Here is a 576,716-nt window from a genome sequence, read left to right as displayed (position 1 = left end):
AAATGCATTTGTTAAACAAGACAGCTGTGACAAAGAAGGGCAATTCGTCACCAATGGAAACGAAAATCCAATACACAACATAATCTTTTATATATATATATTTAAAAAATGAAAGCCATTGCTGCTCTGCTTGGAGTGTTCCATCAGTGGTGGAGCCTGAGAGGAGGTGTGCTAAGTGGTGTCAGGGCCACAATGGATTGATGGGGTACCAAATCCCCTGTTCCCCCAAACTCCTTTTAAATAGGTTTGGAGCTGCATCGAAACTTGAGTTGAGGGCCCCCGTTCCCTCCAATGGGGCACTGGATGTGGCAGCGACATCTTCTCACAGAAACCAATGGAACAAGTTCATCATGCCTTACCTGAAATGCCATTGATTGTCCCCCGGTTATTTGGGGAGGGATTTGTAATAAAATGGTATATGTGGTAGAGGTGCCTCTGGGTAAGAAACCTGAAAGAATTCATAAGGATGGGTGTGGGGGGGGTTTGAGGAATTATTCTGAATGGAAGTTTTCTTTTTAAGGCTTCCGTTTTTGCCCAGGTGGCGCTGTGGGTTAAACCACTGAGCCTAGGGCTTGCTGATCAGAAGGTCGGCGGTTCGAATCCCTGTGACGGGGTGAGCTCCCGTTGCTTGGTCCCAGCTCCTGCCAACCTAGCAGTTCAAAAGCACGTCAAAAATGCAAGTAGATAAATAGGGACCGCTACAGCGGGAAGGTAAACGGCATTTCCGTGTGCTGCTCTGATTCGCCAGAAGCGGCTTTGTCATGACCTGGAAGCTGTACGCCGGTTCCCTCGGCCAATAATGCGAGATGAGCACGCAACCCCAGAGTCGGTCATGACTGGACCTAATGGTCAGGGGTCCCTTTACCTTTACCTTTTGCTTTTCATTTAATTGATGACAAGGGATAAAAATCCTTCCAGACCCCTCTGAAGTGCACTGTATAATACTGTAAAGTATAAAAAAGGAGAACCCTGTGAAAGTTTTTTTTCCATTTGGAAGCTACAACTATCAGTCACAAAACTACACACACACACACCCCTGATGGAAAGCATGCATAGAAATTTATTAATTTATGCAGGTGCCGCCTCTGTCTTTGTGTCCCTCTAATTTGTTCCCAAAACTCTAGGAAGAGCTTGATTGTGTTCAGCTACTTTAGAGCACATCCACTTCGCTTCTGGCAAGCCCTGAATTTAAATTGTTCTCATGTGTTTTATTATTATATGTATTTATTATGAGCTACCTTGGGCTCCCTTTGGGGAGAAAGGGCAGGTTATGAATTAGGAATAATCAGTATTTTTATTTGGTGGGGGATATACTTTTAAGACCTCATTTATGTGCATTCAAACTTTTGTGTGCATGGGTAATTATGGAAACAGGGCCATTCTATTTCATTCACAGGTTCTCTCTCTGTACATCAAGTTTGTTTCCAAAATATGAGCGCAAAGGGAAAGAACGTATGAATACCGTGTTTCCCCCTTTTTAATACGTAGCCATAAAGTAAGCCATGGCAGCATTTTTTAGGAGTTGCTATATCTAAGACACCCCCCGAAAATAAGACATACCTCTCATACCGTGTACAGCGAGACCGCCGAGCGCCCCAGCCAGCCAGCGGAACCCAGCCAGCCAGCGGGGCCTGGAACCAGCTGCTGCAGCGGCAAACCACCTGCCGGAACAGGCGGCTGCAGAGTGGAGCGCTCCGCAGCGCCGAGCACTCAGAGCGCACAGCAGTGCCGAGCGGAGCGCCCAGCCACCCGCCTGGCCTCTTCCTGGCCCAGCCGAGGAGGCCTGCCGCCCCGCCGCCAGAACAGGCGGCTGCAGAGTGGAGCGCTCCGCAGCGGCGAGCGCTCAGAGCTCACAGCAGTGCCGGGCGGAGCGCCCAGCCAGCGGCCTGGCCTCTTCCTGGCCCGGCCAAGGAGGCCTGCCGCCCCGCCGCCGGAACAGGCGGCTGCAGAGTGGAGCGTTCCGCAGCGCCGAGCGCTCGGAACGTCCAGCAGCACCAGGCGGAGTGCCGAGCCAGAGCGGCAAGGCAGAGCGCATGGCCCAAGGCAGAGTGGCGGCGGGAGCCCCGCTGTCCCTGCCAGGGTGACGGGCGGCGGCGGGAGCCCTGCTGGCCCCTTCCGCGCCGCCGGAACATTGTGGGCCGCATGGCCCAAGGCAGAGCGGCGGTGGGAGGCCCGCGGGTCCTTCCGCGGCGCCAGGGCACGAACGGCAGCGGAAGCGCTGCTGGCCCCTTCCGCCCCGCCGGAGCGGCGTGGGCTGCATGGCCTGCCGCCGGAATTTTGTGGGCAGGAAGCGGGAGGCAGGCAGGCGGGCTGGGCGATGGGCCCGTGGCTGCGCTCGGCGGGGCCAGTAGTGAGCTCAACGCTGGCCTGCGCTGGCCTGCGCCAGGGGCTCTGGCTCAGTCCGTTGCCGGCGCACGCCGCCTCGTCGTGGCCAGGATCTGGGTCATGGTTGGGTGAGTTCCCTCCCCTCCCATAGCGGCACCCGGGACAAGGCTGCCTCTGAGCATGCACAGAGAGACACCCCCTTCACATCCCCCCCGCCAGTCCAGTGCCGGGGAAAAGGGGTCTTGGAAAGCCGGGGTGGGTTTATAGCTGGGGATGGGGTGGTCTCTAAGCATGCACAAAGTGCCTCCCTCACCGCTACCTTTGCTCTTTTTTCCGTGTCTCTTTTTAAAAGAAGTTGCTCCCCAGGGTGGGTCCATAATAAAAATCGTAATAAAAAATTAAGACATCCCCTGAAAATAAGACACCTTGTGTTTTTTTGAGAAAAAAAAGTTATAAGACGGTGTCTTAAAAAGGGGGAAACACGGTATTAGCCACTGGCATCCGACCATTATTGTCTACTTACATTATTGTCTAAGCTGGCTGGCAGTGGCTCTGTAGGGTTTAAGACAGGGGTCTCTCTCAGCCCAACCTCGATGTGCCAGAAATCGAACCCGAGTCTTGCAAGCAAAGCAGATGCTCTACTACCGAGCTACAACTCTTCTATCTAATGTGCATTGGCTGGGAAAAGGCCCTGACTGTCTGGAACGGCTGCTACATTGAAGAGTAAACAGCCTAGACCTAGACAGATCAGTCATCTGGCTGGATACCAAATGGCTTTCTAAATGAGTCCCACTCATTCCACCACATTACAAGGTTGTGGGAGTAGGCTGTGGTTAGTCAGTGTCAAGGGAAGTCACTCGGCACACACTGGCTGCTTTTCCTATTACTTCGCTGTGTTCTCCGAAAGCTGACCACAAATACAGAAGCGGCTCTGAGGAGCTCAGAGAGCCAAAACTCTGAAATTGTTGGCATCCGTCTGTCTCAAGAGTCAATGGGGGTGAAGCCAAACTGTTGTGTTAGCAGCACCAAAGTGACCTCCCCAGGATGTCACCCCCCCCCTCTCAGCCTCGCTGGTGTGGTCCAAAGGAAAGCGCAGCAATACGTTTGGCACCCAGGAGTTGCTGAAAGCAGGCGTACAAGGCACCATCCAACCATCTTAGGGACTCCACTTCTTAGCATAGGTGCCAACCCCCTGGGGTCAGGCCCGTCTTGCCCATTGGGTCTACTGGCACGGAGCACCAGGGCGCTGGGCGCTCAGGTGGCACTCAGGGGTGCCCCGGCAAGTGGAGGAGCTGCGCGGCAGCCTCCCTTGTCCCTTCTGCACACCCGCCAGCTGCGTCGCTCAGGGGAGAGCAGGGAGGTAAGCGAGGCAGAGCAGGCACTAGGACCTGTGTTTCATTGGAAGAGGCAACGCCACACAGGAGCGGCTCTACCAATTAAACACAGTGCCAGGGTCATCCCTGCTGGCGGGAAGGCTCCGTGGCGCCCATCTGGCCTCCGCTGCCGGCGGGAGGGCTCCAGTCTGCAGGAGGACCTTCGTAAGCCCTCTGGCAATCCGGGGCTCTTCCCGCTGCCCCCGTGGCACCCATCTGGCCTCCACTGCCAGCGGGAGGGCTCCGGACTGCAGGAGGGCCTTCGTAATCCCTCCGGCAGTCCGGGGCTCTCCCTGCTGGCTCCACGGGGGGGGGGAGCTGACCTCCTTCCCACCCTTGGGATCCTGAGCAAGCCCAGGGCTTGAGGCTGCCCGTCGCCTGCCCTTCCTCGTTGTGGCCAGGGCACAGCAGGTAATTCCTCCCAGAGCTGAGTCCCCGTCCCTGCACTCTGACTCGGAGTCGGGAGCCGTACAGGCTGGAGGGAAAGGGGGGGGCGCCGGAGAAATTTTTGCACCACGGCGCTGGATACCCTTAAGACGGTCCTGCTTGGGTCTTAGGTGCCTGAGCATCCACAGAATTCCCCATGAAGGCGCCGGGCACCCACAGCCCTGGGCACCCACGGGCCAAGCTGGCACTCCTGCGTCTTAGCTTTTTCTTCTCTCAAAGATGTCCCACAAAGCAGTGGAGGTTTAGGATGAGAGTTTTCCTTCTCCTATAAATGAGCTACCTTCCCATGTTAACAAGACCCATCTGAAATTAAGCCCTTGATATCAGGTACCAACTGGGTTGGGACCATCAATTGGAACATATGTAGTAAGAGAACAAGCATTAAGTAGCTTTCAGAGCAGTGAGTAGCTAACCCGTGGTCCTCCCAGGTGTTGCTGGACTACAACTCCCATCATCTGTGACCACTGGCCGTGCTGATGGGGTTGATGGGAGTTGGAGTCCGAAACCGTCTGTAAGGCCACCAGATAGCGACCCCTACTTCCGACAACAGGGACAGGCTTTTTCTTAAAAAGGACCACCGTAAGTGGTGTATGCTGAGAAAGGCAGATGATTTTGTGGTGGGAAAGTGACCTCTAGTGGCCAGATCAGAGAGCTACAGGTCTTCATAGACATTGCAGTCTTTGATTCCTTCAACATTGCCCCCAATTATCATTCAGGCTGCAATCCTATTTCAGGGGTAAGCTGTGGGGGTGCCCTCCATATTTTATGGACAATGAACTCCATCAGCCTCAACCACGATGGCCTACGGGCAAGGATGATAGGAGTTACAGTCCAAAACTTTAGGAGGTTAACATGTTGTGAGTGTCATGCAAAAAGCAAAAATGAAATGGGGGTGGGGTGGGGTGAAGCAGACAGTGATGATAATCTGAAAGCAAAATAGTTACAGTCAGTGCTTTTTTTCTTTAAAAAAATGTTTAGGGGTACTCTAATCTTCCTACTGTTATAAGAATTTTGAGGTTATATATATATATATATATATATATATATATATATATATATATGTTATATATATATATATATATGTGTGTGTGTTATATATATATATATATATATATATATATATATATATATATATATGTTCATAAAACATGTACATGAATGTACAGAAACATGTCTGAAGCAGCACAGGAAGACAGGCCTGAATGACACCATTTTGACTCTCTCTCTCTGACCAGGTGTTCCTCTGCAAGGAAGAAGGGGGGTGGGGGGAACCTTCTCATTGTCTCAGGAATTAAAGTGATAATCCCTGGCATCCTGATACCTGGGTACCAGACAAAAGGGTGTGATTAACTTGGCTGGGAAACAGGGAAATGTAAATATCTCTCTTTTGTTGATTAGGTTTTGGGGGCAGGGTCCAGGATGCTCAGATTACTGCCACCAGACCTCCCCTTTCATGATGTACCTATGATGAATCTAGGGAGAGGGGTCTTGGGCTACACCCCTTCTGTGACATATGGATGATGCTTTTGGGGGGTGGGCTGAAACCAATTTCAAATTTCTTTTTAAGGGCAAGACACCTTTGTTTGGGGTTCCTTCCTTGTTCTCCTGCGTGAGAGGAAGGACCCTGTTGCAACAGTGAAAATAAAAGTGCCTTGCTTCGTACGTCCTGGTTTGGTCTCTGTTATTTGGTGGGCAGGAGACGCTTAAATTCGTCTGCTTGCCTGGATCCTTGGGCTCTCCCTGGGTCAGGATCCATTTCTCTGGGTTCATAGGAACCAGCTTAAATTTTACTTCACTACTCATATTGAAATACTGCCCCTCAATGAGACCAAACTTAGATTCACAAAATGTTACTTTAGGAGTATGTGTACCCCTGCATCCCCCCAGAAAAAAAGCACTGGTTACAGTGAACAATTAATAGGGCAGGATTGGTGAAAGCTAGTTGGTAACCCAACTAGCCATAGCTGCCAAGTTATCCCTTTTTTAAAGGGATTTTCCCTTATGCTGAATAGGCTTCCTCGCGAGAAAAGGGAAAACTTGGCAGCTATGCCAACTAGCACATGTAGAGGAGTAACATTTCAATTCATGCCACAGGTGACCGAATTGAATTGCCTGATAACTTGTAACTCAGCAGTTGTTCACACTAAAGTTTCCCTTTGTTTAAGGATATTCACCTTCAAGCTAGTTTCAAGAGCATCTTGAAATTCTCTCCTACTAGCTTTTGGGTAGCGCCATTTCCCACGTCATTCTTGTGCTTTTGGGTAGCGCCATTTCCCACGTCATTTACTCTTCTGCCTAAAAGAGTGACCTGCTTGTTGTTGCTAAGTAGCTGTGGGGGGCGCTGTCTGTATGTAGGAGCCTACAAGTAGGAAAAGTCACTGACCAGGATGAATTGTCATGTACACCCCAGCCCTGAATTAACGGGCTAGCCTCTTATTCTGTGATATAGTTGATCATGCACCCTTGAATGAAGGCGCAATAGGTTGTTGGGCATAACATCACAACGATGTAAGGGTACAAGGTACTACTAACTACCGGTAAAACATGTCCTTCTAGTGGTGCAAAGATAAAAAAAAATCATCTTCTGAGCCCCTCCTTTGTGTGCCTCCTCCTCAAGAGGTCTGGAGGGTGGCAACACGAGAATGGGCCATCTCTGCAGTGCCTCCCTGTCTGTGGAATGCTGTCCCCAGGGAAGTTCGTCTGGCACCTTCATTATACACCTTTAGGTGCCAGGCAAAAACGTTCCATTTTAACCAGGCCTTTGGTTGATCTGATTGACATCCTATGCCCTTTTAAAAGGTGGCTCTTTTTTGAGGGGTGGGGTGTGTTATTGGGTGGTTGCTTTTATTTTGATTATATATATTGTGGGTTTTTATGTTGATCTTTTCTGTGAACTGCCCTGAGGCCTTCGGGTATAGGGCAGTATATAAATTCAATAAATAAAATAAAAAACATGAGCACATTTGAAAAGCTAAGCAGGATACAGCACGGTTTCAAAATTGGATGGAGGACGCAAGTTGAGATACCTGCATTGCAGGGGGTTGGACTAGATGACCCTCAGGATCCCAGTTCTATGATTCCATGATCCCTATGGTGAAAGGGCCAGGAGGAGTTCTTGCCCCTGATCAGGCAGTGTGGTGTAATGGTCAGGGTGTTGACCTAGGACCTGGGAGACCGTGGTTCAAATTCCCACTCAGCCACAGGAGCCAACTCCTAGGGGCCAAGGTCCCTTCGACTCCCCCAATTAAAATATTTGAGGGGCCTGCCCTCCCAAAGTTGATGGGCGAATGTGCACTGCATCTTGTGATCGATTATGTGAGGCGGTGCTTCCCTGCCCCGCTCCCCAATATTTTATTCAAGTTGGCACCCCTGCACTCAGCCAGATAGCTAAATGGGTAAGCAAGGGCTAGGTACAATCTCTCAGCCTAGCCTACCTCACAGGGCTGTTGTGGGGATTCAGTGAGGAGTGCGGGAACATGAACTGTACACCATCACCTTTGAGCTCCTTGGAGAAAAATGTGGGGTAAAAATGAATTTTGAGGTCACATATAAAAATTAAATGTTCATAACTGTACAGTATATATATAAACCACATGCCTGAAACAGTACAGGAAGACAGTCCTGGAACCATTTTGACTCTCCCAAACTGACCAAATGTTTCTCTGCGGGGGTGGGTGGGTGGGGAAAACTCCTCATTGTCTCTCTCTCTGTGCTCACAAATCCTGCCTTAAGGGCACATTTAAGGTGTGAATAGGGTGAGCCTGTGAGCCTGTCCTGACTCAGGAACTAAGTATTTATCAATTACAAAAGGACTGGCCAGATCCCCCCCCCCTGTGATCCAATTAACAGGTAGCTGACACAAAATACAAAAATTCCTTCCAGCAGCACCTTGGAGACCAACTAAGTTTGTCATAGGTATGAGCTTTCATGTGCATGCACACTTCTTCAGATACACTTATCTGAAGAAGTGTGCATGCACACGAAAGCTTATCTGAAGAAGTGTGCATGCACGCGAAAGCTCATACCTATGACAAACTTAGTTGGTCTCTAAGGTGCTGCTGGAAGGAATTTTTGTATTTTGTTTCGACTACGTCAGAAAAACACGGCTACCTACCTGTAACAGGTAGCTGACATACATGGGAAAAACAACGGATGCCCCTTTCTTGTGATGTATGATGATGGGGCAGGTCTTGAGTTTGACATGGGCAAATTCAAAAGTCTATATAGGGGCTGGCACACCTTTGGGAAGGGGTTCTTTTCTCCTGTGTGAGAGAGAACACCCTGTTGCAACAGTCAATAAAGATCAAGCTTAGTAGCAGCTTTGCTTCTCAATATTCTCTGGTTGGCCTCTGTTATTTTCTCCTACTGATGGAGAACCTAAAAAGGACTCTTGTGTACCCCATAAGGGAATAAGGGCATATTTTGTTTATAACAAATGCAATCGACCAACAAATCAATCATCAACTGATCAGCCCAGTTGTTTTGAAAAGTTGAGGACTCTTGAATGGAGCAGCTCTCCCCCTGGCGTCTAGGGGGATAAATGTATCAGGATCCAAGAAGGGTTTTTATTTAAAGCAGATTTTCCAGCTGCGCAAAATCCCCGCACTAAAAGGGGGGGCGGGAAGGCAAACAAACAAAAAGTGTGCTTTGCTCCTTGGCTACACCCTGAATCTGCGTTGGCTTCTCCATGGGAATCAATAGTTCTAAAGCACTATATACGGTGATGACACACTTACTTCTGAGTCTGCCTAAGCTCAGTAACTAAGAGGCACAAAACCAGGAGTAATTTAAAGGTATTTTTTAAAAAAGATGCGATGCAGAGATGAAGGCGAAGAAGAGGAAGTTCTGGCCCAAGAGAAGAAGTTGTTTTAAAATGGTTTAAAATGGTTCGGGCAGTTTGCTTTAAGCGTGAAAACTGAACGCTGTCTGCCCTCGACCAACAAATCAATCATCAACTGATCAGCCCAGTTGTTTTGAAAAGTTGAGGACTCTTGAATGGAGCAGCTCTCCCCCTGGCGTCTAGGGGGATTATCCGCCCTCACCCCTCCCCTCAGGTGGGCGAGGTTTGCGACACCGTGCGGGGCTTACCTGGCTGGTGACGCCTACCTGGCTGCGTCGGGCCTATGACCTGCCACCCGGCCAGTAAAGACAAAGGGCACCTGGCCGGTGGGGGCGGGAGTAAGGCCAAAGAAAAGGGACAGGAGCACCGTGGGGAAGCCTCTTTGTCCTTCTTCCTGTTCCAGTCAAGGCTCTCTCCTGGATCGTCGCTGGATTCCACAGGGCTTGAGGTAGGCCTCCTTGTCCTTATGAGGGTTTTTTGGTTACTTTAATTGTCCTGAGAGGACTGTGTTTTGCCCCCCCCCCCCAGCCGAACTGAGGGCCTTGCAGCCCTGGGGATTGGGAGGGTTACGATGGGAAGCCCTGGATCGGGATCGGCGGTGTCTGCGGCCGCGGCTTGGGGCCCGGGCGACATGGGGGTTGCGCCGCTTCGCGCCCCCCCTGTTGTTTTTGCTAGGAGGCCTCGGCCTCGCTGCATGGGGGGTGCCTGCTGCTTCGTCCGGCTCCCCCCCCCAGCATCGTTTTTTGGGCCTGCTACCGGGCCGCATGGGGGGGTGCCTGCCACTTCGCGCGGCCTCCTCCCCCCCCCGAGCGTCTTTTCGCCGGGAGGCCTCCCTTTCGCGGGGGCCTCCTGGCTGCCGAAATGCGGCCGCGGCTTGGTGCCGGGCCGCACGGGGGGGTGCCTGCCGCTTCGCGCGGCCTCCGCTCCCCCCCCCGGAGCGTTGTTTCGCCGGGAGGCCTCCCTATCGCGGGGGCCTCCTGGCTGCCAAAATGCGGCCGCGGCTTGGTGCCGGGCCGCATGGGGGGGTGCCTGCCGCTTCGCGCGGCCTCCTCTCTCTCCCCCCCCCGGAGCGTTGTTTAGCCGGGAGGCCTCCCTTTCGCGGGGGCCTCCTGGCTGCCAAATGCGGCCGCGGCTTGGTGCCGGGCCGCATGGGGGGGTGCCTGCCGCTTTGCGCGGCCTCCCCCCCCCACGGAGCGTCTTTAGCCGGGAGGCCTCCCTTTCGCGGGGGCCTCCTGGCTGCCAAATGCGGCCGCGGCTTGGTGCCGGGCCGCATGGGGGGGTGCCTGCCGCTTTGCGCGGCCTCCCCCCCCCCACGGAGCGTCTTTCGCCGGGAGGCCTCCCTATCGCGGGGGCCTCCTGGCTGCCGAAATGCGGCCGCGGCTTGGTGCCGGGCCGCACGGGGGGGTGCCTGCCGCTTTGCGCGGCCTCCTCTCCCCCCCCGAGCGTTGTTTAGCCGGGAGGCCTCCCTTTCGCGGGGGCCTCCTGGCTGCCAAATGCGGCCGCGGCTTGGTGCCGGGCCGCATGGGGGGGTGCCTGCCGCTTTGCGCGGCCTCCTCCCCCCCCACGGAGCGTCTTTCGCCGGGAGGCCTCCCTATCGCGGGGGCCTCCCGGCTGCCGAAATGCGGCCGCGGCTTGGTGCCGGGCCGCACGGGGGGGTGCCTGCCGCTTCGCGCGGCCTCCTCTCCCCCCCCCCGGAGCGTTGTTTCGCCGGGAGGCCTCCCTTTCGCGGGGGCCTCCTGGCTGCCAAAATGCGGCCGCGGCTTGGTGCCGGGCCGCATGGGGGGGTGCCTGCCGCTTCGCGGGGCCTCCTCCCCCCGAGCATCGTCTCGCCGGGAGGCCTCCCTTTCGCGGGGCCTCCTGGCTACCGAAATGTGGCTGCGGCTTGGTGCCGGGCCGCATGGGGGGGTGGCCTGCCGCTTCGCGCGGCCTCCCTCCCCTGGCCTGGCGCCCACTGAGCTGATGTCCAGGGGTTAAGAGTCTCGGAGGGTAGGCTCTTCAGGAGCGCTGTTTCTTTCGCCGGGAGGCCTCGACCGTCGCCGGGGCCCCCTGGCCGCAACCAAAGAAAAAACAAATAACAAACAAACAAACAAACAAGCAGCACAGGGCAGCAGTGCAATTGGCGATAAAACAGAAGGTGGTTGTTCATGCCCACCCAGGGGCAGAGGTGGGCAGGATTCCGGAATTGCAGGGGGTTGGGCTAGATGACCCCCAGGGTTCCTTCCAACCTTACAATTCTCATTAGCAAGGAGTGAAACCGATGGGAATACAGGCAAAATCCGAAGAGCCCAACGACCTTTTCCGAGAAGCAACCTTTCCAACGTTGCATCATGGCGGTGCTAGGGCCGGTTGGGATGTCCTTCCCGGGTCCAAAAAGGGCATGTGGCGTTTATTGTGATTCACTTGGCATGAATTAACCTTTTTTATTCTCTTCACACAGTTTAGCGTGCGTGCGCGCAGTTAGGTTGGCTGGTTCTGTCCTGAGTAGGTGATCGGTCAGACAAATAGCTAATCATATCACATACCATTTGAAAAAGAGAGAGAGAGTGAGAGAGAGAGAGAGAGAGAGAGAGAGAGGTTTATAAACAAACAAATAATTCAAGTTTGTTTAGAGCAGCTTAGACGCCCCTTTATCCTTTAGGTTGCAGGTCATGGCCAACGGAAGAGAGGAGAGTTCCCCCCCTCGTCCAGCTGAGTGCGCCTCCAGGGCCTCAGCAAGGGGCACTCCTAGCAACGCGGTTAAAGCAGCCAAGAAAATTAAAAAAAGGGCGTTATCGTCAGGCAGGAAGGTCCCTCCCATGAAATTAGTACTCCCTAAGAAAAAGGTTAGAGTAGATCAATTGGACGGTCCCTCCACCTCGGAGGCTAGGCTCTACCGGGCCTCCCCTAAGGTGATAAGATGTGTGTCACCACCTGAGTTGGTTTCAGAGAGCGATGCTTCATGGGCCAGTGTCGACGAGCTGCAGGAATTAAGGCGAAAAAACCGTATCCTGCAGCGTCGGCTGGATAAGGCTAGGGATAGGTCTGGATCCCCTCATAGACGCTCGCGCGTAGGGAGGCGTAAGCACAGGCGCAGGTCACCGGTTTCCAGCTCGACGGACAGCTCCTCCAGCCCCGATTTGCACAGGACACGACGCGGGAAGAAGAGGTCGCGCAGTTCTAGGAAGCATGGGCGCAGGCGCCAGAGGGATTCTTCGGATTCCTCCGACTTGTCGGGTACGTATGACTCCTCCAGCGGTGAGTCTGATGAGGAGCGTTGCAAGGGCTTCTGGGTCACAAATAGCAAGGCTCCCGGATTGCCGAGCTGGATCTGGGAACGGCGCACACGGCGTCACCGCCGCGCCTTTGGGGCCAAGGAGCCGTGTGGTGAAGATGGATTGGATGCAAAAGGGAAGGTACGGGCATCCAACTTTAAGCGGGCAGATCAGCCACCCGGTATTAGGCTAAAAAAGAAGCTGCGCAACAGCATATTAAATGGGGAATTCGTCGATATGTTTTCTCTCCTTTCACCAGCATATGTCTGTAGCTCAAAATACAAGCCAAAATTACAAAAAAAGAAGGATAAGGTCGAGGTGGACAGGACCTTTGATAATTGGCTAGTCGCCTATGCTTCTTATATGGGGTTAGTGGCTGCCGCTTACCCCGACCGGGCTTGGCATCTGGCTAATTACTTGGGGATCATCCTGAAGGCCAGGAAGATGGCGGGGGACAGTGCTGCCTTGGAGTATGATGAGGAATTTCGGGGACGGGCGGCCGCGGATCCCAAGGCACGCTGGGACATAAAAGATGCAGACATTTGGTCGGAAGTAGTGGCTCCCCATTTCCGTAAACAGCCTCATGGGGACAAATCAGGAAAACCCCCCTCAAAAATGCGGAGGGTGGTTACATCTGCGTGCTGGGAGTACAACAATGGGCAGTGTAGCAGGGATAGTTGCCGCTTTGACCACGCGTGCGAGCGTTGTGGCGGTTCACACCCACGTGCTAAGTGTTTTCGTGCCAGGCTGCCTTTTCGTGGCTTTCGGAAGACGGGTTCAGGGAGCACATTCAGTGACGCTAAAAGAGATTCAGGAGCCTCCACCTCAGGAACCCAACAGGCTAAGGCCAGCTCTAAGAAGTGAGGTTTTCTCCACCCTGGCCCCGACCCCGGTTTCCTTGGCAGCAATGTTACCTTTCCTGCAAGCTTATCCCAACAGGACGGCGGCCACCTACCTGGAAGCCGGATTTCGCCACGGTTTTCGCATTCCAATTTCCAGTCCACCGGTATCTAGAACCCCTCCCAATCAGAAGGCAGTAAGGGAAATGCCCTTGGTTGTGGCCAACAAAATCGAGAAGGAGCTGCGTCTGGGCAGGATAGCGGGCCCTTTTCCTGCCCCCCCGTTTAAAAAATTTATAGTTTCCCCGCTGGGCATAGTGCCCAAGAAAACCCCGGGTGAGTTCCGCATGATTCACAATTTGTCTTATCCTAGGGGTGGGTCTGTAAATGCTGCCATACCACGGGAATATTGCTCGGTAAAATATGCGTCTTTGGATGTGGCTATTAAAATGATTAGAGAACTGGGCCCGGGGGCCCTATTAGCAAAATGTGATATTGAGTCAGCCTTCCGGCTGCTACCAGTTCACCCAGAGGATTTTTGGCTCTTGGGATTTAAATTCAATAACAGCTGGTTCTTTGATAAGGCCATGCCTATGGGATGTTCTGTGGCCTGTGCGGCCTTCGAGGCCTTTAGCACATTCATTGAGTGGGCCATCAAAACAAGCTCTGGCTCCCCTTATGTGTCACATTACTTAGATGACTTTCTGATAATGGGGCCCCCTAATACCCCCACCTGCACCCGGGTCTTAGATGGTTTCATGCGCCTGGCGGCGGAATTTGGCATACCGTTGGCCGCCGATAAGACGGAAGGCCCTTCTACGGTTCTCACCTACTTGGGTATTGAACTCGACACTCATCAGCAGTCCTCACGTCTCCCCCAGGCAAAACTTGATTCCTTGAAAGTGCTATTGGAATCAATGTTACGGGCCAGAAAGACCACCCTTCGCCAGGTCCAATCGCTAATGGGCCATCTCAATTTCGCTTGTAGGGTGGTCGCACCGGGCCGAGCATTCTGTGCTCGTCTGGCACGTCTAACAGCCGGGGGGGTTGCCCCTCACCATCACATAAGGGTGACAAGGCAGATAAAGGAAGATATAAAGATTTGGCTCGCTTTCCTGCGGGACTATAATGGGGTCTCATTCTGGCAAGAGGTCGTCGACCCAGGCATTGAACTCCAGGTCCATTCGGATGCTTCTGGCCGCCATGGGTTTGGCGTATTCTTCAGGGGCCGCTGGTGCGCACACCCGTGGCCGCCCGCCTGGCATACAGCGGGCATCACTCGCGATCTAACCTTTCTTGAGTTCTTCCCTATTCTAGTTGCCATACGCCTCTGGGGAACCTGTTTCGCAAATTCCAGGGTATGTTTCTGGTCCGACAATCAAGCGGTGGTAAGAATCATTTCCAGATTGTCCCCTAAGTCCGCCCGGGTTATCAGGGTGATGCGCCTGTTTGTACTGGATTGCCTGAAGTACAATATTTCCTTCACAGCCCGTTTCATACCTGGTCTCAATAACAATATTGCTGACGCATTATCTCGTTTCCAGATGGAGCGTTTCCGCCAGCTAGCACCGGATGCAGCCCAGACCCCGGACGTTTTTCCAGACGAACTGTGGGAGATTGGAAGCGAGAAGTGAATCAGGGAGTATTGTCAGCCTTAGCCCCCTCCACTAGGCGTTCCTATTCCAGGGCCTGGGACGCCTTTGGGCGTTTTCGCGGCTCCACAACACGGCGCGCAACCGAAGGGGAAGTTCTTCAATTCCTAGTTCTTCTGAAGCACAGGGGCCTGGCCATAAAAACTCTGCTGCTTTACAGGGCAGCCATATCCTTCTTTTGCAAATTCTTTCGTTGGCCGGATCCATGCGACACATTTCACGTCAAAAAGTTGTTGGCGGGCTGGCGTCGCATTATCCCTCCGCGTCAGGACGGCAGGAAGCCCATTACCATCGACATCTTGAATCTAATTTGGAAAAAGTTGCCAGAAATTTGCTGGTCTAATTTTGAGACACGTCTCTTCCGAGCAGCATTCTCTCTGGCCTTCTTTGGGGCTCTGCGTATCGGAGAGTGTCTGGCAGCTGGGGCATCTCAAGCAGGCTTGAGTGATTCAGATGTCAAGTTCTCCGGGGACGCTGTCAACGTCAAAATTCGGTCATCCAAAACAGATCAGCTGCAGAGGGGTGTCACATTGACACTTGCCCCAACAGGGCGAGAGGGTGCCTGCCCCTATAGGGACTCACGCAGTTTTTTCAGGGTTCGGCCAAAATGCAGGGGGCCTTTTCTTATTCATGCTAACATGCGGCCTTTATCGCGGTTTCAGTTTACAGCAGTCTTGCGCAAAGTCTTAGCAGCTTGTGGAGCGGATCCCCTAGGATACTCGGGGCATTCCTTCCGAATCGGGGCTGCCACCTCAGCAGCAATCCAGGGTTGGGACCCAGCGCGCATCAAGACATTAGGTCGTTGGCGCTCAGAGGCATACAAAAGCTACATTCGCCCCGGCTCCTCTTCCTTAACGCTTTCAATTTAATTTTCTTGCAGGTTTGCCCGTCACGAAGATCTGGGTGGTAGGGCACAGCTTTGTACATTGGGCAGCGGAGCATGCCTGGCAAAAAACAGGGGGCCATCACCTCAACATTCACCCCAAGGTACGTGTTTATTGGATGGGCCACCGGGGCATGCGGTGGTCTGCCATGATGCCCACGGTTAGTAAGGCTGCAGCGATGCATGGCCCCCCGGGAGTTCTGGTGGTGCACCTGGGAGAAAATGATTTGGTCGAGCAAAAAGGCATTGCCCTTACCCTTGCTGCAAAGGCTGATATGGAGAGGCTCCACACCTTGTACCCATCAATGGCAATAGGCTGGTCCTATCTAATCCCCCGCCTGTCTTGGAGGGGGGTTTCCAATCCTTCTCGCATTAATTATGCGGTCCAAAAAATTAACAGAGCAATGCGCAACACCATGCAAAAAATTGGGGGGTTCTCTATCCCACACCCCGCCATTAGGGTGGACGCGAGGGACATTTTCAGGGCCGATGGGGTGCATTTGACCCCGCGCGGAAATGACCTCTGGCTAGATGACTTGCGGCAGGCCCTCTTGGACCGGGTGGGCGTTAGGCTCGGATGTCAGAGTACGGGTTATGGTCACTCGGTCGTGGGACTTGGCGGCGAGGCCCCTTAAGGGCCTCGGGTGGCGGTTTTTAGGCCTTGGCAAGGTTTCCTTTGTCTATCTTCATGCGGCGGCGTTGCAGGGGCCCAACTAAAAAGGGCAAAAATCGGGAGTCCCTGGCCCTGGAGCAGCGGCTTGTAGGTCAAACTCCCAGATGGGGTCAGAGGAGGGCATGCTGTGTAAGTTTGCGCTTTACAGTCCCCTCTCTCGGGCCCCGTCAACCTGCAAATCCTCAGCCACAGGGGCTGAGAGGGTTACCTGCCAAGGCCTGAGCCAAGTTTCCCACGTTTGAATTCAATAAAAGTTGTGGCCAATTTTAATCCATATTCCTGACTCCTGACTCTTTATTGGGGATGAGGGTAGGCACCACAGACAGGATTTAGCACGTGTGTACGCAATATCCGCCCTCACCCCTCCCCTCAGGTGGGCGAGGTTTGCGACACCGTGCGGGGCTTACCTGGCTGGTGACGCCTACCTGGCTGCGTCGGGCCTATGACCTGCCACCCGGCCAGTAAAGACAAAGGGCACCTGGCCGGTGGGGGCGGGAGTAAGGCCAAAGAAAAGGGACAGGAGCACCGTGGGGAAGCCTCTTTGTCCTTCTTCCTGTTCCAGTCACCCGCCCTCCCTCCCTCATTTAATTGCCTTTTGTAATTTCCTTCCTAGGTCAGCGATCACCGGGTTAACAGTGTTTCCGTTAACTTTCTTCTTTCCAAATAATAATAACAATAATAATTAAAAATTCCTTCCTAAGGCAGCGATCATCAGGCTAACAGTGTTTTCTTTACAGCATAACGTTTTGCGTTACAGGTGAGCGGGCGCTGCTGCGGCATAGTTGGTTGCTGTATTCAGGACCGGGAAGGAATTTCCCTGCATTGGCAGGTTTCGCCTTCCCCGCAGCAATTCGTCACAACTTTGGCGGTTTTTAGGCCTTGGCAAGGTTTCCTTTGTCTATCTTCATGCGGCGGCGTTGCAGGGGCCCAACTAAAAAGGGCAAAAATCGGGAGTCCCTGGCCCTGGAGCAGCGGCTTGTAGGTCAAACTCCCAGATGGGGTCAGAGGAGGGCATGCTGTGTAAGTTTGCGCTTTACAGTCCCCTCTCTCGGGCCCCGTCAACCTGCAAATCCTCAGCCACAGGGGCTGAGAGGGTTACCTGCCAAGGCCTGAGCCAAGTTTCCCACGTTTGAATTCAATAAAAGTTGTGGCCAATTTTAATCCATATTCCTGACTCCTGACTCTTTATTGGGGATGAGGGTAGGCACCACAGACAGGATTTAGCACGTGTGTACGCAAAAATGTATCAGGATCCAAGAAGGGTTTTTATTTAAAGCAGATTTTCCAGCTGCGCAAAATCCCCGCACTAAAAGGGGGGGCGGGAAGGCAAACAAACAAAAAGTGTGCTTTGCTCCTTGGCTACACCCTGAATCTGCGTTGGCTTCTCCATGGGAATCAATAGTTCTAAAGCACTATATACGGTGATGACACACTTACTTCTGAGTCTGCCTAAGCTCAGTAACTAAGAGGCACAAAACCAGGAGTAATTTAAAGGTATTTTTTAAAAAAGATGCGATGCAGAGATGAAGGCGAAGAAGAGGAAGTTCTGGCCCAAGAGAAGAAGTTGTTTTAAAATGGTTTAAAATGGTTCGGGCAGTTTGCTTTAAGCGTGAAAACTGAACGCTGTCTGCCCTCGTGCGATTGGTGTGCATGCTGTTCCCATTAGGTGCATCCCAAACACATATGCTTATGGTGTCTAATTCCCATTTTTCAAGCTGAGCATTATCCAGCTGCACAACTCCCACCCCCTACTACACATTCTGTGTCCAACTGCACACTAAACACACACACACACACACCTTGGGCCCGAAGGTTATTATTCTGTCTTGTTTCCCCTTGAGCCAGCCTTTAATGAGAGGGAGGTCGGGAGAGCATTTCTTCACCCTCCAGATGCCCTCAAGTGATCACCTCCTAGGCAGCAGAGGCAAACCATCTCTTCTCTCTGCCTGTGCCACGTGGAAGTTTCAACAAAGGAACTTGATTCAGCCAAGTTGAATGTGCCGCCCCCGCCTCAGTCTCAGAGTACAGTACTGTATCAGCAGGATGGAGGTGCAAATTACCCAAAACATTCTTCCGTGGCTCCTATAAAGGGCAACTAGCACAAGGCCTGTGCCAAGCGAAGGGAGAGGAGGGCTTGCAAGCAGGCAGCTGAAAGGGCTGGGGTCTGCTTTGATAGCAGTCCCTGCGTTGTCACGTACGTGGAAGTGACATACAGCGCTACGAGGAACCCTCACAATCATAGAATTTGTAGAGTAGGAAGGGACCCCGAGGGTCATCTAGTCCAACCCCCTGGAATGCAGGAATATTTTGCCCAACGTGGGTCTCAAACCCACAACCCTGAGATTGTGACCAAGCCACCTTTTGAACAATGTTTCATCCTGGCTAGCGGGCGGGGCAAAGTCACCCCACAGCAGGTGCTATTGCACAGAATATTTGCCTCGGATGCTCATGGGTAGCTCATGGCCTATTGGTTGCACGGTGGACCACAACAGCTTACTCCATGCGTAGGCAAACAAAGGCCTGGGGGCCGGATCCAGCCCAATCACCTTCTTAAATCCGGCCCACGGACGGTCCAGGAATCAGCGTGCTTTTACATGAGTAGATTTTTAAATGCATCTCTGGGTTATTTGTGGGGCATAGGAATATGTTCATCCCCCCCCCCAAAAAAATATAGGCCAGTCCCCCACAAGGTCTGAGGGACAGTGGACCGCCCCCCTGCTGAAAAGGTTTGCTGGCCCCTGGCATTACTCTAATAATAATAATAATAATAATAATAATAATAATAATAATAATACAGTAATAATAATTTATTCATCTGGCTGGGTTTCCCCAGCCACTCTGGGCGGCTTCCAACAGAAAAATGAAATAAAATAATCTATTAAACATTAAAAAGCCTCCCTAAACAGGGCTGCCTTCAGATGTCTTCTAAAAATCTGGTAGCTGTTTTTCTCTTTGACATCTGATGGGAGGGCATTCCACGGGGCAGGCGCCACCACCGAGAAGGCCCTCTGCCTGGTTCCCTGCAACTTGGCTACTGGCCCCGCGCCACCGGGACTCTACCTAGAGCTGGCCCTGCCCCCAGCTCCCAACCCCTCTAGACGGTCCAGAAGGATGTTATGGTCGATGGTGTCAAAAGCCACTGAGAGGTCCAGCAGAACTAGGAAACAGCTCTCACCTTTGTCCCTAGCCCGCTGGAGATCATCAACCACTGCGACCAAGGCCGTTTCAGTCCCATGATGAGGCCTGAATCCTGACTGGAAGGGATCCAAATGTTCTCCTCCAAATTATTGCCTTCCTACACTTTCCCCTCCCTCAATCCAGATTTTCTCATACTGCAGACCCTCCCAGTGCCCCTATTTTCCAGGGACGTCCCTGATTTAGAGAAGCCATCCTGGTTTCTGATTTGATCCCAGAACGTCCCTCTTTTCCTTAGGAGGGTATGGAGTTATCCGACTCCCGAGCCGTCTGAAGGCAATCCTGTAAAGTGAAGGTTTTTTAAAAAACGTTTAATGTTTTATTATGTTTTTATGTATGCTGGATGCTACCCAGAATGGCTGGGGCAACCCAGCCAGAAGTGGGGGGTATAAATAAGTAAAAATTGTCATTATGGAATGGGACATCCCTATTTTCATCAGAGAAATGTTGGGGGTGTGTGCTGGGTATATTTCAAAAAGGAAACGGTATAAAAAAAACTCGATTGGGAGAAGGTAAGGTGTGGGAACACACTGATTTGGAGGAGAAGGGGTAGAAGAGCTTGCTATCCACATTAAATAACAATATGGAGGAGTCTTGGGCGTTTGGGGGACCTTGGGCCAGAAACCCTATCTCATCTACCCCATCAATGTTATTGCTCCTCAAGATCCTGGGTGCCACCTCGATTGTAGCCAAAAGGAGGACGCTGAGAAATATTAGCATGCTTTGGGGAACTTATGTTTCTTGTTCCTGATCAGAAGGATGCAGGAGATGAGGCCTGGCTGCAATATCCACACAGAACATTTGAAGAAAATTTAAAACACATGGCTTCCCCCAAAATAATCCTGGGAAATGGTAGCTTACAGAGCTGCAATTTCTAGCACTCTTAACAAACTACAGTTCCCAAGATTATTTCGCAGAAGTCATTTGTTTCAATGTGTGGTGTGGATGAGCCTGTCTCTGCCTCTGCCCTGCCTCTCCTTCATTTTTCCTTTCTCCTCTTAATCCTCTCTCCTGAGGCCCTCCATAGAGAAATGTTTGGGGCGGGGAGAAACTGGGACAAGAGCTATAATGATTCAAATGAGAATGCTAAATAAACCATGGAATATATATTGACACTTGGTGTGTGTGTGTGTGTGTGTGTGTGTGTGTGTGTGTGTGTGAGAGAGAGAGAGAGAGAGAGAGAGAGAGAGAGAGAGAGAGAGAGAGAGAGAGAGAGAGAGATGCACTTGGAGGGAATAGCTGGCTGGAACCCTAAAAGGTAAAGGTAAAGGGACCCCGTGACCATTAGGTCCAGTCGTGACCGACTCTGGGGTTGCGCGCTCATCTCGCATTATTGGCCGAGGGAGCCGGCGTATAGCTTCCAGGTCATGTGGCCAGCATGACAAAGCCACTTCTGGCGAACCAGAGCAGCACACGGAAACACCATTTACCTTCCCGCTGTAGCGGTTCCTATTTATCTACTTGCATTTTTGACGTGCTTTCAAACTGCTAGGTTGGCAGGAGCTGGGACCAAGCAATGGGAGCTCACCCCGTCACAGGGATTCAAACCGCCGACCTTCTGATCAGCAAGCCCTAGGCTCAGTGGTTTAACCCACAGCGCCACCTGGGTCCCTTGGCTGGAACCCTAAACAGAAGCAATTCGGGCAAGCAGCAGAATGCACTGCAACATTTTGTTGCAGGTCCCATTTGTGATTTACCACAGATGAAGTCCCTACTTTGAAGCATTTACCATATAGAAATCTTCTTCCTCCTTTTGCGCTCACAATTGTAACAGCATGAGACAAAAGGAGCTGGAAGGAAAGAGGAAACTTTGTACAATCTGGAAGAGAGTGAAAGAATGAAAGAGTGGTAAAGGAATAATAATAATAATAATTAAAAAAAACACCTGAGAATAGGTGTGGGGGGGGGAGAAGAAGAAAAGTCAAATCAAGAGGGAAATACAAGAGAGAGAAATTGGTTTTTTAATTTATGAAAGTGAGATTGGGAAGAGGTCAGCCAAATATTGAGAGGGAGAGAGTTTGCCGTGTAAGGGGCCATGAGAGAGAAAGCATGGAGAGGAAAAACAGCACCAGGGAATGAAGGCTTAATGAGAAGATTAGTATTTGATGAACAGAGGAACCGAGGACAGGAACAGGGAGAAAACAAGAAGCAAGAAGGGAGATAAGGAGGAGTGAGATCATGACAAGACTGAAAGGTTAAAAGAAGACGTTAGAATGTGATACAGAACAATAGAGGAAGCTGGTAATGGGAAACAGATAGAGGTGAAACACTCAAAAGAAAGTAAGAAAGAAAGAAAGAAAGAAAGAAAGAAAGAAAGAAAGAAAGAAAGAAAGAAAGAAAGAAAGACCTAAATGAGTAGAAGGGTTGAAAACAGAGATAATAGGTTTAAAGCGAGAAATGGGAAGCTAGACAAAACACTGCAGTACACAAGAGAAAATGACGGTCTGTATTAAAATTTTAGTAGATTTTTAAAAAAAGGATGAATACAAATTCTGGAAATGTTATATGGCAAAAATGTGAGCAAACAAAGGGGGTGGGGAACAAATCAGTGGTAAGACCCAAACACTTTGGCCACTTCCTACCCATACATGTAAAACACTACAATACCACTTTCACAGTCATAGTGAAGAGTTGTTAGGCTATTCCTCCCACAGAGATACAGTTCTCCGAGTGGCTTAACAGTCAATGCTGAATGAGCGTCTCCACCTCCATCGTTCAGCCCAGACACTGAGGTCCAGCTCCGAGGGCCTTCCGGTGGTTCCCTCCCTGTGAGAAGTGAGGTTACAGGGAACCAGGCAGAGGGCCTTCTTGGTAGTGGCACCCGCCCTGTGGAACGTCCTCCCGTTCGATGTCATGGAAATTAATCACTATCTGCTTTTGAGAGGACATCTGGAGGCAGCCCTGTATAGGGAGGTATTTAATGTGTTACGTTTTATTGCATTCTAATATTTTGCCGCCCAGAGTGGGTCGAGTGAGCAGCATTTAAATAATAAAATTATTATTATTACTTATCCCTCTTCTGCGGGAAATCTGGAAAAACGGTAGCTCTGTGAGGGCAATGGCCTAACGACTCTCAACACCCTTACCTGTATACCTGAAGGAGCGTTTCCACCACCACCGTTCAGCCCGGACACTGAGATCCAGCGTCGAGGGCCTTCTGGCGGTTCCCTCATTGCGAGAAGTGAGGTTACAGGGAACCAGACAGAGGGCCTTCTCGGTAGCAGCACCCACACTGTGGAACGCCCTCCCATCAGATGTCGAGGAAATAAGCAGCTATCTTAATTTTAAAAGACATCTGAAGGCAGCCCTGGTTACGGAAGCTTTTAATATTTAATGCTGTATTGTTTAAATATTTGATTGGGAGCCGCCCAGAGTGGCTGGGGAGACTCAGCCAGATGGGCGGGGTATAAATAATAAATTATTATTATTATTATTATTATTATTATTATTATTATTATTATTATTATTATTACCAACGTTCAGCCCTCCCAGGATTCTTCAGGTGCAGCCATCAATGTCAAAAGTGGTATTGCAGTGCTTAAAATATAATTTTGTGGATATGGCCTGTGCCCTGGGTGTACTTTCTTTTATCCGTCCTGAATCTTCCAGTAGTCTGCTTCTCTGGGCGTCCGAGTTGTAGGGTTAGGAGCGAGAAAGAAACACTTCTCCTCTGTTTTCCTTCTCCAGTGCCATGCATGGGTTTATGAACTTCTGTCCTATCACCTCTTACTCCCCTCCAATGTCTTTGCCTGCTTCCCTCGTTCCCCTTTCTAACATCTTCATTCTCTCGCTCCCAGGCACTCGGCTCTTCTCTCTTCCTTCTTGCTCTCTTCCTTTCTTTTGGCCGCTTTCCCTTCCAGCAACCCAGAAATCCTCCAATCCTGGCCTTTCTCCCTTCCTGCAAGTGGAGGTCTTCTTCACCTCCTCTGTCATCCGCTTGGCACCTTCTGCTGGTGTATTTAAACGCCTAATTAAAAACTTTACACTCTCGGTTTTTCCTCCCTAACAAGCAGGCGTCTTCTCTCTCTCTCTCTCTCTCTCTCTCTCTCTCTCTCTCTCTCTCTCTCTCTCTCTCTCTTATGTGTCTTTTACTTGTAACTCTGAAAGCAAGGTCTCTTGTTTCTTACTGTATGTATGCTGGGGTGTGGTACCTTTTTAAAAAAAAATTCTGAGGGCCACATTCCCTTCTGGGCAAGCTCCTGAGGGGCCACAGGCCACTGGTGGGCGGAGCCAGGGGCAAAAGTGGGTGGAGCAACTAATATTACTTTCACCTTTCTACAATGGGCTAGTTTCCATACATACCTGCATATATGCCTACACACACACACACACTGATGTGAAGCAAAAACTTACTGAGTTGGACCCATGGCATATTCTGTGTTTCTAACACTGCAATCTTACATGTACTTTCCTGGTAAATGAACACTGCTGGACTCCAAAGGACTTACATCTAAGGAGAACTTGTGTAAGATTATGCTGGAATCCCAGTCTAACATTGGTGTGTTTTTAAAGAGCCCTTTCATACATGGTTTTTATCATCGTTTAATTAATTCCTTACTGCCCTGAGAGCACCCCCCCCCCACAATCATGAGGCAGAATATGCTTTCAAATTTTAACATGATCATTTGTTTGTTTGTTCCTTCATTCAAAATGGTATTTGTATGCCGTTTTTACACACCCACACACCATGCTCAATGCACTTCACAACAAAGGAAATATGAATGCATTTCGAAATCAAGCAGCACAAAAACTAAATAATAATAATAATAATAATAATAATAATAATAATAATAATAATAATATTTGTATCCCGCCCATTCGACTGGATTGCCCCAGCCACTCTGGGCGGCTTCCGAGAGAGATAAAAACATAACAAAACATCAAACACTAAAAACTTGCCTATATAGGGCTGCCTTCAGGTGTCTTCTAAAAGTTGTAGAGTTACTTATCTCCTTGATATCTGATGGGAGGGAATTCACAGGGTGGGTGCCACTACCGAGAAGGCCTGGTTCTCTGTAACTTCACTTCTCGCAGTGAGGGAACCGTGATGTCTTCTAAAAGCCTTATAGTTATTTAATCTTCTTGACATCTGATGGGAGGGCATTCCATATAATAAAACGACACAGTAGGAAATATAACAGCATACGAAAGCAACAGAAATTCAGTACTATAGATGTGTAACAAGGTTGCATCAACAACATCCAATCGTAAAAAAAAAATAACAAGGGAGCTTGACAGTTTCACCCTGGTCCTAGATTAAACACCTCTCCTGTGATGTTGCTTACAATTCCTCTCCCGCAGCAACTTCTTATGGGGCTTCCAAAGATGGCCACAACTCTTAGCAGCAAGTTGTTACGGATTGAAACAATGCAGCCAGGGAGCGCTTGACATCAGTTGAGCCTGGATCAGCTTGTTTGTTAACAGCTAAGAAGAAAAGAAAGCTGCCTTACACCAATCAGGCCATTGGTTCATCCAGCGCAAGCCCCCCCCCCTGCTGTTTCAGGTGGCGCAGAGCCTGCAGGAACCCGAGCCACTACATCACTGCCAGGAGAGGCAAGTGGCTCAGGTGTGCTGCAGGCCCAAAAGTAAGTGCCACAGGGGCATAGGAAGGGTGTGTGGGGGGGATGTGGTCCACCCCAAGTGTCATCCTTGAAGAGGACGACAAAATGGCACACCGTGGGGGGGGGCAGCACTTACCGTGGGCCTGGCCTGCAACAGGCCCGAGCCATGCATCTCTCCTGGGAGTGATGCGGTGGCTCGGGCCCCCACGCTGCCCAAAACGGCAGGGTGGGGCTTGCGCCCGCCAGGTGAACTCCGTGGGCAGCTCACCATGGCGCCCCCTGGATGGATCACCGCAGCACCCCTGTGGGCAGCTTGCCCTGCCCCTGCCACTCTGGGTGCCGGAGCAGGTAGCTACGCCCCTGAAGTGCTGCCCCCCACAGTGTGGAGCCCAGTGCCCCCCGCCCCGCCCCCAAGCTACTCCTCTGGGGACTCAGCTAGACTGGTAACGAAAAAGCGATTTATATGCGTTTTACAGTATATGCAATATAACATTGTGTCACCAGATGGCGATGTGGAGTCCCATTTTTCTCTACCAGTTTTCCCTGTTTAAATGTACACTTTAAACTCAAATGCTTCTTTGATGTGTCTAGATGCAGCCTAGCTCAGACAAGGGCTCCCCCCCCCCCAGCTCTACCTGGACATACATCTGGATTGCTCTCCACCCATCCTTTCTGAGATCCCTTAAAATGTTGGAAAACAACCGCCATGTTTCCTTTCCCCACCCTTCCTCTTTAATCTCTCTTTTTAATATCATCATCATCATCATCATCACATTTATATCCTGTATTTCCTCTGTGGAGTTGAGAGTCATTTATATGTGGGTTCTCAGTCCCCTTCCCATCCAGGTCCAAACCTGCTCATCTTCAGAGATGGACCACAATTCATGGTTTCGGGGCCAGACAAAGACATTTTGGCACCTGAGGTGAATCCACCCGCCCGGGAAGAAGATCTATATCAGGAACAATCCAATCCAAGTAACTTTCTTGTACTAGCCATTGGCCATGAGAAATCTGAACCAAAAATAAATACAAGCAAAAGGGATGCCGTGCCACAAATACTAGTCTTTATTGAGACCTCTGCGTTTCCCTTAAAGTTCAGTGCTATATTGTCCAGGGTCTTCTTTCTGATCTTTTTGGCTGCCAAAGCAAAGAGCTGACTTTGTGAGTCACTGAAACGTTTACAGTACATTGCTAAGAAGCCATAGGACCTTCTCTGCCAGGGAGAGTCAACTTTCCTGTACGGATGGATGGTAGGGTGAGAAATTGCCTGGGTCCAATGTATAGCAGGCAATATAGTACCAGTGCAACATGTCTTCCACCTGCGTTGCCCAAATATACAGAATCTGTGTTTGTATGGTACCCTGTTGTATTGTCTGTCTAGGATGGCAAAGAGCATAGCTTGAAAACGCCGCTCAGCAAAAGGGAATCTTAGTGAGGCTGGCCGGAGATTTGGCACATAACTGGTTCTAAAATGGACCGTTTTTAGTAGAGGGAACAGGGGAGAGCCTTTAGATTATTTGGTTGCTTTCAGATCACGTGGTGATTCCGTCCAAATTAATGATAATTTGTCTGTGTATATAATCTACTCTAGCTCGTGGAAATAATAAAAATATTGGATGTTAGATTGACAGCATCGGTTATTCTCCAATTCTGCATAGCACCGGGCTGGCAAGCAGGGCGTGGAGGACAGCTTTTTCAGGCAATTAAATCAGCTGTACAGTCAGCTGTACTAGAGAGAATAAAGATCTACATTGAGAAGCCCGTCCTCTTCGCAGTTTTGACTTTTGGATCCTTGAGTCACCTTGTAGCTCTCTGCTGAATCCTTCCCAGCTTGTCCCACAGTATACTTGAAACTGTACTGTGCAGCGTCGATCACATAAATCCGAAGAGACGTCTCCTTCCCAAAGCCCAGCAGCTGATAACCGGGTACTGTGTTGTGCAGAGTTGATCTGAAACATTTCCAATGGGCACATCTATATACTGGTGAAAATCTCGCCTCCTTATCCTGCCTTCCCCAAACCCCACCTCCTGCTCTGCGTAGTCTCTCCTCCCTCCCTTCACTTCGCCAAACTCCATAAAGTCTTCCATCAGCTAAGCTGGCCTGGAGTGCTCTAGGGGTCAAAGGGTCGCTGTGGAGGCAGTGGGGGTCAGTGTATAGCCATCCCCGGGTCAATAGGCAACAGATCACACTCCGATTCCAAATCGGGACTTAAAGAAGACAGAGAAATGGGGGGATCCATTCAGGCTAATAACAACCTTGTCAATCAAAACAGGCATGAGAAATAACTGAGGAAAGAAAGAAAGAAAGAAAGAAAGAAAGAAAGAAAGAAAGAAAGAAAGAAAGAAAGAAAGAAAGAAAGAAGCCATACTCAGTCTAAGCAGAGTGGGACAGGATGAAATTCTGCCCAGAAAATAAACCCATTCTCTTCCCACCACCATTTCAAAACTTTAAAGAAAATTCTCAACAATATCTTTCAATATTCTCCCCCGCCATTTTATTTTAAAAGGTACATTTGAAATGGGAAGGAGATGTAATGCTTAGAAACAATTAAATCTCTAAATCAAAGCTGGACTTTAATTGCACCGATTATAATTCTTCTGCACGAATTTATTTCAGGGGCTGATTTAAAATATATCCACCCGCAAAAAGATAAGGGAGCCGAAAACAAAGGCTTTGCATTTTACAACATTCGTCTTTAAAAATGTGTTGGCACTTTGAGGACACAGTTTCAATTCTGCAGATGCCAAGCAGTACACTTTCTTTTTGTTTCTGCTTTTTTAAAAAAAACAACAGCCAACAACCAACAACTATAAAATCAAAAGAAAGTAAACAAGGACGTACAGATCTGCCTTATATGGGAATGCCACGTTATGATGCATAGGAAACAAGAATCACTTTCTCCCCACAAAATATTCTCCCTTTGGCTGACTTCTGTTAAAACATACAAAACTCAACAGTTCAACAATGATAGCAATGTCCTGAATTCAGGAGAACCAATTTACTAAATGTAGCACAATTTGTTTGCATTGTAAAATGCTTGATGCATTTAGACCGCTATTCTCAGAGCACTTATTAAGAAAAGTCCTGTTAAATCCAGCGAAACTTAACTTCTATTAAGGCATGTTTATTTCTCCATTTAGAACATATTTTAATAAAACATTTGTTACCTTTTCAGATGCACAGAAGCACCTGAAAAGAAACCAAGGCACAAAACCTCAGTTGGCTGGAGGGGGCATAGCGACAGTCCCAATTTCTTATATTCTGAATACTGTATAGGAAATTGGGAGTGGTGGGTGGGAGAGAATACGGTACGATGGAAGGAATATTCCCTTATGACAATTGAACATATTGTTTAGGAAATTTCTAAACTGTCTTTCCACCCAACCAGATGCAGGCAGTCAAGAATCCTGGACTAAGATGGAAGGGCATTTTCACAAGTGATGCAAACATCTGGGTCAGCAAGTTCCATTCGTTCATCAAATTAAGAAGCAAGGTCTGTGTGAAAGCACTTGCAGAGACACATCTGTGTAGGGATCTAAATTTTCAAGATGGAAATATTAAAAAGGCATCATCCATCTGGAAGTTCTCCTGCAAAAGCTGAACTGAAATGAATGGGAGTTGTGTGCAGGAGTGTGCCTGCTCAGGAGAACTCTCTAGCAGACTGGGCCCAAGGTTCAATAAGAAAATTGACAGGGTGTGGGGAGGGGGGGGAGATACATTTTCATCAGGATTGTCTCAGTATACAAAGTTAAGGAACACTACCTCTGAAGTGAATGTATTTTCTAGTCCATATAAGTTTTTCATTTTACGTACAGACATGGGAAATATGAAAACAAAAGACCCCGAGGCGATCTAACGTGTCTCTTGTGAATGCAACCCAAGTAACAGAGAGTGATCAGGACACTTTTAGGATTCTGTTGTAATTCAAGTTATGGAACAAAGATAACTTGTTAAAATCAAATTGATGACCTCAATGGAATAACATGCCTTAGACGTTTCACCCGAACCTTTGCGTTCTCATCTGTCTGAGTTTATACACAGAAACCTCAAAATACAATTTTCACCTGAAAAAAGGAGTTGCAAAGAAAAAGGTCTGTTTTTATCATTCTTCATAATCTGCAAGCCTTCTCTTGCAAAAATAAATGTTTCTTTCTCTAAGAAGCTGAGGCAGAGCTTTTTTTTTTAAGCAGAGAAACAAATCACTGTGTAATATGGAAAATGTCAAAGGAAGGCAGAAAAATGGTACATTTTTTCCCCCTGTCTTGAAGACTGATGCATGAATGTTTTTCCTTGGGAATGTACAAACTCATTCTTTTTAAAGGCGGGCTGCTATCATTTGGAGAGGGGAAGGCAGAATAAAGCTATTTCTGTTGGGAACTAGAGGAAAATACAGAAGTGAATGAAGATAAAAAAAGAAAATCCTATTGGGGGAAACAGGGAGGGGGACCCCACAGAATTTAATGAACATGGCTGGATTTTTTTATACATGGTAGAAGTATTTTATGTTAGTTATGGAATTCGATTTGGTTATGGAAAGAAGCTGAGCTACATGGACACAATTAAGTCCCCCCCCCACTTTTATTCCCTTCAGGGGATCTATACAGAAAAGTTTATTGAGTATACAGCCAATAATTGTTCACCCATATGCTATTTTGTCCCTACCATGCACACTGAGGTTTTGTATGGGGTAGCCATCTCCATCAAGACAGGAGTGCCTGGCGTGCTATGGTCCATGGGGTCACGAAGAGTCGGACACGACTAAACGACTAAACAACAACAACAAAGCCATCTCCATGCATCACGCAGTTGCTGCTGGAAGCATTTCCTCTTCCTGCCAAACGTTTTTGTACAACAAATCCAACAGATCCACCTTCTGGAATCCCTTTTCCAGGTGCAGACTGCATTTAGCAACATCTGGGCAAATAATGAAGCCATTCAACCTGATTTTATATATTTCAAGTTGATGTCAGCGTTCAACCCATTTTGGATAGACACCGCAAGACATCCATCCATTTAACCATTAAGGAGGGCTGAATGCTAATATTCACGTTTGAATACTGACTGAATTTTGTGGTTGTGGATTTTGCAATGTAGCTTCCTCTCCCTGTGGGTGGGGACAGGGGACACCCGCTACACATTTAGGAGACTGTCCACGTCCACAGTTGTGTGTGAAACCTTTGGCTTCACCAGTTAATCGTCAACCTCACCTCAGAGGAAGCCTGAATATGTGTGAACTGCTACTCATCCCATAACTCCTGCCTCTCTCTTCCTCCCTTCCCCACTATCAAACTCCAGATTGTAACCTCCTTGGGGCAGGGCTCTCACCTAAATCTCCAGCTTTTCTGAGGGGTGGGGTGCTTTATGTTACTCTGCAAGGTGGCATGTAATTTGATGGCTCTATATTAACAGCAATTCACTAGTCGCCGGTCGTCTCGAGTCTTTGGACAATTCCACCCATATTGCCTTGGCTTATTAATATCATTCAGACTCATTACATGTTTGGATACTCACTGTAGCAAACACATTACAATTCTAGTAATGAATTGCGTTGTGGGGTGCAACAGCCCAGAGAAGAGAGCTCTCATTTGGTTGAGCGAAGATAAAAATAAAAAGGTTTACAGAGCAACCTTACACACATATTCTCTGAGGAGCAAATCTCATTCACACACATGAAGCAATTATATCTGAAAATCTTGCTCCTATACTGTATTAAGCATTCAGAGAATAGAGTGCCAGAGTCTTGATTGCCAAACTCGTTGTTGTTGTTGTCGTCGTTGTTAAATTTTTCTTGCCACCCTTCATAGGAGGATAGCAGGGCGTTTACAACATAAAAACACACATATGTAACATTGTAACAAATGCAAAAATCTCAAGGCCGCAATCCTTTACTCACCTGGGAATGAATATCCTTGAACTCAATAGTACAGGATTGCATTGTGGATCCTGAAAAGGACTGCAATTCATTCTGAAACTGCCTGCAGAACTGAATTTGATACTAAAAAATCCTTATATGGGGATGTTGCATTCTGACACATAGGAAATGAGAACCCCATTTTCAAAAAAAAATAAAAAATTATTCCCCTTTTTGCCTGCCTTCTGTTTTAAACATACAAAACACAACAGGTTTCCAATGGAGGAAAGTGACCCTCGAGCTGAAAAAAATAAATACCAAGCCCACCCTGTTCTAAAAGCAGTGCTAACTAACCAAGGGATTGTTTCCTGGCCTCCTTCTGATCTGAGGTTGTCAACCTGTGACTGAGCCAAAGCTCTTCAGACAACGATCATGTCAGAGATAAGGCCAGGCATCCCCAAACTTTGGCCCTCCAGATGTTTTGGACTACAATTCCCATCATCCCTGACCACTGGTCCTGTTACCAGTAGCTAGGGATCATGGGAGTTGTAGGCCAAAACATCTGGAGGGCCGCAGTTTGGGGATGCCTGGATAAGGCTATACTGTATTTCCCCCTGATATGAGGTTTTCCATGGGAAAGGGGTTTCATTTGTTTGGGGGGAGGTTTGGTATGGAAGAGCATTTGGGTGTTATGAGCCACCCGGCCTCACCCTCTAAAAATAGTCCAGATACAGGTTTTTTCCAACTTCCTATGATTCCCATCATTATTAATTTTATTTCCAGAGTGCCTTTGCTTCCTGCAGAAACCAAGTCCAAGTCATTGGGAATTCCCAGAAAGGTTTGAAAATTTCACCTGGGTGTTTTTTATGAACCTGGGGATGAGGGAGAACACTTTTCTACTTCTCTGGAAAGCATTGTCACCGCAAACCACACTGGTACTGTATAACCTACCTGCTCTGGGCAAGTTCCAGACACGGAGCAGCTGTTCCTTTTGGAATATCTCAGCAGAGAACAGTTTAGAAAAATGTCGTGCATTTGACCATTTTAATTAACAAAAGGGAATGTCTGAAGGGATGCAATTGGAGTGGTGGTGGTGGGGAGAGCATGGAGGATGCAATTTTATTTTTTTAAATGATACTGAAATTGACCACATGTGTACTTTGTGCAGAACTCTGAACTGGAGGGTATTAAAAATAGCACAGTCGTCTTTGGCAAGATGCAGCTGCTTGCCTCAAGGTGAACTCTTTCAAAAAAAGGGAGATACATTTCACGCGCATCTGAAACTTCCCTCATGTCGAAACTTCCCAAATCCAGCCCCGACAGCATTTTGAGGCTGAGTCTGACATCCAGCCACATCATGATGGATAAAACTGTCCAACAACTTCTTCTTCTTTTCTTTCAAAACTTCTGGGACTTTCTCTCTACCTCATCCCTTATCCCTTTGACAGGAGGCATGCTTTTATAATATCCTGCAACTGGGAATCGTTTATATAAAGACCATCGCCCCCACCACCCCAGTTCCAGGATATGAAACTTTTTGCATACCCATTCATGTGATGAAGAATGAGAAGGGAGATCCTGATCTATTGACAGATCTCTGGGAGATTTGAAGTGCAGTAGATTGGAGATATTATTAATGGTTGGGTGGATGGCAAAGCCATCCCACCTTTTTTTTCCGAAGGAGCTCAAGTTGGCATATGTACATGGTTCTCTCCCTTCTCATTTGATCCCCACAACAACCCAGCGAGGTAGGCTAGGCTGAGAGGCAGTGACAGGCTCAAGGTCACCCAGTGAGATATATAGCTGAGTGAAGTAGAAGCGGACACGGAGCAATGGATTCAAACTACAAGAAAGAAGATTCCACCTAAACATTAGGAAGAACTTCCTGACAGTAAGAGCTGTTCGGCAGTGGAATTTGCTGCCAAGGAATGTGATGGAGTCTCCTTCTTTGGAGGTCTTTAAGCAGAGGCTTGACAGGCATATGTCAAGAATGCTTTGATGGTGTTTCCTGCTTGGCAGGGGGTTGGATTGGATGGCCCTCGTGGTCTCTTCCAACTCTATGATTCTATGATTCTAACTTGAATAAGACATTGGGGTTGGGGGCAGGTAAGCACTGCTTCACATAATCAGTCTGCTGGCAGCAAATCCAAGGAATGTATTGCCCTCTTGTGCCGCCGTCACCGCATTCCCAAAGTAGTCATTCACTCCCCCTTTGTTTCTGATGTAGATCTTCATCCCCCCCCCCCCGCCCGCCACTCTTGATGTAGGACTTCACTCGCCCTTTCTTCCCTGGTGGGTGGGTGAGGCACTGTTTTGTGGTTCGCCTCAGGTGCCACAATGTCTTGAGCCAGCCCTGCCTATCTCAAATCAACTCCATATGTCGGGAACCCAGAAGCTCAGCGGCAGAGGCAGGGATTTGGGGAGATGCGTGCAAATGGGAGCACAGTACCAATTGGCCTGGAAACTGGGGACAATCTGCTGTGGGTGGGTGGGGGGGAGAGGCCGGGGAGTCAGCTGTCGTGTGCATATGCTTCAGTCCCACCATACAAGTTGCACTACGACCCTTTCACGCCCATCAATTAACTTGCAGAGCAGGAGTGTATCGATTGCCTTCCCTATCACAACAATCCTGTGAAGTTGGGCAGCTATTGTTCTTATTTTGCAGATGGAGGCAATGAGGTTTACAATACTCGTCCCCGTCCCCCCGTCCCTGCTCCTGCAAAGGCAGAAATCTACTTGACGACCTAAGTCTTTACCACAAATCTTAAAATCCCACTGCTTTTCAACATGTAGCATTCTTCATGTTTGAGATTTTGTTCACCCTGCAAAAAGATGCACCTCTGTTACACCTATTTAACAGACCAGAAGACTGATACCAGGAGACACAAACACCATCATTTACTTATTTATTATTGTTCTGTTTATATACTGCTTTTAATACCAGCTTAGGCTTCTAAGCCGTTTACAAAGTATAAAAACCAGTCACACAGAAGTTAAAATATAATTCAAATCCACAGCTCAAGCAGTGTTTTAAACCACATTTCTCAAATCCAAAGTTATTGGAGCAGTCTATGTGAAAAGGTAGGTGCCTTAGCTGAGCACAAGAAAATCAGCTGGTGAGTCAGAAGTGGGGCACAATTGCTTTAAAAAGCTAAAATAATCTTGGGTTGCATAAAGCGAAGTGCAGTATCTAGATTACAAGAAATAATCTAGCTCCATTTTGTTCTGTGCTGGTCAGGCTGCCTCTGGAGTGCCGAGTCTAGATCTCAGTGGCACATTTTAAGAAGCATCACAGACAAATGAGAACACCCTCGGGTATTGAGGGTGGGTGGGGGCCTGGAAAACAAGTTTTCTGGGGCATGGTTGAAAGAGCTGGTAATGTTTAGCCCTGCGAAGAGAAAGCTAAAGGGAGACATGCTCATGGCCCTTCACACTATAGTGTTGCCACAGAGAAAGTAGAATAATAAAATCACAAGAGTTGGAAGGGACCCTGAGGATCATCTAGTCCAGTGATTTTCAACCTGTCTCCTGTGGCACCCTGGGGTGCCTTGAGTGATGGCCAGGGGTGCTGCAGGCAACACTGGCTTCTGTCCCTCTTTCCTTTCCTTTCCTCCCTGCTCTGATTCCCTCTAACATTTCTGCCTCCCAAAGGTTTGCACAGCTGTTTATTGCAGCAGCCCTGGCTACAAGCTCCCCAGGCGAATGGTGCCTTTGGGAGGCATCTCTCTTTGGGGTGAGGGCAGCTCAAAGACCAGGGCCGGCAGCGGCTGCCTGTAGGACTCCCAAGGAGAGGGGAGAGGGGAGGAGGCTGAGGGAACCCTACACAGGGGAAGGTGTTCAAAAAAGGGTGAGAGGCTGCCAGCTCTGCAGGCAAGGGCTGACATAACTGGGCTCCTGAGCCCTGCCGGGGTGCCGCAGAAAGAATGTAGTTGGTTAAGGGAGCCGTGGACTCAAAAAAGTTGAAAACCTCTGATCTAGTCCGACCCCTTGTAATGCAGGAACATGCAGCTGTCCCTGATGGGGATCGAACCTGCGACCTTGGTGTTATCAGCACCATACTCTCACCAACTGAGCAGACTTGCTTTCTGCTGCTCCAGGGCGCAATGGGTAGAAATGACAGGGAAGGTTTAGACTAAGCATCAAGAGAAGTTTTCTAATGGCAAGAGATGTTCAACAGTGGAACTGCCTGCCTCAGGAGGTGGTTTTCATTCATTGGAAAGTGCAGGTCAGTTGGGCATCTGATAAGAGATTTGGTAGCTGCATCCTCCACTGGGCGAGGAGCAGGGGTGGGTCAGGAATGATTCTGTGGCTGCTCGCAGGAGTGTTTCCCCACTTTGATTCATGCACATATTTTGCTTTTCCTGTTTGATTTCCACCACTCCTTCAAGATCTAGTATAACTGGGAACTGAGAGACAGGGCCTATGAACTATGCTGCCCCTGGGTTCAAATCATACCTCTGCAAAGACACTACAGTAGATGTTTTGACAAGTCAGTGATTAACCTCAGCATGTTCCATCTGTAATAAGGGTATAATAACACTGACTTACGCTTTGGGGTGTTCAGGATGATCAAGATAATGTTATAGTGAACACATAAAGCGCTATATAAATACTAAATACTACTGTGGTTGTAGAAGTGCCATTGGAATCAACAGAGTGAATAACCCTTCTAAACTTTGCAGGTTTCTCAGTTGTATAACTCATTCAAGTCACACCAAGGCCTGAAAACCACCACCATTCAGAATTTGGACTAATCTCTTGAGCTGCTGTGGTTAATGGACAATTTAAAGGGACACAGCACTTGTGCTGTTTTGGGTGGGATTCTTAATCCCAAATTCTACATGCAAATTTGCCCCCGCCCTTGCCCACCCACCAAGACTTTTGCAAGAAATGAGTGAATTTTAAAAGAACAAGTTGTCACTCTCCGTATATTTTTTGGAATGCACGAAGAACAAACACAACAGCGTAAGGAACTCTTTTTACATTTACATTATTGCAAACATACGCGAGTCAGCCGTTTCCATACGAAACACAGCAAAACTGACATACAGGTGCATTGTTTGACTCTCTTTATTAAGGAACTTAATGAATTAATCGCAATGAGTATGGCTTCATTTGCAGCTCCCATCCCAAAACCAGGGAGCAGCCACACAATCCTATGTCCAGTCAAAATCGATGAGCCTCACTCCCATGCCAGCAGCTTTAGGACTGAATCAAGGTTTAAAGGACCCTGTAAATACCCACCTTCCAGGTGAGCTCTCTGTTGAGGTGAATGTGAGCCTCTGGCATAGATGCTTCGGCTGTTCCCCAAGTGAGCTTGCAGGAGGAGGGGGCTAAAATTTGACCGCAAGGTCGACTGCAGAAAATTTTGACGGCCGGCAAAGAATCCTGTGGAATCCTCCGTTAACAGCCTTGGGAATGGTTTTCTTAAAAATTGGTTTCCTTTAGCAACAGCCAAACGTGACAGGTCTATAAGGGAATGACACTCTCCTGGGGTAGATCTGGATTAGCACTGGAGAGTATGACAGCGAAGTAATAAACTCACACAAAACATCTCCTGTGGCACCCGAGGGCCATTTCATAAACACTGCACAGGGGGCAAAGACAGGCTTCACACAAGGGGACTGCGGTCAGATGCAGACAATCACAGCTCCCTGCAGAGGAGACCTGTATCACGCAGCCTTCGCCGTCTTCTCACACTTACATGCTTTTAAGTACACACTTGAAGCATACTTACAGGGAATCCGTCAACGCCCACCAAACAAAAGCAACAGCAGCAGCAGCAATTCTTGGATCCCGAATTGGTCCCAACTGGATTATTGCTATGGCTAAACTGGATGTGACAGATCTGTGCATTGCAGCCCAGATCTGTTCCGAACAGGGTGGCGGTCCAGTTTTAGGAGTAAATGTCTGCCCAGAGGTGAGGAGCTGAACGTTACCTTCTTGTGTGCATTGCTCCAAGCTGCTCCCCCCCCCCCCGCCAGCCAGGATCACCTCTTTAATTGGAGCCCAGCTGCATGCAGAAAAGGGGAATCTGAGCATCGGCCCCCCTGCCTGTGCATCCCCTGCTGTTTCATTCTGTTTAATATCCACCTGCTTTCTCTGTGCATGGGGCACAGTTGGGTTTTGACACACAGACCTACTCCCATCATGTCCAGTTTGATCCCTTCATAGGTAGCAGTCATTGCTCTCCGTGCGCAGAAAAGTAGGCTGTCCTGAATTGTGCGTTGGCAGAAGCTCCCCAGGGCGAGAGTGGCTCTATTAAACACGTACCAAGCATGCAGGTTGAAATCAAGGACGGCTACAAGTGCTTCAGTTGTTGTGGGGCGAAACCTTGTGCTCAGGTGTGCATTTGAAAGTGTGCACAATTAAGAAAGCCGGGGGAAGGGTGCATTTCTCTACCTGCCCGTCTCCAAAAGTACAAATTACAAGCGTTCTCTCTCTCTCTCTTTTTTAAAGGAAAACAATCCCTTGCGAGTGTAAGGCAGCCCAGTGTATGGCACAGCCGCAGTTGAAGCTCTCCTGCACAAAATGCGCTGAAGTAAGATGGCACTGCAAAAGCATGCACATTTCAGTAAGGCTTGTGCAGGAGAGCTTCCCAGAGGATTCTGCCCACAGCGAGCAAACCAGCTTCCCTCCACCCTTGTTTTACTTTACTGCCGATTAGGGTGCCTGCAATTTGAGCATTCAGTGGGAATAAACAAACAAACAAAAACCCAATCAGGGACCCTCCTCTTCACATCTGCAAAAAGGAGTGGGGGGTCTTATTTTAAGATGCTCATCCAAACCTCTCAGTCGTGCAACAAGTAGAACCCAAATGGATGAAACAGTCAAACACAGAGAGAATTTTCTCTTCTGGGAGAATCAGAGGTGGCTTTTTATTTAGGGGAACATGGTCATTTTCTTAACCAATTAAAGATTTCTGAAATCTTCATCTTTGTTAATGGCATAAAGGCATCTCCCATTTATTTCCGTCGGTTTTTTTTTTTAAAGCAATAGAATAGAAACAACAGTCGGAGGTTTTGGGTCATTGACATAATTGATGAGAAATGCATGCAAATAAGGTCACATGCCCCTTCAAATCTCTCCCTTCTTCTTTTGCACAACTCATAAAGTTGTCAGCTATCAGGGACTCCTCCAATGGTTTGGTATAATCCTAATCCAGTGTTTTTAAATTTTAAAGATTGTGTTCCTAGCCACTGCCACCCCTGCCCTATTGGAAGCTAATAGTGCAAAGCAATAAATATCTACTCAGAAGCGAATCTCATTGACTCCTGTGAGCCCCACTCGCAGGTAAGTGGGGATAGCCCAGGCCTTGTTGACTGAAATGAAATTCCTGCAAGTAAACATACATAGTACGTATTGTATCCTTAAGCAGGAAATATTTCCAAGGGAAGGTCAAGCTACAGGATGACAAATTTTAATAAGTTTCAGTTTGCGGCGATTGGAACTACTGCGTTTTTCGGTTTGTGAATTCTTGAGAGAGAAAGAGAGATTCAGATTTTTATTTTTGCAAAACACGTAGCAACGACAACATTGATAGCCAAATTCAAAATAGCAACATGCTTTTTTATCACATAGCTCGCTTTATCCTGAAGGTTGGTGAGTTCCATTTGGTTTATTGTTGTTGTTTTTGTGTGTGTTTTTTACAACAACAAAGCGCCGCTGAATTCAGATACAATCTGGGGATGTTAAGTCCCCATATCAAATCTGCATTGCTGGGCTGGGCGGGTGGGGGGCAGATCCCATTACAAAGGGAAGCAACATCATGGGAAACAATAGCAGAGAAAAAGGGTCAGATACTGAAGTGAATAAAAGATATGGAGAAAGGAGTGATTGGATAATCATGATGTACACATTGTACAGAGATAGGCAGCCTGGAATAGATATGAGAGACAAGGAGAGACAGCAAAGAAAAAACCGATGAGGTATGGTGAAGGGACAAAATCTGGAGATTTCTGCACCTAAAGGCAATTTTACAAACAGAAGCCCCCAGCCCCCCCCCCAAAAAAGGTGACACTTTCCCACTGAGTCCGTTTTACCAAGTCAGGAGTAAAAAAAAGGGAAGGGCACAATCCAGGAGAAGTTCTCCTGTGAAACCCCACCCACCCCCCAATTTAAATAAATGGAGCTTGTGCAGGAGAACTTCCCATGGGATTGTGCCTTCAACAGGGGTAGAAATCAAAGACTTAAGATCAACTTCTGAAACAGAAACTTGTGTTTTTTCGCAATACACGCAAAGAAATCATTTCCCTCAGAGGATGTTTTAAAGAAAAGTGGAATTAAATGAAAGGACGTAGATTAGTGGAAAGGGGAAGCATGCATATAAATTTAGCAGCAGCAGCAGCAACGACAAAAGGATGCTCCCTTCCCACCCGAAATTGTCAGGCTAACTTGAAGAGAAATGGTGCAGGTAAACAATGGGCTGAAAGGGTGTTTAGCTGTGTACTGGATTGTGGCCTCTGGCTCCTTTCCAGAGAAGTCAAGGGGAAGCAGAGGGTCACATCATGCCCACCGCAGGATACAAGAGCAGCTGCCACACCCATTTCCTCATAGAGGCAAGCAGGGAGTTGCCCATGTGCTACAAAAGGGTTGGGGTGCAGCTCCCTGTTCATTGCTCAACAGCCTTCTTCACACTTGGTACGGAAAATACACACTTGGAAACCTATTCTGGCACACCAATTACTTTGGCTGCCCCAAGATCTATGGGTGAAGAGCGGCATACCAATTTAATAAAATAAATGAATTAACGGTACCTATACATCTACGCATCCCACCCTGCATAGGAGAAAACTGTTGCTTAAGCATCCTGACAATTATGATACCCTGAGCATGATATATATATTTACTTGAAAGCAAATTCCGTGGAAATCAATAAAAGTCCACCTCCAAGAATGGACAAAGGAAGAGAATGAACTTCAAAAGACCAGATGGGCGGACTGCAAACTATGTAGCTTTCTTTAGGCACCGTTTTATACAGAAGCAAATATAGCTGGTTACTTTATATAAAAACAGGATCGACAATCATTTCTGACCCCACAGAATGGAAGGAACGGCGATTCTTTGATCTCGGTTAATTCCGACAACCTGTAGGCTTAACAGAGGCAAATGCGAATCATATGCAAAAACTGTATATCAATGGCACTTGACACCTTACAGACTGAACAGGATTTATAAGACATATACACATCAAAGTGGAGAGCGTTCATAGACAATGCTGAACTTTTTACATGTCTGGTGGGAAACTCCCTATGTTTTTACCTTTTTCTTTTTTAATGGGCCGGAAAGAGATTTTATAGAATATTTAGAAGAGAAATACAATAAAACCTTCTCTTTCAATTCCAACGTAATTGTGGCTTGGATATTTTAATAGGTAAGACCAAGGCTTTGTTTGTGAATCCTTTTTACAGCAACTTGTTTACTGGCAAAATACAGGAAATCACCCAAGACGCTTAATCCAGCTGAATGGTTGCATATGCAAAGGGCCATTGAATCAATTGAGAAGTCTAGAACATACCACAGAGAGCTGAATTTGAAAACATTTAGTCAGTCTTTATGTAGCAGTGTAGGAATGAAAAGTGTGGAGGTATTTTTTGTACCTCACCACCAATTTTAATTTTAATTTTTTTTTTGGGGGGGGAGGGAATGGCAGTTGTGAAAAGAAAAGATACAATTCCATGTAAGAACAGAAACCTTTCTCACTCACAAGAAAATAAGCTGGTTTTTCACTTTATTTGTTACATACTGTTTCGTGCTAGGAAATGCAACCCACAGATTTTTTACATAAAACCCACAGAATCAGCGCCCTTAGTTCTTGCGCAGCTCCCATTCATTTCAAATGGCATTGGAACTGGACATCTGCCTGCTGTATTGCGACACATATACTGTTATAAGCAAGTAACAAAACGGTTGCCTCCACTATACTCTCCTCTTTTTCCCCCTCTCTCTTTTTTAAAAAAGGTGAGGACTCAAGAAAGCTAATTAAAAAACACAATTCATTCAGAAGGTTGGCGAAAGGAAGAAAACATATCTGGGAAAGGTACAAAGAGACAAAAGATTAAAAGATTCAGGGGGGAAAACAGTAATAAAAGATGCTTAAATAATAATAATTATGTTATATAGGGTGTAATTATTGCAGAGCAAAAAAATATTGATCTGGTTTTTAAAAGAGCAAGCCATTCTTGTGAGAACTGATGGGTGCCTGTCATTCTTAAGCTTGGGGGGGGTTAAAATAAAGGCTACCTCCCCACTCCAAAAAGCATTCCCAAAGACAGAAAGCTATCAAAATATATATATATATTTGCCTTCCAATAAAGCAGCTTTTTTTAAAAAAAAATGCCTGTGACAATATATAATCCTAGCTAGAGATTTTGGTAAGTGGGGGAGGGGGGCCTTCAAATGTATTACAGTTGGCAAGTATTAAAACATTAAAAACGTTCGATGGAGATATCTAATACTGCAGATTTGATTTGATTTTTTAATGTAAAAGCACTACTTTAAAAAGATTGCAGAGATTGTGTAGAGAGCAACGGCAGGGAAATGGCTGTATGTATGTAGCCCACATACGTACGCACTTACATAAAAATCTTTTCACAACCTCCGCCTCTCGCTGTTCAATTCACATGTATATGCGAAGCTCCTCTTACTTCTTTGGACAGTGTCAGATCGACTCTTAAATGAAAGGGGTTTTTTTATATGAGGGTTTTACGTGGGGGTGGGGGGTGTTCGATGTTGGGGGTTTTATGACATCACCAGGTTAAAGTACCCAATCAGATCGCGCTCTGGAGAAAATTATTTCGTGGGGTGTTTCCTATAATATACTGTACTTTCAAGTCTGTCTTGAAGAAAGAAGCCAAAGGGGGGTGGGGGAAAGGTGGACATGACAAGGATTTTGGTGTGCAACCTGGGTGCTTTTAAAAACCTCTTTTACTGGGTATTTTTTTTAAAATGTGTGCGCTACTGTCTCTCATTTTCTTCGGCTGTGGACTTCGTTGGTTTTAAAGATCTATCTGCAAATTCAAAGGAGAGCTTTTTCGAAAAAAGAGGCACGCTGAGAGGGGGAGATTCCTTGTTTCTTCCCTCCCTCCCCTCCCCGCCAAACACCCCCCCCCGGTGTGTACCTTTCCCCGGACTAAGATAGGAAAGGTACCAAGAGGAGGAGGCGGAGAGAAATGACCATTGCAAGACCACAGTCTTCTCCTTTGCAACCCTCTCTGGAATTCTAGAGTGGAGCAAGAAATAAAGGCAGAGAAAAGGCGGCTCTGGAGCCTCAAGGGATGCCTTCGAAAGGGAAATTCATCACTCAACGGCGGCGGGTTGATTTTGGGGGGTAGGAGGGAGCATGAGGAGGGGTTGGGAGAGGAACCCCTCTTTCTAGCTCCCCCCCGCTGGTGGCTGCGAAGGCCCCCCTTTTTTACGAATAAGCAGATAAACAAACATGTTCCTGACCTGCGGGATGGCTCCTGCCGCCGCCACCGTGGATTACAATGGAGATTTCCAAGCTGGCTACCAGGAAATCGACGGCATCACTTTGGGCTACTTGCAGATCAACGGCACGCGGATGTTCGCCCTGACGCAGGTCTTCAGCGACCTGTTTAAGGACATCCCGAGGGCCACCGTGAGCAAAAAGATGGAAAGCCTCAAGATCCAGAGCCGCCGCTGCGACCTGAAGGAGCTGCGCACCCTCAAAGCCATCCAGTCCGTGCCAACGCGCGCCGTCAAGTGTTCGCTCATCTCCAAGGCGGACCTGGAGGCCCTCTGCACCTCTTGCAAGGCCCTGGCCCCCAGGAAGAGGAAGAGGAAGAGGAAAAGCAAGAGGAGGGAAGCCGGGGACCTGTTCAATCGGCCCCGGTTACTTCCCGCGTACAGCGCAGCCGACGGCGCCTTTCGCGCCAACGTGGGTGCCGGCTGTGCCAAACGGGACGCGCTCTTAGGGGCCCCGTTTGCCAGAGGTTACGAGAAAGCCGCGCCACTGCCGAAGAGCTACAGCCGCAGCGGCCGAGAGCAACTCCTGGCCGGCGTGCTGAGCGCTTACCCCGGCGACTTGCAGCTCCTCCACTCGGCCGTCAGGGCGCACGGCACCAGCCAAGCGCCCAGCGAGGCGGATGCCGGGCGCACCAAGCGCTCGGCTTGCGGGTGCCTCGGCAAGGAAAAGGGTCGCTCGGCATCCTTCGCGGGCCCCAAGAGGCAAGGCACGTCGGCCGGCTACTCCAGCGACTCGGATTCCAGCGGCGCGTCCAGCCCGGCAAGCTCCAGCGACTCCTCAGAAGAGGACGATGACGACGACGACGACGACGACGACGAAGAGTCATCTTGCAGTAGCGAAGAAGGCAGCTCCTCCGGGTCGGAAAGCAGCTCCCTGTGTAGCGGGGACTCGGTGCAGAGTACCCGTTACAGGCAGGCGGCCCTTCCTCGTATCCCACCCCAAGCTGCCTCTCCTCAAACCCTCTCTGGCGTAGCCAAAGCCTTGCGCCCTGACCCGAACTTGCTGTTCTGGGCCAGGACGCTGCGCGCGTCCACTTTGGAAAGTTTCAAGCCGGCTCCTACCACCGCGCCAAAGGTGCCCCCGCGTGAGGACCCGGAGCCCCGAGTAAAGCAGGAGGCGCGGAGCTCTCCCGTCTTTCCTGCCCGTCCCAGCAGCCCCAGCGAGGGCCCGCAGCCAAAGAAGGGAGGCTTTAGGGAAACTTCGGAGTTGTGCGCCCAGGAGCGCGAAGACTTCTCCAAGGACGCCGACTTCCTTTGCTCCAGGGAGGACCTCCACGTTGGCGAGCCGGACAAGGCTGAGGAATCAGCTCTGCACCAGGACTCCAAGGAAGGGTCGGGGAGGGAGGCTCAATTCGACAGGCTTATCAGGCAGTCCAAGCTGTGGTGCTACGCCAAAGGCTTCAATGTGGACGGGAAAGGTTTGCGCAGGGCCGAGCAGGCCAAAGGGAGTTCCTCCGCCTCCAGAGCCGGCCTCCTCAGCCTGGCCAACAAACCTTTGAAAGGCGGCAGCGACTTAGAAAGGAACGCTAAACGCAGGCGTGCGGAGCAGGAAAGGCAGGCCAAAGGGAGGCCCCCAAAGATTTCGAGGAAGACGACCAAAAAGGGTGCCGCGCCGCCTTGCAAACGCTTGCTCCACACCAGCCCGGCTCCTGCCAGGAATCCGTTTTCTTTGATGGGTACTTTTCCCTGTACGCCCGCTTTGGTCGTCGGCTCTGATGGGGATCTGTGTCCTGCGTCCTCTCTGTGCGTAAAAGACTCGTGCGCCCTCTCCAAAACGCACCCGCTTTGGACCTGGCAGCTGGGGGGCAATGCCATCCCCGTGCCCCCCAGCCTGAAATTCCGGGGATACCGTTTAGAGGACTTCTAGATGGAGGATATAAGCTGGTTTACGTGCAACAGGTTGACTTTTTTTTTTTGGATGGGGGACGAAGCGAATTGAATATGTAGCCAAAAAAAGAGAGATGGAGAATCTGATGTTGCAATCTGAAAAAACAATTTTACTCGGCTGTAATATTTTTGGTTTCAGTGGCCTTTAATTCCAAGTAAGTGTGTTAGTGGCAGCAGCTTGTGATCTTAAAACACAGTTGCTTAGAACTAGGTTCCACTGAAATCAGTGGAACTTATTTTCAAGTAAATGTGTTGAATAGGGTAGGAAGAGACCGGACTTTCCAATCATGATTACAAATAGAATTTCCGGCATTCCTTTACTTTAAAAAGAACAAAAGCTTTGTTTTAAAGAGCTTTCTCATTCCTCACTTTCTTCAAAAGATCCCACAACTTCTGAAATGTTGAAATTTGAACCTTGGTTGGAAGTAGGCCTCAAGTGTGGAGGAAGGCAAAGCAACTGATGATTAAAAAAGGGGACAAAACACCCACAAAAAACCCCCACAGTGGTACTGAAAGAGTGTAAAAGAGGTTGGGGAACAAAATTTGGTATTGTGTAATTAAAAAAAAAGGTATTTATGGTAGCAATACTTTTACTTAATATGCACAACATTTTAATATAGGGAGGGCAGGAAAGGTCTGTTAGGAAAAAAAGACACAAAGGAAGTTTGGGGCATAGCTGACCTCCCCCTTCCTTTTAATGTGGAGTGGTTTGTTCCATGCAGAGAAATTTAAGAGAGTTGTGGGTGTGTTGTGAGGAATGAGAAAGTTTCAAGGCAGCCTCCCCTCCCCCTCCCCAGTGAAAGACCCTTCTCTTCTCCCCCTCCCTCATTTGCCAAGTTAAAAGTATACTCCCCTCCCCTCCCCCACATTTCTTCCTTAATTTGGAAGAGAAATGGCATGGCCTTTCAACCACCGCACATTAAACTCATCAAAGCATCACTCCTCCCCCCCCAAGCCTCCATCCGTTTCCTGATTAAAACCTAAAGCAAGACAAAAGTGACTGTTTTATGCCCAACAGCAGAATTTTGCAAGGGGATTTTATATATATATATATATATATATATATATATATATATATATATATATATATATATAGTAGAATGGAATTTCTTTTTCTTCTTTTTGCCTGAATTTGGGATTTTGTGTGTGTGTGTGTGTAATGGTGCAAAAAGTGATTTTAAGCAAAATTAAGTATATTCTACTGTCTACTGAAAAGGTGCAGAAGTGGGTGACGCAACTTCATTTGGGAAAAAGGGAAAAAAAGAAATCCCTGGTCTTGCTTGAACCAAAGAAAGAAAGAAAGAAAGAAAGAGAAAGAGAGGGAGAGGAAAGGGTTACTTGAAACAGTTGTGTTTTTTAAAAAGGAGGTTGTTGTTTGTTGCCTAATAGAACACTGACTTTTAAGTAGCCTTCGGTAAAATTCTGTTTATTTAACAATTTACTGGAAAAAGAAATTGGATCCAGGGGCAAATTTGCAATGAAATGCAGATGGACAATTTGATCTCCAAAGTGGAATGCAGAAAAAAGAGATTCTCCCCACCACCACCACCACACTGTCAAGAGGAAACTACACCCCCTCCCTCCCTGATACAAACAATTGTTCTTTCCTTTTTATTATTCCTCTTTGTCTTCAGAGGTTTCCCTGCCTGCCTGAAATCAAAACCAAACCAAACCTCAACCTACCGTATATATTTCCCTGTTTCAAAATTGGATCTCAGGGCACAAGCCAGAACTGTTACTCTGGAGTTGTTGTACAATCAGTGGAGGTCACAGAACAGTTTTTTAATCTGTGCAAAGAAAAGGTCGTTCTCTATAAGGTGAATATTTCTGGAATTATTGGGAATTAAACCCAAAGGTCTAAACATGTTTATCTGGAAGTAAGCCCCCGTTATAGGCTTGATTTTACTGCCTAGTGACTGTGCTCCAGTTAATTGTCATATTTTGGACAGTCTTTGTTCCCACCTTCCCTCTATTAAAATAACATTTTCTCCTCCCCACCACCCCAAGAATCTTACCTGGGGAAAATAAAACAAAATAAATAATGGATTAAAATTGCAGATTTCAACTAAGGGGAATTTCTGGCTTCTTGAGTTTCACAGATTTTTGGAAGTGGCAGTGAATCAAAGTGAACTTGGAATAGAGAAAATAAGATGCTTTTAAAAGGTTGCAATCCTGGACACAGTTACAAGGGAATACCCCCATGTTGCAATTTCTGATACTCACTTCTGATTAAACATGTTTAAAATAGCGAAACCTTCCCCCCCCCCTGGCCAAAATATTTTGCCTTCTATAGGCAGCAATCTTGACACTCTTTGAGAGGAATAAAGGTGGAATTCCAGTGGAACTCAATAAATATGCTTCGTGTAGTTCTGTTGCCCCCCCCCCTGCCAACCTGCATTTTTGTTAGGGAGAAAGGGGACTTTGTATTGTTCAAATCAATTTTGAAAGGAAATGAGGAGTAGCTTTCCCATGCCCCTAAGGGGGGAGGAAATGGGTTTAAATTAGTTTGTATAAATTCTCTTGGGTAGAATACATTCATTTGGGCTACCTTGATAAAGGAGGATTTCCACCTTAATTGTCCCCAGTCCCCCCCCCAACAACAAAAAGAATGAAACCAGATTATTCCTGGGAACACAGCATAACTTGGGTGCTTTGTATGTGGAAGACTAAATTAACATTGTTCTGACTGAGAACTCCCTTTTCTGTAACCAGCCTTGAATATTTGTTGCCTAGATCATAAGTTGTTTTGCTAATATCAGAAGGAAGAAAAGAGGGTTGTGGGCTTTTAATCTTTTTTCTTTTGCTGTCAAAATTGTATAGACTGGTCTTTTTAGCTGTTCTGGTGACTTGGGAAAACTGGAGGAATATGATGGAGGGGAGGGGAGATTTTTCTTCTTGCTGCTGTCTTTTAATTTTCTTCAAAAACCGCCTCACAACCCTTCTCAGCCCTGCCTTATTGTGTTCAAAATTTGAGCATAAAAGATGGGAGGGGTCCTGGTGTTTGCACACCTTATTTTTGAAGGAATGTGGAATTCAGTGGAGGCCAAATATTGACATGTCCTCTCCCTGCTCCCCCTCCCTTTCAGTTTCTACCTTTAACTTCATTGGGAGTTTTGTAATACTGTAGTGAGCCAGACAAGAGAGAAACAGAAAGAAAGATTGATAGGAAAGAAAGAAGGAAAGAAATTCAGTATGAAGCATGACTTAAGAAGGGATTTGTTAAAATGGGGTGGGGGGGAGAGCAGCTTCGAAAGACACAACAATCGTGAAAGCAGTTTGTGGAATGAGGTTTCCAGATCGTATTGACCAGTATGCAGAAGCCTGCTGAATTTGGGGGGTGTTACCTTCAGAGGGAAAAATGCATGTCTTACACCACAGGAGATCCCTATGCACACACACATAAATTGTGTGATTTATCTGCAGGCACTCACTATATGCATACACAGCCTTCTCCTCAGGATCAGGGCATAAACGCAATGCTCCCCTCTCCCTTTCCTTTATATAACTATGAGAAATACTCTTAACTGTTAACAAACACGAGAAAGCAGTAAATAGAAGATTGCTTTCTCTCTTTTTGGCCTTGCACAAACAGGAGGTTGCAGTTAGCAGGGACATTCTACGTATCTCCTTATATAAGGAAAGAATAACCTCTTCTCTGGTTCATCTCCCCCCCCCCCTGCTACACACTAATCACAGGCACCATCCACCAGGAGCTCCTCTTTCACAAGCCCCTTTGGAATGAATGGGAGGTGGGTGAGAGCCCATCTTGCGTGTCACCCATTCATCTCTAGAGGGATCACGCAGGAGAACTCCCAGGCAGATTGTGCCCCATCTCATTTGTGTGTTTATGTGTGGGTATAATTTGCATATAATTTCAGTTTCATTGTTCTTTAAAATGTACATGCAGCTATGCATAGATACGCGTTCCTTTTTCAAGGCTTGGTGTGGTGGTATTCAACTCACCAGCCCCACCTCTTTTTTTTACATGTTGGAAAGAGCACGTACTCATCACATGAATGCCTGTGTTGTCAGCTTGGTGCGTACAAAACACATGTGGTTTATGTATGTGTATGCTAACGTACAGGAAGAAATTACGAGTACACGGTGTGTGTATATACCTATCCTGAATTATATTATTCAAGAAAGTATTAGCAGCTGCCAGGTTTGGAAGCACCTCAGAGACTAGGGCTGCAGGAAACAAGTCCCATTGAATTTACTTCCATAGCTGCCAAGTTTTCGCTTTTCTCACGAGGAAGCCTATTCAGCATAAGGGAAAATCCCTGTAAAAAAGGGATAACTTGGCAGCTATGTTTACTTCTCTGGAAGCAAGTTACAGGGGTGCAGACCTGCTTCTTTAGTGGCAAAAATCCCATGGATTGTAGGATGGTGGTGATGAATTCTATATTAACTTCATTATCCCAACGTTGCTCCCAATAGCTCAGGGTAGCAAGCTACATCCTTTCCCCCACCCCTGAAAAAAGGTTCTAAAAAACAATTTAAAACATCTAAAAACAGTTGCCATTTTTTAAAATTTATTTTTAAACAGCTTCAGCTGAAAAGGTTATTTAATCCAGTGATTTTAGGGTTACCAGGAGTACTATTCTGTAGAGCAGGGTTGCAATCTCCTTTCTCTAAATACAGAACCTCATGTTGCTTCTGATGATCAGATGGAACATGTGTGTACATGTATGTAGACCCATTCATTTCTGTGGAGGAAGCATTTGTACAAAGTAAATTGTGCCTCTGGTCTGCTTCCTCCATTGAAATTGATGAGAACACACCTTGCCAGGTTTTGTCTCTTTGAGTGTGTTTCACAGATGGGAAGTTGCTGGGTTTTTGTAAGCTGCAATGTACCAGTTTCAGGTGCATTCACAGATAATGTTTTCATACCTGACACTAAATGTGCATGTCATTCCTGCAGCTGTGATGCAAATATACATTCCATATTTGCTAGCCTGTGCGTGAATTTAAAAAGTGACTCTTAAAAAAAAAGGCAGCATGGAGAACATTCACACATATGTCAAAAGAGCGTAAGAAAGATTCAAGTGTGCTTTTAAAGTTGCATGTATTATTCTTTTATTTTTCTCTTTTTTATTATTTCAAAGTTATCTTCTGCTAAGCAACACCCCTGGCTATTTTGAGTGCATGTAAACATGGGAACTTCTCCGTTTTCACCTGAACAATGGCCCTTTCAAAGGTGGCAGTTACAGTCAGATTATTTGGCAAATGTGTATTGTCCAGTCCCTTTGAAAATATGAGGTTTTTAAAGATGTAACCTAATTTATCTGCCAATTGCCACCTTTGCCAGGGAGACACACGTGTTCCCAAATGTTTGGCATGGTTTTGAGGTGTCGGGAATTATGAAATCCAGACAGTAGAGGCACCCACTCCAGTAGTAGTAATAATAATCATCATAATAACAGCTGAAATAACTTGACAATTTGCTCACCTTTGCTAGCAGTGCCATCTTTCACCAGTACCAGCCAGCTCAGCCTGCCTACTGGCAGGGATGAACTCTGAGCATTTTCCTAGAAATGCAAAAATATTTACAGTTTGTGTAGTGGTAGCTGATGACATTTTGGACAGTCAACACTGTCCACAATGGTCCTTGGAGCATCTCTTTCTTCCTCCTGCCCCTGTTGGCATATGTCAATGTTATCAGTGCAAGATAGGATGTGAAAGAGGGGCCTTTTCAAATCAGTTGCACATTCTAGCCCAGGGGTTCCCAGACTTTGGTCCACGATCTTCATTCAATTGGTCTGATATTTAAAATTGTCTTTCTTTCTTTCGTTTCTTCTATTGCATTTTATTGCATTACAATTTTACTCTTATGGAATAAAAGAAGCAATAGAAATACAATTAAAAACCATACAGCATCTGGCACAGTGAATTCCTAATTGCTACAAAAGGCAGAAAAACCACTAAGTGGTCTGCCAAGACTGGGGATAGGCAACCTAAGGCCCGTGGGCCAGATGCGGCCCAATTGCCTTCTCAATCCGGCCCACGGATGCTCTGGGAATCGGTGTGTTTTTACATGAGCAGAATGTGTCCTTTTATTTAAAATGCATCTCTGGGTTATTTGTGGGGCCTGCCTGGTGTTTTTACATGAGTAGAATGTGTGCTTTTATTTAAAATGCATCTCTGGGTTATTTGTGGGGCATAGGAATTCGTTCATTTTTTCGTTCATCCTGCCCACCACATGGACCGACCCACAGCTGAAAAAGGTTGCTGACCCCTGGCCAAGACCCTCAGCAATTTTCAAGTGACCCATGGAGGGAAAAAGTTTTGGGATCCACTGTTCTAACTAATGATAGGTTTCACAATGCATTGCAGAACTAAAAACGCAAGATATACTTCATGCCATGTACAAACACTTTATTGTTGTGCAAGAAATTTAAAACAAAAATGATTTAACCCTTACTTGTAGAAGCCAATATCATCTCTGCAGCACTGTTGCACTTTCATCACAGGGTTCTATTTATGCCTTATGTGTGTGTTTTTGATAAGACAGATACTTGTAGAAAACAACAGTAGTTGGAAGAAATTCTGCCTGCTTATTTTGCTTAAACTGAGCCTAGATTAAAGTTAGCCAATTGAGGCTGCAGTCCTGAAGCTGTTGTCCTCAGGGCATTTAACTGGGAGTAAATCCTACTGAGATTTACTTCTGACTTTGACGTTAAATCACGCCCTTGTAAGTTGGTTCCACTGAAATGGATGAGATCACACAGTGCAATCCTGTGCATGTCTCTGCTCAGAAAGAAGCCCCATTGAGTGCAGCTGGGCTTACTTCCAAGAAAGTGGTGTCTGCAGCCTATTAACAGATGGGGAGAAAGCATATGGATGAGTGTGTAAAATAGATATACATTCTGGAATTGCATTGCATGAAATGCCTAAATAACCCTTAAACAAGTTCTCAACAACATGGAATTATTCTGTGTGCAAAATATAACAATCCCTCTTCTCCCCATCTCTAAATGCCCTTTTTACATCCTTCTAAAATTCCTTGGCAACTTGCTGTATCTTTCTGAAATATTTTTGGTAGTGTTTTGCAATGCTATAAATAGATACAAATAACTTAAGATCTTAAGATATTTGATAGAAGCTGAAGATGGGCAAATTGAACACATCAAAATTTACCAGTGGGGTAAATATAGAGAAGCAGTCATTGGTTTTTCTCCCCTGGGGCTTTAAAGTTAATGTCCTCCTGTGTGAGTTCCATAAGAATTTTACCCCTAGATTGTGTCCTTAAATCCCCATGAACATATAGGAGGAAAAGCAAACTATGGGTGTATGTTTGCCTACTAGCAAGTTCCAATGTATTCAATGGGGCTTAGTCCAGGTTACTGTAGTATTGCAATATTGCATCCAATGGTATTCATGGTCCCACTGCAGAGTAGACCCACTGAAATGAATGAGTACCAATAACAGTGGTCCTTTAATTATAGTGTTGCAATACTGTATCCAGTGTTAGTCATAGAGGAGACCCGTTGAAATGAATGGGTATGACTAACTTGGGTCCTTGAATGGGTCTAGTCTGAGTAAAATTTTAGTTCGATGCAACACTTTGGCTATGGGTGGGGGGTTTCCCCCCCCCAATGCACAGGGGAGTAAATCCTCTTGAACTCAGAAAGAAACTGAGTAAACATACCTGAGAATTGTGTTAGTTCTTTCTACAGCTCCCAAAGGAAACTCATATTTTACGGTAGCCACATAATACAATAATTGTTCCTAACAGAATGGTGGCAGCTTTCAAATTAGTTGAAAAAGGGTGATCGGAAGACCCACTTTTTACAAGGGAGAGAGCGATTTGGGAGAAGAAATGGACAAAAATAAGTAAAATACTCTTTTAAAAAACCCAGCAACAACCTTTTGTACAGTGCAACTGCTTTTTGAAAAGGTGGGCGGGGAATCAAAAACCTCACACAAACAGAACTATCTCTAGTGTGTTCCCTTACCTGCCAGACTCAGGTGCTGTCAGTTCAGAGAGTTATATAGACGGTGTTATGTTATTACTATTTTTAGTGGAGTTGTACGGAGGGGAGGAATACAAAAGTAGAGGTGAGTTTCTCAGGTTCCTTCCCCAGTTTTATCCCCCTCTTTTTTTTCCTTGCCTTGTGTAATTAGCTTTGAAGTGTAAAGCAGAATTAGCCTCTGTTTTCAGGTAAATCAGTTGAACTGTGCAAGAGAGAAAGATATACCGGTATTTGGGCAGACTTGAGGGAAGGCTGAAGGGAGGGAGGGAGATGGTTGGAAGAACCACATTGACCATCACTTTCAGGTTTTAAAGAAATACTCCTCCATTTTTCAAGAATAAAAAAAACGGAAAAATACACAATCACACAAGTAAGGTGCTAGTAATCTGGGAATGTCTTTATTAATTAAAGTTTCTTAGCTCTGAACCAGAGAAGAGGAATTTCCTTAGGAAAATACCCCAAACATATTTATTACTTTTTTCCTCCAAAGGAATTGGAAATGGGAGATGGAGAGAGAGAGTGAAAAAAACCAACTTTTTCCAGTGAATAATGTATATGATTTGCAGTGCAATCCAATGGAGAAGTCAGGTAAACATGTATAGGATTGTAGCCTTGGTTACATGTAGCTACAATTACATCCTCTCTCCTCAGATGAATTTCCTTAAGATTCTGAATTTCCTATCACCATTTTTATTCTTTTTTTTTAAGCATCCTTTCCATTTTTGGAACACAGCTTGGAAAATGAAACACACGGAGGGAAGGGGAGAGAGAGTTCAGTTTTCCATCTCCTTCTCCCAACACCCTTCCCAAAATATACTTGACTTGAGAAGAGGGCAGGAGAGAAAGGAGGAGGCAGTGATATGTACCTTTATTTATTTTAAGTTGTTGTATGTACTGTATATAAGGGAAAAACTGTAATCCCCAGTGTGCAATATGGATCCTTGACTGAGGAATAAAAAGACATTTTAAATAAAACAAGTGTGTGTGTATGTTGTTGTTTTTAAGAGAAGCTAATCCCCTTCACAAATTACATAGCTCAAGGAGTCATCCTGTTTATGGCTGTTTGGCCGCCTTGTTCTTCTGCTTTCTGCAGAAGATAATGAAGTAGCAAAAGCCATATATGTTTTATTGGCTGGGAATAGTTTGATGGGTTTAAGCTAATGCAAGCTTTCCGATTTTGTCTGTATTCCACAACCACAGGCTTCAGTAGGACAGGCAAAAAATTGATTCTTTGAAAGCTTGCACACTCCTTCCCCACAAGATACCATTCCCCCCTCCATTCTAGCTCCTCTTCTTCACAATCTTAGTAGTAGTAGCTGAACAGTTCAAATTCTACAAATATTCATGTTTGTAGACCAACTTTTGGGCACCCTTTTCCTTCTGCGCAGACCTCAAGAGCTGTGAGTAGCAAAATTCCACACAGTAAAATGTGCATATCTTACTTTCCTGCAATGAAGTAACCCAAATTCTGAGCAAAAGAGAGCTGAATTCTTCCAACCTGTGACAACTAAGAGGGCTCAGGGTTATTCCTGCGAGGAAATAGAACACCAGCATTCAAGCCAATGGCTGCCTGAGATTGTTACAGGTGGTAAAAGGACTCCCGCTTTAACACCATGTCATTGTGGAGAACCAAACATTGTCTCTTTCACCAACACTACAGCTCTGCCATTGGAGTCTTGTCACAAGTGAGGCAAAACTGCTATCTTACACCAAGCCCCACTGGAATTTACCTCTGAGGGAATCTGGCCACTTATTTATTAAATTCCCCTACCACCCATTCAACAAAACCACTGGGTAGGTTCACTAAACAGTGTAAAAGGACACCCAGACACAACATCATAATGTAGCCAAGATGGCATAAACATTGGCTAAGACCGCATTAAAAACCAGCATAAAACAGTGTAGAATCAAAATAAGAAACAGCCCAAAAAAAACTAGCATGGGGGAATGCTATTGGTGCCAATAGCTAAATGTGGCGCTAACAACTAAAGCTGTGTACTTTACATCTTTCAAAGAATTCTGGGCACTGGTCTGTTAAGGGTTGTTGAGAATTATTTCCCTGTGGAGGGAGGAAAAAACCTACAGTTCCCAGAATTCTTTGCATCAAAGTGTGTTCTTTGCACGTGTGTTGAAGGTATTGTGCGCACACAGCCGAAAAGCATGTTAAGCGGCCAATCACACTCTCCGGTCATTCTAATCCACCTACCGGGGTGGGTTGTTAGAGTAAAATATGCACCCTCTCCACCCCACCGAGCTCCTCAGAGAAAGGATGGGACAAAACAAATTATAAACTGCATATTTACTCAGAAGTTAATCATGCTAAGTTCAGTTCTATTTACTCCCAGGCAGGTGTGCTCAGGATTGGAAACTTAATTATTATTATTTTAAGAACCACTTTTGAATCAAATGTGCATTCTAACAAATGCAGGTTTTTGCTTTGCTTTGAAGAGCTGGAAAAAGTACCGATTTAAGCATCTTTGGTGGAGATTGATGTTGGATTCCTTCAATTCATGGTCCTTTGACCCTGGCTGTCAAAACGATGGGAAGTTTTTACCCAGGGGTTGAGAGCCACAGATGGAGAGCATGCAGCTATAGGTGGGTGTGAGGGACTTAGGCTAAAGTCAGTTATTGTGGGAGTGATCTAGCCTTCCCTGATTGATTGTGCCTGCCCTTTTTATGACACAGCGTTGCAGTGGGCAAATGAAACATTTAAACGGAAATCAATAGACATTTCCGCCTAATTTTCAGCCCAAGTCTCAAGGAGATCTTTTGCACCGTACCCAAGTTTTTCCCGCCAAAACCTCATTCGACCACCTTCCAGACATTTTCCACATTCAGATCCACTGGAGGAAGAGGGTCAGAGACAGGCAAGATCTGGCATTATCGCAATCCAGTGGGGGCAAATATCAAACCCAAATCTTAGATCTGAAGAAAATTAAAGTGTTGTGTGGGTGGTTATTTCGGATTTCTTTGCTACATCTATTTTTTTTTAACAGCATATACCGTATATTCTGGCGTATAAGACGACTGGGAGTATAAGACGACCCCCAACTTTTCCAGTTAAAATATAGAGTAATTGGGATATACTCGCCGTATAAGAAATACAACCCGGCGTAGAAGATGACCCCCGACGTTTGAGAAGATTTCCCTGGGTTAAAAAGTAGTCATACGCAGGAATATACATACAGTATTTAATGTGTCTGCTAATGTGGGGACAGAAATTGGGATCTTCATCATTATCGCTAGGAAAAGGGAACTAAAGTTCTGTGTCAACCCTGAGTCAAGAGTAGGATTTTTTGAGATTAATGCTGCCTCTCCCCCCCCCCAGGTGTATTTAGTAACGCAATGAATGTCAGGAAGAAACATTTGAAACTGCTGGAGTAGGAAAGGGCTTCAGATCAGTGGACAAGCAGGATCTAGAAAACATTGGCTTCTCCTACAAAGCAAGGGGTGAGATGACCGCCATTAGATGGCCGGTAAATTCTCCTGCACAAGTCCCAAGGGCACAATGCCACACTGTACTTCTAGGAGGCTACTTATCATTGCTGGCTTCATAAGAAAAGTCCTGCGGGATGATGCCAAAAGCCCTTTTTAGTCCAGCATCCTGTTCTCACAGCAGCCAACTAGGTATAATACATAAAGAGTTGGAAGGGACCCTCAGCCCTCCAGATGTTTTTGGCCTACAACTCCCATGATCCCTAGCTAGCAGGACCAAGTGGTCAGGGATGATGGGAATTGTAGCCTCAAATCATCTGGAGGGCCGAGTTTGAGGAAGCCTGATTCTAGTCCAACCCCCTGCAATGCAGGAATATGCAGCTGTCCCATCTGGGGATCACAACTGCAAACTATGGGAAGCCCAACGGCAGGAGCTGTGCACCACAGCACTCTCCCCACTTGTGATTCAGAAGCATGCTCCCTCCGACGACGACAGAGGTTTGATCGCAGTCACTGTGGCTAGTCATCATAAATCAACATGCATCCTGCAATATATTGTGTTGTTAAAGGCTGGTGCAGTATAAAATAAGGATTAATAGGCTGCCAGTTGCAAAGTCTAGCTCCCTAGTCGGCCTTAGGGGCAGTTACAGGTTCTGCAGCATACACTGAAGCCTGGCAGAAGCTGGTTCTTGGTTTTCCGCAAGCACAGGAAGAGAGGGTTGGGGGGGGGGTGTTGCAGAAAAGCACGAGGAGGGCTTGCTGATCCTTTCCCCCCGCCCAGAGGATCCTCCTTTCCAAATGGCTCTCAAAGGTGGGGAAGTGGATTAAAAGCTCCTGTACATCTCCTCCCATGAAGCACCTTGCAGCAATTTCACAATGAAACACAAACTGATATAAAACAATTGAATATATATAAAAAAGCTAGAAGTAGGGGCGTTTTTACAATTTCCAAACCCAATTTTTTAAACCCCCGCTCTGAAGGGATGTTGAAAGCTGCATAGGAAATGAAAGAGGTGCATCTGGCATCAGCCCCCTTGTGAAATTCCCTCTTCTGTGTAGCTACGGTACCAAAGATATAGAAGCCTTGTCCTCACTTTTCGCTTGCTAGGGGTGGTGGGAGTTGTAGTTCGGCAACATCTGGAGGGCCAAGGGTTCCCCACAGCTGCTTTAAATCTTAAAAGGGTTTGGGCCATGGGCGTAGCCAGGGGGTGGAGGGGCAGCTGCCCCCCTCAATCAATAAAAATACTTAACTAAAAGTAGAAATAATCAGACTGTTTGAAATGGTTTGACAGATTTTTCTGAGCACTTGGGGGTCAAATCAGCAATTTAAAACAACAACAATAGTTGTTGAGACTTTTAATTCCGAATCTGCTAGACAGGGCCAGACAAAGGGGGATGACAGGTGGATGTCCTCCCCCACCCAGCATAAATCCTGGCTATGCCCATTGTTTGGGCCCCCAGTTATTTGAAAGACCACCTCCATCCATACCCATATCTGGGTATAACTAGTGTGATAACGGCAGGAAGAGCCCTACTTACCTGCTTGCGTCAGAGAATAATTTACCAGCTCTGCTCCAACGGGACAAGTAGCTCAGTGGTAGAGCATCTGCAGAAGGTCCCGGGTCCAATTTCCTGACAACTCCAGGTAGGGTTGGCATGTCCTTTGTCAGAAGTGCAGGAGAGATGCTGCCAGTCTGTGTAGACAGTACTGAGCTACAGTAGATGGGCCAGTGCTCTGACTCAGCATAAGGCAGCTTCCTAAGCGGCCTCATCATTCCAGGTGTTAAGAAAGCCTTGAAGACACATCCCCCTTTTGTCTAATTTTTAAAAAGTTGTGTTTTATTTTATTTTATTGGCAGGGGGGTGGTAGCAATAAACTATACTTTGGTATTTCTGAGGCTGAATATTTGTGGTTTATATTTGTAGTGTGGTATATTTTAATCATATGTTGCCTCAGGATGGTTTTTCCTCTTAATGGTGACATTAAAAAAAACAAAAAACCCAGCCTTATCTCCTCTTCCATTATAGAGATATAGGGACTAAGATTGATCTACTTTATAGGGCTGTTGTAAGGGCAGCTGAGATACTTACAGAAAACACTTTGAATGCTTGGACTACACTATAGAAGTATTAAGTTTAATTTAACTTTAAAGAGAAATATGTTCTTTTCAAAGAAGCAGCACTATTTATCACAATACTGTGGTTCAAGTACGGTATGCAAATATTAAACTGTCCTTTGCAAGAAACCACAGTTCAACGAAAAAACATACACTGGAGTATTTTGCTCGGTTTTGAAACTTCCCTTTGTAACTGAGCCTTAGAAGGGAATTAGTATTGTTCAAACCAACCAACTGAATTTGGGCGTAAAAAGAAAAGAAAAGGCACTCCAAATCGGTGTCTCTTATGCCCCGAGTTACGTTCTCCTTTGAAACATCTTGAACAATAAGAACAGAGATATGATCAAATGTTAACCCCCTCCTTCGAACCTAACCATAAACTATGTTAAATATTATACAAAAGAGATGTTTCCAATTTCATTCACCCCCACTTCCCCCCAAAAAACTGACTAGAGAGGATTCTTTCTTGAAATGCAAGTTTTCCTCTCCTCCTCAATCAAACCCGAACGAAAAACTTGGGGTAGTGGTATTTAAATAAGTATACACTATCTAAAGCATATTATCCCACTCTCACCATAGCTGCCAAGTTTTCCCTTTTCTCGCGAGGAAGCCTATTCAGCACAAGGGAAAATCCCTTAAAAAAAGGGATAATTTGGCAGCTATGCTCTCACGCCCCCAGAAAAATAATCCCAGGAACTGTTAAGGGTGCTGGAAATGGTTGCTCTCTGCGTGGTAAAATTCTGACGAGATCAGTTCCTTTCCTCTTCTGTATTTTATAGATTTGATTACTAATAATAAATTGGCTAGATGTATAGAAAGAGGATCAATAAGGAATTTAATTTTGTATGGGCAGCAGCTCCCGTTTAATAACTTTCCAGAGCTGAAGCGCCATAACCCCGAATCCTCCTTTCTCTCTCTCTCTGTATGCGCGCTTGCGCTTGTGTTATTTCATTTAATAAACGTCAGGGGAATAACTGGGGTTGGGGATATATATGCGGCGGGATGAAGTACGGAAGAGAAGTCTGGGAAAAGGAAAGATGAGGCGAGAGAGTGTCTGCGGATTCCTTGATTTTAATGTGGTGTCAAAGTGTCAATGATAAATTAGATAAAAGCAAGTTAAAACAGCAAGCCTTGGAGGGGGAAGGCGAGGCTACAGCTCCTTAATCTGGGATCTAGTGGGGGGTGGGTGGGTGGCTGGGTAGGGGGGGGGGAGTTGAAGCCTGGAAGAGGGTTGAAGGATTAGCCCTCTTTAAAAGTCTTCATGTATTATGTTTACATATAGTCAGCCGAGAAGAAGGGACCAGGGTTTCTGGCTGGGGGGAGAGGAGGGCTTGGGGTATGTTTTTTTAAACTCTGGTTTATCAGTCTCTGAAGAGCCTGAAAGGAAGGTTCTTTTCCCTGGAAAATTCCTTTTCTTTTCAGGGAGATAAGGGAGGGGAGGACACCCACCAAACCTTAACCCCCTCCCTCTAACCACAACAATCGGCCTGGAATGTTAACTCCGGCCTGCCAAGGTGACACTATGAATCTCACTGTGCGATTAACATCTGCATGTTAATGGCTCAGTGGATGCAGTTCAGGCCAATCTTGGGGAATTTACCTTAAATGAGGCCATATGGAAATAAAGGGGAAAACTTGGTTAACTTAAATGCTTTTTTTTTTTAGATGCCCCTCCAGCAAATCTGCCGACCAGCAAGGAGAAAAACAAGTTGGAATCCTTTGAAGAAGGACTCTAGAGAAATTTAGGATGCATTTTATCAAGGTATAGGGAACAAGAAAACAGAATGGGTCACTTTGAAAATGAGAGAGTGTGCATTTTCATTTACTTCCACCCTGCTTTGTCTTTCTCTTTTCTTTGAATTGAAAATTCTTACAACAGTATCATTTCCATTGCTCCTTTTTTCTCTTTTAAATGTATTTTTAATTGTTTTTTTAAAAATCAGGTTACCGACTACAGCATACAAACATTAATCATTGCCCTAACTCAGAACCAATTTCAGTTTGAGTTACAGAAGCGAGTACAGTATATGCGTCCTCACATCAAAGGCCTAAATGAAAGTAAAATATTCAAGGAAACACCCAAATCAACCATCGCAACTAAAATCCTTAAAATAATAATTAAAAAATCTGACCAGCAACCATACTATTCAATTCCCAATTTGGGGTTTGGGAAAGCCTATTATTATCTAGATAGAAACAAGAAGTAAATCACAATCTCTAAAAAAAAAACTGTTGATGAGGCAAGCCATCCATACACATTAAGTACACAATGAACGGCCCAGTATGCCTGTTTACTCAAAAGTAGGTCCCACAGATCTCAGCAGTGCTTTCTCACAAGTAAGCGTTCACAGGATTGCAGCCACAACCGATAAACATAGTGTAAAATAGTTACAGGTAGGTAGTCGTGTTGGTCTGAGTCGAAACAAAATTAAAAAATTCCTTCAGTAGCACCTTAAAGACCAACTAAGTTTTTATTTTGGTATGAGCTTTTGTGTGCATGCACACTGTATCTGAAGAAGTGTGCATGCACACGAAAGCTCATACCAAAATAAAAACTTAGTTGGTCTTTAAGGTGCTACTGAAGGAATTTTTTAATAGTGTAAAATATTTATTTACATACCCCAGGCACTAAAACTAACTCTGGCCTCAGCAACCTGATCATCACCCCCCAGGTTTCATAATCTCATAAATATCTTACCCTCTTCTAAAGAACAAAAAGATACTGTCTTTTATAGAAAACACTCCTTTTGAAAGGAAATGCTGGTGCTCCCCCCCCCACTTCTCAAGCCTTCTCCTTTCCTTCTTTCTTTTTCTCTCTTGTTGCAATTCAGCCCTATCCCCCGTCCTAACTCCTGCGATCACATTTATAGCTCAATCCTAACCATGTTAACTCAGGAGCTAGTCCCCCTTGCTTTCAATAAACTTAATTCTGTGCTTAAGGGTTATTTCCACACCGCCCTTTCTTGATGTCATCGACACTATTTGCGCACTCGGTTCTTATGAAGAATCTGAAAGATGTCCTTCTGACTCCTGAAATAGCTCAGTCAATAAGAGCATAAGATTCTTAATCTCAGGGTCGTGGTTTCAAGCCCCACGTTGGGTAGGGCTGCAACACGCCTGGAATTTCCCGGACATAGCTGGCTGTTGGAAACAGTGCCCAGGTGGAAAGCGGTTGAATGTCTGGGAAAATCTGGACGACGTATGACAACTCATGTCTGAAGTGTAGATTTTGGCGAATTTCCTTAAAAATAGCTCAAAAAACTTCATTTGTTTTTTGCAAAAAAAAAAAAACTTTGGCCAAAAGAATCTCAACAAGTTTTGTGTCCAGATTTTCGCTTTTTGAAGTATGGCAACCCTAATGTTGGGCAAAAAGATTCCTGCAATGGAGGGGGTTAGACTAGATGACACTTTTGGTCCTTTCCCATTTGTGCTCACCCCTCCTGTTATCTTTTGCCTTTTCTTTTTCAGCGCTGGGTTACTGCAAATGTTAAAATCTTCCACTGTAATTGCAACGCAAGCCTTTCAGGCATGAAGTAACTAGCACAATTGTCTGGCCTGGTGTGTAGAGGAATAATCGGTGGCATGGATGGGTGTTGGTTAGCACAAGGGGACTAGATATTGTGCAATTGCCACAGAACAAGACGATGGTGCCAGTAAAGACTAACACACATTCAAAACATCTTTGTGGGTGTTTAGGGAAGTTTTTAATGTCTGATGTTTTATTGTATTTTTATATTTTGTTGGAAGCTGCCCAGAGTGGCTGGGGAAACCCAGCCAGATGGGCAGGGTATAAATAAATTATAATCATAATTATAATTATTATATCTTTGTTTGTTTTGCAGTCGTCCAGAAGCACCCTAAAGAAGATGCTTTGCTTTCAGCAGCTTCTGTCTTAGGAAGGAACACAGGAGGCTGCCTTATACAAACTATGGGTCCAACGAACTCAGTATTATCAGCGCTAAGGATGAGGATGCCTGTGGTTTTCCAGGTGCTGTTGCACTCCAACTCCCATCAGTCCCAGGCAGCATGGCCAACGGTTAGGGATGATGGTAGTTGTAGTCCACCAACCTCTGAAGGGGCTGCAGGATTCCTGTCCCTGCTATACACACTTGGGAGTTAGGGGAGCCATGTGTCCTGTTTTGTAGATGACATGAAGGGCTATCAGAAGACAGTCCTCTATTTTAAGGTACCCCTCTATTTGAAGGGTTGTTCAGAACATGTCCGGTTGAAAGATAAATAACTCTAAAAAGGGAAAGCATGAGGAGCCTTGAAGCTGCCTATCCACAGCTAGCAGCAGCTGGCCGGTAGCACTGTTCCCCAGTATGGTGAGCTATGTTGTGTTTCTATTTAAATTATACTACCAATATCTAAATTTGTATCTATATGCGTAAATTGGTATATGCAAACTTTCTGCAAAGCTGTGTCCCTATTTTTGGGGTAGTGCATAAGTTGTCACCCTTTCCATGCATAGAAAATGGCAATAAATTTCCCATTGAAAAACAACAGTTCTAACAGAGTTTGAGCTGTTTTTTAATAGAAAATTTATTTCAGTTTTCTATGCCTATAAAGCATGGACTAGTTATGACAATAAATGGGGTGGGGGAATCAAGAGACATGTAAAATAGGCACATTTGTATATGGGTTGAGTTTCACAGTAGTGAAAATGAAGGTTGTTCTGATGTAAATAAGACAGATTCATATCATGAGCCATTAAGTATAGTTCTGGATTTGCCAGGCTTGTGGACAAGGTTGTCTTGAGAATGTTGGTTTTACTGACTATGCATCCCTTCCGACATTTCTATGGTGAAAAGAGGGACGTCTTATGTACAGTGGTACCTCGCAAGACGAATGCCCTGCAAGACGAATTTTTTGCAAGACGAATGCGTCTTGCAATCTGATGGTGACTTGCAAGACGAATTCGTTTTGTGAAAAATTCGTCTTGCGAATCGCGGTTTCCCATAGGAATGCATTGAAATTTAATTAATGCGTTCCTATGGGCAAAAAAAGAAATTTCAATGCATTCCTATGGGAAACTCTGATTCGCAAGACGAATTTTTCGCAAAACGAATTGACTCGCGGAATGAATTAAATTCGTCTTGCGAGGCACCACTGTAATATCATATGTAGAACGTGTCTGGAGGTTCTAGTGCTTGCCTGAATCTAAAGTTACATATAATTTTTTCAACAGCAGCTTTCTTTGGAATTGCACAGAAGTCTAAACTATGGTATGACTGCAAGGAACATGCTGTGGGTCTTGCTCTGCTCCCTAGTTCCTATCAACTGCAATGGCTGCGTCAAGCAAATTAAAATGAAAAGGCTTTACCCCAGTAGTAAAGCCTTTCTGGGTGAACTTGGGCCAGCCACTGCCTCTTAGCCTAACCTACCTCACAGGGTTGTTGTGGGGATTCAATGAGGGGGGGGGAGAGTCATGTACATCAGTTTGAGCTCCTGGGGGAGCGGGGGGAGATGACGATGCAATATAAATGTAATAAATAAAATAATAAATAATGAAATTTAGGAAAACCTCTCTAGAAATGCAGAATGCTGACATGTGTTTTGAACTCTTTGCTTATGGGTGATTTTTAATTATTTTTTAATTGTTATTTTTTTAAAAAAATGCCTGTTTTTAACTGTTTACTGGTGTTTTTAATTTTTTGTTTTATTTTTTATAAATCGCTTAGACAGTTTTATTTTATTTTTGATTTTGATTTCAAGCAGCGTTTGAATGCTGTTAAATAAATAACTAAATATTCATTTAATCAAAACACACACAAAAAAGCAGCTACTGGTATATGTGTTGGTGTCTGTCATTTTCATTTGAGAAATAAATGTCAGGTAATTATTAGCACCAGAGGCTCGTGGGAGTATAGAGACCTTTAGATTCCCAATTTCAAAGTAGGCATCAGACCCACCTTGGCAAAAATTTGGATGATGTTGTTGTAAAAATTTGCAGAGCTACACGGTCCTAGAATTAAGTGGATCCTTGACCCAGGAAGAGTCCAGGTATCCTGGCAGGCAGACGAAGTTTGAGCGTCTCCTGCCTACCAAATAACAGAGGCCAAACCAGGACGTACGAAGCAAGGTACTTTATTAATTAAATAATAAAGCTATTGCAATAGCGATCCGTCCACACAAGCAAGTTGAAGTGAAGGGACCCCGAACAAAGGAAGCTTCACAAATTTATAGGTTTCATTTCCAATAGTACAGAATTGCATAAAAGGTGGGGAAATGGGTTCTGGGAGGGGGTAATCGCGAGAGGACAAAGGGGTTGATGGAATTCTTGATGTAAGATATCATGGTGATAGTCCAGGTAATGATTATGCATGTCTCCTTATTGTTTGACAGGAAGACTCTGCGGATGTGGGAAGATTGTTGATAACACCTGTTTATCAAATAAAATTGTTGTTCTCACTGAAAGTGTGTATTTGAGTCGTGCTCTTTTAGACTGGCTAGGTGGCAGTGTGGTATCAAGAAGAAGTGGAAACAGTCCGTAAAATATGTTGTGCCACAGAGGTGCCTATTAACTTGCAACAAAGTTTATACAAATATTCAACGTTTGCAATAGAGAGAAAAGACTACACTTAAAGTTAAAGAAGAAGAAGATATTATACAGTAACTAATAATACACAGAGAGGATACAATTCTAACAGCGGTAAAACGTTCACAGTTCAGAGCGATGTTTGACAGCTTATAACATTTTATCAAGGACAACGAACTAAAAGCTTAGAAGGGTGCATAAGTGGAAACCTTTGCAAATAGTAGAGTCAAACAATTAATTCTTCAGGATGGCAGGATTTTTTAAACAGGTACAATTTGATAGAAAGGTTCAAGGTATCAGTGCAAGGTTATATTATTGCGGTTTCGTAAATAGATACAGTTTCATACAGAGTAGAGAATAGGGAGATGCATCGGGTAACATGATAGAGGACACCATAACATTACTAAAGGAACAACGGAATAGTTTATTAGGGATAAATATATATATCTTAAAAAGGTCCATGGTTCAGCTGAATCTGGGTCATGAAAAGTACAAGGGAGGGCACCTCAGGCGGGGATTTGGGAGGGTGGAAGTTCCGAGAATGGGTGATCGTTATCGTTTTTGGTTATCTGGCTGGAGGTGCGATTATGCAAGTTTCCATGTGGGTGTGAGACAGGATTTAGCAATGGGTTATGTAAAAGGGTGCGTGTGTTTTCCAAGAGGTCTGGAGGAACTGTCTGGGTCAGCAGGGGATTAATTTACCTTGATACGGCAGAATAGGCTTCTCTTGACTTTTGAACCATGAAGTCAAGAAAATGGCTTCTCTCTGGCTAAACTGTCCCCTCTCTGTACATTGGTAGTCTCGTAATGCATGGGGGCAAATTCCTCTTACCCTGCCCCTTATAACATTTCCCCTCTCTGCGGATTAATTTTTAAGTAATTAAAAATTATTTCCGCACACCGGGGTAATGTACTCCCCACTCCCAAGGTGGAACATCGGTACTATCTCGGGGAACTCAGGGGAAGGACATAACGGAGCTTGAAAGGAGGTTGGGGAGGGCTTTTGTCTGCGGGGAGTTAACATAGCCGGGAAACATTGGAGGCAACAGCAAAGGGAGGTAAGGAGGAGGATCAAAGATAGAGCTAGAAAAAGGGTGCCTTTCACGATTTCCCTGAGCCAGGAGGCATTGGGAAGCCACGACCAGATATCCCAGTCTGAGACCCCTTCATTCTGCACCTCGTGGAGATCTTTTGTTAGGGAATCGATGGCTCGGAGGTGTGCTGTTATATTCAGGGTCTGATCGGATACATACATACAGCACTCCGCCCCGATGAGCTTACAGGTCCCGCCCTGCGCTGACAGGAGGAGATCAAGAGCCAAGCGGTTCTGAATAGAGAGGGATCGGACCTGAGTGAGTTCTGTTAACACTGCTAGCGTGGCGGCCTCAGATTCATTGATGAACCGCAACAAAATATCCGTTAGTTTTAAGATGTCCATATGGTTCGAGAAAGCCCCATAGGCTGGGAACACTGCGCGGAGCCAGGTCTCTGCCTTTGCCTTAGGTTTTAACGGGGTAGTCGGGGACCTCCTGTTTCTCAAGCGGCCGGTAGGTAAGTCCTGGGTTACCCGGAACCCTGGGTGTATGTGGCCGAGGAAGCAGGATCCTCTCATGTGAATACTGACCCACGTATAACCTCGGGAGGAACAGAGCCAGAATAGCCCGCTGAGGGGTTTCCCAATTCGTCCGGTGCTAAAGGCTTCTATGAGACCGTCAATGGGTGATTCTTGAATGAACGGGAACAAGACGGCTGTCAGGGCAGACTTGAGATCAGGGTAAGAACGGGAATGCGTGTGATTCCTGACTAAGGTGAGGTCCTCTCCGGGGTTTATTAAGATCGTAACGGGGCATTTGCTAGAACCCACATGGCTTCCAGTTCCTGTAAATTCTCTACAAATGGGTCCTTGGGACTCACCACTCAGGTATATATACTGTGAAGTGGGCTTTAAGAAAGTAAGGTTCCGGTTCAGGAGGTAGGTACTCTTATACTGTTGGAGGGTGAGGGGGTTTGCAACGAAAGGCACTCCCTGCTCTATGTGGGATGGGATATGGGTGCAGATCCAGCAGTCAGTTAAATTCGTGGCATGGGCGGCCCGCTGAAGGAGCTGGACGTACGTATTACTTTGCCATGCAGAGATATCGGAAATGCGCGGGGGCAAGGGAAGTCCTGTAAGGTTGACGTTTCTAGGGGCAGTGCCGAGGGGCTGTAAAGGGTCCTGTCGGTGGAGTAAGTGTAGGTCAGTTGAGACTCCCCCGCATCTCTGGGGTCCTACATGGTCCCATTCCGTACTAGCCCCACCTCCAACTGAGTGTAACCATCCCTCGACATACCTATTTCCTTCCCAGGTTGATGCCGTCCCTATGTCCCATATACAACAAAATTTTCGAACGCAGATACCTTGAATGGTCGTAGCAGTGGATGGATTGGTACACATGAATCCATAAGTCCAAAAGTCATAATGCATAGAGTCCGTGTATTCCCCCCAAAGTCCTTGTCCTTGTTCTGCGGGGTCAAAAGTCTTAATAGTGGTGCCCCATTGGGTCTGATGAGAAGTTCCATTGTGGCAAGTTAACCGGTTCCAGGAATGGTCAAGGGTAAAGAAAGCACGTCCCAATATAGAGAAGGAGGCAGACCTTATAAGTAATTCCCAGGTTTGGGTGCCTCGCAGTTGGGGTCGAAAGGCATGTGGTAGCCACCTCTTAGTTCCGGGAAGGCAGAATTTGAAGTCTCCAAGGTTGTTCAAGGAAGTAGGGTCAGAGGAGTCGACGGTCCGATGATCCAGGAAGAAGAACTCAGAAGGATTTTCTCCACAATTGAGCTGCTGGGCTGCGACGTAGGTGATGAAGGCGAGACAGTATCCCAGGAGCAGGGTCCGGTCCATCTCACGGGTTGGCAGAGGCGAAAATCTGTATAAAAATAAAGAAAGAACTCGACAGACACGATACAGTTAGGGAAGGAAGGGGGTGGTGGTTTTTGGGTTTGAGAAAGATAAGGGAGGAGGGTGGGAAAACTGGGTTGGGTTTTGGGAAGGTGGTATGAGAAAGGGAAGGTAAAACAAAAACTGGGGTTTCAGGTCCCGCTCCCGGTGTCGTGGCATTTCTGTTTCCGGAACTGCATTCGTATGGGTGGATGATCTGGGTCGTCTGGTTCAGGTACTACAAGGATCTTTGACATCCACTTCTCCAGGTCTCCTTGGTCACCTTCCTTGGCTGTTATTGGGATCGAGGTGGGTTCCTCGGGAGGGTCTTGGGGGGATTCGATGGCTGGCGCGGGATTGTCGAGTGGGACGGTGTCTTCGGTGGAGTTGATGGAAGATGGGGAGGTCCTTGCAACGTCACCCAGGTCGTTGGGGTTTGGTGCGGACTTACAGAAGGTGTGATGAATCCAGGCAGAACGTTCAGAGACCTTGATTGCAGTTGGGGTCGTCAGGAGAATCTGGTAGGGTCCTTCCCACTGGGGTTGTAAGGTGGCTCGCCTGTAAGTTTTAACCCAAATCCACTGTCCAGGCGTGAAGGAGTGAGCATCGACATCAAGGGGAACATTCTGACAGGTCGCTGCATAATGGTGTAGTTTCTTTAGTTGTCGTTGTAATTGTGTAACATATACAGTCAGTTCGTTTTCCCCAGTCTCTAGCTCAGAGACGGGGAGTTGGGTGGTATGAGTCGGGGAGGGTCTGGCGAACAGGAGTTCATAGGGAGATAGTTTCAAGAGTCCTCTCGGCTGGCTACGAATATTATGTAGGACTAACGGAAGAGCATTTATCCATTTTAGCCCGGTAGCCTTACAGATTTTTCCCAATTGGGTTTTTATAAGTCCATTCATCCGCTCCGTCTGACCTGAAGAGGCCGGATGGTACGGGGTGTGGAGTTCCCATTTAATTCCAAATGCCTTGGTGACAGACTGAACTACCTCTGCAGCGAAATGTGTCCCACGGTCAGAGTCTAATCGACGTGGAACTCCGTATCTGGGAATTATTTCCTGCATGAGGATTTTGGCAACGGTTTGAGCATTTGCTCGTTTGCATGGAAAAGCTTCTGGCCAACCTGAAAGTCGGTCTGTTATGACAAGTAATTGTTTAAACCCCATACAGTTCGGGAGTTCTGCAAAATCTAGTTGTAGGCTTTCAAAGGGTATATATGCCCAAGGTCTAGACCCTGGTGGTTTGCGTGGTTCTTGTTTTGGGTTGAATCCGGCGCAGATGGTGCAATTTTTGGATACTGCCTTCGCAAATTGGTGTGCACCTGGGGCATACCAATGCCTAAGGATGCTGTCTGCTAGGCGGTTTGCTCCCCAGTGTGTGAAATTGTGTAAAACCCGGAGGTGGCGGGGTACCCAGGCTTTAGGCATTGCTAGACGTCCGTCCGGCAAAACCCACGCATTGTCCCTTTGGTGTGCCCCCAGTTGTTGCCATGAGCTTATTTCTTCTACACTAGCGGTGCGATACATTCGATTGAAGTCTACATCGGCTGGAACTAAGATGGCTTGAAATTCATTTTCATACATTTCCCCTCTCATGGCCGCTGCCTTCTGGGCAGCGGCGTCCGCAATACTATTCCCTAAGGAGACAAAGTCCGTGCCATTTGTGTGTGCTTTGCAGTGTATTACTGAGATGGCCTTCGGGAAATGTATGGAGTCCATTAGTCTTTTCACTAGCGGTGCGTGAGAGATTTGTGTTCCTGCAGCTGTTAGGAATCCCCTCTGTTTCCAGAGGGTACCCGTAGCGTGTACCAGTCCGAAACAATATTTGGAATCAGTATAGATATTTACGCGCTTGCCTTCACTCAATTCGCAAGCTCTGATAAGGGCAATAAGCTCAGCTGCCTGCGCACTGTAGCGCGGGTTTATAGGTGCAGCTTCTAGGATGGTGTCGTGTGTTACCACAGCGTACCCAGTTTGTCTTGTTCCAGCCACGACCTTGGAACTTCCATCTGTAAAGATTGAGATATCTGGGTTTTCCAAGGGAAGGTGGTCTAAATCTTCCCGTGGCCTTTCGGCCAAGCGGACTGCTAAGGTGCAATCGTGATGGGGGGTCCCGTCGTCGGGCAGAGGCAGTAGGGTGGCTGGATTTAGGGTATTGACTCTTTTAATGCGCACGTTGGATGGTGTGAGCAGGGCAGCTTCGTACTGATTTAGTCGTTCGTTACTAAAATGTTGACAGTTTCGTAAGTTTAACAAGGTGGCTACAGCATGTGGTACATTTAGGATTAGTTCTTGATTTTGAACGATTTCTAGGGCTCTGTCCACTAATTCCGCAGCGGCAGCAATCGCCCTGAGGCAACCTACAGTCCCCTTAGCTACCGGGTCTAATTGAATACTGTAGTAGGCGACAGGACGTTCCTGGCCTCTGAAGGTTTGTGTCAGAACTCCGGAGGCTACCCCTTTCTGTTCATGCACGAACAGCGAAAAGGGGAGACGGTAGTCTGGCAATCCTAAGGCTGGAGCGGACCTCAGTTCCCTTTTGATAGTTTCAAAATTTTGTAGGCTTTCTTTGGACCATTCAAGGGGTTCTGGTTCGTCCTTATTAGTCATCTTTACAAGGGGTTTGGTTAATTCTCCATACCCTGGGATCCATGACCTGCAAAATCCGCTCATTCCTAGAAACCCGCGGAGCTGTTTCTTGGTCTTTGGCAGGGGAACCTTAGCTATAGCATCTACTCTTTCAGTTGTCAAAGCTCTTGTTCCGTGGCCAATTATGTGGCCCAAGTATTTTACTTCAGTTTGGCAATATTGTAGTTTTTTTGGTGAGACCTTGTGGCCCTTGTCGGCAAGGGCGGTTAGTAGATGGACGGTGTCCATGTGGCAATTAGTTGCGGAGGTGGAGCAAATTATCAAGTCATCTACATATATTAAAAGGGAGGAGCCAGCAGGAAAGGAGAGGTCTTGTAGGTCCCTATGCAATGCACAAGCAAAAATTGTTGGGCTCTCTACATATCCCTGTGGGAGTCTAGTCCAAGTCAGCTGTCCTTTTTCCCACGTAAAGGCGAACAGAAATTGGCTTTTCTCATGCACTCTTATGGAAAAGAAGGCGGAGCATAAATCAATGACACTGAAATATGTACTATCTGGTGGGATTCCGGTCAAAATTGTATTAGGGTTGGCGGTGATGGCGTGGCGGGGTATCACAAAGTTGTTGATAATTCTGAGGTCTTGGACAAGCCTGTATTTAACTGGGGCACCCGGGGGTGATGGCTTGCGTACCGGCAGGAGTGGACTATTGCATGGGCTGACGCAGGGAACAAGGATGCCTTGATCCATAAAATCCTGTATCATTGGTCTCAATCCTTCTATTGCCTCCTGCGGCAAGGGGTACTGTTTGATGGAGGGGTATGGGACATCGGTGCGGTATTTAATAACAACGGGATCTGCCGATTTTAAGAGTCCCACAGAGGTATTAGTATTTCCCCATAGGTGAACTGGTACCTTGTCAATCAGAGGGGTTGGTATTTCTAAATCAGTCAGGTTTTCTTCCTTTAAAATGCCTTGAAAGGAGACTGCCGCCTCTTCTGGCATGTGGAGGTAGATACCCTCAGTGCTGCAAGTTATAGTTGCCTGTAATTTACATAGTAGGTCTCGCCCTAGTAGGTTGACAGGGCTCGGGGTCAGTAGAAATGAGTGCTCAGCAGTCAGGGGCCCTATCGTTACTTTCGCTGGCTCTGAAAGAGCGCATGTCCTGGGGATCCCATCAATGCCCATTATACGTTGTTTTTGCTGACTGGACCTCAGATGACTGTCGTTTAAAGTTGAGAAAGTTGCCCCTGTATCTAGTAAACACTGATACTCATGGCCATCTATGGTGATTGTGCATATGGGGTCATGGGCTGATAAGGCAATTGTCGGGCATACCAGGGCAAGGTTTGAAGGATCCCCGTTTAATTGTCATTGGTTAGTCTCTGAATTAAGAGTGGGTTGCATTTGCTCCTGGTTAAATTCCAGCGGTAGTTGGAATGGGCGCTGATTCTGGAAAGGGTTTGGCGCTATCGGGTTAGGGTTTTGTGCTGCATTGGATCCCATCCCTAGAGCTGGTTTTGGTGCCACGGTATTTAAGAATAATGGACAATTTCGCTTGAAATGCCCTATTTGATTGCAGAAAAAGCATTGAGAGGTGGTCTCTCGATGCTGGACATTGTTAGCCCTTTGGTAAGGAGAGGCTTGTCGATTTGCATGTGCGTTCATCCCTCTAGGTTGTGTGGGAGCCTTTGAATTTCTGAAGGGGTAACTAGGTTGGGGGTTATATGCGGTACTGGCTGCACTCAAAGCCAAGGCGAGGACTCTAGCATCGTCCTCCTTTTCCTTCCTTGCCTCCTTTTTCTTTTTCTCATCCCTTCCATCATAAATGGTTTTCGCAAGCCCGAGGATCTCACTCATGGGTTTCCCTTCATAGGCTACTTGGAGGGAGAGGAATTTTCTGATGTCTGGACAAGCTTGGTCTTTAAAGAAGCTTTTCACCACTACTTGGTTGTCTGGGGTATCAGGATCGATCCCCCCCCATGTTCGAAAGGCGGTTATTAGCCTGGTATAGAAGGCGGTGGGAGTTTCATCAGGTTCTTGGGTTACCTCCCTGATCTTAGTCCAATTTGTAGATTTTTTTCCCGCGAGCCTTATCCCATGTAAGATGGCTTTTCGAAACGCCTTCAGATACCAAATCCCAGGCGTGGTGTTATAGTCCCATTCTGGTTCGGTTCTAAGTTGGGCTGCAGTTAGAGGCTCGATCCCTGCAGGTTTATTGAGTTGGACATCAGGTAATTTTAGGGCTTCTGTTGCTTTCTCTAAAATCTCCTCCCGTTCGGGCTCATTAAAAAGACCATTCAGGAGCATGTGTACGTCTGCCCAGGAGGGATTATGAGTAGAAAAAATAATGGCAATTTTACGATAGCACATGTCAGGATTGTCTTTTAAGGTCGACATCTGCTGAGCCCAATTCAGTAGGTCTGAGGTTAAAAAGGGAACATGGGAATAGACGAAGTTCGTCCCATCTGAAACTGGGACTGACCTTAAGGGATATTGTCCCTGGGTTTTCTCGGTAGCCTCTGGTTCCTTTTCTATGGGGTCTCTTTCCTTTGTGGACGATCCCTTTAATTCCGATAAAACTGTCACTAGTTGCTCCACTAAATTGGTTTCTGGGTCACGACTACGAGTTCTGCTAGCAACAGGACTTAGCTGGGGGGGTACTTCAGCAGGAATTCGGGCTTCGAGGTTGCCCTGAGGTGCTGGACTTAGACTAGGCATGGCAGGAGTTACAGATCCGCCCTCCACTGCACTCCGGGAGTCTTGGACCTCAGCCTCCCGTTGTCTGTTTGCGTTAGAAGGAGATGGTGCCGGGGCTTCGGCAGGGCTGCAGAGCTGGTCTACCGGCTCTTCTATAATTGTTTCCTGGTACGGTGGGGGTCTTGAACTCCTTTCCGTTATTACTGGCATTTGTGGGGCTGTTGGACCTTCAGTCCCTTTAAGAAGGATTTTTGCCTTTTCAAATAAGTTGAGATATCGAATTTGCAAGGGGTATTGGTCTTCCAGTGTTATTCTTAGTGCAGAGATTCGCTGGGCATTAAGGGAACCTCTCGGGATCCATTTTTCCCCCTCTGGATGGTCCGCAGTGACGCGGATCCAGTCTTTCTGACAGAGTCTTTTTAGCCGATTTTTGTCAAGTTTTTCCACCCCAGGTAATTCATGCCAATGTTCGAATATGAATTGTAATGGGCTTTCATCCTCAGAGTCCCCACTTTGGCGAAGCTTCCATTGAGCTTTGCCACGGCTGGGAGTCTGGGACAGGAATTCCTTTGAATTATGCGCACCCATGTTTATTCTGGCTCTTTATACTGCAGTTCTGGGTCCCCGACCCTGTTCCTGGACACTCTTAACTTCCCGAGTCTATGACTCACCCCCACGTCCTTGTGGTGTTCCTGCCTGCCGTTCGCGTGCACTAACTACTAGGCGGCCTGGTGCAGCTAGATACCTAAGGACCCCCTTCTGGTCATCAATTGCCTAGGGTCCTGCAGCAACTTTCCTGCCTCTTACAATCTAATAGAAAGACTACCTGCCCTGGACGCTTGCCCACGCAATGCCGGGTGGTTAGCCTTGGAAGGAAGGTTTTTTGAAAAGAACGGGTGACCTTGCGATCTAGAACAACCCCGTCACTTCCCGGTGGGGATCGGGGGTGTCTAGGGGCGGCTTCACCCGAAGATTAAGAGCAGAGGAATACGGAAAAAAGGTTGGGTAGATTGCTCAGAACTCCTGCGCAGATTGGCAGGAGCGAGCTGGGTCCGTCCTTCTGGGTATTTCGTTTAACGAAAGGACGGATCCCAAAGGCTCTAATTCTTCTTTATCCCTTATGCCTTTACAGCTTAGCTGCAACTAGAGCCCAAGATAAGAAACAGAAAAGGAGAGAACAGTGAAGAGTGAAGTTTTAGAATTTTAGTTGCTGCAGTAATCAGCCCACCGCGTGTCCCCTTTTAATACTCACGACCGATCCTTTCAGTCGAATCCCGTTGTCTCCAGCTTCCCACTGGTTCCTGAAGAAAAAACAGCCTTGTCCCTTTAAACGTTGCTTCGTCCTGGGGGTCCCGCTTGGACTCTCAATTACTACCAAGCGCCTCGGGTCCTGAGGTTGGTTTACCCCCCTGCAAAAGAGGCAAGGGCGCGCTGGGCTCCCCTTCCTCAGTGAACCCGGAGCTCAAGGCAAAACTGGGTCCCCGAAGTGGTCGCCAAACTGTTGTAAAAATTTGCAGAGCTACACGGTCCTAGAATTAAGTGGATCCTTGACCCAGGAAGAGTCCAGGTATCCTGGCAGGCAGACGAAGTTTGAGCGTCTCCTGCCTACCAAATAACAGAGGCCAAACCAGGACGTACGAAGCAAGGTACTTTATTAATTAAATAATAAAGCTATTGCAATAGCGATCCGTCCACACAAGCAAGTTGAAGTGAAGGGACCCCGAACAAAGGAAGCTTCACAAATTTATAGGTTTCATTTCCAATAGTACAGAATTGCATAAAAGGTGGGGAAATGGGTTCTGGGAGGGGGTAATCGCGAGAGGACAAAGGGGTTGATGGAATTCTTGATGTAAGATATCATGGTGATAGTCCAGGTAATGATTATGCATGTCTCCTTATTGTTTGACAGGAAGACTCTGCGGATGTGGGAAGATTGTTGATAACACCTGTTTATCAAATAAAATTGTTGTTCTCACTGAAAGTGTGTATTTGAGTCGTGCTCTTTTAGACTGGCTAGGTGGCAGTGTGGTATCAAGAAGAAGTGGAAACAGTCCGTAAAATATGTTGTGCCACAGAGGTGCCTATTAACTTGCAACAAAGTTTATACAAATATTCAACGTTTGCAATAGAGAGAAAAGACTACACTTAAAGTTAAAGAAGAAGAAGATATTATACAGTAACTAATAATACACAGAGAGGATACAATTCTAACAGCGGTAAAACGTTCACAGTTCAGAGCGATGTTTGACAGCTTATAACATTTTATCAAGGACAACGAACTAAAAGCTTAGAAGGGTGCATAAGTGGAAACCTTTGCAAATAGTAGAGTCAAACAATTAATTCTTCAGGATGGCAGGATTTTTTAAACAGGTACAATTTGATAGAAAGGTTCAAGGTATCAGTGCAAGGTTATATTATTGCGGTTTCGTAAATAGATACAGTTTCATACAGAGTAGAGAATAGGGAGATGCATCGGGTAACATGATAGAGGACACCATAACATTACTAAAGGAACAACGGAATAGTTTATTAGGGATAAATATATATATCTTAAAAAGGTCCATGGTTCAGCTGAATCTGGGTCATGAAAAGTACAAGGGAGGGCACCTCAGGCGGGGATTTGGGAGGGTGGAAGTTCCGAGAATGGGTGATCGTTATCGTTTTTGGTTATCTGGCTGGAGGTGCGATTATGCAAGTTTCCATGTGGGTGTGAGACAGGATTTAGCAATGGGTTATGTAAAAGGGTGCGTGTGTTTTCCAAGAGGTCTGGAGGAACTGTCTGGGTCAGCAGGGGATTAATTTACCTTGATACGGCAGAATAGGCTTCTCTTGACTTTTGAACCATGAAGTCAAGAAAATGGCTTCTCTCTGGCTAAACTGTCCCCTCTCTGTACATTGGTAGTCTCGTAATGCATGGGGGCAAATTCCTCTTACCCTGCCCCTTATAACAATGTAATATTGGGATAAGTGGGGAAGTAACAGGTGTTACGGTAATTTATGTTGCCAAAGCTTCTAGGTTAGAACTGTACAGTTAGTAAGTGGATTTGAATCAGAATTCACTGTATTTATTTCAATGCTTTTAAGAGAGAGAGCTTGCAATGGGAGGTTTGTAGAAAGCTTAGATTCACTATCTACTCAATGTTTACTGGATTCTCCTCTTATTCTATAGACTTGTCTCACCTGGAAAACAAACAAACAAACAATAATATAAATTGGGCATACCCCATGCACCTGATGTTGTCCTGTGGAACAAAAAATATTTACTTAAACTAGTTTCCTCCCTTTGAAAGTCAAAATTCATTATCACCATTTGAATTTTTTTCAGTAATTTGTCAGAAATATAAATAGGTGGAACTTGAAATAAAAATAAAAAGCATGATAAAACTTCATTTGGATTGTGGCTATTGTTTTTAGATTTCCACATTTTAAGCATGTGTGTAGTCTCCATATAATCTACTTATAATTAATATGAAAAGGTTTGTTAATTATGTCAACCCCTACATAATTAATTAATTTGGCACAAATTGAAATTCTGAACATTTAATGAATTAGTTTTTGCATTCTAGGATCAAACTGTATAAAGAAGGGTTTAGATTTGGAGTAACTGACAATTGGTCAGTAAAGTTTTAAGTCCCAGTCTGCATGAAACCAGTATGAAATGAAAACAACCAGCACATGCAAACTGGTTCAATAAAAATTAGGAAACTACTGGTAACTGAAGATGTATATAATAGAAACATATACTAAACAATAAGTTTTGGAAATACCAGAGATATTGGAAAGCCTCTATATATTTGAACCATTTTTTTAATGCTAAAGGAGATTGCCACTCTCAAGTGGCAACATATTAAAAAGGAAAACTACTAATACCAGTAATTGAATCTGGACTGAAGATGAAATCAAAAACATACCGGTAATAAAAAAACATGAAAGCTAACAAAATGCCAGGCCAAGACAGGTTTCCTTCAAATGTCTACAAGAAATGTAAAGACCTACTTCTATCATTCTGTTCAATAAAATTTGGCTCAATGAATAAAATACCAGACACTTGGCAATCATATTGAATAAGTTTATTTATTAAACCAGGCAAATCTATTACTGATGCAAATTCCTATAGACCAATTAACTCATTAAATCAGTATCAAAAAAATATTTACGGCTGTTCCTGCTGATTGTTCAAATCCATCTAAAACCAGATATAACCCACCTCTGATCATGCCACTCTTGGGCCACTTTCAGACAGGAAGGTTGTCTCTGAGAAATATCCTTCCATCTCTTGTCCATCAGGATCAGGCATTGAAGATGGACAAATATCAGACCTATTTCATAGAGTCTTAAATATTATAAGGGATAGCAAATGCCATAATAAACCTGTAGCCATTTTTAAACTAGATGCATTGAAAACTTTTGATTCTTTTCTAAACGCAGTACTGTACTCAAGCACTTTCTGTTTAAAGCTGGATTCTTCAAAGTTATCCCTCAACTGCATCAAGGAAACATAGTCAGCATAAGATTACGGTAAATGCATTCGGAAATGGCACTGTCAAAAGGAGCTAAACAAGGATGTCCTCTTTCACCGCTACATCTGAAGGCAGCCCTGTTTAGGGAAGCTTTTAATATTTAATAAATTATTGTATTTTAATACTTCTTTTGGAAGCTGGCCAGAGTGGCTGGGGAAACCCAGCCAGATGGGCAGGGTTATAAATCATAAATTGTTGTTGTTGTTGTTGTTGTTGTACTCATCACACAACCGCTGGCAGCAGCGGTGAAAGGCGACTTGGATATTAAAGGTTATGGAATTGGGAACGTGCAACATAAAAATCAGTTTGTTTGCAGAAGAGTTGGAATTACTTTTGCATAGACATGCCTAGGATTGCACCATTAGATACCTTCGTCTACGCTACGGCATCCTTCTTCCTATGAAGGGGCCAATTGTTATTTATATATCTACATCTATATATCAAGAACCAGAAGTGTTGGTGTGCATTTTAGCCTCTGCAAAAAGCTTGTCCATTATTGTAATATTCCATGCTGTGGGCAACCATTCTTTGCAAGTCAGAACTGTATTGAGACAGAAGACGAACGTCTGGGAGAGCTACAAGCTCTCCAGCTCTTAATATTCCAGTTTAGGTGGCCTCTCTCCCTAGGGCTGCCATATTTTGGCAAAGTTGTTGAGCTTTCTTTTGCAAAAAAAAGATGTTTTTTCTAAGGTTTTTAAAAGTAAAATAGCCCAAAACAGCACTACTGATATGGGTTGTCATACACCCAGATTTTCCCAGCATTTTTTTTTTTTTGCCGATTTTTGCCCGGACACGGCTTCTGACAGCAATATTCTGTGTATGTCCAGGAAATTTGGGATGTATGGCAACAATATCACCTCAAATATCATCTTGCCCTGAGGGAAGGCGAAAACTAGGCTGTGTATACACCAGGGGTCAGCAACCTTTTTCAGCCGTGGGCCGGTCCACCGGCCCTCAGACCATGTGGTGGGCCGGACTATTTTTTGAAAAGAAAAAAAAGAAGAAATTCCTATGCCCCACAAATAACCCAGAGATGCATTTTAAATAAAAGGACACATTCTACTTATGTAAAAACACACTGATTCCCGGACTGTCTGCTGGCCGGATTGAGAAGGTGATTGGGCCGCATCCATACATTTAAAGCACATAACTCTCCCCCCACCCCCAAATCTTTGGAATATTAGTTTGTTAAGAGTGCTGGGAATTATAGCTCTATGAAGGGCAATCCACAGTTCCCAGGATTCTTCAGGGACATGCTTCAAATGTACTATCCACAGTCTAAAACAGGGCAAGGTTTCCTTCCCCCGCACCCTGGAAGGGCTATGGTCCTTGGTGGGAGGGTGAAAAATGTTTTTTGGAAGAGTGCATGCCAGAGATCATGACTGAACGTGTGGCCCAACATGTGGAGGGTACCACATTGGCTATCTCTGGTGTACTGGATCGCAGCAGGCTGAAGGTGTAGACAATGGTCTGCAGCAGATGTTAAGAACCAGTTTAGGGGCCGGACAGGAGCAAACACATGGCGAAAACAATCAGAGCCATTGCATAGATTACAGGAGGCAGTTGAAAATATTAGATTCTAATCAGGGATACTCAAGAAGCAGAAGATTCAGGAAGCAGAAATATCTACAGTAATTTGATGTGGTCACTACTTCCCTCCTTTTCTCCTTTATCAGATTTCCTTTCCTTTCTTTTCAAAGTGTGCCTATTTTTCAGTGACCCCCACATTTTGAACTCCCGTTCCCTTAAAAAAATGGAGGGGGAGGGAGAGTAAAAAAAGCAATTTTCCAAAAAGAAAGTTTTATTTTGAATTTTAATAATAATAATAATAATAATAATAATAATAATAATGCTCTTCATCTAGAGATCTCAGGGCTGTTTGCAATAATTAGAACAGTCACATTACTCAAAAGAAGAATATAACAACTGCAATCCTTGGGATGTTTACTTTGAACAAAACCCCCCTGAATTTAGTGGGGCTTATTCCCAGTGAACTGCTAGGTTGGCAGGAGCTGGGACCGAGCAACGGGAACTCACCCCGTCGCAGGGATTCGAACCGCCGACCTTCTGATCGGCAAGCTCTAGGCTCTGTTTACGCCGGCTCCCTCGGCCAATAATGTGAGATGAGCGTCGCAACCCCAGAGTCGATCACGACTGGACCTAATGGTAAGGGGTCCCTTTACCTTTACCTTTTTATTCCCAGTGAAGTACTGGTAGGTAGAGGACTGCAGGCTAAAGAAGGAAAAAAACTAAAAACAATGGGCCAGGGAGTGACCAAAAGACTTAAAATACCAACACCTACAGGCTAAAAGTCCTGGAAGTGAGTGACAGGGTCATGTTTGTGTGATGCCTAACAAGTCTACAGAAGTTCCTTGCCTGCAAAAGTTTACTAACCCACTATGAGGCTAGTGGGGTGCATTTTCTGGCTGACCACGGAAGAGGAGAAGCCCCACAGAAATGCAGACTTTCAGTCTCCTGGAAGACTAGTTTTTATTTTTATTTTTTTAAAAAGTCTTCTATCAAAGTGACCACTCCATTCCTCCTCCACTAGCCCTCTGCATGACTAAAGGTGTTTTTGTTCCTTCATGGCTAGCACGGAAACCCAATGGGCTGCTAAACAGGTAAATTTGAAGTAATAACTTCTACTCAGGTTTTCAAACCATTTTTTAAATAAAAATACGTATTTTCCAAGTTCCTGTTCTTTTGGAGCAGATCCTTGTAAAAGGTAGCCTAGACTTGAGCCATACCCACAATTTTCACAAGGTAACATGCAGGCATCTTGCAGGGTGTTAAATGCCGGAAAATTTTCTCCTGTCTCTGCACAGAGAAGTGATGCATGCAGGCATGCCAAGCAGATGGTTTTTAAGGCACCCTTTAAAAACTGGTCCTTATTTGAATAAGCTTCCTACATCTCAGCAACGCCCTATGAAGACTGAATCTTTGCCTCAGAAATATGAATGTTTGGAATACTCACACTGCCCGCACGGCTACTTGCAAATTGCAACCCATACAACCCTTTATTTTCTCTAGAAAATTTACAGCTCTGTGGTCCTTAACCCCTTCATTTACTAAATAGCACAGACATGCATTGTTAGGTTTGACTGCAAAATCTCCCACACTTGAAAGATTTGGGGCACAAACCTATGCTGCAAAATTGCACAAAATGTGCACATGCTAATTTTTATATATACAATTTAGGCTGTTTAATCAAAAGGGGGCGGGGGGGGGCAGGAGATCTGGGGCCTATTGCAGGAGACCTGGGGCTCAAGCTCTCCTGCCTCGCCTAGCAACACCTTGAATGAGGCTAACTCACAGCCTAAAATACCTATTTAAGGACAGACAGCAGCTAATTTCTCAAGTTAGGAGATACTGGGGCTCAGTCATTATCAGGAAGATGCCCTCCCTATCATGGAAGCCTTTTTCTCTCTTCCCAAAGGTGTGGGAGAGAAGCATAGCTCCTGAATGGCAAAGGAAAGCACTCCTAGGGCATGCCATTTTAGGAGGTGAAACATAATTTTTGCAAATTTCTTCAACAAGGGGTCTTAAAAATATACTTTTGAGCTGTGAGGAATTCAAATCTGTTATTATTTTGTGACTGGACAACATTTAGCTTTGCACAAGTTTGATGAAGAAGCACAAAAACTGCTTTCAGAAAACCAAATAATTTTAATTTTACCTTCTGAAAATGCCAGGTAATGCTAAATAATAAGAATAAGAATAAAGAACAGTACTTGGCAATCATTTAAAACAATTTCTATGCAATTTTACACACATTTTACTTACCGAGCAAAACTAAAGTATATTAATTAATCAAATTATCTTTTGAATTCCCAAGTCATATTATAACTTTTTAGCAAAGTCGAAAAATTCAACATGTCCTACTATCTATTTCCCGTGTGGAATGTTCCAGGGATTGACTCTGGTACTGAAAGCAGGTTCTGTGGCTCAGGCCCATCGGGGAGACTACAGTATATTTTAAAGAAGCTATGAATGCAACAGAATAAAAAGAAAAGCAAGCGTGAGACATTTATTAGGCTGGGGAGATTTTGAAAGGCAAATATTTTACAGCTTTACAGCCCTGCAGGAGTCTTAAATTTCATTTGTATTATTGAAACATATAAAAGAGTCGGATTCCACCGAGTGGTAGTTTTTCTTCGGAAAGCATGGGAGGGGCTGATTCACCAAGCAGTGTGGTTTCCCCTAGCCTAGCTAGTGATACTTTGATGGATAGTTTGCCTAGATCAGTGTTTCTCAACCTTTTTGGGGCCAAGGCACACTTGTTCCATGAAAAAAATCACGAGGCACACCACCATTAAAAAAGTTAAAAAATTTAACTCTGTGCCGCCCTATATTGACTATACATAATTATGACTAAAATAAAAAAATTCCTTCAGTAGCACCTTAAAGACCAACTAAGTTTTTATTTTGGTATGAGCTTTCGTGTGCATGCACACTTCTTCAGATACAGTGAAATGGAAGTTTCCAGGCACTTATGTAGAGAAGGGGTGGGGAGGGGTGGGGATGGGGAGGGGGGATCACTCAGAAGGGTGGTGGAAATGGGTGATTGACTGACTGATAGCTGTTGATGACCGCAAACGACTGCAAATGGTTTTGCATGAAAAAGCAAGGGTTGAGATGGCTGAAGATCGCTTATCATGTATAATGAGATAAGAACCCGATATCTCTGTTCAAACCAGGTCCCTCCATGGTTTTGAGCTTGGTGATAAGTTGCAATTCAGCAACTTCTCTTTCCAGTCTATTTCTGAAATTCTTTTGTAGTAAGACAGCTACTTTGAGATCTTGTATAGAATGTCCTGGGAGATTGAAGTGTTCTCCTACTGGTTTTTCTGTCTTCTGGTTCCTGATGTCAGATTTATGTCCATTTATCCTTTGGCGTAGGGTTTGGCCTGTTTGTCCAATATAGAGAGCTGAAGGGCACTGTTGGCATTTGATGGCATACACAATGTTAGAGGATGAGCAATTAAATAGTCCTGAGATGGTATGTTGGATGTTGTTGGGGCCAGTAATGGTGTTGTCTGGGTGTATGTGGCAGCAAAGTTGGCATCTGGGTTTATTGCAGGCTCTGGTACCAGTGTCCATGTTAAGTCTGGTGGTTGTATTATTGTGGGTGAGGAGTTGTTTAAGATTGGGTGGCTGTCTGTAGGCAATGAAAGGTCTTCCTCCCAGAGCTTGAGAAAGGGAGCTGTCATTGTCCAGGAGAGGCTGTAGATCTCTGATGATGCGTTGTACTGTTTTAGCTTGGGAGCTGTATGTGATGACTAGTGGTGTTCTGTTATTTTCTTTTTTGGGTCTGTCTTGCAGCAGGTTCTCTCTAGGTATCCGTCTGGCTCTGTTGATCTGTTGTTTAACTTCATCAGGTGGATATTTTAGTTCTAAAAAGGTTTGCTGTAGATCTCTTAGGTGAGATTCTCTGTCTGTAGAGTTGGAACAGATGCGGTTGTAACGTAAGGCCTGGCTGTATACGATGGATTGTTTGGTATGTTTGGGATGGTAGCTAGAAGCATGTAGATATGTTTGTCGGTCAGTTGGTTTTCTGTATAAGGTGGTGTCTATACGTCCATCCTGTATTTTTATAGTAGTGTCCAAAAAATGTATTTCTTGCATAGATTGGTTCATTGTTAGGTTGATGGTGGGGTGAAAGTCATTGAATGTCTGGTGGAAGGTTTCCAGGGTCTGTTGTCCATGTGTCCAGATAATAAAAATATCGTCAATGTATCGCAGGTACAGGAGAGGTTTGAGTGGGTAGGAGTTAAGGAAACGTTGTTCTAAATCTGCCATGAAGATGTTGGCATACTGTGGGGCCATGCGGGTGCCCATGGCTGTGCCGCTGATCTGGAGGAACAGGTCATCACCAAATTTGAAGTGGTTGTGGGTAAGGACAAAGTGGCAGAGTTTGGTAGCAAAGTCCGCTGTGGTTTTATCTGAAATGGTGTTCCTTATGGCTTGTAAACCATCATTGTGTGGGATGTTGGTATATAGAGATTCCACATCCATAGTGGCTAGTATAGTATTGTTAGGAAGATTGTTCAAATATTGTATTTTCCTCAGAAAATCTGTGGTGTCACGTACATAGCTGGGAGCACTGATAGCATATGGTTTCAGAACAGAGTCCATATAGCCGGAAACACCCACTGTAATGGTGCCAATACCTGAGATGATGGGGCGTCCTGGGTTTCCTGGTTTGTGTATTTTGGGTAGAAGATAGAAAGTTCCTGGCCGAGGTTCCGCTGGTGTGTTTGTGAGGATCTGTTCTTGGATGTGTACACATCCAAGAACAGATCCTCACAAACACACCAGCGGAACCTCGGCCAGGAACTTTCTATCTTCTACCCAAAATACACAAACCAGGAAACCCAGGACGCCCCATCATCTCAGGTATTGGCACCATTACAGTGGGTGTTTCCGGCTATATGGACTCTGTTCTGAAACCATATGCTATCAGTGCTCCCAGCTATGTACGTGACACCACAGATTTTCTGAGGAAAATACAATATTTGAACAATCTTCCTAACAATACTATACTAGCCACTATGGATGTGGAATCTCTATATACCAACATCCCACACAATGATGGTTTACAAGCCATAAGGAACACCATTTCAGATAAAACCACAGCGGACTTTGCTACCAAACTCTGCCACTTTGTCCTTACCCACAACCACTTCAAATTTGGTGATGACCTGTTCCTCCAGATCAGCGGCACAGCCATGGGCACCCGCATGGCCCCACAGTATGCCAACATCTTCATGGCAGATTTAGAACAACGTTTCCTTAACTCCTACCCACTCAAACCTCTCCTGTACCTGCGATACATTGACGATATTTTTATTATCTGGACACATGGACAACAGACCCTGGAAACCTTCCACCAGACATTCAATGACTTTCACCCCACCATCAACCTAACAATGAACCAATCTATGCAAGAAATACATTTTTTGGACACTACTATAAAAATACAGGATGGACGTATAGACACCACCTTATACAGAAAACCAACTGACCGACAAACATATCTACATGCTTCTAGCTACCATCCCAAACATACCAAACAATCCATCGTATACAGCCAGGCCTTACGTTACAACCGCATCTGTTCCAACTCTACAGACAGAGAATCTCACCTAAGAGATCTACAGCAAACCTTTTTAGAACTAAAATATCCACCTGATGAAGTTAAACAACAGATCAACAGAGCCAGACGGATACCTAGAGAGAACCTGCTGCAAGACAGACCCAAAAAAGAAAATAACAGAACACCACTAGTCATCACATACAGCTCCCAAGCTAAAACAGTACAACGCATCATCAGAGATCTACAGCCTCTCCTGGACAATGACCGCTCCCTTTCTCAAGCTCTGGGAGGAAGACCTTTCATTGCCTACAGACAGCCACCCAATCTTAAACAACTCCTCACCCACAATAATACAACCACCAGACTTAACATGGACACTGGTACCAGAGCCTGCAATAAACCCAGATGCCAACTTTGCTGCCACATACACCCAGACAACACCATTACTGGCCCCAACAACATCCAACATACCATCTCAGGACTATTTAATTGCTCATCCTCTAACATTGTGTATGCCATCAAATGCCAACAGTGCCCTTCAGCTCTCTATATTGGACAAACAGGCCAAACCCTACGCCAAAGGATAAATGGACATAAATCTGACATCAGGAACCAGAAGACAGAAAAACCAGTAGGAGAACACTTCAATCTCCCAGGACATTCTATACAAGATCTCAAAGTAGCTGTCTTACTACAAAAGAATTTCAGAAATAGACTGGAAAGAGAAGTTGCTGAATTGCAACTTATCACCAAGCTCAAAACCATGGAGGGACCTGGTTTGAACAGAGATATCGGGTTCTTATCTCATTATACATGATAAGCGATCTTCAGCCATCTCAACCCTTGCTTTTTCATGCAAAACCATTTGCAGTCGTTTGCGGTCATCAACAGCTATCAGTCAGTCAATCACCCATTTCCACCACCCTTCTGAGTGATCCCCCCTCCCCATCCCCACCCCTCCCCACCCCTTCTCTACATAAGTGCCTGGAAACTTCCATTTCACTGTATCTGAAGAAGTGTGCATGCACACGAAAGCTCATACCAAAATAAAAACTTAGTTGGTCTTTAAGGTGCTACTGAAGGAATTTTTTTATTTTACTTCGATCCAGACCAACACGGCTACCTACCTGTAACCATAATTATGACTGTAAGAAACACTTGCCAATTGCTGTGTTGGTTGCAATCTCCTGCAATAAGGCTTCACAAGCCGCTGATTTCTCTGCCAGCACAATCCTTTGCTCAGCAAGTTTCAGGTTGAGCTCATCCAGCCAGCTTCTTTAAGTTTGTCTAAAACCACCCTCCCGTGGTGGTGGCTGTTGAGAGCTGCGCTCGCCCCGCGTCGTGACCCGGCCGGCTTCCTTTCCGGTGGGTCAGCGTTGTTTATTGGCGGCCGCCAGGCACGTGACAATGCAAATCACCCTTCTCGTCGCCGCACGTCGCGGCACACCAGCCAGCGTCTCGTGGCACACTAGTGTGCCGCGGAACAGCGGTTGAGAAACGCTGGCCTAGATGGTTCACACAGGTACCTACCGTATAATGGGTTTCTGTCCTGCTCTGGGTGCATGCAAGTGCCCAAGTAACACAGAGCTCTTTGTGAATAAATGATAGCTAATTCACAGCTCTAAGAGAGGAAGCAACACAACTTCTCCACATGCCGTACATTTGTGCTTGTAGTGAATGACAGCTGCACATCTGATAGGAAAATAGTATTTTCTTGGCAGACGAAGACTTCTGTCCATAGCTAGTGAAATGCCTGAATAGAGGGATGGGGAATTGGTGGCTTATGGGATGTTGTTAGACTACTATTCCCATCATTCCTGACCATTAGCTCTTGCTGGCTGGGGCTAATGGGACTTGTAGTCCAACAACATCTGGAGGGCACCAATCTCAACATGTGCCCCCCCCCCAGCCCAATTTGAAACCATACCAGACCCTCCTTTGCAAACGTGCTAGTTTGTCAAGGGTGCTAAGAGTTCTTAGGGGACCCCTATTTCCCTCACAGAGCTACAATTCTCGAGTGGTTTAACAAACAACCCCTCTTCAGAGGGAACCATAGCTGCCAAGTTTTCCCTTTTCTCGCGAGGAAGCCTATTCAGCATAAGGGAAAATCCCTTTAAAAAAGGGATAACTTGGCAGCTATGGAGGGAACTCTGGTGAATTGCCTCTTGATAATCCCTGAATCATGGTAGACCGCAATCCAGAAATAAAACAAGTGCACCGAATAAACTAAAATTATGTTTCAGTCAAGCACATGCTCAGATTTCTCCCTCTGAAATTAAAGGAAAGGTAAAAAAAAGTGATTAACTCTGACTAGTTTATGCCTGTTTACTTGTAGGTTTTCCGCCAGGGTAGGAACATAAATATGTCGGCTGGTGCTAATTCAGATACCTCCCCCCTCCCAAATGTCTTATATTATACCTTTCTCATTTCAGGAGGGACCAAGGAGCCCCCCACAGTTCAGCTACACACAATATTCCGTGTGCTGCTGAAGTGTCCAGCGCAGGGTTGGCTCTGGGTTTGAGGGGCACTGGGCAGAAGGCACCCTCCTCTGGCGGCACTGGCGGGCAGCAGCGCTCTGAGCAGTAATGGGCAGCTTGACAGCTAGCCATCATTTAGATTTGCCACAATGCCCCGCAGTGAGGCTACCTTGGGGCACTGTGGGAAATTATGCTTGTAAGACACAGCCACCCAGTACTGTTTGGAGTGCTGAGGTGGGTTTTCTTTTTTAATAATGTTAGTTTTAGGGTTTTGTTATTTATTTATTTTTAAGGCCAAGTATCAGCAGAGGGGTCTTTCTGGGAGCTGTGCTTTGGTGGCTGCCCCAGGAAGCAAGGAGCTGGCAGTGTCCCTGGTTTTATGGCACATTCGGATCACGCTAGTTCGTTCTGACTATGAATCCAGGGCAAGGATGCGGAGCTGGTGGCTCCCATTAATCTATACCGGCTGGAGCTCGTGAGAACTGGATCCAATGACACCTAGAGGGTGACAAGTTCCCCATCCTTGACCTAGAGTGTAAACATATGTGATCTGATCTCCCAATACAGTGTATCTTTATTTTATCATTACAGGTACGGTAGGTAGCCGTGTTGGTCTGAGCCGAAACAAAATTAAAAAATTCCTTCAGTAGCACCTTAAAGACCAACTAAGAGTGTATCTGAAGAAGTGTACATGCACACGAAAGCTCATACCAAAATAAAAACTTAGTTGGTCTTTAAGGTGCTACTGAAGGAATTTTTTAATTTTATTTTATCATATTTCACAATTACATTTCTATTCCCATTTCCCCCAAGGAGCTTGTGGTAGCATACAGAGTTCTTTGTTTTACCCACACAACACCCCTGTGAGGTAGGTTAGGCTGAGAGATAGTGGCTGGCACAAGATCACCCAGTGAGCTTTCTGGCTGAGAGGGGATTTGAACTCCGGCCTCTCAGGTCCCAACACAAACACTACACCATGCTGGCTCTCACTGGGGGAAACTTTTAACTGGGATGCAGAGCTATCGAGGGGCTGGTTGTTCAGCCCTTCCCTTGACCACTGTCCCCTGCAGTTGCAAGCGGTCTGCTGGGAGAAAAGTGTAGATATTCTGGTTTCCCCTTCATAAGCAAGCATGGTAGCACAGGTAAAGGGACCCCTGACCATTAGGTCCAGTCGTGACCGACTCTGGGGTTGCGGCGCTCATCTTGCGTTATTGGCCGAGGGAGCCAGCGTACAGCTTCCAGGTCATGTGGCCAGCATGACAAAGCCGCTTCTGGCGAACCAGAGCAGCGCACAGAAACGCCGTTTACCTTCCCGCTGGATTGGTACCTAGTTATCTACTTGCACTTTGACATGCTTTCGAACTGCTAGGTTGGCAGGAGCTGGGACCGAGCAATGCGACCTTCTGATCGGCAAGCCCTAGGCTCAGTGGTTTTAACCCACAGCGCCACAGGTAGTGCTATCCATTTTGCCATATACCAAGTCAGATAATTGGACCCTCTCTCTATATACAGTATATGACACTGACTGGCAGCAACTGTATTGGGCTTCAGACAGGCCACTTTCCTAGCCTTACTGGTAGATGGCCAAAGATCTGCCACTGAGCTAAGATCTTCCTCCAAACCTACATCTCCCTGACCCCACCTTCCCAAATCTCCCTAAGAATTTATGCAGATCTTCGTAGCTGATTGGTTTCACAGCAGTCAGCCTGCAGCTGTTTCAAGTTAACTTCTGAATATCCACAGAGTACAAATTAGAGTATAATTAAAAGGTCCTTTCACCTCAAAACCCATCAGGGGATCCTCAGCGAGGGACAAATTCCCCATGCCACATAGCTTATGAGCTTAAGCGAGAGGCTATTAAGTGAATTCAGGATGAGACTCCTCTGTCCATTTCCTGAGAAGCGTGGCTCCCTCTGTGGGTAAGTTGACAGCAGGAGGGGAAACCAGAATCAATTTTGGGTTTTAAAGTCTTCAAAGTTCTCCTTTGTTTCATGAGGTACCATACAGACAGTCCTAGTTCTTAAGCCAAACTGGTTGTGGCCTACTGACTATAACCAACAGAAACTGGAAAGAGAGTAAAAGGGCCTTTTACTGAGAGTAAAGGAAACTCCCATTTTCTGAAGGGATCTTCTTGGAGTCCCAGGAAAGGGACTTCTGTGTCCAGCATTTCACTTCTTGATGGCTGTATATGCTAATAACTTATTTTGAGGATTTGTATGCTACTTTTCCAGCCGAAAAGGGTCCCCGAGTAGCTTACATGAAATCAAAATGAAGACAGGCTCAGCCTGCAGGCTTTTGCAAACACGGAATCTGAAGGAAGGCCTTGTGCTTTGGGTGTTAAAATCAGCAGGGGAGACCCTCCTTGCACCTTCACTTTCTGTGTGCTTTTGCACAATTGATCAATACACTTCACGAAATCTTCTCTTCGCTTATGTTGCTGTGCACTTCGATTCTGTTGTTCTGCTGTTTTGTTATTCTGGTATTGGCTGTTTCTTGTAAGTTTTTGTGATTTTAATTTCTAACTTACACTTGTTTTGTTAGATTTTTGTGTGACTCGACCTGGGTCCAAGGAAAAGGAAAAAGGAACAGGAAAAAAAACCACGCTTACAAAGAAATCCTAATCACGTCTGCTCAGAAGTAAGTCCTATTGAATTAGTTGGGGCCACCTACTTCCACGTAAATGGGGAAATCAGTTTTCAAAGTTAAACAAATTACTTCATTTATCTCTAAGGATATGTTCCAAGAGGGGGTCTTCTTCCCATCCTTTGGTTTTTTAAAAAAATAAAAAGGGTTCTTGCAACCCAAATTGTACATGGGTCTACTCAGAAGCATGTTCCACTTGAGTTCATTGGGCTATGTCAGCGTTTCTCAACCGCCTGTTCCGCGGCACACTAGTGTTGTGAACCACTGTTGGGAACCACTGATCTAGGCCAGCGTTTCTCAACCGCTGTTCCGCGGCACACTAGTGTGCCGTGAGACACTGGCTGGTGTGCCGCGACGTGTGGCGACGAGAAGGGCAATTTGCATTGTCACGTGCCTGGCGGCTGCCAATACACAGCACTGACCCGCCGGAAAGGAAGCCGGCCGGGTCATGACGCGGGGCAAGCGCAGCTCTCAACAGCCACCACCACGGGAGGGTGGTTTTAGACAAACTTAAAGAAGCTGGCTGGATGAGCTCAACCTGAAACTTGCTGAGCAAAGGATTGTGCTGGCAGAGAAATCAGCGGCTTGTGAAGCCTTATTACAGGAGATTGCAACCAACACAGCAATTGGCAAGTGTTTCTTACAGTCATAATTATATATAGTCAATATAGGGCGGCACAGAGTTAAATTTTTTAACTTTTTTAATGGTGGTGTGCCTCGTGATTTTTTTCATGGAACAAGTGTGTCTTGGCCCAAAAAAGGTTGAGAAACACTGGGCTATGTAAGTGTGCTTGGAATTGCAGCCTTAGTTATCTAAATCGTAGAGCGGGAACAAATCCTGTAGAGAACATCTATTGTAACCAGCATTTTCCCTGCCTTTTCTTCCACATCTTCCAACGAAAGAAATTGGCACAAAGTTCAAATTCTGTGTTTTTCTGTAACACAGGCCAACCCGAAGCCCCTGGAAAGTGCATTAGCAGGACATGACAGAGAGAGCCATCCATTGCTCTGTGTCCACAACATTAAGGCTGGAAAATCATCTCTGGCAGACTCTAAGTGGGTGGAGGGCTTATAATTTAAAAAAGGGGGGCGCCCAGACACAGAGCTTTAAAGAGTGGCTGTGCCTGGAAAGAGTGGAGGAAAATTTGTGGATAAGCCCTGAGTGAGATTCCGCCAGAAAATATTTATCCTTTACCTGTTTGGCAGCAGTAATTCATATATATAACTGACAGAGGATTCATTTGCATTTTTAAAAAAGACAAGGGGCTCAAACCTGCCTGGAAACCATACTGTCTGATATTGTGCCCTATCTCTGAAGGTACTCTGCCAGTGCTCAGAGGCACACTCACTTTCAAGGAAAAACCCATGCATCTAAGAGAAAATCTGGGACAATGAAGGCAGGTTTAAAGCTTGAGCCCTTGTAAATTCCGGTTCAAATTAAGATTTCAGAAGAAACAAAAAAAAGTTTGTCTCTTAAAAACCCTACAAAATCCAACCCAGAGCAGTTTAGTGCCATCTTGTGATCACCAGCCTCAATTGCAACCAGGAAAAGAAAGAAGGTGATATTTTCTCATGAGCTTTTGCGGAGGGAGCCTTTTGAGTTTCTCCTCTTTCTGGGTTTAGAGACTATGAGGGTTTGATGGAAAGCCATGGGGGGGGGTGTCTGTAAGTATTTTATTTATTAGAAGTCTATATCCTAATTTTATAGAGTAGGCGGTATTAGATGTTCTTTATAATTTAATCACTTATGGACTTAAAGGTATAAGTGCTCTATAAAACCAGCCTGTTCTGCTATACAGGTGTACTGGTATGTCTGCATTTATTGCACATTATGTTCTATATAAGATGATGGCTGCGTTCCTAGCCACACTTGTCTGAGAGTAAGTCTCACTGAGCTCAATGGTATTTACTTCTGATTAGGTAGGCATAGCATTACAGTTATTGGAAAGGCCTTTCAAAATGGCACAACTCTCATAAGAGTATTAAAAATTCAGTATATTTGTTATTTTGCAGATTTATAAAGTGCATCAAAGCCAGAATCTATGAAAGGGTTGTGCAGTAAAGTAAAATATGATAAACTGCAAAAGTTAACAGACCCTAAAAGGATTACTACAATGTACAATTAGTATTCCATAAATTGCCTGCGTAACAATTCAGGGAGAACCTTCTTGAACCAAAATGTATTCCCCACCTGACTAAGCACTGAGGTGCTTAGGCCATATGCAATGGGATTTAAAATTTTAATTTTTTGTTGTGTGTATGGGATTTTATGTGCTGGTAACTCAACCTGAGCTTTTAGACGGAGTGGGCTATCAGACTAAGTAATTACATTGGGGTCCCCAACCTGTTTGGTACCTGGGAGTACACTTGGAAATCTAAAGAACTGTCACAGGCACCACAAAATACCATTTTCACAGAAGAAAATCTGACGATGCTCAGAACCTTCCTCTGAAACAGTCAAAACACCAAGACCTGAAGCAAATAAAGGACAGAGGGAGTCAGCAGACAACACCGCTCAAAAAACAGGCACCCTCCCTACCAAAGAAAAAACAAGCCACAAGAATGGCTGCAGCTCAGTGGTACAGCATTGGCTTAGCATGCAGAAGGTCCCAGCTTCAATCCCCAGCATCTCCAGAAGGACTGGGAAAGACTCCCTTCCTGAAACCCTGGGGAGCAGCTGCTGGTCAGTGTAGACCTGTGTTCCCCAAACTTGGTTCTCCAGCTGTTTCTGGACTACAACTCCCATCACCCCTAGCTAGCAGGACCAGTGGTCAGGGATGATGGTAATTGTAGTCCAGAAACAGCTGCAGACCCAAGTTTGGGAAACACTGGGTCTGTTACTAAGCCAGAGGGATCAACAAGCTATGGTAACTTAGTATATAAAGCAACTCCTTATGCCCCTAAAAAGCTCATATAAAATAAAAAATACGGGTGGACAAGGGGCCTTGGAGTGTGCCAGGAGGTGTTTGAGGTTTCATGATGCCAATGAATGCTTTGTTTGGGACCCCAGAACTAAACTGACGGTGTTGCCTCCACATCACGGTAGGCTGGTTGTGCAACTTGTGAATCCAGAAATGCCTCCAGCCACATAGTTTCAACATGCTGAGAACTTCTATCTGGAATTGATCCTGTCTGGCCACACACCTGACTTGGTATATACAAGATCAGTGTGGCTGGTGCAAACATGGAAAGTATGAAAAGGCTGACATGTCCAACTATCTGAAGGAGGGCAGGATAAAGCAGCAATGTGGAGGAGCACAGCCCTAGCAGGAGCAATAATGTAATTTGCTGGAGTGGTCTTTTTTACCTGTGATGTAAGCTTGAGGGGCAGGGCAGGTAGCTTGCATATGTTCTCTTTGCTAGGTAGGCTGGGCTCACAAAATGAATGGCCCAGGGTCACCCAGATAGCTTCCTGTCTGATCAGGGATGTGAACTCATGTTTCCCCAGCCAAGTCTAACATGCCATATCACTACACTACCCTCTGCCAACTCATCTATGTTTTGATTTTCCTTTTGGGGTCTGGCTATGGTCTTTAGGGATGTGGCTTGGGTGGGACAGGGGGCTGTCATGATGAACTCCCAGACTTCCAACATGTACCACTACACCCCAGGTGGGGAACCCAGTTCATAGGTCAGAGAGCAAGCTGCCTTTATAGCAGAGAATACTAGATGCTCGTCTTGGTGGGCTGTGATGAGAAGGGAGAGGTGCTTGGCAAGGCTCAACCTCACACCCCAGGATCAAAGAATCAGAGAACTGCAGAGCTGGTAGGAACCTCAAGGGCCATCTAGTCCAACCCCCTGCAATGCAGTTCCTGCTGCCAAGTCTTGAAACCCTTCTTTTACCTCTGGAGTAACAGAGGCTGCCAACAGCTTTCCAGGATCTCAGCTGGTGGCTTTTCTCATCACCTGTTAACCACTTTTAATTAGGGAGGTCAAGGGAATGAACCTGGGACATTCTAATATGCTTTGCTAATGAGCCAGGGGCCGTCCCCTGGTTTGCATGTTCTTTGGAGCCTTGCTACTACTGCCCCCTATCTTCACACAGATAAGGGCAGCAGTGCTGGGACTTAAAGTGGGGGATGCTATTGATGTATGGGGCCAACTCAAACAAGCCTAGTCTGGCAATCGGGTACCAGCATTTATTTGGGGGGTGGGGGGGGGGAAAGGTAAGATGAACTTTTAAAATTTCTGAATAAGATAAATAAGGTGTGAGAACCCTAAAGGGCCAATTTAAATGCTGTTATTCTAGTCCCAAAATGAACCACACAATGTACATTGGCCGGAAAGAGATTTTATAGACCTCCTACGAATGCTACACACCTGATCTCTCTTTCTCCCTCTCTTTCCTTGCACCAGCGTGATAAAGGCTTACAAACATTAGTTAAGACAACCAATTTACCCATTGGACTCTGCAACGACCTATAACAATTGATTAACTGTCTGATAAAACACCCATCTCTCTTTACTGAAGCCTTTATAAAGATTTTATACATGGAAACTTAATGTACTCATTTAGTCTGGGGCATTTCACGACCAAGGAAAGCGTAAGATTAAGAACTGCACTTCAACGTTAGCGGGATTTTGCTGCTTCAAATGGTTTTGGATGCAGAGAGAGATTCCCTTCCGCCTCAACTCCTCTCTTCTGGCAAATTTTGCAAGCAGGGATTTTCGAGGGACATATATCAAGCAAAATAGCTGAACCACCACAGTACATTGCTGTTGTTTAAAAAGGTCATGCCATAGCTTAAGACTGACTGGAAACCATGTTTTCTAATGTTGAAGCTTGGCCCCAGGACCCCCAGAGTTGGTGGTTGGGAACTGAGGTGCTTGGTGTTACCAGAGTGGTGAGTAGAAAGCAGTTTGCATATGATCAGAGGGAGATTTGAGTCCTAGGAATCGAGACTCCATCTGGTCTACATGAAAATGAGTTCAGGAGCAAGCCAGCAGTGAATCACACTGTGCAAGTTGAAGTTAACTCTTTACTAGCAAGAACACGATCTGCACAGGAGTGTCAGGCCTAATGAGCACGGCTACTCATCTCCAGTAGGTCTTGCCCCTTTGAAACAGTTGCAGAGTCCTCCCCTCCCCACAGCTGTCTTAAGACCCCTGCTCTCCAGAGTTTTTTTGAAGCAAATCAGAGACTGCACCTGCATGTCACCAATCTCTCCTCTGCCCACTTCAGCCCTCTTCTGGTTCTGGGAGATGAGCGAGGAGGGGAGATTGTTGTGGCAGGAGGGGGAGACGCACACAACTCTTCACCAGCCTGACCCATCTCCGCCTCTTGGCATCTCCCTTCCCACTCGCCAACTTCAGCTTCTGCCTCTGATTTTGCACTTCTCTCTGCCACAGACTCTCGCACTCACTGAGCCCTGTTACCTCTTCAGTTTCCGACAACTCCTTCTCCCTTTGACCACTCATCATTGTCCCACCATCACCCTTGGGGCTCTCAACCTTCTTCCCCTGGTGGTTCCCCAGCTGGTTCCTCCCACCATTCCTCTGCGTCCAACCAACCCGTGACATCAGCAACCCGGGAGAGAATGACAGCTAAACCCAGGTGGGGAATGCCTGAGGAAACACAGCTGTGCCCGGTCAGGCTAAGCTAGGGCTGGAAGCACAGAGCATGTGATCCCTGCACCTGAAGCTGACTCAGATTGGAACCTGCCTTAATAATAGTCGTGACCTATTTAAGGAGAAGAGAGGCAAGCCCCAAGCTTTGGCACAACTCTCCAGGAGAGGCGTGAGGAGGTGTATTGTGAAAACCAAGGTGGTGATGTAGGATATCAAAGCACAGAGGAGGATGGAACAACCTGTGCTGGCTTAAGGCGCAGCAGAGATGGCTGGAGCGAGGCGCACCGAGGGACCATCACGCACTAAGTAGCAACAAGGGCCAAGGGGCACAAAGTACCACTAAGAGCAGCCAGATCCAGGACAGGTGCTGGGGCAGTGGGGGGAGGAGTTGGAATTTTCTGGGACTTGGCGCTGCACCACCCCCATCTCAACCCTGCACCAAACTCTATCTGTGACAATAGGCCTGAACAGTGTGATCAATATCCTTAATGAAGTCCAGGCATTAACCACTTACCTGTGGGTGTAAGCCAGTTTGTATGTACTGTATACCCGAATTAAATATTTTGCTACTGCATGGATTTCTAGTGGGGGCAGATATACTGTAGGGTAGGGGCAGGGAGGATTGCTCCCCCAGCATGGATAGGAGAGCTGATAGGGGAGTCCTGTCACCTGATGTAGGTGGCGCTGTGGTCTAAACCCCTGAGCCTCTCAGGCTTGCCAATTGGAAGGTTGGCGGTTTGAATCCCAGCGACGGGGTGAGCTCCCGTTGCTCGGTCCCAGCTCCTGCCAACCTAGCAGTTCAAAAGCACACCAGTGTAAGTAGATAAATAGGTGCTGCTCCGCCAGGAAGGTAAATGGCGTGTCCATGTGCTCTAGTTTCCGTCAGTGTCCCATTGCGCCAGAAGCAGTTTACTCATGCTGGCCACATGACCCGGAAAGCTGTCTGTGGACAAATGCCGGCTCCCTCGGCCTGAAAGCGAGATGAGCACCACAGCCTCATAGTCACCTTTGACTGGACATAACCTTCCAGGGGTCTTTTACCTTTTTCCTTTTTTTTAACCTATCACTTGAAACTAATACATTGGTGATAATTAATTTCATGGGCAGTGTGATAAGCATCAGCTTCACAATGCAAAGTAATTTCCCCCATTGTTGGAGAAGAATTATGTGTTGGCTTACTGGTAAAAGCATGCCTGCAGCTTTTCAACACCAGTAAGTCCAAATAAGGGTATACTTTCACATGTGCAACATAAACAAATGTTTTGTTGTCGTTTGAAGTAACTTCTGTTGATATGGTGGCTGTGTCTTGTTTTACAGACATTGCCCCCCCCCCAGTTGCAGGGGGTTGGACTAGATGACCCTTGCGATCCCTTCCAACTCTACAATTCTATGGTTTTTTTGCAGGCTTTTCACAGCCATGGTTTAAATTAGTTTTCTTTGTAATTTCTCCTTTTCAAAATGCCCATATGACAAGTTGGCAGTACCAATGCTGGCCACTAAGCGGCAATGTATGACTGAAAGTGTAAAAAAAATGAAATTGAGTGAGCGATTGAAGTGCTAATCGAGGTGGTTCTGAATACACCATGTTCAGGTTTGACTTTTTCTTTATCCTTTGCTCAAAAGTTGAAATCTTTCAACACTCCTACAACAATCTCATTTGTTTCTAGCAGTTTCTTACAAAGACAACACAAGTCAGTATTTGTGCACTGGAGAAAAGCTTTTTTTAAAAAAAAAACATATTTTTTTTATTAAAGACTAGCTGGCCAGGCCACACATTGCTGTGGCTCATCCCTGTGATTCCCCCCACCCTGTCCTGATCCATGACCTATCCTGTCCCCTCCTGCCCCCAACCCCCAACCAGGCGAGTCCCCCACCTCCATTCGGCCTAGTCTGTAAAGGCGAGCCTCCATTTGACCTAGTACCCAGTAGCTGCAGTACTAGTGTAGCCTCCAATAGAGGGCCAAGGTTTTCTAGCTGTAGTACCAGTGTAGCCGCCGTTAGAGGGCGCTGTGTTGCAACCTCTTCTGCAGGGGTCAGCAAATTTTTTCAGCAGGGGGCCGGTCTACTGTCCCTCAGACCTTGTGGAGGGCCAGACTATATTTTGAAAAAAAATATGAACGAATTCCTGTGTCCCACAAATAACCCAGAGATGCATTTTAAATAAAAGGACACATTCTACTCATGTAAAAACACCAGGCAGGCCCCACAAAATAACCCAGATGCATTTTAAATAAAAGGACACATTCTACTCATGTAAAAACATGCTGATTCCTGGACCATCCGCGGGCCGGATTGAGAAGGCGATTGGGCTGCATTTGGCCCCTGGGCCTTAGTTTGGAGACCCCTGCTCTTCTGCCTTCTATTTCCCAGCTTCCCCGGATGTCCACTGGAGGGAGCCCTTTTTTTGTACAGAAATCCAGGTTTCTACCTGTGCTAAGTGTATCATCTAGTCAACGTAAGTGGATGGTTACACCCCCACATGTGACTCTGATGTTTTTGGCAAAGTTGAGGGTGATCGGGCAAGCGGTTGTGGAGAAAGGGGTGGAATAACAAACACGCACCATATATATATATATATATATATATATATATATATATATATATATTTCTTGGTTTACAAAAGAAAGTTACAATCATCTACAGATCAGTTTCATTTGTTGAGACATTAGTGTTACATTAGGATGAAAAGGGTGAAAGATGTGGAGGGGGCCATGGTGGGTGGGTGGGGTGGCAATGTTTCTATTCTACTTAATGTATGTGTGGGGTTTTGTGTCGGCGTCACATCACCTTTGGTGGCGAGAGAGGTTGGGGTTGCCTAGGGTGTGGTTGTTTGTTTGTGATTGGCTGTGGTGAACTGTTTTCATGTGTGAGTTTGGTGTGTGTGTGTTTTTGAATCAGGTTAGCCATACTGTATTGATGCGTATGCTGTTGGTGGATTCTTGTCGTCTTGTTGGGCTGTGATATGTGATAAAGGGGAGCCATACTGGGGGGAAGGCGTCTTCTTCTATTTGTCCCCGTGTCAGTTTCAGTTTGTTGGTTGGTTTTTCTAATAAGGCAGTTTCCCATACTATTTGAGACCATTGGTCCATGCTTACTCCTGACAGGTCTCTCCAATGTCTGGCTATGATGTTTCTGGCTGCTGAGAGTAGGTGGGTTATGAGCTATTTATGATGCAAGTGGGCATTATTGTCTTGGAAGATGTTTAGTAGGGCCAGTTCTGGGGTGTCTTCCAAAATTTGCTTAGTTATTTTGCATATTTCTTGTATGATTGTTGTCCAGAATAGTTGCATTTTGGGGCATTCCCATCACATGTGCCTGTGGAGAAAAACTATTGATGAACAAAAACCTGCTGATAATTTTATGTTGGAGATGGAGGTTAGAATTCTACCTGAATGACAATAACAACAAAGTTTGGCATCTTCTGCTAAGAAGAAAGCCTACCTGAATATCTGAAACAGGTAGGAACTTTGGAAAACGAATTTATGCATCAACCAGCATATTAAGAATAATTGCATACAGTATATGCTAATTGCATATTTTGTCCTGATTCTGATAGCTATAGAGTTGGGTGGGATAAAAGCCATGCAGAGCACTCAAGCCCCGCCTTCTGCTTATTTCAAGTCCTGCTTTGTCTGGTTTGAAAATTCAGCACATACTGCCTATGTATCTTTTCAGTCATGAGGGCTAGAATCACCTTTTTTAAATAAAAAAGCTGAAATTCTCAGAAGGCTGAATTCTGTGTCAGCAAGGGGAAGCTGTGTATGTGTGAGATGGTAGATGAATGGAATGCAAGCAGTCCTTGTAGAGGTGCTCATTTAAGATTGATTAAGCTGGAATCAAAAACGTTTGATCTTAAACAATCCCAGCCTGCACAGCAGCTCATCCCTCTCTATATGAAAGAGGAGCCTGTGGCCATCAAAAGGGGAACAACTGGAATAATTTTAATTGCTGCAGTTAAATGATTTTAAAATGGATACAGTTTTTCCTCATTTTTTCCTCATCTTTTTCTATTTCCTGTTTTAGTGCTTTATCGCTGCTTTATTGTACTTTCTGATGTCCTAAAAATTTGTATAATGGTTTTACTTTTAACCTATGCTGGGAACTGTAGTTTAATTTCAGTTAGAGAATTTCAGCTTTGTGAGGGGCAAACTACAGTTTCTGGGATTTTGGGAAAGGGGGAGGATAAGCCATGTGCTTTGACTGCATTGTGGTGTACACAGTGACAGCTAGGACTTTGGCTTTCCTTTCTGTTTCCTTACTGAAAATACGAGGCTGGGAGAGATGGGGCGGGCCTTTGCCCGCTCTTCAATGCCCAAGACGACCAGGTTCCTGGTAATGAACCCATGCCTCTGTCCCTTTAGAGACCGTACTTTTCTGCCTTCGGAGGGAGAGAATAAACACTTCTCAGAGAGGGACCTCCCTGCTGTCTCTGGCTGATTCATTAATAGAAAGATGACTTGACCTCTTTCCACATGAGATTTGGAGTTGATTCGCACGTGCATGTATATAGCGTTTGAAATGTCATCACTCAGTGACCCACTGCTGAGTGTGTGAACTGTTTCTAGTTAAGTCAGGCAACATGAAATCGCTGCCTGCAGTGTTTGGCCTGAAAGGTCCCCTTACTCTACATGCTGCTTAAATTTCTGACATTTGTGCAGATTATTTTTGGGGGGTGGGGTGGGGGGACAGCAAAGGCGTGAGGCTTCCTCAGTCCTCAAGATGAAATAGATGTTGTCGGACCAGAAAGGACGCCATGGTGCTCTTGTATGAGACTCAATGTCAGACAGCGTGATCCACAAGAGAGAAACATGCTGGTGCAGATTCTGGGGCTAGACATTGGCCGAGCTAGGCCTCAAGCTTATTTACATATTCAGCCACCTTTCTTCTGAGAAGTGCAAGGTGGTGCACGTGGGTCATTGCCAAATGAAATGGCTAACAAGGCACTTGCTGCAAAGTCTAGAGAAGATGCTTTTTTTGAGTCAGAAACAACCAACCATCATTGCATAGCTAGGCCTCCCCTGCCCATGTCTTTTTCAGAAACACTGGTTCTGTATTGCTAGAGATACAAGAACATAGAATCTCAATCGTCTCTCCGTCCAAAAGGCAATAACATTTTCCTAATAAGAGACTGTTCCTCTGTCGACCAGCACCAACCTCCCCTAACCTGGTGCCCTCCAGATGTTCTGGACCAGAATTCCCATTATCGCCAGCCTGACCAACACCCAACTTGGCTAACCAATACAATCCGTAAACACAGGGTGCCCATGGGTAGAGATCACATGTGCTGCAGACCTTGCATTCAGAATTAACAGCTTTGGTTGACTCTTCCAAGTAAGTCAAGCTACATATTAGTCAAGTCGTTTTATTACGGTCAATGACCAGTAGAGCTAGCTGTCAGGGTCCCTAGCAAATCTGATTTGGAAGAGGGGAATTAATTCCTGCCTCCGGCATAGTGATCAGACCCCAAGTGAAAGAGAAACATATCCAAGAGGGGGTTTAACCTGCATGGCTTTTACAAATAATTCTTGTTAGTTTGGTGAGGGTGTTGACAATTTTCTCTTGGAAATGCCAAGTCCCACTTGTAGAGTTTGTCAGGGAGATGAATTTACAATTAAAACAGTTTAACTTGTTGAGGCATCCTAAAAAGATAGCCATTCCATGCGTCACCTGGCTTCCTTAGACAGATCTAAAGGTTGAAAAGCAGATGGATCAGAGGCAGCCTTGTAGAAAATCCTGTGACAATTTTCTGTTTTTCAATGGTTGAAGTCTACCAGCTGAGGCAGCCACTGGCCTCTGTCTAAAGAATAGACAGGTATCAACTTTATGTACAAGCACACACATTCTTGCCAAATTCCAAATAAGACATACCACCAAATGCAAAAGAGTATAAAGTTTTTGTTTTTGTTTTAAAAAGGAGGGGGAAACCAAGCACATGAATGCCTTCCTAAAACAAAAGCTCAGACTTCACAATGTAATAATAATGATAATAACAACAGAATTGTACTTATTAATATTATTATTAAGTTTGTTGTACTGATGAAGCCAGTGGCAGAGATGAAATATGCATTTATAGGAAATAAAACCACAGAGGGGCAGGTGTCTGGCTGATTATTCAACAGCGCTCCCAGCAGCACAGGCAGAAGGAATTGAGACACTCTGCAAAACTGTAGCCCCAGATGGTACCCGCTAGATTGGTTAATCAGCCATGATCTTTTTCTAGCAAACACACGTGGGGTTGAAGAAATGCTGCTCTCCAGCCTCTCTCCTCTCGCTGCAGAGAAAGAAAGAGCGAGCATTAATGGTCTTTTTGTATAATACAAAATAAAATAACAGCCTTGTCCCCATCCCCTCCCCCAAACTCCAAAGTGCACCAGCCATAATTTATATTTAATGCAGCATGTCCCCCAAGGGCTGACACAGCACCAGTAGAGCAATGCCTTGTCTTGCTGGAGGTGTGTGTGCGCGCATGCACACACAAACACACACACTCTTGTTTGCTACTGCAAACAGCTATGGTGAGGGTTTTTTTTTTAAGCGCTTGCCTGAATGAAAGCAATTCATTCCACTGATTCAGGACCAAGCTGAACATTAACAGTTTTATATTTAAACCCAGGTCAGTCACAGGTCACATGGAAAGCAAGGAAATTGAGAGATTTTTCATTTTTAGGCATACAGTTTTTACCTTCTCCTTCAAGTGGTTTCTTCCTTAGCTAAGCTTTGACACAGGACATAGGCTCAGCTGGGAGAAAAGCACTTCAGGGTGGGAGTTAGTGAGTGTTAGATAGCAAGTTGAAGAGAGAGTGGGGAAGTTAGGGAGTCATTTTATTTGTTTATCATATCATTTGTTAGGGAATTGTAACATTAGTTAGGGATGTGTAGCTGTGAGAAAATCACGACACCTTTTAATATGTAAGGAGGACTTCTTAGTAGTCCTTGTATTCTGATTCTATGAAGATTTAGAACCCTAGGACACAATCCCTCCCCAGTCATGGTTGGATTGTTTCAAAATGATTATCATCAGGGCCAGTTTAAATGCTTCAGGTGAAATGCTTGCCTCTTCTTTTGTTGGTATAATTATTACAACAAGGCCATCTCCAAGTTTTGGAGGGTGTTTTGACAATATGTGCTCTGAGTCCAGCTCTCCATGAGATGCGCATGATAGCAAATTCATGTCAAGTCTGGTGGTGTTGGATGTCCCAAGTTAACAGCAGCATGAAGGCACCACAGCCCCGGTTTCTCTCCTATTCCCCATTCTGTCCTTGGTTGAAAACGCTATGCAACCTATTAAAGAAGTGCCAAGTTCATCCTCTGGTATGTGAGAAGAAACCAGAAACCAGAGTCATTTTTGCGAGGCCGGATGAACACGACCGGTTCTAATAATTTGGTGAGGAAACATCCTGTGTGGAGGCAAGGGAATGATTGTGAGGCCACTGAGAATCTGACTAATTGGGTAAGTAGGAGGTAAATCCCTGATTTGAGAAGGCCTTGGAGACATCCCTGTTGAAGAACAGAGATGATAATTATTTCGCTTTACTACTGACCTTTCCCAACAGGGTCACTCGGTTCATCTATTATTTTGATAGTGAAGGAACCAAAGAAAAAACTACCAATTAAAAGTTTTCCAGAACCTTGAAACCTGAAGGAAAGGTACCATCACCAACTTGCCCACTGCTTTTAAAGTTAAAGCCTTTTAGTGTCAGTGTAGTTCAGCAGTTAGATTAGGAGCTACCACTGTGCCACCCACAGACACGCACGTGCCCACAGGGTCCTACCCCACTGAAATTAGGCTTGAAACAAGCATTCTGTTGCAGCCAACAGATGGCTATGGGAAGCATACAGACAGGACCTGAGAGAGTCACAGCACTCTCCCCATCTATGGTTTCTAGCAACTGGTTTTCAGAAGTATACTGCCCCCAGTGGTGGAGGCAGAACATAGCATCAAGGGTAGTACAGTGCTTCCCCCTTTTAAAGGCATAGTCATAAAGTAAGCCGTAGCAGGCTTTTTAAGCATTTGTTAAATAGAAGACACCCCCTGAAAATAAGCCATACTTCCGCGCTGCACCAGTGCCGTCTTAAGTGCCCCAGGCGCCGTGGTGCGCCGGATCCTTCCGGCGCCCTCCCGCCCCATTTCCCAGTGCGGTGGGCGCAGCTCGCGGCGCCCTCCTGGCGGGCCGGCGCCATGGTGCCCTGCGCCACCCAGCCTGTACATAGGGCCAGCCCTGGCTGCACAGAGTGAGACCGCGAGTGCCCAGCCAGCCAGCGGGACCCAGCACGCTGGCCACAGTAGGAGGAGGAGGACGTCTGCCTCTTTTCGGGAGGAGGAGGCAGACGTCCGGAACCGGCACCTGCAGCCAGGCCCGGCGGAGGCAGGTCCGCTGCTCGCCCCTGGGGGCTGTGGAGGCGGCTGGGCGGGGAAAGTCGGAGCCCAGCCGGGCAGCAGCAGCAGTGGGAAGATGAGGACGGTGCTGCTGCTGGCTGCGGCCGGAGGAGGCAGGCGCCCGAAAGCGGCGGCTGCTGCAGCCCCGACTGCTGTTGCTGCTGGTCCAGGTGGAGGCGAGCCGCTGCTCGCCTCACCCCTGTGGGTCGCGGAGGAGGCTGGGTGGGGACAGCTGGAGCCCAGCCGGGCAGCAGCAGCAGCAGCGGGAGGACGGCGCTGCTGCTGGGTCCCGCTGCCTCGGGACGAGCGGCGCTGCTGCGCTCTTTGTCGGGGCTGCAGCAGCTGTTGCTTGCAGGCGCCTGCCTCCTCCGCCGCCTGAAAGCGGCGGCTGCTGCAGCCCTGACAAAGAGCGCAGCAGCGCCGCTCGCCCCAAGGCAGTGGGACCCAGCAGCAGCACCGTACTTGTCCTCCCACCGAGGACACTGTCTTATATTTTTTAATATTTTTTTCTTGAGTGAAAAAAATATAAGACAGTGCCTTAAAATGTGGGAAACACGGTAGCCATTGATAGCTTTATTCATTGAAGTAAATAAACAAGAATTAACGGTGAAAGAAGTGAGTCTAGAACAGGCACCCCCAAACTTCGGCCCTCCAGATGTTTTGGACTACAATTCTCATCTTCCCCAACCACTGGTCCTGTTAGCTAGGGATCATGGGAGTTGTAGGCCAAAACATCTGGAGGGCCGAAGTTTGGGGATGCCTGGTCTAGAATACCCCCCACCCCCATCATGAACTGGCAGGACACCAAGGAAGGGGGAGAGGATCCTGGCAAGGGGTGTAGCCACGATTGGGACCCACCAGGACAAGCTGAAGATGGGGAACGGGAGGTTGGGGATTTAGAAGGTACTCAAGGGACACCAGTGGATGTTGAAGGAGCACCCGACAGTTCAAAGAAGCCTGGGAAGGCAGACACATCACCAGAACCAGAGGTGCCCCCGTCTCAACAAACGGCATGGGCTCTGAGGTGTCAGGAATAATGGGAAGAGCCTGAGGAAGGCAAGAGACCACAGCCCAGCTTACTTGTTGCTCAGGTGAAGATCCTGGGACTCGTCCTGTAGGAGGTTTGTGGCCACCAAGCTTGATTAAGCTCAGGGCAGGTGAAGATCACGTGCTTTCTTAAGAGGAGAGGAGACACAGCTGGAGCAAGCTCAGGTGCATCAATAATATTGGGAGGAATAAAGGAGAAGTAAGGCAGACACACTGTTTCTGATCAACTTTCACTGTAGGTGGACCATGGCTTGGCTGCTTCAGGAATACCAATGGACTGCTATTTCAAAACTGAACTTAGGATTCCAGCCCTGGATCATCTTCTGAGTCCATTGGGCTGTCTGACTGCTCTCTAACGTTGCCTTTGGGACTGTGTGCACTATCGGGACTTAACTCGGAGTATTTCCCTGCCTTCTGCCTTCATATCAGAATAACAAAAAACAAAACAAAAACCATTTACTGAGAAGTCTCTCCATTTACTGAGAGCCTTGCTGGCTACTGCTTGGTCTCAATACTAGAAGAGAGAGAGGAAAAACTTCTGCAGACCCAGAAGAAACACCCCACCCCAACATCCACAGAATGAAAATGTACCTGATAGGTCAAGTTGATTGAAATGGAAGGCACAATGCACCTGATTGGTAGGCAGCTCTTCAGAACCGCAGCACATCCCCTAAGTTACTTAATGGGCCCTGAGGGACTCCTCTGATTGGCTAGTGCTACTGATCAGGGAACTGAAGGGCACAAAAGGACAAATGGAAAAGCAGGGAGTCCTCTAACCTTGCTTAACCCTTTCCTACCTATAAGTGAGAGTAGCTTCTCCTCCTCCTCCTTCAAGTGGGAACTGCTCTCCCTAGTAATGTTTTGTGATTGGCGGTGCTGTTCAGCCAACACCCTTTAAACCTCTGGCAACCCTTTGAAAACCCCAGCAGCACTTACTAGACTGGTATGAATGGTGGCAATGGTGGTTTTCAATCTTCCTCATCACTGGAGGACACGAGTACAAACAACAACAAGGGGGTGGCTGTGCTTCAGACAGGTACCCCAAAGTGCTTTCTCAAGCGCCAACTCTCCACAGGTCTCTAAGGTCAACGCAAAGACTCATGGGATTGCTAGCTGCCTTCCTGCTCTTTTTGCACCATTTTTGCAGCTTTCCCGCTCTTTGGGGGCCATTCTTGCCCTTTTTGCAGTTTAAATTGACTTATTTAACTATTTCACGGCGCTGTGCCTATAGTGTGTGTAAGTGGGGAGATGCCTGTATGTGAGAGGGTAGGTGGTTGAGGGATGATTTTTGGCTGAGGGCTGGCAGTGCCCTATTTGCCCAAATGGATCAGCCTCCACTGTTTGACACAATATGGGTGCCTTTCCCAATGCAACTTGGAGATGCTGAGCAGAGTGGTTGGGAGCTGGGTTGAGGTATTCAGAACCTGTAGAGAGAGGCTGGAGTTATTAAGACTTGTTGTTCTTTCCAGTGATCTGTCCATGGTCCTGCAAGCCTTGTGGCTGGCTGGCCTTCATTAGGCCCCTACCAGGATCCCTTTTCTAGGAGTTACTGCGTCTGAAGCCTCTATGGCCCCCCTCCGCCCCCCAGGCCAAGCTCATTACCATACCCATTCATTGATCCTACTTCTCTCCAGGACCCCAGACTGTTAACTGGACCCCCTAACTGACTGGCCATGTTTGCGGTTTGTCTCCTTCACCCAGTGGTACACAATGTGTATCTATGTGTGTGTTTTGTGTAATGTATTTTGCTTTTACTACTCAATTTGAAGAACACAGAGATGTAAAGGGCACTCAAGTTCACATTGGACTGTTGAAATTTTTACTTAGCACCCCTTACCTACATACAGTGGTTCCTCGGTTTTTGAACATAATCTGTTTTGGAAGACCATTCGAGTTCTGAAACGTTTGAAAACCGAAAACTCATAGCCGACAGCTAGGCCTCAGGATCTTGCACTCAGCAGAAGCCACGTGGTATGTTCGACTTCTGAGGCATGTTTGAAAACCGAAGCAGTTACTTCCAGGTTTACGACATTTGAAAACCGAAATGTTCATCAATGGAGATGTTTGAAAACCGAGATACCACTGTATTTATTTTGCTTTGAAAAATAATCAGATATGCCACCCCACGCCATCCACTCCATATGCGATTGGGATACAGCCATCTTTAAACGAAAGTGTCTATCACTGTAATGTCTAGTTAGGCTCTGGCTCAATGGAATCATACCTAAAATAAAATAAAATAAACTATGCATTGCCTACATACACTTTCATTCCTGCGTTTGCAGACTTTAAGGACTAGAATATTGGTGTTTGTTTTTTTAAAGAGGACACTCCCATGTTTCCATTAAAGGCACTGCTGCACTTATTTGATGTGGTCACGCAATTGCAACATCTGCAAATCCTTGGTCATGCCTATTTCGCTGTCAAGATGCAGATGGAGAAGACCTGGCAACACCTGAGCAATGCAACATGTGGCTATATATCAGGAGACAGCGTTCCATTTTACAGTGCCACCTTTACTTTTGTCAGACAACTGTGGACTTCTAGACCACAGATTCAAGTTCTGATGAGAGAATACAAAAGGAAAATACACAAGGAGAATAAAAACCTCAGGCCTGATTCAAAGGTCCAATTCCAGCCACCCTGACACAAGATCAAATAGGAAACACCTTGCAATGCTTTTCCAGTGGGTGTCGGCTTAGTTGCATCTCCAGAGGAAACAAGATTCATATCCAGAGCACTTGCTTTCAGGGCTAAATTCTCCCATAGCACATATATAGGGCCAGCGCTACCATTGGGCAAAATGAGGCAGCTGCCCTGCTCTGTGCCTCCTAAGCTGGCCTACCTACCTCAGCTATAGTAAAACAGGCTGTCCCATCACCAGTCTGGTGCAGGAAGATTCTGCTACCAGTCTGGTTGACTTTTGTACATGGAATGGGAGAGAACCATCTTGTTCTTTGCCTCAGGCTGCAAAATGTGTTTGGCCAACCCGAAACTTAAGGAGGAGCTCTCCACCAGGTGTAGCGAACCTTTGGCCCACCAGATATTGCTGAACTCAGCCACAGTAAGCATGGCCAATGGCTATGGATGAGGGGAGCTGTATTTCAACACCTATAGGGCCTCGGGTCCCCCATACCTGGTCTAAGAAATAATGCCGCAACACAGGTAACCCACTGGCAGGGCTATGGTGAGAAAAGATGTATTTTTTCAAAACCGTAGCCCTCCAACATCAATATTTCACTCTCCACAGCAGTGAATAAATATTTGAAAAGAAAAGACCTGCAGCCAACAATTTAGCTGATTTGTTCCAATCCGTACAAAATGTGGGCTCCCTACCTCTTTGGCTTCCCTTCTTGTTTGGCTCCCTGGCCCAGAAGTCTTGGTCTCCAGAGCTCCCTTTCCTCTCCTCTCAATTTCTCTTGGCATACAGCCCTTCCTCTCGCTATAAGTGAGGTTTGCGGATGTCATCCTTCTTTCTCCTTGTAACTTCCTTTCCCAACACTACATAAGAAGAGCCCTTCTGGGTCAGGACCAGAGGCTGATCTAGGCTGCTTCCAGACAAGTGTTTACTGTAGGATTGGTGCTCCTCATGCATGCAAGGGTTTTTTTTTTTTTTGCCGCATCTGCACAAGATCATTGCCTCCTTGATCATTGAAAAAATCTCCACGCCCTTATTTAATTCTGCTGTCTGTCTATCATCTATTGCATTTATAGCCCATCTTTTTCTTCAAGGATCTCAAGGTGGTGTACATGATTCTCCCTCCCTCTCATTTGATCCCCACAACAACCCTCTGGTGTAGGTTAGGCTGAGATGATGATGATGATGATGATGATGATAATGTATTACTTATACCCCACCCATCTTGCTGGGCCTCCCCAGCCATTCTGGGTGGCTCCCAACAGAATATTAAAAACACGATAAAACATCAGACATTAAAAACTTCCCTAGAGGCAGTGACACAGTTGTTAGCATAAATCCTCTGCATGGCACAGATGCTGCATGTGGCTGAATGTTTACTTTATATGATTGCTGTAACTTTCCCACACAGGAGCTCAAGCTGTAACCTGATCTCCTGTCATGTGATGTTCTTTGTTCTGTTTCTACTTTCATTTTCTTCTGAACGGAGAGTGATGGCTGAACACTTAAACCACACTCTCTGAATAAACGTAGATTAGCACCTACGATTGTTTGCTGTCTTCTTTACCGAAGCCAGTGGCAGTAGTAAGAATATTGGTGATTTACACCCCAATATTCTAACAACAGTCACCCAATGATTTTCATGGCTGAATGGGAATTGAACCCTAGTCTCTCAGATCCTAGCCTAATACTCTAACTGCACCACACCTAGTTCACAATGGCACACTATATTGCATTGTATCTATATTTATAAATGTAAAAAGGACATGTTTGTGTGTCCGGACTTTTCTCCGAAACCGCTGGACCGATTGCGTTCAAATTTGGAGATGTCACATGCCAATATGCGAGTGTTTGTATGACACACTTAGGCCAGATAAAACCCCCCAAACCCCCAAACCCCATCTTCTAGAACTCACAACTCACCCTAAAGAGCATGCTGGGAAATAGAAGCCAGAATCAACGTCTCCAAGGGTGGGGCAAGAGTGTGACGTTTACAACAGCCACAGGCAAACCAGGCCCCACTGACGGCAAAGACAGGCCAAACCCCACAGCGCCATCGGAGGCTGGCCGGCCCTCACCGCCTCTGCTGCCTCCCCGAAAGGCCCGCCACAGCCCGCCGCCGACTCCAGCAACAACGGCGCCACAACAGATGGCCCAAACCCGCCCCACCACCGCAAAAGAGACGGCCCGATCCTGCCTGCCCGCACCGCAAAAGAGATGGCCCTAGCCCGCCCGCCTGCCCCGCAAAAGAGACGGCCCAATCCCGCCCGCCCCGCAAACCGCCGACATCGGAGGCCGGACGGCGCTGCAACAGTGTCCGAAACAGGCCGGACCCCGGGGTGGGGGGAGGAGGGGTCGGGATAGCACATGGGTCAAGACAGGGGGGGAGGGATGAATCAGGAAAGGGGGGAAGAGGGACCCAGATACCTCATGGGTCTGGACAGCCTTGGGGGACCCACAGGGATGACCCACACTGAAGGTGAGGGGAATCTGAAGGGGGACTCTGAGGGCCCATTTAACAGACTGAGCCACAGCAACGCGTGGCCAGGCCAGCTAGTATCCTATATTGTGATATCTCAACAACCTGTTTGCAGATTAAGCCTCTGTATCACATCTAGTCCAGCAAAAGGTTTCCAACTGTGGCCATGTATATGCTCCAGGAAGTGAGAAAACATGACCTGAAGGCAAAGTTTGCGCTTGACACCCAGCAGCTGGTATTCAGAGGCGTACAGCCTTTGACTGTGAAGATTCCCCTTAGCTTTCTTCTCTTCTGACGTGAAGATAAAACTTTAAAAGTGCCTAGCACAAAAGCCCCTGTACCCAACTGCCTTCAGTTTGTCAGGTTTCTTACCCAGCGGCCCTTCTCTCATGTCTGCAGTTTTCAGATCAGCAACTGTTATGAGATTTGGCAGGATTCAGGTCTTCAGAAGGTGCGACCTCTCCTACAAATTTAATCCAGTTCTACCCTAAAATATCAGACTTTAGAGGTGCTCAATACAAAAACTGCAGGATCTATTTCTCTGTACTAGGGCAAGCTTCACCCACTTTGGAGGGGCTAGTGTGTTTGCAAATTTCATCCATTTCTGCCAAAAGGGGAGGAAAGTCAAAAGTGCCCCCCCACATTTCCCAGAAATGAATTGGGGCAGGGAAGAGGTAAATCAGCTTTGAATGGACCATCTGAGTTAAATTTGGTGGTCTACAAAGTGATTTGGATGGGAGGGGGCTATTTTCCAAAGCACCCAATGGAGGTCTGAATTGAATCTTATGGCCTTAATTCCTATTTCCGGGTGCTTGGGATCCCTACCCTCACCAAGTCATTCCCTTCCATCCCTGCATTATTATTCTATCCACTTTCCTCCAGAAGGGAAGGCGGAGCTCCTGTTCCATTTCTTCCTTGTTCTGTCCTTTTTCTACCAACAAGCTCATCCCAGCAGTCATCCTACGCATGCAGCAAGAAAATCCAGCTGCTTTGAACAAGATTCACTTTCTTCCTGGAGTTTTAAGAGGATTTTCTCATTAGAACGTGCAGCTTTGCTGATTATGGAGAGGCGGCTGAAGACTTAAATCCTTGGCTGACCATCCAGACCCCAGGTCTGTCCGTCTGGAACCGAAGCATGTTACGAATTCCCTATGAGTGGATTTAGGTGCTCCTAAAATGACCTTTTTTTACCATGCTGCTTAACACACACCCCTGCTATTGAAACCCTCCCTTTCCACTCAAGGCTTGCACAAAGATGGGTTTCCCTTTTCTTGCAAACTCCCAAGCCGCAACCAGAAAAAAATCTTGTTAGGTGCTGAGAACGTGTCATCTAACCGTTTGCTGTCGTCACGTTGTACAAGATAGAGGTTAAGAAAAAGGAGCCCAAATTAATTTAACAGGCAAATTGAATTTCAGCTCATGAACATAGTAGCTGCTGAGATGTGAATATCCCACAAGGCATTTGAATTCTGACCACAGACGCTCCACCATCTCCCCATCATGACATTTTGTCACATCTTCAGCACAAGGGTTGAGCTTCCTTTTCGAGTCTAGTGGGGTTTTATTGGGGGGGGGTGCATGGGCGTACCCAGGATCAAAACTAGGGGGGGGCAAGGGGAGGGGCCAAGGCACGGAAGGGGAGGGGCCACAAAGTGGGCGGGAACAGCGAACAAAGTGGGCGGGAACAGATGCTTTTAAAATGTTCTTAAAATAGAACATTTGATGAGCGTATCTGCTGGTGGCTTAAGGTTTGCGGATTGCAATAGATGTGTGTGGTAGAGAAGGACATATGTTAATGCAAGACGAGTAAAGACAGAGCACAGCATATATATACTGTATATAGCAACTCCGTTGGGAAAACGGTCTCTGCTAGGATTATATGGGCTGCGGGAGGTTGTGTGGCGGCCAGCCTGATCGCAAACGGGTTACCTCTTACTACGTAACAAGACACGTATCGAAGTATTGTCGCACCGCAGCATCCCTTGGAACAAACCTGCCCCTTTATCCCTAATTGATGTCTCACAAAAAGATAGCCGCGGTTCTGCCGACGGCGTCTTAATTATTTTGCTTTGGGTCTGACAACCGCGTTGCAAAAAGCGGGGATGTCTACCGGGAGGAAAGGAAATACGGGGCTTTGGGGGAATGAGGCAGGAAAAGGTCTGCGTAGAGATAATGGAGGGGGCGGTGGAAATCCCGCCAGTCTCGCTGGAGAACCTGCGCATCCCTGCAGTGCATCTGTTGAGTCAGCCCCGCCGCGTTCATCGAGGCCGATTCCGAATCCGTGCGCGCTGTGCACACAACCGTCGCCTTGCAAACCCTGAGCCCGCTTGAAATGAAGGCACTGCAGGCAGGCACAGGCAATGATCGAGCAGCTTTCGAGAGGGGGGCGGGTGCCCAGTACCGTATTTGTGGGGGGTGGGGAGAAGGAAGTGGGTGGGATGGGAGAAGCCCTCTCACCGCGTTGCTGCAAAGGAGGCGCGGGCTCTGAGAGCGGAACTCAAATCCGCAGCGCCTTGTTGCAGGGAGGAAGCCTTTTGGCAGCGCTCCTGACGCTGTAGGCTGTGCGAGGAGGAGCGTGGGTTCCCCGCTCCCTGGTTCCCCGCCGCGCTTGGCCTTGCCTGAGGGCGCGCCGGGGAGCTGGAGGGAGGGTGCGGCGCGGCGCGGCGGGAATGGCGAACTCGCGCTCCGCCTGGCTGTGCTCCGCCTCTGCCCACCAGCCCTGCTTCTAGAGTAGGGCAGCTGCCCTAACTTGCCGCATGGTGGGTACGCCCTTGGGGGGGTGTTGTCTTTGGACAATACACCACCACCTTTAACCTGGAAGAGTTGGAGTGTACAAACTCAGAATCTGCTGACACTGCATTTGACCATCCTGGGTGCTCGGTGCCAAAGGAAGGACGGTGGTGCTTCTGGGATGGTGGACCCTTCCCCCCATTTTAGGGTCCTGGCATGTAGCCACCTTTGCCTACTTCTGGAATGGGTCCTGTTGAACCTAGTCAAATTTGGGAACTGATGTAGTGTGATGGGAACTCCCGCACAAAGAATCCTTGGCTGGCTCTGATCTAGGTCCATATCAGTGGTAACATTCTTTTCAGATGGTAGTTTGCCCTGATGCATTTGGTGGGGGCTCCTCACTGCACAGAGTGGGCCCTGGACATCTCCCCCAAAGTCTTGCCCTGACAGTACCATAAACGGTCTATCTAGTCCACCTTCATTTTTCCAACAGTGGCTACCCAGGTGCCAAAACAGGACATGAGGGCCACAGACCTCCTCTGTTCCCACTATCTGACACTCAGAGGTATACTGCCTCTCATCATGAAGGTTCCATTTAACTGCAGATAGATTCGTCCATCATGAAATTTGTTACTTTAAAAAGTTATCTATGGCATCGCTAGGGGATTTTAATATATTTCTTTAGCAAACCTTGATCTGCATGGCACCGTCTTCATTCTATATTTGCTGTCATTATGTTGTCCCTTTTTGCAGTATCTAGGAGTGTAGAATCTGCAGGTTCTCTCTCCTTCTGCCTTGCCTTCTACCTTTTGTGGCCATTCCAATGAAGCATTTCTTTCTTCAGAACAATGTTCTTTTTTCTTTTTCTGGGGCAGAAAGAGATTGAGTTAAAATAGCCATTGCCTCCGCCATTTAATTAATTTAATCTGTGGGCTTGCAAGGGAAGAGATCCTAATAAGATTAGGAGTGAAGGAAAGAAAGAAAGAATGTGATCAGTATTTCTCCCATAAATGCCATCTTAACAATGAGCTCTGCAGCAGCAAGATATCAGAGAGCACATTTTGGGTCACCTTGTAAATAAATAATCTTACGGTCCAGCAGTCATTCCTTTATTATTATTAGAATCAAAAAGTATGTTATAAAAGATACTCAGATGTGGAAATTAAGACTCTGAAAGCTAGTTGAAAAAGCAGTAATATATGCAGACCATCATTTTTGCTTGTTGCCATAGTAAAGGCTAGTTATCAGGGTTAACTCCACACCACAAACTTTTTAATGACTAAAAATGTTGATGCAGATGTGATCCATGGGATCTTTGGTGTTGTCAGAGGTTCTTGCGGCTACTCTTGAGTAACGACGCTCCACACCTGCTTGTCTTTAAGGTGTTTTTTATTGTGCATTCTATTTACAGTGCAAAGTCTCTGGAAAACAATATCTCTATTCATCCCAGGTGCTTCCATGGTTTTAAGCTTGGTAATGATTTTATTACAGAGAAATTTCAGGAACAGACTGGAAAGGGAAGTTGCTGAATTGGAAATCATTACCAAGCTTAAAACCATGGAAGCACCTGGGATGAATAGAGATATCGGATTCTTATCTCATTATGCATGATCAAGCTTTCTTTAGCACCTCAGCCCAGGACTAATTGCAGCCATCAGCAGCCATTAACACCCATCTACAGGTTTACCACTCCCATCAGCCCATCTCCCATTCCCACCCACCCCCACCACCCTCTGTAGGCACCCTCTGTATATATATAGGGTCTGACACTTCTGTTTCTAGTGTATCTGAAGAAGTGTGCATACACACGAAAGCTCATACCAAAATATAAACTTAGTTGGTCTCTAAGGTGCTACTGAAGGAATTTTTTTATTTTAGCTCAGGTGAGGAATGCTCAGCCCAGACATGTCCACTTTGTTGTCTTAGGACCTGCTTATCACCTCAGCCATCCATCTTAGACTTAATTTTAACCCCACTGTTTTGTTTTTAAAGGCACTGCTGCCTTTTTAAAGTCTTTGTATTTTGAGATTGTTCTGGTTTATTTTATTTGCACTTTAACTTGTTTTTGTATCATGTTACAATTAATTTAGTTTGAAGCCAGAGAGGTGTAAACATTTCTACAAAGATAAATAAATAGCTTCCAAGTATGAATGCATGCAGCAAAACACACACAAACAGAGGGGTGTGTGTGTGTGGTGGTGGAATTACAGTATATATGCAATAATCTATATGACAATCTGTATGTGAGCTACATAGTATTCCTACACAGTATTCTTTACACAAGTTGAAATGTTGCAGGGTTGAAGAAGCCCTAAGAGGGCTGGGGTGGGAATTAAAATTTTGCAGTACAGTAAGTCGATGTAAATTGGCCTCTTTTTTGTCCGTTCTTTTTGACTGCAGGTCTCTTGTATACTTGTATTCGTGTCTTGTTGAACACAACGACTCTTGTTCTCGAGTGGAGAGCAACGAGCACTTCTTTTTATTTTCTGCACATTTCTTTATTCCCATTTAGGGCAGGCTGGTACGGGGTATATATGCATGCCTGGCACGGAGGTGACCTTTTATCCAGGGCTGTGCAGCTGTGAGCAGCTGCTCTTTTAGGCTGGAGGTGAACAGAAGATTCCCCCGGCTGCAGCTGCGAAATTGGGGGTGGGAAGGGGGGTGACGGAACCCAGAGCATTGAAGAGACCTTCCTCGGGGTTCAGAGAAGGGACAACTCTTGGAAGGAGGATTGTGGTGGAGGACAGGTGCTAGCGATAGGCTGTGTGGCTCATCCAAGGTTGTAACCACACAGTGGCTATTTGTGAAGAGAGTGACTCCTTAAGTATTCCAAGTCCCTTCCTCAAACTGCATGTATATCTTGATTTTTTGAATTCTCTTGCAGCGGAATCTTACACATGTCTTAGCAATAGGTGAGTTCATAGGGTTGGACCCTAAACCTATTAAGGCTGCATTCCTTGCAGTGATTGACCTGAGAATAGGACCCATTGAATTCAGCACAACTTACTTCTGAGTTGACCTGTATGGGCTTGCAGTATAACTTACAATGACATAAGACAAAGCTATTTTCAGTAGCGGGGGTGACAAATTGCTATAATTTTAGATAGAAATAACAATGCATCTCACCATTGTTGTAGTAACACCATAGAGAGGAAGGCTTGGGACTAGGAGACCTGCATGGCCTTCTCAGTCTGCTGTCAAGGTGGTAATGTTGATGGGCAGCTTCAAGGTTCCTGCTGCTGTCCATTTTAGAGTCCTTTCTCTTTAAACTGGGCTTAGACTGAATATGGGATGTGGGTGGCGCTGTGGTCTAAACCACTGAGCCTCTTGGGCTTGCTGATCAGAAGGTTGGTGGTTTGAATCCCCGCGACGGGGTGAGCTCCCGTTGCTCTGTCCTAGCTCCTGCCAACCTAGCAGTTCGAAAGCACGCCAGTGCAAGTAGATAAATAGGTACCGCTGCGGCGGGAACTTTAATAGTGTTTCCGTGCACTCTGGTTTCCGTCACGGTGTCCCGTTGTGCCAGAAGTGGTTTGGTCATGCTGGCCACATGACCCGGAAAGCTGTCTGTGGACAAATGCTGGCTCCCTCGGCCTGAAAGCGAGATGAGTGCCGCAACTCCATTGTTGCTTTTGACTGAACTTAAAGGTAAAGGGGTCCTTTACCTTTACCTTTACGTTTACCTTTCCTCTAACAGACTTTCTAATAAGGAATTGTCTTCCTCTATAATGCAGGATACGTGACTATCCAAAGGATTGGGGTAGTATTATTTCAGACACCTTCATTTTAATTTCCCACAATGCCTTGGGGCAACACTAAATTGGACCCTCCAGGGCATGTGGAAATTTAAAATGCCTCCTGCCTGGATCACCATTGTCAATGAGCATCACTGCAGAAGGCCAGAGAGTGGTGGTGTCGTCATCTGTTGGCATAGGAGGGGGCCCACAGGAACGCTTCTAAATAAATAATATGGTTCATGTGTGGATACAGGTGTTTAGAGAGACTCTGGCTGTAATGAATGCGAAAAAGCCTGCAGTGAGGTGATGGTGGGGAGAGGATTATGCATGAGAATTTCTGCCCACATTTTAAAGCAAACTGACCAACTTGCATTTCCTGGACTAATATGTGAATTGGAATGCAGGTGTTATTTTTCACGGCTTCTCCAAATTTTGTAATTTTAGTTTATAACTGGGGGGATGACGACCCAAAGTGCATATAAGGTTAAAGTGCATACAAAAAGTTGGGTGTGTGCGTGGTAACATGCATATAGAATTGTGAAATTATGCTAAAAATAATGCAAACTTTTATTGTGTTTTAATGAAAAAATTGGGATGTGATGAACTTATGAATGAACACATTTGAGACTAATGTGGATGGGAAGCAGACAAAAGGCAGGGGTCAATACTTTGGTAAGTGTGCAGGGATCACACTATACAGCCAAAACTTGTGCAAGCAGCCCTGGTTTTTTCTTTTTCTTTTACAAGGACAACCATATGCATCTTATGCTGCTCATCAGGCCTTTAGATCTGAATCTTTGTTTTAAATGCTGGGCTGATATATTCTGTGCGAAGAGTCTTCATATAAACAGTTCCACAATTGGAAGATTTAAATAAAAATAAAACAAGGAAATTCACAGCCCTCTTCTGACTAAACTGTAATTGTGCTGGAGAGTTGGAGAACTCTGACCTCTGATCTGTGTTATTGCCCTCGTGGCTGGTGTGTGTGCGTGTGTGTGTGTGTGTGTGTGTGTGTATCTCTGTGGTGTGTCCATATTTAGAATGCTGCATGCTGTTCTTGTCTTTCTAAAAAAAATACTGCAGCACTAGAGAAGGGACAGAAGAAAGGCTTCTAAAGTCATCGGGGAGAATGGAGAAAGAAAAGCTTTTTTAAAACTGGTGCTTTTCGGTTAGGGAGAAAAGAAGGAAGGTATGTGATAGAAGCATGTTGCCAGGAGAGAGTGGATAGGGGGGAATTATTTTCTTTCTTTTTAGCATGTGAGAAATAACATTTGGGGTTATCCAATGAAACACTAGTAGGAGGTAAACGGAAGGCAGTGCACCTTATTGACTTGTGGGACTCATTGCTACAAGATGTAGTGATGACTACTAGCAAAGCAATTTTTACGTTCAGTGTTCACCATCCTCCACCACTTATTACAGAGCTTACTGAACTGAAACCAGTTCCTGCAGGATAGGGGGATTCTGGGCACTGGAGGTGGAAGGGGTGTGTTGTGGGTGCGGCCTGCCCTGGGTGTCATCCCTGAGGGGGATGACACCATTGTCCTGCCTCCTGGGATGTTCACTGTGGGCGGTGCCCCCCTGGAACGCAAGCCTTGCCTCGGCAGGTGGCTAGCCCCTCCCCCAGGAGCACAGCATGTGCACCGCTCCAGGTGCCGGAACAGCTAGCTCCGCCTCTGATTCTGGGGATAATTTCCCCAGCATCCTGCATTCCATGGGACACTAACCACAAGTATGGAAAGCATCAAGCACCTCTGGCAACCACAGATGCCTTTTAAAACCCATATACTGCCCTGTATCCACAAGTCCTCAACTTTCAGTTCTTACTTGGTAGCCTTGGGCAAGGCTTTATTTCAGACTCTTATCTAGTAAACAGAGTGAACTCCCGTGTGTGAATTCATCATTCAGTAACTGCAACGGCAATGGATGCAAGAAGAAACCAAATAGCAAACCTCCTAGCCCAGACAAAGCTTTCCTGTTGCCAAAATTGGCCTATCAATGAATAAATGCAGCTCATAAGCTATATACCATGGTTGCTGAACCTCAGATTTGTCTGTATGTCTGGGATTGCAGAAATATGAGGATTGCCAAGCACCCAGCAGGCCACAAACCTCAAATGCAATAATGTTGTGCAAAAACTTCACATAGTCACCTACTCACAAGGAGTATCTGTAAGCCAGATGCTGAGTGATGCATTTGTGAATCAGCTGTTGCAATGAATGAATGATCAGGCAGCGCTGAGAATAGGGCTTGAATGGAAATGTGAAGAATTTTGGCAGCGTGTAGTGTAGAGCTTTATGCAACTGCTTGGCCACTCACCAGAACTTCAACGCAACTGCCTTCACCTGTCTTGACAGTGGCAATGCATGCTTCCAAAGGCAGGCTGAGCTGTGCTTTGGTATCACAGAGAATTTTGCACCCAAACTCTACAGATCCACCCAGTGCACACTGTACCTCAGTTTGGTTGTGGGCTGCAGTTTGTAAAGGAACCCAAGCATTCATTATTTTGAGTTTTTGCTGGGTACGCTGGGTGGGCAAAAGTTGTTTGGGCAACATCAAAGTTCCAGCTCCCATGCCGCGCCAGAGGACACTGCTGCCAGGCTACATCTCTCTGTCTAAATTTCTGAGACTTGTACTGCTTGGCAGGAGGCAGTTATGAAAGAGAATTGCTAATTCAGTGCAGTTGTTTGGGGGCGATTCCCCTGAGGCCTTCTTGCTTTACTACGCTGTGTGCATATCCTTTACCTTCCAGAGATGCTGAAAAACTAGGTCAGTGGAGGGAGAGAGAGAATAGAATATTCACGGAGAAGGATATATGAATCGTGCAGGCAGCATGACACTCAAACGCAGCACAGGTCTGGTACCTGCTAGCAGCTGGAAATCTAAAGGAGGTCATTTTAGTCCATGCTCATGCCAGTGCTCATTTCTACTTAATAGACGCTCGTGTGCTTTAGCACGTGCTTTGGGGCTGCAATGCTAAGACACAGTGACACTTTATCAAACAGAAATGAGCACTCACATGAGCATAGCCTAAACTAACCTCCCTTGGATTTCCAGACATTGGCTGGTAACTGACCTGGGCTGTGTCTGGACTTGAACACACTTCCGCTTGTCCCGTGCCTAATAAGCAGTTTTTGCTTGCCCCATGCTTTCTAGGCATGACTCCGAGTGGTTTTGCCTTTGCTCCACAACTGTCCCACTCTTTAGTGCTCATTCAGGACAAATGGTAATCTGCTGAAAACCCGATTGTTGTTTGTTCCAGTTCAGCATTAATGTAGTGGGGCAAATCTCTCTGTGACATAAAATGTTTGCCCCTTCTCTAGGGCATATTTCAGCAGTAGCAGATGGCACGGTAGGGTACTGCCTCTCACCTGACACCTGAGTTGCTCATACTTTTCAGGAAGGAGAGTGGGATGTGGTGGGGAAGCCACTGTGGTGCAAATGCGCCAGCAGGAGCCCCAGGTTGGCTTTGCTGGTGCGTTTGCACCATGCTAACTTCCCTGTTCCCCTTCATGGATCAATGCCTTGTCGTGGCGAAGGGGCTTGAATAACTCAGAGAAGCTATGAGCTATGCCATACAGGGCCACCCAAGATGGACAGGTCATAGTGGAGAGTTTTGACTAAACGTGATCCACCTGGAGAAGGAACTGGCAAGCCACTCCAGTATCCCTGCCAAGAAAACTCCATGGACAAAGACAACAGGCATATAAAAGTTATGACGCTGGAAGATGAGCCCCTCAGGTCGGAAGGCGTCCAACATGCTACTGAGGAAGAGCGGAGGACAAGTACAAGTAGATTCAGAGCTGATGAAGCGGCTGGGCCAAAGCCGAAAGGACGCTCAGTTGCGGATATGCCTGGAAGCGAAAGGAAAGTCCGATGCTGCAAAGAAAAATATTGCATAGGAACCTGGAATGTAAGAACCATGAATGGAGGTAAGCTGGATGTGGTCAAAAATGAGATGACAAGAATAAATATCGACATCCTGGGCATCAGTGAACTAAAATGGAAGGGAATGGGCGAATTCAGTTCGGGTGACTATCATATCTACTACTGTGGGCAAGAATCCTGTAGAAGAAATGGAGTGGCCCTCATAGTCAACAAAAGAGTGGCAAAAGCTGTAATGGGATGCAATCTCAAAAATGACAGAATGATCTCGATACGAATCCAAGGCAGACCTTTTAACATCACAATAATCCAAGTTTATGCACCAACTACCGGTGCTGAAGAAAGTGAAATTGACCAATTCTATGAAGACCTACAACACCTTCTAGAAATGACACCAAAGAAGGATGTTCTTCTCATTACAGGGGATTGGAATGCTAAAGTAGGGAATCAAGAGATAAAAGGAACAACTGGCAAGTTTGGCCTTGGAGTTCAAAATGAAGCAGGGCAAAGGCTAATAGAGTTCTGTCAAGAGAACAAGCTGGTCATCACAAACACTCTCTTCCAACAACACAAGAGACGACTCTACACATGGATATCACCAAATGGGCAGCATCGAAATCAGATTGATTATATTCTCTGCAGCCAAAGATGGAGAAGCTCTATACAGTCAGCAAAAACAAGACCTGGAGCTGACTGTAACTCAGATCATCAGCTTCTTATAGCAAAATTCCAGCTTAAACTGAAGAAAGTAGGAAAAACCACTGGGCCAGTAAGATACAATCTGAATCAAATCCCTTATGAATATATCTCAGGACTATTTAATTGCTCATCCTCTAACATTGTGTATGCCATCAAATGCCAACAGTGCCCTTCAGCTCTCTATATTGGACAAACAGGCCAAACCCTACGCCAAAGGATAAATGAACATAAATCTGACATCAGGAACCAGAAGACAGAAAAACCAGTAGGAGAACACTTCAATCTCCCAGGACATTCTATACAAGATCTCAAAGTAGCTGTCTTACTACAAAAGAATTTCAGAAATAGACTGGAAAGAGAAGTTGCTGAATATCACCAAGCTCAAAACCATGGAGGGACCTGGTTTGAACAGAGATATCGGATTCTTATCTCATTATACATGATAAGCGATCTTCACCCATCTCAACCCTTGCTTTTTCATGCAAAACCATTTGCAGTCGTTTGCGGTCATCAACAGCTATCAGTCAGTCAATCACCCATTTCCACCACCCTTCTGAGTGATCCCCCCTCCCCATCCCCACCCCTCCCCACCCCTTCTCTACATAAGTGCCTGGAAACTTCCATTTCACTGTATCTGAAGAAGTGTGCATGCACACGAAAGCTCATACCAAAATAAAAACTTAGTTGGTCTTTAAGGTGCTACTGAAGGAATTTTTTTTATTTTACTTCGATCCAGACCAACATGGCTACCTACCTGTAACCAGAATTATGAATACACAGTGGAAGTGAGGAACAGGTTTAAGGATTTAGATTTGGTGGACAGAGTGCCTGAAGAACTATGGATGGAGGCTCGTAACATTATACAGGAGGCAGCAACGAAAACCATCCCAAGGAAAAGGAAATGCAAGAAAGCAAAATGGCTGTCCAACGAGGCCTTACAAATAGCGGAGGAGAGGAGGCAAGCAAAATGCAAGGGAGATAGGGAAAGATACAGGAAACTGAATGCAGATTTCCAAAAAACAGCAAGGAGAGACAAGAGGGTCTTCTTAAATGAGCAATGCAAAGAAATAGAGGAAAACAATAGAATGGGGAAAACCAGAGATCTGTTCAAGAAAATTGGAGATATGAAAGGAACATTTCGTACAAAGATTACCATAATCAAGGACAAAAGTGGTAAGGACCTAACAGAAGCAGAAGACATCAAGAAGAGGTGGCAAGAATACACAGAGGAATTATACCAGAAAGATATGGAGGTCTCGTACATCCCAGGTAGTGTGGTTGCTGACCTTGAGCCAGACATCTTGGAGAGTGAAGTCAAATGGGCCTTAGAAAGCACTGCTAATAACAAGGCCAGTGGAAGTGATGATATTCCAGCTGAACTATTTAAAATTTTAAAATATGATGCTGTTAAGGTGCTACACCCAATATGCTAGCAAGTTTGGAAAACTCAGCAATGGCCAGAGGATTGGAGAAGATCAGTCTACATCCCAATTCCAAAGAAGGGCAGTGCCAAAGAATGCTCCAACTACCGCACAATTGCGCTCATTTCACACGCTAGCAAGGTTATGCTTAAAATTCTACAAGGCAGACTTAGGCAGTATGTGGACCGAGAACTCCCAGAAGTGCAAGCTGGATTTCGAAGGGGCAGAGGAACCAGAGACCAAATAGCAAACATGCGTTGGATTATGGAGAAAGCTAGAGAGTTCCAGAAAAACGTCTACTTCTGCTTCATTGACTATGCAAAAGCCTTTGACTGTGTCGACCACAGCAAACTATGGCAAGTTCTTAAAGAAATGGGAGTGCCTGATCACCTCATCTGTCTCCTGAGAAATCTCTATGTGGGACAAGAAGCTACAGTTAGAACTGGATATGGAACAACTGATTGGTTCAAAATTGGGAAAGGAGTACGACAAGGTTGTATATTGTCTCCCTGCTTATTTAACTTATATGCAGAATTCATCATGCGAAAGGCTGGACTAGATGAATCCCAAGCCGGAATTAAGATTGCCGGAAGAAATATCAACAACCTCAGATATGCAGATGACACAACCTTGATGGCAGAAAGCGAGGAGGAATTAAAGAACCTTTTAATGAGGGTGAAAGAGGAGAGCGCAAAATATGGTCTGAAGCTCAACATCAAAAAAACCAAGATCATGGCCACTGGTCCCATCACCTCCTGGCAAATAGAAGGGGAAGAAATGGAGGCAGTGAGAGATTTTACTTTCTTGGGCTCCTTGATCACTGCAGGTGGTGACAGCAGTCACGAAATTAAAAGACGCCTGCTTCTTGGGAGAAAAGCAATGACAAGCCTAGACAGCATCTTAAAAAGCAGAGACATCACCTTGCCGACAAAGGTCTGTATAGTTAAAGCTATGGTTTTCCCAGTAGTGATGTATGGAAGTGAGAGCTGGACCATAAAGAAGGCTGATCGCCGAAGAATTGATGCTTTTGAATTATGGTGCTGGAGGAGACTCTTGAGAGTCCCATGGACTGCAAGAAGATCAAACCTATCCATTCTTAAGGAAATCAGCCCTGAGTGCTCCCTGGAAGGACAGATTGTGAAGCTGAGGCTCCAATACTTTGGCCACCTCATGAGAAGAGAAGAATCCTTGGAAAAGACCCTGATGTTGGGAAAGATTGAGGGCACTAGGAGAAGGGGACAACAGAGGACAAGATGGTTGGACAGTGTTCTCGAAGCTACGAGCATGAGTTTGACCAAACTGCGGGAGGCAGTGCAAGACAGGAGTGCCTGGCGTGCTATGGTCCATGGGGTCACGAAGAGTCGGACACAACTAAACGACTAAACAACAAACAAACTTCCCTGTTACCTCATCCCTCCTTCCTGGGAAGCACCAGAGACTTAGCAGTTGGGGGATCAGGTGAGCGCTGCTGCAGCACCATGCTATCCACTGCTGTATTTCAGTCTGATTTTAGTGAATGAAAGCGGTTCATTGAAATGAAGATAAAATGAAATAAGGAAATATACCGGGGGGGGGGGATTTAAGCTACATTGTGCAAGACTTGAGTGGTAAAGTACTGACATACTAACCTGTGGAAGGCTAGGTTATGCTGCCACTCAGAAGTTAGGTATGATGAGGAAGAAAGGAGAGGAACCTGGACCTGTTTGTCTTTCACCCAATTTGGCTGCCATTTTGTTACTGATCTGAAGTACAGATAAAAAAACAAGGGTTCTAAGTTTGTGGCACCAAATCGTACTAAACTGCCAGGGCTGGCCATTAAGCAGGTGCCTCGGGAGCTAATTTTGGGTATTAAGAAAGGGCAGCAACTTGTTATTTGATTTATATTTATTGGTTTGTTTGTTTTTTGCCAGGGAAGGAGAGAGATGCTTGTGATTTATTTATTTATTTTTGCCTCAGGCACCAAATGACACGACTTGCGGGTGAAGGCGCCCCAGGCAGCAAAACATTTCAGGCTGTCCTTGTAATCTATTTACATGTGAGGATGGGGTGGGATTTCAGGTGGGTTTAAACTCTGGTAACTCCTTGTTCAAATTAAATCCCCCACTGCACCACTTTTGCAGTCAGGTTGTAAAAAAAGAAAGAAAAAACAAGCCAAGAGAATTCTATGCAGATGCATTTTCGCAGTACTGTATGTGTTCTTTGGTATGAGAAGACAGGAGGTGGGAGGGGTTTGCTTCCCTTCTGGAATTTGAGTTTGGGGGGGACATTGCTCTCTTACCTGGCTGGAAGGCAGGGCGGAGCTGGAAGAGCAGCTGGAAATGAGGAGGAAAAGTGTCCCAACAGGGCAGGTAGGCCCAAACCATGCCATCTGTTACTGCTCTCTCCGAAAAGGAGTGGGGGGCCCATTTGCTACAGCCTTCTACCCTCTGTTGTACCCATCACCATAGCTGCCAAGTTATCCCTTTTTTAAAGGGATTTTCCCTTATGCTGAATAGGCTTCCTCGCGAGAAAAGGGAAAACTTGGCAGCTATGCCCATCATTTTGCCTGAGCTGTGGGATGACATGTAGTTAGAGGGAAAAGGCAAGAAGGGTAGGAGAAAAATGCCAGAGTCCTTGCCTCCATCTTTCATCTTGATCTTCTTATAGCTGGTTTCCACAGCAACCGTGTACCTGCATGTGTATGTCTTCCTCCATCCCTCACCATGGCCCCACCTCTCACCTGATTCGTTTCCCTGATTCTTCAGAGGCCATGATATGTGTGTGTGTGTGTGTGTGTGTGTGTGTGTGTGTGTGTATTGCCCCATCCCTAACCCTCTGATGTTGAGTCCCAAGATATGCAGAAGGTAAATGAGATGTGAATAAGGGGTGTGTTGCTGTGTGAACAGGCAAAGGATTAGAAATTTGTCACAACATACAGTTCTTTGTGTGGTCTTCCCATTATTTTTCGTCTTTCATTTCCCCACATTCCCTTATACTGTACACTCTTTCTTCCTTTTGTTTCCTTTCACTGTACTTAGTTTCTTTCCTCCCTTTCACTGTTTTCATCTCCTACCAATACTTAATTTCTACCATTTGGAGATGGTGGAGCTCAGTTCCGCCTGGCAGCCATGCTATCTTGGGATACTTAACTCAGTTTGTGTGTGTGTGTGTGTGTGTGAGAGAGAGAGAGAGAGAGAGAGAGAGAAACAGGCAGAGGCAGGCAAGCAAGTAAATAAGCAGGGAGGTACCTGGCATCTGCTTACTAGAGGTATATTCCTTCTTTATGGTTGCAACGCTTGCATTACTTGCCTGCATTTGTTTCAAGCCTTAAAAAGGAGTTGTTGTTATTATATGTTTATTTATGTACTGCCTTACCTCCAGATCGGGATTCTAGTCTGCTTACAAAAATTAAAACAGTGTGCACAAAATATAGAAATTTAAACACATATAAAAGATAATGGTTAAAAAGTAATTAAACTACATTATGAGTGGAACCAGTGCCCTTCAGCCTCCAGCTTCCTTTCCCTTCTCACTTGGTGGGTGTTTGAGCTTTCACAGCATGGTTTCCAGTTTACTGTATCCTCTCCAGAGTTCATAAAAGAGGCAATTAGGTTTATTTTGGGACAAGGAATGGGACTGTAAGAACTGCTGCCCCCCATCAATGTGTAAGCAACCCCAAATAATAGCCTTTGTGATCCCAGTGTTTACATTCTCCCCCAGGAAGCCTTCCTCTCTGCTTCAAAGGAGTCAAACTACTTAAATGGTTTTGTTCAGTTCCCGCTCTAGTTCAGCTTCCACCAAACATGTTCCGGTTTTCTTCCAGTTCCATCCTATAAAAAGTCAGCAACTAGATTGGCACACATAATGAACCCGTTCAGTTCCGGTCCACATGAGAGAATTTAAATGTAAGAAACAGTATTCTAAATCAATTCACAGTTGCTGACCCCTTTGTACAGCCCCAGATCAAAGCTACTTCATGTACTTCCTTGGTATCAACCCCCCAAATGTTTTGTGAAATTACACTTCTGCAACCTTCATGCTCTTAAGGTCAAGCAGCTTCTCTGAGCTCAGATACAGCCAGTGACATTAAATAAGAAATACTGCTTACTCTTGGGTCTATAGCCTTTAAGCACACTCATTTAGGACTGGTTCTCCTCTTGCTATTTTGAGGTTTCTTCTTACACACTTCTCCTCCACAGTTCACTGTGGGATTCTGAGATTGATCCCAAATCAAGCCTACCATCCTTTGTTAAACAGTATGAAGTTCTTATCCTTAAAATGATTAAAGGGGTGGGTGGGTTTCCAGCTATCCAGGTTATAACCCTCTTGCTCTGTAAAGGCTCTGTTTCAGGCTTGAAATCGTCTGATAATGGATGCGTTAAGAAAGACTTTAAATAAACAAAGTATGGATCTTTTAAATAACAAACAGTACTAAAGATGTAGAAACTTGGCGCAGGGCTAATTGAAGCTCATCCCTTCCCTTTCTGTCCTCCACCTCCCCATGATAGTTCTACGTTTGCTTCAGAAAAGGGCCAGGAAAAAAGGAATCACTTTTTTTATCCAATGGATGGGAATTGACCAAGAACTTTGAGCTTAGGCACAAACTGTTGGGAAAATCTGGTGAGAACTGGAACTGTGAAGAGGAGCAGCTGAGGGCAGGCACAGATGTTCAAAGAAGCATTGGCAGTTGTTATACGGAATGATGGGTGACAGGCGAAGGGGGACACACACAGATCTCCTCTGTGGCAACCTGTGCAAGATCCAAATGCATATGGAATTCACAGAAATCAATGTGGGAGAGAGATGTGCAAGTTCCCCTTTTGCACATTTATCCCAGAAGCAAGAACAGAGCAAGCAAGCACAGGTTGCTTCTGTCCCGACAAGAGACAACCAAGGCCTGCATGCATCCACTGTGGGGTTGCCAAATGTGCTGAGTTACCATGGTTGTAAGAGAGCCACCTCAACTGTGTCTGAAATTTGCCTGGGAAGTGTATCTTCACCTTTAACATAGGAGTGGTTTGGAACGGAATAGTCTCCCATTCATATAACCGGCTCAGTCTGGCTCCACCATTGCCATTGACTCCAATCCTCTCCATATGATACATGTCTCGGCCAGTTTCTCTGTTGCTGAGACCTGGTGCTTTTAACTCCTCTCTACTGAGAGAACAACAAAGAGAAGTTCTGTTGGAATTCCTCCATTATGTACCTCAGGCGTGCTTGAGTCCAGAATAAGCATATGGAAGCAGGCAGCCCAGGCATAAGGAGACAACTCGGACCAACTTTCCTCAGGGAAAGAGTCCTTTTGTGGCTCAGAGGACAGAGAATGTGGAAGGAGCTTTCATTCCCTTGGATGATTTCAAAACACGAATATTTGTTCAAAAGTAGTTGCTGAGCAGTGGGTGCCAGCTTATACCAAAACAGGATTCTTCTCCACTATGATTTCGACAAGGAGGAGAAGTGTTGTGCAGTGCTTGTCCAGAGAATATCTAGGGAGCTTTCCTGAGGTCACTTTGCTAACAAATAGGGAAGGGCAATGGAGAGTTAACTTGGAATAGGTTAGTGCTAAAAGTGTTGTGAGAGGATGTTCTATGCGAGTAAATGTGTGGCGTGTGGATACAAGTACTGGCTTAAACTCCCCACCCCCTATAATAATGTGCACAAATTGCAGCATGTAATTTATTCCCATATCAACCTTGTGAAGTAGGTTACACTGAGAGAGAGAGAACGAACGAACATGTGCATGAGTGAAAAAATTGCCCAAGGCCACCCTGTAAACTTTATGGCTAAGCAGGAATTCAAATGTTGGTTTCCCCCATCAGAATTCAGCACTTTGATCTACTGCATAGCATAAGCCATCTTCAGGCTTTTACTTGTGTGTAAAAGCAACGTGGCATCGGGGACATGCACACTCATTGTGTGTGCTCGCCATACATTTAAAGCATGTTTGAAGCATGTGGCTGGCCTAAGGAAACCCGGGAACTGTAGTTGATCCCTCACGAAGTGACAATTCTCCAGCTTTTAACTTGTTGTTGTTGTTGTTGTTTAGTCGTTTAGTCGTGTCCGACTCTTCGTGACCCCATGGACCATAGCACGCCAGGCACTCCTGTCTTGAACTGCCTCCCGCAGTTTGGTCAAACTCATGTTCGTAGCTTCGAGAACACTGTCCAACCATCTTGTCCTCTGTCGTCCCCTTCTCCTAGTGCCCTCAATCTTTCCCATCATCAGGGTCTTTTCCAAGGATTCTTCTCTTCTCATGAGGTGGCCAAAGTATTGGAGCCTCAGCTTCACGATCTGTCCTTCCAGGGAGCACTCAGGGCTGATTTCCTTAAGAATGGATAGGTTTGATCTTCTTGCAGTCCATGGGACTCTCAAGAGTCTCCTCCAGCACCATAATTCAAAAGCATCAATTCTTCGGCAATCAGCCTTCTTTATGGTCCAGCTCTCACTTCCATACATCACTACTGGGAAAACCATAGCTTTAACTATACGGACCTTTGTCGGCAAGGTGATGTCTCTGCTTTTTAAGATGCTGTCTAGGCTTGTCATTGCTTTTCTCCCAAGAAGCAGGCGTCTTTTAATTTCGTGACTGCTGTCACCATCTGCAGTGATCAAGGAGCCCAAGAAAGTAAAATCTCTCACTGCCTCCATTTCTTCCCCTTCTATTTGCCAGGAGGTGATGGGACCAGTGGCTATGATCTTGGTTTTTTTGATGTTGAGCTTCAGACCATATTTTGCGCTCTCCTCTTTCACCCTCATTAAAAGGTTCTTTAATTCCTCCTCACTTTCTGCCATCAAGGTTGTGTCATATGCATATCTGAGGTTGTTGATATTTCTTCCGGCAATCTTAATTCCGGCTTGGGATTCATCTAGTCCAGCCTTTCGCATGATGAATTCTGCATATAAGTTAAATAAGCAGGGAGACAATATACAACCTTGTCGTACTCCTTTCCCAATTTTGAACCAATCAGTTGTTCCATATCCTGTTCTAACTGTAGCTTCTTGTCCCACATAGAGATTTCTCAGGAGACAGATGAGGTGATCAGGCACTCCCATTTCTTTAAGAACTTGCCATAGTTTGCTGTGGTCGACACAGTCAAAGGCTTTTGCATAGTCAATGAAGCAGAAGTAGACGTTTTTCTGGAACTCTCTAGCTTTCTCCATAATCCAGCGCATGTTTGCTATTTGGTCTCTGGTTCCTCTGCCCTTTCGAAATCCAGCTTGCACTTCTGGGAGTTCTCGGTCCACATACTGCCTAAGCCTGCCTTGTAGAATTTTAAGCATAACCTTGCTAGCGTGTGAAATGAGCGCAATTGTGCGGTAGTTGGAGCATTCTTTGGCACTGCCCTTCTTTGGAATTGGGATGTAGACTGATCTTCTCCAATCCTCTGGCCATTGCTGAGTTTTCCAAACTTGCTGGCATATTGGGTGTAGCACCTTAACAGCATCATCTTTTAAAATTTTAAATAGTTCAGCTGGAATATCATCACTTCCACTGGCCTTGTTATTAGCAGTGCTTTCTAAGGCCCATTTGACTTCACTCTCCAAGATGTCTGGCTCAAGGTCAGCAACCACACTACCTGGGGTGTACGAGACCTCCATATCTTTCTGGTATAATTCCTCTGTGTATTCTTGCCACCTCTTCTTGATGTCTTCTGCTTCTGTTAGGTCCTTGCCACTTTTGTCCTTTATTATGGTAATCTTTGTATGAAATGTTCCTTTCATATCTCCAATTTTCTTGAACAGATCTCTGGTTTTCCCCATTCTATTGTTTTCCTCTATTTCTTTGCATTGCTCATTTAAGAAGACCCTCTTGTCTCTCCTTGCTGTTTTTTGGAAATCTCCCTTGCATTTTGCTTGCCTCCTCTCCTCCGCTATTTAACTTTTAACTTAAGCTTTTAACTTATCATGTGTAATTGCGGAATTCATGAATTTGCCAGTACATACATGGTGGAGTCCCTTTCTCAGTAGGTTTTATTGGACTTACTGGTTCTGTAACTGGATTTGTAATGGCTTTTAGTAAAATACAATAAATGATTGATTGAGCCCCTTCTGAAAATAACAAAAGTCTGTTGGAAACACCTCAAGTCTGAAGACAAGGAAATTATGACACTATCTGTGGTAGTCAGGAAAGGGCAAAAACATGGGCCTGCAACTATCCCTTGCCCGCCTATTATGAGGTCCAGCTCCGAGGTCCTTCTGGCAGTTCCTTCACTGCGAGAAGTGAGGTTACAGGGAACCAGGCAGAGGGCCTTCTTGGTAGTGGCATCCGCCCTGTGGAACGCCCTCCCATCAGATGTCAAGGAAATAAACAACTACAGTGGCAACTCGGTTCTCGAATGTAATCTGTTCCAAAAGTCTGTTCGAGTTCCGAAACGTTCGAGAACCGAAAACTGAAAGCAGAAACCTCAAAACGGAAGCCTCAATATGGAAAACTCAAAACGAAAGCAGCATTTCCTGTTCGACTTCTGAGGTGTGAGTTCGAAAACCGAGGCATTTCCGGGTTTTCGGCGCCCCGAGTTCCGAAACGTTCGACTATGGAGGCGTTCGAAAACCGAGGTACCACAATATCCGACACTTAGAAGACATCTGAAGGCAGCCCTGTTTGGGGAAGTTTTTAATGTTTGATGTTTTATCGCATTTTTAATATTCTGTTGGGAGCCACCCAGAGTGGCTGGGGAAACCCAGCCAGATGGGCGGGGTATAATTATTATTTATTTATTTATTTATTTATTTATTATCCCTGATATTTTTTCAACAATGTTCAGGGACCTCTACCAAAAATACATTTTCAAACCACTCCTGAACACACCAACACAGCCTGCCCTCTGTGTAGAGTCACCAAGGCGAGAAATAGATATAGATATAAAACCTGCTGGTCTGCACATGATCTTTGCCAGAAGGCTAAGAAACAGTATTTCTCTTTGAAGGGATACGCAGACACACAGGAGTCCTCAGCTGCACTAGGCGCCTAACTGAGAGGAGAAAAAGAGGAAAGGGAGGGGGACCCTTCCAGCATGTGGCCCCTCTAGAAACTGAGCTCTCCTTCAGTGGCTAAAAATAATTACCTGCATTCTGGTCTTCCTTGTCTGATGATTGGCAAAGCACTTTGCAAACCATTAATGAGGCTGCCCGACTCCCTTGTGAGAGGGATAATTATTCTCCATCTTGCAGGCTAGAGGCGAAAGAAGGGGGGAAACGTGATTTCCATAAAGGGCAGGGGATATGAATGTGAACCCAGAAGTCCAGAATTTCTCTTGCAGCCTCTGCTCTACTAATAGTTCCCATTATTCCGATTTTCATTCTTTAAAGGACTGAAAGGAGGGAGAATTTGCCATCTTCAATGGAAGTTAGACGAATACAAAGGCAGCCATGTTTATCCGTTAAGAAAAAAAGCCTCCACAATACATAATTGGACAGTACCATTATTAGGAACCGACCAGAATGTAAAAAAAGAAAAAGAAAAGAAGTGGTAAGCTTTTGAGTTCTACAGAGCTCTTTAGCATGCTAAATTTTAAAACAGTTCATGGATCAAGAGTGAAGGGGTGGGGGAATAACACGTCTATGCTCTGCTAACCTCTAGGTTAGATTACTGCAGTATATTATACATGGAGCTGCTTCTGAAGATGGTTTGGAAACTTCAGCTGGTGCAGAATTAGGCAGCCAGGTTGCTCATTGGGGCAAGACAGTTTGAGAATATTATACCAATCCTGACCCAACTGCACTGGCTGCTGATTAGTTTCTGTGCCCAATTCAAAGTGCTGGTTTCGACCTGTAAAGTCTTGAACGGCTCAGGACCACCACACCTCTAGGACCTCCTCTCTCCATATAAACCAACCCAGACTTTGATCATCATCTGAGGCCCTTCTTCATGTGCCTCCTCCATGAGAAGTCCGGAGGGTGGCAGGGCCTTTTCTGCAGCAATTCCCTGTTTGTGGAATGCTCTCTTCAGGGAGGTTCACCTGGCCCCTTCATTATACATCTTTAGGTGCCAGGCAAAAATGTTCCTCCTCAACCAGGCCTTGGGTTTATTAATATACTAGGTAAAAGGTAAAGGGGCCCCTGACCATCAGGTCCAGTCGTGTCCGACTCTGGGGTTGCAGCGCTCATCTCGCTCTATAGGCCGAGGGAGCCGGCATTTGTCCGCAGACAGCTTCCGGGTCATGTAGCCAGCATGACAAAGCTGCTTCTGGCAAACCAGTGCAGCACACGGAAACGTCGTTTACCTTCCCGCTGGAGCGGTCCCTATTTATCTACTTGCACTTTGATGTGCTTTCGAACTGCTAGGTGGGCAGGAGCTGGGACCGAGCAACGGGAGCTCACCCCACTGCAGGGATTCGAACTGCTGACCTTCTGATCAGCAAGCCCTAGACTCTGTGGTTTAACCCACAGCGCCACCTGGGTCCCCATTAATATACTATGGCCTTTTAAATATGTTCGTGGGAGGGGGGGTATTGTTTTGTTTTGCTTTTGTTTAGCTATGTTGTGCTTTTATCCTGTATTTTTATATTGTGAACTGCCCTGAAATCTTCGGATGAAGGGCAATATATACATTTCAATAATGATGATGATGATGATGTTGTATGTTGAAGGCTTGAGGGCTGCATTGAGAGATCTACTGAATCAGACCAAAAGCCCATCTAGTCTAGCATTCTGTTCTCCGCGTGGCCAACCTGTTCCCTCTGGAAAGCCCACAAGCAGGACATAGGTGCAACAGCCCACTTGTGATCCCCACCAAATAGTATATAATGGAAATATTACATAGTCATTGTGGCTAGTAACTGCTGACAGTAGCCTTATCCTCCATGTGTTTGTTAGTCTGAAGTAGGGAGATTGCAGATTTAGGCCCTATCTGCACAATACAGTCGTACCTTGGAAGTCGAATGGAATTCGTTCCGGAAGTCTGTTCGACTTCCAAAACATTCGAAAACCAAATCACGGCTTCTGATTGGCTGCAGGAAGCCCCGTCGGATGTTTGGGTTCCAAAAGAACGTTCGCAAACCAGAACAGTCACTTCTGGGTTGGTGGCGTTCGAGAGCCAAGATGTCTGAGTTCCAGGGCGTTCGGGATCCAATGTACGACTATACGTTTAAAGCAGTATCCCACTTCAGGCAGCAATGGCTTCCTCGAATGGGAAGTTTGCCTGGGAAGTGTAGTTTGTCAAGGGTGCCGAGAGGAGACCCTTATTCTCCTCACAGAACTACAATTCCCAGAGTTTCCTGGGAAAGAAGTTTTGATTGTTGAAATGTAAGGTCACCAGAAATGTAATATGGATGATTGGCTTCCCAAATTGACCAGACGAAATCTCAGGCAGTTGTACATATTATAAAACAGATTTATTAAAACATTTATTGCAATAAATGGTGGCAGTGAGAATGAGTTTCTCATTCTGCCCGACCCATGGGCATACACAGAGTGCTTTTATACCTTTTTGACAGAGTGAAGGCCAGCCTTTCTGCAGTACTTCATCAACCAATCAAGAGAGAGCACCCCAAGATGCAAAGTCATTTACCTAACTCCACTAAGTGGCGTTATGTACCTGGTACTTTCATACACGTGTCTATCTGGAATTTTACAGGCACAATTGTGGTTGTGCCCTACTTAGAACTGCGGTTTTGTGGCAGGGCTACATTCTCTGACAGTGGGTTGAAACAGGCCCTGTCTAGTTTGCTAGAGTTTCTCAGAAGTGCTGTGTGTGGTTAGATCTTTGCATTAGATGTGCAAACATGCTGTGCCTGTGTGCAAAGTGCTGTCTGGTTTACTTTCTATCAGAGACAGAGAGATTTTGAAAATGGAGTTCCTCTGGCTACTTAGGGCCTGTGCGGCCTGACCAGGATTATTCTGGCCCTGGTCATTGCCACCCTATAAAACCTCTCTGGAAACTGTAGCTCTTGACATAGTTCAGTTCCCCAGATTATTTGTAGGAAGCCATGACTCTTCAAAGTGGTATGATTTAAATGTATAAGGCAGATGTGTCCTGAATTAGTCTGTTCTAGGTGCTTGTAGATATCAGGTCACACCAGCTTTTGTCCTTTTCCCTTAAAAAAGGAAATCATACACCTAAAGTATGCCTGACAACTACTGATAGGCCTTTTCCTGAAAATCTCAGGGGGGAAATGGTCTAAACAGGCTATTTGCATTGCTGGGAGCTGCTTTTTAGGTTGGAAAGGGTTACTGTAATTTCTAAAGTATTGGCATAGATCTAGCCTCCTGTGATTTTTAAGCCCAGTGATTTTTGTCTTATTCTCAAACACCCTTTGAAATAAATGAAGGTGCTGTCAACATATTTCCCTTCACAATAATCTTTTCTTTAGGCTAAACATACGTGGGTCCTTCAGCCTGATGTCGTCAGTAGCCAGCTATCACAGGCTGCTGGGCTTCCTAAGCAGAGGAGAGAGGCCCTCTAGTCTCTCTGGAAACTGACTCCTTCTAACAGCTTATCATTGCCAGGGGTAGAGTCATAGGGACATGGGAAGCTGCCTTTTACCGAGTCACAGCATTGGTCCATCTTGCTCAGTATTTCCTATGCTGACTCACAGCAGTTTTCTGGGGACATTTCCAGCTGAACCTGGGGATGTTAGGGGGTTGAACCTGTATCTCCTGCAGGCAAATTACCAGGAAGGGAATGTAGTAGCCCTCAGACTGGAAACAGTTCCATATTCCTAGTGCAGTGGTTAGTGTGTTAGTGTGTGTGTGTGTGTGTGTGTGTGTGTGTGTGAGAGAGAGAGAGAGAGCCTTAAAAAAGTAACTGAATGATCTTGGGCCTGTTGCTCACCCTAACCTACTGTACCTTTCAAAGGAATAGTAATAATAGCAATACTTATCTGGTCAGCCTGGATAGCTTAGTCGGTTAGAGCATGTTGCTGGTAATGCCAAAGCTGCAGGTTCAATCCCTGTATGGGATAGCTGCTTTATTTATTTATTGAATGTATATACCGCCCTATACCTGGGGGGGGGGGTGTCTCAGGACAGTTCACAGAATAAAATCAAGATATAAAACCACAAAATACATAATGAATGAATATAAAAAACAACAACCCAATAACCCCATAGTCCTGCAATGGGGGGGGGGCGGTTTGTTGGACTAGATCAGGCATCCCCAAACTGCGGCCCTCCAGCTGTTTTGGACTACAACTCCCATGATCCCTAGCTAACAGGATCACTGGTCAGGGAAGATGAGAATTGTAGTCCAATATATCTGGAGGGCCGAAGTTTGGGGATGCCTGGGCTAGATGATCCTCAGGACCCCTTCCAACTCTATAATTCTATTATTCTATGACTCAGTGGCCATATTTCTATTTCTTAACACACACACACACACACACACACACACACACACACACACACACACAAACACACCTAAGACAGTGCATAAGTCATCCTACACCAGATTGTTCACGGCCTTCTCAAAAAGCTGGAGCACCCTTGCAATCAGCCCCCACATAATTGGGATCAAGGAGGAAGTCTTCTGGGCTGACTTAAGGGCACAACATTTCTTTCTTTTGGGGGGGGGGAATATTAAGCATCCATACTTTATATTTCCCACCCTCCTCCTTTGTCCCTCTTTTAAGCTCTTGCCATACATTATGCATTAGCCATCCTTTTGCCCACGCAATGCTAAGCGGAGGCGGGGGGCGGGGAGGGAACTTGGCCACCGTATGATAAAAGATAATGCCATCTCTCTAACGCTAGCATGCCGGGCCATCGGTGGGAAGCTGATAAATTCGTGGCACATTCCGAGCTGCTCCCTGGGGCCTGTCCATCAAAATCCACCAAAAGGAAAAGAGAGCTTTTGATAATAGCCCTGAGAGAAGCATCAGGGAAATGCCAACAAAACAAGGAGCAGAACGGAGGATTTCAGTGGTTCTAATTGTGGAGGGGGCTGGGAAAGAAAACAAAACAAACCTCGGAATTATAGACTGTGGGAAGATGTAGCTGAAGCTCATCTAGTCCAGCATGCTGTCATGCGGGGCCCTCTTCCATAGCCAAGCTCCACAGTGTACAGTATTTCACAATAACACGCCCTAACTCACTCCTGCACCTCGGAGCTGCACATGCTTAGAATTTGTATGTATTCATTTCAAAAATCTGAAGCCAGTTATAAATATTCCTGCTTGGGGTCAGTAATGAACTGGTTGAGGGCCGATAAACTGGAGCTCAATCCTGAGAAGACAGAGATGCTGTTTTTGTTGGTTGGCCTGACTGGAGAGGTGATGCTCAATCTGTCCTGGACAGGGTTGCCCTCCTACAGGATTATATTCCCCATCTGGGGGCGGGATCTTCATTGATCTAGCTTTGCCATTGGGTGCCCAAACTGCAGCCACTCCAATATAGTTATCCATTCTTTGGTGAACTCCAGACTAGACTAGTCTGCTACTTGCTGTATGTGGGGCTGCCTTTGGAGACTGCCTGCAAAGCTTAGCCCAGGGTTTCCCAAACTGTTTTGGGACTACAACTCCCATCATCCCTAGCTGGGAAGACCAGTGGTCATGGATGATGGGGACTGTAGTCCATAAGCAGCTGGCGATCCAAGGCTGGGAAACACTGGTTTAGTCTAAACTGCTGGAGCTGCTAACTGGGACCTGCTGTTGTGTACATATCTTACTGGTTTACCAACAGCTTTATTGGCTGCTTCTCAGCACAGTTCAAAGTGCTGGTGCTTACCCTTAATGGTTTGAAGACTTAAAGACTTCAGCTGAATCCAGGCAGGTGGCCACTGGGAAGAGAGCTTTTGGGACTGCCCTCTCTATGATTGCCTACCATCATCTCTGGCCTTTTTTCAATGCCAAGTGAAGATATTTTCATTTCCCTCAACCTTAAAAAACTTTTAGTTCATCATTGGGTTTTTTTTAAAAAAACGTGACTGGTCTAGTTTTATTATTAATAATAATATTTCATTTCATGATTGTTATTTTAACTTAGCCCCTCTGAGAGCACTTGTGCTGAAGGGTAGGATAAAAATAGGCCAAATGAACAAATACAGTGGTGCCTCGCTTAACAAATGCCCTGCTTAACGAAATTTCCGCTTAACGAAAGGATTTTTCGAGCGGAGGTTGCCTCGCTAGACGAATTCGTTTTATGAAAAAATTGTCTAGATGAATTCGTTTTATGAAAAAATTGTCTAGACGAATTCGTTTTATGAAAAAATTGTCTAGACGAATTCGTTTTATGAAAAAATTGTCTAGCGAATCGCGGTTTCCCATAGGAATGCATTGAAATTCAATTAATGCGTTCCTATGGGCAAAAAAAATTCCAAAAAAAATCAATGCATTCCTATGGGATTCGCTAGACAAATTTTTCGTTATAAGAAAAGACCCGTGGAACGAATTAAATTCGTCTAGCGAGGCACCACTGTATTTCCCCTGAATTTCCTGTTCTTTCTATTGATTGGAGGCATAGGTTTTCTCACATTTACCCACACCTAGGTATTGTGCAGTTTCATTTAAGCACAGGCCAAAGTTTTAGAGACCCATGCACAACATGGCAAGAATGCTATATTGATGTATGATACCTGTGTGTGTGTGTGTCCTGATACAATCCTGATTTTTAAAGCTAACCTCTTACATTATTTTCTTCTGATGAGTTTGGTCGTCATTAGGTAATGTATTTTAGTTTTTTTTTGTCTGCTGGGTTTTTTTATTAACAGCTACAGTTGTATTTTATTCTATTTTATTTTATTTGTAAGCTGCCTTACAAATTATGCTAAATTATAATATCATTATAATGTCTACCTGGGGCTGAGATTACAAGGATCATCACGAGGCAGAGTTCTTAACGTTTCTCTTCAAAGGAATGTTTAAAATGGGAAATGTACACACACACACACACACACACACACACCACCTTCCCCATAGCTTCTCTCTGTTTCTGTGATCAGCCGCTAGATCTATTTGGAGCTTTAGATGCCTCTGAATATGCCGTGTTCACTGTGGAACAGCCTGCCTTCAATAGGGACAGAGGCTTGCGTGCTACGGCTGAGGTCATGGAGACCTCCATAAGAACCGCGCTGCCTGTAATGGCCCAGAGCTTCGCTTATTCCCTCCCTTCTCAGTATCTGGGACTATGGAGTAAGGAGGTAGCACACTTCAATTCATTTTCTTTTGCCTACAGGGCTAATAATGGAGTGGTGGGTAAAGGAGGCAAAAAAGCCAGGGAGGGAGAGGGAGAGGGAAAGTAAGAAGCAGCATCCTTTCAATGCAGCTCCATCTATGCGAGTTTTCCAGCTCACTTGTTCCCAGTGGACAAGCTGAAAGATGGACTGTTGGTTTCTCTGCACGTTCCAGATGGAAAGGGGTGAGCAACAAAGCAACCCACTCCCACCTTTGGAGAGAGTGCACAACAACAAACATAACAGAGCAGCCCTTTCAGGCTTCCCCTATAGTCCTGATTCCCAACATCTGCCAACAAATGCATTATTTAGCAGTCATTGCAGCTTCTGCTGAGGTCCAGGGGCCAAGCGGTTGGGTCAATTGATCATATCCCGGAGGGACGAGGTTTCATGTCTGAGGGCCAACAAATCCAGGCTCGAAATGAGGCCATGGGAGATGGCAGACTGGTTGCCTTAGCCACATGTGCCCAAACAGACACATGAGATTAACAAACCCTTAATGCTCGTTTAACTCTGGTTCTCAGCAAGGGCGCGTTCACACAACAGCTGGCTATAAGATAAGTCACCAGAGGAAAACAGAACTGTGCAAAGAATTGTGCAGTGCCGTCTTATAGACGTTTACTCAAAAACAAGCGTCTTTGACCTACACCCAGGTACATGTGCACAGGATTGCAGCTTCAGCGGATTAGCAGCATGAGCTGTAACCCAGTCAGTTCATCAATTGTATCAGAATGAATTTTGTTACGTTTGAGCAGTAGTTCCATAGGAAAAAAACACATGCTTTATTCCTTTTGTTTTTGGTTCTGAACCAGACCTTCTACAGCAAATGCCATCCCTCCTGTGTTAAGAGGAGGAGGAAAGCACTCTTCCAACCTGGGGCCTGCTTTGATTTAAAATAATTATTTTTCTGAAAATCTGCTGCCTGGTTATGGTTGTAGGCATTTTAAAAAAACAGTAAAGGTGATGGGATCATAGCTTGGCAATAGAGCACATGTTTTGAATGCAGAAGGTCGCAGGTTTGATTCCTGATGTCCCCAGGTAAGGCTGGGAAAAATCTTCTGCCTGGGACCCTGGAGAACCACCACATGTCAGTGAAAGCAGGGTGGAATCATTTTGCCAATCTTGTTATTTTACATTTTGTGGAAGTGGGGTGAAAATGCACCCCCCCCCAAAAAAAATCAAATGAATATTGGGAAGAGAAATTGTAGACTTTTCAATGGCAGGTCTTACTTTTAATAAATGCGAAATGGCTGAAGTGGTCAAGGCCTCCCTCCTTTATTCTACTTCTCCTCCTAAAAGACTTGCTACTGCTCCAAGAAAAAGAATAAATCCAATTGGTGTGAAGCTTCTTTGAGAAACAACACATCAAACCGTAATGAAGTACAGAATATGTATGCATTTTGGCTAATGTCATGTGAATGCAGATTAAGAACCCAGAAGTGAGTGCACAGTAAACAGGAGTGTGAATGCAGCAAAGTATTTTTATGAGTTGGTGGGTGCAAGACACCCTAAATTCCAGATCGAGGTGGTGGTAGAATTTAATTTGTGTGTTAAAACTTTGTGTCAGATTTGCACATGTTAGAACCTAATCAGGACCTATGTATATTAAGCTGCGTGTCAGACACCTCTTTAATCCTAGGGGGCTTGACAAGTACTAAAAGCTAATTAAGTCAGGCTAATTTCCTTTTGAGGTGATAGCCTCAACACAACACAAGACAAGACAAGACAACACAAGACAACACAAAGGATCAAGGACAAATCTATTTTGCAGATGAGGGGCCTTGCTGCCAGTGTTATAGGTTAGAGTTCAGAGATTGCAGTTGGGAATTATGCAATGGAGTTAGTCAGCAGCGGGCTGGAGAGAGAGTCGGAGAGAGAGTCAGAGAGTAACGTTTGAGAGTAATGGTCGGGGTCTGTAAGTTCACGGCTGCTGTGGCTATGGGAAAAGCCAGGATCTCTTGGCATGTTAATGCTGTGAACCCCTCTGTGGTAGGTTCAGGTTGTATATATATGTAAGCAAACCATCTGTTATAAAGACACCACAGTCTCCGTTGTGCCTCATTTTCCAAAAGGAAATACAAACCCTGGGTAAGCGTGCTTGGAGATTTGGGTGGTGTGTAACAGTATTGTACTTAACCACTGAACTTTGCCCTTCCCTCAATAGTCAGCAAATGCCCAAAGAGCACTGCTGATGGTGGCATGCCGAAAATGAGTGTTTAGCAGGTGTCTATATAACTGGCTTGCCACAGGTCGATTGCCAACATGTCCAGACTTCTCAGACTCTGTAATGGCACATTTTGCAGACGTTCCCAGGCAAAATCTCGGCTGCGTTAGCAGTCCTCCAAAACATTTCCCCGCAGTTGCAAATGCCAGACACTGCCACTTGCCATCCCAGAATAGATACGCTGTCGCGATGAGTAAAGTAATTGTGCATGGCTCAGTGAGGCTGGGGCGCGAGCTGGTAAAAGACGTTTTTGTTGCCGTTGTTGTTCAAGTGTGTTTCTCAAGATTAGGGGAGTGCAGTTATGTTCTTCACGCCACAGCCATTAACTCTCTTGTTGTATGGCTATTTTAAATGTGTGGCTTTAATTAATATTGTAATTTATTTATTTTTAAAAAAATTGGTGCTGAAACTCGGGGCCGATAATTGTGTAATTTATGTTTTGTCTTGTGAGGCACTTTCCAAGAGGAGGGGCTTTGTAAGTCTTTGAATGGTGAGGTATACACTACTACTACTACTACTGGTAGTAGTTCTTTTCTTTTGGTTACCACATGCCCCATGTTTGTTGAAAACAGGAAGCACTGCTCATTATAGAGGACTTGCACATTGCTGCAGGAAATGGCAGTAGCATCTTTCGTTCCCTCCTCCATAATGCCCAGCTTATTTACCTGCTGCTTCCCCTACCACAGCATTTGCTGTTGCTGGTTGGGGCAGAGAAGTAGGTGTTATATATGGAGAGTGAGGAGCTTCATGCAGACAAGCTGTTGTTTTTGGAGGCAGTCTTTCCCTCCTTTTTAATGTGTGATTCCACTCTCTGAGAGACAAGGGCGTACCCACCATTCGGCAAGTTAGGGCAGCTGCCCTACTCTAGAAGCAGGGCTGGTGGGCAGAGGCGGAGCACAGCCCAGCGGAGCGCGAGTTCGCCATTCCCGCCGCACCGCGCTGCGCCCTCCCTCCAGCTCCCCGGCGCGCCCTCAGGCAAGGCCAAGCGCGGCGGGGAACCAGGGAGCGCGGCGGGCGGGAACGCTGAACTTGCGCTCCGCTGGGCTGGGCTCCGCCTCCGCCCACCAGCCCTGCTTCTAGGGAGGGGCACAGCCCGGCGGAGCGCGAGTTCGCTGTTCCCGCCCACTTTGTGGCCCCTCCCCTTCCGTGCCTTGGCCCCTCCCCTTGCCCCCCCCTAGTTTTGATCCTGGGTACGCCCATGCTGAGAGAGGTTAAAGTGAAGGAAAGCCCAAGCTTATGGCTTCTTCCACCCCCCTTGCTCTTGAACTGTTTAGGAGCATAGGAAGTGGCCTTACGGCAGGTCAAATTATATGTCCATATAGGCCAGTATTGTCTGCTCGGACCAGCAGCAGCTGTCCAGACTCTGGGTGAGAGAGAGGCCTCTCCCATCACCACCCAGGGCCCGTTCTAACTGGAGATACCAGAGTTTGAGGCTGGGATCTACGGTGTCCAAACTGTGCCCTCTGTCACCAAGGTGTTGCCCTACCTACTCGTGGGTTTTACAACAGAGCAGCCTGCTCCATTTCTTTGCAGGTTGCCAGGATGAGAGATGTTCTCAGGACTTATCCATGGTAACTTTTTGACCTGTTCTTTCCAGGCACAGGCCTGTGCTTTAAAGCTTGATGTCCAAGCACTCTTTTTTTTCTGTCCTCGAGCTCTCCCTGCGAAAATCCGCTCTTTAAAGCTGAAGCACAACGAATAGCAATTTGGGTGTTCTTCAGATTTCTGTTTGGTCCGATTCGGCGGTAAAGTACAGATTTTCATGGGGAAAGCTCTGGAGCAAAAGAAAGGCACTCAGACAGGAAGCTTTATAGTTTGGACTGTGCCTGAAAGCACAGAGGAAAGTTAAGTCTGGATAAGCCCCCTCACGAGCAAACAGAACTGGGGCAGCCTCACCCGATCTTATGGGGAGAAAAGGTTGGGAAATGTGCACCCCTGCATATAAAGATTGTGTCAACTGTTTCAAATATCAGGTGCACCCTCCTGAATAGTAGGTGTTATATATGGCAGGCTTAGCAGCAGTTGATGCTATTAGCTTTTGTTGATACAGACACCTTTTCTCAAGGGATATGCGAATCTTTGGCAATTTTGATTTCCCTCGGTTTCTCATTTATCCAGTCTTGAGTTGAGTTTTCTTGTATTTCCATATCAGTTTGTGATTTTTTTTAAAAAAAAACTCCAAATGAATATTCACCAGCATTTTAGTGCCAATTTATCCTAATGTACAAACCTTGGTATGCAATTGTTTTTAATACACACATTTTCCCAATGCATTTCCCCCTATGAATTCTATGTACCTGTATATTTGTGCATTGTTTTTTTATTAATATAAGCATTTTTGTGCACACTTTAACCTAGTAAATTCATCTTGTATATATTCACTTGGATGGAGAACTGCATTGCAAAATTTGGAGAAGGCTGAGTTTGGTTCACATATTGTTTAGGTTAGGTTCACCTCTCGGTACAAACCGAATGGAAACTCTCCCCCATCTCTCCTTTATTCACAAACATAGATTGCCATCTCCCGCTGCCTTGATCAAATGATGGCACATCATCTATACTGTATATATATATTGGAGGAAGTCAAGGACAAATATCACTGCAAAGAGGTGGGGAGGCAGGGGGAGATAGCCGGCAAGGAAGCTGAATTGGAGCCGAAGCCAGTTCTTCCAATCCTGCAGCTTGTTACAAAACTGCTTGGAAACAGCTTTGCTTTAATACCCTGCTTGGTAAACCAACATTAAGCCACCATTTCGGACATTAACGGGAAACTGCAGTTTAAGCAACTCTGACCGGAATCAGATGCTGAAGCTGGAACATGAAAGGAAGAGATGACGGCAGGGGAGAGCGTGTGGGCCTTACAGCCATTTCTGGCTTGTTAAAATGATAGTTTAGCAAGCTAGGATTGCTGCATCTGAAAGGGCCTATTGAGTTTGCAGCCTCTGTAGCGTGTAGTGAAACGTACCCTTGTGACATCATCACTCTGCGTCTTTCCCAACACCATGCATCATTGGCTGCTGCTAGTAGGGAAAAGCACAGCGTGGTGGTCTCAAATGACAATTTAATCACACCGTGTGGAGGTGGAGAACCTTACCTGACCCAGGGATCCTAGTTTTGGCAGTGACACCCTGTCTCTCAGAACGCCTTGCTCAGCCTGTGGAACTATGTGTGAAAGCCAGCAATGTTCACTGCAGTGATATTTCAAGCCTGTATCAGAAACAAAAGGGCTCGCTGGGAGCTCAAGGCAATTTGTTCCCCGGGCTTGTGTACACTACAAATGTAAACAGGCGTCCAGACCTGCTTAGCTGTAATGGCTCCAGAGTAAGTAAACTTGGGAATTGGAGCCCTGTAAAGGGCTGGGATCTCTTTACCGCTTGAAGCAATTCATAGCGTCCTCACAAAAATATATGGGGGTGGCAATGCAGAGGTATGGCTGTGTGCACACTATAACTTTAAAACACATTAAAAGGGCATTCTCCCCTTCAAAGAATTCTGGGCACTGTGGTTACTGGGAATTGTAGCTTTGTGAGCATAGATTACAGTGCCCAGGATTCTTTTGGAGAAATAATGTGCTTTATTTTTACTTACTTAGTTAGTTTTTTTCTCCAAGGAGCTCAAGTTGGCATATATGGTTTTCTTTTTCTCCCTTTAATCCCCACAACAACCCTGGGAGGTAGGGTAGGCTGAGAGGCAGTGCTGGCCCCAAGGTCACTCAGTGAGCTTCATGGGGATTTGAACCCAGGTCTTTGTCCAATCACTGCACCTCTCTCTCTCTCTCTCTCTCTCTGTGTGTGTGTGTGTGTGTGTGTGTGTACATCCTATGACACTTCAAAATTCAGTATAGATGTGCAGAGCAGCCACATCCAATGCAAATAGGGACCTTTGTTTTGGAGAAGCAAAACAGAATACCCCCCCCCACTATTAGGGTTGCTGTCCTTTTCCTAGGAGACTCTGAGTTATCTCTGTGACAAGCAGGAAATGAGCATAAACAGCTGTTCCCCAGTATAGAGGAAATAGAGCAATTTCCCTTTTCCATTCATCCCTATCATGCAGCAGTTAAGGGAGCCATGTCAGAAAAAAGTATCTGAAATCAGAGTCTTCAGGGCGATGAGGGTAGATGCATTTACTTGTGAGATTTGGAGTGTTGTTTACTGGTGTGATGGTTTTATTGACTGGACGGTTGGGCGAGGCATGACCATGATGTGTATGCAAGTGAAATCGCCCCATTTCAAATGAATAATGTGCTACACGTTTCCCCCGATGTTGTAGTCACACCACCACAAATACATCGATTATACCAATCAAATCCCTGCTTAGCTTCCACCATGCTGCAGCATGAGGCGCTCCCCATTTTGGGGGGTCACTTCTAGACTGTCACAATTTTGGGGTAGGATTGCCGCATGCTGGCAGATTCAGGTATCACAGTTACAGTGGATTGGGAGCTCTTGCTCAACAAGCCGCCTTCCCCTGCCCCCGCCCCAAAATGGACTTTTTGCTACGACGTACGGTAAAATGATGGGGAAATGTGCTAGAAAGTGCAGAATGACACAGCGTTGTCTGAGCTCCCTGCAAACAAGTGAGAGAGCAAAGGCTTCTTAAACAGATGCCGTTGTCTAATCTCCTTGCAAACAAATCCAGATGGACGTTCCATAAAGAGGTTGGCTGGAAGCACCCTACGGTTGTATGGGTCAGCCACACTGGTCAGCAAAAGGTTTTGATCTGTCTGTGAATAAGGCTCGCCTTCTTTTGCCCAACCAAATATATGCAGGTCAGGGGTTGTTGTTGTTTAGTCGTTTAGTCGTGTCCGACTCTTCGTGACCCCATGGACCAGAGCACGCCAGGCACTCCTGTCTTGCACTGCCTCCCGCAGTTTGGTCAAACTCATGTTCGTAGCTTCGAGAACACTGTCCAACCATCTTGTCCTCTGTCGTCCCCTTCTCCTAGTGCCCTCAATCTTTCCCAACATCAGGGTCTTTTCCAAGGATTCTTCTCTTCTCATGAGGTGGCCAAAGTATTGGAGCCTCAGCTTCACGGTCTGTCCTTCCAGTGAGCACTCAGGGCTGATTTCCTTAAGAATGGATAGGTTTGATCTTCTTGCAGTCCATGGGACTCTCAAGAGTCTCCTCCAGCACCATAATTCAAAAACATCAATTCTTCGGCGATCAGCCTTCTTTATGGTCCAGCTCTCACTTCCATACATCACTACCGGGAAAACCATAGCTTTAACTATACGGACCTTTGTAGGCAAGGTGATGTCTCTGCAGGTCAGGGGATGGGTGGGTTAAAAGGTGCATGCAAGGTGTCTTATCTGAAGCAGAAGAAGAAGAGATTGTATGTAAAAGCAAGTTCCGAGTGACTCATGTTTTTTTAAAAGAGGCTATATATTTATAAAGTCTTCCCACACAAGCTTCCCACATGCATCTGTCCCTTGGTTATACTGTCATCCCTGTAATCGCACCCTGACAACAGTGTTGTGGACACAGGCGTGTTAATCTGCCTTGTCTTCTGTGCAAACATGCAACTAGCCTTTACAGGTTATGCAGGGCTAGCCATTAAAAACAGCCACTTATAACTCTCTTCTCATCTCTTTCCATAACTCTATCCTAAGGATCTACCCAAAGCAACAAAAGCTCCTGTACTCTTTGGAAGCTTTTGCAGATTTTTCAAAGGGCCTTGACTCATGCAGAAGAAACCTCAGAAGGTTTTCAGAATCTTCCTTCCCACCTTTCTTTCTGCATTACAGTCAGATCTGGGTATACTTTGAACTAAAGAAACATCAAATCTGAAGCCTCCCATCAAGTTTCGCAGCTTGTATGTACTATGCAAATTGAGCAAATCTGCATGTATTTGCTTGTTTTGCATACTTTTCTTTTCCTAATTTCTGTTAAGCCTTCAGAAGAGCAAAGGGATGTGCAGGACCCTACTGGAAATATAAAAACAAAAAACAAAACAAAATAAAAAGGGGTTGGTGTTTTTGTTTTCTTTTGCTTGCTTTTATTGACGTGTGGTTAAGGGTGATCCTTTTTTTTTTAGGACTCCACTTCTCTGTGAAATGAATATTTGGTACCGACCAGAAGAGTTTCTTTCTTTGCTTTCCGAATGTATCCCTCAGTTCAGAAACCATCAGCAACCCTGGCCTTATGGATCTCAGCGCTCTGATCCTCAGAGGTAGTGCGACGACATGGGAAGCAGTGCACCGTGCAGCAGTTTTATGTGAGGGAATGTGTGACAGCACTGTTGCATGCTGGGGTGGCGCAGAATGAGGGGGCAGTGAGATCAGGGGAGACGGCCACATATTCACACACCCTTCTTTATCCTCCATCCAGGCAGCCGAGGAGTATGATCAGAGTTCAGGGACAAATTACACTTGGCCTGTGAAGCAGGGCCAGTAAGAGGTGTGGCCTGGTCAGTTAGGGTTCCAAAGGCCCAAAACAGAAGCCTAGAGGGCCACATTTGGCCCCTGGGCCTAAGACTCCCCACCCCTGTAGCCAGAAGGGGAAATATCCTTCTTGGTGCCAACAGGGAAGTCTCGGCAAGGAGAGGGATGTGATCTTGGTGGAATGGAGGAGGCTGATTCAATTGGCTGATTCTTCTGGTGTCTAAAATATGCCTCCTTTTTGCAAACGTTTCATTGCTGAGGACCTGGAACAAACCTTTTAGAAGCAATCCCTTTTTCTGCCCCCCCTCTTCCCCCCCCTGTGTGTGCCAGCCAGGCCTAGACAGCCAGGATGTAAAAAGATCAATGGTCATCTTTTCAATTATTCATTGATTTATTTCCTTTTCACTTTGCTTGTTCTTAAAACAAGTGTGTTTGTGTGAGGGAGGGTGGGCGGGGGAGAGAGAACCAATGGGAGTTTCAAGCACCTCCACCCAGAGACACACCTGCTTTCTAGTGATGGAGAAGCTTCCTCCAGGGAAGACCTCCCCACACCAATCAGCCTCTTCCCTACCCCCTCTCTCTAATTCATTCTCGCGGTGTGCTTTTCCCAGAGGTGGATACCTGATCTCCTTGGAAGCCCCAAGAAGAGCAAACGCCGTACATACCTGTCTCAACGCGCTCCTAAAATTACAGGTACCAAATGCCGGGAGGGGGAAAAGGAGAAGACAAAGGCACCCCAGTTTTCCAGGCCTGCTTTCCGCTCACCAGGACTTCAAAGCGGAGCCCAACGCCAGCGCCAGCCTGCGTTACCTTGGGTGTCCCTTTTGTGAGGTGAGTAACCAGTTTTGCTTAGTAGTGCATGGCTTGGAGCGGCGAAGAAGTGCAAAGGGTGGAAGAGGTATAATTCATGTGAAAATGAGTGGCGGCGGCAAGAGGCACCTGTGCTGTATTTCCATATCTTACCTTGAGAAAAATGCTGTGGAGCTGGGCTGTCACTTCTCGCAGATCTGTTTGAACTTTGCAGTTCAGAAACAATGACCTGCCCTTTTAAAATAAAGGGCTTGGTGGATAGGTGGAGCTAATGTGTTGTTGCTGTTCTTTGAAATAGGCGTTTGAGAAGTTTCTCTTTGAATTTCTTTCTGGTGCTGCATAGTCGCTAAGAGACTGAGATATGAATCAGGCAGCCCCTGTTTAGTATGTTGCCTAGGCGGTCTCGGGGTACCCAATATTATTTTAGCCTCCCCACACCCCATCTGCAGTATGGGGAAAATAATACTCACCTTGTCTTACTGGGTTGTTTATTGCAACGAACGTAATGCACGAACAATCTCTGAACACTCAAAAGCACAATAAAAGTGTGTTTCATAATAATTTAGGGTTGTTGTTATTATGCTTGTTCCCCTCCAAAAGGTTAAAGGCAGGCAATCATGGATTTAAAAAGCAAATGTAAACTATCCCGTTAAAAGCCAATCCCACATAAACCTTAAAAATCATAGTAGTTGGAAAAAAACCTATTATTACTTCATTGGAGTTATACCCAGACCCCAAACATCAGCCTATGGGGTGAGCTTCGAAAAGAAGAGGAAAAGGAAGAGGAAGAGGAAGAGGAAGAGGAAGAAGAAGAAGAAGAAGAAGAAGAAGAAGAAGAAGAAGAAGGTGGTGGTGGTTCAGTAACAGTTTCTGGGGGTGGGGGCGAGTTTTATTACTTCAGGACAGTCACGAAGAAAGCCTCTCCATGTGTCCTTGGCTGTCTTGAAAGTCGTGCCTAGCTGCTGTTGCTAAGAGGATGTTTGATCTTAGTGGGATGGGACATAAGCAGGGCTGTATTTACTCTGTGCTAAAGGACAGAGAGAAAAGGGGAAAAATCAGCGAGAACATTCTCCCGTAAGAAAAGCTGAATTTTGTGTATCATGCATTTTCTTTTTCTTCTGCTAATCAGGGGAAGAGGCTATACTGAGCACAGAACCCCCGGTCCCTTTGCAATCAAGAATCCTGTTCAGCTCCACTTGCCTTTGGCTTCTATACAGTGATACCACAGGTTACGAACTTAATTCGTTCCGGAGGTCCATTCTTATTCTGAAACCTTTCTTAACCTGAGGTCCCACTTTAGCTAATAGGGCCTCCTGCTGCCGCTGTGCCACCAGCATGCGATTTCTGTTCTCATCCTGAAGTAAAGTTTTTAACCCGAGGTACTACTTCCGGGTTAGCGGAGTCTGTAACCTGAAGTGTTTGTAACCCGCGGTGTTTGTAACCCGAGGTACCACTGTACTGTCATCTCCATGCTTCCCAACCAACCTATGTGGCGTAATAATAACATAATATAATAATAATTTATTATTTATACCCCGCCCATCTGGCTGGGTTTCCCCAGCCACTCTGGGTGGCTTCCAACAGAAACTGAAATAAAATAATCCATTAAACATTAAAAGCCTCCCTAAACAGGGCTGCCTTCAGATGTCTTCTAAAAATCTGGTAGCTGTTTTTCTCCTTGACATCAGATGGGAGGGCGTTCCACAGGGCGGGCGCCACCACCAAGAAGGGCCTCTACCTGGTTCCCTGCAACTTGGCTTCTCGCAACGAGGGAACTGCCAGAAGGCCCTCGGTACTGGACCTCAGTGTCCGGGCAGAACGATTGGGGTGGAGACGCTCCTTCAGGTATACTGGACCGAGGCCTTGTAAAGGATCCTAAATGCACACAGCACTACTTAGAAGATGCTCAGGTTCTGGCCTTGGCGAGCCCCCAATGGAACATTCACTATGAATGCCTCTCTGCACACCCTTGTTGAATAAACAAGGGCATTCCTACAAGAGCATTTGATCTGAGAGAGTCAACAGTGTCTCATGTTGCGTTGCACATGCATTTGCCTCAAGGCCTCCTGGCAGTCTATGGCACTCTACAAAGCTGGTGCTGCAAAATCAAGGGGTCCAAGAGCTCCTGGCAGGCCCACTGAAGTTAAGAACATGCAAAAATGTTGCTGAGGGGCTAATAGCCTACGATTCCATGCTGGCTGCAGAGGGGGAAACCCCCTCCTCCTTAGCTGGCAATGAAACTCAAGCTGCTGACTTCTTAGACTAGTAAGAAAATGAAATAAAGGAAAAGAAGTACTACCCAGTGGGTTGGTTAAGAAAGGACAGATTGCTCCACCTACTCCCTGCCATTCCCTTCTGTTGTGGCTAGCATGGAACCGAGTGGAAAGGCAGAGGAGATGGGCAATGCTCTGTCTGTTCCTTTTCTGCCAGAGTTCATGATCACAGCCTCTGGCTATTAGACAAGTTGTTAAATCAGCCTTGTATTTCGATGCCATGCCAAGACTGCCTTGCTTCTCCCCAGCTTTTAATTAACAATAGTGCACCTTTTATGTCTCTTTATGGCTGCTGCTTTTAGTCTTGCGCTGTTGTTTTATTACTGTTCGTGGTTTCATTGTTTTATGAATTTTTTTCCCTAAGCTGCCTTGAAAATTAGTTTATAAAGGGAAAGGTGGAGAATAAACACTTGTTATTCAAAATAAATAACAAATACCTGGCTGGAATGCTGCATACAAATGGCAGGCCATAGGTTTGACAGCAGTGGGCTGTAAGCTTGTAGGCATTGCTTAATGTTTTCTGGGTTAAACTGGGAACTGTAGTTTAAGGGTGCTGGGAATTGCAGTTACATGAGGGGCATACTAGAGTTTCCAGGTTTCTTTTGGGGAAGTCATGTCCGTGGTGTGTACACAGCCTGAAAAAGATGGCATTTCTGCTAAGGATTTGTCAAGACTTTGATAAACCTCTCCTCCTTCATTTATTTTGAGACTGACGTGGAATAACAGACAAAATGATTGGTTTCTGACTTGGGTTTAGTTCCCTGCTGATCCATCTAATTAATGCCTTCTAACAGTGCAATCTTATGTAAGTTTACCTGGAAGTATGACCAGTTAAGTCCAATTGAGTCTAGCAGGCCATCCTCTTTCTCCCTCAGCCTTCATTCTCGCCCTTCTAAAATTATTAGGAGTGTTGCCCTTCCTTTCAGTGTTGCTATGGAGGAATGATGGTATTGCATTTTATGTGCACAAAAATGTTGCATAAACAAACCTCTGTATGGGGTCAACCTGTTTGTATGTTTTGTAGAACCAGGTTACTAGAGTGAGGTCAGTGGCAAGTTGCAGACACAGAAGGCCTGCTTATATTCACTTTAAGCCCGGGATTAATTATCCCACATATTGTTGCCAAAAGAAAACGAGCTTCCCTCCAGCCGGGAACACAGTATGATAGTGCCTTCTGTTCATTTAACCATCTCCTCCAGTCAGTAGGGTGCAAACAAAGTGCTGTCTTCTGCAGCACTTCAGCATGCTCCCTACCAATTGCCTCACATGATGCAATCCAATAGGCACCCATATTCATAGGCATGAAGCGACCAAGGAATCGCACATAAAAGAGTACTTCTAAAATAAATGCCTTGTTGCAGATAAGCTATGTGAACTGTCTGCCTGCTGTTTGTGATGGACTCCCTTGTTTTAGAGAATCTTCAGCTAGCTCCTATAATTCTTTGGTTCTCTTCACCCTCCTTAACTCACTACAAATGTCTGTATTTCGGGCAAGCTTGAGGACTAGAAGCGTGTCTTAAAATACAAATTCAGAGGTACACTTGCAAGCCGGGGTGGGGGTGGGGTGGAGAGTGACCAGATTCCAGGCTAGAAAACTAGATCCAAACTTGCTGCTGCCTTGCTAATAATTATGTGAAAAGAATGCTGAATTGCCAAACAATGGACTGAGAGTGGCTAAGGCATGATTGACAGCTGCCACCATCGTCTGGGGGAAATGATTGCAACAAAGAAACTGCACTGAGCTTATTCTTCCATCTCCTTCTCCTACCCCCATCACCCCTTCCAATTTTCTTTTCTTGATGAAATTGTCCGTTCCAGTGAAATCAATATCAATTTCCATCTGGAGGTGGGGGTGGGGATGAGGGCGCCGTGAGTGACGGCTGCAGATCGTAGAGCTTCCACTCTCTCTGTTTCAAATGGATCTTTCAAGTAACATTTTGCACTCTTTACGTCGTTTTGTCTTCTTGACAGCCCTGCAGAGTAGGGCTTGGAACAGGACAATGCCTAGGCTCCTATCTCCAGGCAGCCATGGATGTGATTTGCGCAGACTGCTCTATTTCCACTGCAGCCAACATAAGGGTTGTCCTGAGGAGTAAGCAAGCAAACATATGCGTTTCAAAGCACTCTGTACACAGATTAACTGGAGTCCATTGGCCTTCTGAGTCCCATATCTTTACCTTCTGACCAGTGGCATACATTTGTGGGCAGAGGATAAAGTGCCCGGGGATTGGGAGGGCGCTGGACTCGAGTCGTGCCATAGCCTTTGGCAAGTCGCTGCCCTCCCAGCCACAATACTCCTGTCCTGTCAAATAGGAATATATATGTGTTTTCACACCACATGCCTGTGAACAACTTTACTAGATGAAGGTTCATGGTTGCAGCAGTTCTAGGGTTACCCTGTCTATACTTTTACCTGTGGAAGAACCCAGCTTATGCAGAGAGAGAGAGAGAGAGAGAGAGAGAGAGAGAGAGAGAGAGAGAGAGAGAAGGGAGAAGCCACAGATTTGCCTTTGCATTGTGGCCGCACAGGTTCGGCTGCCTCCACCGGACCTGGCAGCATATGCCAGTAATTATGCACCGCCCTTGTATTCTTATTACCACCGTGATATCCTCCTGGCGTTTGTGCTAGACATCTATCTCTGAATAAAAGGTAGGGGCCTTTAAGAGGGGGAGAAGGGGAGAGAGAGAGAGTATGTGTCTCCCCCCAGCACTTTAATCTATCATGAGCTAATGTGTTTTGCCCATTCTGTTCCTTTGTACTATCGCCAAGGCGTGCGCACACACACACACTCACCCGCGCTCTCTTGTTGCACTTCTGCCACCAAGCTCTGATGGTTGGCTGGGCCTGAGCGAGTCCGCGAGAGACAGAGAGAGAGAGAGAGAGAAACAGAGAGGCAGAGTGACTGGCAGACAAGGCAGACGGAGGCAGAGGAACAAAGCCGAGACAACAATGGGAAATACACCGTCTCAAGGCATGTCAATGTTCATCCATTCTTAAGTAGCAGGTATTTTTTTTTATTGGTGTTTTGTTTTTTTCTCTCAACCCTCCCTTTCTCTTTCCCCAAACCCCGCCGGTACCTTAAAGATGCTCCTGCTGCTCTGGTCGTGCCGTTATAGCCGGAGGTGTCGGCGTTTTGCTTGGAATCGAAACACAGGGAATGGACGTGGTTGTGGTGTTGTTATCATTTTTTTTGTAAAGGGGAAAAAGGGGTGTGTGGCGGGGTGACAGAAGCTCCCCCCTGCCCCTTGTGGTTGGGGAGGCAAGGTAGGATTCTGACTATCAAATCTGCCACTTAAGTGGGTGGTAGGGTGTGTGTGTGCTGGGGGAGAGATCTTAATATATAAACACTGAGCAGTTGTGCAGCCAGTGCTTTCTTTGGGTCTGTATATTTCCCCACCCCATTGTTGTCAAGGCTGCTGAGCTCCGGGGAGATTAACTAGCTACCGAATCTGCTGCCCTAGAAATATTGCTGAAAATAGAGGGGGGAGGGTGGACAGGCAGCACATATTGATAGGTAGAAGAGCCCCTTTGTTACCTCCCCACCACCTGCTACCTGGCATGAAAAGGTACATAAAGATTTGCCTGCTGATTTCAGTTTGTCAGTGGTTGCACTGCTGTTTCTCCCCCTCCCCACTCACAAACCACCCCTTTTTATAATTATTATTTTTTCTCCCCTGCTGGAGATTAAGGTTGTTGCTGACTGCTTTGTTAACTCAGGAAGGCAGTAGGGACTAGGGGAGAGAAAGTAACTGAGAGAAAGAAAGAGAAAAGATGTGAAGAGGAGAGACGATTGATGGGGGTCTTCTTCTTCTTCTTCTTCTTCTTCTTCTTCTTCTTCTTCTTCTTCTTCTTCTTCTTCTTCTTCTTCTTCGTCTACTCAGTAGCTTGAGTGTGATTGCAGAGTGGGGGACCCTTTGGATTTCAGGTTGCATCTCCAACTTGGGGATTCTTTGCTTCCTTCTCTGAGCATCCGTGCAGGACCAAAATAAAGAAGAGAAAGCCACATCAGATATAGGAGATGGGAGAACGGAAAATAATGCATTGATTTCTTTCTTTCTCTCACCTTTGTGATGCAGAATATAGGATGCTTGTGTGGGGACATGCATGACGGATGGTTAAGAAACACGTTTCCCGGGAGATGTTGTGCACGCACATGTATGTGTTGGAGGCATCTTAGATATGTGAAATTCTCTCTCTCTCTCTCCTCCCCCCCATCACCTAGCAAGGTTCTTTCTCTCTCTTCACCCTCACCCCACTTGGCCAGCTACCATGTGCCAGCCTCTTTCAAGGGAAGAGCTTGTGATCGAGTTGGGTGTCCACTTGAGGTTCACAAGAGGGTCTGGAAGAGAAGAATCTTATGGTGGGAGACCGGTCTCTGATGGGAGGAGTAAGGAAATGGAGAGATGGTTGATGTTGGGGTTACGACTGGCTTAGCCACGGAGGCAACTACATAATGGCCTGGGGTTGTCACAATTCCAGGGGCATCTTACCTTAGCTATGCAGGTGTCTTGAAGAGGGAGCCTCTGCCTTGACTTTTGCAAGAAGTGCACAAAAGCAGCTTAACAGCTCCCTGGAGGGGTGAAACCCACACCCCTCCTGCATTTCACGGGGACACACAGGGCAGGAATCTTCTTATCTTCACCTCCCTCCCTCCTGGCACTGATGCAGTTTTAAAAAGAAGGGAGTGAAATTAAACATGAATACGAGGCAAATAGGATAACGCTCAAGTTTTAGATCATTTAATGTGCTATTGCTATTCCATTTGCCATATGATAAGACATTATCATTAATAACAACAATAATTTAATTCATTAGTTACTTCGTTTGAAGCGTCTCTGGGCAGTTTCACAACAAAACATGAAGACGATTGCATTTACAAAAAGCTATTTAAAATAATTTCATATATAAAAGTGATTTCAAATCCAATACAGATACTGATAAGACAATACAGATAAGACATGCGTAGGTGCATGCATTTTAATTCATTTGCAGCAGCAAAAAGAAACCTTGGGGGAAGTGGGAATTCTAAAAGGCAAGAGAGATTTGCTTAAGGGTTTGGAGAAGCAGCAGCCCTTTGTGTTTCTTTCATATGCTATCCTTGACAGAGCAACAGAAGGATTTTTCCCCCCTAAGTGTGTGTGTGATCTGGCCTCTAAGGTGGGAGTTGCCCAGTTCTGAAAAGTTCTCTGTTTTGCCCCTGTCCTCACCTGCCCCTTTACTCCAGACCACGGTGCCTGGCCTTGATCTGTTGGCAGTAGGGAAGATTTGAAAATCGAAATTTATGTGCTGATAATAAAGCTAGCGACAAAGATGAATAAATCTGAGGTTTGTGGGGTTCTCAATGTTTGGTGGTGGGCAAAGAAAGACATTTCTAAGCAAAAAACGGCCTTTTACGTTCGTAGAAGTGCTGCAACATTGTTGAATCAAAAAATAAAATAGATTCTGTGCTTAGGTACACAAGCAACCACTTTGCTCGTATAATACAATAGAGAGGTTTGGAACTTTCCCCTTTGTTTAGAATCAGACTGCTGAGGAGGACAGAGTGACACAGGGCAAGGAAGGAAGAGTTTCAAAGGGTGTGTGAGTCAGGGAGGAGTTGGGGAGCTTAAAGGAGTCAGCAGGGCAGAGACTAGGCTCACCAGAGAAAGACACTGCATTTTAAAAATATAGAACCATGGAATGGTAAGAGTTGGAAGGTAACCCCAAGGGTCATCTAGTCCAACCCCCTGCAAGGCAGGAATCTCAATCCAAGCATCCAAGACAGATGGCCACTTAACCTCTGCTTAACAGCCTCCAAGGGAAGGAGAGCCCACCACCTTCCGGGGGAGCCCATTCCACCATGGAACGGCTCCTCTCATCAGAAAGGTCTTCCTGATATTTACTAAGGAATCTCCTTTCTTGTAACGAAGCCATGGGTTCAGGTCCTATCCTCCAGAGCAGGAGAAAACAAGATATGCTTCTTCCTTCCGGTTCCTTCTGGTGAACCGTGTTCATGTTTCCGCTCCTCCACATGCAACTGCTGGGTGACCTTGGGCTAGTCACACTTCTCTGAAGTCTCTCAGCCCCACTCACCTCACAGAGTGTTTGTTGTGGGGGAGGAAGGGAAAGGAGAATGTTAGCCGCTTTGAGACTCCTTAGGGTAGTGATAAAGCGGGATATCAAATCCAAACTCTTCTTCTTCCTTCATCACTGGAACAAAAAGGAAAAACTACTTCACTCTGCATGTATATAATCCATGAAACTCTTTGCTACAGTGTGTTTTGATGGCCATCATAGAATAATAATAGAATAAGCCACTTTTCAAATCAAGGCACAAGAGGAATAGTCTCCCTAGTATTTTCAAACCATGATAGCCAGCAGTGGAGCCTTCTGCTTTGGGGCCAAGTTACTTCTTTCAGCCAGAATCTAGGGACTGGGGTCGATAATTACTTGTATATATAAATAGACAGTTCCCCAAATCCCATCTCTTTGCTGTGCTTTAGCGAGAGGAAAACAGGAGTACTGAAAGGGATAGGGAAACAGAACTAGGGAAACAAGGCCAGTTCTTCGGTTGGAAGAGTGCTATGATATGTGTTGCCCATCTCCATCTCAGGAACTCACTTCAGGATGGGGCTAAATGGAGCATGTAGTGCTCTGGATGACTGTAGCCTCAGAAAATCATGCCCTGTTAGGCTGCCCAGCAACACAGCAAGGCACAGCCTTCCTGGTCAAGCACTCTCAGTGTTGGGATGGAAGATTGTCATACCACCTCAAAAAAAGACTGGAGCCAGCAGCACTGGAGGGGGGAGTGAGGTAAGTTAGCAGTAAAAGTTGGTAGTGGGGCCCAGCAAGGAGGGAGGAGCTGAAACAGGCTGAGGAGCTCTGATGGCAGGAGTGTGTGGGGTTAAGTGGGGAAGGGTGAAAGAAGCAAGTGGGTGGGTTGAGGGGAAGGTAAGAGGGAAGGCACTCCCTATTCCTTCTCAAACGCCCCTCCACAGCTGTTGAATTTCATGCACAGTTATTGGGAAAATCATAATGCTTGGTATTTATGATTCCTTCCATTTCCGATGTTCTCAAACTGCGAGTGTCGTTGCTTATGTAGCCGAAACAGCACCACCCATACACAGGAGGGGGTGGAGGGCATTAGCAGACTCGGGAGATTCCCAAAGGCTTGCAAAAGTACAAAATATATTTAGCGGGGAAAGAAATTTTAGGGGGACGCCCCCCGCAAAACAGCTCAATGATGACTGAGCATGCATGAAAGACTGCAGGTGAGGAGGAGATGGGAAAATGGGAGCAGGGAATGCTGGAGCCCTGTAGAGCAGCAATCCAAACCACTACAATTTGTTGCAAGTCCCACTTGCACTTGCTTCTGTCTCCTCCCACCCTGCTGGAGAGGTATATTTATATTTCCTATTTCCTTAGCACTCAAAGATTTATCTCAGTATTCCTTAACAATAACCCCGTGTAGCCAACCCATATTACTCAAGGGGAAGGGACTGGGACTCAGCATGAGTGTCTTGCCAAAGACTGCATACTGCAGGCGAGGGGAAATTTGGCCCTCCTGATGTTGTCGAACTACCACTACCATCAACCCCAGCAAGCATGGCCAATACTGTAATGGCAACAACCTGAGGGATAAAGGTTTCCCACACCTGAACTGTTGAGTTCGGTCTTGAAGTGAGATTTGAACCAGGAGCACTTGGTTCATAGCCACTCTGTGAAACACCAGCTCTGCTGCCATCAATTTCTGGACTGCTTGTGACGTTTGTTATGGCACCTAGCTGAATGCTGAACTAGATCAGTTTGACTCTTAAATACATTTTTAAAAACCTCCACAAAGTCTGATGTCTTTATTTTCATGGGGAATAGAGGCACATAGGAAGCAGGGGGTGGGAGACTAGGGAGATGGAGTAGTAGCAGAGGACTACTGGCCCATGCCTTTGAATTGATGGATTATTTTTGTCCTGTGTGCTGGAGCCTGAGGGCTGGAGATTGACTTGGAGATGGTCAGGGAGGACAGCCTGCAGTTGCTTAGCAACTGCTAGAAAGGGGTGGGAAGCAGTGGAGGTGTTGAAAAGGGTACAGAGAAAAGAGTCTGCATTGCTGACACAGCTCTAAGGATTCAAAACTGGGATGGGCTGCAGAGCCAAGTCCTAATGTGTGGCCCATCCACCAGCAACTAAACTTTGGGGTCCCTTTCTTATGAGACAGAGAGACTCATATTGCAACACTTAATTCTGCTTCCTTTCCACACTACACTGTTCTGCCTTGGGGGAAGCATCATATCTCTTTGATAAAGCATCTACTCTGCATGCAGAAGGTCCCAGGTTCAACCCCTGGCATCTCCAGGTAGGACCACTAGTCTGTAGATGGGCCAGTGGTCTGACTCAAGTATAAGGTAGCTTCCTATGTATTAAGGCCTCTTCAACAGCTCACTAGTTCATCACCTCTCGAATCTGCTTGGCTTCCATTCAGAGTGCATTAAGATGAATTGGACAGCACGCAGATGTGCCCTGTGTAGCTATTTCTCTTAAAACATCAGCATATTGAACTATTCAGCCCATTAACCTTACTTAAGTCGCAAGGTATACACTGGGTAAAATAATAACAGTCCTTTCAGGGGTCCTCGGCAGTGACCCTGCTACCGGTACTTGGTCATTCAGATCACTGCTGTTTGTTATACTCCTGGTTTCCAGATTGGCATTCTTTTAGGATATCCAGTATGTCATAATGACCAGCCTAGCCTTTCCTCTGTGGTCATTTAGCCCAGGGCTTGGGCAGATGGTAGAGCTGGATCTTCTGACAGATCTCTGGTTGATTTGCAGTAGATCAGCAAGGATTTCTGACTCCAAATCACTAAACAGTAGCAGTAACAAAATGATTCCCTTTCCACTCTGAATTATATTGCTGAAATGTAGAAAGCTTGGGCTAACTCTGAGTGGAAGCACTATGAGTTCTGATACTCAAGACAGGTTCCTAGGCTCTGAATATTTTAATTCTAGCTGTATCACTTGGCTCAGGTTGATGACCCTTGGGGTTCAAGTAAAAGAACAATAACCAAGAAGATCCTGCAGGACTGAAGTCTGTCCACCCTTGCTTCAGTCCATAGGTCTGGCTACTTGGTCAGGCAATACTGGACATTTCCATATGAGCATTTGTCCTGTTTTATTTGCAGGGAGATAAGACAGTGATGACTATTTATAATGAGCATTTGCTCTGATTTGTTTTCAGGGAGGCTAGATGACCTTGTGGCAAAGCAGATGTTAACCCACACCTTCCTGTGCAATTTCCCCTCACTTCAAAAAGTCAAATATTGGGGGTTGGGAAGCAACTTCTTTTGTGCAAGAGCTCCCAACCCACTATAATTGTGCTTGAGTCCTACCCAAAAATAGTAGTAGTCTGGAAGTGCCCACTGTTACTCTTCCAGGCTCATGAGGATGGATTCCCTGCCAACACACATGCCCTAAACTTCAGGTTCTTCGGCAAATGCCTGCCGTGCCCCTACCCTCATGGCATCCCTCTTTTCCTTTTGCAATTTCTTGTGTTTCAAACTGGTCCACTTGACATCTCATCATGTCCTGGTTCATGCTGCTTTTCTGAAGGGGCTCCCCCCACCCCAGTTGTGATACTGAGTATTCACAAAAAAAACAGCTTGAACGTCTGCAGCCCCGCTGGAAAAACCCACTTGTTTTGCTTGCCTGTGTCTGTGTGAAAAGCCAAATGTGCGAGATGCGGGGGAACTGATCTTTGTGCTTATTTTCCATCAATGTCCTCTTTATGGCTGCTGCATCATCATCTTCTCCAGTGCTCTAAAGAGGGAGTGTTGATCAGTGCTCCAGCGGCCACAGGCTTCTCACTGAGAAGGCATCCAGCTCCAGCCAGCTGCCCTGTAGCCAATCGTAGACTGTGCGGAGCTAACAGCGGTACCAGGCATCGGACCAAACCTTTACTGTAGCAAAGAGGCCCGTTGTAACCATGCGGGGAGGAGGCCTGCCAAAAGGGGGTGAAAAAAAGAGAAGTCCTCTAACTAAATAAAAATGAAACAAGCTGGGATTTAATTATAGGAATTGATTCTTCTCTTTGCTGTACATTGATTTGTACTGGGCAGTCATTGCTAGAGACAGCACAGCTGCCTTCTGCCCTCTGTGGTAAGCTGGCCTCCCAATGTACGCACACAGACACACACTCCTCTCGTTCTGCCAGCATGCCATTGGGAAGGGGAGGGGAGGGTGGCTGCATTTGAATATTCTTGGCATGAGGAGGGATTCAGGCTGCCTATGTCATGTGGGTGTGGAGGGAAAGAATTTGTTTCCTTTAGGGAACGAAGCAGCATAGTGGCTATTTTTACATCCTGAGCTATGACACTTCTCCAGATTCCACCACCATCTGGGGTACCAGGGACGGGGTCCTTCAGTGGCAGGGCCTGTCCTGCCCCAGGGGGATACCCAAAACCATGGATATGTGATGATGGCTCAAGGAAAGAGGAGATGAAAAGCTCCAGTGTTCCAGGCACACAGGAAGGCAGAGAAAAGTTGGATCAGCACCTTGGAGAGGGACCTAGGTGTGTGTCCTGGGACCGCAGTTCACAGTCCTGCAGCTACGGTACAGCATACAAGTTGCCCTGGAGCAACTAGGAGATCTTCATAGCCTGGGCTAGGTATTGCTTGACGAGGGGCCTCACCCTCTGAATGCTACACATGGCTAGTTAAAAGGGCTACTGCCTTCCTCTACAGCTGTTGGCTTCTCTTAAGCCAGGGGTTCGCCAACATTTGACCCTCCAGATGTTGTTGCACTGTTGCTCCCAGCAGCCCCAGCCAGCACGACCAATGTTTAGGGAGGAAGAGAGTTAGAATAATAGAATCACAGAATTGTAGTATGCCACGGGACCCTGAGAATTATCCAGTCCAACTCCCTACGATGCCGGAAAATGTAGCTGTCCCATATGGAGATCAAGCATGCAACCTTGGCATTATCAGCACCGTGCTCTAACCAGCTGAGTTATTGTTGTCACAATATCTGGAGCAGGCGCATCTCGTCCCATGTTGCCATTTGTGGCAAAACAGGAAGTGCCTCCCTGCCTGCTGTGGCTGCCTCCAGCACTGCTGCTGCACCTCTGCCACTTTCCCGTGATATTTCACGAGATCTCACCAGAAATTGGCATTGATGCTGGTGCCTCTTCCCCACCAGCGGTGGAGCCTACAGGGCAGGTGGGAAATTAGTGGGGATGTAGCCTCAGAGGTTTCTGCCGCCTGAGGTGGCAGCTTCACCCCGCTTCATGGGTGGGCCGGTCTTGATCTGGAGGGCCGCAGGTCAGACACCCATGTTTTAGGCCCTGGAGTTTCAAACTGTGGGGATATCTTCTTGGAGTTCTCTGAGGAGTCTGTGGGCCAATCTTCAGAGCCTGGTGCCAGAGGTGTCCTATCAGACTTTAGGGGAGCAGGTATGGGCTGCCAGGGATTGAAGCTGTGGCCTTCTGAATACAAAACTAAAGCTTTTTCACTGTGCTATGCCTCTTCCCCCGCAATATAACACCAGCCATACATTTCACCCCCTGGATTCAGGTCTTTGGCTAAAATCCCACCACAAACTCAGCAGGTAGTCTCAGGCAAGCTACCTTCCTCAGCTTCAGCCCATCACCTCTGATATAGGGATAATGATACTGACCAAGCATAATAGTTGTGATAAATTCTACAATTGTGTCTGGGAAGCGCTTTGAACGCTTAATATTCAGCATTGTTCCTCAGGCCTCCAGAAGACAGAGATGGGCTTTGTTCTATTTCTTGCCATTAAGATGCTTTGTAATATATCAATAAGTCATAGAAACAAACAAACGATGCTATTTCACAGAATAGAAGAGAGTAGGAGGCAGAGCATGACCGAAAATAACAGAAAAAGGTGTTGAAACAATGAAAGGTGGACATATTTATTACCTTGGTAAGGATACAGGCTGGGACTGGGTAGGTAGGGTTTCTTTTAGAGTAGGGATTCAGATGTTTTTGTGACCTTTTTAACGAAACACCTTACCTTCTCTTCTGTTCAGAAACTGGAAATGGGCCACCCATACCTAACACTTGTCAACTCTGCTCTCTTTCTGCTTTGCTCTGCTTACCTGGGCAAGACTGATTCATTTGCTTAGTCTTCCCGCATCTATCTTGTAACTACTATTCTCCAATGAACTCAGACTCGTTATTTCTGGCATGGGGTGGAAAGTTGCAAGCCAAGATTCTCTGCAAGTGAAGAAAAAAAAAAGCACAGAATATTTAATTCAATTGAGATAATTCAGCATCCTGGGAATCTCCCTTTTCATTCCTTGACTGAATTGTCAGCAGGTGGGGGAAGGGACCCTGTGGGCACCCAGGAAGACATCTGTGGGTGCTGGTGCGCCCACGGGCACCACATTGGAGACCTCACTCTGTATTACTTCACTCACTTCAAATATGGTAAGCTGATGAGGCCCCTCCTGCTTATTCTTCTGACTGAGGCCCTTAGCTTCTGTCCCAAAATCTTTTCCTGATGGCACCATTGTGCCATTTTCAGTGGGAAATCTTTTATTTTCTCATTGAAGTAAACAGAACTAAAGTGCTTAATGGTGGATAGAGATATAAAGGCGCCCTAGGATGGAAAAATGGAGTGGCGGTGGGGAATATGTTGCCCCCTATTCTTCTCTTCTTTTTTCAGGCCATCACATCTCTAATGTTGAATGGCGCATGCGGAGTTTGTACCCCTTGAGGTTGTGAGGATAGTTGAAAAGATGCAAACAGCACCCAGTGAAATCTCAGTGGCTGAATTGGAGAGGGTTTTAGTGCCCTGCATTGTTGTTCTGATGGATGCAGCATAAATTGTGTAAAATAAGCAAAACGAATTGTGCAAAATAACCCACTATATGTGCATCTGGTTTGTTTGGCATCATTTATACAGGATGCAGAATTCAGTTATGGCGACAGCTTGATGCAGTGTACACAGAACCCTGTTTATTTCTGAGATCTCCCTCTTGATTATTCCATCGGAGTGCAGGGTTCTAACAACAAGGACCATAGGGGCCTAAATGAATAATTGGTTTCCAAGTTCCATAGTAGTAAACTGCTTGGAGGATTTCGGCAACCAAGCAGAATATAAATCTTGTCAAACAAACAAACAAACAGCAAGTTTAAAAAATTGCTTCCTGATTTAAACAGTGGTACATTCCATGTTGATTGTCATATCATATTTGTTGCTTTTTTAAAAAGTGTTGTTTATGCTGGCTAACACAACCTCTGGGGCTCAGCACTGCATGCAGAAAGCGTCCCAGGTTTTCTCCCTGGCCTCTGCAGCTAAAAGGACCTTGGGAAATATCCATGCCTGAGACCATGTGGAGTCATTGCTAATTGGAGTAGACAGTAGTGGACTAAACATCCAAATGGTCTGACTCAGAATAAGACAGCGTCACAAATAATAATACAATTGTAGAGTTGGAAGGGATCCCGAGGGTCATCTAGTCCAAGCCTCTGCAATGCAGGAATCACGCTTATTCGTTATATGGCTTTTAAGATCGTAAGAAGAGCTCTGTTATCAGACCAAAGGTGTGTCTAGTTCAGGCATCCCCAAACTGCGGCCCTCCAGATGTTTTGGCCTACAACTCCCATGATCCCTAGCTAACAGGACCAGTGGTCGGGGAAGATGGGAATTGTAGTCCAAAACATCTGGAGGGCCGAAGTTTGGGGATCCTGATCTAGTTCAGTATCCTGTGCTCACAGGGCCCAAGGCAGACCTGAGTGCAGCAACACTCTTCCTACTTGGGATTCCCCCAGCAGCTGCTATTCAGAGACATATGGCCCCCAACAGTGGAGGTGGAATGTAGCCATTGATAGCCCTTATCCACCATGAATTTATCCAGTGATTTTTTTTGGGGGGTGGGGTGACGACAACGCAGGGGTATGCATACCCCTAAACATTTTGTGAATTTAAGTTTCACCTCGTTGAGGGGCACTATTTCAATGTGAGTAGGAAAATGAGAGTAAACATTTTTAAAGAAAAAAAGCACTCAATTTGTCCAATTCTCTTTCATTTCCAAAATTTCACTATGTGATACATGAATAAGTCCTTTCTCTTGTCTGGTCTGAATCTTCCAACATTCAGCTTCGTTGGAGCAAGGGGAACCTCTTTTAAGGACCTGCCACTATGTTGCCCCCGGGTGTGTAGGCTTGGCCTTCCCTGAGCCAAAGCTGATGGAAAAGGAACTCTTTCAAGTTTCTTTCCAGAGACAGCAAATACTTTTTTCTTTCAGGCAGTGGAACTACTGTGTCTTTCCTTCCTCCCCCCCACCCTCTTTTTCTATCAAAATTTTAGACTGTAAGTGTCATGGGGCAGAGACCTCTTATGTATGTCATTCTGTAAAGTGCCACATTCACTGATATGAATGGACAAATGAGTAAGAGAAAGCTTGTCTAGGGATGTTGCAGGCTGCAGTTTCCTACAGTCTCCCCAACTTGCTGCAGAGCTGTGTGGTGCAGAATTTAGAGAACCCCAAGCTATTACTGATTCACCCAGGGAGAGGCTATTTTGGGATCGAGAACATTCTTGCAAAATGAAAAATGAAGTTTGTAGAGGTTGCTCCCATTGCGTTTCCCTGATATAGATTGAAGGTGCATAATATTGATGTAATGTATGTTTCCCCCTGATGTTTCTTAACCATCCAGCTGTACACAGAAGGAGAATGGACTTTTCACAATGTTTCAGTGGGTAATAAAATGTGCGGTGGAGGTCATAATCTATCCAGTCACCCTTAGTGTGCTCCATATGTAATTAATAATAATAATAATAATAATAATAATAATAATAATATGCTTATATAGTACTTTCTGAGTGTTTCACATGCTTCACACACATAATCCCTAGAATAGCCCCTCAAGGTAGTGAGCCAGCTTGCTGTGGTGCCTTAAGTCATAAAATCATAGAGTTGGAAGGAACCTCAGAGATCATCTAGGGCTAGGGCCAACCCCTACCAATGCAATGAATTCACAGCTACAGTATCCCTGCTGGATGGGTCCCAGACCTCTGCTGAAAAACCCAGTGATGATTGGGATCTTGCCACTGTCTGAGGCAGCCTGTTCCACTGCTGAACACCTTGCAGACCCAGGAGATGTGGGTTCAAATGCCTACTCCGCCACGAAGCTGGCTGGGTTATCCTGAGCCCACCACCATCTCTTGGCCTAACCTGCCGTACAGAGCTGTTGTAAGGATAAGATGGGGGTAGGACTGGAAATGGGGAGGCGAACCAAATGCGGGAAAGGTCCTGAGAGAGGCGGAGACTTCACATGCAACCGCAGAAATCTCAGTGGGGAGATGGACTGCATTAACATGATCACCATAAGATATGAAGTAGGAATTAATTGAAGTATAAGACTGTACTTTTATATATATGGCATGATACACCTTCTCTTTATATAGTACCTTTTGCCTATATATTTTGTTTTGGGGAGCAAAGTATCCTGAACTTAGGAGGTGACTCTGGTTTGTTTCAATTAAGCTTCTGCAGGACAAATTCCTGGTAGTGAACCAGTGCTGTGGTGCGTGTTAATTATTGTTGATGGGGTGGCGTGTCCCATTTGGACACCAAAATGTCTTAGGCTGACCCCAGGTACATGGGAGAAGCCTGACCACAGTGGCTAGAGGGAAGTAATGCCCAATTCATTCTCAACAAAGTGATCTGTAGGGTTTTGCTTTCCACAGCTCATGTATAAGTCAGAAGACACTTGCTTGTAGTGGCCAAATTTTAAAGACCAAGTCCATGCTAGTAAGGCACAAACAGGAAAGGATGGGTTAATGGACCTGGAATGATCCAAGGACTCATTGTACCAGGGCAATCAAGTCCTTTTGCACCTTATGAGTTATTACTTGAAACAGACAAAGCTCTGAAAAAAACCTTTGCATGTGTGGATTAAGTTTCCTTTGAAGTTTTGAAGCATACTCTGTTTTCCCCCAGCATGGGCCTCTCCAGGCAAAACAGCTTCCTCTTGCTAGTTTGAGACACTCAGTGGAGCAGTATTTTCTTTGTGCTTTCTTTCTCTTGTAGATTAGCACCACCATCCATGCTAATGAACATAATAAAATATTCTCAATAGCCATTTTAAGGGCCATGTACACATCCCCTTTTAAAATGGACTCCATCAGTATATATTTAATGCAGGATCACTTCATAGAGTCTTATATAACTCTGCTCCACACAGAAGCCAGGGCTTGACTTTCTTTTCTTTTCAGCTCATGACCAGCACTTGGTATGAGAGTTGGCAGTGAACAAGGCTGCTCTGTAGGAAGCTGCTAACCCAGCAAGGCCCACAGCTTCCATTAGCTCCTCCTCTTCCTGATCATCTGCTGGGTCATTATTTACTCGAGCTTCTTCCTCCTCCTGGGTAGTGCCTTGCTCCAGAGAAGACCACTGGCAACAGAACCTTCCTGGCAGCTAAACAGGAACGCCTGGCAGCAACACTGGGCTACTTTACCAGCTCTGTTGCCACCTTTGCGCTTGAGACTTGGTGGTGGAGGCAGCAGTGAAGGAAGAGAACCGGGTCAAGGCAGGGCTTGGGAAATGGTCCGAGGGGTTATCAGGGGGCCAAGGTGAGGCTGACTCTTCAGGCTACCTTGGGGGATCTTGCACTTCCTCAGATCCTGCGATCATTATCCAAGGCCCTTGCCTGTGTGCTGCCTCTGAGGGAAGTCCAAAGGGTGGTGATGAGAGAATGGGTCGTAGCCCCCTGTTTATGGAATTATCTCCCCAGGGAGGCTCACTTGGTGCCAACCTTGCCATTGTTTTGGCCCCATGCAAATATACTTTTGTTTTCTCAGGCAGCACCGATAATATAATATTGCATTAAGAAATCTGTTTTTGATATGTTTATGTGATCTCATAATCACATTTTTTAAAATTTGGTTGTACATTTCTTTGGGATTAAAAAGAAAATTAGTGGGAAGCAATACGTGAGTTTAATAAATTGAAAGTGAAACCAGCTGCACTGGGCTTTTTTGTAGGGTCCCCTACTTCTTAATCACAGATCTCTCTGAGATATGGGTTGGGTAGGATCCTGAAATTTGGTGACCCAGGCGAGAAGCAGGAGTAACTTTCATTATTAAATCCCAGTGCTGGGCTTTCTAAGCATGATTGGGACCAGAGTGGGATCAGCAGGGCAGACCCACAGGAGGGCTGATGCATAAGCAAAGTAAGGGGGCTTTGAGGTCTGTGTGAATCTGCAGTTGGATTGGTTCAAGGACAGTGGCAGACAAAAAAACCCCAAACACATACAGTAGGTGTCCGAGAGGGGAGCTGTTAGGCCAAAATATGAGGAGGAAGACACAGTATTACTGAGGGCTTATCTGTCAGTAGAGTTGTGGTTGCGCATTTGGCCAGTCAAATAATGATACAGCATTTTTAAAGCACGGACATTCAATATTGCACTAATTATAGAAACATTTTAAATCCCACCCTTCTCCCAAGAAGGCTGAGGCAGCAATCATCCCCCACCCACCATCCATAGCTGCCAAGTTTTCCCTTTTCTCGCGAGGAAGACTATTCAGCATAATGGAATTTCCCTTAAAAAAAGGGAGAACTTGGCAGCTATGCCACCATCTAATCCTCACAAGAGCCCTGTGAGGAAGATTTATAAGCATTTATAACTAACCCATGATCTCCTAGTGAGTTTCTTGTCTAAATCAGGATTTGAAGCTGGGTTTCCCGGGTGACGCTGTGGTCTAAACCACTGAGCCTAGGGCTTGCTGATTGGAAGGTTGGTGGTTCGAGGGCTTCCGGATTCAGCGCCAGCGTCGATCGGCGGGGTTTCGTCTCGTCTCCGAGACGGCCCGTCTCTGCTAGGAGTGGGGAGGGCAGCGAGAGCAACGCTGCGCCCCTTAGAACCTCGGGAAGGGCGTCCCGAGGGCAATTTGCTCGGCACAGACCCAATCCGGACTCCCCAACTCTTCGGTTAGCTCTAATAAGAGCTCCGGAGCGAGGAGGGTAGAAGTCGCGGGGGCCATTTTGAGCGGCAACGTTATTCTAGCAGGGAGAAGCTTCAAGCCGAAGGCGGAGAGCGCTGGATTCTTCCGAAAATAAAACGATTGGAAAAGACTGTAAGTAACCTCACGATTTGGATTGTAGAACGGTTTGGTCTGGGAGAGAGGGGAGAAAAGAGGAAGCCACCCCCCCCCACGGCAACAAAGAGACGGTGGGTGGAAGCCCGAAGCCATGGACAGGGGATTTGTAGTTCAGAAGGATCCCTCAAGGGCATCAAAGAGAATATCCCCTTTGATGCAGGGTGAAAAGGGGAGAGAGACTGTGGTTTATGACTGCCCTGCAGCAATGAGGTAAAGCCTAAGAAAAACCTTTCTTTCCCTCGGGAGCCGGCAGCCTAGGCAATTCAGTGAGTTGATCAGGATTTATAAGTCAATTTTTACTTCACTTTGTATTTCTGGACTTTGTGGAATTTCTTTTTTGGCTTAAGTGCTTGTGAAATGTGAGTTCGAACTTTATTGTTAACAAGACTTGAAGAATGCAGCCAGCTTGTTAAAATGGAGTCGAGAAAATAAACTGTGATCATATTCCACCCCACGTGATGAGTTTTGACCTTGGCAGGACTGAAATATGTCAACAAAAGGGTGTCCCCCTGAGTTCCAGCGGTCTGTTTTGACCTTAATGTGGGAAACAAGAATAGAGTTATGTCAAGAGGAGACACGACGACAGGAGTTACAGCAGAAATTTCAGGAGGTGATGGCGGAATATGATTTTCTAGGAGATGAAGCTTTTGACACTGAAAAAGAGCAATGTGAGAATGACAATGATGGGGAAGGAAAAGATGAAGATGAGGACTGTGATGATTCAACACAAAATGAAACACACCATGAAAAAAATGATGACTCTACTCTACAAAAAGTTGGATGGAGTGCCCTGTCTTTGAGGGGGGCACGATTGGTATTATTGGAACTCCAGAACGCCCACAGGGAAGAAGGAAAAAATATGCAGAGAAGAGAAGAAATTCAGGGGTCCTGTATGGTGACCTGGATGGCAAGAGACTGTAAACAGGGGGTGGGGTGAAGGGAAAGTGATGTTGTGATTATAAGGATGGATTAACAGGTTTATAACTGGTCTGCTGATTTTGGAATTTGCTGGATTGGGGGGGTGGAGCCGGTAATCGGGGATGTAAGGTTAAATTGAGAATAGTTATAGTTTTAAAAGTGAATGGATTTTGGAAAATGTGAAAATATGGAGGCTTATAGAGGGAGAAAAAAAAAATTAGGCACGGGAAGAGAAAATGGGAGTTTGAATTTTCAGTGATTTGAATATTAGATGAAAATGTTAACAATTGATTTATAAGTTGTATAAGATACAAAGGTGTATTTTTATAAAGTAAGAAACTGTTGCAGATGATAAAAAAGGGATGAAAACCGGGGAAGGGGGGGAGGGGAAGCCCATAAAATATGGTTTTTCAACTATGAATGCAAGAAAAATTTTTCTGTTTTGTATTGTTTTTTTCTTTTTCTTTTTTTTCTTCGCCCTTTCTTTTTCCCCTTTTTTTCCTATTTCTATTTTTCTCTTTTTTTGGTATAACAATAGATGGTTGGATGGATGTCCTCCTGCGTACTGCCCTGGTTTGCTGGAGCTCCCTGGTGGCAGGGGGGGGCTTTGGGGTCAGGGGAGGGGGAGGAGGACAGAAATCCAAGCATAAAATGGACCATTTCTGACTGTTCACAAACATGGGATACTTCTGTGGCAGGGGAGGACCCATGTGGGTGGGTAGGAAGGAGGTGGAAAAGGGGTTTAAGTATGTACCGTTTTTTTTGTTTTTTTGTATTTTGTAAAATTAATAAAAAGTATGTTTAAAAAAAAAAAAAAAGGAAGGTTGGTGGTTCGAATCAGGGCCGTCTTAAGCACCTCTGGTGCCGTGGTGCAACAGATCCCTCCGCCGCCCTGTTTTCCAGTGCGGCGGGTGGGCGGGCAGGCTCAGCGCGCAGCGCGGTCGCCGAGGGTGCTGCTGCGCGACGGGCGGGCGCACAGGCTTGCTGCGCGGCGGAGCGGCCGGCGGGCGGGCAGGCGTGGCTGCATGGCACCCCCCCTGGCGGGCCGGCGCCGTGGCGCCCTGCGCCACCCAGCCTGGCCGTAGAGCTGGCCCTGATTCAAATCCAATGGGAGCTCACCACGATGGGGTGAGCTCCAATTGCTCGGTCCCAGCTCCTGCCAACCTAGCAGTTCAAAAGCACGTCAAAGTGCAAGTAGGTAAATAGGTACCGCTCTGCCGGGAAGGTAAATGGCATTTCCGTGCGCTGCTCTGGTTTGGCCAGAAGTGGCTTAGTCATGCTGGCCACATGACCCAGAAAAAAGTGACTGGACTTAACTGTCAGGGGCCCTTTACCTTTACCTTTCCCCTGGTCCTAGCTAGACACTACTTTACTATGCCTTTGCTGTTGATGTTTGCTGGTACTCCAGTCTGGAAACATTTGCAGTTATAGCTGGTAATTTGTGGGATAAGTTTCAGTGTGCTACTAGTTCCTGTCTGCTGCAGGGCACAAGTAGCCCTTATTGGCACCCTTGTTAGCAAGTTTTGCACCATAATGAAATGTTTTGAAAAAGTATAAGTTGCTATGTGCGCTATTACTACCAGTGTATAAAGTCCTCAACAACGTGGGACCAGTTTACTTGAAGGATTCCCTTACGCCATATATGTCTACTCGGCTGCTTCAGTCTTTGGAACTGACACTTTTACAAATGCCACATAATGTTTATTATGAATGTGCAAGGAATCTGTTATTCTGGGTTGCACTGCCTGCACTCTCTACCCATTAGGCATTACCCATTAACTGTATGGCTTTTGGTGCCTGCTAAAACTCTTTTTTTGTATTTAGCCAAGCCTGCCCAGACATGTCTTTTTATTTTATTATGTATATATTTTTAAAAAAATAAATACTGATTTTTAGGTCACATTGTCTTAAACATTTGGTTTCATCTGTATTTTTCAGTACATATGCTTTATTTTGTCTTATGTAAACTTCTTAGAGGTTTTTTTAAAATGGATATGCAGTATATAGACTACAGGGCCCAGAATTCTTTGAGGGAAAGAATGTGCTTCCAATAAATGTCAAAGGTATAGTGTGTACATAACCACCAAGTAATAGGCAGTCAGTTGACCATTGTGCAAACCATTGTGCCAAGACGTTTTGGCGCTTGAGGCGAACCAGAAAATGGTCCCCCCATCCCACCTCCCACCATAGAATAATGGATGGCTGAGGGTCTACATCAGGAACAAGGGGGAAATAAAGATCTACATTGGGAACAAGGGTATAAGACAGGGGTCAGCAACCTTTTTCAATCGTGGGCCATGTGGTGGGCCGGAATATATTTTTTTGGGAAAAAGAACGAATTCCTATGCCCCCCCCCAATAACCCAGAGATGCATTTTAAATAAAAGCACACATTCTACTCATGTAAAAACGCTGATTCCCGGCCGGCCGTGGGCTGGATTGAAAAGGAGATTGGGCCGCACCCGGCCCACGGGCCTTAAGTTGACTACCCCTGGTGTAAGGAGACTAGCAGCACCTCCTGTTTGCCAAGAAACCGCTGTAGAAGCAGCATAGGGTGGAGCTGCCGAGGAGGCGGCAAATCTCGTCTCCAAGGAGTGAGCCACAGCCATGGCTGCCACCATTGCAGCAGCAGCAGCAGCAGCAGCAACAGCAGGTGGTAGTGATGCATTCCTTAGAGGTGGAATCTGCTGCCCCTGTGGATCCTGCTGCCCATTCATTTTTGTCTCATTGGTGAGCCAGCCCTGGTGCAAACGCTTTCTGGAAGTATAGGTAAGCAAGATCAGGGAGGATCCAGGGGGCCACCTTGAAGAAACGAGAGGGGGACCATGCATGGATTTGGGAGAAAACCGTTTCCCCTTTTCCTCGCATTCTGCAGGCTTGAACAGCTTACATCACTTAGAGGCACTTTGCCGCAGAAGCTATTGCAGGACCTTTCTGCCCTTGTTGACCCTTGCAGTTGTGATAAATTACAAACCATTTGAAATTTTATCTGCTTGCATGAAATCTGGGGAGTACTTAAAACTTCAGATTGCCTTTTTAAACACTTGCACTTTAGATTCCCTCTCCCAGGTTTATGATCAGCTTACCAAGGGCACAGTTCAGATCGCCTGTTCAATCATTACATTTTTGGCATCCCTTTGTTCCAGAACTCCCTCCTCCTGAAGCTGCTTTTCCTCAAATAAAAGGGTTGTTTGGGTTTGCTTACATATGTTTATGTGTAATGGGTAGACTAACAGGTCCTTCTGAGGGTTGGCTGTCTGAGGGCCTCCCCGATAGCCCTAGTGCCTTTGGTTTGTTTTTGTTTTTTTAGTGGGTGTTTTCTGCAGCATGTCATTGACATAATAGTAGTGCATTAGTGATGGATTTATTCTGGATTGTCCGCACATAGTTCTCTGATGCTTCCCCTGTGTTACTGCATGAACAACATCTGTGGGAGCACCCTTGTGATATAGCTTAAAAACAAACTTGCAGCATTTGCAGTCTAAAAAGTTAAAAGATTTCAGAAGGATGTTATGGTGCATGCACTGATTGTCAGTGAAGCAATGCGCCCTCACCCAAACCTTTGCAGGTGCTGATAGTGTTGAACCACCCCAATAGCATCATGAGCACAGATCTTTTTGAATGCACAGTAAAAAATAACTTAGTTGGTCTCTAAGTTGCTACTGGAAGGATTTTTTATTTTTATTTTGACTGCGTCAGACCAACATGGCTACCTACCTGTAACTAGTAAAAAATAACGTCTGCAGGGGCCTTTTGTCAATGGGCTGGATTTCCGCCCCACTCTTCTCATCTTTCTAGTCCTAGCCAGCACCTCTCAGATGAGAAATAATAATGTGCCTTATTGCATTTCTGCCTTTCTGCCCTCTACAGCATCATGTTCTCAAGAGACCTCATAATTAAGCGCTTGCTCCAAAACGACTTCTGATGCCTGGCACTGTTTAAGCTCCTTGCTGTTGTGCCTCAAAGGGGGGAAAAAACAATCAAGCAAGGAAGCATTTCTATGGTTTATGCCAGGGCTGTGTAGATTCTGCAGACTCAGAAAATTTCACAGAACTTGGCAGAAATCCAGCAGAAAATGGTGGTGGTTTTGCGAACAGCCCAGGTGTTTTTTTTAGGGGCCAGCTGGCCCTGCTGTTCCTTTCTCTTCGTTAGGCTGTGGATTTTTCTCACAACTTAGGAGCATCTCCTGGAACTGTAGTTCCATAAGGGGATTTTAAGCCAAACAACATTTTCCATGGGAGATTGGTGACTAGCTCTCCCAACATTTTTGTTTTTATGTTGAAACGTCTTTGGAAGGATCTGAAATTGTTTGGAGCAGTAGTGCTTGATTTGGCGCATTAACACGGTATATAATAGCGCAGGCAGGATGCAGGGAAGCACTTTTTTCAGAGCAGGAGGAATGATGTCGTCTGTCATAGCACCAGGATAATTGGAGTGAATGAGGAGATAACAAGGCTTCCAAGTTTTAGTATTGTTTGTGGCACAATTGCATAGAAAAATAGGAGAAATAATGGAGCAGAGATTGGAATAACTACCCCCCCTTTGATGAGGCTGCTAGCAGTTCAATGAGTAACACTTCTTTTGCAATATTGCTCAGATTTCTAATTAAAAGTTAAATGTTACCTTTTGACGGTTCAGGTTTTGTTTTGTTTTGTGTTTGGTTAGAGCTCAGTGGGCGTGCATGTTTTCTTCAAAGCAGAGGCTGAAATTGGAGGGAGGGAAGAAGGGTGGGTTACTACGTCCATTGACTGGCAAGGTGGAGAGACTGCTCCCTACTCCCTTGCTCAACTTTGGGGGCTGTGGGAGGGCCAAATGGGATGGGAGGTTCCCCCACACCTGGCTCAGACCTACCACTCTCCAGGGGCCAAAACAGCACATGGTTTTCCCACAGGCATTGTGGCGTGTTGTGTCTGCCTCAGCAGAGCCAGATGCTGGGCAGGAAGGCAGCAAAGACCCCTCCTATTGCTGCGTGCATGTTTATGGGGGCCATTGCATGCCCATTTAAATGAGACACACAAAGTGTTGGTTGACCATAACATTGGGGCTCACCTGCCAACCCTAATCATCACCCAGCCATTTGCTGAGCTGCTTCCACCAGGGAGTTGGCTAATAATTGGGGCAACCTCAGTGTTGACCATTCCTATGGTCCCTGCTATCAACTTGGCCATGTAGGCAGCAGCCCCCCCCCATTAAGCTGGAGCTCATGCCATTGTGTGCCACACCAATACCCCTTATGAGGTTCCCCCACCACCATTTCTGTGTTGGGATTCTGTCCAGTGTTGAACCTGTGCAGTCAGAAGTAAGCACCACTCAATGAAACAGAGTTCACTTTCAGGTAACTATGCAGAGGTAACTAAGCATCGGATTCCCTTGGGGACTGTGGCTATGGGGAGCTGTCATTATAAGCTCCTGCAGTTCAACAGTTACCACTAAACCATTGCCCGCGTCGTTTTCCTGATCTATTTGCTCCCCAGAGCCTGGAGTTAGTCCCACAAAGAAAATACCTGCACACAAAGATCGGGAAGAATTTGGGGCTCTCTCCCTCAGTGGCTCATTTGGAGTAAAAAAAATCAAAATCAAAATGTTGACAGGTCAACTCACAGATCTCTGGAATAACATGCAATTTGACTGTTGAGCTGTTATTAACATTAATATTAATAAAACACATCACAGCACCCTGACAATTATTATTTTTTGGAGGAAAGCCATGGCAGTTGATCAGTTTCCAGCAGGTTTGGATTTATAGCATAGATATACAGGCAAGTCAGGAATGGTCTACTGAAGTTTTCTTTATTTGTTTTAAGATATTTATAAACCACCCTTCACAGTGTTTATTCCAGGGTAGTTTACCATGTAATTACAAGCAGAACAACAACAATATATACAATAAACCAATTTAAATTGATCAATAACATACAGAAATTAAATAAGCAAAGCATATTAATTAAGTAAAGCAGCATTATATATGCTTAAATTAGAATTGATGGATTATTCTTATTTTTTGTGAGCTCATGTTTCTTTTTTTCCTGTTATGTTTGCAATACATATATTTCTAATCCACTTTTTTCTGAAGAGCTCAAGGTGGCATACACACCTCCCCTGTGAGGTAGGTTAACTGCGAGACAGTGCCTGGCCAAAAGCCTTCATTTTTTAATATATATTTTTTAAACAGAGCAATGCAAAACATTCAATTATACTGTTTTAAAATATAACATCCTGACAATGCTATTTTAAACTACAAACCAATGACAACGAGAATAAAAAATAGCATAAAATGAATAAATAAATAAATAGAATAAAAATAGCCTAAAATAGCCAGATGCCAACAGGCATGTCTCCTTGGGGATGGGGTACTGTACCTGGAGTTCCACAGGTGATAAATCCCTCTCCTTTGGTTGAGAACCATAACTGGATTGGGACAGGATGGTACACAGGCTGTACCAGTAACAGGATCTTGAACACATGGGGTCAAAGCTGGAACAGCCAGGGTCACCTGGAAAGGGCGATCCAATAAGACCGAACACAAGCTTGGTTTGTGGAGAGCAGCAGGGAGTGCAGAGTCCGACAGAGCTAGAGCAAACAATATGCTGATCACAGTGACAAAGGCCAAGACCAAAAAGCTGTAGGCAGGTCAGGCGAGGGTCAAGCAACAACCCAGGACTTCTTTTGACAAGGGGCCAATGTGCAGCATGAGCAGCTGAGTCTTCAGTGGCTGCTGACTAAAAATTACGGCACTTCACGCTGACTGGCTCTAAGAATATGCAGATATATATATATATATATATATATATATATATATATATATATATATATGACATCACCTTTTGTGCAACCCACAGGGCAGTGTGCAACAAGGCAAACAGGTAAAAATCCATAAAACAACACAATATTCTAAAAATCAAAACAAAACACATATCACAGAAGAACAATTGCTCAATAGAAGCAGTAACTATAGGGTTTCTCTTCCTCCTCCTAAAGCCCTTTGAAAAATATTTCCTCTGTAAAAGGACTGTTTTCCCTTTCTGTCCAGAGGCAGTTCAAGTGTGCTGTGGAATCTGGTGCACTGCATCTCACCCTTTCTGCTTCCTTGCCTAGGTTGACAGTTATACCTTGAGCACTGACCTGAACTAAAAGCTGACTTAGGATGATGTGGCAGGCAGGTAGTCGCTTGGCTGAGGAAGAGGCTTGTGGTTGTCTCCATATGGGTTGGCAGCCCTATGTAATAGCTGGAAAACCAACATGCATCCATGCATGCAGGCTCACGAAGCCATTATTTGCCAGCTGCAGCTGCCGCCGTATTTGTTTGTGTCACACTACAAATACTGCCCCTCCTTAGGGGTTAGTGTACCACAGGATCTAAAAACTGGCCTGGGAGCATGAATGTGGTCCTCAATACCTTTCTATCTGGCCCTTGGGGCTTCTTTCCAGGCCATTCCCTTCACCAGCCCTGCTTTGCACCTTCCGTGAATGTTTTTGCCTGGCTGGAATGTGCCCTTGAACTCTGATCATGCTTGCTTGCTTGCCTAGATGGGAGGTTTGAGTAAATTAACACTTGATGCTCCACCTACTTTTGCTGCTGGCTCTTCCCACTACTGGCATGTGGCCCTTGGACTCAAATCTCTCTCTCCCACCCACCCACCCCACTCTTGAGGTCCATGCATGTGCTGTGGCGAGTCATGCTTGAAGATAAAATGGCCTGGCCTAGATTCCCCACCCCCACCCCCAGTTTTGCATTCTCCAATTCTAATAACTTGTGCCCAAATACAGAATGGGTGAATAGGATCTACAGGCTTTTGTAGATTGCAAGCTAAACGTGACTCAGCAGTGCAGTCTGGTGGCTAAAAGGGCTAATGTAATCCTAGGTTGCATCAACAGAAGCATAGTATCCAGTTATAATGCTACCACTCTTTTCAGCTTGGGTCAGATCTCTGTGTTCAGTCCTGGGCACAGCAGTTAAAGTATGATATTGACAAACTGGGACATGTCCAGTGGAGTGCAGGCAAGAATGGTGAAGCACCACCTGGGGAAAGCTAGGATTATGAGACAATGTGATAAGCCATCTTCAAATATTTGAAAGGCTTTTCACATAGGTGATGGAGCAAATCTGTTTTCTTTTGCTCCTTAGGGCAGGACCTGAGCCAGTGGGTTGAAATTACAAAACAAAAGGATTAAGGCTAAACATTAGGAATAACTTCACGACTGCCTCTCTTGGAAGGTGGTGAACTTTCCTTTGCTGGAGTCTTTTAAGCAGAGGCTAGATGACCACATATCAAGGTTGCTAGAGCAGTAGAGTCCCCCTCGCAGTCCTAGGCGTCCTAGGCAATAATGCTTATTAATACTAGTTTCTGCAAAGCACAGGAGGGCATAGAGGACTCCTGTGCTGAAATCCGGCTTGCTGGTTTCCCAGAAGCATCTGATTGGCCCCTGTGAGAACAGGATGCTGGACTAGGTGGGCCTTTGCCCGATCCAGCAGGCTCTTCTGAGGTTTTAATATATTGCAATAACAACACTTAAGTTTTACTTCTTACTCATAGGAGAAACTGCTACTCGAGCCTGAGATCATATATTCGCTTGAAAAAGAAAAATACAGAGATGTGTCTAATAAGCCAATTCCACCATAGATCTGTATTATAAAATGATGATGCTTTATTAAGTGTGAATGGAATCTAGGAGTCTTGGTAGACCACAAACTTGACATGAGTCAACGGTGTGATGCAGCAGCTAAAAAAGCCAATGCAATTCTGGGCTGCATCAATAAGAGTATAGCATCTAGATCAAGGGAAGTAATAGTACCACTGTATTCTGCTCTGGTCAGACCTCACCTAGACTACTGTGTCCAGTTCTGGGCACCACAGTTCAAGAAGGATACTGACAAGTTGGAACGTGCCCTGAAGAGGGCAACCAAAATGGTCAAAGGTCTGGAAATGATGCCTTATGAGGAACGGCTTAGGGAGCTGGGTATGTTTAGCCTAGAGAAGAGAAGGTTAAGGGGTGATATGTTCAGATATATAAAAGGATGTCATATAGAGGAGGGAGAAAGGTTGTTTTCTACTGCTCCAGAGAAGCGGACATAAAGCAATGGATTAAAACTACAAGAAATAAGATTCCACCTAAGCATTAGGAAGAACTTCCTGACAGTAAGAGCTGTTCGACAGTGGAATTTGCTGCCAAGGAGTGTGGTGGAGTCTCCTTATTTGGAGGTCTTTAAGCGGAGGCTTGACAGCCATATGTCAGGAATGCTTTGATGGTGTTTCCTGCTTGGCAGGGGGTTAGACTGCATGGCCCTGGTGGTCTCTTCCAACTCTATCATTCTATGATTCATCAACAGAGTTATGTAGTCGCTGACCTATGATAACCTTTCCAGTTTTATGAGTCTGTCCCATTGATTTCAGTAAGAACGAACTGCACCTAACTCTGCCATCCTAACCATGAATTCACTGAACCTTTGAATTCAGAGGGGGCTTACTCCTATGTAACTGGGGTTAGCACTGAAGCCTTAGTATGGATCCAACCCATAGTATTTTCTGGATGCCTGTTGGCTGTAAAAAAGAAAAGTAGAGATACCAGCAATGTCTCCTAATTCATCTTCTCTAATATTTTCCTGTTCATGAAGAAGATAACAATTTTTGTAACAAACCATAAATGGAAGATGAGAGAAGTTGCGGGGGGCGGGGATGAAAAATTAAAAATTGGATAATTGCTATTTGTAATTTGTTATAAAAGAGGAACTTCAATAATACTCCTGTTCATGTACTGCTTTCCATTCCAACTTCCACTGGAATTGCATAATAAGGCTTCCATGTAACAAGCAAAGAAATAGATGGACTCTATCCTGGCACTGTGGCACTGTGGGTTAAACCACAGAGCCTAGGGCTTCCGATCAGAAGGTCAGCGGTTCAAATCCCCGCGATGGGGTGAGCTCCCGTTGCTTAGTCCCTGCCCCTGCAAACCTAGCAGTTTGAAAGCACATCAAAGTGCAAGTAGATAAATAGGTACCGCTCCGGTGGGAAGGTAAACGGCATTTCCGAGTGCTGCTCTGGTTTGCCAGAAGCAGCTTTGTCATGCTGGCCACATGACCTTGAAGCTGTACGCTGGCTCCCTCGGCCAATAATGTGAGATGAGTGCCGAAACCCCAGAGTCGGTCACGACTGGACCTAATGGTCAGGGGTCCCTTTACCTTTATCCTGGCACTCACCTTGGGGAGGTTTAGTAGACTTCCTCAATGCTCACCTTTAGTGGGCATGGAAAACATTTAAGCAGACTTTTTGGGTTGTGTTTGCTAATTTTCTGCTACTTTTCCTTCTCTTCTGTTTTCTGCTGTTTTTATTGCTGTACATTTATTTCCCCCTCTTATTTTGTGTCACTTTGTTCTATCTGAGGATATTATAAGCCACCATAAAGTGAGCATTTTGTTGTGTGGATACTTTTCAGCACAAATAAATTAGAAGCTGTACTGTTGAATGTTCATATGCCCTGGTGTCTGCTGCTATTCATAGCTGCTGGAAATCCATGTTCGTAGAACTATAAAGATGACCCTTTCTAAGAAGTCCAGCCCCTTGTCATAAAAGTTGTCCATACAATCAGACATAGAACTGACTATGCAGCTTTAGGCTTCTGTTTGCACAGTACATAATACAAAATACTTATGGAACAATAGCTTCAGATGACAAATGAGCCAAGCTGCACAGCTACCATGTAAAGTTAAAACACTCACTCAAACACATATACATCTCACTGTCACTAATCAATCTAAATATATAAAATAATAATAAAACTTTGTCCAGTAGCACCTTAGAGACCAACTAAGTTTGTTCTAGGTATGAGCTTTCGTGTGCGTGCACACTTCTTCAGATACACTGAAACAGAAGTCACTAGACTTCTAGAAGTCACTAGAAGTCACTAGGGAGGGTGGGATGGGGTTTTTCTTAGGAGGGTAGTAGGAGATGGGTGATTGACTCAATGGGTATGGTAAACATACCCCACCCCACCCTCCCACTATATAAAAGGGTCTGGTGACCTGTTTCAGTGTATCTGTAGAAGTGTGCATGCACACAAAAGCTTTTATACCAAAAACAAACTTAGTTGGTCTCTAAGGTGCTACTGGACAATTTTTTTATATTATTATATTATTATTATTTTATATATTTTGACTGCGTCAGTCCAACACGGCTACCTACCTGAATCCAGAACCACTAATCAATCTGTTCTGAGACAGATATCTTTCCTGACTAACAATGATTTAGATCAGGGATTGATATTCTTTTGGGACACGTGGGCATGTTTGCAAACTGGAGAATGTGTTGCTGCTTCACACACACATGGCAACAAAGTAAGTACAAACTGCAACCTGTTCCATGGGCTGCAACATAATGCTTCTTTCACCCTGTGGCAAAAGTTGTATACTGTATCTGCTTACACTCAAAAGGAAGATGTATGCTGTGACCTCGTCATGACTGTCATAAGGGCCTTATAATGTTAAAATATTCTGAGCCTGTTTAGCAGTGGTTGTTAGGTGAAAGCTCCTGGCAGAGAGGGAAAGAGGCAGGGCTTGGGTCAGGCAAATTTCACTCTGATTGGCTAGAAAATTCAGTCAGACAGTTCATGGTCAGTTGGAGATCAACAGTCCGAGAGAGTATGTCAGTGAGAGATTCAGTCGGTCAGTCAGTCAGTCAGTAAGGAATTGGTTGGTGAAAGGTGTGAAAGTAATTTGTTTGAGGGACAAGCCAACAGCAGTGGCTCTTGAGTCTGTGACAACTGCCTGCTAGCACCTCAGGTCCCCAGTAATAGGTGTCGGATCTCCCTTTTGTATATAAAGTCCCCTTAATAAACCATTTTAAAGATAACCCTGCCTCCATCACACGTCCAAACTTAACCACATTACTAGTAGGCAGCCATGAAGCCTGAAGGAACTGACAGCAGTGAAGAAATTTAAAACACACAAACCTTAATAAGCCCCCATTGGACAAAAATATTCCTGCATTGCAGGACTTGGACTAGATGGTCCTTGGGTCCCTTCCAACAATTCTATGGGCACTTGTGATATAGATAAGTGAGGCTGCTTTCCTGGGTCCCCTGTCATTGCTGTGGCAGAGGTAGGAGCTCTGCACCCTAATTTCAGCATGGGCAGAGGGACCCCACGGGCACCAGGGAAGGCCTCCCTGGGCAGCCGTGTCCCGACAGGCACCATGTTGGTGACCCCTGGCTTAGATCTTCATTTTGAGCAAAACCTCACTACCTCCATCTCAAGGAAATGTTATTTGATGCAGCAATGTGCTCCCCGGCATCCTGTTCCCTTACACCAGGGGTGGGGGACTTCTGGCCTGCAGGTCCAATCCAGGGGCTCCAGTTTGCCCTGAGACACCATTTCACTTCCCCCACCTGTCAATCATCTGACATCATTCTGCAGATGATGTCAGCTGATGGGCAGGGGAATGAGGTTCAATTATTTGTCGGCTGCACGAGCCGGTTCCTGGCATGTGAAGCCAAGGCAGAAGGACTTACCCAGTCACCCACTGATGGGTGCGTGTTTGTTAAATCCTGCAGCCTTGGGGCATTAAATCCTGCTCAGTTCTGCAAGGTTCCCAATGCAAACCCTTCCTGAATCAACCCCTGCTGAAACAAGAGGGCTTTCCCCCTCCATTTTAGAGAGATGTTTTTTCTCTGGGACTTGAAAGCGGCAAAACACCTGACACCATTGTGAAGTCAGGTAATTGACAGGTAGGCAGTCCCTGTCAGATTTCACCCATGAGGTCAACTGTGATAAGGATCTGGTCTGTGGAGCAATGGAATGTTCCCGATCCCTGGCTTACAGCATTGTTTTGTGCCCCAGAGGTAAAAGGGGCACACAAGGTCTTAACTGTATATGTTTAGGAGGGCTGCTCGGCCTTAAAAAAAAAAAAGGTAGCAGATTCTCCTTGGAGACTAGAAGAACATTTTCTCTCCTGTTCCCCACCCGTCACTATCACCACCTCCTGTCACTTCTTCCACCCTACCTTTGTCCCCATTTCTTCCAACAAGGGGGGGCAGGGGAATATGGTGCGATGATTCTGTGGCTTGCAGCATTTAGCTTCCAACCCTCTCTTAATGTTGCTCTTGCCTTTTTTCCCTTTGCATTCATTTTCCTCATGAATACTCCCTGATTAAAAGCATCGGCTTCTCCTTTCTGGTGTTCTTGACAATGTTCACTCATCTAGCTGCCTATTCATCGAGGGAAGATAGGGCATGCGGGGAGATGAAGTCTTCTCCTTTTCTGCCTCCCCCCCCCTTCCTCACAGTTTCCTCCCTCCTTTCATTCATGCTTTTTCGTTCCTTCGTTCTTTAACAAGCTGGGTGCAAGCATGCGGCAGTTCCCTCCCCTGACATGTGTTCGGTGCTGTAGCCCCAATGTAGCACTTTAGGAAAAGGAAGAAAATGTTTCTCCCATGGGGATCTACCCACACTGGTCACATCCAGACTGTACATTTTTAAAGCTAAATAAAAAAATTCCTTCAGTAGCACCTTAAAGACCAACTAAGTTTTTATTTTGGTATGAGCTTTCGTATGCATGCACACTTCTTCAGATACACTTGAAACAGAAGAGTCAGACCCTTATGTATATACAGAGGATGGTGGGGGTTGGGCTGATGGGAGTGATAAACCTGTAGATGGCTGTTAACAACTGCTGATGACTGCAATTGGTTCTGCAGGGGAAAAGCAAGGGCTGAGGCGCTAAAGAAAGCTTGATCATGCATAATGAGATAAGAATCCTATGTCTTTCTTCATCCCAGGTGGCTCCATGGTTTTAAGCTTGGTAATGAGTTCCAATTCAGAAACTTCTCTTTCCAGTCTGTTCCTGAAATTTTTCTGTAATAAAACAGCTGCTTTGAGATCTTGTATAGAATGTCCTGGGAGATTGAAGTGTTCTCCTACTGGTTTCTCTGTCTTGTGGTTCCTGATGTCAGATTTATGTCCATTTATCCTTTGGCGTAGGGTTTGGCCTGTTCGTCCAATATAGAGAGCTGAAGGGCACTGTTGGCATTTGATGGTGGTGGCACCACCCCCACCACCCTCTGTATATACATAAGGGCCTGACTCTTCTGTTTCAAGTGTATCTGAAGAAGTGTGCATGCACACGAAAGCTCATACCAAAATAAAAACTTAGTTGGTCTTTAAGGTGCTAGTGAAGGGATTTTTTTATTTTGCTTCGACTCAGACCAACACGGTTACCTACCTGTAACTAAATTTTTAAAGCTGTATGTGACCCTGCATGGGACAGCTTGAGGATGGGCAGGCTGTAAATGCATACTGTAAAATAAATAAATGAACGATATCGCTGTGATAAATAAATAAATTCAACCCAGGCTCAGGAGCCCACAGTCCCAGGTAGGCCTTTCCAGCATGCATAACCAGTTTGTTCACCAGCCGTTTGTTGTTCCCACAGGGGTGTTTTTAGCTATTGAATTTTGTTCTTTTATTTACGTGAAAACAGAATTATGGTTCTGCGCTGCATTGTTCACCACACAAGGGGACTGCTTCGTGCCACGAAGCTGAGGCAGAGGGAAGGATCCAAGGTCACCCAGCCCCCTGTTCCCTCACTGCGTACAAGGGGTGTAAACAATGCAACAACACTTTCCTGTCCTAACCATCTTCCCCCACTTCCATACACCCTGCTGTCCCCAGTGCTGGAAATACGATCAGTCTTGTCAAGAAAAGAGGGAGGCAGCTAGTCCCTGCTGCACTAAATGACTTGATAATGGGGACTTAAACAACCACCTGTCAGTTGGCGCTCCCCCCCCCCCCCCCGGCACGGCTGCCATTACCGTTGGCAAGGGCAGAATCGGAGATGAATAAAACGATCCCTTTCCCTCGTTATTTTGGGCGAATGCTGTCATGATGCACATGTTTGTTTAGCTGATTGGCTTTATGTTAATGAACCAGACTCAGTTCCCTCTGCCTCTTTCAGTCAGAGGGCTGTGGAAGAGGGAAGAGGCGAGCTGTTTTATAGATCGCAGAGCATGGAAAATAACTGTGCGGTTTGCCTTCTATTATTGGAAGCAAGTGATCTCCAGAGAGGAGAAGGGGGTGTGAAACTTGAATGTGCAAAGCTACAGGATCAGAGAGTCCCCAGCAGCTATGCGCTTTCCAGAGGAGGAGAAAGCGACGACTTCTCTTGGTCGAATCCGAGTGTTCACATTTTGTGTGTGCGCAAGCTTTGGAGTGACACAGAATTCTCCAGGTGCAGGAATTCATAGCAAAACCCCAAAAGCATTTGTTTAAAAATGGCATTCATCTCTGGGATGGTGTTGCCTGAGAATGAAGAAAGCAGCTCTTTCTCTAGGACACAAGGAGAGTTGGGTGGTTTAAACCAGGCATCCTCAAACTGCGGCCCTCCAGATTTTTTGGCCTACAACTCCCATGATCCCTAGCTAAGAGGCCCAGTGGTCAGGGATGATGGGAATTGTAGTCCAAAACATCTGGAGGGCCGAAGTTTGGGGATGCCTGGTTTAAACAGACTATGAATCAGTTAATACGTTATCAAGCTGCAGGCAGAGAGTCCTGCTTTTCCTGAGGAAGCATCCAGATTCCCTTCACTCAGAAAACGTCTGCATCAGGAAGAAAGTTAGGCTCCACCCTCTTCTTGATGTGCTGGTTTTCTGTGTGCAGAGTTATCCACACACACAACCACCGCGGGAGAACATTCAAACATGCAAAGCTAAATAACATGCCTGAAGTGATACACAATCCTGGAAAAGCTGTACCACCTGATTTTGCTGAATGTACAAGTTGGCTCTATTTGTGATAAAAATGCTTTAGGGGCACTGGTGATCTGACACTAAGTAAAAGTTAAACTAACGAAGTGCCATGGTCAGATCACTACCTGGTGCAACTGGACTTCTCCGCGACCCTTCCCCTCTGCAGGGAGGTGGGACCTATTCAGATGGTCCGCCCCGCCACTTAATGGATCCAAATGGTTTCCAGAGAGTGGTAGGGGATGCTTTATCCCATGTTGATGGCCTTTCAGCCGATTCCCTGGTGGCCCGCTGGAATGTGGAGCTAACCAGGGCTATTGACTGTTTGTCTCTGAAACGCCCTCTCCGATTGTGGTTTCCCCCGGAGCTGACGGCGATGAAACAGTCATTGAGACGGCTAGAGCGCCGGCGGCAGAAAACTCATTCTGAATCCGACCGAACATGGGCTAGAGCTCAACTTCGAGCCTACCAAGTGGCAATGGCGACGGCGAAGAGGACCTTCTTCACCATTTCTGTCGCATCTGCAGAAAACAGCAGCAGGAGACTGTTCCAGGTGGTTCGCAATCTATCTGAACCACCTTCGTCATCAGGGCCTGGTAGGGACCCCAATATCTCCTGCAATGCTTTTGCAAAGTTTTTTGCAGATAAAGTCTCTCAGATTCGGAGGGAGGTAGACTCCACCGTGGGAGCAGGGCCGGGGCGGGAGAGTGCTGGAGCCCTGTCTAGTCATGTTTCATGGGATCAATTTCAATCTGTTACCTCCGAGGATGTGGACAGGCTGCTTGGACGAGTGAAACCAACCACCTGTCTCCTTGACCCTTGCCCATCCTGGCTAATAAAAGTGAGCCGGGAAGGGCTGGCCGATGGGCTCCGTGGGGTGGTAAATGCTTCCCTCTATGAGGGAGTATTCCCAGACCCGCTGAAAGAGGCGGTCATTAAACCGCTTCTTAAAAAACCATCTTTAGATGCGGCTAATATGGCCAACTTTTGCCCAGTCTCAAATCTTCCATTCTTGGGCAAGGTGATTGAGCGAGTGGTTGCTGAACAACTCCAGGCACGCCTGGAAGAAGCGGAACATTTGGATCCCTTCCAGTCAGGATTCAGGCCTCATCATGGGACTGAAACTGCCCTGGTTGCACTGGTTGATGATCTCCGGCAGGCTAGGGACAAAGGTGAGAGCTGTTTCCTAGTCCTGCTGGATCTCTCAGCGGCTTTTGACACCATCGACCATAACATCCTTCTGGACCGTCTAGAGGGGTTGGGAGCTGGGGGCACTGTTATACAGTGGTTCCGCTCCCTTCCTCCTGGGCCAGGTTCAGAAAGTGGTGGTGGGGGTGAGTGTTCAGACCCCTGGGCTCTCACTTGTGGGGTGCCTCAGGGTTCTGTTCTCTCCCCCATGCTTTTTAACATCTACATGCAGCCGCTGGGAGAGATCACCAGGGGGTTTGGGCTGGGTGTTCATCAGTATGCGGATGATAGCCAGCTCTACCTCTCTTTCAAATCAGAACCAGTGAAGGCAGTGAAGGTCCTGTGTGAGTGCCTGGAGGCGGTTGGAGGATGGATGGCGGCTAACAGATTGAGGTTGAATCCTGACAAGACAGAAGAACTTTTCGTGGGGGACAGGAGGTGGGCAGGTGTGGAGGATTCCCTGGTTCTGAATGGGGTAACTGTGCCACTGAAGGACCAGGTGCGCAGCCTGGGAGTCATTCTGGACTCATAGCTGTCCATGGAGGCGCAGGTCAATTCTGTGTCCAGGGCAGCTGTCTATCAGCTCCATCTGGTATGCAGGCTGAGACCCTACCTGCCCACTGACTGTCTCCCCAGAGTGGTGCATGCTCTAGTTATCTCCCGCTTGGACTACTGCAATGCGCTCTACGTGGGGCTACCTTTGAAGGTGACTCGGAAACTACAACTAATCCAGAATGCGGCAGCTAGACTGGGGACTGGGAGCGGCCGCCGAGACCACATAACACCGGTCTTGAAAGATCTACATTGGCTCCCAGTACGTTTCCGAGCACAATTCAAAGTGTTGGTGCTGACCTTTAAAGCCCTAAATGGCCTTGGTCCAGTATACCTGAAGGAGCATCTCCACCTCCATCATTCTGCCCAGACACTGAGGTCCAGCACCGAGGGCCTTCTGGCGGTTCCCTCGCTGCGAGAAGCCAAGTTGCAGGGAACTAGGCAGAGGGCCTTCTCAATGGTGGTGCCTGCCCTGTGGATCACCCTCCCAACAGATGTCAAAGAGGAAAAAAACTACCAGATTTTTAGAAGACATCTGAAGGCAGCCCTGTTCAGGGACGCTTTTAATGTTTAATAGATTACTGTGTTTTATTTTTCTGTTGGAAGCCGCCCAGAGTGGCTGGGGAAACCCAGCCAGATGCTCCTCTTCAAATGTAGCTACCATATTTCTTGGAACATTTAAAATATAGGAGGCCACCTTATACCAAATCTGTCTACCTCTACATTGACTCACAGAAGCACTTCCGGCAGGAGTCATTTCCATGCCAGGAATTGAACCTGGGATCTTGCGCATGCAATGCAGATGCTCTACTAGGAAGCCATGGAACCCTTTTTGGGTCTCCTCCTGCTACCTTAGAAATTTACTCAGAATCATAGAGTTGGAAGGGACCATGAGGGTCATCTAGTCCAACCCCCTGCAATGCAGGAATATGCAGCTGTTTGAAGCTGCAACCTTGGTGTTATCAGCACCACACTCCAACCAACTGAGCTATCCAAGGTTGTATGCCTCCCTGGGATAAGCCCTGCTGGATCAAGCTAAATTCAGCATCCTGTTCTGACAGTAGCCAGCAAGATGGCTAGGTGAAGCATGCAAGCAGGACAATAGCTTAGTAACACTCCCCCCACACTCTTACTTGCTGTTGAAGTAAGAACAGCCAAACCTATTTGGTTCATGGCAGAGCCTGTCTCTCATGCCTGGGTAGGAAGAGCTTTAAATTCCATTTTCTTTCCCTTTTGTGTGCATGCCATGGATCTTTGGACAAGCTCTCCATTAACATCACGAAAATGAAGTCGAATTTGAGCTCTGACATCTGTTTCATTGGCGACTTTTGGGTCATGAACAAATGAGTTTTCCCCAGTGCAAATATAATTGAGACACATTGTATGATAGTCGTTTTTCCAGCACCATTTGGTTCCACCAAGATAAAGTATTCAAGAAAGTGATCACTTGCTTGTCTTTGTCCTCTGCTCCAAAGCTCCTCACACCAGGATGCTCATTTTATCAGCCCTAGACATTTTTAAAGCATATTCCTTTTTCTATAAGCACTATCTTGTAACTTCCGGTTCTTCAATTTAGATGATTCTCTGCCCCTCTCCTTTTTAGAGCTTCTTCTGGTTTGGCAAGCTTTTCAAGATGGTTTCCAGCTCCAGAACAACTCTATTGTCCTTTTGCAGCCATAGTACCACTTAAATAATCACAATATGGGCCAAGGCATTGCTTCTTTCCCCCAACATCTGGTATTTGGAGACAGACTGCATCTGATACTGGAGGCAATATATCGATATCCTGACTGGCAGCCATGGATGACGTTATCTTCTGTGAATTCATCTAATCCCCCCTTTTTATTTTTATTTTTTAAAAAAGTCTAAGCTGGTGGCTGTCACTACATCTTGTGGTAGTGAATTCCATCGATATGCTGTGCAAAGAAGCACTCTGCTACCATCTAGTGGTGTCTGCTGCGCCAGGTAAAGATGTCCTTCCCCAAGGTCAACAGGTGATGGACTTTGCTGCTCTCGGTACCCCCTCAAACCTCAAAATTTGTATACCTTCCAAATGAATGATTTCCGATACCTGTGCCTCATATATCCTGTACTTGGCGAATGAGCTGTTGTTGTTCATCTTCCAAAAACAAATGTCCAACCATGAGAATAGTCTTCTCCCATCTCCTGTGACATCCTGTTACAGGGAATCAGACAGAGGGCCTTCTCGGTAGTGGCACCCGCCCTGTGGAACGCCCTCCCATCAGATGTCAAGGAAATAAGCAGCTATCCTATTTTTAAAAGACATCTGAAGGCAGCCCTGTTTAGGGAAGTTTTTTTTAATATTTAATGCTGTATTGTTTTAATACTCGATTGGGAGCCGCCCAGAGTGGCTGGGGAGACTCAGCCAGATGGGCGGGGTACAAATAATAAATTATTATTATATCCTGTCGTGAAGGCTGCTGTGGTGCAGCCATGGGCTTGCACACATTACTTGCTAGGTAGGAAGCAAGGGGGGGCGGGGTGAGCCTTGTGGCTTGTGTGTGGGCTTGTGCGACAGCTTTTGGCGTTGCTTGAACCAGACATGGCTGTAAGACATGCCCTGACACGAGCTGGCCAACTGCCTCTCCTGCTCTCCACTGTCTGCCACCTGCCATATGGGAGGCAAGCAGCTCCCAGTGCTGGCTTCTCCCCACTGCTTGCTTTGATCAGTCACGGCCTGGCCTGCCCATCTCAACTCTCCATGCATACCGTCTATCTTCCAGGAGATATTGAGGGGTATGGAAAGGATGGCTGCAGATTGTCCCACAGGTTGTCCATGGTCACCTGCAGGATTTCCCCCCAGGGTGGGTGGGAAGTAAAACGCTGAAAAGAGGAGGGGAGCCGGCTAACGTCTCACCAAAAATGAGAAGGAGAGTGCCCATACACTTTGCCTTATATCTCATACGCCACAAATGCTAGAAACTTACTAAAAACTAAAAAAGAAAGGTAGGGATGAAAAGAAAGGAAATCGGCCCTGAGTGCTCACTGGAAGGACAGATCGTGAAGCTGAGGCTCCAATACTTTGGCCACCTCAGGGGAAGAGAAGATTCCCTGGAAAAGACCCTGATGTTGGGAAAGATGGAGGGCACAAGGAGAAGGGGACGACAGAGGACAAGATGGTTGGACAGTGTTCTCGAAGCTACGAACATGAGTTTGACCAAACTGCGGGAGGCAGTGCAAGACAGGAGTGCCTGGCGTGCTCTGGTCCATGGGGTCATGAAGAGTCGGACACGACTAAACGACTAAACAACAACAGGGATGTGGGGATTGTGACTCCTGAGAGGTGGGTCAATAGACCTGCCCTGTGGACACTCATGGACTGAATCAGGAATAGCAGGTAGTCGGGGCAGACCAAGGTCAGAACTCGGGAAATAGAAACAGGTAGCAGTGTGAGCATGGGAAGGTGAGGAGAGTTTGGAAGGCGATGGCACCATCAGGGCAGGACTTTGGGGCAGAAGTCTCAGACCCAGTTCAGCCGAGTTAATAGGAGGGCCCCCAAATGCACAAGGACCGGCTTGGACCGGCTTTCCATCTAAAGATATTGGGGGGACGGGACCTGTTAAGTACAGAGTATAAAATTAGCTAATTGTCCCACTCCCTGAAAAGAATTTAGAAGGAACGTTCAATAAAGAGGATGTCTGGAAGTGACCTGAGTTTGATGGGGATTTCTTTCGCAGAGAAAGTCCAGCACAAGCCACATTTCAGAGACAGGAGGAACAGCTTGTTTACTTAGGCAAGTTTCTAGTGGTGTGCAGCAGCCTCACCCGGCACATGTTTACTTGAGAGCGAAGTCCCGCTGAGTTTAATGGGACTTCTTCCCACGTAAAGGCTTGTCATTGCCGCCCTGGCCTGACAACGTGCTGCTGTTTTTACTTTGTTCACCTGCATTGTTTTGAATTTGTGCTGCGCTAATGAATCCATGTTGAACTACTTGCCGCTGTGATATTTTTTTTAAAATTAAAGAGAGCTGGGCTTACTAAATAATGGAATAAGATGGTGGTCCCTGCTAGCATGGACTACCCAGTGTTTGGCATGCCCCAGAAGCCATCGTAATCAAGTTGGGGAGAGCGCTGGGGCTGTTTTCTTCCTTGACTCTGTCTTTGGCACTTGCATCTCTCCCACTGTTTACTGGCTTCTGGCGCCTTTGGATATCTGTATGCGCCTCCATCCTCCGCCCGCACTCATCCATTTGAGGCCTGTCACTGCTGCTGACCCGTTCGGTTAAGAATCCTTTCCTTTCATGCTTCCGGGCTTTGCTTTCCTGTCTGCCCCCCCCCCCCACCTTTCTTTAAAAAAAAAGAGGGAGGAAAGACGTGGAAAGAAGAAGAAGAAGAGACAAAAGAGAGGGATGAGTTCATGCCGGCTCATTTGTGTGAGTGTGCAAAGGCCAACGGCAGCACTGGGCTATACCAAAGAGCCCCGGCACAGTCATAAAAACGGAGAGCAGAAGAGAGGGAGAGAGAGAGAGAGCGCTTAGGAGCACAAGAAGTCGCCTTGGCATCGCCTCAGGATTTGAGGGGGAATCTGTCTCATTTTGGAAAAATTAATGATTCCAACATAATTTGAAGAGCATTATATGGCTCATTAAAAAGACATTGCGCAGGCCAAGTGGAGTGGTGTCTGCTGGCTCTAAGGCATCGTTGAGGGCCTTTCCCGAGGTCTGTACTAGCAAGCGTGGCAGAGGGGTAGGAACGGTTGTGGAATTTGTGGACAAGTTGTGCCCTTTCCCCTTCCCCTGGGCCCACTAGGGGCCACTTAGCCCTGAGGCTCAGCAGAATGAGATGATAAAAGTTCCACCCCCCCACACCCCGGTGGTACCAGTTCAGGCTGTAGATAAGGGGCAAAGAGAAGAGCAGCAGTCAGATGAAAGGCAAAGGGATGACAGCCTAATATTGCTCCCAGTACATTTCCAAGCACAATTCAAAGTGTTGGTGCTGACCTTTAAAGCTCTAAACGGCCTCGGTCCTGTATACCTGAAGGAGCGTCTCCACACCCATCGTTCAGCCCAGACACCGAGATCCAGCACTGAGGGCCTTCTGGCGGTTCCCTCATTGTGAGAAGTGAGGCTACAGGGAACTAGGCAGAGGGCCTCCTCAGTAGTGGCACCCGCCCTGTGGAACGCTCTTCCATCAGATGTCAAGGAAATAAGCAACTATCCTACTTTTAAAAGACATCTGATGACAGCCCTGTTTCGGGAAGTTTTTAACATTTAATGCTGTATTGTTTTTAATATTCGATTGGGAGCCGCCCAGATGGGTGGGGTATAAATAAATTATCATCATCATCATCACCACCATACCTGAGGCAGAATAGCAAATGGCAGCCACACCTGCCCCCAAGTCATGGTGACTACCGGTACTACCCAACAAAGCTGGGCAAATTATTTGAATATCTATCCTGGTAGTAAAAATACAATGAAAATAAATGTGATAACTAGAAACTTTCTGTCGTTTCATGACACCTCTAAAATTGGCTGCCTCAGGCAGCTTGTTTGCTGTGCCTAATGGTAGGGCCGGCCCTGGAGATGGAGAAGGATTCAGATCTGTGTGGCATTCTCCATTACAAGCTCCATTCAGCTACGTGGGAGCTGCGCAAACCCCATGCAATGGGACTTCCACAGGGCAACTTTCTGTCGACTGCAGCCCATGCCAGTTAAAATGCCGAGTGCCATTTCAGGTTTCTGCCTCAGGGACTGAAACGTATTGGGTCTACCCTCTTTGTGAACATATATCCTCCTGCAGTTTTCCTGGTTCAATGCAGTTCTCTTGCTTCTCCATTGCCATTGCTCTTGCTGTGGGTGCCATTGCAGTGCAGTTGTTATAATAATACACAGAGCATCAGAGATGCCAAGGGACACAATCCCACCCCTCATCAATGTCTAATCAATTTTTGGCATTGCTTTTCGTTTTTGCACATTATTCCCAGGATGTGTTTCTCCACCACAATAAATATCAGATAATATAATGATGAATAGGAGCAAGGTCACCAATTCTTCTTCTTCAGCTACGTCCTGCCATTTCTTTCTCCAGATTTTGTTTTTCAAGGGGTGTGTGCCTCCTCCCCCTCCTTTGGAGGTCTTTAAGCAGAGGTTTGACAGCCACCTGTCAGGAATGCTTTGATGGTGTTTCCTGCTTGGCAGGGGGGTTGGACTGGATGGCCCTTGTGGTCTCTTCCAACTCTCTGATTCTATGATTCTATTCTATGATTCCAAGAAGGTCTGCAAGACAGGCTCTCCCCCTGCACCATCACTGGACTTATACATACTTTCTGCTGGTGCCCCTCCTGCAAAACCAGGGCAAGCATGAGCAAAGTGCTGAGAAGGATTTTGCTTTCATTGCTTAAGAATTTGAAATCTATGGCTGAGTAGAGAGGCATTTTCTGTATAAAAAGAAAAGGAGAGAAAGAAAAAGGCAAAGCAAAAACTCTCCCAATAAAAAAACCAGTCTGAAATCTCAAAGTTTCTGAAATGCAAAAGCCCCAATCCTTGTGCATTTTGAGCAAATTGGATGCAACTTATCCATGCTGGGTATACGAGTGGCTGATTTATTTATTTAAAACATTTCTCTGTCTTGCGTTTTTGCCTCAGCATGAGGTGCCCAAGGCAGCTCACATAACATGATCGTCATTAATACAAAATGCAACTTAAGCTACAATCCTGTTCATACATTATATAGGGTGTTATGCATGCTTTCTCTTCAAGCAAATTCATATGATGGGTAGATGAGGTCTCAGCATTTTGCAACACACTCAGACACGCTGTAAGCAAAGGAAAGAAAAAAAAGTTTAAAGGGGTGATTTGGGGCTGGAGATCCTGGGCAAAAGACCCTGAGTTTGGGCTTCATGCTTTACCCTCTCACAACACCCCAGTTCCTTCCTTACCTTCTATTTTTAACTAGCTTGCTTTAAAAGTCTTTGATAAAGTGAATGAAATTAGCCACCCCCGCCTTCCTACCTTTTCATTTCCTTTTCTGAATGTTTCCTCCTCCCTTTCTTGCTTTAGTTAGCACACAGGAATGAGAGAGGGCGTGGGGAGGGATGAAGGGAAATCAACAAAAAGAGCATTTGGGGATTTTTCAATCCTTTCTCATCCACTGCACTGCGTGTAAAAAGCTGGTAAAGGACACTCAAGGACAATGCTATTGAGAATCTCTCCCTCCTTCCTTCTTCGCAAAGGAGGAAAAAAATCTGACAACCTCCCGGTTGATTCTTGATACCGCCTTGCAGGTCTCCTACCTATTTTCCTTACTGAACCATCAGACCTTAGTTTTAGAAGATAATATGATGGACCATCTATTTCTTTCAGCTCCCCCTTCCTGTATGCATGATCAGTATCTCTATTCTCTGAGCCCTTGAAAAATCTCCAGATTCCACAGCTCTTTTAGGATGCTTCTTCAATATCTTAAAATGCTTTTAATTTATAAGGCAGGAGGTGGTGTCTGAACTCAAGATTCCTTGCAAAATTCAACCCCAAGTGAAGCAAGTGCGCAGGAATAATCAGGCATGGACTGCTGGATAGTAGCAGTGGTGCTGGATGGGGAACTTAGAGCCATTGTGGTATAGTGGTTAGAGTGTCGGACTAAGACTGAGGAGACCCAGGTTCAAATCCCCACAAATGAAGTGAAAGAGGGGACATCATTATGCTGCCCTGAATTCTTTGGAAGAAAGGCAGGATGCAAATATAATTAATAATACACACCTCAAAACATTTTGGGATTGTACCCTCAGAGTGCCACCAGGAAGTTCTCAGGCTGTGGTCAATATTTGAATCTGGCCACCTGATGTAGAAGGAAGCCCTAGTTCATCACTTGAGGGATGTTGGGAAGAAATCACAAACTGCAGTTACTTAGCGCTGAGTAGAAGGCGCGCTATATGTGCCCACACATACTGTTCTTTTCTGTATACAAAACGTGTTCCCAGACTGTGGCCTGTGGACCACAGGTGGTCCACAAGCTTCATACAGGTGGTCCATGGAATGTCTGCATTAAATATCCACATTGATTTTTAATTGAGTTTGAATTATATGGCATTCAAATCGCAACACAGTAAAATAAAATATAAGAAACAAAAGAAGCAATAAAAACAGTCGCACAGCACCTAGCATCGCACTTGCTTCAACAGGCATGGAACATGATGAAGCAGTTCACCAATCTTCAACTGGTCTATAGGAAAAGTGAGTTTTACAACCGCTGGCATATAACATAACATCGCATCAGTTACTTTTAAAGAAGTAGGTGGTGCAATATGAGTTAAAGGAGGATGAGTGGGGCTGCAAGACACCTGCAAAAGAATCCTTCCCACCCCATACTGCTTACACCATTGGCAATCTCAGACCTGAAAAATGTCCCCTCAGTTCCAGGACGTATGCTGGTTATCCAATAGCGAGTGACACACACTCCATATGTTCAGAGGCATTTCTCTGGTGTTTCATTGTTGTTGAGCTGAGCAATGGGCTCATGTTCCAAGTGGTTTAATCTGCATACTTTTTTTAAAAAAAATGAGATTTAACAGGGCTGAAGCCAATGTGGGCCTGCCTCTCTGTGCTTAGATGCGTGGTGATTATTGCAGTTGTTTGGGATAAATGAGACTTTTTATTAAATGTGTGGCATGCAATTATATCTGTATTTTTTTAAAAGGGAAAGAAAAGAAAATGCCAAACAACATTAATCCTAAACTGTGTGGATGTGATTTTCATCAGAACCGTGGCAAGCAGGAAGGGGAAGTTTAACCCTTCCCTCCCAGACCACAACCCTAGTGAAGATAGCCAGTCCTCCCCTCACCCTATACTGCAGTTAGCCAGGAAGTAGGGAGCTCCCAGTGAGCTGGGTGCTATTGTAGGGATTACAGTTTGGGCGTGTGTGTTAAACTTACCCTCCCTGTGCATTGCAGGATTAGATCAACAAAGAGAGATGCAGCTTCATCTTTAATGTACCATGTAGTTTCGTTCTTACATGTTTTATGGCTCAGCCGTGGCATATTTTGTGGCTCAAATGGTCCTGGGTTTTCAGATTTAGAAATATAGATTACATGGTGTTTATTTGCTTGGTTTCCAATCCTATTATACACAACAAAACAGCCATCGCTTTGCATTGATAATTTCCACTTTTCTGCAGCTGCCTTTATATACCGTAGTCCCAACAACCAATAGGATGCATGCTAGCTGGCCTAGCTAGTCAGATCCCTGAAAAGGCAAAGACTTCAACACTCCCTGTTTCCTACTAAACAGGCTCACTTGCTGCCTGTACCAGCAAATAGAGTACAGTATTGTCCCAAAGACATACAGGGGCAGCGTGTCTTCACTGTCCTCATCCAAAGGGGCCTAGTTCCAATGCAGTCCTGATCTGACACTTCTAGTAATGCAACTTGCCCAGGCATACAGGTAGGATTTGTACCATAGGGAGGAAATGGTTGAGTGATACACCTCGGGCTTCAATATGGCTAATAACAGCACTCAGTTTGTCCCAGGAGGCATTGTATTCCTTAACTCTGTGGCTATGTACACACTATATCTTTGAAGCACGTTTTTCTTCTCAAAGAATTTGGAGCACTGTAGTTTACCCTAGTGCCCTGAATTCATTGATGGAGGAATAAATGTGCTTTGAATGTGCATTAAAAGAATAGTGTGTACACAGCCTTAGTCGTCTTTGTCATGCTTCTCCCATTCAATGGGAGCAGGGAAGCTGTGTAGCACTCTTGTCTTCCCCTCTCACTTGCCTTATCTGTTTGTCTTCAGGCTGCTCTCGCTTTGAGTAGCAGGTGCTGCTGACCCAGTGCCTTGTGTCCAAGGCGAGTGGCACCCCAGACCTATTTGCCTCTGTTCCCAAACGCTTGAGTTATTGTGATGCTACTGCTGAATGCACAATACTCTTATGTTTAACAGGGACCAGAAAGCAGATGCATAGATAAATGCCATGTAAATAATTCAACGTAAATGACAATCGTTAGAACAAATGAACAAAGGCATGTTTTGTGAAAGATTATCCTGGCTAATTTTTGTTTTCTCACGGGTGCTCTTTTCGTTACAGCACTGCTGCAGTTTATTTCTTTGCAGTTCACCTTGCTTGGAACAATTTTCTCTCATCTGCTCCGAACTCAACATAGTCGCTCATATTGTTTTTCAATCTACATAGCTGCCAAGTTATCCCTTTTTTAAAGGGATTTTCCCTTATGCTGAATAGGCTTCCTCGCAAGAAAAGGGAAAACTTGGCAGCTATGTCAATCTATTTCTTCCCTCTCTCTCTCTCTCTCTCTCTCTCTCTCTCTCTCTCTCTCTCTCTCTCTCTCTCTCTCTCTCTCTCTCTCACAGAGAGAATGACATAGCAAGGGAAGATTCAGCATTCAGCCTTAGTTGGAGAAACCTAGTGAATTGGATGGTGATACTTTAAAATAGCTTCTCCTGGGGGAAATTGTAGGTCCAAATTGTACCTACGAAGATTGTACCTGGTTCAGACCAACAGCCTATCTAGTTCAGTATCCTACCCATAATAGCCAAGCAGATGCCAACAGGATGCTCCCAAGCAGGACATGAAGGCAAAAGCCCCCTCCCACTGTAGTTCTCCGGTGAGTGGTATTCCCAGGCATGTTGTGGCCTCTCTTTCTGGAGGTAGCATATAGTTTCTTGTGGGTTTTGCTTTTATCTACTAAACACGTTCTTCCATGATCCTCAACACAGCCACGGCCTGAAGTCACCTGTGTTGGCCTGGTGGTGCTACCACTATTTATTCCCTGAAATAACTCTCTGAAAATTAATAAGTGAATCCTGTGTGGCAGTGCATTCTGGTATTCCCAGATGCCATCAATAGTGGAACCCCCCCCCCAAAAAAAACCCTCAACCAACCATAGTTCTGTATCAGGTAGATTGTTGGCCCTGTTTTTTTTCTCTTAAGTTTCTATGACCCAGTGAATGGTCTGGGAAAATACGATGCTGTGATGCTGCTGAAGCTGAGCAGGCTTGGCTAACGGGAGACTTGTGTAAGTCTGTGTAAGAGTGGAAAATAAGTGTTGTTTTTTTTTAAAAAAAAAATCTGGGTTTTCTGTGTGGTTTACTCAGGTTGCATTGCAGAGTCCTAATTGCATTTGCCCGCCTGCTGCATCTGAGGTTCCCATAAGGATTAGGAAGCCATATCCCTACCACAGTGCCTCAAAACATCATAATGAAATAAGGAAAGCATGGTTTGATGGATGTGGAGAGCAACTGAATCGTCAGGGCTAGTTCTGATCTGGCATGGAAGACTTTACAGAGGGTGAGCAGCCAATCAAGAGTTTTGACCTAAGAGATTCTGAAGCCAACAGAGAAGCTCAACGTTGGTCAGGCCTTTCAGGTTGGGTGTTTGGTTGAGGCTTTTGGCTGTGAGATGAAGCTGAAGCTGAAGAACTCCAGGCTTTAGTTCCACAATGCCCGGCGCCAACCCCACAAGAGTTCCTTCCCTGGTTCTTTTGTTGTTTGGGTTATTTCATTATGTAGATCACAGTGGTACTGGTGCTGTACAGAAGCCCAGTAAAGAAGACCTCCACCCTCACTTGCCACCTTTGCAAAACTTGCAAGCTCGTGCGTCAGAAGCCAAAGAATGGCACTTGAGTGGAAGCCAGGGGACAAGAAACTGGACAAAAAGGGTCAAAACAATGACAGCCCTTGATGGATGGAGGACAGTAGAGGCGCCTGTTGCTTTCCTGGAATTGGGCATTGCTCCCTCTCTTGCCAACCCTTGTGGAATGAGACTCTTGTGAAAGCTTAAACGTTTGTGTCATCTCTCCCTCCTCCTCCTCTTCCCACTCTGTCTCTCTCACCCCAGGCCTTGGAGACCTTGAATTAAAAAGCACAATGAGAGAGGAAGGAGAAGAGAAAATGGCCTCATTCCCTGGCAAGACAAAGGATCAAAGAGGCATCTTAGGGTTGCTTTCTCCAGGCGTTTGGCACCAGTTGCCAGTCAGCTGCCTCCCAAACCAAAAGGCTCTTTTTAAGCTTTGGGAATCCATTCAGAAGGTGGCGGTAAAGCCAACATTGATGCCGAAATTCAGCACTGCCTGAGCTCTGTGAGTGCGGCTATCTCCCGATTGAAGTGCAGAGTGTTTGAGGACTGGGACATTTGCAGGGAAACCAAAATGCTTGTTTACAAAGCTATTGTACTACCAACCTCACTATACAGTGGTGCCTCGCTAGACAAATGCCCTGTAAGACTAATTTTTCGCTAGAAGAATGGGTTTTGCGATCGGAGGTTGCCTCGCAAGATGAATTTATTTTGTGAAAAATTCGTCTAGCGAATCGCAGTTTCCCATAGGAATGCATTGAAATTCAATTAATGCGTTCCTATGGCATAGCTGCCAAGTTTTCCCTTTTCTCATGAGGAAGCCTATTCAGCATAAGGGGAAATCCCTTTAAAAAAGGGATAACTTGGCAGCTATGTCCTATGGGCAAAAAATAAATTTAAAAAATTCAATGCATTCCTATGGGATTCGCTAGATGAATTTTTCGCAAAATGAATGGACTCACAGAACGAATTAAATTCGTCTTGCGAGGCACCACTTGTTTGTGAAACATGGACCACTTATAAACACCATCTCCAACTCCTCGAAAGATTCCATCAACTGTGTCTCCAAAAAATTTTTACACATCACTTGGGAAGACAGGCGAACTAATATCAGTGTACTGGAAGAAGCAAAGATCACCAGTGTTGAAGCAATGATTCTTCAACATCAACTTCGTTGGACTGGTCATGTTGTGCGGATGCCTGATGATCGTCTTCCAAAGCACCTACTCTATTGTGAACTTAAAAATGCTGGTGGTCAACAAAAGAGGTTTAAAGACTGTCTCAAGGCAATTTTTTTTATAAAAAAAGTAGTATAAACACTGACAACTGGGAAACACTGGCCTGCGAGTGCTCCTGTTGGAGAACAGGCTTTACCAAAGGTGTCATGGGCTTTGAAGACACTCGAACTCAGGACACAAGGGAGAAACGTGCTAAGAGGAAGGCACGCTTGGCAAATCCACACCGTGATCAACTCCCACCTGGAAACCAATGTCCCCACTGTGGAAGGACATGTGGATCCAGAATTGGCCTCCACAGTCACTTACAGACTCACTGTTAAAACTGTGTTTATGGAAGACAATCTTACTCGGCTGCGAGTGATCGCCAAAGAAGAAGAAAGCAAAGGAGGCTGCAGAAGGAATAGCCCCCCTCCTTCTCAGTTCCTCTAGATGTCCTTTGCTCATGATGATATCAGGCTGGTTACACATGATCCTGCTTTCACAACTCTTTGTGCCTACAAAAGTTTGGTGGCAGACCTCCTGCTTCATTTTGAATTGGTGCATGTCCCATAGCTTCCTGCTGAAATCCTGTACCTATTTATACTGCAAATGTTCCGGTGTATATGTGTGTGCATTTCCCCGCTTTTGTTGCGCTGCAGTGCGAGTGGTCTCCTTCTAGATGAGCATAATAAAGTAACATTGGGGAAGCATCACAGAACAACTAATAAAGCAGAATGTGTGGATACATCAGTAGAAATCCTCTGCTAATGCACTGTTATTGTGTCAGTGGCGTGTTGCAGGATACACCCACACAAAAAAACACGCCATGCAGTTTGGATAAGGCTTTTCCCTTCTCTCTCTTTGCATGTCACACTTTGCCAACATCCCATGGTTTTTATGGGCCTAAAGCTAAAGGTAAAGGACCCCTGGACGATTAAGTCCAGTCAAAGGCGACTATGGGGTTGCGGCGCTCATCTCACTTTCAGGCCGAGGGAGCCAGCATTTGTCCACAGACAGCTTTCCAGGTCATGTGGCCAGCATGACTAAACCACTTCTGGCACAACAGGACACCGTGACGGAAACCAGAGCACACAGAAACACCGTTTACCTTCCCACCGCAGCAGTACCTATTTATCTACTTGCACTGGAATGCTTTCGAACTGCTAGGTTGGCAGGAGCTGGGGTAGAGCAGCGGGAGCCTTCCTGGCTGTACATGTGAAAAGCCACGAGACATTCTTGGAGGTAGTGGTGCCATCAGGGCAGAACTTTGGTGCAGAAGGTTCAGAGTTCTGCAGAATGAGCATGAGGAAACCCAAACGCAGAAAAGTTGGCTTACCACATTTAAAGTAATTGAAGGATATATATAATGCTTTCTAATTAGATGCTTCTCTCCCGCGTGAGACTGTAATTCCCTGACTGCACCATTGCCTGGAAGAGGGCAGCCTCTCCATAATGTCTCATGTTGTAGATCAAGTGTGGGGCTCTCCCATCAGGCCTAGGAAGCATGGGCAGTGGCCAGGGAGGATGGGAATTGTGCTTGAGTTCAGCAACATTTGGAGGGCCAAAGGTTCGCAACACTTACTGTGGATATTGGGGGGGCAGGTGGGAAATGTACTTAGTGCATTGATTTAAGCAGAATCAAAGCGCAACTAACTTAGTCTGGATTTGACACATCAGCACTGGCTATTCTGACTGTATTTTCATTATGGCTCAAGTGTGGAAGGTGAGGCTTTCAAGGTCAAGGGGATCAGCATAAAGCTGCCTTTTTTATTGCAGTAGGTTTCCGGGTATGTCGGCGGTTCTGACATTTGCACAGCTGCAGCTCAAGAATCTTTAATACATAACAGATGAGATTGGATACATCCTGGATTGAAATGCCACTTAGGAAATGCATGTAACTAGAAATGTAAAATTTCTGTGAATTTTGAAACCTCGCGGTATGGGTTTGCATGGAGTTTCTTGGTGAGAGAACTTTTGGAGGAAATGTACTCAGTATTTAACTTTCTAATTACAGTAAAACTAATCTAATTTTACTACTTTAACACCATAAAATGCATCATTTATAACCTAGCATGTAAAATTTTGTTATTTGGATTTAAAAAAAATGTTTACAGGGCTCCCCCTGAATTATTTATTTATTTATTTTGCAGGATCTGTAGCACCCCCTAAGCTAATAAGCCCCAGGATGAGTTTATGAACACTAGTAGGTATTGTTCAGTAGCATCTTCAGTAATTGAATTTGGAAAGGAATGGTCTTCCTGATCATAAAGGTTGATGACCCCGTTGAGGGTGTGAGTGTTCTCTTCCTGTGGAGCATTCCTCAAGGCTAATAATAATAATAATAATAATAATAATAATAATAATAATAATAATTTATTACTTTTACCCCGCCCATCTGGTCAGGCCTCCCCAGCCACTCTGGGTGGCTTCCAACAGGATATTAAAAACACAGTAAAACATCAAATATTAAAAACTTCCGTAAACAGGGCTGCCTTCAGATGTCTTCTAAAAGTCAGATAGTTGTTTAGACAGGCTTACCCTGTGATAACCTGCCCACAATGCTCCCTTCATGTGAATTCTGCAGCTTGTTATCCAGCAATTTTGCATATATAGATAGATAGATAGATAGATAGAGAGAGAGAGAGAGAGAGAGAGAGAGAGAGAATAGATTCTGGTTTTGCTAAACACTGACCTTCACCCCTTAAACTGAAAATTTTATGTACAGTACTGCAGTCACATCTCTAGCCTAAGATTACAGTAGACATGACTTTGCAACCAGCAGTGCTAGAAACTTGCCCTTTTTTTATTTAAGGGAAACTGAGCTATTTCAGAAAGCGTAATTCTGCATCCAATACTACATTCCTCTCTTTTCCTGCTCTCCAAAGGAATTGTGGCATATGCTCAACCCCGTTTAACGTTCCAGATTGCTGGGATCACTTGTGGGAGGCTTGGTGGGACTCTGTTGCCTTTCACTCTCTTTTAACTTCATATAATCCTGTGAAATGATGGTCAGGCTCAAGGGAACCATTTACCTTCCATAGCATGACTGGTTCAGCCAAAGACCTATGTCATATTCGGACGGCATCCCTAGCATCTCAGACGGTCAAACTGGACTTAGGGGCTGGTTCCTTGTTGCAAAGATACAGCCGACTGAGGCAGCCCTTCTGGTGGTTTGCCGAGTCTTCCGGTGCTTGGAAGTTGGATCAGATTCCAGGCTTTTCCTTCCAGAGGGAAGGGACTACAGGAGCTGTAGGATTAACCAGTGGCTTGCTGATAGTGAAGATACCAACTGCTCTCTAGTGGTCTGCAGGCTCTAATGCAGCCTGACTATGCTTTGGGTAAGGCTGTGTGCGCAGGTGAGTATGTGCCTCTTAGTGGATGAGGGCAACTCTGTGCGTGTGGTGTTTTGTCTGCGCTAGGTTAAGTTTCCTGTGGCTCATATGCGCACAATACTGTTGGTGGAAATGGCCTTGGGGGTCAGTGGAATTAAGTGTGTGCATGCTGTTCTCAAGGGTCATGGGTGTTGGGGGTTTCTGTGTGTCCCGTTTGTATGGGAAATGACATGGGGAGTTGGAGAAGGTAGCAGGTGTGTTTTCTGTTCTAACAGTTACTGCATACGGTTAATTCTGTTCAAAGCATTATGTGTTCTGATATATCCCCATGCACCATATTTTCTAACAAGAAAAGCAGGATTCTGCAACCTGTTTTCATTGTTTATTTTAATGACTGATTTCATTAATTTAATGAGACGCTTTATACCTTGCCTTCCTGCCGTATAGCACCCATTTCCCTACTGTACAATTTGTACTTCTGCAGTTTCCCCTCCTCTTTCCCTCTATTTAATCCACTGCTGTTGCTGGTCATGGGAAAAGGCCGAGAGCATGAGATCTGCTGCAGATACCATTCTGACATCTCCAGCTGCTTCCCATGTATTTTCAAAAGTTTTATAATCACAAAGAAATTCATTTTATAAAAATAAAAATAAAATAAGCCTAGGCTAGGATGCTTGGAAAGCTAAATTCTGCATCTAAGATAATGTTCTATGTCTTCTATATTGTCTTGCGGAATTGTGTTGCCCACTTGTTCTCAAATGTATTGTGGAGTCATGAGGACTAGACACTTGTTTGTGGGTGTTTAAATGAAATATTCTCAGGATGCTTAACTGCAGGATGATGAGTTGCGAATTTACTTACCGTAATTCAACCTTTAATCCAAGGCTCTCTTGCTCACTTACACCTTCCACTACTGTGGCCAAAAGGATTCCAATTTTGCCAGCTCCCCTGCTATCTATCTATCTATCTATCTATCTATCTATCTATCTATCTATCTAGTTCCCATCTTTCCTCCAAGGAACTCAAGGTGGTGTGCATTGTTCTTCCTCTCTGCATTAATCCTAACAACAACCCTGTGAGGTGGGTTGGACCGAGAGGCAGTGATAGACCCAAGGTCACTCGGTGAGCGTCATGGCTGAGTGGGGATTTGAACTCGGGTCTTCTTGGTCCTAATTCAACACCCATAACACTACAGCAGCCTGGGGATGAAGGCAGGAGAATGGGCTGCTGAAAGAAAGAGGCAAGGGATACAGCAGCTATAATTTCACACGCACCACTTAAAGGTGGGGGTAGCAACTGAGCCCAGGGTGGCAAGATTCAGGCATCCATCCATCGGTGTGATGATCCACCTAATATGCCAACTTCAGCTGCATCTTTGACAATTTCTGAAATGAATGTTGGAGCAGTGGGGGTCCAGGAAGCTGCCAGTTCACACATTGTGTGAGTGGATGATGCTTTAGAGTGGGGAGGTGCCCAAGTGCAATGTGGAAGCTGACTCAGATTCAGATGCTTCCTGAGCCAACGCCATATGCTTCCTCCCATCTTCCCCCTCGCCACGTGACATCTGATGTTGGCACTCTCCATGAATTCCCAATTTTCCAGGCACCGCCTTTCTGAGGCTGAAGCATTGTGTGGCTGGGGGAGGGGAAACGTCTTGATTTCCACGAGGAGCCTCTACCTGCCACTCCTGTGTTTGGGTGCATGGCACCTGCTCTGGCCTGGTAAGTGTGTGAACCTGGTAAGTGTACGAACCAAGCCTGCATGGGTTTTGTTTTCGTTTCCTGTGGTTGTTGGAGGTGGCAGGCAATCGATCTCTAGCCTGGAGAGTGAAGTCCCAAGACTGCAACTTGGGGGCGATGCAATAAACAAACAAACAAACAAAAATGACAGCCTCCTCTCTCGTTTCCCATCTTTCATTGTGTTTGTGTTTTAAGTTTTTAAACAAAAAAATCTTTCCTGATGTTGTTTTGTTTAAAAAACGAACAAACCCCACACCACTGTTTTCCCCAATATATTTGCCTCCTGCACCCACCGTTCATCCTCCCCCCCCCCACCCACTGCCCCCAATCCCTTTCTGAATTTGTTTGTTCCTGAATTTCCTCCTTTCCTGTCCTTAACCAGGCGTCGGGCGAATTGCAGGAGGGAAGAAACCTGGACTCTGTTCCCTTTGTTTAAAGTCACCAGGTTAGTATCCAGGGTGGTTGTATTAACTGGTGGGATCCTCTCCCTTCCATCCATCACCATTTTAACTGTTCCCCCCAAACCACACCACCAACCCACTCAGTCACCATTCTGCCATTGCAACCACCTCACTTAGCGCTTGGACCCCTTTCCTTATTTTGCGTATATAAATGTGTGATTGGAATCTTAGTCATCATGATGTCTTTCAGGCTTGAGAGGAAACCTCTGTTGCTTATTTTGTGGATTTTTGCTAAGGCGAACAGTGAATCGTTTGTCAGTGCCTGCTGGTTTAGAAAGGGTCGCTAAAGCCTCACTTCCATGCTGTTCCTGCCCAGTGAGGGATCAGGACTGTTGTCACCTGATGATGAGCAAGCTGGTGTTGGTCTCTGCTCCTGCTGCCTATTCTGCTCAGGGATAGACAAACCTGTCAATTTCAGTTTCTGCCAGTCTTGTGTGCCCTTCCGCCAGTTCTTGAATTCAGTTTGCCCCTTTGTGATTGTAAAAAAAAGTAAAGTGGGGGAAACGTATGGATGAAAAGCTGTACTGTATGCATTTTCATAATACATGTATTTCGTCATACAATTTTGCCTAGTGTGAGCATTTTTTGCAAGCGGTTTCCCCCAAGCAGGATGCAGTTTTTGTATGTTACTTTCACAAGCCTACGCATTTTTTGTAAATGTTCTTTGGCTGGACAACTTTCATTGCAAAATTCAGAGAAGTGAGTTGGAGAGTTGTTTTTCGATTTGTGTAATTGGTTTGGGAAGTGCCAATTCAGGAAGTTTGCATTAAACGGCAAGTGAAGCAAATTTGTTTCCCCACCCCTGTCTATGCTCTGTTGACCTCCTTGGTTTGGTTTGTCCCTGCTTACAGCAGTCCTTACATTAAGGTTACCAGATTTTTTTTCAATGAATCCGGGGACACTTTTCAACTTCAATTGAATTTGTATGGGGACTGATTTGTAAATCCAGGGACTGTCCCCAGGAAACGGGGACGTCTGGTAACCTTACCTTACAGTGACTAGACAACTAGCATTTTGCTGGCAGTCTTTTCTCTAGCTTTGTGGGGCGGCTTGGGGCTAGGGCAAGGGACCATCATCTCATTGCTATAGTATAGCCCTTTCACTGGCCCTGCGCTTCGGGCCCACTCCACAACTCCTTTTTTCCTTGCTCCCGTCACTGCTCACCATTTTCTTATTGCTATGCCAAACTCCAGAGGTGGATCCTGTAATCCCAGAATTGTAGATTTGGAAGGGACCCTGTGGATCATCTAGTCCAACCTCCTGTAATGCAGGAATATCCAGCCGTCCCAGGGATTGTGGTCCTTGGTGTTAAGAGCACCACACTCTAACCAATGGAGCTATATCCGGGCATTCTTCATTTCGGAGAGAACAAGTGAACAGGCTTGTGTGGTGGCCTGGCTGAAGCGACCCCTATATCCCTACTGTGGAATCTAACTGCCTTTGTGCTGAAGGGGTTCCATTTTTAGCCCAGTGACTGTGGCTTTATTGTAAGCGATGGCTTTAAAAACCAAACAAGCCCAACACTAATAAAAATATAATAATAGGAATGCAAAATGCACTCTAGCCTTCGCAGCAGCAAACCCTGCTGCGTCTGTCACAATAATAGATTTTATTTCCATGGCAAGCGCTGGCTTTGAATGTTCTGGGTGAGCTGCATTTTGAAGTGAGACAGCTGCCAAGAAATGCTTAAGCCTATTTAAATTAGCAGAGAGCAGCGGGGTATGTGTGTGCAGAGAGAAAAGAGTGTAAAAAAGAAAACATATAAAGAGAGAGTAGAAACTTGTACTGCCATTATTTATTTATCATTTATGTCAGCCTTGCTAATAGGCCCCGGAAAGTTACTAGCTGCAAAATTTGTTTACTAATCCCGCTGCCTCACACATACCTATTACATTCAGTGCAATGCTGTGTCTTGGAACTAAGGGCCTAATGGCATTTTATATCAGGGGTAGAGAATCTATGGCCTGTCATATATGGTTTGGAACCCTACTCCCATCAGCCTTAGGTAGCATTGTTTTAAAATGGATTTATTTGTTTATTTATTAACCACACTTTCATCACAAGGTGGTATTGGGACCTGAAGCAAAATACGGCAATGAAAACACTGAACAGGTTAATAAAAGCTGATCGACAAAGGATATCAGGTTTGAAAGGCGTCTCTGAATACCGTTTTTAGAAGATGCCTACAGATGAGCAGGGATATGGGTCCTGCCCAATTTCTACTGGCAAGGAGTTCCACAGGGCAGAGCCTGCCACACTAAGGCTTGGACTGAACCTCAGGGGCATGCAGGACACCCCAAGTGCCCCTGTCAGGAGACCTCAGCGGTTGAGGCGGCGCAAAAAATGGGAATCGGGTGGTCCAGATAGCTAATGGGAGTTGTAGTCCAGCAATATCTTAAGGGCCACAGGTTCTCCAAAGCTATCTTATATTAAGCACAAGAGCCTGCTGAAAGCTGGTGCTTTAATGGCGAAGGAAAAGCAATCCCATGGGATATGCAGCTGCCCTTTTCCAGACAAAAACCCTCCTTGTTGCTAGATGCCCTTGGAGTAACTGGGAACAAATAATTGTTGCGGGCTTTGGGTGGCCATTTTAATCTGTACTGTTTTCACTGTATATTTGTGCAGCTTTAGACTGTAATCCTACCTGGCTTTACACTGAAATAAGCGTCACTTACATCTGAGAAAGCATGCATAGGATGCGCCACAGGGGCTAGCTCTTTCCTAGTTAACCAAGGTTCTCCTTCCTCCTCTCATTTTTCCTCACTGTGGTGGCCAGAGGAATCATTGGGTTATATGCCGTCTGGAATTTGAGCCATGGGGGGAAACAGGGATATTATTTTGTTAGGGAGAGCAGCTGTGTGGCAACAGCTGTGTGTTTACAACACTGTAAAAATGAGACGGTGCTCTCCTAGCATACATTTAAAGCACTCTTATGACACTGTGTCCTCCAAAGAATCCTGGGAGCTGTAGTTTGATACGGGTGCTGAGAGTTGTCAGGAGACCACCCCAGAGCTTCAGTTCCCAGCACCATTAACAACGGGCAGTTCCCTGAATCCTTTGGGGGAGGCCATGATAGTTAAAGTGGTATAAGAGTGCTTTAATGTGTGCTGTGGATTAGCATAGATGTTAAGAGACTGAGCGGTGAATCGGGAAGCCTCAGTTTTGAATCTTGACTTTGCCAGGTAACCTTAAAGCAAGCCGCTCTCTCTCTCTCAGACCTATCTCCAAATATGGGGAATCATGTCACTTGTCTTATCTTACAGGGTTAATGCAAGAATTATAACAAGGTAATTGATAGGAAGGATTTGGAACGTTTTTAAATTGCTATTTAAAGGATAAGTATTGTTTATCTATAGACCAATTAATTTTGGACTTGACAGGATGAGGTTTGCTAATATAAAAGGCGAAACAAGGTTGAGGAATTCAGAAAGGTCTGGTTGTGCGGTCTTGACATTCATGTGTAACATGCTATTATAATACATTTTTATTTTGGTTCTGCTTGGGAGGAGGGAAGGGTGAATTATTTATGTTAAATGGGGATAGTTAATATATGATTAAACTTTACATTTCTTGTTGGTTTCATTTGGGTATCTGGAAGATAATCCAGTGAATTATAAACAGGGGGAAAACCTGGGTTACAATAGAACACTCTCAATTGGCAAAGTGCTTCGGAATGTTTTTGCACTTTTGTGTAATGCCAACAACCCCATAAGGTAGGTGAGTCTTTTTCCCATTCTGCATATGGCAAACCGAAACTGAATGCCACTTCTGGATGCAGCCCCGCTTTGCAGCAGCTATTTGCAGAAGCCTCTTTCTGCATAGTGCAGGGGAGGGGAACCTGTGACCAGTTGGACATTGTTGGATTGCGACTCCCAATATCCTTGCAGCTGATGGGAGTTGGCACCCAATGACACCTGGCTAGTCACGAGTTCCACACTTCCGATGAGAGATTGCATTTGCTAGATTGTGATCAGTGAGCCCATGGCAGAACTGGGAATTTAGCAAAGGACCACACTCAGATCTGTCCACTAGCCCATGGACTTTATATTGGCCAAAGATCTGGATTTTGTATCAAGTGACCCTTAGCTTTGTTGCACAAGGTTCCAGGGCCTCAGTTCCTGTTTCAGCATTTTATTATTTCCTTCTCTCAGCTCTACCTACCCCAGTCGGGATAAGATTATTGTTGAAGTTAATAAAGTGGCTCACAGCTAATTGCAACCATTCTCACCCATAATAATAAAACCAGTCAACAAAAGCAATAAAAAAAGATTAACACACAACAACAGCTGTGTGCGAGGTTGTGGTGCTGGGGAGGGCTTCAGGGAACACAACAACAGAGGCTGTTGCATACTATTTTGCATCCATTTAAGCTTGTATTGATTTGTCACAAGTTGCCCTTAACACATTTCATGACTACTTGAACCTCATCATGTGTGTGTCTGTGTCTCTGTGCATGCACACCTCTTCCAGCCGAGGATAACACCTTATGCATCAGATGACATCTACTGTAGTCCACAAAAGCTTATGGCATAATAAAACAATTAGCTTTTAAGGTGCCACAATACGTTTTGTTTTTGCAGCTATGGGCCAAAATAACCCCTCCTTCCCTACGGACCCTCACAGATGTTAAGATCAGCAGAGAGGGTTTTGTTGGTGGTTCTGTCACCTGCAGAAGCTCAGGAGTGGTGGCAGTGACCCGGGAGGGGGCATTCTCTCAGGCACCTCTTAGGTTGTGGAATTCCCTCCCCACAGAGGTCCATCTGGTGCCTTCATTATACAGTCGTACCTTAGAAGTCAAATGGAATCCTTTCCGGAAGTCCATTCGACTTCCAAAACGTTTAGAAACCAAGGCGCGACTTCTGATTGGTTGCAGGAAGCTCCTGCAGCCAATCAGAAGCTGTGGAAGCCCTGTCAGACATTTGGGTTCCAAAGAACGTTCGCAAACTGGAACACTCACTTCTGGGTTTGCGGCGTTTTGGGAGCCAAAATGTCCAACTACTAAAGCGTTCGGGATCCAAGGTACGACTGTAAAGACTCACCTCTTTACCCTGGCCTTTGACACTTGAGATACAGTACATGTTTTGGGGGTGGGGGGAACACCTCCCCATTCCTGTGACTGTGATTTGTTTAAATCATTTTTCAACACTGAATTTTAAATCGATGTAACCCTGCCCTGGACCTGATGGTGAGGGGCAGGATTAAATTATCCTCAACATCTTCATCATTATCATTATTTAACAATAACAATGCCACTCTATAATTTAGGCCCATTTTGGATCAAGCAGAACCTTAGACGATTTGGAGCCGAATTATGGCTGTATCAGACTTGTAAAAGCCAGTGTTTCAGCACCATTTCAGAGTTTTGTTAGTTTTCCAAATGATTTATTGATTTAGTCAGAGAAGGGCTGCTTCACACACCCATGTGCATGACTCAGAGACAAATCACACAAGTGGAATGTATCAAATGCCTGCACTGAAAAGTGTTGCAAGGAACTGTGTTGGCTGTTTTCATACATATAAGTCACTTAAGGTTTGCAGTCATTTAGTGGCAAATTGCCTGTGCGAAAATGCTTATCGAATTGTGGAAAGATTGCACAATCCTGGAAAAGGGCGAAAAGAGAAAAACCCTCCCTTGCCTTTCCAAAATCCTATGACCCTACCCTGTTTGTATGATAAAAGCATGCTTCTGTATTCATATGTTGCCCAGGCCCTGTGGAAGCCTGTCTGTTGTGGGAATGTCACAGATTCCCCATACTTCAAGCCTGAGTACCAGTATGTCTATTGGTGCTTAGGAACTGCAAATCTCTCCCCAGCCAGTTGAGGCCTCAGTGACTTGGAGTGCTGTCGGAGAAGCGGGTGCAGCGGTTGTCACCAGCATGTGCTGAGAAACGCATGCAACAGCTCCACCAATGGCCAGGAACAAAACCTGCCTCTGGTTCCTGTTGCCTTGCTGTGCCCCTACCAGCAATACTTTTGACTGAGTGTTGGGAATGACCTGTTGGTTTTACAGAGGCTGCAGTGCAGAACGGACACCCTTTTCACTGATCGGCCCAGAACTTCCGGTCATCCAGTGATGCAGGTTTGAGACAAGTTCAGTGTGGACCAAGGGAAGTACTCCTTCAAGTGATGCATGATTAACCCACAGAATTAATTGCTACAAGATGTAATGATGGCCAGAGGCATAGACAGCTGTGAACCTCCCATCCTACTTGACTTGGGAGCTTTCCTCATCCGCACACCCCCTCACTCCGCTCTTGAGGATGTTGCTCACGTTTTGCTCAGTGTACCCTTTTTGAGGAATGAGCTGAGTAATTGGCTGGGAATGAATGAAAGCCGCCAACAGCTGATTGCCCCTTATTAACAGCACTGTAAAATTCCAAGGAAGAAAGCTGCATTGGCAGATATTGGAGACTGGCAGAGGCACAAGCTTCCTACTGCAAGATCTCCTTCTATTTGTTTTTCAGGCTTGTTTTGTTTTATTATGAGGGTTCAGTCCACCAGTGTTGTGAAGGTACTCTATATTTTTCAATATTTGACTGTAAATCAGTGCCGGATCTACAGATTTTTCCATGGGGGCTAAAGCCTGCACTGCCACTCTACTCTCCCACAGATTTGTTTTCTTCACCTCCACTTCTGGAGCCAAGGAGCCCTGCCCATCCTCTCTGGATTTTGGAAGGGGAAACGAGAGGCATTCTGGGTTGCCAACCCATCAAGCCCTCTTCTTATAAGCTGGGCTCATTCACCACTAAAAGCTTGAACCCTGTGGCTCCCAGAATCAGGCCTCTGAACATTCAAGGCTGCAGAGAAATGACTAGCCCCCAACCCACCCATTAGACTCTCCCTATGCTCAGAGCAAAGGGACCCAGGTGGCGCTGTGGTTAAACCACTGAGCCTAGGGCTTGCTGATCAGAAGGTCTGCGGTTCGAATCCCTGTGACGGGGTGAGCTCCCGTTGCTTGGTCCCAGCTCCTGCCAACCTAGCAGTTCGAAAGCACGTCAAAATGCAAGTAGATAAATAGGAACCGCTACAGCGGGAAGGTAAACGGCGTTTCCATGTGCTGCTCTGGTTTGCCAGAAGCAGCTTTGTCATGCTGGCCACATGACCTGGAAGCTATACGCCGGCTCCCTCGGCCAATAATGCGAGATGAGCGCGCAACCCCAGAGTCGGTCACGACTGGACCTAATGGTCAGGGGTCCCTTTACCTTTACCTTTTATGCTCAGAGCAAGGGAAGTGGGTGGCCCCGTGGCTTGCCGATCAGAAGGTCGGTTGTTTGAATCCCCACGTTGCTCGGTCCCTGCTCCTGCCAACCTAGCAGTTCGAAAGCACGTCAAAGTGCAAGTAGATAAATAGGTACCGCTACAGTGGGAAGGTAAATGACATTTCCATGCGCTGCTCTGGTTCGCCAGAAGCGGCTTTGTCATGCTGGCCACATGACCTGGAAGCTGTACGCCGGCTCCCTCGGCCAATAACGCGAGATGACAAGGCTGAGCCTTCCCCCTGACATACTAGATTGCTATGTTTACAGATTCCCCCCCCCATAGGGGAACAGTCAAACATTTGACACCCCCCCCATCTACTAGTGTGAAATGGTGGAGCCCAGCAGTGGCAAACTTTGGGCTTTCAAATTTCAGTGGCACCCTGAGTGATGGCAAAATTTGACGCCTCCCCGCTTCTCGCCTTTTGTTCTAAGCCATGGGTAGGCAAACTAAGGCCTTCTAAATCTGGCCCAAGGATGATCCGGGAATCAGCGTGTTTTTACATGAGTAGAATGTGTCCTTTTATTTAAAATGCATCTCTGGGTTATTTGTGGGGCCTGCCTGGTGTTTTTACATGAGTAGAATGTGTGCTTTTACCGGTATTTAAAATGCATCTCTGGGTTATTTGTGGGGCATAGGAATTCGTTCATTTTTTTCTCTCTTTCAAAATATAGTCTGGCCCCCCACAAGGTCTGAGGGACAGTGGACCGGCCTCCTGCTGAAAAAGTTTGCTGACCCCTGTTCTAAGTCACTGTTGTGTCGCCCCCTGCAGCACCCTTTTGGCTCGCTGCCCAGTGGGCAAACGGGTTGCACTCTCCTAAATCCGCCTTTGAACCCAGGAACAATTTTAACACATGACCTGCATTCCCCAGCTGTAAAATGGGAACAATAGCAGCCTATTTCACTGGATTCCTGCGAGGCTGAATGCTGTGGAAGACTGGAAAGTACCTTTGCAAATGTCCACTGGTTCAGTGAGAAGCATAGCTGCCAAGTTATCCCTTTTTTAAAGGGATTTTCCATTATGCTGAATAGGCTTCCTCGTGAGAAAAGGGAAAACTTGGCAGCTATGGTGAGAAGCTGGAGGGGGGCGGGGAGCCACATAGGCAAGTTAGCTGAGATCTGTGCAGGGAGTGAGGTTTGGCCTTCCAGGCTGTTTAGGGATTCTTTTTCAACCTTCCCCACTTAGCACCTCCTTAGAGAGGCCAGGCCATCAGGGCTCCCACTTGCAGCGTAATTGCCCTCCCACAGCAGGAAGCACAGAGAGGAATAATTCACAGCCTCAACGGCTTTTTAATAACTCTGTGCTTCAAGTCAATTTCCATTTTGCCTTTTAATTAAAATTACCATTTTCCCTAACAACAAGAAGCAAAAAAAACAAAACAACCCAGGGGAAAAAACAACAAAAAATTCCAACAAATGCTCCTCTGTCTTATTTCTGATCTTGTCTTAGTCCTTGAGTTCCAGCATTCTAGAAATAAAATTCTCCCTGTACAAAGATGTTGTGTGACCCCAACCCCCCTTTTTGGCCTATGTGGATCCCTCCCCAAGACATGCATGCAATATTCCAGGGTAATTTCAAAGTGCCCTAAATGGCTTGGGGCCAGATTACCCAAATAATCAACGTCACCCACTTAGAATAATAGAATTGTAAAGTTGGAAGGGACCATGGGGGTCATTTAGTCCAACCCCCTGCAACACAGGAATCTTTTATCCAACGTGGGGCTTGAACCCATGACCCTAAGATTAAGATTGCCATAGACTTGCCCAACCACAGATACCATCTTCTGAAGCCTTCTCTGGGTATACCCACCAAAGTAGGATTTGCAGGTGGCTGCTGGAGAGAGGGTCTTCTCAGTAGTGGCACCCCAGTTGTGGAATGACCTCCCCATAGAGGCTCACCTGATGCCTGTATGTTATTGTCTTCTTGGAAATAGGCAAAGGCTTTATTACAAAATTTCCTAGGCTTCTTCATTCTGTGTCCCCTCCACACACTTAGAATCTGCATTCCAGGATTCCCGTGCAGAGTTATATTGAATTTATCCAGGGTGCTCCTCTCCCAGGTCTCTTTAAAATATTTAATTTATTTACAAATATACAAGTAGAGCAGGTGCAAAGGCAATCATAAGAGCCCTAGTAGATCAGACCCAAGGCCTACCTAGTCTAGCATCCTGTTTCCCATACTGGCGAATGAGCCCAGTGCCTACAAGAAGATCCGACAAGCAGGAAGTAATAACACACTCCTAATGCATGCTGCCTCTGGGTCCTGGAGTAGTCATTGGTAGTAGCCCTGACCTCCATGGAGTTTTCTAAATCACATTTTAAAGTTGTCTAAGTTACTGGCTGTCAGTATAACTTGTGAAAGCAATCCCATCATTTAACTATGTGCTATAGTATATAGATATATAGATATGGTGTACATATGATATATATATGATCTATATGGTGTGTGTGTGTGTGTGTGTGTGTGTGTGTGTGTGTGAGAGAGAGAGAGAGAGAGAGAGAGAGAGAGAGAGAGAGAGAGAGAGAGAGGTCTAAACCACTGAGCTTCTTGGGCTTGTCGATTGGAAGGTCAGTAGTTCGAATCCCCATGATGGAGTGAGCTCCCGTTGCTCTGTCTCAGCTCCTGCCAACCTAGCAGTTCAAAAGCACGCCAGCGCAAGTAGATAAATAGGTACCATTGCGGCAGAAAGGTAAACGGCGTTTCCGTGCGCTCTGACTTACGTCACAGTGTCCCGTTGTGCCAGAAGCAGTCTGTGGACAAACGCTGGCTCCCTTGGCCTGAAAGCAAGATGAGCACTGCAACCCCATAGTCGCCTTTGACTGGACTTACAGTAACTGTCCAGGGGTCCTTTACCTTTACAGATAATTACAATAAAAACAGCATGGCACCAGCCATTAGTTGGGTGTGGAGGAGTAAGCCCTTCTGTGCCATTTTTGCATTTGAAATCACACATCCTTCCTCTGAAACAGCAATTTGATTAGCTGGATGGAATGAGTGGGAATGCAGTTGCTTATATTGGGCCTATCCTTCCCACCAGCAGGATTAATAGCAGCTTCTGGTAGATGGGTGGCGGGGGTGTTTTTGATTTGGATAATGCTGGAGAGATGAGGTTAAATACCCGCTTCCCCAGTACTACTGCCCTAATTCAGACTGCTGTCCCCGCTGTTTGCTTTATTAAGTGTGTTTGTTTTTGGGAGAAGGGGTTGTTTTAATGGAAAATCTACTAATGGATTTCCGATGTCATTCATGTTTTTTGGCTGTTGCTCTTTCTTTATATTCCATTGATGCCGAAACAGGCTTCTAAGCAGTTTACAAAGTATAAAAACCAATTGCACAACATTAAAATATATTAATTAAAATAAACAATAAAGCAAACCTGCTAATTAAAACACACAATGCAACTAAAAACGCACAGGGCTGGAGTCAATTAAATGGTCCCGCTAGTAGAAGCCCAAGCAAGGACTTAAATTAGTACAACCAGACTTTTCACCACTGCTTTTCATGCCCCCGGGAAACTGTCATTTTTGTGGGGGGGGGGGTTTAGGGTGGATAACCCCAAAAACAGTGCAAAACAGGAGGGGAAAGATTGTTCCACCAGGTGAGCAGAAATGCTTTCATTAATGGCTCAATCTCCTTAGGGCAGGCTTCCTCAAACTCGGCCCTCCAGATGTTTTTGGCCTACAACTCCCATGATCCCTAGCTAGCAGGACCAGTGGTCAGGGATGATGGGAATTGTAGTCTCAAAACATCTGGCGGGCCGAGTTTGAGGAAGCCTGCCTTAGGGCTACGTTTCATTTCTCCCATTGGGTTGTATCCATTGCTAGTTCTACTCTAAGTAGAACTCAGTTGGATACAACCAGTAAATGCCAGTATTTTGCATCTTATGCTGTTTGGTACATCTAACTGTGGGGATGAGTCCATAGGTTGGACTCCAGCTCCCATCAGCTGCAGCCCAGCATGCCTAATGACCGGGGATGATGGGAGTTGTAGTCCAGGAAAACCTGAAGGGCCACAGGAACATCACCTTGATCTACTGGCTGCAGCTTCCCTAGTGGAGGCCTGCGCGCGCGCGCGCGCGCACACACACACACACACACACACACACACACACACCCCTCCATTAAGCTGCCTTAAAGCTTCAAAACTGGAATGCTGGTGTTCCATAGGAAAGGCATCGCCCTCTCACCTTCCTCTGTGCCTTTGAGGAGGCTGTCATCAAGGCAAAGCAAAGTTATGGCAGCCCATTCTGCAAGAGATCATTGGCAGAGTGCAGAGGGCTTGAGCCCAGGGCTTCCATACCTCTGGGTGGAGATCCATGCTGCATTTTTCCTTCCCAGCCCACGGAAAACAAAGACCTTCGTTTCCAGTGGCAGCTGCACTGCCTCCCAAGTGACAATGCGGCTGAGTGTTGCTGCAGCCAGGGAAAGAATAAATGCTTTCTGAGGTTCTGACAGTGGTCCCCCCCGTCGGTTCTGGAGTGGGGGAGCTCACTCTTATGCTTTCTGACATCGTCGCAGCTCCTAACCCGGGGCATCCGAAATGCTGGCTTGTGCATGAGTTTGGGGGTTTGTCAAACCGGAAAGGAGCAGATCTGCTTGCTCTGTGCTGGGGATGTGTTGTCTTTTTAAAATGGGAACAAGACTTCAAGAGGGAAAGGGGGGCTCTCTCTTTCGAAGCATCTTTTGACATGTTGCTCTATGCACCTTCGAGGTTGGCAAACCCATTCTGCATTATGATGGCTTGGAGCGGTTGTACGTATTTATGTACGCATGTGGGGGACATTTGCAAAGAGTAGGAAATGTCATGGGAACCAAACACATACATACACGCACACCCCACCCTGTACTGCTGGATGCTAAAGGATGCTTCTTTCAATCCTAAATTCAGGGAAGCAGGGGACTGTATATACAGACCAGGGAAGACCACTGCAGGTGCCACGTTAGCAACCCCAGCATTAGCTCATGGTGGGGTACCAGAATGGGATTGATGGACACTCTGATGGAGCAGCATCATTTCCCCTAATTAAGCCACTGGACCTTTCTTCCAACAGGCTTCTTCTGCTTTCTTGCCTCCTTCACTGCTTGCGTTCCAACCTGACACACTATTTCTTATCAGTCCTCCTTACTTAGGTGGGTAGGTGGTGTAATAGCTAGTAACCAGCAGCCATCTAGCTACACCTCTTGTTGTGTCCATTATTGAAGCATCTTGTAAGTTGTCAAGCTAGACAAAAAAAATCATGGAAAAGGCCACCTCGCTTTCAGTAATTTGCATAATTGTAGAGTTGGAAGGGACCCTGAGGTTCATCTAGTCCAGGGGTCAGCAAACTTTTTCAGCAGGGGGCCGGTCCACTGTCCCTCAGACCTTGTGGGGGGGCAGACTATATATATACCGATATATATATATATATATGGGGGTGGGGATGAACAAATTCCTATGCCCCACAAATAACCCAGAGATGCATTTTAAATAAAAGGACACATTCTACTCATGTAAAAACACGCTGATTCTCGGACCATCTGTGGGCCGGATTTGGAAGGTGATTGGGCCGGATCTGGCCCTGGGGCCTTAGTTTGCCTCCTCATGATTTAGTCCAACCCCCTGCAATGCAGGAATATGCAGCTCTCCCATATGGGGATCAAACCTGCAACTTTGGCGTTGTCAGCACCACGCTCTAACCAACTGAGCTCCTCAGAGTTTAAATTTCGCGTCCAAAAGACTCCTAATTCAGAATGGTTATTTGCTTATTCTGCCTGGCTGTGCTTGGCTTGCACACTTGGTTCTAAACCCAAGAAGGGCTCGGGGGTGGCTGAACTGCCAGGGTATATGAGGAGACACCTGTAGGGTGAACAGCGCAACGCACAAGGTATTTCTGGGGGTGGGAGGGACCATTTTGTTCCTTCCAAACACTTCTGCGATTCTCTTGAGAGTTGCAAGCAAAACGGTGCTGGTGAAGTGTCGTCGTCCCCCCCCCCCCAAAAGGGAGATGTGATGTTGGATGGGAAGGTGAAGCGAGCAGCTCCCCCTCCCTTTCCGTTCCATCTCCCGAGGTGTCTGCAATTTGAACACTGACAGGTGCAGGGATGATGAGCTTCCAATCTGTCAGTGCCGTTGATGTACCTATAATTACTGTCTGATGTGCCAGAATTAGAATTAGAACAGAGTTGTCTGGTGCCGACAGGGGTGTCCTTGGCTATCTTGCAGAGGGGACAAAAGAGCGCCGGGGCCTCGTGTGGAAATGGTGGCCTCTGTGGATGCTGCTGACCTTTTACCACCATTAAGGAAAAGTGCAGGGCGAATCTGTTGACGCTTAGCCCGTGTGAGCTGCCCTGTTGCCCCAGGCGGTGCTGTGTAGTGGCTTGGGAGCCCGTTTTCAGGACTGCCTTGGTGTGTTGCTGAAATGTGGGATTCTGAGTGCCTATCCAGAGCCTGCACCATGGCCAAGCATGACCTCTTCAAAAAGGAATTCGAAAGCCAGAGGCTGATATAAAGAGAGGCACAAATGGATCACACACACCGGCTTCAGATGGAAACATTTGAATCTATGAAGGTTAAACAGAGGGCATCCCTGATTAAGGCAGGGATGAGGGATCAGTTTTCCTCCAGACATTATTGGACCCCAGCTCCCATCAGCCCCAGCCAGTATAGCCAGTGGTTGGGAATGATGGTTGTAGTCCAGCAACATTTGGAGGGCACCAGGTTCCCCACCCCAGCAGTGAGGTTGCCCTTTACATTGCTCTAGCTTCCATTTGTGCACCTTGCACTCCATCCATATTTGGAAGGTGCAGAGAAGGGCAAGCAGAACGACTAAGGCACGAGAGTAGCACCCATGCAATGTTTGGGCAAAGGTGGAGGTGATAAGTGCGAACCTATGCATGTCTACGCAGAATTAATTCCCATTAAGTCCACTAGAGCTTAATCCCAGATCAACGGGTAAGGGATTTCAGACTGAAGTCGGGGGGGGCATGTTAGGAGCATATGAAATTATTAACGGTGTTAGTTGTGCATGCGCTGTCATCTGCACATGCGCAATGGCTGTCTGAGCTGTACACACCTCAGCTTAACCAAGGCCTGCGTTTTCAAATCAGGTGGAAGCTGGTTAGAAGGAAAGCACATCAGACAGGAGCCTCTCTCAATAAATTGCAGGATCAATGTGGATTGTGGCTAATGCCACGTATACATGGCATCAAACATCTGCAGCGTTAGCGCACTGGAGCCAGAGTAAATGATAATGTGACCGCAGCCTTTGATTCTGTCCCCCTTTTTCAAGGTCCTTTGCCCCCACCTGTCCGTTGCTTTGACAGCATCTGTCCTTCATGTTTAGTGCACAGGCTCTGCTGGAGAGAGAAAGAGGGAGAGAGAGCTGTTGCCCCCCTTTCCCAAACTCAGCAAGTTTTCCCTTTCCTGACCACCCAACTGTCTCCAGCTCTGGAACGTGGCCTTGGAGCCTGTATCCTAAGCCCGTGGATTGTCATTCACATCACAGAAAGGACTACTAAAAGGGGTCTGGGGAAGAGATTCGGAACCCATTTAGCAGCTTCTGCTCAAAAAAGGAGAGAGAGCAGGACCTCAATTAAACTATTTGTAAATCGTTAATTTAAGCATCTCGCTCAGATGCCTTAAATTGCTCTCTCCCGTGGCTTACAAATGGGGAAAGAGCAGTGAAATACACATGGAGCACCGGAGGAGGCAGGGAGAGAGAATGCGGCTTGCTTACTGGGGTTTTTTTTTTTGGCAGCGGTAATAGCGTGTTGCTAACAGAGTCCTGATTTAAATCGGGAATAAATCAGGAAACTCTTTAAAAAAAATCAGTGTGCGGAGAGGAGGAGAGGCCCCCAGGTGAGGCGAACGGAGGAGGCAGCAGAAGGTTTGTTCATGCATTTGTGTCTTCTTCGTGGGGTGTCTTCTTCCTTGGTTCTCTGTGTTCGGAGTCCTGGTATGTGGCAGCTAATTTCTGTGATGTGCAATGGCTCATATAAGGCCTGCCCTTCTATGAGGCAGGGTAAAGTGGCCTGTTTCAGGTGGCACCAGGAAAGGCGGGTGGGTGGAAATAGATGGAGGCAGGAGCTGGCTGGTGCAGCAAGATTTTTAATTTTAAAATATCAGCTGTTATTTGGGGATGGGAGGAGTGAGGAGGCTGCCATCAAGGCCTTTTCTTCAGGCAGCAAAATGTCTTGGGCTGGCACTGGGCTGAAAACTTGCTTAGAAAGATGCCTCACTTAAATCTCATATGTAGGAAATGGAGCTGCATCTATGGAAACACACGTTGCAAATGCTCAGAGGCGCGCTGTGTTTTGTTCACGTGTTCTAGCATCAAATTTAGAATGGATTCTGGGCCAGAAGTCTTCTATTAGATTAATACCTTGAGTGTGTTGGGTGTGGTTGATAGAGGAAGTAGTGCTAGGGAAGGAAGAAGTGGAGGTTTGCTTGAATTATAATAAAAAAGGCATTGTCACAATGTCTAACTTGATTGGTTGTTTGGTGTTCTGACATCATCACCATCATCATCCTGTGATCACTGATTGGCTAGCATCCTGATGTGAGAAAGAAGCAGCCTAGAAGGGGGGGGGCGGTGATGGCGCATGTGCGGTCAACATGAAGCCTCCTCTCTTTAAAGATAGGTGTTGGGGATGATGCCTTAGGCTTAGACCAAAGCAAGCAGGGAGCAGGCAGGCCAATGTGGACAGTCTGAAGCCTGTTTAGCCTTCCTTGAAGCAATGAGTTGCTCAGACTCTGAGCTGGAACCGCTTATCTGTCACCTGAGAGCACCTGAAATAGAAGCTTCAGTGCTGCCCCTCCAGCTCACCTGTATCGGTGACATGGCAACAGCTCCCCCTCTTGGCAAGCTACCATGATAGAGCAGTGAGTTAGAGCCTTGGGACTGGTTGCAGGACTCCAGGGCTCCAGACGCCTTAACCAATAGGAAGGAAAATCACCACTGTTGGAAAGGTAGGAATGTTTGCAGGCTGCAGAAGGACTTCCTCATCCATATGGTCTCAACGCTGCAGATTTATTTCTCTGCTTTAAATAGTTTGCTTGTGTCCAAGCCTCCAGTGTCCCCAGAATCAATGCAGAAACCTCTCCAGCAATCCTTCCAATGTTACGTTGCATGTTTTCTAAAACAGGCAGTACTTTCATCATTGACTTCTGTATATTTTTAATTACTGCCAGTGATACATACTTATCAATTGGATTGTGGTAATTCCGTGACCTTTTATCTTGTTTAAGCTGCTTTAATCCTCTTGGGTAGAGGTCATCCTATCTGGGGGGGGGAGTGGGGGTGTTGTCATTTGAGTGGGTTTCATTTTGTATTTTAAGCTGCAGGCGCAGTTGCCTGGGGAAGAGGGGGTGTGGCAGGCTGTCAGAAAGCAATTTCCTTGCCGCGTTCTATTCCTTTTAGCATCTCTCTCTTACACACCTCAGTGCTTTTCTCATTTCAAAGGGCAGCAGAAATCTGCACTCATCCTTGGCCGATATGGCCTTGCTTCTTCCTCTCACGGCATTGGTTATCTCTTCTCCAACCTGCATAGACTGAAACGAAAAGTGGCAGGCAGTAGAAAACAAATCCTGCTGTAAGCCTCCCTTGTAGAATGCCCAGGCACCAGATTTCATCCCTGGTTGAGTGTTGCTGGGGTGTCTGTGTTCGTGCAAACCATTATTTCACCTTAAAACCCTTAATAATCCTTGAAACCCATGCTTAAAGCCAAAAAATCATGGTCACATGTCCAAGGTAGGCTCTGAAATCACATCTTGTCTTTTATCCTAAGCAGGTTGGCATTCTCTGTGTGTGTGTGTGTGTTTTAGGGATGGAGGAGAGGTTCGTTTCGTCTGTGTCTTTAAGCAAACCTTACCTGATTATTAGACCTCCTGGACTAATTAATGCAAGGCTCAGAATGTAATTTTTCTTGCACATTTCACCCTACTCCCAGTTTTGTGATGCAATTCAAAAGCCTACCAGAATGTGTAAAAAGTACATTTAGTACAAAACATGTTTAGAAATGCACACACTGAGCTAAAATATATATTTAAATATACATTTTTACATGGATTTTTAATAATTAAAAAACAAACAAGCCACAGGCTTATTATGCAGAAACAGGAAATGAGTTTTGAAGAATCACATGTAAAATGGACACAGACAGTAAATAGGCTGAGCTATATGTCCCTAGTGTATATGTTTAATTCTAAGGTAGTACTGTTTGCCTGCATACTTCCTTCTGCGCCAGTATAATGCTTATTCAGTGCATACATTCATAAGCAAACAATCGCAAAGGCACCATAAGTTCTAGTGCTCTCCCTTCTCCAGCGGAAATTGACCCCATTAAGGTCGCACGGAATGCCATCAGGATTCTAATTTCTACAGACTTACAAATACCTCTCTTGAATGCATAGAACAAAACATTCACTGGCTGTACTGGTGAACTGCAGGGTTGCCCCCACTGGGTAATAGCATGAAGCAGCCAACTTTTTGAGGCGTGTGTGTGTGTGTGTGTCAAAACTAGTTATTGCTTGTACTACTGTTTTTTTGATAGTGACAACTAGGTAGTGGCCCCATTGGACCAATAAGGTTGAAAGGAGGGAGACCAACAGTAAGTGGAAGCAGAGCCAATGACAGGCAGACTCCCTGCCTCGTTGTCACTGGTTGGTGAAGTTATGCTAATAATAATAATAATAATAATAATAATAATAATAATAATAATATATTTTTTCCCCAGCCACTCTGGGCGGCTTCCAACAAAAGATTTAAAATACATTAAAATAAACAGGGCTGCCTTCAGCTGTCTTTTGAATGTCAGATAGTTGTTTATTTCTTTGCCATCTGATGGGAGAGCGTTCCACAGGACGGACACCACTACCGAGAAGGCCCTCTGCCTGGTTCCCTGTAACTTCGCTTCTCGCTGTGAGGGAACCGCCAGAAGGCCCTCAGTGCTGGACCTCAGTGTCCAGGTTGAATGATGGAGGTGGAGACACTCCATTAGGTATACTGGGCCGAGGCTGTTTAGGGCTTCAAAGGTCAGCACCAACACTTTGAATTGTGCTCAGAAACGTACTGGGAGCCAATATAGGTCTTTCGGGACTGGTGTTATGTGGTCTTGGCGGTCGCTCCCAGTTACCAGTCTACCTGCCGCATTCTGGATTAGACATTTGTTGATGGAGCAAGGATGGATGGGTAAGTAAAGATGGTTGGGATGGAATATACTACATCTTGTTAACCCCCCCCCCCCAGCCCTTGAGATGGGATGAGCCACAAACATGGTTATTTCCAGTACACACAAACTGCTCACGCACTATGAGGCCATGTCAATCAGATGCTGGCTCCTGCCTCTTCTGCCACCAGGGCCAGCATTTGGAGAAGAGAACCCCCAGCTTGGATGAGAATCATCATGGCAAAGGAAGTCAGGTGACCCCAGAGGACCAATCCAGAGCCACTGCCTGATGTAAAACTCCCAGGTCTCTTGCTTTCCTTTAGTCTGGGCAACTTGCGACTGAGAGCTTAGGAGCTCCCCTGTCATTGCCAGAGAACTGGCTTTTGGTTGGCTTGCCTTCAGCCTTGTTCCTCCTCTCCTGCCTTCCTCTCCACCTGTCATACTTTCCTGCCCTGTAGCCAGAACACCTGGCAAAAAGGGTGACATGAAACAAGCTCTTGGAAATCTCTCCATACATTTTAGAATTCTGCTTCCGCCCTTATTCTTTATGTTGCGGCTGTTTCCTGTGTCTCCTCCTTGTGCAAATCCCAGGGAAAGGCTTCATCGCCGTCTCTGGTGTCCTACACAATCTAAATTAAATAGACGATGTGCTTGGAAATTTATTTCCACATCAGATGGCCAGGGCAAAACCGAGCTCGGAGGAGTATTGGTGATTTATATACATAGCTTAATTATATCCTTAGCAGGTTAGTGCCAAAAAATCCTATGCAGCTCAGAGCATCTGCTTCCCGTAATTAATCTTACACCTCTTCAGTTATTATCAGGCATGGAGGTGCCCTGCAGGGGCACCCTTGGAATCTGTGGGTCTGACCATAGGGCCACCTTGTCCAGCACTCTGCTTCCTATTGTTGTCAACCAGATATGTTTGGGAAGACCTCAGGCATGGCATGGAGGACATTGCCGCCATCTGCACACGGATACTCAGTGGTAGAATCCAATGCACATTTCGGGTTTCAGAATCTTACAGTGGGAGTGGGAACCCTAAGACCTGGGTCCCTGTGTGGTTTATTCAGATCTCTGTATCCACCCCTTGAGACTGTCCCCTGCCAACCCTCCCCTCCCAGGCTACACCCCTTAACCAACCATGTTCTGTTTTCTCCTTGAGTGCTTTTGCCTGCCTGGAATATGTCCTTGAACCGTGATAATAACGCCTCTTTCTTGACAGGATGGAGAGATGTATGTGTGGAAACCTCTGGTTTTTGCGTGGCTGGAGTCTTAGATGTTGCTGCACCCGCTCTTGCCTCTGGCCCCACCCACCACCGGCATGCAGGTGCCAGGAGGTTGCCCATGAGACAATGTGGCCCTCAGGGCTGAAAAAGGTTCCACACCTCTGCTCTATAATGTAGGAAGGATGACATGTTTTGTGCCCATTCCACATCATCCTGCACACAGACATCTGTTATCTTGCTCGTCATTCTAACGTAAGTAGAGCCCTGCAGGATCAGGCCAGTGTTTCATCTAGTCCAGCATCCTGTTCTTACAGTAGCCAACCAGATGCCCATGGGAAGCTGGCAATCTCAACAGCATTTACTCTTCCTTTGGTTTCCAGCAACCAATACTGAGATGCATAATCCTCCTGACTGAGAGCATTGCCATTGTGGTTACCATTCTTCCCCTGATTAAGGCTGCAGTCCAATAACACTTTGCTGGGAGTAAGTCTCCTTGAACTCAGTGGGTCTTATTTATTTACTATTGCGTTTACGTCCCACATTTTCTCCAAGGAGTTCAAGGTGGCATGCATGCTTCTCCTTCATCCCCCCCCCTCTTCTCATCGCTGAGTAGAGAGGAATAGGTGGATGATAAATGGATGCACAGGGTCTTAAAGGTGCAGGCTCAGTTAGATGCTGAAATGCATACCTGAAGAATGGAGACTCCCCAGGGGTAAAGGAGTACTTGTGAGTAAGCCTCTCCTCAGGAGTAGACAAACCCTTCCAGCAACGTGAGCGCTTTGCAGCTGTGTTCTGGTGTGGCTCTGAAAGCTGAGATGTAAAAAGCCTACAGTTTCAAGAATACAGTGCTGGAACATCATCTTTGCACCAGCTCCCTGGTGTGTGATAACCTGCTGCCTTAGCTGCCTCCTCCCATGTTTGAACCTCAATTTATGCAGTGTCTTGACCATGGACTGCGACTTGACCTTGCCTCTCTGTTTGGACTTTGGACTGCTGCAAGGCTCTGGTGCCAGGACTGCTCCTGTTAACTTGCAGCTGGCTTGCCTGTGTGCCACCTGAAGTAGGACATTGTACGGTACAATTTAGATGGGTTTGCAGGTGGAATCACTGTCCCAACGGAAGAGCGGGCCTTGCTCGATGATTCAAGCAAGTTTAAGGTTCAGCATCTTCTCACAAAGCAACTGTCGACACTGGAAATAGTTGCCAGTTTTGCTGGATTCCTTCAACATTGTTAGCATGGCGTTGGGTTGCTGTGAGCCAGGTTAGGGTAGTTAGCTACCTTGCACTGTTGCGAGCAGGTGTGTGGTGGTAGCTGTCTTGCTGAGCCCAGAGGATTGGACTACTTAGGTCGTTAAATTGTGGTAATGATCTTTTCCCACACAGAGACGTGCTGTTAACCGTGTTCTGGTGACGTCAAGCCACAATTGGCAAAGTCTGATCAAGGCAATGAAAGTCAAGTCAGAAGCTGAGGGCGAGGGGGGAAACAGGACCTTGGATAGCTCCAAGTGAGCCTTGCATGTTGATGCTCTTACCTACCAAGATAATTATAGGAATACTAGTGGATTTTAGCCCGTTTAAAAACGGGCGCTAGAGGAAGCGGCCTGCCGGGACTGGCTTGGCGGTGGCGGGTCTTCCCGCCACCGCCAAGCCAGTCCGCAGCGGGGGCTTTTCGCCGTTTGCCTTCCCCTGAGGGGGAGGCAAACGGCGAAAAACCCCGCCGCGCCGCAATTCGGCTCCGGGACTGGCTTGGCGGTGGCGGGATGTTCCCGCCACCGCCAAGCCAGTCCGCAGCGGGGGCTTTTCGCCGTTTGCCTTCCCCTGGGGGAGGCAAACGGCGAAAAACCCCGCCGCGCCGCAATTCGGCTCCGGGACTGGCTTGGCGGTGGCGGGTCTTCCCGCCACCGCCAAGCCAGTCCGCAGCGGGGGCTTTTCGCCGTTTGCCTTGGAGGCAAACGGCGAAAAACCTCGCCGCGCCGCAATTCGGCTCCGGGACTGGCTTGGCGGTGGCGGGTCTTCCCGCCACCGCCAAGCTAGTCCGCAGCGGGGGGTTTTCGCCGTTTGCCTTCCCCTGGGGGAGGCAAACAGCGAAAAACCCCGCCGCGCCGCAATTTGGCTCCGGGACTGGCTTGGCGGTGGCGGGATGTTCCCGCCACCGCCAAGCCAGTCCGCAGCGGGGGCTTTTCGCCGTTTGCCTTCCCCCGAGGGGGAGGCAAACGGCGAAAAACCCCGCCGCGCCGCAATTCGGCTCCGGGACTGGCTTGGCGGCGGCGGGAAAAAGGGGAGGAATTCCTCCCCTTCTTCCCGCCGCCGCCAAGCCAAAGCGGGCTTCCCTCCGCGCCCGCTGCCGCTTCGGCTTCCTCGGGTTCCCCGAGGAAGCGCCGTCCCATGCCGGAGGTGTGCGGCAAGGCTGCGGGGGGGGGGGAGCGCTTCTCTCCCCCGCCGCTTCACCGCGCACCTCCAGCATGAGACTGGGCTTCGGAGCGGCGGTTGGCGGAGTGGCAGTTGGCTGTTCCCTGTGTCCCGAGAGCGCGGGTCCAATCCCTGTGTCCCTGGTTGTCCCTCCGTCCAATCCCTGTGTCTCTGGGGGACATGCGCAGTACCCCAGGGACACACGGGACAACTGGACGCAGGGACAACATGGACATTATTATATAGGATGTCCCAAGGACAGGCATAGGCAAACTCGGCCCTCCAGAAGTTTTGCGACTACAGCTCCCATAATCCCTGACCACTGGTCCTGCTAGTTAGGGATGATGGGAGTTGTAGTCCCAAAACATCTGAAGGGCCGAGTTTGCCTATGCCTGCCCAAGGAGATCCTGGTCCAACTGAAGCCTTATGTCAGTGGTGACCAAGCTTGGCCCTCCAGCTGTTTTGGGACTACAGCTCCCACCATCCCTAGCTAACAGGACCAGTGGTCAGGGATGATGGGAACTGTAGTCCCAAAACAGCTGGAGGGCCAAGTTTAGCCATCACTGCCTTATGTAGTAGGCTGATAAGACCTTTTCCACCTCTGCTGGAGAAGCTAGTTGAAGGACCCTCAACTGATTTTGCAGTCTCTGACTTCTGCAAGGCTAGAGAGATTGATGTACTGCAGGGGATTCACCCTCTGAGTCCAGGAATGGTGGCAGACTATGTTCTCTGGCTGGAAAGGTGCCAAATATGGTATGGACAGCCTCTTGTTCTGAGGAAGCAACCTGAATCTCATCCATCAGGGACTTCTGCTGCACACTGCAAGGCCCCTTGTTAGACGGCACAAGAAATCTTGTTGTTTGGACCTCTTCTTTGAGCTTTGTTGTCCAATGCATGCTTCTTGGAGCCATCACAGAACATTCCAAAAACCACCTCCTATGTCAACTCAAAGCTTTGTGGGTACGAAAAAGAACTTCTTTTAACCAGACCTGAACATTTGAAGTCCACGTTTATTTTGCAATTTACAAGGGCAGTGGGGTGGAGATTGCTTGTTAACAATGATCATGGAATGCAGAACCAGTTCTGCAAGCAGTGAAGACTTCGGTCCATTCAGTTGGATGGGATTACTTTTTCCCACGGCACTGCAAAGCGGATATGGGTGTGTGTGACTATGTGTATTTGTTCACCACTTCTGTGTTCCTGGTGTTAAAAAATGATAAATTGACCGCCCAGGGGCCACTTTTCCTTGAGATATTTGGAAGGTTTCCCTTCCTTCTAAGGAGCTCCATAAACCTCTTTGCTCTCAGTCTGTAAGAGGGAGAGCAGGATTGCTTTGCCAACAGCAAGCTCTGCCCTTCTCTGCCCCATCCGCTGCCTGTTTGGCAAGTGCAAACTTTCTGAGTCATGCTTGTCAAACTCAGCTGCCATGGTTGGCCTTGCCAGTACAACCCAGGAAACCAGGCCTTGGCAGACATCACTGTCATTTGGCATGAAAATTCAGCCTCTCTGCCTCCCACCTCTTGGATCAGTTGCATCTACCAATTCACAGAAAACAAATAATCTTCCATCTCATTGCTGGTCTTACCATAGTATTTATTATTCAAGAGCCTGTCTTGGTTTTATATGCAGGCATGCAAAGCAAGTCCTTTTTAATATGGAGAACTTTTTTGGATGTACAACATTGAAAGGTGCTTTAAGGTATTATTTGTTAGGGCACTCTCTCTCTCTCTCGCTCGCTCGCTCGCTTAATCTGACAGCTCCCTCCTCACTGGCTGTGGCAGAAGCAAGAAAAGCTGGTATTCTAGCCACAATTCCAACTCCCTTTAAACACACACACGGACAATGCCAGACTGCAGAAATATTACCAGGCTTGGTCCTTTCCCTCAGCTAACTACTGCCACCTGCTTCTACACTCACAGAATTGTAGCACTTGAAACAGCCAAAGACGCATCCAATCCTGCTAGCTAACTGCCAAAAGGTAAACGTCTGCCCTTTACTACTGCTCTGTAAATAAAATTAATGGGTGCCGCTCGGTTGGTGTTGTGACCCATGACGGGGCCTTCTTTGTGGTGGCTCCCCATATATACTGAATGTCGTCCCTGGTGTGGTGCATCTGTCTCCCTCATTATTAACATCCCGGAGGAGTTTAGAGAACATTGCTGTTCACCCACGTATCTTGATGAATGAAATGCACTGTTCCCAGTCACCTTGAAATTATTTGCTACGAGAGTGACTATTTTCAGATGCCCTGAATGTTTGATTATTATTATTTTTAGGTTATTATGATTATTTATTAAATTTGCATACCACCCTGTACCTGTAGATCTCATGGCTGTTCTTAAAACATTTTAAATGTGCTCTTATTGCATTGTGTTGCTAATTCATTTGCCGTGATGAGCTCCTTTTTGCAAGGAAGAGACAGGAAATTAGTTAATTAATTAATTAATTGGGTTACTAAGTCAGCATTAAAATATTCACCCCTAAGCTTGTGCTCTCCCTCTGTGCTCTAGAACTCCCACCTTCTTAGCCAGAAGCCTGTACTGTGCCTGGAATACAACCTCTGGCTTGCAGTGCAGCCTCCCACTCACCCCCCCACCCGCTCTTATTTCCCTAGTGCCTTTTCGAGGAGTGCACAGACACCACACCAAAGGCTTTCATCCATGTGTGATTTTATTTCTTACATTTTAGCAGCTGCAAGGTCCCTTTTCACACTTGCCTCTTGTTTTTTGGTCCCTATTTACAGAAGGGGACATACAATGTTGATATAAAATGCCCTTGGTAGGAAACGCTGCTGCTGTCTAAAGCATCCCCCCCCCCCCAAAAAACAGTGTCTTTTGGACTTTGGTGTACAAATGCCACGAGGCCTCCCCACACTTTGAGGTCATCAGGCAAGGCCCTGCTCCATATTCTGTCTAGCTCGGGTGAAACCTGCAAGAAATCAGGAGCAGGGCCATGGCTCTCCAACTCTGGAAATCTTTTCTTAATCCATGGCATCTCCAAATAAGGCTTGGAATGTTGGTTATCTTAAATCCTGGCTGGCTACTAGTCCATGTAGATAGTACATAACTAGACAGATCAGTGGTCAGACTCATCGTTTCCTATGAGTTTCCTATGAATGGAAAGCGTAATCCTGGTGGTCAACAAAAGAGGTTTAAAGACTCTCTCAAGGCAAACCTAAAAAAAATGTAGTATAAACACCGACAACTGGGAAACACTGGCCTGCGAGCGCTCCAATTGGAGAACAGCCTTTACCAAAGGTGTCATGGGCTTTGAAGACGCTTGAATTCAGGACGAAAGGGAGAAATGTGCTAAGAGGAAGACACGCTTGGCAAACCCTCACCATAATCAGCTCCTGCCCAGAAACCTATGTCCCTACTGCGGAAGGACATGTGGATACAGAATTGGCCTCCACAGTCACTTACGGACTCACTGTTAAAGCCGTGTTTATGGAAGACAATATTACTTGGCTATGAGTGATCGCCAAAGAAGACTATATCTTGACCTACAGGAGGAAGGTGAAGACTCCCCCCCCCACACCCGTCCAACAAACCTTTTTGATAGTATATTTTGTGAGGTTCCAGTTGGTCTTATACATTTTAGGACCCTACAGGTAGGACCTGCAAAAAATGTTATTGTGTAGATTGCTTCTGTTCAGTAATCCACCCATCTAATCATGCTATTCTTTGCGATATCCCATCCCATTCAGTTTTCGATTCTGGATGCCAATCAGCTACTGAGCTCAGTTCAAGGTTCTGGTTTGGATGTCGACAACTTGTGACCAGCATGCTGTTACCAAAAAATGGGGGGGGGCATGCCTTTTGATGACCCAACTCCCCAATTTTAGTTACCGGTCAGAGATTAATGAGCTGAGGCAGAAATCCAAGGCTGATTTTTATTATCTGTTGCAACAGAGTGCCCACCCCCCTTTTCAGAAGGCGAAGGGCCCAGAACAAAGGAACACAACTCCTTTGCATTTTCGCATGGAGGAGGAGATCCCCTTCTGCTGGATCACCTGTGATAAGTGTCATGGTTTCATCACATACTAGGTGGAGTCAGGCAGATTGGGGTGTCACATTCCTGAATATTAGCATGTTTTCACACAGTTCCAGAGAAGAGTTTACCCAAAGTATTGACATTGAAAATAGAGTTTATTGGGGTAATACCTGGAAGGTCATCTCACCCCTTATATGCTGACTGGATCACTGTGCTCTACAAACACCATTGGTGTGGTCCTTTTCACACAGTGTAGGAATGGGAACTTTATTGTTAGGGCACCTACTCTTAAGAATTCCCTCCTCTTGAATAGTAGGCAGGCTCTGTCCGTGTTCCTTTTTTGATGCCCACACCTTCCTTTCCCAACAAGCCTTTTAAGTTTAGATTTTCACTAGTCTGCATCTTTCTTGGGATTGTGGCAAGCCAGAGATGGGCTGTTAATTCTGTCTTGTCCACCCGCCCCCTCAAAAGCTTGCAATACTATCCCTCAGCAGAGATGTGGGTGCTGCTCTGTCCAATGCCCACCATCTCACAGGGGGTTGGCCTTATTGGTCCCCACCCAAAACCCTGGAAAAATAGAATCAAGAGTGGTTAAATCTGGCCTGCATGTAGCATGACCTTGCTGCAAAAAGGGCTACTGCCCTTTCAATAGTAGTGTGGAGGAGCTGGTGTAGCCTGCCATCTTCAAAGTGGGCGAGATGAAAGTGGCAGACATTTAGAGAGAGGGCAGAATGAAAGGCTTCAGGCTACAGAGAGGAAGAGGCTGCATGCAGTTAAGCTTGTTATCTGCGGCAGTTAGGGCTCTCTTTTATTTTGGCCCTTTTGATATATACACCGTAACAGGAGCAAGTCCGCATGGACACTGTTGTGGATGTTGCCATAGCTCAGTGGTAGATAATCCGCTCTGCATGCAGAAGGTCCTTAAGTTTAAACCTCAGCATATCCAAGCGAAGCTAGGAGAGACCCCTCCCTAAAATCCTGGATAGCCACTGCCGATTGGTGTGGCTGAAGCCGAGCTAAACAGGCCAATGGCCTGACAGGTGTTCCTGTGCTAAAACAGCAATAGAAGAGAAAGGGTGAAGTGGGATGGAAAAAAAAGAATTAAATCTGAGGAGCCATGACCAAATTAGACTATTCTAGCAGACCCAGCCACAGAATTCATATAAAACAAGGACTGGGGCCTTGCAAGAAAGGCAGAGCTGAACTCCCCCACCCCCTTCCTCTGAAGGTGCTTTAGATAAACATTTTTTCTCCTAATGGAGTTCCAAGGCAAAACGTATCCTCTGCTGGTGATGGGAAGAGCTGCTGTGGTTGTTTTGGGGTGATGGAACTTGGTTGTGGGTGGACTCAAGTCTCGATCCTGCCTGTCCATGCGGTAGTTTTAATCACCCCACCCTCATTTTTTTTCATAATCAGAAGGTTGTACCAATATAACTTACAGTGTTCCCGATTTTGTGTGTGCGTGTGCAAGACACATTCAATTAAATCTGGATCCCATAACTCCTGCTACCCAGTTGCTGAACCCTCTTCCCCCCCAGAAGGTGACTGAATGAGTTTGCTTCAAACAAGGCCATTTAATTGGCTTCTGTGTAGCAGCTCATCAGCCAAATGCCCTTCGGTGGGTTTTAAATCTGCACAGATAAATTGGCAGGGAGACAATTCAAAAGGCCCGAGCGGAGGCTTTAGATATCCAATGCAATATGTATGTTACTCCCCTTCTCCCTCTCTGTTGAGCTTTGCTTTATGTAGCACTGTCTCAACTGGCATGCTCAGATGTCTGTGTGTTTTATTTTGCTTTTAATCTGGGCTTAACAGAGGCCAGAGTTCAGGGGCCAGTCTTAATGTTTCCTTGGAAGCAGACTCCACCGATTGCAGTAAGACTTAACTTCCTGTTAAGTTTATTTTCTCCTGCTCTGGAGGACCAACAGCTTCAAGTTACAAGAAAGGAGATTCCGACTAAACATTTGGAAGAACTGTTCCACAGTGGAACGGACTCTCCTTCAGTGAAGATTTCTAAACAGAGGTTGGATGACCATCTGTCATAGATGCTTTAGTTGAGGTTACTGCATTGTGGGGGGGTTGGACTAGATGGCCCTTGGGGTCCCTTCCAACTCTGCGATTCTATGATTCTGTGATTCTAAGTATTCTTAAGATTGCAGCCCTAAATGCAGAGTTTAATTAAAGGCTCATCCTTTGGAACTTCTTGTACTGAATTAGGTGAAAGAGTGTATTTGAGCATGTGCTGAGTTCTTTTATAGCTGTAGACCAGGGGTCACCAGACTTGCCGTGCTTCGGTCTGGTGCCTGCAGTGCTGATCACACAGCAGGCCGGAGGGCAGGGGAGTGTGCGCCCATACACGTGTGCACACACTATTTCTGGCGCACTTCCACGTTGCAGGAGCACCGGAAATAGCTTTGTGCATGCGCACGGGCCTCCTCTGACCCAGAAGTGCACCGGAAATGATGCTTGTGCATGCGTGCAAGCTATTTCCGGTGCTCCTGTGACCCGGAAGTGGGCCACTGCGCCACACCAGTAAGAGCAGGCGGTGGCAGCCGTGGGTGGGGGGTGCATTTGGGCCGTAGTGTGGGGATCCCTGCTGTAGATCAAACCTATGCAAGAGTTCTGTGATTGGATCACTTGCTGTTGCAATTTTTTACTTTGAAGCAGGCACACGGAATTTGATCAGAACAGCAGCATTGTCCTTTCCTGGGCTGATTCACTCATCTGTTCATCTGTTCATTTATGAATACTGAAGCCAATCCTCATATCTTTTTCTACCAGAGATGGGAAATCTGCTTGGAGGAGATAAATGGCAGGAAGGGCAAGGGTTAAGCAGACCCTCTCCCTTGTTGTTTGTAATTACCAAAAAAGAGAAAAGCTTTTTTTTGGGGGGGGGGTTCTGCATGACTCAGCATCGCTTGAAATTTGACACTCAGTTTAATTACTGAAAGATGAAAAACCAGTTCTGATTCCTGTGTGTGTGTGTGTTTTTTTTTTATGAAGCATCAGCAATAAGATGTGTCTGTAGATTTGTTGCCTTGTAGGGTCCCCACTGAAACACATCTGGTAACCAGTGACAATCCCTTCTGTGGTTACTTATTTGCTAAGTGAAGTGACTTCTGCTTCTCTCCTCTTATCCAGAGGTTCTCCCCTCAGGACCGGCATTGTTCACTTGTTGACAGATAATTTCCATCAGTGTTAACATTTAGATGAAACCGCTCGGAGGCGTTGCCCAGAGTTTTGGGGTTTGGTGTCCCCTGTCTGCCGATGACACCCAGCTCTATTTCTCCTTTCTGCCTAATTTCAAGGAAGCTGTCGTTCCAAACCAGTATCTTTTCACCATTGATGAACTGGATGACAGTGAGCACAATGAAGCTCATTCCAGACAAGACAGCCAGAAGGCAGAACAGGGAAAAGGGATTCAGCCTATGCTGGAGGGGGTTACACTTCCCTTGAAGACACAGGTTGGGTATGCTGCTGGATGCCCAGGTTTCTGCAGTGGCCAGGAGTGCATTTGCATGGAGAAAGCTAGTGTACCAGCCATGCCCGTTCCTGGAGGTATCTGAGCTGGCCACAGTGATACATGCCTTAGTTACATTCTAATTAAAATTACTGCCATGTGCTCTACGTGGGGCTGCCTTTGAAAAGTGCTCAGAAACTGCAGTTGTCCCAAAGAGCTGCAGTCATATTGCAGACTAGGGATGGTTTCAGGGATAACACGGTTCCCTTGTTACAACAGCTCCCCTGGCTACCCATCTGCTTCTTGGCACAGTTCAAAGTGCTGGTTATAAAGCCTTCTGCATCTTAAGCCCAGGCTATCTGAAGAGCCATATTCTCCCATACATACCTGCTCAGGTTCTAAGATATTTGGGGGACACACCCTTCTCTCAGTCTCACTACCTTCACTTGCCATGTCTGGTGGGAACGCTTGAGAGCCTAGGAGCAGCCACCAAAAAGATTGAGAAGAGGTAGCTCAGCTGGGAAGGGCTAATTGAAAATTAACCAGGAGGCAAGACACCAAGACAGAATTCTGGAGAGTGATGATAGCAGCGGATAATGAGAAACAAAAGGAAAACGTAAAAAGGGTGAGAATACTCTGTGGGCAGAGAGAATTGTTATTCTGAAGTGAGGGTGCTTAACTCTTGCCGTGGATCAATTCAGAGAATGTGCCTTTTACCCAAAGATCTGCTCAGCCTACAATATGGCCGAGGAAGGGTGGGCGGGATATACATTTAATAAATACTAATACAAAATTAAAAATGTTCTCTTAAAAAAATAATCCTCAAAATTAATCTCTGGTGTCTGTTAACACAACGTGGTAATTTTATGACAGCGTATTTATATAATGTAATATAGTCGTATAGTCAATAACATTCACTTTACAGATCTGATTGTGAGGTAAAAGTTGATAGCAAAGAAAGGCCTCTCTCTTTCTCAGTAATTGTTACTAGTACATCATAATTTATGTGAAAGCGAAGTCTTTGTTTTATTCACACTTTCCCAATGAGGGGCTAGGCTTGCACGTCCTGAGGACTTGTTACTCCTGATTAAAAAACTCCAAAAAGCAGATAGCGTCTGACACACACCCGTTAACCCTGCCATGCTGTGGAGACTCCGGCGGGGCCCATCTGTTTAGGATTCACTAGCAGTATCAATCTTGATGCAGCATCTTGCTCTCGCTTGCCCTAAAGTGTTGTCTGGCCCTTGTCAAACATCTGCTGTTGTGCTGCCCCGTGCCTGGTACTTTGACGGCAGGTGTAAATGATGCTTCTGCGTGTGCCTGGTTTGTAAATTGCTTCTGGCACGGAGAGGGAGTTGCACTTCTAGGTGCGAGAGACGTCACTGAACCTCGGGGAATGACTCAATGAGAATGCCACACTCTCAGAATGCCCTTCTCTCAGCACTAGTTGTTTAATGTACTAGCACAATTTATTGTCACATGTTAGGTTGTGTATGCGTGGAAGTATGGGCCCCTCCAGACGTCCTTTCGTATTGTGCGTTCATGATGAAATCCTGTAGCTTTTTATAACACAAGTGTTCTGGGGTTTGGTGTGGTTTTTGTTGCGCTATCATGCACGTGCAATCATGGAAGACAGCAATAATGCAGTAACATCTGGGAAGCGTCACCGAACAACTGATAAAGCAGAACAGTGTGCGGATGGTCTGGTATAAATTCACCACTGATGCCCCATTTGTGGAGGAGCCCTATGAGTGTAGGGACAGATTGTGTTATTCAGGGACATCTTATTGGGGGATGTTGTGCAATGGGCAGCAGCCTGGAGCAAGTGAGGAACAGGAAGTGGGAGCCAGGAGCAATCAGGATGGATTAGAAGGCGAACCAAATGGCAGGGCCGGAGAACAAGACAAGAGTCTGAGCCAAAGTTACCCTTTGGCTAGACACATCAGAGCTAAGGCAGACTGTGTTGTTCAAGCAAAGCTCCACTGAGACAGGAAGCCCTGCTATACCGCATCCTACCTCGGAGGAGCCAATTGAGCAGCCAGGGTGGAGTCGGTCCACAAATTTCTCCACTAAGAAGCTGTAGTGACATGGTTTCCCACATGGGGCAGTGGTTAGCAGTTCCCAACAATCTCTATGGATTAGAGGCACATTTAATGCACAGACACCCTAAGAACTCTGCCAGTGAGTGCTGAGATCGCCCATGTTATCAGAGAGGGCAGGTTTTGTCCTCATTCCACCGGCGTCCCCAAGGGCACTGTTTTTTTTTCAGCCATAGGAATAACCACTCATATGCAACCATTCACTTATATTGTATATGAGAAAGAAAAGGGTTTGTATCAATACCTAGGGCTGTGAATAAATGGGGGGGGGGGCTATCAAAACTTCTGTTCGCATCCCGGAATATCCTGTGTTTTGGTCTGGCTGCACATAGCTGTCAAGTTTTCCCTTTTCTCGCGAGGAAGCCTATTAAGCATAAGGGAATTTCCCTTTTAAAAAGGGAGAACTTGACAGCTATGGTCCGGCGCTCACGTTAGAGTGTGCGAAACCAAAAGACGCTCACTCTCATGTGAGACAACAGGGTTGCTGCAGGGCATTTTTTGGGCCCTTCTGACTCAATACCAGAGCGCCAGACTGGAAGGCACTTTGGTGTGACCCTGCTGACGTCTTGATTTTGGGTACGAAAATGTCGGAGGGTACGCCGGTTGGCAAAAGCTATCGTATTTGAATAATCATATGAATTTTACCCATCCATTAATTGATTAACCCAATGATCAGATTTGCAAGAATGAGCATACGGGTCAAAGTAACAGTTCTGCAGCAAGGAGCACAGCTTATTTCTTTTAAAATGATGCATGTATTAATTTAGTTTACATACTTTGTCAGATTTATGTCCCACCTTTCCGCCAAATGACGCTCAATACACCAGTAGGACTCTTAACAGGCACCCTCATAGGAGAAGCATTCCCTATGGTGTGAGTGAAAAGGGAGGGATGTGTCCTTTTAGGGAGGGTACAGGTTTTATAATTTATTCTATCCACAATATTGGGTAAAATTGGCTGCTTGCTTAATCAGCAACCCACTTACTTCTCAGAACTTTGCATCTGTTGCTACAGAGAGACTCAGAAGTTGCTCCAGTATGACAAATGTTGTCATATGCCACTTCATGGTGAGTCACCTTGGAAGAAGATATCACATGTGTGAGTGAGCACAATGGTGTGTCATTAATGTGCATTTGTGAGACTGTGTGTGCATGGTTCATTTCTGCAAGCACACAGCCACCTCAAGTGGCAGATTTTGGGCACTGCTAAGGGTAGCAGAAGGCGAAACTGAAGGTCTGGCCCCTGGGTCACAGTCCTCTGGGTAACTCTCTTGTGCGACCTCCATTGAAAAGAATGGCAGTGCGCTTGCAGAGCTCCTATTCATTTCAATGGGATTGATGGAATGGCTACTAGCCACAATGGCTATGTTCTACCTCCACTGTTGGAGGCATCATGCCTTTGCATATTGGTTTCTGGAATCACAGCTGGGCAGAGTGCTGCTGTGCTCCCTGCCCAGCTTGCAGGCTTCCCATAGGCCACCATGAGAACAGGAGGTTGGACTAGATGGGCCACTGGCTTGATCCAATAGGCTTGTCTTATCTTCTTATGGTGGGATAGCATTTTGTGTTAATGTCAGGCGTCAGGGAATCTGATCCCCCCACGGTAGGCTGCCAGGAATAGATAGACAAGGAAAGCTCTTACTAATGTATTTTAATGGCATTGCTCCAAGTAAAATCCCCCCCCCTCTGATGCTCCTATTATACGTCATCCCTACAGTGGCTGACCTGTGCCTCCTGCCTCTGAGCTCTCTGCTCTCCTACTTTCAATGCCTTCTGGGAGGGGGGGGTGAGTCTGGAATGCTTTCTAAAGACACTGAATGTCAGCTGTCTCTCCCCTGGTGCTTCTTCTTCTTCCTGCTTTCCCCCTCTTCAGCCTCTGAGCTGTGACCTCCCACAAACCACTGTTGCAAATCTATACTGTCTTCCTCTTCTCTGGAAGGGTTAGGCTGGGGAGACGGTCTCCACCATTCCTCCTCCTCTGTCCAGTCCAACTCTGCAATTCTGTGATTCTATGCCAGTAGATCCAGCTCCCTCCTCCACTGGATTCATGTGGCAGCTTTGTTAAAGTGTTGACAGATTCCCCGAAAGGGCAGATTCGGGGGCCCAATGAAACAAGGCTTGCCACATCTACCAAGTTTGCTGTGTTTGCAGGGCGGTAGGGAGCGGCGGCAAGGCGTGGGAAATAACATATTTTAATAATGAAGCTGGGTTCCGTATTTAATTAACATAAACAGCTAAAAGCAAACGCGATCTGTCTCCTTGGATTTAACTTGACAGAGACAGCGTGTTGCTTTAAATGCCAAGTGATTAGTTAAACCGCATTTAATTTGGTTTCAGCATATGGGGAAAGATGAGTGCGAGCGCCTCTGTGTGTTTGTCACGTGGCATTTCTTTTTTTGGGTGGTGGGGGCGTTGTCTCTAACCGCCACTGGCGTGCAGTTAGTCCGGTTCGTATTGGTCTTGGGAGATGGTTTCTTTATGCATACTGGCAGATCTTTCTACAAGGATCAGCCGTGGGGGGAAAACTGAGGCAGCCAAGGTGTGTGAAGAAGGGGGCCGGTGGAAGAATGATTGCAGTTGTGACCCCAGGGGCAGGCTTCCCAAAGGTTGGGTAAAAATAGGGGGTTATGGGAGGCTAGGATTTGGCCTGTGGATACATGTGGACATAGATGGCTACCTGATGCTGAGTCAGAACACCAGTTCAGTGTTTCTCTAACGTTTTTTTTCTCGGGGTCACATAGACCACAGACTTGACATGAGTCAGCAGTGTGATGCAGCAGCTAAAAAAGTCAATGCAATTCTGGGCTGCATCAATAGGAGTATAGCATCTAGATCTAGGGAAGTAATAGTACCACTGTATTCTGCTCTGGTCAGACCTCACCTGGAGTACTGTGTCCAGTCCTGGGCACCACAGTTCAAGAAGGATACTGACAAGCTGGAACATGTCCAGAAGAGGGCAACCAAAATGGTCAAAGGCCTGGAAACGATGCCTTATGAGGAACAGCTTAGGGAGCTGGGTATGTTTAGCCTGGAGAAGAGAAGGTTAAGGGGTGATATGATAGCCATGTTCAAATATATGAAAGGATGTCATATGGAGGAGGGAGAAAGATTGTTTTCTGCTGCTCCAGAGAAGCGGACACGGAGCAATGGATTCAAACTTAAAGAAAGAAGATTCCACCTAAACATTAGGAAGAACTTCCTGACAGTAAGAGCTGTTCGGCAGTGGAATTTGCTGCCAAGGAGTGTGGTGGAGTCTCCCTCTTTGGAGGTCTTTAAGCAGAGGCTTGACAGGCATATGTCAAGAATGCTTTGATGGTGTTTCCTGCTTGGCAGGGGGTTGGACTGGATGGCCCTTGTGGTCTCTTCCAACTCTATGATTCTATTCTATGATTTTCAGAATAAAAATTGCTTGCTGCACAGCAAATGTTTTATTGATAAGAAATACATTGCAAAACAAAATGAAGCAACTCCTGTGTTCTAGCACTGCTATATTTATAATGTAGAACACAACTACTTTATAATATGATCGTGAGGCATCCAGAAAGCAGAAGCAATTCTTGTGGGCATCCCGCAGATATCTGGTTGGCCGTTGTGAGAGCAGGACTAGATGGGCCATTTGCTCGATGCACCAGGCGGCTCTTATGTTAGGCTTCCCCGCTCCAGCAGGCATTTTAAGGTGGCGTCTGGTTTTATGGTGCCTTTTTATGGTTCCATTGTCCCATTTTCTGTGGATTGTTTATATGTGTACTGCTTAGAAACGAGAATAATTAAGCAGCATAGAAATGTCTTGATTAATTAATTGAACAAATAAATAAAGATGCCTGGGGGCTGAAACTTGGGCTTTCCATATGCAACACATGTGTTCTGCCACTGTGCCACCATTATTTGTTGGGATTCTTTATTTGCAAACGTGCATGCATGAATAAATACATCTGTCGGGATGGTAAACTGCAGCTTGTGGAAGATGGGAAGGTTCAGCAGACAGGAACACTAAATACGGGTGTCTAGTACTACTTCTGCCCCTCCGGCATACCTAACAGCTGTGGATATTGTAGCAAGCATTGTCTGGTGGGTAGGGACCTAGACTTGAATCCTAGGGATCTGAGTTCAAGATGTACTGACTGCCACGATGTAGGAAGTCTTTCCTGTGCCCTCAGTTTTCCATCTGTGCATTGGGAATAGCTGCGATCTATCTGGTATCAAGGGATTGACAGATGGTCTATTTAAAGCAGGGATCAGCAATTTTTTTCAGCAGGGTGCCAGTCCACTTTCCCGACCTTGTGGGGGGGGGGGCTGGACTATATTTTGAAGGGGGGGAAATGAACGAATTCCTATGCCCCACAAATAACCCAGAGATGCATTTTAAATAAAAGGACACATTCTACTCATGTAAAAACACGCTGATTCCCAGATTGTCTGCAGGCCGGATTTAGAAGGCAATTGGGCTGGATACGGCCCCCGGGCCTTAGTTTGCCTACCCATGATTTACAGTCTAGGGCAGTTTTACATGTGTTTTTGCATCAATATACGATCAAAATAAAACACGCAAACCCTTCTCATTATTTTTGTACGCATCTTTTTTGTATACGTTACTCTACAATGTGCATATTATCCTATAGTACACAATTTTATACTCATTTTGGGCTTAGGAGGAGTTGAGAACTGTGCCACAAACTTGGTGAAGTGCAAAAGCTGGGCAATCACTTTGTTTTTCCAATCTGCATATTAGCTTGGGGAAATTGTGTGTGCTTGCCTGTGTATCCATCTGGGAATCAGTTTGGATGAAACAAAGCCTGCAAGCATCACTACTTTTAACAGTGTAAAACTTCGAGGGAAGCTTTGAGGTTGAAGGACTCATGTGATGTGTTTTGTGGCAAGAGTAAAGAAAAGGAATACATTCAAACTAGGTCTGCTGCCCAGCCAGCACCTTGGAGTAGAGTATTAGATGGGAATTCTGAAACACAGATGGAAATTGCTGAACACATGGAGCTGCCTTGTACCAGGACAGACCATTTGTCCATGTAGCCGACAGCCTTTCCCAACCTGGTGTTTTGGACCACAGTTTCCACACACACCCCAACTGGAATGATCAATGGTCAGGAATGACCGGAGCTGCGATCTAAAACAGGGATAGTCAATGTGGTGTCCTTTGAGTGCTGTTGGATACCAACTCCCATATTTCCTGACCATTGGCTTATTACATTAAGGACTTGCTGCAGAATATGCCTGCAAAACACCCCACAACTCCAATCTGGGGGGGGGGAGCTAGGTTAGGAATTAGTTCTGGAGATAGTCGGTAGAGTATGAGACTGTTAATCCCAGGCAGTGGCGGAGCTTCATGCTCTGGGGGCAGGGCGGGGCTGGCGCCCGTTCTGGGGGCGGGGCGTGTCTCCCGGAGGGCCGCGATGCGCATTCCAGGGGCGTGGCACGCGTTTTGGGGGTGGGACGGGTGCCCTTGATGGCGCCCCTTGGAGCCCGCCGCTTGGGGCGGCCTGCCCCTACCGCCCCTATCTTCCTACGCCCCTGATCCCAGGGTTGTGGGTTCAAGCCCCACGTTGGACGAAAGATTCCTGCTTTGCAGGGAGTTGGACTAAATGGCCCTTCCAACTCTTCTTTGATTCTATGGAGGAAAGTATAGGTAGGGTACCTCAAGGCTGTGGGCCTCTCTGCTTAGCTCTCAGGATTCTCACCAGGTCACACCTCTTCCCCAAACCAACCCCGCCCCCACTGAACATTTTCCACACCCTCCTTTTGTGTTTTTGCTTGACTGGAATGCACCCTTGAAATGTGATTATGCCTCTGGCTTGTTTGGATGCAGAAGGGAAAGATGGCGTGTATGTAAATCTATCGGAACCTCTAATTTTATGTGTGGCTGTAGACCACTGTACAAAGGTAACAGTCCCACCCATGGTCCGCCCACTTTAGCGTCTTGCCCCCGCCCACTACTGGCAGACAGGTTGCCTGCAGGCAAATGCAGCTTTATCTGAGAAGGGTTCCCCACTGCTGTTTTTGGAGGTAGGCACCTTTGGGTGGCTAGCAAAGGGCTGCCTACTGTGATTGGCCTTGCATTGTCACACAGCAAAAAGGCTTTGAAGAAGGAAAAATTGGGGGGGGGGGGAAATGCAGCTCAGAGAAATGTGGAGCTCTCTCTCAGCACATTGCTGAAGAAATCTCCCCCCTGGGCATCGTTGCACTTTAGACTTGGGCATGCATCCTTGCTTGGCTAGGGAACATCGGCTTTCCACACCAGTTTAGACGTTGGATTTAAAAAAAACAAAACAAAACACTGAAGCAAATGCTAAAGACAAGTCAATTGCTTCCTTGAAAATCCACAGCCATCAGCACATAGTCAGGCAAATGGGTCGGTGGGTGACATGCGCTGGGCAGTAGCTGACGTCATGTTTGGATTGCACAGCTGCAGTTAATCAGAAAGGAAGGCAATAGCAAGGGAGCGGATCTACAACACACACACACACACACACACTTTTAAACTGATGGCTGCCATAGCAAAATTCAATCAATCAATCAATCAATCAATCAAGGTGAGGGCTGATTCACGAATGCATGTGCATCGCTCAATGCCTTCACTTGCAACTGCCTTCACGGTCCCCATTCAAAAGTAACCATGAACCAGTGTAGTGCACCGCATAAGTGTCACCTCTGACACTCAGTAATCAAAAGTAAAATAAAAAAAATCCTTCAGTAGCACCTTAAAGACCAACTAAGTTTTTATTTTGGTATGAGCTTTCGTGTGCATGCACACTTCTTCAGATACCAGGCTACTTACTACCCTTCGGTGTAATGGGCATGGTATGAAGCGATGCTGCTGCTCTGAGCTTCTTAGAGGAAGGGATGGTGAAGATGTGACAATTCTTTAATTAAAGAGTGGGCCAAGGCAGAGCAGCTGGTGAAGGCACTGCTGGAGACACCTCTGTAAAGAAAGAGCTAGCAGCCTTAAGTAAAGGGCTCTCCAGATTGGTGGGATTTTTGCATGTGCTCTGCAACATGACATTGATGCAATAATAGTGCCTTAGATAGTCCAGATTTATACTGGACTGTCCACACATTGTTCCACTTTATTAGTTGTTTTGAGAGGCTTCCTCAATGTTGCTTCATTCGTGCCAGCTGAAGGGCCACCTGTGTGCCGTATCGCTAAAACAAGATCCCAAGAGCCCCCAGGGAAAAATGGTCTGTTGTGTAAGTACTCCAAACTAATTGAAATACAAAAATTCCTTCAGTAGCACCTTAAAGACCAACTAAGTTTTTATTTTGGTATAAGCTTTCGTGTGCATGCACACTTCTTCAGATACCAATCTATCTGAAGGTATCTGAAGAAGTGTGCATGCACACGAAAGCTCATACCAAAATAAAAACTTAGTTGGTCTTTAAGGTGCTACTGAAGGAATTTTTGTATTTTGCTTCGACTCAGACCAACACGGCTACCTACCTGTAACCCAAACTAATTGAAGTAAGTCAAAAGAGGTACAGCCCGTTTTCTAGAACCCAGCAACCGAATGGCCATATTGCTTCCTGTGCCTTAGGAGCAGAGCTTTGCTGTTGATGAGGGAGGAGACTCAGCCGAGAGCTCCCATGTACACAGAAAAAGGGAGCTGGACATAAAGGCAGCATCCTCCACTGCAGCTGAGAACAACAGTCCAGCTTCAGGGGTACATGGTAGAGCAGACCTTGGCCCTCAGAAGCTGCTGGCTGGGGCAGCTGCCTCACTCTGCCAAATGGTAGGGCCGGCCCTGCATCCCAGTGACTGCAAGATGGTGTGAGCTCCTCCGTGATTCCCTCAACCCAATTCTTTGTACATTTTGGTAAGCTCATGTGGCAAGGTAAGATCTTCCCCATTTCCCATTCACGCTTTCTGGCACGGTTTTGATCTGTGGTGAAGAAAAACAGCAGCACACCTCTGACCATGCCCAGCTGCGGTCTTCTTGTCTCGTCAGCTCAGTGTCTTTGCTCCAGCATCTGACAGCTTGCTCTGTGCGGGCTTCTATTTCCTACGATCCTTGTTTCACCCCTGTTGTTGCTGTACCTGTCTCCCTGCTGTTTGCTCTGCTGCTTGGCATAGACTACGTACATGTGAGTTCTTTCGCAAGGGGCCTCTTTCCCAGGCCAAGAGAAAAAGCCACCCGATCCATTTCCAATGTAAAGCAAAGTGGCTGGGTTTTGTTTTTGTTTTGCTATTTGTTATAAAGGTAAACAGATAAATCAATGCGCACACACTCACATACGTTTTGCAAGCGTAGCCACATTTTTCTGACCGCTACTTCAAATCCTCCTTCCAAGCCAGTGCAAGTGTGTGAAGGGAGAATTTACACACCTTTGTTTTCCCTCGCGTATTTGGCTTGCCTTGTTCTCTGATGGAATAAATTACATGCTTAATATCTCTCTCCCTCTGCCACCCCCAGTTTCACCAAATTTTGGGGGGAGGGGGTTTCTTGGAAAGGAATAGGCGTGCAACACATTGAAGCTATATTCTACAAATGGGCTTAGCCCGGATTTATATGGGGGGGGCAGGATACCCACATGTCATCATCCTCTGTCTGGCTCTTTCTAGCAGATTTGGAATGAAATGTCTGAACAACAGTTGTTTTGAATTACTTTCTTTTGACCCCAAGTGCTCAGAAAAGTCTGTCAAAATCTTTCTACAATTTCTACTTTTAGTTAAGTATTTTTATTTGTTTACTTGATGCCCCCTTGCCGCCCTGGGCTATGCTGATGCTTCTGCATTAGAAAGCCCATTCACGGGTGAGGTTGGTGTGAGGCCTAGATTTTTTTTATGTATGTGGTAAAAGACTGTGTAGAATGTCTGCCTCTGTCATTTTGAACCCAGTGTTCGAAACTCCCATTGTTCTAGGTGCATTTTGCGACAGGAAATTTAATTAGCGCAAACAGTTTCTGAGCTCTGGGCATAGTACCATGCCTAAGATTTCAGATTAAAACCTCAGAGTGGAAGGAAAGGAGGACTTTTTTTGTCTTCCCACTTCCAGCAACTATCTGAAGAATGGCGAAGAGACCCTCTTAAGAGTATTGTGGGGGTGGGGAGGGGAAGGACTGGACCATGTGAAAAATGAACATAATATTTTAGCTGCAGTTCATTCATTTTCAGCTTTGTATTCTTGCCTGGCGAGCTTTGGTCCATGGACACGACTAAACGACTAAACAACAACAAAAACAACAACAACAACAACAACATTCTTGTTATATAAAAAAAGTGCGCTCAGACATTCCGTTGTTGCGCCCATAACCTACATTTAAGGTGCCATTTAGCTCCAAGCTTTCATACCTCAGTTTCTAACACTGTCCACATACCTCGTAATAATATCACAGTTAGAGCCCAATAAGCATTTGTAAAACCCAAGCGTGAACATAGAATTGCATGAACGCTAACCCTTTGCCCATTCCAACCATAGCTTCACTGTGAACTGTGCTTCCTACCCCAGGCTGGGCTGTAACCAGCTCTTCCCACCTGCAGACCCCCTGAGCGAGAGAGACAAAGTGACTTAGAGCATGCCTTCAGGGCTGCTTGCTTGGCTGTTTATTGTTTTTGGGTGGTTGGGTTTGTTTGCCATCCCCACCCTGCATCCCCTTCCCTCTCTCCCTGCTTGCCTTTGTCACGCAGAGGAAGGCACGCGGAGCTGACAGGTTTCCCTCCGAGCAAATTGAAACCCCATTGCTGCCTTCAGGGCCCTGACCTTTTCCTCGCAGCAGACAGAGAAGCAGGCTCGACTTTGCTGTGTGTGGGTAGGGCTTCCAAGGAGGCTAATGCTTATCCTGCGCAAGTGATGTGGAAGCACAGAATTTAGTACTGGCTGGTTCTGCAGCTTTACTACTTAAGCACAGAGTTTGGTATCGGAGCAGAGTTCATTTTCTTTTTTTAACCTGCAAGTTTCTAGCCCCTGTGGTTATGAATTTAGGCTGGGGAAAGTGTGGGGATTATTTGTTGTGGTGCCAGGCACTTGACCACAGGAATCAGGATTTCCTGTGGTCAAGGGGCAGGGCTCCATGTAGATCCTTTGGTGGTGTTCAGCTAAGTTTTATGCAAAGCAGACCCACAAATTAATGAACATGATTCAGTTAAGTCCATTAATAGGTCTTCCCTGAGTAAAACTTAGTGAAATGCTGCTCATGGCCTGCTATTATATCCACTGCAAGAGAACCAGTAAGAAGAGCACTACAGTTGTACCTTGCAAGTCGAACAGAATCCGTTCCGGAAGTCCGTTCGACTTCTGAAATGTTCTATTTTGAAAGCACGGCTTCTGATTGGCTGCAGGAAGCTCCTGCAGCCGTTCAGAAGCCGCGGAAGCCCCGTTGGACATTTGGGTTCAAAAGAGCATTCACAAACCGGAACAATCACTTCCGGGTTTGTGGCGTTCGCGAGCCGGAACGTTTGACTCTTAAGGCATTCAGGAGCTGAGTACGACTGTATTAGAACTTGTCCAAACAGGAAAATTGAGCTACCTATAACAATTCCAAACATCCTGTCGCCCTCTAGTGTGACCAAGAAACCGTCTAGGATGAAGCTCAGCAGTGAGTGGGTATAAATTTGGTGGAATGGAGCAGGCATATGCGATATATCGATAAATCATCCAAAACTGGTTTGAAGTCCATATTGCAGTATCGGTTTCATAACTTTTGTCATGGCAATATATTGTGAATCATGATGTGTGTGTGCTATGTAAAAATCATGATGCGGGGAAAACCGTGAAGCCCACCAAAGCCTCTACATAGCTCCATCCTTATTTCAGACACTGTGGTAGATCGAAATATCACAGTGTTTAGTTGGTGAAGCATCGCAATGTTGTAAACCAGATATTGCCCAGCCCTAGCAACAAGAGTTAAAACATTCAAATAATAATTAAAACCAACAACAAGCTAAAAATAGATTAAAACACACGTAAACATTCTACATACCTGGGCACTAGTATATCAGATTCTTACAACCACAGAATGGGTATTATGTGGCACCTGTAAGAGGGCCAGTTTTGCAGATCGGAACAGTGGGCCAATACAGAATAAAGCGATCTCACAGGTAAACTTGCAGGCTTGATTCTCAATAACTGGGAGCCACTGACACAGGTGTATCCTGAATGGTGTCCCCAAGCATATTATCTTGCTTTCTGTCATACAAATAAATGGCTACTATCAATTCTTACAAGATAAGATGTGCCAGGAGGAGATGGTTGTGATGATGGCAAAACTTCCCTCCACCACAGACCCTGGGTGACTTGACTCCCAAGGACCTTGTTCGCACATGGGGTTTCTGTGCACACAGAGATGGACTGCACCCATCAGGACTTCTTGCAATATAGAAGCTCTTCCTCCGTGCCAGTGTTTTTCCATCTTGGACTCACTGGTACTGTTGCTCTACAGTTTCCATCATCTCCAGCCAGCTGAGCCAGTGGTCAGAGATTATGGGAGTTGCAGCCCAACATCTGGGGAACCCAACACTGAAGAACGCTGTTCTGCACATATAATGCCTGTAATAATGATAGACGTTTTGTTAATTGTCAGATAATCTGGACTTGGCTGTGACTAACAGGGCAGCTTGTTCTGCCGTGACAGCTGCCAAGATCTGCCATGATTTTGTTCAAAGCGATTTAATTTAGTGTGGTGGTGGTGGGCAATTCTGTATGAATATAATTTTGCCTTTAGTGTAACTTCTGTTGTTTGTTATTACGGGCTTTCTTTATGTCTCAATTAAGTGGTTCTCAAACTTTCCGCCCTCGGGTAACCTTTTCTGCATCCATTTTTATGCTGAGAAATCTCTCCAGATCAAACATAAAACATTGCAGAGTTTTGTTTTTGTTTTTTTAAGGGGAGGGGGCGGAATTAGGGCGCACTCTATTTACATGAAGTGTGAGGCCTGTTGGTCTTAGCTGTCAATGCTGCACAAGTAGAAAGCATGTACTCTAGAACAGGATTGAGGTGCCCCCCCCGGTGGCCTGCGTTGGATTGCAGTTATGATGATTCTAACAAATTGCAGATTGTGCTATGTTTTCGTGTGAAAGTGGTTCAACTAAACCTGTAGTTTTCAAAACCCTTCTTCTGTCTCCTTTTGATGGGGAGTTGAACTGGTGGCCTTCTGGTTTCTGTGGTGGTGCCCCCTGCTGGTTGAGCCACTTATAGCCATGAAGGGGTGGGGGGTAACAACAATATTGAGCTATCTTGGCTCTAGGTTGGCTCCACACAGTCTATTTATTCTTCTTCCCCACCCACCCCAAACAAATTGTTTTGCTCTGGGTCTTTCCCTGAGCAACCATTCAAGTGGACTGAAATTCAGAACCACCTTCTCTGTGTGTTCCCTGCTCCTTGTACAGACTACCTGGCCGCTGGCCGTGGTGCTGGAAGCTGTGCTTAGATACTTTTTACCAGCCTGCTGTCTAGACCAGTGCTCTTCAACATTGGGGTCTCCAGCTATCATTGGACTACAGTTCCCATTAGCCAGCTTAGCCCATGGCCAGTGGATGAAAGTTGTGGTCTTCACAACATCTGGAAACCCTATGTTGAAGAGCACTACCCTCAGTTACCTCTGACCTTAGCTGCTGTTGTCCCTCCTCCTTGTCACTCTGATTGGAACCAGGCTTTGGACCAGAACTCCCCCTGCCTCTTCATTGGCCCACTTGTGGGCCTGTCCCAAAGTTCCAGATAGCTTTTGTTCCCTATCCTGGCATGGCTTATGTTTCAGCTCTGGTGTGTTCAGCTGCCTGTGCTGACACCTGTCTTCAGCCAAAAGGGTAAACAGCCCTTCTGTGTGGCATGTGTGTTTTCCCTTCTTATATTATATAATGCAGTGATCTAATGTGGTGGTGATGCAGTTTCTTTGTGCTAAACGTGCCCAATTCCTTTGACTTTCCTTCATCAGAGTTCCCATTCAACCTGTTATTGCCTCCTCTTAAAGTGAAACTGCCCCCGCCTCCCCAGTTGCTTATAAGCAAGTGTGAGGACTGAGCCCTGGTTTAAACTAAACCCTGGTCTATGGAGCACAGCCGCCTTTAGTCCTGGAGTGTGTGGAGGGGGGGCAGGGGGAGGCTCTGGATTCACTAGCAGCGTGGAACGGAAGGGGTTATCTCCGTATCGGGGAAACTCCAGCGAGCCAACGAATGGCTTGCCTCTTCCTCAGGCACTGCGTATGCAGAGTGGAAAGACTCACGTCTTGACAGCTGCAGCAGTTCCTGGGAAAAAGGAGCATGCCTCTCTCCCTCCTATCATCCATGCCTGGATGTGGAAGATTCTCATCACTCTGAGAGCTTTTGCACTTATTTTTCTTCCTTTCTGTCATCCCTTGTCCACCTAAATGCAATTTCTTCACCTATAGCAGGTCTCTCTCCCCCCCCTCCCCTGGTTCATTTCTAGATGATCGCTCTCTCTCTCTCACTCACTATTTTTCATGCTCTGCTGAGTGCTGTTGCTTCCTTTCACGGCCCAGCTGCCTGTCTCACTTTGCCTTCATGAAGATTTATGGAACTGCAGTAATAAACTGTGTTTGAGCGATTCTCTTTTCCGATAATCCTCGGGCAAGCGCCCAACAGGGTGGGTGTGCTCTGAGCGAGCCTGCAGTCATGTCCAGCCTGGGACCCCTCCCCATCTTGGCATCGTCCGGCGAGGCACCAGCAGCCATGCTACGTACCTAGCAAGGTTTTCCAGGATTGCTTTTTGGAGAGGATTTGCCACTGTTTTCTTTTTTAAAAAAAGCCTCTTGCAAAGGCCACGCTTTTCCTGCCTCACGTTTTTCTGAGGAAAAGGGGCTACGGCCTTGTCCCCTTTCCATACCTGGTTGGCATCCTCAGGTGTGTCTTCCAGAGAACAGGCAAGAAGCCTTCAGCTGCAGGTAAAAGGAGAGCGAATGGATGGGTCAGTACAGAAGAGCTTTAATCCTTCACTTGCTCCAGTGAAGCCCTCCAATGCAGCTCCCTCCCTAGAAGGATTTTATCTTCTTGGCATTGCTTTGCCTTTTCTTCTGATTCTGGCTTGAAGAGCCCCTGCGCGTGTGAGGCAAGCCCTTTCTTTTTCTTCTTGGTCTGGTCTGCAGCTTGGAAACTACCTGGTTGGAGTGGCATCATTCCAGCTTGCTTGGAGCTCCTCCTGAATTATCCAAAGGGTAAGGGAAATGTTTTTCATTAGCCCAGTTTGTCCCTCTGAACAAACGGAGGCCCTGGTGCCTGTAATCTCGGGGTTCCCCTGCCTCCCTCTATGCCACACCCCAGACAAAACTTCATTTTCTGAATCTGATCCAGCCATCACTGCCACAAATTTTGAGCCTGGTTGGCTGTTTGGTTCTAGGCAGGGTGTGAGGAGCCACCTGGCTTTCCTTGGGGTAGTCAGTTGCTGGGCAACACCCTTCCCCTGGAACAAAATGGCCATTTGGGACCAGAACCTGGTGGGACAGAATGAGAGGCACCGCCTGGTTCCTTCTCACTGCCACCGAGCTTGCCTTCTCTAAACCAGCAGTGGGGCATAGCCAGCCAGCAGCAGCAGCTGGCAAAAGGATACCCCTGCAGGCCTGAATCTTACAGGTAGGCCATTGCCCTTTTTGCTTGGTCTCATATAGGTGCTGCCTCACACATGACAAGGGGGTGTCACTGGTTTTCCTATGCAGGGAGTCCAGGAGTTGTGTGCACAGCAAGCGTGCTGTTAACACTGTGTGTGTAACATGCACGGTGCAGGTTTACATTAAAAGCATAAGGTGTGAAGGACCGTAGGTCAGTGGCAACATCTGCATTGCATGTGGATGGTCAATCCTTGGACTCTCCAGGTAGGGCTGGGTTCCTTGCATGAAACCCTGTAGAGCTGCTGCCAGTCAGTGCAGACAGTGCTGAGCTAGTTGGTCTGACTCAGAATAAGGAAGCTTCCTATGTTCCTAAGCTTTGAAAGCTCTTGAACTTGAGGCTTGATGTTCTTGTTGCAGACCATAGCACTGCCCTGGCATGAAAGTGGTTAAAGCCCACTGTAGTGAGGAGCGAAGGGAGGCCGGGGGGGGGGCTGGATTAATCTGCTTCTCCATCTCTCTCACTTCCTCTCTGTCTCTTTGCTTCTGCTGCATTGTGGAGAGAGAAAAAGCCCACCATCTCTTTCTTGCTCAAATCGCTTCTGGCATTCCGCACAGAACCCCGGCCATTAGCTGCAGCGAGAGATGCTGAGCCCGGCGAGGGTGGTCTGTAAGCTGGGCAGAGCCTCGGGCAGTGTGCCATTGTTCATGGAGCATGATGGGAACCTGAGAGCTTTTGGCAGCTGGAGGGGACAGGGTGGGGGGGGAGAGAAGTTGGCAGGGGTGGACAGCTCCACATGAGAGGGTGGGTAGTGGGAGCGAAATAAAGGCAAAATACGGAGGTCTAGTGTGGTATCAAGGGAGAACAAATTGAGGGGGGCGGGCGGGTGGGTTTCAAGGCCTCTGGATTATTTATGACCTTAATGTTGCGCCACCAGAATCACTTTCAGAATTTAGCCACAGCAGCAGATGCAGGACACCTGCCAAAAATCCGGATTCTGCCCAAAGGCCCAGTTCATTCCTATCATAATCGTTTAATTTGCATGACATGAAATGCGAGCCTGTTTTGTTCCAGTGCAGCCCAGCCCAGTGTGCTTTGGTGCACGAGTTGGAAAATCCAAATGTCTCCCCTCCCTCCTTTCCTTCAACGTGGGATGCAGTCCACTGGGAAGGGGCCATGGCTCAGAAGAAAAACATTTGCCTTGCATGCAGAAGGTCCCAAGTTCAAACCCTGGCATTTCCAGGCAGGCTGGGCTGGGAGAAACCCCCTGCTCGAAATCCTGGAGAGCTGCTGCCAGTGAGTGGAGGCAACACTGAACTAAATGGATTGCCGGTCTGACTCAATGTTAAAGCAGCGTCGTATGCTCCTGGACTGTACAAGCACCATTTATTTGAATGGTGCTTGCAAAGAAGGCTTTATCGGTTTTCCTTTCACGTTTTAAGGAAATAAAGAATGGGGGTTGGGAAAAGGCTTTGGTGAACAGATGGCATAAATACCAGGTTCAGAAGGATAGCATTGTATAATCAGAGGTTACCGAGTGCATTATTCATATTGTTTGGGGCTGCAGTCCAACACATAGTTAAATGTGTTTAAATCTAGTTGCTGTTTCCCCTAGAGCAGGCATCCTCAAACTGCGGCCCTCCAGATGTTTTGGCCTACAACTCCCATGATCCCTAGCTAACAGGACCAATGGTTGGGGAAGATGGGAAATGTAGTCCAAAACATCTGGAGGGCCGAAGTTTGGGGATGCTTGCCCTAGAGTTAGAACCAGCAGCAAATCGGAGCTGTGGCACGTAATTCGCTTCAACATTTGAAAGCAAAATATGCAAGTTTCCAGCCCTTATGGCTGCACAAAAAATAACCTTAGAAGAATCTGGGCAACAAGAAATCTGGTGTATGTTTACATTGCAGTGTAGCCGAAACAAATTCCAAGTATGTTGGAAAATGTACTTGGCCAATAATAATAATATATTATTATTATTATTATTATTATTATTATTATTATTATTAAAACCACTTAAGGAACTTAACACTTCCTGTCATCAAGGCTTGAGTGTATTGCACACCTTTTTGGCCCTTCTCTATAAGTAGTAGAGGGAGTAAAATGGGGCATAAACCCACATAAGAAGCTTTTCATGATTTACATGATTTGCAGAATTTGTTTCTTCCTTAGCCCAAATATGGGTGCCTTTTTTGGTTGCTGCACCTTGAGGACTAGAAGACTGACACAGAGCTGGAATCCTGAGCAAGGAGCAGTCCCACTGCTCTAGAGAGGTAGAACCACCTTGGCATTGTTACGTCTCCGAGCACAGTTCAAAGTGTTGGTGCTGACCTTTAAAGCCCTAAATGGTCTTGGCCCAGTATACCTGAAGGAGTGTCTCCACCCCCATCGTTCAGCCTGGACACTGAGGTCCAGCGCTGAGGGCCTTCTGGCGGTTCCCTCCCTGTGACAAGTGAGGTTACAAGAAACCAGGCAGAGGGCCTTCTCGGTAGTGGCACCCGCCCTGTGGAATGCCCTCCCATCAAATGTCAAGGAAATAAACAACTATCTGACATTCAGAAGACAGCTGAAGGCAGCCCTGTTTAGGGAGGTTTTAATGACTGATGTAAATTTAATGTATTTTTAATATTTTGTTGGAAGCCGCCCAGAGTGGCTAGGGAAACCCAGCCATACGGGCAGGGTATAAATGATAAATGGTGGTGGTGATGATGATGATGATGATTGGCCAAACACCTGATTTAGAAAGCCGTAAGTGGGGTAGTGCATTAACCAATCAGGGCAATGAGAGGTCCTGCAGTTTGGTAGAGAAAGATAGGCCAGACTCTGCACTTTTAGGTTATCCACAATAGCCTAGTGAAGAGTTCATCCTTGCCTAAGTTACCCTGCCTGGTCAGGTTTTCCCCAGGAGCATCATGAAATACCATTTTGGGCATGATTGAATGAGCTATGGCGCAGCAGATGGAAAGGGTGGGCATCCTGTACTTGGAGTGAGTCTCCATGCAATACAATGGTGCTAGGTTTCTCTATGCTTCACAGTTTGGTTGCAGCCCTGAAGGGTTCATAGACTCAGAAATGCAACTACTTTTTCATTAGGGTGGATGTGGCCAAATTAATTTTTTCTCTCCCACTGCTCTCTGATCATGATACCCCAATCTCTAATTTTCTGCATTGGGCTCTTTCTCAAGTTCTGCATAAACTTCAAGCTTCCACTCCTCATCCTTAAACTCTCCACTTATCTGTAAATGGATTAACTGAATTATATCCCTATCTTTCTCCCTACTCAGACACTTTGCCTCCTTCCACCTCCTTTTAGGCTGCTGGCACACCCTCCCCTCTCAGTTTTTCTGTCTCCTGAAGACCCACTTCTTCAAATCACCTTAGGGCCCTCTCCATGGCTACCTGTCCTCCTCTTCCATCTCCCATTAGCCATTTGTTCAGTTCCTGTCTCCTTTCCTTCATTGCTGTTTTGATTATTTCATGTAGATTGCATAGTCCTTTTGCTTTCAAGCTCCCATCCACCCACTCCTGTGCATGGGCATAGCCGGGGGGGGGGGAGCTGCTCCCCTAATAAGAAAAAAATCAATAAAAATACATACTGTGTTTCTCCGAAAATAAGCCATACCCCGAAAATAAGCCATAGCGATAGGCAGTTTAACCTTGTAGGTTAAACTGTACCAGTTTACCATACTTAATAAAAAAAATAAGACATCCCCTGAAAATAAGCCACCGTGTGTTTTTTAAAGAAAAAATAAATATAAGACGGTGTCTTATTTTTGGAGAAACACGGTAGCTAACAAAAGGCCTGTACCCCCTAACAGAAATCCTGGCTACGCCCATGCTCCTGTGCCCTTTGCAGCTGCGTGATTGACAGGAGGAGACTTAGCAGGGGGAGCCTTTTCCCACTGCTCCATCCCCATGCCAGGAAAAGGTTCCCCTGGCAGCTTTCCATTTGTTGTGGCAGCTTTTAAAGGAACAGGTGCCATGCTCCTGCCAAAAATAAGTTGGCAACACAGGCTGTGTACACAGGGTTGACACATTGCCATCCGTTCTGTGCTAAATCTCTGCATTTTTGTGCTGTACAGCAATGATTGCAGTCACTCAGCATTTGCAGAGTGCTCTCTCCACTCCCCCCCCCTTTCCACTGGAGGATTTATCCATTGGGTTCTATACATCTTCGGCTGCACCTTATCTTTCTGCAGCAGATGCCGAAGCTGCAAGGGAGGGATGCTGCAAAAGGGGGGGGGGTTGACACTCTTAGCCTTGCATTTCAAGCTCTCACCTGTATCTTATGCTTAACCCAAGGTTCCTCCTGCTCCTCCTTTGCAAGCTTTGCCCCCCCCCATCCCCACTCCGCTTTCAAATTGCCACTTGCTGGGTTTCAGGGCAGAGCTGGGTGCTAACTGCTCCACCTGTCTTGGTTGTTTTGAAAAAAACAACAACAATGCTGGCCATAGACAAGGGAAGCTTGTGGGAAGGAATGGGTTTTTTTTTTTTAAAGGCCACAAACAGCACCATGGTTGTCCCGTTTTGCAGTTAGCACAAAAGGCCTTTAAGAGAGAGAGAGAGAAGAAAATTGTTCTCTTTAGCAGTCAGGAGAGCTGGCATGTTCCACCATCCGAGCGTGTAATTAGAGAGAAGGGAACTGCATGCTGATGCTTTAGCTGTTGGGGTTAAGAGGGAAGGAGAGAGAGAGAGAGAGAGAGAGAGAGAGAGAGAGAGAGAGAGAGAGAGAGAGAGAGAGAGAGAGAGAGAGCTCATAGTGTAGCCTTCTTCAGGAGCATTGCAGCACAGATTCCTCAGGGAGAACTGTTTCAACTACACACTCCGTCTCCCATCCCCTGCTGCTGATTTCCAGAAGGTCCACAGCAACCACCTTCTGTGCACTTACCTGGGAGTTGGACCATTTGAACTCTGCAGAACTTACTTCTGAGTAGGCAGGCTAAGGACCAAGTTTCAGTCCCCAGTATCTCCATGTAGGGCTTGTAGGAGAGCCCCACCCCCTCCCTGCCAGCCCTGATGAGTGACTGCCAGTCAGTGCGGGCTTTATTAAGGGTCAGACTCTGCCTAAGGCAGCTTCTTGTGTTCCTATGTTGTGCACTTTTTAATTGGTTCTGTTGTTAGATGGATCAGCCCCACATCCTGAAATGCTGCATCAGGGTCATTGCCTGTCCTGGCCATGTGCTCTGAGCTACCATATATGCAGAGTTCTGATGTAGCCCAGTGGATAAAAAGGCTGGAGTTGTGACTGGAAGTCCTGAGATCTAATCCCGCTTCAGCAATGGACTTGGTGTTTCCACACTCTGTTGTAAAATGAGTGGTTGACCTCTAGAGGGGAATTTGAAGTGGGGAGCAATCTAGGGATGCTAAACGATGGTCAAACTTTGAGATCCTTGCTTCTGTTCACTCTGGTCTGAAGATGCCGTAGCAGCTGGGAGTGAGGTCTAGAACAGCCCTCTATGGCAAAAGAGGCACTTTGCATGTGTATAAAAGCACCCTTTTCTGTTTAGGACATCACAGCAGATCTTTGGGATTGATATTTTACATTGGAAGGAAATTTCTGGGACTAAGCCCTTGTAAAATGGACAGGGGGGGCTTCATTCTTGTGCAGTGCACAAATATTGTAAATAAATAAAATAAATAAAACTGTGGTGCCTTGTGAGTCCCTCCTGCCCACCCAACAGAGCTAGATCAAAGCCATGTACTTTTTGATAGAATGGCTCACTGTTTCATTGAAATAGGGGGTGGGGGGGTGGGGTGGTACGCAATGCAAATTCTATAGTCAGAAAAACAAGTTTTGGCAAGTGTGGAGGATAAAATGGTGCAGATGTTTTCCATTATGCAAATGACATCTGATTGTGGACAGAATTCCTCTTCAGCGTCAGCAGAAGTGGTGATGGTTTACTGGAGATACTGATACCAGCGCTAGCTCTGGTACTTCTAAAGCTTTCCGTCTCGCTGCCCCTTAATCAACTCCCTTGTCTCTCTTTACATGCCTTCTTGCTCCGTTGCATTGCCCAAGATCATCTACTGTCAAATCTCTTTTGTCCGTTACGCCAAGACCTGCTTCCAAAGGACCTTCCCCTCTGTGTTGTCATCCTTGGGCATCTTCCCTCCCTCTCTTTGCTGCCTCCCCTGCTGTCTAAATTTAGACTGTAAACTCCTTGGGGCACGGACCTGTCTTTCCTACTTACATTACTCTGTAAAATGCCATGGTGCAGTGATGGCATTATATAGCCTCTTGCTTTATTTATTTTTTTAAGCCAATGTCCAAAATTATATCCTACTCTTAGGAGCTGGGAACTTGCGGCTCCCATGATTCCTGACCATTAGCCAACATGTTTGGTGGTGATAGGAGCCACCCTGGTCTAGGCAGAAATGTATCATTCCTGTATCCCAAGCATGCAGCATCTTGAGCACTCTTGTCTTGCATAGGAATATAGGAAGGTGCTGAGATGAGTAAGTAAGCCAAGAGGCTGAGGTGAGTAAGGCTGGTGAAGAAGTGCTGGTGTCTTCACCAGCCTGACTGCGATGAGCTCCTCTCCCCACTTGTCTCCCAGATCCAGAAGAGGCATGAAAAGGGTGGAGGAGAGGTTGATTGCATGTAGGCACAGTCTCCAAATTGCTTGGAAAAAGCCCTGGGGAGGAGGGGACTTAGATGGCTGTGAGGAGGTGGAGACTTTCAGTCTTGGAGTAAGACCACCAGGAATGAGCAGCTGTGCTCATTAGGCTTGACACTCAGCGAAATGAAGATTGTACTTTTGCTAATAAAGTGTCAGCTCCAACTTTGAATGGTGTGATTTACTGCCAGCTTGCTCTTTGACAGCTACCTTATAATGAATCAGACCATTGGTCCATCTAGCTCAGTATTGCCCACATTGACTGGCAGTGGCTTTCCAGGGTTTCAGGTAGGGGGCTCTCTCAGGCCTCCCTGCAGATGTTGGGGATCAATCCTGGGAGCCTTTACAAGCAATGCATGTACTGTACCTCTGAGCCACATCTTCAGCTAAATGAGAGATTTTTTTAAATTATAGGGCAGAATGATTTCACAAGGTCATTTGGGTCATTTGGCCTCCATGCATTCTAAAGGCTTCCAACTGGACAACTGTATTATGTGTTGACTCCTGTAGGGTCTTTAATTGATCAAACACAGCAATCCTTACCTAATTGTAAAGCCACTTTTGGAGCCAAACTTAACTTTAAAAAGCTGGGTATAAATACATTAAATAAGTGGTGTATGATTGCAAGTTTTAGCAGAAAGATCCCACCCGGTGTGTGCACCAAGGAACCTCTGATTTTAAACCCCAAGTGAGTTTATTCAAACCTGATCTTGATTAATGCTCTCCTAATTAATTATGGAAACCATATGCTTTTCTAGTAAAATAGGCTTTTTTCTAGCAGTCTGAGTACCCCAGATTTCCTGTCTACAAAATATCAGCTTTCTGTATTATTTGCAGAAGTACCTGAACGACATTGATACATCCTCATTGAGGAGATGGAGTGAGTCAGCGAGGATCAAGCACTGATAGATAGGAAACTACTTAATGTCCCATCAGTGTGATGGGAAGAGATGGTGGTGAATGTCCCTTCTGACACTCCTTTACTCCCTTGCAACATCTGATCACTATGGCTCTCTTGATACCTCTCCCTTGATCTATTCTGATGCTTTAGTGGGCTGAGGAGACCAGCTTCATACATGAGTATGAAGCAGTTTCCAAATCTTCTTGACGGATGAGATGGTGAAGCATGCCACTGGGACAGGAAATGAAAGAGACGTTTGAGCAGCATTGTCACAATCAAAACGTCTCAGCCTCTGTCCACGCTCCCATTTGTTCTGCATCCACTGGTTTGGGAAATGGTATATTGCAATCCATGGCTGTATCTATCCTGTTGTTTCTTGGGAAATGCTGTGTTTTGATGCAAACTTTGCATAGGCCTACCCCACAACATCATTGGGCGGATGTGGATAAAGCCCCCCCACCCACATTGCCAGGACTCTGTCAATTTGTTTTCATCTGTGTTCAAATGGACACACTGGGAGTTATGGGGAATCAATCTGCAATGAGCTTTTATTTTTGGAACGAAATAGGTTTCTCAAGAAGCATGTTCCAAGGGCCAAAAGAATATGCAGTAGAATAAACTGTGTGTGGACTATGTGGAATAAACAAGTAGCCAGTCTCCATTGGTTTAGAATAAATGGTTGTGTGCATGAAAACTCTGACTACCCCTCTAAAAATTCTGACTGCCAGTGACTCAGTTGCTCTGCAGGCACAAAGGAGCTTGCCTACTGAGAGTCTGATTGGTCACTGGCCTAGCCATGTATGGTACGATACTGTAGATTTCCGCCATGCCTTATGAACTTGTAACCTGTAGGCCCATGTCGGGATGCAGTGTATACCATAAAAACTTCCAACCATGGGGACAGTTTGAGATCCAAGTCTGATAGGGAAAGTCCGGACAGTGGGGGGTCTGCAGGAGTCAGCAATCCCTCCAGATGCCCTGCTCACTGCGCATTCATGATGACTTGCACTTCTGATGCTATTGGGGCAGTTCTATGCAATCCTGTTCTCAAGATTGATTGTGCCTGCAAAAGTTTTCGAATGGTCACACTGCTTCCCTTCCATCCAATGCATATCCTGCAACTTCCTGCTGAAATACTGTAACTTTGTGGACCACAAACGTTTGGGGTCAGGGGGCGGTGGACACCCTGCTTTTATTGTGCTATAGCCCCACTAAACAGCAGCAATGTGATAGCATTGGGGAAGCCCAATAACTAATAAAATTGAGTGATATGTGGACAGTCCAATATAAATCCTAGGTAAAAGGTACAGTTAAGTCCAATTAAAGGTGACTATGGGGTTGCGGCGCTCATCTCACTTTAGGGCCGAGGGAGCCGGCGTTTGTCCACAGACAGCTTTCCGGGTCGTGTGCCCAGCAGGACCAAACTGCCAGTGCACCACTAATGCACTAATAGTGCACCAGTTGCAGAAGGAACTTGCCAAATAAATAAAACACACACACTACTCTGGAGGGGGCTAAGGTATGATGTGCTGAATGGGACAGAAAGGATCTAGGAGCTACATTCAAATTCCTTCCTGCTTCTCTGGCTTAGGTGCTGTTGGCAGCTTCTGAATTAGCTGCCCGCCTGCCAGGGGACACTTTGCTTTGTGAGGCTATTTATTTACCTCCCACCCACCCCAGGATGCCAGCTTTACTGCTATTTCTGATTCTTTATCTCGTGAGCAGCTGGGCGCCAATTTCTGAGCCAGCTGGGCCAATGGGCATCATTGCAGATAGCTCTTGAGAAAACTGCTTACCTTGTGAGTTTTTTTAATATATATATATATAAAAACCAGTGTCAGAAGCACAACTTATTCCAGCCACAGGGAAAAAGCAGAGTCAAGAGTGATTCTTCTTCTGTTTCTCCCCCAATTCCTGACTCCATCCCAAATATCTGGCTGTGGGCTTTGTGTCAGATTTGCAGCTCCCTATGTGTGTGTATGTTTATTTTTCTAATGCAGTTGCCCCCACCCCACCCATCATCTACAAAGCCCCAAAGTGCAGCAAACTATAGCTATGAAAAGCAAAGTGCAAAGCAACTTGCTGTGCTTTTAACATTTTCAAAAAGAGATGAAGGGAAAGCTAGTCTGAAGGGGCCTCAAAGTAATTTCGGTGAAAATCGCAGAAGCTGCATTTGTGGAAGGTGCAAAAACTCACGGAAGCATGAATGCTGATGAGTGACATAGCATAGAGTTAAGATAGCAGGGCTTTTGTTTCGCTTTCCCCCCATGGAGTTCAAGCTGGTTCTTTGTTTTGTTTTTTAACAAAGTGAATCACTGCTTCTAATGTATAAGCTCATCCCACTTCCACTTGTGGCGAGCAGGCTTGGCAAGTTCATGCTGTAGGGTGGTCACTGACCCAACACCAGGAAAGAAGAAATGATCACCAAAAATGGAAGACAGACAAGGACACATTAGCATAAAATCTGCATACCCAACTTGTTGATGCACAGGGATAGTTTGTCAGGGACGGGGGGTGGGGGGTGGTTCCAATGGGATGGAGAGGTCTCTGCCTGATACAGAGGATTCTGGGGAGGAACCAAGTGGGTGTGTGGGGTTCTCAACCTGTTCTCTCAACCCCCCCCATCCCCGTGGCACGAGCCACAAGCCCCGCCTCCCTCTCCATAGCCATTGGAGCCTATTTTTGACGCTTCTGTGGTGCGTTTTGTGCTGTCAGATACTGACAATAGCCATGCCTCTCGGGGGGGGGGCTTCCTCCTGCCCCATCCATCTGCCAGGGGGCAGAGACACCTCCCCTACCGTACCAGCTATGTCCAGGAGAAACAAAAAGACAGGCAAACAGATGCTGCAGGTGCCTCCTTCTAGGCAGCTTGTGAGATTGCTTGCTAAGGAGCGGAAATTCTTGCTGCACTAAGCTGAGCCCGCCCCATTCCTTTACATAGGATAGCAAGGGGTTTGTTGTTGTTGGATCAATGCCTTCACTTTGGGTAGTTAGATTTTCCACCTTTGTGCATTTGTGTCTGGGATTAGCTATGAGTATTTCTCGCCTGTGCCTTAGACCAGCGATTTTCATAATGTACTGCACCAACCTAAACATGGCATTCTTGGGAAAGAATCCTGATTTGAGTTCTGGATCTTTGGCAACTGGGACCCAGGGCATTTCAATATACATGTATAGATGCGTGCTCTGGTCCATGGGGTCACGAAGAGTCGGACACGACTAAACAACAACATAGATGCAAATTTGGATCAAGTTGTTATCATTTAAATAGAATTAAAAAGAATTTCACCATAGTGGGCAAGCAATACTGCGGTCAGATGGCCTGTGCACCTGCCCAGGTGCAGCTCGCTGTTGATGGGCAACTTCAAGGCCCCTCTTGCTCTCCCATCTTAGGGTTCTGTATATTTAAACTGGGCTTGGTCTGGTCTGTCCTTCAAGTAGAGTATTGTCCCTTGTGTAAAGTAGGAAATGTGGCCATCTGGTTGTGCAGTTACCTGCTTTTAGACTCTGGACTTAATGGTCTCACAGGAACCTGCTCTTTGGATGTTACTTCATTGCTTCAAATGGTTTTACAGGGAGCCTCTCTTTTTATGAGCACGTGTCTTTCTTTATTACTTCAAGATGTGATCAACCAGCCCTTCTGCATTTAGGGATCCTCCCGTTCATTCTGCTGATTTTCTACTTTGGATTTTCAGCTCCAGACACGCCTGGGTTTGTGTATTGTTTTAGAAACCTTTTGGACCAAAGGTGGGTATTGGCAACTGCCCATAAATTTTACAGATTGTTCATATTTGGGGAACATAATCAGCAGCAATCCAGTGTTAGTGAAGGCATAGTCCTTGATCTTGTCTCAAAAAAGGGGGTATATTATGGAGGAGAGCTAAGAACCAAACCAAGTGTGATTGCTTCAGGCCTGTGTGGTTAAGGCTCTGTGTACACTATACCTTTAAAGCACATTTGAAACATTTCCCTCCTTAAAGAATTGTTGTTTGTTAAGGTTTGCTAGGAATTCTAACTCTGTGAGAGGTAAATACCAGAGAGTGTTGGGAGTGGCGGCATGTCTGAAATCCTGGAGAGTTGCTGCCCGTCTGTGTGGACAATAGTGCTCCAACTCGGTATGGCAGATTCCTCTGTCAGTGGATTTCTGCTTTGGCAGCTGGTTGGACTAGATGCCCTTTGAGGTCCCTTCCAGCCATACTGTTGTTGTTGGTATCCATTCGTCTTGGGAGACAACAGAGGAGTGCACCTTTGGGAGTGAAATTGTAGGAAGCACCTGCTGAGGCTGTAGAGACCAATAGGGGAGAGACATGTTTTGTTCCAGGTGGGGCAGATGAAGGCATCTGGTTGTGCTGCTGCAGATGAACTATGGCGTTTCTTCTCTCTCTGCTTCTCACAGCAGTCATTCTTCCTCTGCTCACTGCTATGGATGCATGACCTGACTGTCTGTCTCCAGGCACTGTGATTGTCTGGGAGGGATTCCCACAGGGTGGGGTTGATGTCAGCCTTCAAGCCACGTTTGCAGGCATCTTTGTAACACAGAGTTGGTTTGCCAATGGGTCTTGTGCCTGAAGCCAGCTTCCTGTAGAGCATGTCCTTGGGCATTCTGCCATCTTCCATACTGTGCATATGACCAAGCCAGCATAGACATCGCTGAGACAGGAGTGAAAACATGGGCATGGGAGGGTTCGGCTCCCGCCTTCTAACCCAGCCATGCTGCACTTCCAGTTGCCCTACTCCACTCCACCTCTGCTTTATAAAGGTTTCCATTGAGTCTGCTGCCATCTAATCTAGTTTGTCCCTAAGAGAACCCCAGTAAGTATGTTTCAAAAATAGTTTTTTGGAGACTGAAATCATTCTGGAAGCTAATAACAATTTCCTTCTTACCTTAGTGACCTGCTGAATAATTACTGCAAGGGGACAAGATACACAGGATCTCAATAAACCCTTTTGATGTCCGATTTGTTTTGCCCCACTGATGTGGTAAATAGCTGGACTGTCCATAATTTGTCAGGTTAAAAGGTGGCCACCCTATTTTCAACTCTCTTAAAGAGCTATCATCTGTCTCCTGTGTTAATTGACGAGGGCCATTTCATAGAGTGCCAGTGATTTAGTTTCTAATGCACTCCTCTCCCAGGGTGTAACAGAGACACGGGAGTAGGGTGATAAAAGTGGCAGGGATTTAGAGCCATTCATAAAAGGAAGGCATGCATCAAGAGTGGAGGGAAAATAGTAACAACGACTTAGTAGTTCCTTCTCACTTTGAAAGAACATCTCAGTGAAAGAACATCTGCCTTGCATGCAGAAGGTCTGGGTTCAATTCCCTGGCATTTCCAGGTAGGGCTGGGAGGAGAGACCCCTGTCTGAAACCCCAGAGAGCCTCTGCCAGTCTTGTGTAGGCAATACTGGCCATGGCACTGACTGATGGACCCATGGCCTGACTCTGTATGAAGGCAGCTTCCTATGTTCCACTGAGGTAGTCATCCTGTGCCTGGTTTGTACTACTTCGGGCTGCAGTGATTGGGTTTACGCCAACTACTATCTCTCAACCTAACCTACCTCCCAAGGTTGCTCTGAAGCTAAAATGTGGAGGTGAAAAAATTATGTAAGCCACCCTGAACTCCTTAGAGGAAGAGTGGGATAAAAATATAAATGCACATGTGCAAACACACACGACTTCCCAAAAAGGGAGGTCAATCAATTAGAGCAGTGGTTTTCAACCAGTGTACTGTGGCACCCCGGGGTGCCTTGAAGGATGGTTAGGGGCACCTCAGGCAACACTGCCCTCTGTCCCTTTTTCCTTCCCTCCCTCCTCGGATGCCCTCTCGCGACTCTGCCTCCCAAAGGCTTGCACAGCTGTTTATTGCAGCAGCCCTGGCTACAAGGTCCTCAGGCAAATGGTGCCTCTGGATGGCACCTCTCTTTGGGGCAGGGGGGGGCGCAGCTCAGGGATGGCTGCAGCTGCTTCCTGGAGGGCTCCCAAAGAAGAGGGGAAAGGAGAGGAGGGTGAGGGAACACTCCACAAGGGAGGGTGTTTGAAAAGTGGCGAGAGACTGGCAGCGCTGTAGGCAAGGGGTGACATGGTTGGAAAACTCACCCGGGGACACGGTGAACCCCCGGTGCCTCCGTGCGTCTCCCAGTAGGCACATCTCTGGAATGGCATGCCCCTTCACTCCAGAGTGCCTCTCTGCGACACTTCTCTTATGAAAAGTGCACGCAAGTCTTTTGCCATCTCACAGCAAGAAGAAGGAAACATCCATAGGTCTAAACTACGTTTTATTCACAATATGTACAGAGAATCTATAATCATGCCTGTGTTCTCCAGCTCAGGCAGAACAAGACTGTTGCATACAGCAAAAGTGAAAGTAAAGTAACAGTAACACGCTCAGACGGAAGAGATAAGACAGTCTTCCGTTCCCACACTCTTCACAGACATCTCATGTGATTTATACTAATCACACTACCCAGCAAAATCCTAACAGACATAACTGGGCTCCTGAACCCCCACAGGGGTGCTGCAGAAAAATGTAGTTGGTTAATGTAGCCATGGACTCAAAAATGTTGAAAACCTCTGCATTAGGGCCAAAAGGGTACTGCCCCACCAACCAGTACTGCCCTCAGCCAGCCTCCACCTGCCTGCCTTCTTGCAACCAGTCCATGAATTGCCCCTGGCTGTCAGCTTCCTCCTCCTCCTCCTCCTCCTCCTCCTCCTCCTCCTCCTCCTCCTCCTCCTTCTCTTCCTCCTTAGGATCAGTGTTGCACTTGTACAACTCAGCAGGGAGAAAATGGGGACTAATCTGTAATCATAGGAATGTAGAGTGGGAAGGGACCCCGAGGGTCATCTGGTCCAATCCCTTGCAATGCAAAGAATCCCTGACAGGTGGTCATCCAAACACTACTCAAGAGCCTCCAGTGAAGAAGAGTCCAGATTTTGCTGCCAGAAAGTTTTGCCTGACTTTTAGTCAGAATCTCATTTCTTGTAACTTGACTCCATTGGTTTGGGTCCCACCCTCTGGAGTAGAAAACAAGCTTGCTCCATCTTCCATGTGGCAGCCCTTCAGATACTTGAAAATGGCTACTATATCACCTCTCCATCTTCTCCTAGACTGAGTTGACTCCACCTGTCATTGACTATGCCTGTCATTGGATCTCGTTCCACCTACTTTTGGGTTCTCTTTTTGCTTCCCTACTTCTGTTCCCAATGGACACCAGCCATAATTGCTCCTGAAGGATTATTTTGAATGGTGTAAAATGATGTTCTTCATGCTTGCTTTCCATGAGGTGTTTGCATTTGCCAATAAAAAGACACTCCTTCCAAGGAATAAATGGGATCGTTTACTGTGTAGGCATTAAAAATGTGTGCTGGGGGTGTCAGATGTGACATACTTCGGAGTGGGAGTTTGCAGCAGAGTGACAAATTGTGACAAGCAGGAATGATGATGGCTTGGAGCTGTATCTTGCATCAGTCTGAAGGGCTTCAAATTGTGGCCTCTCTTTCTATACAGGAAGTTTAGGTAATAGGGCGCTGCATAGAATGTGTAAAAGCCAGACGTTTCTATGCCCACACATCTCTCCTAGGCAAGCAAGGGGCATTTCCAGTGTCCAAGGACACATTCCATCATGAAAAAAGCTCTTGAGGAAGGACCAGAGCAGAGCAACTGAGGGGTGCGGCCGGGAGAGAGCCCCGAGGGCCAGACTGAAAGCCTTGGAGGGCCACATTCAGCCATGGACTAGAGGTCCAACATGTGTACTGGGACTAGGAGAATGACAGCCAGGGAGCCAGAAAGGTAGAGCTAGGAGAGGTGGTTTGAGGACAGCTGTGTTGAAGATGTGGGCCTTCAGGAGAGGAACTTTTCAGGAGCCAAGATTGACAGCACATCCCATCAGCAAACACAACTTGCCAGACCACAACCTGTCCTTCAGGAAGATTTAGAATATTGGACCCAGTTTGGACATGTTTAACTTTGCTGGCGGGCAGGGGGCACAAAGTGTGATGCCAAGCCGCATCCATAGCCATTTCCTTCCTCCCTTGATCTTCCTCAGAGTAGCACTTCAAAGGTGGTAAGAAGATGCTTCCCCTAAAATGGCAATAAAATGAAATGAAATCTGCAGCTGAGAGCTCAGCTGAGCTGATCTTCATTTTTACTGCCTTGTTAAATCTCTTTTTAATTTTTTTCAACACTAGTTTTCTTCCACCACCCCACCCATTTTCCCCAGATAACAAGAACCCATAAAGTATTTTTATGGAGGAGAAAGCTTGTCTTTCCTTTGCCAATCTCTAGAGCCATCCATACACTCCACTGCTTATTACAGCTCTAACTGAAGCCGTATATTATTGCAAAATGGCCATCTTGACGTGGCTCAGCCCATAACTGGGACTGTGCCATTTTCAGAAGGCAGAGTCAGCAACCTCAAGAGCGGGACCTTGTGGGTTCTGTGATTATTGAGCATTTGCAAAGAATGTGAAGTTATCAAGGAAATCAACGTGTCTGATAGATTTAAGAACATAAGGGTTGCTTCTGCTGGCTCACAGGAATACTGCATTAGCTGCTCAGTATTCTGTTGATTTATGCTGTTTTAAGTTACACACCACTTAGACTCTTATCTCTTGGTGGTGGTTAGGAAGCTACTGATGCTGCACACAGAAGTGGTACTTCTGGTTGTCAAAGGAAGTAGAAAATAAAGAGGAGAACTGAATTGATCAGTACAAAAACCAGAGAGAAAACAACTCTTCCTCCACCCCACCCCATCTCCAAGAAGTGCGCCAATAAAAATTGGCATTCTGATTTTTGGAGGGGTATCACAGGAAGCATGTGGCTAATGACACAACTACTATCCTTTTTTTTGTCATGGGAGGCTCAGAGCAATGTTCTTCCTGTTGGTGGTCCCCAGATGTTGTGGGACTACAACTCATGGGAGTTGTAAACAAGCAACATCTGGGGACCTATGCTGGAAGAACATGAATTTAGAAGACGCCGCAGTCAGAAAGCTAGACAATACAATACTGTTAACTGTTTCTTTTAAATAAGAACGGAACAGCTACTAGAAAGTCCTGATTCTACCCAGATACAACCATGTCTATATGACGTTATCCAGACATTTGCCAGTGTTGCAAGCCTGTTTTCCATGGGTCACCCTGATCCTATCGAAGCTTGCCTCTGCTAGAGAAAGTACAATTTCCATGGCAGTGACTATAGAGGGAAAGTCTGATGTAGTGTTGGAACTTCAGGAGTTAGTCTTTGCCTCTTACCTTCAGCTATGCAGGTGTTATCCTTTATGAAGACCACTAATTTATGGGTGCTGTTGATCAGGAATGTCTAACTTCTTCCGCATTACTGGAATCCACTCTATTCCCCAGACACCATCTTTGGGGCCAGAAATGTATTTTGCCATACAAGCTGATCCCCTCATGAAGGGTCAGGCTCCATGGTCATAATAGCAGTAAGGGATTCACAGTTCTTTTATTTATAAATTCATTTATAGGCTGTTTTTTTTAATAGCTCTTCTAAAGACATGTAAAATACAGTTCAGAAGCAAAAGACTCAATTTATATGGCAGCAGCACACTATTTTAAAAGCGTATGCGACTTTAAAATAAATAAAACAGCATCATGAGTTACAGTAGATGAGCTAGGTAAGCATTCCAAAACAACCCTCTGACTTAAGCTCATAAGAAACCTAAATTAGAAAGAATCAGCCCTAAATTAGTGTGCTTTTAAAACCTGCTTAAAGATGTAAGGCCTCTCCAGATGTCCTCTTCGTTGTGCATTCATGATGATATGTACTCATGATATTAGACAGGCCATATGCGACCCCAATTTCAATATTATTTGCTTGCGCAGAAGTTTTGAGTCGGTCATACAACTTCATTTCCAATCGGTGCATATCCTGCAATTTCCTGCTGAAATCCTGTAACCTTTCACACCGCAAATACATTTTTTTGGGGGTCCCACTTACTGTTGCGCTATAGCCCCTCTGGACAGCGAAAATGTGGTAGCATTGGGGGACGCATTGCAGAAGAACTAATAAAGCCAAACAAGTCCACCGCTACTGTGTGAAGAACATACTGCTGAATATACCTACGAGAAAACACCTGTCTGGAGGGCTCCTTGCAGAGCAGAGCTCATCCCCTCCAAGCCATTGGCTGAGTTGCTGTGATGTCATAGAGTATTCCTAAATATTTTAACAGTTGCAGGAGGGAAAGTTGACAAAGGAAAGATTATTTTTCTGCGTAAAATACATGGGGCAGAATATAGCTGTCCCATACTTCATATGGGGCATTTAAGCTACTGTGATTGGTTATGGAAACAGCATCATGGGACTACGGTATTTAGGAATGTTTACAGTGCAGTTAGCTGGTGTGTGGTGGGGAGCTAGAGTTTGGATGTCCTTGGATGTGAGCATCGTTGGCCTAATTTACTGATGGCAATGAATCACGATGTCTGAAGGGACACGAACCTTTTGGGAACCAGGCTGTGCTGCTGTTCTTTCCTTTCTTGGGGCAGGCGTCAGAAGCGGAAGCCCCCTTCTCCAGTTGTCAGGTGTTCTGGCTATTCCTGAGCTTCAGAGCGATGTTCCACAAAAATTCCTCCCTCCTCCCCCATGAACCAACCTGCACCTCATTTCCGTTTTCTTTCAGTTCCTTTATGTCCGTATTTACTGTTGCAGAATGTTCGTCTGTCTTTGTCCCTCTGTCTGCCTTTGCTTGAGAGCAGGGGCACCAAGGCTGTCATCTCCCATTGAGGTCTCCTGACTGTCTTATGTTTGATTTTAGCCCCCCCCCCCACAGGGGGGGGGCAGTTTTGAAGTCTCTGTGGTTTCTCCTGCCCCCCCCCCAGTTGTCGTCTTGATAATGTTTATGTCTTGTCTGTCTTCCGGATGACGGCCTCTTTTCTGCCCCTCACCCCACCCCACCCCCAAGCACGCCCCCTTTGTCCCCTTTGCACTGAGAAATCCCCTTGAAATCACTTTGGAATAAAAAGTGATTGGAATGGACTTCCCTCCCATCTCCCCATCTCTTACCTACCACTGTCATGCCCCCGTAAAGACTGAGATCTATCTGCCCCTTCCTTCAAGTCTGAAAATTTTTGTGGCCCTGTTCTGAGGCTGATCAATGGGAAGAGAAAGCTGTAGCAAAGTCTTGATTCTCTTGCAGACAGTTGCCACCAATGAGTAATGGAGGCTGGTACACATAGGGCAGGCTTCCTCAACCTCGGCCCTCCAGATGTTTTGAGGCTACAATTTCCATCATCCCTGACCACTGGTCCTGCTAGCTAGGGATCATGGGAGTTGTAGGCCCAAAGCATCTGGAGGGGCTGAGGTTGAGGAAGCCTGACATAGGGCAAATGGGGCACTTCCCCACCAACCTCAGCCTGCCCCTACTTGCTTGCCTACCTAATTAAATCCATTCCAGGTGCAGTGGCCCTGGCTGTCTGCACCCTTAGTCTCCGCATTGTCCTTGTAAAATTCAGTAGGAAGGAGGATGTGTTGGCTGCGCCTGTCATTGGCTCTAGCTCCCTCTACTGTTGGCCTCCCTGCCTTCCAACCTACCTGTTCCAACGGGCACCACAGCCAAAGGGAAAACCCTGCCAGTGCCTGGATGAGACTCTTCTTTCCCTATCCCAAAAGGAGGGTCGTGCAATGCTGAAGACTGATCAGCACTTCATTCTAACATAGCCTCTGATTGCCTCCTTTCTCCTTACCCTGCCCACCCTTTTTTGAGAAAGCTCTCCCACTCCTTCCTATAGAGCCGACATCCCTGGTCCCCTTCCTGCACTGTGAGGTAAGTGGAAAGGTACCCTGACTCCCTCTCTTGTTTCTTCCTTTCCTTCTCTCCCAATCCGTGTAGATCCCGAGAGGACCAGCGCCCACATGATCTCGGCAGACGATGCAGAATATCCACGGGAATACCGGACCCTGGGCAATGGCACACGCCGATTCTCCAACGTAGGCCTGGTGCACACCTCGGAGCGCCGGCACACGGTCATCGCTGCCCAGAGCCTGGAGGCCCTGACAGGCCTCCAGAAGTCTGAGATGGAACGGAAGCGAGATGCCTTCATGGACCACTTGAAGAGCAAATACCCCCAGCATGCTTTGGCCATCCGAGGGCAGCAGGAGAGGATCCGGGACCAGGTAAGAGCTGCCTTTCTTTCTTCAATCAAGTTTCTCTCTCAACACTCACAATGTTTTCTTTCTCTGGGTTCATGGCTTAACATAGGCAAGATGCAACTTTCCCAATTAGGACTCTTTCAGTCCTCCTTACCCACCTAGATCAGGAGCAAAGAGGAAATCAATTTAGTACTGTATGTGCAGCATTCTCCTCCTGATTCCTTAAATCTGGGATGGGGAACCTAGGGCCTTCCAGAGGTTGTTTGACTACAACTCCCATCAGCCCCAGCCAGCATGGGTGATGGTCAGGGATGAAGGGAACTGTAGTCCAGCAACATCGGGAAGACCACAACTTCCCAATCTTTGCCTTAAAGCCATGGGACTTATTCAGGTGACACTGTTCTGGCAACAAGTGGTGTGAAGCGGGAGATCTTTATGGAATAGCCAAGACCTTGGTCCTGCTTCTCAAGGAGACATGTCTAGCTGTATTATAAGTTTAAGTACACATTTCAGGTCTGTTCAAAATTGTATACTAAGCCATCTTGAGGGATTACAGATCACAATAAGGCACTGGGGATACCCGATAAGGAATTCTCAAACATCATCATGAAATGCCCGTTTCCCAGGTCCTTTTGTGGAAGCCATAGTAGAAGCTGGTTCGGTTCCAAACACATTTAAATTGGTAGTACAGTATAGATCTTGTGTTCTGGGATGTTGCGCAATACCCTTTCATTTCTGTAAGACAGCCTTTTATTTTTGGTAATTCTTATTCTGCACAATTATATAAGCTGGTTTGTATGTTTTCTTACACAATGCCATTATTACGTAGAAACTAACTACCCAACCTCCATGCCCATTTGCTAATGCCGCTTTAGGTTGCAGCTTTTTGGATCATTGCCATCAGCAAACTGGTAGCTAGTAAAGGAAAGCAAAGACCCTTTATTTGTTTTATCCAACTTATGCAGTCCTCCGCAATGAGTCTCATGACAACCTAAGGCAGAGCTTTCCAACCTTTTTGAGTCCACGGTTTCCTTGACCAACCACATTCTTTCTGCGGCTCCCCTGTGGAAGCCACTTATACTGGGGTTCCATTACAGGAAGTGCGTAAGTGGGTATTCACCCGTTCCGTGCCCGCCCTGCCCTGTTGAGAGTGGAGGTGGAGGAGGGAGAGAAGGAATCTGGAACATGATTGGAAGACAGAAAGCAGGAGGAGCAGCAGGACTCAGGCTGGGCTGGGGAGAGAGACAGAGGTCAAGATCAAGAGAGATTTGCAAATATGAAGGAAGGATGGCTGGCATGAAGAGGGAGAGAGAGGGGAGGGCCCTTCTGCAGCACCCCTGGCCAATTGTTAAATCATCCAAGGGTGCTGAGGTTGCGGCGCTCATCTAGCTTTATTGGCCGAGGGAGCCGGCATACAGCTTCCAGGTCATGTGGTGTCAAACAACAGGTGTACAGTGACTAAGCATCCGGATTTAGTACTCTGAAAAGTATACTGTCACAGATGGGTGTTGGCTACTCCCGAGTAAGCACTCCACACATCCTCTGGATTTTCAGAGTTTTAGTGTGCATGCTATATACAGTGGTGAGATGTCTCAAATCATGTCTGCTCTGCATGGGGCAGAAGCCTGCAATGGCGTCTGGCGGGCTCTCACCCCCTTTTTAAAACTGGGTACCCAAACGCCCCTCCTCCTGGCTCTACGGGTCCTCCGTGGTCCCAAACTAGGCTCCTGAGGTGCCATTCTACCTACCCCCTCCTTTCCAGCCCCTGCTGAAGCTAGCTCCTCCCCTGCTTTCCTGCTACCAACCTGGAGCTGAGCCTCCAGGACTCTGCAGAGCCCTGGACCTGTCTTTACCACTTCCTGTTCCTGGTTTTCCCTCCCAGACTTGCTGCTCTCGCTGCTGCTCTTCCAGCTGGTGGAAGTAAGCAGAGTGGGCTGCTCTCTTCAAGCCCTCTCTCTTACATATACCTATATTCAAAACCTGGGGAGGCTAATCTGTGGCCTTTCATCATAATCACCACCACCTTTATTTATTTATTTATTTATTTATTTATTTATTTATTTATATCCCACCCATCTGGCTGAGTTGCCCCAGCCCCTCTGGCCAGCTCCAGCCCCTCTGCCTGTCATTGGCTCGGGCTCCCCCTACTGTTCATATGGGGTGCGGGTGGCACTGGGGTCTAAACCAGTGAGCCTCTTGGGCTTGCCGATCAGAAGGTTGGCAGTTCGAATCTCCACGACGGGGTGAGCTCCCGTTTCTCTGTCCCAGCTTCTGCCAACCTAACAGATTGAAAGCACACCAGTGCAAGTAGATAAATAGGTACTGCTGTGTCGGGAAGGTAAACAGCGTTTCCATGCGCTCTGGTTTCAGTCACGGTGTCCCATTGCGCCAGAAGCGGTTTAGTTATGCTGGCCACATGACCTGGAAAGCTGTCTGTGGACAAACACCAGCTCCCTCGGCCTGAAAGCAAGATGAGCACCGCAACCCCATAGTTGCCTTTGACTGGACTTAACTGTCCAGGGGTCCTTTACCTTTACTGTTCTTATGTTTTTGGGGCTCCAGTTCCCATCAGTCCCATCCACAGAGCTGGCTCTGCCATTAGGCAGACTGAGGTGGCTGAAGCCCCCAAAGCAGTAGCCCTGTAGACACTCTGCTGCAGGCGCAGAAGCCACACTAGTGTCGGCTGAAATCATGCAAGAACTTGCGGAGTTCTGCCAAATTTTGCGATTTGGTGGGTGGAAGATCGTTTTGTATAGCTGAATTTGACATGTAAGAAATGAAATCCCACCAAACAGCCTTAGAAATGCATTCTTTACGCTTAGAAACATGTAATTTGTGAGCCATTTTCTCTGTGATGGCCAGAGCTCACACATTCTTGTCCCGCGACAAGAGATTCAAGTCCTGTAGTGCCTTCCGTTTCTGGAACAGATGCTTAAGTGCTTGTAACACAAAGTGTTAGGAATTAGTCGTGTGAGAGCTGAAAAATACACGTCTTGTTTTGTGCCAGGTGTGCGAGAGAATGGCACTTCTTTAGAGGCACCTGTTCTGCATGCAGGCTCAGCGCTGTGAGTAATGTGCCTGTGATCACCTGCAGATCACTTTCGACTCCCTCCTGTTGCCTAATGACTTGAAACTCAGCACAGAGCAGCCTTGCCGAAAGCCAGATTCTCAAGCTCTGCTGGGCTTTTGTCTCCTTTCCCCAGTAGCACTGATATTTCCACATTCGGGCTTTTATTTGATCCGGGGCTCAACTTAGGAACCTCTTTTCATATCTAAGGTTTAGTCCTATGACCAGGATAGTGAAGTCTTAATGTAGTTGCACAGCTATTTATTGCCTGATAAATTAAGGCCAAATCTCTCAGCTGCTACAGTTTCAAAGGTCAGGTTAGAATTTATTTCCCAGGGAGTGAGTGGGCGGGGATTAGAGTGACCCGGTGAAAAAGGGAAAGGGGACTCCTGTAGAACAGGGGAGTTCAGCAGATAGAGTTTGCCACATTGAAAGAAACTACAGTCACAAACCGTGGCTTCACTCCTGACAGCACGGCACAGCAGGAGTGTGGAAGACCATGGCATGCCCACGATTTTCAGCCCACCTTTAAACCATAGTTAAGCATAGCTATGGTTTAAAGGGATGTGTGGATGAGACCAATATGTAGCCCAGGTTCATTTATATGGCTTGGGGGAGGGCGGGCAGAATCCTGGTTAGAGAAGTAATAAATGAACCGGCATCAGGGTTTAACTTGAACCCAGAACCCAATTTCAGAAAGCCCCACCTGGAAATTTTGAGTGGTTGAAGCCCAGTTCTATATGATGAAAACATGGGTTGACCATATCAGTTCAGCTCATTTCAGGCAGCTTTGTATTTCTGCAGGGGCAGAGAAGGGCCGCATTCCCCCTGGGGTAATCACTTGGAGGCCACATATTGATGGTGGGCATGGCTGGTGCCAAAAGTGAATGGGGCTAGAGTCAAATGCGGGCAGGGAAACCCCTATAGTAGTAGTAGTAGTAGTAATAATAATAATAATAATAATAATAATAATAATAATAATTTTATTATTTATACCCTGCCCACTCTGGGCAGCTTACAACACATCCCTTGCCCCCCTCATCCCCTTTCTCTCTTTCTGCTGCCCCCCCCCCATTTCCTCTTTGGCTCCCCATGAAATCATGCCAGGGGGTGTACATGAAACCCTAGGACAGGCATCCCCAAACTTCGGCCCTCCAGATGTTTTGGACTACAATTCCCATCTTCCCTAACCACTGGTCCTGTTAGCTAGGGATCATGGGAGTTGTAGGCCAAAACATCTGGAGGGCCGCAGTTTGGGGACGCCTGCCCTAGGACCACCTGGGCTCTTTACAGCTGCTATAGAATTAACAGTGTCTCTATTTATTTTGAAATGGTTTGCTAGATAGTAAGGATTCTTTTCCTCCCCCCCCCCACTTGTTTTAGTTTTGGTAGCCTGGTTCCATCATGTCCGTCGTAGCAGTTGGTTCAGGTGCCTGGGAGAGAGAGAGAGAATGAATTTCTCCCTGAGCATTGGTGGCCGCGAAAGAGAGGCAGTGTTAAAACAGCAGATGGAGCTGCAGGTCAAGAAGAATGGCTTCCGTGGTTCCAGAACGAAAGCAAGGATAGATGCCCTGAGATTAGTCAGTTCTATGGGGCTTTGGCAGGGTACCAGGGGATGCTCAAGGCTAGATCAGTGAAAGTTGCAGACTAGGTTAGGAATGTTAACCCATGTATGTGTCAGGCTAACAAGGTTCCAGATCTGCGGTCTGCTCTTAAAAGCAGCCCGTTTTTTCCTGACCTGTGCAAACCTTCTCTTAGAATCAGAGATCTGCCTAAGTTTTTTCTCCTCTTGCCTTGGAGGTTAGAAACTTGTATCTAAATTAAAAGATAGGTTGGCTGAATCCATGCTGCTAGCAGACAGAAGCAATTTGCTTCCTCTCAAATGCATGGGGAACGTAATCGTTCTGGCAAGGGGGTGAAATGCCTTTCAAGCTCTCCCTCTGCCCCAGTTTTGCATTGGAGGCTGACAGTATGTGCTACATCATCCCTCAGTGTGACAGGGTAGGTGTTTAACTGGACAGAGGAAAGCAAGGCTCTGAGTTTATGTTCAGCGAAAGGTCATAAGAACTTGCAGAAGAACTTGCTCTTGACTCCAGAGTTCAACTGTGCTGGAAAAGGTGAAGCAGTATCAAAGATGAGAGTGCCCTTGAGCGTATGCTATGCCAGAAAGGGGTTTCTGCCTCCCGGGTTCTTATTGCCCTTTTGTGCCCTTGCGAGCAAGGTATTCTGGGCTAAGGAGTGGGGTTGGGGGTTGGGGAGAGAAATCTGTTTCATTCCACGTTTAAAGGCAAACCTTCCTAATTTACACATTTTGAAACAACACACAAACTGAGGCACGATTTCTCCAAATCTTGCAATGCAATAAAGGAGTGGGGTTGGGGGTTGGGGAGAGAAATCTGTTTCATTCCACGTTTAAAGGCAAACCTTCCTAATTTACACATTTTGAAACAACACACAAACGGAGGCACGATTTCTCCAAATCTTGCAATGCAATAAAGGAGTGGGGTTGGGGGTTGGGGAGAGAAATCTGTTTCATTCCACGCTTAAAGGCAAACCTTCCTAATTTATGTACTGGTGAAAGTAGCATACAAAAACGGGGAAATTGCTTTGCAAAAATCTTTGGGGGAATGCATATGAAAATGCTACTAAATCTTAATGAGGGTTTTATTTTATTTTATTTTAAAGACATACAAACTGATGTGGAAATGAGAAGAACTGAACTTGAAACTGGAAAAACGAGGAACAAAGAGAAACCAAAATTCACAGATTTGCCAATCCCTGCTTTGGGCCTTTTACTAGGATCGGTGTGGCCTAGTGACACAAGTTTCTTGGAATTGTGTTTGTTCAAATCTCAGAGCCTTCTTTGTGCACAGAAGAGAATACAAGTGTACAACACCAGCCTGTGTAATCGGCACACTGCATTGGGTCCTGGCTGTTAGCTTTTCCTTGGGCACTAGAGCAGTATCTCTGCTTCAGGCTCCTCCTTTTCTCAGCTCTAGTCCGGGCTGGAGAACGTATCCTCTCAGCTTGCATTCAAGTTCAGCTGCCTATGGGCTTGGCCTAGGGTGGCCTTAACACAAGCCTTTGCTTTTCTACACCATTCAAAGCAATCCTGCTTCAGTGCACTCGGCTGGGTTATGCAAAAGCCACCTGCAAAGGAGAAATGTCTGGAAACCTCTTAGTGCTCCTGTAATTGCTTGGGGTCCCTCACCTGCACCATTGCGTGTCTACAGGCACTTATAGGTGGCAAAGCCATATGCGCAACACTCTCTAGATCAGGGATCTTCGTATCCCATGCTACTTTTCTTCCTACATTAGGAATGGGGAACTTTCTTCAGTTCTGTGGGCAAGGGGCAAAAGTGGCTGGAGCAATGGATGTGACCCTTAGCTATATTGTAGCAGAGGTTCCTTCACCCACATTCGCCTCTGCATCCTGGCAAGCAAGTTCAAGGACACCGTTCAAGGATGCATTCCATCCAGACTAAAGTGTTATGCAGGCCACAGAGCAGGGCTGATGAGGAAGGGGCAAGGCCTGAAAGGTTCCTAAGGGCCAGGTATATAGGCTCAGAGGGCCGCATTTGAACCTGTGGCTTGAGGCTCCCCACCCACATATCTCAAGGTGAGGGCTAGGACTGGTGGCCTTGAATAATAGTGGCATTGGGGTGCGTGCTTTCCCCCCATAACCCTAGAATTAATGGACATCCAATGAAGCTGATGGTTGGAAGAGTCAAGAAGTACATCTTCACACAGCACAGAGATAAACTATGAAACTTGCTAGTATAAGGTGTGATGGTAGCCAGAAATTTGAATGCCTTTACAAGAGAGTTAGATAGATTTGTGGGGGACCAGGCCATGAATGACTGCTAGATACAATGGCTATTTTGCCAGTGGGGAACACTAGTGGGGAAAGAGCTTGTTGCGCTCATGTCCTGCTTGTAGGCTTCCCAAGGGCATCTGGTTGGCCACTATGAGAACACAGTTCTGGACTAGATGGGCATGTGGCCTGATCCAGCAGGGCTCTTGTGTTCTTACAGGAGATAGACCTATTGCCAGAATTCATTGCCAGGGCTAGTAGCATGGGTTAAGGTTGTTGGGTACCTGTCAAGTCCCACACCCAGAATGGACGGCCTGCTGAGAACCCTGGAATTCGCTGGCCTCCTCCTCCTCCTCCTCCTCCTCCTCCTCCTCCTCCTCCTCCTCCTCCTCCTGAAGGAGCGACTCCACCCCCATCATTCAACCCGGACACTGAGGTCCAGCGCCAAGGGCCTTCTGGCAGTTCCCTCCCTGCGAGAAGCGAAGTTACAGGGAACCAGGTAGAGGGCCTTCTCAGTAGTGGCGCCCGCCCATCAGATGTCAAGGAAATAAACAACTATTTGACGTTTCGAAGATATCTGAAGGCTATCTTTAGGGAAGGTTTTAATGACTGATGTTTTGATGTATTTTTAATCTTTTGTTGGAATGTGCCCAGAGTGGTTTTTGTTGGAAGGCGCCTCAGATGGGTGGGGTATAAATAAAAAATTATTATTATAATATTATCCTTGCCGCATGTCCACCTATCACTTCTAAGCAAAGACCCTTCCAAATGACCTGTTTATTGCCCATCCTTCCTGGTTTGTTTGTGCAGAGGTTAGATGACACCATGTCAGATGACACCGTGTGAAGCAGTTGTTACCCGACACTTCCCAGTGCATCTTGCTATTCTTTCCTTATTGCAGAAAGGTAGATGTGTGTGTGTGCGCGCACACACACATGCGTTGTCAACAAGTCAAGTAGAGTCCTTTTGTCCAACGTTGGTCCTCATCATAGTAGACCATTTGAAATTAATGGACATGATCCATTAATTTCAATAGGTCTACTCTGAGTATAAGTTAGTTGGATACAACCTGAAGTGGGGTGTGAGAGGGAGAAACAGAGACAGAGGAAAACCTGTCCTTGCCTTATTGTACTTGCATTTCCTGTTGAAGGGGGAGGGGGGAGAAACCACCTGTCTGGATTAATGCAAATGAATGATCCCAATTTAGCACATCCCATTTGCAAACGTGTCAACAGTATGTATGAGATGCATATTATGCCAGGCAAAAATCAAGCTGGTGGTTATAACTTGTAAAGCCCTAAATGCTGCAGTAACACAGTTGTTTCACCAGTGTGGTTGCTCCTAGTTTTATTGTGCTTGCAGTCCCCCCCCCCCTTTTTGGGGGGGTGTTGGAGAGAGCTGCTTTTCAATTTGTTTGCCTTGCCTTGCTGCTTTGTTTCATGCTCTGACTTGAGCCTTTGGGATAGGTTAGGCCACACATTTAAATATGATGCTGCCTGAATTTGTGGACCTCAGAGGGTTGTCAGCTTTCTTACTGAGATGCAGAAACTCATTAGCTGATTGAAACTTTACCAGTCATTTTATTGATCATTCCTCCTGATTTGTTTGGAGGGACTTTAGATGATGTTGGCTTCATGGTGGTTTGTTTTCAGGTGTGTGTGTGTGTGTGTGTGTGTGTGTGTGTGTGTGTGTGTGTGTGGTTAGACAATGTTGCATCAAAGCAAGTGTTTCCTTGCATTTTCAGGTGCATTTCCCCATCACTTTCCTTCCTGCAAGAAGTCTGGTCTTTTGGGAAAGCAAGTTTGTTGTGCAAGACCTCCCACTCAAATGTAATTGTGCAACCTGGATTTGCCGGTGTGTGAATGAATTGCACCTGAAAGCGATTGTCTGGCAGTGCCTTTAATCTCCATGCCATGAAAAGCTTCTGCCGCTCTGTTTCTGCATGCCAGTCGTGCTGCTAATGGCACAGAGGGAGAGGAAGCTCAAAGCCTGACATCTCCAATCGTACCTCTCTTAACAGACTCTGGCCATTGTTTTTGCTTCCTGTCAATGTCTGGAACTTCTGTGTGATGTGCTCTCTCTTCCTTCAAATCCGTCTTCAAAATCCATCTTTGTCCGCAAAACCCTTTCAGGCATGGTCTATGCAGAAGCATAAGAAGTTGCCTTACTTATAGTGAGTCAGGCCACTGGTCCTTCTAGCTCAGTATTGTCTAAACTGACTGGAAGTAGCTCCCTGGAGTTTATGCATGGTTCTCCCCCAGCCCTACCTGGCGATATTGGGGATGGAACCTGGGAACGTCTGCATGCAAAGCATGCAAAGAGCAATGGCCCTTCCCTCAAAATGAACCTAGAATGAGGGGGGGGGGTGGAGGCCAAATCCTGTGAATCGACAGATCCAGCTGCCACTGAGCTGAAGGCACCACCACCATAGTTGATGTGACTCAGGTGGGTGGTGCCAGCACAGAGCGGAGCTCCAGGCCAGCATTGCATGTATGAACACTCTGGTGTCCTTGTGTTAATAATGTTGGCCCTACCCTAGGACGCATGTTAGGATGTGGGACTTGCATTGCTGACATGGCAGTGTCAGCTGGCACACATATTTTTGCATGGCTCAGGAGCTCTGCTCGGTGGTGCAATCTGCCCTCCTCACTTGTAAACAGTGTAAGATGGGTGCCTATTGAGGGGCCTCACAATAGCAGAAGGCGCTGAGGACAGCTTAGCCAGGGCCTCTCTCAAACTATTAGCTATTAGCTATGTCTGAACCCCTTAGTGTTCAGTCCTTTCAAGATCTAAGCCTAAGTATGTCCAACTGAACTGGAGCATACTCCCCCCCCTGTTTCCCCTGCCCCTGCTTTTCCTCCTCTCCTTCTGATGTGTCTGCCCTGTCAAATTTCAGATTGCAACCTTCGCAGAGAATGTGTTTGTGTCGTTCTGCAAAGCACCCTGTAAACTGATGAGATTGTATAAAGAACTGAAAAATGTGTAGGTCCTATAGTATTCTGAATAGTTAAATCTTGGTAAAAGATGGGGAAGAAACCAGGATGTGAAACCATTGCTTGAAGTGGTTTGAATTAGCCATTGATAAGCATGAATGGCCCAGCTTAGATTAATAACTGAGATATACTGTACACATCCCCTTCTCAACACACCTCAATAAACCCGAAAGCCTCCAGTTAACCATAGCTTCTCAAGTTTTCTGAAACAGGTAACACTGGTTATTGGGTTCAGAGTAAGCCAATCTGAAGTTGGTTTAAGATCCTGACTTGTTCCAAACCCAGTAACCACAGTTTCCCAGGTCAGACGTAACAGGAAACGTAAGGTTGATTGAAGACTTCTGGGCATAGTTGTTGCAAGGAGGGAAGGGGCTGTGTGTTTAGGCGCAAACCTTGTTCATATCTGATTTTCCAAATGTCAGAGGTCAGTGTCTGCTCCAAGAATACCATGATTAAGGCAACTCACTGTCTCTGTTTGCAAGATGATATACAGGACTTACTGTTGTCCCCCTGTGTACTTGTCTGGGCGTAAGGCTTAGTTTGCCAACTGGTTTCATAGAAAGTTCAGTTGTACTGTAACTAGAGTTAAGAAAGTGAACCATGGTTACTGCCAACCACATTTTAATGTTATGTCTGCATTATACTTCAGGGGAATGTTTTGCATTTGATTGTCAGATGAGAGAATATACAAGAGGTTTTTATTCTTTTCTTCTACACAGACATGCTTTTCGTGTTGTTGTTTAGGTGTAAGGAATATATAATGTCAGAAGCAGAGTGGCATGCTCTTAAGAGAGGAAACAGGAATGATGGGGGTGGGGGGAGAACCAGTATACCCTCTCCACTTCATCTGCCATCTCTACAGGATATAGCTTTTGAGCACTTACTGGTAGATTTGAGGCCTAATTCCCAAGGCTTGCATGAAAGGAATCCTGTATGAACACTAACAAGGCTTCTCTCGAAGGCATAAAGGTGACTCAGATCTATAAAAATGACTTGAGTGGAAAGAGAGAGCACATTTCGCAGAGAGCCCCTGCAGGCCTCTTTCTTCTCCATTTATAAGGTTGACATGCAATCATCTTCAGATACGGAGTCCTTCACACACAGCCTCTCCATATTCAGCAGCCTTCCTTTTTATATCTTGCGTGGACTGTAAGGCAAGATGCCCTTTTTACCCCCTATAATTCGTTTTGTTTTCTTTCCACCCTGAAAATTTCCCAGACCCTCTGCAAAGGAGGGGAGTCATTATTCTGAGAGAGAAGCTGAGTGCCGTCTTGTTGAAGACAATGTCTGGAATATTTGTGGGACTGATAGTAATGATACACACCACCCCTTTCTCCACAGCAGTGTGAGATTCCAGCGGTTCTAGGAGCTTCCCCAGGGTTTGTGTTTCCTGTTGGAAATGAGGCACAGCAGCGACTGTGGTGTCTTCATGATATATGGTTTATTTACACATATATACAGCCTGAACCTAGAGGGAGGGGGTGCTGAATATTCACATCCCAAGAGGGTCCTGTTCCTTACATTGCTGCAGCCTCAGATTTTAATATTATCTGACCCTCTCTGCAGCATAAAACAGACTGTCCGTCTCATGCTCTGGCCCCCTCTAGCTTGCAGAAGTGACACGCCTCCCGTTCACTTACCTCATTGCCCCCTGCTTTTCTGCCCCTCCCTCCTGAAACTCTAGCCTTTTGTCTCTGCTAACTATCTCTCACCTCAGGGAGGGGCTTTCTCCATTTTCTGTCCAGCCTGGAATCTCTATTAATGGCATTGTTAATAGGTTAATGACTGGCCATCATCAGCCTTGGTTACCTCTGCTGAGCTGGCCTGGCTCATTAGCATAAACTAAATTGATTAATTCTAATTTTTACAAATTCCAGGATTTATGGTTGATTTGAACCCACAGACTCTGGCCCTAAAACTTATAACAGTATTTTAAGAGCCTTGTTGTAGATGTGGTGAAATTCATTTGAACACACACTAATAGAGCATGGTATTTGGAATACATCTGAGGCTCCACGAAATGTGGATTTCTGTTTTTAAAGCAGCAACCATTAGACAACTGGGCCAAAGCAAACAAGATGAATTTTAACAAGGAGAAATGTAAGGTACTACACTTGGGCAAAAAAATTGAAAGGCACAAATACAGGATGGGTGACACCTGGCTTGAGAGCAGTACATGTGAAAAGGACCTAGGAGTCTTGGTAGACCACAGACTTGACATGAGTCAGCGGTGTGATGCAGCAGCTAAAAAAGCCAATGCAATTCTGGGCTGCATCAATAGGAGTATAGCATCTAGATCTCGGGAAGTAATAGTACCACTGTATTCTGCTCTGGTCAGACCTCACCTGGAGTACTGTGTCCAGTTCTGGGCACCACAGTTCAAGAAGGATACTGACAAGCTGGAACGTGTCCAGAGGAGGGCAACCAAAATGGTCAAAGGCCTGGAAACAATGCCTTATGAGGAACGGCTTAGGGAGCTGGGTATGTTTAGCCTGCAGAAGAGAAGGTTAAGGGGTGATATGATAGCCATGTTCAAATATATAAAAGGATGTCATATAGAGGAGGGAGAAAGATTGTTTTCTGCTGCTCCAGAGAAGCGGACACAGAGCAATGGATTCAAACTTCAAGAAAGAAGATTCCACCTAAACATTAGGAAGAACTTCCTGACAGTAAGAGCTGTTCGGCAGTGGAATTTGCTACCAAGGAGTGTGGTGGAGTCTCCTTCTTTGGAGGTTTTTAAGCAGAGGCTTGACAGCCATATGCCAAGAATGCTTTGATGGTGTTTCCTGCTTGGCAGGGGGTTGGACTGGATGGCCCTTGTGGTCTCTTCCAACTCTATGATTCTATGATTCTATGAACCAAAAATTATAATATTTCCCTATATACATAAAAATGTAAAGCTGTTGTCATGCTGCAGTTCATGTGGCCACCATTAGGTGGCTACGGGCGGCAGGCAGCCTAGGCGAGCAGTTTAATGGATTGGGAAGCGGCGCTTAACTATGGTTCTTCTGTTTAGACTGCTCTGAAGACCCTAAAGAGGCTGGGAAAGTGACTTCCATTTGGTGAAAGTGACAGTGCTTTGAGCATCTGAGATGACTGCTGCTAAGAGGCAACATGGGAGAGGCAAGAGAGCCCCAGTGGGAATGAAGAGAAAATGCACTAAGATTGCATTGGCAAGAACTGATCAGGGAAATAAGAACCAAGACCTGTCCTCTGTGGCCAATTTGGGGCAGGATATGTACCTTGCCCAGACCATTATCTCATAGGTGGGCATACTGATGGGTTACTGTTTCCCTGCTCTCCTTGCAGATTCTGACTTAACCTGGGAGATGGCAGTGATCCCTGTGGCACATGCTGAACAAAGTGCCTCTGAGCATTTGCAGAGTATCCTCCCCCCCCAAAAAAAAGACAGACTTGGGTAACAGACTGCCTGTCTTGCAACCCAGTCCTAATTGTGTTTGCTTAAAGAGGGGAATGGGGTTGTGGTGAGCTATAAAAGGAAGCTGTGGGGGGTGAACTGGAAAGGGATAGGAGAGGGAGTGGGTGAGGTGTAAAGAGAGGAGGAGCTGGACAGGTGGGGGGAAGGGGGTTGGCAAAGCAGCTGTCAGGTAGGTAAGGTTGGTGAGCAAAGTGCAAAGTGTGTGTGTGTGTGTGTGTGTGTGTGTGTGTGTGTGTGACAGGCAGAGGGCCTTCTTTTTTAAAAAAAATTAATTTTTATTAATTTTATATAACAACACAAAAAGACAAAACATTAAAAAATAACTTTTCTGCCCACCTTCCCCCCCCACAAGTCCGTTTCTGCCACAAGTGGATCCTGCGGGTGTTGAGAGGCAAAGGTAATCCATTTTAAGGCTGGGTTTGTCCCCATCCCCCTCTCCCCACCTCCCGAACCCCCCCCCCCCAGGCAGAGGGCCTTCTCGGTAGTGGCGCCCGCCCTGTGGAATGCCCTCCCACCAGATGTCAAGGAAATAAACAACTATGTGACTTTTATAAGACATCTGAAGGCGGCCCTGGTTAGGCAAGTTTTTAATGTTTGATCTTTTATCGTGTTTTTCATATTGTTGGGAGCCGCCCAGAGTGGCTGGGGAAACCCAGCCAGATGTGTGGGGTATAAATAATAAATATATTATTATTAAAACAACAATAACAGACCGCATGTTTCTATCCCTTAGTATTGAAAGCAGAATCTGTTTGAGAGCACGCAGGTAGATTCTTGGCAATATACCAGACCCTGCCTCTGTGGATCTTCTATAGTGGACAGTCAGCTGGACCTGGATTTTGTTTCAAGTCCTGTCTCTGCCACTGACCCATTGTCCTGTCTTGGGCATGCCAGAATTATGGCTAAAAGCCAAAGTGCTGGGTAAGGACCAGGCCAGCCCAGAGGCCCCATGGAGCGGCTGCCGAATCAGCTTTGCTCTCATTCTTGCTCTGCAAGCTCTGTTAATTTTTAATGACTGCTTCCTCCTCAACAGACGGTGGCCAGGGTTTGCGCTAGGCCACATTCACGAGAGACAGCACTCTGGATGAGTCACCGGCACTTGTGCGGCATTTTAACAAACCGTTTGGATCTGGTCCAGCAGGAAGCTCTCCAGAGCAAGCCTTGTTGAAACCAAGCAGGGCTCCTGCACAGCTCCTCTTCATTTCAGCGGGGCTTGTGCAGTAGAACTTCCCGCTGGACTGGCCCTCCTTCCCTGCTCATTTTGCTGCTGCCTCTAGAAGACAAAAGCCACCCACGTTTTCTCTTGCTGGGTTTGTTTTCATTTATTTTCAGTGAATTGTTTTAGAGGTTCCTGGTATTGGTGCAGGGAAACTGTTGGTGTGGGTGGGTGAAAAATAACAGCAACCGGTGAAGAATAATATAATGACAGCACCTACAGACTGACATGGTTTTTTATTTTGATCGGCTGGGAATATTGTCTGAAAGTCGAAGAGCTCTTTCAAAACAAATAATTGAGTGTGCAAATTTTGTACAGATAGATGAGAAACCAGCACCTGTGAAGGTGTCGTGAAAGGAGGATTATTCTGTTAAAATCCTGCATCATCCCTGGCTTTACATAGGATGGTATTATCCCTCTCCTCCCTTTATTTTCTTTATTGAGATGTGATTATTGAGATTCTTTAAAACTGCACAGTTGTGCAATTGGTACGAGCCAGCAAATGAAGCTTGTTTATGCAGATATGTAGCAGACTTGCCTCATTTACTTTAGAAGCAGAAGTAGGGTTTTGTAGCTGTCAATATCTAGATTTATTTATTTTCCCCATCCTTCCATCCTTATCCAGAGAACCATGGAAGGAGTAGGAGACCATACAGTAAGAGTGAGGAACCTCCAGCCTTCTAGATGTTGTTGGACTTCAATTCCCATCACCCCCAGCCAACATGGCCAGTGGTCAGATATTATGGAAATTGTAGTTTGGGGTGGCCAAATCTTATCAATTTCAGGTTCTCTATTCTTTTTACCACCCATCTATTTTCAGAATCCAAAATCCTTCTTTAAAAAAAAGTAGGAAATGCTGATAATGCTTAATATTTTTAAGCAAATCTACTATGTTTCCTCTGGAATTCCACATGGCATGGCATGATCGTTGCCATGTAGATGTCTAGACCTCCTGGCTACATATCTGTTACATGCACAGGGAATTTATTATCTGAACTGAACAGGCAGGGGAGCTTGAGGCAAGAAACTCAGGGACTCATCTTAGAGCCAAAGAGAGAGAGAGAAGAAATAGAAATGCCTTTCAAATTCTCAAATCCAGTTCATGAATTGGTTTCCCTTTGATTAGCACTTGAAACCTGAGCTCTCTACCTTTGAAGGCACCAGCCAGCTTCAAGTGACTGTGATTAATTAATTCCTGGTTAGCAGTTCATCAGATTTCACAAAAGTTGCAGTGTGCAATTCTGAATTTGTATCACACCACCTGCCGTGGCAGTCAGGGTCTTTCGATTCCTGTTTCACAAATCAGCTTTTCCATGGATTTGTGGTTTTCGATTTGTACACCTCAACTGTCCCAAGGAAAACGTCTTTGATTCGGAAGTAAAGGCTCCTCTTTTTACATACATCTTACATCATTTCTTAAGGCAGAGGTAGGAAAGAGCATTTGTTAGCACTCTGGACTCCTTCGCAGGTTGCTTCAGTGGCTCAGAAGCCCCTTACCCTGTATCTCCTTCTGTACTTCCATCATGATAGTGAAAAGCTCAGGATGACATGAATTCAGTTCAACTCACATTCCCTTCCAGCCTTGCGCTCCCAGCCAGGCAATGGCTGAGTAGGAAGAGAACCCATATTGGCTCTACTGCTTGGTCTGAGGCTCCCAAATATTAACTGAGAAGAAGCAGGCTTTTGCAGTGATGTTGTTGGGTGGAGGAATTTATAAAATATGGATGTTGTGGTATGTAAGAGTCATTTTTAATGTAGCTGATATTCCAGAAAAACTGTCTGGCAAATGCATGTTATCTCGGCTGGCCTGAATTGACGTGAAGCAGTCACTGTGTGTAGCAGACATGGGCTTGCTTTGCATGTAACATGAAGCCAAACTATGGCTTAGCCTTAGCGCAAAGGAGCTAATGGGCAGGTTCCCAGAGTAGAGATCGTAACCATTCTCCTCCAGACAAACCATGAGCACCAAACCAAGAACAAAACATAAACCCAGAATCAGGCCATGAAATCCAAGGCCATGAAATCCAAACTATGGCTTAGCCCTGGGCAGCAGGACCAGGGGAGGAGCACAACAGCTGTGATCTTCACTCCGGGAACATGGCTTTTGCTTGTTTGCCTTTATCTGTGGTTTGGCAGAGCGTTAAGTGCAAAACTGAGCCACAGAGCCTCCTGTCCCTCTCTCTGGGTAGTTTAAGACAAATGGGAGGAAGGGGTGCCTTTTTGACTTCTTATTTTGGGTGCAGAAATGCTTTCAGCATGGGTGGGGGACCTGTGGTCCTCAAGATATTGTTGGACGCCATCTGTAACCAGCATGACCAATATTAAGGTATGGCAGGAGGTCCCCACATCTGGCCTCCAGCAATGCTACTGTAGCAATGTGTACCCAGTCTGCCAAACACCATCTTCACCATGGCGTATGGGGCTGTTTGCAGAGGGTAGCTTTACAGAGACCATGGTGCACTAGGCCTGTTCATTTTTGTTCGTACAACACAACCTCTGGGTAAACCAAAATTTGCAGAGCTTTTCAGCTCTTGGAGCTGTACCCTTGGAAAACCTCCAGAAGCACGACTGCTGCTGCTGCAATACGGTAGATATGAGTACATTTTTAGTATGAGTGACGCAGTAATATATTGCCTAGTCCCCCTGAAGAGTTAGATGCTCCACACTCCTCATGACTAAAGGGGTTTCTTCTTTTGTTTACCTCCTTGGCTAATCTCTACCTTGTTCTCCATCTTGAGTGTCCTGACCAAGGATTCTATCCAATGCTAGTTCTACTGAGTTTAATTCACAGTGGTACCTCTACTTACGAATTTAATGCGTTCCGAACGCACATTTGTAAGTCGAAAAAAATTGCAAGTCGAATCCCATAGGAATGCATTGGGAGAAAAAATTCGTAAGTAGAAGCAACCCTATCTAAAAAATTCATAAGTAGAAAAAATCCTATCTAAACCGCATCCAAGATGGCGGACGGAGCTCCATTCGTAAGTAGAAACATTCGTAAGTAGAGTTATTCGTAAGCAGAGTTATTAGAAACATTCGTAAGTAGAGGTACCACTTTAGGTTCATTAATTTTCACGGGTCTGCTCTTGAGTAGAACTTAGTTGAATGCAACTCCATGCAGCATAGCTGCCAGGTTTTTCCTTTTCTCGCGAGGAAGCCTATTCAGCATAAGGGAAAATCCCTGTAAAAAAGGGATAACTTGGCAGCTATGCCATGCAGTGACACCTTGCTGCAACAGGTGGGAAGGTCCTTGTAGGGCAGAGGTGACCACTGAGGAAAAAGGCCATGAAATCCAAGCGGAGCAGCTGCCACTTCTCTTCCTCTGCCTCAAAAACATGTCCCAAGATTACCCTGATTTAGCCATCTGGGACACAATCCAAGTTAGAGTAGGAGGCGCTTGATCATGGGTGAGGAGAGGGATGTAGTCTTTCCTGCCTTCAGAAACAACAGGTACAGCTATTTTTAAGAATCAGAACATTAAAGTGTAACGCAAATCTTTGTGACAAGATTGTTTCAGCTGGCCAAGCTGTCAGTTCCTTTAAAGTAAATTTCCAAATGGCAAACCTCTACAAAAGGTTCCCCTTTTCCCCTTTTCCAAAACATATATATATATTTAAAGGTGCACACTTAGAGCATACCTGACCATGAAACGTGGGCATGTGACAAAGAGATGAGTGTCTCAGGGAACTATGGTTGGCTGAGGTTCCCTACCTAGTTAGGCACAGTGGTAAACTGGTTTTGTTGTTATCTTTTGATATCTGTTGTTATCACAAAATAAAAAAATTCCTTCAGTAGCACCTTAAAGACCAACTAAGTTTATATTTTGGTATGAGCTTTCGTGTGCATGCACACTTCTTCAGATACACACTTAGAGACAAAGGTCTACCCATCCATTCATAGATATTTATCCCCTCTTCCATTGAGTTAATATCAGGGTTGCTTCCAATATACTGTACTTATTTTTTAAAACGTGCATAGAACATATCGGTGCAATTAAAAGCCACCCTTCTTTTAAATCCAATACAGTTGATAATTAATTTTCTAATTTGTCATGTGGAAGACATGTCTAAATAAAGTATTTTGACTGCTTTTCTCCAGAAGGCAAACGGTGTTGAGACTTGGAAGTAGGTTCCACAACAGCACAGCCACAGCCGAAAAGATCCCGCAGATGTTGTTTGGCAGGACTACAAATAGGAAGGTGCCAAGGATTGTACAAGGAGAAGGCTATTCCCTCAAACAGCAAGTTGTAGGAAGAGCCCTGCAGGATCGGACCACAGGTCTGAAGGGTGGGGAATCATAGAATTGTGGGGTTGGAAGGGACCCCAAGGGTCATCTAGTCCAACCCCCAGCAATGCGAGAATCACGACTAAAGCATCCCTGGCAGATGGCCATCCAACCTCTGCTTAAAAACCTCTATCTTCCAAGGGAGTCTGTTCCACTGTCAAACAACCCTTACTGTCGAAATGTTCTTCCTAATATTTAGTCAGAATCTCCTTACTTGAATCCATTGGTTTGGTTCCTAGTCCCTGGAGCCTGGAGAAAGCAAGCTCGCTCCATCTTCCATGTGACAGCCCTTTAGATATTTGAAGACAGCTATTATATCACCTTTCAGTCTCCTCTGAAAGTGGTGGACTTTCCTTCCTTGGAGGTTGGATGGCCATCTGTCATGGATGCTTTAGCTGAGATTCCTGCTGCATTGCAGCAGCTTGAACTGGGTGGCCCTTGAGGTCTCTTCCAACTCTATGATTCTATTATTATTCTTTCTCTTAGCTGCTGATTGGCCTGTTCTTTACATAAAGAAACTAAGCTAACTGAAGTGTGATAACATACTGCTTCGGGGGGGGGGGGATGCTGCTCACCTACTGATTATTAGACGTGGGTGCGAAACAAGATTGATATTTCGGGTGGGGAGTGTTGGGAGTGGTTCTGGCAAAGAAGGACAATAGCCCGAGCAAAGACATGCCCTTGAAACATCCTCCTATCTCTCAGGTTGAAGTCTCAGCCCAAAGTTCCAAGTTTTCGTTCAGTCTTTCCCAACCTGGTATTATCCTAGACAGGTTGCCGGACTCCAGTTCCCATTAACCCCAACCAGCATGGCCAAGGATGATGGAAGTTGAAGTCCAGCAACATCTGTAGCTTGGGGGATGCTGGTTTAGTGGACTTGAGTGAGCCAATTGGCTGAATAAAACTTCTAGTCCTAATTACTTGTCCCTTGCCAATTATTCAGCCAGGGCCTCAAGGACTGCCTCTCCCCATATGAACTGACCCGGACCCCGTGGTCATCATCTGAGGCTCTTCTTTGTGTGCCTTCTCCACAAGAGGTCCAGAGGTGGCAACATGAGAACAGGCCTTTTCTGCAGTGGCCCCCATGCTCTTCCCAGGGAGACTTGCCTGGTGCCTTCATTACATACTTTTAGGTGCTAGGGCTAGGTGAAAATGTTTCTCTTCAACCAGGCGTTCAGCTGATTAACATCCTATGGCTTTTTAAATGTGTTTGTGGGAGGAGGGGTTATTGGTTTGCTTTTGCTTTTCATAGAATCCTAGGCTTGTAGAGTTGGAAGGATCCCTGAAGATCATCTCATCCAACCCCCTGCAATAAAGGAATATGCAGCTATCCCATATACAGGGATCTAACCTTAATTTTGGATTTTTCTTCTGTTGTGAACCACCCTGGGATCTTCGGATAAAGACCAGTAAACAATTTTAATTAAGAATATTACTGATTGCCCTAAAATGGGCCAGCACAACTTTTGACCCATCAAAGTTGACTGCAGCCCAACAGTCTTCGTATGGTTACCCCATCAAGGACTCTATGAAGACTTGCTGTTTTTGCTAGGTGCTGGGGAAAGCAAAAATAGCCAAGATTCTCAAGCCCTTAGTGCTGGCATAGGCAAACTCGGCCCTCCAGATGTTTTGGGACTACAACTCCCATCATCCCTCACCACTGATCCTGTTAGCTAGGGATGATGGGAGTTGTAGTCCCAAAACATCTGGAGGGCCAAGTTTGCCTGTGCCTGCCTTAAAGGTAAAGGGACCCCTGACCATTAGGTCCAGTCGTGACCGACTCTGGGGTTGCGGCACTCATCTCGCGTTATTGGCCAAGGGAGCCGGCGTACAGCTTCCAGGTCATGTGGCCAGCATGACAAAGCCGCTTCTGGCGAACCAGAGCAGCACATGGAAACGCTGTTTACCTTCCCGCTGTAGCGGTACCTATTTATCTACTTGCACTTTGACGTGCTTTCGGACTGCTAGGTTGGCAGGAGCTGGGACCGAGCAACGGGCGCTCACCCCATCGCTGGGATTCGAACCACCGACCTTCTGATCGGCAAGCCCTAGGCTCTGTGGTTTAACCCACAGCGCCACCCGCATCCCGTGCCTGCCTTAGTGGACCATAATAAACAGTGGGCATGTGGACCACATTTGCCTTGGTGCATCACAGTCATGGCTTTAAAACAGGAATAGCCAATATGGGGCCATTCGGTTTTTGTTGGGCTCCAACTCCCATAGTCCTCAACCATTGCCATGCTGGCTGGGGCTGATGGGAGTTGTAGTACAATAAACATTAGAAGGGCACCACATTGGCTACTCCTCCCCTAAAATGTTAGCCATCGTAAACATATAGAGAGGAAGCTGAATGAACAACAACCTTTAAATGACATTGGAGAATGAGTCAGAAAGGCAGTCGAAACCTTTTCCCAATGTTTGAGGCTTGTGTAAGATTTTTAAATATATTTAATGCTTCATTATTTGGAGGAGAAGGCTGCTGGGAAATTTGGCTTCTTGTTTCAGAGGTGGTCTCTGGGGTGTGTGTGTGTGCAAAAAAGGCCCCCTGAATAGAAACGCTTTGCAAATGTCACAGCTTTGCTCAATGCCGCTGCCGCTGCCGTTATTATAATATGCGGCGCAATCAGAAAGCGAGTGCGGAGTTAATTTTAATGGTGCGTCTATGTAACTGATGGGGAGGGTGAAAGCAAGGAGAAGGCATATGTATAATAGCATAGACATCCATCAGGCAGATCAACAACAATGAGAAAAGGAAAGGAAAGGCTCAGCTAATTTAAGATCCAGATGGGAGGGAGATAATTCGAAATGGGAATGTTTGGCAGTTAAAGAAACAAAACACCTCCTGTCTCTGCCTGTGGGGAGAGATAGGATGGTACCAGAATCCTGTGTCCTGACAGGTTGTATGGGGAGGCCTTGGAATGCATGAAGAAGGGTTGGTGAATGGCAAACGCGTATTGTCTTGTTTAGCACTCATGGCGCAGTGAGTTTTTTGGTACTCCAGTTGAATGGAAATGGGAAGCTGACATTGACGAAGGAATCCAATTGGTTTTTGCTCACCCTTTGGAGGTCTGATTGTTCATCTATCATTGCTCTCCCAGTGCTCAGTGAAAGGCCCAAGTGGTAGCTGAAGATCACCACCACGTATAAAAGGATATCTTTTACTGATCAAATTTAGATCGAACGTGTAGGCAGCAGCCTTTTGTGTTTCATCAAATTCTTCATCAGGCGGAAGAATCAGGAGTTCTGCATGGAGTGGAAACCTCCCTGACTACCACTCCCATCATCCCTGGCCATTGGACGTGCTGGCTGGGGTTGGTGGGAGTTGAGAGTCCAACGTCATCTGTAGGGCCACAGCTTTCCCTATCCCTGGCATAGAGCAAGCCGGTGTTCCTAAGTTTCCCTCTGCCACCATCCCAGCTAGAACAAGCGTGAATTTCTGTATATCTGTTCTCTAAGTTGCTGCCTTCCACCCAGCAGTGCTGCTCAGTACAATAAGTCAGAATCTACCAATGATAAACACAAAGGAAAGCTCCCAGCTGCTTCCTCCCAGCATTCCTCTGCATCAAACCAGTCTGTGACACCCATCCTGTGGTTCCCAACCACTGGTGCTCCGAGGCGTATTGCCTCCAAGGTAGAACATTGCTATCAGGACTAGTAGCCACTGGCTACTAGTCTCCAGCAATTTGTCTAACCGTCTTTTGGAGTCGATGAAGACAAAGGGAATCCAACCTCAGGCAAAGCAAACAAGGCAATTTGCCTGTAAACACCCAAAGAAGATAAAAAAGCGACCAACACTATGAACTTTTCTTAGTTTCCTCAAAAAGCAGAGCAGTCCTCTGACAGTGCAAAAGGACTAGCCATCCTTCAAATGTCCTTGGTGCAATCCAACCTGCTCCTCAATGAGTTTGAAGCGGCAGCTGAAAAGGGGAGAAAAATACAGTAATTTTTTCCCTAATGGTTGGCCTCCCATTCCCCTCCGCTGTCCTAGTTGCCTTCCGAGCAGCTAAATTGCTTTGAAAATGTTCTCGGGTCAGCTGAGACCTGGGTGGCATGTGCCAGTCTGGGATGTACTGTTAAACACACACACACAAAAAACCACATATATGCAATTATAAACACTGGGAAATGGGAGATTGCAAAGCCTTGCCTGACCTTAACCTTTAAAAAGAAGATGTGACAGCACGAAGACCCAAATTGCTCCCTGTCCCAACACCCCTGGAGGTTGTGAGTGGCAGAAGGGGGTAAAGAGTGTTGAATGGGGGAATTATTGTTTATTTCGGCACTGCAGTAAAAAAAACCAAAACCCCCCAAAAAAATTTAATAAAAAGAACCTTCTGTAAAGACCACATGAAAATGCATAAAAAGGTTGGAGGGATTTGCAGCTTCTGGGGTGTGTGTGGGATACTCGAAAAGGCCAATGAGCTTTTGCCAACTGCATCTTTTACAGCTGCCAATAATAAATATGATTTAAGAAGAATAAAAACATAAATGGGAGAACCGACTCTAATCAAACTTTAAGCAATACCTCCCAATTTCCTCTTAAGTGGGAGCCCAGGGATCTCTCAGCCAGCCCTTCTTGCTCCCTAAGATTCCCCCCCCTCAGCAAAAAGAACATGCACAAATACTATTTTCATATTATATCATATCATATTACCGGTATATCCCAATTATCCACAGCAGTTGTGATCACTATACATTCACAGAGGTGTGTTGTTGTTTTTAATGTGCAATGCAGTTTTTAATCTATCACCTCATTCACCAAGGACAATCCCTGTAGAAACTAACCTCTGTATGATCTTTTCTTCTGTGTCAGCTCCCCATGCATGCAAAAGTGGTGCTGCACAGTACTGAAGAACCTCTTCAGTACTGAAGAACTGTGTGTGCATATGGTGCCTCTTGCTGAATTGGAGGCCCCTTGCCAGTGCTCAAGCTCACCCCAAACTGCAGGAAGTTGTGTGTGCTGGTATTAACCTTTAAAACCTTAAATGGTTTGAGACCTGTATAAAATGCACAAATTTTGGACTGCAGTTCCCATAATCACAATCATTGGCCATGCTGACTGGGGCTGATAGGAGGTGCAATGCAAATCTTCTGGTGGGCACCAGGTTGGGGAAGGCTGAGTTAGTGAGTACCAAAGTCAGAGACTTGTCTGTGGTGGCCCTGTTTCTTTGGAATGTCTTCTGCAAGGAAATACTTTTGACTCCTGTTTTGTTGGTCTTTAGGAGATCTGCAAATACTTCCCCCCCACTCTCTGCATTTGGATAATTTTATGGTGCAGTCTGTGAGCAGATGTTTTCCTCTCCGGCCACTGTCTTTAAGGTCAGAATCATAGAATCATAGAGCTGGAAGGGACCACATGGATTATCTGGTCCAACCCCTTGCAATGAAGGAATCTTTTGCCCAACATGGGCCTCGAACTCTGGCCCTGAGCTTAAGAGTGCTTGCTTAATTTTAATATTCAATTAGTACTCAATTTAATAATTTGTTGCAGAATCCCCATCCCCAACAACTGGAGAAATAGCTCATGGAAAGAGTCTCAGTCTCCTGGCACTGAGATGTTTTAAATTGCCAGACCATTGACCCCCACGTAGCTTGGCAATGCCTACAGTGTGTAGAAAGTACTGAACTACATGCACCAAAATGCTGAGCTAGATAGATCAATGCTCAGACTCTACACTGAATGGCAGTGGCTCTCCAGGGTTTCAGAAGGGGATTTTTGCCAGCCTCATCTGGAGATTCCAGGGGTTGAATCTTCTGCAGGCAAAACAGATGTTCTCTGTCACTGGGGTCTGGCCCTTCTCCAAACAGCATAGGCATTTTGACCACATGCAGACCAAAGATGCAGCTGCTTTGTTAGTAGAACAGTTTGAAGTTGGCTTGTGGTGCCACATTTCAGTATTGTGTCTGGAGATCTTGTTTGTGAGGTTGATCTCCTAAAGCCTGGACCCTGTGGATGTTGGTTAGTTATTAGTGAATCTTGCCTTAGGATGGTTCAGGTTGTGTGTGTGTGTGTTATCCCTGGATTCTAAAAATGTTCATAGGGTAAACGACTGAATGCAGTGGCTCATTACACTTCTCATGGTAAACTGTGGTTTGCACTAGCTGCAGATTAGAACGCAAACTATGGTTTCAACTTTTAAACCTGCAGCAAGCAAACCATGGCTTAATGCTGCTTACCTGATTTCATTTTCCTCCTCTCAGCTTCATGCTTACTCCTGAAGGTTTACAATTAAGAATGGGGAACCTTGAAGCATGGACCAGCTTAGCCCAGGAATATGCTTCCAGTACCAGAAGCCAATCTTATTGGACAAAAGTCCTCTCCTAGTTTTCCTTCCAAGCTTTATTCATTTCAGCAGCCTAATTTAAGAAGTCTCTTTAATAAATTCTGTTGTTAAACAACTGATCATCAGTAAACTGGGGTGATTTATTGTAAATCACCCAGGATGTTACCACTAGATCTTGCCTCCCACTGGCCTACCTAACCTTTTAGTATTCATCCTCAGTGGTAAGGAAGCCCTCATGCACATTGCTCATTTATTCTGATCCATCCCTTGCTACTCTGTCTTCCATTGCTCACTCCCCAAATTTAGCTTCTTGGGGCAAGGCTGTGTCCTTTCGTTTGTTTTGTTTGTTATCTTGCTCATTAAAACACCTTGAAAACTGAGAGTTGTTGGCATCTGTCTGTCTCGAGAGACAATGGTGTGCACCTCCGGGGGTGTGGTCAAACTGCTGTGTTAGCAACACTTAAGTGACCTCCCTGGTGCGCAAGCCTGGTCAGTGTGTATGGAGGTTTTAAGTTGCCCAGATGACAACTCCCCACCCCCTCGGCCTTACCGATGTGGTCCAAAAGAAAGCAGAGCAATAAGGTTGGTACCAGCTGGGCTCCAGTAGTTGCTAGAAGGAGGCATAAAGGGCACCGCCCAAGCACCTTAGGGACCCCACTTCAGATTTGTGTAGGGTTTACTCCTTAGCCTTTTCTTCTCCTGAAGATATCTCACAAGGCAGCAGAGGTTCAGGATCAGAGTTTTCCTTCTCCTAGATGGGCTCCCTTCCCAGGTTGATGAGCGCCATCTGCCCTGTTAGTGCTATATTAAATAATAAGTAACAACAAAACCTTCCAAATCACTGGATAATAATAAACCTTACAATCCATTCTTGGATTCCCCTCCCCCACTTTATTTTTTAGTAGTTATGTGGCCACAAGTGAGCGTCGCCAGCAGAAAAGCCTTGTCTTATTTTTGCCTCCCTAAAGCAGTGTTTTTCAACCACTGTTCCGCGGCACACTAGTGTGCCGCGAGATGTTGCCTGGTGTGCCGTGGGAGAATTACTTTATATATAGTCAATATAGGCACAGAGTTAATTTTTTAAACATTTTCTAATGGTGGTGTGCCTCCTGATTTTTTTCATGAAACAAGTGTGCCTTTGCCCAAAAAAGGTTGAAAAACACTGCCCTAAAGCAAGCCTGGGAAAGCTTTTTGTCCTCTGCAGGTTGCCAAGAGCCAGTGTGGTGTAATGATTAGAGCATCCGGCTAGGCCCTGGGAGACCAGGGTTCGAATTCCGGCTCAGCCACAAAGCTCACTGGGTGACATTGCGTCAGCCACCCACTTTCAGTCTAAGGATTGTTTTGGGGATTAAATGAGGAGGGGAAGAGCCATGTAAGCCACCTAGAGTTCCATGGAGAAAAAGGTGGGATGTAAATGCAGAAAACTTCCATCACCCCTGGCCATTGGCTGTGCTTGCTGGGGATGATGGGAGTTGTGGCTCAGCATCATATAGAGGGCCAGTATCCCCCCACTCACCTGTCCTAAAGCCTGCTTTATCCAAAGGCAGGAGTGAAATCCCTCGCCATCCCTTGCCTTAGGGCTGGACGCTCTCCTTGTGCAGACAGGTGTTTGAGCTTTGAAGTCTTGCGCGCAAAGGGACCACAGCGACGGAGCATATGTCAGGGATCCATGTGGTCCTTGAGATGCTGCTGGACTTCAACCCCCATCATCCCAGATCACTGACCACAGTGGCAGGGGTGGATGGGATCCGGAGTCCGACAGCACCTGCAAAGCCAGAGGTTCCTCACCCCTGCATTCAGTCTAGTTTAAAAAGATCCCGAGCTGCTGCCAATCAAAGAGTAGATGGCTTGGCAAATGGGCTCTAGCTTGCTATAAACTTGCTTCAGATGCTCATATGACCCCTGTATAGTCCAGATCAGGACGTGGGGAGGGGTGTGGGGTGGGGAGGGGGGGGGAGCCAGAGCTTAGAATCTGGTGGTGCCAACCCCCACAGCCTGAGACCAGACCGAGCCGTTGTCGTCCTCCTCCTCTTTCCCCCTATCGCTCCAGCCGGGCATCACCCACAGCCTCCAAAAGACAGGTGGAGTCCTGGTTGCCACGGCGACAGTGTCCTTTTAAGGGAAGCTAGAGGAAGCTCCCGTTGCATTGCTAAGGTCAGGCTTGGGGGGCTAGGATGGCAGGCGTGTGATGGAGCCTGGGAGGGGGGAGAGAGAGCTGCACCTGCATTACTCTCCCCTCCGAGGACGGGTGATTCCCCCCTCCCCCCCCACGAAAAAGAAACCTGGCATCTCCCCCTCTCCATCACCACCTCTGCATAACCCAGGAAAACGAGAGAGAGAACCGTCTCCACCAGCAGCGGTAAAGGGAGTGCGGGGAAAGACGGCAAAAAGCGAGCCGCTGACGGATGAATTTATAGACACTGCAGCCTCCTACTGTATGCAGCGGGCTGCTGCTAGGTATGGCAGGAGCAGGAGGCTGTTTAAGGTCGCCCAGCGGGATCTAACCTGTGGCAGGTAAGGAGACGGGCGGAAGCAAAGTCGAAGCAGGGAGGAGGAGGACGACGGGTGAAGGAACAAGGAAGGCGATGATGGGAAGAAATGGCAGTGGTGGTGCTTGGGGAGGGATGGAACGGTGGAAGGAATCGGCAGCTCAGCTCTTGCATCTTTCCACCGGTGCTCAAATTATGGAGGGAAGAGAAAGTGCACAGAGCTGCTGCTGCCCCCTTCCCCAACCCCTCTGACTTCCGTGGATGCTTTTGAGGGGTGTGTGTGTGTCGGAACCTTTTAAACATAAAACCGAGGAAAAAGAGATTTGTTCTTTCCACGCCTTCTCCTCCCCAATTTTCCCTGTAATTCGATCACTGCACCAAACTGTGCAACAGAAGAACTGGTCAGTGACACCCCGCCATCCCAAATCTGAAAGGGAGGGAGGGAGGGAAAAGCAGAGTCTAAATTAGAAGGACGTCACTGTGTGTCCTGTGGGGCTGCAGATGGCTTGGGGGGGGCAATGAGGGGCAATAAGGAACACTAATGTAAGGGACAGATGGTTACCCTATAGGGTGTGTGTGTGTGTGTGCGCACACACACACACACACACACACACACACACACCTTGTTCTCCCAGTGGCTGCTTGGATGTGACCATTACATATTGAGCATTGTTGGGCTTATTTTGTTTGTATGGGGGGTTTTTCGGGGGGGGGGAGGCTTGTGTGTTTCTATGTTGTTCCTAAGCCACATCAGTTGCAAGACTCCGAGGGTCAGCTTGAATTTTGGTGGGGAGTTAGTGTGAGTGAGGTGGGTGTGTTTCGTATGCGTGGCCCTCCCTCCCCCCAACCTGGGGAAAACGGACAGAGGCTTGCAGCACTTTGAAGCCTGTCTTAAGAATTATTACGGCATAAGCTTTGGAGAAAAGGGCAGCGTTGTTTGGGACTGATTGCTTGGTTACATTTGTACCCAGTGCTTTTTTCCTGGGGGGGACTCAGGGGTAGGCATACGCCTAAATATTTTGTGAATCTAGGTTTGGCATCGTTGAGGGGCAGTATTTCAATATGAGTAGGTAAAATGAGAGTACCCCTAAACATTTTTAAAGGGAAAAAAATCACTGTTTGTACCCCTTCCCCATCCTCAGAGGTGATGCACATGGGTGTTACATCATTTCACCCTCACAACAACCCTGTGAGGTAGGTCAGGACAGGCTGGGACTCAGTAACTGGCCCAAGGTCACCCAGTGGTTTTCAAAGCTGAGGGAGGATTGGAACCCACTTCTCCTTAGTTTCAGGCTGGCATTCTGACCACTATACTAGGGGTAATGACAAAAGGACATCATGTTAATTAAGATGGGAGTCTTGTGTTGCCCCCTTCTCCCAGCATATTGGAAAAGCTAGAGTAGCAGGAAATGAGTTCTTAGAGGTATCAGACCTACCTTTGTGGATCTACGCAACAGGAAACTCTTCCCCCAGATGTGTGGTTTCTCTACATTTTCAGTGGAAGAAGTGTACTTGCACATGCTCAGAAGCACTCCTCATTTTGTTTCACACAGCGCAAGATGGAGCCAAGATGGAGCTGTGTTCACTCGCCTGTTTGCTGTGCACTCACTGCATTTGCCGTGCTGGGTTTTTAATTTGCGTTCGCAAGACATTATCCAAAATGCATATGTACCCTGCACTTTGACTGATGTGTCATTTCTCAAACTACCGCTTCACATGGACCGGAGTCCTTAAGCTATTCCTAATTTGTCTCTAGCCAAGGTGTGAACACCTCTTCATAGGGTAAAGACACCCCTGCCTTGTCCACTCCTCCTCTGGTGTGGCACAAGCAGAAACGAATCTGACTCTAATGAAGCTGTGCTGATGTGAATCGCTAATGGAGAAAGAGCTGTGAAATGCACAGGGATGGGGAGCAACTTCACTGTGCTCTAAGGTGGTAAGGGGAACAACTCCTTGCCAAGCCCTTTCTTAGGTTAAGACTTTCCTGCTTATTCCTTTCTCTGGGCTGCTTCACAGGATCCCATGGGTCAGACCAGAGAGCTGTGATATATGCCTGCCTTGGTGATCTTCTGCAACCCATTCCTAAATATATTTGAGAGAAAGGAAATATTTTTGCATGACTCCCTAAAACCTCAGAAAATCTATTTTTGCTTCTCCCATATCCTTGCCTACCACCACCACCACATGCATCAGCGATAAAAGCTTTACCTCACACACCCTCCATTAATACAATATTTGCAATTTCCAATTTTGCATTTGGGCGTTAGGCTGTGATCTACCTAGAATGTTACTGCAAGGTGATAACGTTTTTAATGCTCTTTCCACCGCATTTTTCATTTGTGCAACAGTTGGGCAGCACAAACAGTTGGGCAGCATGGTGGCTGCGGTCATCCAGCGAATCAGGGTCAGCAGGCTGCCTTAGGCCTAGTTCTCACAGAGATTGAAAAATATCACTTCAGACTGTATCTTGGGGCTCACATGCAACAGACTGTCCACTGCAGAATGTACATGGGAAATTCTTCTTTTGAATGCCATTTTTATCTGTTCATTATTCCAATTTTTAGTGCTCCCTGCAAGTAGAAAAGTAGCACTGTAAGGAGTGAACTAGGAATGAACATCCCCCCTGACGTTGCTAGCATGAAGGTTTGGGGTTTTGTTCGGTTTTGTTCTGTCTTACTTAAAGTGGCATTCAAAAATGGCATCTCTGGACTCCTTTGAGAGGAAGGATAGCACCAAAATGTAATAAATATTCTTCTTCTTCCTCTACCGCCATCTTGAAGTGGTACAGTCCAATGTACCATCTGTTACTTCACTCTGGTGCATGTGTAGACGGATCTGATTTAATGTTCCTGCAGATTTGTGCAGATGGAAAACTAGTCAGTCAGGGATGGGAGCAGGTTAGGACACATCTCCCTGACATGCCAGCTTTCTACAGGAAGAGCATTTGTGTGTGTGGATGTGTGGACGGGCATTCAATTATATATGTCTCCCCCTGCTGGCTGAAACAAGCCACTCCACTGGCTCCTCGTGTCCTTTAGTGTTTCTATTCTGCCTGGTCTTATAATTAAGAAGTAGTGCCTGGGGATTTTCTACCTCCTCCCCCTCCTCCCCAATCCTAAAGGTCCTTTAGATTGTGATCTTGAGGGCTTATTATTGATAAGAATGGGATGAAAGTGTTTAAGTTGGATAAGTAATATTGGAGCTTCGATTCCTCAGTGAGAAGTTGACCTTCATTTGATTTTTATTATGACATCAATTACTCTCAGTATGTGTCGTTTTTAGGCTATAACTCACCCTGAGTCCTAGAGCATACTTATGCAAGTATGGTGCGTAAGAGGTGGTGAGAGCCAGTGTGGTGTAGTGGTTAGTGTGCTGGGTTAGGACCTGGCAGGCCAGGGTTCAAATCCCCACTCAGTCATGAAGCTCCTTGGTATGACCTAGAGCCGTTTGCTCACTCTCAGCCTAACCTACTTCTCAGGGTTGTTGTGAGGATAAAATGGGGAAGGGGAGAATCATGTATGCCGCCTTGAGGAAAGGTGCGACATAAATAAAAATAAAAATAAATAAATTGCATACTGCAAAAAACAAACAAATAAACAACATCCCCCCATTTAGAGCATCAAATTAGCGTGATCCCATTCTCTGCCCCAGGGGGATTGCAGTACATTCTAGGTGGAGAGAAGGCTGGAGTCCTGCAAAATAGGAACTAGGTTTTAATATGCTATATGTACCAGCTCAGCTAATAGATCATGAGACTCTTAATCACAGGGTTCGAGCCCCATGTTGGGTGAAAGATTCCTGCATTGCTGGGGGTTGGACTAGAACTAGATGACCATCGTGGTCCCTTCCAACTCTACGATTCTGTGATTCTATGAAATGAGTAGTGGGGAAGAGGCAGGTGGTAGCGGATGAGCAAACCAGACGAGGCTGGGAATATTTGCTGAAAGAAATGAGGAAGCAAGCTTTGGAAGGGGCTCCTTCAAAAGAGGGAGGGAGGGAGGGAGGGAGGGAAGCAGCTCAGAGGCTCTTTAGTGGCCCCGTGTGCACTTGATCACGGCTGCTGTGTACAAAAAGGCAGCACAAGGATGTTTTCGCCTTCAACAAATGCTCCAGCGCTCCTGCTTCCCCGCTCCCTTAAAACAATTGATGTAGATCTGTGTGTGGCTGGAGGGAAGGGGGTGGGGAGAAAAGGGGGACATCTGTGTTGATGGCTGCAGGTTGGCAGGTGCCTTGTCCCCTTGTGGCACCCCGTAAACACAAGCTGGCTATGCGATGGAACGGTACCTGCTTCATAGCATCTGATTCCATCAAAGCTTCATCTCCCCAGAACTGTACAGGCAGATATTTGGGAGATGAAATTGATTGCTGGGTTTGGGCTTTCTAGATAATGTGCTTGTGGCTGGAGCCTTCTGTTTTCTTTGTTTCCTCTCCTCCTCCTCCTACTACTAGTAGTTGTAGTAGCAAGAGCAGTAATATGCATTTATGTAGTGCTTTAGTTTACAAAGTGACGAAATATGTTACCTCAGCGAATCCTTAAAAGATCCCTGTAAGGTAGATTTCAGTATTATTCTTATGAACAAATTGAACAGTATTGTTCTCATCAACAATTTTGGGCGGCATTAAAGTTAAAAGCACCCACCTTTGAGTGATCTCCCCCCCCCCTCCCCGTGATCATTTTGCAGCATCATGACATCATCCTGTTCCTCTGGTGACTCTTGGTTGGCTGGGGCTGCCCATGTGACTGACTCAGGAAGAATTGCTTCCACTCTGAATAGGCTTCACTTGCCCTCAGTGATGTCTGCATATAGTTAAGCCCGATTGGCTAAATAGCTCCATGATGTCATCCTATTAACCAAAAAAGAACAAACACAGTCTTGGCTTTTAAATCTGAAGAGGACAGGCAAAGTGAGCATAAAATGACATATAGAGCTTTCAGCTGGTCCCAGTCCTGGGCATGAGATTGGGATGTTAACTATTGTGCTTCCCTTTTTCACGTATCAGTTTTGACGCTTCAAACCTGTGTGGCAGCTACACTTTGAAATGCCTTATACAGTTTTAGTTGTGTATAAGCTGCTGCATCTCAAAAGGCTACTGCAGAGTTGAGAAGGGCATACAGAAAAGTGCAGCTAAAGTGTCACCTGGAGCATTTTTCCTATGAGGAAAAACTACCGCGTTTAATCTAAGGGGAGAATGACTGGGGTTTCTCCCTCTCTCACAATATCTAGAACCAGTGGTCCTAGGAGCCAAGGTCTCTTTGCCCCCCCCTAAAATATTTGAGGGGGCCCCCAACATTGCTGGGCATTTCCATTCAAATGGTGTGTGTGTGCCATGTCATGTGATTGATTATGTGGGGTGGGGCTTACATTGTATTCAAGCTGACACCCCTGGGTCAGAAGTAGATTTAGGGGAATGCAACCAGTTCACCCGCTCTGGGCACCAAGCCGAGAGGGTGCCGCAGGGGGCACCGCAACAACAATGTACAACGGAAGGCGAGAGGTGAGGGGGCATCAAATTTTGGCATCGCACAGGGCATCGCTGAAATTTGATAGCCCAAAGTCCACCACTGCAGGGCTCACCAAATGAAGTTGAATGATAGGATATTCAAGGCAGGCACAGCAACTGGCATGCCGAGAACATCTCCAACTTGGCTAGTAGCCCTCGATAGAGCCTCACCCTCCACAAATTTGTCTAATCCTCTTTCAAAGGCGTCCAAGCTGTTTCGTCGCCACTACATCTTGTGGAAGCAGGTTCCATAGTTTAACAATGTGCAGGAGGGTCACCGGTTCGTCACCCTTGCCTCGAGAGGAGGATCTAAGCAAATGAGCTGCAGTAGGGAGCTGCTGGAGGGGCCAATGAGAGCGAAGGAAGCTCTTCTGGAATTCTAAGTTGACTTCATTGGGGTGACAAGGGAGAGGCCAGAGGGCAGCCTTTATGGTCAGAGCCCCGCTGCTCATTCACAGAAGGCTCTGTTTGTGCTGTGCTGACCAGACAATGGTAGTACTTCCATGGAATATTTTTTTTTCATGCCGTGATATTAGAGTTGCATATGAGGCATTACAGCAGCTGACCTGCTTTGTTTAAACCCGGGTCTGTCTCAGTCACATATAAAAGCAAGGGTGGGAGTATGATTTTTAAAGCAAAAGGGACATGATGCGCCAAATTCTGACCTGAGCACCAATGGATTAAGAACTTTTACCTGAGTTTACTTATTTCCTCCTCCCTACCACTTCATTTTCCTTTTGAGTTGTGTCACGTTTTGTAAGCTTGAAGGCAGGGATTGCCTGGGTGGCAGTGATTTGTAAGCCACACTGGGAGTTTTTTAGTTTTTCCTCAAGTGCAAGATATTTTTTTAAACAACAACAAACAACAACAACAACGCCTAACTAATTAAAATAACAATAGACAGGATAATGTTCTGTTTTGAGTCTAATTCATGATAGTTGGGTTTAAACTGATTGTAAGAGTGAGGAATTAGCTAGGATGTGCTGATAGTGTCCAATTTTTACATGCAATTGATGTTGAGAGCTGACGTGTCTCATAGTGACTAAGAGTCTGGTTTTGGGGGTGAATGGATGTGGAAACAATTCTTAATGGGGGCTAAACACAATCCCTGTTTCCTTCCTTGTCTATGGTTCAGATCTCACCTCTCAGCTGTGACCTCACGAAGTAGCCATGGGCATCTGTTCTCAGTCTCCCAATTTTGATACAGGGTTACGCTGCAGCTGGTGATAATTATCTGACCCATATCATAGGGTTGTTATGAGGATTATTGAAATAATGGATGGGAAGTACTTAGTAATAAACAAATAAACCCTATTATTATTATTAGTTCAAGTAGGGAGCACTGCATTTTAATGGGTAACTGATCAGTATTTAATTCACTGAAATGTGCGCCCTTAAAAGGCACAGCTAGGAATGGCTGGCCTCCTTGAAATTTTGCATTCAGCCTCTTTCTGTTGGGTCTTTGTTGCCATGGCTGTGCTTGAAATTTGATCAGCTTTGCCACTTCCTGGTCACAGTTCCCATGACTCTCTCTCTTGCTTAATGGAAACCAGGGAGAACGGAGCAGGGAACTGCTAGGGTGGGAAGCCACAGAGGGAGAAACCCGACTGCTCTGCCTTATCAGGGAGCTGCACCTGCTGTCACATCAGGTTCCCACTGAACCGGGGTGCCATTTGCTGAGATGCAGATTCCCCTCCAGAATTTGAGAGCGGATTGTGGACACCTGAGAAACTTACAGCGCAGCAATGATGAGCAAAGCAAGGATTCAAAACTATCTGCACGCATGCTGTCAGATTCTGTGGCAGGGTGGGGAAACGCCTTTTTGAAATGTCGAGGGTCCTCAAACTCTCCTTTCTAGAGCAGACTGGTGTAGGGCAGGGGGGGGGGTTAATTTCCAAGCTGATCCTCTCCAGGCTTTGCATATCTGGTTTTCTAAACGGAGAACTGTCAGAGCAAAGTGTATGGACATGTGCAGGAAATCTGCCGGAGCCTTAACATGGCCTTTGCAAGTAGTTTTCTGGACAGCGTTCCTGTGCTTACAAAAAGGTAAGCCAAAATTTTGGCCAATAGCTGTTTTAGCAGGTGATTTAGAGCCCCGCAGAGGGAATGGCTTCTCCTTTATTCTGAGGTCCGGTGGGGGGGGGCTATTTACTTCTCAGCCCTTTGAGGCCAAAACAACACAGGGATGCCCAGCACCATCTTGCTCACTAATGGGTTTCTGTGGAGTGTCTGGCTGGTCACCATTGGAGACAACAAGATGCTGTTACCCTAGATGTGCCTTTCCTCTTTCCCAGCATGACAGCTTCTATTTTACATGCACTAATTTAAGCAAACTTATTAGCAGAGTATGGGTCCTTAAGATAGCCATAATCGAACCATCCATGCATAAGAGGGAAGTTTCAGCAGACTTGGTAGAGCCCCCAAATCTGCAACTGTGCAAAAGAACATTTAGATCATCAGCAACAGAAACCCTCCAATGAGGGAAGGGATGGGGTGGGGACATAACTTGTCCAATGAGGACATGAACATTCTCAGTGGCCATGAATTCTGACTGACTAGGGCTGGAATAGAAAGTTGGAGAGGAAGGATGGAGTTCTGGAACCCTAACCGGAAGCAACATTTTGTTTGCAGATCCCCACTTTTTAAGAAAAGCATTTAGCACGCACTCAAAAGCTCCCCGGCCTCTTTAGCTTTCAGTGATACATGAATTTAAATCATTGCACTGGAGACAGATTTTGGGCCGGAGCTCTGGCTCAGTCTGCCCAAAAGCCAACCTTAGTTGCCTGTAGTTCTTTAATCATGTGGCTATATTTTATTCCATGTTGCAATCCACTCCTCAGCCTTTGTCATTCTTCATATCGTCCTTTCCGCACCGTTTGCCTTGCTTTTATCGGTGCTAATAAGGCTGTCATTTCGAATCCACTCACATGCCCTTATCTCCCTTTGATTCTCCCATCCAAACAGAGTGATATTAATTGTGCCTCTCCTTCCTGCTTTCCCTTTGAAAAAGAAAAATATTCTGCTGATGTCATCACCACCATCTCCTGCTGCAATGCAATTGATTTCCCATGCCAATAGCTGCACTGAAGGGTATGCACTGGATAGCTGTGGGGGGATAGCTGAGTTCCACTGCAGAGATCAACATTTTTGCCAAGAGGCAAATAAAAAGCATGTTAAGCCTAGCCAAATATCCTTAAACCAGGGTTCAGTCACCTAGTCCTCACCACTGCTGAAGCAGAACTTCCTCTCCTCAGCCCATATTTTGCTTCAAGTCAGGAATGCCGTATGAACTTACCCTTAATATGGCTGTTGTCAATGTCCATGATTTCCCCCACACATGCATGAATGCCACCACCTTCAGTAATTCAATGCATAGAGTGCTGTCTTGTCCAGGCAGTAGGGTGCAAACAAATCACTATCTTTCCCAACTACTCTATTCCAAACTTAAAAATGGAAAGTGTAATGCTGGTGGTCAACAAAAGAGGTTTAAAGACTGTCTCAAGGCAAATCTTTAAAAATGTAGAATAAACACTGACAACTGGGAAACACTGGCCTGCGAGCGCTCCAGTTGGAGAACAGCCTTTACCAAAGGTGTCATGGGCTTTGAAGAAACTCGATCTCAGGACGCAAGGGAGAAACGTGCTAAGAGGAAGGCGCGCTTGGCAAATCCAAAACTTGATCAACTCCCGCCCGGAAACCAATGTCCCCACTGTGGAAGGATGTGTGGATCCAGAATTGGCCTCCACAGTCACTTACGGACCCATTGTTAAAATCATGTTTATGGAAGACAATCTTACTCGGCTACGAGTGATCGCCGAAGAAGAAGAGGAACAGAGACAACAGTGCCAATGCAATTCTGGGCTGCATCAATAGGAGTATAGCATCTAGATCAAGGGAAGTAATAGTACCACTGTATTCCGCTCTGTTCAGACCTCACCTGGAATACTGTGTCCAGTTCTGGGCACCACAGTTCAAGAAGGATACTGACAAGCTGGAACGTGTCCAGAAGAGGGCAACCAAAATGGTCAAAGGCTTGGAAACAATGCCTTATGAGGAACGTCTTAGGGAGCTGGGTATGTTTAGCCTGGAGAAGAGAAGGTTAGGGGGTGATATGATAGCCATGTTCAAATATATAAAAGGATGTCATGTAGAGGAGGGTGAAAGGTTGTTTTCTGCTGCTCCAGAGAAGCGGACACGGAGCAATGGATTCAAACTACAAGAAAGAAGCTTCCACCTAAACATTAGGAAGAACTTCCTGACAGTAAGAGCTGTTCGACAGTGGAATTTGCTGTCAAGGAGTGTGGTGGAGTCTCCTTATTTGGAGGTCTTTAAGCGGAGGCTTGACAGCCATCTGTCAGGAATGCTTTGATGGTGTTTCCTGCTTGGCAGGGGGTTGGACTGAATGGCCCTTGTGGTATCTTCCAACTCTATGATTCTAAGAAGAAGAATCTTTCCCAATTATTCACCTGCCTGCAAGGAAATATGCTCCATACAGCATAAGCCAAAGAATACGAACACAAGTGATGTAAGCAAACTGCCATTTGACAATACATGTCTTAAAATAGCCTAGAAGCATATGCTCTTCTAGTGCCCCTAGTAACTGGCTTTGTTGTACCTTAGTCAGTTCTACATCCAGGAGAGTCTTTTTGTTGTGGACATACAAACAAGCAGCTATCCACCTGGGTTTTGAAGGGGTGCCGTCTTCAGTCATTGTTATACAATGTGATTTTTCTTCTTCTGAATAGATCACTCCATAGTTTAGGAGGGGTTTGGTGATGTGCAGAACTGGCCTTTTCCTTTGCTTGCTGTAGAATTCCCCTGCAATCTTACCCATACCTATCAGGATGACTTACTTCTGAGTGGATAACCATAGGATCGCACAGTAAATCTGGTATTCTCTAGAAGACGTAAAAGTCTGCTGTTATGGTCCTAGACCCACATACAACATGTGGGATGAACTTTTTATTTGGGCCAGTTGGCATTTATCAACCTGAAAGGTTTTGAGTCTTTGTTGAATCAACCTGTTTTTGCAGGAGAGGCCACCAGAAGCACTTGGTACCTACCTATCTACCTACCAACACCACTTCCTCTCTCTCTCTCTCTTTTACATATGTGACAATCAGTTAATCAGAAACCATCATAAGCTCAGTCTAAGGCAGAAATCTGTGCAGGCCTTCAAGTCCTACAAACTCAGAGCACTTGGGGACATTTCTGCCCTGGTTCTTGGCTTCTAGCATAAAGCCACAATAAGGCAAAACCATCACTTTTGTTCTAGGGCTGTTCCAGGCTATTGCAATTTTCAAGTGGGATCCAATCTCATAACTAACAAATTCACATTCAGCAATGACACTTGATTGATTAGGAAGTCTTGGTCAAGAAGCCCGCTTCCCCAGAAGACCAGACATATTGTGTTAATAATGATGGGAAAAGTGGAATCTGTCTTTGCTCCCTGTAAGCAAATCAGGACAAATGGTAAATAAACAGGAAGCAATCCCAGATCTCACCTTGCAGCTATAGAGGCACATTCTCAGACACACGTGTGCCGTGCAGACAACAGCATGTTCTCGTTTGCTCACTCAGTTCTCACATTCCTCAGCACCCTTTTTGTTTTCCCTTCTATCAAATTGTGGACTGTAAGCTCCTTTGGGGCAGAGAACTTATGGAACTCTGCAAGTGCCAAGTACATGCACGGTTGGCGACCAGGTAGGAAAGAAAATGTTTGCTTCAGTTCATGCACTAAGCTAGGGGCAAGCTGTTAGTGTCACTTGGGTATGATCCAGCTCGCAAAGCAATTCTATTGGGCCTCTGAAGACCCTACCAAATTTTAGCCAAGGCATGTTCAAATGATTGCCCACAGTTTTACTTATAAAGAGAATGAAATCATTAGGTTCCCCCACTTCCAGAGTTGCCCCAGTCTACTGTGGTTAAGCATAGTTCTGGTATCTTTCTCTCCCCCACTCTCTGGTTGTGTTTCTCATAGACCAATGTGGCATTTTCACAGTGCTCTGTGCGTGCGCTATATTGGGGAAAATGCTGTTCTTTACCCAGAGGGTTTATCCGCTGTGATTGCTGTGTTGAATGAGGTTGCACAAATGTCACAGGCGCCTGTTGTGTCCGCGATGCCACTGGCGATCAGCAGGAGAGCTCCTTTCCCACCTAGGCCCATGAGATTTGGTGATCTTGGGCATCATCCGGGCAAACCGAAGCACTTTGAAGCCCCATTGTTTTCTGTGGGGAGTGTGCTGAGCACGTGGGGGATTTCTCCCACTGTAATTATCGAATTATAGAGTTGGGAGGGACGCTGAGGGTTGTGTAGTCAAGCCACACAGGAATATGCAGTTATCCCATGGGGGGGGTCAAACATGCCACCTTGGCATTACCACCACCCTGCTCTAACCAACTGAACTATATAATACCTGAGCTTTATAATACCTTCCTCCCTGATTGATTGCGTGAGAGCTCGTGTGACAGCTGTTGATGTGAACTGAACTAGCCCAGAGAGTGCAAAGCAGGCATGGCCTGGGGAGAGGGTGTGTGGCCTGGGAGAGTCCCAGGGGCCAGGGAGAGAGGTCTTGCCCACCTGGGTCTGAAGTTCCCAACCCTGCATTAGGTGGTGGGACAGGATCTTACGCTATTAGCTGGGGTGAACATAAGTATAGAACCAAAAGTGACATGTACTTTACATACGTTTTGTTGATTTCACTCTTAAATCTGCTTAGACTGTGTTCTTACAGGGCAGGGGCTGACCCTGTCTTGCTACAGGAGATGACTTTATGACCGTGACGGACACAACCCAGCCATTGGAATAGTCTGTGTGCACCTGGTGCAGACCTTCTTTGAAGAATCTTAACTTTTTGGCATTGGAATCAAATTATGCAGAACGAGCAACTGCTTCTGTATCACGTTTCCTAATTTGCATAATATTTGCTTCATTTTTTTAAAAAAAAGATGAAGCACTTTTTTTATTGACATGAATATTACCCCCAACCTTCCTTTAAAAGATCCTTGACGTGTGTGTGTGTGTGTGTGTGTGTGTGTGTGTGTGTGTGTGTGTGTGTGTTAAAAAGGGCAGAGGAATCCACTTGCAGTGAAGTCTCACTTTGGTACCACTGCATCTCTCTACCTGTTTGAAAGCCTTCCTCCAAAACACCCACCTAATTTGCCTATCCATTTTAGCAAATTCATTGCTTTTTTGTTTTGTTTGTTTTTCTTTTCTTTTCTTTTATATAAAAAAACACCATTGGGAGGGGACTTTAAACAAACCAACTTAAAAACAGCAACTCCTCACGCAGTTTAAAGTCAACTGTTTTCTCAAAACAGAAATCTTAATGGTATTTTTTTGTTCTGTTTTTTGTTTTTTTGTTCTGTTTTTTTTGTTTTCTTTTCCTTTTTTGTTTGTTAGCAATCCAACTACTGGAGCTTTAAGGTCAGTACTTCCAATTTTTACCCACACCCAACGCTTTCGTTTAAAGGAAAATTGCATGCGCTTTCCCACCCTTTTCTCTGTATTTTTTTCTGTACGGTGTGCACAGGTTTGGGGAGGGGATTGGGGAGGTCTCTGCAGCTTTTGCCCTCTCTTCCTTGCACCAGATCTCCTGTTTCTATGAGCTGTTTCTCACATTAGCCTCCTCAAGCATGGAGGGGGGGGGCTCCAGGAAGTTGCTGTAGCATCTGGAAGTGTGAACTGGAATTTTAAACAGAACAGGGTGCATGGTTGTCCACAAGTAAGAAAAGTGGGGGGGGGATGTTGCCCTTCCAGATTAGACATAATCTTCAGACCCTTTTTTAAAAGACTAGGTTCCTAGCACCTAAGCTAAGAGGCAAATATACAGGGGCTGTTCTTTCTCTCTCTCTGTTTCTTTCTCTCTTGGTGTGAAAATGTAGCCTGTTCTCCGTTTCTGTGATTTCCTTTGCCTCCCGCCACCCTGGAATAAAGTCTGCCAATACCCAGAGTAGGGTGCCTATGGGTCCTACATTACAGAGGCCCCACTTTTGTTGGAAGGAGTCCTCTGTTTGAAGGATTATCCAGTCCATGTCCAGTTTAAAGCTGAAGAACCATAAGAAGGGAGGCCATCTGGCGCCTTGGAGTAGTCCCTCAATCATCACCATCTGAGCCTAGAATCATAGAATTGTAGAGTTGGAAGGAACCACAAGGGTCACCTAGTCCAGGGATCAGCAAACTTTTTCAGCAGGGGGCCGGTCCACTGTTCCTCAGATCTTCTGGGGGGCCAGACTATATTTTTTGGGGGGGGGGGGAATGAAGGAATTCCTATGCCCCACAAATAACCCAGAGATTCATTTTAAATAAAAGCACACATTCTACTCATGTAAAAGCACGCTGATTCCCAGACCGTCCGCAGGCCGGATTTAGAAGGCGATTGGGCCGGATCCGGCCCCTGGGCCTTAGTTTGCCTACCCACGATTCTAGTCCAACCCCCTGCAATGCAGGTAAAGTATCAAAGACAGATGGCCATGCAACCCCGGCTTAAAAACCTCCAGCTTCCAAGTCCGATCCACTGTCCAACAGCCCTTACTGTCATAAAGTTCTTCCTGATGTTTAGTCGAAATCTCCTTTCTTGTAACTTGAAGCCATTGGTTTGAGCAGGAGAAAACAAGCTCGCTCCATCTTCCATGTGACAGCTCTTAAGATAATTTGAGGATGGCTATCATATCTCCTCTTAGTCTCCTCTTTTCCAGGCTAAACATACCCACCTCCTTCAACTGTTCCTCATAAGGCCTGGTTTCCAGACCCTTGATCATCTTTGTTACCCTTCTCTGCACACGTTCCAGCTTGTCAACATCCTTATTAAATTGTGGAACCCAGAATTGGACACAGTATTCCAGGCGAGGTCTGACCAAGGCAGATTAGATTAGTACTATTACTTCCCTTGATCTGGACACTATGCTTCTGTTGATGCAGCCTAGAATAGCACTAGCTTTTTTCTTTTTTTTTTGCTGCTGCTGCTGCTGCTGCTGCTGCAGCTGCATCACACTGTTGTCTCATGTTAAGCTTGTCATCCACCAAGACCCCTAGATCCTTTTCACACATATTGCCAGTAAGCCAGGTTTACCCCATCTTATATTTGTGCATCTGATTCTTCCTGCCTAAGCGCAGAACTGTACAATTTTCCCTGAGCAGGTTACAGCATTTTAAAATTCAGTATTAAAAACAATTAAAATCAATTGCAGTCACAGGAATTGGGTGCACCCCAAACACGCACATATCTCAGGTGTCAAAGGCCAGAGCAAAAACACAGGTTTTTCCACATTCACCAAAAGCTGACTAGTGAAAGTGGGGAAGAATGGGGAGAAAGGTATTGTATCCCCATTTAAATTATATCAATTACCTCTACGTTTGCATTTATAAAATAGAAATTAGCACATGTGAATTCTGTGCAAATCTGTGTCTTTTCTTTCTTTCTTTCTTTGCAATTTGTAAGTGGCCACGCTTAAGTGGAAGGGTTGAAGAGAGGTCCCATGGAGATGGCATATTTGCATATTTGTCTTCATGCTGCCATCAGGGCAGGACTTTAGGACAGAGGTCCATGCCCCCACTCCGCAGAATGAGCAGCAGGGCTAGCTTATTATATTTTGAAGCAATGCACATTTCCATCCGGGGATGGGCTGCACTAATAAGACTATTAAGTGCAGAATCTAAAATTACCTTACTGCATCACTGCTCTAGATTTTTTTTAAGTGAAAACAGCCTTGGGAGGCTGCCAGATGAGAAGGGGAAGCTTAAACTTGTTCCCCCACCAGCCCCCCCCCCCCCCAACACTCCCCTCCACACACACTAAAGGAAAAAGAAGCTTGGGGGAGGCAATAGGATCGGAAAATAATGTTTCGTAAGAAATGAGTTAAGCACCTCTACCCATCCTTCTGTGAACCTCACAACATCTTGAAACAGCTTTTCACATCCTGCGCTGCCCAGACAACAAGACCCTCCTCTTAGCCTCGCTGATGTGGTCCAAAGGAAAGCAGAGCAATACGTTTGGCACCAGCTTGGTTGCAGGAGTTGCCAGAAGGCGGCGTACAAGACGCCTCACAAGGCATCAGAGGTTTAGGACTGGAGTTTTCCTTCTTCCAGATGGGCTCCCTTTCCAGGTGAACAAGCCCCATCTACTCCTTACTTCTACAGCATGTGCAGAAGCTCCCTTCTTGACCATTGAACCCACTATTGGTCTAATGTGCCAGACCCTGTCTTCGCATGCAGGGGAAGTCCCTAACTCAGCTAAGGTTTGAGACCCATCGGCTATCCTCACCTGGTTTAGTTGAGGCTGCTCCCAAGGTATGGCTGCTGTCATGTGCTGAGCTCTCCTAGGACCCGCAGGTGAGAGCTGAGGGCAGGAGGGCAGGACCAATGGTGAACAAACTGCCCAGAAGGAGCATGATGTGTACCCAGCCAGAGGTACTACCCCTCTCCAAACACCCCATACACCTCCCCCCAAAAAGCATTCAGCATTCTCACAAAACTGCAATTCTCAAGCTTCTAAGGCATGACAACCAATCACGTTTCAAACCAGTTTAAAAATGATAATTCTTTATACAGCCGCCATCAATATACACAGTGTTCTACGAGGTTTTCAAAGCAAAATGCCTGATCCCTTGACGCCTTCAATTTTGCAGTTGGAATGTTGGCAGCGGAGGTGAAAGGCTGGGCAACAGGGGAATGCGGTGTGAGGAAATGCAGACATGACCACTGAAGCTTCATTTCAGCGGAGGATGAAATGTGCGGCACAGCCACGTCCTTAATTTACGCCTAATTTTTAACTGGCTCTGACAAAGTCATACAGACACCACGTCAGCTCAGCAGTTTCTGTCTTTCGTACAGCTAATTAGTCCCAATCAATGCATCCACAAAACATTTTCAGGAACAATCTATGTGTTAAGCTAAAAAAAATAGTTATGTGGTGCTTTAGCAAGATCGGTTTAGGAGATTGGGCAGGGAAGATTGATGTAAGGGGGTCCAGGTAACAATAAAGTAGGGAATGCTTGCATCTCCCAGGAAAGGTGTCAAGACCCAGTAGGGTGGGGAGGGGGAATGATCAAAAGAATTTAGGGATGGTTCAAAATGCTCTCAAGCCTTCGCTCCTTTAGTACTTGTCTTGCAGGAAATCACTTTAAGATGCAAAATGTGGTTTGCCTCCAAGCGAGCTTTGCTCCCAAATTCCCCAGCCGCGGAAGGGGAAAAGAAGGGATCCTGCAACGCTGGTGTCAGCCTTAGATGGTTTCATGCCTGAGGCCAAAAAAAGTCAAAATGATGCTGTGGTCTGGATTTCCTTTCAGCTGAAAAAAGAAAAAAAAGAAAAGCCCCACGTAAAGGCAATAAATAAATAAATAAATAAATATGGCAGCTCTTCTGAAATACGTTGCCTGAAGCAACTGCATCCTGTTGATGCATGGTAAGGCCAACCCTGTTTTGTACACCAGGAATTAATCTTTCCTTTTTGGTGGTTTGGCAAGAAGGCATAGGAATCGTGGCCAATATCTCCTTAGACTCGAAGGGGAGAACCATCAGCTCAGAGTAGCAGGAGTTATTTTAAAACTGTTGTTCTTTTTTAGGGCAATGCAGAGAGTCCTACTCAGTTTGTGGGCTGAATGATAGGGGTATAGCCAGGGCAGTGAGTCCTACTCAGTTTGTGGGCTGAATGATAGGGGTGGAGATGCTCCTTCAAGTATACAGGGCTCCTTCAGGTAATCTCCAGTAAAGGCCTGCAAAACACATATATACACATTCCAGCATGGGATGACCCCGTAGACTATAGTTTGTGTGTGTGTGTGTGTGTGTGCATGGTGGTGGGGAATTATCGCAAAGTATTTGCCACCTGTACTTCCATAATTTGTGTGCAGAAAAGCCAGATTGTGTCCTTTCTGGTAGAAAAACAAAATCTGAACTCCATAAGCTGCCTTATACCAGGTCAGGTGGGGGAATCAAATTTCGGAATGTTCCATCTCCAGACAAGAGATTCCCTGCACACAGAAAATTAATACGTTCAGGAAAAGGGTTCCAGCCCAATTTCTTCCTTAACAGGGTGTTTGATTGTTTGTTTGTTTGGGTTTTTTTGAGGACCAGTACATCATGTGCCAGTCTCAAGTAGTGCCCCTCAGACACAGGTTTACTGTTTCAGTGAAAACATAGCCAAAGTATAACACAAATCAATTTTGCATGATCTCAGTGTGATAAAAGAGGAGTGAGTATTGGGGTGAACTGTGTCGTGCTCGCTCGGGATGCTCCTTCTTTTGCTTTAGCCAAATAAAACTGTTTTGGTTTGGTAGAGGGTGAGTGAGTTGTTGGTATGAGAGATATATCTCGACTTCCCAGGATTTCTTTTAGGGAAGTTCACAACACCTAAGCTGATTTACTCTGTAATTCTGACATTGCCTGTGTGCAAGTGTGGCTTCCAGTCCTCGGGTTTAGAAGACTGCAGTTCAGGAAATTATGTTAGTTGCTGTGCTGATCCCATAGCATAGGAAATACCATGTAAGACCTTTGATAAAATACCTGTATATTATGAGTGTGCAAGCTTTCAGGTTCCACAGAATTCTTGCTTGTGCCAGATTTGAGAGTTCTCGGATAAAAAATAAAATGCATTTGAAATGTGCATTTTGAGAGAAAATGCATCTAGAAACAGCCTATTTTGAGAGGAAATATCGTTAGTAATGGGCATTTTTTAAATAGAGAAAACACATTTGATATACGTCATTGTAGCGATCTTGCATGACATGATTTGGGTTGTCATGCCACAGCACCGCTCCCTCAGCAACAATTGTCAGAGGAATTTCTGGTCTCTTTGTCCCGTTGCAAATTCTATCATTGATCACCCACTCCTGCTTGGTACTCAGTGGTCCTTCGGTAACCTAGCAACTGCATCCCCAGCAACAGAAGAAGGGAAGATGATGTGGGACACTAGGACTAGTAATTGTCGATTCTTGTTTTAAAAAAATAACTTACCATTTCTTTTGCATGCTAAAATAGTTGAGAGCATTGTTCTTGCTTGATTTGCTTTTGTGTGTGCGCACGCACACACACACACAGATTTCAGTTGGTTTCTGAATTATCAACAGCTACTTTGGAAATCAGTGAGATCTCTGCCTGCAAACCTCACATTATGCTTTCAGACTTACGGTATTTTCAGAATTTAAAAAAGTTTACTTGTGAGCTGTAGCTTGTGGAAAGTGCTCTGTGTATTTCTCAGTGGCACTGTCTTCTTTGTTGTTATACTACACATCTTAGCCCTGATATTAACAACAGGGTTGAAGGCTAAGCCCCAGTGCAGGGATGGGGAACCTATGCCCCCCCCCCAAGGTGTTGGTGGACTACAATTCCCATCATCCCTGACCCTGCTGCCTGTGGCTGATCAGAGCCAAAATCCAACAACACCTGGAAGGCCACAGGCTCCCCACCTCTGATTTAGTGGAATCTCAAATCTCAGACCTGAGTAAAGCCAGACTTTGTTACTCCTTGATTCAGGGAATGCATTCTGTCCATGCCCAGAGGAACAATTCTTTATTGAAATATGGCTGCTGCTCATTTCAATTAGGGCATCGTAGGAGATTTTCCTAGTGGATTTCATTCCATAGTGAGTACTAGGAAAGAAGATACCTTTTGGGTTTTCCACCTTAAGCACCAAACTGCTTTCAGCTCTGAAGCCTTAGCAGGCCAAGGCCTCAGAGGAGACAACAGCTTCTTCTTACCTTGTGTGGGTCTCTTTTGTTTGCATTCCTCCAGCAGGCTGGGGAGTTTGCCGAACCGGCGCTGCAAGCATCAGAGATATTTGCTCTACCAAGTCAGGCAAATGTCAGGCAGGCTTAGTGCTGTAATCCTCTGCCAAAATGCAGCCAGCGCCCTGAAGGCCAGGCCTGCCAGCAGCTTTGAGAAACATCTGTGCCTTCTGTGCTGCTGTTGCTTCTGCGGTTGCTGCTGTTGCAGAATTCGCCCTCTGCGTAGTTGAATGAAAGGTTGTGTTTTGCTAAGCCTGGCAACCAGGGCATAATTCAAGCCAAGCTTCATCACCAGAACTTTTTGATGCCTTGACTTAACTTTAAAACAGCCAATCGGAACAGTGCATCTGAGCATGTGCAGGCTGTGTTTGTTCTCTGCTCTTCTGAACAGCTACAGTATACCTGAGATTGTGAGCAAGAGCTTTCAGAGGGGTGTGTGTGTGTGTGGTTTTATAAAATACCTCCTTGGAGAAGGGGAAAAGGTTAACCAAGCCACCTGAACCCTAATCTTGTCTGGGGTGCTGACTCTGTGGACTCATTCAGATTTCTTTTAGTGCCATGTTTCTAAACACAGGCCTGCACCTTAAAACTCTCTGTTCAAGCAGTCTTTGTTTGCCCTTCCCCATGAAAACCCTAGCTCTTTACCACTCAATCGGAGCAAAAGGCAATCCGCGGTAAACCCAAATTGCCATTTGTTCTGATTCAACGTTAAAGAGCGGGTTTTCCTGGGGAAAGTGGCGAGGCAAAAAATAAAATGCTCAGGCACTGAGCTTTAAAACCTAGAAAGCACAGGGCAAAAGGCAAGTGTGGGAGAGTCCTGTCTCATCTCACTTCAACCTCTAAAGGCTGCTTCACACATGACACTTTCTCTGCAAGTGTGTATGTGTGCATAGCTCACGGAACTGATACCATCACATGCAAAGACTGCACATAAAACAGCTCCATGCAGAGTCCTCACTCATATCTTATCAGGTAGGAGTTTTGCGAGATGTGCAAAAGACATACATAATAATACTAATACTAATGCTAATAATTTTATCATTTATATGCCGCCCATCTGACTGGGTTACCCCAGCCACTCTGGGCGGCCACCAACAAGATTATTAAAAACACAGCATCAACTATTTAAAAAAATTCCCTGAACAGGACTGCCTTCAAAAAGTCAAATCGTTGTTTATCTGTTTGACATCTGATGGGAGGGCGTTCCACAGGGTGGGCGCCACTGCCGAAAAGGCCCTCTGGCCTGGTTCCCTGCAGCTTCGCGTTTTGCAGTGAGGGAACTGCCAGAAGGCCTTCTTCACACATGATGTGTGGGTGTGGGTGTGGGTGGGTGGGTGGGTGGGTGTGTTTGTGTCCCCTCCCCATAGCTATGTACACCTAGTACCTTACGTAGAGAGAACAACCAATAGGCACTGAATGTCTACCTAGCCCAGATTTCTGCCTCCAGTGGTGGTCAACCACATGGCCCTGGGATGCTCACAAGCAGAGCTTCACACACAGCCATGCCTTGCTGCTTGCCTCCAGCATCTGTTACTCCAAGCTGGGAGACACATGATAGTTGGCGGAGGTTTTGTTCCCTTCTGCCACCCCACCCGAGAGTTGCAGGTAGTTTGAAAGTGAGATCAGCAACAGTGCAGGAATCTGCCCTACACTGGTAGAGATTCAGGCCTGGCGGCTTTCCCAGCTTTTATCATCGGGAGATGCTGGGGACAAATAATGCTTGTCGCTGAGCTGAGGCCCTCACCTCTAGTAAACAGGGTGTTTTTGTTCTGCTGTTAAAAACCCAAAAACCTGTTTAGCACAGGTGACAGTGGGACAAAGGAAATGTGTGAATAATACACAAAACCCATCATCAACCTTCAGCAAAGGCTGCCTCTCTCTTCAGCTCGTCGTATTCTGATTCTGAGCATGGAGGGTGTCATTTAGCTGCCTTGCTTCAAAGCCATTAGTAGACCCACTTCTCTGTCAACAGGTCTTTTCTTTATTTTTGAAGTCATCTAAGCTACCACTACCTCTTACGGCAACAAATAATCAGTTACACAGTGTTTGGAGGAGCACTTCCTTTTGTTAGCCCTGAATCTTTTGTCCTTTTTCCGCCTCCCTTTTTTTACTGGGTGACCCTGACTCTTAGTATTGTGAGAGAGGGAAACATCCGTCTTTATTCACTCAGAATCCTGAGCAAAGCAAAACCTTTATTCATTACCCTTTGGTGTGTAAAGGCATGTGTTTTGGGGCAGGGCAGGGCTTCCCACAGGTAAAGGTTGCTTCAGGCCTTCAAAAGGATGTGTGAGGGATAGGCTACAAAATTGGGTAAGGTGTGTGTGTGGGCACACAGACCCTGCCTCTATAACATCCCCACCAGTGCCAGATTTACATATAAGCTAAACAAGCTATAGCTTAGGGCCCCACTCTCTCTTGGCGGGAAATGCTGGCAATAGATAAGAAATAAAACCTGAATCAAAATACATCTGTGCAGCTCCTAGCACATAGCAGCTGTTAATCAGCAGAAATAGCTGAGGCCCTTGCTCTGGGTGGAAAACTTAAGAAGGCCTTTTGCTCATCGCCTTCTCTTGCATTCCGTGGGTGGGTTGCATCCAGACACACACACCCTTCTCTTAAACCCGCCCACCCTGCTTTTCACCCCACATGCATTAACCAAGGGGGTACATCTTCCCCACTAATCCGATTTTTAACAGTAATCTTGTTAATGCTGAGATCGGGATTAATTCTAGGTTAATCGGGATAATCCTGACAAAATGGTGAGCGTTGTAAGCATACGATGGATTAATTGTTACCCTAAGCGACACGCGGGTTTAAAAGAATACTGAAATTCATCAGGGAGGCCTAAGCTGGGTGAGAAAGGGAATAAGGCCAGGATTTAGAGGTCAAGGATAGGGAGACAGAGATTTTATTTCTGCTGGACCAGAATCATACCATATACAAGAGCCTGTCAAGGGTAGAAGTCTTTCTGAATTAAAACTAGCACCCATCTGCTTCTCTAAGCATGACTGCTTGTAGTAGTAGGCAGGATTAAACATTTGCCTTTCTTTGCAGCATGTGGATTGGCCTATTTACTCGAGACACCTGAAATTCTAATAGTCTGGGATTGTATCATCTGATCCAGGCATCCCCAAACTGCGGCCCTCCAGATGTTTTGGCCTACAACTCCCATGATCCCTAGCTAACAGGACCAATGGTCAGGGATAATGGGAATTGTAGTCCAAAACATCTGGAGGGCCGAAGTTTGGGGATGCCTGATCTGATCTAAGCACCGTAGGCGTTTACAAAACTCCCAAGGGCCTACAAAAATGTTTGGGCCTATTGCTACTACTAATAAAATCAAAGCAAATTATTGTTTGATTTAGCGGATTACTCTTTACTCACCAACATGCAGGTATAATATGCCTCAAGTATATGCAAATCAAACTTTCACATTGCAGCTGTTTTTGTTAGCAAAAGCCACAAATTAGATCTTCAAATTTCATTTTCATTTACTTATTTTGCAGAGCACATTATCAGCTGAGAGTAGTGCAGGAGAAGATAGTCACGCAACATTATTCTCGTGTGCCTAGGTCTATGATTATGGGGCCTATAAAATGTAAATACTTATCTTCAGATCTGTCAGAGTTAGGGTTGCCAGACCCTTTGTTTAATTTCCAAGCAAAGGGTCTGCTGGTTTCTCTTTAAGGTTTCCAGACTCAAAAGAGAGCAGGGCAATTAAAGGCACAGAAGTCCTGTCCTCTATTGAGTCTGGCAACCCAAATCAGAGTGTGTGTGTGCTGGAATTATAACCTGGGATGTTTAGAACGTCCACTTGGAAATACATTGGCTTTCCTATCATCACACACTTAGTTACCAAGTTGAAGCTGTTATGATGGCTGCCCATTAGGTTCTCGTTTGGAATCAGATTGATCTCCCTTGAGCTCCTAAGCCGCATCCAGCAGTGTGTCTCTTGCAGCAATTCCAGCCTCTGCCTTTGTCAGGCAATCAGCCCCATGCTGGCCGTCTCTGCCCCTGCTCCCAGTTCCAGACTTAGGTCATCTCCAGGTGACCTGCTATTATTGAGCTTCTGTCCTGATTTGTTTGCACAAAGTCTGCGCGGAGGTGAGATGACCTTGGCTATTTATTGAGCGTTCATTCTGATTTGCTTTGATTTAGACAACGTTGCCCCAAGGAGGTGTTACCCCATGTCTCACTGCACTTATCACAAACAATACATGAACAACAAACAAACCAATCCAGTTTGGGTGGGGAAATGGGTTCGATGCAGAAGCGAGTCAACTTCAATTGTGCATTCTGAATGTGAAAATACCTGAAATACCTGAAAATAGTGACATTGTACCCTTATGCCAATGTTCCCTTTGCGTTCACCCCCCCCCCTTTCACACTCCTACCAAAGACCCGCTACACGTGCCCTATGGTAGGAAATATAAACGATTGGATTTAATCTGGAAAAAGAGATGACAATGTGCATATTTCCCATAGTTACCTGCAAAGGAGGCGGGCTCTTCTACATTAGCCATTTATTGTGGAATGGGGTACATCAGGGTTCCGTTTTGTCCCTTGTGGTTTTTGACATTTGCGTGGAACTGCTGGGAGATGTGATCTTCAGGCTTGGGCTGACACACAGCATGTGCATGACACACAGCTCTCCCTCTCTTTCCCATTTACCAATCCTAGCGAGGCCCTTGAAACCCTGAGCAGGTGTCTGGAGGCGGTTTTGGCACAGACGAGGGCAAACAAACGGCAGCATAATCTAGAAAAGATGTAGGTACTCTGGGTTAGGAAGTCAACTGATCTGGGTGGAGGTTTGCAACCAGTTTTGGATGAGGCTGCACTCCCCCCCTCAAGGCTGCAGCTTTGGGATTTCCCCAGGCTCAGCACATGTCTATGGAGAAGGAGCAGATGCCATTGGTGCCTGGGAATGCTTTTTACCAGCTTAGGCTGGTTCACCATCTGTGACCCTGTCTAGAGAAAGCAGAGCTTGCCTCAGTTTACACCCACGTGTGCCTTGCTTACATCTAGACGAGGCTGTTATTGCATTCTGCTCTGCGTGGGACTGAAGATGGTTCTGAAACTTCAATGGGTACACAACCCATCTGGTCAGCATTTGGAACGTATAGCACAGACCAATAGGACGCCCTCCAGATGTCGTATGTGACGCAGCAGCCATAAGTTGCTTCAGATGTCTTGTAGAGACTTAGCTTTTCACGCAGGCTTTCCCTGACCCATAATCTTTGAATCTTCTGAGTTTCTGTTTTATATGCTTTCATGTGTTCACGTTTTTTCCGTACTCTTCAACTGTCCCGATTTAAGCAGGACATCCCGGAATTACGGAAGCCACCCCAGTTTCTGGTTGAACCCCGGGATATCCTGTTTTGGTTCCCACTAGAACGCGGCCAGCCCCAAAAGACGCATGTCCTAATTTTCCTCTGTGGGATGTTGGAGGGTATGGTTTTTTCTGTTTGGCTGGCTTGAGGTTGTTTTAATGCTTTCATGATGCATTGGTTGTTTTTTAGACTGCAGAGATTTTTTTTCTTAAAAATACCCCTAAGCAATACATAAATGCTTTTAACTAACTAAATAAGATCAAATATTGTGGACTACATCTCCCATCAGCCCCAGCCAGCTCCTTTCTAAATGTACTCTAACATATGCATTGTTATTACCGTACATACTGGTATGTTATTTTGAGCCAAGAACTGCACTGGAGACTTGGGAGAAGTGCGAAATTTGAAGGGCAATTATGTTCTGATCCTCACTTAAGTCCGGGAGATGTGAATTAAGTAAGCCAGTTCCCACTGGAATTCAGTTCCCACGGGAACTGAATTCTTCAAGTGCTCCTTGGGGGTAGTGATTTGGCAATCTTTCTTGGAGACATTTCCATCCTCAGTGATCCTTGTCACTGAAAAAGCTTTGAGAGGCTTCTGAGGCGCCTCCAGTTTCCTCCAGAACAACATTTGAAAATCACTGCCCTAAGAAGAAGAAGAGGAGGAGGAGGAGTTTGGATTTGATATCCCGCTTTATCACTACCCGAAGGAGTCTCAAAGCGGCTAACATTCTCCTTTCCCTTCCTCTCCCACAACAAACACTCTGTGAGGTGGGTGGGGCTGAGAGACTTCAAAGAAGTGTGACTAGCCCAAGGTCACCCAGCAGCTGCATGTGGAAGAGCGGAGACGCGAACCCAGTTCCCCAGATTACGAGTCTACCGCTCTTAACCACTACACTGGCTCTTAAGAACTAGAAACGTGTTTTTGTTTTGAAAGGATTACATCTTTTGTCCATGCTGCTTCTTTCAATGAGCTTCTTTAGAAAGGGGAGAGCAGAGGCATCCAACTTCAGCTGTCAGGGCAGGGCTTTGAGTCAGAGGTCCAGGGCCCTGCTCAGCAGAATGAGCAGGAGGGGCCCCAAATGCAGCATGACCAGCTGACCACATTTGGAAGTAAGTGAAGCAATGCATATTACCATCTAAAAAGGGCTCCTCCATAAGTTCATTAAGTCCTGAGCTTAAAACTACACAACTGGAATCTGTTTCTCTACGCAACTACGGGGCAGCCTGAATGGAATATGACCAGAAATGGAGGGAATGAGCAACGGCAGTTGAAAATGATGGAATATGCCGAATTGGCGAGCCTAACCAACAGAATAAGAGATCCAGAGGAAAGGGTGTTTAAGGAAGATTGGAAAACGTTTGTAGAATATTGGAAGAATCATCGTCAACGGGTTAAAACGTTAGCAGGATTACTGTGGTGGGATTGTAAGATTATTTTTAAAAATTGGGAAATGATATACAATGAACTAAAAAAGCATGTTTTTTTAAAATTTTGCTAAAAAACCAGATGCTTTTTTTGTTAGGACAAAAGTTGTCGAAAGAAAAAAAAGACATTATTCATGTATGCTACAACAGCGGCAAGAATCTTAATAGCTCAAAATTGGAAGACCGGAGAAGTACCATCAAAAGCACAATGGCAAGAAAAGTTGATGAACTATGCAGAGTTAGCAAAGTTAATGGACAAACTGCGTGAAAAGGACAATAGTAACTTTGAAAAAGAATGGGAACGCTTCACAATATATTTGCAGAAACAACAGAAAGAAATTGTCTCGCTGGCAGGATTTAAATAAACATTTACAGTTTTATTTACAGAGAACAAGAAGCATAAGAATGTGATAACATAATATTGTATATAAACAGCAGAATGTATCATCTGATGTAATAAACCAGAAATGGTAGTTGAGGGAAGTCAACAGGGAGGGGGGAAATAGGGAAATATGTTTAACAATGATATTGGATATTTGTTTTGAGAAAAGAAAATGAATAAAAATATATTTTTTTAAAAAAAAACGTTAGCAGGATTAGAGTAAATTTAGCAGCAAAAATTGTGTTGAGATAAAATGAGAAAGGAGAAAAGCAGAGTAATTAGACTATGCAGCAGCGGGGGGTAATCGGCAGGAACCATTGAAGCACGAGGAAGGGAAGTCGATATTTAGCTTAATGTTTTGCTTTGTATATGTGATGATGAAAAATTATGAATAAAATTAATTAAATAAGGTTCCACCATTGGATGCACCAGAACCTTTACCTCATGCAGAGCAGAACCTTCAGATCTTTTCTGCGCCAGTTCTAGACACATTCACACACCTGAAGCCAGGTGTCAGTCCCCACTCCCACCACACTGTGGTCTTGAGCATGTTTATATCTTTAATGTAGGTAGAGAGGGAAGGGCTAGAGGCAGACTAATAGTGCCCCCCTGCTGGAAGCTGACAGCTTGTTGCGACTAATGCGGGGTAAGAGGAAATGTGAGCCAGTGGCACAGCTTTCCGCAGCTCTGGAATTGGAGAGGAGCACGTCCCCTGTAGAGGCGGGGTCGGGTGCCACAGAGCAAGCTGTGCTTTTGGCACAAAGCAGCCGCGCAGGCCTGGCAGCTGCAGGATATTGTGGCACCGAGGAGAGTGTCACCTGCATCAAGGAGAGAGATGAGCTTGAGTGGCTCATTTCCAGATGTGTCCTGATGTCACCATTTGAACAGCGCAAGGGAGCTTGGTGAAGGGACCGCACATCTGGCGCTCTACGCTTGCTGCCTGGCGATGGGGTTTCCAAGGCAACAGGGCAAATCCCAGACTGGAGCATTCCATACGACACCTCACTCTGTCAGGTGAGGATAGGCTGTGTGCAAGAACGTTGCATGTGCAACCCTGTTTGCTCTGCGTGCATTGTGCTTCCACCTTCAGTTTAGGAACATTACCCATAATCTACACCTATGCTGTCTAGCCTGTCATTTCTTGTGAAATACTGTGTTTTGGTACATCCCACACACACCCAGCCAGCTTTGGCCAAAATTGAGAAAACAAGCAACCTATCTGTGTTTTAAGCTGGCGGTGTGTACACCTAAATAAAAAAATTGGCCAGTAGCCCCTTAGAGGCCAACTAAGTTTGTTCTGGGTATAAGATTTCGTGTGCATGCACACTTCTTCACATGTGTACACAGCCTGTGATGCATTTGCAAAAAGAGACTGGCTTTTCCAGCATCTTAAATGCTTTGGAGCATTTGTGCTCCTGCGCAACAAGCCTGCTTCTCCCCCAAAATCAGACTTCTTATGGTAAGAAGGGTGTCAGGGAAATAAATGCACAGTGAAAAGTGTGGGTCAACCATTGCTTAAGGCAAGGTTGTCTTAAGTTCCCTGCAGACAAATCAGGAGGAATGATCAATACGTGGAAGGGACCTAGGTGGGCCACTGGTGTGATCAAGTAGGCCTGATATATTCTTACATGTTTGCTAAAAGGTTTTCTTCCTGCGTGCCTAATAGCTTAATGTGGGTTTGGGGATCATTCTGCTGCTTGTGTGTGCATATATCTGTATGTCTGGAACAGAGTTGGGATGTAGCTGGCAAGGAAGATAGGACTGTTTGATACATGGCTTGTAAGAAGGAGTCAGGGGTGTGTGGGTTTCCACAGAGGTGCACTGTTTGCTCTGGAGATCCGATTCTCCTTTGTGGACTCGCGTTCTCTGGTGGTGTGCTCCTTCATACTCAACATGTAAATAAAAGGCATCATAACTATCCCCATCCCACAGGACACTAAATCCTGCAGCTTTCCTCCACCTCAGATTTCCCACTACTGGGGGAATTGGGGGATACATAACAGAGTTTCCCCAGAGCTGGCAGTTATGTTTCAGAAAGCTGTGTCAACAGATGCATATTTCATCTGCCATGGAAACCTCGCAACAGCCTAGAAGCTGAAGGTACATTCTGGATTACTGGGGCAACCCATTCCACTCGGAGAAGTATGGAATGATCAGAAGGCTTTTGGCATTTCCCAGCTGCTTTCCAGCTGCTAAACTTTTATTTTATTTTTTATTTTATTTTCTCGCTTCTGCTTCTTCTTTTTAACGCTGTGCTTTTCTTTGCATTTGCCGCATCAGATGCCTTCAAAGAAAGCAGTTGCCCAATGATTCACCAGGGAAAGGATTCTGCTTTTATAGATTTCACACTGTGTAGATCGTGATGCCTCTTCCCACACACCCTCCCTAACACGATGAAATCTGATAGGCTTCTGGGGCTGCCCAGTCTGGCTTCTGATGGATGGAGCTGTGTTGCAAAATAGCACGAGACTGCACAGTTAAGGTGTCGGTAGGAAAACATCGATTCTACATGGAACTATGATTTGGGGTGCGGGTTAAAGTTTAAAACCTTTGCTGGCCACGAATCAGCATCCCTTTTTGCAGCCCTAATGGCACATCTTCCTTCCAAGACAGGGAGGGATGGAGGGAGCTATGTTTGTTTGCAAATGCTCAAGGGGAATCTGGAATTAAAGAACTACAGCAGTCAGCCCTGAGTTGTGCTAATCTGAACCAACAAGGGATTTCACTTGGGGCCACATGGTTGGATGTTCAGCCTCCTGTATATGAAGCATAATCTCTATGAGTATGAATCCAGTTTGAAACGGGTCGATGGAACAGCCTCCCATCGGCTCTGGGAAGGATATTGCACTGAACTGTTTCCGCAATATGTGCTTCAGGCATTAAGCCTGGATTAGTAAACATTGTTGTGTCTGAAACTACTGGGTTTGATTCCCCCCCCCCCCCCAGAATCCCTTTGTGTTGTTGTCCTGGAGGTTTGCAACGATTTCCTTTTGCCTTGCCATCATTTAGAACAGGGCTGTGTGTGTGTGTAATAATGGAGATTATCGTCTGCTTTTGCCTAGACCTGGATTAGTGATTGTATATGAAGTTTTGATGTTACCTTCCCAGTTATGATATATCAAACACATTCTGATGGTCTGTTGTTAGGACATTGCCCTTCAGTTGGAAAGATCCCCATTTGGGTTTCTTTCACTCAAACTGAGGAAGGGGAGGAGGATCCCAGCGAGGGGTGTGGCCGTGATTTGGTACACACTGGGACAAGCTGAATATGGGGAAGGGGAGGTTAGGGTACTTAGGAGGTACTCTTGGCACATCAGAGGGTGTTGAGGTGGTAGTAAACAGTTTACAGGATCCAGGGGCAGGAGACACCTCACCAGAACCAGAGGTGCCCCCATCTTCATGAATACTGTGGGCTCTGAGGCAGGCAAGGGAACCCAGCCCAGATCACTGGTAGACCAGATAGAGATCATGGAACCCATTAGGTCTGGGAGGAAGTTGTGGTCACTCGGTTCGGTTAGGCTCAGGGCAGGTCAGGATCACATGCTTTGTCATGTGGAGAGGCACAGCTGCTCAGCTGGAGCAAGCTCAAGTGCATCAGTCAAAGATAAGGGGGAAGCAAGGCAGAGACTCTATGTCTGCTCAACTTTCTCAGTTGATGGGCCATGGCCTGGCTGCTTTGGGAATTCCACTGGATGTGACTTCAGGACTGACCCAAGGTGTTTCAACCCTGGATCTTCTGCAGAGGAGGGAACCTGACCTTACGGTTTGACTTCGGACCTTGCATGTTGTATTGGACCAGGACCGCTATTTGACCATTTGTACTGTCAGACTACTCTCTGGTGTTGCTTTTGGGACTTTCAATGCATGATTAGTAGGACTTACCTCTTGGTACACAGAGATTCAGGACATATATACTTTTTAATGCAGATTTTACCATTTGTGTGTGTGTGTGTGTGTGTGTGTGCGCGCGCGCACACACACACACCCATTACTTGGCTGGAGAACCGTGTTGCGAAATGTGTGAATGTTGAGGCATGGCTGTGCTTCTGTTCACATATTGTTTCACAAATTGTGGATTAGGTATATTTGCCCTTAAATGCAAGCTGAATTGAATTTCTACAGCCACTCCACCCCCCATCCCTAGCTGTGTATGGCTACACCCTCTGTACTTGTAAGGATACCTCATTTATTTTTTGATCAAACAAACCAAATCTGATAAATTTCCTTATGCATCAGAAGATTCTTCTGGCTCCCTGGGAAACTCCCACAGCCACGGCCCCCAGAAGCCCCCTATACCCTCCCTATTAGCAGCTGGAAAGTTGGGGGCGAACACCCCAATGGGATGGGGGGTGTTGCCATTTGGTGACCACTTTGAGGCTGCCTTTAAAGGAGGATTATGCTGGATTAATCCAGATCAGTATTCCAGCATCGAGGTTTTAATTCATTTGCCAAATGACCGCTCAATTTAGCTATGTCTGGCTCTGCCACTAGCTTCCCTCAAAGCCTGTATGCCTTTCCCTCATCTCTGCCCACAGAACTTTGTGGCCCCGGGGGTGATACATGGAGTTATCCCACCAGCAAAATCCCCTGGTAGGCGTCCGGTGGGAACTACACAAATTGACTTCTTGGCATCCTCTTCAAAGGGATGCGTTCCCTCCACATGGGAGGTGGTTTCCCTGCCAGCCCTCCGGCTGCCTTGAACGCATTCCAGGCTGTTATCTTAGCAAAATGTGACGGAACTGGCTGTGAAGGAGGGATGACCGGGGATCCCACGGCAGCTGCTGGACATTGTTCCGTGACCGGGTGCCACTTGGTGGTGGCTTTGCTGAAGAACTGTGTCTGCGGAGAGATGCCAAGGAGCCCCAGCTTGTGAAGGTCACCCTTTGGGACAGGATAAGAGAAGCTGTGCACCCTTCAGATGCAGGGTCAGAGAAGTGTTGCCATCATGGGGCGGGTGAGATGGGTTTTTTGCTACTGAGGTCTTGTTTTGTTTTGGGGGTTCTTGGGTTGGCTCTTGAGCTTTCAATGGTGATTCATTGGGGCTATTATTACTGCTGCTAACATGCCTTTGCTTGGGACGCTTAAAAGATTTGCAGGTGTCCGACATAACATTTCAGTTTTGTTTTACTTTCGGATTGTGCATGATAGTGATAGGGATGGGATGGCGAAACCAGGGCTTGTGGCAAAACCTTAGTAACCAGATTCAGCACAAGTGGAAAGACAATTTATTTGTCTTTATTTGGGTGGCTCAATGTTCACAGCTGTGAACGCAAAATTTTGAGTTCTGCAGTTTGGGGCAGGCAGGGACAGGGAAGAACACGAATCTGTGCCACATAATTGGTGTATCTCTTCAGTGCAAATTGAAAGTTTGTATCCAGTCTTTTATTTATTGGTTGGTCCAGATGTATTGCTTTGGCATTTCCAAAGTTGTCACTTGTTGGTTTTGTTTGTTTGTTTGCTTGCTTGCTTGCAATTGAGGGGCATGGGGTATTTTGGGGTGTGTGGGTTGATTGTTTGACCCATGTTTTGGCTTTGCTGAGGAGGTGCTTGATATTTTTCTATATACATTACAGTAGTGGAGAGCTGTGTGTTTGAGTGGATTGACAGCACTATAGCAGAAAAGGAAAATTGGATAGGGATATGTTAAACAAATAGGGGAAGATGTGTCTTTGGCATGTTTCCATGACTATAGAACTTCTGTTTTATGTGTGTGGAGGTGGGTTTTTTTTTTTTGAAAATGAGAGGGGAAACTGGGCAGAGATGAGGGGAAGGGATTGTAGTGGGTGGGTGATTTTGGTGGTAAAGTGCTTGAAGCCATTCAATAAGTCTGGGCTTTTGCTCAGGGAAGCGTGGTCTTCCCTTCCAGGGGGACAGTATTTCTTCCAAGCTAGAGCCTGTGGCTGTTCTGCAGATCAGGAGACAAGAGCACATTAACACCTGGCTTGGAGTAGCTACCTCCACCAGAAAAAAAGGCATCAAACCATTTCTCTCTCTCTTGCTCCCTGCAAGTTGCCTTGATTTGTCAGCTGCTGCTGCATCAGTTTACATACCTCTAGGGACATGGACTGATTTGAATGTGCATTTATGACAACGGGTGGAATTCTTAGATCACTACTGAGTGCAATCCAAAAGCATCAGCTGATTTGACGGCTGCTTGAGTTCATCGACTGTGTGTTATCTCTGGCTTTTAGCAAGTGGTCATGGCTGCTTCCAGACTGGCTGCTTTGCAGGTGGGATTCAATCATAAAACGACAAATTTAGGTAACACAAAGTGGATTTGCCTCTGTTGCACAGCAAAACCACTCCTTCCCCTTCAAAACGTACTTTTTTTTAAAGTAAGGAAAGTGATGTGAAAATATACAGGGAAAGGTGGGATACCAGTTGCTTGATGCACTGTTGTATAACCTCGGTGCAGACAAACCTGAATTGATGCTCAATGAAGAGCGGGCATTGTTATATAACTGCCATGCAAACTTTATGGAAAGAAATATGGACTAAAGCTCAACGAGTGGGTCATTTGGAAAAGCCCAGAGGACTGGGAGGCAGAAATTGGGCAGTTTTAAATAAAGGGGGTGGGGAGAAAAGACTATGAGCAGAACTCAGTTTGAGCCAAAGTTGAACTTCACCACCACTTCTCTACTCCATGGTGTGGCTGCGTAGCTACACTGCAGACAGACATTTAGCAGCTGAATGACTCTCCTGCCACTGATATCTCCAGGCCAGGAAAAGCTTTGACCACTAAACTTCTGTCTGTCACACAGCTGCTTAAGGTACAGGAGCCCTGCTAGATAAAAGGTGACAACCATAAGACCTCTCCCTTGCAATGGTTCTGTGTCCCTGCCCCTCCCCATGTTAAACCAGGCATGGCTGAGAATGTCTGTGCCTGAAACCCCGCCTCTAAACATTGGAGTGTGAAACATAGAGACAAGAATGCAGATAGGATGGCTTGGCTTAAGGACAGGCACCTCTTGGGGGCGGAATGAGTGGAAGAGTTGGATTTATGGGTTCAAGTAGGGGAAAGTGCATACTAAGGAGGGACTTAGGTTGGGCAGAGCTTCTGTGCAGTACAAAATAATTTGGAGTCCTCGTCCCTTTGTCTGCCTCACACCTCCCTTCCGCTTCTGTTCCCAAGCCAATTTTGAAGCCTCCAGCAACGAAATATTCAAGGCGGCAGAGTTGGCAAGCGTAATATCGGCTGACACAGTGGTGCAGCAATGTGGGGGTAGGGAAAGGGGAGACAGGCACATGGGGAAGCGGCATCAGAAAAGCTGCCTTATCTAACCAGGCAGATATAATGAAGTTGTTTCTCAGCAGGCACAATAAAGGGATTGTTGCATGGGATTTGAGAATTGCTTAATTGTGTCAGGGTGTCTTCCTCCTCCCTTTCTGTGTCCTCCCGAGAAGCTGCTGCTTCTTCTTCTTCTTCTTCTTCTTCTTCTTCTTCTTCTTCTTCTTCTTCTTCTTCTTCTTCTTCTTCTTCTTCTTCTTCTTCTTCTTCTTCTTCTTCTTCTTCTTTTCATGTTTACATGAAAAATAGCCCAGTGCAGGGGAATGGAGATGGTTTGTTTCTGAGAAGAAAGAAGCTGCATAGCCTCGAGCCTCCCTTGGCGTTGTGTCTTCTGACTTTGAGGCTCTGCTCTCTCTGATGTGATCATGAGGGCTGGCTTCAGTTATTCTGGACTGTACCACTTCAAAGTGCACGTGTGCGGGTGCTTGCAGACATGGACAATTTAGCAGCACCCAAGAATGCATGTTCTGCTTTTAAACTAAAATAGCAATTCTGTTGGATCATCATTGCCACTTTGTAGCTTAGTTCTTATTTCCACAGCACCAAATGTTGTGCCGGGAAATTTTCATTTGGAATCATGGTGGGTGGGTGGGTGGAGGTTAAACCCACTCCCTCTGCCATCCACTGCACTCCTGATTGTGCAAAGCCAGACTACTGGGAAAGGGAAAATGCCAGGAACACTATTGAATAGACCACCTGCGCCTGGGTAAACTACAATATAGTCTGAGCTCTGAGTGGATGGGAAAATGGAAACTGAACATGGAAAGCATGAGAGGAATGGGTTTTGATTGCACCATCATGATGCAGGCGCCCTGTAAAAAGAGAGCCGTGCCCCTTTTAACCTAGGCTCTATACTATGACTGATTCCAAGCCTCTGCGTCTTTTAAAAAAACCCTAATAATAATAATAATAATAATAATAATAATAATAATAATAATAAATGTTTATTTATACCCCACCCTCCCCAGTCAAAACCGGGCTCAGGGCGGCTGACACCAACAGAATTACAATAAAACATAAAAACAATTAATTAAAATACAGATTAAAATACAGTATTAAAATTTAAAGTGCAGCCTCATTTCAAGTAGTCCATAAATCCAAGCCATGAGGGAGGAAAACACAGGGGTCAAGCTGAGTCTAACCCAAAGGCTAGGCGGAACAGCTCTGTCTTGCAGGCCCTGCGGAAAGATGACAAATCCCGCAGGGCCCTGGTCTCCTGGGAAAGAGCGTTCCACCAAGTTGGGGCCAGTACTGAAAAGGCCCTGGCTCTAGTAGAGGCCAATCTAGCCATCTTATGACTCGGAATTCTCCAGAATATTGTTGTTTGTGGACCTTAAGGTCCTCCGCGGGGCATACCAGGAGAGGCGGTCCCGTAGGTACGAGGGTCCCAAGCCGCATAGGGCTTTAAAGGTCAAAACCAGCACCTTAAACCTGATCCTGTACTCCACCGGAAGCCAGTGCAGCTGGTAAAGCACTGGATGAATGTGATCCCGCGGCCGGGACCCTGTAAGGAGCCTCGCCGCGGCATTCTGCACCCCTGGAGTTTCTGGGTCAGCTTTAAGGGCAGCCCAGCGTAGAGCGAGTTACAATAGTCAAGCCTGGAGGTGATTGTTGCATGCACTTTCTCTCCCAAGTTTAAGTCCTCGGATATTTGCAGTGGCCAACCCCCCCCCCCCCCGATTTACAATCTCCTACCTTCCTCTTGCCACTTCCTGGGTTTTTTATGGAACTGAACAGCTCGGCCACTTCGAAACTCGCCTTCTGTTGCTACCGGGCTGTGGGTCTTCGCTATTTGACCCCCCCCCCCGGTCGGGATTATTAAAGTAGTTCTCTTGGTTCTCTGGGTCACCTACTCCAAAATTAGAAAATCCAAATAACAAAGAAAAAAACCCACAACCCCCCAAAAAACACACAACAGCGCCCAATCATACAGTACCCACCAAAATAAATGACAACCCCAAAAATAAAATTAAACAATAATAACTTCTGCTTCTCAGGTTCTTATTTCAAATTTTTAAAATCTAAATATATAAAAATGTTCACGATGCGTGTGCAGGGGCCAATGTATGGAGATACAGGGGGGAGGGGACAACACTCCCCCGAGAAAACAGAGGGAAGGGTATCCTACCAAAACACAGGGATGAGCCAGGGGGTTGGAGGGAGGAGGGGAGGGATATGTCATGGATCGGGACAGGGTGGGGGGGAATCACAGGGATGACCCACAGCAACGCGTGGCTGGGCCAGCTAGTAAAAAAAAATAAGAAAATTGTCCAGTAGCACCTTAGAGATCAACTAAGTTTGTTCTTGGTATAAGCTTTTGTGTGCATGCACACTTCCAAGAACAAACTTAGTTGGTTTCTAAAGTTGGTACCAGTTTACGGGAAGGGTAATATCTGGGAGGGTAGGAGCTCTAAGAACGGCAACCTCCCACACAGCCTAGGACTCCTCAAGTTAACTTTGCAGCATGGGAAGAAACTGAATAGCTTCCAAACCACAAATACATCATGAATTGGGGCCCTCAGTCTGCCTCCTCAGTTTATGTGGCATGTTGAACGGCTCTGAGAAATGTAGGGCTGCACATTTTGTGAGCCAAACTGAGCTTTATCTTTATGGCAGCCAGTTCTGTAATAATAATTTAAAAATCCCTGGGCGAAAGTAAATTGAAACCACTAGGGATTTGTTTGCTGCACTATTCCATCTCTCTGTGATTATGACAATTCTTGTATTTGCGTTTTCAAATCTTTACTCATGCTGAGCTGTCTTGTAACATTTTTAAGCCACTGTTTTACATTGTTCAAGGCCTAACAGAACACTGCCAGCTACCGCTATTTTGCTTGTTAGCAAAGTTAACTTGGGAAAAACGGGAAATGCTTGAAGACTTTGTTTAATCCTAAATTTTAAGCGGACCAGCCAGATTCACGCTTCCTGGACTAATAATATGCAGAATGGAACACAAATTTTGCGGTGCAATGCTTGATTAAAAAAAAATAACAAAATGCATATTAAAAATAGTACTTTAGATTAAAATGCGTATTTAAGAATCTGAATTTCCATGCAGTTAATTACACACACACATACACCCCTGAATTGTGAGGAAATAGCTCAGAACAAACACATGTGAAACTAGCAGGGCCTGGAAATAGCCTGATCAGTTCATCCCTATGGCAGTGCCTGCTTTGTATTGCCTTGCCTAGCTTCTGAGGGTAGCGCTCTCTGGTCGTGTAGCAGGTGCTGCCATTGGAGGCTGGTCCATTGGGGCAAATGGAGAACTGCCCCACCAACCTCAGTCTGCCCTCATCCAGTCCCCACGGGCCTATCTTCTTGCTTACACCACCTGCCAGCTTCCTCCTCCTCCTCAGGGCTAGTTCACACTTCCTCTTGTCCTGCCACTCCCCCCCCCCCGAAAACCAGTTGTTTACCTCTGAATCAGAACAGATGTCAATAGGTTTTTTCAGCAGATTGCCATTTGCTCAGACTCGGCACTAAAGAGTGAGTTTTCCTGGGGAAAGCGGCCAGGCAAACGAAAAACTTCTTGGACCCATGCCTAGATCACATGGGATGAGCGTAAAAATGCTTGGATCCATGCTTTCTAGGCCTGGAACAATCGGAAGTGTAGGTGAGCCCTTAGTCTCAGTGTTGCCCTCATAAAAATCAGCAGGAGAGGAAGGTAACAAAACCCTACATGGCGTGGCTGGTGGTCAGGAGTGATGAAAGTTGTCATCCAAAATATCTGGAGGGCACCGCGCTGGCTAGCCCTCTGGTAAGCGGTCTGTGTATTGGCTAAATAATATATAATCAATTGGCAGAGAGAAGGGCAGATATTTTGAACATTCAGGTGAACAACTGCTGAGTTGAGTTTTGCACTCTCTGACGGGGTGGTAGATAGACCAGGCCTCTTGCAACCATTGTGCAGGAACACAACACTCCCTCACCTCTCAGATTCCAAAAGTGTTCCCTCGCTTCCCCTTCTCTCCCCCTTTTTTAAAGTACAGCACTGGCTAAGCATACCCAAGACCACCCTGTCAGGGTTCAGTTTTATATTAAAAGGTGACAATACATCTCCAAGCTAAGAGGTATGGGTATACGAAATCCTGCATATTGGGCATCCATAATAGGATAAATGCAGTGACCATCCAGATTGGTCCAGGTCAGTCCTTGGTATATATGACAACCCTCAGATTAAGTCCCGATGTTGAAAAAGAGTGGGCTGTGGAGAGAGAGGGTGGTCTCCCTTATTTGCTGTGGATTGGGGTGTGTGTGTGTGTGTGTGTGTGTGTGTGTGTGTGTGTGTGCAGAGCTTTAAAAATAATTGTCCCCGTTTCCAAGGCCATATAGGTTAGTGAAAAAGCACATTCTTTGTATGCAGAAGGTCCCAAGTGCCTCCAGCTACAGCTAAGAGTGTCCCTTGTCTGAAATCCTGTAGCAGAAGCATCTGCCTCGCATTCAGAAGGCCCCAGGTTCAAACCAGGGCATCTCCAGGTAGGCTGGGGGGATGTCCCCTGCCTGGAGAGCCGGATTGTTGAGCTTGTTTTGTTTTGTTTTGGCCTATGTTGTTGAGCCTTTTCTTTGCAAAATCCCCCCCACCCCCAAATACAGTAATAATATTAAGTTTTTGAGCATTTTTTTGGGGGGGGGGAAAGAATTCACCAAAAAAGCAACACTTCCAATATGGGCTGCCATGTGCCTGGATTTTTCCGAACATTTTAACCAATTTCTGAAAATACTGCCCGGGCGCTATTTTCGGCAGACAAATCCTGGACATGTCTGGGAAATTCCGGATGTATGGCAGCCCTAAACTAAAAATCCCAACTTGCCCCCCCTCCAGGACGGATCAATCTACCGTAGATAAGCTTGCCAGAGTCCAATTTGTGATTTTGGTAGTTGCCGTTCTTCAGGGTTATCAGTAAAGTGTTTTATAAAGGGATGCCACATTTCAACAAAATCATCTATATCATTTGCATTATTCAATGCATGTAATCTCTTTGTTAATTTTTCTGATACAGCAATAGGCCATACATTCTGTTTCCAATGAGAGATACACAGTTGTTCCAATCCTTTCCAGTTCTGTGCTACTAAAAGAAAAGTAATTAGTTCTTTGTAACAAAGGTCAGGTTGCCCTTCTTTAAAAATAGTTAACAATCCAAAACTTGGGGTACATTCCATATGTTGGCCTGTAATATAGCTTATTTCTGTAAACACCCTCTGCCAGAAGAGCTTTTTATGTTCAAACGTCCACCACATGTGAAATGTTGTACCTATACTACTGTAGCCTCTCCAGCACAATGGTGAGAGTTTTATTAATATAGCTATGCTATAATGGTGCCAAATGAGTATGAGGCAGCTTGCTGTGTTCCTGCGATCTAGGCTGGGTCTGAAAATTATTGTGGTGTTTTATCTCCCCTTTTCCTGTCTTTGAAATTTTCAAGGTACTCATTTCCTTTGTTGGTTGCGTTAGCAAGAAAGGGAACTGGAAGTTCTTCTGCCTTTGTGAACCCCTGTCAATTTACAGATTATCAGTTTGGCAAAGAATTGAAAGGGCACAGCAGCCAGCACAGCTAGTGAAAGACACCAAATCAGTGAGGGTACCAAAGTTCAGCAAACTCAAAGCACACTAAGCCGCTGCTGCCAAGTCTAGACAGCGCAGCAAAACCCCATCAGAGGAAATTCATTTTGAGTCCTGTCTCCTTAATTTGAGCAGCAGATTTCCATAGCAAAACCAGATGCCTATTTGAATCCTGGTGCCATCTGCACCATGTAATTCAACTTTATAACTTCCTTTCAGTAAGGCAGATGTTGTCCACCTGCCTTTTGTCTGAAGTTGTACTGCATCATGGGTTTTGTAGTCTTAAGACATCACAGTGTTCAGGCTCTCATTTGGGGGGTGGGGCATACACGTGTTGGAGTTGGTGTCAGGTAGTGTCTGATCCCTGAGCAAGGCAGGCCGACTGAGAGCTCCAGGTGTGCAAATTTAGCTCACAAAACATTGAAGACAACCTTCGCATTTTAAAACTGTCTGCCACCAGGCTACCTCTCCTAAGCTCCACCCCCTGAGGAAAACTCAAATTCTTAAAGGGCCAACCCTCTGGCCTGAAGATGGGCGTGGAAAGCTGGAAGGGACCCTGAGGACCATCTAGTCCAGGGTTTCCCAAACTTGGGTCTCCAGCTGTTTTTGGACTACAATTCCCATCATCCCTGACCACTGGTCCTGCTAGCTAGGGATGATGGGAGTTGTAGTCAAACAACAGCGGGGGAACCCTGATCTAGTTCAACCCCCAGCAATGCAGGAATATGCAGCTGTCCCATACAGGGATCAAACCTGCAACCTTGGTGTTATCAGCCATGCCTCCTACATTCCTTGACCACCTGCCTGGTGTGCTGCCTGCACGATTGGACCAATGAGGTACTATGGCACTACGGTGGGTGGCATTTGGTTGCTCAGGATCAGGGGAAGGGTCCTGCCTCTGACAGGCTCTGGGGACAGGGTTTTCTGTAGGCTCCTGTCTGTCGGCCTCAGTGTTCTTGTGGAAGCGTGAACAAGGTGTGGCTCTTGCACATCATGGATGCTTCATTTGCAACAATGCAAATGTATCAAATGTTTATAATATTAGGAGAATAGAGCAGCTTTGGTGCAAAAGAGTAGTTATCTCAAGACCACTTAATGTTCATTTGTTTAGGACCCCACTCACAAGTGCTGCCTCCTCTTCCATCTTTCAGGCTTAGCTGTCGGGTAGTTCTTGCCTGTTCACTACAGAAGGCTGGATTTGGTCTTGATGCAAATACCACAGCTAGTGCATGATATCAAGCCATGCTTTCTTTACAGTTTGTTCAACACACCAGGAGGGGGCTGTTGACAGGGAGAAGTGTACAAGTTCCGCCCCTCCTCCTCACCTTTCGTATCACTCTGCAAATCATGGAAGGCAAACATATCAAGCAGGGAGCCTCTTGTGTGGAGGCTCCCTATATGTTTTTTTCCAGGGATTTTAAAACATGTGGGAATCCTCCACAAGCACACAGAGTTTTCCTGCTTCATTCATTAGTCCTCCAACTTATTGAGAACAGTACAAGGGACTCTTCCTGTTGCTTGTTGAATGAATTGACTTTTGCAACACCTGAAGAGGGCTAATGTGGATGCTGAATCTGATCCAGCAAAATAAATTCTCAAAAATCTCGTATGTGGTGTGGAAATTAAAGCATGCAATTAAAAACATGTGCCAGTCAGTTCGGGTGTAATCTGCCGTGTTGCTGCTGGTGTCAAACAACTTCAGCAAACAAGCTCCATTGCTTTTGATTTCGGTAATACGAAAAACATGCTTCAATCTCCCATTGAAATCGGTGGGTCTTGAAGCACTTACCTTTGGCTGGCTTGTTCTCATCCATGTTTTTCCCTTTAATTTCTTCTTCTTCTTTTTAAACAACAATAAATCAAAGCCTGTTTTTGAAGAGCTAAACAACACTCAGAGTGTCACAGTCAGGAAAACAAAGCATCTGATTTGCATAATGTCACCTTCATTTGCATAATGAAACAATTTAGTGTAATCTTTTTTTATTTGGAAGTGAATTTGGGCATCTTCAGCTGGAGATGCTCTCAGTTAGGTGAGCTCCCCCAGATCTAACCATTGAATTTCATCAATGTTGTTGTGTTTAGCTCCCCAGTGTTCTCTTTTCTTCCTTCATCAGCCACACGGTAGCTTTCAAACCCTCCACATGTAGTGATGGGGATGTGGGCTTCTATTCCTGTGTGGATCATGTGCCAAGTATAAACAGCCACAGGCTTTGCTTTCAAAGGCCCAGGCATCTTAGTAGAGTAGCAGGTACACAGATGAAGTCAAGAGGGTCTCTTGGGTGAAAGGTGTTCCATAAATATAAGAGCATATTATCACCACTGATGCTCATTTGAATCTCACAGCTCTCATCCCTTGACACACTGTGCCATAAAATAATTCATGAAATGTAAGAAGATACATGGTATATAGACTAGAATACTTATTAGCCAACTTAACACAGGCAGGTTTTTTGAGATTCATGGGACTCTTCAACAGGCAGAAGAGGGAGGGAGTAAACCCAGCAGATGAAATTTTATACAAACTGGTGTTTAGTTTTAACTTGTACTGGGTCTCCGATATCATGCTTAGAGATGACTGTGATTAAGGCATCACAGTAGACAAATCCTTGAAATAAATCAATACATTATACATAGAGCAGGTAACAAGTCACAGAAAACATGTGCAAGGCAAATAAAGGGGTTATTTGCAAAATTAACATACCCTGTATGTTTGACACCAGTCCTTTGCAATGCATAAGAATGCTTGCATGTTTGAAATGTTATTAATTTCTAAATAAGAGTTGGGAGTATTCAATGCATCCTTGAAAGCACTCTTTCTTGTCTACGTGGCAATCCTAAATCACAGGTAATGTGTGTGTATGTGGTTCTGGTTACTTAGTGGTGAGGGAAGAACCCTCTTTCCTTGCTCATAAAGCATCCCTTTGCAAATACCCTCAACCACCGTAAACTCTGGTTTTCTGACTACTCCATTAATTTGGACATGTTCTCCTTATTTTTTGGAAACTTACTGAAGTTTTCTATCCAATGTTATTTGAAATTGAAATTTGAGCCTGGTAGATCAAAGCAAACTGCTCTACAGCTCAGGTCCTTTGCAAGCTAACTAACACTTTGCAGGGAATTAGGAAAGAGCTTTACAAAGGACCCCAGCTATGCTGCAAAGTGCCATGCAATGCACCATGTGAAGTATGCTTTGCAAGTCCAGCTCAGGTTTGTTGGCAAGTGCTTTGATCTGCCAAGCTCTGCTCTTAATAAGCCTTGCTGAAGCCAAGCTGATAGATCAGAGTTGAACTTTTTACAAGGCAGTAGCCTCATTTTTTTGGAGGGGAGAGCAAATTAATTAAGTTAAAATTCTCTGATCAAATGCTCAGCGTACAAACCATGCAGGGGGGGAAACACCCTAGAAGATAATGTGCAAAGGACGGAGAAGACATACATCCCCTCTTCAGCCTTAAAATAATGGGAATAAGATATGTAAATATGTTCAGGCACAGGAGGGTTGTTTAGCCTCCCTTTCCTCATAGATTGAGAGGGTGAGAATAAATAGCCATGAAGCAAACCTAAATCTCCCTCTTTCTGGATTTTCAAAAGTTGTCAGATCCAGTGGCAGAATGGAGCATGCAGAGAGTGGAGGTCTGTTTACCCTCTTAGTATGGACTAGCTGCGTACATTTGGGGGTTCTGTAGCAAGCAAACATACCTGTTTGCCAATACAGAGAACATACTTTGTAGCTGGCTGTAATCCCTGGCAGAAGCAATGGGAAACTATTTCTGTTCCTTTGAGAATTATCAGCTCTTTCCAAACACTATTCTCCCCGTGCAAAGAAAGCCCAACATGTGAATCTTGAACATTGCCTGAAGACTCAGGAGAATGTTTTCTCCTTTATTAATCCCCTCTGACAGGAACTCAATGAGACATTCTTCCCAAAGCACACCTCTCTTACCCAGGATCCTATGAATGACAAGTGCTAAGCACCCCATCTCCATGCCACAGAAATCTGTGCACTGGCAACCCACAGCCATTCCCACCTTTTGACTAGAGCTTTGCTCCCCATCTGTCAGTAAGGTTGAAAAATTCAGTTCAGTTTTCATTTAAAGGTGATCCTTCCTAATTCTCACTTCCAAATCAATAGTGAGCCAAAGCAGGTGCTACCCTTTGAAATCTGTACTCCTCCGAATTTTGCAGGAACCAAAAACATGGATAGCAAAATGTGTAAGTTAGGGAAACGTGTGCCTGAAAATGCATATACTCATGAAAATAACATATAAAAATGCATTCCGTCATGGGAAATGGCTTGCAGTAACATGCATACAGAAAAATTGCATACAGAATTGTATGTATTAGGACAATAGTTCCCAAACTTTCCTCCCATGAGTCGCCTGAAAATTGCGGAGGGTCTTAGTACACTACTTAATGTTTCCCCACCCCCTGCCTGTTGAAACAATTGTTGCTAGCTGCTCTGTGATTTTTAAATGCATTTTGTTGCTTCTTTTAATTCTTATGTGTTGTATTTATTGAATGACAATTTGAATTCCATAGAATCCATCTAACTCAGACGGTAACACAGTGAAACACAGTGCAAGAAGTAAAAGAAGCAATAAAAAAACAATTAAAAAGCAATATGAATATTTAGTGCGATGAATGTGCTGCTCCTTACCGTCAACCCAAAATCCACCTGAATGAAGTTTGGTCTGCAAAGAGCTGGTCAGGAACCCCTGCTTTAATTAAAAACTAAAATTAGAATTCTGGAGTTAACTGGAAAGCTTTGCTTGCTGTCAGGACTGGTGTCATCCATGTGCTTGCTCTTGTCTAAATTACTATTAAAATCTTCCCTTCTCTATATGTACAAGTCTGAACTTATCTGCAGGTTACCATGTGCCTAGATTTAGCATATCTAAATAATTAGGGGGTGGCGGGGGTGGTATTGACAGTGCTTGGTTACTTAAAAGGCCATGCCTGTCCAACTTCCCAAAGAAGGAGGGAGCACTGGTTCCTTCATCATAGTTTCATTTATTTATTCTGCTAGCAGAAGCCATGGGAGAGATACAACACAGCTGTAGACAATTGGAAACTTAACTTGTCAGCTGCAATCTTCCACTTATCTCTTCAGATGTAAGTGCTGGAAACAATATCTAGGGGGGAACTGCTTTCCTTTACGTTTGACTGTCATGGCTTCCCCAAAAGAATCTTGGGAATTTATAGTAAGGTTAGTGACACCATGTCTGCTAAAGATTCCAAGCCCCCTGGCTCACTGTTCTACAGTTGCTGTTATTCCCTGTAGCGATGGAATGACTGTTAAACTGGATTAGGCTTGTAGTATAGTTAAGCCCTGTGTTTTTCAAGAAGTCACTGACATGCTCCCAATGTTGTAATGTATCCACTTGTATGATGCAGTCACGAAATCTGTGGCACACAATAGCACCTTTGTATTAGGAATGAATGAATCTGTTCATTTAAACCATCCTATATATATGCATTTGCATACATATTCTTTGGGTTGGAGAACTGCATGGCAAAATCCAAAGAAGTTTGAATTTCAAAGGATGGCTGCACTTCATTGTGCTTTTTATTTCAGGAAGTGCAAGTTAGGTGGGCTTGCATTAAAACATGAACCAAACAAAATTTAGTCCTGAGATGTATCTTGGGCCCATTTTCTTGTAGGAGCTGCATCTCTGAGGCAAGATTCCAAAGCTGCTAAGAAAAATATGTCTGTATCAGGATAGATAAGCCCTGTGCAGTTGTTTGCCACAGATTAGGGATGGGCAAAACTTTATCTTTTTCCATTCTCAAATGTACTGTTCTTAAATTCACAGTAGCATGTTTCTGCAGTAATTTGCATTAAAAAAAACCTCATTAAAATTTGTCAGCAATTTAGTGCAAATCTCTCCCAATAAAGCATATTTTATGTGACTTGCCTAATATACATGTTTTTGAAAGCAATTTTCTCTATTGTAATTTTGTATGTTATTTTCTTTGATGTATGCATTTTGACACATTTCCTCCCAAAATGTGGGTGCCAGTTTCAGCTGTGTTATGAGTTTCTGGGTGCCAGACACTGAACCCCTGGATTCAGCAAATGTTAGAATATAAACCAGGCAGTCCGTTAGAAGAGCAAAAGGAAGGTGATGAGCCATTAGGAAAGCCAAAGAGAGGGGACTCTGCCAGACAGCAAATGGGAGGGGCACCTCCCTCAACTCAGAGTTAGTTAGAAGCCAAAGGCTTAATTTGAAGTAGAGTTTGAGAGCTGGTGGTGATGTGACCTTAAGGAAAAAGTTTGCAGGCTGGTAAAGGCGGCAAGCTGGAAAGAAAGGGCCAGAGGACAATAGTTGATGTCTGTTTTGATCCAAGGCTGTGCCTATGGCAGTAGCATGACTCTATTGTAGTGTTAATGCCGTGAATCCCTCCATTGCAGGCTCAGGTTGTATGTATGTGTAAATAAACAATTTACCATGAGGACACCACAGTCTCTGCCGTGCCTCATTTCCAAAAGGAAACATAACCACTGGCTAAGTGCCTGAGACCCCTGGAATCTCACACCACTCAGAGATTGGGGTGATGCGTATCCGGCAGCTTCCATTTAAAGAATGTGGTGTTGTTTTTAGAATGGGCAAATTTAAGTGTTTTAACTACCACTGTTTTTCCCACCCCAAAATTGTCCCCCAGAAATGGTCATGGCTTCAAACTCCATTCACCTGAGCCTACTCTGCTCTCTCAAACTTAGCTCTGGGTGGATTTTTCAAGATCACCACCCTCCTATCAATGTGATCTGGGAGTCCCCTTTTGGATACTGCGACTGAGTGTGGCAGGGTGCTTGAAGGAGCTGTGTTTTGTTTTTCATTTTAGGGGGTTGAGTAAATTCATTGAAGTGAGCAAAAAAGCCTCCGGACTTTCAAGCCAATTGCTCTTATTCAGCTCAGGTGACAAGAGTTGTAGATGTTTTATGTTGGTTGTGAGGATATAACTGATTTTCCATTCATTTCTTTGAAGCCCCTCCTGGAAATGTGGCAGCCCCATCTAGCAAGGAAGGCTGGCTATAGCCCCGATCGACCAGCCAAGAAGGAGGAGGAGGATCAGGCGAGAGAGACTCACACGATTGGTCCTGCCCACATGGTTCAATATACAGATGCTTACTGCAGCAGTGTGGGATCGCCACGAAGAAGCAGTTCCCACACCGCTGAGGTAACATGAGAAGGAACCCCATCAGTATCCAGAAAGAGGTGTATTTTGTGGCCGGCATTTGGAGGTTGGAGCGGGGGTGGGGAGAGCTCTGGGCCTAAAAGCCTTGATTTATTTTGAATTCTGGCATATATTAAGCCTTAATTTTTTCCCCCCTGAGTGTTCCACCTGATAAAACCGAAACAATGTCAATTCTGTGATAGATTAACCTCCACTGATTTGAGAAAGTACCATCAAGTCAGCTACCCTGACATTTTGCCATGCACGTGTGCCAAGCCCCTTAACAACCAAGCTGAGAGCATAGCAACGGCTGCTCTTTGACTGAAAAACCCCCACACCATTGTCAAAATACGGCTGTATCAGCTTTCCCCCTCTTCTTCCCCTTCTTTATGCTTCTTCTTTTTTTCTTTTCTCAATGAAGTAAGCTATCAGGGAGACGGGGAGGAAAAAAAACAGATTGCTCGCTTGATGTAGACGGGCAAAGCTTTGTCTCAGATTCAAAAACAGCTGCTCAGAGATAATCTTGAAGATGGTTTGATGATGGGAGATACCTTTGGGAGATGCCTGAATTTAAATATCTGAGTTTTTTTAGTTTATTTCAAAGATAAGGATGTATGCAAGGTTTCAGCTTAAACAAGGGATCAAAGCAGAATCAATTATTTATAAAGTCACTAAGACAGAAAGCCTCAGGTTAAAAGTCAGAGCTGACAGTTGCAATCCGCATGGTGACCATTTTTATCCTGTGTTTGCAAAGGACATGAGGTAAAATGAGGCAGCTGCTTCCAAGTGGTAGATTTTGGGCACCATTTAGAGTCCCACATGTCCCTGAGATTCAGCTGGCCTTTAAAAGGATCCAGGCCTTTACTGAGGCAGACCCTGCCCTGTGGGACTCCTTGCCAGTAGGAACTAATCTTGTTCATCTTCAGTCATCTTCTAAAAACAGTATTATTCTGACAGGCCTTTCAAACCTGAGATACTTAATTTCAGTGCCTACTTGATGTGTTTTTTGGTTAGGCAGGCCTGTCCAGATGTGTGTAGTGTTGACCTGTGTTTTAATCTCTCATTAGTTTACTGTTGATTTTTAATGATCTTTCGAATGTTTTAAATACTGCTTTTTAAACTGACACACACACACACACACACACACACACACACACACACACACACACGCCTCCCCACATGCAAGTTTTATTACAGTCAGCAGACCCTCCAAGTGTCCTTGTTTTCCAGGGACAGTGTCCTAGATTTACAGAAGCCATTCTGGTTTCTGATTTGATCCTAGAATGTCCTGCTTTTCCATAGGACGTCCCTATTTTCATTAGAGAAACGTTGGAGGGTTTGCGAGTTATACAGCCCCCAAGCCAAAGAGATAAGTAACTATACAACCTTTAGAAGATATCTGAAGGAAGCCGTATATAGCTAAGTTTTTTTTTTAATACAGTGGTCCCTTGACTTACGAACTTAATCCATTCCGAATGCACATTCGTAGGTCAAAAAGCTCATAAGTCGAAACACGGCTTCCCATAGGAAAAAAATATTCGGAAAAATCCGTAAGTCGAGGAAACCATATGGAAAAATTTGTAAGTCGAGGAAACCACATTTAAAGCCGCCAACGGTTTCCGTTTGGATGTAGAAAAATTCATAAGCGTGCGGCCATTTTGTCCCGTTCGTAAGTCGAAACCTATGGATGTCGAGTCATTCGTAAGTCGAGGGACCACTATATTTAATTGTGTTTTCATATACAGTATGTTGGAAGCCATCCAGAGTGGCTCGGGCAACCCAGTCAGATGGGTGGGGTATTATTATTATTAATTATTATTATTATTATTATTATATTATTATTATTATTATAGGATGTCCCTATTTTCATTGGAGAAATGGTGTATGCATTTTGTTAAATAAATAAGTAAATAAATAAATCCAGCTTTTTCCAAGGGGAATAATTACTCAAATTGGGCAACTGTGTACATGCAGCATAGAAAATTGCTTTATACAATTGCAAGTTGGCTTGATAATATCTGAACTAGGCCTCAGTTGTAACCTGTGAAGCTAGCTAAGCTAGGGAACCTGCCTTATACCGAATCAGACCATTGTTCCAACTAGCTCAGTATTGTCTACTCGTGACAGGGTGTCTTCCAGTCCTACTGAGACATCTGGGGGATCAGTGGAGACCTGTCCAATAGGACAAATGGAATAGTATCCCCGTAACTTCAGTCTGCCGTCAAGCCATCTTCTTATTTACAGCCTGTCCGGCGATGGCATCAGCTATCAACTTCCTCCTCCTTACTTTCAGTGTTGCCTTTATTCAACTCAACGGCGAGGATCATGGGGGTAAAACTAGAATTAATTGGCTCTGTCTGTTGATGGCATTTGCTCCACCACCTGTTGGCCTCCTTGCCTTCTGGCCCACCACTTCCAGCAGGTGCCAGCCACTGCTGCAAAGGATTGAACCCGGGGCCTTTCTCCATGCATACCATGTCCTCTTCTGCTGAGCTATGGCTCCTCCTCAATATAGCCATAATATATCTTTCCATAATCTATCTTTCCTCCCACACCAAAACCTACAAGGTTCAGAGCCTATCCCATGCCACACCAAACCAGTGAAGGAGTTTTGTGCCTTTCAGCCCCCTACTGCAAGCTGTTCCTTGAAGGTTGGGAAATTTCAAAGCTCCATGTTGGCAACAACGTTGAGAGAGACAGACAAATTGCAGCCAATTTTACGGTAAATTATTTACGGAGAGAACATTTTCTGTGCCACCCCACAGGAATAATTAAACTCTCCAATTAATGCCTCATTTAAACGATGATTATGGCTGTTATCATTTCAATATTGATTTCTTTCCCCTTCTTCCTTTCCTTTTCCTTTTAAAATCTGGTTTCAAAATATTAGTGTCCCTCCTCCCTGCCAGCGACACATCTCCTCAGCTTGCTTATTCCAGTAGTTGTTTGTTCTCAGCTAGCATTTGCTGACAAGAAAAAGCTTCTCTTTTTGTGTGCTTGTGTGTTTTTAAAAGATAAAATGGAGCCACACAAACACTGCATCTTCTGGGTGCTGAGTAGCTTCCCTACCGATGCAAATCTTGTGTTTGAAATGCTTGTGTGGCTGTTCTGAAACTGGGCTACATTCAGACATGAGAAATGACATTATTCAAAGGGTCTGAAAAGGTACCATGAGGAGTATTAACCCCTGGAAGATGTCAGGGGAGACCCTCGAGGAGTAGTTACTCTCTGAGAAATGTGGACAGCGGTATAATGTCCATTAGCGGGCTAAAGATTGAGAGCAGAGTATTAATGCTGACCATGGCTCCTGGCACACAGAAATTCTGCACATAATATGGAAGGTGGCACCATCTCTTGAGCCATAACTTCCTCTTTAAATAGGAAGCTATTTTAAACCATCCATCAAGTAGTCTAGTTTTCTCATGCTTAGAGAACTGAGCTTTAGTTCAGCAGGAGCTCATCGCTGTTTTATCACAATGTGAGTTGTAATAGATTGACTTGTGTGGGTTCCCGCCCACCCGACCTCTCACAGTTGTTCTAAATCTGGTTTTATAAGCTAGATCAGGTTATGCTATGTGCCCAGCAGAGAATGAAGCATTTATAAATATGGACATTTATAAACAAATCCCTGCCAAGCCTGCTTTTGTTTCTAGAAAGCTCTGGGACATAAAGAATTGCAATGGAAAATAGGGAGTGCATGAATAGAATGCCAGTTCTTCACCTAGTGTGAGCAGCTATTCAACCCTTCAAAGCAGGGAGCAAGGAACCAGATGTTGGTCTACAACTTCCACCATCCTTGATCTTTCTGACTGTAGCTGATGGGAGTTGTAGTCCAACTTAGGTAGGTTTGCCTAAATGTCCCAATCCACACTTTGCAAAACAATCAAAATCTGAAACACGGCCATCTTTTTAAACAAGTGCTTCTCTGAATTTTGCAATACAGTTCCCTAGCCAAGGTTATGCTTTCAAAATAGGTAATGTTGCTCACTACTTTGGAGTGTTTTTTTATTATGACTATGAACAAATAAAACAAATAATCCAAGTCTCCACAATACAACCCTTACTCCTTTTCCCTTTCCCTTCTCTTTTTCTACCTTAAAGTTCTACATCTGCAATGGGGGGGGGGGAATTCAACAGATGGTAAAAGGCCTTGTGTATAATCTTGCAATTTCCAGGGAGTCTGTGTTCTAAAATGCTTTTCAGTGCGGCTCTTGTTCACTCGGTATTTAAATAATTTACAATTTTAAAAAGCACCTGAGGGGCCAGAGAATGATCTGACAGCCTTTGTTTGCTGTTGCTGTGAAAAAGTGATGCAGATTCCAGCCTGGGTGGGAGATGGCATGAAAGCCCCCGATAAGCTGTTCTCAGAAGCAGCATATAAGTATACTAAATAGTACAGATGCCAAGGCCATATTAAAGGAAATAGGCCCAGATGGTCTCAGGGAGGAGAGAAGAGTCCTATTTCTTGAATCTGAGTTTAATTAAGAGACTGCACCAAGCTAGTAGGATACAATTACTTGATGCGAACAGCTTTGAAGTGAATGGGACTGTTGGTGCAAGCTGCCTTAGGGTGGAGCCACAGAGCATTCTCTCTGCATGCTCTCTAGCAGACTCATCTGGGATATATGAACAAGCAGCTGGAAAATGGCAAGTCAGAGCCATAATACAGCTCTCTTGGAATAAGCGTACACACACACACACACACACACACACACACACACAAAGAGACATACACATCATCTGTTTAGCTGCCATACCACATAGACTTCTGTGGTGGTTCACTTTGAAGTGATTTCAAAGCTGTCCTTTAATGCTCTTTTTCTGTTTAAAGTGGTGCAGGAGACCCAGGAGTGCACGTTTTATCCAAAGCTGTAAATAAGCAAGGAAGAGTAAAAAAAAAAAACCAACAACAACAACCAAAAAACCCATGTATGTACACGCATGCACACGCACATGAATTCTGTGCCCTGTATAAATTTGACCAGTAATCTTTTTTTACTACTCGAGAGGAACTTTATAGGAACAGGCTGTGGACAAAAGCCCCATTACCCTGATTGCCCAAAGTCCCCCCACTGAGATCCCACCAGGCATTTTCCATCCACTGTTTCTCTTTGATAGCCGTAAAGTTTTGTCAAGATGCTGAATCATGTGCTCATAGTAACTTTCTGCACTTATGCAGCCCAAGGAACTGTGAAAAACAGTCCTGTTAATCAGTGCCGTGTTTCTATAATGGGCAGAATAAGCCCCAGGCAAAGCTGTAGGGCTAAGATAGTGTTCAAATTTACCTTTGGAGAAGCTTAGAAGCTTTAAACCTGCTACACACAACCTTTTCCCATTTGCTTTCTATTGTGGGTGTTCTTCCGAGGAACAAAAACCTGAACCTGCCAGTGCAGTTTATACTGCGAGCAACACAATGCGTTTAAGGGTCCTGTTTGACCTTCAGGCTGCAGTGGGTAACCAAATGTTTGAATGGTCCCTTTAAAATAAATAAAGATATTGGCTCATAAAAATTAGCTTGTTGGGTACGAATTTCAGTCCTTCTATGAATTAACAGTAGAACTCAAATTACTAGGGGGGGCAGAGGAGGCACACACCCCTTATTTTTTGTGCTGTATCCTTTAGGTATCGTATTTTACAGTGGGGGTCTCAAATTTCAGCAGCACCCTGGGCAATGCCAAAATTCAGTGCCCTCGCTTCTTGCACCCCACTTTAAATAATAGTTGGGGCACCCGTAATACTCGACGCTCTGTGCTACCAAACCGGCCGTGCTCCCCTAAATCTGGCTCTGATATTATACAGAAGAGCACAAGAAGAGGCCTGCTGGATCAGGCCAAGTGGCCCATCTAGTCCAGCATCCTGTTCTCAACCAGATGCCTTTGGGAAGCCCACAAGTAGGATCTGAGCACAAAAGCGCCCTCCTGCAGTTTCTGGCAAGTGGTCTTCGTATATGTGGGGATGGGCATGAGTCAGATACTAACTAGGGATTAAGGGCTGCAATTTGTGGATTTAATTGAGGGCTCCCCTGCCTCATCGCCTGTAATTGGAACACTTTTATACAAGCAACCCCCACACTTACAGGCAGGAGCGGTTCAGTCCAGAAAATAACTTTGCATCTCGATTTTACTGATTGCATCAACTGGCCTAGAGTCAGCAAAGAACATGATATCTTTTACTAAACCAGCATGCTGTTTTAGCGTGTGCTGCACGCAGCATTGCTCTTCCCCCTCGCGACCCCCCCTGTGGAAATGGCATCTTCGTACCGGGAAGATATACGGTCATTCACGCGAAATGGGACTCTTGGCATATTACTGTTCCTTACTGCTGGGACTCCATGCCCATTACTTTTGCCTGTTCCGTGCAGCCATAAACCTCTATCGCGCTTCCCTTCAAGCATCACAATGGGCCCCTTTATGTCTCCCCGGAGCTGTTTCCCCGGGCATAATGGATAGCCAGCCTCCTGCAACTTCAAAGGTTATCTGACTTGTCTGTCCGCTAATTCTGCCTTTCCTGGTGTTATCGATAGTGTGGGCAGAAAAGAAATGAGTCCCAGGACCAACAAGGCTTTTGCAAGCAATTGCTCTGGTCCTGGGGTATGGAAGTCCACCTGTCCTGACCCTTGGTGCCTCTGTCACCCCCTCCTGCTGCTGGGTGAAAAAGTGCCCTGCATCCCAGTGGGGCGCACTCATTGCACTTTAGACAAATATCTGCAAGGTGTTTTGTTCCCTAAAAGGAGGAGGAGGTAGCAACTCAACAGAGTGATCAGCCCATGCCTGAAGTACAGGGATGAGGAACCAATGACTCTCCAGATGTCATAGGGCTCCACCAATCCAAGCCAACATGGCTAATGGCCAGGGATGGTGGGAATTACTCAATTTCCGCAGGCTCCCCATTTCTGCTGTAGCGTAATAGCTTCAAAGTGCTGCTATGGTGCTACATACAGATACAGGTCGAAAATGTAGTTGTGGTACTCTGAGCCTCCCCCTTTTCTAAATTGGGGGGTGGGGGGCTCAGTTCCTCTGCAATGTTTGCCCCAACTTCAGGCACTTTGGTAGGATTTCAGTGTCCTAAGCACATGCAGCTAGAGATGACGTGATGGTTCACTTGCTTGCAAAATATATCCGCTCAGCAGCAGCTCCTCCCCTACCAGTCTGATGTTTTAAGATGCAAGCTGCCTTGAAACCACAAGAGACTGATGAAGGATGGAACTGCCCTCCTCTATCTACTGTTGCCTTAGAAATGAAAAATGGCTTGCCTGGTGCATGCCATTAATTTGTGGAATTCGGTGCTACTAGGTGTAGCCATGGCCTCTAGCTTAGTTTCAAACAAATCAGTGGAGGGGAGGCCTAGTATCAGTAGATACTAGTCATGATGGATATATGCTCTTGCCTTTGTGCCCTGTGTTGCGGCTGCCCAGAGGCATCTGTTTGGTCACTGTACAAGACAGGATGCTGGCCCAGGTGGGCCATTGGTCTGTTCTTAAATGCTTGCAAGGAAAGGGTCCTGTGTGCCATGTTGTGTTGGACTGGAGTCCTCTCCACCAGCAGAGTAGGTCTGCACTCAAGTAAATGCTCCAGCCTGTCTCTTTCGGCATGTGGGCTCTGCCCACTTGTCGTCATCTGTGGCAGGTCCCCTTTGTTCTGATGGTGCAGCACCATAGATGGGCCGACTGAACAGGAGCCAATCACAGTTATTCAGGACTGGAGTATCATAACTTTAGGTGCTGGCATGGCAGGGCGATGGGCCAGGGTCCACAAAAAAGGGGGATTTCTATAAGGAGTCTTGGGTGGAGCTGCCCTAAATCCTCCACTCCACTTCAGGGGCCCGAGGCTAGCTGCCTTTCGCCCATGCTGCAGACAGTGGCCCACTGGAATGGCCCACACCGAGGTAGGCCACACCTAACACCCCCAAAACTCCCTGTCAGCTCCCAGTCAGTGGGCTGGGTGTGTGAGAGAGGCATTGGTCAGCAAGTGAGCTGTCTGATATTAGGATCCTTGTCCCAATGCCTCACCCAAACCTCCACTATTATTCTAGTGAATAAAAAGTTGTGGCCATGTTTTAGCCTAGCCCTGGTCTCTGTGTGTCGTCTTTTGCTCCCATAAGCTCGTGTCCCTATGCCTTGGGGGCACAAGCCACCTTGGACAGATTAGAAAGGCAATGTAAATTGGAGGAAGGAAGTTACTGGGATGAGAAGGGCAAAGAAGGCAAGAAATGAGAGTGTGCTGAATGTAGGCTCAAGCTAACTGTATGGTTGATGGAGCACTGGAACAGGTTGCCAAGAAAAGAGAGAGACAGACAGAGAGAGAGAGAGAGAGAGAGAGAGAGAGAGAGAGAGAGAGAGAGAGAGTGTCTGTGTAATTTTCATCACCTTGTATCATTAAGAGCAAATTGGATGAACACTTGACTAGATTAATTGAGATGGACTCCCTCCATGAGGCAGGAGTTTATTCCAGCAAGGGCTGTTTACCAATTAATGAATCTCTATTTGATTAATCATCTGTTTTTTTTAATAGACCGGTCATATAATTGATTAAATTTATATAAATTTCACACCATGCAAAACCTCAGTATAGGGTTTCGCTTTATGTTTGGGGTTTTTGTTTGTTTTTTTAAAGATACTGAAGTCAGCACAATAATTTATTTATTTCTAACTCTGCAGCTCTCGTCGTAAGAAGGAAACGCCACCATCAATATATTCTTTTTCAGTTCCTGTTCCACTGTAATAATTGCAGCAGTGCACCAGAACCAAAAATAGCCAAAGATATTAAACAGGCATGCTGCTAATGCAAAGCTACATGAAATGAAATGTTCCTGAGTTAAAATCAACCCCTATCAGTGAAGTAACTGGATTGTTAGTTGAATAATAATCTACCTACACTAAACCAGCTGAAGCTTGTAGCTATACTTTGAATCCCTATATCAATTGCCAGAGATTAGGACAGATATGTTTGGGCGTTGATATGTATATATATTGCAGGAAATAAAAACCATTTAGGGATGTTTTCCGCTGCTGCATTTCATGGCACACGAAATACTTCATGATCAAAAATGTTATTTTAAAAAAGGTGATTGGAAAGAGGTGACACGTTTGAAATCTGTTCAATGCCACATTTCTAGAAAAAGAACACTTTGCTCTCCATAATCATGTTGCTCTGTCTCTCTTCTTTTACCTTTCAGACCCGAAGCTCCCGTCACTCACAGGGCTCTCAGCCTGGCCTGGCCGATCAAGCCAAACTCTCCTTTGCTTCTGCCGAGTCTCTGGAAACCATGTCTGAAGCTGAGCTGCCCATTGGGTTTAACAGGATGAACCGGTTCCGGCAAAGCTTGCCTTTGTCCCGTTCCACCAGCCAAACAAAACTCCGGTCTCCAGGTAGGAACTGTTTCTCAAGCATCCCCAGTTAGCAGAGATGTATCCTGATTTTAGACAGATCTACTTGTTGAGAAAGCCGACTTTTGTCACCCTTGTTGTGTCTGTTGTGGGGCTCAGGGGTACCTGCTGTTGAAGCTATTTTGCTCCAGGTACCTTTTGTGGTTGCAGAGGGTAAAAGGTACCAAAAGCCTAAATCTCAACAGGAAGTGATGTGGCCATGACAAGGGACTGGTGTCAATACTCCCCACTTTCAGATCCCCCTCTTCCTGCCCAGTTGAGAAAACAAGGCCCAAAGTGTGGCCTGCCACATGTTTTGTTTTGGTCTGGTGCCATGTTGGAACAGCTCCATGGTTTTCATGGCAGTCATGAAATCCTGAGCCACCCCAGAGCCAGTCGCCTTGGCATGGATGTTGAAGTCCCCCAGAACCATCAGTCTGGGAATCCTCAACACCGCCTCCAAAACTAGCTCTGTCAGTTCATACTTATGGGCAGCCAGATGGGTGGTAAACCAACAGAATCCCTAATATGTCCCGATTGCCCAGTGCCAGGAGCACTAGATACTTTCCCTGCAACTGGACAGAGAGCTTGGAGAGAGAAATTGAATCTCTATAAACCACAGCAACACTCCCTCCCCGATCTTTAAGTCCCACCCTGATGCCGCACCGAAAACCCAGGTGGGCACAACTGGATGAGACCAACTCTGCCCTGCTCACCCACCCAGGTCTCAATGACACAGACCCGATGGCCCTCCTCATCCATAATCAAATCACGAATGAGGGAGCTCTTACTCAGAGCTGACCTGAAATTCAGCAACAGAAGCCGCAGTCCTAAGGGTTGGTTGACAGGACAACCGCAGTTCCCCAGGTTAGAGGCACACAGCCTTTGCTAACTTGATGCCTTCCATCTACAGTGGTCCCTCGACTTACGAACTTAATCTGTTCCGAATGCGCGTTCGTAGGTCAAAAAGTTCGGAAGTCAAAACACGGCTTCCCATAGGAACAAAAATTCAGAAAAATTCATAAGTTGAAAAAACTGCATGTAAAAATTTGTTACTCAAAAAAGCCGCATTTAAAGCTGCCAATGGTTTCCGTTTGGATGTAGGAAAATTTGTAAGCGTGCGGCCATTTGTCCCGTTCGTAAGTCGAAACCTGCGGATGTTGAGTAATTCATAAGTCGAGGGACCACTGTATTTTGAACTACAAATCCCATGCTGGCTGGGGCTGATAGGAGTTGTAGCCCCCAAACTTTTGGAGGGTACCAGGTTGGTGAAGTTTAGCAGACTGCGTATCTTTGAAAACAACAACAACAGATTTTGAGGTTTTGGCTTCTTTTTAAAAACCTGTGTTTGTGTATAGTTTAATCGCATAGTCTCTGCTGCTATGCATAACTGAAGCTAGTCTTCTTACTGTTCATACCTGGGGTTCCCATTATGTTGCCATGCAGAAGTTGCAACTCCCGTCAGCTCTAGCCAGCTTGTTGAATGGTCAGGGATGCTGGAGGCCAGCCACATCTGGTAGGCAACCCCTGGTCCGTATTTTTATCTTAACCATTTTTATATATGCTACCCAGATAGCTGGCTATGGGGTGGCACGGAAATACCACTGCTACTGCTACTACTATTAGTACTACTCCTTTAGTAATTTACTTGCTTGTTTCTGTTTATATTACAAATTATCGCTCGCTCAACAAATTAACTCAAGGTGGTTGAGGGAGAACATTTCTAAATAAATAAAATAAAATAAAATATTTGGAAAAGCCTGTTCAGGGCTCTTTTTTGAACTGATACCAGCAGGGAATCATGCCTCTAACTACTTCCTTATATACACCCGACCAAATAAAAACCCGATGCCAAGATGTTTATTATCATCAGCACTGCTTTGTGAGTGATCACTGTAATTATTTTTTACGTTTGAGCTGTAACATAATTATCACGGTCTGTGTTCTTGCGTTTTCGTTTTCCTCTGGCCATACTGCTTTTTCTTTATTTTTTGTTCTCTCTCTCTCTCTCTTTACACCAGGGGTGGGGAACCTGTGGCCTTTCAGATATATTGCTAGACTCCTATTCCCATCAGCCCTACCTAGCATGGCTAGTGGTCAGGGATGATGGGAGTTGTAGTCCAACACCAGGTTCTCCGTACCTGCTCTGTTCCCATGTTTATATATGCCCAGCAATATATACCATCCCATGCATCTGAGGAAGTGGGCTCTGGTCCCCAAAAGCCTATTATTAAATCATAATAAATGTGTTAGTCTTTGAGGTGCTACAAGACTCTTTGGGTTGTATCTAATGTTAGTCATACTCAGAGTGGACCCGTTGAAATTAATGGACACCACTAACTTAGAGCTATTAATTGTAATGGGTTCACCCTGAGTAGACCTTGGTTAGGTATAACCCTTTGTTGGTTTTGTGGCAACAGAGTAACACAGTTACTACTCACTCCTTTGGGAATTTTGTTGTTCTTTCTGAAGCAGAATAATAGGATAGGATAGGATAGGATAGGATAGGATAGGATAGGATAGGATAGGATAGGATAGATGTAAGGGACCCAAAGGATCATCTAGTCCAACTCCCTGCAATGCAGGAGTATGCAGCTGTCCCACACAGGGATCAAACTTGCAACCGTGGCATTATGAGCACCACATTTTAACCAGCTGAGCTATCCAGATGTCTGAAGGAGAGATGGGGAAAAGCCCAGTTCTTTAGCAGAAATATCGGAGTTTGGGCACAAGTACTGTCTGCTATCTTCTACAAGTGGCCACTGAATGCACTTTCGAGATGAATGAAACATTTAGTAGCCCCTTCCCCACCCCAAGAGATTTCAGTCGGTGTGGGGTTCACATTTGTGAGTAGATGATTCTCTCGTTCTGACTCTGTGACTCTCTTTCTACTAACACTTTACCACCTGAAGAACAGTCTTGGGCAACCCAAAATCTTTCCATTCTGCTAGCATTAGTTGCTTTGACTGATAATCTGCATTTCTTGACCTGTTTCCTTCCAGTCTCCTCTGTCTCTCACACACACCCTTTCCGCTTTTCCTAGGTGTCCTTTTCCTGCAGTTTGGGGATGAAACGAGACGGGTTCACATCACCCACGAAATCAGCAGCATGGACACTCTGCATGCCCTTATTGTCCACATGTTTCCTCAGAAGCTGACAATGGGCATGCTCAAGTCCCCCAACACTGCCATCCTGATCAAGGACGAATCCCGTAACGTCTTCTATGAGCTGGAGGATGTCAGGTGAGAGCAGTGCCTTGCTGGAGGCACTACTTAAATGCTTGGAGGAAGTGTGACATTGACTACCAAGTAGAGGACTATATCACCAGTCTGCTATTTCCCTTCCTCCTGATACTGTGCTTTTCTTTTCATTCCCGGAGCTCCATTCACCGTGCTTGTATGAAACTTTAAATCAAGAGTGGGCAACTTGCGGCGGCCTTAAGGGCCAAATGAGGCCACTGGCCTAATTTAATTTGGGCATGGGAAGCCTAGAGGAAGGAGGAGGAGGGTGGGAAGAGGTGGGTGAATCCAGTGATGGAAGGAGGAGCGGGAGGAGTAGGGAAGAAGTCCTCTACAAGCATAGAAACATAAGAAGAGTTCATCTGGACCAAAGTTCAACAATTCCAGCATCCTGTTCTCACAGTGGCTAACCAGATGCTCCTATGGGAAACCCAGAAGCAGAGCACAATCACTACAGCATTCTCCCCACCTGTGACTCCAAGCAACTGGCCTTCCTAGCATCCTGTATCAGACAGTGGAAGTAGGCCTTAACCATCATAGCTAGTAGCCATTGATAGATTTATCCTCCATGAATCTGTGCGGCCATCTCTTAAATGTATTTTGAATGGTTACGCATTGTGCAATTGGTATTTACGTTTTGTAAACCACTTGGAAATCATCTGTACATTAAGTGGTACAGTGGTGCCTTGGTTCTCAAACTTAATCTGTTCCGGGAGTCTGTTCGACCCTGGAACCGTTCGAAAACCAAGGCATGGCTTCTGATTGGCTGCAGGAGCTTCCTGCACTCAAGCAGAAGCCGCGTTGGATATTCAGCTTCCGAAAAATGTTTGCAAACTGGAACACTTACTTCCAGGTTTGCAGTGTTTGGGAGCCAATTTGTTTGACAACTAAGCCATTCGGGAACAAAGGTAAAGCAATCTTAAGTCAGTGGCCATCAGTACATCCCGTGGGAGCAAATTTAACATTTTTACTATAAACCACCCAGAGAACCTTTTTCTTTCTTTCTTTCTTTCTTTCTTTCTTTCTTTCTTTCTTTCTTTCTTTCTTTCTTTCTTTCTTTCTTTCTTTCTTTCTTTCTTTCTTTCTAGTGGGCAATATAAGAAATGTAGTTGGCAAATAAGGCTGAAGTCCTAGCCTCACCTAACTGGGAGTTCATCCCATTGAATTCAGTGAGACTTACTTCTGAGCAGATATGGTTAAGATCGCAGTCTGAGTGAGTAAGAGATTGAGCGGAAGGAAGAGATTGAGCAGAAGGAAGGAAGGGGAAAATGTATTATTTGTTATAGAGCTATAAAAATCTTTCAGTAAGATATTCTTTTTCAAAAGTGCTGCGACTAAAGAGAGTCCTGTCACCATCGCATTCAGCAATGGTCTTCTCTTCCTTCCTGCTCAAGGGATTAAGAATACAGGGGACCTGGCTGGCTCAAACTACCTAGCCCAGCATCCGGTCTCCAACAGTGGACAGCTAGACGCCTCTGGGACAGCTAGCTCAGAAACAGGGCGTGAAAGGAACAGACCTCCCTAATTGCTTGCTCCCAGTGCCTACTATTCAGATGTCTACTGCCTCTGAACTTGGAGGCTCTATTTATTTAGTTGTTAGGGCTAATAGACGCTCATAAAACTGTCCTCTGTGAATCTTTTTATAAAGCCATCTAAGCCAGTGGCCATCACCACGCCTTGTGGCAGCCAACCCAGCCTGTTAATTAATGGTGTGCTGTGTGGAGAAGTGCTTCTTTTGTCCGTCCATAATCGACTGCCAGTCAATTTAATTGGGTGACCCCAATTTGCTATTCTGAGAAAGGGAGGGGGGGAAACCACAATTATCTCTGCATTGTGCATAATTGTTGAGACACCTATACCACAGTGCTTCCCTAGTTATTGCTGCTTTATCACCCTCTCCAGAAACCTCTTAGCACGGGGGTGCAGAACCTCTGGCTCATGGGTTGAATGTCACCCTCCAGGCCTCTCGGTCAAGCTCTCAGGGCTGCTCTCAGACCACACTCCTCAGGTGCTTTGCCTGGCCGGATGGTGTCAATGAACTGCGATAATGCCTCTTACTTGCCAGGGCAGAGGATGAAAAGATGGGTGTGTGTGTGTTAGGAGGCGTATAAAAACATCTGGCTTTTGTGCAGATGGAATGCAACTTTTGTCTGCCCCTGCCCACCACAAGCATGCAGCGCTCCCAGAAGATGGTACATGAGGGAACACAGCCCTTAGACCAGGCAAGGGTTTCCCCACCCTGGTCTAACATATCCCATCTAAGCCATTTTAATAGGTCAGAGAGCAGTCACATTTCTGCCCTTGGGTAGACTCTCTGACTGTATATACACACCCCATACCTTTACAGCATGTTTAAAGCACATTCCCCACCCCACCCCAAGAATCCTGGGAACTTTAGTTGACCTGTCACAGAGCTACAATTCCCAGAATCCTTAACAAACGGCCATTTCCAGGATTTAGGGTTGTGCGTGCTTTAAAGGTATGCTCTGGGGCCACAACCCTCACCTCCCGTTTGGAGTCTGGCAGCATCCTCTCTTTAATAAATAAATAAAAATAGTTTATTTGCCACAGCATATATTTCAAACATTTTCATAATCTCTAAAACCATAAAATAACACATCATGTGCTTAAATCTCATTAAAAGGAAGGAATACACTACAGTGGTACCTCGGTTTATGAACACAATTGGTTCCGGAAGTCTGTTCATAAACTGAAGCGTTCATAAACTGAAGCGAACTTTCCCATTGAAAGTAATGGAAAGTGGATTAATCCGTTCCAGACAGTCCGCGGAGTACTTAAACTGAAGTGTTCATAAACTGAAGCAAACTTTCCCATTGAAAGTAATGGAAAAGTGGATTAATCTGTTCCAGACGGGTCCGCAAAGTACTTAAACTGAAATGTTCATAAACTGAAGCATGGGTGTAATTGGTTCCGGAAGTCTGTTCATAAACTGAAGCGTTCATAAACTGAAGCGAACTTTCCCATTGAAAGTAATGGAAAATGAATTAATCCGTTCCAGATGGGTCCGCGGTGTTCATAAACCGAAAATTCAGAAACCGAGGTGTTCATAAACTGAGGTTCCACTGTATATCTGCAACAATTTGAAGGGTTAAAATGTACTCCAAACTATGTTCAAGTACTCCAAACTATGTTACCCACCCCAAACACTACTACCCCATGTGCCTCACTACCTGTGTGTTTAATAAAATTACCCCATACTGTGTAGAAGTTAACATTTTTCTTTTGGCCTCTTGCTACCTACAGTTTCCATGTTAGCTTTTCCAACAAAGCTGTCTGCCAGATTGCTTCATACCACTTATCCAAGCATTCTCTTGATGAGAGTGTTGCGATTTCAGCCCCATACTTAACTAGCAAGTGCACAGAGTCTGTGTGCGAAAGCCAGAAGTGTAATTATGCAGACAAACTCACACATCTAAACCCAACAGCAGGTTACTGCAAAAATTTTTAAAAAAATTCCTAACTATCGAGATGTGTAAATCCTCAATACCAAGGAAAAGGAGGACTCCTACCCAATAGTATCCAGCAGCTGTGGTGTGGGCCAGTGACGTCATCAGGCTGCCTCTGTGCAGTTGTCACTGTTGCCATCATAGTCGTGCATAGTCTGGTGGCCCTTGGGATAATAACCAAGGCTGCCATGCATTTGTTCCATTAATGCCTTTGTTCTTGCAGGGATATCCAGGATAGGAGCATTATCAAAATCTACCGGAAAGAGCCCCTTTATGCTTCCTTCCCCGGATCCCACATCACCAACGGAGACCTGAGGGTAAGAACGGTGGGCTGCAGTAAGGCCACTGAGCTGTTTTTGTCTTCACTGTATGTTAGTGTGGTGGTAGGTGCACCGGGGGGGGGGGGGCAGATTACTAAGGAACATTTCAGCAACGCCTGCCCATTAAACACAATCCAGATGATGGTCACCTTGCAAGCGAAGCCGTTCTGCAGATGCCTGGGATATGTTCTTTTACACTGTCTGTGTCAGGGTTGCCTATCGTTTTTCAGGCCAAGCGTTGTGTTTACCTGTGGTCAAGCCTTTGGGAGCCCCATATAAAAGTGGGTGTGACCAATATATATGTATGTATGTATGTATGTATGTATGTATGTATGTATGTATGTATGTACAGTGGTACCTCGACTTCCGAATGCCTCAACTTCCGAAGGTTTCGACTTCCAAAGTCCGCTAACCCGGAAGTATTTTCACCGTGCGCATGCGCAAAGCGCTTCGACTTCCAAAGGTTTCAACTTCCGAAGAGCGCCGTGGAACGGATCGCCTTCGGAAGTCGAGGTACCACTGTATGTATGTATGTATGTATGTATGTATGTATAACACATTTGGGGGTTTTCTTGCAAGGGGGTGGGTTTCATAAAAAACATTTGGCATCACAATATCACATTGAGAGGCCTATAGAAGCAGTCAATTAAAAAATGAACAATATTTTTGTTTTAAGATTGGCAAATTGGGTTGGGGGAATTGTGGGGCCAGGAAAAACCTTTTTAGCATCCCTATCGCACCAGGAGATTTATGGGAGTAGTGAATAAAAAGTTAAAGCAATACTATATTTGTTCTGCATAATGCATTCACGTTGCAGAATTCAGCTCTCGGTGCAGAATTTGAGGTATCAGATAAGATTAGCGTCACCGATAGGCCTAGTTCACACTGCAATCAAAGTGGTGAACTGGTTCTAGGATTTTACCACTTTGTTCTACAAATGGGAGATTACATTATTTAATGTTCTCTGGGGTATGAAATTCATTCCAGATAGAAATCAGTTAAGCCAGGGAGAATGGTTTTAGTCTAGCCTTTTCTTTGGTAAGCCAAATTTGTACACACCGGGTTTTTCTCACGGGGAGGCATTCTGTACACCCCCTACCCCGCTGCAGTCTGAAGTGGTAGGGTCGGGATGATAGGGATGAGAGGTGAGTCTGGTTTTCATTCAGCTTTATTCTTCCCATCTTTTCCTTGCAACTTTTGACCTGGGCCCCGTGTGTAGAGGAGGGCAGAGTTTATAACATTCTCACTGTCTCTGATCACTTATTCTCCCAGAGAGAGATGGTCTACACTTCCAGGGAGTCCTCTCCCACCCGGCGCCTAAACAGCATGTCACCTGCTTCTCACCTCACCTCTGGATCGCCTCCACCAGTGCTCCAGTCGTCTTCGCCGTCCCGCTCCCGCATGTCCTACAGCGGCGGGCGCCCGCCTTCCTACGCCGGCAGCCCCGTGCACCATGGCGAGCGGCTCTCCAACCTTCCTCCAGCCCAGGGGGTCTCTCCGAGCCCAAGTGCTATCCTGGAACGGCGGGACGTCAAGCCAGACGAAGACATGGCCGGGAAGAACATGGTGCTCGTGAAGAACGAGGGCCTGTACGCCGACCCCTACAGCATGGTGCACGAAGGGCGCCTGAGCATCACGTCCACACAATCCCTGGCTGGGATGGGGGACCCCTTTGCCTACCCAGGGGGCCTCTACAAGCGGGGCTCTGTCCGTTCCCTCAGCACCTACTCAGCTGCTGCCCTGCAGTCTGAACTGGAAGACAGCTTATATAAGCCTAACGCACAGATCTACAGCGACACCTACGGTCCGGGGATGGGCTTCCGCTTGCCCCCTTCATCGCCGCAGAAAATTGCCGACGGCCGGCTGGTAGACGTTCAGCAGAGCCAAAGCCCCCACAGCCCTTACTCAGGGCCCCCAAGCCGTTCCTCTCCAGTCCGCCAGACCTTCCGCAAAGACTCTTGCTCCTCGGTCTTCATGGAAAGCCCTGTCAACAAGCCAAGGAATCCCAGCTCTTCAGGGCCCCCAGAGCTCTTCCCTGGACCTGGGGAACGCCCCCTTTCTGGGTTCAGCTCACCTGTGCCTGCCAAGGATACGGAAACAAGGTAAGATGGGAGGCTGTCGCTTCCTGGTGTCCACCAGTACCGTTCTTAAGGTGGCTGGCACCTCAATAAGTATTTTCTGAGTTTCAACATCAAATGCAGAACCTGCTGCTTTGGAGCAGAATTTGGCACTGTGCAAAATTGCTATTGTCCTGAGAGATTTTGATGAGTTACGTTGGATTTACTGCATGCACAGCGGTACACCTGCTTATTTGACCTCCGTGATTCCCTGCCTTGTTTTTTCTACCCAGATTCCAAAAATTGCCTTTCTTCTTCCTTCCTGACAACCGCACACAATCCTCCTGACTCTAGGCCCCGTGTAACTGCTTTTTCCAGTCTTTCTTTCTCATTGATCCTTCCTTTCTTCAGTTTGCCGCCTCTACTTTCTCCCCTCAAGTGTTCACCTCCTCTAGCTATCCCTCCCCCAAACACCTGCTTTTTAGTTCATTGCCTGCCAGTGGTACATTCAGGTAACTGGGTTAATGGTTTTAATGGTGCAGCAGGGACAGTGTTTGTAAGGCAGCCCTGCTGCATTTGGGGACCCTCTTGTTCATTCTGTTGAGTGGGGGCCCTGGACATCTGCCCCAGAGTTACACCCTGAAGGTACCACTGCTGCTCATGGGGCAATTAAGGGGCAATCAATCACTGATCTCCCAATCACAATAAGTATAATGAGCAGAACCCGCAAACAGGAAACTTTAGAAAGGGCCTTTGTTGAATGAGACTGTCTTCTGGATAAATGCTAAAAGAACCTTAGCTAGCCATGGAGAAAGGCATTGCTGGATAAAATAGCATTGTATTACATGCTTTGTAGCTGCCATTTTAATCCCATTTCCACCTGACTACAGAAAAGCAATATTCTCAGTAGGGCTGGGGAACCAGCAGGGCAGGAGAACCAGCTGCTTTCATCCCAAATAGTTGGAATGGTTGTGTGTATTCCCTGCCACCCTAGCTCTCCATCCATCCCCTTTCTCTTCCACCCTTTGGAACTTGCCGGTGTCTTCCTCCTTCCATTCTCTTTTTTGGGTGCAGGCAGAATTTGTCTTCAGGCAAATTAGATTAGCAAAAGAAAATTGTACCTTATCTGATGTTCAATCTCCCTGTGTCTAAATCTCTATAGCAAGGATGGTTCCTGAGTTGACAGTAGAGTTGTCAGGGGGAATGGTAGGAACAGAGCTCATTAGGATAACCAGAAGATAGAAAGGAAGAAATGATTAGAATCAGCAAGAGAGGGCGGGTTGCGGGGGAGATGGATGGTGGGGGAGAGTGAAAGCCAAGCAGCAGAGAGGTCAAAGGAATGGCAAACACAGACCTGTCAGAAATTAATGTACCAGAAAGTGTGTGATAGAGACATTTCTCCTCGGTACAGAACCTTCAAGGAATGCTGACAGAGGAATGTCTCTGGGATACACATTTTGAGGGAGAGAGTAGTCAAAATAAATCCAAACAACCCGCATTTTCCACCAGATTTGGTGCAAATAGACCTGTTTTATGGGGGGTTTGCCTTCCCCCTTTATGAGGTCAGCCTTATCTTAGGTATGAGGAACCTTTGTCCCTCCTGATATTTCTGAAATACAGCTCACTCAGTGCCTGAGGATTATGGGAACTGTAGTTCAGCAACATCTGGAGGGCAAAGATTCCCCACACCTGTCCTACCTCTTTTTCAAGAGCTATGGCCCCTGAAAAGAAAAGGGCTGGCTGCCTTATCTTGGCCAAGTTGCGCTGACCTCAATCGGATAGGCAGAGTGGTACAACAACCACTCACGTCAACAGGTTGGGGGTTGGCGTTTGATTCTCTTCCAGAATTGAGGGGGGGACCCCCCCCCCCACACACACACCTCAGAAATTGCTTCTTTCCTTTTCTCCACAGCAGCCATTTCAATGGAGGCTTGCTGGAGGCCAGGCTTCCATACAAGGAAAGCAGATTTACAGAACACCCTTGATGCTATGTCCTATTTACCCTGGGTATGGGCTTCCCAAAAGCATCTGGCTAGGTTGCTGTCAAAAACAGGATGCTGAACTGGATGGATTTCAGCAGGGCTGCTCTTAATGTTCTTACATTTCCCATATGTCCTCGGGAAGCTCCAATGTTTTGCTCTGTTGCTCCTCGGTTTTCACTGAATTGTGAAGACGCCCCTCTTCCGGGGGGCATTATGGAGGATGATAAATTGAGTTTGCTCAGGTGCTGCTTTCTTTTTAATGCAGACTTTCCGATGGTTTTCCTGGCATTTTGTTGTTACTTTACTAATATATATTCCGCGGCGGTGAATTTAACGTTTTTGACTTCTTTATATTGTAAGCTGAGAGACAGGCAGGATAGAAGAGTTTATAAAAAAACAGATAATAATTATAAACTAGCATGTTTGCTCATACTGCCACAGCGCTATGCTAGGGACGGGAAACCTGAAGGTTGGGAGCAGAATTTGGACTCCAGGCTTCTTGCTATCACCCTTGAGACTCTCTCCAGGCCTCACACCTTTCCCAGCGATGCCACCCACCAAGATTGCCTTTGCCTTACAACCTCCTTGAGTGTTTTTGCCTAGCTGGAAAGACACTCTGATAATGTGTCTTTCTTGCCTGGATAGAGAATAGAGAGGCATGTGCAAGTGTGAAAAAATTAGCCTACCATACGAAGGTAAAATTCACATGAGTTGCTGCGTCCACTTTTGCCTCTCTTTTTTTTTAAAAAAAAATATATTTTTATTAATTTTCCAATTAAAACCAATTATATCACATTCATTATTTCAAATTATACACATATATATCAATCAAACCGAATGTTATGCCAAATCATCTAGAAAAATTTTTTGGGTTCCCATGCTTCAAGAAATTGGGGATTCCTCGCAACCGTCCACTGCCGTCTTTTTTCTAAAGTTCAAATCGTCTCTCCGAGTTCATAATAATCCAGATCTTTCCCTTACAGTCACATAGATGTTTTCCTCTTTCAACCGATTATTTCCCAGCTGCTGAGATAAATGTCAAACAAAGTTTCACAAATGTTCTTTCTCCTGTGTGAGTTAATCAGTCCAGCCTCCCCATAAATCTTCTTGGTCTGGGGCGTCCCTATTGCGTCGACTCTCAACACGAAGCAGCGCCATCTTAAAAAAACTCAAATCACTTTCGTTTTCTCTCATAGATTAACGATCTTTATAAAATTTACAGCTTTTCCAGGCAGAAGAACCAGACCTCACACCATGCATAGACTCTTGGTAAATTAATGGATCTCCTTGCCCTATAGCTGAACTTAGCTTCAGGTCGCTGCTCCAATTCAAAGTGCGTCATAACTCATAAATCCCCCGAACGCGTCCAGGCACTCCTCCCATCCAACTAGAGGGGGGCTTTTCTCGTCAGCAACTCCTCATCTTCAAAAAATATACTCAATAACAACAGTTTATAAAGTTCAACTCACACAGTCTTTTGCTTCTCTTTCACTCCAAACAAGCCAGGACATCACGTCTGGGAAGGTACGAAGTAACTCATATGAAAAAAAAATAAAAAAGAAAGACTCGCTTCCCTTATCGCTCCGTCCCCATCAATCCTTCTTCCAGATGAAATACAGCCTTTAACTCCTCACCCTCAGCAGCATAGATTTCTCGGCAGTAAACAGCGCTTCTGCCCCTCCTTCTGAAGTATGTCCATAGATTTAAGCCTAATTATCTTCTTTAATCATGGAAATCCCCGCCATGCAGATTAGCGTCTGGGAGTCCTGGCCCTCGTAAGTGCTTCAGCCCAAGCTCCCCCCACTCCATAAACAGTCGGTGTGGGTCTGGGGGCATCGCGGGCCAGCGGCCCCTCTCCGTAACCCCCGGAGAGGGTAGGGGGTTGCCATTTACTCCCCTAGCAACCGCCAAATTCCTTACGAAGGTCAGAGGGATGGAAAACAGGTCCGCCATTCCTGCAGGCGGAAACCGGAACCTGCGTCCACTTTTGCCTCTGGCTAACCCATGGGACCCAGGTGAGCTCCCGTTGCTTGGTTCCAGCTCCTGCCAACCTAGCAGTTCGAAAGCACATCAAAATGCAAGTAGATAAATAGGAACCGCTATAGCGGGAAGGTTAACGGCGTTTCCATGTGCTGCTCTGGTTTGCCAGAAGCGGCTTTGTCATGCTGGCCACATGACCTGGAAGTTATACGCCGGCTCCCTCGGCCAATAATGCGAGATGAGCGCGCAACCCCAGAGTCGGTCACGGCTGGACCTAATGGTCAGGGGTCCCTTTACCTTTACCTAACCCATGATTGGCACGTGCCCCAGAGGATGAAAAAGGTTCTCTATAACTGGACAGAGAGGAAAGAGGGCAAGAAGCTCATGTCTCACCAGGTCCTTTTTCCTCCCCCCCCCCCGACCAAGGGACCGTATGGAAGCCATGGAGAAGCAGATTGCCAGCCTCACAGGACTGGTGCAGAGTGCCCTGATGCGAAGCTCCGACACAGAAAATCCTAGGTAAGAGGCTGGGGCAAGTATTGTATGTTCTTGGTGCTTTCTTATTTTTCTTCATTGACAGAGGAGGCAGGGTAGTCTGTGGATCAGGCATTTCCCTGGTGAGGGTTGGTATAAATATACAGATCCACAGAGATGGGAGCCATTGTGGTATAATGGTTAAAGTGTTCCAGTTTTTGAATGATTTTCGGAAGCCAAATGTCCAGTGCGGCTTCCGCAGCTTCCGATCAGCTGCCAGATGCTCCTGCAGCCAATCAGAAGCCGCACCTTGGAAGTCAAACGTTTTGGAAGTCAAACAGACTTCCAGAATGGATTCCGTTCGAATTCCAAGGCACATCTGTATATCAACTTGCATCACAAAACAGCCCCTAACATTGCCTTCTCTTATCCATGTACTAAAATACTGCTCCTTTCCTCAGTCTCATGATTCTTGTGGTATAAATGCTCCGCCTCTCATATGAAATGCTTTTATTGGAAATATTTATTGACTTGAATTATATCTTCCTGTGTCAATAAGATTAGACTGAATGCAAAAAAAACCCCACCCTTTTATTGTTGACAGCCCTTTCTGCTGATCAGACCGTTTTATCAGTTACTTTTTCCAGGCACCACCCAAAGCAACACACTGGGGAAGGAGGAGAAATTCAACTTTGTTTGCATTTTAATGAGAAACTAACTAACTTGCACTTCTCAAATCAATACATGAACTGAAACACAGCTATCCTTTGAAATTCGCACTTCTCTGAATTTTGTGACACTGTGCGCCAACCTAGCAATATGAACAATAATGCGCGCATTATGGAAAATAACATGCAAGCAGGCATGATATTAAGGGAAACTGCTTACAAAAATGTTTGTATTAGACAAAACTGCATACAAAAAAATATTTATTAGAAAGTCACACTAAAGTGGCAAATAGTTATAAGGCTGTTTTTTCTTTTAAAAAAATTAAATAATAATAATTTGAATTAGTGTGGAAATGTAGAGAACAGAATTTAAGCCTGGAAACATTAGAAACTTGGAAAACCAAAGCTGGTAGACTTTTTTCATCCCTGCAACAGATGCACAATGTTGTTGCCCTGTCGTTCTTCACATCCTCCCCATCATAGCAAGAGTGGGTCTTCCTTTTCTGTGTCTAATCCTTGTTTTTCTTGCAGTGAGAGGACAGAAGGGACTAACGGAGGGACGCCTCCTTCAGCACGTAAGTGAGCATCTGGCTTTGGTGTCCCCAAGGCTGCCTTATCACAAGATAGAGGGGCTTGATATTGGCTCCACTTCTGGATAGAGGTGATGCTGGGATACCCACCCCCTTTGTTATCTCTGAACTTGGCCAAATTGGTACCTTTGCCCAACAAACCTGTTCACCCCCAACAGAAAGCAAACCGCAGACTTTTTGCAATAAGGAAAATCATGGAAAATTCACTGGAGAGTGTATGATAATACTTATTTGACCTGGTGACATAGGGCTTCCACCCAAACAAATGGATGCGCAACTTCCGGCACTGTGGCCATTTTGGGAATGGGCAGAGCATGCGTAGAAGCAACTTCCGGTGCCATTCTGCCCAGTTCCAAAATGGCTGCAGCGCGACTTCCGGTGCCATGCCGTGCCGATCCTGGATTTTTCAATCTGGGAGTTGGCACCTATGGTACTGAGGAAGGATGTAGCTGCTAAGACTTTTGTGTCACTGTTGCACCTGCCCCTTTTCACTCACCCTCTCCTTCCTGCTCCAGGAGCCAAGCTAGAAAACTACGCTGAATTGACGCAGGCATTCAATCTTTTATTATTCACTTAAAACATTTCTATACAGACCACTAGAATGTGATCTCATATCCAGAGAGACTTGCTATTGTCATGCACAAGATAGGGGTGGAAGGGGAAATGAAGGACAGGAACAGGAAAAGTTGGGATGGAGTGAGTTGTGAGATCAACACAATTGTACCATGGAGAATAACCCCACCAGTCCAAACTTGTGGTAAAAATTGAGAGTTGCTCTTGCCCCATTATTCTCTATGGTCGTAGAGTGATGTTGGTCTAGGTCTTGGCATCTCTACAGTGAAAGCCACATATGCTTTGCACTGGGCATTAGAGTATAATTCCAGTTCAATATTGGACTGAAAGCAACTGCAAGTCTCTATTACTCTGGATTGTACAAGTTATGAATCTCTCCTGCTGTCCTTTCAGCCCCCAGCAGAAGCAGCGTTGGGACACCTGTACATGGTCCTCCACCCCCACCCACTTCTGGGACACCGGCTGGGCAGCCCACTGCCATCACCCGTCTACACATGCAGCTGCATCTTCACGACCTGCAGCAGAATGCCAGCGACCTCCGCAACCAACTGCAGCAGCTGAAGAAACTGCAGGTGAGCTGGATTTGGAGAAGGGCTGTGTCTACACTGCCTTTCTATGGGAGTGAAAAAGAAAATAAAAGAAAGTTGGGAATATATTTTATTGGGCGCATCAGGAGGAAATTGCAGCTTTCATTTTAAGAAGGGCAAGTTTCTAGTCTTTATGGTAGGGTAGCCAATGCTGGATGGATCATTGGTCTGATTCTGGAGAAGGCAGATTCCTGCATTCTCATTGGTATTTAAGCTTCATTTCAGTTGGGGATAAAGAGCAAAGTCTCATGTTTCACACTTATAATAATAATAATTTCATTATTTGTACCCCGCCCATCTGACTGGGTTGCCCCAGCCACTCTGGGCAGGTTCCAACAAATACAAAAGCATAATAAAACTTCAAACATTCATATGTCTTCTAAAAGTTGTATAGTTATTTATCTGTTTGACATCTGATAGGACGGCATTCCACAGGGTGGGTGCCACTACGAAGAAGTCCCTCTGCCTGATTCCCTGTAACTTCACTTCTTATAGTGAGGAAACTGCCAGAAGGCCCTTAGGAGGAGGACCTCAGTGTCCGGGCTGAACAATGGGGGTGAAGACACTCCTTCAGGCATACAGGGCCGAAGCTGTTTAGGGCTCCCCCCCCCCAAATAATTTTTATTCATTTTAAAACAACATACAAAAATATACCAAAAAAGAGCAAAAACAGAAAAAAGAAAAAAAGAAAAGTATATAGTACAGTGGTACCTCTACTTACGAATAACTCTACTTACAAATGTTTCTACTTACGAATGGAGCTCCGTCCGGCATCTTGGATGCGGTTTAGATATGATTTTTTCTACTTACGAATTTTTAGATAGGGTTGCTTCTACTTACGCATTTGTTCTCCCAATGCATTCCTATGGGATTTGACTTACAATTTTTTTCGACTTACGAATATGCGTTCGGAACGCATTAAATTCGTAAGTAGAGGTACCACTGTATCTTAATCTTATTTCTTAACTTTGTAGACTTCCTCACATCCCCCTCATTGAGTTCGTTATTATAACTAAATCATGCAATTTTCATTTATCTTAAACACTTCTCAATATTTCTTAAATCATCTAACATTTCTTATATCTTAAAAATTTATCAATAATAATCATTTAAACATTTATCGATACTAAGCGATAACAACATCCTCATCTAACGACTAATCCCCTTTACTTTTATTTTTCTCCAAAGCCAATTTTTCAAACCCTAAAATATCCATACAATCAATTTCAACTTCTTATTCAAATTTAATACATTTAAATCTATTTAAATCTCCAGAAGTTTCAGCAAGCTCCTTATAACAATCCAGGTTCAGACCATCTTTATCAATCCAATTATATCATAATTAGCAACTTTTACCCGACTCCCACTCCACCCATTGCTCTATCCTCTTCATCGCCTGCTGATCCCCCAATTTTTTAACTATTCCCCACTTCTTTCCATTTCCCCTTCCCTTAAATCTTCTTCCCTTTTTTTTAATTCAACACGTTTTGCCCCCAGCATGTCTCCTGCCCCCCCCCTCACTGGGCAGGCAGCATTCCATGCTGGTTCTTCTTTAAGGGACTTTTGGATCAGGCACAGATTTTGTTCCCCCCCTCCCACCGGTGGAACAGAAATCTTTTCTTCTTCTTCCTTTTTAGTTTCAGGGTTCAGGACTGTTAATTCAAGATTCAAGTCTATTCAAGGTTTGAGTCTGCTGATGTTTCTACTTGAATCTTTTCATTCTCCCTTGGGGTTGAAGTTACTCCATTGCGGCTACACATCTCATCTCTCATTTCCAAAATTTGTTCTAAAATTAGTTCCCACAATATCTTCAAAGTCAGATATTTTATCTTCCATCATGCTAATCTTCTCAAATTTCATCCAAATAGCAGAGCAGGAAATGGTGCTTTTTGTAATTCCTGGTCTTCATACATACAGTCCCATCCGATCTGGTCCCAAAACTCACTTTTTAATCTTCTTCATGTTTTACAAATCTTAAATGCATCACTGAGAAAGTCTTTATATATTTTCCAGTCTTATTTATAGCCTCTTTCCAGTGTTGATTGCTCTCAGCCTCCAAAAGGAAAACAAATTCTTTTCTATTGTGATGTCATAATGGCCGATTGCTTGTCCTCCCTTTGACCCGACTCCAGCTTCCAGGAGGGCTTCCCCTTGTCAAAAAGTCAATCTTTTGCAGGGATCTATATACAATTCAACTTTACCCCACTCAGTGGGGGAGATCGACTTCCCTTTTAGATCTCCTTCCCGTGGCCAAATTTCCAAGTTCAAATTTTAAATCTTTCGTTTTCTCATGGTACCCAGTTCATTCAAATCTTATTTTGATAGGAAAAATCCACCACTTGCAGGCTGCCGGCTCAGAGCTTTGCTCCGTGGAGGTAGCGATATGCTCAAAATGGCTCCCGCGACTTACCGGGCAGCGGAGGAGTCGCTTTGGAGCACTGCCAATCTCTCACGTCCCCAGAATGCACGATCTGGGGTTCCTCTGGGGGGTCGCGTCGCTCTAGCGGGTGTCCCCCCCCCTCCACGTAGCAGGGAACCTCGGAGCTCGAGGTTTCCTCGCCGTTTAGCTTGTGCGGTAGACCGGAAGTCCGCTGTTTAGGGCTTTTTTAAAGTTGGCACCAACACTTTGAATTGTGCTTGGAAACATACTGGGAGCCAGCATAGATCCTTTAGGACCGGTGTTATATGGTCCTGGTGGCAGCTCCCAAGCCTTCCTTTTGCAGCGAACTTTGTTCTGACGTCCAAGGAAAAGCAAGCTGCTTGCCTTGAAAACAAAAAGGGAAAAAACAGGGGGGAAACAAACCCAAGCCCAATCCATCTTGCTCTGTTTTCACCCTCCATCTCTTTTCCCTTTTCATTTGGCTTTTATTCTCATTAGCAGCGCTCACCAAAACAAACCCTTCTCGGTGACGGGTTATTTTGGAATATCTGGCACCAAGTGAAAGGCCAGATGGCAGCTGCGCATCCAGAGCCAGCGATCCGATCTTGTCGTCCCCGAGCGTGGGAGGCGCCAGTGTTTTTCCTCGGAGTTGCTTAGCTCCAGAGCTAATTAACAATGACAGCTTGTTGGAAGCGGGAAAGTGGTGAATGGTGCAGAGGGGTGGAAAGGCAAATGGCTCACACTGCCTCATTTCCCCCAGACGCTTCTGAACTTTGGAAAGCATTCCACGTCCGGTCTCTGAGCCTTGCCTTCCTCCGTCATTGTCAATCACGTGCAGAGTGCATTGCTCCACTGGGCTCTGGGAGAGCATCCTGAGATCTTCTCTTCTATGTGCTGCACCCAAAAGGCAGCCTTGCCTTAGGCCAGGTCGCATTAAGAGGTTAACTTGAGTATACGAGAGCCGTAACTTGGGGAGAGAATAATTTCATCTTTCTGGCCTGTTCTTTTGTTGAATGAGAAATATAAATTAATCCATCCAAGTGCAAGAAATCCAAGCTCTTTGGGACAGACAGAAATCCCATGTTCAGAGATAATAGTTTTCATGATTCTGTGTAATAATTGTCAGGGCTTAGCCCTAGCATATATTTCCTTTTTCTAAGTATTATATGGCAGTAGGCAGAGCAATTCCTATGAGCACAATGGAGGGAGAATATATGGGATTCCCCTGGCGTCCTTGTTAATGTGCATTCATGATTATTTGTGCTCATGACAGTATAAGGGCAGTTACCCACAACCCCACTTTCAACCCTGTTTGTGCCTGCAAAAGTTTTGGGGCAGGGCACACTGCTTCATTTCCATTCCATGCATGTCCTGTAACTTCCTGCAGGTATCCTGTAACTGAGAGTCATAGAATTGTAGAGCTCCCACAGAGAAAAGTATGCCAGCTTTTATGGGAACACTGATGGGTTTAGGCGCGTGTTAAACCCTTTCCCTTCTACACACCAGGCTTCTGCCGGCGCAGAGCATCAGTTCTCCTCACAAGGACCTGCTGTTTGCATGCTCAGATTCATTTCCTTGGATCAGAGCAAGTGCCCTTGACATGAAGCCACAAACTTAAAAGGAAATAGATGCACGTTGCAGAGAGCAGCCGGCAGCCCCGTTATCTTCAGCGGCAGATTAGTTGCGCTCTGAATCACCTGATTATTCAGGATGCTCTTCAAGTGTGCTCCCAAAAGGGCTGGAGGAGCTTTCTTTTCATCCTCTTCTTTCCCAGCCTCTGATGCACCATGGCCTCGATGGTTCCTCTAAGCTGCAACTGCTTGTCTTTCTGCAACACCTTGATTTTCTCTCTCCCCACCCTCACCCCCCCCATCCCTGCTTGTCCTTTGCAGCTTCAAAACCAAGAGACGGTGAAGACGATGCTGAGGCGGACAGAGACGGAGATCAGTGTGAGAGTGACAGACACCATGCGCAAGCAGGAGGATCCCCTGCAGCGCCAGCGCACCCTGGTGGAAGAAGAGCGTCTCCGTTACCTCAATGAGGAAGAGCTCATCACCCAACAGCTAAAGTGAGGGTTTTGCAAGGGGATATATGTGGGAATGTTCAGGGAGGCAGGAGGTGATATATTGTTTATTAATATCCTTCCTAACTTGTGCTAGCAAGTTCTTTTACTTAGCAGAGTTTTACATTCCCCTTTTAAATGCACGGCAGAAAGCAGGTTGCAGGCTTGTGTAAGCCTCTCATGATTAGGTTCCTGGTAAGTTCCCTTATATCCCTCTTAAAAGAATAAATACGCCAGAATCTTGTTTAAAGTATATAAAAGAAGTTTACTCACATCATCAGTTCACAGTTGGATCCCTGAAGGCAGATTTAGTTGCAAAGTATATACATGTGGATCTATCCCATATGGGGATAATCCCAGTGTCCTCTGTTGGCTGCCAACAGAGCATTTCTAGCGAAAAAGCTGTTCCAACGACGGAGGAAGTCAAAGAGAGAGTGTGCTGCGTGACTTGCCCTTTTGTTACCTGGACAGGTAAGGTCACGCCCACCTCTAGTCACATGCAAAAGGAAGTATGCCCCAGCCAGGAGAAAACAGGAAGTTTTTGACTGGCTGGACCAAACATTCGCCCGCATATCCACTCTAGGAAAACAAGGAATGTTGTACTTGACTGCTACTTATGTATCACATCCCACAATATATTGTGTATGTGCATGTTTAGGTGTGGGTGTGGGTGCTTCTATTCAGGTGTTTATCGTGGGATTGGTGCTTCTCACACGAGCACTTTTCTTTTTTTGCAGCGTGCACATGACATTGTCACCACAATCCCAGCCTATATCCCCCCTGCCCACCACATTTTAATCCAAATTTGCCCCTTTCAGAGAAAATCGAGGAATTTTAAAGAAAATTATTGCCAGTGACACTTAAACAACCTGCTCAGAGTGTTAAGCCATTGTCTGGAAGCTCCGTATGTCAGAGGAAACAACTCTACGGGCCTAGCTGTGGCATGAATGTAATTTAATAACATACACCACTTTTAGAGTTTTGAAACACAAAAGTGGTTTAGAAACACTTTTAGGTAAATAAATAAAATTTTGTGCACACCTGGAAGAGAAAAAAGTGTCCTTGTATGTGTCCACTGTCTGTGACAAATTGCTCATTCTGCTCAGCAACCTTCCCTGGATAAAATGTAATCTTACTCCCTATAGACTCACTAGTCCCAAATTCCCAATTGAAATACAACTGGGTTTGCCCCCATGAAATCATTAGAATAGAGATTTGAAAGGCTTAGGCTGCGCAACGCACTATACATTGAAAACACATTTGAAGTACAGTCTTCTCTTCAAAGAATTCTGGGCAACACAGTTTACCCCTCACAGAGTTGCAATTCCCAGCAGCCCTGAATAAACTACAGTGCCCAGAATTCTTTGAAGGAGTAAAATGTGCTCCAGATTGTGTACACGGCCATAGTCTTATAAGCCTGGGTGGAAAGGAGAACAAGAAGGGATCTGCCTATCTATGTTATCTGTTTATGCATCTGTCTATCTTGAACATACACAGAGTTTCTGCAGTAACAGTCACCACAAAACAACTCGGGCTTCCTTTAGTTATTAAAATTTAACATGGTTTAAAGGCAGGGGTGGTGGGGTGGGGGGAGGTAAGAAAAATAAAGAGAAAGGAAAGCGGGTAGCAAATCAAATTATTCAGTGCAGCCATCTAAGGCTGCAATCTTACTCACTTAATAGGGATTAAGTCCCCTGGAACTCAGTGAGTTGTCTATTACTTTTACAGTAGCAGATGTGCACCCAATCTAGATCAGGACCAATAAAGGTTTAATCCTTCCCCTGCACCTCCTCCCCCCACCATGTCCCTTCTGCTGCAGTCTGCTGTTTGCTGGGGGGGGGGGAGTCAAGACATAAAAATGCAGGAATAAATTCCTCATACTGAGGGCTCAGCCCAGTTCCTCCCCCACCCCAGGTGCTATTTGCAAAAGTTTTAAAGAGATGGAGATGCATTTGCATTCATGAATAGTATCAGACTGCATGAATGCTTTCTGGATTTTATCGTATTTGATTACCTTGCTGCAATTCACCCTGGTTTCTCAATTGCATTTGTGCAAATGTAATAGCTAGATTAATTGACCAAAATTAAAATGATCAATTGAGTGACTTTTTCTTTAATTGGATTGCAGAGCCTTCTTCTTTATTTAGCAAAGAGAAAGATGCAATTCCACCATAGTGTATAGACATCTTATAGATCCCAAACTGTAGATTCTTTATATAGAAGATAATGAAACAACAGTAGCATATCATATCTTGCTAGAATGGTGCTGTCATTCAACAAATACGGTAACATGAATATATTATAGGGAGAATTACGCAAAAAGTAAGTGCTGTTTAAGTTGAAGAAGCTAAAGACAGACCATGAATAAATGTAGGCTACAACCATTTCAGGAACCTATATACAAAGAGACTAGGGATGTGTCCCTTGTTAATTAGTTCTAAAACTTCATATTTTGATGCCTCTATTTGATATCAATATGGCATAAAGACATTTGGGGGTGGGTGGGACTACTCCTTTACCCCATTATAATTGATTTATGGGGAGCTTCTGGGTTCCATATTGTCCTCCAGCTTCTTTAACACATACCAAACTGCTGAGTGAACTTTCCCATAAATTTGGACCAGTGTGTCATTCATATGTCGATGTCACCCAGCCTCTTGTCTCACAATGTCAACAGAACCTAGGGATTGCAATGGAAACCCCGGGACTGCATGTGGGTGAACAAATCAAAACTTAACCCAGATATGATGAAAATAGCTGTTAGTTTGCAGTGGAGGCAGAGGGTTGTTCAGCTGATCCAGTACTGGAAATCTGGCTGGTGTTGGGTGAGGTTTCATTGAAGGAAGGAAGGGTCATAACTTTGTGATAGAGCATCTGTGTTGTGTACAGAAGGCTCCTGCTTCAGTCACCAGCATCTGCTGGTGGGGATAGGAGAGACTCCCTGTATGATACCTGGAAAGACACTGCCCTTCAGTGGAGACAATATTGAGCTAGATGGACCAGTGGTCTGATTCAATATAATGTACCAACTTCCTATGTTCCTCCTGAACTCTGCTGTTTGCAGCTTGGTGATGAGGGCTAAGAATGCCTTTCACAAGCTTCCAGCTCAGGCATCTCAATGACACATGCTCCAGCCCCACTCCTACCCCTATCCTTTTAGGGTGACTGAGTAAAAATAAAAAATAAAAAGGCAGGGCTCCAATACCTTTAATAGTTTTATAGAAGGGGAACTTCAGCAGATGTACCTTGTTGTCAAGCTGCTGTTAGCCTTTGGGTGGCTAAATATACATTGTCCTACTCTTATTTGGTCTGCTGTTCGTTCCCAGGGCCAAATTAAATTGCTGGTTCTTATCTTAAAGCAAGAAGTGGTGGGGTTAGTTTCATTTAAGGACCACCTCTTCTCTCTGTGTGTCCCCTCCCCCCTTTGCACTTTGCTCAGCGTTTGAGGCGTTGCTTTGGATTACTTGGAGGGCAGCCGACATCTATCAGGAGCAGGGCCTTTTTTGGTTGTGGCACCAGCCCTGTGGAATGCCCTCCCTTGGGAGGCCTGCCTAGCTCCAACATCAAATGCTTTTAGATGCCAAGTTAAAAAAAAAACACTGGCTTTTTAGAAAGCCTTGCAGCTTGTTTCTGAACACGTCCCCTCCCCCCTTTAATCTGCTATTATTTTTGTGTTTTATATATGTGTCTTGTTTTCTATTCTTCTGTTTTTGTTCACGGCTTCATACTTTTTTTATATATATATTTATGATTTTGGTTTTTTTAATGCAATTTGCTTTTGTTCTTGTAATATTCTCAGGTTTCTTTTGAAGATGATGTAACAAAATTTAAAAGCTAGCTGCCCTTCCCCCAAACAAGGTTTCCCTGTACATGTCTCCTCTGATGTCTTCTGCAGTTCAGGTTGCTACAGAGGCTTCATATAGCTGCCTGCAGTCTCCAGCATCTTTACTAGAATCTAATAAGACCCGCTGAACTCTCTGAGAATTACTGCATATGCATACCTGAGAATTTCACAGCACAAGAAGCCACCTTGCCTTTTCTCCCTTCCTGGACTTTGCTGTTTAACCACACTGGTAACCTTTTGGTCTTCAGTGTGCTGTCTTTTTCTAATCTACAGTGCACATGTTATCTGAGCCTGTATTGTAATGGTTTTAAATTACTTCCAGGCTTGCTGAGGGGATTTGACCTTCCTAGCTACACCTTTCGGCTCCTTCATAGCTAATCCCCTCATTTGTGGAGAAATCCTGACTTTTGAAGTTTAAAGTATGGCTGGGTCAGTCTTTCTGGGCAATTTTCTCACACACCAGATTCCGGGCACGGTTTAAGATAAATCAAGAGTCAGTTCAATGGCTAACTATTCCAAAGCACAATCATTTATTGCATCTAAAAATGTTCCTTCCTTGTCATGACTCAAATTTACATTAATCCAGTCAGTTTGAAGGCAGGGGGAAACTGCTTGTTACTTCACCATTTCTATTTCAGTAACCTTCCTGTTTTTTATATTTTTTTATCCTGAATTCTTTTCCCACCCCATAGTGATTCTTTTGTAGCGGGAAAATGTACTAAATGGATCAATGTTCACACACATACCAGTAACATAAGGACCATTCATGCACACACAAGGCACAGTCCAATACAGTTGAGCATGCTTAAACCTTACTCTCACATACCTCCCCTCTGACACATAGGGATGTAAGAATGCCCCCCCCATTCTGCCCCATGTGTGTCTCACGCAGCACTGTTTTCATTCTGCTGCAGTTCATCTTTCACCAAAACCAAGATTATTTCTCACCCTGTCCACTGTGGCAAAATTATTGTAACTTAAAAATATTGCGTCATCATTACAGTATATTCCATCCCATTCATTTCACTGCAGAGAAAACAAAAATGCAAATGAGCAGCAGGAGGAAATGTAATCAATTGCATGTTGTTTGTGGGCTGAAAGCAGCAACAGCCAATGCCGATTGTATTCCCTAGATCGATTTTCATTCCTGACATGGGATGAATAAGCGAGTGTCGGCAAATTTCACTCCCGTTTCCATGTTCGTTGGAATTCCCCAACATTCCTACTCACACATCAATCAGTCTCGCTTGCCGCCAGCGATCGGTTAAATTGCTGTTTACAAGCCTGCATGATGTGACTGTAGAATTAGCTTAACAAAGGTTATATGAACTGGCTGGAGGGAGGAGAGACAACAGGAGGCAAAGGCCAGTAATGAGTAAAGTACTGTTGCCCAGATGTGAGGTCGTCAGGTTGATTTGTTCTCTTTATTTCAGCGGCGCATATCCTGGCTTTTTAAGAGAGTATCCCCACAAAGTGGCTAAAATAGCGCACAAGCTAAACAGTGGCCCATAAACAAGACAGAAACAGCCCTCTAAGCCTCTCTATCTGGCGCTTGAAAAAGTCTTCCCAGGCCACACCCCCTCTTCCCAGGCCACGCCCCTCACCAGCTCTCCTCTTCCTCTTCCTCTAGTGCTTCTGATTGGTTGGAATGCATTCTTGATGCCTCCTGCATACCTGGATGGAGAGATCCAGTGCTTTTTTTTCTATTTAAAAAATATGTTTTAGGGGTACTCTCATTTTCCTACTCCAGCGTTTCTCAACCACTGTTCCGCGGCACACTAGTGTGCCGCGAGACGCTGGCTGGTGTGCAGAGAAGGGCGATTTGCATTGTTACGTGCCTGGCGGCCGCCAATATACAACGCTAACCCACCGGAAAGGAAGCCGGCCGGGTCACGACGCGGGGCGAGCGCAGCTCTCAACAGCCACCACCACGGGAGGGTGGTTTTAGACAAACTTAAAGAAGCTGGCTGGATGAGCTCAACCTGAAACTTGCTGAGCAAAGGATTGTGCTGGCAGAGAAATCAGTGGCTTGTGAAGCCTTATTGCAGGAGATTGCAACCAACACAGCAATTGGCAGTGTTTCTTACAGTCATAATTATATAGTCAATATAGGGCGGCACAGAGTTAAATTGTTTAACTTTTTAAATGGTGGTGTGCCTCATTTTTTTCATGGAACAAGTGTGCCTTGGCCCAAAAAAGGTTGAGAAACACTGTCCTACTCATATTGAAATAATGCCCCTCAATGAGGCCAAACTTAGATTCACAAAATGTTTAGGAGTATGTGTACCCCTGCATCTCTCCAGAAAAGAAAACACTGGAGAGATCTGTATGGTGTGTCTAGAGAAGCCTCTAATTTTCATGTGACCGAAGTGTAGCCTACTGTACAAAGCCATTGATCCACTCAGGCTTTGCCTCTGTCCCCGCATGCAGCCCACTGAAGGTTGACCCTGGAGGAATGCAGCTCTTGGGCTGAAAACAAAACATTTCCTACTCCAGTTTGAAACTTATTAAAACCAGTTCTCTGGTGCCATGTTGCCTTCTTCTTCCATGTTCTTTGAAAGAAGGAAGAATAAGACCACCCCTACCTCTGGGGACAGAGGAGAGAGTCTATTTAGTTTGCATTGAAAGGCAAAACAACTTAATTTCTGCTTTACAGAATGGTATGAGAATTGAAGGGACGCAGGTGGTGCTGTGGGTTAAACCGCAGAGTCTAGGTCGGTGGTTCAAATCCCCGTGACGGGGTGAGCTCCTGTTGTTCGGTCCTTGCTCCTGCCAACCTAGCAGTTCGAAAGCATGTCAAAGTGCAAGTAGATAAATAGGTACTGCTCCGGTGGGAAGGTAAACGGTGTTTCCGTGCGCTGCTCTGGTTCACCAGAAGCGGCTTAGTCATGCTGGCCACATGGTGGCCGAGCTGTACGCCGGCTCCCTCGGCCAGTAAAGCGAGATGAGCGCCACAACCTCAGAGTCGTCCGCAACTGGACCTAATGGTCAGGGGTCCCTTTACCTTTATCTTTTATGAGAATTGAAACATAGATATCCTTCAAAATTTGTACTTTTCTGGATTTTGCAGTGCTGTTCTCCAGCCAAACAGCATTTACAAAAATGCATGCATTAGGAGTAATGTGTTGGTGGAAATGTTTGGGGATATCACTTGTAAAATATGCACTTCAATGAAAATGGCAAATAGAAATGTTTTTATTAGGTGAAATTCTTGCTAAAATGCTGACAATTCCAATGGGTTGTTTAAAAAAAATACTAATTGCTGCATTAAATGTAAAGAACTGGATTTCAGAATGGAAAAATGAGAATCTGGGAGAAAGATCTGTCTCTCCCTACCTGCATCCTTTTCTCACTCTCTGACTTCTGTGTTGGTGTCTTGTGTGTCTGCAGCGACCTGGAGAAATCGGTGGAGAGGATCCAGAAAGATTTGATGCACAATCACCGAATTATCTCCTCGCAAGAGCTGGAGGAGAAATCCCTGGTGCTTAAACAGCTGGGAGATACCTTGACCGAGCTGAAAGGTGAGAGGGGACTGGGAGAGCTCAAATCACTGTGATTGGGTTGGGATTAAAAAAAAAAATGTACTGTTCCATGGGCTGGGAAATGTGTGTACTGTAGTAGTATCTGGCACAGAACATAAGTATGTGAGAATTTATGCTGTCATCTTTTAAAAAAAGAGATGTTTCCAGCCTTCATGATTGCCTGAGAGGTGAATTTAAGGAATGGATAGGTGGTGTGTCTGCAGAAATCTAGATTTTATGTTCTAGGAACAGGGTTTCTGTCATTTGTGTTGATCTGTGTGTGGAGTGCTGGTGAACAAAAGGTCCTTTCTGGTTCGGCCTTCTGGTCATTTCCCACAAAGATGTTGTGGTTCCATATTCTGCATCTCACTGCTCTTTTCTTCCATCTTCGCTTCTGCCACCATTGTGCCAAAACGATGTATAAATTCTATCAAAACCCGAATCTCAGGTTCAGAATTAAATGGATTTCAGGCGAGTTTCTTTTTGTTGTGGTTGTTGAAAAATAAGAAAGTTGTGCCTTAAAACAGTCCAGATTTCCCTTGAGTGCAGAGAGTTGATTTTTCATTTTCCCAGCGCAAGCTTAGTGTTATTTGTCACACGGATTATGAACAGCCTATCTGTAAAAGCGCCAGGAAAGGGTGGCCTTTCCAAGATATTCGTCCTGAGAACCCATGAATCACGATGCTGGCTGAGACCAAAGGTCTGTTGAGCTCAGCAATGCCCACAGCGGCCAGACAGATGCCCCACGAAGCCCACAAGCAGGGCATGATGGAGGCATACACACACACACGGCTCAGCGCCAGCCCCTGAACTCAATGCTCTGCCCCTGAACATGGATGCTTCATTTTAAGTTATTGCATAGCTCGGCCTTCCCCAATTTGGTGCCACACTGATATTCTGGACTACAACTCCCATCAGCCTCTGCCAGTGCTGGCTGAGGCTGATGGGAGCTGTAGTCCAGAACCTCTGGAGGATACTGAGCAGAGGAAGGCCACTGTAGCCAATAGCTGTGGGTGGACCGTGAGGCCCCATCTGCGTTATACCTTGCAGGCATGTCAAACCTGCGGCCCTCCAGATGTTTTGGACTACAATTCCCATCTTCCCCAACCACTGGTCCTGCTAGCTAGGGATCATGGGAGTTGTAGGCCAAAACATCTGGAGGGCCGCAGGTTTGACATGCCTGCTTAGGGGGTGAAGTGGGATGTTCCACTCCTGGTGGAGAGAATTTGGCTGTGCTTCTGTGCTTGATTGGAAATCTATACATGCAAGGGAGTGTTATAATTCTCCTCTTCGCCATTTGGCAGGAGGTTAGACATGATCAGCGTGAAAAGGGAATTCTGTGGAGAGTTGCCACATGATAAATTGGTCTGTATTCATACAGTGTCCATGAATAAAAAGCTCATCCTCCATTTTTATTATTATTTCCATAGCACTGCATTGTGTTGATGCTGCTGCTAATAATCATAATAATCACCATAATAATGTATTGACCACATTTTCATAATGACATATATTCAAAAAGTGGCATTCAGATGTAAAAATCTTATAAAAATATTTCCTTCCTCCTTTTTTCATTCTTCCCATACCACTCAGCGGTGTTGATACTGATGTTATTTATTAATGATGATGATGATGGTGATACATGTATTGATCACTTTTTCATAATGATACTTTCAAAAAGCAACCTGGAAATGTAAAGACACCAAGGAAAATACAATCAAGTATGATAAAAAAAAGTATAGCTAAAATAATTTGTGTTGCCCCAGGCTAGGTTAGCAAGCTTAAGAGTGGCATAGAGCTGCTCTCCCCTCCCCCCCAAAAAGAAGAGTCTTACAGTTAGCTCTGCAGAACATGTGCACACTCCTCATTTGCGTATTCTTTTGTTAGCAAAGCGAGCACCCTTAGCATTTACACACACAGGCAATTGAACATGCACAGAAGTGTGTGCAGATCCCCTGTGTGATGCTTGCCTGCTGGTGTCCTTGTTTGCACTGCTGCTTGCTGCCTGAGCCCATTCCGAAGACTCGGGCTGATCAAATGTGGCAGCTCTTGCATTTTCCTGTGCCCCCTCCGTTCGTATGTAGATAGGCTCTTGGGCTTTCATTTCCCCTTCGCTTTAACCTATGGATGGAGGAACAATTCAATTCAGTCCGCCTTTGAAGGCAAACCCACCGAATCTGCGCTTTCCGAAACAATACGCTAACTCGAAATACAGTCATCCTTTGCAATGTGCGCTCCTCCGAATTCTGGCCAGTGCAGTTCTCAGGCCAGGTAATGTGTGCAAAAATGTATATAGAATCATAGAACTGTAACAGGGGTCGGCAACCTTTTTCAGCCATGGGCTGGTCCACTGTCCACTGGACTATATTTTGGGGGGGGAAACATGAACTAATTCCTATGCCTCACAAATAACCCAGAGATGCATTTTTAATAAAAGCATACATTCTACTCATGTAAAAGCACGCTGATTCCTGGACCTTCCGCGGGCTGGATTTAGAAGGCGATTGGGCTGGATCCAGCCCCCCGGGCCTTAGTTTGCCTACCCGTGGTAGAGATGGAAGGGACCCCTAGGTCCCCCTACGATGCAGGAATCTCAACTAAAGCATCCATGACAGCTAGCCATCCAAGTAGTGTGCATATAACTGCATATATCTGCAATTTCGTGAAGATTTTTTAAATAAATAAATAAAATTGCAAATGTGTGAAAATGTAGAGATTTGAACTTAAGATGGGGGGGAACCTAAATTGATAGACCCTCGTTCTCACTATAGACAAAACAAGACCAAGTTTTACAGTGCAATCCTATTCATGTCTATTCAGAAGTAAGATTAATTGAGTTCAGTGGGGGTTACTTCCAGGTAAGTGGGTATAAAATTGCATCCCCAAACATTCTGAGAGGATCATATTATGGCAAATGTGAAAAGCTAGTATTAAATGGCAGATATCAAAAAAATGTCAAAAAACTTGCCAGATCTTAGCGTTTTCCAGCAAATCTTAAGATTTCAATAGATCCAAGAAGGAGGTTTCAGAGAAAAAAACAGGCATTTACTAAGAAATGTCAATGCTAACAGAATTCCTTTATTAAGTGTCATAATGTTAGTTTCATTTGCACCATTTCCAGGAAAAAGAACCTCTTGGGTGTAAGCGTTCAAAAGCAGATCCACAACACAGAGATTTTGGATGTTTCTTTTTACCAGTGCCTGCCAATATTCAGTAAATTTCTGACATTCAGAACCAACAGAAGCCTGGTGGCGGGGTGGTAAAAGCAATAAAGAAGGGTTGTTACAGTCATATCCTGATAACTTTCATGTTTGAATCAGAGGTCAATTGATGATGACCAGTCTTGACGCCCCCCATGCGACGTGACACATTTTGTATCAGTTTCCTGCGGTTGTTGATGTGCTGGTTTTGCTATCAACGCCATCTCCTCACCCACTCCCCAGTCCCTCCGCCATGCCTGGTGGGAGAGGAATATCGAGGACATTTCAGATTTCATTAATGTTTTAAGTTGCTAGCTCTCATGAAAACATTTTTTATAAAAAAAGATATACCAAATCTCCACAGAGGGCGCAGAGCAGCTGTGGCTTTGCAGCCCCTCTTCACACACATTATTGCAGAACACGCGACTGCTTACCTTGCTTTTGACTGGCTGTGCTGTTGGGAGTGGGGGGGGAGAGAGACGTGGTGGTGGGTGTTGACACAGTGGGTGGGTGGGGTGCAAATGCCATCCCTCCTCTGTGGCCAAGTAACAGTACCGGCCAGAGGAGGCCTCCCTTCTCACTCACCTGAGCCTTGCCATCCCACCCGCCCGCCTGCTTCCCTTCTCGGCTCTGTGCCTCCCTCTCCCGCCCACCCTCAGGTGAAAGCCTTCCTTGGGCCTGCTCTGACCCCCGTGCCTCTCCCTTCCCTCTCTGCCCGTCCCTGGCATTGCAGCTAATTTCCCCAGCCTGCAGAGCAAAATGCGCGTGGTCCTCCGCGTGGAGGTGGAGGCCGTGAAGTTCCTCAAGGAAGAGCCGCACCGGCTGGACGGCCTATTCAAGCGGTGCAAGGCGGTGACGGACACCCTGACGCAAGTCCGCAAGTGAGTGAGCCCCTTCCCGAGCGAGCGGAAGCCCTGCTTTTTTCTCCTGAGACCCAATAGGCCGAGACATAATGTTCTGTCCCCTCCAACATGGCGTCCTGCTAGAGTTTCCTGCAGGTGTACCTGGAAACGCCTGGCATTTTTATTTGTGGTGCCTGCGTCCCTCCGCTTCTTCCAAGGAGCTCAGAGCAGAACACATGGGATTCCTAAATGGGATTTCCAGGTACTGGCCAGGATCGGGCTTGCTTAAGCTTCACGAGCGAAAACGACCTCAGGTGTCACGAGCTCATTCTCCAGGTGATGTAAGTGTGGTGTTTCTTTAAAGCCCCGCCTCCTAATCCCCAAGGCCCCTCCCACTGGCCAGGGCTCCGCTGCCATCATTGCCCCGATTGCCATTGCACCCGCATTTGCTTCTTCCAAACGGCCGCGGCTTCTCTCGTCCTCACTGACCTCCGGGCTCCTCAGCCATCCTTTTATCAATGCTGCTGTTCATGCACCCCTAATGTGCAGTTTCAGAGAACGGCCCTTGTAGGCAAACAGACGCAGCACAGCGTTCGCTGCTATTTGCAGGTGGCAGCCATTTTTGAGCCTGTCGCCCGCACACTTTGACCGTTGACCTTTTTCTCGGCAGGCAAGTAGACGAAGGGGTCTGGGACTCATCCAGTAACCTCCTTAGCCAGTCTCCAAAGAAAGTGGAGCCGGAAAGTGACTTCAGCAGGGGCTTGGATTTTGAATTACCCACCAGCCCCCCGATGAACCTCCACGACCTGACCGCTTCCACAGACAGCCTGGGCACGAGCAGCTACGGGCAGAGCCAAATGCAGAGCCACATGTCCAAGGGCAGCAACCCATCCCGGGGTTCAGAGATGGTTGCTGCCAAGACCCAGACAGGCTCCGAGACCCCCAGCAAGAGGAGCGTGGACAGATCAATGTCTATGGAGGTGAGAGCAGTTTATGATGATAAAGCAGAAGAGACACAAGGTCCTTAAGGCAGTGGTTCCCAACAGGTGGTCCGGGGACCCCCAGGGGTCCGCGAGCTATGCCAGAGGGGTCCGCAAGATGCTATTAGAATAAAAAAATATATTAAATATATTTCGTATGATAACAGATTTTTTGTTTTGGCCGCTTCCTGCATGAGCAGAGTCTAGCGCAAAACTAGAATTAGATAGAGGCAGTAGTTCTGCTGTATGCCGTTAGGTGGCGCTTTACAAACACTACTGTTTTGCAAAGAGGCAGTGTGCGCATTCTAAACGCTCACCTCCCCAAGATGCTTTGCGTGTGTCGGCTTCATTTGTGCGCTACTGCGCAGGTACCCTGTCTTCTACATTCCCCTCCCTCCTCCCTGGCAGGCGCTGCCTCTTTGCAAAACAGTAGTGTTTGTAAACAAAGCGTTGTTTTTCGCGGAAGCTACAGTTCGCGTAGTTAAAAATGGACCGTTGGTTAAAAAGTGGTTCGTTAAAACGACAAAGGCCTACAGATGAAGAGGAAGATAATGCATTTGATGTTCAAGCAAGTAAGTCAATTAATGGGGGTCCTTGTCACAACAGCGGCTTGATGAGGGGTCCTCGAGAAAATTTTGTTGGGAACCCCTGCCTCAAGGAATAGGATGCAGCTCACATCCTGGATTCCCATCAAACACACAGTGGTTCTTCCCAGGTCACAGAAACACAGCATTTCCATATTGCACATTTCTGCTCGGGGAGGGAGGGAGTGATTAAAAGGGGGCACTGCATCTGGAGGTTAGTGGGACAATGGGAGGGGCAAACCTGGTAAGGGCTCATAATGGTGGGGCAAGACCCTTTGTGGGTGTAATAACATAGAAACATTCCAGAACGTTCCAGGGGAGAAGAGCAGGTGAAATGGATAAGGCAATGTGGACGGGTATACTGTGCTGTTGACAAAAAAAAAAAAAAAAGGAAGGGAATGGAATGGGAGCGAGAGGTGAGTGCTAAAATGTGACAGTCTGGAAGTACTCCAGGAGAGGGAATTTGTATGCAAAGCCTACAAAGCCTACAAAGCGCAGGGGTTACATATGTGTATGGCCCCTGTTCCACAGATTGTATACAAACACTAAGTTACAAAACTGAAGAAGACCAAACCGAAACAGTATGAATAACTTGGATCACTGTTTCGCATGTCGTTATAGTTTATAAAGATAAAAACAGATATATTTCGCCCATTGGGATTGGTCGATGTGTTGCCTCTTTTTTTGGTATTTTGTCTCACTGCTCCAAGCAAGTGCAGTCTATCACCAATGTTGACAGCGATCACTTAACCTCTCTTCCGTCCCTTGGCGATCCTCCTCTTTTTCCTGCCTGTGAATTGGAGAGACAGGGTCTTCTCAGTGATAGCCCCTCATTCCTAGTGATTTATGTATGTGATTCAAAGAAAACCTGTAACTGCTTTCACAAAGTAAAAAATAATGTTATGTTACACAAACACAATGCTCCAGTGATCGTAGAGGCCACAACAGATAGAATTTCCTTTCTCTGTAACTCTTAAAGGTATAGAAGCTCTTTCAGGGCTAGACTCCAACCTAGGAATGGAGAACACATGGCCCTCCAGATGTTGTTGGACTACAACTCCCATCATCCCTGCAGAGGCCAATGGAAGCTGGAGTCAAAGATCATCTGGAGGGCGGCAGGTTTCTCATCCCTGCTCCGGCCCTATTGGTCATTTTGTTTCACACCAGTCAAATCTCCCTTCCCTCTTCCATACTCACTATCCTCTCCTTTCCCGAGTCCCTCTCTCCTCAACACTCCTTCCTCTCCACCTAGCTGCTATTTGCCCATATGGTTTTTCTAATACATGTTTGACCCATTACTCCTTTACCTCCTGAGACATCTTCCCAGCCCACAGCCTGCCTCACAAAACTACCCCTGTCCCTAGGACTTATGTGAGACTTTAATCACAGCCAAGCTTAAACAATTTCCTCTTTTGGACTGCAGGCTGTTCTGGCAGCATTGTTCGCTGAGAAGCGGGAATGGTTTCTCACTTACTTCACTTGCCATAGTGCAATGTCTGTGAATATTCCATGCCAGCTCAGTCAATCAGTTAGAAACTTCACTGCCACAAGTTCAGAGGAACAGAACCACCTCCGCAGACAGGGATTGCCCCGTAGCTTGGCCTGGGTCCAGCCTTCCTCTTCTTACTCACTGAACATCAAGGAGAGGGGAAGGTGAATTCCCCCCCCCCTTTCTGACTCTCTAAAAGGTACAGCGCTCCTCCTTCAGTGGTAGCCTCCCTGTTTTTCCATCCTCAAGGTTCAAGGCTCGAGCCTCAGCACTTCCTACTTGAGAAATCAAATGCTCAGTTGCTGTAGAGTCTAGCCTGCCACCCTGGCCTAGAGTAATGAGTGTATCAGTTACCCCAGCCCTGCTTTACAGGCTGCTGAGCGAGACTGGGAGGAAAAGCGAGCAGCCTTGACCCAGTACAGCGCTAAGGATATTAACCGCCTCCTGGAAGAGACCCAAGCTGAGCTTATGAAAGCCATCCCCGACTTGGAGTTTGCGGCCAAGCACAAGCAGACCTCCAGCAGTGGTGGCAGTGGGAGCGCCGCCTCCACCCCAGAGCACAAGCCCTCCAAACCCCAACATGCACAGAAGGCCACCACCAAAATGGACCCCAGCGGCCGCCGCGGATCAGGTAAGGCAGGTGCAGAGTGGTGGGGAGACAGACAGTGTGATGATGCTCTGTGATGGAGAGCAGTCGAGGCAATGAGGGGTCAGCTACAGTCTCCAGGATCCTTTGGGGATTAAAGTGTCTGTTAACAGTGGTATAAACCTGATTCCATCGTATGTTGTGGATGTCACCTCAGTCTCTAATCCTTTGTGGATGAGGTTTATGTATGTTCCTCAAGTCTCTGAGACCTTGTCCTTTATTGCTGCCTCCAGACAGCTGCACGCGGCTTCCAATGCGCGGATCCACCTGGGCAGGTAGACAATGCGCAGCATTGTGTGTGCTGGAGAAAGCTGTGAATTAAATGCATGGCTCCTAACGCTAACTTTGTCAACCTCCCTAGATGAGTTGACGGTGCCCAGATATCGGACTGAGAAGCCCTCCAAGTCTCCTCCCCCACCCCCACCTCGGCGGAGTTTCCCATCCTCCCACGGTCTCACAACCACCCGTACAGGAGAGGTGATCGTCACCAGCAAAAAGGAATCCAGTTTCATGAAGGTATGAATCCCTTATATGTCAGGCCAGAGATATCCAGGGGCTCCTCCAGATGACCTGTCCATTCGGCATTAATTCTGCTTTGCTTTGCACAAAGTTTACACAGCGGTTAGACTTATGTCCAGTCTTCATCCTGACTTGTTTATGGGGCAATTTTATGACAACGAGCATTCAACCTTCATCCACCCTGATTTGCTTGGGAGATGTTTACAAGTCTTTTCCTATTAATCATTCCTTCATCATACAGTTTTAAATGCATTTCCTCATCACTTTCCAAACAACTGAAAGTCTGTTCGTTAGTTTTCAAAGTGGGTTGTATATATAACTATCCTGATGTCATTGTGAGCACAAATCATCATGAATGCGCAATAAAAAGAACATCTTGAGGGGTCCGTACATCCAGTCTTTATTGAGCATTAGTTCTGATTTGTTTGCAGGGTGGTTATATGACAGTGAGCATTCATTCTGTATTCATCCCGATTTACTTGCACGTTTTCCCATTAGTCATTCATTCACCCCACACTTCTCAATATATTTCTCCATCTGTTTCCAAACTGCTCTGGAGAGCCTCTCAATTTTTTAAATTTTTTTTTAAAAAGCAGATGCTATTTTAGGCTGAAATAGCACTTTCATTCACTTCGATTGTGCAAACCTAAATTTCTGGTATGAACGTTAATTCCTCCCATAAAACAGGGAGCACTGTCAGTGAACTAGATTTGTCACGTGCCCTTTCCCCCTTCCTCTTTCCCATTCATCACCTCTCCTTTTGCTTGTTCTTTCAGAAAGCCGAATCAGAAGAGCTGGAGACTCAGAAGCCGCAGGTGAAGCTGAGGAGGACTGTGTCAGAGGTCGCCAGGCCTGCCTCAACGCCCCCCATCATTGCCTCTGCCATCAAAGATGATGACGAGGAAGACCGAATCATTGCAGAGCTCGAGGTAGGCGGGGCATATGTAAGACTTGCAAATGGTCCGCAGAACTGCAGAAGCAGTTTTGGCCCCAGTGTGGCCATTTCCATCCATGTCGTTGAGGTGACTCAGTGGCTGCACTGTGGCCAGACCGATAAAGCCCTGCTCTAGTGGCCTGTGAAGCCAAGAGATGGACTTCCTTTTTTTTTTGTAGGGAGTAGATCAGGCATAGGCAAACTCCGGCCCTACAGATGTTGGGTACTACAGTTCCCATCATCCCTGACCACTGGTCCTGTTAGCTAGGGATGATGGGAATTGTAGTCCCAAACATCTGGAGGGCTGGAGTTTGCCTATGCCTGGAGTAGGTTCTGGAATTATGAGAAATTCAATGAAAAACCCTCCAGAGCAGGGTCTCCTTAAGTGGAGATTCACTTTGTAGGTTATGTTCTGAATGTCAGCAAATGTTTGCATTCCTAAGCATGACTTGTGCTTATAGACATTACACTCAGCCTGGAATCCTGCATTAACCAAATGTGGGACCCCCCCCCCAAAAAAAATTTAAATATCTGGGACGCGCTAACATCTACTCAGAGAACATCTGGTTGATGTTACTAAGAGGTGAGGAACCTCCCACCATCCTTGACTGTTGGTCATGCTGGCTGAGGCTGATGAGAGCTGGAGTCTGTTCTCTGGAGAGCCTCAGGTGCTCAACACCTCCAATAAGAGTTGAACAACCAGGGATTAACTGCTTGTTGTACACTATCCCCAAGGATGGGGGGGATCTGCGGCCCTTCAGATGTTGTTAGATTCGACTCCCATCAGCTCCACTCAGCATGGTGAATAGTCAGGGGAGGTGGTGGCTGGAAGGCCACAAACTCCCTCCAGTCCTGTTCAAAACTAAGCCTCATTAATGAAAGTATTGCACTATTGACAACACTTATTGTCAGGCATTTTCATTAGGTCCATTATAAGGCTGCTATGGAATGAACAGTCCCTGTTGACTGTGATTGTCTCATCTGATTCATCCCTTCCCATCAACGTCTTGTCTGTAAAAGTTCAGCTTGTGAATTAACACTGTTTGCTGGACTCTCTATCTATTCCTGTGTTGCAGGCGACACCATTCTTTTTTCCAATACATTATTAAAAGCATTTGTGCCCACAGCAGAACTGCATATTTTTGAGACGTAAGTTTTCAAATAACTCAGGATAATTACTAAAGAGTTTAGTGGGGGAGGGTGGGGTTTTTTTTTGAGGGGGTAATGTGTCAATGTAGGGACCCAGGTGGCGCTGTGGTTAAATCACTGAGCCTAGGGCTTGCTGATCAGAAGGTCGGCGGTTCGAATCCCTGTGACGGGGTGAGCTCCCGTTGCTTGGTCCCAGCTCCTACCAACCTAGCAGTTCGAAAGCATGTCAAAGTGCAAGTAGATAATAATAATAATAATAATAATAATAATAATAATAATAATAATAATAATTTATTATTTATTTACCTTCCCGCTACAGCGGGAAGGTAAACGGCGTTTCCATGTGCTGCTTTGGTTTGCCAGAAGCGGCTTTGTCATGCTGGCCACATGACCTGGAAGCTATACGCCGGCTCCCTCGGCCAATAATGCGAGATGAGCGCGCAACCCCAGAGTCGGTCATGACTGGACCTAATGGTCAGGGGTCCCTTTACCTTTACCTTTAACGTGTCAATGTATTTGATCTTTCTAATAACATTCCTCCAGTATATAAAACTCACTTTCTTATGGGATGGCCATATATACATGAAATCTGCACTGACTTAACAATGCCTCCCAAAAGCACAAGATGTATTTCCATGTATGTTCTTTTTACTGGATGAAATATGGTACCATTACAACCATTTATATAAAAAAAAGTTATCTATATAGGTTAATTCTACACAGTTAACATGGCCCTTCTCTACAGATATAAATCCGAAGAGAGTTTGAAATTGACACCTGTAAATCCCTCTCCCATTTATCTTTATCTTTGTAATCTTCAGGCTCAGTCTCCAACATAATTCCATAGAGAAGAGGTTTTTTACGAGTAACGTGACGTATTAGCAGCTGTTCAAATTTTGTCAGATTTCGTGTCACTTAGCTCTCATTGTATTGCCTGAATTTGACTCCTAATTTGTAAAATGCTGGAGGGGAGGGAAACAGGAAGTGATTACATTTTACATTTCATGGCTTTATAAATGACATCTACCTCCCTCCCTCCCACCCAGCTCCACACCCCACAGAAACTTGAAAAAATACATTGTTCTCAGATATCATAGATACCTAATCCGCTTGCCATCTGAAAAATCTTTACAATATAAAAGTGGTGGCAATGGTGTTAATTATTCTCTGTATTTATTCCAAGTTCTAATTAGGGCTTTATATATTCTATTACATTTCGGACTGATTTGGTTTAATTTTCTCAAATCAGTGCCTGCTGGCAGAATATTCATTTCACATTGTTCAGTGTTACCCACTGTTACCTGGGCATCAGCTGAAAATGTCAAAGCCAGCTACACAGCTGTATTGTAGTTTTTGGTTACAGGAAGAACAGCTACAATCCACATTTTGTTTTTGGAGCCAGATAAATTTGAATTGAATTAAGTTCTTTTCTATCCCTTGTGAAATTATTGGAGGTACAGTTAAGGGAACGCCACAGCAATGTCTGTGGTGTTTCATTTTTATCATAGCAATGCTATCCATCCACATGTAGGTTTTTCTGATGCTCACATTTTTAACCCTTCTGTGTCTTGTTTCCCCAAGGATCCAGGTGATTATTTTTTTCCTTAGTGTAGCTACGGCTTTGGATAGTGACATTCCCAAATGCATCTAATTACCTTATTTTTCCATTTAAGAGTATGGTATCCCCCCCCCCCATTTGCTGCTTTGGTTATGTCATCTGAATGTGCATCCCCAGAAATTCAGATTTCCCCTTGATAAACTTTCTTTCCCAAACCGGTATTAAAATATATATATATTATGGTCCTGTCAAAAGTTGCATCCTGTCAAACTTGGGTCTGCAGCTGTTTTTGGACTACAATTCCCACCATCCCTAGCTTGCAGGACCAGTGGTCAGGGATGATGGGAACTGTAGTCCAAAAACAGCTGTAGACCTGAGTTTGGGAAATGCTGTTCTATATGGTTGCTCTTTGAACCATGTGGAGGGAAACACCAATGGGTTTGGAGTGGAGAAATGGGGATACATTCAGATGACAGAACCCTCATTTAATGCATCTCCACTCTTAAGTTCTCTTCTTCCAGTGGATTTGCATTTATAGAGAAAGGGTGTTACGGAACTGTTAAGAATGTAAGCATGCAGTTAGCCATGGGTTACCGTTAGCCAGACCCAGCTTTTGTCAAATGAATTTATCAGCTGCTAAAAAATGTCACTTGAAACTTAACCCAGAACCTGCAGATTTCAGAAATTCACCAGGTTGTTCGTTACTACTGTAAAATGCTTGCAATGTAGTTAGTATATTAGCAATCAACTTGGAATGGTCCCTGAATTAGAGTTTAGAAGCAGTTTATGGGGAAATGCTGCCTCCTGGTGGGCATGCTAAGAACTACACTACCCAACTCATAATTCTGAGTATTATTATTTTAACATATTTTCTGAACCATTGTTATGGTAACAGCCAAGACCTCCAAAGGGGGACTTACAGGCTTGAGACTGAAACCCTTATACACTTTCATTTCAATTTTTTTTAAGCAGAGCTAAGTGTAATATGTAGCAACAAGTGATGGAGCTTGGTGTGATATAGAAATGCAATTCACCTTAGCAAAGCTTGTTAGAATTTAGAATTACTGCAGATCTGGAAGCAAAAATGGCAGTAGATTTGTGGGTGCCAAAAAGGACCCATAGATCAAATTTCTTCCTTTGTCCCCACCCCCCAAACATCACTGGGATGTCTTTTTATCACTAGTCAGTACAATTGGGCCAAGATCATTGGGTGAATGTGAGCTTAAAATCAATAAAGGTTTATGGTTGGTATTTTTTAAACAAACAAACAAACAAGTGTGTGTGTGTGTGTGTGTGTGTGTGTGTGTGTGTTCCTGTTTTGATCTGAAAGGTTTTCACCTACAAGTGAATTTCAAGGTTTCCTGCCCAGCAACATTGAGGGCATTAAATGGGTATATGTTGTTATTTATTACTGTATTCCAATTTCTGTGTGTCATTGTCATTCTGTAGCACAGTATACTGTGTGTTACACAGCTGAAAGTGGGTGTTCTCATAACGGTACATCCCCTGATTTCAGTTTTTCACAAACTACCTCTCTGCAGATCCTTTCTGAAACTGAGGGTATGGCCAAGCCCTTTGGTCAGTTTCCTGGTTGCCAGTTCAACACCACCCCATAAGCTCGTGGTTACCCTCCTTGAGCCAGAATTAGCAATCCACACTATAACGTTTTCTGTCTGTATACAGCCCCTCAAAAAACAAAAAAAAAACCCAAAACAACCACCTTCCATGTTCTGACTTCCTCAGGTATTTCAGAGAAGCTCTTCATTTATTCCTAAGTTCCATTGCGACCAGCTCGCCCCTGCCGCAGACATGTGGCCCAATGGGGCCACCATAGCAGCCGAAGGATGGAAGGTAACACAGCCGTTGCTCGGACGGATCACAACTCCCTTCTTCTCTTCCTTCCCTCTAACTGGCTACCTGCCATAGCACCTCTAACAGGATTCCTCTTCCTTTTCTGCAGCCCCTTGTTAACTCTTCTTTCTCTTTCTCTTTCTCTTTCTCTTTCTCTCTCTCTTCCTCTCCGTCCATTAACCAACTAATGGCTCTTCCCCATGTTACCCACCTGACACAAGTCGTGTGCATTGTGCTGACACAACACGGGATCCAACCAGCACTAACCCTGTGTGACTCTTTCGAAGGGATAGGTGTATTATTTGCTGGGCCTCCCCCCCCCAAGAATGCTGGGAAAGTTTGAACTGGGGCAGAATCGGGAGTGCCGATCACTGTTTAGTTGGGGGTAATTCACTCTTTCTGCTTGCGCTATGATTCCGCCTGCACTTCTAGACAAAGGGATTTCCTGATTGCGATGCATGCCACGCCTTTTGGGCAGAGCCTGGGTGCTTGTTCTCACTGCTCGTTTCCAAGTGCATGGATCCGGGGTGGTGAGGGGGGGGCGGAGAATACCACATTCTTATCTCCCCCAGCTAGAATGCTTCCGTTCTGGTGTTATCTGTGGCTTGAGTCACATCCTACCTTACAATTCTGCGAAATTGGAAAAGTTTTTTTATTACTGTTAGTATGCAATATCTGGAACAGTTCTGGAGATTTGGTTCAGTTTAGAGCAGGGATCCCCAAACTTGGCCCTCCAGCTGTTTTGGGACTACAATGCCCATCATCCCTGACCACTGGTCCTGTTAGCTAGGGATGATGGGAGTTGTAGTCCCAAAACAGCTGGAGGGCCGAGTTTGGGGATGCCTGGTTTAGAGAGAGGGATACCGTTGAGAATTTGCTGATTTCTCTCAAACTGTCTTAGTGGCGCTCCAGGGGGGTTAGGAAGCTGGAGACAGTGATGCCTCTGAATGTCTGTCACTGGAAACCATGGGGTGGGGGGAGTGCTGTTGCGCATGAATCCTGCTTTTGGGTTTCCCACACGTATCTGGCTGGCCCCTGTGAGAACGGGATGCTGGTCTAGATGGGCCATTGGCCTAATTCAGCAGGATCTTCTTATGCCACACCCTCCTCTAGCACAGGATCTTGTGGTTCCCTCCCCACCACCTCAGGCACCTTCAGGAGCTGCAGTAAGTAGAGACCAAATGTTAGGTGAACTGAAGTGGCAGCCAATGAAATTACATTGGCATGGACTGACAGGTGGGTGTTGCTCATGCTCTGGGATCCCATAGCGGAGGACATGTACCTGCAGTTCACATTGGCAGTTGTCCTAGGAGATTTTTATCTATCTTCCCCTTCACTGTTTGTAGCGTGACTGTCGTGCTTGAGCCCTCTGCTCTACAGATAACTTTCCTGGGGTGTGTGCCTGCTCTCTGCTTGTGGTGAGCTGTGGGTTGGATTGTGTGGGCAAAAGTGCTTGTGGGGAGTTGGATTTGCTTTATGTGCAAGGGGTTGGGGTACTTGGCTTCTTAATCACTTCTGACTTTATTTCATTTCTGTGGGCACACCTACTACTTAAGATTACCAGATTTTTTTCAGTGGACGCGGGGACACTTTCCAACTTCCTACTAAATACAGTAGATGGATTTTGTCAGGGGACTGATTTGTTAATCTGGGGGCTGTCCCCGGGAAACAGGGATGTCTGGTAACCTTATACTACATTGCACTACCAGCTTCCTAGGAATCATAGTTTTGCAAGAGAAAATAGAGATCCGCAACAGATATTTCTATCATCTATCTATCTATCTATCTATCTATCTATCTATCTATCATCTACCTACCTATCTATCTTCTACAGTGGTACCTCGACTTACGAACGACTCGACAACTGAATTTTTTGACTTACGAATGGGGGTAATGGCCACGCGCTTACACATGTCTCGACATCCGAAAGAAAACTGCGACGGATTTTTCAACTTATGAATTTTTAGATAGGGTTTCTTCATCTTACGAATTTTTCTGTTTCCAATGCATTCCTATGGGAAAGCGCGTTTGAATTTTTCGACCTACGAAGGTGCCTTCGGAGCAAATTAAATTCGTAAGTCGAGGCACCACTCTATCTATCTATCTATCTATCTATCTATCATCTATCTATCATCTCTATCATCTGTAAACTACAGTTTCTCCAATGTGCTGCCCTCCAGATGTCTTGGACTGTAACTCCCATCAGCCCTTGCCAGCAAGTCCAGTGTTCAGGGGTGATGGGAATTGCACTGTAAAACAAGAGAGTAGCCCAGATGGTCAAACAGGTTGATCCAGGCCCACTATTAAGAACTCATTCGAATATTGCGCCGAGAAGACCGTTGTTAGCTTTTTTTCATCCAGCAAACTCTCCCGCCTCAATAATTCTTGTCTGAATTTTCCCTTAGGAGTCAGGACTCTCAAAACCTCCACCTGATTACAATTCCCACCTCCCTCAGATTACCATTTCTGAGTGGGTGTCCAGCTTGACATTTCCTGAATCTCAGCCAGAAGCTGATAAGGGGGTATGCAACCCTCGGACCCGTTATCACCAATGCACCAGAGGACAGACAGGAGTCATTGGACGGACTATGGTGGAAACGAGGGAGAGCCCAGAGGTCTTGTTGGGAAAGCTGAGCAAGGATGAAAGGAAGCCGAAAGGAGGCCTGTCCAATAAGGCCTCAACATGCAGTCATTCTCTGGCAGCTAAAGTGAAATCTCATAGATATCTGCCTGGAACTGGTCTTATTTGTGACACTGATCATGGGGGAGAAGGAGGCTTGGAAGCATTTGAAAAAACGAAAACTTCACTGGAAGATGAAATTGTTCAACTTGGAGGAGAAGATGCTATATTTGTGAAAGTTGGGGGCAAGCAAGCAAGTAGTCTACAGACAACTGTCCAAGGGATTGGGGCCCATTCAAAACAAAACAAAGCACCTGTTGTCACACTTGAATATAAGACATTTTCTTCACCAATAGAAAGAGGTGATGTGTTCATAGGGTTGGATAAGAGAAGCAACACTGCAGAATCAAAAAACGAAGAAGCCAATCAGAACACAGAAGATGTTCCAATAGCTTTGAAAGGCCCTGGTGTTGCTATTGTACCAATGGCGAGAGGTCATCTGACAGATGCTTCAGAAATGCATTCTCCCTTGCAGCATCCAGAATCCCCTGGGAATAAAGAAGTCATTGGGTATGACGCAGCATCCCTGGCTCCTGTTGGTGCCAGCACAGACAAGGACGAGATAGACACAGGTTTAGAAGACAAGCAAAAGGAAAGCACTTTTCTTGATGATGTGACCGTAAGAAGCCGAGAGATTTGCAAAGACACTTACCAAAGGCTGGACAACCTGGAAGAGACCATCAGAGAACTCGAAATGACTATCGGTGAAATTAGCCGCCAGGCATCTACTGAGCTTATATTTGCTCAAAATCACATTGGGCCTCTGGGCTCAGAAAATGGCAACAACGGAGAATGGAAGGTGGGCGTGCACATGCCCAAATGCAACCATGCCGTTTCGGTGGTTGTGCAGCCCGACTGCCATGATTTAAAACAGTACGAAGCAAGCAACAGCACACCCAAGACTTCTCCAACCGGCTCTAAACCTCCTCTGCTGCCCAAACCTCGGTTCCTGTTGAACGACAACCCACAGGTTCACTTGTTTTAAACATTCCTCTTGTTCTGCTGTACCTCTAGATTCCTCCCTGAAAGTCTTCTCTCCTGTCTGTCCTCTCACGATTCGGCCTGCTCTTAAGAGACAAGGTGTGAACCATCTTAGAGGCTGGGTCTCTGCAAAAGTGTAGATTTAAGTGGAATTTCAAGTCCAGTCTCTCTAGGAAGCCAAACGAGATGCCGTCCACTTGTTTGAGCTACTCTTTCTTTCTGGCTATGATAATGGCATGTCTTAGTCTGATGATTCACTGTTACTTTCTTCATTCTGTTCATGCTTGTTTATTCTTCTTCCTCACCACTGGCACCGAACCTGTCTCTGAAATGTAGGGAAGGCTGTCTCCTAATAGGAACGAAAGTGCAGCATCCTCTTTGCATTTCACTTTGAGCAGTGTGAACTACGAACGCAAACTAGCCGCACAAGGCCTGGTTGTTGAACTGTCATTGCTGTCTTCCAGCCAAGAAATATTGGGGGTGAAAGTGACTTTTTTTTGTAAAGGGGTTTCCAGCAGTGGTTCAACAATCAACCTCTCTCCCCATGGAACTCAGGAAATCGTAGTTCTGTGAGGGGAATAAGGGTCTCCTAACAACTCTGAGCAGTCTTTATTATTCATTCATTCATTCATTCATTCATTCATTCATTCATTCATTCATTGCACTTATATACCACCTTTATCTTCCAAGGATCTCAAGGTAGTGTACATGGTTCCCCTCCCCATTTCATCATCAGAACAACCCTGTGAGGTAGGTTAGACTAAGAAGTGGTGACTGGGCCAAGGTCACCCAGTGAGCTTCATGGTTGAGTCGGGATTCGAACCGTGTGCTCCCAGGTCCAACACACCAACCATTATGCCACACTGGCTCTCTCTCCGTTCACAAACTACAGTACCCAGGATGCTTGGGGGGGTGATTACTTTTGAAAGTGGCATGATACTGCTTTAAAGGTACAATACAGATGGGGCCTCTGGTTAGATTCTTTTTGGTAATAAACCAAAACAAAGCACCACAAACTGGCTAATAAAATAAAAGGGAATTTACTGGGATAATAACTGGACTAAAGACAGACTAAGGACCATTCAAACAAACAAAAAACATGTTACAATGCCATGTGCAGATCAATACTAGTTCTGCCAAAAACATGGAATGAATTATATCACAGTGAACGTTTTAAAAACTGAACTGGATAGAAAATTCTTCAGTTGGTCTTAGGTTGCCACCACCCTGGTGAAGTTTACACAGGTGGATGAAAGAAAGAGGTGGATGAAATGTTCTTCAGTAGGTCACCATGATGAGATAAACCCAGGTGGGCAAAATGAAGGACACTGTACCTTTAACTATGTAACCATGTAATGATTGATTCTACTCACCTGCTATGTATTTAATGCTTGAAGCAAGTTTGAGCATTAGCTGTGCCTGTGAATACTTTCCTATTTTGTGTAAACTGTTTTGTCTGACTGGGTAAGGTATAGCATGTTATTTGTGCTTCATAATTTCTTTGTATTAATATACATTGTAATTTGAGTGTTATTTGTACCATGCAGCCTTTTGAACTGATGAATCTTGTGGCGAAACCTGTTGCATATCCGGAGGACAGTCTTCCTTCTATTCAGTTTTTACAAACTATCTTGAACAATCTTTTTTTATTGGCATCAGGTTGCTGTTCAATGCTCAACCCACTTGTTGAAAGGTTCATTTATTCAGACTTCACTGTTCAACGTTCACTGTGATATAATTCATTCCATGACTTTGGCAGAACTAGTATTGATCTGCACATGGCATTGTAACATGTTTTTGTTTGTTTGAATGGTCTTTAGTCTATCTTTAGTCCAGTTATTATCCCAGTAAATACCCTTTTATTTTTATTAGCCAGTTTGTTGTGGTTTGTTTTGGTTTATTGCCAAATTATCACCACTTTGATACTTTGTATACATTGTCTAGATTCTTTTTGGTGACTTAGGTTTAACCATGAGGCCCCGGAGCAACACCCTTAAAAATGGACTTTAGTGGTGATAATTCACACCCTTGTTAAGTTTCTTTCACACTGCCTTAATGGGTAAATGAGAATCAAGGTTGTTAATTTGGCGAGCGCCTCCCAAAACTTAGCAGCAGTTTCAAAAGCAGAACTCGCAAGAGATGCTTGGCAGCCAGGGTTTAACCTCAGTCTCTGCTAGCCTCAAATTTTGCCAGGAGAAGGATGTTGCCCAGGCAATGAGTAAGAGATGTCCATGTCCATACAAAGCTTAAAAAGAAGCAAAATCTGCATAAGATGACATTTTGGCAGTTCTGGTATGATCAGCAAGGCTTCCTTGGAAGATCAACCAGGGATATAATGGGAAGGCAATCTGCTAGATATCGCTGTCCCAAATTATTTAGGATTTTATACAGCAGCAATAATGTATTGAAAACAGCTGGGCAGCTGATAGGCCTTGTGACTGTCCTCTCTTCAGCTATTGGTTGACATGCTGTGACATCATGGACTGCTCATGAACATCCGAACTGCTTAAAGGGGGAAAGTTTGGTCATAAGATGTTTGCAGTCCCATTCCCCTTGTGATGAAAAAGGGGGGGGGGTTGAGCTGTGTGAAGGGCCGTGATGCACAGGGTGGCAGAGGAGAGAGGCTGTGTACTTTTAATAGGCGACAACTCATGATTAGCAGAGCACTGGAGGTGCAGGCAAAGTGAGACTACAGGGATCCAGGAAAAAAATATGGAAAAGGTGCAAGTCTTGAAAAGGAGTTTGTAGGAGGCTAGGGGTGTGCCTAGATGATCAGAGGAAGAAGATATTGATCCAGGCATGGGGATTAGAGTAGCAGAAGGCCAAGAGATGGTAACTGAAGAAAGAGAGAAAATATTTGATTGTACAAAATGTCTGCTCAGGATCTCTGGGATTGAGCTGGCTAAATAATCATGATAGCCTAATTTGTGCCAGGTGATGTACATTCTTAAAAAGAAAATACTCAGCCAATTATTCACAATCTGTTAACACCAGTTACAGAAGGAATATGGGGAGGGAAAAGAAATTAACCAGTCGAAAAAGATATATAGATACTTTGACAAGTGCCATGTAATGTAGATCATAGCTGCCAAGTTTTCCCTTTTCTCGCGAGGAAGCCTATTCAGCATAATGGAATTTCCCTTAAAAAAAGGGATAACTTGGCAGCTATGATGTAGATGGGCCTTTAATCAATTGCCAGATGTGAAGACTGTTACCAAAATTCAGGAGGGAAAGGTCTCATGAAAGCCTAGCAACACGATGTATGCTATTAAAGAGGCGAAGATTTCCAGGAAGGAAAAAGAAAAGGTGACCTAAATGCCAGAGATAAGAGCTTGAGTGGTGAAACAAGGAGAAAGATGAGAGAACAAGAAATTAAAGGCAGTTTGGAAGAAGAAAAGCAGAGGGGAACTATATGAGAAGAAGTAGTTTGTACTGAATGCAAGAGGGAAGAGACAGACAATTAATGGTGAAGAGATCATGGCAGCAAGAACCTGATGAGATGATGTGCACAGCAAGAGTGAGTGAAGAACAGACGCATAGAGGACAAGCATAAGACATCGGAATATATCTCTCAATATAACAAAAAAGAAGTAGGCCTGCATAGAACATCCTCTGCTTTCAGCAGAATGTATTTGTTTTTAATCTAATTAGGGGTTGGATTAAGAATCATGGAGATCGCCATCAAAGCCATCAGCATGTACTACTACCGTGTTTCCCCTTTTTTAAGACACCGTCTTATAACTTTTTTTCCTCAAAAAACCACATGGTGTCTTATTTTCAGGGGATGCCTTATTTTTATTATGTTTTTATGGTACCTATGTTCCGGGCAGTGGGGCGGCAGGCCTCCTCGGCATGGCCAGGAAGAGGCCAGGCCGCTAGCTCGGTGCTCCGCCCAGTGATGCCTTTGTCTTGGTTTTTTAAATCTTTCTCCCATCCCCCCCCCTGCCAACCACTCCAAGGTTCCTGCTGCTTTATTTGGGGGGGGGGTGTTTCACGAAATAAACGCATGAGGATGAGCAGGGCTGAGGGATCCCGCCCGGCCTTAGACAGGCCACCCGCGCGCCTTCCACCCACCTGCCTCCGGGGAATGCAGGGCCCGGGCAAAGCAGCACCGAGAGCCCCCACGGCCACCGGGAGACGTGACGCGGGCGCCACCCGCACAGCCATCACCCTCGTCACCACGTCCCTTTCATGCCTCTTGCTCAAAGCGAGGCGCGGCATTCACTGCGCTTGGAAGGAGCCGCGTGCCCATGGCTCATGCAGCAAGGGCCCTCCCGACTCCTTCCCAGGCGCCCTTTCTCCTCCTCCTTGCCGGTTCTGGGCGGTGGGGTGGCAGGCAGGCAGAGGCCAGGCCGCTGGCTCAGCGCTCCGCAAGGCGCTGCTAGGCGCTCCGAGCTCTCGGCGCGTCAGAGCGCTCCGCTCTGCAGCCGCCGGTTCCGGGCGCTGGGGAGGCAGGCCTCCTCGCCGGGCGCTCCGGCGGCGCGGAAGGGGCCAGCAGCGCTCCCGCCACCGCCTGTTGCCCCGGTGGCGCGGAAGGGGCCAGCAGCGCTCCCGCCACCGCTCTGCCTTGGGCCATGCAGCCCACGATGCGCCAGCAGCGCTCCCGCCGCCGCCTGTTGTCCCGGTCGCGCGAAAGGGGCCAGCAGCGCTCCCGCCGCCGCTCTGCCTTGGGCCATGCAGCCCATGACACTCCGGCGGCGCGGAAGGGGCCAGCAGCGCTCCCGCCGCCGCCTGTTGCCCCGGTGGCGCGGAAGGGGCCAGCAGCGCTCCCGCCACCGCTCTGCCTTGGGCCATGCAGCCCACGACGCGCCAGCAGCGCTCCCGCCGCCGCCTGTTGTCCCGGCGGCGCGGAAGGGGCCAGCAGCGCTCCCGCTGCCGCCCGTCACTCCAGCCATGCAGAAGCGTCCGCGGGCCTTCCGCCGCTGCTCAGCCTTGGGCCATGCAGCCCCCAGGGGCAAGCAGCGGCAACAGCAACAGCAGCAACAGGACAGCGCTGCTGCTGGGTCCCGCTGCCTCAAGGCGAGCGGCGCTGCTGCGTGGAGATATGGCTTATTTTCGGGGGGTGTTTAATATTGCACAAATGCTTTAAAAGCCTGCTATGGCTTACTTTCTGACTACGTATTAAAAAAGGGGAAACACGGTAGGAACCGGATGATTAAAGTGCTTTACTAACCAAGTAGCCTTCAACAATTCACTCTAGTGTTTTCACTCGCATATCCTAGCCCTTTGCCATGCTGTTAATTCCAGTCTTTCACTGGCCTGGAAACTGTAAATTTGCGTTTCTTTGATTGTAATTCAGTGGCAGGTCCATGATCGCAATAATGAAGATTGATTGGTACTTGTGAACAATTAAAATTCAATGTAACCAAGAGCCTTGGGACTAATAATCACAAATCAAGAGCACAAACCAGCCGAAGTTAAATGCTTCTAATCCAGTTAATGCAAACAGAGAGACAGCCTGCATGATGCTTAGGTCTCTCCTTCCAGTATTAGTGACTTTAAAAAGCTTAAATTTGACTATGTCGTGCCCAGAATACTTTCAAATCATTGCCTTTAGAACAGGGATGGTCAAACCAGATCCCTCCAGATATTTCTGAACAGCTCCAATCAGCCTGGGCATCAGACAGGAATGATGGGAGTTGTAGTTCAGCAACATCTGGAGGAACACAGGGTAGCCACCCCTGTTTCGGAAGCAATTGGCCAAATCCAGAAATTGTAAAATTTGCATGTGCTAACAGGGCTTTGCGCTATTGGATGTACAAAAGTCTGCTGCCAGGTAACTGCCCCCAGACTTTTGCAGGCGCAAACAGTATTGAAGGTGGGACCACGTATAACCGTCCTGATGCCATAATGAGCACATATCATCATGAATGCACAATAAAAAGGACGTATAGAGGGGCTCGCACATCCAGTCTTTATTGAGTATTCTGCTTTGTTTGTAGGGTGGTTATATGCAGGGCCGTCTTAAGGGTATCCAGCGCCCTGGCGCAAAAAAAAAAAAAAACGCCCCCCCTTTCCCTCCGGCCTGCCCGGCTCCCGGCTCCGAGTCAGAGTGCAGGGGCGGGAACTCACCTCCAGAAGGGAAAAGGTGCCAGTAAGGTAGATGTTGATCTGGTGACTCCGGATGCTCTCCTCCTGGTGCCACTGCTCGGCGGCGCTCAGCTCCAGGAGCATGGGCCGGCCCAGCTCGCCCAGCTCCACTCCCTGCCCAGTGGAGGCTTGTCATACACGGGCCTGCAGAGGAGCCGCTGGTCGAGTTCAGGAGGCTGCTGTGAGGGGAGCGCAACTCCGCCGGCCTCGCCGAGCTCCGAGTCCGGCAGGCCCCGTTGCCACAGCAACAGCCAACCCAGTGCCCCCATCGCCGCTACCAGCAGGGCTGCCGCTGCCAAAGCCAGAGGCCCTCCCACTTGGGACACCCGCAACCGCCGGCCCTGCCACATCTCTGCTGCGCCACCGTGCGAAGCCGGCAGGGGCCTTGCTTGAGGAGCACGGGACGGGACCCAAGGAGGAAGGGCCACCCTGCCGCCACCGGGCCTGGAGCAAGGAAACAGCCTTCTTTGCTGCTGCTGTTGCTTTCAGTCAGCAAATGATATGTAATTAATCATATCCCTGTCCCGCCCACTTTACATTGTGTTTATTTTGCATTGAAATGCATGGCGTAGAATACCGGTAACGTAATGGCAATGTAATTTATACAATTAAAGTACAGTATGTAAGCTACATAATATCACTGCAGCAGACAGAGAGGTGAATAGCATAGTTTGCTATGGAAGATTAAAAGTTGCTGCTTGCGACTTTTGCAGGGTGGAATTAAAAACAATGCCTTCTTGCATCCCTGTGTCTGAATGGTGCAGCAAGACTTTTCAAAGTGTTATACACTACAGTACATAACTAAAGAGGGCTCATCTGGGGTCTCCTTCAAGCAGCATAATATCTTGAGTTGGCATTGAGCTTCCAAGTTAGCTAACTTCAGGATTTGGGGGAGGATGGGGGAAAGCCATTCCACTTCCTTCCAGACTTGAACGGCCATATAATAATGTTATGACACCTCTTATTGGAATCCCTTACTAAGGCTTTGGCTGATACTGGTATTGCTTTAAATTGTTCATCATGGACTCTATTGCCGCTTAAATGGTTTTTGGTATATATTTAGAACTAGTTGGTTCAGGCCTCTAACATGGGGGTGAGGTGTGGTTAACTGATATTATTAAGCACAGCTGGTCTGTGGGTGGGGACGAACTTCCCTATATGGATTGTCTGTGCTGGGTCAGGCCAAGTGTGTGGATAAATCAGTATGCTAAAAATAAAACCCTTTCCCATTCTTCCTCTACTTTTGGCTATTCAGCTCTTTGATTTAGACCCTTCTCTAACCTTTCATCCAGTGCTTTCTTCTCCCTGAACCTCTAATGAATTTCCAGGCTTGCAAAGAAGGGGGGGCAAGAAGAAGATCAAATGGGTAATTTCTTTGCTTTGATTGTGACAGTGTAAGACAGTTCTGTAATTTCGTAGGTCTATGGCAGCAACAAATAGTTATTTTTCTGTTGGGAAAGGGGCTCCATAGCTATGATATATCTATTGGGACGTGGGTGGTGCTGTGGTCTAAACCCCTGAGCCTTTTGAGCTTGCTGATCGGAAGGTTGGCAGTTCGAATCCCTGTGACGGGGTGAGCTCCCGTTGCTCAGTCTCAGCTCCTGCCACCCTAGCAGTTCGAAAGCATGCCAGTTCAAGTAGAGGTATAGCAGGAAGGTAAATGGCATTTCCGTGCACTCTGGCACTTGTCACGGTCCTTTGTGTGCCAGTAGCGGTTTATTCATGCTGGCCACATGACCTGGAAAGCTGTCTGGACAAATGCTGACTCCCTCGGCCTGAAAGCGATATGAGTGCAGCAACCCCATAGTCGCCTTTGACTGGACTTAACCATTCAGGGGTCCTTTACCTTTACCTTTACAGTACCTTGTATTTGGTGCGAGGATATTTTGCTTGCCTTCAAAAGTTCTTGGGCTTTGTAGCAGAACTTGGAGACATGCGTACAATACAAATTGAGCAGGCTAGATAGCAAGAGAACCCTGGCAAGAGGTAAACAGCCCTTTCATCTCCTCCACAGAAGCAGCACTGTGTGTCAAAATTCTCCTGCAGATAGGTTTTTCCTAAGTGATTGAACATTTGTGAACGTTCCATGACACCATGGCAGCTCAGCCAATGGGAGTGAAGGGAGATGCGTTTGGCAGCAGAGCCAGTGGCAAGCCCTTAACCTGTTGCCGACGTAAGCCTTGCTCCTTAGCATCTCTCCAAAGTCATCCTTTCCTCTATTCTCCCTCCAGAGCGGCGGTGGCGTCTCGATCCCTGCCATGAAGATGGTCAATCCTGCATCACGGCTGAAGCAAACCCAGCAAGGCAGCCCCGACAAGAGCAAGCACATAAAGCAACGCATGGAGTACATGCGCATCCAGGGACAACAACAGGTAGTCTATCTGTAGGCAGCCACACCACTCTGTTACGGGAGCACTGGGGTGGAGGCAGGTTGAGTTAGGATCCCTTTGTTTTTGCCTTTGAGCAGAGGTGAGTGGCGAGTTGGCAAAGGATTGTTGATCCGGGGTCAGGGTCAGGTATATTTACATAAACTTGAATACAAATTCCTAATGCCTGTTGGAAGCGATTTTAGAAATTACGGCTGGGAATTTCCGTCAGAAGATTTGTGTCATGGCAGTGAATGTAGAGAGAGATGGGGAGCTACTTTCCACAGGCATACGTCAGAAGCTGGAGCCAAACCCGGCAAAAATTCTATGTTGTGAGGTCCAGATAGGACTCCCATCTCCCTCAAACCCAAACCTAAGTCCTCTGTCGCTAAAGTTCCATGTTCTTGCTACTTCCTCAAGAATCTCCTGAATTCCAGATAACATCAACTGGAACCTACCCCCTTGATTTGGTTAAGAATTCCCCTGCCCAGTTATGTCTATGTAAGGCTAAGCACCTGCTTTGCTTTGTTTGCGGTGGGCAAGTAGTATTTGTTTCCTGTGCTGTGCTATCAATATGGCAGTGTTTTGAAAAGAAGGAGGAAAATGCCTACTTGTGAAGGCATAACCCAACAAATTGTCAGAGGCCCTCTTCCCTGCCAGAAAGGAAGTGGCATCGGTTGTGAGATGTGATCGAATCCATGTTCAAACCCGCCCCCCTGCATTTCACAACATGCCCATGTGCATATGCCCCAACTCCTTTCCTGCCCATGGCACACACAGAGAAGTGTTGCATATTTAGCAGAGAAAAGACCAGAGAGGGTGCGTTGTGGGGAGGGGGAAGAAGAAGAAAATTATATCGGATCGCTTGACCATGTTTGAATGGAAACCCAAAGCATCCTGCTATGCAGACATAAGAGTTCTAATGTTTATGTGGGGCTCACTTGCCTCATTGGCTTCAGCTGTGGGGAGGGAAAGGAGAGCTTCATTCATGCATGTGCAAAGCTGCCCACACCTTTGAAGTGAATGGGGCTGTTTTCACATCCAATACCTCCGTGTGCACAGAGTCGTAGGAAGGTCAGGTGGTACCCGGTGCAGAAAATTTCTTGTCATCCCCCTCCCACATTGATATTTTTAATTTTTTTTGCCTGCAAAAATGGTTTTACGTTATTTCATATTTTCTTACAAAGGAATGTGGATTCTGAGCCTCTGAATTCAAGTAGGGGACTATGGACAGATACTTAAATCTGCAGGATGGATTGTGTTTTGGCTTGTGTTATTTTATTTATATTTATTGTTTATTTATTTAATAAAATTTATTTTTTAAAAACCTGCAAAGTGGTTTACCAAAACAAAAAAACAAAAAGACACCACAGCAGTAAAATCAAGAAAAATTAACAATCCTACTTTAAAACATACAAAAGCTAAAATATTAAGATTAAAATTACTTCAGCTTCCTAAGCATCTAGGTATGCTTGCCTAAAGAAGAATGCTTTTAGAAGGTGCCCGAAAAGAGTCTAGCAAAGGCACGTCCTTTGTTGAAATTTCAGCCTTCACGGCATAGGGAAATGGCCAAGTAAACAGCTTTTTTCGGGGAGGAGGGTCAAGATATTAACTGATATGCATGAAATTTCATATGTAGCTATATAATCCCTAGTGTAGTAAGATAAGACCTTTGGAGCAGGCTTTTTTTTTAGTAGGGCAGTAATTGTTTCTTGATAATTTTTTACCCCCCTCCATGATGGCACCTGGGGCGCCCCCCCCTTTCCTACACTCCTGCGTGTGCATGGTAGGAGTTCATAAGAGGTTCCAGATAGGAATTATGGATTCTCGAGCGAATAGGATTCAAGACACACCTCTGTGTTATTAACGAAGTCCTCTTGAAAAGTGGAAGCGGCCCCCTCCAGCCACTCGCAAGCCAAAGACAAATGCCATTAGGCTTTATTTACCCATATTGACATTCTTATTAAAAAACAACAACCCAGTTGGCACAGTTGGTTACAGAAAGGGTCAGGTTGGACCCTCTGTGGAAGATTTATTGGCTGGAAGATGATTAAGGAGCAGAATGCTTGAGCAGTTGCAAAAGATGCACAACAATTACTTTGAGAAATTAGGTTTTTCAGTGTGGATGCTATCTTGGCAAATAATAATAATAATAATAAATTTCTCCCAATAAACACCAAGTACAGTCAAATGTATGCTAATTTTTAAAATATAAGTATAGTTTATATAAATTACTGCTGTATTTTATAAATAAGATATATATTGACAGAAGTATTGGGATTTTATTGTAAGCAACTGTTTGCCAAAACTGATGCATTGGCCCAGAACCCACATATGCACTTGCAATGGTTATGTGAACCAAAAGAAGTTAAGGGCGGGGGGAAGACATAAAAATAGCCATTAATTTATTTAAAAATATTTATATACCGGTACCACTTTTTACATAGTATTCTAAATCAGTGTAGAGCATAATTAAAACAATATCTCACGTACCATTTGAATGACAATGCCCATCAACTTTGGTGAGGGGCTGGCCCCCTCAAATATTTTATTGGGGGGGCAAAGGGACCTTGGCCCCTAAGAGTTGGCTCCCATGCATGGATCACAGCAGCCAAGCTGTTTAGGAAAGGCCACAGTGGACAAACCAGCTGAAACCAGAAGCAGGCACTCCTGACCCCTGAAGTTGCCGGAGACTTTTAATCTGAGGGCTGTGGGTTCGAGCCCCACATGGGGCTAAAGATGAACATCATGGTTCCTTCGAACTCTGAAGTCTGTGATTCTAGGCTTTCAATACACACTTTGGAAACAAGAAAAAAAAATTTTTAAAAGTTTTTAAAAGCTATAATCTTTTAAAACCATTAGAAATGTGAACACACTGGAGAGAAATTCATAAGAAAAGCACAAGGGCAAGTTGGTTCCCAACTCCCCATTTTTCTGCATGCACCACTTTTCAACCAGACTTCAAAATCAATTTCCCAAAGATTATTACAACAAGCATCATTAAAAAATGATAATGTTAGAGTACTGTAACATTGAAAGACACTGGTTTGTTTAAAACTGTTTCAAATCTAACTGCTTGTACTGTTTGTAGAGCATCAAACTGCTTGTTTGATACCTAAGCTTTTGCAACTGTCATTATCAGAATTCCTTTGTATTAATGATGTTGTTGTTATTATTATTCAAAGTCCTTCACACTGTTCAAATCTATCAGAGGCACATTCCAGTGAAACAGCTCTCTGCTTTGCAACAACAACAGAGTCTTATGGTACCTTAAGTCTTTGCAGGGCAGTCCTGTTGATGTCTACTCAGAAGCACGTCTCATTGACATCAAAAAGGCATTCTTCTAGGTAACCGGGTACGGGACTGCAGCCTTGCCAATTTCTTGTGACATAAACTTTGGTGCACTAGACCCTTCTAGTTTTCCAAAGCTCACGTCGCAATACATCCCTTACTCTAAAGTGCCATGAGGCTAGGTTGTTTTTTATCAGACTCGGCACATGTTTAAATTGTGCCCTGCTGTGTCTCAACAGTAGGTAATTGGTCATTTAATAGATCTCTACTATACATAAGTAAATACAGATGTGTGCATTGGGCAGTAGCAGTTCCCTGTTCCACGTGGACACCCTTTTCACCATTTCCTGTCCCTGCCCCCTGATATGCCCCATGTGCCTTTGCATTGGTTGGGGTCTTAATGGTTAGGCCAGTACGGTTCAGCTGGGTTCACACACTTCTGTGTTCTTGTCGACGCTATAACAGTGCGCCCAGTGGCTGGCCAGCTTTCTGAGGCCACAAAGCAAGGTAACAACTGCCACTTTTTCATCCCTTAAACCACAACGACATCTCTACCTGTTCCTCTCTCCTTCCCTTTGTTTCTCAAGCCTTGACTTGACCCCCTTCCACATAAATCTCGTTGTTATTCCCTCCCGTTTCACTTCCCATCTGATATGCTAGCCCGTCTCCCAGAATTCCCTGCTGCTCCTGGCTTTTTTCTTTTTTCTTTTGTCATGCCAGATCTGTATGGCGAATGGCAAAGACAATGAACCCTTTTCCCACGTCCTGTCTGCAGGGGCCTTTGGTTTTCCTCATTCTGTGGTACATATGCACACACAGAGGACCACCCCCTCCTCCCCACAAGTGTGGGGGGAGTGGATGTTTGGCTGTGAGCATGTCGCCCCCCCCCCTGTGGCTTTCCGGTCTATTTTGAAGCACGCTTTGTGAGCAGAATGGGGCTGTCACTGAATAAACGAATAAAATGCAAACCCTACTTCCTGCACAACTCCCTCCCCCCTAAGCCCCTGCATCCTGATACTAACCGCAGTCTGTACCCCCTTTGCCACAAAGCAGAGGTGCTGTTTCCTTAAGCGGTAAGCCATGGAACGTTTCTCAGGGTACGCCTCCCCCGATAATATTTTCATGAGCCGGTTGTGCATTTGCTTGGCATCTGCATGCAAGGGTGCTGAAGGACCACGCATGCCTCGTGCAACTAGAGCTGAAGCTGGGTTTGAGATGGCAGGGGTGAGCTGTTGGGAACACACACACATTGCTGCCTCCAAAGTATGCAGTCCTTTGCGATTCTTCTTCTGGATCCCCTTTGCATCAAAATGGCACCAAGGCGAGAGGTGAGCACACAATTGGCATGACTGGCAGTTTTAGAACCAACAAGGGAGGTTAGTGTGGATATAAAAAATTTCCTCCACCATGGAATGTGCTTGGAGGAGCATGCATGAAGGATTGTGGAACCTTCATTCTTGGAGGTCTTTAACAAGCAGGTTGGAATAATATCCGCTTCAATTGATTGTGATTACCTGTATCTGTGAGAATGAAGGATTTCTTAGGGTTACTTCTAGTCATATATCCATCCCTAGAATGGGTGGGTGTTAGGGTACGGGTTCCTCGCTCCTGCTGCATTGGACTTTAAGCATTAGTTCCCTTATAGTTCATTGGTCTTTGGTTCTAAAGAGCAACAGGCAGGCAACTAGATTCCTGCCTGTTCCTGCTCACCAATCTTTTGTGCAAAACCCACAAGGATTTTCCAACTTTCATGTGTATTCCTTTGTGGAGGAAAACAGTTATGATGGAGCCATTCCGTCAGGCAGGGACTCTGGGATTCAAGAATTGCCCACTTCTAAAACCTTTTCTTAAAATAACCAAGAGGAGAAGAAAGCTCGCTTGCTCAGATTGGCTTTAGGCTGTATTTTATTTTCACATGTCTTTCACAATTTGTTCTTTCCCTTCTGCCACCCCACCCCACCCCCATGTCAACTATGAGGGATACATACTTAACAAGATTTATCGTTAAAATTGAAAGCCACCTCCCTCTATCCATCCCAGTCCAAATTCTGGCCTGCTAGCTAAGGATGCAGTGTACAACAAAAATGGTACCCCTAGGTGAACAATAAAATGAATAGATGTTTTGAGGCTACCTCTGATAAACAGCACCTCTGTGGTAAACTGCACTCTACCGCTACCCTCCCTTCCTCAGATTTCTTTGTGCTCACCCCAGCTAAATGAATATTGTTGTCGTTCTAACATGGTGTCCATGGCCACAAACTAACATTTCAATTCTTGTCCCTTCCCCATCCCCCTTCCCCATCTCCCCCTTCCGTTGCCTGCCTACGTATTCGTCCCATCTCCCCGCTCTGTCTCTTTTTTGGCCTTCTTTTGTCTCCTCCGCTTCCTCTTGCAATCACTCCTTCCCTTCGTCCAGTAAACCTGTAGAAACCAGCTCATCTTGTGCTCTGTTTTTGCCCAACGGACCTTTTGCCTCAGGCCTGGCCAATGCTGCTTGTTTCTGATAGAAATTTTTCCTAACTTAGTTTCCACTCTTGTCTCTTTCTTTCTCTCTCTCTCTCTCTCTCACTTTCTTTTGCACTTTCTCTCTTTCTGTCTCGCAATCCTTTGAGAAGAAAATGTTTGGTTCTCCCCTTCCCCAACCCCAACACACCTTCCTTCTCCTCCTCCCTCCTCCTTCTTCTTTTCCCTGAATCTTGCTTTTCTTTCTAGGCCGCTAGATCAACCAAGGACCCTAACACGATGAATGAGACTTCAAGCCCAGTCTCAGAAAAGCCTACTTCGAGCAGGACCTCCATCCCAGTACTGACTTCCTTTGGGTCACGGAACTCCTCCATTTCATTCTAAAAGCCAACTTCTCCTTTGGTTGTTTTCCTAACCTACTGCTACTGGGGGACTGGGGAGTGCTTGCCGTCTCTCTTTGTGATTTCCTCCTCCCCAGGCCTCACTGAGGCACCTAGAAAAGTCCCTCCCCTCAGACGTTTTAAAATGTTCCTTCAAAAATGGCTGCCCTGCGGGTCTCATTTCCTCCTACAAAATGGCCAGCCTTGGGACTTGGTTCCTGCTCCCCACAGGGCCGACTTCCAATACCCAGAATGGCCAATTTAGTTTACTCTCTTGTCTTCTTCCCCCAAATTGGCCAGCCTATTTATTCTTTTCCTCCCCTCTTGCTACAATATGGCTGCCCATCTATTTTCGGTTTCCCCTCAGATCTCCCAACCCCTTCCTTTGCCCCACTCCCCATCCACCCCAACCTTAACTTTTCTACTCTGGCAACAACTTAACGTTGTTCATGTATAAAGAACAATTAAGAATTATTTTTATTTATATTTTTGCCAGTTGCCACAGCCTGCAAGCAACGACGACACTGCTCAGTGCCAGTCTTCGCTATTCCTTTACGAGGGGGTGGGAGAAAGGGGGCAGAATCACTACAGAGGCTCATAAAAGGGGAGGGGAGCAACTAATTTCTGGAGATGCCTCAGAACCCCGTGGACATTTGCTGCTATTCAACTTTCCTTACATTTAAGAAGAGAGAGAGAAAAAGTTGTAATTAATTGATTAATGTGGATCCTTGTAGGTGTGTGCTGAGTCATTCATGAATCAACGGTGTTTTGACTTTGGGGCATGTGTATGCTTCCATTTTGTGGGATTCTGTTGTTTACTTGCTGTATCAAAGACTGTTCTGGAAAGTGGGGCGGAACTTGTGTGTGTGCGTGCGCGCATCGCAAACCGAAATATCTGTGTGTGGTGTTGTGTATTTTTTCATTCTTTCTTTCTTCCAAGCCATTGGATTAAATTTGGAAGAAAAGCAAAGACTGGGGGGGGGAGCACTGAATTTTGAGCCTGTAATAATGCTCCCCCACCCCCTCACGATCTTCTCAACCATGCAGAAGCAACGTACTGTTAAGAAAGGGGAAAGGAGACTCTTATAAGAAGGGGCACGGAGCCAAAGCAGGCAGCAGAGCGATGTTGAGAACAGGGTCCGGAAACAGGAAAGTCAAGCTTCCTGTGGAATTAATCAACATAATGTAGCACTTTAAATGTCCGTTGAGTTACTATATATGTGAGATGGGGGGAAAGAGCCCTCAAAACGTGTGGAATACCAAATAGAGGAGGCAGGTTTCAGGGAGAACGGTGTCAGGGTATCAAAGAAACTGGGCGGTGAAGGAGAGTTTGGGGAGAATTTGAAGAAGGCCGAAGGAGGTGAAATTAGGCCCTTTTCTAAGCACGAGATTTTGGTGGGCAAAATACAGTGGAGGCAGGTGAACAAGCGACTCTCCTTTGCTTAGTTCCTGCAAAGGTTCCTCCTAGGATAGACTGTGAAGCTTTGCTGGAAAAAGAAAAGCACCGAGTAGCCAGGCATGCCGATAGCTGGCATGGGCAGAAAATCCACCTGCCACCCAACCGCCTGTGGAGTCTCTTCCAGGCCAGGAGAAGAGGATGGCAGGGCTATAGAGCAAAACAAAGGACTGTTGGGAAAGTCCTTTGTTTCAGTGGGGTTTGCACAGGAGAATTCCCCATTGGATTGTGCCCCCAAATAAGACTGGCACAGAGGGTTTTTTTTAGAAGGCTTAGTTCTGCCGATGGGGTGATTGGCCACGAAGCTCAAGTTTATACCTCTGGGGACCTTTCTCTTGGGCTTGGATAGAAAAAAATCAGCTTTGGGCGAAAGGTTTGGTGGGTTATTAAAGCTGTGTTTATTCTCGATCTGCGAGAGGTGGAAGCTTTTGGTTTTTTCCTGAAAGATTGCGTGTGGCATTTGGGCCGCGGAAAGCACAACGGGGAGTTGAAAAAGGATAATCATGACAGCACAAGGAGGGAGGATACAAGTGAGGCATGGGGGTGTGTGGGGGGGGAAGGATGTCGTATGTCAACAGCTGAGTCGCAAAGGCAGAAAGTGAAAGGCTGTCGGGCCCAGCGAGAAAGACTGGGAGAGTTTGTAGCCATGGAGGCTTTCTACAGATAAAAGTACAATACGCAGGTGTGTGTTCGGAGTGGGAGGGGGAGGGATGTTCCTTGCAAGGTCGTCCTGCACAAGAGTCATTGAATGAACAGGAAACAGCCTTTGCCAGCTTGGTGCACCTCCGATGTATTGCACTACAACTCCCATCAGCCCCAGCCAGTGCGTGCTGATGGGAGTTGTAGTCCAAAACAGCCGCAGCTCGCTAGGCTGGAGCAGGTTGGTTGGCCTAAAACGTTAAGCACAGGCAGAAAACGAAGAAATAAATTAACGTGGCATGGGTGCACATGTGAAAACGTGCCTCTACATGTATAGCAAAATGGCGTGCTACTGTAAAAAGTAAAAGAAAAGAAATGAGTCTGTATGCAACATAATACAAGATGTAATCACTCCTTGTTTTGTTGACTAGCTCGTCCTTTTTAATTCTATTATTCTCAGAATATTTTGGGGGGTGAAACGCTGCGGGGAATTGGTTTTTTATGGTTTTTCTTCTTTTGTTTTTCTTTTTTGTAAATCAATCATTTTTGTATAAAGATTTTAAGAGAGCCTTTTTTTGAATAACAAAGTTTTTAAAAAAGTCAAAAAAATCAAATATGTAACAACAAACAGCAACAAACAACAGTCCACAAATGCAATTTCTTGGGATTGCAGCAAACAAACATGGAAGAAAAAAGCAACCTCTTTACATTTAAGTGAAGTGTCTTAACATTTTATATATTTGTTTTAAGAAATATATTTACATATTATATATATATAATATACGTAATATAAATATATATATATAAATATTGAGGAAAAAAGAAAAAGAAATCCTTGTTGTGTCTAGTATATTTAGGGGGGAGGAAGAATGGTGTGTGTTTTTTCCCCTGATTAAATTATGTACGTATCTCTTTGTACTTTTAGAAACTATCAAAGGTGGTGGGGGTGATGATGATGCAAAATAAAGCTAGAGGCCACGATCCATGGGGAAGCGTTTTGCTCTTGGGCAGCTCCAATCCCGACTATGGGGCTCATGCCAGAGTCGTTCCCTGCTGGGCTGTGCCTTTCAGAGTTTAGAAACCCTTCCGCAAAGCTAACATTCCATCTCTGGGGCTTGCTATTGTCTGTTTCTGATTGTCTGTTACTTTCATATTCCCTCTCTATGTCCATCACTGGCGTGAATGGAGCCGGCAGAGTCCATTATCCCATTGCATCTTTCTCCGTGAGAATTCTCTTGTTTTGCAGCCCAGAGGGACCAAGGCCTGGCAAAGCAGGGGAGGGGAGGGGAGGTAGGGTTTTGAGCTACTGACCAGGGGCTTTAAAGGCGTGTCCGCTTCATAACTGGCTTCCCCACCCCAGTAGGATGGCCTACTCTACACAGCGTTGGGAGGAGTCCTCTACTTACAGGGCAGTTGCATCCAAGTCGGGTTTAAAGGTAAAGAATCCTTGCAAGGGAGAGCAAGCAGGCGCCTAAAAGTTGCCCATCCTCAGTTGCTGCCTGGAGAGGAGAGGAGAGGAGAGGAGAGAGAGCAGGCCACCTGGTCACAGATTTCCCCATCATGGTGAGATGCTTTGCATTTCTATTTGAAATTATGACAGCTGTTTCTAAATTTATATCCACACATGCACATTTTTGTGAAAATCCGTCTCCTCTTTTGCGTGAATGCATTTCCTCCTTTCTGGCAAAGTGTGAGTTGCCTTGGGAATTGTTGTGTTGGTGTTTGCCTTGAGGGTTTAAAGGCCTTTCCCCTCCCCAGGGAACCCTGTTCTTTGAGACAGGTTAGGGATCTTTCATGCAGAATTCTTAGTAGCTCAGCAGGCTATCTTATAGGATTCTGGGGAGGACTCCGTGGCAGTTAAAGAGGTAGAAAAAAGTGTGTAGAATTGCCCTTACAATGTCTGTTCTGTGAGGCTTCAGAAGAGAAGGGATGCTTGTTTAAGGCACACGCACAGGCCTGATTCTGGAGTAAGACCAATTTCCAAATAGCTATGCACTCACTGCAAACAATAAGGAGTAGCTTGAGGTGGCCAAACACCTCTTAGGCAGACTTCCTCAATCTGATTCTCACCAGATACTTCAGACTACACCTTCCAACACAGCCATGCTGGCTGGGGCTGGTGGAAGTTGTAGTCCAAAATGTCTGGAGAGTAGCATATGAAGGGGAGGCTGTAATAAGTAAACAGCCATTTCATCTGCAGAACAGGAATACTGGGTAAGAATCCAAGGGACTGGGAGAAAAAACGATCAATCGCTTTAGTTCAAAAGTGGAGATACACTTCACAAGCAGGGATGCATCGGAGGCATTGCTACTTCTGCAGAGTTGCAAAATCTAAAGCACAGACGGTTTTAGAGCACAGATGGTACTGTAGGCTTGAGAGCCCTTACAGCATTGGATCACTCAGATTCTGCTACAGTTAATCTGGATTAAGTGTCATCATCTGCCGGCTCTGGCTTATTTACTCACACTCAATAATGTGGATGTAGAAACCCCTGTTCACCCATCAATATGCATTGGAAGGAGAGGGAAATTCAGCATTTTCTCTGCTCACTTAACCACAGCTGCTCTGACTAAGGGATTAGTAGATTTCCCCTCATTTCAGTCGGTTACTGCTCCGCGGGCTCTCTGCACTCCTGCCTTCTGCTCCACCTCTCTTCAGATTTAATCTGGAGAATTTCTGTAATTTATTTTGGGCAGTGCATGCACAGCTTGCTGCAGGGAAATCCTTTTTGTGCTTTTAGTCAATGCACATAATCACCAGGACACAAGGAAATTCAGACTCAAAGTGATGGGAAGCCAATACAGCCCTCATCTGCTAGGCCTACACACATGGTCATAGCATGAATCAAAATCTCTACCCAACACATACTTAAGTGCTGAGTGAGAGTGAGTACTAAAGGGTAGAAAAAATACAAACTTTTTAAATGAGTACCCAAATTACAGGAGAACAGAGAAGCGGAAAATGCTCCCACACATTTTGCCCATGATGCACAGAGGTTGTAACTGCTCAGTTGATGTTAAGTGTTAGCATTTGTTAGATCCCTGCTATGTTGATGTGGAAAAGGGAGAGAGAATGCTGTTTTTCTGGCAATAGCTTTTACAGTCATTCTGAATGCATTGTTTTCACCTTCTTTAGCCTTACAGGTCTTGGATTATCTGATGATGCAGCCTTGCCAAAGCTCAGTTGGGGCTGCACTTGATCACAAAGGGGTTGTATCCAACAAAGTTATCATGTTAACGCAGGTGTGGGGAATCTTTGCCCCCCCCCCCGATGTTGCTGAACTCCAGCTCCTATCAACCCAGGCTATGGGAGTTGGGAGTTCAGCAATGTGTGGGGAAACCAAATGTTCCCAATAACTCCACTAGCATAAGAACTGCTTGTTCAATTGGGCTTCCTCTCCCCCTCTTCCAATGCCTCCCCCCACAAATCTGTTCTGGAGTTTTCCTCGACCCTCTGGAGCAGATTGGGGGAGGAGCTTAGGGGATATTCAGGGAGAAGAGAGGGAGAGGAAATTGCCTTGGACAGGTGGGAGTCCTTCCACTATTGGGGTGACTTTGTTGAACACAACCCTAGGATCCATGCAGAGCTCCTTGGAGAACCCATTGTTTTGTACTCTGAGCAAGTGAAGATGCATGTTGCTATGCCTGTGCGCATAGCGATGTGCAGACTACCATATGCAGGGAATGGCGCATACATGGGCATGGGCTAGCCTTATCGTGTGGTAAGGTGCAGTGATAGCCTTTTGTCCCTAATAAGAATAGCTGTGAGAGACAGAGCACCATTAAAGTGAAGAGGTGCTATGTCAAGCGAGCCTTGTGCAGGAGAATGCCTTCCCACTTTGATGAATATTTGGAGGGGGCGACGGGAAATCATCTTGATTTTCTGCCTTATCAGCAAAAAGTGTTTTGCATCGCCCTAGGCTTGCAACATGGGACACACTGTCACAAATCAAAGACCAATGAAATATAGGACAAAAAAGGGACGATGTTAGGGAGACAGTGGTTTCATGAACCCATTCCCTTTTAAGTTCCATCCATTTTCCTTGTCTGAAGCACATTTGTCCTTTCATTGTGTGTTGCTGCACTTTTGTGTGTGTGTGTGTGTGTGTGTGAGAGAGAGAGAGAGAGAGAGAGAGAGAGAGAGAGAGAGAGAGAGAGAGAGAGAGAGAGAGAGATTGTCATGGCATCATCCAACTGCTGTGTGAGCAACAATTGTGCCACAATTCCTTTTTATTTTTTGAAAAAGGTTTTGAACTTTTTTTCCAAAGGCATAAATTATAAAGCACCAAACTATGCATGTATTATTGATTGAGTGAGTGAGTGTGTCTGTGTGTGTTTTTGGGGAAAACAATCACCACTGCATGCCACGAGCCTCGCTTTACTTGTCTGGTTGTTGTTTTCAGATTTTTTTTTTAAGAAAAAATAATAATAAAGGGTTTTTTAATATATATATATATATATGATAAAAATAAAAGAGAGAGTGAAACCTTTAGGCACTGTGTAGGGAGGACTGATGATGATGTTGTGTGTCTCTTCGCATGGATTTTATTGTGAACTGATTTTTTTAAAGAAAACAAAAACAAAAACCAACGCTATAAATGACACCACACCAAAACTGGTTATAAAAGAAAGCAACAGTTCTAAAAAAAATCTGTAACTTTTGTAAATCTTTTTGCTGCTATCTGTAGGTAGAGTTCTATGTATAAATTCTATGGATGCCATGTTTTCTTCTGTGACAAATGTGATCATTGTTAGTCAAAAATTCCAAATGAAGGTTGCTTTTTTTAATTTCCCCCCTTTTTTGTTTTGTTTCCTATCAGAGTGTCTGACTTTAATAAAATACTCTTCCCCCCTTCCCGTGACACTTCTTTTCTTAAAGCTTTGTTTCAAATCCATTCCTTAAAAAGCAAACTTGGCAGCTATGTGCTGTTTGGTATTTGCGAAATTAACGGACTGTGAGAAAGAGCTCTTCTCCCCACTCCCCATGCAGGCTCTGTGTACTTGTGGAGCATGGTAGCAGGCCAAGTGAAGTGTACTGTGTATTCTAGAGCACGGGTGGACAAAATCAGGCCCTGGTGGGTTAAATGCAGCCCCACAGGCTTCTCCACAAGCCACACTTCTCAGCAGCCTTCCTAGAGTTTTTTTGCTGGTGTTGCTTTCATACCTAGATGATGGCGTGTTTGTGTAGATGCACATGCATCTTGTTCTTTGCATGGCTAGAATGCAGCCTAGTGTCCAAAGGAAAGTCACACCTGCCTCTTCCATCTGCTTTCTGTCTCTAGCCCCACCTACTTGGGACATGTGGCTCTCAGGCCGAAAAGGGCCTTCAGGTTATGGTTCTTTGTTTTGGAAAGGAAAAAAATGGTGAGCAAACGTTCTCTGAATAAGCCAGTTTATTTCCAATATGTATATCACTGTAATTCTGAGGAGGTCCTCAAAGCAGAGTTTGGGTTTCTTCAGTTATTTCGTTTGACCATATATATATATGTCTGACATTGTACAACACAGTGATGGTGGGAAGAGGGACAAACCATGCAGGCAGGCAGGCGCTTTTAAAAAAATCAACACTGTCAATATAACTGGGTTTTTTAAAGGAGCAAAACAAAAGAGTCTTCATTTAAAAAAAAATCCTTATAAACTCTTTTTATCATATGTTACACATTTAAAGGTTATTTACAAAATAAAGTGAAAAATAAAACTTTACAGCAAATATTTGCATAAAAGAACAATGCATAACAGTGTAGCAAACAGTTTAGCTTTGCTAAGTTTTAAATTCCACATCTCTACACACCCCTTTTCAAGGCCTCAATGGAATGGCTGTAAGATGTGCATTAGAAAATGCGGAGTGTGGAGCACACAGCACATTTGTGGCTAATTCAATTGTATCACAAATCATAGGCATTTCCATTTTTTGGTGTTTTGTGTTACAGTTGTTTTATGTCCCTATCAGCATGAACAACATTTCTGTCCTTTTAAGTCTTTTTTGGAATTTGTCTTATGAAAAATCCCCCTTTGTTGAAACTCCACAGAATCCATTAGCATGTCAGTGCTGGAGGGCGCAAGCGCTAATAATCACCACTCACTTCCAATTGCAGAAACCAATCAGCAATTTGACAGAGTTTGAGCCTATGTAACCTTCACATTTCAGGCAAAAGTGGTCATCAATGTGCCTGATGAGTTTCTGAAGTTCTAAAACTCATATAGACATTTTAAAGCAGTCAGGTATATAATTTTTTTATACTCTGCATCTACCAGATACTTGAGGCCAACACTGCAACCATTGCCAGACCAAAAGGACACTACAGCACGTAGATAAAATCTCCAGTTGTGACAGTCTCTCTGCTCTAGTATAGAGAATTCTATGGTTTTCAAAACAAGAGCAAAAAACAGAGTCCATTCCAAATGAGAGGGAAACTACAAATGTAAGAATTCCAGCAGGGTTCCATTTCCAGATCCAAGCCTGCCACTCTCAGCATGCCACATCTCATTTAGGATTACATCCAAGGTTGCAGCCTGATTCTACCCAAAATGGAACTAGTGGACAAAGTTTGGTATGCACTTTTGGTGGAAGCAATTTGCTAAATTTGAGCAGAAAGTGTACAGGAATCTGCATGGCTTTTGCTAGTCTCCTCTATACTCTGGTGCACATTTTTAACATTAGGTAGCCCCCAGATGCCCTTGTGAATGAGTCTATTACTCTGAGTTGTGCTGCATCATGGACTATGTAGTACATGTAGCTGCTGCATACATGGTGTGGGAATTGAATAATGAGAACAGCAGGTCTGGAAGCACAAGGAGTAAACTGTGATCCTACAGGCCAGATATTTTGAGTCCTGGTGTCAAGGTAAACAGCACAATTCATGGTGGAATTCCACCAGGTTTTGCCTGTGCTGCTCTACAATCACTACCTTCTCAGAAGTAATTATAAGGGTGGTTATGAAGGTACAGAATATAAAGCACTTTGGACACAAACTAGATTTTTAAATAATCATTGTTGGTGATTACCAAGCCATCTGTGCCTTGAACCCCACACCAAAGTATTTGCACCTATGACACATACAGAATTTGCACACTGCTAGCGCTTACAGGTCAGATTCCTCTCATATAGCCAGCACTTAATTTCTGATCCAAACTCAAAAGCTGCAGCTGTGAATCGGCTCCACCCAAACACCCTAGCCTTGGATTGATATCTGGCAACTTGTTCCACAATGGCTCATTGGTACACACATCACTACCTTAATGTTGCACTCATTAAAACATGAATATGCATGAACTACCCTACCCTTTAGAGCTAAAGTGAAGACTTGGGAGAGCAGAGTTGAAATCCCCACTCAGCCAAAACAGCTTGCTGGATAAACTTGGGCCAGTTACTGGCTTGGTTCAGACAAGCTGTCTTCCCTCCCCTCTGCATAGGCTTCAGTTTCTCATGATTTGTTAACTGATGTGCAGCCAAACATCCCTGGCTCTGGTGTTAACAATGAACCTTGGCTCAATGCAAGTCAGGAATAAAGCACTAAAGCCAGTGTTAAAGAGGAGGAAGAGGAGGAGGAAGAGGAAGAGCCGGCCGAGGAAGGAGTGCTTCATGGTTTATGAAGCCTGGCAAGATCATCTGAAGCAGGCTAACCTACCTAACAAGGCTGCTGTGTGAATAAGCAGGGAAAGGAATGGCACACGCTGCCCTGATCTCATCACAGGCAGGGCAAGATAACGCTCTTGTAGCAAACTTCAAGGTTATTTTGCCTGCAGACATATACAAGCAGTGAGAAGTTGCTATGGAGACTAGAAACATTATGATAGCAATGTTTGCCTTTCATCCTGCAATGATGAGGATGGCTATCTAAATGCACCCTCCAAATGATGAAATCCAGCGTCTGCCAACACATTTGAATGCTGCCTCGCCCTCTAAAGGAGCTCAAAATCGCAGTTAAGCCTGCTAACACCACTGGCAAGTAGGTAAGGCTGGCATGCAGCAATTTGCTCAAAACCCACCCACCAAACTTCATGGGCGCTGGAAATGGTGCTTCTGCTACAGCTTGGGTGCAACAGTGAAAAGCCACTATCTTGGTGAGGCTGTTTTCTGACTCTGCAGCTTTTTTCTGCAGAGGCAGCTCCTACACTTCACCATAGAGCATTCACATATTAAAATAGCACCTTGCCTATTTACTCGCTAAAAGAGCCACTCCGGTTTCTCTCTCATGCCATATAGACAAATGAGATTCTACAAAGATCAGGGACTAGAAGGAACATTTTACACCACAAGGTGAAAGCAAATCTGTAAGAGGCCTCTCATCTTGAAGGAAATGAAAAAAAAAATTATATGGGCAGGAAGGATGAGTATCTGCCCTAATCTGCAACACAGAAACAAGTGGCACTCTTGGTTCACTTCTGTCCCAACATACTGAGAAAACTAAGGAGGGGAAGACATTGCCAAGAAGAAATGTAGCACCAGCAAGAATCAAATAAAGTTTGTGTGTATTTTGGAGGGCAACTGCATAGCACAGGATGGTAGGATTATGGCATTTCAGCTGTTGCTGGAACAAAGGCTGGAATGGAATCCCAACATATGTTATCATGGGAATGAAGGAATCTCTCAGACTCTCTTAACTGGCATACCTGCACAGGGCATTGGAGGGAGGGAACCAGCTGTGCTTGTCCTCCGTACCTGATGTCCATCCTTCTCACCCACAATACAACTCACACAAGGCCCACACTCAGCCTTATCACTTGCCTCTCTGCACTGCAGGTTTTTTTGGGGGGGGGCATGTCACGGTAGATTTGAGTGTGAGCGGAACAATCTACATAGAAAGGATTTACGTTAGAAATCCTCCACATAGGCAGCAAGTAGGTGCTCCACATCCTCTTTAGCACCAAAAGTTACTGGGAAATGTTACAAGTTCATAAAAGCAGCCAGACAACTTCCCATTTACACTAACGGTCTTTATCCTCTACTCTCCAAACAACTGCATCCCTGAACTGTACCCAACATAGGTAGTACTTGGCTGATCAACTCCCGAAGCCACTGTATTTTTCCTTGTGGTTTGTACAAACTGTCACAAGAGAAGAGTGGCAAGGAGTCGGGCAGAGACACAGGTAGGCAATCGGGACTTTCCCCCCACCCACGTTCTCAGTGGCAGAGGGAGAGCTAAGTTGTATAAAGGTTCACAAACGCCGACAGTGCAAGGCAGCATCCTGTAAGGCTTCAGGCAGCATGAAACCCATAGGTAGGAAGGGCAAAGGACAGGTCTAATCCCAAAGGTGAACCCAGATGTTCCACAGGCTCCTTCTGATTCTTACTTTTTTGCCAAGAGGGGTCACCATGGGAGCCTGTTGTGGTAAAAAAAAGCAACCCAAAGACCATGAATTTTCTGGCACTTTGAAGACTAGCAGTGAATTGGTTGGAACTTTCAAGAGACCACAAGACTCCTTGTGGCTTTTGTGGTGGGGGAGGAAACGGGATGGTGCCACTTAAAGCAGGAGGAGAGCAGCGTGGAAAAAGCCGCATGCCTCTAGAAAGGGCGTTTCTGGCTCTGTCATTTTTGGTTTCTCCACGGGCAACTTCCAAGTGCAGGGCCAAGTCCACCCCATGCCCACAGGGCACAAGTGCTGCAACTGAAGGGGGTCTAGCCAACTCTGCAGGGGTGTTGCAAAGGCCAAGCCAAGGGAGGTGGGAAACTGGGGAGCTGGTTGCTCACCTGCTCATCTTGGGAGAAGGCACAGAGGGAGCAGTGGGGTGGCTTTTTTTCTTTCTTTTAAAGGGACCTATTCAGGGGGCCCCAAGATCGAGGCATTCTTGTGCCCTGGGAAGGAGGACTCGGAGGCAGAATGGCATTGGAGCAGGGGCTTGATCAGCGGCAGAACTTTGGCAGTGGTCAAGGGGAAGAATGAGCTGGTCACCATGAGCATTTCTGATCTGGCTTCCCAAGAACTTCCTCGGGAAAGAGGCAAAATGTGGGGCGGCCAACAAGGCAGAGAAGGGCAGGGAGTGGCTCCTGCTGAACAACCTCCCGCCTGCCTTCTCCTTCACACACATGCCCTGAAAGCCAACCTGCAGACCAGCACCCTGGAGCCAGAGAAGCTATTCCAAGCAGGAATGGGGGCTGGCCACCCCCATTGCCCCAGGCAGCCTCCCAGCAGCAAAACCAAGGCAAGAGCTTCCTATGGGCTAGCCAAACAGCCCCTTCCCTCGTTTCACCCGCCTCCTTTTCTCCAACTGCCACCCTGGGGAGGGAAGGGGAATAAATAAATTAACAAGTAACAAAACAGGAGAGTCATTAAATTAAGACCAGGGGGAAGGGGGTCAGAAAGCGAGGCTGGGGCAGGGAAGAAACTCTTGCTCCACTGAAGTTTGAGGCTGCTGGCATGGCCAAGCAAGGGTTCCTCCCCTGCTGCTCCAACCAGGGGCTTCCCCCACCTGCCCCCTAGAGGCACTGGTGGAAGCGCAAGGAAGCTGTGCGTCGGGGAGCTGAGCGCCCTTCAGAGCCGGCCTTGTGGTGCTGCTGCTCGCCACCGGGAGCAACCGCACTCCCCAGCGCAGACGAGGAAGGCCGAGCTTTCGTCGACTCCAGGCTGGAGAGCCCAGAGTCTTTGTTGTCCCGGAGGGGAGCTCTGCTGGTGGCATCCAGCGGACGGGCCTCGGGGCCCCCCAAAACATGCTGATCCTCCCACTCGTTGTAGTTGAGGTCCTTGAGGCCGCCGGGCACCACCACCGTGTGGCGCCGCCAGCTGTTCCTCTTGCGCCGTGTCTCGGGTGAGTGCGGTTTGCGCAGCCGCACTGCCAGCATGTCATCAGCCGAGCCGCGGAAGCGGAGGCGCAGCTGCTCTGTGAGGGAAGGCCGGCTGTGGGCCTCGGCGGCCCCCGTGGGCTGCAGTGACTCCTGACTCCCCGGCGAGCTGGAGCTCGGGGCTTCCGTGCTGCCTTTGGAGGAGGCCTCGCTGCTATAGCGGGGCCGTGAGAGCTTGCGCCGGGCCAGGGTGTCGCACTGCATGAGGCGGTGGGAGCTGAAGGAGGCTCGGCTGTGGAACGCTTTGTCGGCTGCGGCAGCTCCGCCTCCTGCCGCTGCCTCCAACCCAGCTCCTTTCAGGACCATCCCGGCCTGCCCCGGCACAAAACCGTTCTCGGTGTCCGTTTCCACGTGGCTAAACTCACTCCGTTCATCGTCTGCCTCCTCCCCACGGCTCTCTGCTACGGACTGCACCTCGGAGCACAGGCTGCGGTCGATGGTGGACAGGGTGGAGTAACCCGACACGATGGAGCGGGCATCGTGGGCCGGTTCTGGGCTTCCCCGAGGTGCTGCCTTCTTCCTTTCTTCCAACTCTACTTCGAGCTTCACAGAGCCCTCTGGGCCACTCTGCCCACCAGGCTCTGGACCTCTGCTGCCGCTGCTGTTGCTGCTCCCAAGCCCCTCTGCCTCTCTCGGTTCCTCCTCTGCCCCCACCTCCTCCTCGTCTCTCTTGGCGGCTGGTTTGGCGGCCGACTCGTGCTCAGAGTCGTCGTCTGTGCTGCTCCCGAAACGCTTGGCCTCTCTCCGCTTCTTCCTCTTGCGGTTGACAGCTGAGATGAAGGAGATGGCAAGCATCTCCTTGTGATAGTGCTCCTTCCGGGAGCCCCACGAAGCCTGCAGCAAGGGCAAAAGGGGTGGGGAGGGAGAGAGAGAGAGTTATGCCTGGGGAAAGCTGTCCAAAGCAGAGGCAAGGTAGAAATGTTCAGGCTTTGTGGTACCCAAACTTCGCCCCCCCCCCAATCATTTGAAATTTGCTGCTGCTGGTCTTGGCGCGGACCACTTCATGATTTTTCTGCCTTTGGTAGCAATTGCCATGTCCTGTGCCTGATGCTATATTATTTCTAATTCTATTTGCATTTCTTCTTTTACTTCTTACATTGCATGTTATTGTGTTCCGATTTGCGCTGCACAGAAATCAAACTGTAATATGATGAAAGAAACAAAAGGGAGAAAAACGCAAGTAATTTCTTAAAAAAAACAATAGGAATATTTAATGGGGACGTGCTGTGGACCACTTGAATGAAAACCACGGTCCCTCAGAGCATGGTTAGGGAACCCCTGAGTTACAAGACTGGTCAACCCTGCGATAATAACCCCTTAAATCACTGATCTGTTTACATGCCCTAACAGAGAGCATCATATTCAGTATCATTAATGCAGATTCACAATCCTCACAAGTGCTTTTACATTTGCCCTGGCAGTAAGTATAAAACGGGAAAGTCAGATATCACTGGGAGATGCTACAGTACCTGGGTGAGTCACACAACCTATGGGCCAAGAAATGCATGACCTTACCTGTAGATGTGCCCTTGCAAGTATGGTTCTCTCCCCTCCCCCCCCCCCCGCCTTACAAACTAGTCGAGTGGGGGACCGGATCAGTCATGGGGCATAGCTGCCAAGTACCCCGTTTTCCCCAGGAAAACCTGTATTTTCTTACTGTTTCCCACAGGTGTCCCAAATGGCAAAATACCCCGAATACCCCCGAATTAGGGAGTTCCTGCTGGCAGCCATGTTCTTCTGGTGCCGCACCAGCATTGGAAGTCCTATGGGAAGTCCTATTTCCAAAATGTTCGCAGCGCTTCTATGCACTTCCAGACATGCGTAGAAGCGACTTCTGGCACTGCGGACATTTTGGAAATGGGCACAGTGGCATTGGAAGTCGCTTCTACGCATGTCCGGAAGTGCGTAGAAGCGACTTCCGGTGCCGCGGCGCTGCTGATCCCGGATTTTTCAACCTGGAACTTGGCACCTATGTCATGGGGTGGGGATAGGGGCTTTTGCCTCCAGATCAGGCCTCCCAAAAGCACAACTTGTATGGCATTGCAAAAAAGGAGAGGGGTTCTGTTGAAAAGAATGGAACCCTTTTCCCCCAGTGCAAATTGCGAGTGCAGGGGCCCCTTAAGAGGAGTTGAACCATCTTTTCCCGCCTCCCCTTCCCCACTCAGGTATGACACAGAAAGGAGCCTTACCTTTGATTTAGCTGAACCACTGTTGGTCGAATCTGTTAACAAACGAAGAGGAAAGAGAGAGAGGAGAGGATCAGTAAGACATGGGGCAGTGTTGGGAAAGCGGGTAGGTTGTGAGGCTGCCGGGGGGAACACTTGTCCCCATGGCTTCCCTGCAGCGAAGGTATGTCATGCTCCCGAGTCAGCGCATTAGAGCTAAACCAAAAGGTGCACCCCATAAAAAAGAAGGGATGACTCAGCAGATGTTTCTTCTGTTCTGACTATGGAAGTCTAAAGCAGTGTTTCTCAACCAGTGTAGTCCCAAAACATCTGGAGGCACACTGGTTGAGAAACACTGGTCTAAAGGCTTCTCTCTCTCTGGCCAGTGTAAAAAAACAATGCAAAGCAACAACAAGTGCTATTTTGGCATCCAGGGCTGACTTTGCTCACCTTCCCCTTAAGTCTGGATATTGAGTTCAGCTAATGGCTATCTATGAAGCCCTCCAAATGGAAACCTAATAAGCCTTTTTTATTTTCTTCATCTTCCTGACAACACGAGAGGTCGTTTCCAAGCCATGCATTTCTGCTAGCAGAGCTGGGGGCCTCTGTATTTTGCAGTGAATGTATTCATTAGCACAGCCGCTTCTGAAACTTCACTGAGCTGAACTTCCCCTTCCTTGGTTGGCTACTGGCTCCTTAAGACACACACTTGTGCGCAGAGCACTCGGGGACTCCTGAATCTCACTCTTCCCTTCAGCAATCTCATTAGGATCACCGCCTGCACTTTGGTGGGTCGGAGCATTGGCTGTTAATGGCCCAATCACCAAGGTCATTTGCACCCCCTGGTGGTGTCCTGTGGAAGGACACTCCCAATATGAAAATCAAATTAAAAGATAAGGCACCCCAAATTCAGGGGCTCTTTCGATAGACATCTAACTAAGGTAAACCTTTTTTTCTAACTAATGTTGTCGCATCACTTTTTGTCAGAGGAAATTGTCTTAAAGTGAAGGACTCATGCGACCCTATGCCAATTTCTTTATCCTAGTACATCTCTGAGCAAAACACCAATAATATTTTATTATTATTAAAAAATAGGCCAAGATTGAAGAAGGTTTGGGAGCAGGGGGCTCCCTCTTGTTAAATAATAGTCCAGAGAAGGGAAGTTGACCCTGGGTGTTTACAAACATGCCACCTTGGACCACAAGCCAGCATTTCATTTTGTCTCATGTTCACTTAAGGAAAATAAAATTTAATGAACTGGTGGCAAAATAAAAGGGGTGGGAAGGGGAGGAAATCAAGAACAAAGAACAGATCAAGCACCCCAGAACACACAGAGTATCCTGAATGAATGAATGAATGAATGAATGAATGAATGAATGGGGGCTTTGTAAATGTGGGGACTACAATCAGGCACATTTGTTCAAGTGATGGTGACAAGGCTGTCAGGAAGGTTAGTGGAGCAAAGTCAGTGGAATTAGTGAAGTAGAAAGGCAGATTGAGCACAGAGCGGTTAGGGGGAGGCAGTGGAACATCTGACCAACACCTGACTTGTCGCCACACACAGCTGCCTGCCTCCTGCTCTATGGGCCCACTAACAACATGGCAGGAAGGCACAGCATCCTAACAGCCAAGGCATTTGCACATACGTGCGCAGTTAGTCCCAAAGGAGATAGTGCCACAGTTCCACCCAGAGGAGCAAGACCGAAGCCAGATTCATAAGCCATGTGACCCACCAAGAGCAAAATGAGCTCATCGCTCAAGTATATGGGGCCTGCCTGGGACTGTAAAAAGGGGTGGCCAAGGCGGCCACAATATATGACTGGGGGCCAGAGTTGGCCCTGTGGATCATGAGGAGTTTATCAGGAGCTCAGTGTTAACAGGATTAGGGACAGGGCTGGTCTCCCATCTCCTTGAGCAGCGATTCTGAAACAGGGTCCTCCTGTTTTCCACTCATGGGCAGCAATGTGAGGATGGGTTCTGAAAGCACGACAGGATGCAATGGCAAAAGAAAGGAAAGGAAATGCTCAAGTCATTCCCAAAGAAAAATTGCGATGGATGCCAAATTCTCCTGTTCTTTTTCAACCCTTGTGAGGATGCGGAACAGCAGGTGCCACCAGGGTGGAATCAGCTCTGAAATCAGTAGGATCTTGACTGCTGTGCGTGTGGCAAACATGGCACTGTTTGGAATGCTTCAAAATGCTTCCCCTGCCCCTTCGTACTGAATGTACAGTACAGGTGCACTGGAGTGCAGAAGGAACTGGTGTTTTTAACTAGAAGCTGCTCGAGCAGCAACACTGAAATGAAACAGTGGCCCAAAATCAATCAATGAACCAGATTAGTGCCCCGCAGTACAACGAAGGCTGTGTTTGGGAATTCTTAGTCCTTTGTCCTAGAGGGGATCTGCCTTAGCTGAAAGTGGGGCTCATACCTTACAGCCCACATAGCTGAAGGCGAGTCATGAACAGAGGGTGGTGGGGTCGAGTTTTACAACCAGCTTAAAAAAAAGAGATTTGCTCCTCTGCCTCTGTTCAGCCATTGCCACGCTCAGAGAGCCACACCTAAGAGAATGGTTGGCAGATGTTGCCCAGGTGTTTTAAGGGGTACTTAAAGCAAAGTAGTGGCATTGCAGCCCCACCACCCCCGCCCAACGTTTAATAAAATTAAAAGCCAGGCCAGGCAGATCCAGCAAAGAGGAAGCAGGGGGCAGAGGTGGGTGATGGCAAGCCCCATGGGGCAAGAGCACAGGCAGGAACAATGGCTGGAAAACCACAGAAAATTCGTAGGGGCACGGTACCAGCCAAGCCGTTTGCGCAATAGCTCCCCCACCTCCACACAATCACACACAAAATCCGCCACAGCAACGTCAGCGGCAATGAAAGCAACAGACAATATAATGGATGGTCACAATGGCCCACTCTTGACAACCAAGGCCTCCTCCCCACCCACAACATAGAATTAGTGGCTGGCAATAACGAGAGTGAGGAAAGGCAGGAAAGTTGCTCTGAGTCTGCCCCCAACCCCAAAGTCCTTGAAAGAGCAAAACCTCTGAAGGTGGGGAAGGAAACATTTCCGGTCTCTAGGCTGCGGCATCCAAGTTTTATGGGCAGACACCTTTTGCTTCCCAGTGGAAAAACTGAATACAAAACAGTTGGAGCAATTATTTTCAGGGATCCAATATTAGTTGGTGCAAACATATATGTAGGCATTCAAATCACACAGAACTCTTCATCAGGCAGAGAAGAAAGACAACTTAAATCTTGGGATTTAGACTGTTTGCATGAGCAAGTTTTGTTCCTATTATATTATTTTAGACTTGTCTATACTGAGTAGATATCTTTTGTTCTAGTAAAATGTATATAAATGCAAACTAAATAAAACAAAATAAAGTTACATATTGCTGGAGCTGTTAAAGATAAAAATTAACTACCTTTCCTTTCTGCCTGGAAAAAAAAAGTTCTGCACCAGCTTAGAAAGCTACTGATATGTTTTGTTTTAAACTATTTTCACAACTGATTTTAAATTGATTTTTTCCTAATGCTTGGTTTTAAGAAGCAAGTCACAAGCCCATAAAGTGGCCCTCATTTTTCACTCCTGACTTTTTAACAGTAAGGAGCTCAACCTCTGTCTCATCATGGTACACGCCAAAGTTGTAGCTCGTGGAAGAACCAATAAGGAACCAAAACCACTTTCCTGTTTTCCCCAATCTCTCGTAATCACCCAATGGAATTAGTGCATGTACACCAGAGCACAACCACACCGTACCAGCTCTAGAGCTCCGGCAGTTCCGCTGGAGTACGGAAGAGGAGGAAGAGGGAGGAGATGGAGAGAGAGAGAGAGAGAGAGAAGGAACAGAGAAAGACAGCAAAAAAAGGTTAAGGAAGTTCGTAAACAGTAGAAAGAGAGAGAAAAAAACAAAACAAAACCCCACTTAAACAATACCTCCCATCAATGTTAGCAACTCCAGATAGAGCGCAAGAGCAATTCCCCTCCAGTGCCAAAAATATGGTTTCTCTTCTGCCAACTTAAAAGGCTCTGTTTGCCACTGGCCAAGGGGTAGGGTAGGTGACAATGGCTATGCATGCCTTTTTTCTAAGGACTGTGCTATCAGTTTCACCTTATGCAATCAGCTGGTGTAGACACAATGCTGGTGGCAGGGCATCCAACCATATGCCCCCTCGACCTTTGTTCCTCCTGGCTTATCAAATCTAGAAGAGGGCGGGGCTGACTGGCTGGGTCCAGAGTGTGTTCAAAGCTTCACTGCATGTGGGGGTGGCCCCTGCTGCACTGAAAAGAGGCAGCAGTGACTGTTCCTAAAGAAACTGGCTCTGGACCTGTTGGATTGGAACAGCTATCGGCCAGTTGCCAATATCCTCTTTGCGGGGGAGGTGGTGGATAGTGTCGGCATTCTTGGAGGACACCAATTATTCAGATTCATTCCTATCTGGTTCCAGGCCTGGCTACAGAACTCAGCTGGCCTTGGTCCCCCTTTCCAGAGAGGGGAAAGTGCAATCTTGCTCCTGCTTCTTAATCTTTCTTCGGCATTTGAGGTCATTGGCCACAACACGCTCCTGGACCAGATCTGGGAAATGTGAATTGGTGGCACTGTATTACAATGGTTCCAATCAGGACAGCCTAGACTAGAGAGCAGCGTTGGAAGAGTGCCTTTGGCCCCCTGGTGGCTACACTATGGGGTGCAACAAGGGACTTTCATCTCTAGTGCACATGAAGCCGTTGGGAGCAGTCATTCGGCGTTTCTGGGCCAGGTGCCATCAGTATGCTGGTGACAGCTCTATTTCTCCATGACATCTGAATCGTGAGAGGCTGCGCAGTCCCTGGGCCACTGCCTGGAGGCTGAGGTGAAATGGATGAGGAAAAACAAGCTGAGCTTGAATCCCAGAAAGACGCAGGAACTGTGGGTGAGTCGCTCCCACATTGGGGAAACTGGTCAGCTGACTAGCCTGGGATGGGGCTGCACTCCCAGGTTGGCAGTTTGAGGGTGCTTCTGGATCCAGCTCTGCCTCAATGGCTACAAGTGCCATTTACCAACTGTGGCTGGTTTGACAGCTCCGACCATTCCTGGACCGGGAAAGCCTTGCCACAGTAGTTTGTGGATTGGTTACTTCAAGATGGGATTACGGTAATACGGGCAATGGCGGGTGTGTGTGTGTGTGTGTGTGTGTATTTTTTAATTACATTTTCTGAATAACAATTTAAAATACTCATTTTACATCCTTAAGATATCAATGGCTTCCCTTCTTCCCTTTCCATGGTTCATTTTACATATCATAAATCACTGCACATTTTACAAAAACTATACAATTCAGTATTCCATTAATGCTTCCATCAAAACTTTTTACACTGTTATCTTAACACTGCCAGTGTTTTCAGCTGTACACAATTATTTCCTATATATTCAATAAACGTTTTCCAATCTTCTTTAAACGTATGTTGTTCTTGTTCTCTTACTCTATATATTAAGTCTGTGAGTTGTGCATATTCTGTCAACTTAAGTTGCCATTCTTCTTTAGCTGGGACCTCACTTGTTTTCCATTTTTGGGCTAGCAATGCAAGGAATCTTGGGCTTCCCTTGCACTCGATTCAGAAGCTGCAGCAGCACAGCTGCCAACAGGAGTGAGGCCTTGTCAGCATATAACACCTGTGCTCAGAGATCTGCACAAGTTGGTGATTTTCTACTGTGCCAAGTTCAAGGCATCACTGTTAGCATATAAAGCCCATAACAACTTGGGGCCAGTTTACCTACAATATCACCTTACCCAACACGTGCCCACTTGACCGCTTTGATCGGTGGAATTGGCACTAACTACTGCAGGTGCCAATTAATATCTGTTCCACATTTGTAAGAATGTGATCAATTAGTGTGGCAGCACCTGCCCTTTGCGACTCCCTGCCTACTGAGATCAACCAAGCGCCTGTCATTGTACTCTTTTCGGTGTCTGCTAAAAACATTCTTGTTTAGACAAACCTACCCGGATGCTTAAAAAGTTGAGGCAATTTTAATCTGCTTTGGCATTTTAACTTTCGTATGTTTTAAAATAGGGTTGTAGATTTTTCTCAGTTTTATTGTTTCATCTCTGTTTGGAAGCTTCTTCCAATCAAGCAGTGCATTATATTTTATGAAATTGCGAGAAAGCAGGGCAGGGAGAAAGAGATGCACATTGTTGCTAACAGTGCAGCCTCAAAGGGAAGGAGCTAATCCCAGTGGCTTATGCCCAAACACGGACTTTTCTGCCGTCAGGGAATTGCCCAAACGCAAATGTTTTTCAGAAGCAGGCAGATGGCTTTGGCAAGGGATGTTGAGCATCGTGCACTCGAGGGATGGGGTTAGATGGACAGGTCAACAACAAGGAGCTAAAGATAATTTACAGCCTATGGGAAAGCTAAGAGAAATGAAATCTGGGTTTATGTATGAAACGTGTAGTGTGAAAGGGAAGTGGACAGACTCCCCCCCCCTTTTTTTTTTTGCTTGTTGTGCTTAAATACTGGAACTAATGGGAAGAACTTTTACAGAGAGGCAACACTGCAAAACACCAGTCAAATCCTTGCACTGTGGGAATTCCACAGCCATTGGGATGAAACAATGTCCACTCACCTGAAGCGTCCCCCGGTGCTGCTGTCCTCCCAATGTTGGGCAGAAGGTACTCAATATTCGGCACTGATTGGGCCTCCTGCTCATCTACAGGGGTCTGCAAAATGGATGCATTTGTGGTTAGGAGGAAAAGATTCAAGCTGGCTGCTAGATGTACAGTGTTCAAGACAGAGAAACCAGTAGGAGAACACTTCAATCTCCCAGGACATTCTATAAAAGATCTCAAAGTAGCTGTCTTATTACAAAAGAATTTCAGAAATAGACTGGAAAGAGAAGTTGCTGAATTGCAACTTATTACCAAACCTAACACCAGGGAGAGACATTGGATTATTATCTCATTATAAATGATAACGCTATTTTTAGCCATCTCACCCATTGCTTTTTCTTGTAAGACAAATTGCAGTCGTTAACAGTCGTCAACAGGTTTACCATACCTATCACCCATTCCCACCACCCTTCTGAGTAATACCCTTCCCCACCCTCTCACTATATATAAGGGTCTGGTGACTTCTGTTTCAGTGTATCTGAAGAAGTATACATGCACACAAAAGCTCATATCAACGACAAACGTAGTTAGTCTCTAAGGTGGTACTGGAAGGAATTTTTAATAGTGTTCTATGGAATTCTCTTTCTGCTCAGCCAACTCTGTTATTGATGTGTTTGGCTGCACTGTGGAGGTCTCAGTATTTCAGTATAGGAAAACTGGGAGCTCTCCACTCATCTATCTTCCTTCCTTCCTATACCTGGGGGGAAATGGGGGGAAAGGGAAGGGAAGAACCACTCCTCCCATCTCATAATGTTCCACAGAAGAGTAAAGCTGAAAAGAACTAAAAGATTATCTCATCTGACCTTGGGCCAAACAGGGAAGACCAACCACTCAACAGTCCACCACAGTTCAAGCCTACAAAACCTAGACCACAGTTTTAAAACAGCTGCCTTGGTTGCCAGTTCGTTAATGGACACAATTCAAAGTACTCACATTCATGTTTACAACTCTAAAGGACTTAGGCCCTAAATATCTGAAAGAGCACTTCCTTTCCTATAGACTCCCTCCAGTGCTAAGAGTGGCAGAGGGGCCCCTCCTATACGTCCACCACCCTCATACATTTGGGGCAGGGGGTGGCAGCCTGGGAGAGAGCAGTTAGTATTTGTATGCTCATCACCTCTAGAAATCAAGATATATACACACACACACACATGCATATAAACATACGAGTCCAAAAGCCAGCAACGCCTGTCTGGCAGAAGCAACAGGGGGCCAAAAGAAGTGCCATGTGTACACCTTAGCAAGCAAAACCTCTTTCGTACCAATTTCAGCATTTTTAAAAAGACTGCCTGCCTCCTGTCTTTCCTGCGTAAATAGATCTGCGATCAGCATGAATCCTGGGATCATCCAATGAAAGAAAATGGTGGGAGATTCCAGATAGACAAAAAGAAGTATTTTTCCCACCCAGCTCATTATCAGAACTATCAATTTCATGGGCAAAAGATGCAGCGACGACCAGCAGCTTGGACAGCTTTAAAGGGGAGGGGAGAAGTTCGAGGAGGGCAAGGCTATCAATGGCTAGCAGTCACTATGGCTGCATACTATGTCTAGTATCACAGGCGCTGTGTCTCTGAGTACCAGTTGTTGGGAAAGGGCTAGTGCCTTCCTGTCCTGCTAGTGGGTTTCCTCACAGGCATCTGATATGCTCCTAAATAAACCTTAGGCTCTTTTACCGCAACAACACCCTAGCTGCAGGGCTGCCCTTTCTGACAACCAACAGCAGAAACACGGTCTACAGAGAGTGGCTGGGAAAGGGCTGTGCTGGCACCCTGCATTCCCAGGTACCTGCATCCTCCTCCTTTCCAAGTGACTCACCTTCTCACCTTTATCCTCCTTGTCGCTGAAAAACCAGTCTGACTGTGGAAGGGAAAAGTCAGAGGAGAGGAATCAAAGCTGAGTCGAGTTACTAACATTAATTTCCCCCATCAGTCAAAGCCAACATCATCTTAAGACTCGCAAGTTTAAAGGTGGGCTGGGCGAACTTGTTGCTCTTCAGGTGTTATGGGACTACACCTGTCCCATCTCTCCTGATCATTGGGCCATGCTGGTTTGGGCAGTTGAAGGCTGGAATCCAAGAGGCTGCCTGCCCTGGATTTAAAGGGATGCCGTGGCAGGTTCTTCACCCCTGAAATAAGAACACGGACTCTTCCTGGCTTTTCACTTCGCAAGACAGACGTACGTTCTGCGAAGCTGGGCACTGGGTTAGCTAGTCATCAGAATTCCTCCTTCCTCATTATGCTTTTGGAGGGCTTCCCACCTATTGCAAATAATAATTTCTAACTCTTGTATTTAGCCAGTTGTATGATCCTTTGCCCTCTCTGTTGTTGTTATTTTTAAAAATCACAACACAGGAACATTTCTGTGCATTGACTTTCCACTGGCTTCAGGGAACTAGGAAGGGATATATTTGAGTTTTTAATTTGATCCCCCCCCCAAAATACAGGTTATTTTCCCATACATACACTACAACTTCCAACAGTGTACGCCTATAAAAACAAGTTATGATTAAGTGATCCACAAGTTAGCGTAAAGCTTTGGAATTGGTATTTGGTTTTCTGGAGAATTTCTGAATGAAATAAAGCTCCACCATTCTCCCACAACAGTTTCTTTATGCTTTGCGCAAGCCTTAATGTGTGAGTAATTTTTTTCTGTAAGGGCAACACACCATGCTCTCTTGTACCAAGCATTCAAGTTTGCACCTTTTCAGTCCTTCCAGAATGTGGCTTCAAAGGAGGGATTTATTTGTGACAGCCTAACCCACTGGTTATTACTTCCCCTCAACCCAGCTCATGCTTCAAACTTGCAGAACCATTCTCTCCCTTACCAGCCCTCTATTCCTGTAGAACAGGAAAATACACATCTGGTTTGAACCCAGTGAGGGTGCTTCTGAAGCAATCCCACTGCTCTACAAATGCTGCAATGACTTTACCCCAAGGCAGGGAAGAGGAGCCTATAGCCCTCCTGATGGGACTACAACTCCCATCAACCCTACACCTGCTGAGCAGCAGCTGGCAAGAACAGGGAAAGTACGGTACTTCACAGCTGATCCACTGGTCAAGAGCCAGTTCAGAATAACAGCCAATAGTTGCGATTATAGAAAATACTGGAATGAGACCAGTAGTGTCTACTGCTGATTTCTTCATTAACGTACAGTATGAGATATTCCTTGTATCTCGCAAAAGCTCTTCTTATATGGATAAGCTAACGTACCTCAATAAATTTGGAAATGCTCACCTATATCTACAGTGATGGGAGCAAATGCAAAACACAGCAACCACTTCGGAAACTTATGATGGATAAAAAAAAATTGCATGCATTTCTTTGCAAGAAGATATCCAGATGACGTTTAAAAAGTAATTAAGTGGAGGTCATCCCACATCCAGGAGGCAGGGCCAGTCTTCTCCTGGCTGCCTTCCAGCCCTCCCCCACCTGCCATTCCCCTTACGTGCTGTATGAGGGTCTCCACGATTTTGTAGCGGTCAGGCATGTGTGTCACCATGTCGGTCATGTTGTCCTCTGACGTTCTAACAAGGGTGGGACCAAACACCAGAGCAAGATTCCGGGGCTCCATCTGCAATGCAAGCCATTGTTGTTTTCAGGCATAAAAAGAGAGAGAAAAGACTATTCTGGCATTGGCAAAGGAAGCTACAAGACTGTTTCCCGTAAACATCTCAGCTTTCAGTCCCAGTTATAGTTATATAACACCTGCACTGTACACAATACACTTTGCTATTGCTTATGGAATTCTGTTTAAAAAACGGAATTTGGCCCCAAGGAGCTTGCAGGCTAACTGTGCAATCCAACCATTGTCTTTTGGGAAGTTTGGGGCTTACTTCTAGTTAAGTGACTAGGATTGCAGTGGAAGATATGAAGACAGTAGAGATGGACACTTAACTTAGATGGTTCTAAAAGGGGCTTAGACAGAAGGCCCATTTCCAACAAAGGAGGAATGGCAGACGAAGTTGATGGGAGTATGCAGAAATGGCGAGTTTAACTAGCAGAGTAAGAGAGCAGGAAGGAAGAGTTTTTAAGGAAGACTGGAAATGGTTTGTAGGATATTTGGGGGGGGGGGAATCATTATAAACAAATCAAACCGTTAGCAGGATTAGACTAAATTCAGCCGTATAAAATAAACTGAGATTTAAAAAAATGAAAAAGACAGAATATGGAATACTTAGAATATGCAGCAGCAAAGGAATGGGGGGAAGGGAAGTCGATGTTAAATGTATAAACGTATTGTTGGCATTTAGGTGAATGTGGAATCCTTGCAAAATTGAAAATTATACATAAATAAAATTACAAAAAGATAAAAAATAAAAGGGGCTTAGACAAATCCACAGAAGATAAGACTATCAACATCTTACAGTCACAATGGCCATGTGCTAACTCTAGGCTCAGTTACACTACCTCTCAACAAACCTCTCATTTCTGGGAAATGAAAGCAGAATGGGGCTGCTACCCTCCTGTCCCCCCAGCAGGCTTCCCACAGTCATCTGGCTGGCCGGTGTGGGGACAGGACACTGGACTTTGGTCTGACCTCTTACACTGCTTACGAGGCACTGAGATCAAACCACTCCTTAGCCTAAGGCTGCTTCCAGATGAAGCAAATATACTGAGAAACTGTCCTGATTTGTTTTCACATAACCTGCACAGAGGCTATACAATGTCTCTGTCATGGGGATGTTGGGGTTTTGTTTTCTGGGAGCAGAGTTGTTGTGGAAGAGTGTTGCTTACCCATGGCTTGTGCTATTTGTTGCACCTACATGGATCTTCTTCCACATGAAGAAGCTACCATATCATACTGCGTATTTCTTTCGGTTCGGCAAACATTACCTTGTTCTTCTCGGAATGATCAGCAATTGTCTTCAGGTGTCCCACCAGAAACTTCAGGGTCTCGTAATAATGGCCTGGCAAGTCCCGGATCTGAGGAACAGGTGGAAGAACAGCAGCAGCCACCGATTAGAGCTTGGGTCATCCATGAAAGATGGAAAATCCCTCCAATCCCTCTCTTCTTCCAGATTTCTCCAACAATTTTGGAGAAATGAATTTGGCACTCAAACTGCAGGGGTATGGAAGCTTCTGAATTTAGGAAGACACAGAAACCTGTGAAACTCAAAAGCTTACCATCACCTACATCAACCAAAGCTGGACCCCAAAAGATATAGCTGTACCTGCTCCATAAGGCATGCTCAGGAATTCACCTGAGTATGCGCAAGCTTAAAGTGTGTGTGTGGACAGGTAATCCTGTGCTCAAGTCCTTCCAGTTAACTATAACTGCACAATCTGAATTTGCTGGCATGTGATTGAATTGCCCCTGAAATCAGCAACTGCTTGGCTGTGGTGTTGTAGTGCTCACGACTGCGAAAGAACCCAGATTTAGGGAACGAAGATACTTCAGCATGAGACATTTAATCTCAGGGTTGTAAATTGGGCGAAAGATTCCTGCACTGCAGGGGGTTGGACTAGATTGACCCTTGTGGTCCCTTCCAGCTCTACAGTTCTCTGATTCTTTGTGCAGCAAAAGAGAAAGTTACAAGCATGAGCGGGGCTCATTACAGGATTTGTCAATATGGAGTTAATTACATCTTACACAATTTAGCTACATATAACAGTTCAAGAGCGTTAGAAATATGGCAGGGGTAGCCACTGTGGTACACTTAGTCATTCCTTAACTACAACTCCCATAATCCCTGGCCATTGGACTATGCTGGCTGAGGCTGATGGGAGTTGAAGTCCAATTATTTTTGTGCTACATGTTGGTTCTCCCTGGCATATGACTAGCACTGGGTTTCCTTCCCTATGTACTTATTTCCTACATGTTTTTCCCTCTTCACTGGTTCAAGGTTAATTATTTTACATAGTCAGCATGCAAGTATAAGGTTCATTCAGCCAGGCCAGTCCACCCACCCCAACTTTAGTCCTCCGTAATTGGCATTAAGAGGCTTTTGGTTTGTACTCAGGACTATATAAGCTGCCTGTGGCCTTTGTTTTAGAGGTTACTTTAGCAGACATCATGAAGAATTGCCTTTAGGGTTAAGAAAGTCTATTTTAAAAAACAAAAACAAAACCAGACTCTTTAGAGCGATTCTGTTGGTTTGTTTTACGAAATGAAAAATGGGACAAGAGAATGCTTAAGATTATAAAGGGATGATTTTTTTAAATTGTTTAAACAATTTTTAAAAAATTGTTTAAAACTAGGTTTAAATAATGAACTTCCTATGCCAAGGGATGAAGTGTGTTTGGAGAGGAGTGCTACATAATTTGTTCTGCTTTATGTTATAAAATTGGTGTTCTTAAAGAGAGAAATCATTTCTGCATACTGGTTTTCCAGGATTAGGAATAATTTCATGCTTCACTGTTGACTTGGATGCCATTCAATGTGTTAAAGACATAAGTGTTTTTATAACTGGCTTGGCAGTTAAGTAAACTGTCTGTTTTATAGATGCCCTTGGAGTATCCTCTGACTTGAAATTTGCTGGGTGTTAACATTTTACACTTAAGGCTTCCTCTTCTCTCCATTCCCATGCTGGCAATTTCTCTCTCTCTCTCTCTGCAGGATCCAGCTTTTTACCTAGAGACCCAACACATAACTGCTGTAGAGAACATGCTTCAACCCATCTGTTATCCACACCAGTATTAAGTTTTTAATTTCAGCTGAAGACTGACTTATGCCGCCACCACATTAGCATAACTGGAACACAGGAAGTGGTTTCATATTGAGCAGACCACTGAGCTGCCTAGCTCAGTATAGTCTACATTAGGGTTGGTAAACCCAGAGTGGCAAGTCTCCTCCCGCCCACCAGCACTGCGGTGGGTGTGAAAACGCTGCCTCTTGAACTTCAGGTATCATTCCTTGAAGACCACGAGGCAGCATGAAATCTCCTGCCATCCTGTGATAGGGGCTTGTATGCGAAAGAGAAGGAAGACCTATGTATGGCTGCATGGCGGGGGGTGGGCAATGCCACGTGTCTATATATATGTGGTTAGTTTGCGTGCAGGTTTGTTTGCTGTATATGTTCTAAGTGTGCATGTGCTCTATGTGTGATAAGTGTGTGTGTAATAAGTGTGCATTGGTCACCTCTGCCACTGGTATCCAGGTCTTAGAGGTCTGACCGACTTTCAATGCAGCCCTTGAGTCATCCCGGATCTACATCAACTGGCCAGTGCTCTCCAAGGACTCGGTTAGAGGTCCTTCCCAAAGTCTACCTGGAGATGCCAGGGACCTGCGGCATGGAAGAGAGATGCGCTACCACTGAGCTACAACTTGTCCTCTCAAAAGCTCTGTTACAACAAGGCGGAGAGGAAATGTGTTTGAGTTTCCCCACTCATTGCAAAGAAAAAAAAGCATCCACTCACAGAGGACAACTTCCCCTCCCCAAATTGCGTACCAGTTTGCGCAAGGTCTTCATCCTTTCGCTGGCATCTTCAATCCGGTTGGCTTCGATAAAGTCATTGTACTTATCTTGTAAGAAAGAAGAAGTTCATCTGTGATTGTTAGGCACTGTCTGGTCAGAGGAAACGGGAGTCCCGCGCAAGGAATTGAGGTGGCAGTTTACCTGGGTAGACCAATGGCACTGAGCGCAAGACCTCTGACCCTGATCTCAATGGGAGCAAGTACTCCTTAAAGTCACCTGATCCAAAGCTGCTTAGGGTTTTAAAGCGTTTTGAATTGAGCCCGGAAGCAAACAGGAAGCCCAAAGAAGTCTCAAGGCTCCCCAAAGAGATCAAAGCCTGGAGTTATATGCTCTGGTCTGTGAATGCCCAACAAAAGTCTGGCAGCTACATTGCTGAAAAACTGAAACTTCTGGACAGTCTTCAAAAGCAACCCCACACATAGTGCATTACAATAACCTAGTCTGGCTGGAAGGGAAAACAAAGAACACATAGCTGCCCCTTTGCTTAGAGAAAAAATTAATTTAGAGGCTTGCAATGGGTTGATCTGAGCAGGTGGACTACAACTCCCATAATCCCTAGCTAGCAGGAACAGTGATCAGGCATGATGGGAAACAGCTGGAGACCCAAGTGTGGGAAACCCTGTTCTACAGCAGTCCATCTCGCTCAGCATCATCTACAGCAGGCACCCCCAAACTTTGGCCCTCCAGATGTTTTGGACTACAATTCCCGTCATCCGTGACCACTGGTCCTGTTAGCTAGGGATCATGGGAGTTGTAGGCCAATACATCTGGAGGGCCACAGTTTGGGGATGCCTGATCTACAGTGACCGGCAGCAGCTCTCCCGGACTTTGCACAGGAGCCTCTCCCAGCCCTACCTGGAGATGCTGAGGATTGAGCCTGGGGCTTTCTGCACACAAGGCAGGTGTCCTGCCACTGAACTGGCAGTGGGAAGATGGAGAGCTCCATCCCTCCTCCAACAGCTTTCTGCCTCATCTCTTCCTCTGCTCGCTCCTGCTCACTTGGCCTTCCTGGAAACCCTTGTCACCTAAACCTACCAGGTGAGCACTCAAATGCAGTCCTGCTCCTGCATGATAGGGGTTTTGCGACATGGCTGACTTGATGGCTTTTCCCTTCCACTGTTAGGGACAACCCTGCTCATTCAAAGGCAAGTGTTTTGCTCATGATGGGAAAGAAATAGGGCCAAGGTTAAGGCACTGAAGACAAGGAAGAGGACTGTGGGGAAAATACCTCCCTTCCAGAAACCTGAAATTAATTTAAAAGCTTCCTGGGAGCTTTGCTATTATATAGTCACTTGCCCACCCAGAGTCCCCAGCCCTTTCTGTGGTTATTTAAGCTCCCCTCTCCTCTCTTTCCTCACCCCCATTCATGTCTGCCCCTGCACTGCCAAGACCAATTTCATTTGCTGAAAGAGGGGAGCGCCTAGGTTTAGACCCAAAAGGCAGACAATACACCAGAAACGTGGCCCACCCCACAATCCCAACCATCCGAGCATTTTGCCTTTCAATTTGCCCATCCGTTCAAGAGAGAAAATGTAGACTTACGCTATCTTAAATGCCAAGGGTGTCTAGCCAGAGTCACTCACCATCTGTAAACAGCGGTTCCGGGAGTTTCCGGAAGAACGACTTCAAGAGACTGCTGATGACGTTCAAGTCTTGCCACCTCTGGCCAAACAGGGAGAGAGAAAGAAGTAATTTTAAAGTTTGGGATGTTTCAAAACCACACTTCTAATCTCACCAAGATGTTTACTCTAGCCAAGAGACCAGATCCCAAAAGAACAGGAGAAACATCAACACTATTGTAAATCGTGTAGCCATGCTGGCAAGAAATGGCCAAGAGACCACCTTTGATTTCCACCAGTGATTTATTGTCTCCAGAAAACAGGTGATTTAGCAGGAAAAGGATGCTGTACTCGTTACATTATAGCACTAGATGGCAGAGGGGGTGGGTGGGGAGAGGCAAGCTTGCCAAAGTACAGCTAGTGGTTTCATGGCTGAGGCATGATTTGACTCGGAGAGTTCCTGATTTTTTAGCTTAGTTTCTTTGCTGCCACTTATTTGCTTCTACGAGTCAGAAGCCCAAACTATGCTTGTGAACTGGCCCAGCGTTCGGTGTGCAACAGGTACAGTCTTCTGCAAATATGCGTGGGCACTGCCTATAGTACAGCTAAGTGGCAGCTAGGTGGCAGCAGTATACTATACACGCTGAGTTTTCAACAGTAGCGAACATCGGGGAGACTGACAGGAGGCAGAGAGACTGGCAGGAGCCAGGGAGGGGCAGAGTGGTCCTGCTCTCACCTCTTCCTGCAGATTGATTTCTGCAGATCCTTTGTTGAGCTGCTCCTGGAGGCTGGAGACCACAGCGTTGTTCCCAGGGACCCGGTAGATGCCCATGTATTCCAAGCCTTTGTCTTCCACCACCTTGCAGCAGGCTTCCACAATCAGGGGGACTTTCTGCAGAAAGTGAAGTGCAGAGGTGAGGCTGGCGGCAGTCTCAGAAATCTTCACAAGTCAAAGGCACGAGCGCTGTGTGGCGGCGGCAATTAAAGCTGCAGAAGCAAATGGTGTGGTGCCAGACAAGGTGCCACACCCGGTCTAAAGGGCCTTAAATAGCTGTCCAGTGCACATGACCAATACATATCCCCATATGCAAGGATGTCATATAAATTTCTGGAACATCAAATTTTGCCTGCAGCCAAATCCATATAGTCTGAACTTCAATTGATTTCTGGCGACTGTTGGAATATGGACATCAACAACTTGGGCACTGCGTTTTAACTGGGCATGAGATGCGAGAGTAAGTCCCTACACTTCTGAAAACACAGGATCGGCATGTATCACAATTAAGCTCCTGTAAGGAACAATTAAGCTCCTGTAAGGAACAACTGATTGGTTCAAAATTGGGAAAGGAGTACGACAAGGTTGTATATTGTCTCCCTGCTTATTTAACTTATATGCAGAATTCATCATGCGAAAGGCTGGACTAGATGAATCCCAAGCCGGAATTAAGATTGCCGGAAGAAATATCAACAACCTCAGATATGCAGATGACACAACCTTGATGGCAGAAAGCGAGGAGGAATTAAAGAACCTTTTAATGAGGGTGAAAGAGGAGAGCGCAAAATATGGTCTGAAGCTCAACATCAAAAAAACCAAGATCATGGCCACTGGTCCCATCACCTCCTGGCAAATAGAAGGGGAAGAAATGGAGGCAGTGAGAGATTTTACTTTCTTGGGCTCCTTGATCACTGCAGATGGTGACAGCAGTCACGAAATTAAAAGACGCCTGCTTCTTGGGAGAAAAGCAATGACAAACCTAGACAGCATCTTAAAAAGCAGAGACATCACTTTGCCGACAAAGGTCCGTATAGTTAAAGCTATGGTTTTCCCAGTAGTGATGTATGGAAGTGAGAGCTGGACCATAAAGAAGGCTGATCGTCGAAGAATTGATGCTTTTGAATTATGGTGCTGGAGGAGACTCTTGAGAGTCCCATGGACTGCTAGAAGATCAAACCTATCCATTCTTAAGGAAATCAGCCCTGAGTGCTCCCTGGAAGGACAGATCGTGAAGCTGAGGCTCCAATACTTTGGCCACCTCATGAGAAGAGAAGAATCCTTGGAAAAGACCCTGATGTTGGGAAAGATGGAGGGCACTAGGAGAAGGGGACGACAGAGGACGAGATGGTTGGACAGTGTTCTCGAAGCTACGAACATGAGTTTGACCAAACTGCGGGAGGCAGTGCAAGACAGGAGTGCCTGGCGTGCTATGGTCCATGGGGTCACGAAGAGTCGGACACGACTAAACGACTAAACAACAAAGCAGCATGTTGCACATCCCCTGAACAGGAATGTGTTGTATAGCTTTACTTATTTAGTACATTTATATCCCACCTTTAGGGGCAGGTGAAGCTCATCAACCTGGGAAGGTAGCTCATCTAGGAGAAGAAAAACCTCTGCTGCCTTGTGAAATATATTCGGGAGAAGAAAAGGCTAAGGAGTAAACCCTACACAAATCTGGAGTGGAGTCCCTAAGGTGCTTGGGTGGTGCCTTGTACGCCTCCTTCCAGCAACTCCTGCAGCCAAGCAGGTGCCAAACGTATTGCTGTGCTTTCCTTTGGAGGAGAACTGTGAGTCTGAGAGGGGAGTTATTGTCTGGGCAGCCCAGGACCTCCATACACATTGCCCAGGCTTGCACCCCAGGGAGGTCACTTTGGTGCTGCTAATGCAGAGGTTTGACTTCACCCCCAGAGGTGAAGGTCTGTCTCTCAAGACAGACAGATGCCAACAACATATCTCACCTCTTCTCAAGGTTGCCTTCAGAACAAACTGTGAGATAGGTTACAGCCTCATGGCTGAGTGGGGAACAGCACCCCAATCTTCCAGGCTTTAGTCTGACACTCTACCAACTGCACCGCACTGGCATTTAGCACCCAGCCCCCTCAACTGGAACTCTGTAGATCAGGGGTTGTCAACCTGGCCCCTACTGCCCACTAGTGGGCGTTTCGGGATTCTAGGTGGGCAGTAGGTGGTTCTACGGCACAAGCTGAATCCTCCTTCCATCGAGCACTGGTGGGTGGTAAGGAAATTTTATCATCAAGAAAGATGCATTAGTGGGCAGTAGGTATAAAAAGGTTGACTACCCCTGCTGTAGACCATGTCTGGGAAATCATTCTCTTTCCACCAGGCTAATAGATCTCAACTTCCTCCTCACTTTCAACTCTCCACAACACACCTTTTTCCGTTGCATGTGGTGACTCCACTTGCATGCTGGCAGGTATTCGCTATCTAAAGCAAACACACAGTTGTCTGTGACTAGGCTGCAAGCAGGAAGAGCACAAAGGCGGGTGACAGTCCATGGAATGACAGGTTATTATTGGGGAAGGTAGCATACCAGAGATTTTAACTGGGTTTTAGCCCTTTGGAAAGCTCAAGGTGCTTCCTCTCTTAATATTTACTTAGTTAACAAAATGCATATTCCACTTGATTGTAGCAGCACATCTTTGTGTCTGGACAGGCTTTCCTAAACAAAAATGTTTTAGGTGTGCAGTGACAAGTCCAGCGCCTGCCTGCCTTCAACAGGCAGGGAGTTCCAAAATGTAGGTGCTGCAGCATGAAAAGATGGGTTTCTTACAATTTTATGCACTAGGTTTGCACATGCAGGGGAATGGAAGGGTCTACCTTGTTGTCAGGGGCAGGTTGGCAGTCTTCTAGTCTCACGCCAAAGGCCCTTGGAGCAGGCTTCTTGTTTTTCTTCATTATGTTGATGCCCCAAGGAGTTTTCTGGTGGGCACTGTCATCTGGGCAGGGGGAAAGAAGAACAAAAGCAAGTTCACTGACTGAGAAACGTAACAGGCCAAAATCAGAGGAAAAATTATCACCCAGTGGCCCGCCTAAAGCAGAGATGGGGTACCACAGGTCTGCAGGCATAATCAAGCCCATCAGTCCTCCCCATTTTGCCCAACAGACCATTTTATCCACCCGAGCACCAGGTGTGCTGCAGGTAAAGATGACAAAAGTGGGGGTTTGCAAGCACCACTGATCAGCTGGTAATTGGTGCCCACAAAGCCGTACCTTTGTCAGCATGGTTTGATTTCAAATAACACCAGCATATGAAAATGGGTCGTTGTGATGTCATTGACAGGTGGGTGACCCTTCCTTCTCTCACACATTAAAAAATGATAATTGTGCATGTGAAAAGCTAGCCTGACAGTGACAAGCCTGGTTAATGGAGACACACACAAATAACTTCTAGGTAGGGAACTGAGGCAGAAGACAATGAGAAAATTTAAATAATTTTGTACAGAGCCATTTACAGTTGTACCTCGGAAGTCAAACACAATCCGTTCCGGAAGTACGTTCGACTTCCAAAACGTTCAGAAACCAGTGTGGCTTCCGATTGGCTGCAGGAAGCTCCTGCAGCCAATCGGAAGCTGTGGAACCTGCACCGGACGTTTGGATTCCAAAGAACGTTCACAAACCGGAACACTCACTTCCGGGTTTGTGGCGTTCAGGGGCCAAAACATTCGACTCGCAAGGCGTTCGACTTCTGAGGTATGACTGTATATTGATGGCACTTAAATACATACATACATAACCCAACTCAGCCAGCAAGTCATTGGCTGTGATATGATTTGAACCCAAGCCTCCCAGAGATCCTATATTATATCCAATAAGTCACTCTGGATTCTGACCAGCAACCCCTGTCGTCCTATACTGTTCCTTAAAAACAAATATAAGCAGCTTTGAGGATATGTTAATGTAGAATGATAGAGGGATAAATTAAACAGTTGCTGCTGCAGCTGGAATGAGGCAGCTGGACCTCAGAGAGCAGAACATCTAGGATAATCTGAGCTCCAGAAGCTGTTGATTAAAAAAATAGTTAGGCACTATTCACAGATTTCTGTGCTCCCTCTGGATAGGTAAAGGTAAAGGGACCCCTGACCATTAGGTCCAGTTGCGGACGACTCTGGGGTTGCGGTGCTCATCTCGCTTTATTGGCCGAGGGAGCCTGCGTACAGCTTCCGGGTCATGTGGCCAGCATGACTAAGCCGCTTCCGGCGAACCAGAGCAGCGCACAGAAACACCGTTTACCTTTCCGCCAGAGTGGTACCTATTTATCTACTTGCACTTTGACGTGCTTTGGAACTGCTAGGTTGGCAGGAGCAGGGACCGAGCAACGGGAGCTCACCCTGTCGTGGGGATTCAAACCGTCGACCTTCTGATTGGCAAGACCTAGGCTCTGTGGTTTAACCCACAGCGCCACCCGCGTCCCTTCTCCCTCTGTATTTTAACGTGCAAAATACATGGAGTGGCTTCTCGCCCCGTTGCTCACAAAGACTCAGACAGAGATGCGCTCAATACTCTCATACCTCTTAGTGTGATGGTATCCTGCCGTGGAGAACGGGGTGGCCCTGCTCCTAGTTGCTTCTGCAATTCTGACTTCACCCCTGGCACACGAGGACCTTTTGGGGAGGAGTCTGGTTTGGTCCCAGAGGAGCTGTAAGGGAAAAGGAACATGCAGTGTTGCAGTGTACCAACTCAAGGCCTCAACTTCACACATACAAAACATGGGTCTTTGCCATCAACTCAACCGGAGAGGATTTTCTAAACTTTCTTTATGATAACAAACCTATACAGTGGTACCTTGATTGTCGAATGCCTTGGCTCCCGAACAAATCGGCTCCTGAACACTGCAAACCCAGAAGTGTTCTGCTTTGCAAATATTTTTTGGAAGCCGAACATCTGATGCTGCTTCTGCGGCTTCCAATTGAGTACAGGAAGCTCCTGCAGCCAATTGGAAGCCACGCCTTGGTTTTCAATCGGTTCTGGGAGTCGAACGGACTCCCCGAACGGATTAAGTTTGACAACCAGGGTACTACTGTACACATAATTCACCTTTCATATTGTTGTTGTTGTTTAGTCATTTAGTCGTGTTGGATGTGCAACAGTAGGGATCATTCGGTTTGCAACATAAGGGTTAACTCTGTTATCAGCAAGTCAACTAACCAAGAAGAGAGGAGGGGAGGTATTGCACACCAACCAGTGAAAGTGGCACAATCTTGAGTGAGGTAGCACGTGCTTCAATTTGCTATATAATTGTGAGAGAGTTTTCTGGCAAATGTTAAGTTTAACCTAACCCTGCACTTAACAAGGAAAGAAATAGGATACCTGCCCCAAAAGTACTATCTGAGGCAGGCATGGCCAAACTTGGACCTCGAGCTGTTTTGGGACTACAATTCTCATCATTCCTGACCACTGGTCCTGTTATCTAGGGATGATGGGAGTTGTAGTCCCAAAACAGCTGGAGGGCCCAGTTTGGCCATGCCTGACTGAGGTAACCTGTGTCTGACTGCAGATTGCAGATAGGGTCTAATCTAATAGTATGTTCCTTTGTACACCCCTGCCTCACAAAACCCACAACCCCTCCACCTAGAAAACTAATGTATGTCTTAAGCCCAGCTTCTCGTTCATAAGCTTGCTTTCTATGTGTGTGTGGAGGGGGGGAGATGTTGTATAGAGACTTGATCACATGAGTCCCCAACAGCAATCTAAAGTGGTGCAGCCCAGATAGTTTAGAATAGGCATCCCCAAACTTCGGCCCTCCAGATGTTTTGGACTACAATTCCCATCATCCCTGACCATTGATCCTCTTAGCTAGGGATCATGGGAGTTGTAGGCCAAAACATCTGGAGGCCGCAGTTTGGGGATGCCTGGTTTAGAAAGAACTAGACGTAGACTGACAAAATGGGGTGGGGTGGGGAGCAAAGAAGAAAGAATGGTAAGAAATTTACCTCACTTTTCTGTAATCATTTAGCTTCTTATTGATCAGTGCTTGGCTTGCAAACCCAGGGTCCTGGAGATGATTGGGAGAGAAAAGATATAGAAAGAAGGTTAACTGTCAGCTCAAAGCCACATGAGTTTCAACAGTATCTCATTACTCCGCTGAATAAAGTTCCCCCTTTCAGTTCCATCAAAATTCTGGGACAAGCTAAAAAGTGGTCAAATCAGAGTTTGAACCAATTAATTGCCTGCACAGCTCATACATTCAAACAGGAATCAAGGGGTGAAGGAATGTTCTGCATATATAATAATTAGGGCAGAACCTTTTCTTTCCCTACATATATGGATAGTTTATCCTCCCTATCTCTTCCAGCCAAAGGAGGCAGAAGACAGCCAGACCCAATTTTTGGACAAAGCAACTTCTATGCCTCCCAAATTCAAGAAGCCCAAGTATGGAGATGAACAATTGCATGGTCATAAAATTGAGAGCACATCTGGAGGGTTGAGAGCACAAGTAGGAGTATTACGATTTGCCTCCTAAATTCAGAATTATGCACAGCGTGGGCTGAGGATTTTCGCCTTCCAGCAGCTCTTGTGCCTGAACCACCAAACTGATATTTCAGCTCTCCCAAGCCTTAAGCTTTTACTAGCATGGAATTCTCAGGGACTGCTAAAACTTTCGGGGGGGGGGGGGACCTCGCTGTGTATACATGCTCACACTAGTGCATGTTCATGCTGTGGGATTGCTATACAAAGAAACTGCATGTAGAATAACTGCATGCACAGACAGAGGCTTCTCTTCAGTGCACTTTTGATTTACAAAGAGACAAGCTGCTTTTTATATAGAATGGTGGCTTGCCTCTTCAGCAGCAGAAGCTGCTGAGACAGCAGCATTTTCAAAGAAATCTCTGGTAATGGACACAGGTCCCCCCACTTTCTATGTGTATATTGCTTCTCTGGAAGACAGCCTATATCCAACTGGATGGAAGCCACAAAATGTTTGCACATCCCAACATGCCATGGGAGATCCATGGATGCTCACAGCAATGTGCGTGCTAAGACCAGGCACACTTGAGAATTTGCAGGTGGCCTCTTCCTTGGGGAAAAGGGCAAACACCTGAGAGAAAGCAAAGAGGAGACTGCCAATAGAGGTGTTTTGGAAAAGCCAATGGCACAGGAGCCAACCAAGGGCAGTTCTCACCTCGCCCTCGGCTTTGCTACTCTCCCTGATGACTTTAATCCAGGCCAGCATGTCATCCCGATCCTCGGCCTGAAAGAGACATTCACAGAAGTCAGCGGTCGTCAGCCGGAAGACGTGCTTCCTCTTGGTGTCACTGTAGGAGATGTCTACCAGGCACGCTCGGACGCTGATTGGCGGCTGCTCCTCCTCACCTGGGGGCGGGGCAATGGCCACAGCCTCCCGCCGGTCCTTGCATAAGTAGAGCGAGTGTGCACGTAGGACAGCGAAGACCCGCTTCCACTGCCGAATGCCTCCGCCAACTTTCTGTAGAGGGAGAAAGAGCGAGAGTAGGAATTGGACGCATGTTGAAGGAGGAGGAAGACACAGAGGGGAGGTGAAGGAGAGAGAGAGAGAGAGAGAGAATTTCCTGCAAAGATGTATTGGGGCACCAAATTCTGATAGGCAACACTTCAGTTTCAGTAGTGCCTGAGATCAAGCCCTTTTGCTATCTCAGGCTTACTATGGGTTTGTTCACATTACTGCTTGCTCGGCATCCAGTGTACTTCTACTGCTAGTTTTAGATTTCATATTCACACGATGTCAGCCACAGTCCATATTGATCCTGTAGTTTCTTGGCAAACACTGCTATTTGATGCATTATTATTTTTTGCTCAAACCAGTTCCAATCAGACTTGTAAACTGGAGAATGTGAACGTATCCTAGCAGCAGTCGCACATGCACAGATGAGTGTGCATGCGCATATGAAAGCTTAATGGGCAAGAGTTTGTAGTGGGTGGGGGTGGGGGTGGGGGGGAGCAACTCAAATGGTCATGTGTGTCTGGTGAAGATATTCCCCCTCCCCACTTTTCTGATGTGAAACGCAGCGGGGGTGGGGATACTCTTGCTGTGTTTTAAGGCGCTCATGTGAACATACCCTACATCATCTTGGGCAAGACGCGGTTTCTTGCTCTAAGTTACCTATTTGCTAAATATAGGAAGGTTCCTTATACCAAGTCAGGAAATTGGTATATGCAGTGCAGTACTGCCTACACCAGCCATCCCCAACCCGATGTTCTTCATATGATGTTGGACTGCAACTTCCATCAAGTTCATCCAGAATGGCCAATCATCAGGGATAATGGGAGTTGAATTATAATTTATCTACAGGGCACTAGCAGTGGCTTTCTAATGCATCAGGCAGGTGTCTTTTCCCTGCCCTACCTGGAGATGACAGATTGAACCTTGGCACTCTCACATTTAACCCATGAGCTCTAGCACTGTGTTTCTGTTTTTTTAAATGGCAACAAGGTTTCCTCCAGCTACAGTACTAGAAAACATTGAGTGAAATCCCACCTTCACCCCCCTCCCCCCCAAAAAGAAGAGCATTCAAGAACTCAAGAACATGTTGCAGTGCTTAAAAGATTTATATTTGCACCTTTATTAGAAATTACTTACAAGAAGAAACACCAAACTTTCAAACTCGGGGACAGGGTCCAAACTTAGTACATGTGTGTAGGTTTGCTTATTTATATGACTGTCCAACAATTATGGATTTCTTATCGGTTACCTGGCTTCCACACTTAAGTAAAATAGTACAGAAATCTCAACGTAGCTCCCTTTCTGAGGGTTACAAAGGATGGGACAGCACCACTCATTATTAGCAGAGAAAGCTGTTTTTAATTTTCTTCTTCATCTGTTTGGGAATAAGGAATCTAGAAACATTGAGCATTCCACACACTACAGTAATGCACTGGAACCGAAGTGCTGGGTTGTTTCTGTATTATTATTTTTTAAGTTCAACTCCTTTCAGACTCATTATTTTTAAACTGGGGTGGGGGTTATGTTTAGGGGGCTCGTATGCAAAGGCAATATCATGCGAAGTCAGGAAGACTGCAGGAACTGCCCCTGGGAACATTGCACAAGGCCTCTGGAAGGCTGTGGGAGGTTCTTGTGAGATCTTGTGGGGCCTCCCAAAATAGTAGTAATAGTAGTAGTAGTAGTAGTAGTAGTAGTAGTAATGCCCCGCCCATCCTACTGGGTTGCCCCAGCCACTCTGGGCAGCAGCTTCCAACAGATATAGAAACAGAGGCCTTGTGTGACCTTCCCAGAGCCCAGCAAGCAAGGTGGAGGGCTTAAAATCTTTCTGTGGCAGGAAAATCTGGTACAGAAAGAGCTTTTCAAGCCCTCCACCCTGCTTGGCGTGCTATGGGAAAGTTACACAAAGATATTGGATGACCCCTTTTGACTGTTGCCCCCTCCATTTATTTTTATTTTCCCGCCACCTGCGCAAAGCTGTAATTGCATACCGGTAAGTAAGTTGTGTGTAAGCCTTGGGTCTGCTGTAGCGCTTAACTATGTTTTTTCTGAAAGGGTGGGGAATCTGTGGCCCCTTCAGATGTTGTTGCTGGACTACAACTCCCAGCATCCCTGACCATTGGTCATGCTGGCTGGGACTAAAGAGTTGGGAGTCCCAGCTACTGGAGGGCCATACATTCCCCCCCCAAAAAAAAAAATTCCTGACTGGTCATGGCCAGCACTTACCAGTGTATACATCAGAATTATTTCCTACCACCCCACCCCAACCAAAGACATACACCAACACTACTCCATCCTTGCCAGAAGGTACATCATACCTTGCCTTTCTTAGTGAGGATTTGTTTGTAATGGAGCCAGCCCTCTTTCCTCACGTCACTGAAAGTGACATCCAACAGGTCCGAGGTCGAATGCCGCTTCGACCGGGTGTCTTCTGAGGTACCCAGGCTATCCAAAGACTGCAAGGGGACAGGAAACAAAAGAGAGGTTGGTGGGTACCCATGGGAGGGAAAGCAACCGCTGCTCAACCACTGGGGAAGGAGAGAGAAAGGGGAGGCCCCTCCAGACACGCTTTCCATTGTGCATACACAATGATTTGTGTTCATGGTGGTATTGGGATGGTGATACGTGATCTTGCTTTCAATACTGTTTGCCCCTGGGGCAGACAGACTACTTTGCTTCCCAATCAGTGTGCGTCCTGCAACTTCCTGCTGAAATCCTATAACTTTCCATACCACAAATGTTCCAGGTTGTTCTGCTTTTGTTGCACTATATAACATTGTGGAAGCATCACAAAACTACTAATAAAGAAGAAGAATGGTGTGTGGATGGTCCAGTAGAAATCCACCACTAATGGCACATTGCAGAATACACCCACCAACAAAACAAAACCCTAGTCTTAGAGGAGGGCAGAATGCTGCTTGAATATAGGTAAATAGTTGCTCAAATTAGGCCGAGGAAGAGATTGAATGCTTGCATACAGGCAAAATGCCGTTTGAGCAGACAAAAATGAGTGCTACTAAGGCAGAGGTTCAGAATATTTTTCTGGAGCACCAGGGGAGGAGAGCACATTGCTTAAGCATGGGGAGGGAAGGAGAAGTGAACCTGTTCTAGCAACAGATGTAGAAAATGTTACTTTTTTCCCTTAAAAAACAACAACCCATAGAAGGAAACTAGAAAGGAATAGTCAGTGGGTGTGCTTTAAAGTTTTATTTTCTGTTTAATTAAGAGTCACAATACATAAGTGTGATGAGGGATTGAGACAGGCAGAATCTATTGATCCACTTCCCCTCCCTGCTTTTAAGAAAAGGAGGATCACAGAGCCACAATACTCACCCCATCAGTGAAGAAGCTTCTTAGCATGCGGAGGCTTGGCACCCGGCTCGGCAGCCTCCTAAGGAGAAACCATCAATACGGTTGACATGAGCCACACAAATTAAAAAGGGAACGAGCCCTGCTTACACTCAGGCACGTCAATGCACATAACACACACACACACACACACACACACACACACACCAAACTCCAGAGTGCAACTAACTCTAATCCATCTCCTGCACATTTCAGAACAAAAGAGGAAGAAACCACACTCCATGCTGTATAGGTTGCACACATCATGCCACCGGGGCAGGCAGGAGTGGGGTTGGGGGGGACTAAAGATTAATTCTATGGCACAAGGCTTAACATATTTTGAAGATTAAGACTCAGCAACACATTTTATCAAATGCATCTAATGGGTTCTGGTGTACAGAAGCTTACACCACAACACGATTGTGGCCAACACTATCACCCAGAGGTTGGGAGCCCTGCATACAGAACCAGTAAGTCATAGATAACAACTCCCAGGAGAACGGTTCCAATACCGGTGATTCCACATAGACAAGAGGCACATAACTGCGCAAAATACAAACATATGGGGAGAGGGGCCAAGGCTCAGTGGCACAGCACACGCTTGACATTCAAAATGTCTCAGGGTCAATCCCTGGCATCTCCAGCTGAAGGATCTCATGCTGCAGAGCTGGAAAATCTTGGAAGAACTGTTGCCCCTTTGGAGCAGAATGGGGGTAAGCCAAGGTGGCTTCCTGCAGATGCTGTTGGACTCCGACTCCCACCATCCCTGACCATTGGGCCAACTACGGTGGCTGATGCTGGTGGCAGCTGAAGCCCAACAACATCTGGAGGGCACCACATTGGCTAACTGTGGAGTAGACAAGACTGAGCTAGGTGGACCAAAAAGGTCTAAACCTTTAGATTGGTCTAAACCTCTAGATTGGTTTTGCTGCCAAAACTTTTGAAAGGCTGAAGGCATTGCCTGGCTCCACCCACATAATGCAGCTGCTCCTCTGGAATGTGTTGCCAATACCGAACAAATCAAAACAGTTCAGAAAGAATGCATAATAGTCACCAACCCCCCTCCCAAAATCAGCTAATTACAAGGAACCGGGGGGGGGGGGGAGGTGGGGGGGGCAAAGAACCAAACCTACCTCAGAAGCTTCCCCTCATCCCGAAATGTGTTCAGACCATCATCACATGACTTGGAGCGTTCTGTGGTTATGGCTAAGAGGTAGGAAGACCGGCGACTGGCTTTGATGTTGCCTGTGACAAAGGTGTGGGGGGGGAGGAAGGTAAGCGAAGGTCAGCAGAAGTAAACGGCGGAGGTTGAAGGGGCTGGAAAAGGGCCATTTAGCCCAACCACCTGCCCCCACAGGGACCACTGCAATTAACACCCTGTTGTATCACCACCCTGTTCATTCTTTTATTGTTACCCCCAGGGACCAGCCTGCAGAGAGAGGACCAGGGTGTGGAACCTGCAGGGAGCAAGTGCATTGGCGGAAGGCAGCAGGGGAGCTTTTGTTGTTGTTCTTAAGGCTAGGCAGATTGTGCTGCCGTGTATGGGAATGGCAAAAATGCACTCAGGTGCATGGGAAAACTGCCCAGGAATGACAATTAGCTCCTGACTCCAAGCGTGGCAATGAGTCAAGTGATTCTGAGCATGAGCAAAGCCCACTGAGTCATCTCAAGGGAAGTTCAGCGGGTTGCATCTCCAAACCATCCAACACCCAATGTCCAGCTGCGAAAGTTCCCAATGCCTGGTGGAGGGAAATACCCTGACATCAAGGGTATGTGAGTATAGTGGAATCTCGGGTTACGGCGGGGATCGGTATCGGAGGCCCCGCTACAACTCGAAAATGACGCACATCGAAGCATTGTGACTGTGCACACGCAGCGCGATTTAGCGCTTCTGCGCATGCGCGAGTGAGTGGCGAACCCGAAAGTAACCTGTTCCAGTACTTCCGGGTTTGCCGCGGATGTTCGTCGAAGCGGACACAAGTGGAGGCAGACACAGGATGAGGTTTGACTGTATATGGGGAGGGGGGCAACTGAAAACAAGTGTCTTGGCCAAAAGCAAACTTTCAATCAAGGGCAGAGTTTGGCAACTGATCTCTCTTCATTTGGGTAGATTTGTAGGAAGGAGCAACATCTCCCTATAAAAACTAGGTCAAACGTAGGCTCACCCTAACGTGATTAAAGATAAACAAGATGATGCACATTTTAAAGAGCTAGCGAGGATATTAGCAACTAGGGAGGTGCTTGTCACTGTTGGTAAGTTGGGAGCCTGCATATGGCCAGGATCCCCTCCAATGCACCCCCCTGCAATGAGGTTTCTGGTAACAATGCCTGGCCCAACAGTGGTTGGGAGCAGTGGGCAGCTTTTGCTCCCACCATATTATCTCCAGGTTCAATGTTTCATTATTCCCACATAGGCAGCCATTCACTTATATGGAAGAAGGTGCAGGGGTACACTTGCAGACAACACTGGGGTCAGGGCTAAACCTGCCCCGCTACTCCAGCTATCCAGGTAAGGAGACCTGTTTGGCCTCCTCTCCATTGCATCTCACATTAAATAGTCTGCATAGTTTGCCCGACAGGATTTAAATGAATCCACACTGAGCCAGTCCTAATTTGCACAGCTCCACCACCTCCATATGCATATTCCACACCCTGTGACCCATTTCTGTGTGACGCTAGACTGGGCTGTAACCCTGAGATCTGGATTTAAATATATGCAGACATCTCATACTGATATATAGAGAGGTAGCCTTCACAGCAGGAAAGTTAAACAGATGGCATGTGCAGGAAGAATTAAAACTATGTTCTACCTTGGCTCCCACTTACAATTTATCACCTGTATTTCATTTTCTCAAAAGCCCACCCATATTTGAACAGGGTCTGGAGCAAAGGCATGAGAGGCAGAAAGCAAAGTTCCACCTGGGATTTTGGCACTCATTTATCCTATCTTCTCCCATGAAGGTGGACAGACTGGAAGCGGCAAGAGGCTGAGCTACACAGATTATGTGCTTATTGGGATTCAGAAGTGTTTGTATCAAAACAGTCATGCCAACAAATGTGTATCTTCTTAGAAGCAAACACAGACTGTAGACCACTGTGCCCCAGAAGCAGTTTCCCCCCAGATATCTGGTAGCTGTGAGGCAAAGTTTTCATCTCCCCCGAATAAGAATTAGGAGACTTGTGTCATGCTTATGGCTCCAAAATGTTTACTTTTCAAACGTAAAAGAGAAAACATTGCCTGTCCTCAGGGGAATTCGCCTTCTGTGCCTCTGCACGAGTCCCTGTCCTGAATGTACTTCCTGACTACAAGCAGGAAAGGCGAGAGCAGTGGATCACACAGACATGGTAGGCAGCCTCTTCCCAGGGTGAGTAATTTAGGCTCGTGGGAGCCCTTCATTATTTAATTTCACCACCACTGAGAGGTCCAACATCAGACTAGCAATTCCCTCAGAGCACACAGTTTGAGAGCTACTGCCTTAGAAGTCTAAGGCTTAAAGACTTGGCTTTCAAACTCTCTTTTCCCCGTCATCTCATGATTCAGCTTCAGTGGAATTTATTATAAAACATACCATTGCCTCTCTCTCCACCACCCCACCCCACCTTTCTTGCACCATAGGTGTTGGGCAGAACAGTTCTCAAGCGAATTCTCCTAACTCAAAATTTTCTTTCAATTCCTCACCCCTCAGAAAAACCCACCCAATCTATATATATTTTTCCAAATTTGAAAAAAGAGGAAAAAAGACAGTAGCCATAAATGAGAAGTTTGGAGTTTGGTTTAAGAATCTTGGTGGACATGTTTGGGAATGGAACTCTTTCCCCCGGTATTAAAAGTGAGCAAACTGGTACTTATCGCCCTTGCCTTAAAATTCATGAACCAGAATTCAGAATGAAAAGTGGCTTTCAAAACAACAACAACATTACTAATTTTGAATGCAAAGTTCCAAAAGGTTTGAAACTGAGAAATCCTCCTTATCGAATTTCTGTTAAATGTCAAAGTTACGTTTGGTCTTTAAAACAACCCGAACAATTGAATCTGACAATAGGTGGGGGCTCCCTTCTCTAGGCTAGAGTTTCAGGCAGGCTTGCTAACATTTTGAGAGGGGCATATCTCAGTGGTAGAGCACATGCACAGCATCAGGAAGATTCCCATGTTCAATGCCTGGCATCTCCAGGCAGGGCTGGGAAATGCTCATCCGAAATCCTAGGAGTCAACGTAGACAAGTACTGTGTGAGACTGACTGATGGTCTGATTCTGTAAAAGGGAAATCTGCATGTTCCTTTTGCCTGCAATTTCTAGCCCAAATAGGAAGATGCTTGGAGCCAGAAGGCAGCAGGGTTGGAAAGGTACTTACTGCAATCCTGGGAATAATGGCGGTTGATGGCGAAGGTGAAAGTGGGCGAGGAAGGGCTGGCGGAGAGCACAGGGGCGGAATTCATGGCGCTTGAGACGACAGAGGAGGCGGGGATGTGCTTTGCCTTCAGGTCGATGCTGGGGCTCGTCGGCTCATCTGGAATAGCAAAGAACACCATAAAGTGGCAGAACAGGAAGAGGAAGGGCAAGCTCTAACCCCCTCTAAACTTAACAACTTAAGCTTGGATAAGGCCAAAGGCAGCATTCTGCTCACAGTGGCCAACCAGAACATTATGGGAAGCCTCAAAGCAGAAACTCAAGCACAGCAGCACTCTCCCCACTGGGGATTCCCAGCAGCTGGCATTCAGAGACATGCTGCCTCCAACAGTGGAAGCAGAATGGAACCGTTGTGGCTAGAAGCCACTGACAACCTTATCCTCCATGACAGCATTCAGACTAAGGACTGCAGCTCTCTGAATGGGGAGATGAATGAGTCTCTTGCCACAGCCTGTAATGCTCTTGCCCAGGTCCCTTCAGACACTTGGGGTCCTCTCTAAATGAGAGGTTTTGTATTAAATAGACACTGGAAGATCGAAGAGGGAAAGCGTCCAGTGGCTGGCAAACAAGGGGAGAGCTGAGTAGTAGTAGCAGCAGCAAGAGGCCACCTTAAGAGAGGCTACAGTGGTTAACAAAGAGTAGGGGTGGGAAGCATTTTCCAGTCTGAGTCAGGCTGAGTTCCTTTGTGGGCAACCACATGCCAACAGTGGGAGATGCCAGAGGCAAAAGTGGGCAGAGCAACAAATGCAAATTTTACCTTTGTGCAGTAGGCTAGTTTCTACACACCCTACCCCACCCCACCCTCACAATCCTCCATCCTGGCAAGCAAGAAGCAAGAGTTAAATGATATATTCCAGCCAGGCAGAAGCATCCTAGGAAGGCTGGTGAGGGGTATAGTCTGGGAAGACAGGTGCAGCTCAGGAGGGGATGCAGCCTAGGGAGATCCCCAAGAACTTAACATCCCACCAGGAGAGGAGGGTGCAATTCTTTGCCAAGTACCCATGCAACTGACCCCTACCCACTTATAACAGAGCCATTTGAACGTGATCACAGCTGTCAGAAGAGGTTCATGCCCAACCCCCAGCTCCCACCTAGCTCAGGTAAGGACCCCACAGGGTGGGTAGGAAGCAGGTGGCGAAAACAACAGCCAAGGGGGCCAACCCTGTAGCTCTGCTCACATCATGGCCTGCTGTCACGCTGCATTGGATTTTTTGCTGAAAATGGACGCTTCTGGCTACTTCCAAGAGACTGGCCACATCTACGTGCCAAACTATGGCCTAGACCAAACATGGGAAGGCTCCCCGGGTAGAGATGACAGTCACTCAGCTCTGGCTTGGTCCTTCGAACTCATGATTCATTCTTGGCTACAGATCATAGTTAAGGAGAAATTTGGCTTGCAATTCCAGGTTCAAACGACACGCTAAGTTCGGGGCTGGCTTAGCTGCCATGCTGCACTGAGCTAAAAGGACCATTGAGGAGTAAAGTTGGCGTGAGCTTCTTTCTGGAAGCCAGAAGATTCACACAGTCCCGATAAGCCACAGTTTGGCTCACCATGGCATGCAATCCAGACTACTATGTGTCATGTGGTATGACACAAATGTATAATGTTATGTGGCACTTGAAAGTGAGCAGTGCTAGCATGAAGAGAAGAGCTGGATGAAGCACCAAGTAACTGCAAGGAGCTGCACTGTAAGTAAATCTGCACTGTTCCATGGCAGGAAATGTGGCTTTGGCTGTTGCTCTTGCTTCCCTGCTATTGCCTGCTTCCTGGGTCTTTACACTGACAGAAGCCGGAGGCCTCTTCAGCCAAAAACAACCCTGTTCAGTCTCCCCTTCCTGACGACTGCAGCTAGGAGCCTAACAGTTGAAGATCTCCATTTTGCTCCTTTGTTTACATTTCAGGCGCTTGTCTGTATTATATGCATAAACCACAGGGGAAGTGCTGAGTTGGGAGTAAATTTAGGGTGTGTGTGTTATGCTTATTTTCCCAGACACCAGCTTTCCACCCCCACAGCAGCAGCAGCAAAAGGTACACGATATGGATATGATTTATGTCCTACCAACAAGGCCCAAGCGCCTCTTACTACTGTGAAGACAGCCCTACATACCGAGGGAAGGAGAGCTTACACAGGTAAAAAGCAAGAGCCTCTATAAGCAGACACTGCTCTTTAAGAAGGGGATATTGTTGGGTCCAGTTGCCTGCTCCACAGTGGGAAGCCCAGGCTATTTCTGAACACCAGCTCAGAAGGGCCCCCTACTGCCACAACGCCATTCGTAGCCTGGCATCCCCAGAGGGTGCGGCCTCTTGACAGTGAACAGAGCCAGCTGGGAGGCACCCAAGCTGGGGGAACGAAATGTTAATACAAGGGAACGAAGCAGACTCTCCTTCACCCTGTTCCTTGCCCCTTCCAATGACTGTTGCGTTATTGTGGGCCCCTTTTCTGTTTTAAGTTCCTGTTTTCCACATTGATGTGCCAATAGCAGCTTCACAGCATAGCATAGCTAGGACTGGGAGTTTTGCAATTAAAAGCCTGGGACCTGCAGGAAAATATCCGTTACTGGGAATTATTCGCACAACCCAACCCAACTGTCTGAGGCCATGTGGTGCCCAAGAATACAAATGACACCTAAACACACGCACACCCTCACCCCAAAGTATTAAAGAGAATTGGTGCCTTAACAGGACTATGTACTCTGTGGTCTCCGAGACTCCAATGCATGTGGCTGCCTAACGGAATAACATATTTTCGCAGGCCTCCAGCTTGTAAATATAAATTGGTTGTGAAAAGGAATCTTAATTGTGGGGAGGCAAAAACGACAGCAACTGGTTGCCAGGTAGAAGAAAACATCACCAAGGAAGACGGGGGTGGTGGGTGGGGAAGAGAACCGAGTCTTATGGCCCAAGGACAGCTCACAGCTGTACTAACACAGGTTTTGCTCCTGCTTTGTCAGCAGCACAAATAGCAGACAGTCTGATGCTAAGATGGTGCAAGCCCTATTAATCTACCTAGCTCAGAGACTGTGCTTCTCAGCACCTAACCAACAGGCTGAGTTCTGGGGAGTGGGGTCCCCGGGGGGGGGGAGGGTTTGATTCACACTTCAGAATCACAGAAAGGAATTCAGAGATTCAGGTCCTGCTTTCTGCTGCCTAGTGTGAACTGCTCACCACCTCTTTGCCACTAATGGAGATTTCGTTCGGAATGAGGAAACAGAATGGATAATCTGCTGAGAGAGGGCAAACACCAGTCCAAGGATGTGATGAATACTCCTTAGATGACTTCATTTGATTTATCTGAAACTTCAAACTTGCCCTGCCATTTTTGCACTAGGGGTAACTCTACTCTGGTCCAGAGCCTCTTCCCCAAGTACAGCAACCTGCATTCTCTACTTACCAATAAATGGAATGGACGCTAGGGAATCCTCTGGCATAGCCAATGGGGCCACTCCCCGCTTGTTATCTTTACCGGCTGCCAGCGCCGGCGGAGGGGGATCACAAATGTCTGTTTCCTTCATGTCATCCGGGAAGACAAAGTTCTTCTGTCTCGCAGGAGGAGGCATTTTGCGTCCAGTTGGGGGTTTTTGCCGGAGAACCACCTCGTCCCTCCTTTCCTCGGCCTCGGGCTGCAAGCGTTCCGTAGGCTGAGGTGGAGAAGCCCGCTCCAGAGGCCTCGTGCCGTTCTCTTGCTTGGCTGGTCTTTGGTCCATAGGGATTTCTGGGCCACTGCCCAAGGGAGGGTCTGGGCAAGGAGCAGAGGCACTTGGGAGCACGGCAGTGGGCAAAGGCCTTTCGACGTAAGGTGGCGTCGAGTGGTTTCCTTGCCTTTGGGAAATATTAATGGTCGGAAGATCACCAAAAGTAGCATCCCGGAACGACAGGGCATGGAGCAAGCCAGTCCTGCGCTGGAACGAAGGGCTGTAGCTACGGTAACCAATATACCCAGAGTCATTGATGCTCTGGAGGTTGGGTTGGGAAGGGTGTTTCTGCACATGTGCAGGAGGCGGATCCCTGGAAGAGGCAGAAGGGATAAAGGAACCTGGGTGGCTAGGCTGGGCTCGATTAACTTGCCCGTGCCGGTAAAACCTGTCCGGTGACCACATACACCTCTCATATCTAGGAGAAATCAAAGCACCTTGTTCGAGAGCTTCCAAGGACTGCCCGTATTTCACCAGGTAGTTATCCGATCGAGCTCGGTAACTCCAGCTGTCGTGTGCAGAGGACTGGATTAAAGTGTCTTGGGAAGCGCTGTGAGGCCAGCCCCGGGAGGCCGGGGCGTCCCCCAGGCGGTCTTGCGAGACGCTCCGGTAGCGAGGCGGCATGGCACAGCGGCGCTCCTCCGAAGAGCTTCGCCGCGGCACTTGGCTCGAGATCCAGTTGGACAAGGCCTGTTGGCATTCTAGGCGGCTGACAGATTTGGGGCCGGTTCCAGCACAGTCCCGGGAGGGCCGGCCCTCGCGGGGAGCGTCCTTCAACCCGCCATGAGAACGGTGGTCGGGGAGTTGTTTGGGAGGTCCGTAGCAGGCGTGGTTGGGCATAGAGGGAGCAGGGGGGGCACAGTACCTCTCGGGCAAGGGGGAGGCTATAGAACCCGGGCAACTGCTGTTGGAGTAGCGGGAAAAGGAGCCGGATGCTGGGAGAGGCCTTGTGACAGGCACCCTCTGGGTCATTCCATACTGGACCTCCTCTGTGCGGTGGGCAGGGCTGGAATGGTTGCTACTGAAGTTCTGTGAAGACTCAGCCCAAGCGGTGGGGGGGATACGCTGGACTGCAGTGCTGCTCAAAGGAGAAGATGGGCCTGAAGAACCCGAATGGTAGGGTTGTCTGTTGTCCACCTGCTGTCCCTGGTACGTCTCAGCTGCTGGGACATCGCGAGGAGAGGCCTTTGACTGGAACGGGTATGTTTTGCGAGGGTAGCAGATGGGGGGTGGCTCAGGGATGCTCTGGGCCCCTCCAGAGTATGGTTCATTGCCCTTTAAGTAGGCATCTTGAGAATATGCCTGGAAAGGAAGGGAAAACAGGGGAAAAAAATGAGTAAGGGCTGGATAGGTACCTGAGCTATCAAGAGGGAACTGTTTTATGGCAAATGTTTATTGAACACATAAATTGTTCAGACTGCAGAAGGGATCCACCCAACACTCATGGGAAACCTGCAGTGATCTTTTAGGGTAATAAACAAAACACTAGCACATAGCATGACAAAAGTGTATGATTTTATTGCGACAAGTTGTTTGTTGTTTACTGTAGCTTTTAGCCCATGTAAGTATGTATACATAGGATGTATTTGTGCAGGTGTGTATCTCAGCCAAGCCTTTCTTTGCCCCTCCCCACATAACAAACCTGGCTCTTCAAAATCTAGGCATTACCTCAGCAAACGCATGTCCTCAAAGCTCTGTTTGCTGAAGAAACACAAAGATAGGGGTAGGCACCTGGCTTGGGGAGACACAAGCTGACCTCTGACCCAGGACTACGGCCCTCCCTCCCCAACCTGCCCACTTGTTCCACTGGTTGGGTCAGTGAGCTGGCAGTGGTCAGCAAGCTAAAAACCACTGAAGGTTGCTTCCTTGCTAGTTCTCTGGGCAAGCAATTGCCCAATGGAAACATGGAGCGGGGACCACCAGACCAGCAAAAGCTGGATCTGAACCTGCTAGAAGTGTTCTTGTTAACTTCTAGCGCCGTCAAGAGATGCTGCAGGTAAGAATGTTTAGGATTCAGATATAAGAGACTGCACATTTCTTTTATTCCTTCGACCATGCAATGACACAAACATGCCTCTAACATTAAAGCAGGCTTGCTTTTCTTGAATCACCAGGCTTCCCTGGTGGTTTGAGTTTAAGGAAAGTTGGGAAATAAAAATGAAAGGTTTTCCAGAAACAAAACGAAAGTGGAGAAGCTAGGGATGGGGACTGAATTTGCTATGTCTTAAATTGGGGTGGGGGTGAGGGATTGCAGATATTGGTGTGTCCAAGCATGAAAGGGGAAAAAAATACTTATTCTGACTCATGCCCACATCTGAAGCAGTGCTAGCTAGGATAGAATCCCAGGATGCAATTTGTGTGCAGAAGGAAAAACAAGCTGCTCCTCACTGAGAGAAGCCTTGCCAGAGTCAAACAGAGATGGGTGGGAAGGGTAAAGAGAAAGAGCTCCCATTCTCCCCCTTCACCATTTCAAGCATATATGGATGGCCCTTTTCTTCACCCTCCCACCTTAAATCTTTGCTAGGGCGCCCTCACTAGAATCTACGCCTGGACACCAAGCTAAGGACCCAAAGGTTCATAGTTGCTCCTGGGCCCAGCCCTCCTGTCACACTGGAATTCTGCCTCTGTTATAAGAAACCACACTTCTGGCCAAGGTCTTGCCAAGATCCAAAAAAGGAGCTATGTCTGAAACAAAGCCTCGGCTGAAAGGAGTAGCGAGAGCCTCCTCGTTAAGGCAGCCGATGACAAGAGTGAACGAAAAGAGAATAATAGAAGAAAAAAGAAGAGTGTTACTGTAGGCCATACATGTTTTTCATCAGCTGCTAGAGAACAGTTTCCCTGGCGCTAACAAAACCCTTTGCCCCCACCCACTGCCCAACTTCAGGCACTGTGGCAAAGTAGGCAAAATCCATTTGGAACCCCATTCTAGTTAGAGCAGGGATGACATGCCCCCCTCTTGCCGCTTAGCTAAAAATCAGGACATTTTTGCCTGCCAAAGAAACTCTGCTCCATTTTTCAGGCCAATAGATCTGGCCAAAGATACCCACAATGTTTATTTTTAATAGTGACAGAATGCACACAATATAAAATTACTACCTTTGCTTCCTTCGCCGCTGTGTTTATAGTCCTGTATCTTTTGTTGTTCTCCCTTTTCTCTCTCCTCTCTTCAAAAAAGAACAGTCCACCCTTCCCCTGGGAATCTCTGACGTCCAAGCTAATATTTCCTCTCTTTCTCAATCTTTCCTTTTAAGTTTTGCTTTTTTAAAAGAGAGAGAGAGAGAGAACTGGGGGACGTCCTGATGTGGGAGGGATATAGAAAGCCGAGAGAATTCCTTTCCGTGCATCCTGTCAAGAGTCACTCTGTAACTCAGGGTTCTCCCATTGGCTGGCCCAGCCGGCTTTCGCACCACAGGAATGCGCACACACCCCTGTGAGGCACCAGGGCAGAGGGAAACCCACACAAAGGTTCCTTTGCTGTACAAGATGTAGAAAAAGAAAAAGCAACTTCGGGTGGCCGGCTCCTTACACCTCAACTGAGAGTCACCGCCTCTGCAGCTATGATCCTTTGCGCCGAACTTTGAAGAGAGCTGCTCAGCACAATTCCTAAGTTGCCCTGGGCCAATTCTGGAGGTCACCAAGAACCAACAACATCCATGTTCCTACATCAGCATTGTTGTCTTTCCAGCATAATTCAAAGTGCTGCTTTGAGCCAGTAATGCCCTAAAAGGCTTGGGCCTTGCACACTTCAGACTGAGGATGTTTAATTTACAGCTGGCAAGCTTATCAATCTTCTCTCTCTCTCTCTCTCTCTCTCTCTCACACACACACACACACACACACACACACACACACACTTTTTCGAAATTTTAATCAAGAAAATTTTGCTCATGTGTATAATGAAAACTGCAGGGTGGAGTGTTTTTAAATACAGCCGTACCTTGGATCCTGAACGCCCTGGAACTTGGACGTTTTGGCTCCCGAATGCTGCAAACCTGGAAGTGATTGTTCCGGTTTGTGAACGTTCTTTTGGAACCCGAACGTCCAATGGGGCTTCTGCGACTTCTGATTGACCGCAGAAGCCGCAATTTGGTTTTCAAACGTTTTGGAAGTCGAACAGATTTCCAGAATGGATTCCGTTCGACTTCCAAGGTACAACTGTACGGTGAGAATAAAATGATTCACACTTTAGTAACACTTTAGTAACTAACACAGGCTCTTTTTGGTTTTCTGTGCTGAGCTCCTTAATCAACATGGGGACATTTCAGTAAGTCCAAGCTGCTTCTCATGCAGCTCAGCAAAAACCACCACCAGGAGAACATCCAGTAAGACACTCACCAGCTGTAGAATATCCTCATCTTTGGGCATGATGGAGAGCTCCAAAGCATCTTCACTGCAATGAGGAGACAGGATTTTGCAAAAGGAAACAAACAAACAAACAAACACAGTTTAGTGGCGAATAGGAACTCAATGTGTTCAAACCACCCAACCTAACTCCTGAAGTAGGTGGGAGAAAACCATCAAGCATTAAAAGCTTCCTGAAACAGGACAGGGCTGCCTTCAGATGTCTACAAAAAAAACCCATATAGTTGTTAAACTCTTTGACATCTGCCAGGAGGGTGCTCCACAGGGTAGCGGTGACTAATGAAAAGGCATTCTGTCTGGTTCCCTGTAATTTCACTATTCGCAGTGAAGGCTCTTGGTGCTGGACCTCAGTGTTCAGGCTGAACGATGGAGAATAAGATGCTCCCTCAGATATAAAGGGCTGAAGCCGTTTAGGGCTTTACTTGTCTGAATATGCTTGCCTAAACACAAATGCTTTTAGCAGGCACTGAAAAGTGAAAATGCCCGATGCCATGGGGTGGCGTGGAAAGAAAGCCACACCAGGGGGGGCACCCCCCTCATCAAACTGGAAAGCCAATTTTAACAGTTTTTATTTATTTATTGCTGTGTGTTTGTTGAAACTTTAAGTCCCATCCTCAAGATTAAATACTCTCAGGAATCCTAACAATTAAAATTAAAAACAAAACAAATTTGATTTTAAACAGCAGACATTAAAAAAAACCAACCAACAGAAGCATCACAGAATTAGAACCAAGGCAGCAGATTGAAACCAATTTTGGCTCATGTTTTAAAAAGCAGCTGAGAAAAATAGTGCAAAAATAGGAGCAACAAACAAGCCTTCCATAAATGTGGTGCCACCACTGAGAAGGCCTTCCTGGTGGTTGCTAAAAGCCTGACTTCAGAAAGGGGAAACACCCAGAGAACGGCTTCCAATGATGTTTTTAATGCACAGATGAGGAGGAAGGTGGTCCTAACCTATACTGTAAAGCAAGGACAGGGAACCTGGTGGCCTCTTTGTGGTGTTGGACTGCAACTCCCATAATTGCCAACCATTGGCCATGCTGGCCGAGGCTGATGGGAGCTGTAGACAAGTGACAACCGGGGGGGGGGAGCACATCTTCCCCGTCTCTGCTGTAAAGAAGCTGCTGTCAGAGGAGCAACCCGTCAAGCCCAATGGCCAACTCAGCAGCAGCCCCTCAAGTCACAAGAGTTGTTTCCTAGCCCCGACATGTGACGTCTTTTCATTGGAAATGCCAGGGGCTGAGTGTCTGCCCTGATGACTCTTTGACATCACATCTCATGTTTCTTTTACTAGAAGTTACCGGGGGGGGGGGGTGCGGGGGGGCAGACATGAGTCAGCAACAAGCCACATGCCCTCCACAATATCTAGTTAGGTCCTCGGGCCTAGTAACTCCAAAGCTGAGGTGAAATTAAACACAAGGCTCTCCCGGCTCACAGCTCAGCGCTGCAACAGCCTTCCGCGACCCATTATACTACAACAGCCAGCCCCAGTCTGGCGTCCTGCAGATGTTTTGAACTACAACTCCCACAGCTATGCTGGCTGGGGCTGAGGAGAGCAGTGGTCTAAAAACATCTGGAGGGCAAGGCCACACTACAAACTATTCGTTCAATGAGCAGTCCAGAATAGTTAATACCGTGTTTCCCCTTTTTTAATACGTAGTCAGAAAGTAAGCCATGGCAGGGTTTTTAACCATTTGAGAGCTATAAGACATACCCCGAAAATAAGCCATACTTCCGCACCAGCTAGCAGGACCCAGCATGCCGGCCGCGACAGGAGGAGGAAGCCTGCCGGGTCGGGTCAGTGCCCGGAAGCGGCGGTGGCTGCTTTAGTGCCAATAAAGCGTGCAGCAGTGCCGCACGGAGCACCAGCCAGCAGGACCCAGCTCCTGCAATGCCGGCCGCGGCAGGAGGAGGAAGCCTGCGGGGTCGGGTGGGTGCCCAGAAGCGGTGGCGGCTGCAGCGCTGACAAAGCGTGAAGCAGCACCGCACGAAGCACCAAGGGCACGAGCGGCAGGAGAAAAGAGAGAGAGGCTCGTTACTTGCGGCACTTTAAGAGAAGCAGCCAGAACCGATCTCCACATTCCGAGCCTCCCTTTTGCGCGTGCGGGCATGTTAAAGCCCCGATCACTTCACTCCCCACTTCTTCCTCGCCATCCCTCCCTTTCACGCGTTGCCTTGACCCCGCAGCCCCCCTCCCTGGCCATCTTCCCCTAAGTGCAGCGCTGCTTCGTGAGCGCTGCAGCCGCACGCTCTCTGTGTGTGCTGCAGCCGCACGCTCTCTGTGTGTGCGCGCGTCTCTTTCTTTCTCTCCCTGTGCGTCCGTCTCTCTCTGTGTGTGCGTGTGCGCGCGCGTCTCTCTCTCCCCCGTGCGTCTCTCTCTCTGTGTGTGTGTTTGTGCGCGTCTCTTTCTTTCTCTCCCCGTGCATCCGTCTCTGTGTGTGTGTGTGTGCGCGCGCGTCTCTTTCTCTCTCTCCCCCGTGCGTCTCTGTGTGTGTGTGTGTGCGCGCGCGTCTCTTTCTTTCTCTCCCTGTGCGTCCGTCTCTCTCTGTGTGTGTGTGTGCGCGCGTCTCTTTCTCTCTCTCCCCCGTGCGTCTCTCTCTGTGTGTGCGCGCGTCTCTTTCTTTCTCTTCCTGTGCGTCCGTCTCTCTGTGTGTGTGTGTGTGTGTGTGTGTGTGTGCGCGCGCGCGTCTCTCTCTCTCTCCCCCCCGTGCGTCTCTCTCTGTGTGTGTTTGTGCGCGTCTCTTTCTTTCTCTCCCCGTGCGTCCGTCTCTCTCTGTGTGTGTGCGCGCGCGTCTCTTTCTCTCTCTCCCCCGTGCGTCTCTGTGTGTGTGTGTGTGTGCGCGCGTCTCTTTCTTTCTCTCCCTGTGCGTGTCTCTGTGTGTGTGTGTGTGTGTGTGTGTGTGTGTGTGTGTGTTTGCGCGCGCGCGTCTCCCCCCCCCCCACAGAGAAAAGGTTCCGCTTCGGCTCGTCATTCAGCCGCGCGCGCGCGCCAGGGGCATGGGCCCAAGCCTCGTCCCCCTCGCGCTTCCCTCACAAGCATCTCAGAGCGGGACGGGTCACGGCCTCCCTCCTTATTCCTCGGCCGGCGTGAGAGAGCCCGGGGAGCAGAAGGATCCCAGGTTTAACCCCCAGGTACCCCCAAGTTTGAAATTCTGGAGAGCTGCTGCCAGCCTGGTTGACAGTAAAACCTGGATAGCACAGTAGGCTAGAGTGTGGTGTTTATAATGTGCGCGGAAGAGAGCACCGAGTGTCCTGAGCCAGTGGGACCCAGTTGTACCAGCACTTTAAAAAAAAGACACCCCCTGAAAATAAGCCACCGTGTGTTTTTTTGAGGAAAAAAAGTTATAAGACGGTGTCTTAAAAAAGGGGAAACACGGTAGCTGTTTAATCAATCTGACACATTGGCAAGATTGCCTCTTTCTGTGAACCACTGAGGCCTGGCCAGGCTCATCCTAGTTTTGCCCATTTTAAGCTTTGTTCTTCGTGCACACACACACACACACACCAGTTAATTATTTTCCCTCCCCTTTACCTCAGGTGGAAAAAGACGGCCATTCCTTTCCCTCAGAGATGGGGAAAAGTATTTCCAAAATTTCAGGCGTCAGCCCTGGATTTCATGGCAACCAGTCTTTCAGAAATTTTCCAGTTCCTCACCCCCACCCCCACCCCACCCTGCCAATTCGCTCCCAGACAACTGAGAAGAGGGCCTCAAGCCAGAAACCTTCCTTACCAAACTTTTCTTGCAAGGCTTGCAAGTCATCTGACGGGCAACCTTTATGATTGCTTTTTGCAGCTTGTCTGCAGAGTTGTCCTCTCTCTGTCTCTCTCTGTTTTCCCCTGGCTACGTTCTCCCCCCCCCCCCTCCACACGCCTTTGATGCTTCTGGGCCAGGCATTTTATATATATAGTTCCTGGCTGGATTGATTTCGTTTTACACGTTCCCCATTCGCTATATTTAGGTCCCCTTCTCAGGTTAATCTGGCCTCCCCACGTCCCATACGCAATTCTGAAGGCTAATGGAGCTCAATGCCTGACATTACAAAACACGGTGAGGCAGTGCCTCTTATTAGGTCATTTTCTTCTCTTTGCTTCAGGAACAGGCCAAATTTTAAGTGCTGGATGCAGCGCCTCCCCCTGGTCAGGGGAAGTGATACATTTTCACAAGAGCTGTTTAAGAGAAGTGCCTGTAACCATCATCAGACACAGCTAACTTAAGTCACCTGAGGAACTAGAATCTATAGATTACAAGAACAAAACCAGTGCTTTTTTTTCTTAAAATTTTTTTTTAAGGGTACTCTCATTTTGACTCAAGAAAATCACCATTTTATAGTTCAAATCGGGGAAAATAAATACAGTAAATGGAAAAAAAATACAAAGATTCACAAAATGTTTAGGGGTATGTGTACCCCTGTGTCCCGTCCCGTCCTGAACAAAGCACTGAACAAAACTATACATTATAACAAACATGGGATTTGGATTCCTCCCTCTTTGTGCTGAAGTCACCACACCAAGAGGGTGGATGAATTTGATATGTGTGTCTTGCTTTATTATTATTTTTGTAAAATCAATAAAAAGTATTTAAAAAAAAAAAGTCACCACACCAATTACCCTGCCCCATCAACAGCAGGTGGTGAACAGAGGGGAGACAGGGAAACCGAGGGCAAAAATATCATTTTCAGTCGCAGCCCCGTGTAGTTCTGCTCCAAGAGTATGCCAGGCAAAAAGTTCTAGAGCAGGGTTCCTATTGTCACTGTACACAGATTATTATCATTTAAGGCATGCCTGACCACAGGCTTTCAATCTTGCAAGAAACACAATACAAATGAGAAAAGGGAATGCGGAGGAAAGCAAAGAAATTCAGGAACCTAGTTTCCTAGCTGGAATTACTACCAAGGAGACAGTTCTGGGAGCCAAAATGGCTGTTGGTCCCAGATGATGTGGGCTCTGTTATCTGTCCCTCTCCCTCAGATGCAGCCCAGTGGAAATGGCTGCCGATGGAAAGAGTTCTGGGAGAGGAGGAATCAAATGGTAGGTTTGTCCCGGAAGGCCCAATGAAGTTGGGGCTCATATGGTTATCACCAGACAAACAACGTCCCTGTGAGAAAACCAGTTGCAGTGCCAGGGGATATAAAACAGCTGATGCCCGCCTGACGATCAGAACGAGCAGAGTTGAGGTGGAGAAAGCAGAGAATGTGGCAAACACGACAAACGGATTATAAAGAGCACTACAAGTTGGAGCAATGAAAGACACGTGCTTGGGAGGGGTACTTGGGCAAGACGCCCAGGGCAAAGACACTGGCCCATTTTAAAATTGAATAAAGGAGAGACTCATGCTTTTGTGTGTGTATACGCTATTAAATCATTTCAGCAACCATCTGAGTTTATACAGAAGCTCACCCAGAGGGCAAAATACCACCCAGGAATTATATGTAAGATCATAAGAGGAGCCCTGAGCTGGATCAGACCAGAGGACCTTCTATTCCAGCCTTCTTTCCTCACAATGGCCAACCAGGTTCCACTGAAAAGTCTGAAAAGTAAGAACCAAGCACAGCAGCACCATCCCAATTTGTGATTCCCAGAAACTGGTATTCAGAGGCAAACTCCCTTCGACACAGAGCCATCGTGACTAGCATGGAAGAGCAGGTTGCAAATGTGTTAAAATAAATAAAACGGGTGAAGTATCTCAATTAAGCTCTCTCTCCAGCCAAAAGACCTCCAAAAACCCCACCACCTGAAACGTTTTGAGAAAGAGAAGAGGTGGCAGTTTCAAAGATCAGCCTATGTTCTTTGAAATGTCTGTAAGGGGAAAGATAATAATAATAATAATAATAATAATAATAATAATAATAATAATAATAATTTATTTATACCCTGCCCTCCACAGTCAAAAACCGGGCTCAGGGCGGCTGACACCAACAGAATTACAATAAAACATAAAAACAATTAATTAAAATACAATATTAAAATTTAAAGTGCAGCCTCATTTCAAGTAGTCCATAAATCCAAGCCATGGGGGAGGAAAACACAGGGGTCAAGCTGTGTCTAACCCAAAGGCCAGGCGGAACAGCTCTGTCTTGCAGGCCCTGCGGAAAGATGACAAATCCCGCAGGGCCCTGGTCTCCTGGGAAAGAGCGTTCCACCAAGTTGGGGCCAGTACTGAAAAGGCCCTGGTTCTAGTAGAGATGGAGGAGATTAACTCACCAGTTCTGTATGAGGCCGATGACCTGTGAGTATGTTTTCCCAATGATGCTTTCACCATTCACTTTGACAAGACGGTCTCCTGCAGAAGAGGACAGGTTAACAGAAAAAGGCCCACCAACACAAAAACGGATAGGAGACAAACAATTCAGGATTTGTTTTGCTTTCTTCTAAATCTCTCCCTGTATGGAAGGCAATGGAGCAGGGAGAGGTTTGTTTTTACAAAGGAAAGACGTCTAAAATACTGAGGGTTTTTGCTAAGGTGACCTGCACCAAGAAAAGCTGCTTTTGGAAACCAGGATCAATTATGAAAAAAATATGCAGGCGAGTGACCTATGTATTTGTAGCCACCCATTCAGTCTGAAAGAATGAGGACACCCAATGTGTCCTTAGGGGAGGGGGCTCCAATAATAACAATAACAATAATAATAATAATAATAATAATAATAATAATAATAATTTATTTATACCCCACCTATCTGGCTGGGTTTCCCCAGCCACTCTGGGCGGCTCCCAACAGAATATTAAAAACACGATGAAACATCAAACATTAAAAACTTCCCTAAACAGGGCAGCATTGAGAGGGAAAGTCTGAGGGGGGTTCTAAGCACATTCAGGCACTGGAAGTCTCTTAGTGATCAGGAACCCTGTTAAGGCGGGGTTCTCAGTTGCAGGGATGTTTAGCCAAAACCCACTTAGGACCTTGCCCCTTGATGCAGGAGAGTTGGGGTGGAAGCAGCATACCCTCCAGGCCCAACAAACTTTGTGCTCCCATGTTTTCAGGCTGAACGGGGCCATGCACAAGACCGAGAAATGGTTCAGGTAAAAGAAAATGGATAGAATCAGTCAAAAACTAGCCAGCCAATGAGCATGGATCTCTGGGTACTCCTACAGACATAGTCAGGGAAGTTGCTGCTATTGATACTAAATTTTATTATTTTAGGTCCCCTGATTTGTGTGGAAATTGTTCGGTTTGGTTCTGTATTTTTTGATGCTTTCCTTTATTGTTTATGACAGGCATCCCCAAACTGCGGCCCTCCAGATGTTTTGGCCTACAACTCCCATGATCCCTAGCTAAGAGGACCAGTGGTCAGGGGTGATGGGAATTGTAGTCCAAAACATCTGGAGGGCCGAAGTTTGGGGATGACTGGTTTATGACTACTTTTGTTATTTGTAACTGGGTATTATTTTTTCCATGTCGTAAGCCTCTTTGAGCGTGGTTCAAACTATGGAAAGGCGGCATCCAAACAAAGCCATGTACGTATGTATTCAAAAAGAAGTCCCTTCTCTCACCTGTTCGGAGGCCAGCCTTGTGTGCTGGCCCATCTTCCTTCACGCTTTTCACAAAGATGGTGTCCATGGGTTCCAGACGGTTCCGGGAGGGACCTTAAGTGATGGAGAGAAAGCGAGATAGCACTTTCAATATTATTTATTAAATTTAGGTGCCTGGCAATTCAACAAAATTCTCTAGGCACTCATAAAACAAAAGCAATCCTATTAATTGCTTATTATAGCAACAGAAACAGCTCAGCGTAAAACCACGCTGAACCAGTGAGAGTATAAGGTTTATTTAAAGCCAGGCAGGGATGCTTTGGCCGGGGTGAATGAAAAGGTATTTGCTCTGTGCTGAAAAGGCCATAAAAACAATAGCCAATCTGCTAGTGTATTTTCACTGTGCCAACCTCTCAGTCTTCTTCAGCAGTGTTGGAAGATCATCTGCTACTGGTAGAATATCTCCAAGCAATCTTCCCTGAGGAGGTTATTCCATAACTAGGGTGCCACCACCCAGAAGGCCCTCTTCCTTTGTAGTCACCCACCTCCCTTCACCTCCCTTCTGAAGAGGATCTTCAGGTTTGGATACATACATGCAGGAGGAGAACATCATTTAAGTGACTTATAACGAGCACTTTAAATAAGGAATGCTAGAAATCCTGATGGCTCTCATACTTATTTCCATGGTCTTCTGTGGGGGAGTGGAATCAAGCCCACAAGTCCCAGGTGGTTTGGGAAGCTGCCCATGAGACACCAGGGAGCTTAGGCCTGACCTACCATGAGAACAGCCATGGCGTGACACAGTCCAAAAGGGTGCACGGTCATATCAGCCATGACTACCAGCAGCCCTTGGAGCTGGCTAGAGCACAACCCCCAGTGCCTGACCCCTTAAGGATGAGACTGAGTGCAGCTCCCAGAAAAGCAAAAATAATTTCTATCAAGGATAAAGAGCAGTGATGTGTTCCGACGGCATCAGATCTGCTCAGTTCAAAATCCCGCCTCAAGGCACTGGAGTCGCAGACCTGTCCTTCAACTAGGAAAGGAAGCAAAGAGTGGCATTATTCAGTGGAGCTCAGCTATCTGCAGACTATGCCCCCTTCGAGCTACCGTGGAAGAAATCCTGGGACTGCCCTTCAAAATCCAGTGGCAAGAACCCCCAGTCATTCACTTAAGAATGGAGTCTGGTTCATTAGAGCAAGTGAGGTGCTGCCCCAAAAACCTCAGCCTGCCCCCATCTGCCTGCCTTATGTTTTGCATCCAGTCCAAGGGGTGGCACTAGTTATCAGTTTCTTCCTCCTTAATCTCAGTACTACTCTCCTTGCCAAACTCTGCAGGGAAGGAGGGCAGGTTGGGCGGACAGACAGAGAAGGCTAGAATTCATTGGCTCTGCCTATCATTGGCTCTGGCTCAATCTACTGTTTACATCCCTGTCCTTCACACTGTCTCAATGGGCACCAGCCTCTACCAACTGCAAACCAGAACAGACTAAGGCAGCCTCTGCCAACCTGGTTCCCTCCAGATATCTTGGACTGTAGCTCCCATGGGCGCTAGCCAGCAGTGATGGAGGAGGCGTGCCTTCAGGTATTTCGGTAGCAAGCTGCTTAGAGCTCTATAGGCAAGCACCATCTCCTTAAATTGTGCCAGGAAGCAAATAGGCAGCCAGTGCAATTCTTTGAGAATTGGTGTGATGTGGTTCCACCTGCCCACATCGGACCAAATTTCTGGAGCCTAATTCTGGACTAAGTGAAACATCTGTGTTATTTTCAAAGGCAGCCCCATTGTAATAGTCCCACCAAGCAGTCATGACATCAACCAATGACTGATCATCGTAACTAAGCTATCCATATCCATCGCTGTCGTGCTATACATGTCTCCCTCTGGTGGTGGGGAATGCAAAGATGAGCTGAGAAGCAGCATTTGCAATGCGCCACAAAAGTCCCCCTGCCCAATTTCTACTTTGCAGAGACACCACAGATTTGTTAGCACTAAGATGCAAAGGCAGCCCTCTGCATGAGCATGTTAAGGAAGCAGTTTTTAGGTGTCATTATGGAGAGCAGAGTGGGAGACAGAAAGAACTCCCACAATCCACTGGATGCTCTCCTGTAAAAGCCCCACTGTAATTAACATCCATTGGGGCCAATGGGGATTAAAAAAAAACCTCTAGAAGGTCACAGGTGCAGTACACAATGGAACAAAAGCCACTAGTGTTTTGAACTCCCTTCAGTTATTACTCTGGAGGCCATCCCTCTCTTTTTCACCATTGATGGCATGGCCATACAGGAATATATTCTTTTCCCCACAAGTTAGGAAGATACGAGTTCAATTTAAGTCTTGTGGGAATGTCCCAGAGGTCTCACACATGTTTTCTTAAAATCCCAAGGTTGCTTACAAACCAGAGAGCTAAAAATCTAGAGTAAGACAATCCACAACTTTCTGTTTCTATTTGGAAGTCACAATTTAGACGGAACAGCACAGATTGCTTCCTCACTAGCTATTTTGCTGGCATTGCCATTCTTTACACACTCCTGTTTAGAGTGCATGTAATTGTTCGCCTACTGTTCTCAAAGTAATCATTGCAAAGGATTCTGGACTAGGTGGTCTGTGGTTTATTCTAGCAAGATACTTCTTCATGTTCTTTAACAATAGGGCACACTAAAATATCGTGAGTGTGAATTCTTGCACTTGAAAAGTTTTTTTAAAAATCTGATTCTGATTGTGCACACAAAAGACTGAATCCCACTTCTAACTTAGAGGAAAAGAAACACAGCTACATACCTGTTCTGTTTCCATTTTCTTCCTCCTACAAAAGAGAGAACAGAGAAAATTTGACCACCCAGGATTCCTTAATCACCTCCTCTACCTCCCTTCCCATATTCACTCTTCGTTACAGCCACTAGTGGTTGAAATTTTTTCTTTGAACATAATGAACTGTTTGGCCCTTACTTGGCAGATACTGATTAAAGGGCATATAAACTTGCCCATTCATTCTTGCTAAGATTTTACAGTATTACCCCTCATATAAATGCATATATGCTTGTCTATCTAATGCTTCTCCCTTAGGTCAAAATTTCCAAATTGCAAAATGATTCCATTGCTATTAGCAAAAATGTTGATAACAGGCACCCTTTTGGACAGTCCCTGCCCCCACAGTAAAGAGTTCTGATCTGTAATTCATTGGCTGATAAGTTTGCCATATGCAGCGCCAATTCATGCACCTTCAAAAATATGAGAAACTTTCATTCAAGGCTTTTTCTGAATCCATGGAATGGGAGACGCAGTGAGCCTCCTTGAGCCCTCATGTAACTGTCATGTGAGGGAACTGATTGCCCAAATATGACTACCATTATCTTACAAAATTTTCAGGATTAATGCCCAAGGTTTGTAGGCATTAGCATCCTGCTAATGACAACCTCACAAAAATTGGGACCAAGTTCAGCAAAGTGTTTCACTTTCATTATCTATATCAACAGTTAACTGATTAGAATTGCCATTTCCAATAAGAGATCTACATTTTCAAGTTGTTGTTTTATGCTCTGAAGAACAGAAAATAGATTTTTTTTGGGGGGGGGGAGGACACCCAACTGGTTACGCACTGCCACAACAGAGCAAGCTTTTCCTGACTTTGCACATGGTGAGATTATTAGGGTGGATGATAGGAGTGCAGTTACAGATTTTTCAATATATGTCTATGAATTCCACGTGACATAGACATACTGTATATGTTCCCGCTCTGGAGACAGACCTTTTAAAATAGGTATAAGCTTTTTCACTGGTTAACAATTAAACAGTATAGATTGTTTATTGTGATACATCTTGCATGCCGTTGTCATTGTGAAACGCCTCCAGATTTCGGGGAGGGGGGAAATAAGCACCATAGTAAAGTGAAAAATAAACTAGGTCTAAGCTTCAATACTCCCAAGTGTCTGACTATACTGTTTCTTCGTTATTAACCCACCTATCTGAAAAGGTCTCTTCTGATTTTTCAAGTCACTAAATGCTTCAGTTCATTCACTGCGACATGGCTGGGTTTTTTCTTCTCTTCAAAATATAGCCACCCAGCAGCCTTGAATGAAGCTACTGAAGTATTGCTTTGTTCTGATGGTTTATCTGATGGGATAGGAAGCTGCCTTATAGTTAGACCATTGGTTCATCTAGCTCAGTGTTGTCCATGCAAGCGGTGGGCAACCTGTGGCTCTATCTCTGATTTACAGCCCTTCCCATATATGACTAGGCTATAACCGCATCTGCAGTTACAAGTGAAGGCTAGTTTTGGAACTATTACTTTGATAGAGTTGATCTATCTTACCCCAGTACTCTGCATTCTTGACAGGCAATAGTTTTCATAGATCTCATGCAGGAATCATTTCAAGCTCTGCTACTGGAGAGCCTTTTAACTGGAGCTGCAGGGGGCTGAACCTGCATATTATTATTATTATTATTATTATTATTATTATTATTATTATTACACTGATCTCCCACCTTTCCTTCAAGGAGCTCAAGGAAGTGTATACTGTTTGCCCCCTTTCCATTTTGCCCTCACAACAACCCTGTGAGGTAGGTTAGGTTTGAGAGACAGCCACTGGCCCAACAGTGAGCTTCTTCATGGCTGTGTGGGGATTTGAATTCTGGTCTCCCAAGTCCAAGTCGAACCCTCTAACCACTATGCTCACTAGGCTCTCATGAAGACTCTGCAATACTCTGTTATCTAAACTAAAGAAGTTCAAACAGCAAAGGTCACAATCTAGCCACAGTTAAGCACTTCCAAGCCACATTGGTTAGGCGGCCTCCTCTCCTGTAAACAAAATTGCTTTCGATGGATTGCACCTTAAGTTTAGCCCCTTTCCCCACAATGTTGAACCATACCTTCCCTGGCAAGATTCCCTGGCAAGATTAGCAGGTCTTCTTCGTCCTGTTGCTTTATAACACCATGCCATACATATCCCACTTCCAAATATTTCCTGTAATTTTCTATCCCATATGTAAACCTCGGCCAGCTTTGCTTTTAAGATAGTATCAGTTATGCTAAGAATAAAATTACATATAATGCAAAGCAGCCCTGAAATAGAATAGCTAACTACTGCAAGCACATACTATGTCCTGGGGGGACCCCAAAAACACCTCTTGTCTAGGGGTGGGGATGAAAATCTGCCTCCCCACAACTCACCTGACCTCCTCTCCGAACCACCAATTATCAGTACAAACCCAGTTTTGCAAATGCACATACAGCTTTTAAATAACAAGAAGAAGAAGTAGTAGTAGAAGAAGAAGCATGGCTACAAGCAACTTACCCATTTGCATAGTTTAATTTTTAGGGCAGACTTAGTCCTTTCTGGACAGAGGGTTCGGATTGTTATGGTCACGCATGGTGCTGGGTAAGTATTGAACTCACAAGAAAGCTGGTCTCTGTTCTTTGCTGTAAGGTCCTTTTCCCAAAATGAGTGCCAAGATGGGTAAACAAACAGACCCATTCCTTTCCAGCTGACCCACAAACCGGATTCTGCAAAGCAGGCCTGCCCTTTCCAACCATTTGGCTTGGCTGTGTCCCTGATGACGTGTCACAGCTTTTACAGGAGGAAGCAGCAAACCCACCTCCCATTCCTTCAGTATTCAGGACAAAAGGACACGGGCCAGGTTGGCCAAGTCCCCCCACCCCATTGACAATCCTTGCAGTGCCCCTTCTATGCTGATCAACCCAGTGCCCCGCATTTTTTGCTGAGGGATGCTGCTCCCAAGATGCCCACAGCTGTGGACATTTTAAAAGGAAAAAGGGTTGCTCCTAGCACTCCTCTTAACTTTTTTTGAGAATGTATACCCTGCACGCAGTATTAGAACGGGTTTTTTTTAAAAAAGTGTTTTTTTACAGAGTCTCAATATGAACATAAACATAGACTTATATCTGAGAAAGAGAGATGTCGAAGACAACCCCACTACTCCAAAAGCCCAGAAATCTGAACGATCTCTCACTCTTTACATATCCAGCCTATCACTACAGACCCTTCTGCAGAGACACCTCAACAGGTCAGTTCTGTACAATGTAGAATTCGGGTTTTTCGTGCGGCGGCACTTACCCCTGTGGATCTCCCTCCCGTTACGTATTAGACAGGTGCAGTCTCTATTATCTTTTAGGCAGCTCCCTAAAAGAGCTTCCTTTCCCAATAAGCCTTTTTTAAGCGGAGATCTTTATCCCAGTCTATTTGACCTGAAACTGTTTTTATATGTGTTTTTATTGTTGTTTTTCTTACTGCTAAAATTGCTGGGGGGGGGGAAGTTTTATGGGAAATGATTCATAAAGGAAATAATAAATAAATTTTAAAAAACCACTTAAACACAAACACATAAGCATACTTCCCAGGACTATTTGAGAGAAGTTCCTTTTCTGGGGAAGGCAGGAAAGAGCTCACCAGCACGTACTACTAAGCACAACGTGGGAATCATAAAGGTAAAGGGACCATTAGGTCCAGCCGTGACCGACTCTGGGGTTGCGTGCTCATCTCGCACTATTGGCCGAGGGAGCTGGCGTATAGCTTCCAGGTCATGTGACCAGCATGACAAAGCCACTTCTGGCAAACCAGAGCAGCACACGGAAACACCGTTTACCTTCCCGCTGTAGCGGTTCCTATTTATCTACTTGCACTCAACATGCTTTCAAACTGCTAGGTTGGCAGGAGCTGGGACCAAACAACGGGAGCTCACCCCGTCGTGGGGATTCGAACCGCCGACCTTCTGATCGGCAAGTCCTAGGCTCTGTGGTTTAACCCACAGCGCCACCAGCTCACCAGCACGTACTACTAAGCACAACGTGGGAATCATAGTGCAGGGGTATTTTTAATAAAACAACTTCTCATGCATAATGAGGATCGAAAAGCTCAGCTACCAACCAGGTCATTCTTCCACCGCCCCCCCCTACACGCCCAGCACTTTCCACCAGTTGGGCTCCCCAGCATTAGTGCTGCGGCAGCCACACACCTCTCCCCCCCCCAGTTGCTTGCTCACAGATGGGCTTAAGTGGCAGCAACTATGTAATGGGAGTCAAGTGGTCATTCAGCTCCCAGCCAAACACAATGCTTCTGCTGCTAGATATGCCTGCACATGTGTGCAACTAGAAGGAGGGCAAGTCTGATGGCCACAACCACACCACGACTGGAAGGGCTCAAGCCATTTGTGTGAACACAGTGTTCAGAAAGGGTAAAGGTAAAGGGACCTCTGACTGTTAGGTCCAGTCACGGACGACTCTGGGGTTGCGGTGCTCATTTCGCTTTACTGGCCGAGGGAGCCAGCGTACAGCTTCCGGGTCATGTGGCCAGAAGCCAAATTGGGAGGGGTGGCTAATACCCCAGAGGACAGGATCACACTTCAAGATGACCTTGACAGATTGGAGAACTGGGCCAAAGCAAACAAGATGAATTTTAACAGGGAGAAATGTAAGGTACTACACTTGGGCAAAAAAAAAAAAAATGAAAGGTACAAATACAGGATGGGTGACACCTGGCTTGAGAGCAGTACATGTGAAAAGGATCTAGGAGTCTTGGTAGACCACAAACTTGACATGAGTCAACAGTGTGATGTAACAGCTAAAAAAGCCAGTGCCATTCTGGGCTGCATCAATAGGCGTATAGCATCTAGATCAAGGGAAGTAATTGTACCACTGTATTCTGCTCTGGTCAGACCTCACCTGGAGTACTGTGTCCAGTTCTGGGCACCACAGTACAAGAAGGATACTGAAAAGCTAGAACGTGTCCGGAGGAGGGCAACCTAAATGGTCAAAGGCCTGGAAACGATGCCTTATGAGGAACAACTTAGGGAGCTGGGCATGTTTAGCCTGGAGAAGAGAAGGTTAAGGGGTGATATGATAGCCATGTTCAAATATATTAAAGAATGCCATATAGAGGAGGAAGAAAGTTGTTTTCTGCTGCTCCAGAGAAGCGGACACGGAGCAATGGATTCAAGCTACAAGAAAGAAGATTCCACCTAAACATTAGGAAGAACTTCCTGACAGTAAGAGCTGTTTGACAGGAACAGTGGTGGAGTGTGGTGGAGTCTCCTTCTTTGGAGGTCTTTAAACAGAGGTTTGACAGCCATCTGTCAGGAATGCTTTGATGGTGTTTCCTGCTTGGCAGGGGGTTGGACTGGATGGCCCTTGTGGTCTCTTCCAACTCTCTGATTCTATGGCCAGCATGACTAAGCTGCTTCTGGAGAACCAGAGCATCACATGGAAACGCTGTTTACCTTCCCACCAGAGTGGTACCTTTTTATCTACTTGCACTGCGTGCTTTCGAACTGCTAGGTTGGCAGGAGCAGGGACCGAGCAATGGGAGCTCACCCCGTCGCGGGGATTCGAACCGCCGACCTTCCGATCGGCAAGCCCTAGGCTCTGTGGCTTAACCCATAGCGCCACCCGCGTCCCTTTTCAGAAAGGGTAGCCCAAGTTTATTCAGTATTATGAAATACCTCTCTATACATACATACAGAGAGAGGGAGGGAGGAAGAGAAAAGTAATTGTAGTGGTTACATCAATCACTATGACATATTTGGGCAAAGGAAATAAAGAGAAAGCTCTCCCCTGCCTATTATAGTGAAGATGTAAGTTAAGGAGCCACACTACTGCATTCCCAGGAGATGGAACTCAGCCTCCCATCTCATTGGACTGGTAGGGTGGGAGGCAGGGAGCCTAACAGTAGGTGGCGCCAGAGCCAATGGTAGGCACCAGTTCTAGTTTCATCCTCCTTCCTTGTGAGTTGCCACAAGGACAACAGTGTGACAAAGGAAGAAAAAGCTGGAAGGTAGGGCCAAACCTTGGAGTGGTTTTAAGTAGTCAGGTCCCTGGCTCACTGAGAACAGACTGGGGCTGGTGGGGAAGTGCCCGCAATTGACCTGGTGGACCAGCTTCCACTGAGTGGGGGCCAAGTAGCAGCTTGCTAACTTTCCTTACACATGTAGTTTAACCTTCATCCTAACAGAGACTCCCGCGGCACTCTGAATTATATACTTGCTCTCGTTCATGGGTGTGACTGTCCATCTCTGGAGCTGCAGCAGGAGAACCACTTCTAAGAGAGAAGAACAAGGAAGGCCTCTCCCCAGGGCCTGATGTCACAGTGTCCCCTTGTCTGTCACAGAGGACTGGAACAAAAACACCCTCCTGCAATCCTAACTCACTCCTCTCCTCCTCTGAGCATTAGGTCTTGTCAACTCACATCATGCCATGGCGAAGGCAAAATCTCAAGGACAGTCCCTCCAGCCAGAATGCGCTCACACACAACCCCATGCACACAGAGGCCCTGGATAATAATTAAGGCACTAAATATAGCTACGTATGAAGCTACCGACTGTTCCCAGTGAGACAGGGGCTAGCTTGCAGCATGGGGTGGGGGGGGGGTGGACAACTCTTCGAGGCTCAGTAGGAACATGCAGAGAACCACTTCCATCCCCACCCCCTGATAGTGCTCGGCGGAGCTTCCAAGGAGCATATATGTTCTGTCTGTGTCTCTCCAGCCAAGAGAGGGCACCTACTGTTACTCTTCCTATCTTCCACCCTACCATTCCTAATGGGCACCAGCCTCCACTGGTCTATCCATAATATATCCTTTAAAAAAAAAGAGAAGGGGGGGAAGCTTTCACTGAACTCTTTAAAATCATGAGCTGCTGTGGGTGAAATATGGACATCAAAGTGACATCTCTGGTAAAACGAAATAAATAAGAGCCCCCAAATTTCAGAGCAGAGACTTCCACCTTTTGCCGTCTTTCAATCCAAAAGTTGGAATGGAAGATGTTTTGAACTATCACACTTTGCTCAAGCAGCTAGGGGCTTCCAGAGCCGGCTTTTGCCAGCAGAGGGCTTCATTCTGCCTTATCTGGCTGACCTCACCCCAAACTCCCCGGACTGGACACAAATGGCCTTTCTGATGCGATGCTAAAAACTTCCAGGTCAGGGTCAGGCCTCCATTTGAGCAATAACCCACCTGGCCTTGTGCTTGAACTTCCCGCCCTGCCTCAAGTCTTTGTCCCAGAACCCCCGGATACCCAAACCAGCTGTCACTTGGTCTCCACCCAGCCCCGGCTCTGAATCACCAGGAACTGCAGCTGATCTGTCTTCCTGGTGTTTGACCCAGCTCTAATCTGCTTCCTGTTCGGCCTCCTTCCATATCTTCAGCCCATACGTTTGCACTATGGCAATGACTCCCATTATGGCTCAAAGTGCCTTCTGAGAGTGCTATATTGCAGTTTCCCAAAATCTGTATAGGTTAATTTGCATCCTCCCTCTGCATGGAGGAGGTTACCTGCAGTGCCTAACTCCCCTTGGGGCACAAGGAGGCAATGAAGTCATCTGCCAGCAGTTGCCAAAGAATGCCTGGCATGGAACACATGGTTCCCTGCTCCCTCCCCAGTGAATCACCTACATCGAAACCCAACCCCCGGACCTGGTGCCCCACCCTGCCAAAGCTTCTTCTCCTTGCCCTGGAGATGGGGATGTCCCAAGTGGGCTGCTGAAATTCCCCTATGGGGTTTTTGCTCCTTTGCTTTCCTTACGCCACCACATGGAGAAGAGTGGAATGGTGGTGCCAGATATGCATTTTTAACACAACGAACAAAGCCAAAGTACACGTAAACTGCACTTGCTTACATTCATCTCGCATCATCTTTGGCTTCCCTCCCTCCCTCCTTACGTTGTCTTCTCATTCTGGAGTTATATGGCATTATAATCTCCATGGAATATGTTTCTTTGCCTGCTATTTTGCTAAGCACCATATATATTCATGGCACTCTATAAAACACTAACAAAAGATTTAAAGGGTTAGCGTTCGGTTTGTGAAGAAGAAAAGATCAGCACTAAGCTGAAACTATTCACAGCTTTTCACAAATATTTTTGGCAGTTGGGAAAAAGAAACCCTCAACTGTCTCCTTTTCTGGACAATTTTTCAACACTCTGCAAAAATTCCACCAATTCGTTTGCAATGCCCATTCTTGACTTCAGTTCCCAATTGACTTCACTTGTGCTCATTAACCTCATTCCGAGGTCAAATATGATTGGCTGTGTAACACGGGGATGTCACACATTTCATTGCAGGATCCCTGATTGGTTGGGATAACTTGCAAGATGCAGCTAGGAAGTAAAAAAAGAAACAGCCATCAAGAGAAAAACAAATGTGCCAGAGAAGTGGCGGCCAGGGAAAATGATGAAACGAGACATGACTTTTTTATAAAGTGAGTATTTGCACACAATGCTTCTGAAGAAATATTTTGAATTCCTTGAACTATTTTTGACATGAAAACAAAAGCTGGAAATTTTCTCATAAATCCCTATCAGGAGCCCACAAATATACTTGCCAGATTGCCAGTGGCAGACCAATATTTCAGTCTGGCAAGCATATCACATAAGCTTTTGGTGGAACTTGGAAACCGCAGGAAGAGCCTTCAAAAGTCCAGGGCATGTCCAGGGTCAATCAAGTCTCCAGCCAGGTTCTGCATTGGAAATGTACTGCTGCATCTCAGCATCTCCAAAGCTTGTCATGAAGTCAAATAGAAGACCCCACTCCTTCTCCAAAACCGGGGAAGAGGCAAGGCTGGTACTGACCACAAATTTTGTCTGACTACCAAGGCTAACCAGAAGTTGTGGTCCCAATTCACATATGCACTTTGTGGCTTCTATCATTCGCTCAAGGAGCAACAGCAAACCAAAAAGATGTGACTAGGGACTCTGCCTTCTCTTTTGACAGCAGCCTGCTCACCATTCTACCAGCTCCATCCCAGGCTGCTCCTGGAGCTGCCACAGCTCAGTGATCAAGCACATTTATTTAATTTCTTTTCCATACTACCATTCTACCAAGGCACCCGAGTTTCAGCTGCAATTACTGCACTTCATGGGGTTGGAATAGAGGCCTTCTGGGTCCCTTCCAACTCTACAATTCTATGACTAAAAGGTCCCAAGTTCAGTCCCTGGCAACTCCAGATAGGGCTAGGATAGACACTTGCCTGGAACCCTAGAGAGCTGCTGCCTGTCAGTGCAGACAATACTGAGCTAGATGAAGCAATGGTCCAACATGGTTTAAGATAGCTTGCTTTGCTCTACCCTCCCTATACCACTTTACTTCAGCTCCAACACCTGCCTAGCCTTGCTAGCATCCATCCAAGATACCTTCAACACCTTCTTCCCTTGCGGCCAGCTGCTTTGCTGTTCTGCTCTCATGGAGTCCCTGTTCAGACTGGGCCATTACTTGGAGCTTCGATGATAAGCCTATCTGTCTCCGCATCCCAGACACTGTCTCCCTTTGCATGGCTCTGATCCTGAGCAGTACTTTACTACAGTCCCGGACAAGGACCAACAGGCCACTTATTGAGTATCTTAAAGTTTCAGGATACGTGGCGTAGCAAGAACAATCCCTAACGCATGATCTTGCTAGTGGAGTAGAGAGAGGGAGGGAGGGACCAGCAGAGGGAAGTGAACAGAGCCAACTTTGGGAGGGAGAGTGAGTGGGGGGCAGCCTTTTGTCCGAACTATGAAACACAACAGTCACCCTTTATACAGATGAAGCTGACAGTGCAAAAAAAAAAAAAACACCATCCAGCGGGGACAGACCGGGAACAGTTTAATGCATACCCCCACCCCATCTCCTCCCGCCAACCCTTCTGCGCCTTTGAACTTATCTGGCAAAGAACCCATTTTCCCTTTCTGAAATGACAAAAGAAAAAAAGGGAGGGTGAGGTCTCTGGTCTGCGAGGGCCGGAAAGCTGGCTCTCTCTTGCAGCGACAGTGCTTCCATGCCAGACATTTCATCAGAATGGAATGGGACGTCAGCAAATAGCTCCCAGGAATTTGGAACTGCACTCGGGGTGTGTGTTGGGAATGCGCATGTGGAGGAAGGGATGTCAGTTCCAACTTCCAAAGATGGAGGTCGGCCCAGCAGCCTCCTTGATATTGTAACGGGTATCAAGTATTTACCCCATGTTGGGACGCTACTGGCCCCTTAAATACTGGTGCCTCCTTAAAACTGGGCGGCAGGCCCATCAGATTCAAAAGGGAAATGCCACACAGCTAGTTGCATTATCTACTGCTTAGGGCAGGGCAACCGGGGGATTTGGGTCAATGAAGAATCCCATCTCAGGCAGCAAATTCTGTAGGATTCCAAACCCAAAGGTTTCTGTGTTTGAGAAAAGGAAAGCTTCTGGACACTCAGGGAGAGTAGAGGCGAGCTTTACTTATGCACATCAGACTCTTAAGAGATCACCTGCAAGAGATTAGATATGAGATGGAATAGCTTTTAAAGGAAAACAGAGAACTCAACAAAAGTTATTTTCTGAAAAAAGAAGGATCAGGAAAGAAAGATCCCCTGGAGGCTGACAGGTAATAATTTAAAAAGCTGTTAAATTTGTTGTTTGAATTTGCTTTGGGCAGTTTGTAGCAAACTTGTGGAATGTGCAGCCACGGAGCCAAAGTATAAATCAAAAAAGAGCTCAGCAAAGTTGTGCGGGTCAAAGAGGATCAAAGTCTAAAAACAAAGGATGAAACCACCACATCCAGTCGGCTCATCAAAAATTAAAACAGACCCAGTAATGTTGGGAAGGGCTAGTGGTCAGTGGCTGAACATGCACTTTTGCATGTAAAAGTTCTCAGGTTCATTTCTCAGCATCTCCACTTAGAGCTGGGAAACACTTCTTTGTGGTGAAGGGATAGCTCAGTCAGTAGAGCATGAGACTCTTAAATCTCAGGGTCGTGGGTTTGAGCCCCACATTGGGCAAAACATTTCTGTGTTGCAGGTGGTTGGATGACCATTGTGGTCCCTTCCAACTCAACAATTTTATGATTCTATGAAACCTTGGGGAACTGCTGCCAGTCAATGTAGACAAGATTGGGCTAGATGGAGCAATGGTCTTGACTTGGTGTAAGGTCTATGTTCTTAATGAAATGTCAGACAAACTTGCGCTTCATGTAACTATACCTGGGGCTGCCCAGATGTTTCGGAAAACGTTAGACAATGAAAGATGCTCTGAAAGCAAATCTTTTTTAAACAACTGGGAAACACTGGCCTGCAAGCACTCCAATTGGAGAATAGCCTCCATGGACTTTGAAGATGCACAAGCTCAGGACAAAAAAGAGAAACAAGCTAAGAGGAAGGCACGTTTGGCAAACCTCACCGTGATCAATTCCCACCTGGAAACCTTTGTCCCCACTGTGGAAGGATGTGTGGATCCAGAATTGATCTCTACAATCACTCATGGACACACTGTTAAGACCACATTGATGGAAGACTTACTTGGCTAAGAGTGATCACCAAGGAATACATATACACACAGGCAACATCATACATGGAAGTTCCCTGCGGTCTCCCATCCAGCTAGTGACCAGACCTGGACTAGCTTAGCTTCAGCAAGGGTACTGGGCATTGTGCCTCCAGGCTATGCCCAGGATCATTATGAGACACACCTCTGGAATGAACGCTGCCCAGTCTTCAAACTCAGAAGGGACATTACCTTCACGTTGGAATGAACTGCCGATTCTGGGGGGTAGACGATGAAGTGCCGGAGGGTGAAGCCGTAACCCCCCTGCAAATTCTTGTGCAGCACCACTGTCTTCGGCCCCACCCAGGGGAAGGACTCCACAGGGGGGGCATTGGCGTTTGTGGGCGTACCATCTCTCTGGCCCAGCTTCGGCTGTCAATGAACAATAAAAAGAGGCAGGTAAGCAAAATAATTACGTTTCAGCTGGAATTTGGAGCAGGATGAATAGCTCCCTCCCTCCCCAATCTCCCAATCTCTCTCACACACACCAACCAACCACATGAACAGGTATTTGAAAGGACCTTTCCAAAGAGGATGAGGATAAAGAGACTGTCAAAGTTTTTTAAAGCCTATAGCCCTGGATATTCCCTGGAGACCATTTAGTTTCCCAGAGGGCTTCAGTGTCTCCTTCCTGATGGAAGGCAAACTTCATCCTTTGTCAACAAACCTGGACCGCTCTCAAGCTGAGAAATCTCAGCTGGAGACAGACTACAGCTTTACCCCAAGTGTTGAGAATGTAATGATAAGAGGAATTAAGCTTCTCATAGACACACCCCACTGTTTTATGATTTTCTTCCAATGAAAATGGAAGTGTGTCGAGTTGGACAAAGGAAGGATATAAATGAAATAAGTAACAACATATAGCATCTGGTGGATACATGTTTCTTTGCATTGCTGCTGACAAAAATCACAATGAAACTATTTGACTAGAGACAGTAGCAGAGCAGAAACAAGTGTGCCTCTTTCACACCAGCTTCAACTCTCTTAAAACTGATTGTTTGGCTGAGGGACTAGTGAGTTACTGGGTACAATATGCACTCAGTCTCCAGAACTCTCAGCAACATCAGTCTCTGATTGGTGAGCTATATGAAGTCTCTTGATTTGCCAGGCCTGGTATAAGTATTAGAAGCCAAGCATCTTGTCTTTGCTTGATCCACAGCATCTGGGGCCAACATCTGGCACTGTGACTGCTGAGCAAGAGGCAGAGATAAAAACTGTTGTAGACTCCCCAGTATGCTAGAACAGATTGAAGAGTATTTGCAAGTGTGTGGAAAGGGAGAAAAGCCGTGTTTGATTACAGTATTTGCTCCGCTTGAAAACTGGGTTTGAACACTTGGGTTTTCTTTCAGTGAAACCAGTCAGGGGTCATTGAAGTTTCTTGAAAGCAGAAAATAAACATGGGATCTGTTTTTATTCATTCTTTGAGTGAAAGAATGTGCTTCAAAGGCACTTTAAAGGTGTGGCGTGTAAGCAACCATTTCACATTATTCCACCGCGCGCGCACACACCGGCCCCAAAATTCATTTCAGTTTTCGTTCTTGAAGGTTGGAAGGAAAGAGAAGAAGTTGCACTGAGGTCTTCCTTCCCCCATTTCCCTGAAACAAAGCCCTAACTGATCAAGGGGAAGTGGAATGGGAGGGGGGAAAGGAGGGAGAAAATACCTTTGAGTATGTATGTGAGGAAAGGAATGCATTTTGAGCTTTTTCCAACACCTGCACCTCAGCACAACCCTTTAAAAAATGGGAGTCCTTTGAAAAAGAGTTCCATCATGGTTCAATTTAAGACAGGTTTCAGCATGAGACAAGGAGACAAGCAAAAGGAGAAGGATTTCACACTGTTTGCAAGCTATAGCTCCTCGAGTTAACCACTTTTCCGATTCTTACTGTAAGAGCCTCCCTACCACCAGCACATAAGACGTTGACACAGCAAGTCCACATGGGAGCTCCCCCCTATAACTACATTCCATTGGTAACCCAGAGGAATGTAATATTCAAGTCCGACATGTAATCTTAAAAGCTCTCCATCTCCCTCCTGTCAACCCCTGTGGGATGCCCAAGGTTTGCAACATGACACTCTATACTTTGGAAGGGAATTATGCACCCTCCGTCTGGCCAGCTCAAAACCAGATGGCTTTCAATTGCTTTGGGGCTTGCAGTAACTACACGAGAATGAACAACAAGGCTTTATGATACGATGCATTTGCGGCTGGAAGGTCATCTGGGCTAAAACAATCAACAGTGGCATCAGGATAGATAGATGATGGGGGGGGGTGTTTTCGGGTCAAAGTTGTTGAGTTTTTTCAGGGAGGAGGTAAAATGTTGAAGTTTTTTAGGGGAGCCACAGTTGTTCAGCTTCTTTGGGGGGGAGCCAATGATCTACCAGTGTTCTACCGCAGACGTCCAGTGATCTACTGGTAGATCACGATCTACCTGTTGGACATGCCTATAGATGCTAGATATAGATCACCCCCATGATCCCTAGCTAACAGGACCAGTGGTCAGGGACGGTGGGAATTGTAGTCCAAAACATCTGGAGGGTGGAAGTTTGGGGGTGCCTGATATATATAGAGAGAGAGAGATGTCAAGGAAATAAGGAGCTATCCTATTTTTAAAGACATCTGAAGGCAGCCCTGTTTAGGGAAGTTTTTCATATTTAATGCTGTATTGTTTTTAACACTCGACTGGGAGCTGCCCAGAGTGACTGGGGAAACTCAGCCAGATGGGCGGGGTATAAATAATAAATATTATTATTATTATTGACAGACACACCCCACTTGAAAGCAAAAAATCCTCAAAGAGGTTTACATAGTACAAGGAGACTTATAGGCATGTATCAATGAAGCTGCTTTGGGCCTCCACAAGGAGAGCTTCTACACAAGAGCTAATGAACAGATTCTCTCAACCTATGCCTAACTGGCTACTCAGATGCTAGCTGTCTTGCCTTCAGCAATGGGAAAACAGACCAAATCTTGGGTGTTCCTCCACCATGACCAAATCCATAAAATTATTCATATTTGCATGGGTTTTTTTTGTATTTAACATAATTTATTCTGCACTACATAGGCACTGATTCCTAGAAAATCCTGTTGAATGCAAATTTTGGCTTTCGGAATTGCCACACACAACTCTCAAGCCTGTCTTCACAATCCTGAAGACTAGAAACCCGCTTCTTTCTTCTTCTTTAAAGCAAAAGCTGAAATTCTTGGGAAGATGAGTTGTAAAGCCCATTACTATCGTGTTTTTAAAGTATATCACATCTTTCCACCAATCTGCCCTTAATTTCTACTCTTGTGCTCAAACAATTGTGCAATCTACAGAGTTGTGTTTACAAGTAATGAAATATCTTATTATAAAGTGATTAAAAGAAAGATCAGTTAGCTGATCGATAGCTCTACCAGGATTGTACTGCTCTGTGAACATATGTTCTAGCTGTGGGTTGAGAAGGTGTCAGCAGCAGAACGTTGACCATTGGTACAGCCTCGGTGGTGGAAATTGAATGTCAGTTTAAAAACTAGAAGAGGGAAAAGGGAGAACCTTGTAATGAGCATGAGCAAAACAGAGACTCCATGCAGCTGAAATGGAAGGAAGGACAAATCCAGGGTCCCCCACAAACATCTAAAGCGGCTATTTGTCAGCCTGCCAATGACACTGGCTTTCCTCCTCTCTCTTCCATGGTGTTTATGTCCCTGAAGGGAAAGTCACGAATTTACCTTCTTGAATGCAGGAGGAGGTAAAAACCAGAGTTAATGGGATGTTTCTAAGAGCTGCCAAAAGGCAGAGCAGCAGACAGGCAAACTTATTATGTAATTTCACTTAGCAATTACTTAGCCACAGGGGCTTCTTGCTGCTGCTTCTGCAGAGCAAAACAATCTCAGAGTTCTCCTTTCCCTCCAGCTCCTTTCCTCCACTCAGCAGAAGGTATCACTAGGCAAAGAGAGATTCCCCCCCCCCTCTGTACTAAACAACATCTGCCTGGTCCATCCCAGACACTCTCTCTCTCTCTCTCTCTCTCTCTCTCTCTCTCTCTCTCTCTCTCTCTCTCTCTCTCCATGCTCCTTCAAAATAATACGTAATAACAAGGGGACATTCTGTTCTACACTAGTAGAATGTCCCTATTTTCTGAGGAATGTTGGAGGGTGTGAGAAACCCGCCTTGTTCCGATCACAGTGCCATGTTGTCTGTCGCTGGGATGGGGAAGCTGTGGTCCCTCCAGTTGCTGCTGGACTACAACCCCCATCATCCCTGACCACTAGCCATGCTGGGTGTGGCTGAGGGGAGCCCAACAACATCTGGAAGGCCCCAGGATCTGCATTACTGGTGTGATACGATTGGCACTGTGGCTCCGCTAAGCATTTTTCTAACCTTATATGCTGAATATGTTTTAACGGGAGGTGCCAGCCCATTACCATTCCTCCAAATAACACAAGCAGTAGTTACAGCGCAACGTCTGCAATATAACACACCATGCCTAATAGGTGGAGGAATGTAGATTCTCTCTCCCTCTCTCAATTCAACAGCACCCAATCCCTCTGGTCCCCTGCTCCCGTTGTGAGGCTCCTCCCTCCTGCCACCACCATAGACATTTGCTTCTACAGTAGTGGCTTTTTGGGTTTCTTTCACAATCAAGTCAAAGCTTAACATTGCTGTTGTAAAGTGTTTGCAGTATCCAGCAGAATACACATGCACCCGTACACAAATTAAAGTGAATAAACAATTCAATCTGCAAACCCCCGTTTTCCTGACTACATTCAATTTCAAACAAATCATCCCCTCCCCGACCGCTTTCTAAAAATAGTAGCTAAGGGAGCAATAGCGAAAGTTAAGGGGTCAGGCTCCCTCTGCCTGCCCCCTGTAATTCAAGCAGGTGTATCCGGATGGGCAGCTTCAGTAAACAAGGCAATGCAGAGCTGGAGACGAGACTGACATCCTCAACCAGGTACAGAGACACACAGCGGGCAGATTCAGGTTAGAGGTGCCCTTGTACAGAGAGGCAAAGGCCTCACATGTCCTCCTGCAGCCTTCAAAACAGCAGCTAAGATGGGGGCACCAAAAAAAGTAGGGGATTCGTAAACTCGGCTCAGCCTTTCATTGGAGCCGGACCGGCCAGGTCTCATGCAAGGTGTATTCACAACTGTCACAAAGAACACACTCCCCTTTCCCCAAGGATTTTAAATTTGTGAATTTGGATCACGCAAAAAAATAGGAAGCGAAGTGCAAGGAAAAACAAAGGAGGCAATACAATCAGGGCGGAGAGGGATTTAAAATGGAGGACTAGCAGCTTGTTGGGTCGTGGAGGGTTATGTGTGAGAAGAAGGCAACACGGAGAGACTAAAGGAAAGGGTTGATGTGATCCCAGTTTCAGGGAAGTGGGGTGCGGAAAGCTGCTCTGAATCGAAAGTCTGCAATGCAACGTTAGCGCTGCCTACTTCTGCTTATGCAGGTGCGCCACACCAAAGAAAGGCTTTGAAGTGGTGCCCCCTTTCTTGCCATCCGGCCCACATCAACACCCCGAATGAAAGCTGCTTTCAAACCACCCTCAGGGTGTCTCTCCAAGATGAATATTCTGAACAAGTGTGGAAAGGCAGATCAGGTGGGGGAGACATCGTAATCCCCTCAGCCCCTTTATCCACCTTGCCTCCAGACAGCCTCCGCAGGCGACTCAGAGTTAATGAAGATACCAGCCGTTTTATCCAGGGACACAAAAGCCTATCTGCTCCCGACTCTCCTCTGGGGCCCTTCACGGTCCACCGTGCCCTCCTGTTTGGATCAGGATGCTAATGAGGGTGCCTCGTATTCACAGACTAATCTCCCTCAGTATCATACCAGTGCCAGGCGCCCCAGGCCCCTCTGAAAGCTGGGATCAACACTTCCATGTGACAAAGAGATGGGATATTGACAAGCCTTCCCTCGCCTCTTTTCTCTCTGGGCACTGATGCTCACTCTTTGTGTGTGTAAGTAAGTAATGGTAGCATAATGGTAGCATAATGTTATAGCTACCAATGGTAGCATAATGTTATAGCTACCAATGGTAGCATAATGTTATAGCTCCCAAGCCGGAATTAAGATTGCTGGAAGAAATATCAACAACCTCAGATATGCAGATGACACAACCTTGATGGCAGAAAGCGAGGAGGAATTAAAGAACCTTTTAATGAGGGTGAAAGAGGAGAGCGCAAAATATGGTCTGAAGCTCAACATCAAAAAAACCAAGATCATGGCCACTGGTCCCATCACCTCCTGGCAAATAGAAGGGGAAGAAATGGAGGCAGTGAGAGATTTCACCTTCTTGGGCTCCTTGATCACTGCAGATGGTGACAGCAGTCACGAAATTAAAAGACGCCTGCTTCTTGGGAGAAAAGCAATGACAAACCTAGACAGCATCTTAAAAAGCAGAGACATCACCTTGCCGACAAAGGTCCGTATAGTTAAAGCTATGGTTTTCCCAGTAGTGATGTATGGAAGTGAGAGCTGGACCATAAAGAAGGCTGATCGCCGAAGAATTGATGCTTTTGAATTATGGTGCTGGAGGAGACTCTTGAGAGTCCCATGGACTGCAAGAAGATCAAACCTATCCATTCTTCAGGAAATCAGCCCTGAGTGCTCCCTGGAAGGACAGATCGTGAAGCTGAGGCTCCAATACTTTGGCCACCTCATGAGAAGAGAAGAATCTTTGGAAAAGACCTTGATGTTGGGAAAGATGGAGGGCACTAGGAGAAGGGGACGACAGAGGACGAGATGGTTGGACAGTGTTCTCGAAGCTACGAACATGAGTTTGACCAAACTGCGGGAGGCAGTGCAGGACAGGAGTGCCTGGCGTGCTATGGTCCATGGGGTCACGAGGAGTCGGACACGACTAAACGACTAAACAACAACAACAATGTTATAGCTCAGTCCTACACTGAAGCACAGTGTGAAGATGGAGCTACCAGCATTCACCATCCTGGTGGTCTTCCAGATGTTCCGGGTGACAATTCACATCAGCCCCAACCAGGATAGTCAGGTTGGTGCAAGTTACAGGCCAACGCATTTGGTGGGCACCAGGTTGGTGAAAGCTGAACAGGATTGACACCCAAAACATATGGTGGGCATCTTGGTTGGCGAAGGCTGAACTACACCAACATACAAACACAGTACATCCTTTTATATCATGTCAGATTATTTGCCCATCTAGCACACGACTGTCTATTCTGACTGGTGGCACCTCTTCTACATTTCAAGCTAGAGATATTGAGGATTGAATCGGGAGCTTCTGCATCGGAGAAGCATGTGCTCTACCAATGCAAGGCCAGCTTTAGGTTTGGGAGACTCCTGGACTAAGGGCAATCTGGTGGGGCCCCTTCTCAGTTGGTGGGCAACTGGCATCAGCCAGCAGCGCTGTGAGCAGTGCCAAGTAGCTCAGCGCTGCCATTTTAATTCCCCACAATCCCCCTGAGCAACGCTACACCAAGGGCATCATGTGGGTTTCAACATGGGAGCTAGATTCAGCTACCAGGTGCTACTCAAAGAGTACTGGGCTGGGGCAGGAGAACTAAGAGATGGCCCAGGGCAGGAGTCAGCGGTGAGTCCTGCCAGGGCACTGAGGCAACACCAGCTACCTAAGGGCACCAGGTGGCCAGCCCTAAGGCTATGGCTCCTCCCCTAAATAATGAGCATGGAATGATTGCCTCTTTTCCCGTTTCTTCCCCTTAACATCTGTTATAACACAACCCAAGATGTCACATTGTTGTCCTGCTGTGTATTTGCTCATCCTTGCCACCAACGACACAAGGAAGGGAAACGCACGGCACGATGGCGGCTTATGTCCGAGCTATCTGAAAGACCATATTCCCTCATACAAACCAGCCCAGGTTCTGAGATCTTTGGGGGAGGCCCTTCTCTCAGTTCCTGCCAAGCTTAGTGAGGGTCTTGTTGGTGGCTGCTCCCAGACTTTGGAACTCCCTCCCTAGAGAAGCTAGACTGTCTCCTTCCTTGCTACAAAATAAAAAAATACCTTCCAGCAGCACCTTAGAGACCAACTAAGTTTGTCATTGGTATGAGCTTTCGTGTGCATGCACACTTCTTCAGATAAGATATCACATCCTTCCTTGCTGTCTTTGCGCCGGCAGGTGAAGACTTCCTTGTTCCAACAGGCCTTTGGGAACTGACTGCTTTTAATAAAAGGGCTGGTGCCGTGCTGGTTTTTATTGCAGTTATTCGTATGGGTTTAATATATTTTTATATATGTATATATAGTTTTAATTCTATCAGCGTTTGGTTGTTTTTTCATGATAGTTTTTTCTATGTTTTTAGAGGTTCTTATTTTTTATCTGTAAGCTGCCTTGAGCCCCATCAGGGGAAAAGGTGGAGTGTGTATAAATAAATAAATAAATAAATAAATAAATAAATAAATAAATTAGTGCTGGGTAGTGGTCAGAGTGCAGGACCAGGACCTGGGAGGACAAGAGTTCAAATCCCTGTTCAGCCATGAAGCTCACTGCATGGGCCTTGAGCCTCTCACAGTCTCTCAACCTACCTCGCAGGGTTGTACTGAGGATAAAATAAAGAAGGGAAGAATCAGATCCACCACTGTGAAACGTGGGGTATACGTGTAATAATAATCAGCAATATCACATCACACATTTCTTAATTATTATTTCTTAATTATTAAGATATTGTGGGGGGAGGGAGACACACAGAACAACAGGATTTCCTTTTTTCTTTTTGAAACCTAAACACAACACACCCAGACACACGAGCATTGAGGATTGGGGGTCTGATATATGAGTAAAGGTAAAGGGGCCCCTGACCATCAGGTCCAGTCGTGTCCGACTCTGGGGTTGCGGCGCTCATCTCGCTCTATAGGCCGAGGGAGCCGGCGTTTGTCCGCAGACAGCTTCCGGGTCATGTGGCCAGCATGACAAAGCTGCTTCTGGCGAACCAGAGCAGCGCACAGAAACACCGTTTACCTTCCCGCCGGAGCGGTCCCTATTTATCTACTTGCACTTTGATGTGCTTTCGAGCACTGCATGTGCTCCTGCTAGGTGGGCAGGAGCTGGGACCGAGCAACGGGAGCTCACCCTGTCGCAGGGATTTGAACCGCCGACCTTCTGATCGGCAAGCCCTAGACTCTGTGGTTTAACCCACAGCGCCACCTAGGTCCCTGAGTAGTAAACAGCAAAGGTTGCAAGAGTCAGATGGCAGCGAAGGAACAAGTTTAAGTGGAGGCTTTTACAAGCTCATGGAGAGCAAATATTGAGCTCAAAAGTCACAACCTTTCTGGCAGACGGGGGGTGGGGGAGAGGGCAAAGATCCAGCTGTACAGGCAGATTATTATTATTATTATTATTATTATTATTATTATTATTATTATATTCCTTGCCACAACAGGCAAAACGCAGGGAGCAGCATGTGTGAGGGGTTATTGGAGGTCAGCTACAATATGGTAAACTGGGGAGTGGGATAAGCTTAGTTGCTCTGCTGCCGCTGGCCAAAGAAAATGTGCAGAGAACAACTGATGGGAGGAGGGGCTGAGAAAAACAAAATAAGGAGAGAAACATACACGGGGCAGAGATTAAAGAGGGAGACAGTTCATTTATTCACACAAATGGGCAGGGGAAAGCAAGCGGCATATCCAACAAGCCTTCAGGGGCTAAAAGATGCTACATAATTTAAATTACCTTCTACACACCTGATATAGGGAACCCCCCCCCCCCTTGGGGCATTTCTTCTTCTCTCCTAGTCAAATGAACTATGGAAATAGGCTGGAAGGGGGGGAGTATTGTGATCATCTGTGAATTATCCCAGTTTGCCCCAACCAAAGTCTGCCTACAAGGGTGTGTGTGTGTGTGTGTGTGCGCTCTACCAATAGATGAAAACTGAGGCAAATCAACCAGACAACACACACCCCCAGACAAAGGAACAGCGTGTGTGATTATCCCACCCCCCCCAACACACACACTGTACGCTGCTTCTATAATCCACTACCACCACCCCCTCCCGACCCCAGGGAAAGCCTCCCACCCAAACACAAGCAGCTGCTCTAGTAGTAATAACCTGAGCGGAAAAAAGTGTGCTGCTCCATCAGTAAACTGCAGATGGTGCCACCATATTCACGGGCACTGCCACCTCCCAGGGGGGCACAGGGTACACACGCATGCACGTACCCACTGTTTGATCATTCATCCTTTGCCTATTTACATGATCGCACTAAGGAGCTGGGAAAAGATCTGGCCAGTACTTTCATATCTTTGTGTAACACCCCCACCTCCACCCCAAATGATGCCACCAATCACCTCTTTTGACATCGCCTCCCTTTCATGGCTCCTTCCCCTACTCCCAATTCTCACAAGCTCCTTTGCTAAGCCATAGCACCCGGCCCACGATTCCTTAGCTCTGCCCAACCCCATTCTCACCCTCTTTCCCTCATTTCCTTGTCCTCTCTGGTCCTCTTCCTCACTGTCTTGTCCCCCCAACTCATCCTCCCCTTAGGCCTAAGCTTCTTGCTCTACACTGCTTTTCCGAGCACAATTCAAAGTGTTGGTGCTGACCTTTAAAGCCCTAAACAGCCTCGGTCCTGTATACCTGAAGGAGCGTCTCCACCCCCCCCCATCGTTCTGCCCGGACACTGAGGTCCAGCTCCGAGGGCCTTCTGGTGGTTCCCTCACTGCGAGAAGCGAAGTTACAGGGAACCAGGCAGAGGACCTTCTCAGTAGTGGCGCCCGCCCTGTGGAACACCCTCCCATCAGATGTCAAAGAAATTAACAACTATCCGACTTTTAGAAGACATCTGAAGGCAGCCCTGTTTAGGGAAGCTTTTAATATCTGATGAATTATTGTATTTTAATGTATTGTTGGAAGCCACCCAGAGTGGCTGGGGAAACCCAGCCGTATGAGCATGGTATAAATAATAAATTATTATTATTATTATTATTATTATTATTATTATTATTATTATTATTATTATCCTTAACTGCACTTCCTCTAGGGCCCTCATCCATCGTTCCTTTGCCTCTTGGGCCCAGCTCCCCAGCCCCTAACCTGCCTTCCTGCCCAGGCTCCCTGACCCTGCAAACTATTTTCTCTGACAACAGAACACAGCCTTTATTGTTCCTGGGTCCTCTGAGATCAGCACCCTAAAACAAAGAGGGGCAGGCAGAAGGAGAGGGGGGGGGAGATGAGAGAACATTGTGCAGCAGCTACTGTACTGGGCTTGGACTTGGAGAAAACAGTGCCTCTTCACAAGGTGTCTTTTATAGCAGAGTAACATGTGCACTCACGTGCCCAGTGTTGTGATGTCATCAGGTTGTGTATTTCTGCTTCTACAAATATATTATGGCAGGAGCAGTTGAGCAAGGGATTCGGTTTTCAAGATTCATCCCCATCTGTATCAAGCAACTGACTGGAGTGCAAAGGCCACCTTTCTATTTGGCTATACTACTACTTATAATAATAATAAAATAAAAAAGTTTATTTATACCCCACCCTCCCCAGTCAAAACCGGGCTCTGGGCAGCTGACACCAGTAAAATTACAATAAAACGTAAAAGAAAGAAAAACGATGAATTAAAATACGGGTTAAAATACAGTTTAAATTTAAAAAGTAGCCCAAATCAAAACCATAAGGGAGGAAAACATAGGGGTCAGACTGAGTCCAGCCCAAAGGCCAGGCGGAACAGCTCCGTCTTGCAGGCCCTGAGGAAAGATGTCAAATCCCGCAGGACCTTGGTCTCCTGTGAGAGAGTGTTCCACCAAGTCGGGGCCAGTACTGAAAAGGCTGAGACCAATCTAGCCACCTTATGGCTCGGGATCTCCAAAATGTTGTTATTTGTGGACCTTAAGGTCCTCCGCAGGGCATACCAGGAGAGGCGGTCCCGTAGGTACAAGGGTCCTAAGCCACATAGGGCTTTAAAGGTCAGAACCAGCACCTTATGGATAATTGGCACAATGGGAGAGAGCGTGGCAGTGAGGGAGCTATGCTTTTTTTTGCTTTTTTGGAGCAAATGAAAGTTCCAGTTAAAGAGGTTTTACATTTGAAATACAGGCACTAAGGGGATGCAAATATAAGCATTGCATATGCATATATTTAAGCATCACTTGTATTAACAGCCTCCGAGTAGCAAGCCAGACACCTGGAACTCTTTTCCCTTGGACAACAAGATAGTAATGGCGACAGCCGCTGCCTCGCAGCCAAAGAAACCATAAAAGGCCTGCCGTTTATCATTCCTGGAGCCCAATTAAAAACAGAGAAAATGGCAGGTTTGGGGACCCTGGGTAATTACAACAAGCTATATTTTACCACAACAGACAACTCTGTTTGCCAGCAAGCGGCCCCTGAGGCGGTCGCCAGTTGTGCCACATCAGCTGGTTTGCCCCAGCCTGAAGGACGCCAGGAGCTGTGCCAGTAAGACTAGGCTGGGATTTCGGGCTGGGCAGGGAGTGCAGGGAAACAGATGGGATGGTGGGTTTAAAACATGCCACTTCCTTTCTCACCTCCACTGGAAGCTTTGCTGGCATTCGCCTTCAGCACAGGCTGAGTGGCAGGCGAATACAGTTGCCATCTGAGAAAGCAACTCACGGGCCTAAGGAAATCCCAAAGCTGCCCAGGGTGTTAAAATCCAGGTGCTGTATTGCTGTTGCTTTGGAAGGGGAAAACAGGAATTTATTTATTTTTAAGGAGAGAGGAAACAGCAGTGGGGTCTTACAGGCTGTTGAGTAGGTGTAGATCAGTGTTGGGAGACTGGACTCAGCTGGCTGGTCCACCCTCCGTGGGCCACCCAACATCACATGATAAATGAGAATGGGCAAGAACTCAAACCCAGGAAGAGCTCCCTACATTCTCCTATTAAAGCGCCAGGATCATCCTAGCTTTATCCTGCCACAACATCTGGCCTGCTACATACAGTATTTAGGGTCAAGATGCAGCCTTAGGAGGCAGAAACCGAGAGAAGAAGACCAGGGGGAGGAGGAAGAGCTGCTTAACACTTTCTTTCAATATGCCTGCTCAAAACTGCTCCCCACCCCACTCTATTTTCCCATTTATGCAGCAGATTATAGGAGCACCGCCTCATGAGATTGTTGGTGTGGAGTGTCAATTGCAGAAAGGATGTGTGATGGAACCCAAATTAAGCAAATTGCCAAGTCACAAATTTCAGCTTCCAGACACAGAACCCATGCTAATTTTATGCACAGTAAGCACTAAAAGGGAGACAATTCACAAACTGCAATTTGCTTGACAACTTCCCTCTGCACAAGTTGAACAACCAACAGTTCAGGCCTGAGTTTTCCAAAATCGCCTCTGGGTTCCAAATCACCAATTCTCCCCTGTCCTTAGATCTAAAATGACTTTCCTTCTCTCCATCAACGCAAGTCACTGACTGGGATTAACTGTTTCCTCAGCACGACATCACAGCAGGTCAACCAATAGCTAGGGAGGCTTGTGGGTGACTAGCAGCTGCAAGCTTTTAGTATTTGGTTCACTATTATAGCAAAGGGGCAAAGCAATACCGCCCCACCTCTGACCCGGAATGAAAAGCAACCATACCAACTCATCATCTTGCATAAAAGGGTATGTTCAGTTTAACCTAGATTTAACTTCCTGTTCTTCCTGTACATTCCTGTTCTTTTCCCCCCTCTGCCCTCAGGGGTAAGAGAGAGTAATTGTCCTCTGCCTCCTTTATTGCTTTTAAATATTTGAAAGCTGCTCTTAAGGTCCTCCCCTCAATTTTCGTTTCTCCTGGCTCAAGGTGTATACAAATTGTTCTCTAATCGGTTCCACATCCATCTCGGTGTTCTAAACCTCTCACTCTCCTTATGATTGCCCTCTTGAGTTTTATGGAAGATGGCTACCATACACTGTAAAAACTGCACTACACCTTGAACTGGATCAGGTACCCCAACGCATATACTTAAATAAATATATAGGTATGTATATTCAATGCTGCTGCTAATACAACCACAACATACGCAAAGGCACTCAAACCCAGTGGAAAGAGGAAAATGATGCAGCATTCCAAGGGAGGCTATGAACAATTACTAGTTACATGGATGTTAGAAGAAGACCGGAAACAAGTTATCTGTGGGCCTCCACACCAGTTGTTTTCCATCTGGGCTGTCTCGCCAGAGTGGTGCATGCTCTGGTTGTCTCTCGCTTGGACTACTGCAATGCGCTCTACGTGGGGCTACCTTTGAAGGTGACCTGGAAACTACAACTAATCCAGAATGCAGGAGCTAGACTGGTGACTGGGAGCGGCCGCCGAGACCACATAACATAATTGAAAGATCTACATTGGCTCCCAGTATGTTTCTGAACACAATTCAAACTCTTGGTGCTGACCTTTAAAGCCCTAAATGGCCTCGGTCCAGTATACCTGAAGGAGCGTCTCCACCCCCATTGTTCTGCCCGGACACTGAGGTCCAGTACCGAGGGCCTTCTGGTGGTTCCCTTGTTGCGAGAAGCCAAGTTGCAGGGAACCAGGCAGAGGGCCTTCTCGGTAGTGGCGCCCACCCTGTGGAACACCCTCCCATCAGATGTCAAAGAGAAAAACAATTACCAGATTTTTAGAAGACATCTGAAGGCAGCCCTTTTTAGGGAGGCTTTTAATGTTTAATACTGTAGATTTATTTTATTTTTTTGTTGGAAGCCGCCCAGAGTGGCTGGGGAAACCCAGCCAGATGGGTGGGGTATAAATAAATTATTATTATTATTATTATTATTATTATTATTATTATTATTATTATTATCGTTGTTGTTGTTGTTGTTGTTGTTGTTGTTGTTGTTATCTTTCAGTTGTGCAGCCAATCATTCCAGGTTGACCCCCATCTCCACACTATCACACCTGAGCTTTCTACCCCATCAACTTTTTCCTGCCAGCTATCAGGGAGTTCTCCTCTGTTACTCAAATATTAATACAGGGTGACACCTAAGAATGAAATGGCAGAATCCTGAGATCATACAGCAGACTGTATCATTTTTTAAAAAAATGATCCCTTATATAGAAAACTTCCTACAAGTTAAAACAAAAAAGCAAAAGTGACGCAGTGTGTTCTGCCATCTCATTCCGCCATGTGGATAGAACACCCTATTCCCTCTCCTATGTTTGGGGCCAGCTGTGCCATTTACCAGGCCACTGGGTCACTCATTTTACCAGTTTCAGGAAGGACCCAGGAAAAGAAGCAGCACTAGGCTGTCATGAAGTAGGCAGTAGTGTAAGGTAAAGGTAAAGGTAAAGGGACCCCTGACCATTAGGTCCAGTCGTGACTGACTCTGGGGTTGCGGCGCTCATCTCACGTTATTGGCCAAGGGAGCCGGCGTACAGCTTCCAGGTCATGTGGCCAGCATGACAAAGCCGCTTCTGGTGAACCAGAGCAGCACACGGAAACGCCGTTTACCTTCCCGCTGTAGTGGTACCTATTTATCAACTTGCACTTTGACGTGCTTTTGAACTGCTAGGTTGGCAGGAGCTGGGACCAAGCAATGGGAGCTCACCCTGTCGCGGGGATTCGAACCGCCGACCTTCTGATCGGCAAGCCCTAGGCTCAGTGGTTTAAACCACAGCGCCACCTGCGTCCAAAGGCAGTAGCGTACAAAAGCATAAGGTTTTAACAACAGTCAACCTGTTGCTGCACCACTAGTCTCAGGACCACCATGAAACACTGAAATTGGCATGCAACAAGTACAGTTGTTTTAGATGCGGTTTACTCAACTTACGAATTTAATCTGTTCCGAATGCACATTCGTAGGTCGAAAAGTTTGTAAGTCGAAAAAAGTGGTTTCCCATAGGAATGCATTGGAAACGGAAAAATTCGCAAGTCAAGTAAACAGCATCTAAAATTCGTAAGTTGAGAAAACCCCATCTAAACTGCAACGGTTTTCCTTTCGGATGTCGAAAAAAAGTAAGCGTGCAGCCATTTTTTTAAATTGGTAACTCGAAATTTCGTAAGTCAAGTACAGTACTTCGTAAGTCGAGGGACCACTGTATCTGTGTAGGGGGGGGGAGCATGCAGTGTAGGCCGTTCCATGAGAACTACCTAACACATGGTAAATTTGAGCTTATCCTGGCTCATGTACATGTCATGTATTTGAATAGATTTTGTGTGCGGTTTTCGTTTAGGAACTTCAGTGTACTTGCTGACTATCTAGCAACCTGAAAATGCACACACACACACACACACACACACACACACACACACACACCAGTCATTTCCTCCTGGTGAGACTAATGTATGGACTTAGAGGGGTGGCCCCAACCTCCAGCCCAGAGTTCTCTCTCTCTCTTTTTTAATATATACTAAATAAATAAAATATACATAATTCAACTTATACATTGTTTGATTTTCTTCTTTTCCTCCTCCCCTTCCTCCCCCCAAGTGCTCTTAGATATAAAGTATTATAGAAAGAACATAAATTATATACAGTACAAGAGCAAAGGGGAAAAAACAAAAAGGAACAAAAGGAAAAAAACAATTAGGTTATACAATAACACAAATAAGCAAACCTTGGACTTCCTGTTAATTCCTCATGTAAAACCTTGTTTTCCATATTTGAATGTAAATACACTTAGTATCCTTTTCTAAAATCATTACTAAAGTACATTCTTCCTTTATTTACATCCTAAGCATTATGTCTCAATTTGCGTTTGTTTTCAGCCCAGAGTTCTCAAAAGAACACAAAGTGAGTTGAATTTTAAGCTTAACAAAATAAACTACTGACTTCCATACTGCCACCCACAAAAGGAATGTCCTTGTTAACTTATGTTTCAGTTTATGTTATCATTTTCTTACATTATCTGCTTTGTCAATACTCAGTTGAAAACCTCAATAAACAAGTGTTTTAAAAAGAGAGAGAACAAATTAAGTTATCCACAGCTCATTCAACGTTGCCCAATAAACATCCTGATAGTGAAACTGAGGCAGGGTTTAGCAGGTGTGTATGATTTGCCATGCGTCACATAATGAATGAGGGGCAAAGCCAGAATTAGAATCCAGAAGTACCAGTACGCCTGTTTCACATTCCTCTATGCCCTTAAGCAGAAGCAGAATCCAAGAAATCTTTCTTATTATGATTTCCTTATTTACAATAGCAATAATTTCTGCAAGGTGCTTTTCAACCCTTATCTCACCGATAGCACAACTGTCCTGACAGATGACATTTGAATTTAATACCAGAGCCTGATACCAGAGCCTTGTGAGCTTGCCAAATACCCTGAGAACTTGCCAGAAATGTTTTAGCAAATAAAATAAGTAATTTGTAGTTTCTGGAACAGTGGTAAGTATCTGCAATACAATATTCCCCCACCCTTTTCTTTTCTTCTGATAAAGTTCTCTTGGAAGAACAGTTATAATATTTAGATAGCCAAAACAAGAATTGCTAACTGCTCTCATTGCACAGATATGAAACACTGAGGCTCAAACAGAGAGCAACTTAAACCAAGACTATGCACAATGTTCACAGGTGAAAAGGGTAGCTTCTTCCACAGTACTATAATCAGACATTGGCATGCATAGGGATGGCCAGACCACAAAGAGATTCCAAAAGATGCTTTGGGACAATATCCATTCTCTAGAACAAGGTGACTGAAAGCTGATTTTTGGTCTGACCTCAGAAGTTTCATCTGGCAAATGGGTGCTTGGATGACAGAATCCTCCCTCAAATATAAATACATACATAACTGTGCATCCCTAATCAGCATGTCAGAGAAAGAAGGGTTCCTGCCTAGCTTCTTAGCCAACATGCTGCTTCTCTATGCGCAGGTCATTTTGTGTTCATGCATAATAGAGCATGACCTCCCTATTTCCCCCTCGACCCTGAAGTGGTACAGTTGCAAGACAAGTGTGCATTTCAAGTGTGAACCAGACGCAAGGGAAGAGTTTGCAGTGTGCAGTCTAAAAGGCACATGATCCCCGTGACATCTAAGACAACACTGGAAGTCATGTGCAATCCATAATTTTGTGCAAGCATTGCTCTCTTTCCCATCCCCCTCATACAGCCTCAAGGCTGCAGTGTGCTAACTGAAGAACTGCACCCCAGTTGTCACCTGTAGCACAGCAGTTCACTTCAACACACTGCAGCTGCCTGGGACCACAAAGCGTTTCAGTCTAGCCCTGGAAATTCACACCTCGTTCTTAAAAGGTGAATGAAAATCATGCCCTGCTGGAATGGTTAACAGGCACCTGCATATCAGATAACTAGGAAGCCACATGCATCTTGTATGGGAAACACACCTCTTCACAGACCATCCGCAAATGCCCAAGTTTATTAAAACAAGAAGCAGTCACAAACAGGATTAGATCCAGGTTTGGAAAGGGGTTCCATTAAGTCCAGAAACAAAAGCCTAAAATCATCCAGCCACTTTTCTATGTGGATTCAAATAAATCAAAGTCCTGATCAAGTTACCACGCAGCTTTCTGATTGATGGGAGAAGAGTCCAATATAAATTCTTCCCCGTGCATCTTTTTGTTTGTAGATGATAGATGATAGATAGATGGATGGATGGATGGATGGATAGATAGATAGATAGATAGATAGATAGATAGATAGATAGATAGATAGATATTCTGACATCAGCTCCTGGATTTCCCTTATGGCTGCCGCTCAGGTGCAAAAGGGGCGGAGAGAGACAGCTGGTCAAAACAACAGAAAAATGAAAAGGCACACCCACATTTGAAAGACACACAAGACTTCAAAAAGAACACACTTGGGGTGGGGTTGGAGAAAAAGGAAGATCCACTAAAGTCACTGGGACTTGCTTTCTGGGATTGCGCAATTTGGAACAGGATGTCAGCTTCAGGGCTCCACTTACTATTTTTTTAAATTATCCCCACTTTCAGAACTGGAGAATTGAGGCCGATGCTCTGATACGAGTTGCAAAAAAAATTGAACCCGATGCCTCACAGCTCTCTGTCGGGATCAGGGGGCATTCCAGTTAGCAGCTTCCTGATAGCAAACCCAAGTCAACTCTCAAAGATGAGGGAAAAGTTAGGCTCTTCCTAACTTATTAGACGAGAATCCAGCGGAAACACCTGTCTTGCTTGCCTAACTGCTCTCTTTCCAGTCTGCTTGCCCTTCTGCATGCTCCCTTCCTGCATCTTGGTGCCAAGCTCCCCTTTGGCTCAGATCCTAGGCTTCCACCTGATCCCTGACCTCAGAATGACCCACCTAGAGACCTGCTCCAGGGCACCATCTAACTCCATACCAAATCTTGCCAGGGATTGCATTTCTGCAGCTGACTACAGCTCAGTGCTGACACCAACACTCTAGCAACGCTGTTCCTTCTCAGTAGGGCTGACAGTCTGAATGGAGAAGACGAGGCATTGAAGGATAGGGACTGGAAGCAAGCAGGGAAGGTGAGAGGGAAGAAGTTAAAGCAGCAGTGAAAAAGCAGGCAAGGTGATGCTCTGAGGGTTCTAGTAGGCAGGCTTTGCTGGTGAAGCGGAAGGGGGGCCCCGGAGGATAGGGTAGAGGGCCGAGGAGTACGAATGGGGAAGCTGTTTCAGGTGAAAGGAGACAGGAGAGGAAGGTGATGAAAAAGAAGGTGCAAAATTCCAAGCATCTGAAAATGTTGAGACTGGCACCTCAGAGTTCAGATCTAGTCTCCATCCCTATCTATGGCAGGCCCCTTAACACTGGATACTAGAAGTTTGTTTTCCAATACTTAGGAATTTGATATATTTTACTGAGCTAGTGCCAAGTGAAAAGGCGTATAGAGAGAGAGATACATGGGGAAGGAAGACACTGCATCTTGCAAAGCTGTCAGGAAGATGATCAAAATTAAAACAGGGGTGGCGGAACCTGTGGCACTCCAGACACTGCCGATCTACCATCATCCCTGAGCACTGGGCCATGTTGGCTGGGGCTGATGGGAGCCCACAACACCTGTAGGGCCACAGTTTGCCCACTGTTGCCCTAAAAGCATGTGAATATTACTCCCTCTCCTATAAGCATTTGGTTGGGCACTGTAAAAAAACTTGATACCGGACAAGATACTGGTGTGATCCAGCAGAGCTTTCTTAAACTGAAACTGATGTCCCTCTAAAATTGATGTAAACTGCTTAGAGATCTTGCATATTAAGTAGAATAAAAGTACAATTAAATAAATAATAGAATAGTTTTAAGAACGAGAGACTGCTCAGAACTGGGTCACTTGGTTCAACAGCCCAAGCGAGAGCGATCCAAGTGGCCTGACCTGCAGGTTTACGTTAATGCACTCTCACCTTCTCCAAACAACACCCATTTTTTGCAAATGAGCTGTCCTGACTTGGCTCTCCTGGGAACACAGCCCGCACTGACTCACCCTCTTGTAGATCCCAGGGCTCAAAAAAATGCAGACCAAATAATAATAATAATAATACTTCCAACCCGCCCTACGCCTGCCTCAGTCCCCATGTCCCTTTTCTCTTCCTGGCCCCGAGGTCATTCTCCATGTGCATTTTGTCTGCTCGGCAGTTTGCTTCCTATTGTCAACCGACCCGGCGGCCCTCGGAAAGGGACGGCGGATGCGCTGCAAGCCAAGCACGCAGATTAAAACTTTTTTTTTTTTGCACGGGCAGCCTCTTGTTCATTCATTCGCATGAAAGGCAGAAGCTCCGGACAACAGGAAACAAAAGATTTGCAGAGGATGTAGAGACACAGTGCAAAGTGCAGAGGATTTCTGTGCCCCATCCTTCCACACCACCCTTTAAATTCGTAGTTAGGTTTTTAGTGCTCATCTATAGCACACATGCGGATGGTGGCAGCCGTTGCTGTTACTGACTTATACAGAAGCATCAGTATATCTGACTGCTTTCCAGAATATCCTAAGTGAAAGGGGCATATCTCTGCTCCGTTTTGATTTTGGACAATGGAGAAGAAGCAAGAGGAAAGGAGAGCCAAAGAAGAAGCAACAGCAATAATGATTTTTAAAATGTTTGTCTAATGTGGGCACATACCACAAAGCACTCCTGAAAGGGTACAACCACATGCTAGGAGGGGTAAGCAATATACCCTTTCCTTAGTGACCAGCCAGCAGGTTCAACCAATAGTAAGTTACTAAGACATGCACCCATGACAAATACATGCTCCTAATGCACTAAACCTTACACACATAGTTATGTATGATACAGGGACATGCAAAAAACAACACCACCACATGAAGCAGGCCACAGTTGTTACAGCTCCCCACAAGATGTATCCCAGCCCCAAGTAAGTACAGGCACCAATCATTTTACATGCGTCCAATTCATGCACATTCATGCACACTGCCTCCTCCCAGAAGTGGCCCCAAAAAGGGTGGAAGGGATTGGGTGGGGGTGAGGCAGAATGGGGCAGAACAGGGTAGGCTTATGTGCGCTCTGCACGTGGGGGTCCTCGGCACCACTTGTATAGGAAAGTGATCAGCATAACAAAAATTTCTACTAGCACCTGCCTTGCTGCTCGAGGCAATCTTCTCACTCAAGCAATTCCTAAGTAAGACTAAAATGTTTGTGCCAGTGGTATACTGGAGGGGACTGAGAACTGTGGCATGAGGACTTTTTTTTTTCAGAGAAGAAGTGCGTTCAGTACTGGTATTAAACGTCACACTGCTTCAGAGTGTGGTCAGGTTCTGTGTATTCATGGCTCGAGTTTCCGCATCCATCTCACAGTGACTCCGGAGAACTTTTGCTAACAAATCTTTACTGAGGTAAAATATGGGAAGGGTGGGTTGTTGTTGTTGTTGTTGTTGCTGTTGTTGTTGTCGTTGTTTTACAGTGGATGTGTATGTAATGTTGCCTGGCATGAATCCCACCACAGACAAATTCAAAAGCTATACAAACCATTTTCACATGAACAACAAACAAACATCAGCAAACTTTTTAACCCGCTTCAATCTGAAAAAGGAAGAACACAGGCTTCTTGTAATAAAAGACTATATGCCCTCCTATTTCAGCTCACATAAAAAAATAGCAGAGTGAGGACCCTTCCCAGAATGCCCCTGTCTACCAAAGAATCAATGATCACTTTCTCTCTAAAAGGCAGAACCGGAGAGGATGCTGGGATAATCCTCCCATGACCTCACACAACATGAGACAGAATTGGCCTTGGTTGCCCTGAGGGATGACCTCCTTTGAGAGAGGATGGGGGGGGGAGAACGACCCTGTTGCTCTTGTTTGATCTTTCGGCAGCTTTCAATACCATTGACCCCAGTATGCTCCTGGTCATCCCCATGAACTGTGAACTCATAGCACTGTGTTACAGTGGTTCTCCTCCTACCTACAAGGCCAGGTTCAGAGGATAGCTTTGGGGGACTTTATGTCTGCCCCCTGGCAGCTGTGCTATGATATGAGTTATCACAGGGTATATATCATATCAACCCCAATGTCATTTGATATCTGTATGAAGCCACTGGGAGAAGTCATTACAAAAACTAGGGCACGGTGTCATCAGTATGCGGATGACACCCAGTTCTACTTCTCGGTTTCATCTGAATCAGGAGAGGATGTGATTGTCCTTATTTATATATTTTGCATAGTATAAATCACTTCAAGACATTTAAAACAAATATTAAGCAGTTTAAAAGGCTTTTAAATAAATACACGATCCTCCCAGTGGGGGGGGGGGGAAGTGGAGAATGTATTTTGGGGGAGGGATCGTTGAATAATACAAAAGCATGTACTTTGTCAACACCAGTTATGAGGATAAAGTGATGGTATAGATCAGGCATCCCCAAACTGCGTCCCTCCAGGTGCTTTGGCCTACAACTCCCATGATCCCTAGCTAACAGGACCAGTGGTCGGGGAAGATGGGAATTGTAGTCCAAAACATCTAGAGGGCCGAAGTTTGGGGATGCCTGGTATAGATAGACAATTGATTGTAATCCTGGACAGCAGCTGCCTGTCTGAGCAGATGGATCAATGATCTAGCATGGTATACTACTGTTTCCTGTGTTCCTACCCTAGTAGATAAACCACGTGTGAACAGTACAGGAGTCACCAATGTGGTGCCTAGAGGCACAATGGTGCCCCTGAAGTTTTCCCCTAGTGCCCACAAAGCCTCGGAGGTCCCTGCTTGCACACTTGGGTGTTCCTTTTGTCATGAGCAAAACATGAACAGTATATGGCACTGAAGGAGGAAGTTAGAAGAGTGACACTCTTTCCCACTTCCTCTTTTACCTCTACCTGCTTTTCAATACTCAAACTAATTCTATGAGATCCAACTTTTGGTCAGATCCCTTTGAAAAATTAAATATGTGTGTGCATGCTTCTTCTTGTTCCGTCTCATAGCTTTGGGGGGGGGGGAGCTGATGAAGCGAGGGGAGGTAGAAGTTACCAGAGGGGTGGCACTCACAGGCAGTCCATTACAGCTCCTAACATGCTCATGGGCCTAAAAAGCTTGTTGGCGCCTGCTTGTAGTATGTCCTCCCAAACAGCACCTTCAAAAATGTCTAACACTGTTTGCCTTTGTTTAAATGACTGTTTGGTGATATAGGTAAAGGTAAAGGGACCCCTGACCATTAGGTCCAGTCGTGACCGACTCTGGGGTTGCGGCGATCATCTTGTATTATTGGCCGCGGGTGCCGGCATACAGCTTCCAGGTCATGTGGCCAGCATGACTAAGCCGCTTCTGGCAAACCAGAGCAGTGCATGGAAACGCCGTTTACCTTCCCGCTTGGAGCAGTACCTATTTATCTACTTGCACTTTGACATGCTTTCAAACTGCTAGGTTGGCAGGAGCTGGGACCAAACAATGGGAGCTCACCCCATCACAGGGATTCGAACCGCCGACCTTCCGATCAGCAAGCCCTAGGCTCTGTGGTTTAATCTACAGCGCCACCTGCGCCCCTGCGTTTGGTGATAGTTACCCCAAAATTTTATTCTTCCTCTCCGTAACAGAAAAAGCACCAATCCAGCACTGTTTAATATATAAACTCAATCCAGCCTGGTAAAAGGTCAGTTACATATGGGTAAACTCTCAGGTTTCCTGCCACCGCCCAAGAACAAGGATAAGTGAAGTTCCTCGTACGTAAAGAAGCCAAGCTTTATTCCAGAAGACTGACAGGGCAAACTCAGCAACCACTAAAGAGCAGGAATTACGGTAATCCAGACTCTCAGGTGCTAGAGATATGACAAGGATCAAGCCAATTTAGGATAAAAGCTTAAAAGTTCCCTAACTGAAGTTAAGGGAGAAGGCCAGTGGTCAGGATTCAATCAGCAAGCAGGATGGCAACTTGGGTGTACCAAGAGACCGTAGTTAATGCAAGCTGAGATTATTAGCCAATTTCAAACCATGATTTCACTATCTGGTTTGTTGGCCACAAGCCACAGATAGCTGGCTTGAACCAATTCAGACATACAAATAAACCACACTTAAGCAAAACAAACCATGGCTTAGCATTACATGTAAGCCAGGCCAATTTATAAGAAATATTAGCCCATCCACCTACATTTTGCCTCTCTCTTTTCATCTCTTTTCTCTGTTGCATCCTTTGCATTTAGACTGTCAGTCTGCTGGTGCAGTGACCTGTCCTCTATAAAGGGTCATGTATATAGATGGTGCTATATAACAGAGAATCAATCAACAGCCACTGCCCTTAATATATAGAGAGCTCACATGTTCTATAATGGTCAATGCACACACTTTAGAAGCATGGTTTAAAATAAATCAATCATTCTAGCCTTCCTTAGTTATGTCCCAAGCTTTCCTTGCAAGACTGGCCTACCCCTTTTTAAACTCCCTCTCCCTACGGCATCTGATATCATCAACTTTGTAAACTGATTTAGGGTGTCTGTTTTTTATTTTAAAAAAACCACTACAAAACACACACATGCAAATAACAGTGTATGTAGAAAAGTCACTAGCCTATAAAATGTTTTACTAAACCTTATGTATAACATATGCAAGTATCTTTGTGGCCTAAGGGGAGACTGGGAAAAAGAGAATCAACCACTGTAAAAATTTCTCTGGAAGGAAGCTAAACCTGCTGCACAAAGGTGACCAGGTAAGAGATTATTTACAACACTTAGTGGAATTCAGTATTCTAAGAATCACAGTTTTCATATAAACAGAAAAAGCAAGCATGCTGATCTTATAAGGTTATTGGGGGGTGGGAAGGGGGAATAATTAATTCAGTGATCATCCCCCATATTATCTGAAAACTTAAATCATGGAAGCAGAATACATTATACAACGCAACCCTTAGGACCACCCTTCCCTCTCAGTCATGTAGGGTTTAATATATTTCCAATAGCTCCTCCTTTGATTCTTCCACCATATGCCATATTTTTAACACAGTGAGGTGTGTGTGTGTGTGTGTGTGTGTGTGTGTGTGTGTAATATGCCCTATCAGAACAGAAGTCTTTTCCCCTAATGATTTGTAAGAGTTCTAGACAGAGTCCTTTTCAGAAACCTTTGGACAGGCCAATGTTAAAAGCTCTTAATTAGGAACAATATTTTTATCTGCTTTTTATCATTTGCTTTTATTAGGTTCTAGAACAGGCACCCCCCAAACTCGGCCCTCCAGATGTTTTGGGGCTACAACTCCCATAATCCCTAGCCAACAGGACCAGTGGTCAGGGGTGATGGGAACTGTAGTCCCAAAACATATAGAGGGCCGAGTTTGGGGATGCCTGTTCTAAAAGCACATTTCTAAAACTGCAGTATCTCCCAAGGAAAAGGAGAGAGGCATAAACACCTGGAATGAGTGTTGGCTCCAGGTTTTGTTCACACTGCACATAGTCATAGCTGTCAAGTTTTCCCTTTTCTCCCGAGGAAGCCTATTCAGCATAAGGGAATTTCCCTTTAAAAAGGGGAGAACTTGACAGCTATGCACATAGTTAAAATATGGAATTCACTCCCACAAGATGTAGTGATGGACCTGATGGTCACCGTGTTGGACAAATTTAAAACAGAAATTAGCACATTCTTGGAGGACAAGTCTACCACCAATGGTTGCTAGCCATGATGGGCTATGTTCTACCTCCACTGTCAGAGGCAGCAGCAAATCTCTGAACCCAAGAGAGAAGAGTGCTGTTGCACTTGGGTCCTGTTCACAGGCTTCCCATAGGCATCTGGCATCTGGCTGTGAGAACAGGATGCTGAACTAGATCCAGCAGTGCACTTCTAGTGTTCTTATGATGCCCCAGCTCACCCCCAAGTATTACTGGGGTTGCCCTTTCATTTGCCCTGTCAGCTTGTGTCTAAAAGGAGAGGGAAAGGTGAACGGAGGTTACTCCACCTTCTCCTTGCTGCTGTCACTATTGACCTGCTTGGAGAGAGCAGGTGAACAGACAGTGATGGCAAAGAGGAGCAGCAGGGGTTGGCAGGGAGCGCTTGGGGTTGGCAGTGGGCTCTCTGCTAGGGGACAGGCCTTGGCAGATGCCCAATGATGCTGACTTCTGACACTGGCCCTGCTTTGGACGTACGTCTCCAACAGCTGCGAACTTCTGAGTGTGTTGGCAGAAAGGCAGCATGTGGAGATATGCACTATTTTAAAGACATTATTTCAAGCGAAAAGACTCCACTTAATGATACACTTACAACTCTAGCCCTTAATTGGGAGGGAGGAAAAACATATATTTTCTAACGTGCAGTTGGTGGAGTATGGAGCTTGTGGAGGTAAGGCACACAATTATATGCAGGGGGGAAACAAAGACTCCAGCTTCCTGAGAATCTCAGCTTTCGTTAAAAACAAAGAAACATCAAGCGACCCTCTTGGCTGTGAACATATGCAACGACTAGTGAATTCTTAGAAGCCTGAGGAGAAGGTGAAGAATGATTCTCAGTGGTTGGGACTCGTGCATCTGTGCACTGCCCCTTCCAGCAATAACTGGAATAAATTTATGCAAAATATTTCAAACACCCTGCTGAACAAACTATATGCACACTTGTGGAAACTTTCTCAATGCATGCAACTTTCACAGGTTGCAGAACTCAGCTTTATCTTGCATCATAAAGAAGATTGCCTGAGCACAGGACTTTAATGCTATCGTTCTTTTAAAATGCAGTGTACACCTAGGCTAGGACATAGGCTCCAATCCCCATTCAGCTATGAAACTCAAGAAGCTATTGTGAGCCAGTCACTACCTCTCACTCAAACATCTCTTGCAAAGAGACTGTGACTATTCCTTCCAAGCACCCCCATATAAGCTGCCCCACAAGAATAATAGGATACAAAGAATAACAGAAAGAATACTGTAATAGGATACAAATGCACACACAAAAATGAAAGATTCTGGGCAGGCTGCAACTCAGTATTTGAGGAAAGATTTGATGCCAAAGTTCCCAGGTTTAAGTCCAACTTTCTAACCCTACAGGCTCACAAAGCCACTTAAAGATCTAGTAACTGACAAGCAGAATGAAATCCTTATCTAATTGAGGAACAACCCAAGAAGGTAACTTGTCATTAGGGTGTTGCTATGTAAAGTATTCCCATGTTACATAGCATGGAAACGGATGCTGTGAGCAAGCTCTCCCCAAGGGCAGGCAAGACGGTGAGACTATGATTAATTCTTTTCATGGTATCTGCCCTCTTGAAATCCATGCTGGCTAGCAGCCTGCTCACCCACAACGGTGTCCTGATCCTGCCATTTAGGGATCCACTTTGGATGGGTGTTCAAACACATTTGCCAACACAACCATTCACAGACAAAAGAAAACCAGCACAACCACAGTCACTGTTATATATGTGCCCTAGGAAAATTTAGGATCATTGTTCATGGGATGTGTAAAATAAACAGCCCTTGATTTCTAAAATGAGATGCAAGTTCTCAAGCCTGCCCAGGAGATGCATGTTTTGACCTGAAAGCTGCCCCACTCCCCAATTTCTGATAGTGCTGGATGCAGTTGCTGGCAAGGAAAATACTCCACTCACATGCTCAAGCTACCCTTTTTTTATTACTTCTTCTCATTTCCTAAATGCACAGAGAACGCATTAAGCTCTGGCTCAAATCATATCCCAGTAGGTAAGAGAAACATGCAGACCACAAACGTCAGTAAAACATTATGAAGTCTTCCCTTTCAAGTCACTCTCCCAACCACTTCACCAGAAGGCAGGTCACAATTCCTCCCTATTTTACAGATTTGGGGAAACAAGGCTGAGAAGGAATGACCTGCTCGGAGCTCTCCTTCAGAGCTGCCTTGAAAAGGAATACATAGGCACACAAACAAGACACACAAAGGCAATATAGCTCTCTCACCGTGAAATTCCTGTCTATCCTGGGTCGTGCACGGCACTTCTGCCGAGCCATCCCTGCCCCGGCACGGCGCCACCGCTTCTCCCACCATTCGGTGTTGTCGTTCCGCAAACTCGTCAACCAGATGCAACGGGGTTCGGGCAAGCTGCAATCGACGCCGACAGCTCGCTCAAAGCGCCAGCCTTTCCCTGCTCGTGCGACGCTCCACACCGCTTTGCCCACCACTGAGATGCCATGGTGCGGCGGGGCTGGAGGGCGTGGGGGTCCCCGTGGCCCGCCACCACAGGGAGCCCGATCCCCCCGGCTCGTGCCTTCCTCTACCATTGCACTCCCAGATGAGGAAATTCCTGGCACAGAGGCAGCAAAGCTGAAGTGACAGAACCGGCAGATCGGAAGAAACTCGGGATAGGTTAATAGAGAGAGATTTCAAACTGGATCTTTTAACTCCTGGCGCCAGGCTGGTTAGGTTCCATCCACACTCTTTGGACCGTGGACGTTCTTCTCGACGGCTCTCTACAACTTCAGTAGGAAATCTGCTAGCTTGTATTTTGTTTTCCCCTCCTTATCCAAGATGTTGCTCTCTCTCTCAAGTCTCTGGTCTCATGTATCATGGGCAAAACATTGAGGATTTCCAAGTCCGGGCACGCCAGATATCTCCGCGCGCACACACACTCAGAGAGAAAACAGCAACTGGCCTTAGAATACCACAGTCCTCTTCCTACAACTGGCAGAAGCAGAAAGGGAAAAAGCCCCGAGACTGTACAGAGAAAACTAATTACATGGGGAGAAGAGGAGGAGGAGGCAGCAGTGGCAGCAAATTCTGCCTGGTGGGAATGAGATGGATGCAAATCAGAGAGACTAGGTTGTGACTTGACAGCTAGGCAGACAGAAAGAGAATAGAGCTTCCCCGTGTTCATTCCGCACAGACAGCCCTGCAGCTGCTCTGAGGTATCAGGCCATCTCTGCCCCACCCCACCCCTATGTGACCCAGCCCACTCCAGCTGACTCCATCTCAGTGTCCACGCCAGGGCGGGGGGATAGTAGTAGCTGCCTCTTGCTGGTGTTATGTTCTTTTAAATCCTCTGCATTTCTTCTAAATCACAGCATGAACATACAATTTCCTTCCTTCCTTCCTGAACTTATTTGACAGAGCTGAAGCGCTCACCCACTTGCCAGAAAGAGAGAGATGGGGGGGGCGGTTTTCCTTTCTCCCCACACCCCCCCTGGCTCCCTGCATCCTGAGCACTGGGAAACTTAGGGTCACGGCCAGATTTGGCCGACTCTAGCTTATGCATGAAATAACAGAACTCTTGCTAATTGGGGAGGAAGCAAAGAAACAGAGGAGCTCAAGCTTGATTTTTTATATAAACCTCAGCCTATTATTATGGTGCTTGTGCTTGTTTACACAATGCCATCCGTGTGCGTGGCAATTGACAGAATGATATAAGCAAGGGTAACAACAACAATAAAGACAAGTCTCTGCCCCAAGGAGCGAACAATAACGTATCAAGCGTGTTCCACAGAAATTTTAAAAAATCTAGCCACACAGCAGGGTAATTAACCGGCCAACTCTCCACATCCAACCGTAACACTCCATAGTTCCTGGTCCTCCCTGTGCCGTGGGATTTCCATTCCAGCACTCCTCTCAATCAGGAGCCGCCAAAGCTAGGCAAGGGAGGTAGACCCATAGAACTACCGCACAGAAACCTCTTCTTACACAGGCAAAAATAATTATTAAGACAGACCACAAGCTTTTCATTTGCTAGATTTCTAGGCCATGGTGTGGAAAGAAGATGACAGTGGCATTCCAACTGAACTGTCCAAGGGGATGCGAAAAAAGCAAACAAAAAGAACATTGTGCATTGTCATGACGACAGGGAAGGGAGTACCGAATATATATTTAAGGCAGGGGTGGAGGACCTACAGCCCTCCAAAATTTTGTTGGGATTCCAGCTCCCATCAGCCACAGCTAGCACAGCCAATGGGTCGAGAGCAATGGGAACTTTACTTATTTACTTTCTTTCTTATTGCATTTATATCCCACTTTTTTCTCCAAAGAGCTCAAGGTGGTGTACATGGTTTCCCACTCCTCATTTAATCCCCACAACAGCCCTGTGAGGTAGGTTAGGCTGAGTGGCTGTGATTGGCTCAAGGTCACCCAGTAAGGTTCATGACCGCGTTCATGACTTTAACCACTATACCACACTGGTTTTCTGTAATCCTGCAACATCTAGAGGACCACAGGTTCCAACACACAGGGAACTTTGATAGGGGGGATTTTAGTTGATCTGCAGCTTGGCTCATTTTATCTGATCCAGGAGAAAGAAGAAGAAGAAGAAGAAGAAGAAGAAGAAGAAGAAGAAGAAGAAGAAGAAGAAGAAGAAGAAGAAGAAGAAGAAGAAGAAGAAGAAGAAGAAGAAGGAGAAGAAGAAGAATCTTTCTTCAAAGGGAAAGAATGCTGGAGGCAGGAATGTTCACACACAAACAGCCTGGTGTGACAAGCATGGTAGCAAGCTTTAGGTTCATGTATGCTTCTTCACCACATGGAAAACTTACAATGTTATAATAAGAACCTTATAATTCATGCATAAAGTTTATGCTGGCACAAGTGGGCATGATCTGCTTGCGGGGTGGGGTGGGGGACAGAAAGCAGCAGATGGATTACACAAACCGGGTCTTATTCACATGTGCACAAAAGAGGCATCTAAACATTACTCCCAGTTGAGGTTTTTTTGCAGCGATGGTAAGTCTGTGAGTAGCATCAACACTAGCACCTCCACTGCAGAGGCCTTCCGTATCTCAAGCGCCAAACACTTTCCTAAGGTCTTTCTATTTTGGCCATCATTAAGCCAGGAGAGAGCCAGGAATTCTGACTGCTGGAGCCGTTTGCTAGGGAATTTTCACAGGATATTTAAAGCTCGTAATAATTTTCCATGTGATTCTTTAGTCAGCTGTCTTAGCCGGCAGCAGATTTATGCTTCTGAATGGTTGTTACCTACACAACGCCCCAAAATATGGGACACACCAGTGGAGGGTGGGGTTGAACAATTTACAAACATTTTCAAAACGTGCAATGAAAAGCTCCAATAAAAAAAGTTTTTACACATAACTGATTTTTGAACAAACAAATATTCTGCTACCCACCCACCCACCCGCCCCTAAGGATTCAGGATGGCACAGACTGTGTTTTAACGAAACGATTCACAATAGCTGGAAAATTAAAGCAAGGTGGGGAGGAGGTGAGATAGGAAAGGACATAAAATGCCTTCTTCAGTGAATTTTAAGAGGATAAGCAAAAGAAGGGATTTCCTGTGTCCCCTTGTGCCCCTTCCCAAGACACATATGGCAAGACCAAAGCTGGACAGGTGCAAAAAGCCCCCCTCAAAATGCAGCAGGGGGGGAGAGAGAAGAATAAAGAATGTTTCACTTTTTGATGAAGCTCTAGGCATGAAAAGCACAATGGCCTCCCCCAGTTTTTACCCCTACCTCTGTAATCTTTATCCCAGTGTATCAGGCTAGCGAGTCACTTTTAAGTGGTTATTGGGAATAGGGAATAGCCTTGCTACAGGGGTGGGGGAGAGACACAGGAATAAATTAACCCATTCGCCAATGCCCTCCTGCAGAATCAGCACCCTTGGGGATGCTAATCTGAGACTAACAAAGGAATCGTAGTGCTGCAGGCAGGGGCAATTCTATGGAGGCAATCCTGTTTAATGAGCTGGAACTAGCCGGCTGTGCATTTCGGGGGCGGGGGGGGGGGGGAGAGAGAGGCGCAACTAGATGGGATGGGATCCACGTCTGACATTGGATAGTGTTCCTCCAGCCTGGAGAGGGGAGACTTACAAGCCGGCTAGGCACGGTATACGAAAAGTTTTTATTCACTGTGAGGGTTTAATTTGGGTTCACTAGAGCCTGTTCTTTCTGAAAGAGCTCGGTCACAACTAGCAACAAAGAAAAGAATTATCGAAAAGCACATGCAGAGAGTGTAAAAAAAAGGCACAAGCTTTTTAGAGGAGCAATCTGCTCTGGGAATGCCCACCCTGCATGCCGTCCTTTCCTCTTCAGGATCAAACTCTGCCACTGTTGTTAAAACTTTGATGCTGTACATGGTCTGGACTGGCTGGTCTCACTAAGAATCTACCTCCACCCTAAACTCCCGAGTTGTTTGTGCTGTTTTTTGAAAACTTGAGAAAACCATTAAGATGTAAATGTATGGACATTTGTGCAGTGCTTTTAATTAAATTAAAAAAGAAGAAGAATTAAGCTGAAGAACTGGGAGAGACCAGACTGAAAGCTGAAGTAGCGTTTGAGGTGGTGATCTCTCTTGTATGCAAGCCTGCAGTTAAAACACTGGGCTCACCCCACAGCCAAGGGATGTACCATAAACTCTCTTTTATTACATCGGTCTTCATCCTGAGTAACTCTGTTATCAGAAGAACTGGCCAAAGGTATTACTTCCAGCATGCGTACACCTCAGTACCTTTTCCTCTGTTAGCAGTGACTGTTGTTGTTTAGTCGTTTAGTCATGTCCGACTCTTTGTGACCCCATGGACCAGAGCACGCCAGGCACTCCTGTCTTCCACTGCCTCCCGCAGTGACTACTCTTAGCAATTTTCTAAGTGTTTCACATACATTTTTTCTGTAATCCTTACAATGGTTGTGTATTATCCCCACATTGCATCTAGGATTCTGAAGCTGAGTGAGTTTGCAGCACAGGTGAGATCGGAACCAGCAACTTCCTGGTTCGTAGCTCACACTCCTACCCTGCCTATGCTACAGCAATTGCCAGAATTAAACGGCTGGCACGTTTTAAACTAAAGATGTTAGAAAAACATCAGTGGAATACAGGTGTAAACAACAATGCGAGGACCAGCAGGAAGTCACTCTTATTTAACAGGTCCGCAGCATGGCTGGAACAACTGAGACCCTGCCCAGAATCTGTTTCGCAAGGAAAAGTTTCTAGCCCTCAGGGCTGCATCGGAAAAATAAGGTTGGTAGTAGACGTCATTGGAAATGGGCCTTAACTTTCAGAAACAAAAGCTGAAAAAGCCATCCATAGAGACTGGGAGAAGGGAATCGTAGGTTTATTTGGTGAAAGCATAACAGCCCAGCAAGGGAGGAGAGGGAGAAACCCCAAAACCAGTCAACTGGCTTAATATTTATTTTGGAAGCTGGGGGTAACTAAAACCTTCAGTCTGGTCCTGTGCAGTCACACAGGACCACCACCCCCTTCCTCCAACCACAGGGTGCTGTTACTTAGGGGGAGGTGCTAAGAAGTATTCCAGCCATGCAAAGGCCCTGGGAGAAGGGGGAGGAAGGAAAGAAAGAAAGAAATATATGAGCATGCAAGGAGAAATACCAAGAATTGTTGGGATAGCAACCCCTGTCCTCGGAAAGCCAAGGACTTTTATCACCCACCGCACATTCTGTCCCCGGCTCTTGCGGTGTCTTTTCGTCTTTCAGTTTTTCTCCACGCATCCCGATCCATTTCAAATACCAGAAGAGCCTTTTCTTTAAAAATGAACTGACTACGGAATAGGATATCCCACCCAGCTCCAAAGAACGTATGTTTTGATTTTTACATAGACCAAAACTGCGGAAATATTAATTGAGCGTAAGTGGTTATTAACATTTAGCTTCTGTACTGCTCACATTGAGGGCCATTTCGCACATGAAGGCTACAATCTTACACATTTACCTAGGGGTAAGCCCCACTAAAGACAATAGGACCTATTTCTGAGTAGATATGCCTAGAGCTGTATTATACACATGCACATAATTTATTCAAGCAACTCAGAACTTTTGTGGCAGCATATAACTAACTAAATATTCAAACTCAGGGCAGGAGAGGGAAGATCAAGCACGGAAATTTGCATTTCTGAACAGCAGCTGTGTGCAAATTTCACATATAGGGCGGATAAATTTGGGGTGGTCCAAACCTCATTTTGTGGTGCATTCCTCCCATTCCTTATTCATTTATACGTGTAACTGGAAAGGATTGGCATGGAAGCAACATGCTTGGCCCGAACGTGATGTTAAGGCCTAATGTTGGAGGCAGTATCCTTCCTGGCGGTGCAGTAGTGCCACACTCCAAGGTGTATTTGGGACTGCAAACCCCTAGTCCCTCATTCATTTGGAAGTCAATGGACAAATGGGCATGGGCCAATGCACTTGAGTTGTGTCAAAATTAAGTGCTGGGTCAGACACAGTGTGCTGCCAGATGACCTGCTTATTGAGCATTCATCCTGATTTGTTTGCAGAGATGTTAAACCACCTAGGGTCAAAGCAAATGTTATTCCACACTTTCCAGTGCATTTCCTTTCACTTTCCTTATCACAAAAGTCTGGTTTTTTTGAAGAAATGTGTTTGATGCTCAAGACTTCCCAATCAACTCTAATTGTGCAACATGAATTTTCTGGTATGTGACTGAATCTCACCTGAAAATCGCAAGAGTCTGGAAACTCTCACAGTGCCCAGGATACCCTAGAGTAGCAGTTTCCAAACTGGGTTAGTGTATGATTTGTGGAAGTCCAAAAGCAACTCAAAGACTGTCGCCTTTGATATATGAGAGTGCGGAGGCAAGTTCTGAGATAATATGGTTTTTGTCCAGGGGTAGGCAACCTAAGCCCCGTGGGCCAGATGTGGCCCAATCGCCTTCTCAATCCGCCCCATGGACGGTCCAGGAATCAGCATGTTTTTACATCAGTAGAATGTGTCCTTTTATTTAAAATGCATCTCTGGGTTATTTGTGGGGCCTGCCTGGTGTTTTTACATACCGGTAAGTAGAATGTGTACTTTTATTTAAAATGCATCTCTGGGTTATTTGTGGGGCATAGGAATTCATTCATTTCCCCCACCAAAATATAGTCCGGCCCACCACATGGTCTGAGGGACTGTGGACTGGCCCACGGCTGAAAAGGGTTGCTGATCCCTGGTTTTTTCCAAAGCTAATGAGTGGGAATTGACCAGAATTCCCAAATCCCGGGCCAATACCATCTAAGCATCTAAAACAGGCATCCCCAAACTGCGGCCCTCCAGATGTTTTGGCCTACAACTCCCATGATCCCTAGCTAAGAGGACCAGTGGTCAGGGATGATGGGAATTGTAGTCCAAAACATCTGGAGGGTCGAAGTTTGGGAATGCCTGATCTCAAATGTCTCACTCAAGCTTTCCTTCTGTTCACAACATAACCATTTTTTAAAAGGGAAAAATGGAGGGAACAGAAATGTGTGGGCTTTTTGATTTGTTAAATCAATAAAACGGGATTTAAAAATTAGCACACTTAACTTGAGGATAACTTTAAAGTTGAACACAATTGGATTATGAAATATTTGTTGTGTTGTTTAGTCGTTTAGTCGTGTCCGACTCTTCGTGACCCCATGGACCATAGCACGCCAGGCACTCCTGTCTTGCACTGCCTCCCGCAGTTTGGTCAAACTCATGTTCGTAGCTTCGAGAACACTGTCCAACCATCTTATCCTCTGTCGTCCCCTTCTCCTAGTGCCCTCAATCTTTCCCATCATCAGGGTCTTTTCCAAGGATTCTTCTCTTCTCATGAGGTGGCCAAAGTATTGGAGCCTCAGCTTCACGATCTGTCCTTCCAGTGAGCACTCAGGGCTGATTTCCTTCAGAATGGATAGGTTTGATCTTCTTGCAGTCCATGGGACTCTCAAGAGTCTCCTCCAGCACCATAATTCAAAAGCATCAATTCTTCGACAATCAGCCTTCTTTATGGTCCAGCTCTCACTTCCATACATCACTACTGGGAAAACCATAGCTTTAACTATACGGACCTTTGTAGGCAAGGTGATGTCTCTGCTTTTTAAGATGCTGTCTAGGTTTGTCATTGCTTTTCTCCCAAGAAGCAGGCGTCTTTTAATTTCGTGACTGCTGTCACCATCTGCAGTGATCAAGGAGCCCAAGAAAGTAAAATCTCTCACTGCCTCCATTTCTTCCCCTTCTATTTGCCAGGAGGTGATTAGCACATCATAATGGGTATCAAGATATCAGGGACAATATTGGATATCAATTAGTGATACATAGAAGCAAGACTGAAACTTAAATATAGTCAGGGCTGAATAAGGCTATCCACATAATCTGTCTTCAGTGCCAGGGTTCAGGTCTGCCGAAACAAAGCAGCCAATCACATAATTATGGAGTTGGACGGGACCAAGAGGGTCATCTATTCTAGCCTCCTGCAATGCAGGAGTCTCTTGCCCAATGTGGGGCTCGAACCCACAACCCTGAGATTAAGAATTATATATAGCTCAATTGGTAGAGCATAACAGGAGTAAGAGGACTGTGCTTCCAGGCAGATTTCGAGTCCCAATACTTCTCATTTTATAAACTGCTACCAGAATTGAGGATTACATACTTTGGAATTACAATGCTTAATATAACAAGCAGAGACATCACCTTGCCGACAAAGGTCCGTATAGTTAAAGCTATGGTTTTCCCAGTAGTGATGTATGGAAGTGAGAGCTGGACCATAAAGAAGGCTGATCGCCGAAGAATGGATGCTTTTGAATTATGGTGCTGGAGGAGACTCTTGAGAGTCCCATGGACTGCAAGAAGATCAAACCTATCCATTCTGAAGGAAATCAGCCCTGAGTGCTCACTGGAAGGACAGATCCTGAAGCTGAGGCTCCAATTCTTTGGGCACCTCATGAGAAGAGAAGACTCCCTGGAAAAGACCCTGATGTTGAAATGTTGGGAAAGATTGAGGGCACAAGGAGAAGGCGATGACAGAGGATGAGATGGTTGGACAGTGTTCTTGAAGCTACAAACATGAGTCTGACCAAACTGCGGGAGGCAGTGAAAGACAGGAGTGCCTGGCGTGCTCTGGTCCATTGGGTCACGAAGAGTCGGACACGACTAAACAACAACAACAATATATACATGTTACATTTCAAGTGTTCAAAATACCTCAATGTACGTAAGCTACTAGCTATACGTGGCTACTTTTCAGTGATAAATTTAAGGAAGACATCAGCTTTATTCAGGCATTCTGTTCCATATTATTCATGTTGCATGGAGGGGAAGGCAAGGTTTTCAATCATGGGGGAAGCTTATGTGTATAGAGCAGGCTCCCATTTTCAGACCCCAATGCACAGACAGTGGGGAGGCAGAGGAGGGCAGCAGGCCACTGGTCAAGGTGTGTTCATTGCATGAAGCAGAATGCCTGAATAGCAGCTTCTGAGGCTCACTCTTCATGCGCAACAAAATGTAGTGAACGGGTTCAGATGTGGAAGACTGGATTCTATCACGTAATGCTAAGGGTCAGGGATGGAGATCACAGTTGTGTGTGTGTAAGAATCACTATGTGAAAAATAATAATCCCGTAAGTAGAAAATTAGCATAGAAAGGAAAGATCCTTTGCCTGATGTGCTTGTTTTCTACATGCAGGGGGCGGGGGGGGGGGGGACAAGAGCACTCAAAATGACACCTCTCCCTGGCAGTCTGAAGTAATACAGTGGGCTGCCAGTCAAATTTCTCCTTCCTTTGTTTATCTGCGCTTACCTTATATCACCTTTAGCGCAGAATGCTTGCTTGAGTTGATTTTCCCTACAAGTTTTTTTTTGGGGGGGGGAACAATTAGCTGCTTAGCAGAAACCAGAAAACCCACCACTAAAGGAGGGCAAGTGGCTCTATGATCTCCTCCAGCTTTTTCCTGCCTTTCTCCAGGGAGCTGCTTGATCCTTTCGCCTCTGAATATTTCGAAACTTGCCCTGCTTTTTCCACCTGAGACGGAAATTACCGGTGTATCTATCTCTCACCTACCCACTCCAATGGGTTGAAACGCAGTGGGGCGGGGAATTTTGAGTGGGGAAAATATGTGGAGGGGAAAGGATTAAGCCGTTTCCTTTGCCCCACCCTTTCCTTCACTCTCACCTCAGCCTCTTTTCTTTTGTTTTAAGAAGTCAGGAAAATAGGGTTGCCATATGCCCAGAATTTCCGCAGCAGTGCCCAGGTGGAAATCTGTAAAATGTCGGGGGAAATCCGGACGTATAGCAGCCCATGTCAGCCGATTTTTGCCGATTTTCCATAATAAAAAACAGTTCAAAAAAAAAGACAACAACTTCTGGATTTTCACAGTTTGAAATATGGCAACCCTACAGGAAGATGCTACATGTTTCTGCTTTGCAGTGTCTGGGTTTGGTCCTTACTGAGGTGATAAAATGATAACCTGAGTCATACCACATTGGACTGCTTGTGGGAAGCTCACATGACTGAATGTTTCTTCATTAAATAAATATAAATAGGCAAATCGCTCCACATAGCAAAATAGTACGAGAGAGAGAGAGAAAGCCAGGTCTGCGGTTTTCTATGTGCAAGGAATTTGGGTCTTCAGTCATCCAACCACTCCACAGTCTTTAAGGGGTTCAGTCCAGACACAGGTTTTATTACCTCAATGAGGCTTTATCAAGTCGCAAGGAAACTGCAGCGATGTTTCCACAGAGCCAAGCAGAGCGAGAGAGCTGCCAAAGATGCTCACAAACTTGGCTGCCCTGCTGTCATAAGCAGGCTTCAAAAGCACCGCCACGCACATACTGCCTTCCACTTCGTTGCTACCAAAAAAAAATCGTCCGAAACCACCACTTTCACGTCCGTCAGGCCCTTCCCCGCCGGATTCTGGATGGCATTTTTTGTGCCCTGTTCAGACTCACCCGCATTCTCTTTTCCTCACATGTCTCAACAAGCCCAAGTTACAGAGCCTGAGGAACAAGACATGGCTCTTTGCCTCTGCACAGCTGTCAGCCGTGACACAAGAGGGCTGAGCTGGGAGGGGATGAGGAAGAAAAGCCTTTGTTTCCCCAACTGCCCAATAAAACTATTTTTAAAAAATGCAGCAGTCCAGCCACACTTGAAATGCGAGGAACTTTATCCTGCCTATACAGCCGTAGCTCAGGCCCAGAGTTCAGCATCAGCCGTCACATTCGCACACCAATTATTTCAGTATGAGAGAGAAAGCTGAACTTGATGCAGAAGACCACCATATAAAAGCTTCTACAATGAGAAAAAACTACAAGATGAACAGTGATTATATTATTATTCTAGTTATTGTTATTAGTTTATATATTAATCGCACTTTTTAGTCACTTTTTTTCAAGAAAAGTGACCAAACACAACTTTAAAACCAAGTATATACGGTAAATACTTTTATCGTGCAAATAATAAAATAAAATATACCAAATCCAAAATTTACGATGGGTAAGTTAGCACACAACATGATAAGCTAAACCTTGGGTGGAATCTACACACATATTTAAAAAAAAAACCACTGTGAAAATGCTTTTTTTTAAAAAAAAAAAAACGTTTTGAAATATACATTTAATTTCACTTAGCTCACTCTCGCCATCTAGTGTCACATTTGTATACTGCACTTTACAATACACTGGAAATGTTTTATTTGCAGCTGTATAGCTGAGTCCTTGGTTTAGTGCAGGCATCCCCAAACTGCAGCCCTCCATATGTTTTGGCCTACAGCTCCCATGATCCCTAGCTAAGAGGACCAGTGGTCAGGGATGATGGCAATTGTAGTCCAAAACATCTGGAGGGCCGAAGTTTGGGGATGCCTGGTTTAGTGTGACTGAATGAACAATGTGGGCTCCTGGAAATGAGTTTGCAGCTCTTTTTGCTGCCGTGCTATACTAAACTACGCCAAGGTTTGTCTTAACATCTCATCCAAACCAGAACTTATGGTTAACTCTCTCCTTGCTATCCACAAGCTGTAGCCAAGGCTTGGATTAGCAGGTCCTGTGAACCAGGGCAGCAAAAGCTATAAACAAGCACACAAATATAAAATAAAATAAAAAATGCTTGCACTTAAGAGGAGTGAGTTTAGATAAAGCAACCTTGTGTGCACAGTCAACGGTGCATGCAAGATACACCTGTGATAGCTAGCCCAACCTGTTTTGCATTCTAGAAAACTGAATTCCATTCTAGTTCCAACAAGAGGCTGACCCATTGACCTGTTTCAGATTATTTGTTCTCACCCCAAAAAAATCTATGAGTTTTCACAGGTGGCTCTGTGAAGGAGGGGGGAAAAAACACCAGATTTCTTCTCCATGTTCACAAACTGAATGAAGGGACAATACTGATCAAATGTATGTTAGGTTTTCAAACAGCTCTCTCCCACTTTTTACATTACGTTAACTTGAAGAGACTCACGTTCCAGTCCCTGCTCAGCCAGGAAGCTCATTTGGTTGGGCCTTGGACCACTCTCTTATTTCTCTCAGCCTAATCTAGGTCGCAGGATTGTTGTGAGGATAAAATGAGGGAGCTTCATGGAGGAAGAAAAAGATCGGAATATCGCAAAAATATGTTATGAATTTCACGACAGACACATTAGAGACCAAAAAGCATTGCCAGCTTCACTTGAGAAAACCCTTTTATCATCCCATCAGAAACTTCCTGTATTAACACATTAATTTCATCCCTGTATGAAAGTACTCATACAATACTCGCCTCCTGGTATGGGAGAATGTGATGCTAATGACCAATACCAAAATGAAGGCTTGTGTGTTGTGCACGCTGCTTTATGGAAGTGAGTTGTGGGCAACTTACAACTGCCAGGAGTGACACCTGCCAGGAGTGATGCACTGCGTCAGGAAGATTTTGGACGTCACATGGCAGGACATGAAAGATGTGCTCTCCCAAATCCACATTCCCAGCATGTTCACATTCCTGTCTCAGCGACACCTACACTGACTTGCTTACGTCCACAGCATGGAAGATGGTCGGATCCCCATTGACATGGTCTATGGGGAAGTGGCTTCAGGCACTAGGCCAGGCATCCCCAAACTGCGGCCCTCCAGATGTTTTGGCCTACAACTCCCATGATCCCTAGCTAACAGGACCAGTGATCGGGGAAGATGGGAATTGTAGTCCAAAACATCTGGCGGGCCAAAGTTTGGGGGTGCCTGCACTAGGCCCAGAGCAACTCTGCATTGCAAATATGTCTGCAAATGAGACTTGATGAAGGCTGGCTATATCTTACTCCACGCCCCGAAAAAGGCAGCATTTAGGGTGGATTTTACTTCAAACGATCTAGAAGATTCTTCCAATTCACAACATGGTGTGGAGCCAACTACACTGGGGAACAATTTTTTTTCTTTTTCTGTTGCATGAGATTTTTCAACTGTTCTTATATGTTCTTTCAATGCTGATTTCATATCTGAAGTCGGTTTTGTTCTGTAAGCTCTAGTGTGTTTTTTTGCAATTCACGTTTTTCACTTTTCACCATAATCTTCGTTTTTCGCAATGCAAGAATTCAATATTTTATTAAACACATAGCCAAAGTAGTACCATATGATTATAAATGCCACCTCCCCAGCGGCAGACCCATTGGAGAAAGGCCTGAGCCCAGAGTCCCACTGGGAAAGACCTCTGGGTTTTGCCTTATTTTCCTCTTTTTCAATATTTTTAAAAAAACGTTTTTTAAAAAACTTTAATAATTTTTCCCTCTCCTTTTTCATTTTTTTAAAAGGGGAAACAATTATACATTTTTGTTATTTAAACTATAAATATTGCGAAATTATGGTTTTTTTCTCGAAGTGACACACCACCCGAGTTATGCTCGGTTTTTTGGTGAATTTTGACACACCAAGCTCAAAAAGTTGCCCATCGCTGCTCTAGAGCAGGCACCCCCAAACTGCGGCCCTCCAGATGTTTTGGCCTACAACTCCCATGATCCCTAGCTAACAGGACCAGTGGTCAGGGATGATGGGAATTGTAGTCCAAAACATCTGGAGGGCCAAAGTTTGGGGGTGCCTGCTCTAGAGCATATACTGGCTCCCTATAGCCAAATACAATTCAAGGAGCTGTGTTTTTTGTTTGTTTGTTTTACTCTTAATAAGAATCAAGCCGCAGTTGCCCCTGGAAAGCCATCATTTCCCAGTACTCAGAATGCCCAGAGAAATTGCTGGGAAAGCATATTTCCTACATCACAAATCTTAATTCTCAACCACACACATGGGAACAGCGGCGATGTCGTAAGCACACTACTGTATTGTGCTTTGGCATCACTGTCAGATGTGTCACAAATTTCTTCCACATTCAGATGTGCCACTTCAAAACACGATGTTTACCCCCCCAAAAGGCCAATTTTGTGTCGCTGCCCCCACTTCCCGCAGTTGCTGTGTGTGATCATCTTCTGTAGCAATACAAACCACACTGGAAATCTTAAAAGAAACAAAACCACAGCTGTCCTCCAGCAGCAAAACTAGCCCTGACAACTGGTTATTGACCAAAATGTGTATAGATTATAGATAGGATAGGATAGATAAGAAAGCCCTGACTCATCACTTTGCATGAGAATGGAGACAACTATTGCAGCAGGTAACAAGGAGCAGTTGCCAAGGGAGATTTCCAACAACTCTGAAAACCACTTTGTGTGGAAGAGGCATACTAATTGCACAAAATCCCATCCAATATTTTAGATTATTTAAGCAGGTGCACTTCTGGCTTTCTAGTGAGACAGAGGAACAACAGGAGACAGGAGGGAGGATTTAAGGTGTGGTGATTGGACTTAATTTTGAGACAGGGCTTAAGGCTGAGCCAGAAAACTTGTTTTCAGTGCTAGAGCGCTCAGCTCCAGATACAGGAAGCAAGAATTATGGGGGGAAATGCATTCAAAATACAGGCAAAGTGTCTTCCCTTCATCACTAAATAACCATAATGAGCAACGCACATCATTCATAAGAAAAGGGGGTTTCCAAGTTAGGAGGAATAAAATAACTGCAAAACTGAGCATCAGTACCCTGCATTTGAGAAATCAGTGTGGGGAAGGAGCTTAAATCAGAAGTAGAAGACATGCTTTGTGCATGAAGAGTCTCGGATTCACTCCCTGCCCTTTCCAGGAAAGACCTCCTTCCTGATTCTCTGTTTCCTGAAACCCTAGAGAATCTCTGTCGGTCAGTAAAGACCAGAGATTCCCACACTGTGGTTCATGGACCCCAACGGTCTGCAGGTTTCATTCAGGCCATCTGTGGCACATCTCTGGATTTCTGGCTAAAGATGGGAGGTGGTACATCCACTGCATTAAATATTCATATTGACTATTAATTGCATTTTCATTGCTTCTCTTATTTCTTATATTGCATTTTATTGTGTTGCACTTTGAATTTCAAGGAAAACACAATGTATAAAAAGCAATAAAAAATATAATTGAAAATAATACAGCATCTAGCACAGTGCACTGCAATTGCAACCACAGGGAGAAAAACCATTAAGTGGCCTGCCAAGAACCAAATCAATTTTCCAAGTGGTCCTTGGGAGGGAAGCACTGATATAGAAAATACTGAGCTAGATGGAGCAATTGCCTGACTTGGTATAAGGCAACTTGCTATGTTCGTTCCTTCCTTAGTCAATAGCTGTGTTTGCAGGTCACCAAACTTATCCTAGCTACTGCGAATGAGCATCATGTCGGGACCCACAGCCTGCTCACAGTCACTCCCTTCGTGCAAGCAGATGAAACTAACCAAGAAGAGCTAGCTTATTATGAGACATGCAAACCCAGAATCTCTAGTTCAGGCATCCCCAGACTTCAGCCCTGCAGATGTTTTGGACTACAATTCCCATCATCCCTGACCACTGGTCCTCCTAGCTAGGGATCATGGGAGTTGTAGGCCAAAACATCTGGAGGGCCGCAGTTTGGGGATGCCTGCCCTAGTTTGTTGCTCTCAAACAAGCCAGGATTCATAAGCCAATTTCAAGCCCTGGTTTACGATTTCGGGTTTGTTTGGGAACAACTAATGAAGATGCTGCTTTTGCGTGTCACATAAATAAGCTAGTTCTTCGTGGCTAGTCTTACACACTTGCACAAAAGGGTGAACAAATGGGTTGCACACATGCTGCTCTTTCACACTGAGCCAGAATAAGCCAGGAGTCCTGGCTTACTGTGATGTGCACATAGGGCCATTACACTTATTTCTCATATTTATTTTTTAAAAGTTGAAGCGCGGGAAGTGTGGAAAGGGAATTGAAGCCAAATATTCCGTTGCCCGTCAATTTCAGGATTAGGGGAGGTGGAACCACAGCTCTGGAGATGGTGGAAATAAATAATAATAATAATAATAATAATACCTCGCCCATCTGGCTGGGTTGCCCCAGCCACTGTCTAACTATAGAGACTCTAAAGCTGTTTGATTTCACTCAGATGTATCACTGAAGCTGGAATGAAATATCTGACCATTTAAAAAAATACCCCCTCCTTCAATCTGGAATGCACCCTGCAATCTTCCCCTAACTTAAAAGAGAAAGTTGGAGGTGAAACATTGAAGAGGTGGGGGTCTCTTTCACCTACAAAATAGTTCTCAACAGCTTGAAACGTGGAAAAAGGTCAGGCAGTGTTCATCAGGGCAAATTCTACACGCAAGAACGCCGGAGCAGCTGGACTCCTTCCAACATACTTGGGAGTTTTGCACAGGAGCGCCCTAAATAGACAGTCATGCCGAGAGAAAGCAGAAATTTCCCAGAATGCAACTCCCATCATCAGGCCGCTCTGCCTCGTATACACAAACAGGAACAGACACCGTTCTCTCCGGAGTTTCCCCATGGACTGCAGAGCCCTCTGCTGATTCAAAGCAGCAAACTCCTGGAACCGGGGGGGGGGGGGAGAGAAACCAAGGGAACCTATAAACTGATTCGGGTTCCATGTTTATATTGCAACAATTGCATGTTTGTTTGCTCATTTGTTTCCCCTTCAATGACAAGATGTTTGTTGCTTTAATGGATATAACGCTTTCCTACAAATCTACAGCCCAGGATAGCTGCGATCTGGAACGCTGCCTGTAGCCTGTGTTCGAAATTCCCATTGTTCTAGGCGCATTCTGTTAACGGGGAAATTTCATTATAGCACGAGCAGTTTCTGAGCTCTGGGCACAGTACTGCGCCTAAGATTTCAGATTAAAACTGCAGAGTGGAAGGAAAGGAGGACCTTTTTCTGCCTCCCCACTTCGAGCTACTCTCTGAAGACTGGAGAAGAGACCCTCTTACAAATATTAGGGGGGTGGGCAGGGGAAGGACTAGACCATGTGAAAATCGAACATAGTATTTTAGCTGCAGTTCATTCATTTTCAGCTTTGTATTCTTGCTATAAAAAAATCGTGCCTAGACATTCCGTTGTTGCACCCATAACCTAAGGTGGCATTTTTCTCCTAGCTTTCATATCTCAGGTTCTACCACTGCCTATAACATGGCTGTCATGTTGTGCCAACAGTATTGGATAACACCCCCTTGATAATGTGCAATAAAGGTGCCCATACCCCATGCCCACTCCTTGTTGTGACCCAAAGCCTATGTCCAACCTACAAAGAGAGACCTACTGAGGACTCCCAGGTGAGAACTAGCCTAGTAAGCTACCTAGGACCAGGGCTTTTTTCTTTTTTCAGCCGGAACCCCTCATGTGGGCACTATTGGTATCCTAAGACAACAAGAGAGCTGTTTGTGGTGAGTTCCGGCACCTCTTTTTCTAGAAAAATAGCACTGTCCACGACTATGTGTTTCAGGCATCAGAGCTGCCTTCATGCACTCAAGGGAATAAGGTAAAGGGGCCCCTGACCATCAGGTCCAGTCGTGTCCGACTCTGGGGTTGTGGCGCTCATCTCGCTCTATAGGCCAAGGGAGCCGGCGTTTGTCTGCAGACAGCTTCCGGGTCATGTGGCCAGCATGACAAAGCTGCTTCTGGAGAACCAGAGCAGCGCACGGAAACACCATTTACCTTCCTGCCGGAGTGGTCCCTATTTATCTACTTGCACTTTGATGTGCTTTCGAACTGCTAGGTTGGCAGGAGCTGGGACCGAACAACGGGAGCTCACCCCGTTGCAGGGATTTGAACCGCCGACCTTCTGATCAGCAAGCCCTAGGCTCTGTAGTTTAACCCACAGCGCCACCTGGGTCCCTCAAGGGAATAGAGCTGTGAAATATCAACCCCTGCGTGAAGTCTTCAAATTGTCCAGGTCCTGGCCTTTTGCCCTTCCTTGGTCAACACAGAAATATCTGCTGTCTGCTGTACTGCAACCGAGTAATTTCATTGTTCCCGCAAGGGGACAATGACAATAAAGATATCTTATCTTATCTTATCTTACTTCTGGCTCCAGCTCCAAGTGTCTTGTTCCAGGCTGGTACGAATTGGGACTTGCAGAAGGCAGGGAGACCCAAGAAGAGGTAATGCCAGAGCCGGCTGAGAGTAAGCTGAGGTTGGTGGGGCGGTGTCCCATTCGCTTTAATAGACCAACCTCGACCGGCTGGAGGGTCAGCAAGAAACAGCAAGATCCTGAGCTGAGAAACACTCATCTTTGGTCTTGATTTAGGTACAGATGCCCATATCCCTGAATCTGGCCTTGACAAACAGACAGCAGGTGAGCTATCCAGAAAGTTGCCTGTGCAAACACGTAGCCCCAGATGACTCAAAACAGTGAGTCAAGTCATGTATATCAACTTAATACGCAAGAGAATTAATCTCCAGGCCCAAATATTTTTTAAAAAAATCCAAAGTTGCTCATGAGTCTCCTTCCACTGAGTCATCCCAAAGGAAAACCTGGTACAGAGGTGCAATTCCACACTTCCTGTTTATATCTGTGGGCAGTTTCTAACACCTCCAGATGAAAGAGGGAGCGGAGGGAGGAACACCCTGATCATAACAGAGGAAACTCTCCCCTGGCTGCAGTTATCCAGCACAGAGGCATCAAAATATAAACTGATGCGGCTGGAGCTTTGGAAAGTTCTCACGGCACAATCCCAGCAGATCACATTTTATATATCGGTAAAAGCCAGCATTGCAACACACTATTAAATTCTGCTGGCTTTCACTAAAATGGGGCTGTCCAGAGATACGGAGGTAGGGGCTGTAGAGATAGGACCTTCTACCATTTCAAAGGGGTCCCAAGCGCAATCCTTTACTTTATCCTATAAAACTGAATGGCTGCCATTCACTCTGGGGAGAGTGGGCAGGGACAATATTGCAGTGGGGACAAAACTCAGCGCCCCCTGGCACTGGATGTCCCAGTCACAAACACTTCCCACTAGGCAGAAGGAGGTTTAATGCCCTCTTCGCCTTTTCTTTCTGAAGGTAACACCAAGGTTGCAAAAGTAGGGGATAAAATATTTCTGGAAAAACATCCCTTAAAAAAAGAAGATGCAAAAACAGAATTCAGTTTGGTAGGAGCACAGCTTCTGGTCTGGAAAAAGGCATGGAGGCTGCGCTCGCACGTCAAACCACTGATTCTCACTTGCAGAGGAGAATCTCCATAAACTCTTGCCATTTTCCAACAAGCTCAAGAACAGGTGAAGGATCACTCTTCAGTTCATTTGCATGTACTGATGGGGAAATTTCCCCGACACTAAGACTTTCAAAGTGGGAGGCAATCTATCAGTTCCTTCCTCCACATCTTAGGACAACTGCTGGTTTTCACCCTGTTTCACAACCTGAAGGGATGCCTAACCTCATACCAAACCCCACCCACACTTTAAATTATTCATCATCACCATACTTTATAATAATAATTTTATTATTTATACCCCACCCATCTGGCTTGGTTTCCCCAGCCACTCTGGGCGGCTTACAGAATATGGTACTATAAAACGTAATAAAGCATCATCAGATGAAATTCTCCTCTATGTGCCTCCTCTGTATGAGGCAAGGCAGACACCAGCAAGGGGCTTTTGGCTAAGGTGCCCCTGCTAGCAAAGGGGACTCTTGTCTTTTGCCTGCACTATTATCCTTCGCATGCCAGGAAAAGACCTTTTAAGAATTACCACCGGCTGCTTTGTCTGCCACGGTGCTTCATTTGCCCTACTGTATTTTATTTTAAACGTAACTGTTGTTGTTTCGTCGTGTCCGACTCTTCGTGACCCCATGGACCAGAGCACGCCAGGCACTCCTGTCTTCCACTGCCTCCCTCAATTTGGTCAGACTCGTGTTGGTAGCTTTGAGAACACTGTCCAACCATCTTGTCCTCTGTTGTCCCCTTCTCCAAGGTCTCCAAGGTCTTTTCCAGGGAGTCTTCTCTTCTCATGAGGTGGCCAAAGTATTAGAGCCTCAGCTTCACGATCTGTCCTTCCAGTGAGCACTCAGGGCTGATTTCCTTCAGAATGGATAGGTTTGATCTTCTTGCAGTCCATGGGACTCTCAAGAGTCTCCTCCAGCACCATAATTCAAAAGCATCAATTCTTCGGCGATAAGCCTTCTTTATGGTCCAGCTCTCACTTCCATACATCACTACTTGGAAAACCATAGCTTTAAACGTAACTAATACATTTCAAAACAAAAAATAAAAAAAAATTCCTTCCAGTCGCACCTTAGAGACCAACTAAATTGGTCATAGGTATGAGATATCTGAAGAAGTGTGCATGCACATGAAAGCTCATACCTATGACCAACTTAGTTGGTCTCTAAGGTGCGACTGGAAGGAATTTTTTTATTTTCTGTTTCGACTACGTCAGACCAACATGGCTACCTACCTGTAAGTAATACATTTCAAAAATAACAACAACAGGGCTGACTTCTGTTTCAGCCATTAATACTGATGAAATTAATATTGATATTTTTTTTAAAAAAAAATCCTTGAAGTCCTTTAAGAAAGACCAACATGCTTTTAAAAAACATGCTTTTATCTGCTGTAGAAGGCACCAAGATTGCTAGCATTTCCCCACCCCACGGAGAAAACAAAAGATAAATCCTGTCCCTAAGGACCAGCTGTTGTTGTGTTATACACTGTTTGCTGCTGCTGCCCAGCCGCCTGCCCCAGTGGTTCAGGGACAAACCTCACAGCAAGCCCGCTCCAAGCACACATCCTGTCCTGACATCTGCAGCTGGCCCATTTGGCAGCAGAAGGACATGCGCTGACCTCCTGGCACAAAAGTCGAAGGGGCTGGTAGAGGTGACGTCACGCTCTGAAGGCAGTGGAGAGAGAGGCAGAGAAGAGATGAGAACATAAAAGGAGGAATGGTGATCCAGAAATTACCATACTTTTCCGTGTATAAGACTAGGTTTTTTTCTGATATATTAATTTTAAAAATTGGGGGTCGTCCTATACATGGAAAGTGCAGATTGGTTGCTACTGCCAGCAGGATAAATTTGTCAGTGGCGACTGTGTGGCTGACTGGTGGCTGCGGCAAGGGCTGCTGTGGATTGGCTGTTGTTGCCTCTTGGGCTTGCCAATCAGAAGGTCAGCGGTTCGAATCCCTGCGACGTTGCTCACCAAGGCCTTAAAACATTTTAAATGCATCACAGGACACACGTCCACATATATCCCAGCACAGGAGAAAATATTGCTTACAGAAATTTTCCAATAACTGGGAAAAATCAGCTTCGGATACTCCGATGTGAGTTCTTCCCCATTCCCTCACATCCAGGAATTCCTATCTTGGGTGGGAGGAATAATTGCTTTCCCCGTATAAGGCCCGGGATTCAGCTGATGTTACAACCGAAGCTTTATCTTGCCAGAAAATCCTATTAAAATCTCATTTTTCTGACCTTAATCTTGCGTAGTGTTCTGGGAAGGATTAGGTTTGGCTATCTCCCTGTCTCTTCTCTCTCTTTTTCCTCCACATCCACCCTTCCCTGTAGCCTAGTCCTTTCTGTTGAGTTCCTATGCTCCTTTCTGCAGGTGCTTTTCATTTAAAATTGATTCCCAACCTGATAAATGCAATAGGTGGCGAAACCAAGTGATACATTGAGAAGCTGCAGCGAAGAAACTCTGGTTACAAAAATCAGATTGCCCCCTTGTGGAAACCTTCGAATCTCAGCTTTCCTTTTTTATATGTAAATATTTACTTTGCAAAAATATAATTCTTGCAAAACCTCACTATATACGGACAGCATGTATACTACAGTATATAGAAACATGAATACCACACCCTATCCTTATTCATGTCCTAACAGGAGGCTGCCATACTATTTATTCCTTTTCTTTTATTATTCCTCTACATCAGCACATAGAAATATCAGTAAGGGGTGTGTACCAGCTCCCTGCTGACATACTGAGTTACTAAATCCCAATTGCTTATTCAATAAACTAAGCTTTCCTTGTTATTTAACATCACCGTAACTCATACTATTAATTCGTTCCCAGATTTTTCTTCTCAGGTCCAATTTACCTGGTTCAATCATATTTCCATGCTATAAGGCATATGGAATTCCGGCCACTATTAAGACTGTATGGCACCTGGGTCCAGTAAGAGTCTGCAACAGGCCCCTTCACATAATGCAATAGACAAAAAAGCAGATCCATAGGGATTTTGTATAGGAAAGCTTTAGTGCTTTAACAGCACACCCTGTTTTCCTCTCTTCCCTACCCATTTCATTAGCCCAGTGTTTCTCAACCTTTTTTGGGCCAAGGCACACTTGTTCCATGAAAAAAATCACGAGGCACACCACCATTTAAAAAGTTTTAAAAAATTAACTCTGTGCCGCCCTATATTGACTATATAATTATGACTGTAAGAAACACTTGCCAATTGCTGTGTTGGTTGCAATCTCCTGTAATAAGGCTTCACAAGCCGCTGATTTCTCTGCCAGCACAATACTTTGCTCAGCAAGTTTCAGGTTGAGCTCATCCAGCCAGCTTCTTTGTTTGTCTAATACCACCCTCCCGTGGTGGTGGCTGTTGAGAGCTGCGCTCGCTCCACGTCGTGACCCGGCTGGCTTCCTTTCCGGTGGGTCAGCACAGGTTATTGGCGGCCGCCAGGCACGTGACAATGCAAATCGCCCTTCTCGTCGGCGCACGTCGCGGCACACCAGCCAGCGTCTCGCGGCACACTAGTGTGCCGCGGAACAGCGGTTGAGAAACGCTGCATTAGCCATCCAGTCTGGAGACGTGTTTGGCAGGGTGTGGAAACTTTATTAATTGCTGTCAGGGAATTGTTGCGGCTACTCTCGAGTAAAGACGCTCCAGTCCGATCTGTCTTTTAAGGTTTTATTGTGCATACTATTTACAGTGCAGAGATAGCAGAAAATGTGACCTCCTAGTCACTCGCAGAATCCGGCAATGGCGCCCTTCTGCTCTGGGGCCAGCATAATAGCTTGGGGACCCCGAAACGCCACCCCCTAAACCTGCATTTGGGGGCGTGCCTCAATTTGGGCGCCAGAAGCGGCTGCGCTCCCTCTTCTACCTGTTGGCTTGGGCAGTGCAGGGGCTCTGATACATTGCTGAGCCTTCCTTCCTCCACTAGTTGGCTTGGACAGTGCAAGGGCTCTGATGCCTCACCGAGTCTTCCCTCCATTCCGCTCCATTCCTCATTCCCCCCGCCTGACCCGCTGCTCCCACTCTCGCTGGGCGAAGTGCTAGTCAGGATGATGGGGGGAGGCTCCCTGTAGGGAGTCCCCCTGACAATTATTAATAATTACTACTACTACGGTACTACTATTAATACCCCACCCATATTTGCTGGCATCCACACTGGGTGGCTGTCAGAAAAAATATAAAAACACAATAAAATGTCAAAAATTAAAAACTTCCCAATACTCTATGGCATCATGACTTTGTGACATCTGGTTTACTCTTCTGTAGTTTTGGAAATAATATAAGGCTTTGGATCTATGGGGAACAGTGCGCATAAAATCAACCTTTCTTAATGTGGTACCTCTACTTACAAATTTAATGCGTTCCAAACACACATTTGTAAGTCGAAAAAAAATGTAAGTCGAATCCCATAGGAATGCATTGGGAGAAAAAATTCGTAAGTAGAAGCAACCCTATCTAAAAATCTGTAAGTAGAAAAAATCCTATCTAAACAGCATCCAAGATGGCGGACGGAGCTCCATTTGTAAATAGAAACATTCGTAAGTAGAGTTATTCGTAAGTAGAGGTACCACTGTACAACTAACTTGCCAGTATTAATTTCAATGGGACTTTAAACACACCTTCCCAGATTAACGTCCCTGGTGCAAACTGACCGCCTAGAACAGGGGTAGGCAACCTAAGGCCCGGGGGCTGGATGCGGCCCAATTTCCTCCTAAATCCGGCCCGCGGACGGTCCGGGAATCAGCATGTTTTTACATGAGTAGAATGTGCCCTTTTATTTAAAATGCATCTCTGGGTTATTTGTGGGGCCTGCCTGGTGTTTTTACATGAGTAGAATGTGTGCTTTTATTTAAAATGCATCTCTGGGTTATTTGTGGGGCATAGGAATTCGTTCTTTTTTTTCTCCAAAATATAGTCCGGCCCACCACATGGTCTGAGGGACGGTGGACCGGCCCCCTGCTGAAAAAGTTTGCTGACCCCTGGACTAGAACCATCTTATGCCCAAGCACCAACACTCAAGCAGGATAGCCAAATTTGACAGACTGCAAACTCACGTTGGTTAAGTGTGAAACACTTTTTTTGAAACACAACGGCTATACAGTGGGACTTCCCTAGGGCAAGATAGGCATTTGTGGCAAGGAGCATGTGAATCTCCACTCTACACTGCACTATTTATCTAGGCTGAGGACAGGCAGGAACTAGAATGCCAATTTAGCTCCATTCTCCTCTACCCAGCTGTGTTACGCACACAAACCTTTATTGGTTGATTTTCAGGGATGGGAAGGACCATCTAACAATCTTAGGTTTGTGGGGATCCATCTAGTGACAGAGAAAAGACACTCTGCGCATGCTTAGGGGAACTTCCTACCTCAATGTGCATAATTCCAGGACTGAATCTTGGCCTGGAAAACATATCCAGGGTTAAGCCCCCCAGGCTCAGAATTTAAGCCCCGATTAGAATAGCCAAGTGCGAAAAAGCATTTTAAATCTCTTTGGAAAAGGGGTTTGGGGGGGGAGAGCTAAAGAGCTTTGAGGCTCAGCAAGGATTGGGAGTCAACCTTGTTTAAGTATTTCTTTAAATCCAGTGTGATATGATGTTCCTCATGAGATCTTTTCACGACACCAACTTCTGACACCAGCTCCACGGATTCCCAACACATATGAAACTAGGTGCAAGTGCTTCTGGGTGGGAATCAAATAAAACAATGTGTTATAAAGGACAGAATAGAGAGAAAATAAATAAGCGAGGAAGCTCTCGCTGCAATGAAAAAAGAGGACGGTACTCTCTCCATGTTATCCTCACAACCACCCTGAGAGGCAGGCTGGGCCCAGAGCTTTTAGGCTGGCCGAAAGTGAGCCAGCAAGCTTCATGGCCAAATGGAGACTTGAACCCTGGTCCTTCATGTTCTAGTCCAGCACTCCAGCCACTCCAGCATGCCAGCCACTGCTCCAAACCGATTTGGATGGAACTGCAAACATTCAGCTCTCTCTCTCTGCTCTAATCACTGTTATTTTAATAGTGATTATCTCTGTACAGAGTGACTGCCAATTCCCCTCTCTCGTTTAAAGCTCAAAACAAAACCCATTGGTTTTCACGGGATGAAAACACTATATAAAGAGGTGGTGTGACAAAAAGGCAAAAAAAAAGAACAGAAGCAGGGGATATCGAAAGAGGGCCCGCCCTACTCAGAAATCAGCTGTCTGAAAAATGAGACCCTGGAATGCCGACAGGGAAGGAATCTCAACCATGCAAGCCCAGCACGGCAAATACACCTGAACTATGTTTAGACAGCAGAAGATCTTGCTGCAAACCAAAAATCTGCGGCTTGGGGGGGGGTACCTGCCTCAAGCAGCAGAATTAAAAGTTGCTCACTTACTGGTCAACTGGGAGTGTAAATTGCACTCAAGGAAAACCCCACAAGATGGTGCCAAAATTTAGCTTCCTGGGACTTGCAGCTTGGGTTGTGATTTTGTTTTCTTAAACCAACTTGTCTCTGGCTTGAGCTTAAACCAATTATGTGAAATGTAGCACCACCGTTCTCTGCCCCGTCAGCCTCCCCTTGACTGGGAATGCCCTCCAATTGCCAAAAGACTCCTTACCTACTGCCCCTTAGGCTCAGTGTGAAGTTTTCACCAGCTCCCATCACCTCAGCTCCCTGCCTCTTTTGCTCCATTCTCTCAAAGGCCTCTGCATCTAATTACTGGCTATTTTACGGTACAGTACTTCCTTCGAGCCGCCCTTCCCCTTCATTCTCTTATCTCCTGGACCATGGCTCACCTCCACTTCTCAGCCTTTTTGCCTGCCTCCACGCAAACAGTATGCATCCCCTTCTATCTCAAAGCCCCCCACCCAGCCAAACTGACAAAAACATTTCCCTCACAGATGCTTGAACATTCTATCGCTCACAACCCTCCAGCCTGAGAAGTTAGAATTTCTTTTTTAAAAAAAATAATAATAATGATGACATTGTGGCAATTCCACCAATGGCGTGGTTTAAGCCTGCTGGTTTTATCAGGGAAGTTACCAATACTGCTCTTTTCTTTCTTTCTTTTTAAAAGATACTTTTGTGTGTGTGCCCTAAATGGAATACGGCCCTCAGACAAAGAAACCTCTTACATGTCTCAGCCACATCCGTGCTCTGCCAAGGCCCTGTCAGCGTTGTGGAAAAATGATGCACAACCTCTTGACTCTAGTGATCCTTACAATCTGGCATGTTTAAAAAACATTACTGAAGAACACAGGCTATGGGGACAATAGGACCACAACGCACGGATTTTCCATCTCATCATGAATCACCAGCTGGATTCATGAGCCAAAGAGAGTCATAGCACTGCCTGCCACTGTAACATCACGACGGATGTCATCTCTGGCGCCGATACCATATAACACCAGTTCTGAGAGACCTGCATTGGCTCCCAGTATGTTTCCAAGCACAATTCAAAGTGTTGGTGCTGACCTTTAAGGCCCTAAATGGCCTTGGTCCTGTATACCTGAAGGAGCGTCTCCACCTCCATCATTCAGCCCGGACACTGAGGTCCAGCGCTGAGGGCCTTCTGACAGTTCCCTAATTGTGAGAATTAAAGTTACAGGGAACCAAGCAGAGGGCCTTCTCAGTAGTGGAGCCCACCCTGTGGAACGCCCTCCCATCAGATGTCAAGGAAATAAGCAATTATCTTACTTTTAAAAGACATCTGAAGGCAGCCCTGTTTAGGGAAGCTTTTAATGTTTAATGCTGTATTGTGTTTTTTGACATTCGGTTGGGAGCTGCCCAGAGTGGCTGTGGAAACCCAGCCAGATGGGCGGGGTATAAATATATTATTATTATTAAACCTTCAGTGTGGACCAGACTCAATGAGCCAGCAAGAGCAGTTGTAGCTGATGATCTCTCCCATCTCTTTTTCCTTTTTTTAAAAAAACAATTTATTAAAATTTTCCAAATAAACACATTAAACAACAACAAAACATTCAACAACACACACCACTACACATAATAAACACAAAATTTCTTCTTTTTAACATCTATTCAACTATTTAAATTCAATATGCTCTGCCGAGCTTTGACTTCCCTCCTTCCCCTCATTCAGTTTTCTTATCCACTCCTATCTCGCAGTTCCTTTTTTCCGTCTCTCAAAGTCAATTCGTAGGATTTATTTCAAACCTGCCTTTAAGTGTCTTTAAACTTCTACAATTCCTCTCCATATAGTCCACAAATTTACTCCAATCCTTTTAGAACTTTGACTCTCCCTGGTTCCGCATAGTCCATCATTTTCGTCTGCCACTCTTCAATCGTCGGTAACTCCTGGGTTTTCCACTTTTGGGCTAATAAAGTCCTAGCCGCGGTTGTCGCATACATAAATAATACTTGATCTCCTTTTTTCAATCTCCTCTCCTATCAGTCCTAAAAGAAAAGCCTCTGGTTTTTTGGGGGGAAGTATATTTAAAAATCTTTTTCAGTTCATTACATTTCCCAATTTTTTTAATTTTCTCGCATGTCCACCACATATGATAAAATTCTCCGTCCTTATCTTTGCATTTCCAGCATAATTTACTACTCATTCTATACATCTTAGCCAACTTTACTGGTGTTAAATACCATCCCCATCTCTTTTTCCACAACAGCAGCCAAATCACACAACTCTCAAATTTTGAAGGGGGAGGGAAGGGTGTAAATGGGGAGCATATGACTTATTTATTTATTACGTAAAATTTGCATGCCGCTTGATTGTAAGGAAAAGCGTCAGTTTACAAAAAGATTCACAGTTTTTGTCATCATTCTCAGTATTGTTAACTAATACTACTACTGCAATTTATTACCCACTCTTCAACCTAAGGTCCCAAGCTGTCGGGTCACAACTTTTAAAACCCAACATTAAAACTAAAACACAGTTATTTACACAATATTAAAAGCAGTTTCAAACAAGCTTTGTGATTCATGTAGCAAAATTCAGAGACCTGATCCTGAAGCTGCCCATAAGAAGCTGCTAGACCCATGAGAACCATTACTGCCTATTCCATGGATAGATAGCTACTAGGGCAGGCACTGCCGGACTACAACTCCCATCAATGGTGACGGATGATGGGAGTTCCATTCCAAAAACATCTGAAAAATCTGTTGGCTACTCCTACTCTTCTCGGACTTGCAGCGGCTGTCTGTCTGGCAAGAGTTCTTCTGCGTCGTTCTTTCAACTGGAGGACCCAAAGTTTCAACCTGGGACTTTCTGCAAGGCTTGTGTCAGCGCTGAGCTGTGGTCCCTCTGTAACGCAATTGCGGGGGGGGGGGCAAACCCATCAACCAATATACAGGTGAAACTCGGAAAATTGGAATATTGTCGAAAACTGCATTTATTTCAGTAATGCAACTTAAAAGGTGAAACCGATATATGAAATAGATGCATGACATGCAAACATAGGTGCCAACTCCCAGATTGAAAAATCCAGGATCGGCGTGGCGTGGCACCGGAAGTCGCGCTGTGGCCATTTTGGAACTGGGCATAGTGGCACCGGAAGTTGCTTCTACGCATGCCCTGCCCATTTCCAAAATGGCCGCAGCGCCAGAAATCACTTCTGCGCATGTCCAGTGACTCCAGACATGCGCAGAAGGAGCCTCCCCGGGCCGGTAAGAATTCGGGGGATTTACGGGGTTTTTTTTAAATCTGGGCTGCCAGCGGGAAATGGCTGGAAAAATGGGGGTTTCCCAGGGAATACGGGAGACTTGGCAGCTATGCATGCAAAGCAAGATATGTCAAGCCTTTATTTGTTGTAATCGTAATTATTTGTCGTTAGGCGGGTCAATTTTAAATGGAATGTAATTAATGAAATGTAATAACAATGTTTATTTTTGCCTATTTTTGTATTATTGGAACTATTTGTTTTATTACTGTGGAATTTCCAAATTTGTAAAAATAAAAATAAAAATAAAAAATAATAAGTTGTAATACTGAAATAAATGCACTTTTCGATGATATTCTAATTTTCTGAGTTTCACCTGTATATCCTAAAACAGCTTTCTCCAACCTGCTGCCACCCAGACATTACTAGACTATAAATCCCATCATCCCTTACAGTGTTGGCCATACCAGCTGGGACTGATGGGAGTTGCACAATATCTGGAGAGCACCATGTCGGGGCAGGCTGAATTAAAGCATTGACGGAGGTTACCTTTTTATACCTCATAACAACTGCTGCAAGGACAAGATAGCACAAGATAGCCACTTGCCTTTTTCTTGAAGCAAAAGGATTTGTGCCTTTGGTATGCACCCTTAGCACCCAGGTGCAATTGACTTGTTGCGGTAGTCACAGATTGAAAACCAGAGCATTGGCCAGAGCTACAGATGCTCTGGGGTGGGACATAAAACTTTGAAACGCAAAAGAGGGTGGGCTAGGCATGTGTCCTAGGTCGTCAGACTCAGGAAAGCTACTTTGTGAGAAAGCAGATGATTTCTTTTTTAAAAATACCGTTGCAGCGATTATGCAATGTGCCCCCTTTCCTTCTCTCCTTCTCTCTCATTGCAGACTCTGTTAAATATCACTGTATGTAAAAAGACCCTTAGTTGGCTTCAGTCACCGTGTTTCTGTGCAATCCCTACATCTTATGCTAGACTGCGCCCCCCCCCCCCCGAGGCAATGGAATGACCTCCTCTAGAAAACTGAGGAAGCCTTCCTTTCTTCTTTCAGCATGTGAATAAAATGCCTTTTTAGTCGGCTTCTGGAACACCCCCCCCCCCCGAAGAAACCAACTTTAAAAAAGGTTTTTTCCTTTTTCCTGATGTGGTCAACAGCTGGATCAGACTGTTAAGCTATCATCATGTGCTTTTTGGGGGGCGATTATTTGTTTATTTAAAATATTTATATGCCACACATTCATAGAAAAGTAAGGCGGGGTACAAAATGAATATTATTATTCCCTTACAACTCTACATTTCTATTCTATTCTATTCTATTCCAATATTCAATTATTGAACTGAAAAATTGAATTCAATTATTCATTCAATTTACATACCACCCTTCATTAAAAGATCCCAGGGTGGTGTACAACATTAAGAAACCAGAGCACACGGAAATGCCGTTTATCTTCCCGCCGCAATGGTACCTATTTATCTACTTGAACTGGCATGCTTCCGAACTGCTAGGTTGGCAGGAGCTCGCTCCGTAATGGGGATTCGAACCGCTGACCTTCCGATCGGCAAGCCCAAGAGGCTCAGTGGTTTAGACCACAGCGCCACCCGCGCCCCCTTTTAAAACAAATAATAATAGACAGAATAATAAAAGAATCATAAGCACAAGTCCCTACCACCAGCTGTAACAGGCCATAACGCTACAACAATAACATCAGTATAAGCACCAATTGTGTATCAAAAAAACTGATGGGGGGAAAGGGTCAAGCTTCAAAGGTGTGTCTGAACAGCCATCTGAGAGGCTCTTGGCTTCCAAGCGCCTGGAGAAGCAACAGGACCTCAAGCTCACCTGCCTGCACTCACTTGTTTGCCATGTCAATAAGGAAAATGACACAGGGACTCTGCTAGGCTTGACATAAACACCCCATTAAAACTGCTGTCAAATATTGATTCGGTGACTTGCAAAGCAAACACAGCAACATCCTGGTCGTGGCCTTGCAAGTCAGCTACAGGCACTGCTGCGACAGATGGGGGGGGGCAAAGAACCAAGGGACAGCAGGGATGCAAACTAAGAACTGCACTGTCTTTCCCCCAAAATTGTTAAGAGAAATTATTATTATTATTATTATTATTATTATTATTATTAATAGAGCATTCACACAAGTTTATAAAACAGGGTCAAATTTGAAGAAGGTTCAGGGAGTCCTGCAATTTAAATGAGAGGTGTGCAATAAATCACAGCACACCAGAATTAGCCTGGCAACTACTTTTTAACTATGCATTGCCTTTCCCTATTGCAAAAGAAGCTATAAAGAGAATTGCATTACAATGTTGTATCAACGGCACTGGACTTCGTGGAAGTCCCTTAAACAAGGAAAGATAGAAGCTGGCAAGCGCTGTCATTGTGGGAGAGGATAAAGGTAACTTTATCAACCTCAGGTGGAAATGCTGTAAAGTATATGATTTCTGATGGATGGCGGCCACTGTGCCTAAAGGAATTTGGTGGCAAGGCATTCCACCGGACCCTTTGTTCTTTTTACTGAGCTACATTAAAAAATTGTACAAGGTCAAGGCATCAAGTCCAGCTGCTATAGATTATAACACTTACTTTACGAGAGATCCCAGCAAAAAAAATTATGAAGATCCGAACAAAACGGGTGGGAGTACAGTGGTACCTCAGGTTAAGAACTTAATTCGTTCCGGAGGTCCGTTCTTAACCTGAGGTACCACTTTAGCTAATGGGGCCTTCCGCTGCCGCCATGCGATTTCTGTTCTCATCCTGAGGTAAAGTTCTTAACCCGAGGTACTACTTCTAGGTTAGCGGAGTCTGTAAGCCGAAGTGTCTGTAACCAGAGGTGTTTGTAACCCGAGGTACCACTGTACCACAAAAACCTGGGAACTGTTGTTTGCTGAGGGTGCCGAGAGTTGTTCAGAGATCCCTTTATATCCCCAACAGAGCTACATTTGTCAGTGCAGCTTAACAATCAGTCCTCCTTTCCAGGGAACACTGGGAGCTACAAAGCTCTGGGTTTTTTTAGTTTTAATTTTATTGATCAACAGAGACGAAGACAATACGCACAAGTAGAAAAACAAAAAACGGAATAAGTTCAACATAAGGAACTTTTGATAATGAAGTCAAAAGAAAAAGAAAAAATCAGGAGTGAACGAAATGGATACGATTATAAAATTACCGACTTACATTGTACAATGAAAGAGACAGAAACACAGAAAAAGGACTTGCCTGTTTATCAATGTTGCCGAGTAACACCATATTCTGAAGGGATTTGCCACCCGTATGGTACCAAGTAAATAAATAACCCTTTAATAGAGGGGAAATCAGAAGGATTTGCCACTCAAATATTACATGTCAATGTCTCCGAGACAGCTATTAACACAACTTTCTTGAAGTTCCCTGAAGAAAGGGATAAAGCACCACCACATGTGCTGTGATGGTCCCAATTTAGATGGACAAGCACACACACAGAGCGAGAGCTCCTATTTCTAGAAAAGGGAAAGCAGCCAATTGCAAGCACCTTTTTTAAATGCATGCTTTAAAAAAAAAAGGTAAGCATGCAAGCTGAAAATGCTAACTGGCTTGTTAACTACTCATGCCGCCAAGCGGTGGCTTCCCACTCTCGCCACTAAGTGTGAACCAACTAGTTATTGCACTTGATGCTGGGGCTGTTTCTCCAAGGCTAGACTCCTGCGCCTCCTTCCCCATTCCAGCCAATTGGTCTCATTATGCAACATGTTGCAGCCACACCTCCATGGATCAGTGCCACCTGTTCAAAACCTGCTGATTTATTTGGGGCACACTCTGCAGCTGCTGCAAATACAGGGCTGGGACGGAAAACCACAGAAATTTGCTGCATCCTTAATTTACGAGGGAGGGGTGGTGGAATTGCGGGAATGAATTTTTTTATCCCTTGGGGTTGCTGGGGAACCTTTTGGGAAGGTGGATCAAGAAAAGGAAGGTGAAATGGAATGAACCAACTGCAAGGCAGCCAGATAGGGAGGAAGCAATCTAGATTGCTGACATTCCTTTCAGGGTGTCAGCATGGGGAAGGAAACCAGCTTTTTGTCATCCCAAGCCAGCAAATGTTTTATCTCAGCAGCACTCCAGTTCTCGCCGCCTTTCCTCTGTCAGTCAATACTCGATTCCCATTTGGCTCCCGTCCCTGCTCTTCTGCATCATTACTGAACCTCTATCTTCCGTGGCGAGCTTCAGCGCACCAATTGCCAATTTAGGCGCAGTTTTGTTTTCGTTGCTTTCAAGTTTGAAAGCGAGGCACTTTTGCTGGGCTCTCGGCCCAGTTAAGTGTACACAGTGCACAACATCCCCAGGATCCAGGCCGTTTCCTGGCCTTCAGAAATGTGTCTGGATTTTAAAACTCCAAGATGCCCATCATCGCCACCACTCGATTTCGCGTCCATGACAGAACCACCCCAAGAATTCTGATTCAAGGAGAAGCAACCAGCTTTCTCCCACTCGCTCAAAAAGAAAAGAAAAGCCATGAGACATGCTGTGGATAGTCTTACTTGGATAGTCTTGCACAAGAGCTTACCATGGCTGAATTACAAGAAAGAAAGAAAGAAAGAAAGAAAGAAAGAAAGAAAGAAAGAAAGAAAGAAAGAAAGAAAGAAAGAAAGAAAGAAAGAAAGGGGTGATGGGACTCTAACCCACATGGAAGTCAGTTTCTAGGCTAGATGCTCAACTGCCCAGTTCTAATTGTGCATAAAAAGGGGCTCAGTGCCAAGCCAGGAAAGGCACTGCACACCTGCAAAGAGAGACACTTCCTTTCATTGATATTTCACATATTCTGGGTCAGCAGTGGGGTCAAATGCGACCACCCCCGCTTGCTTCTCTATCTGATCTTCAGGACTCTCCCAAGCCACACCGTCCTTGAGCGTTTTAGCCTGGCTGGAATGTGTCCTTGAATTCTGATAATGCCTATCGCTTCCCTGAATGCAGGATGGAGGAGGGGGGTAAAATTTCAAGGAGAAACTCACTTTCTATACAAAAATATATATATACAAAAAATCCCACATTTACATCCGTTGTTCCATTGACTTTTGCTCCTTGCCCTGGCCCAGAAGGGAACAAGCTGAAAACAGGCTCCCCACCTTACTCATAAGTTTAAGGCATAAACCTCTGTCCCCACCTCTCTCCTTGGTATATATAGTATATAACAGCATTGTAAACAAGACTGCAGGAATCAGCCCTGGAAATAAGCCGCCGTTATTTCGTGCAGAATGGGGCAACCCTGAAAAATTCAGCTTACCGTTTCCTTCCTCCGCCGCTCCCAAGTTGTTCTTCTGTTTATCGGTTTACACTTGTGCCCCCACCCTTCCTCCAAGGCGTGTGCCTGATTGCGCCCGCCCCCCCATTTTATTCTGTGAGGTAAGCTAAGGCGAAGTGACGATGACTGGCCTACAGTCACCCGGTGAGTCTTCGCGGCCGGCAGGTAGGAGTGCCACTACGCAGGCCTTCACAGATCCAGGTGTACCGTTCAACATTCTGCACAGTCCCCTGGCCTTCTACGAACACCTCGCTTCAAAAGGAAGAGTGGGCTTGCAGTGCTGAGAACACAACTCATCACTCAACCTGAGGCAATGGTAACTTTCCCACAGAACGCCGTAAGAAGAGTCCCCACTGAACCAAAGGCCCATCTAAGCCCAGCATCCTATCCTCACAGTGTGCTGTGATTTATTGCACCCCTCCCATTTATTGCACCCCTCCAGATGGGGGAGATGTCCGGCGCCACCCTGGTGCGTCCAGGCATCTTCACTTGGTCGCAAGTGGTCGGTAGCCAGGTGCAAAATGTGCCTGGCGAATTTCGAACACTGCTCCCAGTCGCCTCCAGAGACTGAAAGCATTGTGGCAAGGGAAGAAAAGGAACGTTAATTATGCTAGAAGAAAGATGCAGAATTTAAATGAGAATACTAGAAAGATAATTTTTGTAAGATGAATAATTTGTGGAATGGTTGGGTGTTCCCCCCCTCCTGTCAGTTGCCTCCGTGCTGGGAGCTCTTGGTGGCGGGGGGGGGGGCTTCTGGGGCGGGGAAGACGGGGAGGGGGAAGGATTCAATTGGAATAAGAACCACTTCCTTCCTCCCTTTTTCCTCTAAGGACTCTTCGTGGCAGGGGGAGCCCTGGGGGATAATAAAAGAGAAATTAATAAAAAATATGGATAGTATGTCAATATAAGATTGGAAAGTTTGGAAATAGTTTGGGGAAAATGATAAGAAAATTGCTAAATGAGATTCTAAAATGAAAATCAGAAAGGGGGGAGGAAGGGAAAGCCTATAAAATAATGTTTATGAAAAAATGAATAGTGATATCATTTTTTTTCTTTTTGTCTTTTTCTGTTTTTTATAGTGTATTGTATTTGTAATGTAAGTTTGGATAGACAGTTGGGTGGACACTCGCCTGCATCTCTCCTTGTCATCCTAGAGCCTCTTGGTGGCAGGGGGAGGCTCCGGGGGGAGGGAGGGAGGGGTGGGGACAAACCCAATTATAAAATGAACTACCTTCGACTGCCTACTCTTCAGGGGATTCTCTCGTGGCAGGAGGGGGCTCGTGGAGGGGGGGGTTGGAAGAAGGGAGATAATATGTTATGTATGTGTATGTTTTTTTCTATTATGCAAAATCAATAAAAAATTATTTTTTTAAAAAAAGAGAGAGAGTGAAAGCAGGCACAGTGGATCTGCGGAAGGCGGCAAGAGGGCGTGTGTGTGTGTGTGTGTGTGTGACAAATGCAGAAAGTACCCCAGAGTATTCTGCACTACTGCAGAAGATGGCACGGGAGGCATACGGTTTGCATCAAGAAGCAACTCACATTCCCACTGGATACTTTTGCATTGGCTCGTCCCGCTGCCAATGTGACATACTTTGCACACGAGAACTGACACCAGCCATGCCCAAAGCAGCAAATGGGAATGTGAGGGGCTTCCAATCCAGTTACCTCTTTGGAATAACGCTGTTGGGTGCCAGAGTCCTTCAAGGTGGCCTCCACAGCTTCCCCTTGCTCGGCTCTTCCTGCCACACAGAACAGAAGACCAGGCTCTCTTACTTCCTACCACCCATTTAAAGTGACCCAATGACTTACAATCCAGGCTTCTCGAATGGGGTGTGTGTGCGTGGGTGTGTGTGCGTGGGTGTGTGTGTGTGTGGGAGAACGCTAACATTTGCTCCTTTAAAAGCCTCTGCCTCCCCTGCTAATTAATGGAGTGTGGAGCTGTCGGCCCATCGTTTAGAGCTAATAATGGACTAGCACATGCCACTCATTGGTCCCCGAGTGCCCAGCTCCCCTGACCCATGAATACAGTAAATCAGGTAATTTACAGTACTACTTGCCTGCCATTCCCCTGCCAGGCGCTCCTGCAAGGGGAATGGCAGGAAGCAGAATAGGATGGGGGGCAGGGGGTGTGGGAGGGTGCTAAATACGCCCAGGAGGATAGGAACCTCACATGGCGGCGGCAGCAGTCAACATTCAGAATGCTCGGCCATGTGGCTTCCAAAATAACTAGCCTCAGTGGTGGTGGGGCACTCACACAGAGACACAGCGTGACCTTCCAGCACACCCCAGAGTACAAATGGAGAGAAGACTGTTGCACTCGGGTCCTGTTTCCAGGTCTCCCATAGGCAGGATTTTTTTTTAAAGAAATCATCATTATGCTAAATAAGTGTAGCAGTGATCTTAGATTTGATGTCGGCAAACCGCATCAGATAGAAAGCTAGCTGTCCAAACCCTCAGCTGTCAAACGCATACATTAGTTTTAACGTACAGTGCTGGCAAGCCTTCCTGTACGTCAGTATGCATAAACACGCATTCACAAGTTGGGTCAGGGGGACATTAGAGGGCAGCAGGTCACTTACTGGACTGGCCAGAGTTGGGAGGATCCTGATGGAACCGGTTAGAGCAGGTTAGAACAGGGGAGGCTGGTCCAAGCCTGAAGGGTCAGACCCAGGTTAGGAGGAAGACAATGGGAAAATGGTGGAGTTGTAGGAAAAACACCAAGAGTCACAAGATGGAGAGGAGGGGGATGTTTAAGGAGTAAGGATGTGACAGGGAGAGGTCTGAGGAGTATGTGAGGACCAGGTACTTCCTCTATGGCGGAGTTTTGGGGTGTTGGCAGGATGTGACCTATGCAAGAACACCACCTCTTTGGGGCTTGACCAATTGTCATTGGATGAAGGATGTACCTCTAGTTAATAATTGTTAGTTCTGAAAATTTACAATAAAAGGGGGTGCCTGCTTTTGTTCTGGGCGACCTTCCGGATCCACATTCTGTCTCCCCGCTGTGTTCTTTATTGCGTGCTCCCCACAAATAAGCCTTTACATGTGAGCTGCAGCCACATCTGTTCCAGATTTAACCTTCAAGAAACTCTGGGAACTTTTCTAAGAGGGTGCCAGGAACCCATTTATCTTGTTGCTTGTTTTGGATCATGGTCACAATCTGAGAAGCATCTGAACTCCGCAGTCCATCCTCAGCGTACCACACTGTGCTTGTTCAGAAAGCATCAATAGAGAAAACAGGTGACTGGATGCAATGGTGCCAGGACATTACAAGAACTGGGCAAACTTCTTCCTCTTCTTAATTTAGAAGTAGCCAAGCAGGAAACCAAGTCCCTGTATACAAATCTTTTACAGCCCCTTGCTGCAGCAGGCAAGGCCCAGCCAAACTGGCAATGGAATTCTCCCACAAGGGTAAAGACACCTGCCCTTTTTTCAGGGAAGTCTGGCACTGCCGTGTGTAAACACATGCTCAGTGCTACCAAGCAATGGATCTATTTCAATGCATGCTGCAATATGAAGTGGTAGGGTGGACTAGACTGCTTTAAGCCATATGCAGGGGATGCCCCTCTTGTGTAAAGAAAGAAAGCAAAAAAGCAAAAGTTAAACACCATCCCGCAAGATTAATGCATATAAGTAGTTAACACAGCATAGAGAAGGTTTCAAAGCCCCTTTTTGTGCTAATTTCTATTTGCTGGGAAGTGTTGATTTTTTTTAAGTGAAGCCTTTCAAAATGGAATCCAGCTCCTGAAGTAGTTATAGTCCATGAAGTGGTATAGTCCAACCTCATTTATTCTGCTGCAAGTATAAATGAGACCTACGATTCCCGAGATCCCACCATAAAATCTGCTTACAATGGAACTTTTTTTCTGACCTTAGTACATGGAAAACAGTTCAAGAGAAAAAGAAAAACCCTGCTTCCCCCTGTTAAACAACAACACTTCCCACCTCCCAGAAAAAGAAAAACTTCAAAAATGTGTGCTATCTTGTTTTGAAAGCCAAAGGCACAAGATATCCTTTCTCAAGCCACAAAACACTTCCTCTCTCCTTCCTACTTCTTACCACCACCACCAGGGAGACCTGCAAAACACAGAAATAAATTATAAAGGAAAAACATTATCTTCTAGTGGGAACAAAGAATGGGCATTGTTTAATTTCTTTTCTTTCTTTCTTTCTTTCTTTCTTTCTTTCTTTCTTTCTTTAAGAGAGAGAGAGATAAGAGATTTTCTCCATGCAAATTGTGTGGAACTAGCATAACATGGGTATTCTTTGTGTCATGATCATTTCACATATGCCAAGGATGAGGCCAGGCACTCCAAATAGGTTCAGAGGCTGAGTCAAATTAACCCCTCCTGGGGTGGTGGTTGTGGGAACTGCAGAGGAAGCATTACGGAGACTTCTAGAAACAGAGGAAACGGCCCCACCACTAGCATACATCCTATTCTCCTTCCTCAGCCTCCTTCAGAAAACCCTAAACAAACAGCATTGAAATCAGAGGCATTTCCCCCAGAAAAGCAAGTTTTTTGACTTCCTGTTTTCTTTTAAAGCATGGAACCCTGGAAATAGATTCTGGCTTCATGATTATTTTCCTTTTTTAAACAAAAAATAATGAAATAAAATACGGAGCAAAACAATGAGCTATTTCCTGCAGCAAGCCTGGAAGGGATACCTCATAACTCACGTTCTGGTTTGTTCTGGACTGTGGGTGGGATATCCTAACTTACAAGGTCAGTGGGGAAAGAGTGTTCCCCCACCCCACCCCTTTCCAACACACATTACTCTTCACAACGGTCTCCTTAAAAAAATATCCTAAAAGTTTCAAATTACTGCAGAAATATCTGCTTGGGTGAGGTTAAACAAGTGGAATCATATGGGACGGGGGAGAAAGTTCCACAATTTTTCTACTTGGGATTTTCTAGCTATTGTCATGTCCCAATCGTCCAAGAGACCACACAGAGCACACAAATGGAAAAAAGAGATACAGCAATTAACTTTGGTGCTTTTCTGACTTCCGTTTGCCTGTGAGACAGGTGGAGTTGAGTAGCTAGGGTTGCCATATTTCAAAAAGTAAAAACCAGGACACCCTGAAAGTGGTTGAGCGTTTTTTAGGGAGACCCCAAATTGGTCGTTGTTTTAGGAAACCACTGAAAATGCGATTTTTCGATTGACTTGCCTACGATACAGGGAAAAGCGCCGCCTTTCGGAAATTCCCCCCGGACATCAATTCCGCCTTTGAAATCCCAGTAATGTCCGGGAAAATACAGACGTACGGCAGCCCTGTGTGCAGCAATAACCGTGAAAACCTAGCACAGGTGTGGTGGAATCTCTGGCCCTCCAGGTGTTGCTGAACTACAACTCCCATCATCCTTGGCCATTGGCCATGATTGGTGGGGCTGGTGGGAGCTGTAGTTCAGCATCATTCAGAGGGTAGGGGGCTCCTGAGTCCCAACCTAGTTAAGATGGACCTTTCCTCTTCTAAGTGCTGTTCCCCTTTGGAGAGGATCAGAGATCTGTATTCCAATCCTACTTGGGAGAGACCCAACCCAACAAGGCTTTTCTTCCTCTAGCAGAGGGTTAGTTAGACCACCAATCACGGGGGTCTTCTCCTTTAAGAGCAGGAGGAAGACTGGAGAGCAGGCTGAGCTCATTATACTCCAGCTACCTTCAGAAACTGCCAGATGTTTTCCCACAGATTACTAGCAGTGCTGTTTTCATCTTTCTCCATCGCTCGTCTTCCGCCCCCTCCACTTCAGCCCACATGCATACACAAGTCTCAAGGACTGGAAGCATCTCGCTGAAGGCCTTTCCTATTGATCACACATCTCACCCACTACATCCCACCACCACCCCCGTCAATTCTGGGCATGGCCCATCCAATGCTCTCCAGCTGTTCGCGGACTCCCATCAGTCCTGGCCAGCGCATCCAATGCTCAGGGGTGGTACATGTTGCAGTTTATCAGCATCTGGAGGGTGTGATATAGAGAACCCTTATATCTGGGAGATTATAGGGAATAGGTTAAAAAAAAAAGTAAAACCTTCCAAAACATTCCCCTTCCACGTGGGTGGGATCTAATTTCTTACACTGCTGCAAAAAGCCTCTGGGACTCCTTGGCGTTATAAGTGCCTTTCCTAAGGATTTGTGAATTTTTTAAAAATATTTTGTTATGTCTCTCCATTTTCTACTGATGGAAAAAATTGTACATAGTCCCTGCCCTCCCTGGTTTGAGCTGTGTTGCATAGAGCGTAACTACAGTAAATAATGATTAAATAAAACGAAAACAGGAATTATCCCTATCTGTAGGGGAGAAATGGATAAAATGTGGAGGTAGTTAAGGATGTTATAGACCTTGAAAGCGTGGCTGTCGTTCTACAATTGATTGACTCATAAGATGTTGTATATTTAAAAAGAAAACTAGCAACACCTAGCCAGGGTCCAAGATTGTTAACTTCCCCATCCACAACAATAAGTCTTCTGTGGTGTAATGTGCTTTACCAAGAGTCCACATTTTGGCCAGCTTACCACTGGCAGGTGAATTTATTCAATCAGATAAAAGCCATCATAAAAAGGTAAAGGGACCCCTGACCATTAGGTCCAGTCGTGACCGACTCTGGGGTTGCGCGCTCATCCCGCATTATTGGCCGAGGGAGCCGGCGTATAGCTTCCAGGTCATGTGGCCAGCATGACAAAGCCGCTTCTGGAAAACCAGAGCAGCACATGGAAACACCGTTTACCTTCCCGCTGTAGCGGTTCCTATTTATCTAGTTGCATTTTGACGTGCTTTCGAACTGCTAGGTTGGCAGGAGCTGGGACCAAGCAACGGGAGCTCACCCCGTCACAGGGATTCGAACCGCCGACCTTCTGATCAGCAAGCCCTAGGCTCAGTGGTTTAACCACAGCGCCACCTGGGTCCCATCATACTTTCCCCAAACCTGTGGAAGGGCAAGATTTCACCCTGACCTTGTGCAAAGCCTGTCAGGGAGACTTGGAATACAGCAATACATCTTCCAGTTTCGCCAAGTGTCTCCAAAGAGAGTGTAAGGTCAAGGAGAGGCCCCACACCCTTCTCCCGGGCTCCATAATAGTAGGAAGGCTCTCCCTAGCACCACAAACAGAGTGCAACAAGGTGTCTCCAAAGTTAATCCTCAAGGACAGCCTCTCCCAATATACGCCATCCCGGACTCTGCGTTCATCATTTGAGACCCTTCTTTATGTGCCTCCTCCACGTGAGGTCCAGAGCGCAGAAACACGAGAACAAGCCTTCTCTGTGGTGGCTCCCCATTCGTGGAATGCTCTCCCCAAGGAGGTTCACCCGGCACCTTCGTTATATATATTTTAGGTGCCAGGTGGAAATGTTCCTCTTCAACCAGGCCTTTGGCTGATTAATATTCTACAGCCTTTCAAATGTGTCTGTGGGAAGGGTGGGGTATTGTTTTGTTGTTAAGTGTTTGTAATCATTTACTTGTTTTAAAAAAAAGTAAAGGTAAAGGACCCCTGGATGGTTAAGTCCAGTCAAAGGCAACTATGGGGTTGCGGCGCTCATCTCGCTTCAGTCCGAGGGAGCCGGCGTTTGTCCACAGACAGCTTTCCGGGTCATGTGGCCAGCAGGACTAAAGTGTTCCTGGTGCAACGGAACACCGTGACGGAAGCCAGAGCGCATGGAAACGCTGTTTACCTTCCCATCACAGAGGTACCTATTTATCTACTTGCACTGGCGTGCTTTCAAACTGCTAGGTAGGCAGGAGCTGGGACAGAGCAACAGGAGCTCCCCCCGTTGTACCGATTCGAACTGCCAACCTTCTGATCGTCAAGCCCAAGAGGCTCAGTGGTTTAGACCTGTGTTTTATTCTGTGAACTGCCCTGAGATCTTATGATGAAGAGAGGTATATTACATATATACATACACACATGAACCCCTCTCTCCAGTCCTAAAGTGATATCCCTCCAAAGCTCAGCACAACACCAAAAATGAGATTCCACGCTCCCAGCAAGGTCTTTGGGGAGCACAGCCAGCCAAAAATGTGTGGGTCACATTTGCGGAGTCACAGTGCCATTAAGTGCCCTGTTCTCACCACATCCCTGAGCTAACGGACATCTGGCCACGGAAAGTGCAGGAAGCTGCCTTGTGCAGAATTGGATCCCCCCATCTACCTGGAATGAACCTGAAATCTTCTGCATGCAAAGACCTAGATAGCCAGGCTGCCTTTCTGTTTAATGGATCACATCCCACAGCTGTCCACCATTCAGGAGCCCTGCTTTGGGGTGGGGGGAGAAGCAGCAACTATGACCCTTTGGCCTCCCCTTCCCACAACCCTGCGGCATGTAAAGCTCCCTTGTTTGTCCACGCCATGCCCGTCAAAAGCATGTATCGTGTTCCACTGCCAAGCCCTGTGTACCGATTTTCTCCCACTCTCAAGACGCCACTTCTGAACAAACAAACAAAAACCAACACACAACCTTCTGCTTGTGGGGTTAAGGCACCTCTTTTCTGACTACAACTGGCCACAGCTGAGAACTCGGGGCTTATTAAAGGGATGGGGAACCCTTTAATTTATTGGACTACAACTCCCATCATCCCTGACCACTGGCAATGCCGGCTGGAGATGGAAGGAAATTGGGAGTCCAGCAGACTACCTCCCATCAAAAAGTTTTGCCCCACTCCCATCTTGTTAAAACTGGGCAGTGCTCCAACAGCTGTTTTCAGCTTTAAGGTTAATTGAACCAAAGGCCCATCATTCTAAAGAACATGTATTGATCCACAAAAGGCTGCCTACTCCAAGTAAGGTTCTGGCCCGGAATGGGCGTAGGGGGTGGGGAAGAGAGAGAGAAAAGGGTCTGCGGTCAATCATTACCAAGTTGGCAAGAATGTGACCGAAAAGCACCACAATGGGGCTACTGTGCTAGAAGCAAGGGTAGCAGTTTCCCCATCCCCCAGCCTCCTCCGCGAATCCTTTCCCTCACGAGAAGGCTCATGAAGGGGACCACTGTTGAGGTCTCTCTCTGCCTCCACCATGCTGGGACAAGGCGTGTCCGATCATTGTCAGGTTAGGGCTGGGAGAGGCCTAATGGGCCAGATGTCTACCAGGACTTACTTTCTTGATATGAGAAGTGTCGGAGTTCGAAGCCCCCCCCCCCGGAAGACCGCCCCACACTCCGGACCTCAGGTGGGTTCTGGCTGGCTATATGGACTCTCTTGAGGACACCCAGAGAGTCCTTTCTTCAAAAAAAAAAAAGGCAGCCTCTTCTTTTACACCATCATAGGGCTCGGGGATACCTGGTTTTCAAAACTGTGATAGACCACCAGCTAAACATCGGGATATACTGATTTATATCACGATGTCCGAAATAAGGATGGAGCTATGTACAGTCATACCTCGGTTTAAGTACGCTTCGGTTTGAGTACTTTCAGTTTAAGTGCTCCGCGGACCCGTCTGGAACGGATTAATCCACTTTCCATTACTTTCAATGGGAAAGTTCGCTTTAGGTTAAGTACGCTTCAGGTTAAGTACAGACTTCTGGAACCAATTGTGTACTTAAACCGAGGTACCACTATAGAGGCATCAAGTGGCTTCACAGTTTTCCCTGCATTGTGATTTTCTGCATAATGATTCACAATATATTGCCAAGTCAAAAATTAGGAAACCAGTATCACTATATGGACTTCAAACCAGTTTGGACGATATATCATTATCAATACAGTCATACCTCGGAAGTCGAACGGAATCCGTTCCGGAAGTCCGTTTGACTTCCAAAATGTTCAGAAACTAAGGCACAGCTTCCAATTGGCTGCAGGAAACTCCTGCAGGGTAGGGTTAAGGAACAATAGTATTGTTCTTTTTCATAGAATCATAGAGTTGGAAGAGACCACAAGGGCCATCCAGTCCAAGCCCCTGCCAAGCAGGAAACACCATCAAAGCATTTCTGACAGATGGCTGTCAAGCCTCTGCTTAAAGACCTCCAAAGAAGGAGACTCCACCACACTCCTTGGCAGCAAATTCCACTGTCGAACAGCTCTTACTGTCAGGAAGTTCTTCCTAATGTTTAGGTGGAATTTTCTTTCTTGTAGTTTGAATCCATTGCTCTGTGTCCGCTTCTCCGGAGCAGCAGAAAACAACCTTTCTCCCTCTTCTATATGGCATCCTTTAATATATTTGAAGGATGTCTACTGCTGTTTGCTTCATCCCATAGTATATACTGTAATAATGTTTGGAATTTATTTATTTATTAAGAAAAGGAACAATGCTTACTAGTTTGGGCCCCAGAATGATCTGTCTGCAGCAGATCATTATGCTAACTGTGTGGTGAGGACAACACTCTATAGTGTTGAACTTGCGTTGAGAACAGGTCCCAGAACTGAGCTCCGGTACAAGAGCTCAGTACAAGTCGAACCCTGTGGCGTTTTGAAAAGTCACAAAGAAAAAACTTTCAGAATGCACAGCTCAGCGCTGGCATTGTAGGTTCAAATTCAGTGCTGCCAGCTCGGCGCAAGGATCCCTTGCCAATTCCCAAATTCACCATTTGTATGCGGTAGGTGTGTGGCTACACACTTTTCTGGTATTTCAAGTTCACAGATGCAAGGGAAGGGAGAGAGAGAAGGAAACCTAGCTGGGAAACTCGAGCATCTGCCAAGCAGCAAGCTATAAAAAAAAAGCCACCAGCAACCAGAGAGTACAATTTATAGAAAGAATACAGATGTGGAGAATATGGAGGGGAAGATAATAAAATGTTAAGAATTCAGAAGCCCATTACACATTTCTCCCTTTGAATCCTCATTCCGTGATTTAACTCCTTGAACCCATTCATCAGATAATTTGCAAGATTCCACCCACCCCACACAATGCTGAGGTCTAGAAACTTTATTTTACTTCTTTGTAATAAAAAAAGATCAAGAAAACTAAGATTTGAAGTGGGCTGAAAAATCCACAGGTCCCATACTGGGGTACCTCATTCCGCCCTACCAAAAGTTCAATTTAATTTTTAAAAGCTGGCTTGCACACACACAGCTGCATAATCTAAGGCAGGAAAAATATGAGCCAATGAACAGTAAACACAAATATATTTATCGGCGAGATGTACAGCAGCTGTTCACACTCTCATGCAAATCTCAAGAGGTTTCCAGGATAGATGGGTAGCCACGTTCCAAGAGATGACTGGATGCTCAAACCTGGTGATGTCACAACCACACAGTCTTGTGAACGATCTCACATCTGGTGGTCTGTAGTGTGCAAGAATTACCTCTGGGCAACGAGACAGGGGAAATTTGCAAAAGCTGGCTTTTTCCTCCTACTATTAAACGACAAATGACTAATGTGTGGGCTGGCAGGCTGCTAACAGTTGTAGACTTCATTTACAAAGCAATGTAGTAATTTCCAAATCAGCTAAACAGTGTGAACGAGGAGGGTGGTGGATCTCAATGAACACAGTTCAGTGCTAAACAGCACAGAGATTGTTCTACCTGCGACGTACGTTTGCTCCATATTCTAAAATCTCCTGGCAAGAAATTCCCAGGACATGCCACACTCGGGTGCAGAATTCCAGCGGCCTAGCACACCGGCCTAGTGGTGGTGGTGAGGGAGCAGAAAAAACTTTCCTCTTGGCTTGAGTCTGCTTGGCGGCCTGCCGACTTCTGCAAGGATGGAGTGTCCTTTTAAACCACAAATAGCACTTTAAAAAAAAAAGTTAAAAGAACCACACATATGCAGCATAATGAGCTAGGATTTCTCAAGGAACCACATGGATTTAAGAGGCGTACCCTCCCGGGCTCGCTGCATCCACACCCCATAAAGGCAAAATTTCCACACAGAGATGAAAAGTAAAATTGCAAAGAACACCGGGGGAATTTCTTCGCAGCATAGCCTGCTACCCGTCTCCAAGCCGTTTTAACAAGTCCCAAGAGGCCAGGCAAGTACCCGGAGTATTCTCTTCCACGCTCCCTCCATTATTACTATCTTTTTGCAGACACAAAAACTCTCCTCAAACATGCAGCAAATGACGTGATCGAGACTAATATGAACCCTGAAGCAAGGAGGAGCAAAAATTAACAAGACGCTGCTACGTCTCGCTTTAGGCCCGGGGCCTATTTGCTTTCAGTCCTCAGAAATGCTAGTTCAGGATTAATGAAACCCTGCCCCCCCCCCAAACACACAATGTTGAGAACCCTCGCATGTCCATTAGCATCTTACTTCAGGGAAATATTTCACATTTCTAGAAGCTAGAAACATTAAACTGTTTAGGAACGAGCCCCTTCCTCAGAGATGGTGGGGAAAGAGAAAAAATGTCCAAATTCTTAGGGGCCAACAATCCATTTTCTGCACAGCTATTTCCAGACTCGAGCCCAACCAGGTAGCTGAAATAAAAGAGCTGCTCTCTCCCCCTCCCGCTGCAAGCCACTGACTGGTGCTCACGGGCATCTCTTGCCTTCGCCTCACATTCTGTTCCCTTCGTAAAACCTCCACGCCCATTGCCTACACCTTAGCCATACCCAGAGCTAGCAATTTGAACAATGCACACACTGGAAAATGCATCCTTTTCTTGTGGCACAATGGAGACTTTTTATTGGCATCAGCATAAAGTGGAGGCCAAAGCTAACTAGACTTTAATTAGAACACAAGAGAGAGAGAGAAAGGTGAAGGTATCATCTCCAGGTATACAGAAACTGGGTGTATCAACTCACCAAGGATGGGCACTCTCCATATAATCATTAGCGCTCAAATCAGTCCCTTTGTGTATGTGTGTATTTTTACTGTAGATTCTACCAAGAGGTTCAGAGAACACATAATTTACCCCCTTATGAAGCAGTTTCCTGATTGATCCTTAAAGACCCTTCGGAGTATTTTTTCTGAGGGGGAACTAATGAATCCATTACTGAAGAGGTGCCATTATATCCGAATGTTGTGATATCTCTTAGACCTGCCACGATCACGCGGCACCTTTTGTTCTTCTGAGGTGGAGATTATGCATTTTTACAGTTTGTACTATCTTTAATGGTGGGTCGGCCGTAATAAATATTTGATTGGTGGAACTCTGCATCCATACAGAATCGCTCTCCCCAACAGCACAACTGTATGTTTAGAGAGAGGAAATCTTCCGAGCCCATGATTAATATGAGAGACGAATTCCTAGGACCAGTATTCACTCCGGAAATCTTGCTTTTCACCCCAAACACAACCTGCTCCTCACCCTACTCCCCTTTATAGGCTGTTCACACTTAGCAATTTACTCACTGCTTGAACTACCATCGGGTGTGTCCCCCGCTACCATACGTTTACACCTGATCAGCCATAATATGATGCTAAATTACTGCTGGGAGATTTAGCAGTAGTTTCAAGCCTTCGGGGAAGGGAGAGCAGTAATACATCCACTGCAGGTGATTCTCATTAAGCCTCCAGTTCGGCTGGGCAGAAGAAATAGTTGAACAAGAGAGCTTTTTCTTCTTCTTCTAAGAAAGGCATCTTCCATTCCTCCCCACTTTACTCAGTGCCGGTTTCTCTCCTTCTCAGCCATGGGACAACACAAACAGGAACGAAAGCAGCTTAATTCCTGCTGAAGTCATCGCTTCCTGCCAAAGATCACATGGAAGTCAAACCGCTGCTGTCAAGTATGGGGGGGGCGGGGGCGGGAAGGAACTTGGCCACAGAATCTACCCAAGTGATGCTGATGCGACCCCGTGTCAAACTACGGACTCAGAATCCATATAGAATAGGAGCAGCAGTGACAACAGTACTGAAATCTTAGCATGTGGCACAAAGCTAAAAAACGGTTCCTGCCTCAACTTTGTACTAGCCATGTCCATTTGGAAAATAAAAGGCAATGGGCGTGGTTTGAAAGCCTTTCCCTCAAATCTCAAGTGTCTGTGTTTATTCAGTAGTGAAGGAAAGGCATTCTACACATGCTCAGAGGCATCCTTATTAGTCACGTTGCAGGGCTTAGCCCTGCCACTGATAACCAGTTCCCAAGGCGAGAGTGTCTCAACCTAAATCTCTAGCAAATGGTCCATGTACAGGTGGTGATCATTTTGTGCACGTCCAAGTGACGTGTGGGTCGCCGACGCACACAGGGGGCCAGGAATGGAGCCCCCGTGCAAAATGATCACCACCTGTGCTACTATCCTGAACTCCTTGTTTCCATAGTTTGTCAGCCGCCTCTTGGGCTTCAGTACGTTATGTTTCTTGCTGGGAAACACTTAAGTTGTTGACACATAAGCTCTGGCTCATCAGAATCATTCCCAGAATCATATTTTCAACACTACAGCCTGGCCTTTGGATCGACTAAAGTGATAATAGAGACACGAGTTTTCTGAACATGTGCAAAGAGTTCCTTTTCTCAGGGGCTTTCTGAATAGCCACAGACAGCCCCTGACACAAATGATATTTTAGGGAACAGGGGTTCCAAAATGTAACTTATTTACATAATTCATCTCCTCCACCTTCAAAAACAAATTACAGTGGTGCCTCGCTAGACGAAATTAATTCGTTCCACGGGTCTTTTCTTATAGCGAAAAATTCGTCTAGCGAATCCCATAGGAATGCATTGAAAAAATTTTGAATTTTTTTTTTGCCCATTGAATTTCAATGCATTCTTATGGGAAACCGCGATTTGCTAGACGAATTTTTCGTAAAACGCATTCGTCTAGCGAGGCAAGCTCCGCTCGAAAAATCCTATCGTTAGGCGGAAATTTTGTTAAGCAGGGCATTCGTTATGCGAGGCACCACTGTATATTTCCTGGGCAGCTAACAGAGTATAAAAAGACCTGTGCTGGCTGGGGGGGGGGATGATCTGGAGGGCACCAGGTTGGGGAAGGTAGCACTGACCTGGAACTTAATAGGAACACACTGTTGGAATTACACCCACAATGGCAAATTGTTAAAATTTAGAATGAGGAGGGGGGGTGGCATTGAAAAATGAAATTGAAGAGCATTGCAAAGCAAAAGCCAGAGGCAAGGTTCCGCCACATTTTTTAAAAAAAAGGAAAAAAGGAAAGAAAGAAAGGACATCCCATCCGGTTAAAAAAGCACCAGCACAACCGGATAAATTAGACAGGCAGGCAGGAACTTCTGTACACTGCAAAGCAGATAAGCAGGGAAGCATGGAGCCTGTGGGGGAGACCAAGTTGACAAGGAAACTCAAATGAAAGGAAAGAACAAGAAAAGGCGTGGGTGACTTTTTAGTTCGGAACCGGAAGATGGACAAGGCCCATTCTGGGTAAGAGTACTTGGCTGCAGAAAGCTAGATCCAGCAATGAATACGTCTTAAAAGAAAAGGACCTGCCCAGAAGTCAAATGCCCCAATCCCAGATACGTAGGAGGGAGGCCGCAGCGCTTTGATGGCAGCATAGAAGCCCAGTGTAGAAATGTCTACACATGATCAGAGGCACACTCTTTTTTACTCTTACATGTCCTTGGGCTCTAAGAACACGTGTCAGGATGGCGACAAATTTGAAATAAAGCCTTAAAATATACAGCCCATGAATAGGATAGGATAAACTCATGGCTGTTCATGCAAATATATGATGGGAAAGATTGCTACATCAACAGCACGGGAAGTTTTAAAAGCAAATTGCACGTTTGGGATGGGGTAGGTAGGGGAACACCTTGCTTTTTAAAAGAGCATCCACTGGGATTTTCCAGGAGCGAGGGAAAATGTTAAGCAAGCAACACCTTTGCAATGGCTCACAAGGGCCAAGACGACCTCAAAGCGGAAGCTCTTTCCAAAGCCAGGACTTAACCATAGATGATGTGCAGAAAAATCAAAGAACAAGATTTCTCAGGACATGTGCAGAAGGAATAGACGTAATGGCAACCGGGGCCCCTCATATCGCAAGACAGGCAAACAGAGCTTCCTGGTCAGAACATGCAGTTAACTTTCAGCATGTGCCCTTAAAATGCATTGCCTTGGCCCTGGCCCATATGGGCAGAAGGCAGGGAAGGGAATGGGCTTGTAGCATGGACTCTAGCGCTTTGTGTTTGTTTTTTTAAAAACTTCTATGCAAGTTAAAGAAAGAAGAAAGGAATGTCAGGAAGCCTAGAGCCTCCTCTCTCCTTGCAGGTCATCTAGGGAAGTTGTACATATATGCATTTTACAGTGGGGCATATTAAAAAATACTAATCACCCACCTGTGGTCTAAAGTGGTACAGTGCCCAATACTGCCATGATCAGCTACTTATTTAATGTGAAATGGGGGGGGGGGATACATTCAAAAAGCTAGCATGGAGAAAGGTGAAGAGGAAGCATGCCTAGCAAGAATGGAGACCTGAAACAAAATGAATCAGGAAAGCTCAGAGGCAGATCCACCGGATTTGAGGAGGGGCGGTGTTACACTGCAATATGGGGCAATCCCCAACAAGTGCCCATGTCAAAACCATACTGAGCTCAAAAGATGGGGAAATAGCTCTACGGAACATCCACCCCTGCAGCAATTACCGTAGCATTGCCCAAGAATGGCAGAGGCATGTGGATCCCCTTCTTGAATGCAAGCAAATGACGCATGGATATTCCACAAGTAAGGACCCACCTAAAAGCACCGCAGGTTCCCTGCTGGGCGCACTGAGCAGCCACATGACCCACATCCTCTTTGATCCCACCTAGCTCAACCAGTAACCAAACTCACCTCCCAAGCAGCTATTTTCCTTCCTGTTTTCCTGAATCAGCAAGAGTCTTTGATGCTAGCATACCAGCAAACTTCAGATAGCAGATTCCCTCCCCCCCCCAAAAAAAGGCCTATCCCTGAACCATAACCACAAGCATCAAGGCCACACACCCCTACCCAGCTATTAACTCCATCCAAAGGACAAAGGCGGGGGTACAAGAGAACATACCATTCTGCCCCACTCCCCATTTTCCACGCCAGCACCATGCTTACATCACATACAGGGACATAGGAAGCTGCCTTATACTGAGACAGGCTAACTCAGTATTGTCTACACAGACTGGCAGGGGCTTGCCAAGGTTCCGGGCAGAGGACCTTCACAGCTTTGCTGCACACCTTCCTCGTGCAAGACATCTGCACTGCCACTGAGCTACAACTGTGTTTTACTCCAGAATTTAGAAACAAAACACTAAACCACCTTGGGTTCCAAATTCACAGGCGCTACCACAGATTAGAACCCCCACTTTGTATATGTTCACATTCCCACAGTTGAATCACCTTGAGTGGGGAAAGTATGACAGGACATTCCCAGCCCTACCTGGAAATGCCAAGAGACTGAACCCAGAACCTTCTGCACTCAAAGCAGGTCCACCCTTCACCACGAACACACACACCCCTCTTCATCTCCCCACCCCCTTCATCCAGTATGAGCTTCCAGCACTTGCCCAGTTTAACCTCTCTCTCTTTCCTCCCAGTAAATTCTCCCTGGGATCACGGAATTGTAGAGTTGGGAGGGAACCACGAGGGTCATCTAGTCCAACCCCCAGCAACACAGAAATCTTTTTTGCCCAACACAGGGCTCGAAGCCACAGCCCTCGGATTAAGAGTCTCCCGAACAGCCCCTCCTGATCCTCCAAACCCACCCAGCATAATCCTTCTCTCCGCTCCGGGTCAGGCTTCTCTGCATGCCTACCCAGTTCGACCCAGGATCGCCAGCCCAGCTTCTTCAGCGCATATGCACAAACACACACCCCACACACACCCCTCCAGACCCACTTTCCTAGCTCCGGTGCGGGCTCACCTCGGGACTCCTTGGCGGCGGCGGCGGAATCCCAACCAGGCAAAAGGCGACTCCATTCATCGGGCGCGGCGCTGGCCCCGACGGGGAGAACGAGCGGGACGGGAAGCGAGGGCCGGCGGCGGCGGCGGCAGCAGCAAGCAGCAGCAGCACCAGCAGCCAGGCTGGGGAGACTTTCGCTCGGCTGGGCCAGGCTGCCCGGGCGGCTCCGCCTCTTCCACGGCAGGAGGAGGAGGGAGAAGGGAAAAGGGAAGGCCGCCCGCCCGCCCGCCCGCCCGCTAAGCCGGCCAAGAAGCGGGGGAGGAGCGGCAGTAGCGGGTGGACGGGCAGAGCTTTCGGGAGAGACCCCCGCCCCGCCCTGGAGGGGTTTTTTTCGGGGGCAGGCGGTGGAGGGAGAGAAGGGCGGGAAGGGGAGGCGGAAGCGCACACAGGGGGCTAAAGAGAGAAAGGGACGGAGGGGGGTGAGATAAAAGTCGAGGGCTGGGGGGAAAAGGCCACCAGCCCAACCGGGAAGGAGACCCTCCCTCGAGGCAGGGGCAGAAACATGGGCGTGGCCAAGGAGGGGCAGGGGGGCAGCTGCCCTCCCAATCAAAAGAATAAATAAATGTATAACAAACTGAGGTTCTGCTCCCCCCCAAAAAAAAAACAAAGGGTCTGCCCCCACCCAACAATAATCCTGGCTACGCCCATAGGCAGAAAGGCAGGCTTGGGAGACGCAAGAGAAAGGAGGACGAGCGGGACTCGGGTCCTTGGAGATCGGGGCCGGTGGTCTCTCTCTCACACAAATGAACAGGGCAGAAAGACGAAGAGGGGCGCCTAGAAAAGGGTTTCCCAAACTTGGGTCGCTAGCGGTTGTTGGACTACAACTCCCATCATCCCTAGCTAGCACGACCAGTGGTCAGGGATGATGGGAACTGTATTGCGGGGGGGGGGGGCAGCTGGAGACCCAAGTTTGGGAAACCCTGGATTAGAATAGAGGGCACAGCTGCGCTAGGCTGTGCTAGGCTAGCCCTACTCAGAGTAGGCCCACTGAAACAAAGGCGTCGAAGTTAGTTGCGTGCATTCACTTCAATGGGTCCATCACTTCCAAAAATGGGACGTTTCTTCCATTTCTGGGCAAAGGAAACGACACTTCCAGGTGACATCTGAGGACACACAGCAGCATTAAGGGGCGGGGCCATTTCAGTTCCCAAAGGCTGGGAAGTAAGGGGGTTGATCAGCCACACAACCATAGCTGTCCCCCGCCTTCCGCAATGTTGAACCTGTGTTTAAAGTTCAGTTCAATGCCTTAAGCTTGCGGAAGAACACAGCCCAAGACAGGGGGTAAGTCTTGTTTAAGGGAAAGGCTGGCCCAGAACAGGAAGCTCAAAGGCCAGAGAAGAGAAGAGATACCAGCATAGTCCAATAGAATACCATACAGGACCAGCTAAAGGGGCAGTGTGGGGTGGGCAGGGAGGGGGGCAGGAGAGAGAGAAAGACAACAGGCTGTCACAGCCAGGCACAGAAAAAACTAGCAATCTGAGGCCTGGCATCAGAGAAAAGCCAGGGGCGGGCAGCCTGGTACGGACAGTCGGATGCGCCAACTATGCGCTGGTACAGGCTGAAGGAGGTTCATCACAAGGCATATGTCACAGGGTGTTTTGTGTGTGTGTGTGTGTGTGTGTGTGTAAGGTTGCAGCAAGGATTGGCACACCCCCAGTGGGAGCAAGGAGGAGGAGCTACACACAAGTTCGAGATGTGGTGTGAGGGATTTATTCTTGGACCCAGAGTCTTTAAATAATATAGAAGCACCGGTCTTCAAAGGAAGGCAGAGATGCACAGCGGCGGATAATAATAATTATTTGTGCTTCCATGCTACGTTTCCATGTGATCAAAGCATTTTACATACACTGTATCCACAGCCTGTCCAACAGCCCGGAAAAGCAGAACCATTCCAGATTTTGAAACGGGTTGTGTGGGTGAAGAGCTGAGACACAGAAAACAGTGGAGGAGGCAAGATCTCCCAGCTCGCTTTCTTAGCTGCAACATCGTACACCAGATCTCATCAACGTGACGTCCTTGACTGGAGTCTGCTTTTAGGGGCTGGAGGACCCATCCCTGAACACAAGCAGCAAGAGATGTCACGTACTGAGCAACCACACACCCACCTGCCCCATGGTAGTGTTGGAGGGGCAGGAATGATCTACCAAGGTTGCCCCCTTTCTACAGCCAAGCAGTTTCCCCCGATGTGTCAGGGACCTTCACTGCCCCAAGTCATTTTCCTGTCCTTCCATAAGAGGGGATGTGATATCATATCCTGGCTAGTCAGTTAATCAATCAACTCCTCACGACAGGACAGGGTGGGGGTGAGGAGCTACGTAGCTATATGGATGCATGGCATGTCTTCCCCCACCTCCCTGGCTTTGAAACAGGAGCAGTATGGCCCTTCTTTGTAGATACCGTGTGATGTACAATTCCTAGGAGCAGTGTGCCATCGGGGCAAGGCCTTAGGGCAGACGGCCAGCACACACACACACACACCCCGGAAAGAGCAGGAAGGCCCTTCCCCCAAAAACGCAGCAGGGCTGGCTTAAAACATTTCGAAGTGAAGCCAAAGCCGGGCTCAGAGCAGCTAACACCAAATATAAAACAACTGGTTAAAATACAACTCAACAACAAGACTAAATAGATCAAAATTAAATTAAAAATGCAGCCTCATACAAAAGGGAAAATGGGGGAGGGAATCATGTTGGCTCCAGGCCAAATGCCAGCTCTGTCTTACAGGCCCTGTGGAAAGAAATCAGTTCCTCACTTCTGCAATAGTCCTACCCTTTTACTAGCAATTCCTGCCTTCCAGGAACCTGATTGTTGTTACAGAGGAACGAGCAAACACCACCACTCTGCCCATGCTCAGAGTGACCCTTTACTAATCCATGCATTCCAGGGCTGATGAGCACTGGCATTTACAAAATGGACCCATGTGCTGAAAAACTAAGCTGTGGTTGAGAAGGGGGGAACAAAAGGTGTAACCATTATTTATCAGTTCAGCACTCTGTGGGCATCTGGAGTTAAGCCTCACAAAACCGCGGGCCAGCACGTAGCTCAGATTCCACAGCTGTAGGACTGTATCCTATTTTGTATTATTTGATCATAGCTCCCTTTATCTAGAAGAGGTGGGGCGGGGAATAATAACAAAAAAAGAATGAAGAGAATCTATGCCCTCTGCTGGCTCTGGAGGGCAGCACAAGTTAGCAAGGAAAGTGGAGCTTCTTCCGTTTTGGGGGTGAATTGAGGCGGCACCTTCCTACCTCTTCCCAGCTCTTGAAGTTCAAGGCTGGATTATCAAAAGGTATGGCTGCCACCTGTTTGTAGTTTTCTTCCTGGAGGGAACGAAGAGAGTGGCACCCCAATACAATAAGGCAGCAAGCCGTAGATTAAAAATATGATAAACATAGAGATGCCTTGGTAATATGGCAGTTTTCATTTCCAAAAAGAATGTTACAGTTCAGCAAGGGGAGCAATTATCTGAAATCTATGTTCCGACTGATACACTTTCAATGTTTACAGAGGCTGGATGAAGCACAATTCCTGCCAGGAGCTGAAGCAAGCTAGCCAAGTGTTTGAACTGGACACAGTCCCATTCTTTGGACACCCATGCCATTCCTATACAAGCTCCTATAGCTTTCTTTATACTGCACACTTTTTCAATAAATAAATAAATATTCTAGCATGATTTCTACTATAAGAGCACTTTACTGTATACATCTCTTACTACAAGCGACTGCTCACAGGTGACTTATTATACCAGCCACCACTGATAGATAACAGAAGGGGCCTAGTATTCAATGGCTGTTGTTCAGCTACAGGGAATCCTTAGCAGAGACAAACCTCTAACAGCATCTATATTTTCATATACTGTATATTTTAAACAAAATGTCAGCCAATCAACAGTATCTCTTACGGACGGGGCCCATTCGCAAAGAGAACAGGAGGCTAAATAAAAAAAATTCCTTCAGTAGCACCTTAAAGACCAACTAAGTTTTTATTTTGGTATGAGCTTTCGTGTGCATGCACACTTCTTCAGAAGTGTGCTCTGAAGAAGTGTGCATGCACACGAAAGCTCATACCAAAATAAAAACTTAGTTGGTCTTTAAGGTGCTACTGAAGGAATTTTTTTTATTTTACTTCGATCCAGACCAACACGGCTACCTACCTGTAACCAGAACAGGAGGCTAATAGCTGTTTTTGGACTACAACCCCCATCATCCCTAGCTAGCAGGACCAGTGGTCAGAGATGATAGGAATTGTAGTCCAAAAACAGTTGGAGACCCAAGTTTGGGAAACCATGGTCTAGATCAGGCATCCCCAAACTGCGGCCCTCCAGATGTTTTGGCCTACAACTCCCATGATCCCTAGCTAACAGGACCAGTGGTCAGGGATGATGGGAATTGTAGTCCAAAACATCTGGAGGGCCGAAGTTTGGGGATGCCTGGTCTAGATTTATGCCTATACTGTGTTCCACCTTGATTGTGGCAACATTTTCTTAGCCATAGTGGCTAGTACTGTAAGTTGGCAGTCCCCAGTTCAATCTCACCTTAGTTGATGGACGAGAAACCTGTAGTCTTACTGGACTGCAACTCCCATCATCCCTGACTATTGGCCATGCTGGCAGGGGCTGATGGGAGTTGGAGTCCAACACCTGGAAAGCCACAAGTCTCCCACCAGCACCTTAAGCAAAGCATTATCCAATCAGATGCATCGTCCCCATCTGCAAAATGGGGATAAAACTGGCTTGCCTTATACAACTGAAATTATAGATATAAATGCTTCTTCAACATTGAAATATGCTTTAGAAATGCTGTTTTATTCTTAAAAAAGAAAAAGGGGAGGCAGGGAGAATGGGAATAAGACTGTGCATTGTATTTTAAAAGGTTTTGGGTGGCATCTACACACTCTATAACATAAGAAGCAAGCAGGATTCACATTTGAAAGTGCACCTAATTTATGACTGTACTGTAGTTTCTAAAGAACGGATATCCAAGACACGCCATTGAGTTTCCACAGAAAACCCACTAAGCAGGAAAGTGGACACGCCATAGAGATGAGGACACAGCTTTCACACATTCTCAATCACATAATTGTACAAAGGTAGGCTGTTCTCCTACACAAAAGGGCTCCCTCTCCAATGCTGTACATCAGGCATCCCCAAACTGCGGCCCTCCAGATGTTTTGGCCTACAACTCCCATGATCCCTAGCTAACAGGACCAGTGGTCAGGGATGATGGGGATTGTAGTCCAAAACATCTGGAGGGCCGAAGTTTGGGGATGCCTGCTGTACATCTATGCAGCTTATTCATCACAAGACCATATCATAGGACTCTAGGTCAGCAGGGCGTAATCTGTATTTTTCCACAGTCCAAGAGAATGCAACCTTTTTACTTGGGTCAGCACAGGCATTAAAAATGCTGCGAGTCTTGAACAAGCAGTTCAAGAATACCACTGAACGACAAACCCCAAACCCTGAAAGACTTAATGAGGTTCTCTTGCTAAATAAGGTCTTGCTTCACATCACTGAATCTCTTTTCACTTTTCAGCCTGTCATTCACATTAAAAGGTAGAGAAACCTGATTCAAGGGGAAAGAGGCAACAGTAACTTTGGAATTAAACCCAACCCTCTGCCCAATGAGACCCTAGGCATCCCAACATCTTCTCAAAAATAAGTGTGCGTTAGTGTCCTGCTCTTCAACAAGTGTCTCCGAGTTCACCAACATATGGAGAGCCAAAGGTGCCACACACCTGTTCTAACAGCCATGCACGACAGAAATTATTTCTCCATCTCCTGGAAAAACACCGCTCCACTCCATAAACTACCAAGCTTCTGGAAAGCTCTGAGTTTGTGGCCTTCAAGGATGCTAAGCAAAATGAATTTATTTGTGTGTGCACAGATAAAAGGCAGTTAATCTTCCCCAGGGCTTTCCCTTATCTCTTAGGAGATATAGTTGTGTACTACAAAAAGTTAAGTGATCAAAAAGGTTTGGATTACACTCTTGGTTGTATAAGGTTCCTGTTTAGTTGCAAACGAGAAATATATATATATATATATATATATATATATATATATATATATATACACACACACACATACACACACACATACACACACACACACACACACACACACACACACACACACACTTTGTATTCAGAAGGTCCCAAGTCCCACATTTAGGACATAATAGTCAGATGGCAGATTGGGAAAGGTTATGGAAGTCAGATTTAAAATTTATGGCATGTTGTACAGTTAAAGAAAATTATATGAAAATGATGAACTGGTGGTATCTGACTGCTACTAAGTTAGCAAAAATGTATGAGACAAGTTCAGATCTCTGCTGGAAATGCAAAGAAGAAGGAGGTACCTTTTTTCATATGTGGCGGACTTGTAAGGTAATAAAAGCTTTCTGGGAGATGATATATAATGAAATGAAAAAAAAATGTTGAAAATAACCTTTGTTAAGAAACCAATTTTTATTAGGAATTACAGGAATATACCAAAGGAGCAGAAAAGACTCTTCATGTATGGAACAACAGCCGCCCGGATGTTATTAGCCCAGAGTTGGAAAGAAGACAAAGTCCCTACAAGAGAAGAATGGCAAACCAAGCTGATGGACTATGCCGAGATGGCAAAACTGACTGGAAAATTCAGAAACCAAGAGGATAAAAACTTTATAAAAGAACTGGGGGGAGGGAATGGGGGGATTAAGTTATTTAGGAGACCACTGTAAACAGATGGAAACAAGAGCAGGACTTTGACTCACATGTAGTGTAAAAACTATTATGGACCATATGGTTTGATAGAAAAATTGTAGTACGGATGAATATGGAGTTGTAGATGCTTAAAATGAGACCCCATGGAGGGGATGGGGGAAGTCTCAAGATTCAGAGAATCTCTGTACTGTATATATGTTTTTTACAGTTTGTGTTCATTTATATTTTCTATTTGTAAAACCAATAAAAATTATTTCGTAAAAAAAAGAAGGTCCCAAGTCCAGTCTCTGGTATCTCCAGGCTGGGAAAGGCTGCTCTGTAAAACCAAGAGGAGCTGCTGCCAAGCTGGGGTATACCAGAATTGAGAAGACAGTGGACCTCTGGATGTGGTTGGAGTCCAACTCCCATC

General features: G+C 45.9%; 3 protein-coding genes across 10 annotated transcripts; 2 read left to right on the top strand and 1 right to left on the bottom strand.

Annotated features, from left to right (window-relative positions):
* Positions 1-42,328: 42,328 nt before the first annotated feature.
* Positions 42,329-45,306, top strand: EPOP (elongin BC and polycomb repressive complex 2 associated protein). The gene has a single exon (XM_035136264.2). It carries the CDS (start codon positions 42,329-42,331, stop codon positions 44,240-44,242), a length of 1,914 nt encoding a protein of 637 aa, XP_034992155.2. The 3' UTR covers positions 44,243-45,306.
* Positions 45,307-152,500: 107,194 nt separating this feature from the next.
* On the top strand, positions 152,501-415,167 carry SRCIN1 (SRC kinase signaling inhibitor 1). Of its 6 annotated transcripts, XM_060281445.1 has the most exons (21): positions 152,501-152,619; positions 269,850-270,133; positions 343,894-344,085; positions 353,257-353,449; positions 356,490-356,688; positions 360,376-360,469; positions 361,745-362,574; positions 366,918-367,010; positions 368,165-368,208; positions 369,190-369,368; positions 373,656-373,831; positions 381,060-381,190; positions 385,124-385,271; positions 385,903-386,212; positions 388,658-388,916; positions 389,293-389,447; positions 390,227-390,379; positions 394,835-394,942; positions 397,348-398,592; positions 406,925-407,065; positions 413,063-415,167. In XM_060281445.1, exons 2-21 carry the CDS (start codon positions 269,873-269,875, stop codon positions 413,195-413,197), a joined length of 5,046 nt encoding a protein of 1,681 aa, XP_060137428.1. In that variant the 5' UTR covers positions 152,501-152,619; positions 269,850-269,872; the 3' UTR covers positions 413,198-415,167. The 6 variants fall into 6 exon arrangements, with proteins under 6 accessions (XP_060137428.1, XP_060137432.1, XP_060137434.1 ...); XM_060281449.1 differs by lacking the exon at positions 397,348-398,592; XM_060281446.1 differs by lacking the exons at positions 152,501-152,619; positions 269,850-270,133 and adding an exon at positions 303,889-305,243.
* Positions 415,168-417,298: 2,131 nt separating this feature from the next.
* On the bottom strand, positions 417,299-569,735 carry ARHGAP23 (Rho GTPase activating protein 23). 3 transcript variants are annotated; one of them, XM_035135511.2, is made up of 24 exons: positions 569,567-569,735; positions 489,819-489,998; positions 478,131-478,155; positions 475,377-475,469; positions 474,087-474,165; positions 467,859-467,913; positions 463,223-464,825; positions 459,775-459,930; positions 456,556-456,667; positions 455,408-455,465; positions 454,393-454,530; positions 451,781-452,083; positions 450,591-450,652; positions 449,169-449,296; positions 447,478-447,596; positions 444,598-444,753; positions 443,886-443,964; positions 442,276-442,349; positions 439,721-439,810; positions 438,333-438,458; positions 436,703-436,744; positions 434,845-434,938; positions 428,259-428,290; positions 417,299-426,903 (listed from the first exon to the last, which is right to left on the bottom strand). In XM_035135511.2, exons 1-24 carry the CDS (start codon positions 569,624-569,626, stop codon positions 425,707-425,709), a joined length of 5,061 nt encoding a protein of 1,686 aa, XP_034991402.1. In that variant the 5' UTR covers positions 569,627-569,735; the 3' UTR covers positions 417,299-425,706. The 3 variants fall into 3 exon arrangements, with proteins under 3 accessions (XP_034991402.1, XP_034991401.1, XP_034991403.1); XM_035135510.2 differs by lacking the exon at positions 569,567-569,735 and adding an exon at positions 517,747-520,862; XM_035135512.2 differs by lacking the exons at positions 474,087-474,165; positions 475,377-475,469; positions 478,131-478,155; positions 489,819-489,998; positions 569,567-569,735 and adding an exon at positions 471,616-471,716.
* Between the last annotated feature and the right edge of the window lie 6,981 nt (positions 569,736-576,716).

This window comes from Zootoca vivipara, chromosome 13 (genome assembly GCF_963506605.1).
Source record: "Zootoca vivipara chromosome 13, rZooViv1.1, whole genome shotgun sequence".
Lineage (NCBI taxonomy): Eukaryota > Metazoa > Chordata > Lepidosauria > Squamata > Lacertidae > Zootoca > Zootoca vivipara.
This window is presented reverse-complemented; position numbering and strand designations above follow the sequence as displayed.

Coding starts and splice junctions, on each gene's coding strand:
- SRCIN1 (XM_060281445.1), top strand. CDS start 269,873: ATGATCTCGGCAGACGATGCAGAATATCCACGGGAATACCGGACCCTG. Junction 344,086..353,256: donor GCAGTTCCCACACCGCTGAG/GTAACATGAGAA, acceptor TTTACCTTTCAG/ACCCGAAGCTCCCGTCACTC. Junction 360,470..361,744: donor TCACCAACGGAGACCTGAGG/GTAAGAACGGTG, acceptor TTATTCTCCCAG/AGAGAGATGGTCTACACTTC.
- ARHGAP23 (XM_035135510.2), bottom strand. CDS start 518,067: ATGGTAGAGGAAGGCACGAGCCGGGGGGATCGGGCTCCCTGTGGTGGC. Junction 443,965..444,597: donor AAATCAATCTGCAGGAAGAG/GTGAGAGCAGGA, acceptor CTGTTTGGCCAG/AGGTGGCAAGACTTGAACGT. Junction 442,350..443,885: donor GGAACCGCTGTTTACAGATG/GTGAGTGACTCT, acceptor CTTTCTTACAAG/ATAAGTACAATGACTTTATC.
- EPOP (XM_035136264.2), top strand. CDS start 42,329: ATGTTCCTGACCTGCGGGATGGCTCCTGCCGCCGCCACCGTGGATTAC.